The sequence below is a fragment of the Geotrypetes seraphini genome, chromosome 2 (assembly GCF_902459505.1).
Source record: "Geotrypetes seraphini chromosome 2, aGeoSer1.1, whole genome shotgun sequence".
NCBI classification, from domain to species: domain Eukaryota; kingdom Metazoa; phylum Chordata; class Amphibia; order Gymnophiona; family Dermophiidae; genus Geotrypetes; species Geotrypetes seraphini.
The window spans coordinates 148950090-149526805 of NC_047085.1; the positions used below are offsets into that span (position 1 = coordinate 148950090).

At 42.1% G+C, this 576716-nt stretch overlaps 2 protein-coding genes across 16 annotated transcripts; both read right to left on the reverse strand.

Annotated features, from left to right (window-relative positions):
* Positions 1-251: 251 nt before the first annotated feature.
* On the reverse strand, positions 252-28144 carry ZBTB14 (zinc finger and BTB domain containing 14). Of its 3 annotated transcripts, XM_033930027.1 has the most exons (4): positions 28006-28144; positions 16998-17083; positions 9717-9779; positions 252-1901 (listed from the first exon to the last, which is right to left on the reverse strand). In XM_033930027.1, the coding sequence occupies exons 2-4, from the start codon at positions 16998-17000 to the stop codon at positions 543-545; spliced, it is 1425 nt and encodes a 474-aa protein (XP_033785918.1). In that variant the 5' UTR covers positions 17001-17083; positions 28006-28144; the 3' UTR covers positions 252-542. The 3 variants fall into 3 exon arrangements, with proteins under 3 accessions (XP_033785918.1, XP_033785919.1, XP_033785920.1); XM_033930028.1 differs by lacking the exon at positions 9717-9779; XM_033930029.1 differs by lacking the exons at positions 9717-9779; positions 16998-17083; positions 28006-28144 and adding an exon at positions 8841-8899.
* A 73353-nt stretch (positions 28145-101497) lies between these two features.
* EPB41L3 (erythrocyte membrane protein band 4.1 like 3) lies at positions 101498-458448 on the reverse strand. Of its 13 annotated transcripts, none has more exons than XM_033933985.1 (25): positions 458069-458448; positions 369453-369631; positions 368466-368654; positions 267527-267631; positions 256128-256170; positions 250720-250795; positions 209506-209724; positions 202989-203076; positions 200249-200401; positions 193715-193812; positions 191212-191387; positions 180679-180848; positions 160603-160656; positions 156776-156811; positions 156527-156592; positions 155864-156055; positions 141818-141919; positions 140796-141521; positions 139258-139380; positions 135635-135721; positions 110630-110758; positions 110411-110509; positions 104487-104567; positions 104106-104222; positions 101498-102585 (listed from the first exon to the last, which is right to left on the reverse strand). In XM_033933985.1, exons 2-24 carry the CDS (start codon positions 369618-369620, stop codon positions 104112-104114), a joined length of 3291 nt encoding a protein of 1096 aa, XP_033789876.1. In that variant the 5' UTR covers positions 369621-369631; positions 458069-458448; the 3' UTR covers positions 101498-102585; positions 104106-104111. The 13 variants fall into 13 exon arrangements, with proteins under 13 accessions (XP_033789876.1, XP_033789873.1, XP_033789871.1 ...); XM_033933982.1 differs by having other exon boundaries at positions 101498-102557; positions 180679-180902; XM_033933980.1 differs by having other exon boundaries at positions 180679-180902.
* Positions 458449-576716: the final 118268 nt, after the last annotated feature.

Genomic DNA, 576716 nt, shown 5'->3' on the forward strand with positions numbered 1-576716 from the left:
TGCAATACTTCCAAGAGATTTTCAAAAGCGAATTAACTTGATAATTAAATAACATTCTTTCTTTTTTTTTTTTTATCATCTCAATTTAGATTACAAATGTTTGCAATATTTTATAAGAACCTCCTGCTTAACTACCCAGCCCTGCTAAGAATTTATAGCAAACTGGAGCATTACTATTACTATCCTAGGACTGTGCGTCCCAAATATGAATACTGAGTATGTGGCTTTATTGTTAAAAACAGGGCCATGGCTATAACAAAACACATACACCATTTATTCCAAATATCATATAATGTAAAAAAAAAAAGAAAATACGAGGGACACAGTAAAAAAAACTCCAACAGGTTCATATTTTGATGAGTGAAGGTAGTAGTACCATTACTTTTGGTATGGCTGTAGGACTATTTGCAGTCTGTATCAAATGAATTGATGAATACATATGTACTCTGCTACCTGGACACATGATTTTACAAATCATTGTTGAATGCAAATTAAGAAATGGCACATCAAAGTCTTAACAACAATGTTTGATATTTAGACTCCTAACTACATGCTATGGTTTCCAGCTGTTGTTCTGCTTCAGCTGCCATGGCTGCTGCCTGTAACTGTTCTGTTTCACTCTGGATAGCATTGCTGGGGACTTGCTTACGTTCACTATGCATATTATTCTCATGCCGTTTTAGATCTGAAGCTTTTGCAAATGCCTTAGCACAGGAAGTGCAGGCAAATGGTTTTTCCCCTCGGTGCCTTCTTTCGTGATCTTTGAGATGAGACTTATGTTTGAAGGCCTTATCACACATGTGGCAGGCAAATGGTCTTTCGTTGCTGTGCACTCTCTCGTGCTTTTTCAAATCTGGCGCACGAATAAAGGATTTTCCACATACCTCGCAGCTATAAGGTTTGTAGCCTGTGTGGATTTTCAGATGCTCTTTCAGGTGTGCCTGTGTGGTGAAGGCTTTGGTACACACTTCACACACAAATGGCCGATCTGCTGTATGAAGCTTTTCATGCTTCCTCAATCGTCCTTCATCAGTAAATGTCTTACCGCATGCCTGACAGGCAAACTGTTCCCTGCTGTGACCATAAAGCAAATATTCAAACTTCATATCACTGGGGGCAGTGGTCCATGCAGGGGTTTGCTCATCTTTGACTTCACTTATACTATCGTTGTAAGTTAGAGCTTGAGGAGTTTGGGATCCTAGGTCCTTTGGCTCACTTGTTTCTATTGCTTCCACTTCCTGTCCATAACAGTTTACTTTGCGGACTTCTTCACTTCCAAGTTCTTTCAGAATGGCTTCTTGAACCCTTAGTGTAGAAGTTGGTGATTTTTCCTCTTCCTGACTTGGAGGAGTTCCATCTACGGTATCATCTGAAGGACTATCATCTTGATCACCAATTTCTTCCACTTCATCATCTTGGTTGTCGTTGGACTCACCATCTGGACGGCTGATCTTCAGACTCGTTCCATAAGAATACTTACTCTTTGGCTGAGTACTGTTTTCTTCTGGGCTAGATACATCACGTTTCTGGGAGCAGAGTTTATCCAGAAAACGGATACCAAGAATCTGACCTGATGACATCATCAAATTAACATCGTCTTTCTTTACTGCAATTTTTGCAGTATACATGTAATTCAGAACTTCTTCAAATATATCAGAGCGAAGGAAATCAATTTCTATTACTGAAGAACTGTCCACCTCCAATTTCTTGAAAAGCTTTTTGAAGTAAGTACTGCAAGCGGCAAGCACACACCGATGGGCTCTGAATTTTACATCTTCAACTACAATAGCAATATCACAAAATTCTCCTGCCAGTCGCTGTTCGTTTAGAGTTTTCAAAAACACAGTTTTGTGGTCATCATCATTGTATTTTATTGTTTCAGACATACTGATGAAAAAATCCTAAGGGACGAAAAAGGGAATACAAATGAAAAGTTCATTAGTGATAATCTATAACGATATTCAATCAATTTTTATTTGTGGTGTTATGATAAATTATATGTAATCTTTCATGTAATTCATATGTAATCTTATATTTCATAAACTCTAGAAAAATGGGGACTAAAAAAAGGTAATAGCACTTCTAGAACAATATACCATATATACTCGAATATAACTTGATCCAATTATAAATCGAGACCCCCCAAAGGGCACGCCTGCTTGTTGCCACTCAGCGGCAGAAGAAACCGGATCTCACGACAGCCATCACCGACCGGGTTAGCAGCGGGGCAGGAGTGCGGAAAGCTTGCTCCTGCCCGCTGCACCTCTGGAACACCAGGGACTGGCAGAGGAGTTAGGAGGCAGGGCAGAGAGGGGGGTGGGGGGACAGGGTGCAGAGCCTGGCGGCAGCCTGCAATAATTCTGCGAGGGGGGCGCTGGCCCAAATATAAACTGGAAGGCCAATTTTTTTGGCCCCAAAATCCCGGTTTATATTCGAGTATATACAGTAAGCCCTTAGCCTTTCATAGTTTGCAATAATCCAGCTTGCTACACCAACTGCAAGACACATTAAAAAACATGGGTGTTCCCCTACTTGGGGATAGCCTGCATAGCTAATGAGGAGATAGTCATAGAGGTTCATGTAGGAGAAACAGAGAGAATTGTCAGCATTAACTCATATCTCTTTTAAGTAACAGCATATTTCAGGAACTTGTAAAAATGTTAGAGATTTTGCAGAATTATGTATATGGCTTTAAGTCACCTAGAAACATTTTATAACTATTAAGGTGATGACTTTCATATTGCCTGCATAACTGCAAAGTATGAGCTACACACCAGTTTTCAAAGGAAAGCATGCATGGCCTTTCACTTTGGAAAATAGTAAAGGAAAAAGTACCCACAGACACTTGTAGATACTTTTGTTCAAATAAAATAGAATGCATACTTTTGAAAATACAAAAATATATTAATTGTTTCAATCTCTTCTCTAACCATGCCTCCATTCAACGTGGATAAAAGCATCCGCACAAGGGGTGGACAATTTTCAAAGGGGGCCACATGTCTGTGGGTGGAACATGCTTTTATCCTCTGACACAGGCTTTGAAAATTGCCTAACCTAGAATAAATTTTCAAAACCTTATTCAAGGCACGCATAGATCAGGGGCATGGCTGCCAGCTGCAAGCCTGGCATAAAGCCCGGGATTCCTCCTGATGGCATAACAGAGGTTTTGTTTTGGTAAAAACCAAAAATAAATAGGAAACAAGTGGTGGGAGCTGGGATGCGAGTACGGTTCACGCTGCACTTATTTAGCAGTGCTGCTGCTGTGTTGCCTTTCAATCCCTGTCTTCACCACCACTCAACCATGTGGCCAGACAGCTGATAAAGTGCTTGAGCATTAGATCTTGTAATGCCACAGGGTCGAAGTCTCACGAGAGCCTTAATAACACAGCTCCTACTGTGAGACATTAGCCCTGTAGCAATCAAGATGAAATGCTCAAGCATTTTATGGGCTGCCCAGCTGCATGGGGGAAGGAAGGCTTGAAGATGAGGAAGCACAAAACAGCATTGCTACAGACAAATACAGCGTGTGCCAGATTACAAAAAAATGTTTTTCAGGTCCCAACAGAAGTGGGAAGAGGTGGAAGAATGCTTCCTAAACTCTCTGCAGTCACCTTGGACACCTCCCCTCCCCTGCACTTCATACACCTTCCTTGCAAACCCACCTCAGATATCTCCTCCCTGTCCAACCACCTTGGAAGCTTTTCTTAGAGTAGGTCCATCCTATGTCTTCACTGTGTACCTAACACCCCTCTCTTTGGTTCCTTACACACACACACCTGCCTCACATTACCCCACTTCCTTGGTCACTCTATATTGATACATAACTGTACACAATGGCACACATCACACCACCACTGTGTCCCTGACATACCCAAGCCTCTACTCTCATACCTTTCACCCACGCATTCCATATATGCCCCCAGCCCAAAACCCCAGTCCCGCGCACACTCCTACCACCGATATCCACCCATATCTACTAAACTACACTTCTCCCTCCGTATTCGTGGTTTCAACATTCGCGGTTTCGATTATTCACGGTTTTTAGCTTGCTGGCTCCTCCCCCAAATTACATCAGCTTGCATAGAGAAATCGCTGATTCCAAGCGTTTACCGAGAAAATCGCCGATTCCCAGCACTTTGTTCACCGTAATTTGCCTCTCTGTCAGAAACAGGCCAGGTTTCTCACCGTGTTAGTTGCAGTTTTACTACATTCGCAATGTTTTTTTTAAATAGAAAACTGCAAATAACATATAAAAAAGTTATTCGCGGTTTTTCAGTATTTGCGGTTCTGTTAATCCCCTATCACAGCGAATACAGAGGGAGAAGTGTACTACTGTACCCCAGATATACTTCAATTTCCACACATACCATTATCCCACCCCCTGTCTCCTCTACCTTGGGAGAGATGATGTTATAGGGACCCATCCTAGTTTTTTCACCCAGGGCTCATTAAATCCTAGCTATAGCACTCCACAGAATGGGCAAAATGGCTTAATTTAACTAGATTTTCAGCTACCTAGAAGTGTATGCATGCTTTCACTTTTAGCTACATACAAAAAAAGGGGTATTCCAAGGCACAACATTTGCTCAGAGAAGTAAATTACCCACATATGCAGTATTTATGGGTTGATATTCAACCATGATCAGCAGTTTTCTCGAACACCTGTGACGGTGAGCTATTCCATATATATTCAGCACCACTATCTGTAGAAGCAGTAGTGTGGAATAAACATAGAGGGCCAGATCCAGTAAATGGTGCCCAAAATTAGACACCATTATAATCATAATATTCTTTAAAAGACATTCCGCACAGAACATCCATTATAGAAGTTTGGCACGCTTTTTGCATCTAACTTTAGGTGCGAGCACTTACGCCTGCCAAAAACTAGTATAAATGCTTGTGCCCAACTGATATCCAATCAAAGCCCTGGCACAATTCATACTCTTTTAAACTTTGTGTTTATGTTTCATTTCAGTGGCTCTCTAACCCTGATGCAGGAAGTAGTGTCAGCAGCGGCCCAACGCCGGAAAATGACATGCGGACATTATTTATGGGAGGTTTCACTCACAAGTTTGAAAGTTTTTAAAAGTGTATGGATTGTGCCAGGGCTTTGATTGGATACTAGTTGTTCGACTCTGTATCATAAATAACTGCACTCTTGGAAAAGTGTTTGCGCCCAAATGATGGCAGTTAGCTGCATAAATGCAAGTATTCTATACCAGTGGTTCCAAACCCTGTCCTGGAGGACCCCCAGGCCAGTCGGGTTTTCAGGCTAGCCCTAATGAATATGCATGAGAGAGATTTGCATATAATAGAAGTGACAGGCATGCAAATCTGCTCCATGCATATTCATTAGGGCTAGCCTGAAAACCCAACTGGCCTGGGGGTCCCTCCAGGACAGGTTTGGTAACCACTGCTCTATAACACTGCACCTAATTTCTGTGCACGCCCACATCTCTTTTGAGATGCATGCAATGCAATTTAGGTATACGTGTTATAGAATAGGGCATACTGCAGATCTGCGCGCAACTTCTAACTACTATCAATTAAGTGGCTCGTTAAAGCAAATAATTGTTAGTGCTGAAGTGTCTAATTAGTTTATGTGCAGATCTGGGTTTGGGCAACCTATACAGAAACCTGGGCGATACTGGAGCAAGCATCACCACAATACAGATAGCTGACGATATCCAATCTTATCTGTATAGCTATAGAAGTAAATTCAGGGCATCCTAAATTTGTTTATGTGGCTACAATGATAGTGGTTGAAATTGCTGGCTGTCTACAGACTTAGACAGAATGTTCACATTCCATCCAGGAGAATTTTCAGTAGCACCTGTGTGTTTACTACTGCTGCAAATTCATGAGTAGGGCATTATTCATATAGAGCTTGCAGGGACATGGATAAGTGTTTGTAAATATCAGGCCCTTAATTGTCAAAAGAGAATGCATCAATTAGGGCCCTCCCGAGACCCCCCTTCATCCCTAACTCCCACTCCGCTCTCCCGCTCAGTAGTGAAACTAAGAGTCCTCCCCTCCGGTATCCATCCTGGGGGGGGGGGCTATTTGCACTTTTGGTATTAGTGTTGTTCCAGTTATCTTGTTGAACCCTTTCTAATAAAAATGATTTAAAAAAAAAAAAAAGAATGCATATAGCCAACATATAAGGGGAGGATTTATATAATGGGTTGCTTAAGTAGGAAGTTTAAGCAGGTGCTTGTTTTGAGCCTATTATATAAATACAACAAAGAAGTCTATGCTATCTTTGTAAGATAGTTTTACAAAATCTACAACAACCATGGGTAAACGTCCTCACGTTAATTTAAACTTGCTTGGGAGTTGTTATAAATTTTACATACCTATATCAAAACTCAGCCCAAACCTCTACCCCAAACATACGTAACAGTATTTATTTTAGACTTACAATATCGCCTTTAACTATGGGACTAGAGCAAGGGAGTTTACAATCTCTAACAAATAAAATAACAGAAAAGAAAAGAACTCCAAATTGTTATAGGAGAGCACCAGTCACACCAAATACATACATATATTAACATAAAATCCAAAACAAAAACAAAAAAGCTAAAATGTTATAAAATCAAGAAAGCAAGAAAAACACTGCAGTCTGACCCCGAGAGGCATCCCTCATCAGTCAACCAAATTCCTGTTTGAATAACCACATTTTTACCTCAGATTTAAACTTTTTTGAAGGAAAGCTCACCACGGATACTCAAAAAAGAAAGCACTTTATCTAGTTGATTCTAATCAAGCATGGTAGAACTAACCTATAATCATTGCATAATGTTGTATAAGGTATAGTTTATTTATTTATTCAATTTTCTATACCGTTCTCCCAAGGGAGCTCAGAACGGTTTACATTAATTTATTCAGGTACTCAAACATTTTTTCCTGTCTGTCCTGGTGGGCTCACAATCTACCTAATGTACCTGGGGCAATGGGGGGATTAAGTGACTTGACCAGGGTCACAAGGAGCAGCGTGGGTTTGAACCCACAACCACAGGGTGCTGAGGTTGTTGCTGGACAATCCCCCCGAACCCCTGCCAGCCCACCCCCCAGACCTCCTCCTATGGGCGGGGCATTAGGAATGTGGGCCAATCAGGCCCTAGATTCCTCCCCATTCAGCCAAAGGTGGGCCTGTCAGACAGACAAAGATAGGACCCGTCCTGGCCATAAAAAAAGGTTAGAGGGTGGTCTGGGGGGGGGATTTAGGAGGGAATCCATGTGGGGATGGAAGGAGGGTCTGGGGGGTGGACTGGGCAGTCTGGCAGGGGTTTGGGGTGGGGGAGAGGTTGTCCAGCAGGAGGGATTGGGCATCCCTCTTGCCGGTGAAGAGTGGATCGCATAGGAAGTTCAGGAGGGGGGTTGTCCGGCAGGAGGGATTGGGCATCCCTCCTACCGGTGAAGAGTGCGATTGCATGGGGGGTTTCAGGGGTGGAGATGTGGCAGGAGAGATTGGGCATCTTTCCTGCTGAGATGTGTCGGGGGGGGGGGGGGGGTCACTGTGGGTGGCAGCAGGAGAGATTGGGCATCTCTCCTGCCATGATCATTTGGGGGGGGGGGGGGAGAAGAACGGACGGTTTCATGATTCTCTAACCGGCATTGTATATGACAGATGCCGGTTAGAGAATTGTGCTTTTAAGTGTAGGACTGGCCCCTCCTTCGCCTATAAGGTCTTGTTTTGGGCATTTGGAACTTGGGCGATTTTTTGGTCGGGAATGTAAGCATACACACAGTGGCGATCTGGGCGATTAAACTGTTGAACATACAGGCCATTCTCGAAAAAACAGTCCAAAATGTGTTTTTTTTCGAGAATGGCTTACCTGTACATTCAGCAGTTTTAATCTCCCAGACCGCCACATTTTGAACTGTTTTTTTGAGAATGGACATTTCCCTGCTACCTACTTTATACACCTAGAGCCTTAGGGCAAAAGGGGACTTAGACATTGTTTTTGATTATGCCCCTCCATGTGTTTAGATTCCATTTTAGAATACTAGTGTAACCTAGTATAACATGCTATATGTCCAATGTACAATTACATAGTAAAACGTGATGAGGGTAATTTTCAGCATCCCAAAGCGATTTTTTGTGCCTTTTGTGCTTGTCTCCAGTCAGTTCTTACTACATGCTTAAAGACAAGCACACTTCCCCCTCCGAATCCGTGGTTTCAGCATCCGCAGATTCGGTTACTCGCGATTTTTAAACAAAAAAATGTTTTCATTTTTTGGGCTATTTTAAGCCCTGTAAGCCCCCCTTAAGCCTTACCTGGTGGTCTAGCGGGTTTTAGGGGCAGGAGCGATCTTCCCACGCTCCTGCCCCGTGCACATCGCTCATAGGAAACGGCTGCCTCGAGAGACTACGGGAGCTCAAGGCACCTATTTCCTATGAGTGATCTGCACAGGGCAGGAGCGTGGGAAGATCACTCCTGCCCCGAAAACCGCTAGACCACCAGGTAAGGCTTAAGGGGGACTTATAGGTCTTAAAATAGCTGGGGGAAAGCGGGGGTTGGGGCAGAACCAGCCCGAATATTATTCATGTGCCAGCTCTGCCCCTAACCCCCATGGATACGGAGGGAGAAGTGTACACTGTTTTTAGTCCATTTCTCTATTTGTGCATTTGACATCTATTGGACCCCTAAGGAAGGCGTGTTCGCTGAAACACGGCCCGTGTATTTCATATGTATTTTTATGCTTTTATGGTTTTATTGTGAAAGGATCATTTTCAGAACATCAGCATCCACAGTATTTTGTTTTTCATTTTCAGCAGCCAACATCATGGAACATGGATTTCAAAGAGTCCATTTCTTCAAAGTGGAGAGAAGCACCTGGATTGCCTTTGAACATTCTGGTTTCCAGGCTCAGCAATTTGTTCTGGAATGCAGCTTGAACGCCGGTGGGTACTTTGTACCATAGTACCTAAAAGCTGATTTTGAAAAGGAAATTCTAAAGCAGTTGATGCTTGTGCAAAGCCTGCAGGATAAAGCCATGCAAAGCCAGCATGGGAATTTCAAAATTAAATGTGCTTGCTGTTTTGGTCATGCCTGGCCATGTTCTTTGTGTTGTCTCTTTTTCCTGAAAAGGACCTTAAGCAATCTTTAAAGGAGCTTTCTTCACATATTAGATGAACATCCATTTACTCAATGGAATTCCTTTCAATATTACTCCAATATGTGGCAGATCTTGTGGTGTTCTTTTTTTTTTTTTGGTATGGGGTTTGTTTATATTTTGTTGATATATTGATGAAAAACTTTCAATAAAGATTATAATTTAAAAAAAAAAATTATTTGAACATGAAATAAGAGAACAATCCTCTAGAAAAATTAAAAATGGAGCAGTACACATCTACAGTCTCATTTTTGTTACTAATAAAAATATATGAAGCTACTTTCATGCTAGAGAGGAATTTTAAACATAAAAGGTAAGCATTAGGATTACATTCTCCATAGAACATAAAAAATAGAACTTTTGTTCTCCCAACACTCTAGCATAGCACAGGTACATATAGTGCTGGAAATTTTTCAGATGCCATGAGGTCAAAATTTGGACCTTGGTACTCAGTGGAAGAGACACTGGCAGGGCATGGCCTGGAGAGTGAGAGGTGCTGCAACTGTCATCAAAGAAAGTACCCGAAGGGAGGGCAAGCAGAATGCCTAGAGGGAGGGGAAGAAATAGGGAAGGTGTAGTGTCTTAATGGAGAGTACCTGGAAGCAAGGGAAGAAGGGAGGAAGGACCCATGGACAAAGAAGAAGAATGGAGAAGAATATCTAGAAGAGAAGGAAAGAAAGTGAAAAAAAACACAAAATCATAAATGAATACTGAAAATCTAAAACTATGGAATCCTTTAACCAAGCTGAGGTAAAAAGTGGCCTCAGTGCTTCCCGAGTGGGTCTTTCCTGCACTCATAGGCCATTTATACTGATGCTGAAAAATGACTACTTCTCCATTTTTAAAAAAATCAATGGCCATGACCTAATGTTGCTATTAGTGTATGAGACCTTACTGCTACCCATTTTGTAGGCAGTAAGGGCTCACATGTTAATCTCGTGAAATCAGTTAGCACACAGCAATGTAACTGCAGGATCTGATTTGCTCATTCTCTTCCCCCCCAAAAAAAAACATGCACCCTCCCAGAAAAATTATTTAACGAGTGATTTGCGTGTGCATATTGTAATGTAATTTATTTCTTATATACCGCTAAACTCCGTTCAGAACTTACCACAGGATGTCTCGGTGCATCTCATGGTAAGCTCTTTTAAGTTATAGTAAGCACGTTAGTGCTTTCTGTGGCCTAGTAAAAAGAGCCCTATGTGCCTTCCTTGTGACCTAGTCACATCCTTGGGAATGCCTCCAAGCAATGTGGGTAAAATTACCTGTGATGTAGAACACCACTTGCCTTTCTGCATTAGGACTGAATGATATTCAAAGATCCCACTCTAGCAGGGAAAAGGTTGTTTTTCTATCCATGGAAATAGCTTTGAAAGTTGTCTGTTTTGTTAGTTCACTTTAAGTTTCATGGAAACTGATTTATTTTTAAAGCACACACATAGAGGGATACGGGTGACTAAGTTTTCGCCAGGTTACACCTGGCTGGGCCACCGCGGGAGCAGATCACCGGACTCGATGGACCCAGGGTCTGATCCGGAGATGGCAGTTCTTATGTTATGTTATGTTCTTATATATTGGTAACACTCAGGAAAGCGGCTGAATTAGCACAATATTGAAACATGCACACAGCGGCAATTCTGTGCCAGTAAATAATTAATGTTAATGAACAACCTGTGAATGGCACAGTAACTAAGGCCTTGACAACTTATGCTAATTCAACCATTTTTATATATACATACTGTATAAAAATCAAGGGGTTGATGAAAATCATGATCTTATAAAGCACTTGAAATCAGAAATCCTGCAACTATTTTTATTTATTTTAAAAATTTATACACCGCCTAAACCTAGGCATTTACAGAAAAACATACCTAATAATAAAACAAAACTTAACATTAAAAAACCACAGTAATTGCCCTTTACAAAGCTCACACAATCTGCTAACTTTTCCAGATCTTAACTAATTAGCCCCCCCCACCCCACTTTTTACAAAAGCGCGGAAGAGGTTTTTAGCCCCAGTCGGCACACTGAATGCTCTGTGCTGCTCCGATGCTCATAGATACTCATAGGGATGCGTCTGAGCAGCACAGAACATTCAGTGTGCCGACTGGGGATAAAAACCTCTTCCGCGTTTTTCTAAAAGGGGGGAGGGGGTAGGTATTAAAAACGCGGTTGCAAAAAGTTGAGTTATACACATTTTTTCAAAGCCATTTGTACAAAGCCGTAAAAGGCCAGATAAGCCATTCTATAGCTTCACTCCTGCCACAGCAATTGTTGAGGCCCTCATATAAGCATATCACAATTTCACCATCCTATGAAAATCAAACACTGATTAGGCATGTGTGAGGGAACTCTTTTACAATATGTATATGAATCCATACAGTGGCCATCCATAGAGACCCTGCTAAGTGAAGAAGAATGAGTCACTTCTATCCAGTCAACTAAAAGCAGATGTCAAGTATGCTAAATCTTGTGTCCACTATACTAAACTTCAATTTAGCACACTAAGAGGTCCTTTTATTAAGGTGTGCTAACAGATTTAGTGCTTTAGCGCTGGCAGCGGTGGTAACTGCTTCGACGCTCATAGAATTCCTATGAGCGTCTGAGCAGTTACCGCCGCTGCCGGCGCTAAAACCCGCATTACGCCTTAGTGAAGGAGGGGATAAGTTAAAAAATGATTTGAAGAATTCTTGGCCCTGCCTTTAAAGCACAGTTACTTACCGTAACAGGTGTTATCCAGGGACAGCAGGCAGATATTCTCTACATGTGGGTGACGTCATCCACGGAGCCCCGACGCGGACAGCTTTTCAAGCAAACTTGATTGAAGATTTCAAGTTTGCTGGTGCTGCACCATGCATGTGTGTGCCTTCCCGCTCCACTAGAGGGCGCATCCCCTCCTCGTGGTCTTCAGTTCAGATAGCAAAGAAGCCAACCTCGGGGAGGTGGGAAGGTTGCGAAAATATCTGCCTGCTGTCCCTGGATAACACCTGTTACGGTAAGAAACTGTGCTTTATCCCAGGACAAGCAGGCAGCATATTCTCTACATGTGGGTGACCTCCAAGCTAACCAAAAAAGGGACGGAGGGAAGTTGGCAATTTAGGAAAACAGAAGACGCAAAACCGACTGGCCAAACCGGCCGTCGCTCCTGGACAAAGTATCCAGACAGTAGTGAGAGGTGAAGGTATGAACCGAAGACCAAGTGGCAGCCTTGCAGATCTCCTCAATTGGCGTGGACCTAAGGAAAGCGACAGAAGCCGCCATCGCTCTGACTTTTTATTTCCCATGACCCGACCATGCAGCGAGAGACCAGCCTGAGCGTAGCAGAAAGAAATACAAGCAGCCAACCATTTGGACAAGGTGCGCTTGGAAACAGGACGACCTAAACAATTAGGATTAAAGGACAAGAAAAGTTGAGGAATCTTCCGATAAGACTGGGTGCGTTGGAGATAGAAAGCCAACGCTCTTTTACAGTCAAGAGTGTGAAGCGCCACCTCACCAGGATGAGAATGGGGCTTAGGAAAAAACACTGGAAGAACAATAGACTGATTAAGGTGGAAATCCGACACCACCTTAGGCAAGAACTTGGGATGAGTACGCAGGACCACCTTGTCATGATGAAAGATAGTAAAAGGCGGGTCTGCTACCAAAGCCTGCAGCTAACTAACTCTGCGAGCATATGTGAGAGCAAGCAGAAAGATCACCTTCCAAGTAAGGAACTTCAGATGAGCTTTGTCCATGGGCTCAAACGGTGGTTTCATCAATTGAGCAAGAACCACATTCAGATCCCAAACCACAGGGGGAGGCTTGAGAGGAGGATGGACATTCAAAAGACCCCTCATGAAACGAAAAACCAAGGGGTGGACAGAGAGCGACTTCCCATCAAGCTGCTGATGGAAGGCAGCAATCGCGCTAAGATGGACACGGACAGAATTTGTCTTGAGACCAGACTGAGACAAATGAAGCAAATAATCCAGAACCGAGGACAAACAAGCAGACAGAGGTTCCACATGATTCGAAGCACACCACGTAACGAATCTCGTCCACTTCTGAGAATAACATTGCCTGGTAGAAGCCTTCTGAGAAGCTTCCAAGACATCCCTCACCGACCGAGACAACTCAAAGGAAGGAGTCAGGTGGAAAGGAACCAAGCCGTCAGATGTAGAGACTGTAGATTGGGATGCAACAGCAAACCCCAACCCTGAGACAGCAGAGAAGGAAAAACAGGTAGAAGAAGAGGATCCCTGACACTGAATTGAAGAAGCAGGGAGAACCACGGCTGCTGAGGCCACCGAGGAGCAATCAGGATACGGTGGCGTGTGCCGACTTGAGATGCACAAGCGTCCTCAGAATCAGAGGAAAAGGCGGGAACGCATAAAGGAACCGGCCTTCCCAATCCAGGAGGAAAGCATCCGCCTTGCGACGATCCGGAGAGTACATCCTCGAACAGAAGAGAGGCAACTTGTGATTGAGGGGGGAAGCGAACAGATCTATCTGCGGAGTCCCCCACCAAAGAAACACCTGACGCAGAGTCTGGGAATGAAGAGACCACTCGTGCGGCTGCAAAAGGCGACTTAACTTGTCCGCCAGGCAGTTGTGTTCGCCCAGGATGTAAACCGCCCGCAGAAAGATGTTTTGGTGGAACGCCCACGTCCAAAGGCGAAGAGCTTCCTTGCAGAGGGATAGGGACCCCGTACCCCCCTGCTTGTTGATGTACTACATCGCCACCTGGTTGTCCTTGCGGACCAGGACCACCCAATCCTGAAGCAAGTGGCAGAAGGCCACCACGGCATGGTAAATGGCCCGAAGCTCCAACAAGTTGATGTAGCAACGATGGTCCGCGCTCGACCAAAGGCCCTGTGTACGCAGAGCGTTGAGATGAGCCCCCAAGCATACGCCAAGGAGTCCGTCGTCAGGACCTTGTGATGCGGAGGAGCGAGAAAGAGCAACCTTCTGGAAAGATTGGAAGAGCTGGTCCACCAACGGAGCAAGCGTCTCAAGGAGGAAGTCACCGCAATTGGAAGAGAAGCGGGATCCCGATCCTGCCGCCACTGAGAGGCCAGAGTCCACTGAGGCACCCTGAGATGCAGCCGTGCGAACGGTATGACATGCACAGTGGAGGCCATGTGCCCCAAGAGGACCATCATCTGCTTGGCCGAGACCGAAGTCCACAGGGAAACCTGCTGGCACAGCCACACGAGCGTGGCCTGCCGAGAGGGAGGCAGGAAAGACCGGAGGTGAACCATGTCCAGCACGGCCCCAATAAACTGAAGGGACTGAGAGGGGCACAGCTGAGACTTCGGAAAGTTCACCTCGAACCTCAGACTCTGAAGGAAGGTAACAGTCTGACGGGTCGCTGAAATAACCCCCTCTTTTGTCGAGGCTTTGATCAACCAATCGTCGAGGTACGGAAAGACCTGAAGGCCCCTCGACTGTAGCCGCCGCCACCACCACAAGGCACTTTGTGAAGACCCGGGGGGAGGAGGCAAGCCCGAACGGGAGGACCCTGTACTGAAGGTGCAGGTCCCGAACCTGAAAACGAAGGAACCGGCGACAGGCCGGGTGGATGAGCACATGCGTATAGGCCTCCTTCAGATCGAGGGAACACAACCAGTCCCCCTCGTTCATCAAGGGATACAAGACAGGAAACGAGATCATCCGGAACTTTTCCCGAACCAGGAATTTGTTCAGCTTCCGGAGGTCCAGGATAGGGCGGAGGTCCCCGGTCTTTTTGGGGACCAGGAAGTACCTGGAGTAAAAACCCCGTCCCCTCTGAGAAGGGGGAACCTCCTCCACCGCCCGAAGGCGAAGAAGAGCTCGAGCCTCCTGAAGGAGCAAGGGCAGCTGCGCTCGATTCGAAAGAGACATGCCGGGAGGACTGTATGGAGGCAACTCCCAGAAGTTCAGCGAATACCCCTCCCGGACCACAGTCAGGACCCAAGCGTCCGAGGTGATGCGGGTCCAATTCTGGTAGAAAGCCCGGAGACGGCCCCCGATAGGAAGAGGGGCGGGGTCGAGGGCGGAGGGGGCCAACCACCTTCCGCCCCACCAGTCAAAAAGACGGCGCAACCTTAGATACAGCAGGGGTCTGAGGTTTAGGAGGAGCCCGCTGCTGCTGCTGCTGCCGAGGAGGCGGGCGAAAGAAGGCAGGCATCGACATCTGCGGGTACCGCCTGGGCGGCAGCCGATAAGCCTTAGGAGGGGTGGGCTTCAGCTTGGCCCGCACCAACGATGCAAAGGAACGCTCGTGCTCCGAGAGGCGCTTCGTGGCCGCCTCAATCGAGTCATCAAAAAGTTCATTCCCCAAACAGGGAAGATTGGCCAAACGATCCTGGAGGTTAGGGTCCATATCAACTATGCGGAGCCACGCCAGACGGCGCATGGCCACCGCAAAGGCGGAGACCTGGGAGGACAGTTCAAAAGCATCGTAAGCTGCATGAAACAAGTTGAGACGAAGCTGCGAGAGAGAGTCCACCAAGCGCCCAAACTCTGCTCGACAAGAGGCGGGCAAGTCACCCTGGAAGGCGGGCAAGGACTTGACCAGTACCTTAAGGTACGTAGTAAAGGTGAAATTATAATTCAAGACCCTGTTGGCCATCATAGAATTTTGGTAGAGGCGCCTGCCAAATTTGTCCATCGTCCTCCCCTCCCGTCCAGGCGGGACAGCTGCGGAGACCCTGGAGGGGTGAGACTTCTTCAGGGAAGACTGGTGAGGACTGGTGGGAAAGTTGCGCCTTCTCAAACCCCGGGCAAGGGACGGTCCTGTACTTAGACCCCATTTTGGATGGGATGGCCGGGACCGCATAGTGGGGTCTCCAAATTCCGGAAGAAAGCTTGGCGCAGCACCGGATTCAAAGGGAACCGCAAGGACTACCGAGGAGGACAAGGCTGGTCCAACTCCTCCAAAAACTCCTTTGTGTACTTGGAGTCAGATTGGAGGTCGAGGTGGAGAGCCTTCCCCATGTCTTGCATGAACCTTGTGAAAGAGGACGGACGATCAGCAGACTAACCCTCGAGGGGGGAGGCCGAGCGAGACTGAGGTGCCTCCCGAGAATAATGAGGCGGCCGATCAGTGTCCCCCTGCCCCGAGCCCCAGGATGCCCCACTAAGGGAATGTGGCGGGCTCGAGGAGCGCCGACGCCTCGAGGGCACCCGAGGCGAGGACCCCGGAGTCCGGGGCACCGAGGCCCCCTGGCGCCGAAGAGACAAAGAAGGGAAAAAGAAGGGGACCTCCCCGAAACCGGGGCTTCCCGGATCGGCAACTTGAACAACCGAGGGTTGGACAAGACAACTCCGAGACCCGGAGAACCCCGGCAGCGCGACCGCCCGGGGACTGGCACCGCCTCGGAGGGAGTACCGGGGTCGCTTCGCCAAGCGTCGAGACAGGGTCGAGGCACGCTCCAACTGGCGCTTCGGCTTCGGGCGTCCCGAAGGCGAGGAACGCTTCGAGGGCCGAGGCGAAGAATCCGAAGAGGAAAGACACCGAGACCGGCGCACCTTGCCCCGAGGGGCCTCGATGCGACGCTCAGGCTGGTCCATCGACTGCGAGGCCGAGGCCGGAGTCAAGCGGGCCAATGCCGAGGAGAGCTCCGAGGATATAATGGCCCGAAGCATATCCTGGAACACAGGCACCGTAACCATAGCTGAAGACCATGAGGAGGGGATGCACCCTCTAGTGGAGCGGGAAGGCACACACATGCGTGGTGCAGCACCAGCAAACTTGAAATCTTCAATCAAGTTTGCTTGAAAAGCTGTCCGCTTCAGGGCTCCGTGGATGACGTCACCCACATGTAGAGAATATGCCTGCCTGCTTGGGATAAAACCTACTACAACTACACAACTAATAAATGAAAAAGAAAATATCAAACTGCATACTGTACCATGAAAAATGGAAGCAATTTTCTGAATGACGGATCACCAAACTGTGGATGATGGCAGACTAACCTCTATGTTGGGAACTCTGTACCTAAAAGATAAAACAAAGTGTGTAGAATTGTGCATTCACAAAGTTAAAGACTATCAAATAATTCCACATTAAAAAAAAAAAGAAATGAAGGAGGCTCTGCAGTAGACAGACTAAAATGAACCATTGCCTAAGCTTTTTTTGAAATTTAATGGGACCTGAGCCAGCTTATTCCAGATGTGGGGAATGAAGCAAACACGGGTTAACATTTTATAGCCATAATGAAACATATAATATAACCCAAATTATGCTCAACTCAGGCTGAACTGAAATGAATTATTCAGCAGTAGTTCAAGGCAAGTTACATGAGAGGGCTTACAATCTAAGGGGCCCTAACACAGTATATATGGCCTAACACAGAATGCACTAAAGCATTTTATGGAAGGGAGATATCAGGAATCAAGTTTAATAAAAATTTGATATACCGCCTATCGTACTTCTAGGCGGTTTTACATTGTAAAACAATTAAATAATTAAACAAGAAAATCAGTAATAAAAAAGGGGTTGACAAACAAGAGACTAACAGGACTAACTGGAACATAAAGAGTGTGGAGGTAGGAAATCCATCTTAAAATAGTAAAGTAATCCAGGCAAGGGAAAATACAAAAGGAAGGGGGTTCTCATTTGAAAGCTGGAGCAAGAAGGGGTCAAGATGATGACAGAAGAGATTTAAAGATTAAAGACATCTTTAAAGAGAATGTATGTGGATGCACAAATTAGTTTGTGTGCAGACATAGCAAAGATACTTACCTGTAGCAGGACAGCTGCCTCCGAGGACAGCAGGCATATATTCTCACGTGTGAATGACATCATCCAAGGAACCCGGTAAGGATACTACCAAGTGCACTGTCACTAAATTTTTCAGGCAGTGCCCATACCTTGCGCGTGCCGATGTCTTCCAGCCTGATGTCAGCTCATGGGACCATCAGTTCAGTAACAAATCTAAGAAACCAATTAGGGGAGGCGGGTGGGTTGTGAGAATATATGCTCACTTTTCTTGAAGAACACCTGCAAGTATCTTTGCCTTCTCAAAGGACAATCAGACATAATATTCTCACATGTGGGACTCCCAAGCTGCCAGGATCATGATTCTGGATGAGAATAATGGATCTATCAATATGATCCTGGCAAAACCCAAAAGGGTTGGTGGGAAAGTTGGCACTCAGGAAGTAAAAAGAATTTGCAGAACTGCTTGTTCAAACCGACTGTCCTGAAGTTTTGTACTAAACAGTAGTGAGAGGTGAAGGTTTGGATTGAAGACCAAGTAGCCACTTTGCAGATGTCCTCAATAGAGGTAGAGCAGAAATGAGCTACCAAGACAGCCATAGCTTGGACACTGTGGGCTGTTACACGAACCTGCAGTGTCAGTCTAGCATGAGTATATGTGAAGAAGATACAGTCTGCCAGCCAAGTAGAGATGGTTCTCTTGGTAATAGGAACTCCGAGTCCATTAGTGTCAAAAGCCACAAAAAGATGGGAGGATCCATTTTGAGGTTTAGTCCAGATAGTATGCCAGAGCATGTTTGCAGTCCAAGATGTGAAAAGCTACCTCTTCAGAGAAGAATGTGGTTTTGGAAAGAAAACAAGCAAACGATGGATTGGTTGAGGTGGAATTCTGAGATGAATTTGGGTAAAAATTTTGGTTGGGTTTAGAGAACTACTCTGTCATGATAGACTCTTGTGTAGGAAGGATCAGAGACAGGTGCTTGAAATTCACTCATACAGTATGCAGATGTGAGGGCTTTGAGGAAAACAACTTTCTAGTAAGAAGTGGCTCAAAGGGAAACTTCATAAGAGTAGACAGTACCACGTTAAGATCCCAGGCAACAGGCCTGATAGGTTTGGTATGATAAAGTTTTTTCATGAACCTGGCTACCAAGCAATGAGCAGATAGAGGTTTCTTGTCAAGGAAGAATGAAATGCATTGATGGCACTGAGATGTACTTGAACTGAGCTGGTTTTTAGACCAGAAGAGAGGTACAGAAGGTAGTCCAGGATGGATGGAAATGGACATGTAACTGGTTCAATAGAATGTATTGCATACATACCAGGAAGAAAATCTCATCCATTTGAAGCAGCAATATTGCTAAGTAGGTTTCCTAGACACTTCAGTGGCAGCAGAGACTGCATTTGAGAAGCAAAAAGCATTTACTTGCTCAGTGAAGAAACCACGCTTTTAGTGGTAATGATTGAGGGTTGGGATGAAGGAGGGATCCATCATTCTGCGTCAGGAGTATCGGGAACGGTTGCTACTTGTAAAGTTCTTTGGACGAGAGGTTTAGGAGGAGTAGGAACTAAGGCTGACGTTGCCAGCAAGGTACTATGAGTAGGGTGACCATTCCAGGAAGGAGACTTTTTGGCCAGTCCTGGATTTATGCCAATCTCATCCTGGTACATTATGTGACCTGCAGCAATGATTTCAATGGATAGGATCAAGGACTACAAATACCGCATTGCTTTGGAATGTAATTTTAAAATCAGGACTGGCCAGAAAGTTTCTTTTCTGGAATTGGTAACCTGGTCACCCTAGCTATAAGGATCATGGTACCCCAATTCTGGAAAAGTTTGAGAGGTATCAGAGGAAATGTTAGAGGAATCTGTCTCCCCAGTGGATAAGGAAGGCATCCGATGCCAGGCAACTGGGGGTATAGAGTTTGGAGCAGAATAGTGGAAGTCTGTTGTTCTCGGAAAAAGCAAAGCAATCTATGTCCAGTGTCCCCCAGTTGGAGAAAATCCAATGCAAGATGCAGTAATGCTTGCTAAATTGAAGAACTTAGGCATACAAGGAACAGTGTTGGAATAGTTTACATCGTATTTGACTGGTAGGTCGTTCTGTGTGAAGGGGGGACAGAGGGTCTCGGAGAAGAAAAAAATTACTAGAGGTGTGCCCCAGGGGTCGGACCTATCGGCATTATTGTTTAATATATACATGGCATCTCTTGGGCAGGTTTTCCGGGATTTGGGAGTCTATTATACCATTTATGCGAATGACATTCTTTTTTTCTTTCCTATTGATGGTGATGTTGAAATAAGATTGAATGAATGTATGATTAAGGTTTGTGAATGGATGTCCCAATATGGCTTGAAGTTGAATGCGAACAAAATAGAACTTATGATAGTAGAGAGGAAGGATGAAGCTAATGGGAGAGAGAATGTTCATATTATGGGAGAAGAGATTAGGTAAAAAAAGCATGTTACAGTGCTGGGTGTCTGCTTAGACTCGGCTTTAACTATGGGGAAGCAAATTGGGAGTATTATTCAGAAAAGTTATGCCCAACTTTGTATGTTATATAGGCTAAAACCATTTTTTAATAAGTATGATTTTCAAACTGTGGCCCAATATTTGCTTTTGACAAGATTGGACTACTGTAATTCATTATTTTTGGGCCTGCCTAGAATGAAATTGAAGGTTCTGCAGGTGCTTATGAATTCTGTAGCTAGGGTGATTAGTGGGGTGACGAGGGCAGCCCATATAACCCCCACATTGAAAAGTTTGCACTGGTTACCAACTGAGCAAAGAATTCAATTCAAAGTGTTGTCACTAGTACATCAAATAGTATATCAAACTGTACCATTTTGGTTTCAATTTCTCTGAGAGATTTGTAAACCTTCAAGGGCATTGCGTTTTGAGGGGGAAATGAAACGTAGCACTGACAACTGATAATGTAAGATATGTGACAACTCAACTTAAAATGTTTTCCATTGCTGGAATGTCATATTGGAACAAGCTTACTGGGCAACTAAGATTATGTATAGACCACTACAGCTTTAAGATGTTGAAAAACCAAGCTGTTTGTAGACACATAATTTTGATCTGTCTTTCTTAATGTTGTTTGGGCATTTTTGTAACATGTTATCAAATACGTTACTGAAGAATTTGTAGGTCTTATTTTCATATGTGCTGATATTATTTTGAAGAATGATTTGTATTGTTTTTGCTTTATGTAAGTGTATTTAGAAACCACTGTGACTCCAGGTGGTATATTAAGTTTTTAAATAAATAAATAAAGATGGTTGTGCTGAGAGACCATTCGTAGGGTTGAAGAAGTCTGTCCAATTTGTCTGCTAATACATTTTGCTGCCCTGATAAGGAGGATGAATTTGATTTATATCACTAATCAAAGACTTTATTTAAATGATGGTTTTCTACACATACCTACCTTACCCATAGGTAAAGGGACTTCATTAAAATATTCCCAAACTGGGTCTCTTTTACAGTCTGCTATCATTATAGATTTTCTCCTCCAAGGAGTGAATATGATAAACCTCAAACTATATACAGTACTCCCCTGAAATTCGCGGGAGTTCTGTTCCAGGAACCCCCCGCAAATTCCAAAAAATTACGAATGCAGTTTTTCACCTGTCAAAAGGCAGGATAGGCAGGAGAGGGCAGCTGGAGCACCGGCAGGTAAAGAAAATCACTCGCGGTCCGCTCCGACCGCCTCTTCCTATAGTAAAGTCGGGCTACACCAATCAGAAGCTGCTTTGACACGCAGCTCCTGATTGGTGTAGCCCGACTATATTACAGGAAGAGGCGGTTGTAGCAGATCTCGAACGAGCGAGCCCGAGGTTTAGCGACGATTGCTGACTTTAGTGAATTGGTTAGCTCCTTGTGCAGATAAATAAACTTAGCACTTAAGAAATAACGGGCTGATTCTGTGTACATTGATTTGCAAAGGAACAATGGAGCTAAGGTCTTTTTCTCAGCTCTGTTAACATTTTTGCTGTGAAGAAGCATGTTATCTCTGCAGACACAAATTCACAGTTTTGAGAAATGCAAAACCAAGCATCTGTGATAATATCTTCTAGACAGAAAATTGCCCATGACATTATGAATGGAATAATGGAATTGCTTTACCAAAAACTTTAAACATTGCATGAATATAGAGCCTCATGCTATATAATTAAAAACTAATTCCTATTTCATGTTGAATAACTTTTGGACTATAATGTATCTTAAATAGAAAACTATAGATAGATTTTTTTTCCTAAAAAAAGTATTTTATTTTAAAAAAAACCTGATTTAAATTTTTAAAAATCATTGATTTTTATCAACCCTGCTGAGATAAATGCCTGAGCAGTCACCCAAGTCCAAATCTAGATTGCTTCCAAGCAAAGGGGGTGAGAGCCTGTGCCTCCTTGTTTATTCAGACACAACATGGTGACTTGATTATCTGTATGAACAAGGACTCGTTTCAAGTTTATTTACAATTTGATATACCGACCATCAAACAAATGGTGGAGGAGTTAAGTCTAGGAATGTTTTGAGAGTGTTGCCTATCATTCGTAGTTTTAGGAGACTGATACGGAAGGTTTGTTCTTGGTGAGACCATACTCCTTGAATGTGGAGGCCACAAGATGAGCACCCCGTCCTAACATTGAATCATCTATGGTTAGAAGATTTTGGTGGCTGAAAGGGAACACATCAAGTAAAGTTTTAAGGCCCATCGACACCTAAATAAAAGGCGGCTGGTGTCGCCGCTGGGTAGCTGCTTTAGGCCATGGAATGCCAAAGTAGGCATGGCCAATGCCAGAAGTGGCATTAGGCAAGCTAAAGCAGCTATCTAGCTGCGATTCATGGCAAGATAAGCAGCTGAAATGTAGACCCGGAAAATCCTGGCCTACATTTCAGCCGCCTATCTATGCCGCTGTGGGATCCTAAAGTCAGGCTGCAACAGCCATAAACTGATTGCGGTAAGGGAAGTTATCCCCAATCAGCTAAGCTGGCAGCACGGCTTTGAGGAGTCCTGCCAGCTCAGCTGATCAGGGGGGGGAAATACCCCTGCCGCGATCAGCTGCCTCAGAGGACCCCCCCCCCGACATCAGGAGGGATGCCCACTCTTTCTTACCAGAATCCCCAAAGCACCCCCCCAACCGTGATAGGCAAAAGGGATGCTCACTCCCTCCTGCCTACAGACCCCCCTGAACTCATGACCTGCCCCAACCACCGATACCCCTTGAACTCCCTCCCCAACCCCACAAACCCATGACTCCCCAACAGCCAATACTCCCAAACCCCCATCCTGACACCTCCGCAAGCTCCAACCCCCCCTCTGTAGCTTTTGTAGCAAGGCAGGACAGAGGGATGCCTACACTCTCAGGCCTGTCCCTTCACAATGGCGGGCCTTCCCCTTCCCAGTGCATCCTGGCATACACTAGGAGGAGCCAATGGGAGTCCGTCTCCCAGTGTATCCCAGGATGCACCGAGAATGGGGATCTAAGGCCCTGAATGACCTGGATGCCTAAGGCTCCCAGGCCAATCAGAGCCTTAGGCCCCTCCCCGATGCATCCCAGGATGCACCGGGAAGGGGAAGGCTCGCCATTGTGCAGAGGCGCACCTGCCAGCCGGAGGGTTTAGGCATCCCTACAGCCAGCCTTGCTGCATAAGGTAAGGGGGAGTGGGGTTTGGGAGTATTGGCTCCTGGAGGATCATGGGTTTAGTGGGGGTTTGGGGTGTTGACAGTTGGGATGGGTCATGGGTTCGGGGGGAGGGGGACCTGCAGGCAGGAGGGAGAATCCCTTCTGCCTATTGTGGTTGGGGGATGCTTTTGGAGTTCTGGTAGGAGGGAATGGGCATCCCTCCTGCCAATGTCGGGGGGGGGGGGTTGTCCTGCCGCAGCCGCTCAGCTGATCATGGCAGGGGTATTTGCCCCCTAATCACCTGAGCCGGCAGAACTCCCCAAAGCCGCAACTTTCCCTGCCACGATCAGTTTATGGTTGCAGCAGCCTGGCCTTAGGATTCCGTGGTGGCATAGATAGATGGCTGAAACGTAGGCCAAGGCTTTCCGGGCCTATATTTCAGTTGGCTATCTTGGCTGAATTTAGGCGTGGTTCTTTAACTGGCGCTGTTATGTGACTGACACACGATTGGCAGCCACTTTTAAGGCTACCACTGACATAGGCACCAGTTACAGAATTTGGCCCTAAGTGTATAACCCTCGATGGAGACTACGTTGTTTAACTTACTTTTTTACCAAACTTTTCAAACCACCCTTGTACTTTCTAGTAGTTATCAAATTCTTAGATAATTGTTGAAATGATTTTAAATTACCTGGAGGAAGAAATTCCTAAAATTCTGACAATTATTTTATTAAAGACTTGAAGTAAATGGTCATATAATGTTGGTAGTCCATAATTCTGTTAAAGAGTATGGATGACTGGAAAATGTGTTTGCCGAAAAGTCCAATTTTCTGGCTTCACTGCCTGGAGGAGCAGAAGCATTAGATCGTGCCTGAATACAAGAGGGCAGATTCCTCAAATAATAAACGTTAAAGCTGAGTTCTGTTAAATCCTAGGCTTGTTTGAATTCTGTACATTGTGCCTATCTCTCTAGGAGCTACCTGGACTGATAAGGGAGTCTCCCAGCTTTTAAATAAAGTGTCTTTCATGACATTGTGTAAAGGTACTTTAATGCGTTCATTTGGTGGTGCTTCAAATTCAAGGAGTTCAAACTATTCAGAACGAGATTCCTCCTCGGTTTCCATCTGGATGGGCAGAACCTGTCCCATCTGTTTATAAAGCCAGTAAAAGATATACCTTCTGATGGAAATGTACATCATTGAGGAAGAGGGGAAAGATCAGACGGTATACTGTAGAATTATTTTACTGAGTACTCTGACAAGTCTTCATCTGAATAGTTGGAGATATCTGAGTCAGACTCCTTAAAGTACTCTCTTGATGAGTCATGGAGTGTGCATCAATAGCAGGGTTGACTATGCATTGAGGTGCATAGAGATGGAGGTAGATGACAAAGAATTCTGACTATTATGAGTATGATAATGGGGATTAATATGGCCTGAGAGCAGGCCTTGAGATGCCAGATATCCAGTGAGACACATATAGACCTAAGTCAAGGCAGAAGTTTGTAAATTAAGTGTACAGGGATGGCAGAGAAGCAGGAGAATCAATGGAACCATGGAGTTTGAGTGTAACACAAACCTGTAGCAGAGTTTGACATTTGGAGTTGGATGACTTTGGGGTGGCAGAGAGAACAAGGAGAAAATTCTAAAGTGGTGGCTGGGAGAGTGTGGGTTTAAGAGACAAGGCCAAAGAGTATAAAAATGTAGTCAACAGGAAAAGGTACATAGCAGAAACAGGAAAATATTTATCTGATGACCTTTTGTAGGTGAGAGAGAGAGAAGATGGAAAGAAAGACAAATAACTGATAACACATGGTTCAAACTCAAATGAGATGGAACAAAAGTCCCCCTTATGGTTAAAACTGACAAAAAAATAAAGTTAAATGTTTCCTCTGGTTTTGACACCTAGGACCATGTGATAGAGAAACTCCGGCAACTCTGGTCCTCGAGGGCCAGAATCCAGTCGGGTTTCAGGATTTTCCCAATGAATATGCATGAGATCTATTTGCATGCACTGCTTTCAATGCATATTCATTGGAGAAATCCTGAAAACCCGACTGGATTCTGGCCCTCGCAGACCGGAGTTGCCCACCCCTGACCTAGAGTCACCATGTAGATTATACACATGCCACCTAGTAGCCATTGTTCATGCCTGACGCCCGATGCTAGATATATTGTATATGCCTAATACAAGATATTGAGATAGTCAGTGCTGATTAAAATACCAAGGGGGAAATAGGAAAGACTGTCATTTTACAGGCCCGTGCAATATATACCATAAGCCCCTATATGTACATACTGAAACAACCCATTCTAAATTCCCAAAATAATTCATAATCTTGCTATCATTTCACTCACTACCAGATCTATTTCACCTAGCCTGATACCTCAATTTTTACATGGTTTCTATTTTATTTTATATTTTTGCATCTCAAAGGCATCCATTCTACTAAACCCTGGGCCACATGGATGGCTAAATAAGTGGAAATATTGAGCCTGCTAAATGCTTTCTACTGTAGGAAAACAAATACTAAAGATACAATGGATGGAGTCATGGGTATATTCAGCTACTTTTTGTAGATTTCTGCTTTGGTATTATTACCTGATTTCTTTTACCATAATTTTGTCATTAACATTTCAACCAATTTTGGAATTAGTTTTTCACTTTGGCAATATTTATTTATTAATTTAACCATGTTTCATTATTCTTTTATACTCGCTGCTTTAAGCCCCCTTTTATCAAACTGCGGTACAGCTTTTTACCACAGGGCTGGCAAGGTAAATGCTCCAATGCACATAGGAATTGAATGAGTGCCGGCGTCGGAGCACTTACCTCGCCAGTCTGTGGTAAAAAGCTCTACTGCAGTTTGATAAAAGAAGCCCTTAGTGTTTTACAAGATGTTCCCTATGCCTAACATTATCAATATGTTCTCTTTTTGAATTAAAACAAATGCTGATTACCATTAATTCCTAATTTCTGTAAACTGGAACCTCCTTTTTTAGCACAAGTCCCACTTTATACAATGAAAACTTAGTTACTATTTACTGAGATTAACAGTAAAATAACATGTCTTAATGGTAGTCCATGTTAACTTTAACAGCTTGATTCTTTCATTTTATTACTGATCTTACCATTTTTTTGAATATAAAACTTGGCACCACTTACAAAGCATATTTGGAGCAATTCTGTAAACTGGAACCTCCTTTTTGGTGCCCCAATGCAGCATGAGAACACTAATTTTATAATGGCATCATGGCACCCTGGTGCCATTAAAGCATATTAATGCAAATCTTGCATTAGCATGCCACAAAGAAGGCAAACCTGCTTATGCTAGGCCAATGACAGGTGTTAGTGGGCACATCTAAATGTGCCACTCAGTGCGCACATCAGATCATATTCTATTAGATATGCACTTTGATGTTTGATATGTCCATGCTCCTCCCCTGTGTATACCCTGCCTAATCGCATGCTATGCCACTTATATGGAAACATACAATATAGCACTTAAAAGGCAAATGCAGGTGTAAGTAAGCATGCTTCCGCATTTATGTGTGAAAAAAAATACATAAATGGTAGGTGAACCTTTCACAAAATTGCCCTGATTGTAATTTCAGAAAATCCAAAAGGGAAACCCTGGCAACCATAAATTTGTGTTTAATAGACAGAGTCAAGGTATAATCAGCTAATTTCTGTTGATTGTTGAGGGAGATCAGGCTTTTTTGGCACTGAAAGTCAGATGGTGAAAAGCAGCAGCTATTCATAGTCCAAAACGCCCCTTTAAGATTAGATGACAGAGTACTGCATTACAGTCTATGACCAAAGGGGGCGATGGTACAACATACTGTTCCACTTGCCGGGAACGCGCACGTTGTTGCGCCTGAGACGGTGTGCGGGTGCACACGCACCTCACTGGATAAATGTGTGCATGTAAAACGGTCGGAGGCTACGGCATTCTCAAGAAGCGGCGGCTATGTCAAGAATGACGTGGATTTTGTCGTGAAAAATATACAAGGGAGGGGGAATCCAAACTGGACAATAATGCAATAAATAAGTCAAGAAAAAGACATCCACTTTCGCTAAACGACGCACCGCGCACTGTATGCGAGAGAGAAGGGAGGTGAATGCCTCCGTCTTCTGGGTTCTCGCGCGCCATCATTGTCCCCGAGAGAATCACGAGAGCTCCTTTCGCGCTCCTATTGTCCCCAGCAGTCTAAAGCAGCTGGGAATGGAGAAAATAGCTTGGTTGCTTCACTCACGGTCTTCAGCCGCACATACACATCTCCCCTCCTCAAAAAAATGTTATTTTATATTTTAATTAAGTTCTTATTTAATAAAGCAGTATTTCTGGCTTACCACAGAAATACCTTGGACGTATTTAAAACATATATATTCTCTACTAATCTACCCAATCCTTAGCCCCACAGAACCCACGATACTTATAGCCCGAACGGCCGCTAAATCGCCTGCTTGCAACGCCACGAGAACGCGCGGAGCGACCGCCATCCCCCTCATCCCAGTGCACACCCCCAGCAAGTCTCGTCACAGCGACCGTCGGGATTTCTTACCTCCAATAACAATATAATAAAGCAATTTCGGCCAGGGGTTTCTGCAGGCTGACACAGTCAATAAAAGAAAGTACATAAATAAATATGTATTTTATGTTGGCGGGGTGCGCGCCGCTGTGCACTTCTTTCTAGCAGCCTCTAGCACGAGCGTTAGCTAATGTGCATGCGCCGTGGAAATGGCGCGCTGCGCAAGCACGGAACTATTTTAAGGGGGGTCGGGTAAAAAAACTTTCATGTTGTTGAAGTCGAGATATGAAATCACATAGGCTGAGTCAAATTTAGATTATTTTCTTTACACAAATACAGTAGGATCAGAAAATAAAGTCGGTAGTCCTTTTTTTATTTCAAAAGTACTACTTGTTCACGCTCCCCATTTGAATCAATAGTGTCTATGCTGATGCACATTGCAGTAAAAGAACAGGGAGCCCGCCCACTGTGCACACGCCCTTGGTTTCTCGTCAGGAGCATGCGCGCTCTTGCGCCCTGTGACGTCCTGAGAAAAGGTCCCGCCAACAGCGAGCGGGAGAGGCTGGAGCGCAAGTCCGTTTGTGTGTGCGTGTACACAGTGTGACGGCGGGGGTTGTCAAGCCCCGTCGGTGATTATTGTTAAAATTAACCTGTTACATATACTACAGCTTTTACCATTACATAGATCTGTGCTTAAAAAAGAGAGGTTGTCTCCCTTCTTTCCCTTAGATTTCTGCAACGCGATTTATTTCGCAGTGCTGGCCCTTTCCCTATAGGGATATTTGAAACCAAGCGCCGGTAGCTGTGCTGGCGCCGGGTGCACGGAGCGCTGCGTGCTCGGTATCTGGCACGGGCGCGAACCTGCTCCTGAGGCGGCGAGACACGGGCTCGCGCTCTCTGACGAGCGAGCGCTTCTCTTAACCTCCGCGTTCTCCCCTTTCGGTGTAGCGCGGCGGGATCCAGAGCAGTTCGTTCTGTTCGAAAATTAAAAGCTGAAACGTATTCTAGTGTTAGATAGACGTATAGCTAGCTCATATAATTGGCACTACTTTGCTGTTATATGTATTTGACAACCCATTTACATGTACAGTTTCGAAGTAATTGTTTGCGTTATAATCCTAATTGTCAATCTGACTTGCATTGTTATAACTTTTATGTATTGTTACACAATTTTGATTAAATATCAAGGACACATAAGTATTGTAAATAAAACAGCAGTGCTGGATGATTTATGCCAGCACTGGGCACTTCCAGTATTGAACAAACTTCTTCATTGTAGCTAAGGAGGGGTAATTTTGTATTACCCCAAGCCAAGCAGGCAGTATATTCTCACAGATGGGTAATGTCACCAGGGCAGGATTAATTCATTGAGAGGCACCTAGGCACATCTCCATTTATGTACCCATTTTCTTATTTACTTCTTTGTTTCTACAATTCAAAACAAACACCAAAGATTACCATACCAGTGCAGTTTTTCTTATATGCAACCTCCAAACATCTCTGAACAAATCTCCCCCTTTCTTCCTAGAGGAAGATATCTGCAGTTGGCAGGGCTTTGGGAAGTCCACCAATTTATATTTTGCATTTGGGTAGGAGGCATGGCTGGAAGAAAATTTAGGCCCTCTTTTTACTAAGGTGTGCTAATCGAATTAGCACGCGCTACGCGCATGTTAGTCGATGGACGTGTTAGCGTGTAGTGCACGCTAATTCTAGTGGGCGCTAATCGGTTAGCACACCTTAGTAAAAGAGGGGGTTAGTGCCCGCCATTTTATTGGACTAACACATTTCTCAATTAGCTTCCAGAGGTTAAAACCTCTTTCTTCAAGTCAGTAAACTATACTGCTGTTACAGTATCCCAGTCCTGACCTGAGGAAAGGAGTCATGGTGTCTGAACTAGTAAAAAAAAAAAAAAGTATTAAAATTAGTCCAATAAAAAGGATCATTTTATTTCCATTTTCTATTAATAAACGATTATTAACACAGCTGCAATAATACTTTATCCTAAGAGCAAAAATAAATAAATAAAACAAATAGAATTATTATTATTATTTTTTTTTTTTAACCTTTGTTGTCTGGTTTCTGCTTTCCTCATCTTCTCATCATTCTCTCCGTCCACTGTCTGCTCTCTCTCTCTCTGCCTCTTCTATATGGCATCTGCTTTCTTTCTATGCATCTTCCAGAAACTGTCTCTTTCATCTCTCCCACATTGGTCTGGCATCCATCTACTTCTCTCCGCTCCCCTCATGGTGTAGCATCTGTCTTCTTCCCTTCCATCTCTCCCTCCCAGCAGATTTTAGCATCTCTCTCCTTTCTTCCCCTAGATCTGGTATCTGTCTCCGTCCTCCTTTGCTCCTCCCAGGTCTGGTATCTGTCTCCTCCCGTTCCCCCTTGCTCTGGCATCTCTCTTGTCTCCCTTCCTTCTATTCTTCCCTGGTCTTCCTTCTCAATTTATTTTCTGCCTCTGTCTAAATTCTCTCTTATTCAGTCCTCAATTTCCCTCTTTTATTGTGTCTACCTACAGCTTGCCTCCTCTTTCCTTAATTCCTTCCAGTATCTAACTCTATCCTCTTCCCCCAATCGAGCAAGTGTGCTTTTTTCTTTCTCCCCACTTCCTTCCAGCATCTGCTCCCCTCTCTCACTCCCTTCCATTCAGCATCTGTCCCCCACACTTCCATTCAGCGTCTGTCTCCCACCTCTCCCACCCTTCCATTCAGCGGCTGTCTCCCTCGCTCTACCCCTTCCATCTACTGTCCGCCCTCTCTCTCTCTGCCCCTTCCATCCACTATCTGCCCTCTCTGCCTTTTCCATCCAGTGTCTGCCCTCTCTCTCTCTCTCTCTTCCATATGACATCTTCCCTCTTTCTATGTCCCTTCAATATACTGTCTGTCCTGTGCCCCTTCTCTCCTTTGTACATGATTCATTTCAGCTTCACCCCCTCTTCATTTTTCTATCTCCATTTTTCTCTCTTATCCTTTCCTTACCACTCGACCCCATGGCCTGGTATCTCCTCTCGTCTTCTATATTCCCCTCCCTCTCCATGCTATGGCATCTCCTCTCCTTCCTTTCCCTCTGGTCTGGAATCTGTCTCCTTAGTTTCCCTTCCCTTATGCCCTGGCATCTTTCTGCTCTCCTTCTCTTCTATCTTTCCCTCCCCCTCTATTATCTGTCATCTCCTCTCCCTCTCTCCTTCCTTCCCCCTCCATGGGCTGGTAGCTCCTTTCCTTTCCCCCTTTTCCTCCTGTGGTCTTGGCATCTCTCTTCCTTCTCCCTCCTTCCCTCTATCTCCCCAATTGGGTGCAGCAGCATTTATACCCTCCCCCCCCAAAGCAGCACAGCCTTCATAACTCACTGCTCTTGCTGGCTTCGGGCCTTCCTCACTGCTGGAAACAGGAAGTAGGTGGAACTCAGCAGAGAGGAAGACCCAGTTCCAGCAAGAGCAGCCAGTTGTGACTGTTGCCACTGCCGGAAGCTGTCACTACAGGAGTGAATGGGCTGCTCCTAACATGTCCGCCTGCCAGCCCCAGAACTCGAGGTGCTGCCCATGGTAAGAATTTGTGAGGCCTTTGGGCTCCTCTCTCTTCCCCTCACAAATTATTTTCTTCCTCCTGGGCTCCCGACTGCCTACTGAGGTGAGGTCAGCTTCCCTCCCTTCCACTCTCTCGCTGCTCTCTTGTCCGCTGCCCATAAGCAGTTACTGAACCCAGGCCGCGGGGCTCTAACACTGAAAGCCGGCTTCCCTTCTCCGATGAAGCAGGAAGTTATGTTATGAGGGGGAGGGAGGAGAAGGGAAGTCAGTGCGCAGTGTTAGAGCCCCACGCCTGGGTTCAGTTTGCTTACGGGTGGTGGACGAGAGGGCAGCAAGGGAGTGGAAGGGAGGGAAGCTGGCATCACCTCACCAGGCAATTGGGGACACCCTGTAACTGTGAGGCCCAGGGCAGCTGCCTTGTTTGCTCACCCCTAACACCAGCCCTGGGGCTCCCCTGATGTTTTCAGGCCCGAGTCACGTGCCTATTGGGTCGACCCTTTAATCTGGCCCTCAATGTCACCCACAGAGCCCAGTAAGGATAGTGCAAAAGTGTACTGTCACTTTAACTTCTTCAAAAGTCTCGAGACTGTCCATACAGCTTATGCACAAGTGCCTTCCTGCCTGACCTCAACTTGCGGGACCACAGAGTTAAGAAGTTGCGTTTCTGGAGTGTTTCCAAACGCACAGTTTTTCTACATGGTTTTTGCCTTCTTGTTCTTTTTTCTAATTTTAAAAATTTTTTATTTTGTTTCTCTAGTGTTTTAATTTATTTCTCTAAAATTTTTTTGTTTTTTGATTTTCGGACCTTCGGCCTCCTCTCCTCAGGCTGGCTGCATCGATCAAATTTCAGGCTCTAATTCACTCAACTACCACTATGATTGAGTCCTTCAGCCTCGCTGCTGATATTTTTTCTATCAATATCTAAGCCTTCTAGTGGGTTTAAAAAGAAAAAAAAAGTGTTTTCGGTGCAACAGGACCATCTTTATCACCAATCCGCACAGTTGGTGCCTTTAGTAACTTGGTCCTGAACACTAGAGTGACACTTGTCTCTGATGTGCCACTCTTCAAAAGTGTTCTTTAAAGGTTCAACTTACTCAGCATGAGAAACTTTAAAGGGTCTGTTCCCTCAATGATGTCTTCTCCTTCGCCATCTAAGTCTAAAGACCATTCTCCAGAGGCATAAGTATAGAAGTTGGCACAGATGGTACCATCAACTTTTCCACCTAAGAATGCTAAAGTGAGCACATGCTTCTCCCTTGACCCATACATCAGTGTCTTTTCAAGCATTAAGTATGTCAATGCACGCCAAAATGCAACACAAGAAGTAGAGATCTCCTTCACTGCAGTTAGTGTCTCCTTAGAGGCGTGCCTCCTCATCGAGGTCACAAATGCCGCAACGCGCTGCAGCACTGATGGTCTGACATCTGGCAACTAAAATTCAATTCAAAGAAGTGCAGAGTGATGCATTTGGGAAGTAGAAATCTGAGGGAACCGTATTTGCTGGAAGGTGAGAGGCTGATAAGCACTGATGGAGAGAGGTTTCTTGAGGTGATTGTGTCCGAGGATCTAAAGACATCTAAACAGTATGATAAGGCGGTGGCTGTAGCCCAAAGGATGCTGGAGGAATAACCAGCAGAAGAGGGGTGGTGTTGATGCCCCTGTATAGGCCATTCGTGAGGCTGCACTTGAGTATTGTGTTCAGTTTTGGAGGCCATATCTGGTGAAGGACATAAAAAGACTTGAAGCAGTCCAGAGGAAGGCGACAAAAATTGTAAGGGGTTTGAACCACAAGCTTGTTGCCTCGTATATGGAATTACTAAGAAGATCCAATAACATTTCATCAACTAACAAGTCCATACTTTTGAGGATTGATTAATTATTTTTCAAGACTCGCAAGACTCCTGAAGCAGGCCTTTTTGGCCGAAACATGTACATGTCGAGCCATTGAGTTTTTTTTAATGAATAATGGACTTTTATGAACAAGTTGAACTCACCAGTCTTTATAGGACATTTTCACTCCGTAACTTGGGTCTTTGAGTTTTGTGGATTTGGTTCTCCTGTTTCTTGTTGAAAGATATATAAAAGACTTGAAGCAGTCCAGAGGAATGCGACAAAAATTGTAAGGGGTTTGAACCAAAAGAAGTATGAGAAGAGACTGGAAGACCTAAATATGTATACTCTGGAGGAGAGGAGGGATAGGGGATATGATACAGACATTTAAATTCTTGAAAGGTATTAATATAGAACAGTGGTTCCCAAACCTGTCCTGGAGGACCCCCAGGCCAGTCGGGTTTTCAAGATAGCCCTAATGAATATGCATGGAGCAGATCTGCATTCCTGGCATCTCCATTTTATGCAAATCTCTGTCATGCATATTCATTAGGGCTATCTTGAAAACCCGACTGGCCTGGGGGTCCGCCAGGACAGGTTTGGGAACCACTGATATAGAACCAAATATTTTCCATAGAAAAGAAAATGATAAAACTTGAGGGCATAATTTGAGGTTGTGGGGAGGAAGACTCAGGAGCAATGTTAGGAAATTATTTTTCATGAAAAGGGTAGTAGATACCTGTAATGCCCTCCCGAGGGAAGTGGTGGAGAGGAATTTCCTGCAACCAACTTTTGAAAGCAGTCCAATTGGATGAGAAAACCTGGCAACAGTGATATAAAACCAAATTTTAAGATTTTGAATTTTCAGAAATTACTTCATCGACTTTCGACCGTGGGTGGGGGAATGGGAAGGAGTTTATTTATTTATGCATTCAGCATTTGATATATCAGCAATCATAAAAGCTTAAAGTTGTTATAAAGGCTCCACAGTAACAATACCAATGGAACTATGACTCAAAAGGCTAGGGACAAAATGGCATAACATCAAAAAATGCCCTATATTAGGGGTAGAGAACTATACACGTGGAGGGGCATTTTCGATAGGACGTCTAACTCTGAGTCTGGATGTCTTGGGAAAGATGTCCAGAAATCCAAGAGAGAAAACGACTATTCTTAAAACAGCAAGGCGTATATTTTTTTTCTTTCAAAAATGATCTATCTGGATGTTTTGGTCCTTAGTATATCTATTATTTTTGCTCATTCCCTAATATAAAAATGTCCACATGGAAAACACACAAAGACCAGCTTTTCGAACATCCAAGCAGAGGTCTGAAAGGCTTGTCATCAGCTGATTGCGGCAGGGGAATCCCGATCAGCTGATCTGGTTTCTGGAGTCTTGCCAGCTCAGCTGATTGGGGATTCCCCTGCCAGGATCAGCTGAACCAGCAGGGAGAACGGATTCCTCTCTCCATCCCTCACACCCACTGACCCCCTGACACCCCTGTACCTTAATTGGCACCCCCTGACATCACCCAACACCCCCTCCAAGATCCCCACCTTAATGGGCATCCCCCTGATATCCCCCCGGTACATTCTGATGAAAGATAGGCAGGAGGGAAGCTCAGTCCCTCCTGCCGATAGGGCCACCTCTTCAGAATGACGGGCCTTCCCCACCCAATACATCTTGGGATGCTGTGGGAAGGGTGCCAATGTCAGAGGAAAGTCCCTGTCGGGGCTGGCTGCGAGCAGCCTATTTTGAGGCTGCCTCCTGTTAACTGGCTGTGCTTCGAGTAAGGGAAAGAGGGAGCGAGAGGGTTTGCGGCTCATGACTGCGGCTCATCCTTAGTACTTGAATTGGAGTGTGGTCATTGCAGCACCAATTTTTAAAAAGTGTTCTAGGTCTGATCCGGGAAATTTCAGACCAGTAAGCCTAACTTCAGTTCTGGAAAAATAGAAGAAACTGTAATCCGCTTTAAATAATTCCCTTAGCGCACATGTGCACTTCAAACCTGGTGGCTCTGTGCGTCCGTAGCTCTGTGGCCAGCAGAATTTTAAAGAGTGTGGCGCGTGGACATTAGGAGCACATGCGCGTGGACGTTTGGAGCACATGCACATTCGGAGCTGACATCAGGGAGAGAAGGAGGCGGCGGCAACCGAGCTACGGAGCTACGGAGGAAAGGCCACAACCACTGCCACTCCCTGGTCACACAGCCTTCTCCTGTGCCTCCACTCTCCCCTCTGGGTCAGAGCACCATTGCAGCTTGCAGGAGCTGTGCTTTCCACCCGCCCAGCGGCGAACCAACATGCCTTACCTCAGAATTTGAGTTCATTGGGCGGGTCGAGGATGATGATTTGTTTATTCGCTGCTATTGCGCTGGAGGCTGGTGGCACTGCCGCAGAGAGGAGGGTGGGGGTGGCCAAAGGAAGGGGAGTGGGGCTCAGGCAGGGAACGGGAGGGAGGAAAAGAGACAGACAGACACACAGACAGCGGCCAAGGAGAGAGAGAGAGAGACTGCGGACAAGGAGAAAGAGACAGAAAGACACAGACAACAGCTGAGAGAGAGAGGCAGAAAGACAGATTGACAGACAGCGGCCAACGAGAGACAGAAATACACACAAACAGTGGCCAAAGAGAGAGCGAGAGAGAGACAGAAAGAAAGACAATGGCAAACGAAAAAGAAAGAGACAGAAAGAGAGAGAGAAAGAGACAGAAAGATACGCAGACAGCGGCCAAGGAGAGAGAAAGAGAGAGACAGAAAGACAGAGGCAAACGAAAGAGAGAGAAAGAGACAGAAAGACAGAGACACACAGACAGCAGCCAAGGAGAGAGAGAGAAAGAGACAGAAAGATACGCAGACAGCGGCCAAGGAGAGAGAAAGAGAGAGACAGAAAGGCAGAGGCAAACGAGAGAGAGAAAAAGAGACAGAAAAACACACAGACAGGGGCCAAGGATGGAGAGAGACAGAAAGACAGACAGCGGCCAACAAGAGAGAGAGAAAGAGACAGAAAGACACACAGACAGCAGCCAAGGAGAGAGACAGAGAGAGAGACATAAAGACAGACACACAGACAGTGGTCAAGGAGAGACACAGAAAGAAAGAAAGACAGCAGTGAAAGAGAGAGACAGAAAGAAAGACAGATAGTGGCCAAGGAGAGAGAGACAGAAAGACAGCAGTGAAAGAGAGAGACAGAAAGAAAGACAGATAGTGGCCAAGGAGAGAGAGACAGAAAGACAGACACACACACACAGACAGTGGTCAAGGAAAGACACAGAAAGAAAGAAAGACAGACAAACAGTGGCCAAAGAGAGAGAGAGATGGAATGACACATCTATTCTAGCACCTGTTAATGTTTATCCCAGGACAAGCAGGCAGCCTATTCTCACATATGCGGCGCCTCACAAGCAGACTTGCTTGAAGAAACTCAAAGTTTCGAGTCGCCTACACCGCGCATGCGTGAGTGCTTTCCCGCCCAGCGCAGGGTGCGTCTCCTCAGTTCTCAGTTTTCCGCGGAGCCGATAAGTCTGTCTTTGACTGTGTTTAACTTAGTTACTCTGTGCCTTCTCTGAACCGCAGTTTGTATTTTTTTCCTCACGAATCGCTGTTCTTATTTTATTTCTTTTATTTTCAGTTAAAAAAAAAAAATTTTCCTCTTCCGTCCGTTTCCCGGGACAGGCTGCTTGGCCGCAGCCTGAGGGCTTCGATCTTGCAGCGGCTATTTTTACCTCTATGTCCCGGCTTGTCACGGGCTTCAAGAAGTGTAGCAAGTGCCAGCGTGCGATTTCTCTTACGGACCCACACCGTCATCCAAAGTCATGCCTGCGCTGTGCTACGCTTCATCCTCGAGCCTTCAATCGTCGTATTTTGGTGGACAAGCTCTTCGAGATGGATTCTTCTTCTGATCCACTTTGGCCTCAACTCCTACCTGGTTCCTCCTGCTTCTACTGCTTCCACCTCGAGCCTCATCAGACCTTCGTCATTTGCAGCGGCTCTTTCTTCGACGACATCTGCTGTATCTTCCCCTGTTTCCTCAGGTCAGATAGCTCAGCAGACAGTTCCAGCGGTAGTGATTAAAGTGGCTAAGAGTTCCAAGTCGAAGCACAATCACACTACCTCGAGAAAACCTCCAGCCAAAGCAGGTGGTTCGGTTTCAGACGCGGATCCATCCTTGCTGGCTTCTTTCCAGACCATGTTGGAGAAGCAATTTATTCAGTTCCTTACTAATATGGGACCGAAGCTTCTTCCTCTTATCCAGCCTGGGCATTCAGTAGACTCCCGCGAGGTCGAGCCACTTACCCTGCCTCAGTCTGAGCTCACACACTCTTTGCAGGGAGCAGAGTCTCTGCGAGTGTCTGGTCTGGCATCCAAGCACATATAGCAAGGAGCAGAATCTTTGCAAGTGCCTCGGAAGGTATCCTCACACTCTATTCAAGGAGCAGAGTCTTTGGGAGTGCATCGAGGTTCCTCCACCAAGCCTCTAGACTTCGATCTACAGCCTCCAGTCCTATACATTCTTTGATACCATCGGCTGCTTCCATTTCCGAGGCGAAGTCTCCTCGATCTTCGAGATCTGCTTCCAGGCACAGTTCTCATCGATGATCGAGGCCTTCATCGAGGCATCCTTCCAGGCATAGTTCTTCTTCTAAAGAAAGACCTTCTTCAACTAAGCTTTGATCTACCCCAACTTCTACTAGACCACCGACTCCTCGTTCGAGGTCTCCCATGCCGGACCTCGAGGATATCCCGGTTTCGATTGCCTCGTCCAAGTCAATATATTCCTTTGATGCCTTTTTTCTTGCGAAAGCTTCATCTTCGACCCAGGCTGCCTCGACGTCCTCGAGTCCTTCTCGAGGCAAAGCATTGGCGGATCAGCTATCTTTCTCATCTTTTCTTTGTCAGATGGCTGTGGACTTGGATCTTCAATTAGATACTGGCTCCAAATACTCTAAGGAGTATCTAGAAGTCATGCATCTTCCTTAACCTCCGGCAGAGTCACTTAAGCTTCCTCTTCATAAGCTTTTGAATCAGACTTTTGGTCGATGCATGGAAACACCTTTTTCCATACCAGCTGTTCCAGGAAAATTGGACTCTAGGTATAAAACTGTGCATCGCAAAGGGTTTGACAACTCTCAGTTATCTCATCAATCCCTGCTTGTCAAGTCCTCCTTGAAGAGGTCCCATCCTTCCAAGGTTTATGCCACAATTATAATTTTCAGTTTATTACTTATTTTGAATTCCTCATTTCTCTATTACCAAAGTTCTTGACTTATTTGGATACTCAAAAGCACTTTGAATTTCAAGAAGTCCTTGCTTCTTTATCTCAACTCAGATTACATCTCCTACAGTCATCTTATGATGCCTTCGAGTTGTCTGCCCGAGCAGCTGCTTGCTCTGTAGCTATGCGTCGTCTTGCCTGCGTCCATTGACACTCATATCCCCATTCATCCGGCCTCCCGTCAATACCTCAGATTTTGGGTGGGGAATCTGCATTATCCTTTGGCCTGGCCTCGTCTTCCAGAGTGTTCACCAAGTGCCTGGTAGTGGTAGCAGCAGCTCTAAGGAATCATGGTCTTCAGGTATTTCCCTACCTCGACGACTGGCTCATCAAAGATTCCACATCTCAAGGGGTTATTGTAGCGGACTACCTGGTTCCTACAAATTTTGGGATTCGAAATCAATTCCCAAATCTCAACTTCAGCCCTCACAGACTCTACAATTCATTAGAGCTGTTCTAGACACTGTCCAACTCAGAGCATTCCTTCCACAACAACGAATGGAAGCTCTTCTTCACCTCTGTCATACAGTGTCTTCCCACTCTTCCATCTCAGCGAGACACATGATGGTACTTCTGGGTCACATGGCCTCCACAGTACACGTGACTCCTTTTGCCAGACTTCACCTCAGAATTCCTCAGTGGACCCTGGCATCTCAATGGACGTAAGTTTGCGACCCTCTTTCTCGACACATATCAGTCACTCCTTCCTTGAAGCAGTCTCTCCGTTGGTGGATGCTCTCTTCCAATCTTTCCAGAGGCTTGCTTTTTCAAACGCCCCCCCATCAGAAGGTCCTCACGACAGACTCTTTGACCTACACTTGGGGTGCTCATCTCGATGGTCTCCGTACTCAAGGCCTCTGGACCAATACGGATCGTCAGTATCATATCAATCTGTTGGATCTCAGAGCGATCCTCAAAACTCTCAATGCTTTTCAACATATGCTTCACGATCAAGCAGTCCTCATTCGGACGGACAACCAAGTCGCCATGTATTATGTCGACAAACAGGGAGGGATGGGGTCTGCTTCCCTTTGTCAAGAAGCTCTGAAGGTTTGGGACTGGGCAATCCGCCACAACACCTTCCTCAAAGCTGTCTACATTCAAGGGGCGAAGAATTGCTTGGCGGACAACTTGAGTCGTCTACTGCAACCTCACGAATGGACACTCCATTCCTTGCCTCTTCATCACATTTTTTCACAATGGGGAACGCCTCAGATAGACCTATTTGTAGCTCCCCACAACTTCAAACTGCTCCAGATATACTCCTCATCGCCTCGAGGCAGATGCTTTTCTTCTGGAATGGACGAATCTCTTCCTTTAAGCATTCCCTCTCATTCTCAAGACTCTGGTCAAGTTGAAGAACGATCATGCCACCATGATTCTAATTGCTTCTCGGTGGCCGAGACAACCTTGGTACTCCCTTCTACTTCAACTCAGCAGCAGGGAGCCATACCCTCTACTAGTTTTTCCTTCTCGGCTTACACAGAGTCAAGGATCTCTGCTTCATCCCAACCTGCAGTCTCTACACCTGACAGCTTGGTACCTCTCAACATAACCCTTCTTCAGTTTTCTCCATCTGTAAGAGATGTTTTAGAAGCTTCTAGGAAGCCTACCACTAGACAATGCTATCACCAAAAATGGACTAGATTTTCTACGTGGTGTTTTTCTCATCATAAGGAGCCTCAACATTCCTCCTTATCTTCTGTTTTGGACTACCTTTTGCACTTATCCAATTCTGGCCTCAAGTCTACATCTATCTGAGTCTATCTCAGTGCAATTGCGGCTTTCCATCAGCCTATTGAAGGAAAACCCCTCTCTGCTCACCCGGTGGTTTCCAGATTCATGAAAGGACTTTTCAATGTCAAACCTCCTCTCAAACCACCTCCTATGGTTTGGGACCTCAATGTTGTCCTTGCTCAACTGATGAAGCCTCCATTTGAACCAATTGATACGGCTCATCTAAAGTATCTAGCTTGGAAAATGGTGTTTCTCATAGCCCTCACTTCTGCTCGATGAGTCAGTGAGCTGCAAGCTTTAGTTGCTGATCCACCATTCACAGTGTTCCATCATGACATCATCCTAAATTCCTCCCGAAAGTGGTCTCAGAATTTCATCTCAACCAATCCATTGTTCTTCCAGTGTTTTTTCCAAAGCTTCATTCTCATCCTGGAGAAGTTGCTCTTCATACTCTGGACTGTAAACGTGCTTTGGCCTTCTATTTGGAACGCACCAAACCACACAGAACTGCTCAACTTTTTGTCTCCTTCGATCCCAATAATTTGGGACATCCTATTTCTAAGTGTACCATCTCCAACTGGATGGCGGCTTGTATCTCATTCTGCTATGCCCAGGCTGGATTACCCCTTCACAGTAAAGTCACAGCCCATAAAGTCAGAGCTATGGCAGCTTCAGTTGCTTTCCTCAGATCTACATCTATTGAGGAAATTTGTAAGGCTGCTACTTGGTCCTCGGTTCATACCTTCACTTCTCACTATTGTCTGGATACTTTCTCCAGACGGGATGGACAGTTTGGCCAAACAGTATTACAAAATTTATTCTCCTAAATTGCCAACACTCCCACCATCCCATTCTAGTTAGCTTGGAGGTCACCCATATGTGAGAATAGGCTGCCTGCTTGTCCTGGGATAAAGCACAGTTACTTACCGTAACAGGTGTTATCCAGGGACAGCAGGCAGCTATTCTCACAACCCATCCACCTCCCCGGTTGGCTTCTCTGCTAGCTATCTGAACTGAGGAGACACGCCCTGCGCTGGGTGGGAAGGCATTAGCGCATGCGCGGTGCGGGCGACTCAAAACTTCGAGTTTCTTCAAGCAAGTCTGCTTGTGAGGCATCCGCATCCGGGCTCCGTCAATGACGTCACCCATATGTGAGAATAGCTGCCTGCTGTCCCTGGATAACACCTGTTATGGTAAGTAACTGTGCTATCGGGCTTAAAGTCTAGTAAAGAATAAAATTACATAGTACATAGACAAACATGGCTTAATGGGACAGAGTCAGCATGAGTTCAGCCAAGGGAAGTCTTGCCTCACCAATTTACTTATTTGCTTTGAAGGCACAAATAAGCATGTTAATAGCAAGTTGATGTAATGCATCTAGATTTTCAGAAAGCTTATGACAAAGTTCCTTATGAGAAACTCCTGAGAAAACTAAAAAGTCATGGGATAGGAGGCATGTTCTGTTGTGGATTAGAAATTGGTTATTGGATAGAAACAGAGGGTAGGATTAAATGGCCATTTTTCTCAATGGCAAAGAGTAAATAGTGGAGTGCCACAGGGCTCTGTACTGGGACTGGTGCTACTTCATATATGTATAAATTATCTGGAAATTGGAACAAGTGAGGTAATTAAGGCCTCCTTTTATCAAGCCGTTAATAATTTTTTTATTGCTGGCTGCTGCGGTAAAAGCTCCAATGTTCATAGAATTCTTATGAGCATTGAAGCTTTTACCGCAGCGGCCGGTGATAAAAGACGTAATTCGGTTTGATAAAGGGGGCCTAAATTTACAGATGATACAAAACTATTCAAAGTTGTCAAAACACATGCAGATTGTGAAAAATTGCAGGAAGACAGTAAGAAATTGGAAGACTGGGCATCCAAATGGCAGTTGAAATTTAGTGATACACATCAGGAAAATAACCCAAATTTGTAGTTCTTAAACCTGGCATGGAGAACCCCCGGCCAGTCAGGTTTTCAAGATATCCCTAATGAATATGTAAATAGACTAACTCCCTCTTCTATTAAATTGTGCTAGCAGTTTTTAGCGCAGAGAGCCGCGCTGAATGGCCTACACTGCTCCCGACGTTCATAAGAACTCTATGAGCGTCGGGAGCAGAGCAAGCCATTCAGCGCAGCTCCCCGTGCTAAAACTGCTAGCACAGTTTAATAGAAGAGGCCCTAAATATTAAATCTCATTATACATTCAAATCAAATAGGATTCTTGAAGAACAGGAGATAATCTTAGATTATTTTATAGCTTTAATTATTTGGCCCCTAAAGAACAAAAAGGTTGTGTTGCTCTCTCTCTTGATGCTGAAAAGAGCTTTGATTGTATTGAATGGCCCTAGCTTTGTAAGGTGATAGAATAGTTTAATCTTGGTACAAATTTCTCCAATTATCTTAAAATCCTTTACCAATTATGGCGTTAACCATATTCAACTCTATAGGGATACAAGGCAAGGATACCTGCTTTCTCCACTACTGTTTAATTTGGCTCTGGAACCATTTTTATTAGCTATAAGACAAAATTTAAATATAGAGCCCCTTTTACAAAGCTGCGGTAGTGATGCTGCCACAGTAAATACACTGACGCCCATTCAATTCCTATGGACATCACTACCACAGGTTTGTAAAAGAGGCTCTTTATTGGAATAGGAATGCCCAATAATAAAATTAAAGTTATAGCATACGTGGATGATCTACTATTTTCTGCTCATCCTACCACTTCCATTACCTATCTTATGACCACAGTCAAAAGTTTCTTTTCCTTCTCAGGGTATAAAATTAACTGGGAAATATCAGAAATGATGCCCTTAAATTTGTTTACTACTCCAAATAATACAGGATCACACAACTTCAGATAGTCCCCATTACAGTTAAAATATATAGGAATATGGCTCAATAAGTATTTAACAAAAAACAAACTGCAGACTGGTATGTACAAAGATGCAGGCAATGTTTATTATACCAAATATTTAATGCAGTTAATAATATCACCTTATTACAAACCAAGGAACCTGACACGATCCGTGTTTCGGGGCACACGCTTTCTTCAGGGGTCCATGGTAGATAAGATATGAAATAAACCGCAATAAAAAGGTATAAAACAAACGCCTGTGTGAATTAGTATAATAATTGGTATAATAAACATTGCCTGCATCTTTGTACATACCAGTCGGCAGTTTGTTGTTTGCTTGTTGCTTGCTGTACTGCAGACCCTGTTGGAACTTCTTTTGGTGTTGCTTCTCTCAATAAGTATTTAGATCAGAAATTATGGTTATGATTATCTTTGCTTGATATACCATCTTTCCTATGCAGATATCAAAGCAATTTTCAATATTGAACAGTAACCAGGTTAAGTAGTTTACCTATCTGTTCCGACAAAGAAAATCATATCCATTATTGATGAAGCTATTACTAAGTGGTCCCCACTATATTTGTCATGGTGGGGTAGACTTTGATGTACGTAATTAAGATCAGGGTGATGTCAACTTCTCTGATTTATATTCATATCAAGCCTCTTCAATAAAATGCATCTTCAGCCCAAGATCTGTTTGGTTGAATCTTGAAAGAGAATTACTAGATTTCCTTATTCTTCAATGATTATCATGCGCTAAATACCAAAGATGCCCATAGGAATATAATGGGAGTATTTAGCATTTAGCACATGTTGTTAGCGCACATTGATGAGTTTCCCCCTTAATTCCCTCCTATGGAATTCCTTCTAATTGTAGAACATTTATATTAATTTTAGATAAACATTCAGCTTTGCTATTACTGGATAAATGTTTGGAATTGGGCAGATGGCATTTGATTCACATAAGAATAGCCTTACTGGGACAGACCTGTGGTTCATCTAGCCCAGCATCCCGTATTTACAAGTCACAAGTACCTGACAAAAACCCAAATAGTAGAAGCATTCCATGTCACTGATCCAGGGCAAACAGTGGCTTCTCACATATCTGTCTCAACAGCAGACTATGGACTTTTCCTCCAGGAACTTGTCCAAACCTTTTTTAAAACTAGCAATTAACCTCTCTTAACACATCCTCTGGCAATGCATTCCAGAGCGTAACTTTTCTCTGAGTGAAAAATAATATTTCCTCCTATTGGTTTTAAAATTATTATTCTGTAACTTCAAATGTCCCCTAGTTTTTGTAAATATTGATGCAGGAAAAAATTGATTCACTTGTACCCATTCTACACCACTCAGAATTTTGTAAACGTCAATCATATCCCCCTTCAGCTATCTCTTTTCTACCATATTCTATGTGATAGGACAGGCCATTAGATTTGAAGCTATTAGAGCAGCAAGCAGGTCTTTGGTCTGGTGGTCAGTGCAGTGGACTATAGAAAAGGGGACCTAGACCCATATCCCACTCTAGCTATTACACTTGTGGTGGAGCCTACAAAAACATTGAATGGAACAAACTGCTTTCTGAAAAAAAACTTTTTGCAGTGTTGCAGTCACCAACTCCATCTAATCATAGGTCAAAAACCTCCATATATGATTTTCTTAAATATTTCCTCAATGGCATGAAATGAAAACTTAATTAACAGCACTTATCTTGAAAAATCCCAACAGAGTGCCCGTTTCACCAATGGCTTCTTCAGGGGAACCAGGACTGTGAATAAACATGCCAATATTGATGATTCTGTGAAAATCAAAATGAAAATCATCAGTAAAAACATTCATAAGGTCTTACAATCTAATTTCTGGCTGCTTATGGCTACTGGTATAATCAGCAAACCCTATAACTCACTATTACAGGATAAAGAGATTAAATTATGACTTATAACAAATAGTATAGAATCTCTTATGTAAGCCAAAGATAGATAATTAAATCAGAAGAAAAAAAGAGTCCACAAGGGATAATTTTCGTTCGCATATATGAGGGGTTCCAGTGTCTATCATTGACCCAAAATAAACTCCTAATAATTCGCTATTTTTAACTCAAAATTTTTCTTTTTTTTTCTTTATACATAAGTTTTTATTTTTTTTAATAAATAATTTTTCATTTTATATTTTTATGCAAAAACCTTAATTATTTATTTATTTATTTAGCTTTTTATCCCGTCCTCCCAGTAGCTCAGAACGGTTTACAAGTAAACATTCACAATGGAGTGAATTGGACATACAAGATTATACAGTAGATTTAAATACTTGGACATACAAGACTGTGCAGCAGTTTAAATATAGGGACTATACAGCAAATTAAGAACAGTAGTTTAAATATAAGTAGTTTAGTTTAGATACAAGTTATTTGAGTATAGGCTGAGAGTGGACTATACAGAAATTTAGGCAGAAGATTAGAATGGAGAAAGAAGGGTAGAGGTGGGGTTTAAGGGAGTTGGGTGTAGACTGAGGGTGACCTTTAGTTGAAGAGGAGGGTCTTTACCATTTTCCGGAATGTCATTAGTGACATTTTCGGAATGTCATTAGTTCTGTAGTCTGAGTTGAGGGGGGAGTTGGTTCCAGAGTTGGGGAATGAAGTGGCTGTAGGAGCGTTTGCGGGCGGTTTCTGAGAGGAGGGACCTTCCGGGGGGAATGCAAGAACAGCAGAGTGGGACTTATCTTAATCTGCACCTGCCAGTGTCAAAATTTCACAGAGCAAAATGCTCTATGAGATTTTGATGCCAGCAGGTCCTACTCTGCTGTTCTTGCAATTATCTAATTAAGGTCATCTGTTAAAAAAGCTAAGAAGCATAAACATGCTTCTCTATCCAGACAAGCATCAGTGTTGTCTCAGGTGCCAACACCTTCAACACACTCTAATCATGGGCGCACCAAGACATGCTCTCCTTCTGTATAGGTTCTGTCTTCTCATAGTCATCCCTCATCATTGGGGTCACCAGCAACTACTGTACCGACTACCATGATACCAGTGACCTCTCTGCAGGAGCAGATAAAGGAGATTTTAAAAGGGGAGTTGGCTAACATGGTGTTGACACAAGCAACTCAAGCCCTTATGGTGACACAATCAATACCAGCCCAGCCTGGACAGCATATGGGTCTCAAGTGCCATATCATGCATTTCCTATCAGCATTGGCCAAGGTCGAGGGGAATAACGTGCAGATGTTGAAGTACTTCAACATCAGATCATCATCAAAGAAGATCTAGAAGTACCTCTTGACCCTCTCCTTGATGTCATGGTCAGTACACATCCTCGACTCAACATCATTCTTGACATCATCTCCACACGGCATCGAGAATATGATTCAGACTTGTCTAACTGCTCTTTCTCTGGATGCCAGGAGCTCTCGGCTGAGGAGTCATATGGGATCTCTTCACACCCATCTCCTCCACCATCTAGAAGATGATTGCCATCAGTGAGTCTCTCATTCACCAAGTTTATGTAACAGATGGTTCAAGCTCTGCCAATCAAACTAGAGTAAGAATCTGGACCCAGAGCTGAACTCTTGATTCTTTGAACTATGATCAAATTCCAAGAGAGTGTCTCAAGCTCCCATTTCACAACTTTTAGGATGGGAGGACATAAGAGAAGCTCCCATTTCACAGCTGTTAGGATGGGAGGACATAAGAGAAGTGGAAAGACAGTGGTCTAAGCTGAAAGGAGCGATAAAAATGGCTACGGACCTTTATGTGAAGAAAATCAATAAAAACAAGAGAAAAAGGAAGCCGATATGGTTCTCCAACCTAGTGGCTGAGAAAATAAAGGCGAAAGAGTTGGTGTTCGTGAAATATAAAAAAAACCAAGAAGGGGAGAGCAGAAAGGACTACAGGATGAAACTGAAAGAAGCCAAGAGAGAGATACGTTTGGCGAAGGCACAGGCGAAAGAACAAATGGCTAAAAATGTAAAAAAGGGAGATAAAAATTTTTTCAGATATATTAGTGAAAGGAGGAAGATAAAAAATGGAATTGCTAGGCTAAAAGATGCTGGGAACAAATATGTGGAGAATGATGAAGAGAAAGCAAATGTGCTAAACAAATACTTCTGTTCTATGTTCACAGAAGAAAATCCTGGAGAAGGACCGAGATTGTCTGGCAAAGTTACATGAGAAAATGGAGTAGATTCTGCGCCGTTCACGGAGGAGGGTGTTTATGAGCAACTTGAAAAACTGAAGGTGGCCAAAGCGATGGGACCAGACAGGATCCATCCCAGGATACTAAGGGAGCTCAGAGAGGTTCTGGCGAGTCCTATTAAAGACTTGTTCAACAAATCTCTGGAGACGGGAGTGATTCCTGGGGATTGGAGGAGAGCGGATGTGGTCCCTATTCATAAAAGTGGTCATAGGGATGAAGCAGGAAACTACAGGCCGGTGAGCCTCACTTCAGTTGTTGGAAAAATCATGGAAGTGTTGCTGAAAGAAAGGATAGTGTACTTCCTTGAATCTAATGGGTTATAGGATCCGAGGCAACATGACTTTACAAAAGGTAAATCGTGCCAAACGAACCTGATTGAGTTTTTGATTGGGTGACCAGAGAGCTGGATCGAGGACATATGCTAGATGTAATTTACTTGGATTTCAGCAAAGCCTTTGATACAGTTCCTCATAGGAGACTGTTGAACAAACTTGAAGGGCTGAAGTTAGGACCCAAAGTGGTGAACTGGGTCAGAAACTGGCTGTCGGACAGATGCCAGAGGGTGGTGGTTAATGGAAGTCGCTCGAAGGAAGGAAAGGTGACTAGTGGAGTCCCTCAGGGTTCGGTGCTGGGGCCAATCCTGTTCAATATGTTTGTGAGTGACATTGCTGAAGGGTTAGAAGGAAAAGTGTGCCTTTTTGCAGATGATACCAAGACACCGAAGAGGGAGTGGAAAATATGAAAAAGGATCTGCAAAAGTTAGAGGAATGGTCTAATGCCTGGCAACTAAAATTCAATGCAAAGAAATGCAGAGTAATGCATTTGGGGATTAATAATAGGAAGGAACCGTATATGCTGGGAGGAGAGAAGCTGATATGCACGGACGGGGAGAGGGACCTTGGGGCTATAGTGTCCGAAGATCTAAAGGCGAAAAAACAATGTGACAAGGCAGTGGCTGCTGCCAGAAGGATGCTGGGCTGTATAACGAGAGGCATGGTCAGTAGAAGGTAGAAGGTGTTGATGCCCCTGTACAGGTCATTGGTGAGGCCCCACTTGGAGTATTGTGTTCAGTTTTGGAGACCGTATCTGGCGAAAGACGTAAGAAGACTTGAGGCGGTCCAGAGGAGGACGACGAAAATGATAGGAGGCTTGCACCAGAAGACGTATGAGGAGAGACTGGAAGCCCTGAATATGTATACCCTAGAGGAAAGGAGAGACAGGGGAGATATGATTCAGACGTTCAAATACTTGAAGGGTATTAACTTAGAACAAAATCTTTTCCAGAGAAAGGAAAATGGTAAAACCAGAGGACATAATTTGAGGTTGAGGGGTGGTAGATTCAGGGGCAATGTTAGGAAATTCTACTTTACGGAGAGGGTAGTGGATGCCTGGAATGCGCTCCCGAGAGAGGTGGTGGAGAGTAAAACTGTGACTGAGTTCAAAGAAGCGTGGGATGAACACAGAAGATTTAGAATCAGAAAATAATATTAAATATTGAACTAGGCCAGTTACTGGGCAGACTTGCACGGTCTGTGTCTGTGTATGGCCGTTTGGTGGAGGATGGGCAGGGGAAGGCTTCAGTGGCTGGGAGGGTGTAGATGGGCTGGAGTAAGTCTTAACAGAGATTTCGGCAGTTGGAACCCAAGCACAGTACCGGGTAAAGCTTTGGATTCTTGCCCAGAAATAGCTAAGAAGAAAAAAAAAAAAAAATTTTATTGAATCAGGTTGGGCAGACTGGATGGACCATTCGGGTCTTTATCTGCCGTCATCTACTATGTTACTATGTTTAACTTAATGAAAGACACCATGTTGTGAAATTGGGAGGTACCATTATTAGTTCCTGTGGCTCAGAGGAAACTAGATTCTCTTTACAGGGTGCAGTCATGCCCAGGTTTTGAAAGCTGCAACTCCAGCACCATTCTCTCCTCATGGAGTTTGCATTAAAGAAATCCAGTAGTTCAAGCACCTATGCCAGCAACCGTCCAGGAAGGGAGGGGTGGGCATTAGACGACAAGTTTGGTTGCAGGCTCTTTCAGAATTCCATGCTCTCCAGTAGAATCTTGAGTTATAATTTCTGTATGACATTTTATATGAAATCATTAGTGCAACAACTATCCCATTTTGAGCAGTACATACCAGATGACCAACTTAACACTTTACATCATCTCACTAATAATCTGCACTGTCCATTGCTATGAAGAGACAGGCATGGCTCAGAGTATCAGACCTGGATGCTAATGTGCAAGATTGTTTAGCAAGCAATACCATGTTTAGGAGATGAACTTTTGGGGGCGAAAATAGAGGAGGCCACCCAAAAGATCACAAGATGTAAGCAGTCGATGTCCACGCTATCTGCATCAAAATCTTCAAAACCGCCACTTGTCAAGCACTTCTACAATCCCAAGCACTCTTATTTTTCCAGAAGGAAGTATATTCCATTTGCCTCTTCCTCCAGGGCACCAACACAGAGACAGTCTAGGCAACAGAGTCCCCAAAAGACACAACCTCAGGCTCAGCAAAATGCTCAGCAGTCATTTTGACTTTCTAGTAGAGAATGTGACCAGCATCCAAAACTCTCTCCTCACGCTCTGCCAACTGGAGGTTGTCTTCATCATTTCTATCACTATTGGGCCCAAATTACATCAGACACCTGGGTCCTACAGGTTGTGAGACAAGGTTATGCTCTCCACCACCAGAAACTACCTTGAAATCATCCTCCAAAAGAGGGTTTTTTTTTCCCCAACTGCCAACAGATTATCCTTCTTCATCAAGAACTCTCAACCCTCCTCCAACTCAATGCCATCAAAAAAGTACCTCTGCAAGAGAGGGGGGGGGGTCAAGGGTTCTATTCCATGTATTTTCTGATACCCCAAAAAACTGGAGATCTTCATCCAATTCTAGACCTCTGCACTCTCAACAGATACTTAGTGAAGGAGAAATTCAGAATGGTCTCTTTGGAAACTCTTCTGCCCCTCCTGGAGAAGAACTGGCTTTGCTGTCTAGATTGGTGGTATTCCTCAGTATAAACATGCCACTTCTTTATTGGTTAAGTTACATTGGCTCCCGATTTTATGGAGAGTCCTGTTCTAGATCTTGGTGTTGGTATTTAAGAGCCTTCAGCATGTATTCCCGAAAGCAATGCTAGATTTTATTACATTGTATGATCCAAATAGACTTGGAACTCCTATTAACAAAAGAACAATCTCTTTTTGTTATGCTCCATCTGGGTTGACACTGGAAGGTTGTGTCACTGCATATAAAGTTCAAGCTTTGGCCAATTCAGTAGCTCATCTACGTTTCACTCTCATTGAAGATATATGTAAAGCAGCTATATGGTTCTCCATGCATACATTTACATTCCACTACTGTTTGAAGAATCGTTCCAGACAGAAATAGTCGGTTCAGCCAAGCAGTTCTACAAAATGTATTCTCTATTTAATTGCCAACTTCCCTCCAACCCTGACTCTAGAAGCTAGGAAGTCCCACATGTGAGAATATGCTGCCTGCTTGTCCTAGGACAGTGCCTCTCAAATTTTTTTGAGCCGGGGCACATTAAAGGTAGTGGCCACGGCTCGAAGCACCCAGAAGTGTGCGGTCATCGCCGTGATGATATCACGCGCATGCGCAGAGGCCCCCCAGACAGGCCCTGAAATGCCAGTAGGACATGTCAGCAGGGAAATCTAAGAAATATCAACTGAGTACTCCCAACCACAGACCTCCCATACTCCATCCTAGACCCACCTAAGCTCTTCCCCAGATCCCACCCCCTTTACTAATTGTAATGTAATTTTTTTTCCATTCATTTTTCATATACACACAATATACACAACAGATATAAATCCTCAAAACTGACACATTTCAATCACTATATATAAAATCATTTTCCCTACCTTTGTCTGGTGACTTGTGCTCAGAGATGTGCAAAACTCTGTTAGGGGGTTTTCTTGCCCCCTTGTTTAAGAGCTTTTTCTTCAATCATTGCATGGATTTAGCTTTCTCTCTCTGTCCTTGCCTCTTCCCTTGAGTAGAATCCCTCCTTTTCACCCCCCAACCCAACATGCTCTCTCCCCATGCACCATCTCACTCTCTTTTCCAGTGTGTAGCAACTTTCCTGTCCCTCCCTTTTTGCCAGGTCCAGCAGCACCCTCTTCTCCCTTCACCTCCCCCCTGTCCAGCAGTACTCCTTCCCTGCTCCCCATGTTCAGCAGTACTCCTTCTCCCTTCCCTGTCCAGCAATACCTCTCCTGTCACTGCTAGCAGCAGCTCACTGTGTGCTTTTAACTTTGGCACACAGCTGCCAATAGCAGTAGTTTAGCCCAGTTTCATCAGGCAGCCTTGGGATATTTGCTAGGCCAGCCCGCTCCAATGATGCGATGTGGGCAAGCCTAGCAAAGGCCCTGAGGCTGCCTGATGAAACCAGGCTAAACGACTGCTAGTGGCAGCTGTGTGCTGCCGCTGCTGGTCTGGGGGCATGGAGATGAGGAAGACAGGAGTCCCAGCAGATACACGCAATGCGACAGTAGAAGTCAGCTGACACAAGCGCCGGAGCCTCTCTTCCTTTCCTGAGAGCCATGGCACACTTAAAATCTCAAAAGGCACACTAGTGTGCCGCAGCACACAATTTGTGATGTACTGTCCTTGAATAAAGCATGGTTACTTTGAATACATTCATGGACAACAGGCAGATATTCTCACAACCCGCCTCCCTTAGTTGGCTTCTTAGATTTTTTTGCTGAACTGATGGTTTTGTGAGCCAATGTTGGGCGGGAAGGCATGTGTGGTACGGGCAGTCTCAAGACCTTGAAAAGATTTAAAATGATAGTACTTTTTACACTGTTCGTACTGGGCTCCGTGGATGATGTCACCCACATGTGAGAATATCTGCCTGCTGTCCTCGGATAATATCCGTTACAAGTAAGTAACCGTGCTATATCTGGGTATGACCAGTTGCTGAATATCAGGTTATAAAAGTCCATATCATTCCAGTGGTTCTTGAATTGTGTGTGCTTGCTTTATACTAGAGGAAGGGTAGGCAATTCCAGTCCTCTAGAGCAGTGATTCCCAACCCTGTCCTGGAGGAACACCAGGCCAATCGGGTTTTCAGGCTAGCCCTAATGAATATGCATGAGAGAGATTTGCATATGATGGAAGTGATAGGCATGCAAATTTGCTTCATGAATATTCATTAGGGCTAGCCTGAAAACCCAATTGGCCTGGTGTTCCTCCAGGACAGGGTTGGGAACCACTGCTCTAGAGCAGGGGTAGGGAACTCCGGTCCTCGAGAGCCGTATTCCAGTTGGGTTTTCAGGATTTCCCCAATGAACATGCATGAACTCTATTTGCATGCACTGCTTTCAATGCATATTCATTGGGGAAATCCTGAAAACCCGATTGGAATATGGCTCTCGAGGACCGGAGTTCCCTACCCCTGCTCTAGAGCCACAGGCAGGTCAGGTTCTCAGGCTAACCACAATAAATATGCATGAGATAGATTTTCATCTCAAGGAGACAGTAGTACATGCAAATCCATCTCATACATATTCATTGTGGATATCCTGAAAACCTGATCTGCTTGTGGCTCTCTAGGACCAGAATTGCCTACCCCTGTACTAGAGAATGACATTTTCATGTCCAAGTGAGTTCTTTTTCTGTCCCTGTCCCAGCCCCATTCCTGCAAGCTCATTCCTCAGCTGCACAAGCCTCAAACACTTTGAAATCATAAGTGTCCGAGGCTTGTGCGGTTAAGGCAGAGCTTACAGGAATGGGGCAGGGGCAGATACAGCAAGAAAACTCGACGGGACGGGGAAATTGAGTTCCTGTGGGGATGGGAAAAATGTGTCCCTGTGCCATTCTCTACTTTATGCTAAATTTCATATTCCTATGTGTACGACATGAAGTCCACTGGGGGGAATTTTGGATTCTGCACTGTTTTAAAATACCTACTTTTCAAAAATTATTGGGGTTGCCAAATCTAATGGAAATTACCTCTTCCTGGATATAGTCAAGGTGTTTGTTCAATATTGGGGTGCTCACATACCCACAGAGCTGGCTCCTATACTTATTGATGAGTGGGTTCTTTTGTCTTTTTTTTTATCACCGTCTATGAATTGATTCAGGAAAAGACTTCATGCACTAAGACCTCTCACCTGACATTTATTAGAAGTGATTTTGCTGTGCTGAACAATAAACATAAGCTACAGTAAAGACTTTAGTAATTAATATTGCAAAGGGGGATGATGGAAAGGAGAATATTCAGATGATGAACATTTTTCCAGTCCAAAATCGGACTACTTCGGCCTTCAGTGAAAAGTAATGCAGCTGTACTACCATTCAGTGTGCATTGGTTTGTATTTGAACCTCTTTAAAATATCATAAAACTGAGCTAGCAATTCAGCTTCCTCATGTCCTTACCACTACCCTCTGTGTTTGTCCCAACCATATTTAATTCATTGTTTGGTTTTAGTTACTACTATGTTTCCTTCTAAGCTGTTAATTTTGGTAGCTACTAAAACTTCAGTTTTCTCTTTTTTTTTGGTGTATATGTGTGTATGGACAGGGGGCAATTCTGCCTTATTGGTAGAAAATTGGGTGAATACTAAATGATTGTCCACGTTGAAGATAAGTAGAAAGCAAACTTCACACCTTACCAGATTCCTATGCTGACTACAAGCTGAGCCATGCTGGAAAGTTCTCTTATGGGGGGTGGTGGAGGGGGATTGTTCCCACAAGGTAGATGAAATATATAATGGTTGCTGTTATAGAATTTGAAATCTGGATTGGCAGGGTTAAACATCTTTGCTGAGATATGCATCATATTTTTTTGTCTCCACCTAAGTGTGAGTTCTATCAGTGGCAGTTCATATTTCCAGTTCTTTGTGTAACACCTCCTTCAGGGCAGCTCTGGGTCTGGGACCCAATGTGGCTGGAGTCCTCTGAAGGCAGTCTCTGTTGGTCCCTTATTCAGTTAAGTGCTTGGTGCCTTCACCTGGGAAAAAGAAGTGTTAGCAGGTGGCTTCACCGTCTTCTTCCCCTAGAAAATATCCAATAAAGCTGTGAACAAGGTTAGCTGATAAACAATTTTATTTGAACTATGTACATAGGCCTGATCATAAAGTCATTTCACCATTACTTATGCAGTTAACTAGTAGCATTAGTCTGTGTTTCAGATATCCAAAACAAGTTTCAAGTTTAATAAAAATTTGTATACCGCCTATCAGTCTTCTAAGCGGTTTGTACATAATAAAATAGAGTAACATAAATTAAAACATACAGGACCTACTGAAATGATAGGATTAAATAAAGAATTACATTATAAAATAGGAAAGAGCCATATAGAAATACAAAAGGAAAGGAGAACCCATCAGATAACCAAAGCAGAAATGAAGATGATTCATAAGGTGAGTGATATTAGAGGTTGCATGCATCTATAAAAAGAAACGTTTTTAGTTTTCCTTTGAAACGATCTAGCATGGGTTCATTCCATAGTTCTGGGGGTAATGAGTTCCAAAGAGATGGGGCTGTGAAGGAGAAGTTTGTTGTTCGTGTAGTGCTAATAATATGGAGAGATGGAACCGTTAAAAGATTTCTCAGTTTAGTCAACAAGTGTGCATGACTGTATGCCTAAATCCCTCCTCTCAAATCCACCCTTACCCAGTCCCTAAAATCTCACCCATCAGTGGAAGCTGTCGGGGGTAGGTGTCTGCTGTTCTTCCAGGCTCTGCTCCTGCTGTAGTTTCCTGGTTGTTCTCTTAGAGTTCTAAGGACTGCTGTCCTTCCAAGTAGGGTTACCATATTTGAAGACTGAGAAACCTGGATGCATGGCCCTACCCCATTCTATCTCCAGCCCCGCCCCTCAAAGGCCACATCTGGAGGGCCTCCAGAATGCACAAATGCATGCGATATCATCTGTGCATGCTTGTTGAAGTTTTTCAACATGCGGCCAGAACTCCAGGTTTTGGAAAAGTCCGTCTGGGAATCCGGACAGTCCTCTAAAAAGAAGACATGTCTGGGTTTTCCTGGACATCTGGTAACCCTACTCCCAAGAGCTCTCCCCCTCTGCTGACTGTTTCTATGCAGTCTTCTCCCTTGGGTTACTGGTGCCGATCGCCCTCCCAGTAACCTGGTTCCTCCATTAGGCTACTAGTGCCGGCTGCACCCCAGTAGCCTTGTCCCTTTTCAAGAGGAGCCTCTGGGGTAGTTCCCTGCTGGGGTTCAGACTACCAGCCCTCAACATGGTTCTGCAATCACCAGTAACAGGAGTCCCTCTAGAGGGCTGCCTCTGCTCTTCCCAGCCCTTAGACACCTATGGTACCTCTGCAGGATATTTTCTTCTACGCTGAGCTGATCCCAAAGACTGCTTGCCTTGAAATTAGCTCCCAAGGGCTGATGGTCTTATTTTCTTCTGAAGCACCTCTAGTGGTACACCTCTGCTGGCACTCAGAATACCAGCTCTCATAAGAGCTCTGTAATAACCAGTAACAGGGTTTCTGTTTTTCCTATAGAAAGCTATCTCCCAAATGAGTATCATGCACAGATATAACTCTCTGCAGTACAAAACTCATTTCCATCAAACTAACTTTTTCCCCCTCTTTTACAAAGGAGCACTAAGCTTTTTAGCGCATGCTAAATATTAGCACGCTAAACGCTAATGCGTGCATGTTATCCTGTGGACGCGTTAGCGCATGTGTTGATTTAGCGTGCGCTAAACACACGCTAAAATGCTTAGCGCACTTTTGTAAAACAGGGCCTTTAACTCCCTAAACCTGAGGTTAAGTATGCCTCCCCACCATTTTTTTCCCTCCTTTGAGCTCATGGGGAGTAGATTTCCTCTTCCCCTATTCTGAATCAGCTCTTCTCAGCTTATATCTCCACAAGCTTTATTCACATTCATGAAATAGTCTCTTAAAAGGTATAGTATTCCTTCCAAATGTCTGTGTTCATCCCTCAGTGCATGATTTGCATAATGTGTTATCCAACCCCCTCTGCTTTGTAACCTGTGTGAACTGGATATAATTCTCCTGCATCACAAATAGATGGCAATCACAACTGTTCCCATTCAGTTTCAATGCAAACAGATAAATGCTGATTTTAAACCAACTATACTCAAAGAGCTTCTTCTTTTTGTCAGAAACCCACTCCATTGGGGTTTCATTTGTCTTCTCCACCTTTGGACAGAGGGCGATAAACCTAAGGGAAGAGTTGCTGTCCTTTCATTTCATACTACCTTGCCTACATTTCCTTCCATACATATTTAGAGGAGGATTATTATTCAAAATATATCATCCAGGTTATTGTCTTAATTCCCTTTCAAATAAATGCACTATAGTAATGGATCACAGAAAATAAATTATCTCATTGGTAAATGATCTGATGGACACAATAAAATGTTTGTTTTTTAAAATCGTTAATTAACCATGAGTTCTACTGCTTGCCCATACATGATTCATTCTCAGTTATCCTAGGAGGTATTAATACTCATGACGAAGAAAGCACTCTGAAGTGAAAGTACTATATTTATTATTATGCCTAATAAATGTCATCAGGCAGAGAAAGTGCCAATGAGTAATCATACTAGAGTGCTTCAGGAGGATGGAACAAAAACTGGAAAGATGCTAAAACAGTACCTAAGAGTCATAAATGTGATTATTATTGCAAAAATATGTCCTAATGATTTCAGTTGGAAGAAACAAAATAAAAGTAGTATATTCTTTCTGGAATTTCTAGCCCAGCTGCTTTTATCTTATAGTTCTGCAGCTCTCTACTGCAAATTGCTATCATTATACTATAGTTGCACACTTATGCAAAGCTCTAAGTTACTTCCACTCAATATATAATGTAATGAAGAACTTTTCCACAACTTATAGGTAGAAAGAGTTCTCTGTTCAAGAAGTATTTTCAACATGGTGAACACAACAGTTTTAACATTCCTTTTTTATTAGATACACTAAATAAGAACTATTCTTCATTATTTTTCAAGGAGAAAGATGAACTGCTTCTAAGACTGAACATGGGTTCCAGAACCTTCAACCATTTATCAGAAGCCTAAATTTGAGAGCCCAAATCCTGAAACTTAGACAATTCCCTCTTTGTCCTGGAGACTATCTTTCAAATATCTAAAAGACGTTTCATGAGAAAGGGGAACATCTTGCTGACAACTTTCAGTAGGAGTTAGTAAGGACACCTCTTGTGCTAACTGCTATAAATAAGAGAATGGAGAGTTTGGGGACTACAGTAGTTTGATCTCACTGCCTGAAACAAGTTTGGAGTCAATCAAATTATTTTGTAAGCATGTAGACCAGTGGTTCCCAACCCTGTCCTGGAGGACCATTAGGCCAGTTGGGTTTTCAGGCTAGCCCTAATGAATATGCATGGAACAGATTTGCATGCCTGTCACTTCTATTATATGCAAATCTCTCTCATGCATATTCATTAGGGCTAGCCTGAAAACCCGATTGGCCTGGTGGTCCTCCAGGACAGGGTTGGGAACCACTGATGTAGACAATAGCAAGGCATTAAAAACTCTCAAGGTGGATTTATGAGGAACAAACTAGAGAATGACATGGAGACAAATTTTTCCCCGTCCCCGCAGGAACTCAATTTCCCTGTCCACGCAAGTTTTGTCATTGTCCCTGTCCCATTCCTGTAAGCTCTACCTTAACCGTACAAGCCTCGAACATTTATGATTTTAAAATGTTTGAGGCTTGTACAGATGAAGACAGAGTTTGCAGGAATGGGGCAGGGACAGGAAAAGAACTCGACAGGATGGGAAAATGACTTCTTAATTATTGCAAAACTTGACTACTGTAACTCTTTATTAATAAGTATCATAAAAAAATAAAAAAGCGCCTTCAGATAATTCAGAATACTGCTGTTAACGGCTCCCAATCAGCCATCGTATTACCTTCAAAACCCTTTCCACTAATGAACCTCAATTTATCAATAAATTACTTATCCCTTATAGCACTTCACGTTCTCTCCGGTCTACTAATCAAAAGCTTATAGTAGTCCCCTCTTTGAAAGTTTTTGGAACTCGACGACATGATATGTTTTCAGTGATGGCTCCGCAGCTTTGGAACGCCATGCCTCAGCATTTAAGGAAAATGATTTGAGCTGTTTTAAAAGTAACTTAAAGAGCTTTCTTTTTAAAGATGCTTTTAATCTTTAAATTATGTTTAAACTTTGTATTAGTTTTCTTCTTTGATTTCACTTTTCCCTCCCTATTGTTTTCCCCATATATGGTTCTCCTCTGTACTTTAAAACACTGAATTGTAATTCTGTTCCCCCTTACCTTGTGTATTAGTCAGTCTATAAGTCTATTTGTCTAACCCATTATTTTAAATTTTAATTGTATGTCTAATTATATGTTTATATTTTTATCAATTTTGTACCTCGCTTAGTAAAATTAAATAAGCGATTCATCAAATTAAAATAAAACTTGAAACTTCCATGCCGATGTCTTTTATAGTACTGGCACTATCTCTCAGGAGGAAATCCAAGCTATGCTCAAATGATTTTGGAGCTATTGCAGATACATTCTTCACAGGCATTAAAGGCTTCCATGCCTGCATCATCCCAACCTGAGGATACATCACAGTGTTGATTGAGGATGAGGTCACATACCACTGCTTGATGTTGAGCATCGGGGCTGGCACGGACCCACTAGACACATATCATCATAGGCAGAAGAGTTATCTCCTGGGTCAGATTGTTGACCTACACTTCAAAGTACCTCAACGCACAACCAATGCACTTTTCAACACAGACTCCCTGATTCACCTACCACGGAGTACTTTCAGGAGTCTGACTCAGATATTTCCAAACAGAAGATTTGCCAGAACTCAGCAGAAGAATCCTATGGTATACCTTCTGCTCCTTCTCCACCGCTTTGGTGCAAGTTTCTGCCAGAAAATCTATCTTTTACTGGCTTTGTCAGGCAGATGAGCCAAGATTTGCTCATCAAAATGGAAACAGTAAATCTTGCTCTGAGCTTTTTGACCTCCTTGACTATGAAGCACCACAAAATGAATGCATTAACGTGCCTTTGCATAGGTCATGAAGGATACTTTAGTTAAGAACTGGGAGGAACCCCATGTCAGTCGAAGTGGGAGATACGCTAGCCTCCAGCGACCATAACATGGTATGGTTCAACATTGGGAAAGGATCCCCTAAATCAATTACAAAAACAAAGGTGCTCAAATTCCGGGGCACCGACTTCGCACTCATGGGAGATTTCGTTCATCAGACGCTGCAGGACCAAGCAGAGACCGGCAATGTGGAAACTATGTGGTCATACCTGAAATCATCCATACACGAAGCAACTAATCGCTACATAAAATCAGTAGATAAACGGCAAACCCCAATGGTTCACTGAAGAGATCTCGCACCTCATTAAGGAGAAGAAAAAAGCATTTCTTTCCTACAAACGTACACAGAGAAGAGAAACTAAAGTAGAATATAAGACCAGATCTGCAGCGGTTAAAACAGCAGTTAGGGAGGCCAAACTTCGAGTGGAAGAAACTCTGGCAAAAAACATTAAAAAAGGGGATAAATCCTTCTTTAGGTATATCAGTGATAGGAAAAGGAACACAGACGGTATAGTACGCCTTAGACAACCGGACGGAAACTACGCGGTGGCGGATTCAGAAAAAGAAGAACTACTAAATGAATATTTCTGCTCAGTCTTCACCTGCGAAGCATCGGGACACGGACCACAGTTGAAGATAAAACAAGACGTGGATGACCCGTTTCAGAATTTTGAGTTCACACCTGGGGACGTCTACAACGAACTGGCAAGGCTAAAGGTAAACAAGGCCATGGGACCGGACAATTTACACCCAAGAGTGCTCAGGGAATTGAGAGATGTTCTGGCGGAACCGTTGGCAGCACTCTTCAATCTCTCACTAAGTACGGGGATAGTTCCGTTGGACTGGAAAACAGCCAACGTCGTTCCTCTACACAAAAAGGGTTGTAAGACTGAGGCTGCGAACTACAGACCGGTAAGCCTCACCTCAATAGTGTGTAAACTCATGGAAACACTAATTAAGTATAAATTAGATACGATCCTGAACGAGGGAAATCTCCGGGATCCCAGTCAACATGGATTCACCAAGGGTAGATCATGCCAGTCCAATCTTATCAGCTTCTTTGACTGGGTAACAAGAAGACTGGACTCAGGAGAGTCCTTGGATGTCGTGTACCTGGACTTCAGCAAAGCGTTTGACAGCGTCCCACACCGCAGGCTGCTGAACAAGATGAAATTGATGGGATTAGGAGAGACTCTAACTGCATGGGTTAAAGATTGGCTTAGTGGCAGACTTCAGAGGGTGGTGGTTAACGGTACCCTCTCTAAAATGTCGGAGGTGACTAGCGGAGTGCCACAGGGTTCAGTCCTGGGCCCACTCCTCTTCAACATATTCATTGGGGATCTGACTCAAGGGCTTCAAGGCAAGGTAACCTTATTCGCTGATGACGCCAAACTATGCAATATAGTAAACGACTATAATCTACAGGATGCTATGGAGCAAGACCTGCGTACTTTAGAAAGTTGGTCCTTGATCTGGCAACTGTGCTTCAATGCCAATAAATGTAAGGTCATGCATCTCGGTAACGGAAATCCTTGCAGAACTTACACCCTGAATGGAGAAACTTTAACCAGGACTATGGCGGAACGAGACTTAGGAGTAATCATCAGTGCTGACTTGAAAGCAGCCACTCAAGTGGAGAAGGCTTCATCTAAAGCACGACAGATGATAGGTTGTATCAAGAGAAGCTTCGTCAACAGGAAGCCTGAAGTCATGATGCCATTGTACAGAGCCATGGTGAGACCTCATCTGGAATACTGTGTGCAATTTTGGAGGCCACATTACCGTAAAGATGTGCTCAGAATTGAATCGGTTCAGCGGATGGCCACCAGGATGGTCTCAGGGCTAATGGGTCTTCCGTACGAAGAAAGACTGAGCAAATTGCAACTCTACACTCTCGAAGAGCGTAGGGAGAGGGGAGACATGATTGAGACATTTAAGTACATCACGGGACGGATCGAGGTGGAAGATGATATCTTTCTTCTGAAGGGACCCTCGACCACAAGAGGTCATCCGCTCAAACTCAGGGGAGGGAAGTTTCGTGGAGACGCCAGGAAATACTTCTTCATGGAAAGAGTGATTGAGCATTGGAACAAGCTTCCAGTGCAGGTGATCGAGGCACGCAGCATCTCAGACTTCAAGAAAAAATGGGATACCTATGTGGGATCCCTACGAGGGTCATGCCAAGGGATAGGGTCACTAAGGTATAGACTTGAAAGAGCGGATCAGTAGAGTGGAAGTATAATTACAATCATACTTAAGGGGGTCATTAGACTTAATAGGGAGGGTCAATAGGGTGGGCAGACTTGATGGGCTGTAGCCTTTATCTGCCGTCATCTTTCTATGTTTCTATGAAGTAGCTCCTAAAAAGATAGACACAATATATAGAATTCAAAAATGTACAGAATTTGAAAGACCTCAACTTCAACATTGTGTATTTTTGTATTGATTTGTACGACAAATGTTAATGTCTTATTTTGTATGTTCATTTATAGCTCGCACTGGATAAGAGCGGGGGAGAAACAAACATCATTCATTAGTTGTGGAATCTGCTAAACTTTCACATAGCTCACAATCTTATGTTTCTGCTCCTCCAGGCAGGGAAGCTAGGATTTTAGACTCTTGGCAAATACATTTTCAATCATCTACTGTATGATCATCAATAGAATTACGGACTACCAATTCTACATATCCATTTATTTTAAATTCTTGCTTAAACAACTCCGAGTTTGAGGAATTCCTCCCTCCAGACAAACTAAAACAGTTTCAACAATTATCTAAGAACTTGTTCACTACGAGAAAGTATATGGCTAGAGGAATTTTCGAAGCATTTGAAGTTTCTTTTTGTACATCTGCAATTGCAATGTGCTGTTTAGCCTGGGCTAGAATCTCTGATCTTGAAACTTCAGTTCAAGAATGCTTTTCATATGTTCCTTGTAAGGGAGACAACCTGTTTGAGGATAAAATTAAAGAGGTTGCAGATCAGATTAAAAAAACACGTGGAGGGGCATAATAAAAAGATACGTCTAAGTCTGATTTTGAAGTAGGGCACTAGTTGCCCAAAGTTGGCACCGGTAAAATATCCATTCTCGAAAAGCACATCTAAACTATTCTGGTTTTCGTATATCGACTATCTGTATGTCCAGGCGTTTGTTCGTACAGACTGCCATTATGTCTATATTTATACCACATTCTCAACCAAAAATTCATCCAAATCCCAAACACCCAAAACAAGACTTTTTGGACATGGGAGGGGCCAGTATTGTGATGGACTGGCTACCCAGACATGGCAATAGAGTAGTGGGGCACCTTACAGGGCACTGCTGTGAACTTCACAAAAAGGGTACTAGATAAATCACCTCCAAACAAACAAAATTGTGGAAACTCAATGTTCACGGACCTAAAGTTGTAGTTTATTCAAAGTGTCTTAACAACAACAACAATAAAATCTCTATCCACATTAAGTTTCCAGTTTCGTTTGTTTGGATATGCTCTTCTTCTCCTGTGAAAATTTGGGTCTTCTTGCTTTTGCCGTTCTTTAGATAAAACACCTCACCAGAACTCCATTATAGGTTATGGTGAGCCCCCAAAACACTCCCAAAGCCCACTATACCCACCTGTCTACAACTCCAATAGCCCTTATGGCTGTAGGTGCCACCTATATGGCAGTAGGGTTTGGGGGTGGGCTCACATTTTTCACCATGAATGTAGTGGTTAGAGTAGCTTATTGGTCTAGATCCTCTTCTCTATGGTTCAGTAGCCTACCCCCCAGACTACTTAAGCCACCTCTGTGCATCTCTACTAGGCTTTCCTATAGCATGTGCTGATGTTCCTGAGGCAGGTATATACATTTTTATTCTGAAATTTGTGGGGGTGCAACAAGGTCAGTGAATATGGGGGAGGGGGATAGTGTGTGGGAGTCTTTACTTTGTCCCTGTAATAGTTATCTGGTCACTTTGGATACCTTTTTGGCACTTACACCTGTCTTTACATAGTCTAACTCACAATGTATAAGTTTTGCCTAGCAAGTTTTGTCAAATCTTTTATAATTATCCCTGTAGGACAACTAAGTCTAGGTCGGCCAACATCCCACCCTAACCACTCCTTCAAAAATGTCCCTTTCAGCTCTGGATGCACAGCGGGATTCAGAGGCCTATAAAGTCCCTGGATACGTCCAAAAAGAAATTCTGGAAAGTTCATCTTCCTTACTCCAAAGGCCTGTCGTTTTAAGACCTTTTTAGACAGGACTTTGGAGTATGAAGCTGGGAAGATGAACTCTTGGCTAAGTCAATCTAATTCTTACTTCACATTTAGGTAATCATTAAAGACCTATTTATTTGACAAATAAGAACAGTGTTCTCCCCAGGGCCTTACAGCCGGGTGCTGCGCCTGGCTGATTTAGATGACCGCCCAGCTAATCCTGCTGCTGCCGCCGATGCTCCTTCCCGGGCTGACTCGCCGCCGAAAATTTTGTTTGACGCCTGCCTTTTTTTTTTTTGCCAGCATGCTTTTACTTGCTTCGGGCCTTCCTCGTTGCCGGGACCTGCCTACTTTCTGCGAAGGCAGGACCCGGCAGCGAGGAAGGCCCGAAGCAAGTAAAAGCAGCAAGTTGTTAGCTTCCCTCCGGGGCTCTATTGTGTGCGTGCTGGCTTCCCTTCTATTCCCCCCCCCCCCCCCCGGGACGCTACTTCCGGTTTCGTAGGAAAGAGAAGGGAAGCCAGCACGCACATGATAGAGCCCCAGAGGGAAGCTTACAACTTGCTGCTTTTACTTGCTTCGGGCCTTCCTCGCTGCCGGGTCCTGCCTTCGCGGAAACAGAAAGTAGGCAGGATTCGGCAACGAGGAAGGCCCGAAACAAGTAAAAGCAGCAAGTGTAGTGGTATACCATTTGAGAAAAACAAATACACGGACATCGGACCCGATTCTGCTTGCTCCTTTAAAGCTCCGATCCAAGCAACCTTGGTGTCTATTGTGGAAGATAAAGTGGTCAGCCAAGAAGAATAAGATCAAGAAAGTTCAAGTTTAGTCAAGCTGTGATTTGAACTTTATAGGCATTTGTTTTTCATCCTTTAACTGGCAGGCAGAAGGATGCTCCATTTATTAATCTTGCAAAGTCTGATACAGGAAAAGCTAGAAGTGCATCAGGATTTAAGGAGCTTGGGGTGTGCAAATCCACTTAATGCAGAAATTACAGTAAAACGAAATCACTTTTCTATTTCACTGCAGCTCTATAAGGTTCTTTTGCACTTAGCTATAGTCAAATGATGGATAGGTATATGTTTATTTCATTTAAGTTAAGGGAAAACAATATTTTTTCTGAGTATCCTTTAAATAATGGTTCACAAATTAATTCAGCCTGTTTTAAGGCTGGGTTTTGTTTTTCACATTATTGCTTCTGTTTTTATAATCCTTAAAAAAAATAAGGGGCAATTCTCCAAGTGGGTTCTTCCTCGTAGGCACCCTGAGACTGTACAGGGAACGCCTATTCTATAGCAGTGAATGGGCTCCCAGGTTCCATTACAGAATGGTAGCATATAGCCTTAGATTCAGGCGCCTTACAGTTAAAGCAGCCATAGAGCTGACGTAACTAAGCATGTCCACTTGTGGGAGAAATGATTTTATTTTTAGTTTAGTGATCAAAATGTGTCTGTTTTGAGAATTTATATCTGCTGTCTCTATTTTGCACTATGGCCCCCTTTTACTAAATCACAATAGCGTTTTTTAGCACAGGGAGCCTATGAGCATCAAGAGCAGTGCAGGGCATTCAGTGCAACTCCCTGCGCTAAAAACCGCTATTGCGATTTAGTAAAAAAGGAGGGGGTATATTTGTCTATTTTTGTATAGTTGTTCCTGAGGTGACATTGCATAAAATCATCTGCCTTGACCTCTTTGAAAACCTGCGGAATATATATAATAATTAACATTTTCTCTGCGTACAGTGTGCTTTGTGGTTTTATTGTTGGTAGATCATTTTGACTTGGTCATTTTAAAAGTAGCTCGCAAGCCCAAAAAGTGTGGGCACCCTTGCTGTAGAGCCATTTCTTGTATGACTGGATCAGCTATATTTATTTTTTCTTTTTTTTTTAAGTTGTTTAAATTCATGCAGAAATAAATGGCTAGATTGAACCTAATGACTTCAACGCCTTTCCCTTTTTTTAACCTCTATACCATTTGAAAGAGGGCAAAAACTTCTTAAATTTAGTAAAAATATTCTGGCACAAGTGTCAAACCTTAAAAAAGGAAGTCATATTGAGCATTGGAAAATAATAATAATAATTAACTAATAAAATAGTACACATTTAGGGCTCCTTTTACTAAGTTACAATAGTGATTTTAGCGTACGCTTAGTGCGTGGAGAATTGCCACATGTGCTAGATGCTAACAAGAGCACTGAGTTGGCGTTAGTTTTCCCACATAGCACAGGGGTTTGCGCGCACCTTAGTAAAAGAGGGGGTTAATTTTCCCCACCACCAAATTTCCCCATCCCGCCCCACCCGGCTACTTTTTCATGCCACCCAGCTGGAAAAAATTTCTGGGGAGAACACCGAAGAATATTAATTTTGATATATTTTAATGAGGTCTTCTGTTTCTATTCTTATTGTCATAGTATGTTTTAATTTTTTTTATAATTTTAATATTGTACTTGAATATTTTTAACTGTATTACTTTTATTATATAATTTTAGATTGTACGTAGATAGTGTGTTCTATGAAATTGTACCATGTGCTGAAATGTCTCAGCAAGTTGGATGCATACCTTCTTGCAAATCACATCGAGGGATACTGGAAATCAGGGTCTCAAACAGGGAGCACCTAGCTTGGCCTCCGTGTGTGCGGGTCGCTGGACTAGATGGACCTAGTGTCTGATCCGGTATCTTATGTTCTTATTATTCTTATAAAAGCTGTTTCAATTATCAGCACTGTCCTAGGATTTAAAAGCAAACTAGATGCACATCTCCTTACGAGAGGCATAGAGGGATATGGGTGACTAAAAATTACACCAGGTGTACACCTGGCTGGGCTTCTGCGTGTACGGATCGCCGGACTTGATAGACCGAAGGTCTGATCCGGAGATGGCGCTTCTTATGTTCTGTCTTTTAGGATGACCAAGTGCCAACTTGGGCACGTTTTTAGATGTGTTTAAGTTTCATTAATGAGCCCCATAGATACTATGATGACTTTTATCTAAGCTTCATCGTCTCTAGAAGGTATTCTGCCTCATTCAGACATTCATATTACTATAAAACCAAACAGCTTTACAGTCAGCCATCTTCATCATATTCTAGGCCTGCTCCTGAACGACCCTGTGCAAGGCAACAAAGGACACAGAAATCACAACCTCAATCTCAGCCCAAACAGCAATCATCCTTTTGACTCCTATCTAGAGAGCATTGCCAATAGTCCCCTTCATCTTCCTTCCAGTCTTCCTATTTGAGGCAAATTAACTTACTTTCATCAACATTAGACTCTATCACAACAACAGATCAGTGAGTATTTCGAGTTGTCACCTAGGGCTAAGCCCTATACTTGCTCAGAAAACTTCCAAACCACCCACTAAGAGAGTCTCTTTTCAGTTCTTTCCAGAAGACCCTCCTTCACCAAGAGCTTTCAGCCCTTCTCCAGCAAAACACAATGTAACCTGTCCCTCTTCAGGAGAGGGGCCAAGCCTTCAACGTATTAGAGACCTCTGAGGCCTAAACAAATACTTGCTGAATGAAAATTTTTGAATGATCTCTCCAGGAACCCTTCTACCTCTACTGGAATAAAGGTGATTGGTTTTGCTCTCTAGATATTAAAGAGGCTTACACTCACATATCCATCCTATCTGCTCACAGACAGTATCTTCATTTTCTCATTGGACCTCAACACTTCCAATACAAAGTCTTGCCCTTCAAACTGTCTTTGGCCCTTCAATGTTGTCATATTCCGTTCTCACTGCAGCTTCTTGATTTTTATAGAAGCTCTTTATCAGCTGAGTTGTGTGTTTGGGTATTCTCATTTGTGCTACAGTTCTCCATAGTTTATCGTGATCCACACAGTCAAAAGCTTTGCTATAGTTGAAGCAAAGTATAGGGTCTTCTCTTAATCTTTGCTCTTCTCCAATATTAATCTAACATTGGCAATAATGTCTCTTATTCCTCAACCATTCTGAAACCAGTCTGAACTTCAGGTAGTCCTTGCTCAACATATGATTGTAGCCTTTGTTGTATTTTCAGCAATATTTTGCCGGCATGTGGAATTAATGCAATTATTCTGTAGTTTTTACTGTCAGATCTTCTCCAATTGGTTGACCGTGTTTTTTTCTTCCAAATCTGTTGACACAGTCAAGTGGGGGCCATGAGAGCACCTTCTGAGCCTTTGATTAATTCAATTGGAGTACCATCAATACCAAGTGACTTGTTTTTTGATAAAGCTTCAATTGCCGCTATGACTACTACTTTTAAAATATCCAGTTCATCTTTGGTGTCAGTTTTCTGTTTAATTTTTCCAATGTTATCCTCATTGCCTTTTATGTATAGATTTTCCACATATTCTTTCTGTAACCCTGGTTCTCCTTCTGAGAGATAATTCCTACTATTTCTACTTTTTGTAGTCAGGCTTACCGAGTGTCAGAGTAGGAACTTCTTTCAAGAAGGGAGAAGAGAATAACAAAATAAAATACTTCACCTGAAAGAAAATTTACCGGGTGAAAAATAACACTTTTAAGACATGTGGAGGGGCATAATCGAAAGGAACATCTAAGTCTGATTTTGTCCAAGTTGCAAGTCGTCCAAAGTAAAAAAGAGCTTAGAACACATTTTCGAAAAATACGTCCAAATTTTTTTCTGTTTTGAAAATCGTCTAACTATACGTCCTGCTGATCTGATCATCCAAGCCGCTAAATTGTCCATCTTTATACCACATTTTTGTCCAACTTTTTGTCCAAGTCAAAAATGCCTAGAACAAGCCCTATTGGACATGGGAGGGGTCTGCAAAGTGATGGACTGAACACCCAGACAGGGCACCTAAATAGTGAGGTTAACCTACAGGGCACTGCTGTGAACTTCACAAAAAGGGTGCCATGTCTTCATCTCATTACAGCTCCCTTATAGGGCATGGTAAGCCTCCCAAACTACCTCCATAATCCCCTAGACCCACTTATCTACCACCCCAATAGCCCTTATGGCTGCAGGAGTCACTTATATGCCAGTAAAAAAGGGTTTTGGGGTGTATAGGGGAGTGCACATTTCAGTATCAATGCAGTGATTACAGGGGCTTATGGGCACCTCTCTATGGGTCCCTAACCCACCCCAAGACGGTTTAAGACGCCTCTGTGCAGCACGACTAGACTTTCCTATGCCAGGCTGCCAGGTGATGATGTTCTGGAGGCACAATTTTCAAGTTGTGATTAATATTTTTATGGGCCGGGGGGGGGGGGGAAGAGGGTCGGTGATCACTGGGGTAGTGTGTGGGGGTCTGTATTATGTGTTTACAGTGCTTATTTGGTCACTTTATGTGGTTTTTTGTGACTTAGACCACTGTTCTTCAACCGCCGGTTTGCAGGAAATTTCTGCCGGTCCGCGCAGGGCTGCCAAGATTAAAGTGACCATATGTCCATTTTCAGACCTCCTGTTCCGTTGTCCCCACACACAGCTTCGGGACAGCGTCCCGAAGCTGTGCTCAGGGACAACGGGACAGACAATCATTTCCTGTCCCTCCCTTCTTCCTTTCCCCAGGTCCCCTTCTCTTACCGTCCTGCCGCTGCTGCTAAAGCTGACAGGAAGTCTTCTTTCTGATGTCAATTCTGACGTCAGAGGGGATGTTCTGGGCCAGCTAATCGCTGCCTGGCTGGCCCAGAACGTCCTCTCCGATGTCAGAATTGACGTCGGAAAGAAGACTTCCTGTCGGCTTTAGCAGCAGGGGAAAGGAAGGAGGGAAGCTTTTTATTTTTTTGCGGGGCAGGGAGGGAAGGAGGTAGGCAGGCAAACAGGCTGGCTTTTGCCAGGGAGGGAGGGAGAGAGGTAGACAGGCAGGCAGGCTGGCTTCGGGAGTGGGACAAAGTGTGGAAGGCAGTGAGAGGGACATATGAAGGAGGCACTGGGGGCACTAAAGACAGGAAGGGGCACTAAGGACATGGGAAGGAGGCACTGGGGGCACTAAAGACAGGAAGGGGCACTAAAGATAGGAAGGAACACTAAGGACATGGGAAGAAGGCACTGGGGGCACTAAAGACATGGGAAGGAGGCACTGGGGGCACTAAAGACATGGGAAGGAAGCACTGGGGGCACTAAAGACAGGAAGGGGCACTAAAGACAGGAAGGGACACTAAGGACATGGGAAGGAGGCACCGGGGGCACTAAGGACATGGGAAGGAGGCACTGAAGGCACTACAGACATGGGAAGGAAGCACCGGGGGCACTAAGGACATGGGAAGGAGGCACTGGGAGCACTAAAGACATGGGAAGGAGGCACCGGGGGCACTAAAGATATGGGAAGGAGGCACCGGGGGCACTAAGGACATATGAAGGAAAGAGGGAGGGAATAGAAAGGGACAATTCTTGGGCCTGAGTGCAGAAAGAAAGAAATGAAAGAAAGGATACACAGACAGAAGGAAACGCAACCAGAGACTCATGAAATCACCAGACAGCAAAGGTAGGAAAAATGATTTTATTTTCAATTTAGTGATCAAAACATTTCAGTTTTGAGGATTTATATCTGCTGTCTATATTTTGCACTATATTTGTCTATTTTTCTATAGTTACTGAGGTGACCGAGCTGGCGGAGATGGGGCGGAAACGGGGTTTTTAAATTTTAGTCCTAGTAGTTTGCCGGTCCACATAATAATTCTTTTATTTCTGCCGATCCACGGGTGTAAAAAGGTTGAAAAACACTGACTTAGACCATGTTTTAAATGGTCTAAGTCACAACGTCCAAGTTCCATCGATTCTGTGCTGTATAACTTTCGGTTATACATGCAGTATGACTAAGTCTAAGCCGGCCCACGTCCCACCCTCGAAACTCCTCCTGAAATGCCCCGTTTAGCGATGGTCGTTCAGCAGCACTATGAAGGCCTAGGTCGTTTAGAAATACGTCCAAAACCCGTTTTTATTATCGGCATTTTGACAATGTTCATCCAAGTGCCAACTTAGGCTGGTTTTTGGATGTTTTTCTGTTTCGATTATGAGCCCCCTACTGTTTAAATAGCATTTGGAATTTATTTGTACAAACTTGAATTTAGCATCAATATTTATTAAATGTTCAGAATTGACAAACAGTTTTTAACTCTTTATTCTCCTTTTAGATATCTAAAACAATTTTTTAAGGTGTTTCCTCACTAAGGGGCCATTTTACTAAGGCGTGCTAACCAATTTAGTGCACACTAAATGTTAATGCCCACATAATATAATGGGCACCTTAGCATTTAGAGCACGCTGTTTAGCACACGCTAAATCGGTTAACACGCCTTAGTAAAAGGACCCCTAAATGGTACCTTCAACAACATCAGATAAGTATAACAACATATAGGGCCTCTTTTATCAAACTGTGCTAGCAGTCTGTAGCATGGGAGCAACGCGGGCCATTCAGCGTGGCTCTCTGCACTAAAAACAGCTAGCGCAGTTTGATAGAAGAGGCCCATAATTTTCTGTTTTAATCTATTTTAATGACTTTAACTAAAGAATTCTAAAAGAATTTGATCCTTTGTGTGTTTTTTCTTCTTACAGGGATCCTGATGCAGTTTAGAAACTGGACTTCTTTGTACATGAACAAGTATGCAGTTCTTCTTTTGTCTCTTCTTCTCCTGTTGTAGGTTCCGTTGGGTACCAGCGCGCTTCTTAGTGGTAGAACAGCTCCTCCAGAGAACAATAAACCTACTCCCGAACTATAAAAACACAAAAAAGCAGAAACCTATATCCCTACGAGTTGGTTTAATTTTCTAAAAATATATATATACTGTGGATCATAGCAACCCCAGGTGAAAAAACAGATAATTGAAGTTTCCCTACACTTTAACCCTCCCACAAGATACATTAATTTTCAGGCTAGATTCCAAAGTTAAAAATAAAATAAAAAGAAAAATATTGAAAAAGAAAGAAAATATACATAACATAAAAAAAATAAAATAAAATAAAATATTTCTTTTGAAACACTTTTACTGACAAAGTAGTTAAATAGAAGTAGAAAAACCAAAACAAAACATACACCAATTTCCAACTGACCTCCAATATTTTTCCAGAAACACTGAATAGAATGTCACAAAAAATGATTCAGGCAGGCAAACCAAAACTTTGTAGGAATCAGCTGTTACCACAGTAACTTTAATTGTTTACTACTGCTTAACTTTTTAAAATGCCTAATTGACACTTTTTATTTTTAACCTCACATCAGCCAGGATTTAAACACCACAGCTCAAAAGTGATACACAAAATCATTACTGTATCATTACATTAATACAGGCTTCGTCAGGATCAAGTGAAATTTAAACCAAATTTTAAAATTAGCTGAAAATTCTCTTTAAACCTTAACTCTCACATAAAAACTCTTTACAAGCCACAAACACGAAAACCAATCTCTCCTATCAACAGCAAACCACCCAACTCAACTGACTAACTTGGCAGTTAGGAACTCTCCTGGAGAGCTGTGCTGTCCAGAATTCTGAAGATGTCACATGCAGCTCTGAATTCTTAAAGCTATAGACAGGCTAATCTCCCCTCAAATAGCTCTAAACATCTTTCTTTTTTTTTCTGGGCTACATTTCCATCTCTTTTCTTATGCTTTTTGGATCATTCAATCATTCCATTGGAGTCTTTAAGCATCCCCAATCAAAGCTGGAATTTTTGCTGCAATCTCTTAACCTCCTGATATACTAATCTGGCTTTTCCGTTTACATGTTCCAATTCAATTTTCTGAAAAATACCCTTTAGATATCATTCTTTGTCTTGCCAAACTTGAAACTGAAACACTTGGTTTATTTGTGATACTTTTTCTCTATCATCAGAAAGTTCTGCTTGTCTTCTTTTTTCTGCTACTTTTCAGGATTCTTCCGAGATCCAATGTGATTTCTTGGCTTTCTTTCTCTTCTGGAGTGGGTTTTTTTTTTTTTTTTAAAAAAAGCTTCATCACTAACTATGGCTCTCTGTCCGCTGTATCAAGACAGGTAAATCTGTTGTCTAGTTTTATCCAATAGTCTGATGGAATATTTTCAATGTCATATTTTGATCTTGCATATCAAAAACTTATGATCGCTTCCATAATCAGCTCCTGGTTTAGTCCTTGCAGTCAAAACTGCAGATTTCCATCTCTGTCCTATGCAAATGTAGCCAATTTAATTTTGATACACACCATTTGGAAAGGTCCACGTGTACTAGCAATGTTTGTGGTGTTGAAAATGCATATTCATGATTGACAGTTGATTCATTTTGCAAAACTGTACTGTTATCACCAGCTTCATTTCTTTCTCTTATGCCATACTTTCCAACCACTGCATATTCAGGTGTACTTCCTACTTTTGCATTGAAATCCCCCCTTAATGATCAATAGATCTTGTTTCAGCGTTTGATCTGTTTCATTTTGAAGTTGTTCTTAGAAAAAAATTACATCCTCCATCTTCCACATCTGTCTTTGGAGCATATACTTGGATCAAGGTAACATTGATCAGCTTTCTCTGTAGATGGATTGATAAAACTATCACTAATAACACTTTAGTTTAGTACTGTTTTTGAAAGCTTATTGCTGAGGATGAATGCCACACCATTTTTCCTATGCGTTTCATGACCAGAGTAGCAGATCCAACTCTCATTTGATTAAAAATGGCCCTGTCCTGACTATTTGAGTTCACAGTTTCCTATCAAATCAACAATTTCCAATTTTTCTTGGTTCATGCTTTGTACGTTCTATGTTCCTATGTTAAGAATATCTTTACAGCTTCTGATCTCCCTTTTCTGTCTAGCAACATCAGAATCAGGACAACCTGGGGGCTTTGATCCATCAGCTTCACAAACACTGGGCATACTCAGCTTTTCTCTAGTAGCACGTTGTTGCCTTCCGACCTAGGGGACCATCTTCCAGGACTATACGTCGGTTCTTTTGTCTCATCACCAAGTTTTTTTTGGCAGAATACAGAATTAGATTGCTGGGCCTTTCTTCTGCGCAGTATAAATTTGATGTCACCATTGTCATATCAAACACAATCCTCTACCTCCAACACTGTCCATCTGCTATTGCCCAGATGGGTGGTGCATCATTAGATTGGCATCTCCACTGAAATCTGTCCGCCTTGGGAAACTCTGCTAGTAGTGAAACTTCTGACGGCATAGCTTTCAGCTTCTCAGATGCGCACAAGCCCCAGTGGCACAAGCCCATGTATCATGACTGGAGATAGTATACATGTAGTAACATAGTAAATGACAGCAGAAAAATCCTGAATGGTCCATCCAGTGTGCTCATTAGTTACATGCATTATAAATTCATGATTAAATTAAATTGTCTTTTTTTTCTTTGATATTTTTGGGCCATAGATCATAGAGTCCACCTGGCACTGTCATTAAGTTCCAACTACTAGAGTTGCCATTGAAGCTAACTCTAGCCCATCCAAACATCTCATTGTTTTGCGGATATATACCATAAAGTCTGTCTAGCATTGTCCTCTTCCAAATTACTGGAGTTCCCATAAAAGTCCTCCCTAGCCCATCCTAGGGACACAGACTGTACAAGTCTGCCCTGTATCTGCCTTAGTTCTTCAATATACAGAATATAGTAACTTCAGGATCACCACTGACTCATTCCCATTATCTCTGCAGTAAGAACTTTCCCGAAGCTCCAGTTGCCTGGCCCATGGCTGCTCCCATTCCAGAACTTGGCTCAACTCACCACATTGGCATGTAGCTGCTTTTTCATCCCCTCTAAACACTTGTCACTTCACTTCCCGGGTATTTGCTCAGTCAGTGCCACCCAACTCCAGCTTCTGCACTCCCTCCTTCATTCCAAGACCCTTCTGCCAACTCTAGTCCTTTCTTTGCTATTATTTAGTGTAGCCTCAACCCTGCTCCATGAAGCTCATGAATGGACCCCACTGGCCACCAAAGTAACAATTTTATTCTATTAAAAGAGCACTTATATTGGACTACTGCTCTGAAATATACTTAATTTTAAATGTTATTTTGTCTCAAAACACTTAAAGTGAAATATGGATTTATTCCCAACACTATAGCAACTCCCTTGCATAATGTAACAGTATTTATTTGAAAAATTAATATAGTAGTTAATTAGTAGTCCTGAAAGCTTGCATCTTAAAACATTCATTATCCTAATAAAGGTTTCATCTCTACCCATCTGCTTTGTTGTTTTTTTTTCCCCCATAACAATTTGTGCATTATAACAGGAAGATATCTTTCCAGATTATGTGGTTGTAATAACCTCCAGCTAGTATTAAATTAATTGTGTGCATCCAGTGTAATAGCAAGGCAGTGGCTAGAAATGTAGCTAAAATGCAAAGGTGAACCATCCAGAAATGTACTTCATGGTAAAGAGAGACTCTGGATCATGCTTTTATTTAAAAATTTATTTGCCCTGTATGCAGTTCTTTCAGAACAGGTTGGACTTTGCCATGTCCAAAACAGAAATACAAAATTTTGTTGTATTCAAATTTTGCTTCTGGGTCACAGGGAGGATATCAATCAACTCCATGCTCATTGCCTCTTTCTTCTTGAATATAAAAAAAGGTACGTGCAGGGTCTTTGCTAGCTACCTCCTCTTAGTCATCAGGAAAGGTATACCTGGTTGCCTATGACCCAGGGACTAGATCACTGGGTCATCTTGCTTTGGGGCTTACTTTCAAAGCAATTAGAAATACAAAGTACAATAGACTACTTGCTAGTTTGTGTGTCTCAATGTACTTTGAAATGAGCCCCATTGTCTTCTCCCAAGACTTAAAGAGAGGGGATTTCAGGGGACTGGTTAACACCTATACAGTGGCAGTCTGAAAATGTAATGTCCACCAAAAAGATGTTTTTTTGTTCATTTTTATACATTGATTACTTTTTCTTAAAAACTTTACCCAATATTCGGCAACCACTGAGCAGAAACATATATGTATAATGCCAGTGATCACAAAAATGCTAGAATTTTCACCCTTTTTTTTTTTTTAAATGTTGCTGCTAAATTACTTTTTGGTGGCTGAAGGCTTCTGAATTAAGTATCAGGTATCTGGGGCAAGCTCTCACTGCACCAATGGTGTATAGGCACTGCATGGGCATAACAGTGATCCTTGGAGGCATAAGAACCTAAGCAATGCCTCTGCTGGGTCAGACCTGAGGTCCATCGTGCCCAGCAGTCCGCTCACGCGGCGGCCCATCAGGTCCAGGACCTGTGCAGTAATCCTCTATCTATACCCCTCTATCCCCTTTTCCAGCAGGAAATTGTCCAATCCTTTCTTGAACTCCAGTACCGTACTCTGCCCTATTACGCTCTCTGGAAGCGCATTCCAGGTGTCCACCACACGTTGGGTAAAGAAGAACTTCCTAGCATTCGTTTTGAATCTGTCCCCTTTCAACTTTTCTGAATGCCCTCTTGTTCTTTTATTATTCGAAAGTTTGAAGAATCTGTCCCTCTTTACTCTCTCTATGCCCTTCATGATTTTGTAAGTCTCTATCATATCCCCTCTAAGTCTCCTCTTCTCCAGGGAAAAGAGACCCAGTTTCTCCAATCTCTCAGCATATGAAAGGCTTTCCATCCCCTTTATCAGACGCGTCACTCTCCTCTGAACCCTCTCGAGTAACGCTATGTCCTTCTTAAGGTACGGCGACCAATAATGGACGCACCATCGCCCGATACAAGGGCAGGATAACTTCTTTCGTTCTGGTTGTAATACCCTTCTTGATTATGCCTAGCATTCTGTTTGCCTTCTTAGTGGCCGCTGTGCACTGTGCCGTCGGATTCATTGTCATGTCCACCATTACCCCCAAGTGCCTTTCTTGGGTACTCTCATTTAATAACATCCCTCCCATCGTATAGTTGTACCTCGGGTTTCTGTTTCCCATATGTAATACTTTACATTTCTCAACGTTGAACTTCATCTGCCATCTCGTCGCTCATTCCCCTAATTTGTTCAAGTCCCTTTGCAATTCTTCGCAGTCCTCTTTAGTCCGAGCTCCACTAAATAGTTTGGTGTCATCCGCAAATTTTATTATCTCACACTTCATCCCTGTTTCTAGATCATTTATGAATATATTAAATAGCAGTGGCCCGAGCACCGAGCCCTGCGGGACCCCACTCGTGACTCTCCTCCAGTCCGAATAGTGGCCCTAAACTCCTACCCTCTGTTTCCTACCCGCCAACCAGTTTCTGATCCATCTATGTACGTCTCCTTCCGCCCCATGGTTCTTCAGTTTCCGGAGTAGGCGTTCATGGGGCACCTTGTCAAAGGCTTTTTGGAAATCTAGATATATGATGTCTATAGGGTCTCCTTTGTCCATCCGTTTGTTAATTCCTTCGAAGAAGTGCAATAAGTTCGTTAGACACGATCTCCCCTTGCAGAAACCATGTTGGCTGGTTAGTTTCTTTCAAAATGTTCATCGATGTTTTCTTTTATCAGTGCTTCTGCCATTTTCCCCGGAACCGAGGTCAGACTCACCGGTCTGTAGTTTCACGGGTCACCTCTTGATTCCTTTTTAAAGATGGGCGTAACGTTGGCTATCTTCCAGTCCTCCGGGATCATGCCTGTTTTCAGGGATAGATTGCAAATTTGCTGCAGTAGTTCCGTTATCTCCTCCTTTAATTCTTTCAGAACCCTTGGATGGATTCCATCCGGACCCGGAGATTTGTCAGTTTTTAGTTTTTCTATCTGCCTGTGTACATCTTCAAGGCTCACTTCCATGGATGTTAATTTTTCTGCTTGATTTCCATTGAAGAATTGCTCAGGTTCCGGTATGTTGGATGCGTCTTCGTTTGTAAATACAGACGAAAAGAACACGTTAAGTCTTTCTGCCACTTCTTTCTCCTCCTTCACCAATCCCTTCCATGCGAACACTACCACTATGGAAAGGAGTATGCAGGTAAAAAAAAAGGACCAGTGGGGAAACAGGCTTTCCAGTGGATTCTGGATAGAATCTGCAAGTACAAACTAACTGAACAGGAATTAGGCTGAGAATAGGAAGGGCTTATATGCTAGACAGTTCTGCTGAAAGAATCAGTTGGCAGTTCTGCTGAAAGAATCAGTTGGCACCTGAGCACCAAAAGGGTGCGGCACCTGCATTAAGGGATAGCTGTGTCTGAGTGTTTTGTAGTGGCTTTTTAAGAAGTAATTCTGACCTGCAGAATTGTCTTTTAACTTAATGCAGTCAGATAATCATTTAAACTGAAGCTAGTATAACAATCATCATTACAATCTTTGCATCAGTTAAGATAAAACTTGATTTTCAAAGTTAAAACCTGATTGATTGATTAGGCTTTATTAACCACCTTTACATTCACCAAGGCAATCTACAGCAGGTATAGCCTGACATAAAACTTACATAGAAAACATAGAAACATGAGGGTAGATAAAGGCTGAATGGCCCATCCAGTCTGCCCATCCACAACATCCGCTATCTTCTCTTCTCCCTAAGAGATCCCCACATGCCTGTCCAACGCTATCTTGAATTCAGATAGTCCTCATTTCCATTACCTCCATCAGGAGACTGTTCCACGCATCGACCATCCTTTATGTAAAGAAGTATTTTCTTACATTACTCCTGAGCCCACCACCTCTTAACTTACAGTTTTGTTAACAGCATAACAATAGGGAAATGACCAAAAATATGTCTAAATGTAATTACTCCCCCCCCCCCCTTTTACAAGACCATAGTGCGGTTTTTAGCCCCAGCCGCACCGGTAACAGCTCCAGGGGTCATAGAATTCCTATGAGCATCAGAGCTGTTACCGCTGCGGCTGGCGCTAAAAAACATACTACGGTTTTGTAAAAAAAGGGGGGGGGGTGTTAATGAGGTAAACTTGGAGATGGTAAATTAAATCCTAATAAAGGACTAACATGATACAATATCATAAATATAAACATTTAACAGCACCATCAGCAGAATATGAAAGATTCCATAATAGGCAGCATGGAAAAACATTCATATAACAGATATGATACTCAATGTCAGTACAATACCAACCTCCCCCACCTTATTAAATATACATTAAAACAGGTTCTCACCTGGATAATCTTCTTTCAGTCATTCTTCTCAGGAGTTCATACGTTAGGTGATCAGTCCATTCTCGCGAACTGGGTTTTGCAGAAGTGTGCTACTCACAACTTTCAGCACCTCCCACTTTGCCAGTGGAGTGTAGTTCAGTTACATCTCAAAGCAATCAATCTCCACTGGCATAGAATACAAAAAAAGGAGGGGGTACAGGGAACTTCCCTGCAGACATCACACAATTCTGTTCTGCTCTGTAACTTAGAAAAAACAATTATCAACAGGAATTTATAGCATAGCTGCAATAATGAACCAATCTGCTGTGTGCAACAAGAATTAACATCAAAGGAGCCAAAGGCTGAGCCAACTGGACTGACTCCATCCGAGACCTCCACTCCTATGGAACCTCAAATTGTGATAACAAGGGGGGGGGGGACACAAAATACATAGACAGCTCCTGAATAAAAGATTCTTACTCAGGGCACCCAAAGCCTGCGCTCAAGCAACTGAAAAATTCAGAAGGTGAGCTGGCTGCCAGGGGAATGGACCCCGAGCCCTAAAGAAGTGCACAGCAGGCTGGAACCACAGGTCCAACCTAAGGTTTGCCCTGTAAGTTGAAGTCTGGTTATGTCCTTTCCCAGGCAGAGAATCCCCAGGGCACCCAAGTCTTAGAAAAAACAAAACTTAATCAAAATTAAGAAAAATGAAGCAGAGAAGGTCAAAGCACTTCTGCATAGTTCGCTTGCAGAAGGAAAAACTGCAGGGAGACGCTGAAAGTTATGAGTAACATTTCTGTAAAACTCAGTTCATGGGAATGGATTGATCACCTAATGTACAGACTCCTGCATAGATGTAACAGAATACAACTTATGGAATGGTGCACTTTCAATTTCAGCAAACTTTGCTTTCCTGTTCAACTAATATTCACCAATAGAAGAGCTACCAGTAATTCAATTATTCCATTTGTAGCAAGCATAAACATGAAGGCTTCCCTTAATTTCGGAAATTACATATTTTGGGGAGCACACTATTAATTTGCCTGATGGAATGAGATTTCAGTTGATCATTACTACCTCACTCCCCTTATTTTTACAGAAGGAAATAAACCCAAATACTACAGATGCTGTAGCCCATAGACACGTGTATATTTATTTACTTGCTGCTGCAGTGCATTATGCTGGTACAATGTGAACAGGAAGCTTTGCAAAATTTTTGGAGCTGCAGCAGAGCTCTCTGGCTCAGGTGTCCCAAGCATACCTACTAGACCCTGCTCTAAGTTCGATCACATCTCACCGCTTCTAAGTCAGAACTCATGCTTCCGGTGTCATATCGTATCCCATTTAAATATATCATCCTTTCCCACCAGATTCTCTCAAGTGATCTTCCCTCATTTTTAGTCTTCTGGCCCCATATTCGCCTCAAAAAACCTTACGCTCCTCACAACAGCAGTGATTAGTCATCCCCTCATTTAGACAACTTTTTCTGGATTTCCATAGGAATTCTTCATTCTGTATTATGGCTCCTACTCTCTGGAATTGTTTGCCTTTTTACCTTCGTTCAGAGAAATCATTTGTAACCTTCAAGGCACAATTAAAAGCATACTACTTCTCTTTGGCCTTTAGCTCTTAACTTACTTCCTCTTGATAGCTACTTTTTTTTTTCTGTGTGGGCAGATTTAAATTCTTTGTTCCCTCCCTTACCACATTGTTCATCCCTTTCCCCAACCTTTTTATTTTTATTCTAATCCTCATGATTCCCTCTTTCCCCATGTTCTCAATTGTTTTCCATTACGTTTTGTCTTCTTTCTGTTCTTACCCTATTTAATTGTTTTGGGTTTTTTTTTTTTTGGGGGGGTGGTTGTTTTTAAATTCTGTCACTGGCTACAACTAATTTAATTGTGGCCAGAGACTTCAATGCTGTCATGGATCCATTAATGGGTAAACAACCCAGTAAACAATTAAAATCATTAGGTCTTGATAATCTTATACATTCATGTGGATTGAAAGATATATGGTGGATTTTTCATTGTGAATTTTGTGAATTTTCATTTTGCTCCCAAGTTCATAAATCATTTTCAATAATTTTTTTTGTTTCGAATCATTTAGTTCAACAGGTTACTAAGGGCTCCTTTTACAAAGCTGTGCTAGCAGTTTTATCACGCACTATAGCACGCACTAGCCGGAAATTGACCGCCTGCTCAAAAGGAGGCGGTAGCGGCTAGCATGTGCGGCAATTTAGCATGCGGTATTCCGCACATTAAGGCCCTAACGTGGCTTTGTAGAAGGAGCCCTAAATCCAGCATAGATCCGATTCTTTTGTCAGATCATGCTGGAATTTGGATAGAATATCACTTTACTGAGGAAGATTCTAATAGACCTGTTTGGAGGTTTAATAATACACTGATTGCAGATTCAAACTTTCTTGAAGAAATTCAAATAAAAATGAATGAATATTTTCAATTGAACACCTCAGAGGAAATCTCTTTGGAAACTATTTGAAAAGCTTTCAAAGCTACAGTGAGAGGGCAAATAATTTTGTATTCGGCGCATATTAGGAAACTGCTAAAATTAGAATTTTCCAATTTGGAACAAACTATTTTCACATTAGAGTCACAATTGGCCTCGAAATGGGAACAAGAAACTTTGAAAGCCCTGCTGAAAGCTAAATATAAATATAATAAGATTTCCTCACAATTGGCTAGGAAAGATTTGTTTTCTCAGCAGGCTCGAATAAAGCATGAAGATTATTGGCTAACTATCTTAAAGCCAAAAAAAAGAAAAGTACAGATTATGGCCATTAAAGATGAGAAAGGTAAAATTCAAGCCCAAATTGGAAATGTTTTAAAACAATTTTTGGATTATTATAAAGCTTTATATTATTCTGAGCTTTATTCAAATAAAGAAATTGAAGGTAGAGAATTTTTAAACTTAATTCATGGGCCAGAAATTCCTGAGCATATAAAAAGAAATCTTGAAGCGCCTATATCATCTAAAGAACTCCAGGCAGCACTGAGGTCTCTCAGAGCTGGATCCACTTTGGGTAGTGATGGATTCACTGTGGAGTTTTTCAAATCATTTCAAAATATATTACCTCATCTTTTAATTTAAATATCAATCACAACTGACTAAGGGTTGTATATCAGGTACTATGGTAGAATCATTAACCATTGTTTTTCCAAAGCCAGAGATCCCATGTTGGTTACAAACTACAGGCCTATTTCTTTAATTAATGTGGATGGTAAAATCCTGGCTAAATTACTGGCTTTAAGATTAGCCAAGGCTCTCCCTTATATGATTGGTATGCACCAAATGGGTTTCGTTGCTCAAAGACATTCTTTAAATAATACCGGATTGGGCATTTCATATACTAAATTTAGCAAAAACAATGGATGATCTGGCCTTCTCTGTTTCTTTGGATGCAGAGAAGGCCTTTGATCATGTAGAATGGACTTTCATGTATTCAGCAATGGATTGGTTTGGTATAGGATCCAGATTTATTCAAATGATTCAAACCTTGTATAGTTCCCCTTCTGCCAGATTATATATTAATAATATATTCTCAGAGCGTTTTTGTCTGAGGAGGGGAATTAGACAAGGATGTCCCTTATCTCCTTTGCTTTTTGATATTCTTTTAGAACCCTTGTTGTTGGCCATTCAGCAGGCAAAGGAAAAACAGGGAATTCCAAATGCAGGTTAAGATTATAAGGTTTCAGCTTATGCAGCTTCATTTGAAGAATCCTGAATCTACCATCTCACATTTACTGGAATTGATTGATCGATTTGGCAAATTTTCTGGTTACAAAATAAATTTGAGCAAATCAGAGGTTCTTCCATTAAATATGCATTGTGTAAAAGGTTTGTTTGACCCATTCCCATTTCTTTGGAAGATGATATAAAATATTTGGGTATCATGATTCAAAGAACATTGGAGGACAATGACAGTAAATGAAAAGTCTGTATTGCTGAAAGTCAAAGAAATGTGTGAGCATTGGAACCCACTACATCTTTCTTGGTGGGGGAGAGTCCAAACCATCAAAATGATGATTTTGCCTGTGGTTTGTTACCAAATGAGTATGTTACCGGTTTATTTTCAAAGTTCATTTTATAAGAAATTAAAATTTATTTGGCTGGGTAAAACTGCTAGAATAGCCTTAGTATCTTTGCAAAAACCACCATTGGAGGGTTGGGGGGGGGGGGGGGGGTTTAATTTTCCAAATTTTTTCAAGCCTTCATTTTGCGTCAGGGTATGTATTGCATCCTTCCTGAACTCATGGAAAATCTACCAGTCTGGCTGATCTTAGAGAGTCATCTCATGTCCCTATTACATTTGAGCCACATTTTGAGTATCAAGCTGCCCAGAATATACAAGGACAGCAGTATTATTTTCTCCACCTGGAACACATTAAAATTCATTAATAAGTTAACATCTACTCCAATACAACAATCCACGTGTCAATCTCTATGGTTAAACTCTAAGATACAAATCGGCAAGTCTAAAATCCTTTGGAAACATTGGCTGCAGGCAGGCATACGTACTTTAGATGATGTGATCTCAAATTAGAAAATGCTAAATTTATTACAACTGCAACAATCATTTGGCATATCAAAGTCTCTAGCTTATAAATGGTTGCAGTTAAAACAGGCCATTCAGAAAGAGTTCCCTGATTGGCGCAACTTATCAGTATAGCCTGCCGGGCCTATATTTCCAGACAGATTTCCTAGGGCATCAGGCCACCAAGTGGTATAAATTAATATCTGAATATTTGAATAAAAAACTTAAAAGAAGCCTAAAAGACATTTGGAGCATTGAGATAAAGCAGCATATTTTTGCTACGCAATAGCCATGGATTTAGACTTGGAGGATGAGATGTACAGCGTCAGCATCTATGAGCCAAACCTGTTTTTTTTTTTTGTTACATAGAATTTTTTGGACCCCAGTTCATTTGCAAAAGTTGGATGGTTCAAAGTCTAATAGATGCTGGCATTATTATCTTGTAGTAGGGACACTAGATCATTTGTTTTTCTATTGTCCCTTGATACTCAATTTTTGGAAATCAATATGGGGACAAATTAATATGATACTGGAAACATTGATTCCGCTGTCCTACGATGTAGTCATTTGTGGGACATTGTTGAAAGCCAAAAATCCATTAGATAGGTTTAAAAGCAGACTGTTTATAATTATGACAGGGATAGCCATGCAAATGATCACCAGGAATTGGAAGGCCTGGGACAGGCTAAATTTTTCCTTTTGGTGGGAATCTTTGTGTCAATGTTTTAGATATGAGAAAATGAACTTGGAAATATTGGGACATAATAAAATACTTAAAACAACATGGGGTCCATTAGCGGAATTTATCAAATCAGATTAATTGTATAAGGTTTTAATTCTTATTTGTTTTTGGATACATCCAGGGAGGGTGGGAAGGATGGGGGAGGGGGAAATAAGCTTTGTATTGTATCATTTGATTGGATGTAAGTGCTGTTCGTTGTATTACTTGTTTGTATAATTTTTTGCACTTTTATTCAAATTGAAAATCAATAAAGAATTAAAAAAAGAAATAGTACTACACTCAGGTAAGTACTATTTCTCTACTTAACATATGATGATTACTTTTTTCAGGAAGTACTTGTGATGTTGCAGAGGACAATTATCTGTAGGGCCCTTGGTTGGATAGAGGACTTTGGTCTTTCTTGAGGGAGGGGCCTGAGATGATCCAACAAAGCTCTGATGTTTCTGCTGAACTTTCTGGTTTAACTACTCTCCGACTATACCAAATTAAAGTGAAAAAACAAAAAAAAAATTCTTAATCTGTCAGATTCAACACTAACCTCCCCCTCCCCCTTCCTCTGTTTCTTTTAAAGATTCAATATCCAAATCTTCACAGTCTACATATGGTGTCCCTCAAGGGTCTATTCTTTCCCTTTTATTATTTAATATTTTCCTTGCCCCTCTGCTTACTTTATGCCAATCTGTGGGTTTCCAAGTCTTTGCCTATGCTGACGATATCCAGCTTCTACATCCATTAGACGCTAACAAAACTTCTGATATCATAGCGATCAATGAGAAACTCGATCAAATCTACCATTGGCTAGACTTAAACAGATTAGCACTCAATATAAAAAAAACTAACGTGATGCTTTTCCCCTGGAAAGACAGTTTTTTCCTTATTGCTCCCATTTCTATAAAAAATGTTCCCCTACAAATAGTTAGTAATACCAAAATTTTAGAGGTAATCTTCGATCACAAACTGAATTTTCATGATCACATTAGTAACATTATTAAAACAACCTTTTACAGATTAAGACAAATTCGATCAATCTCAAAATTTTTATGTTCTAAATCACTTAATATTCTAATTCACTCTTTGGTGATCTCCAGGATTGACTATTGCAATGCTCTTTTTAAAGGAATCTCTTTAAGTGAAATAAAACGCTTCCAGATCATTCAAAACGCTTCCAGATCATTCAAAACGCTTCCATTAAACTTATAACTAAAACTAGGAAATTTGATCACATAACACCCCTCTTAAAAGACGTGCACTGGCTTCCAGTCTCCCATCGGATAACATACAAACTATGCATACTCACCTTCAAAACCCTTCTTAATAAAACCCCAGCATTTATTTACAAACTATTGATTCCATATTCTCCAAACAGAACCCTGAGATCCAACAAACAGAATTTACGAACTATCCCATCCCTTAAGGTCATCAATACAAGACGACAATTCATTTTCTCCGTTACTGCACCTCAGCTATGGAACGCCCTTCCAATTTATTTAAGGGAAGAGCAGAATCTTGAGAAATTCAAAAGTAACTTAAAAACATTTCTCTTTAAAGACGCTTTTGATAATTAATGAAACTCACCGCAGCTCAGATTATTTTATTGTACTATATTATACTGTTTTTTTTTGTTACTCATTTTGTATTTTTCCTTTTTTGTTCTACTTTTCTATATTGATTTTGTATTTCATCTCCCCCCCTTCCTTGTGTATATAAGTTTGTAATGGTAATTTTTAATTTTGAATGTTATTATATATTGTTCTGTCATGTATTGTTTCCCAGAAATTGTAATTTTAATTTGTTCATCGCTTTGAAATATGATTAAGCGATTAATCAAATCAATTATTAAACTTGAAACTTGAAGATGCATTAGCATTTTTTATCACCAGCCGCAGCAGTAAAAATTCCAAAGCTCTTAGGAATTCTATGAGCATCAGAGCTTTTAGCGCCATGGCCAGTGATAAACGTCAGTGCAGCTTCATAAAAGGGAGGGGGGGTTAAGTTGTCCAGCTAGGTTTTTTTTCATCTTTTAAAACTCGGGGCTCCTTTTACTAAGCTGTGCTAGCAGTTTTAGTGTGCACTAAATTGCCGCATGCACTAGATGCTAACGCCACCATTGAGCTGGCATTAGTTTTTGGCGCGTAGTGCGCTCTAAAAATGCTAGCACACCTTAGTAAAAGGAGCCCTCAGTGGGTTTTCTGGCTAATAAAATCAAAAGATAATTTACTGCTCCCTGCTAGAGTGACACACTCCTATCCTAAAACTGTTTTTCCTAGCACTGGTCATAAACTGGTCTCATTCAAGTACACTGGCATATTCTCAGTTTCTCTCAGGGATATGAGTATAGGGTACACAGCTTTTTTTGCAACCAAATCCTTTCACAGCCAGGGTTTATTTTTTTCCCTATAGTTTTCTTAACAGGCTTATTTACTTTGCCTCAGCTGACAATCTCCATTTTGAAAATGCAATTTCCCTTAGACTTGTTCTTAAAGTACATAGGTAACTGATTCGCAGAATATCTCTCTCAATACCAGACCTCCAGATCTGCTAAACAATAGACACTAACTATGTCAATTCTATTCAATTTGTAACATTCTCTATAATCATTGTAAACCGCATAGAACTTCACGGTCCTGCGGTATATAAACCGTTATTATTATTATTAATGGGAAAACTACAGTTTCAACTATTTTTTCACAAAATTTCAGTAGATTTAAATAAAATTCATTTTAAATTTTATACTAACCATGTATCAATCCAATATATGTTTCAGTTTTAAAAATACTCACAATTATAAGTATTGTACAATTTTTGTCCAAAAATAAGCAACATTCGCACAAAAATATACAGTATATACTCCAATAGAAACTAAGATTTATGGACCCAAAAATGGGGGGTCTCAGTTTATATTGGAGCCATCCATCTGTACACTCCCCCGCCTTCCCTTCCACTCCCCCCGCCTCCCTTCCACTGGTAGTCCAGTAGTGAGCCGGGACTGAAGCAACCCCTCCCATGTCCTGTCCTGGCTGGCTTCACACCACCTCACCTTCCTCCCGGTTCCTACACCTGAAAAGGCCTACCTTGCATGCTCGGATGGTCCAGCGGTAAACTGGGGCAAGAACAATCCTCTTACGCTGATGCCCTATGCAGAGCTGCTAAAGGAAATGGCTGACGCGAACTCTCATGGCAATCTTGTGAGACTGGGAACTCACGGCAGCCATTTCCTTTACAGTTCTGGATGGCGCAGGAGAGAAGCAGGATTGTTTCTGCTTTGGTTCAGTGCTGGACCACTGGGGCGTTCAAGGTAGGTCTTTTCAGTTACAGAAGGGAGGTGGGGTGGTGCAGAGCCAGCTGGGACAGGAACGGGAGGAATCACTCCTGTCTCAGCTCACCGCTGGACCACCAAGGCTCACCTGAGGGAAGCCGGCAACAGGGAGGGATGCAGAGCCAGCCGGGACAGGACAAAGAGGGATTGCTACTGTCCTGGCTTACCACTAGACCACCAATGCCTATACTTGAATATAAACCCATGGTTTATACTCAAGTCAACCCATTTCACCCTTTTTTTGGAGAAACAAAGGTTACCTTGGTTTATATGCAGATCGGTGTATATTTGAGCATATACTTCTCCTTCTGGATTCGCGAGGGATAGGGGCAGAACTAGACCGCAAATGGTGAAATACCACGAATATCTTCTGGTCCGGCTCTGACCCACCCCCGCCTCCCTCCCGCCTTCCCCCCGGCATCCTGGCCTTACCTGGTGGTCTAGCGGGCTTTCGAGGCAGGAGTGATCTTCCTACGCTCCTGCCCTGTGCAGATCGCCAATAAGAAATGGCTGTGGGGAGTTTCCATCATAGTCTCAAGAGACTACAGGAACTTCCCACAGCCATTTCCTATTGGCAATCTACAGGAGGCAGGAGCGTAGGAAGATCGCTCCTGCCCCGAAAGCCCGATAGACCACCAGGTAAGGCCGGGACGCCGGGGGGAAGGCTAAATTATGTTTGTTTTTTTCTCTTTTTCCCCCTCCCACCCAAAATCATGAATATGTGAAATTGCGATTGCCAAAACCGCGAATGTGGAGGGGGAAGTGTATACGGTAACACATCATTCTAGAAAAATTAAATACAGACCCAGAGATTTCCACAAATGACAGCACTGTCAAATGAGCCACTGAACTCTATATTGTCAGTGGACAGCCAAACCATCAAATTTACTCATTAAAATGAATTTTTATACCATCAGACCCCTATGGCCCATCTAAAGAAAATCACCCGAGACCCTCACAAACAAAATAATTTTTTAAAATTAACCCTGTGAACCCCAACTTCATGATACCTAAAAGTGCTCATAAAAAGTAAAATAAATAAAATTAAAACTTAGGGGGTATGGGGTCTCTTGATGATTCTCAAGCTACCCCATGGTCAAATTTGGTCTGGTACGACACCCAATGTTGCTCAGGTGTGGTTACCCATGGTAGCCTACCAGGAATTCTGAAAATTCGAGTGCCTAGCTCCATTTGTGGCCTACTATGTGCTCCAGAGCCGTTCTGAACATGCACAAAAGCTCGTACATACCAAGAACGCTCACAACCCCAACTAGGCCCCAGGCAGGCCATTTTACTGCTGCCTTGCTCCCAGCTGCACTCTCACATTTGTGGCAGAGACACCATCATGGGCATGGCAGGTCATTTGTGGCAGACACACCATCATGGCAGCTTCACAGCCCCAGAATTACTTAAAACCCAGAACAGGACTCAACAAGGGTGCCACATGCCCAGTCCAGCCCCAAGTACCAGATAAAACTTAAAAAAAAAAAAATAATTCTTTACAATATGATACAAACTGTGAAGGCTGTAGGAGTGGAGCACTGGAAGACTGCTCTAGCCACACGTCAAAAAGGGAACTGAAGTAAGTTATCTGCACAAGAAACTGCTGCATGTGGTGAGGGGAAGGGTCTTAGGGGGAGAGAATGAACAGAAATGAATCCCTCTGAAAATCCAAAAATGTATTTCAATAGGAAAAGCAATTCCAACAGCTTAAACTCTGAATGTAGCATAACACCTTTCAAACAGCTCTTCCCTCTCATTTGTGCCCCCAATCACAGATACACAAAGAACCAATATAGATATAAGCAAACATTTACACAGCAATCCCCCCATTCATCCACAGATATTCTAGCTTCTACCCAAAATAATGATACACAAATTAAAGATGTAAACATACAAAACATATATAGATACACACATATAAACACAGACACAATGCAGACAGAAAAATAGATGGGAGTACATGTGTACGTGCGGAAACACACACACACACACAGGGCTTGGGAAGAATTCCGTGAGATATTTTCTGCATACTTTTTTACTTGTTAGAATTTTCTGATATAACATTCTTTCCCCAACACCCTTTCCTCCTAATTTCAATGTTGTACATGAATGAAGAAGAAAAGAGGTAATTCGATAACTGTGCACCTATAAATAGGTACCTAGAGAGCACTTACGCACCTACTATTCTATATAGAATACTAGTGTAGCAGCAAAACATACATGCCTATAAGTTAGGCACAAGCACTGGTGTAAATTCTGATGCCTAAATGCTGGAGTTACACACTTAACTTACAGTATTATATACAGTAAGTAGGAATGTAAATGTGAGTCTTACACCTGTTCCACCCAGACTCCACCAATGCCTATCTGTAAAATATATGCTATGTAAGATCCCACAAATTCTATATATTGCACCTAAAGTTGTGTGTATAGCCAATGTATATGTACAACTTAATTAATTGGCTTAATCAGTGCCAATTAGCACTTAACACCTCATAACTGACACTAATCGGGACTAATTAAAAGTTACGCATACAACTTGGAAAGCATGATTCTATAAAAAGGGTGTGTCAGTTGCAGTGCACAAATCTGAAAAGGGGGCAGATCGGGAGCATTCCTAAAAGTTATGCACATTACAGAATACACCGGATCCATGCACAAGCATTTAGGCCTGGTTTTAGCTAGCCTAAATGCCTGTGCCCAAGTTGTGTGTTTCACACAGGCGCTAAGGGCTCCTTTTACGAAGCCGCGTTAGCGGTTTAACGTGCATAATAGCGTGCGCTAAACCGCCGGACGCACTAGCTGCTACCGCCTCCTCTTGAGCAGGCGGTAGTTTTTTCGGCTAGAACGGGGGTAGCATGTGATTAAAAGTCGCGTGGCTTCGTAAAAGGAGCCCTAAGTACGATTCTATAAAAGGTACATGCACCTTGTAGAATTGCACTAAGCACCGTTCTACTTGGTACCAAATTTTTAGGTGTCATATACAGAATATGGCTTGTGCATATTTATAGAATTGTACTTAGGAGGAATTTTGGAATTTATTAAAATATGTGCACATATTTACAGGTATATGCCATTATTCTAATGATTTACATGTCAAATTGGTATATAACTGTTAGTACATATTTTATAGAATTACCCCATTTCCCTAGTCTAAATATATCATATCATGCAACCTTAAACCTACTTATAAAAGAAATTAAATTTCCTAACCTGAACAAATTGTAAAATTAGCATTTTGGATACTGTTCTACTATAGTCATTTCATAGTAGTATGTATGATAGATGTAAACAGATGTTCAAAATAAATATTGTGCTTGTTTTTCAAATAAATAGGTCAGATTTGCACTAGTGACTCCACGAAATGCTTATCACTGTCAGTAAATGGGCACAAATGGCCTCTTTTACAAAGCCACGCTAGCGACTGCGCTGCGCTAATGGCCCTGAAGTCCTTAGAGATTTAAAGGGCTTTGGGGCTGTTGCTGCGCGGCTTTGTAAAAGACGCCGAAAAGTAGTTTGATAAATAACACCAAAAATTTGACAAAGCACCAAGAAAAAATTAAGTGCTTTTTCTTTATGTTATATTGATTTGAGTAATACAATTTCAATTTTGTAAAGTATTTTGATGCAGTGTTTGCACCCTTTAAGAATGGAAAAGGTTTTTTTTTGGGGTTTTTTTTTAAAGCTGATGATGACATTCTCAAGTTTATTTGGAACAGTAAGTTAAGCTCTTTGCAGCTCTTTGAAGCTTTTTCCTTACATTTTTATAAAATATATGTTGGAATGAACCAGATTGAAGAGATGACATAATGTTGTGTGAAGATTGCACTTTTGCTGCGATTTAGAGTGTGTGTGATTATACATTCACCTATGGGGAAAAATGGTGAAAAATATCTATTTGACTTACACAGTCTGGAATTTGTGTGAGCCCAGCTGAAAAGAGTATTCCATCAAAAGTTGTACAAGCACAGTACTGGGTAAAGCTAAGAAGAAAAAATTAAAAAATTTAAATTGAATCAGGTTGGGCAGACTGGATGGACCATTCGGATCTTTATCTGCCATCATCTACTATGTTACTATGACTGTATCAATTAACAAAAGATTATTTGTATAGTACACAATCAGCTGTATTTGCCCTGTCTATATAGATAGCAGTAGACATTCCTACACCCATGATGTGCAAGTGGAAGTTTAGCAAATAACCAAGCCACATTAAACAAATCTGCGCTGTTAAAATCTTCTAAGCAATATAAAAGCATACCACTGGATGTGAATTTTAAATATCTGGTCACAGAATCATTATGACAATCCTAAGCATGAAAACCAGCATCTGACTACAGGTCAGAAAAGTACATGAATGTCAAAGCAGGTCAACCTCTTGTGCAACAAAGCAGGGCTGGAATCCAGAGTTGACATAATCCAATAGCATAATCATTAGCTTTTAGAAGCTGAACTCCATGATCCACGTGTGCACCTTTGAATAGCAATGAGAAGGAAAAGAAAACTGACAATGAGTAACATAGGCAACAGGCTCTAAGTTTCTTTAGCATAATTAAAGGCCTCTTTTACAAAGCCGCGCTAGCGGCTGCTCTACGCTAACGGCCCAGAAGCCCATAGAGAATTAAAGGGCTTCGGGGCTGTTTCGGCGCGGATTTGTACAAGAGGACGTAATTTCTCCTCTGCAATAGAAAGCTGAATATGGAACATTGTAAAACTATACCCAGCACTGTTCAGGATGGTATGAAAAGGGTAGGGGCCATCAAAATATTTGCTTGAATACATACAGAACCCAATATTGTGCAGGACATTGAAGAAAAAATTTAAATGTCTAGAAGTTCCCATAATTCCATCTACTGTTATCTCTATAACCAGCTGCTAAGAAATCATTGTGTTTATTAGTTAAGAGATCAGAATTACTTTTCCTCAGTTCTCTGAAATTCAGACAATTAAGTTACCCCCATAACTCAAGTCAAACAGAAGAAAGAAAAGAACTTGTCTCAAAGTATAGTGAACAAGCAAAAAAGGCAAGTGAGATGTCGAAATCAACCAACAGTGACATTTATTAGTGTAAAAATCTCAATATGGTTAAAAAGCTGAGGTCCCAACTAGGATCCCAGTTTTGGCAATCTGGAATGCCTTCATCAGGGGATAAATGAATAACTAAAGTCAAAATACATATAAAAATAATTATACAAGTAAAAAATACATATACATCCTAATCAAGACATATTAAAACATAGCAAATCAATATGTAAACTTGTAAAAGTACATTTAAAAATGCAATAAGGGCTCCTTTTACGAAGGTGTGCTAGCGATTTTAGCGCATGCACTGGATTAGTGCACGCTAGCCAAAAAACTACCGTCTGCTCAAGAGGAGGCAGTAGCGTCTAGCATGCACAGCATTTTAGCGCACGCTATTCTGCACGTTAAGGCCCTAACGCACCTTCGTAAAAGGATCCTTAAGTGTATAAATCAGTAAATAGTGTAGGAACTGCATAGAGAGAGTCCAGTGAAATATATGTCGTCTAACATAATTTTTAAAACTGGAGATAAACATAAAATAAGGCAGATAAAGCAGGATGACAGCCAGACTAGTGTAGGAAAGTAAAACGAGACACAAAGACCCAAGCAAAAAGGGAGTGACCTAATGTATACAAATATCCAAAATTACCCCTTGAGCATAACTTAATTATAAAATATGTAAAGACTGCTGGGGCAGGATAAGAGACTACAGGCAATCAGGCAGTGATCCTCCCGGTGTTGGGTAGTTGGGAGGGATCTTCTGAGCAGAAACAGTTGTGCAAGCTAGATGTCTGTTGGGTTCTTCGCTCTTATGTGCAGAGAACCCAGGAGTTCAGGAAATCAGATCATCTCTTTGTCCTTCTTGTAAGGGGGATGGCGCTTCTAAGGCTACCATTGCACGTTGGATCAAAGAGACTATTGTGTCCATGTATCTTCTTCAGAAAAAGCCTGTTCTGGAATTTCTCAAGGCTTATTCCACTCAGGGTCAGGCGGCGTCTTGGGCTGAGTCTTCGCTAGTACCTCCAGTGGACATTTGTAAAGCTGCTGTTTGGTCTTCCTTGCATTCCTTTGTCAGACACATTCCACATTCCACATTCCTTTGTCCATGTGGATGTTCAGGCATGATGGGGACTGCTTTGGTACGTCTCGTTTGTAAGATACCTATATCAGTCTGGAGAGTTGCTAAAGGAGAAATTAGGTTCTTATCTGCAAATTTAGTGTTTTTGTGGCTGTTGCAAGTGCATATTTTGGTTTTTCTGTGGGTTCTAGTATTTTTCTAGGGCTGAGAAGAATTGAAGAACAGTGGCTGTGGCTCAGCTGGCGAGCTGTGGGGACATTTTCTTGCTGGAATCTCTCCTTTGCATGTTCCAACAGCATTTGGGTATATTAGTTGTTACTCCTGTTTGGAGTCTTGTTTATTTCTGTTTCCAGTTCTTAGTTCTGCTTGGCTATTTGGCAGACTGATAGGAATAGGGGAAGGTACCTTTTATGTACTATTCCACAGTTTTGTTTCAGACTCCACCTGCTGGTCATGATGAGATATATACCTACTTGTAAGATACCTATACCGGTCTGGAGAGGCTAAAAGAAAGTAAATTAGCAGGTAAGAACCTAATTTACTTTTAAACATTGTAAATGAACAGTAAATTGATATGGACAATTATTAAACAACACTTGAAAGATATTCACTGCCGTGCTTGATTTTACAACCTAATATGTCAGCAGTGACGTTTAACGCTTTAAATATCGGCTGGCCGAACTGCTGCACAGTGAGCATGAGGTAGATGTGCCGAGAGTAAGCTTTTGTTTTCAGTATGAGAAACGTTTTCTTTACTGTCTGTTAAGTTCTCCTGCTATTCTTATGCTGAGTATCTGTGTTCTTCCTTTTTGGAGGAGCGAGTCCTTGCCCTGAAACAACCCTTCGGTGAAACACCAGCTAACTCTCGTCATCAATGGATTGGGGCACAGCAGAGGCAGCACACAGTGCACAGAAAGCTTGATTAAGAAGTGAATAAATCGACTTCACTTGAGCAAGATAAGTTTTGCTTTTCTGTCACTTTACTAGACCATGACAAACAGTAGCAGCACTAACAATTATGTATGTGCAGTTTTTCTAACATTCTCTGTGCTGTTGCAAGATTAATTAATTGAAATGAGACATTGAAACAATTGTTACAGACATCTTTGGAAGCAAAGTTATCATGGCATCCTTTTGCTGGTGGCACTGTAAAAACAGTTGCTCAAGTTTGGAGGTTTTTTTAGGCGATGAAGTGGTTTCCCTTGCTAGTATGCTTCTTCAGTCTTGTACTTGAAGCATACGGGGATCTGAGGCTTTTTCCTCCTTTAACAAGGTTTAATAGTATTTAGTTATTTTTTTTCAGACAGTGAAGATCAAGATTCTCCATACTTTGAATTGGTTTAAAGATTATAAATACTTTAGAAGAAAGATAGTATTGGTGAAAATATATTGCCCTCCCAAAAATGGCCAACCATGGTCGCATTCTACAATGGAGGTTGAGGAATTGGTGGAATTAAATGAATGGATGTTCATTGGGAAGATAAGGGGCCAGGTTAGAAAAAGCTAAAAATGCCATTGTGACTCTCCAAGATGATGACAAAATACCTTTTCAGACTAATCCTCCTAAACCCAAACCTATGGTAGAGATCCATTAACCAAAATGGTACACACCAATCAAGGGTTGACTCAATGCTTTGTTGGCATTACTGCAAAGATAGTATAACCGTGTTTCGTTGATGCAACCTCAACAAGGGGATGATGGTTGGTGTATTAACTTCTTTCGAGTGCAGTCATCTCAGTAAAGAAGAAAAGAAAGGTGGAAAGCTTCCAAAGTCACCTTTTAACCAAAGAAAGACACCAAAGCACTTCTGTGAATTCACAGGACAGCCTTTTGCCTCTCAGTCCAGCTCAAAATATTTCCTGCCGGTTCTTAGGTTTTTAGTCCACCAGTTCACCCAACCACAGTGGCAACTCCCCTTATCAGTTGTTCTTCCATCTACCATTCAGTTTATGAGAATTACTGGGATTGATCTCAGATTTCCAAAAGGGATGCAAAGTTCTATACCTTCAATGATTTCTAACCAAATGCGAAGTTGAGAAAAGAAACAGATCTTCCTACCCTCTTCCCTACAAGATATGCCCAGACTGAAAATGAGAAAGGATGACTTCTTCCCACCCAATCTTGGTGATGTCAGCGATGAGCATGGGGAAAGATTTCATGAAGATATCAAGGTGATGGAAAGCAGATATCAGGGAAAGTTCAATCCCAGTATGATGGGAGACTATTTTTGGTTCTTGCAAAGAGAGACAAATGTACAGTACAAGCGTAAAAGCAAGTGTCTCAAACATTTCTGAACATGCTGACATTACTTTTGTGTGAGTTAAGAGAGGCATAAATATATGCTGTAATATGTCTCCTCCTTGTCTTTGTGTTTGTTTTCAGAGTAAACTCCTTAACACGAGTCTGGTGGGACACAGTTCATACTCGCAATATTGTGCCGATATGGCAAACTGTCAAAAATATCAGTAATGTGTAAAAATCAGAAACCCAATTTGCTAGCTGAATTTCAATTACAGATCTGAAATCAGTGTCATTAAATTAACTAATTACAATTCTTAAGTTCTTCAGTAGAAAAGAATAATTTTTTTTTTGTTGACCAGTGAAATTGATAAAGATCTGATTGCAGATATCCAAAAGTTTGGAAAGAAAGAGGAGATGCTGCTGTTGGGCGACGTCAATCTGCCAGATGCTGACTAGAAAGTTCCATCTGCGGAGTCAGAAAGAAGTAGGGAGATTGTGGATGTCTTCCAAGAGGCTCTGCTGAGAGAAATGGTGATGAAACCCACAAAGATCTGGTCCTCACAAAAGGGGAGAGTATCTCTAATGTTCAAATTGGTGCCCACCTGGGAAATAGCAATCATCAAATGGTTTGGTTTGATATAACAGCCAAAGTGAAGGGCGGCCACACAAAATTCAAAGTCCTAGATTTCAAACATACGGACTTTAGTAAAATGGAGTGTACCTGAAGAAAGAGCTGTTAAGATGGGAAGTGGAAAAACAGTGGTCTAAGCTGAAAGAAGCAATAAAAATGGCTACTGACCTTTACGTGAGGAAAATAAATAAAAACAAGAGAAGAAGGAAACTAGTATGGTTCTCTAAACTTGTGGTGAAGAAAATAAAGGCAAAAGAGTTGGTGTCTGTGAAATATATTAAAAAAAAAAACCAAGAAGAGGAGTATAGAAAGGACTACCAGGTAAAACTGAAAAGTCAAGAGAGAAATACATCTGGTGAAAGCACAAGCAGAAGAGCAAATGGCTAGAAATGTACAAAAGGGAGACAAAATTTTTTTCAGATATATTAGTGAAAGGAAGAAGATGAAAAATGGAATTGAGAGACTAAGGGCTCCTTTTACTAAGATGTGCTGGCGGTTTTAGCATATGCGCCTCCATAGAGCTTGCGTTAGTATTTTTTATTTAGCTCGGGGTTTGCGCGCGCTAATCTTCAGCGCACGCTAAAAACGCTAGCGCACCTTAGTAGAAGGATCCCTAAAAGATGCTTTGAACCGATATGTGGAGAGTGATGAGGTAAAAGCAAACATGCTAAACAAATACTGGAGAAGGACCGAGATTGTCTGGCAAAGTTACACACAAGAATGGAGCAGATACCATGCTATTCATGGAAGAAAGTGTTTATGAACAACTTGAAAAACTGAAGGTACACAAAGCAATGGGACCGGACGGGATCCATCCCAGGATACTGAGGGAGCTCAGAGATGTTCTGGTGGGTCCTATTAAAGATTTGTTCAACAAATCTTTGGAGACCGGAGTGGTTCCTGGGGAACGGAGAAGAGCGGATGTGGTCCCTATTCACAAAAGTGGTTGCAGAGATGAAGCGGGAAATTGCAGGCCGGTAAGCCTCACTTCGGTTATTGGAAAAATAATGGAAGCATTGCTCAAAGGATAGTGAAATTCCTAGAATCTAATGGGTCACAAGATCTGAGGCAACATGGTTTTACTAAAGGGATCCTTGATTGGTGTGGTGTGTGTACAAACATTGAGGATTTTAAACTCCATGCACAGGATATGGGGTCAAGGATTGTGCAGCAAGGTACCCAGCTAGGGTGGTCAGAACGGCCTATAATAGGGCCATGCATTGTCATCGGGAATGGTTGTTTACACCTAAACCAGCAAGTAGAGAGACACCTCTAGTATGTGTATTACCACACTCAGGAATCTCGATTTATCAGGGATATACCGTATTTTTCACTCCATAAAGATGCACTTTTTCCCCAAAAGGGGGTGGAAATAGAAGTGTATCTTATGAAGCAAAGATATAAATTTTTTAAACCCGCCACATCTTTTAAACCCATCCGCCCGCCCGCTTCCATCGTCGTTGTACCTGGTCGTCCAGTGTATTTCCTGGCTAGCGGCGCACAGGTCAGAAGCACGGAGATCAGGAGGAAGCTTGGGCCAATGCTGCTTTCTGAATGGCTCCAGTCAGTTCTCATGGGACTCGTGAGAACTGACTTAGCTATTCAGAAAACAGTGCGAGGCCAGGCGGGAGCATAGAAAGCTCGCACCTGACCTTCGTGCTCCTGACCTGTATACCCTAGAGCAGGTATAGGCAATTCTGGTCCTCGAGAGCCGGAGCCAGGTCAGGTTTTCAGGATATCCACAATGAATATGTATGAGATGGATTTGCATGCACTGCCTCCTTGAGATGCAAATCTATCTCATGCATATTTATTGTGGATATCCTGAAAACCTGACCTGGCTCCGGCTCTCAAGGACTGGAATTGCCTACCTCTGCCCTAGAGGAAAGGAGGGACATGAGAGATATGATTCAGACGTTCAAATACTTGAAAGATATCAACATAGAACAAAATCTTTTCCAGAGAAAAGAAAATGGTAAAACCAGAGGGCATAATTTGAGGTTGAGGAGTAGTCGAGTAATCTTAAGAAATTCTTCTTTATGGAGAGGGTGGTTTAATGCCTGGAATGTACTCCCGAGGGAGGAGGTGGAGAAGAAAACAGTAACAGAGTTCAAACAAGCTTAGGATAAACAGAGTATCTCTAATCAGAAAATAGTGGGTATATATTGAAGGAACTAAGGCCAGTACTGAGCAGACTTGCACAGTCTGTGTCTCGTATATGGACATTCAGTTGAGGATGGGCTAGGGAGAGCTTCAATGGAGACTCCAGTAGATAGATCCTAAGCACACTACCATGCAGCTTTGGGTTTCTGGTCAAGAATTATCTAAGAAAAAAGACCGTTAAATTATATGATTAATTTATAGAATGTTTATGTTTGGGCAGACTGGATGGAGCATTCAGGTCTTTATCTGCTATCATTTACTACATTACTATATTAGTATTAGACCCTTAAGGATGTATCTAGTTAGGATAAAAACTTGTATCGTAAACTTGTATTGAAATTATGGCAAATCCAGTGTAAATCATAACCTGTTACCTGTATACTATGTATGTTTAACCTGTAACGCGTTCTGAGCTCTTTGAGGACAAGAAGATAGAAAATGAATTAAATAAGGTGAAGCAGTAAGGTGTGCAGGTGGTTTTCTCATCGATCCTCCCTTTTGAGGGTAAAGGCTAGAGCAGTAGACAAACTTACAATTTTGAGAATAGCCATGTTTTTAGATTTTTGCGGAAGAGTTGGGCGGGTCTAGGGTGGAGCATGGGAGGTCTGTTCATGAACAAAGGAACAGAAGACTGTGAACATATTCACTTCCCACTGAAAACATCTATTCTCTACAAAGATAAGATGGTGACAGAATGTAATTTCCATGTTTAAGATTTAGGGCAGTATTCTTTATCACAAGGTCCACAGCCAACGAGAGCTCCCATAAAACAAATATGACTCAGTGGTTAAAGCTACAGCATCAGCACCCTGGGGTTTTGGGTTCAAACCCATGCTGCTTCTTGTGACCCTGGGCAAGTCACTTAACCCCCCCATTGGCCCAGGTACATTAGATAGATTGTGAGCTCACCGGGACAGACAGGAAAAAATGCTTGAGTACCTGAATAAATTCATGTAAACCATTCTGAGCTCCCATGGGAGAACAGAACAGAAAATTTAATAAATAATAAATACATAATTTCCCCCACCATTTCTTCAGATTTCTAATCAGTATTCTATTGCATCTGACATCCCAAGGCTCTCACAGAGTTTGCGCTATGTGGTGCCTGACCTCCCTCATTATTCTCTCTGCATTGCTCCATATGAAACAAAATAACTAATTTGATGACATTTCCAGCATTGAGCCTCCAGAAAAATTAAGAGAAGGATTAAATAACTGGGGAGGAAGGGGGGGGGGGGGGGGAGAGCTGGCTAGGTGAGGTTAGGAGTGGAACAGAATGGTAGAGATTAACTAATGGGACAAGATAGTGGAAGCTGATTGGTGGGAGAGGTGGATGTGCTTAAGACTGACTTGGATGAGATTGTGGGCAAGTTTAAACTGAGGGAAATGTGGGTGAGGGACAGCAGCTTATAAGAAAATGAATGCTTGGGAGCCAACAAGTTAATAGAGAGGGGAACCCTAAACTTCAGGGAGATAGAGCAAACTATTATAGTTACATCTAGGGTTGTTGATTCAGTAAATACAACCTTTAACTCCAACTCCTTTATTTATGGTATCTCCACTTCGACTCAGACTCCTTTATTTATATATATATCTATACAGTATACTGTAGGTGTTATTTATAATTTCTGGTCAGCTGCTACGGATTTGTGTTCTGTGTGTGTGACAGGTATTCTGTTAGCATGATTTTTCTATGCAGCATTTTATAGTAATTTGGCTTGTTCAGTTGTCTCGATAGTGGAGGGGATATTTGGGAGGGGGAGGGGAAACAGGGGTTTTGTTGATCCTTGTTCTGTATTATGTGATTTATAAAATGACACTTGCACAGAATATTGTTTCTTTTTATACTTTAATAAAATCTAATCTAATCTGGTATTTCTGAGTCGTGCTATGCCTAAATAGGTTCAAAGTGACTTACAATATTTTGATTATAGTAGTTTGAGGACAGAATTATGAATAGTGTAATAGAGATGAGAGAATGGAGGTTCTTGTATTGAGTGATTGTATTGAGTAAAGGGTGGGATTTAGTGATTTTAGATATATGCTTTCAAAGAAGACAGTTTTAAATTTTTTTTTAGGAATCTGTTATAGAATGTTTCTATCCTGAAGTCACTCGGGAGTTTGCTCTAGGTTTTGAAGCCAAGATATGTGAAGAGTTGAGTCGAATACGTGTTTGTATTTAACCCCTTTGGGAGGCGGGAGTAGCATTTGAAGCTATTTCAATTTTCTGGTTGACGTAGCAGTTGACAAATAAGTTTATGAGTGGTTCAGCAGTTTTTGCATTTAAGATTTGAAACATTATGCATGATAGTTTGAAGGTGATACGAGTTTTGATAGGCAGCCAGTGTAAGTTCTTATAGTAGGGTGAGACGGAGTCAAATTTTTTTAGTTTGAATATTAGTCTGACCGCCGTGTTTTGAATCATCTATTGTTTGTTCAGGAGAATAGAGTTTAGACTCTCAGAGGGAGTTGCAATAATCCAGCTGGGATCTAGTATAAGCATTTGTGTTAGCACAGCAAAGTGGCACTCTTGAAAAAAGGGCCTGAGGAGTCCTAGTCTTTTCATATTGTAGGTGGTTTCAATATAAAATCATAACTATTCGAGGCTTGTGCAAATGGGATGATAGAGTTTATGGGGATAGGGGCCGAGTTTGCAGGGATGGATTAAGACAGGGACAAACACTGTCCCTGTGTCATTCTCTAGGTGCCACTTTCACTAATATAAATATACAAATATATTACATTTTGTAATCATCAAATAACTTGATATCAAAATATATTCTAAAAGTAAAACATATCCTGAAAAAATGGGTTAATCAAATTATTATCTATGAAATTTGCATGACATACAATTTAACTCTATTACGAATCGGAGTTGCTTCCAACTCAGACTCCACAGCCCTGGTTACACCAGCTGCTGTGAATGCACCTGAATGAACCAACGGGCCATATATCAGAGCAGGATTCTCCTTTCTCTCTTGCCCAGGGTGCTATCTACTTCAACAATGGTCCAGTCTCTCACTCTGAAATTCTGTATTTGTCAAAGAAGCCACTGCTTAAAAAATAGTGAAGATCACTGATTTAGGGTAACCCCCCCCCTTTCTTACAGAAAGACACATACCACTTTGAATGCATTTACCACTTTTATTTCACTATGCAGAAACATACATTCACCATGTGTTGGGATGCAGCTGAGAATGTAATGAAGATGATAACCTTTGGACAGCTACTTGTATTACTCAGGAATACTACAGAGTATACAGTGGAATTTCTGTACAATTTAAGGCTTGGCTTTCTGAACTAGGCAATAGATATGAATCGGTTCTGAAATGAAAACATTGTTTTGTGAGAACATAAAGGTAAATCAATAATAATCATAATTAAAAAAAAAAAAAATCAACAGGATTATTCCAGAGTAATTATTTTTGTGATATTGAACACAAAGGAGAAATAGACTATTCCTCCAAATCACTACACAATTTACAAGTTTAGATTTGTGAAGAATGACTGTAAGCACTCTGGTCTGAACTTAGGACGATGTCAAGAGCAACATTTTAATTTCAAGTTAAATTACTAAAATTGTTTCTACCTTATCAGGTATTAACTCAGGTATACAAAGCACATTTTATAAGCATTTAAATATTTTTCACAAGGTTAAAGATTTTTTGTGGTTTATCAGGCCATAGTAATAAAACAAATACAATATTCAAGTTGTGTGTACTGAATAAATTGGGTTATTGGCACATCTAAAGTGTGATAAAACATTATACATAGTACCTAAACAGCTTTTGCCAATTTAGGGGTAATATTCATTTGTCCGTAAACAAAAGGCTTGCCATCTAACAAAGCTGACTTTGTTTAGACTTTGATCAACGCAAAAGGCATGTTTATTGGTTGCATGAGTTTGCGGCTTTGATAATCACTGCTGTTCATGAACGTGCAGGAGCAGCTGAAAAGAGGGACCTTATGGAAAAGTAAAAGGCTGCATTTTTGTAATTTTCTAATTGCTTTCATGCAGTACTCTTCTACTAATGCTGAATCTGATTGGGAAGATATTTCTGCCAGTGTCTTCAGAAATGCCACAACTGATCCCTCCAAATTGAAATATTCCATGGAGAGATTACGTCAGCCAGGTTTGAATGGTTTTCTCCAACATCTGTAGAGTCTCATGTTCCCAAGGGTGTGCAAGGCTGGAATTGTATATAAGTTAAGTTATTCCTGTTCAAAAGAGAGTCAACATATCAATTAGTTGAGCTTTATCCATATTTTACTGAAAATTTATCTAACAAGTTTTTCCCTATACATTTCCACATACACAAACATCCATAAATTGTAGACTAGAACAGAATTACAAATCTAAGACACCTCAGGCTACTCCAAAAAAGAAACTCCACCTTCAAAAATAACAAATGTTGCTCCCAATATATACAGTAGTTTTTTTAAATCAGTATCTTTGGTACCCCAGAGCAGAAACAGAAAAAAATATTGAAATAAATTCCTTGAATGGCCTGTCTTACCTGTCTTGAAGGCAAGAATGATGTAGGGGGAAAAAAAAAAAAGATTCCAAAGAATAAGATGTTGCTATTGAGTAATATGGTTCACAATGGCAGCAAGACTATTCCATACAGCATTCCAAAGCATTCTACAGTGTGGGTGGAGTCAGCAGGTAGTACTGTTGCATAGCAGGTTAGTGGCGTGGTGTGAGCTTCTAAAGATCGGGTCAACACCCAAGACCAAATGTTTCATCTCCAGTTCCCCCCCCCCCCCCAATTTGTCTTACTTTTTGTAGAATATTTGTTTTGTTTTTAACAGCATAGTTTCCCAGGATGAGATAAATCTAGAGCCTTTCTGAGACAATAATGTTTGCCCTCCTGAACAAAACTAGCCATAATGAGGTAGAAATATTACTTCATCTTGTAGAACAAATGTTATGTTAAAAACAAGAGTCCAGATAATATAGAGAGGTAAAAGCAAGCCACAGCAAAAGTTCAAATGTCAGAAGAGAAGCTACCAAAAGAACAAACTAATGGCTATCAGAATAATGAGATTGCATCTTGCAGTAAATTATCTTTATTTTGATAGGCACTAGTTTAAAAATACAAAAATTAAGAGGAAATTAAACCATTCAGCCTTGGGTAAAAAAATATTAGCTTCAATCACAGTTAAATTTGACCTTAAAGCCCTGAAATTACCTAAATGTACCCCAAACAGGGTAGCCAGCAATGCTTGTTTTTACCAATATGTTGGCACAGCTAAGACCGTCTTTAACAGCCAATCATTTTAGCAATCAGTCAAATATTAGCAAATAGCTGAACAATGCACTCTGAATGAAAAAAGAAGAGCAATTAAAGCATGAATAATGAGCAAAGTTCAAACAAGCCAACAAAGGAAATGCCTTTCCTTGCATTTTCTAACTGGCATGAAACCAAGCAAACAGCCATATGACACTGCAGATCAAAGATGTTTGTTTTGTCTTCTGCAGAGGGGCATCTTATGAGCCACTGACATGATTATCAGGAAATTCAATGGACTAAATGTATCCAAACCTTCAGTCACTGACATCCCTTACAATGCTCAGATATACTATACAGAAGAGGTATTCAGGTTAATGCAAGTTAGGTATGTTTACTTAGGTTACACAATGCCAGGGAGAGAATGAAAGAGGATTTTAAAAGAAAAATGCCCTTTGCCACATGCCAGTTTAGAGCGTGCCTAGAAAAATCAGCTCTTCCTCTTACCTGTGGTCAATCCTCTCCTCCTTCTGGCGTGATCTCTGTTTCTTTATGTACCACTACTTTGGTCACTGACATGTCAGGGTGCTGCTCTTTGGCTTCTTTAATTGCCTGAGCCAGCGCCTAGCCCAAAGAAACCACAAAAGGGCAAAGAAAAAGAAGAAAAAAAAAAAAAGGAGGTGGAACATGCATGATCAATAGCAAGGTGGAGATTCATGAGATATTACACAATTTACAAATGAGAAACATGATTAAAATAGAAGATATTCCAGAACAATAAATTATTCCAAGAATTATATTAGGCATGCCAGAATTAATAGTATCTTGAAAGCTAAGGTTGCCTCCTATAGAGGACTCGGCTATGTTTTACATATTCTTATACTCTACCTGGTCATGATCAATATCTGCATCTCCTGTGATAACTATTCGTTTTTCAATTCTTGTCTCAGAAATGCCTCCTTTTACGGTCTACAACAGAGAGAAATTACTACTAAGTTTTATTCTATGCTGTCTGGCCTGGAAAAAAGTATGACAAAATAACAGAAGATAACCAGCACATTGTATAAATGCTTTTGCCATAAAAACTTCATTCATTTGCTGTTTTGTCACATGTCCTTTTAAACCTCAAATAATTTAATTGCATTTCATATACCACCTTTACCAACGGGCAGGTCAAAGCGGTTTGCAATTTAAATAAAAAGAACGAAAAAGGAACTCTGGCATAAAAACCAAAAAGTATATCTCTCATGTAAGAATAAAAAAGATCAAAAGACACACAGTTTACAGACATGTCATATCCCCTAAATTTGTCATCTGTTGGTATTCCCAAACACTTGCTTGAACAACCAAGTTTTGATTGTCTTGTTGAAATTCTTTATAGAAAATTCTCCTCTAAAGTGCAGTTATTCTTTAGCGTCCCTCCAGACTGGCACAGATGGATAGATTTATGCCCCTCTGCCAGCAGGTGGAGACTGAAGACAAAACTGAATTCTAGCAGCAGTACAAGTGGGATGTGAAGTCCCCCTAACATCAGTCTGTTCTCAGTCTCCAGCAGGTGGAGGTAGTAAGCCTGTGCAGTCCTGTTAGGCTTTTAGTTGGTTTGGTTTCTGTTGGAGGTGTCCAAGCTAGACTGGAAGACTTGAACATCGAGGCCAAAAGAATTGCCAGAATGGATTCTCTCTCCCACATGACTGGACTAGAGACTCCGTTCTGTGAATTCAAATAACAGACATGAGGAAAAGCCATGTAATAAACAATTAGGTTTAATTAACAGTGCTTCTATTGTCTGGGAAGAGCAAGTCATCACAATTTCAGTGCCCCATTATTGATCAAATCACATTGGCTTCCCGTTTCTCACCGAATTACTTTTAAAATTATATTTTTGGCTTATAAAACAATAATCTTCAATGAACCTCAATTTATATCTAAAATGATAATTCCATATAATTCTACACGTTCTCTACGATCATCCTCCTCGAATTTATTATCAATCCCTTCTTTGAAAATTATTGGCACAAGAAGAAATGACATATTCTCCGTTATGGCCCCTACGTTATGGAATTTCCTACCAAATTTTATTAGAAGCGAAAAAGACCTTATCTCATTTAAGAAAATGTTAAAAACTTTTCTATTTCAAGATGCATTTGATACATGAAATGACATACTAAAATTTTCTACATCATATAATAATTTGACAAAATTTTATTAAATCCCTTCCCTCCTTATTGTTTTTTCCCTTTTATGTAATATTTCAACAAATAACGACATTGTAACTTTTCCTCCTCCTCCCTACTAATTCATGTCTGTCTAGATTTTAACAATTTTTTACTTTATTTAAGTTACTTTGACTTTTTTAGTCAATTTTAATAATATTATTAGTAAACTGTTTGTTTTATGTCTAACCTGTCTAAATTGTATGTTAAACCACCGTCTGGTGGCTTTTACTATGTACATCGCTTAGATATTGCGATAAGCGATTCATCAAATGCCAATAAACTTGAAACTTGAACTTGAAACTCTTCAAAGGGAGAATGCAAGGACAAACAGATTTATACCCTATGTGACATAATTCATAATAATTATCATGCTTTAGAATACACAGTTGATCACATGACTTCCTTTCCAAAAATGCTTTACGTCAATGTTACATTTAAATCCTTAATTTAATGTTAAGTCCATTCTAATATTAAGTCCAGCAGATGCTAGTGTTTCACTTTTTCTTCTTAAATCACTTTTGATCTCTGACCTTCTCAGACATCAATCATGTCAGTAAAAAGCCCTACTTCCTGCAGACACATCTTAACTTCTGTATGACCTTCCAATTAGCATTGTATGTTCTAATCTATAAGGAACAGATTCTCTCTGTAAAACACTTAAGTTTCCTGTTCCTCTGAGAACCTTATCTATAAACTCCATGGATGTATATGAAGAATGGTACATAAATTTATGTTTTGAAAGTCACAAAATCAACCTGAGTTTCCGTAGCATACAGAAATTTAGACAAGGAATACCAATCTGTGAGCTTAATCTTTTAATTACAAGGTCTCAAGGCTGTTTCCAAATTTTAAAGTATAGGTACTGTATTTTAATTTATTCACTTAATTTTGATTCAGCCACAATCTCAGTTTTCATATCATTGGTGACAACTGCCACACCTGTAAATTCCAGGAAATCTTCAACAGGGGAAATAGACAAGGGCCCTTGCTGACTTTTTCTTGTCCGGACGGAAGTAGTGACCCGTGGGGTATCTTCTTCACATCGGGGTTGGTACACTCAGGTGGCTGAGTCTCTCTAGCCCCCATTCCCCCATGCCTCTTTTTTGTTAGTGGTGCCTCAGCTGTACGCCTCAGCTGTACACCTCTGCCTTTGGGCATTGACTACAGCTTTGAGAGCCAGAGGGGTCTGCGCCTTTAGAAAAAAAAAAAAAATGCCGGTCTGAAGGGAAGTTTTATTTTTCTTTCTCTAGCTGGCTGGTTGTTTTCATTGAGGCCTACTACGTGGTGGTTTGCAATGAGAACTTCTTGGCCAAAGAAGTGCTCTGTGTGCTCCTGCCAGGACATCAACAAAGCCAGCATGTTCGCAGCTGCGCAGGTTGGCTCTATCAGGGGAATCATCTGCGGGCTCAGCTTTGTGCATAGCCATGACCGCTGGCAAGGAGGATTCCTAGTCAGCAGCAAAAGGAGAGTCGGCTGGAGGTGGGGATTCCCAGGGTTTCCTTGCAGCTGCTGGGGGCGGTGAGTCCCAGGGCTCCCTTATGTGCCGCAAGCACAGGGGATTACCCAACCATCGCGTCAGGGCTTGCTGGAGATTCCCTTATCATGGCTTTGTGTCCTCAGGCCTTAGTAACCTCAGAGGATCCTATATTTTAATGACACGACTTTATTAATGGCTTTCCTAAGGACAGAATTCCAAAGTTGAGTATGATTTTCTAAGGACTAAAAAGCAAAGTTTGAACGAAATGAACAACAACAACAACAACAAAAAGGCGGTGACAGTGTTTCAGGACCTAGGCAATGAAAAGCTAGTGCCCAGTATCCATCACTACGCTGGGCATGGTTAACTGAAGCCAGGATTGACAGAGAAAAGATAATCAAAAGGTGATCTGACCAAGATAATGTCCTGCCAAAGGAATTAGACAGTGAAAAAGAATTAGCAAAAGTGAAAAGAGCAAGGTCCAATGTACAACCTGCGTGATGCATTGGAAAATTAATCTCCTGTTTAAGATAAAAACTTTTAATTTCACCTTTTCCAATTTAGTGTGCACTATTTTTTTTAAACATTTGCTAAGGTCTGGCACTGGTTAAAATTTTTTATTGAATGCTAAATGAAGCAGCATGCACCAAAAACTATTTATTTAAAAAACATATATTCCGTTTATGCCTAAACAGATTGCAAACCCCCCCCCCCAACATAATCATATGATAAAAACAATAAAAACAGTATAAAACACAACAATGTACAGATAACATATCCATCAATTCCTTCAGTCACTGCTTCTTAACCACTTTAAAAAGCTGCTATAAAAAGTGATGGTTTTAATAATGTTTTATACAACAAAAGTGAGCAGAGAAGACCTGATCTTCAAGCCAAATTAAACTAATAGCAACCATATGGATGAAAGTTAACATCTGGACTTGACACGGACCGTGTTTTGGCTGAAAAACCTGTCTCAGGAGTCTTTTAAATCATCCGGTGGTCAATGTGTGCTATACACATACAAAATAAACCAAGTAACAATGTTTAACTTTCAGAGTTTAAAAAAATTATTTTTCATTCTCAATTGTCCAACCAGATTCCAAAGCTTTAACCCCTGCCACCAAAATAGCCATAGCTCTGGTACTAGCATACCTCACATGCTGTAACTCGTCAACAGATAAATGCATTGTGTTCTCCAATCTTAAGGATCGACAGGGCTGATGTAATGTCACAGCATGTGAAAGATACCTTGATATCCCTTGGTGAACTGCTTAAAAAATCAACACCAATATCTTAAACACCACTTGAGATTTGAAAGGTAGCCAATGCAATTTTCTTAGTAAAGGTGTCACATTCTCAAATTTACTGCCATCAAAGACTAAACACGCTGCAGCGTTCTGAACCGTTTATAAAGATCTACATTTGGGTGATGACATACCCAAATACAGTGCATTACAATAATCCCACCATTGCAATACAATACTCTGAACTACAAGATGAAAATCACATGGGGACAGCATTGGTTTTAATCTACTCAAAAGCCACATTTGAAACTAACTTTGAAAAACAAAGCTAAAAAAAAAAAATCCCACACTGAAATGAAACAGAACTACATATTCCATGCTTAAAGGTCCTTTTACTAAGGCATGCTAATGGATTTAACACACTCAAACAAATTAGTGCACACTGAGGGGGAAATTCTATAACCAGCGCCTAAACTTAGGCGTCGGCAGGCGCCATGCCGATGCCTAAGTAACTAAAAAATGCATTCAGAAGCGCCGGCCCATGCCTAAATAAAAGGTGGACACTGGAATCGTGGCTAGGTAGCCACTTTAGGCCGCAGAACGCCAAAGTAGGCATAGCCAATGACGGAAGTAGCATTAGGCGGGCTAAAGCAGCTACCTAGCCACGATTCACGCCAAGATAGGTAGCTATAATGTAGGGCTGGAAAAGCCCTAGCCTACATTTCAGGCACCCATCTTTGCTGCTAGACAGCAGCAGCCGATCACAGAAGGGAATTCCCCCACCCCATCAGCAGCTGAGCAGCAGGGACTTCCCAAAGCTGCTATTGTGTAACCATCTGAGGGCGCCTGTTACAGAACTGTGGCTTTGGGGAGTCCCTGCCGCCCAGTCCCTCCTGATGCCACCCCAAAACAAACCCTGGCAGGAGGGATGCCCACTCCCTTCTGCTGGCACCCCCCGCAACATCCCTGGCAGGAGGCACTCCCCCCCCCGGCAACACCCAAAACATACCCGGACACCCCCTCCCGGTACCTTTATCTGTAAGAAGTCTGTCTGGTAGGCCCATCTCTTCAGAATGGCGGGCCTTCCGCTTCCCGGTGCATCCTGGGATGCACCGGGGAGGGGCCTAAGGGCCTGATTGGCTCAGGAATGAGTGGGCATCCTTCCTGCCGGGGATATGTTGGGGGGGGGGGTTTGCTGGCAGGATGGAGCAGGCATCCTTTTTGCCGGTTGAGGGGGGCCTCTATCTGCAGCAGCTGGTTCAGCTGATTATAGCAGGTGAATTCCCTCTCCCCCATCAGCTGAGTGGTAGGGACTCTCCAAAGCCACAATTTTGTAACTGGTGCTCTCGAATGATCGACAGGCAATCCAACTTAGGTGCCAGCTACAGAATCACGGCTTTGGGGAGTCCCTGTTGCTCAGCTGATGAGGGAAGGGGGGAATTCCCCTGCCGCAATCGGCTACTGCAGTCTAGCGGCAAAGATAAGCACGGAAGTAGCAAAGCTGGTGGAAGAGAGAAGCTGTTCATATAGGGATTAAACTGTGCTGAATCGGAGAAAAAAAGCCGAGAGAACAGTGAGCTAGTTCATACAGTATTAACCCACAGACAGAAGCAACAAGATCTATGGTACAAGGGGTGACAGAATAAACCTAAAATGTGTACAGAGGGAGGAATAGGGACATTAAAACATCAAATGTTTGTCCAGCTGTGATACCCATAGGTCTGTCAGAGTTCAAACACCTTTATTACATCCTAGTTCTTGAAACAAAAAAAATCCTATTCACTGAAACTAACATTTAGATGTATATATTTATAATATAATTTTTTAACAATAAAGATAAGGGTTTTAAGTGTAAATGCTAGGAAATCTTACTTTAGTGATGTGTGTGGTAGTGGTAGTGCCAGTAGTTTCTGAAGTGATGGTCTGTGCACTCATTAGTACACCTGGATCCATATCAGCATTGGAATCCACCTTAATGAAACCAAGAATATGCATCACTAACCATCATTATAGACAGACATGCAAGAAGCTTGAGAAGGAGAGAGTATTTCAAGATAAATTCCTTTCTCTCTATCATTTCTTGTAGTTTACCTCAGACAATTCATAGGTGATGGTTTTGGTTTCTGTATGGACTACCGGCACATCCTTGGTAGATATTTCAAGCCTCTCCCCTTGAGAAACAGTACTAAAACTGACAGCTTCTGTCTTCAGCACTGGAGACTGCATAAAGGGAACCCATTTAAGAATGCATTATGATTTTTCACATTTTTTGAGACAACTGGGCATGCAAACTAGAGAATGACATGGGGTCAAATTTTTCCCCGTTCCCGCCAAGTTTTGTCGCTGTTCCTGTAACTGTCCCATTCCTGTAAGCTCAGCCTTAACCACAGAAACCTCGAACACATGATTTTAAAGTGTTTGAGGCCTGTGCAGATGAGGACAGAGCTTGCAGGAATGGGACAGGAAAAGAACTCAGGGGACAGGAAAATGAGTTTGAGGCTTGTGTAGATGAGGACAGAGCTTGCAGGAATGGGAGAGGAACAGGAAAAGAACTCAGGGGACGGGAAAATGAGTTCCTGTGAGGACAGGGGAAAAATCTGTCCCGTGTCATTCTCTAATGCAAACCAAATTAAAGTGCAACAGATGATTCATATTTCCTTTTTTGGTGCAGTATGCATCAGCAGCTGGATTTCCAGCACAAGCATATTCAATATTCTACCTGCTAAAAGGGATTTGTGGGTTTGACTAATATATTTCACAATGCAGTTTGGTCTGAAATTAGATCCCAGGATGATGCACAATAAGTGTGGATTCTATTTCAGCAATTATGCATACAATTGCCATTATAGAATATCAGGATACACCTCCAGTTACGCATCTTTTAGGTGCAAGCACTTATGCTAACTCAATGGCTGGTATAGATGCCTACACCTAATTGCTGTCAGTTAGGTATGTAATGGATAGTATTCTATACATCATGTGCATAAGTGCTAGGCATGCCCCTCCCCCTCCCCATTGCAGTTGTGCACTATGGACTCTGCACGCTCAGCTGCAGAATATGACTAATGACAGTCCCATGCATAACTGCAAATTAATGTCAATTAACACCAATTATAGTCAATTAGCAGCTAATTTAGCAAGCTATGCATGTAATTGGCACTGTTCTAGAACTCATGTGCCTAAATCTGCACTAGCATCAAATTGTGTGCAGTTTATAGCATGTAAACCTTCTGCACAGAATTTCTGTATATACAATATCCCTTTCAAGAGACAAATAAGCTTAGTCTTAGTTTCCCCTCTTCCTACCAAAACCTATAAAGTATATTGGTGTTGTCCGTGCCAGTGAAAACAAAAAGAAATAGTCTGTGCTACTAAATAATGAACTAAATAAATGCAACTTCTAGTGTTGCCTTTGGCGTTCTTTCCTGATGAAGCCCCTGTTTGAAGTATAGGGGCGAAACGGAGATCATCCGTCGTCAAGTCAATATGAAAGTTAAGTGAAGTTGCTAAAGTTTGCTCAATAGTTACTCATGTATAAAGTGGAAGAGTAATAGATCAGCAACACAGCCGTGCTAAATGTAGTAAAAAGCATATACAATACAGAAAAAGTTTAAAAGCAAAAAAAGTTAAAAAGCAAAAAATAAGTTAAAAATTTTACAGAGAAAATAAACGGGAACGATGATAGCTCACCACATTAGCCATTAGCCCTGTAACATATATCGGGCTTCTGGCTGGGAGCACTTGAGACCCCTGGTTTCTCTCTGTAATACTTACCTTTATGTTCATATTTGTGTGACAGCCTACCATTATAAGATTCTACTAAATAATGAACCAAAATATTGCAATACCAAAAATATCATGTAACTCAAATATTTGCTTTATGCAAGAGACACTGCAAATGCAACGCTATAAATATCTTTTTGTAACGTAGGAAGATAAGAGAGGATTTAAAAAAGCTAAGTAGTAACAGTCATCTAGTATTAACAATGTTAACTAATATAGTTGCATTATCCAGTGAAAATAGAAGCAAGTGCAAAGCATCAGCACTACACATTCATCATAATTGGCCCAGATCAAGTAGCAATGATTTCTATGGGCTCATGAGGTTTGAACCAGAATGCCTAAGATTAAATCTAAATCCTTCCATTAACTGCACAAAACAGGTAGGAATTATCAAACCTGTTTTTGTCAATACTTTAATAGTAACTGGTTGACTGATTTTCAAATAAAACAGCCAAGTCACAGTAAACTGTGGCCTCAGAGGACCAATATAAAAACAAAAACAAAAATGCTGTTCATGAGCTTTCAAGAGACTCTTCTCTTTTATGTTTATTATAAGTTTTTATATAACAATTTGCCAAGCAGATCAAAGCGGTTAACAAAACAATACAGAAATTATTGAAAAGAACTCCATTAAAATAGTAAAGAAAAAAAACCTCAACTCCATTGGTAAATTATTCTATAAAATTGGAACCAAATAGAAAAATGCAGTTTCTAGTTGAAGCAAGATGGGCTCTAGAATCAGTGATTTCAATAGTCATCTAGGGGCATAAAATAACACTAAGGGCTCCTTTTACGAAGCCGCGTTAGCGGTTTAACGCACGCTAATTTGCCGGCCACGCTAGCTGCTACCGCCTTCTCTTGAGCAGGTAGTTTTTCAGCTATCACGGGGGTTAGCGCGCGCTAAAAATGTACGTGCGATAAAGCCGCTAACGCGGCTTCGTAAAAGGAGCCCTAAAAATTTGAGAGATATGATGGTTGTAATTCAAATAGTGCTTTATGAGCTAACATCAAAATCTTGAACTTGATCCTATACTCTAGGACTAATATGGCTACTACTAAATCCGCAGATAGGAAGAATAAATTTATCCTAACTAGATGCTTTTGTATAGACCAGATAGTGACAATAGATTATTTGCAAAATTCCTACACTGGAACTTTTAAAATTGTCCCATATTCATGCTTCCAAGAGATGACTGAAAAAAAAAGAAAAAAAAAAAAAAAGCACTCCGACCGTCAGACATACTAGCAACTCAAGGGCACTCTGCGGAGCTACCAAAAGCCAGTTAAAAAATGAGCTTTTAGGAAAGCCTTAAATTTAGAGAAAGACAATACAGACCTGAGATATGATAAGTTATTCCAAAGAAAAAAGTAGAACTATAAGTAGACTCATAGTGAGCCAATTTTGAGGAAGGATGTACAAAACAAAACCCAAGACAGCATAGTAAAAAAAAGATGGTATATAAGGGATTGTTAAAGAGGAAACATAAGTTGAGGATCTAAGTGGAGGGTTTTGTAAGACATAAAACCTTGATCTATTGTCTATACTGAACAGGCAACCAGTGCAGGCAAATAAAGAGAGGAATAATATGATCCTGTTGCTCTGCTTTACAGAAAAATCTAGAAACAGAAAAACAAAGAAAAATGATTATCTGCCTATCCATTACATCTTCGTCCGTAGAGATCCAATGTACTAATCCCAAGTTTTCTTGAATTCATATACAGTTTTCAACTCCATCATCTCTACTTGGAGGCCATTCCACGCATTCACTACCCTTCCCATGAAAAAGTATTTTCTGAGGTTACTTCTTAGTCTATCTCCTTTCAACTTTATCCTATGCCCCCTCATTCCAGAGCTTCCATTCAATTGAAAGAGACTCACCTCTTGGACATTTATGCCATGTAGGTATTTAAACAGCTCTCATATTTTGCCCCCATCCCGCCTTTCCTCCAAAGTATATATATTGAGATCTTTAAGTTTGTCCTCATACGTTTTTTTTTATGAAGACCACCGACCATTTTAATAGCCTTCTTTTAGATAGACTCCATCCTTCCATCCTGTTTATATATTTTTAAAGATGCGGTTTCCAAAATTGTATATAATGTTCTAAATGAGATCTAATCATTGCTTCCTTTTTCCTACTGGCCACTTCCTGTACACCCAAACATCCTTCTAGCTTTCACTGTTGCGTTTTCTACCTGTTTGGTCACCTGAAGATCAAATACTACCACACCCAAATTCTGCTTCTCTTTCATGCACAAAAGTTCTTCACCTCCAAACTGTACCATTTCCTCAGGTTTTTGCAGCCCAAATACATTACCCCCTGTTTCTTAGCATTAAATTTTAGCTGCCAAATTCCAGACCATTCTTCAAGCTTCACTAGGACCTTCCTCAGGGGTGTCCACTGTATATTGCAGATTTTGGTTTCCTTTTTTATTTTCAACAGAATTTACAAGAAAAAGAACTTCTTGTTATAGAAGTACAGTAGAATAATGTTAATATAAATCATCAAAAATTTACAAGCGGAATAATTATAAATCCTTCCTTAGCCCACAATGTTAATAATAAGGGGAGTACAGCCTATATAATAGGAGAGAATAAATCAGAATGCATAAAAATTAAAAAGTAAGGCTTAACACTCTAACTCAAAAGTTTGCTAACATTAACTCATTGCACCTGTGCATACTTCATCAAGCTATCTTTTTCAGCTCCAAGAAGGATTTTAACTGATCTGGGAGAAAAAACACATACTTAATTTGTGTGTACTTCACGATACATTTACAAGAGTAGGCCAGAAGGAAAGATGCACCCAGGGATATTACATTTTATCTTAAAAACAAAAATAGTTTCCTTCTTTCTTGAGTAATTTTTGTCACATCTGAGTACGCCCATATTCTTTTACCATAAAACAAATTTTTTGAGAATTTAAAGTATAATTTCATAAATGGTATCCTCTGCAAAGAGACAAACCTTGCCGACAGCCCTTCAATAATATCACTTATAAATACGAGGGTCATTTCATAAATAATGCACACTATTTTTTAAAATTTATACTTTTTTTTTTTCCAAGTATTTCTTTACAATCCTTCAATATAGTCTCCTTGCTTTGCAATGACCAAGTCCCAACATCCGGGAAGCTTCATTATTCCATCCAAAACACTGTTTTTGTTCAGTTGCCGAATGGCTTGGGTACCGGCGGAAAAAAGATGCAAAATGATGTCCACGCAAAGGTTGTTTCAACTTTGGAAACAGGTCGAAGTCTGGTGGACTCATATCTGGACTGTAGGGAGCATGAGGTAACACCTCCCAGCCATATTTGTGTAGTTTTCTTACCTTCTCAGCTACTGCTTTTGAGAACCAAAGTGGCCTTCTTTTCCTATTATTTCTGCTTACTTTCCTTATGAAATGATTGTTGCTCTTACAATAGCTCCTTTCAATTTTGCCCACAGCTTTCCTACTTCTTAACATAAGAACATAAGAATTACCGCTGCTAGGTCAGACCAGTGGTCCATCATGCCCAGCAGTCCGCTCCCGCGGCGGCCCCTGGTCAAAGACCAGAGCCCTGAGATCAACCCTACCTGCGTACGTTCCGATTCAGCAGGAACCTGTCCAACCTTGTCTTGAATCCGTTTGTACGGAATCTATCCCCTTTTAACTTTAGAGAGTGCCCTCTCATTGTTCCTACCTTGGAGAGGGTGAACAACCTGTCTTTATCTACTAAGTCTATTCCTTCAGTATCTTGAATGTTTCTATCATGTCCCCTCTCAGTCTCCTCTTTTCGAGGGAGAAGAGGCCCAGTTTCTCTAATCTCTCGCTGTACGGCAACTCCTCTAGCCCCTTAACCATTTTAGTCGCTCTTCTCTGAACCCTTTCAAGTAGTACTGTGTTCTTCTTCATGTGCTGGACGCAGTATTCCAGGTGAGGGCGTACCATGGCCCGGTACAGAGGCATAATAACCTTCTCCGATCTGTTCATGATCCCTTCTTAATCATTCCTACCATTCTGTTTGCCCTCTTCGCCGCCACCACACATTGTGCGGATGGCTTCATTGACTTGTCGACCAGTACTCCCAAGTCTCTTTCCTGGGGGGGGGGGGTCTCTCCAAGTACCGCCCCGGACATCCTGTACTCGTGTATAAGATTTTTGTTACCAACATGCATCACCTTACACTTATCCATGTTAAACCTCATTTAATTCATGCACAACTTTCCTCTCTTTTCATGTCTACAATAATGCTCCATAAAAGTGAAATATTTGATGTTAATAGCAGAGGAGAACTTTGAGCTAATATCTCAGGACTTCCTCGAGTCACAGCACAGTGCTCCCATCACCAACCACTCCTTATTCTGAGCTGAGTATTCTTCTTTCATGTTCAACAGTTACCAGTTCTTGTGCTTCTAAATGATAAAATGGCAATAGATTTTAGCATCTGTAATGCATAATTTTATACTTTTTCCTATTGAAGCTCATTTTAAACCACTTATCCATTTTTTCAGTGTCTTGAGTCTCCTTTCATTTCTTCCATCACCCTCAGCATGTCATTTTCTTACTAACTTGAAAAATTGTGCTTTTCAGCAGATGAGCTAGCCCCAAATATTAAAATACCTCAAATATTAAAGAGAGCTAGCCCCAATACTACCCTTCCCATGAAAAAGCCCTGGGATACCCCATTGATACCTCTGTCTTTAGAAGAGTGGACTGCATTTACTACCATTTAATATTCTGTTGCTCAGTTACCTCAGCCAAATTAAAACTTTCTGAACTATTTTCATACTGTTCAGCTTGCTTACTACCCTTTTTATGCATTTCTGTTTAAAAAGATTTTAAAAATCTAGATAGGCAACTTTGTGGAGTCCTGCCGGCTCAACTGATTAGGGATTCCCCTGCTTCTCAGCTGTTTGGGGGCTTCCCCTGCCACACAGCCAATCACAGCTCAGAAGCTGTGATCAAGATGAGCTGGTAAGGAGAGCAGGGGCTTACCTGCTTAACTGTGGGTTTTCTTTGGGGGGGGGGGGGGAAGAGGACACAGTTGTTGTGCGTGTGTTATATAAATGCATAACAGCTACTGGCAGCTCCAGAGCTGCCTGAAAAATTTCATCGGAAAGAGAGGAGCCTTCCCTTTCGGGCATAACAAGGAAAGCTCATCAGAATAGTAATGAGCTCCTTGTAATTCATTTGCATAGGGTTCTCAGTAGCTGCTATGAGGATAGGTAGCAGTCACGGAGAACCCTTTTCAGCATCAGGAGGAGAGCTTCCGTGCCAGTAATAATAATAACTTTATTTTTGTAAACCACAATACCATAAGTTTTAAACGGGTCACAATAAGAGACAACTGACAACCAGGGAAGTACAAATAACAAGAATACAAAAGTAGTTATGAAATAACAGAAGAAAGGATACTCAGAAAAATTATGAAGTAACAAATTTATCAAAAAGATAGGTCTTTAACAATTTCCTAAAAGATTGGTAGGAAGAGGCCTTTAAGATTATTTCACTTAACCATTTTGCCAGCTTGGAATGAAAAAAGATGTGAGCTACGAGTGCATTTAATGGTAAGAGCCAACTCGAAATGAGAAAAAAAGATAGGTTGAAGCCAAGCCAGTTAGCGTTTTGAGGAGTAGTGGCTCGTGGCCAGTAGGGGATGATGTTTATGGGACGGTAATGGAATGGATATCAGAACATGATAGTGCAGTATTTTTTGGAGTTTTTCTACAAAAGTGTCTGTTTTTCGTATTATTCTGGGTAACTCTAGTTAGATACAAGCATATGTGTTAGTTAAGGCCACGCCCAAATAGAAGCGTACGAAAAACGGGTGAATAAAAATCTGAATATAAATGTGGCCAAGGCCAGAAAAACACACTACAGATTAATATAAGGGAAAGCATAATAATATTTTTTTATGTACTTTGCTATTAGGCTAGATCATGAAGGAAATCAAGAGATACATGGACTCCATTTTGGTCTCTGTTTTGCTATATTTTCTGTGCTTTGGAATCCATTTTGTGTCAGTGACCTTCTGTCTGCTTTGTTTTATCTGCATTTTCTTTGTGCAAAGTTTTCTCGCTCCTAGCATCGTGGTGTTAATTGATACCAGATGTGCCTTAGGCTAGCTAGGAAGAAATATCCCAAACTAAGATATAACAGGTATTAAATATGAATGAATCAAGTTATGAATGAATGAAAGGGGCCCCTGGAGTGATTGTGTGACTGTATTGAACAAAAGAATGGGTTTTGAAAAAAACATATTATATATATTTGCAACCTAAAGAAATCCTAAAACAACATCTGGAAATAATTAGCAGTCTCTAGCATAGAAAGGGGGAAAAACAGCCCCTCATTCTCCTCCAAGATAAGGCTTCTGTGTGAAGATCCATGAAATTTGAAACTGTCAGCTTAGGGAGAGCCCTCTTCCTCTAAGGCTGACAAATTTTCAGCACTGTTTGTAGGGTTTAGAACATGTCAGCAGCTTGCCTGACACACAGACAAATTGTCTGAAATAAGTTTTAAGAATGATATAGGAATATTGGAAATGTTATAAAATGTTAATGTATATTCAGAAATGAATGTAAACAAACAAAAGTAATTTCTGAAACTTTTTTCTTTGTCTAACTTTTAAACACCTCCTTTGTTGATTTTTATTGGCTGTCAAACTGATGATGTCATACTGAGCCAAAAGTATATAATAGAGTGTTTTGAGATATTGAGCTGAGCCCGTTATCAGAAGGCCAGCATTTTGGCAACTATAACGACCTCCCACTAATGCAACTGGCTTTGGGATGTCCATGATAGCACAATAGCAACAATAAAATTGAATAGAGCCTTGCATTGGTATCCCATTTCATATTTTTTTGTTATTTACACACCTTGAGCTTACTGAGTGCACGGGCGTCCAAATTCCCATGCTCAGTTTTGAAACAAACGCAAGCAAATTTAAAAATAATTCTTGCCTCCACTGGCAAAAGTTTATAGTAAGGACTTACATGATCTGTTTTTTTCAGTCCAAAAATAAGACGAACATCAGAGTTCTGAATAATGCTCAATCTTTTGATAGTTCTCTTATAGGATCCCAGGTATATTATGTTACAACTAATGTTTAAGCCCGTTACATTAACGGGTGCTAGAATAGATGTGTAGACTTTTAGCACAATGGGTCGCTGAGGCGTTTCTTTCTTACTTTATGTTTTTTATCTCTCTCCCTGCCCCCCTTTCTTTCTGTCTCTGTCCCTTCCCTGGCCCCCTGTCTTACTGTCTCTCTCCCTGGCTGGCTGTCAGTCTTTCTTTGTTTCTGTATCTTCTCCCTTCCTTTTACCTCCCATGTCCCCTGTCCAGCAGTAGCCTTTCTCCCAATCACACCCCTCCCCCCAAAGAAAACCAAGATAGTTTATTGTTCTCAACCAATTAAAACCCTCCCCCCAAATCAAAGCAAGATCGTTTCCTGTCCCCAACAAATCACACCCCTCTCCCCAAATGGAAGCAAGATTGTTCCCTTCCCAACAACCCCCCCTTTACCTAAAGTAATGTAAGATCGTTCACCGATTCCCCAGCACACACACCACCGAAATTAAAGCAAAATATTTCCCTTCCCCAAACAGGCTTATTTGATAAGGGGCTCGGCGCAGGCCACCATGTTGAGACTTGGAAACCGCCTCGCACAGAACGCAACCACGCAGACAATGAGTGTAGGCGTCAGTGACAGCAGGTTACCTCTACCATCGAGGTCGTGCCCCCCAGTGAGGCAGCAGGTATGGCGGCGCTGGGGCAGTGCAGAAGAGGAGGAAGATGGGTCTGTCTCTCTCTTCTCTTCCTTTCCTCCTCCTCCCTCTCCTGCTCCTGCAGTCTCCGGAACCCTCATGTGAAGTTTTCACGAGAGGGATTGCGACAGCGGGGCTGGGGCGGGTGGCAAGGAGGTGCGGCGGGGCTTCTTTTCGGCGTCGGTGAGGAGAGGGATTTTTGTCTGCGCAGGTTCGAGCCTCCGCCGGCCGCCGCCCGGAACACCTTCATCTCGCCAGTCCCACGCAGGAGCAGCGGCCGACCCTCTGCCAAGGCCTTTGGAAGAGTCCTCGGCAGCTCGGAACAGCAAACAGGGCGGTGAGTTTGGTGCAGTTGTAGGCACGCATGCGCACTCATTCCGGCTACGGACATACGGAACACGCAGGTAGGAGTGCGCATACGCCGCTTAGGGTTTTATTATCTAGTCATTAAGCCCATTACATTAACGGGTGCTAGAATATATGTCTGTGTGTCTCCCTCCCACTGACTCTCTCTCTGGCCCCCTTTCTCTGTCTGTCTTTGAGTCTCTCTTTCTTTCTGTCTTCCTCCCTCCCGCTGTCTGTCTGTCATTTTTTCCCATTTCCCTGTGCAGCAGCATTTCCATCCCACTTCCCTGTGCAGCAGCAACAGCATTTCCCTCCTATCCCCTCTTTCCTGTGCAGAAGCAGCAGCGGTATTTTCCTTCCCCTCCAGGTCCCTATGCAGCAGTAGCAGCATTTTCCCCACCCCCCTTTCCCTTCTCTTACCGCGATCTAGCCTGCTCCATTCGGCCTCTTCCCCTTCTTTTACTGCATTGTCCTGCTCAATCTGGCCTGCTCCTGATCCTCCCACCGCTGACAAACCTCCCGGCTCCAGCAGTGTAGGCTGCTTTGCGGCCTTCTACTGCCGATTTACTCTGCCGCGTCTGTCTCTGATGATGTCATCAGAGGCGTGGCAGAGGAAATCGGCAGTAGAAGGGTGCGAAGCAGCGTGTTTAAAGTGCTGCCTACGCTGCTTGAGCCGGGAGGTTTGTGGAGGGTCAACGGGCGGAGCGGGGCTGCTCTCCACTACTCAGTTGCTGCCACTGGAATGCAAACAGAGCCGCTAGTGTGGGGCAGTTGTAGACGTGCATGCACACTCCTTCCGGCCATGGACATACAGAACACGCAGGTAGGAGTGTGCATGCGCTGCTTAGGGTTTTATTATAGAGATAGTCGAGAATACTCAATATCAAAGGTTGAACCAATAATCTAAATGCAAAGAAACATTTTTTAACCAGTGAGTCAATATGTTCATCAAAAGTTAGATGACGGTCTAAGGTAACTCCCAGTATTAATAGTTTCTTTAATTTTAGAATTTGGACTGGCTAGGAATACCTTTGTTTTTTCAGAATTTAGTTTTAATCTGAACGCAGTTGTCCATAGTTCAATCTGGGTAAGTACAAATGAGATATGTTTCTTTATCTCAGTAGAAAGAGAAGTGATGGGAATGATAATAGTAATATCATCTGCATAGATGTAAAATTTCAGGTTTAAGGTGGATAATAGATTTCCCAAGGGAGCAAGATAGATGTTAAATAGTGAGGGTGACAATGGCGAGCCTTGCAGCACTCCACATGGGTTACTCCAAGAAGAATAGTTACTCTCACTATACACTTAATACGATCTTTTCTTTAGGAAACCTTGAAATCAAGTCAGAACATTACCAGAAAGTCCAATTGAATCCAGGCATCTAAGTAATGAGTCTTACTGGAATGGAAACCTTTTGAGTATTGGGCCCTGAATCTTTCAAAAAAGCAGGAATTTCAGCAAGCAGGCCTCAGATGACATAGTAACAAGAAAGCTGTCTATATACTATATAGACTCCTCCCACTGACAAGAGCAGAGAATAAGACTGTTTTAGTAACTTGGCCAGCATCTGAAAAAAGAAAGGCAAAAGCTTTTATTGAAGTACATAATGTATTCTGTTTTAACTTTTAGCCTTTTACTAGGTAGTGCTCAGAGACTACCAGCACAGGGACAAACACACAGAAAGGAAGTAGCATTATCTTCAAAGTGTTAAAATATCTGTTATTTTGAATACCACCTGCACAGTTAAAGAGCTCCCAAGGTTATCTGGGCCACAACAAAGAAAAGGAGAAACTTTTTGTGGACACAAACAGATGTCTCTTGGGTAAATATTTATGTCAGGACTTTTAGGTTTAGCTAGCCAACTAAAGAACTTTAATTTTCAAGCAAAGCAATTCTAGACCTATTTCTTAGAGGAAGCACATGAATTGGTACAGGAGATAATGGTGCTGGGGCTGCTTGATAACAGTGATCATATAACTACTACTACTACTAATTATTTCTATAGTGCTACCAGCCGTATGCAGCGCTGTACAGAGTCACAGAGATGATAGTCCCTGCTCGAAAGAGGTTGCAATCTAAATAGACAAGAAAGAAACATGATGTCATGGATACAGTTAAGGGGAACAATTAATCTGTTGACTGGGTTGGTGGGCAGTGGGTAGGGTTATGGATTGAAAGCTATATCAAAAAGGTGGGATTTTAGTCTGCTTTTAAACAAGGTAAGGGAATGGAGTTTGGCAGAGAAACTCGGGTAATTTATTCTAGGAACGAAGTCTGGAATTGGCAGTGGAGGAGAAGGGTACAGCTAAGAGCAGCTTATCTGAAGAATGGAGTCCTTTGGGAGGTGTATAAAGAGAGAGAAGAGAGTTGAGATATTTAGGGGCAGCAGAATGAACACACTTGTAGGTCAGCAATAAGAGCTTGAACTGTATGCGTATAGGGAGCCAGTGAAGTGATTTATGGAGAGGGGTGGTGACATAAGTGTAGCGAGGTTGGTAGAAGATGATCAGATTTGATATAATCCCTGGAATAAGTTCACACAGGAAATCCAATACAACAACATTTAACTTTAAAAAGGAGACTATGATAACATGAGGAGAACGGTAACAAAAAATAAAACAAAGGTAAAAAATTTACATCAGGTGTGGATGCTATTCAAAAATACCATCCTGGAAGTCCTGACTAGATATATTCTATATATTTAAAAAAGGAGGAAGGAAGACCAAATGGCAACTAGCGTGGTTAACGAGTGAGGAGAATGAAGCTATTAGATACAAAAGAGAATCCTTCAGAAAATGGCTGAAGGATTTGACTGATGATAATTGTAAACAAGGAATGGCAATCAAATGCAAGGCACTAATAAGTAAGAAAAAGGCATTAATAAGGAAGAGAGGATTGCCCTGGAAGCAAAAACACAATGTAAAAACTTTTTTAGGTATATTAAAAAGCAAGAAACCGGGAAGAGAATTGATTGGACCACTAGACGGCTGAGGAATAAAAGGGGCTCTCAGGGAAGACAAGGCCATAGTGGAGAGATTAAATGAATTCTTTGCTTCACCAAGGAAGATGTGGGGGAGTTACTAATGCCAGATGAATAAGAGAAATTCAAAACAAATCTTTGTAACACTGGAAGATGTAATAGGTTAATTTAACAAACTAAACAGTAGCAAATCGCCTGGACCAGACGGTATATATCCCTGACTGCTGATAAAATTGAAAATGAACTTGCATAACTCGTTAGTAATTTTTCCCTAAAATCCAACATAGTACCGGAAGACTGGAGGGTGGCCATTGTGATACCATTTTAAAAAAAAGTGTTCCAGAGGTGATCTGAACAATTATAGACCTGTGAGTTTGACGTTGATGCTGGGCAAAATGGTAGAGATTATTATATAGAACAAAATGACAGAACATATACATAAATTTATCCAAACGGAACTCAATTTTTATATATAAATGTTCTTGTGAGGATCACCAAACTCTGACCAAGATATATACCAAGCTCAGTATATATCTCAAACTCCTCACCTCCAATATATAATCCCCAGCTCCTCAGAAGTACCACCTGGGCTAAAAAGTTTTCACTACCCTAGGCTTTATGTACTGCCTCCTCACTGGGGCCGCTATCAATTTTTACTAACAAACTTTACTTTTAAATTAAAATTTGTTATTTAACAACCCTTCCAGCATATTTCAAGGATACTTAGCTTTTAATTGTGGTCTTCTTTTCAGGGAAATAGGAGCAAAGTGATGAATGTGGGAAAGAGAAACCCCAACTATAGCTATGTGATGCAGGGTTCCACGTTAGGAGTCACTGCCCATTCAAAAGATCTAGATGTCATTGTTGAGAATACATTGAAGCCCTCAACTCACTGTGCAGAGATGGCTAAGAAAGCAAATAGAATGTTAGGAATTATCAGGAAAGGAATGGACAACAAAGCTGAAAATGTTATAATGCCCTTGTATCACTCTATGCTACTGCTGCACCTTGAATACTATGTGCAATTATGGTCGCTGTATCTTAAAAAATATATAGCAGAATTAGAAAAGGTACAGAGAAGGGCAACAAAAATGATAAAAGGGATGAGATGACTTTCCTATTAGGAAAGGCTAAAGTAGCTAGGGCTTTTCAGCTTGGAGCTCAGGGGTGATATGATATAGGTCTATAAAATAATAAATGGAGTGGAAAGGGTAGATATGAATCACTTGTTTAGTCTTTCCAAAAATACTAGGACTAGGGGGCATGCTATGAAGCTACTAAGTAGTAGATTTAAAACAAACTGGAGAAAATATTTCTTCACACAATATGAAATTAAACTCTAATTTGTTGCCAGAGAATGTGAAATCAGTTAGCTTAGCGGGGTTTAAGAAAGGTTTGGATAATTTTCTAAGAGAAGTCCATAGGCCATTATTGAGATGACTTGGGTAAATCCACTGCTTATTCCTAGGATAAGCAGCATAAAATCGGTTTTATTACTTGGGATCTAGCTAGGTACAGGACCTGGGTTGGCCACTATTAAAAACAGGGTACAGGGCTTGATGGACCTTTGGTCTGTCCCAGTATTGTAATTCTTATGTATGAGATATAGAAGTTCATTGTCAAAGCACTTAGACTCACAAAGTACCATAGTACCCTATGATACATTGTGCATATAAGTGCTTGAAAATGTGTACCTTATACCTTGTTCTCTTTTGTGTAAGTGCTTGTTTACTCCTGTTATTTAAGTTAACTCCACTTGAATTATAGTAATGTTATTAGAGTGAGTGAATTACCAGGTTGTCTTTCTGATAATTTTTTTTTTTCCTTGTGTATTTACAAACTGGTACAAATTCCTTATTTGTTACATAACATATCTTTCAACCCCTCCCCTGTCACACCACAGTCAACATCTCCCTTACCTAGTTATTATGTAATTAGTGAACGGCCCCAAAGTTGATTCTGTGGCACCTCATGGAGAACAGAATTACAGTAGCATTAAAAAGGGACCAGTAAGCATAGAGAAGTTTCATGAAAATAAAGGAACAAGCTTCCCGGATCCATCTCAGTGTAAAAAGAATGCTTAACGGGGCGTCACGTGCCTGCGCTCAGGGGCGTCACGTGCCTGCGCTCAAGATGGCCGCTTAGCACGCTTCCTCCGTTACAGCCCGGCTTCAAAATTACAATTTCGGCCCCGGAGAGAAAACCCACAGGTCAGAAACTAATTTTACCCGCAATCGGAATGTCCTCTAAACCCTCTAGAGCTGACGCTGCGCCGTCCATGAGCTCGGCGGCCGCACATCCAGCACCTAAGCGGACGAAACACGAGCCGCCCTCCCCAGCGAAGGCCTCTCAAACAATCGCAGCCGAAAACAGCACCTCTATCTCTCAGGATCTTCAGATTCTGAGAGATCTAATGCAAGAAAACCTCGCCGCCACAGCCGACATTAAAAACGAGATGAGTAACATTATGACTCAGTTAAAGCAGCAAAATGCACGCATCGATCTTACGGAGGAGCGTCTCGATGCACATGACTCTCAGTACACAGAAATCCGGCGTGATCTGCTGAAAGTTACTGCCTTGCAAAAAGACCTGGAAGATATTTCTAATAGAATGAGAAGGAGCAATGTGCGTCTCATTGGACTCCCTGAATCCACTGAGGGGTCAGACTTGCTGAAATTTCTACATTCATTCATACCATCCACACTGAAGCTCAAATTTCAACCTGATCTGGAAATTGAACGGGCACACAGGGTCCCCTCAGGCCCTCCAATTCCATCCAAACCACCGAGACCTATAGTTATGAAACTCCTGCACTACACACAGGCTATACAAATCTTACAAGCAGCCAAATCATCTCCTGCTCTGTCTACAGAAGGCAAAAGATTATTATTTGTTCCTGATGTCTCCAAAACCACAGCACAAAAAAGGAAAGCATTCCTCGCTATGCGTCCTCAGTTAAAAAATATTGGAGCGCAGTATGGATTATTTTATCCGGCCAGAATGCGGGTGACGTACCACAACATCACTAAAAACTTTGATGAACCCATTGCCCTGCAACAATTTTTGGATGACACTGTAGGAGCTATGACCTGAACCAATCTGACTAAATATACCATCTTTCATATTCTCTCTGGAGCTGTGTTCACCTTCATATTAAAAACACCGGGCTCTTGGGAGGAAGAAGCTGAGATCCTCTTGACAGCATGGGATCCCAACTCTGGTTCCTTGTTTGTTCATTGTCTGCTTACAGGTCAAGTATGAATCATTACTTTTATTTATTTTCTTCTTTAATTTTTCAACATTATCATCCTTTCATGGAAGCCAATCAACGTCTCTTCTATTCCCGATATTGGTACACTATTTCAACTATTCTGAGGATTCAATCTCTTTTTCCAAATGACTGACATTCATTTGATAACTCTTAATGTCAAGGGCATCAACAGCCCCATCAAAAGAAAAAAAATTTTACACTATCTAAAGCACCTTAATGCAGACATATGCCTTCTTCAAGAGACTCACCTTAGTGGGGAGGAAGCTCAAAAACTTTCCGGCGGCTGGGTCCAACATTGCTTTGCAGCACCTGCCCTAAATAAGAAAAATGGGGTTGTTACCCTGATGAAAAAATCGTTAAACTTCCAACTCTCTTCCCATCTTTTTGACCCCGGTGGACGATGGTCTCTGATCGAAGGTTCTATCTCAGGGAAACCCCTGAAGATACTTAACATCTATGCCCCGAATGCAGATGACCCTACCTTCTTTCATCACTTCCGAACCGTGTGTTCTTCTTCTCTCACATCAGACACCATTGTTGCTGGAGACTTCAATTTCCCACTAGATCCATTCATAGACATATCGTCCACTTGCCGTCCGGCCAAACTCAGAGTTCGATCTGAAGTTATCAAATTGATGGATTCCTATGGCTGGACAGACATATGGAGAATTTTTCATCCCACTGACAAAGACTTCACTTTCTACTCAGCACCGCATCAATCATTCTCTAGGATTGATTATATCCTGGGATCCAAGGATCTGGTTAACCTCGTAACTTCATCACAGATCCATGATATTACTATCTCAGATCATGCAGCGGTCTCCTGTACTTTTAACTGGTCCTCCATGTCCAAATCTAGACACTGGAAATTGAACAACTTTCTGCTCCAAGATGAGTCCTTCCTCTCCCATATTAATAAGGAATCAAATGCCTTTTTCGACACAAACATTTCTGCAGATATGGAATTTTCCATCATCTGGGAAACGTATAAAGCATGGCTCCGAGGTGAAACTATCAGTTACTCTGCCCATCAACTAAAGAAGAGAAAATCCACTTTGCATCAATTGGAACTTGACATACATTCATATGAGACTCATCTCTATGACCATCATGATCCTTCTCTATACAAACAACTACAACAACTTAAATTTCAATACAATGAAATCTTTAGTTCCCTTGCTTCAGCTACGATTTTCCGTCGTTCAGCCACCTATTATGCTTCCTCCAATAAAGCGGGTCATTTACTGGCCACCTACCTCAAGGGACGCCGATCCAAGCACCGCATCACACACATCAAATCGAGCAACGGACTACTACACACAACTACCAAAGACATATTAGAAGATTTCCGTTCCTTCTATGCTGACCTATACACCTCTGAATCTACCTCGTCGGCAGAAACTATTCAAAAATTCCTTCATTCACTTGATCTACCCTCCCTTACTGATTCTCAACAGGAGTCTCTCTCCCAACCAATTTCTCTTGAAGAAATCAACCGAGCCATCACTTCACTTTCAAATGCTAAATCTCCTGGCCCAGATGGTCTCACAGCGGAATTCTACAAATCATTCGCTCCTCTCTTGACACCTCATCTTCTCTCTTATTTCCAAAGTCTCCTGGCAAACCCTTCTCAACTGCACCGTTTCCTGGAAGCAAATATTGTTGTTCTACCAAAACCGAATAGAGAACATCAACTTGTTAAGAACTACCGTCCTATATCATTATTGAACCTGGATTACAAACTGTATGCTAAAATATTAGTATTTAGAATGGAAAATGTTATATCAAATCTTATACATAGAGATCAAGTTGGTTTCCTGAAGGGTAGATATGGAGCTGATAATACCAGGCTTTTATGCCATGTACTTCACTCCACTCTGTCGAACACCAGTTCCTCAGCATTAGTCTCCCTTGATGCGGAGAAGGCGTTCGACAGGGTGGAATGGCCTTACTTATTTGCTGTACTTTCAAAATTTGGTTTTCCAAAACCCTTCCTACATATGATATCTCTTTTATACAACTCTCCTACTGCTAGAATCATAGTAAATGATGACACTACACCGCCATTTACACTCTGTAGAGGCACCCGGCAGGGATGCCCCATATCCCCACTTTTGTTCAACCTCGCTCTTGAACCTCTGCTTACGGCTATTAGAAATTCACCAGATATTAAGGGTATCACCATTGCTAACATAGAATTTAAGATATCGGCCTATGCCGACGACGTCTTGCTGTATCTTTCAGACCCGGAGACCTCATTATCTGCACTAATTCAACTGATTAATTTCTTCTCCACTCTCTCAGGTTACAAAATTAACTGGGACAAAACTGAACTTATGCCTCTAAATGACTCCTGTGTTCCTTTTCATATTCCTTCACAACCGCTCACGTGGATTACCTCGGGGATTAAGTATCTGGGTCTAACATTTGATAGGGATCTAAAATCCACTGCACAAACAATCTCCTCTAAACTCATTACTCAGATTAAAACCACTCTCTCAGCATGGTCTCCGCTTCACTTATCTTGGTGGGGTAGATTGGATACTATTAAAATGATGGTGGTCCCCAAGATTACATACATATGTAATATGTTTCCCCTTATGTTTCCTCCTTCCTTCTACAAACAGATGGAATCCACACTATCTCACTTCCTCTGGAATGATAAACCTCATAGAATTTCTATTCAAAAATTGAAAGCTCCATCTCACTTAGGCGGTGTCAATTTTCCTGACCTCAAATACTACCACCAAGCATTTCTCCTTCGTCAAGGAGCTGAATGGATTCCCTCCTCTTCTTCACTAGACATACCCAATTGGTTACGACTGGAATCTTCTCTGGCACTTCCTTTCCCCCTTTTTAGATTGATGGGCACAACTAACCCTCCTCAGTTGATCAAAAATCCCATCATGTGGGCCACTTATAAAGTCCTTACTGACCTAGATCAGCAATTAGAAACACCATGGAACAAATCTGCCTATTGTCCCATTTGGTTTAATAAACTCATCAAAATTGATGGTCAATCTATTTCTTGGCCTTTTTGGTATAACCAAGGTATATGGGATATAGGATCCATTTGCCATATGAACGGGTCTTTCCTTACTTTCTATGAACTCCTGACCGATTTTGCAATCAAAGAAACAAATTTTTACCGCTGGCTGCAATTAAAATCTTCGGTAAGAAAAGCCGGACTTGACTCAGTAGTTCTCTCGCCTATCCCTACTTTAGTTACCCTCTCCAAACAATTTTTAGCGCTGGGCCATACAGCCTCTCATTTCTATAAACATCTAAAATCTCTCACGCCATTCCCATTGTCCTCCCTACAATCTGCTTGGGAATCTGACCTAGATATTTCAATTTCTGACGAGGCATGGGCATACATATTTAAATCTACCTTTCACACGTCTCGCTCCGCCTCCATTCTTCAACAATCATTCTTCTTACTTCATAGAGCCACTTGGACCCCCATAAGATCTCACCGTATTAATCCCTCCTTCTCCAAGAATTGTTGGACATGCAATTTATCTGATGGCACTCTGAAGCATCTTCTCTTCTCCTGCTCCTCCATCAACTCTTTCTGGTCCTCCGTATGGGGTACGATACGTTCTATATTTCATATAGACATTCCCTTGACATATCAAATGCTTCTACTGAAGTCTTTCTCATTAAACGACATAATACCTGAATCAGATTATTTCCTGTTGGACCTCTTACTCTCCCTAGCCCTTAAGGTTCTCTTGTCTTCCTGGAAAGACTTATCTAAAGCCTCATATTCTCAATGGTGGAACTTGGTTTGCCTTACTTACCGGTCTGAAACATACTTAGCTAAGGCCTCTAACAAGTTTCTCCATTCCCAATCCAAATGGAACTCATTAAAGCTATATTTGCGCCCCAATCAATCTTGATATCCTTGCTTCCATATAGTAATGCTTTTTATTTAATTTTTCTCATTTCTATCGCAACTATTTGTGTTATATTTATATATATTGTTTTAAAGAAGATGATTTATTTATTCAGATTACATTGATGTAAGACATTTTTGTTATTTTACTTTGATTCATGCTTGCCTCCAATTCTTCTGGATGTTAATATTAGATATAAGGTGCACTACTACTTTGTTTATACGATGATTACTGATGTTATGTCTTATAACCATCTAATTATGCATCTGCTCACTTTACTGTTTGACTGTACCTCTCATTCACTATGTTTTGTTATATGCATCCATATTTTGTATCTTGAAAAAAATTTCAATAAACAAACCTTGACAAAAAAAAAAAAAAAAAAAAAGAATGCTTAACCACTAAGGAAATATGGTTTACAAATATCAGATAGTTGTCAATCAACTCTAAGAATACCCATTATATCCTCAAGCAGACTGTACACTATGGATCGTAAAGAGGAGAGTTAAATCATGGGAACCAATCTGAGGGAAAAAATAGAGCAAGTGTATTAGCGGGATTCAATTTCAGTCCATTTAGAGCAATCCAATCAGCGAAAGCAGTTAAGCTTATTTAAAGTTTCAGTAATTATGTGTGAGGTGCAAGCTTCAAGGGGAAACCAAAATTGGATATCATCTGCATAAATTAAAAATGTAATCCTAAGAGTCTACAAGAGAAAGACAAGTGGTGATAGAATTATGTTAAAAAGAATGGGTCCGCTTTCCCCAATTTTGTTCAATCTTTATATGACAACTTTGAATATTTATAAGCTGTCTGCGTGGGAAACGCTTTTTACTTATGCGGATGACATTTTTATACTGATTGAGTTTGATCCAAATATTACCAATTTAACTTTTAAAATAAATCACTGTATCTCTAAACTTCAAACTTGGTCTATGTCCGTCCAGATGAAGCTAAATGCAGCTAAAACTAAGCTTCTGTGGTTAGGCCCAAAATTGGATCATCTTCCTTCCACTGTACTTTTGGATTCTGGAGCCTCTCTACAAATTGAGTTCTCTTCTAAGATTTTGGGAATACTTTTTGATTCTTCTCTTACTTTTAAGGACCAAATAAACTCTCTGGTTAAGAAATGTTTTTTCAGCTTACGAATGTTGAGGAAGGTCAGATCTCTTTTCATCAACGTCATTTTTCTGTTTTGGTCCAATCTATTATGTTATGTAACGCCATTTATTTTGGCATCACTAAGAACTGCCTTCAAAGACTACAATTTATTCAAACTACCGCCGTGAAGTTGATCTATGGAAAGAGCAAATTCGACCACGTGACTCCTTTGCTTTTCTCTCTCCATTGGCTCCCAGTTTATTTTAGAATTCAGTTTAAGTGTTTATGTATTGTTTTAAAGATTTTACATGGTATCTTTGCTCCTCTTGTTCCTCTGCTATGGAATGTCTATAGATTTTCATATGCAAGAGGTATTCATCGATTTAAACTTTCTCTTCCTTCATTCTTCATTTTATTCACATCATCCGGCGTGTCTATTCTATTGCAGATTTTGGTATCATCAGCAAAGAGGCAAATCTTACCCGACAACCCTTCAGCAATATCATTTATAAAAATGATAGAGATGTTTAAATATCTCTTTGACGTTAATGTACAGGAGATGAGTCTTTTTCAAATGAAGGAAAACTCTGGAAAGAGTTGAAGTTAAGAGGTGATAGGCTCGGGAATAATCTAAGGCAGGGGTGCCCAACGCGTCGATCGCGATCGACAGGTCGTTCGCTCAGGCGACCCCAGTCGATCACACAGCAGGTTCCCTTCTTCCCTTCTCTTTTTTTCCCCTCCTGACTGGCCCGCCTCTTAAAGAACGCTGGCCAATCAGAGTGCTGGAAGGGCGGGGTGAAGGTCGGTGGGGGACAGAGCTCAGCGCATCACAAGAAATAGAAGCGCCTGTAATGATTGAGGTAAGAGCGAGGCCTAATGCTGCCCGATATACAATTTTAAAACCCCCAAAATCGGCCTCCCAATCAGTGGCGTACCGAGGTGGGGCGGTCCGCCCCCGCCCCGGGTGCACGGCTTGGAGGGATGCACAGCCGTCCGGGTCCTCCTGCCCTTCCTTTCCACCGATCTGCACACGGGGCTCGCACCCGCCGCCCAAATGGTGCTGTTGGTTATCGTGAGATTCGCGGGAGTTGACGGCACCATTCGAGCGTCGGCGCGGGACCAGGCAGGCGCAAGCCCCGAGCGCGGACCGGGGGAAAAGAAAGGCAGGATGACCCTGACCTGGCCGGCTGTGCACCCCTCCAAGCCGTGCACCCGGGCGGATTGTCCCCCTTCTAAATCCATTGTACTTGTCTTTTATTCAGTTCCACTAATGAGCATTGTGACAGGCAGTTCTTATGGGGCAGTTCTTGGAAGTATTTCTTTGTTTTTCTGTGCCTAAGTATTCTATTAATTTAACTTCCTTATTCCTGTGGGGATCTCCAAAGGGGACGAATGGGAGACGGCCGGTGGCAGGTGGTACTTTAGCAATTCTTACAGGTTGCCATAGGCCTCAGGAGCTGTCTTCCCTCTGCCGTGGTCCTGCCCCTCCTCTAAGTCAGAGACAGGCTTGGGGCAGAGGGAAGACAGCTCCTGAGGCCTATGGCAACCTGCAAGGATCGCTAAAGTACCAGCGATCCTCTCTGCAGACTGCTCCCTGCTGGAATTAGGTAAATGGATGTGGGTAGGGTAGGCCTTCGGGGGGGGGGGGGGGGGGGGAGTGCAGTCCTTCAAGGAGTAGTGCAGGCCTTCAGGAGGGGAGTCAACCTTTGAGGGGGAATGTGCAGACCTTCAGGGGGGGTCAGGCCTTCGGGGGAGGGGGGCTGTATAATAAAAAAATATTTGAACATAAATACAAAGTACACTCGGTGTGTGTATATATATATATATATATATATATATATATATATATATATATATATATAAATAAATATATATATGTTTAGCATTTTTATTGTTGGTAGATCATTTTGACTTGGTTATTTTAAAAGTAGCTCGCAAGCCCAAAAAGTGTGGGCACCCCTGATCTAAGGAAATACTTCTTTACAGAAAGGGTGGTAGATGCAAGGAATAGTCTCCCAGTAGAGACAAAGTCTGTCTGAATTCAAGAAGATTGTCAGAAGCTAACCATATAAAAAGAAAGCATGATGCAGGTGCCCCCATGTCAGGGCCTGCTTCATCCAGGGCAAAAGGAGACTAGAAAAAACACTAACAACAAAAAGAAGGTAGGTCAAGTCCCATATATAACACAACTCTATAGGGTCATTGGGTTCTGCTCATCCTGTTGCATAATACCTCAAAAAGAGAAACCACAGAGAAGGGCACAGCTTTGATGACCTGGATGTCAAACCTGGGGAGGGCAGACTAAATGATCAACTTCCTTTTCTTTTGACACTAGGCAGGGACAGATTTACTTCTGTTCGTCAGCTACACCACAAATGTCTATGTAATAATCTGCATGAGATTCATCTACTATTTTCAATGTTCACATATTGCTGGGATTGCAATAAAGCTCTGGTATTCCAGATATTTTGTTTCCTTGTATTCCACCATACAATATTCACTCAACCTGACAACTACTTGAATTATGCATGACCTCCTCCAAAATAACTGTGAATTATAATACGCATAGCATAAAAGCATATTACCACTAGCTGCACAAGCTTTCCACCATAATGCTAGAGAGAACCAAGAGAAGAACGATTTGCTTCTTCATAACACTAATAAATTAAGGAGTCAATATTTCAAGTGCCAGTGAGAAGGATATTCAGTTGCACTTACCAGTGCTGATGAATATTCCTTTTGCCTTGACACTATCTGGACAGTGCTGGTGCAGTCAATGGACAGAGCTAGAGGTTATCCGGTTTGCCGCCATTTTCAGACAAGTAACCAGATAACTATCCCGATAAAGTTAAGGTAGCAAAAAAGGTTACAGTGCTGAATATTCAGTTTCACTTTAACTTTGGCAGCTGGATTTTGACTAAATGCTTATTGCTGTGGTTTAGTACCAACCCCTATGCATTCGCATATTACTCACACTCAACTGCATATAATTAAAAAAAAAAAAAATAACACAATAGGATCCCAAAACAGTTCACAATTTAAAACTTTAAAAGCATGCATGCAGCCACGCTGGACTGGGAATTTTAGTGCCTGACATGTGACAGCATCCAGGGGATCAATGCTGTGAATACTGTTACCCAATTATCACACAGTCCAATGAGCAACTTACAAACTTTTGGATAGTTTAACACTTTATGAACCAATCTATGGCTTATACACTCCTCCCTCAATATTCGCGGGGGTTAGGAGCAGAGTTGGCCCACGAATATTGAAAATTCATGAATAACTTTTGGGCCAACTCTGACCCAACCCCGCCTCCCTCCCACCTTCCCCCCGGCATCCCAGACCTTACCTGGTGGTCTAGCGGTCTTTCGGGACAGAAGCGATCTTTATACGCTCCTGCCCCGTGCAGATGACTCATCCAAAATGGCTGCCGTGAGTTCCTATAGTCTCATGAGACTACAACAGGAACTCACGGCAGCCATCTTGGATGAGTGATCTGCATTGGGCAGGAGATTAGGAAAATCGCTCCTGCCCCAAAAGACCGTTAGACCACCAGGTAAGGTCCAGGAGGGAGGTAGGGGTGATTCCGGTTTTAGGAAATCACAAATAATCAAAATTGTGAGTCCTAAAACCATGAATCTGGAGGAGGAAGTGTATCTCAAAATGAGGCTTTCCTTCCACTAACTCTGAAACATGGGTCCATGCACTCTGCTGCTTCTCTTGCTTATAAGCAGTAAGGGCAGCTGCAATAGCAATCACTTCTTCCTGTTTGGTTACAGCTTTTTTGGGCTTCTCAGTTTTTTCCTTAATTACTGCCTCATTTGCTTTTATGCAAGAAGCAGAAGCAGGTAGAACCTGGGCTGTAGCCTCTAGCTGCACATCAGCCAGCTTAGCAGCCTTACTGCATTGCATGAACATTCACCACACGCCGCTCTTCGACTAACATAATCCCTTCAACAACCTTCTCCGTAATCTCCTGTTGCCGGAGCTCCTGCTGGACTTCACTGCTGGTCGTCTCCCACGTGCTTTTCGCTTCCATTTTTAATTTCTGTGAAGAAATAAAAACAAAAGCACACATTTTAGGTGGCACAGCACAATAAAGTATCAGAGATGATCAAAAGCTCGAGTTGCAATGAAACTGTGAAACCTTCACAATTATTCCCCCAAATTACTTGTAAGGCGCCTCAAATATTGTTCAATCATCAGCGGGGAAACCAAATAATTGGCAAAATATTAGTGAGGGTGAACAGAAATGATGATGTTCCAAAGTAGAAAAAGTCACTCCTGTATAAGGAATTCAAATGGTTTCACAATAATCTTGTTGTGGTTTGCGGTGAGGGCATGGGGTTTGTATGTGTCTGTTTGGAGGGGATTGTTATCTCAAAATGTCAATTGCGATGGGCATCCATCCATGGAGGTTTTTTGTGATGAGCACCATTTGCTGTACTAGTCTCCTGTGTTGTTTTCTGGCTGCTCTGTTTTATGATTCTTCTGATCATGGTTGTTTGTTCTTTTGCAGTTGTTAATAAAGATAATTTACAAAAAAAAAAAAAAAAAAAGAATTTTAATTTCAAAAAAATATGCTCAGAGGCTTGAAGGCAAAAAACAAGGTCGAACCCCAAGAATATCGCCTCTCCACCCTGTCATTGCATATGTTTAAATAGTTTTGAGAAACATTTTGTTCGCTGCATCACACAAGTCAACTTATCTTGACAAGGTAAGTTCTTTGTTACTTGTGTTTATAGTAGGAAAAAGTTGACTGTGTGATGCAGCAAAGAAAATGTTTTTTCAAAACTATTTAAACATATGCAATGACTGGGTGGTGAGGCGATATTCTTGGGGTTCGCCCCTTGTTTTTGCCTTCAAGCCTCTGAGCATATTTTTTGATATTAAAATTCTTTTTTCAAATATAAATGATTATTATGATGAAAACATTTGAATTCCTTATACAGGAGTGACTTTTTCTACTGTGGTGCCTCAAATATGGTTGGCATCTCGCTGGTTGTGAGACCAACCAGAAAATTCAGGTGCATTTATAGCACTTTAGTTTTCATGTTTTCACTGGGGTACTGCACTTCCACTCTTTTGAAATGTACCACCACATACCGTGAGCAATGAAATTAAAAGTGCACTGAAGCCTCCTATCTTTTATTGGTCCAGACTATCTATCTATCCACACACACATACACAATGTTAAAGCTGTAGCTGAAAAAAAATGTGCATGAGCTCAGTATCACTGAAAAAAAGGCAATATATCAAATCAAAGGGCATCATTATTTATCTTTTACAAATAAATGTGCCTTTAATCATACTCCCAATTTATTTTGGTTGCCACCCTATCTTCTTGCCCCAGTCAGGACCGAGTTTCAGTTACTATAGCCTGACAAACATCTTTGATGGCCAGTTGAAATCGGGATACAATTGCTCCCAGATGCCAGGCTGCAAGGAAGAGACTGCTTTTAGGAGCCACCATGGTGTAATTGCTTGCGAACCATCAAAGATGCAGGCTCTACTAGAATATATCTGATCAGGACAAAAAGATATAGCAAAACAACAGGGCAAGCTGTTTTGGGAGAAAGTGGTTTAGGAAGGTCGATGGGGGGATAGCACAGCAAGACCACCATCACAACAAAAAGAGCAGTTTGCCTTGTACAGGGGAAGATATTGCACTGACCAACTTTACATGTGTCTTTCTCCCTGTAATGCAGTTTCCCTTCACTTTCAGACTTTAAAAGTCATATTCTAAAATTTAAAATAATGGTAATTTTGTATTTGAAAACATAACACATTAAATATTTGAATATTACTCTCTCAGCTAAACTACTGAAATATTAGTTATATAGGCTGCATTAAATTTTTGTTTAAAAAGTGGCAAACACTGCAAAATGGTACTACTATTTATCATTTCTATAGTGGTGAAAAGCGTACACAGTGCTGTACATTCAATAGATGATCCCTGCTCAGAAAAGCTTACATGGGGGAGGGGTTGGGGGAGTATCTTGCAGAGAATGATACGATAGATAAGTAATTTTATTTTGAGTGGGAGTTGTGATTGAAAGCAGCATCAAAAAAGTGGACTTTTAGCTTGGATTGAATACTTCTAGAATCAACACTTGACGTAAAGACTCAGGCAGTTTGTTCCATGCATATGGCACAGCAAGATAGAAAGGACAAAGTCTGGAGCAGGCAGTGGAGGAGAAGGGGAACATTGCATATCTTTGAACACTATTTTAATTAATTCATCTAGGTGTTTATCTTGTAAGGCGTATGGGGACAGACAAAGATCTCAATATGTATACTTTGGAGGAAAGGGGAGATATGATAGGAAGCTCTGGAATGAGAGGGCATAGGATGAAGTTGAGAGGTGATAGGCTCAGGAGTAATCAAAGGAAATACTTTTTTACAGAAAGGGTGGTAGATGTGTGGAACAGTCAGTGGAGACAGAGACTGTGTCTGAATTCAAGAAGGCATGGGATAGGCACGTGGGATCTTTTAGAGCAGTGGTTCTCAACCCTGTCCTAGGGGACCCCCAGCCTGTTGGGTTTTCAAGATATCCCTAATAAATATGCATGAGAGAGATTTGCATGTCTGTCTCTTCCATTATATGCAAATCTCTCTCATGCATATTCATTAGGGATATCTTGAAAACCCAACTGGCTGGGGGTTCCCTAGGACAGGGTTGAGAACCACTGTCTTAAGAGGAAGAGATAATGGTTACTGCAGAGGGGCAAACTGGATGGGCCATTTGGCCTTTATCTGCCGTCATGTTTCTATCCTAAAGAAATGATGCCTGTCTGTCTGTCTGGGAATATGCTGTTGACTGTACAAATGGCAGACAAGACAGTACAGGCAATCCTGCATGTACAGCACATGTACAGGGTCAGCCCAGGTGTCCAGGCTTGACTGAATCTAGCCTACAAAATGGATATTGGGGAAGATGTACTTATCAAGCACAATGATCTAGAAAGCTTTTTTTTTTCTGGCTTAAACTAGTCCATTTCTGGATGGAACACTAAAGGGGTGTTTAGATGTCCCTGTAGCTGGTGCTCCATGGCAAACTGCTGTTTTGATGTGGTGTCAAGTCATTTGTGGTCTCGGTACAGAATTAAGTGCATTACCCAGTCATAACAACATGTGAGTGGAATGGCACAATGCATGTCAAAGAGAGGTGAAGATGACATCTCTAGAGTCAGAGGTCAGCCAGAATGAAAAGGTCATGACATTGGTGCATTATAGTGCTGTTAGGCAGCATTATGATAAAAATGAAAATAACTTATACTTAAAAGATATTTTTTCCTATATTTCAGGAACGTTTATAGTTGCAGACATCCTGGCTGACCCCCTAGCCTTGCTTGACTACCACTAAAGTAGTTTGCTGAGCATCACTATTAGGGTCACTAGCATGGGTATTAGCAACACTGAAAACAAGGAACAAATCCCCATGTTTACAATTCAGTCGCAACTTGATTTCTAAATTATGCAAACTTTTGTCAAACCGTGCATATTTCCAAGCGTGATACAGAACAAAATAAAATAGCAAACAAGTGCAATTTTTGGAATTCATAGACAGAATCAAGTGGCCACCTGAGCCCAGTCATGTGACGCAGAAGTAAGACCTCCTAAGTACTCAGTTGGTTTTCTTGCAGAGTCTATTAAACTGAAGATATCTGAATCATCCGTGGTTTTGTCACCGGAAGACTGCTTACTCTAAGTAGATAAAGAAATGCAGAGTCACACATAGCAACAGACATGTACAGAGAGTTAAGTAAACAGATGGAAACAGGTTAGGACAATGGGAAAAGGTAGGAGGTGCACATGAAGTAGAGGTGGGGGGAGAGGTGAGGTAACAAGCTAGCTAGCACAAATTCGTAGGGACTACAAAAGTGGGAAAGCACAGGGCCCTATTCAACAATCTGATGCCCAAACACAAGCAACCTATAAGAAAGGGTTTTTCCCCCCTTCCTGCTAATCAAGTCTGCAGTAAGATAAGGAATGTGGGCTACAAAATCCAAATAGTGAGAGGGCTTCTTCAACTGGGCTTACGACTGCCCCACACTGCAAAGGTAGTAGAAATTCAAGGAATTCACCTAACAGAATTAATTCAATGGAGGAAATGTTATTGGTGGCTTCTCATGGGCATTGCTGTTTCAAATCTGCTTTTGCCTCTCTCTCATATTACATCTAAAAGTCTAGACTTCAGGGTAACAAAACCAGATGATACTATAAATTAATATCCAACTTTTTTATATTTAAAGACCAGATATTATGCTTTCTATGCCCATCTGTAGGTATATTATTTTTTTTAAATAATTACACAAGCAGGTTATCCTTCAAAATTAAAATGCAACCGAAATTGTCCCACCTCAGGGAGAAAGACATGGATATACAAATTCAAAAAAGAAGAAATCCTCTTCACTGTGTTTTCTCTCTTAAGAAAAGTAAATCACATTTGGAGCAGAGTGTTGATTTAAAAAACAAAGAACAGCTACTAACCATTTACACATTGCTAAAAAAATATTATCCCTAGAATCCCTTTTCTTTTTAATCCATTCTCTCTATACAAATATAATCCACCTCACTATACATTTTATACTTTACACTTTTTACTTGGCCCACCCTAGTACATCTAGGAAAAGGCAAGGGTTTTCTGAACAGACTTTCTGGGATCCCAGTGCCACCTGTTGCTGAGGGAAGCTATAGGCATTTTTGACCCTCTGCAAATTTTTTGTTGTTACTGGTTTTTTCTCATCCCAAATGAAATGCAGGGATCATAGGGACCAAGTGGTGGATGACATATATCATTTTATCTCTTTGCAAACCTGCATTACTTGTTGAATAAGGCCCAAAGGTAGGACTGGGTTGTTGCTAGCTGAAGCATTTTCATTAGTGCAAGCCACTATAGCAATGTTAATATTTTCTTACATATATTTATGAACAAGTTTAACTGATAATGCTTCTTTGAACTGCATTGATAAGATAACCTTAGAAAGAAAGAAAAAATTCTGAATTGGCTGTTAATAAAAAGCCAAGCAGGACGTAAACTGAAAGGTATAGTGAAGCAGGGTTCTGCCTAGAGTTCATGCTTTAATGTTAAAACAGTGACATGTAAAGTCACTCTTTACCACTAGTTTTGACGATGATGATTCAGTAATATAGTGAGCAGTAGCAATGGTATATGGCTGGTCTTTGGAGTATCTCCATTCGGACAGTTTTGAGTCTTTCCAAACAGGTGCTCCCATCTGTAGAGCTTCATGAGGCAACTGTTCCTTTGTCATGGCAAACTTCACTGTGCCGTGTAACTTCTCCGACTGGTCCATCTCTTCCACCTTTTTCGGTCTTTCTTCTTCTGGGCTTAGCTGTTGAATATCAGATTCTTTTATAGTTGCCAAAGATTCCGATAGCTTCCTCTTTGTGCTCTGTGCTTCTGAGGCTCTCCACGACTTGCCCTTCTCATCAGTAAGAGGCTCTAGAATTTCATACTTCTCAGTCACAGGAATGCTCTTAACTATTTCTATGACTTCCTTCTCCACTGTTTGAACAACTTTTGGTGTTGGAAACATCATTCCCTTTCCTTCTTCTTTTTCTTTACTTGTCATGGTTGCAATTCTTCCAGATGTAGTGTCATAGGACTTCCCTAAAGCATACGTTTTCTGTTTGCTGTCAACATCTTTGGCCCTCATTTCACTTTTAAAGGCATGGGCATCATCATCGCTGGTTTTGGTAGTTTTAGCTAGGGGGTCTTGCGTTTCACTGCTCAGAGTCATCACTTTGTATGTCACTATGTTTTTCGATTCATCATCAACTACCTTAGTGGGTATTCTGTCTATAATTACCCAGTCCTCAGTGCCCTATATTTGAAATATAAAAGCTAAATTAGAATAGCTTGATGTTCATCCTATTTTAGGAAAATACAGATTCCTTAATCTAAATGAAAGGTTTGCTTTTGAATCTTGTATTTCACATACTATACCCACCAATACTTTAGGATTAATACCCATAATATTAGTATGTTCTGTCTTCCTTTTTATTACTTAAATGCACTTTCCAGATTTGACCTGTAGAATATATATTGAAAATGTACAGAGACATTTCACATTTTAACCAAGGAATGGTCTTCATTAAGTCAAATGAATGAAAAATTAACCTCTGTGGATTGTTGGGCAGTTTTCTGGATAAAGAACTGATGAGAAGTAACCACTGTGCCAGTAGACTTTCCCTCCTGGGGCTTCTTCTCTATGTCCCCTGGCTAATGAAAAAACCAGTAAAAAATCCAAACAACAAGAGTCAGGATTTGACATGATGTGGATTCTAAATTCAAAAAGGCACCAGTCATTTTAATGGTTTAATTTAAAGCTTAAAGAACATGCATGTGATGTGTCTTGAACATTATGCTCACCTAAGGATTTCCATACGGTAGAGATTCTACTTTGAATTTATTTATTTTTTTTTTTTAAGGTAAGATGGATAAATCCTTCCAACACAGATATTTTGTTTTTTTTTCCACTCTTCACTTGAAAGGGGAATGAAGCATTACAACCACAAATATATACAAAATAATATTTTTAAATATCTCCCCCACAAATGTTTTCCTCTTCATCTTAGATTCAAACCAAAAGAAATGTTGCCATTCCTGCTATTGAATGCTATTCATGCTGAAGTGCTTATGTATATTAAGTTAAACTAGACCAACTCTAGTCGTTTCATGTATTCTTTTTCACACAAGACAAAATAAATGTAGAGGTTGGATGGTTAAAAATGGCTATAATGCATTTGAAATTATTTTCATTAAATGTCAATGGCTAAATCATCTTATTAAAAGGAAAAAAAACCCACTCAATTTTCTAAAACAACAGGGTGCGGATATCTATTATTTCTAGGAAACACACTCATCTGCTATTGAATCGATGAAGTTGGAAGGGGGTGGGTTAAGCACTGTTTTTTCACTCCTGCTGTGGGTAAGAAGGCTGGGGTGGCTATGTTCAGCGGCATTTTATCTGATTTCTGTTGATCCCTCAAGCAGATGGGTCCATGTGGATATGAGCTTGGGGAAAGATATTCTGGCACTGTTCAACATTTATGCCCCTAATTCAAATCAAGCGGAATTTTTCAAAACACTTTAGCAGTTGATTCTACCACTGGCTGTTTCTAATTTAGTAGAGGTGGGGGACTTTAATGCTGTAATGAATCCACTGTTGGACAAAAAACCCCCAGTATAATGCTAAAGTCATTAGGGTTAGATAATTTGGTACATCCTGTGGATTGAAAGATATATGGTGGATTCTTTATTTTAATGCTCGGGAATATTCTTTCTGCTTTCAGGTTCATAAATCATTCTCATGAATAGATTATGTTTTTGTATCAGATAAATTAGTACAGCAGGTCATAAAAGCTACCAAAGATCCAATTATTTTGTCAGGTCATGGTAGAGTTTGGATTGAATTTGAAACTGCTGAACAAGATTGTAGTAGACCTGTTTGGAGATTCAATAATACATTGCTTGCAGATTCAAAACTTTATTGAGGAAGTTCAATTAAAAATGAATATTTTCAAATCAATGCCTCAGCGGAAATTTTATTAGAAACATTGTGGGATGCTTTCAAAGATACCATGAGAGGACAAATAATCTCATATTTGGTGCATATTAGGAAACAACTTAATAAGGAATTTTCTAATCTGGAACAGAATATTAAGGATTTAGAGTCACAATTGGCCTTGAAATTAGAACAAATTACTTTACAGGCCCTCTTAAAGGCTAAATATAAATACAATGAGGTTTCCTCACAATTGGCCAGGAAAGATTTGTTTTCTCAACAGGCTCTGTATTATGGAAACTCGAATAAAGCGGGAAGATTATTAGCTAATTACATTAAAGCTAAAAAAAGAAAAGTAAAAATTGTGGCTATCATAGATGAGAAGGGGGAATCTCATTCTCAAGTTGGTAATATCTTAAAACAATTTTTGAAATATTATAAAGCTTTATTATTTCTGAGCTTTATTTAAATAAAGAACTTGAGGATTTGGAGTTTTTGAAATTAATCAAGGGGCCTAAAATTCCAGAGCATATAAAAGGAACTCTGGACGCGCCTATGTCACTAAACTGCAAGCAACGTTGAAGTCCCTTATAGTTGGATCCACTCCAGGTGTAGAGTTTTATAAATCATTCCAAATTACCCTATTACCTCTTTTATTAAATTTATATCAGACTCAACTGACTAAAAGTTGCATTTCAGGTACTATGACAGAGTCTTTAACTATTGTTTTACCGAAGCCAAATAAAGATCCCATGTTGGTTTCAAATTACAGGCCTATTTCTTTGATTAATGTAGATAGAAAAACTTCTGGCTTAGTCTTTGGCTTTACACTTGGTCAAGGCTCTCCCTTATATTATCGGTATGCTCCAAACGGGGTTTGTTGCTCAAAAGACATTCGTCCAATAACACTAGATTGGCTTTTCATATGCTAAATTTAACAAAGGCCATGGAAGATCCAGCCTTCTCTGTATCCTTAGATGCAGAGAAGGCCTTTGATCGGGTGGAATGGACCTTCATGTATCAAGCAATGGATTAGTTTGTATCGGTTCTGGATTTATACAAATGATTCAAACTTTGTATAGTTTCCCTTCTGCCAGATTATATATTAATAATACTTTTTTAGAACATTTCTGTCTGGAGAGCGGAGTTAGACAAGGGTGTCCTTTATCTTCTTTGTGTTTGATATTGTTCTGTAACCCTTGTTATTGGCTATTCAACAGGCAGAGGAGATTCGGGGTATTCCTTATGCAGGTCGGGAATATAAGGTCTCTGCTTATGCAGATGATATATTGCTTTGTTTGAGGAATCCTGAAACTACCATTCCACATTTATTAGATTTAATTGATAGATTTTGGAAATTTGGGGGATATAAAATAAATTTGAGTAAATTAGAAGTTCTTCCGCTAAATGTACATTGTCCAAAAGGATTATTTGATACATTCCCTTTTCTCTGGAAGGAAGAGGGAATAAAATATTTAGGCATTTGAATTCAAAAAACATTGGAAGATAAGATGAAAGTAAATGAAAAATCCTTATTGCTAAAGGTCTCAGGAATGTGTAAGCAATGAAACCCCTTACATCTTTCTTGGTGGGGGAGAGTCCAAACTGTAAAAATGATGATTTTGCCTGTGGTTTGCTACCAAATGGGTATGTTGCCAATTTATTTTCAGGGGTCTTTATATAAGAAATTAAATAGTATTCTTACTAAATTTATTTGGCTGGGTAAAACTGCTCGTATTGCTTTAGTATCTTTACAAAAACCAATTGTGGCGGGTGGGGTAAATTTCCCAAACTTTTATAGGTACCATCAGGCCTATATACTGCGTCAGAGTATGTATTGGATCCTTCCTGAGCTCATGGAACATCTCCCTGATTGGTTGTATTTAGAGTAGCAACTTATGTCCCCATTACGGTTGTTTCATGTGTTGAGTATTAAGTTATGTTAAGGACAATAGTATTTTATTTGACACCTGGAAAACTTTGAAATTTATTAATAACTTAACAGATATTCCAGTAGAGAAATCCACTTATCAATCCTTATGGCTAAACTCCAAGATTCAAATTGGCAAGTCTGGGATCTTCTGGAAGCACTGGATGCAGGCAGGTGTACGCACACTAGATGATGTTTTATCAAATGGGAAAATGCTTGATTTTTCACGACTGCAACAATCATTTGGTATTTCAAAGTTTCAAAATTATAAGTGGTTGCAGTTGAAGCAAAAACAAAAAACTATGGATACAGATGTTCAGGAGATAAAACATATAAAAACATGAAAATTCAATGAAAAAAGTACAATGATAAAAAATACATTTTTCTTTGTTGTGCTGCAGTTGAAGCAAGCCATTCAGAAGGGCTTCCCTGATTAGCGAAATCTAAAAAATCATTATAGCTTGCAGGTCCTGTGCTTCCAGACGGATTTCCTAGGACATCAGGCCGCCCAGTGGTATAAATTAATATCTGAATTCTTGAATAAAAAACAAAAAACTAGTTTATAGACATTTGGAGCATTGAGATAAAGCAGCAGATTTCTGCATCTCAATGGCCACAAATTTTGACTTGGAGGATGAGATGTACAGCATCAGCATCTATGAGACAAACATGGGTTTTTTGTTACATAGAAGTTTTTGGACCCCAGTTTGTTTACAGAAATTGGATAGTTCTAAATCTAATAGATGTTGGCCCTGTCATCTAGACATAGGGACATTGGATCATCTGTTGTTCTATTATCCTTTGATACTCAACTTTTGGAAGTCAATATGGGGACAGATTAATACCATACTGAAGTCATCGATTCCATTGGCATATGAAGTTGTCATATGCAGGATGATATTGCATCTCAAACCCTCATTGGATAAATATAAATGCCGGCTTTTTCTTATTATGACTGGAATAGCCATGCAAATGGTCACCTGTAACTGGAAAAATTGGGATCGTCTTAGTTTTATTTTTTGGTGGGCAAATTTATGCTTAAGCTATAAGTATGAGAAGAAGAATGCGGATATGTTGGGGCATTCTAATATATTCAAATTATTTTGGGGCTCATTGACATCTTTTGTGGATTCATTATAATTGTCTTTTATCCTTATTTCTGTTGGTATAATACACACATATACGGAGGGGGGGAAGGGGGGTATACATTTCATGTGACTTTATTCCTTGATAAAAATGTTGGTTGGTTGTGGGGGTTTTATTGTTGTATTGATACTGATTGATTATAAGTGCTTATTTGTTTATTATTATTGGTATGTATATTGTATTGCACTTTTTGACAGCTCTGAAAATTCAATAAAGATTTAAAAAAAAAAAAAATGGCAACTTCTTTTTCCAATTTTTTTCTCCTTGATCTGCTAAGGGGAAGAACAAAAATTCCACTCACCCCCCAATCAAGAATTCAGCTAGGTGAATATATATATATGTTCCACTTTTTGTGAGCATAGGAGCCAACTTTTCAGTATGAGTGGGAGTGCTAATCACATTTCCTTTCCCATGATAGTGAAGGAGCTTACTCAATATTGGGGATACTCGGCACCCGCAGAGCTGTCTCATATGTTGAGGGATTTATTTTCTGTTATATTTGTTTTCAGAACATTTTATAGAAATCTCCCCCCCCCTACACACACACATACAAAACTAGTAACGTCTGTTGTGAAATAATTCTATTGAACTCAGCTTTCAGTAGCTTATGGAATTTCCTATATTGTCAACAAATCCAAATGGGCAAAGTATAAGGAACATAAACATAGCTCATAAACATACCTTTTAGTAACAGGTCAACAGATCTAAGCAAACATACAGTTCTAATGTTATATTAATGGAATTATGTAATACCTGGTGAAAAATTGTGTAAAAGGTAGTTCAAATGAAAATGGTTTAAAAAGGCACTTGGAAGCTAAAAAAATCCAGCATTTGCAGATCAAGGAAAAATGCTAATCAACCTATTCTGAACTGTTTATCATATCCAGGGTTCAAAAAGAATGATTTTCATTGCTGAAGAACTAACTAGAAATACATTTCTTTTTGTTAGGCATTCAGAAGATAGTAAGATTTAATGGACTTCTGGCCTTATGTTAACCTAATTCATTGTGAACTAGATATGTAATCAAGATCTATTACTAGCCCTTCCCTCCCAACAAGATATCATTCCTGATGAAATATTAACATTTAAAACATCACTCCCCCCCCCATATGCTCATACAGTTTTCAGCATGCATTGGCAGGATATAATTAACAAGCACTTCTATACATATACCGGATATACACAGAAATACATATATACTCAAATACATAAATGTTGATTTCAGAGTGACAACAAAAATCCAAAATAAATTTATAGCAAATGGTCTCACATTTGGTCTCAAAACAAAGTTTGTCTCATCGGGTACAAACTGGCATTTTTACTTCAGTACTGGCAGAAGGGTCTGCAAAAGGGCATGAAAAGGGTCTGGAAAGCAATATGAGCTTTTACTGAATACCCCTTGCAATACTTCTTCAAATGCAGTATTCATACACTAGACCAGAGCAGGAATTCTGAAATTTTTGTACTCAGAATACCAAATGTTTCCACAATATACTATAAGAATATATCTACCGTATTTGCCGGCGTATAAGACGACTGGGCGTATAAGACGACCCCCCAACTTTTACAGTTAAAATATAGAGTTTGTTATATACTCGCCATATAAGACTACCCCTTCTTCCGCACACCTTCTGCACAACAAATAAAACTTAAAAGAACATCAGAATTTATTTCAACAATTTTAATTAATTCACTAAAGCTGAATAGAACAATAAACCCATGGGAGCTGCCATGCTATTTGTTTTCTAAACTGTTAACCAAACTGAAACTGTCAATGATAGAAGGAAGATAACACATAGAGGGAGAGAGCAAGTGCCGGGCAAGTCCCTAGCAAGTTTGCTGGCATGACAGTTTCCCTTTAAAAGCCTTCAAAAGCCTCCTGTTTGCCCCCGCAACTTCCTTAAGGGCTAGACTCCACACACGGCCGCATGTGCGAGAGACGTAGTAAAGAGAAAAGGGGTGGGGCCAGAGCGCCGCTGCTTCCCGCTGCGCAGGATGAAGGAGATGGCACCCTTGTCACACTGATGTCCCGCCATGGCCCCGCTGATGTCCCGGCAGGTTTACTAGTACCGTAAGCACCGTAAGGAGGTAAGGAAGGAGATGTTAGGGCATGTAAAGTAAGGGCATGTAAACAGTACCCGGCGTATAAGACGACCCCCGACTTTGGGGAGGATTTTAAGGTACTGAAAAGTTGTCTTATACGCCGGCAAATACGGTATATACATTTATTTATTTTAACAGGGCCCCTACAAATGTGAAATAGGTACCTATTTTATATAAGCAACATAGGCACTTAGGGGCCTTTATAAAATGAGCTCCTGAAAAAGCCACAATAATGTTGGGATGAACAAGCACAAATTCACACCTATTCTGGTTGCAAGTGTTTTGAATAATTTGCATGTACAGTATGTCTCTACTCTGCTCCTATTCTTAACAGCATTCACACAGAGCCCTTTCCTGCAGGTAAAATGTTTTATACAAAAAAACCCTAAATAATATTACTCTGTTTCATAAAATGATTCTTTCACCTCTTATAATGTAATAGTGTTCTTCAGAGCTACAAACACCAGCTTCTCAGTTTAAAAGAATGTCTTCAATCTAGTCCCCATTATTTTATGGCTGTCCCCAAGGCTCTGGTTCATGTTTAAGATCTTGATATTGGTTATTGAAATCCTCGGGTCCAACAATAGATGTCTTGCATAAAAGTCTTACTGCCAGAAACTGAATCTTAGTACACGGTCCACCCAGGCATTAATTACATCTAAAAATAAAAAGCACCCCTTCTGTGGAATGTACTTCCTAGACTGTTAAAGTGAAAGGAAAAAGCAAAGATACTTACCTGAAGCATGTGTTCTCCAAGGACAGTAGACATATATATTCACATGTGGGTGATGTCATCCATGGAACCAAGTAAGGACACTGCCAAGTGCCCTGTCACTTTAAATCTTTACCAGAGAAGGTATTGTGGAATCGATGTTCTTGATGTAAAAGTTTATTGATACTTAAACAACATCCAACAAGTTGAAAATGTTCCAAAAGATGATGTAATTTATCATAAAAATAAGCATACAGTCAAAATATGGTGCAGACCCAAATGGTGCAGACTTTAAATATTTAGGCACTGCCCATACTGTATGCATACAGGTGCCTTCCTGCCTGACATCAGCTCACAGGACCATAGTTCAGTAACAAAACTAAAAAGACAACTAGGAGAGGTGGGTAGGCTGTCCTCGGAGTACACTTGCTACAGTTAAGTATTAGAGAACGATATGGGGACAAAGTTTGTTCCCATCCCCCTCTGCAGACTCTACCCTCATTTATGCCGCAGGGCTCGGTGCTTGGACCCGTGCTCTTCAACATCTTTATAAATGATCTGACATTGGTACGACGAGTAAGGTGATTAAATTTGCGGACGATACAAAGTTATTCAGAGTAGTGAAGACACAGGGGGATTGCGAAGATCTGCAACGTGACATAATCAAGCTTGAGAAATGGGCATCGACATGGCAAACGAGGTTCAACATGGATAAGTATAAAGTGATGAATGTTGGTAAGAAAAATCTCATGCACGAATACAGGATGTCTGGGGCGGTACTTGGAGAGACCTCCCAGGAAAGAGACTTGGGAGTTCTGATTGACAAGTCGATGAAGTCGTCCGCGCAATGTGCGTCAGCGGCAAAAAGGGCGAACAGAATGCTAGGAATGATTAAGAAGGGGATCAGGAACAGATTGGAGAAGGTTATCATGCTGCTGTACTTGGCCATGGTGCGCCCTCACCTGGAGTACTGCATCCAGCACTGGTCACCATACATGAAGGAGGACACGGTACTACTCGAAAGGGTCCAGAGAAGAGCGACTAAAATGGTTAAGGGGCTGGAGGAGTTACCGTACAGTGAGAGATTGGAGAAACTGGGCCTCTTCTCCCTTGAAAAGAGGAGACTGAGAAGGGACATGATCGAAACATTCAAAAAACTGAAGGGAATAGACTTAGCAGATAAAGACAGATTGTTCACCCTCTCCAAGGTAGGGAGAACGAGAGGGCACTCTCTAAAGTTGAAAGGGGATAGATTCTGTACAAACGTAAGGAAGTTATTCTTCACCCAAAGAATGGTAAAAAACTGGAACGCTCTTCCGGAGTCTGTTATAGGGGAAAACACCCTCCAGAGATTCAAGACAAAGTTGGACAAGTTCCTGTTAAACTGGAACGTACGTAGGTGAGGCTGGACTCATTTAGAGCACTGGTCTTTGACCTGGGGGCCGCCGCGTGAGCGGACTGCTGGGCACAATGGACTACTGGTTTGACCCAGCAGCGGCAATTCTTATGTAAACCTTGAACACTTATGATTTTATCTTTTAACTATTTATTAAAGTATAAAATGGAACAAAATTCTGTACAACTGTTTATAAATCACAAATAGAGCCTTCCATTTTAATCTGGTTTTGGTATACCCTTTCCAAAGATTCAGTTGCCTATGTTTTTACATCATCTGGGAAGGTAATTCTTCATTTATACAACTTCACCATTGTTTGAAGGTCTTTTGCATTTTTATACCTCAGTTCTTTGATTCCTTGGTCAACATTCAGCAGCATGGTTGTTGCTTAAAGATAAGCAGATGACTTATAGTTTCTCTTAAATATAGCTGGAAATTTGCTGAATTTAAACAGCTACTGAAGTCATTTTAGAAGGCCTGATGGCAAACAGAATGTGATGCATTGCATCCAAGTGAATAGCCACTACTTATACATGTTCTCAGGACATACCATTTTTCAAGAGGCATGTTCTGGGTGCGGTTTGGGCATGTCTAACATATCAAAATTTAATGTTGGCATTTACACCTCTCTAAGGACTACAAAAGTGTCAGTTAACAGCTTGTTTAAAAGTAGAATTTCAGAAGTAATAGAGCTGGGGTGGGCTTACATCCATGGCATTAAAATATGCCTCAAAATTGCAAAACAAAGTTTGTAGCTTTGCTCCTAACTGGCTCTTTTTAGATCTCCAGTTTTATCAAGTCCACCACTTAGAAATTTGTAATCTAGAAAACCACTGGTTATGCATGTTTGCTACCAGCAGTTACATATTCAAAATCCCAAGTAATGCCATTGTTTTGAATGCATACTTTAGTAAAATGGCTTTTATTACTACCTGCAACCTACTGAAGATGTGTACATTCAGAATTTGTACCTGAAGAAATGGACTTTCCCAAGATCAAAAGAAGCAGTAGCAGGAGTTGAACCAGACTCCCCTGGTTTCTTTTCTTTTTGAAATATATGTACTAATTTTTGATCATCTGCCTCATCCTATGGGTTATAATGATCATCCTATGGATCCTCCTGCTTCTCCTCTTGCCCTTGTACTTAGCTGTTTTCCTTAACAAAAACAGTTATCACAATTCAGCTGACTGTATTCACTTCAATACCTTCTACAGCAGGGGTGTCCAACCTTTTGGCTTCACTGGGCCGCATTGGCCGAAAAAAATGTTTCTGGGGCCGCAAAAACGTGCAAACGCTGCAGTAAGACACAGGAGGGAGCCAGCAAGACAGTAAACACCCAGAGGCAGCAAAGGAAAACACTGCATCGCCCTCCACCGGGGCCACACAAAATACTTCACTGGGCCACATGTGGCCCTCAGGCTGCAGGTTGGACACCCCTGTTCTACAGCTTCCTATAACAGCCAAGTATGTTTATTCCTCTGGAAACATTAACAATGTTCACAACTGAAATTATATCTGAAGATTTGCAAGATTGCCTCAAAATGTTTAAATATTTAACCCTTATAAACTACCTCTGTATGGCTTTAAAATACTTTAGAAGAAGAAGAAGGAGTTGACTTCCATGCTCACTGGATAAAAACTAGCACGTCCATCTTAGATAAAATTGCCCCAATACGAAAGAGCAAAAGCTGCTCAAACAAATACAACAAATGGTTTGACGTCGAACTCCTAATAATGAAACAATCAGTAAGACGATTAGAGAGAATCTGGAAAAAAACGGGAAAAATATCAGACCGAAACATCTGGAGATCCAACATAAAACTCTACAAACAACAGATAAAAGAAAAACGTAAAAAATTTTACTCGTCCAAAATCAACTCATCTAATACTGGCTCAAAAGGAGCCAATACAAAAGAACTGTTCAACATAGTTACAAATTTATTCGACACCACACACCACACTCAACCCATGCATAATGCCAAACTACCCTCAGCAAACGAACTATCACAACATTTCGACTCAAAAATCAAAAACCTAAGAAACAACTACTCGACAATTCCTGCATACGAACATCAATCAATTGATATACGAAAAAATGAAATATCAGCAGATATGATCTGGAGTTCCTTCCACAACTCAGATTGGAATAACTACATCAAATTATATAACAAATACTCTAATTCATACTGTGTCTTGGACTCATGTCCCCCAGATATTATGAAAGCAGCTCCATTAGGCTTTAAATTATCCCTATTGAATTATCTAACTAATAACCTATACAATGGAAATTTCCTCACCAACAGTGGTCATATTATAATAACCCCAATCCAAAAAAATTGTAAAGAATCAGCAACATCAATAATCAACTATAGACCTGTAGCATCTATTCCATTTATGGTAAAAATCATGGAAGGATTGGTACACACCCAACTAATGGAATACCTTGACCAATTCTCCCTCCCGCACGAAACTCAATCTGGTTTTAGGCCTCTATTTAGCCCTGAAACAGTAATTGCGGCCATTCTGGACAATTTGCGCTACTTGTTCAGTAAGGGCCTCAACGCCCTAATCATGCAATTTGACATGAGTTCTGCCTTTGACTTGGTGAACCATGGAAAACTGTTACAATGCCTAGATGCAATCGGAATCAGAGGAGAAGTACTGAACTGGTTTCGAGGTTTCCTTAAATCACGCACATACCAAGTCTGTTTTAATCACGATCTCTCAGATACATGGAGCAATCCATCTGGCATGCCACAAGGATCACCGCTTTCCCCTTTGCTCTTCAATGTTTACATGTCCTCATTGGGTGCACAACTATCCCAGCTGGGGATAAAACTATTTAGCTACGCTGACGACTTCACGATAATTATCCCATTCACCAACTCTATCTCAGAAGTCACCCCCAAAGCAACAGAAGCATTAAATCGGATGGAGCAATGGATAACCAAATTCAGACTAAAACTAAACTCAGAGAAAACAAAATTTTTCATAGCAGCGCCATACCCATTCGACACTAAAGCACCAATGTGCATCAACAACCTTAGTTATCCCATTCAACCCACTATGAAGATATTGGGTGTAACATTGGACCAGAACCTGACCATGAAAGACCAGGTAGATTCCTTGATCAGAAAAATCTCACACCCTCTGGAAACTTCGGTCCATCAGAGCTTACTTTGATGCCTCATCATTTCGAATTCTAGTACAATCCCTTATTCTGAGTCAAATCGATTATTATAACATCGCCTACTTGGCACTCCCCCAGAAGTACATGCAGCGATTGCAATTAATTCAAAATACGGCGGTTAGACTACTTTGTGGACTGAAGAAGTTTGATCATGTGACACCTTCCTATCGACTTTTACACTGGCTACCGATGGAGGCACGCGTGAAATTCAAGTTTGGTTGTTTTTGCTTCAAGGTACTCTATGGCTTAGCCCCTAAATACATAACAGACCTTTTCTCTTTCTCAACCAACAGACACAAGCGAAGCTCGCACCTGAACTTCGTTTCTCCACCGGTTAGAGGTTGTAAATTTAAAAGTCATCATCAACATCTTCTCGCACATCAAGCAGCATTATGGGGTAAAGACCTTGAACAATTGCTTGTGCCTACTACCTATGGAGAATTCAGGAACGCCTAAAAACACATCTATTCCTGAAATACTTAGGAAACCAACCTATTCAAACTTTGTCCTTAACAATCGAGCGCAAGAACCACCTGTCGCTAAATCTGTACTTTGTTTATTCATTCAATCTGTAACTTTGTTTATTCACTCAATCTGTAACATTTCTAATCATTGTAAACCGCATAGAACTTCACGGTCCTGCGGTATATAAACTGTTATTATTATTATTTACAACCAAAGAGAGAGGAACGGCCAATAGCCAGCCTTGGGACCATATTTAAAGTACTGTGTACAATTCTGAAGAACGCACTTTCAAAAAGATATAAACAGGATGAAGTTGGTCCAGAGTAAGGCTACTAAAATGGTTGGCGGTCTTTGTCATAAAGCAAATGAGGACAGACTTAAAGTTCTCAATATGCATACTTTGAAGGAAATGCAGTAGAAGGTATACAGATGTTTAAATACCTACAGTATGTGGCATAAATACATAGAGGCAAGTCTCGTTCAACTAAATGTAAACTCTGGAATGTGGAAAACATAGGATGGAAGTAAAAGGGGATAGACTAAGAATTAACCTCAGAAAATACTGGTGGTTAGGAATATAATGTGCTACATATTTAGAAAAATACTTCAGCATCTTCTCAGAAGTTTTTTTAGAAATCAGGCCGTGTGATCTTAAAATCAATGGATTTCTCTACTGGGAGCCAATGGGCAACCTTAAATACAGATATTTAAGATGTTAATTTATTTTAACTTCAAGTGTTCAACTGCTATAGAGCGAACAAAGCCTCTACATTCTCTTTTGTGCAGCTAACACTCACATCAGGTCCTCAATGGAAAAATCTTCTCCAGGTGATTATATCAACTCAACCACACTAGATTATGAGGTCTTCCAATACAATTTGTAGGGTCATTTGTGAGGGTCCCTGTCTTCTGTTCAATCTGTTGAGAGTCTTTCCCAGTTTTTCATGGCAACACCCATTCCAATTAAACAGCCTGGGAACAATTAAAAAGGTGATAGCGCTTGACAACAATTTTGTCTTTATTTGAAAAGACTTTTCCCATTAGGGATGGTGGAAAATATCTGAAGCATTAGAGCTTTCACCAGACTCAAAAGTACCTTAAAACCTCTAATTTTACATCTAAGAATGTTATTCTTGCTCTCTTCTGGTCCAATTGTAAAACAATGTCTCTGCTCACTTTTATTTCCCACAGAATATGGCAAAATTGTGCATTTCAGGCTTTCCTCTACTGAAATTTATGGAACTGTTAAGAATGACCCCCTATGCAAAACAAGAATTAACCTTTGGGAACCCCTAGCACATATAGGACTAACTCTAGATCAAATTTTGTTACAGTGAGCCCCATATTTCATATACTGAATCCCAGTTTTAAAATAAAATTCAGTAAAGCCAGACTCTGTTGAGGTTCCCTATAATGAAGGATCACTATAGATGCAGGCACTCTGTTCATCAATCACTACTGAGAGCTTATGCATCAAATCAAACTAAAAAATGTTGCATGCCTTGACCCTGATTCTTCTGGATTTGTCCATTTTTTAGTTATACTGGATGCATGAAGAGATCTACCATATTAATGCAGCTATCATCTACTGTGCCAGTAGGCAAGGGTTCAACTAAGCATCCTTATACAACAGTTTAACTCCTAAGCCTTGGGATACTAGGCCTAAAGGGTGTTTGTATCTTTAGATGGAAGGTGAGAGAACCTACAGAACTGACCTCCTCAGGCACAAGTGGTTCAATCATAGGGGCATCTTCCTGTCTTATAGCCAGTCGAACTGGTGATGTAGAAAGCCTCTTCTCCCATTCATTAGTTAATGTGGAATCTGAGGCAGTTTCTAAGAACGTTCGTTTCAGCTCACTGATATTGGTCTGGTGCTTCATCAGCTCTTCTTGATTTTTTTCTAACTCCTGGTGTTAAAACAAAGGCAGAATTTTTAGAAATGCCCACCTAGCGGCTGCAACTAAAATTTTAAAGGTGGTGTGCAATTAGATTAGTAGGAAATAAGTTAATAAGTTCTTTAGGAAAGGGGATTACTGCATCACAGCATTATCACAACACTAGTGAAAATCTGGCACTTTCAAGGGTAGCAGCACAAAAAAAAATTCTGTTGTGTGAGGTCATCCACATTGACTAGGATTATATGGTTAGAAACAATTATGCATATACGTTTAATAAAAATAGATCTGAAATATATAATTTAAGCTAGAAAAAGCATATATACCAAATCTACAGATACAAAAGGCATTTAAAAAATGAAAACATACTCAAATGTAACGGCAGGCAGGAATACACATACCATGCATCGGGATACAGGCTCACAGGTTTACCATCAAAAAACCAATACACATGTACATGCAGTGGTATCTACCAATACCAACCTCTAACATAAGATTACTATGTTTGACATATACATTTTCACCCTTTATTCGCTTAATCAGACTATTCTGAAAAAAGTGAAAAGAAAAGGAAATGTAAAGGAGATGGTATCCCAAGGGGACAAAAATGTGGCTTTGTTTTGCTGTGCAAGGTTACTGGCTAAACCATGCAAAGAGCAATGAGCACCGACACCAGCACTAAAAATAGAAACCAACTTATATGTACGTGTATGTCTATAAATATATCTGTACCTGTGCTTTTATATCCGTTTCATCCTCTTGATCCGACTGGCAGCCATAAGAAAAGTTTGAATATAAAATCATAACCAGCACAAATTTTACTAAACTGGGCAAGATGAGCAATGTACTTTGCTTTTTTTTTTTTAACTCAACTCCATTTACATCCATTAGATAAATGTTAAATATGTCTAATTTCATTATCAGAGGGGGTAGTTAAGAGGGGGTTAAAAAAGGTTTTACTGCACTTTAATTATGGGAGGGACTAATCTGTGTTAACTCAGTACCACAGCTTAGTTACTCTCAAGAATATGAAAAACAATGCTTCCAATCATCCTCACAGGCAGTTTTAATCATAGTACCTGGATACATCAAGCTACTAGGATGAAGCCCAATGCACCCAGGTGCCTATTAAAGAGGACAGTACTTAAATCAGGAGCTGTCTTCTCTCCCCATTACCCCCATGAATGACATTCTCTCTGCCCTAGAGAACCCACAATACTATCCCTTTGACCTGACAATTCCCTTAATCACCAAAAGTATCCATAACTTACTTTAGGCCCTCCTAGGCCTACCCTTTACAATCCTTGGCGTATCATGAGGTTGGGGCAGAAGTGATCCTCAGCCACTCCTTCTTCTTGCTGGTAGCAGAATCCCTAGCGGTTGTCTCACAGTGGTAGTACCTTAATGACTACCACTAGGGGGAGCAAGCTAGCAGTAATACAATGATACTACCGCTAAGGGGCACTAGCACCATTTAGAATCCAATGCCAGTCAGAGGCAGGAATAAAGATGGGAATCGCTTCTGCCCCAACCCCATGATAAACCAAAGATTATAAAAGGTAGGTACTTCCTTTTTATGGAACACCTTGAAATCAGGCTGCAGCTTTGTGATCTGATGCTTCCCGGCTGGAAAGCTGGTGATATTTTCCAATGATAATGCAGCTTTTGCTGTCAGCCACGAGGTTCAATTTACATAGTACTGAGCTGTTTTGCTTGTATTTACATGATTTACATCTCATTTTAACATGCAAGTTACAATCCTATAAAAAGCATTAAGGGGCAAACAACACATGTTAATGTTGTAAATGCCCCCTAACTTATCACCTTGATGTTCCTTAACCCCCTCTTTTATGAAGTCCGATAGCGCGAGCAGACATGGTAAATGCTCCGACACCTATAGGGATTGAATGAGCCCTAAATTTTTTAAATCTACAACAGGAAAATTATTTGGTATCAGCTGAACTCAAACACAAGGTTTAAAAAGCCATAGTAGCACAAAATGTAACTGTATTCTCAGCTGGATTCACTAATATGTGCTAACACTTAACAAGCATTACTAATTAGGTACCACTGTGTAAAATAAGACCTGCAGTACGAACATGCAAAAATGGTGTTAGCATATCCTAATGCAGTAGTGCACTTTAGTAATTCTAGTCATCTATTTGCAGTACCCAGATTATAAAGGTTCAGCTAAAGGCATCTCAGCATTGTGTGAAATGCATGTGTAGTTGTAGTCATACTGTAGCTTTGATAAGGTTTCCATGCCTTCTGATTACAAACCTGCCTTGAGAAATTATGGAATGAAATGTGTTTTTTTTAAACATCTGTTCTCTATTTCCAAGGCCTTCTCCAGGCTAAATATCAAAACCAGGCCCAAATCCCAAATATCAAAGAGAGGCCCAAGAAGTGACATAACACTTTGCATCACAACAAACCTGCAAGTCATATCATACCTACAGAGATTTGTGTGTGTTTGTTTTCTTGGCCTTAAGTGGGTTCACACTGACTGTCCTTTTCAGTTTCTATGTATTTGTTTTTACATTGGATCTGAAAGCTAAACCTTTAGATCTAAAACATGGAGTAAATGTTTCAACACCACAAAAGGCATAGTTGGTGCAGCTAGGTTACATATAGATAGCTATTTGTATAAGAAATGTTGCTGATAAATACTACTATTTATCATTTCTATAGTGTTGAAAGGCGTATGCAGCACTGTACATATATCACTGATTTTTCTGAAGGCATGTGTGTAGACATTGTGTAGACATTAAGGATCATTCCCCTACACCAGTGATCTCAAACTCGTGGCCCGCCAGGTACTATTTTGAGGCCCTCGGTATGTTTATCATAATCACAAAAGTAAAACAGTTTCTTGACCATATGTCTCTTTAGCTATAAATTAGAATATTATTAAGACTTAGCCAAAAGGAAAGATTTATAAATTATAAAGAGTTTTACCTCATGCAAAATTGTCATTCCTTTAATAAGACATTAACTATTTTTTCTGAGGCCCTCCAAGTACCTACAAATCCAAGTTTGAGACCACTGCCCTACACCATGTTGTGATATACTGTATACTGTGAAAAGGTAGAAGTGCAATAGCTATCATCTTCTTCAATATACTAAAACTGTTTATTCGTTTTCAAGTACCTACACTGTCCATCATGTACTGATGCCCTTTAAATACTTGATTTATGAATCAAGGCATCCATGATTATTATTATATAAAATGTTACATGGGACAAGTACTGTCATGAAACAGGAATGACTATCATCTCTCTCTGGGTGCAAAACGTGTTTGAAAGATATTTAAATACAATTTACTGGTTGGAAATTTTGGCCCTGGAACTGGGAGTGCTAGAAGACTGGAGATGCACTCATCCAAAACAAAAACATTGGGGCAGACCCCGGCCTTCCCAATCTAAAGTACTGCCAGAGAATATGGCAAAATTATTTTATGATATATAATAAAAAAAGCTAAAGAAGAAAGGAGAAAGTTCTGCCCCGCAGACCAATATGCATACAAACAAAAGGAACAAATGAGACATCAGATCAGTCCAAACAGGAAGTCTTTTCAGTGTGTTTGAACTGATCTGACATATGCATATGAACAAAAAGGGCTAACAAAATATTAAAAAAAAAAAAACCCACAGTACAAAACTGCAGAGACTTATGATGATAGTCTAACTATATAGCAGTACTTTCTTTGGATTGGGAAGGCCCATCCCCCCCTTTTTTAAAGATGTATTCAAACATTTGTATAATAAGGTTGGGCGAGTAGTTCAATGAAACTAGGAAGTGTCAAGGATTGATTTTTTCAAATCTACTCACATTTTCCAAAAAACCAAAACATTAAAATAGATTTCAGCACATTGTGCAGCTGTCTGATTTTTCACTAAATCAGAAGCCAATTTATTCAAATGTTTTCCATATCTGCAGGTTAAAGTCTGAAGGACTTCCCTAGCACATTAGGGGAAAATCTGGAAACTGAAGTCAAATTTCATCCGGGTGGCTTCCAGCCCCGTTCAAATTCAGATGACAAATGGTTTCCGCAGCTCTACTTCTTGGCTAGGTGTGTATTTTATGTTTTCTCGTTTTCCACTTGTCTGTTCATTCAAAGGCAGCAAGGCAAAATGACAAAAGGCAAGAAACCACCATTTGCCTTCTGATCACACAGGAGAAATACAATCTACTAAAAACTGGGGCTTCAAAAAAAGACAATGATCATAAATGCCATCCAAAAACATATAGGATGTACACGTCTTAAGAGCGTTTTGCTTATCTGCTGGTTACCAAACACAAAGGAGATGTTTTGTTTTATAGCACACACTGAAACAAATGCCAAAATAAAACACACTGCAAAATCAAAGCTTTGAATTAAAAACAATTAGGAAACAACGGCATGGAAATTGTACCTTACCTACATTTTGCATGCACACACACATACACAAACATCATCTTCCTCTTGAGTAATGGAGAAGCTTCGCTACCATATGAAGACAATGTGGAGTTTACACACTACTTTCCTTGGCCAACTACACGGTGGCAACTGTACAAACCTCTGTGGCAGTTGTTTCCCCGTCAGCAGCTGTGTCCGTCTGCTCACTGTCAGTCTAGTTTTGTTACAAAATACCCAGGGTTCCAATAGGTAAGCAGGGACAAAAAAATATATCAATGGTCAACCACACAGAGAACAGAATGAGTGGCTAAAGCTATATCCCTGCAATGATGTTTATTTCACAGGGTCAGTAAGAAGCGAAAAGCAAGAGCAAAAGGTAACATTTAACAAACAGGACAGACTCAGAGGAACACTTACGGCATACACAGTGGTTTATAACTGCAAAGGTGTATTAGCCAAAGTAAACATGGTCTAAAACTTATTGATAATTTTATTTCATCTTCAGGAGTATATTTTTTGGGGTTTGCAAAATTCACCCAAATGTACTTAATCTCTGCAAGAAAATATAATTCAATATATTTTATCTTTTTGAGTTATGAAGCACTTTTTGATAAAAAATTTTAGAGGAAAAATACTTTTAGAAAAAAATAGTTAAAATAAAGAAACTACTATATAGTAGTCACCTGACTTTCAGCCTCTCATTTGGACATTCAAATTCAATTTCCTTGTCCCAGTTTACAAATAATCAGGCTTGTCTGCATTACCAAAAACTTCAGATAAACACAGTATGTATCTATAAATGGATTACTAGTTGTTATATCTACAGTAGAGTCTCAATTATCCAGCATAAATGAGAAACACAAGTTGCTGCATAATCAAAAAGTCAAATAATATAGAAAAAGTAGATAAGGCATAAAACAGGTATATTGAATGGATGTTTCAAGAGAGGATGCAGTTAAGAGGTTAAAACGTAATGTGCCCAGGAATCTTATAAACTGGTGCTTTTTAACTGAACATGATGATGGGAAAGAGAAAGACTTGCACTTCTCGGTGACAATGCTGTGCTGTCACTGAGGTATGCTGGATAATCCAGCACGTTGGATAAGCAAAGGTCAGATAAGTGATACTCTACTGTATTTCATAAGTGCATAAGAGTGATACTTAAGCTTGTCCTTGCTCTGTTACTGGTTTTAGAAGGTGGAACTAGTCTCACCATGGAGCTGAGTAGAAAAGGACCATTTTCATTTAAGGAGCTTATATCCTATTTCAAAAGGCTTTTTGATTTATAATTATTATATTGTGTGTTCATTGTTTGTACTGTGCATGTTTGAATTTATATACCACCTAGAATAGGCAGGCTGTAAAATAATTGAAAATAAATAAAATAAACTTCAACAAAATATGGCACTATATAACACACAGGCTGTGACTAATTTTCTTATATATTACTTAATTTGATATAATGTCAACTTCCAATATGTATTATGTCCTCAGGAATACAAATAGTATAATTACCACTATAAATTAGGTCATATAACCCACATACCATCAAGTTTAAGTTACTATAGCTTAACTCATACTCTGCTGTATTGCGCTACAGTCAAACTGTAGAATACGTGTTCATATAAATGCATTTCACTTCTTAGTCTAATATATTTAGAAATAAAGTAAAACAAACTTGAGGTTAAGCCTACATTAGTTTTCAATTTTGCTTCAATAATATTTTCATACTCAACCTATGGATGACTCCACCGCTCTTCCCAATGAAACAATGTTATGTAACATCAACCAGACAGAAGTCGTAAAACAGCAATGGGGACCACATCTTTCCTAAAGAAGGATATCTCTCTTAGCCAGCATCATCCAACACAAAATCCTTCAGCCTCTTAGGACCTACAGCATGAGTGCAAAAACAAGCTCTACAGGAAGGAGCGCCTTCACCCACATGATAGACCCATGGCTTGGATGCATGTTTTTTGTAACAAATATATACTGTAATTGCATTCAAATTGCTTCCCATTGCAAATAGAAAGTTCAGGAAAACATTTAGTAAATTCATGGAACTTAAATAAATATTGTCGAGCTGATGATAGTAGAAGACAGTGTTTCCAAAGAAAGAATCCTAGAACCACTCAACTGTGCTGCAACTGGTAGTTACATGTTAGAGTCCAGAGGGAATACATTTATAAGAAACTTTTAAAATTAAATGCCTTCATTTCTTCATATTTTACCCATTATTCTGTGCTTACACGGTGCAGAGTCCACATATAAATGCAAAAATATGTGTTTTAAATCTAGAGGGAAAGGTAATGTTTCTGAAGTTTAGTTTTTGCCAAGGAGAAAATATAATGGATTGGTTGCATGGTCTGAAAAGATTATGTAAGCCAAGACATCCCCAAGAGACAAGAGCTGGAAGCATGACTAGTTAAAAGTCATGAACTAACCCCTACTATGCTCCAAAAGATTACATGTGCAGCTGCTGGCACTAATTGGTAGGCTACGGGATTTCGAACAAACAGACTGCTATTTATGGTGAATTTATGACAATGTGTCTGTTATGGTTTCCAACAAGAACAGCCATGGGTTATATAACCAACATAATGCAGACAAGCCCAATTGTAAAACATATTAATGCACATGCATTACGTAAAGGAGAACAGGAAGTACACCCTGGATTAGGCACAAGATCTGTGTAAAGTCCCAGATACTGCAATCAGAATGGTATAAAACAGCATGGCTTGTTTCCCAAATAGCTATTTTTCACTTGGTTTTGGCTGCTGATTTAATGCTAACAGAGGGAAAAGTTAGAAGATCTAAAACCCCATATAAGCATTTGCAGCTTTGAGCACCACCTGTTGTTGGGGGAAAAGTTTTCAGATCAAAGCAGGTTTACAAATGGCTCCAGCAACTGGCATTACCAATTTGTTGCTACTGATCAGCTTTTATTTGGCGCATCTTGCGTGTTCAGATTTCACCAAGACTGTTAAAATCCTGATTTTCACCGGAAACCAAGGTTCATTCTAAAATATAAATCTAGTGGTCCTGAAACACTGGGTACTGGTTCTAAGAATAAACCAAACCATTGAGTATTTTACTTATTTCTTTGTTCAAGTGCAGGTGGGTTAAGTAGTAGAGAAATGTGACAGGGCTATTTTATTATTAAATATAGGAGATCTGTTGGGAAGACATTTCATGCCCCCCAAATGAATCGTTGTTGAAACAATTTCCCAATGTTAAAAACAGAAATGATAGCATATGACGATACAAACTGATAGCTCCCTACAGACCAAGAAGTTTAGAGGCTTTGGTTTTGAGGTCAATGATCCTCTTCTGATGACGTAGACTTATTTCCTCAAATGTTTAGACCTCTATAAGTCTATACAGGTCTCTGTGGTGCAACCAGCCTCTGTAACATACTAATGACAACCTCCTGTGTACGATATACTGGAAAAATTCCCTTCCCCAAGGTGTTGCCTGATTTATTGGAATATACAGTATTCATCTTTATTTCATCCTTCTACCACCTTTTTCTATTCTCTCAATAATCATTCTTCCTCTATATTCTTTCACAAGGCTACTTTCTCCTCTACTTCATCCATTTCATAGGTCATAGAACGAAAACTATTAAGGATGTGCCTTTTTTAGGTCACCATAGATTGGGTTTTACTAAACGTCGCTAGACATATTTAGCATGGACCGGCAAGGTAAATGTAATTCTACGAGCATTGGAGCATTCACCCAGCTGGCCCCCACTAAAAACCTCTAGCGCTATTTAGTAAAAGGAGCCCTTTATGTGTACTAAATAGATTCAAAGAAAATTTATTTATTTAAAAATGTATAACCCACTTAGACCTAAGCGGTTTACAAAAGTACAAACAATCATCACAACAGATAATATACAACATATAATATTTCTTCAATATAAATATATAAATCTTTCAAGGAAAAGCTTCTACAAATAAAGTTGTCTTCAACACCTTCTTAAATTTCTGAATATCTGAAAGTAGCCTAAGTAAGCCTGTCAAATTATTCCATAAAAACATTCCTGCCACCGAGATTATTGAGGCCCTTATTGTCGCATAATGTACATTTACCAGCTCTTCACTGACTATGCGTAACATCCCCTCCACCTTGAAGATCGTAGCAGTTGGTACACTTTCAGCACCTGAGTTAAAAATCGCAACATAACCTTATAAACAATATGGTACTTCACTGGTAACCAGTGAAGCTTTGGTCAATGCCAAATGATGATGTGCGTTAATTAAACTGAAAAACAATGAGAAAACAGGGGGGAAAGTCAGAAAATTCCTGCATATTCTTCAAATCTACTGTAAAGCTATTTATAGCCCCCTAAAAAGCTGTTACTATACCATAATTAGTCACTTAAGGGGCAGTGAAATCTTTTTATTCTCAAAGACACAATATAGTAAAGTAATAACTCCCAAATCTCTTGGCCCAACCAGTCTACTCAGATGCTTTGCTTCCTTCTCAAGTTACCTTTCTTCCTTGTCAACCTCTATACGCATACATTTTAGCAAAACAGACTGTTCCACTAGGCTTACTTTTCATGATTAAATCTGTATATTCCAACAGTATCACTTTGCACTCACATTACTGAACTGCATAGTATGTTGCTGGTGGAAATAATTCTGTGTGGCAGTAGACTATCAAGGAAACTGAGAAAACACACAAATTCTCACAATAATATCAAAGGGCAGAATTTAATTACCAGTCATTTTAACAAATATCAGCTATGCATATGTATTTTAAGCCATAATTTAACTTGGCTAAATGAGTTTTCTGTAATGTTCAAACTTGACTAAATTATATCTCATAAGTAATCGATGGGTCTTGTAGTGTAAGAAGAATCAGACCTGGTTACGCTTTATCTATTCAGTTTTCTATACCGTTCTGCCGAGGGAGCTCAGAACTAATACACAGGGTTGTGCCTAACCCTCAAGTTGAAGCTGCACTTCCCAGTGACAAGAACTCTGAATTGCTAGCAAACAAGATGAATGAGACTCTGAAAGTAGGACCACTACTGAAGCATTCGGACACCATTTAGGACTGAAGCGCTGAACACACACAAAAAAAGCAGTGTGTTCTATGCCGAGGTACACACCTCTTCATCTGAACTGTCACTCAGGTCATGGTCAAGTGAGGCACTCAAGGAGGCCGCCTTGGGCTCCAGGTAGCAGAGGCACATAGCCAGAGGGAAGGAGAGTGTGAGGGCGTATGGCACTGAGAAAGAGGCAGAGAGCAGAAAGAAAAAAATGAAAAGAAAACAAGGAACAAGCGATGGGGAGCGGATGGGGAGGCAATGTTGCAAGCTGCCAGGCAGTATGTTAGCTTCTGAAAGGTTAGGAAATGAAAGGTAGCCATCTTCATCCAACACAGAAGGGAATGAATCTGGAAGATGCAAGGAGAAGGAAAACAATGTCCCACCTTTTCCAGGTGTTTGTTTATAAATAGAAGCCATCTCTTGTTCATCAGAACAACCCAGCTCTCTTCTATTAGAGTCCAAATTGGACTCACTATGCTTCTGGTACATGTTTCTAGTTGGCACATGACCTACTGGTTTTTGACCTCTCTCCTTGCACCTTCTTCGTAGCTCAGTGGAAGAAGCAACGGGACTTGAAACAGAGGATGGAAAGATTTGAAATGGATCTGGACCAAATAAAGATGGCTGATAAAAGAGAGAGCAGTAAAATACAAGATCAAGAGGAACAAAAAGAAAACTGTTAGTTATTTCTTTTCTAACTGTATTGCAAACAAGAATACCAAAACTTTTACGTGCTGAAAAAAAAAAATAAAAAAAAATCCAGGTTCCCACAATTGCATCCAATATTATCAACTGTGATTAAATGAAAAATTTCAATTTATCGCTCTAGTGAAATACAGTCTCACAAACTACTTAATAGTTGTTTGAAAAATCTACAAGTGAAAACTCACAAAATAATCTTTCCTTACAAAAGCCAAATGTTTTTATTTCCATGTACCACATTTCTTGCTTGTACTGAGACTTGGTTAATTTTCACTAAACGGTGTTAACACCAAAATATGTATAATCTTAAGTGACTTTTCAAAAAGAAATCATTAGGACAGTTTTCCATCTTACACGTACATCGCACTTGCTATTTTTGAGCATGGCTTAGGTACAGGAAACATTTCACGCCATCAACTTAAAAACATCTCTTATTAGCAAGTGCATTTCATACCATGTTTGCTGTCGCACTTTACCCCCTTTATATGTGAAAGAAAAGTTTCAAAACAATTAAAATTAAAAAGGCCAAAAGTAACTCTCCCCAGATCAGTCCATGGAACTTTCTAAGTTAATTGGCTATGTTCTTTGGAAAATTCTCTTAACATTCAATGGGGGAAGTCATCACTAAAGACTGCTACCACTTAGCAAGCACATTATTTAATGTTTAATTTCTGATTTAGCATGTCTTAAAAACCAGGAACACCATTGTGCATACTAACAAATAGTGTGCAACTCATACAATCAAGGCAATGATGAAGAAACCATTCAGAAAGATACCAGAAGGAGCAGGAAGGAGAGCCCTGCATGCTGAACAATGAGATGGAAAGAAAGAAAAAGAAAAAGGAGATGCTGCATCTCTTTCTCCCTTCCACCCCCAGAGCCAACTTTTATTCCTTTATCTTCCCAACAGCCCCCCACCAGCACATCCCATCTCTCCCTCTGCCTGTCTGCCTCCCTCCCCCCCCTGATCCACCATTTCTCCCTTTCTCTTCCCAACAGTTCTCCCTTCAAGTATATTTTTCCCTCTTCCTCTACACCACCCCAGGTCCAACTTCTCTCCCTTCAAACCATTACCCACTATCTCTCTCTTTCTCTGTCCCCTGTTTCTGGCCCCATAAGCTCTCCCCTCTTGCCCAATCTAGCACTGCTTTTAATACTCTCCCCCCTTTGTTCTTAAACAAAAAAACAGTCCAGGAGGTTTCATCGACCCAGCATGTCCTCCCCCTTCTCTCCAATGATACAACTTCCTGTTTCTGCCCAGGTGGAACCACGGCAGACAGAAAGCAGGAAGAGGAGCTGTGGGCAAAATTGCTGAATCACTGCTGAGGCTGGCAGATTTTTCAGCATGACAGAAGGTGAGGGTGACATTGGACTGGCGCGGACAGAAGAGGAAAGACATGCTGGGCCATGGGGACCACCCAGGGCTTTGAGGCCGGGCTATGAGAAGAGGAAGTTCCTGAACTATGATTCCAAGGCAGGGAGCACTGCCGCGGGCCATATAAAATGGCCAGGCAGGGTGGATTTAGCCTGTGGGCCTTGTGTTTGACACATGTGGTGTAGAAGGAACTTGATAGAACTTGAGAGGCCAGAGCCTTAATAGTAGGGGAATCACAATATGTGAACAAGGAATCTGTAGGTCTGATGTTTATGGGGGAAGGAAGAGTATTTAGGAAGATTTTTTTTAAAATTATTAATTATGGATCTGGGTGAGGGAAGGTTGGGGCTATAATTCTTTTTTTTAAGAAGCTGGGTCAGGGGAGCGGCCAAGATGGCGGTGTGACTGGTGTGCTGGAAGCAAGAATGCTCTTCTTCGTCTTTTCCTTGGCGATGCCACATATAAAATGTAAAGGTGTAGTCCGAACTGAACCCTCACCGTCGGACTCGTCAATGCCATTGTGCCAGACTTTTCTTGATTTCGCCACCAAATCTCCTCTATCCAACGGGATGTGAGGCTCGATGGTGTTGGCGGCTCCGGGTTTGGCTGCTACTCTGGGGCCGGAACTCTCTTTGTCGCCCCTGGATCCAGTTATTCCTCTGTGACCGAGTATCAGAGAGGTCCCAGTACCGGAGAGGTTGCGGGGGCTATCTGTGTAGAGGAGCGCCGGTCGGAAGAGGGAGCCACGGTGAAGGTGAAATCATTGGAGGTAGAAGCAGTTCCTTCAACCCTGCCGGAGGTAACCCTGATAGATGTCTGGAGAATGCTCCAAAGGCTGGATGGATCGGTACAGAAATTCGCTGAAGAAACCTCGACCCTGGTAGGAAAAGTAGACTGGCTAAAATTGTTGACATCATCAAGTCTGATAATGGTATCAAATTTGCTACAGTTAATGAAGATATTACTGCTTTAGAATCAGTAACTGAAAAATTAATTAAGGATAAGTTATCTATCCATAAGAAAATAGAGCAGTTGGAAAATTTTTAATAGAAGACTCAGTTTACGGATTTTGAATTTCCCAAGATCAGATACTTCTCCTGTGGACATGTTTCAAAAATATTTGCCTCAAATCCTGAAATTCTCTCCTGAAGTTATTCCTCCAGTTAATATAATTTACTATATACCTATGTCTTAAAAAAACAAAACAAAACAGGGGATGAAACAGGAGCAGCAACTCAAGAACCTCAGAAACAAGCTCCTATGGACTTGGAGAATATATCAGCAATACTAGAGGAATCAGTGTCAATAATTGAGGAGAGAGCTACTTTGCTTATTTCATTTGTGTTTCAACAAGATCTCAATGCCATGATGAAATTCTACTTTCGTAATGCTCAGGCTCCTTTCATGGGGCAATGTGTTTGGATATACCCTGATGTTAATAAAGAAAAGCAGGAAAGGAAAAAGTTTTTCCTTGCTATGAAGCAAGAGACTAAGGAATTAGGAGCCACTTTCCTACTTGCATATCCATGCAAATGTTTTATAGATATGCTGGGGTGAAATATATTTTCTATGTTCCAGACCAGCTACGGGTATTTCTGGACTTAAAAAAGATCAGCAGGGGATAATGGATGTTAGAATGTTTTAAGAGGAGTTGATCTGTTAAGCCACTTATAAAAATTTGTTTTCCTAAATTGTTATTTAAAGTCCTATGTTTCTTGTGGCGGCTCCCCACCTTTTAATTATTGGAGTCTAAGAAAGAAAATAATTGTTGCCTATTGATGTATTTGCTTTTCCTTTAAACAGGTGTACAAGGGCTGTTCAAAAAGTATCAGACCTTAATTTTTCTTGCATAAACAAATAAAGCTAGGGAGGTGTGGTTTGGTGCACGTATGTAGGCGACCCTAATGCGCATGCTTGAATTTTTTACCCGCCTACAGAAACTGTCAGTCGCCGGCAGAATGCCAATGAGTGAGGAAGTGTAAGTGAGCGCCGTACGATTTTCATTTTTGACAAAATGGCAGAAAAAGTTGAATACTACTGCATTAAATTTTATGTAAAGCTTAGCGATTCCCAAGATTCAAAGCTAGATATGAAAAAATAATTCGCCACACTAACATACGATCCACACGAGGCAAATTAGTGAAGATGCCTATCACTAAGGGCTCCTCTTGAGCAGGCGGTAGTTTTTCGTGTAGCGTGCACTATAGCGCGCGCTAATCCGGTGCGTGCGCTAAAAACGCTAGCTCACCTTTGTAAAAGGAGCCCTAAATGAAGGAAAATGTCTCAGAACACCACAAAAAGGGATCATATAGGTTTTCACCCCTAATTTCAGTGGTGATGGTTATCTTTCATTGCCAAAACCTTCATTTTCCTAACTACTCTTATGTAGCTTCTTAATAATTTATTTAATTTATCTTACTTAATTTCAAGCTTTTCAAAATCAAACTAATTTTAAATATTGTACTTTATAAAACTTTTTTTTTCTTTCTTTTTTGTTTAGAACCATCATCTATTTTATGTCAGGAGACCAACACTTATTGAGTATCGGATGGTGCCACAGTCATATTACTGAAATTTTTCTAAGCACAGTGTTGTAATCAAAATAATGATTTTATAAGCATGATGTTACTTATCTCGCCATTCACTTGATAACTTGTGCTGGCCCAAACTGCATTATATCCATAACCGACGGGTCCCGTTTCGCCGCGGACCATGGCTTCCTCAGGGTTTTTTATTGTCGGAGTTTTGTCAGCATATGGGCTTGAATGTGTTTTCTGAAGTTTATTTCATTGAGCGAATGACGTAGACCTATGTTAACCTCACCAAATTTCCTAAGTTTCAGGTGCTCCAAAATTTTAGTCAGTAAACAGTATGCAATTGACTTGTCTAAGTTTAGGTGCCTAGCACTGAGATAGGCATCTTTTATCTTACTCTAGCCCTGCCCCCATAGCCATCAACATTTTGGAAGTCAAGCCAGTTTTCAAAGAAGTGTATAGGAACTTAACTTCCTGACCCTCAGCAAGGTGATTTTATAACACGGTGGCAATCATGCACATGTGTTACAGCTATCTATGAAAGAAACATACATTTATAAAGGCCTATGGGCCTTTATAAAATTACACTGCAAAAAATAGGCCCAGACATTTATACCTGCGCCATTTATAAACAGCATATGCATATGAACCAGCAATAACAGGCACATTAAGTGTCAAGCTTGCTTCTGGGAATATCTATGCACATATCATGTAAAAATGAGTACTGTATTGCTGTGCACCTACTTTTTGCATGCATATATCCCAGGCAGTTTTATATGAACCTACTTAAGCATGTAAACTGCTGTTGTTCAGACTTAAGTCCCTTCAAATATTACTCTCTTGATGACCAGAGTGTTATTTTTTTACATTGCTTTTAGTGACTCAGTCTCATTGGCTTCAACCTGGAGCGCAGTAGGTGATTAGGAGATGGCTTTGACATAGTCATGAAACAAAAACATTTTTTTTTATTCCTGCAACCTCAAGCCATGGTGAGGACTCGCAGCTCTGGCAAGTTGCTATTTTGGCTACTGTGGAATTATCAGCCTTGACAATAATTATGATAGGCAACCAAGGGTGAGTAGGAAGGCAAGGCGTCTCCTACTACAACAAATTCACAGAGGTCTACCCCTTCCAACATGGTATCTATTTTTAAAGATCCACATTACTAGATATATCTTATGACCAAAAAGGTACCATTTAACCATCTTTCCCTGTTTCCCCCCAATACAAACACAGCAAATACTTAATACTAACTGGCAGCTATAATTGCCAAGGGTTTTTTTCTCCCCTATAATGATCTTTTATCCGACCCTTGGACAAACCCCTGCGGAGTACCACAAGGATCCCCTCTATCGCCCATACTATTCAACCTCTTCATAGCTTCCTTAGGTACTGCCCTAGACGCCCTAAATATAACTTCTTTCAGCTACGCAGATGACATAACCATCATCATCCCCTTTGACATCCAAGACCCCATCTCCAATGGATGCCTGAAAACAACACTGGAAACTGTGGAAAAATGGATGATGAGCCATAAGCTGAAACTGAATACGGAGAAAACCAAATTCCTACTACTAGAGAAGGAACAAAAACCATCACTAACAGAACTGGAAGTAAACACAATCAAATATCCTATACAGAGCACTCTCAAAATTCTGGGAATACAATTAGACAGATGCTGTACAATGCAGACACAAATATACAAAAAGCATTCTTCACCATGCGAAACCTAAGAAAAATAAGAAAATTCTTTACAAAAGAACACTACAAGATCATTGTACAATCCCTCATACTTAGTACCTTAGATTACTGCAACAGCCTCTACCTACCATGCCCAAACAACATGATAAAACAACTACAGACCGTTCAGAACACAGCCTTCAGACTCATCTACTGTCTCAGCAAATTTGACCACATCACCCCCGCCTATGTAGACTCTCACAGGCTTCCGATAAAAGCAAGAACTCAATTCAAGTTCTATTGTATACTATTTAAAGTAACTCATGGTACTGCACCCTGTTACCTAAACAACCGCCTATACCGTTACCACTCAAACAGATCAAGGAGAACTCAAAACCTATTCACCTTCCCCCCTCACAATGGTTCCCGACGTAAGAAACTATACGACAGCCTTCTAGCGACTCAGGCAGCGAAAATTGACCCCACCATCACCAAACTGATGATCGAAACAGACATCAAAGTGTTTCAAAAAGAAATCAAAACATTTCTATTTAAAAAACACGTCCCCACTAACTAATCTCCTCCCCATTCGCACAAGCTCTCCCTCGCATGAATAACACATTAGTCAACTCCAAGAACCTTACCTTCCAAAAACTATTCTGATTCCTAAATAAGCACCTACCTTCAGTATCCAACAAACTTCCTCCTTCATTATTAGGTAATTTTTCTTCGGTAACCAGTATATACTGATATTCTCCACTGTACCCTGATATCACTTTATTCCCTACTATGAAATTCTTACGAAAAATCTAGATCTCTCATAATTTATAATCCTCTACCATACCATGTAAAGTACATGAATCACTGTTATGTAATTCTCTCGGTAATCAATGTTACGTAATTCTCTCGGTAATGTCCAGATCTCTTCTAATTTGTAATCCGCCTAGAACCGCAAGGCACAGGCGGAATAGAAATCACTAATGTAATGTAATGTAATGTAATGATCAATTGCAAGAAATTTAGTCTTTCCCTTTTATTGAAGATTGCCATGGAAATCCTAATGAGGGATTGAATGCCTATGCGACCATGCATCGCAGTCTTGACTCTTTGCTCCAACTAATTAGCAGCAGTCTAAGGGCTTGTTGAAGCAGAACTAACTTGTTAAGTAAAACAAAGACCATTTTGGAAAGAAATTCCCTCGTCAAGTAGTTAGTACTGCCAAGACTAAAGGTCTGTGGCAGGAACAAAGCAGTGTCCAAGCACTGCTTGCAGATTTCTTTTCTTTTTTCTTTTTAGCAGTAATAAAAGGTCATTCTGAAGGCAGGAGGGAGAAAAGGCACTTGTTTGTTTTCATAGTTCAACACTGACAACTAACAGTAAACTTTTTTCTCTAGGTTGAATTTGCAAGTAAGGTCTGTAATAGTTCTTTTAATTTTATGTTTTTCTCACCAAAAGATGGCAACTGTTTCTCCAAGCCCTCATTTGTTCCTTTTATCTTAAAACAGAGCAGGCTCTGAGCCCAATACATCAAATACATGCACCTTTAAACTTATGTCCCTTTTGTCTCCTCTGCATAATCCTTTCTCCTCAGATAGAATGGCCAAGTGATACAGGATCTCTGGCCAAGAGTGTCCAAGATTGTCTTAGCATCCGTTCTTTGAACAGTAGGGACAGCAACAGCTATTTTCTCTCCATTTCGAGAACAAATCACCTAATACATTCAAACTCTATAAGTCCTGGAAAGTGGATCTAAAATGTCAAGGAGGAGAAATTAGATTTTACTTGCTAATTTTCTTTCCTTTAGTTTTACCAGATCAGCCTAGAACCTTTGGATTGTCTGTCAACCAGCGGATAAAGTCAGAGAAACATAACAGCTCTGTATGATTTGCTCCTTCAGGCCACCATGCAGCTTTAGACACTTAGGCATGGATTTTATAAATGGCACCATGATTGGCAGTCACCCACAAAAGCGGCGCCAACTGCATGTCAATCATGTGATGGTGCCGTTTATAGAATCGCAGCCATATCACAGATAGGCACCGGAAATGTAAGCCAGGGTTGTCAAAGCCTACATTTCAATGCCTATCTGTGATGAGAATTGCAACTACGGAGGTACCTAAGGGTACTTCTGGCATTAACCACGTCTATTTTACCCTTAGGCACCGGTAGGCATCTTCGTAGTCATGGTTCCAGTGCCGTCTTTTTTTTTAAATGACTAATTGCTTTTAAATGACTCAATCAATTATAGGCATCGATTAAAGGTAATTAAATCAAATAAGTTAGGCGGTGGTGGTACTGCGGCTACTGCTGCCTAATTTTCAGCAGCTGTTGTAGAATCCGACCCTCGGTATTTTTTATTTTTTTTTTAAAGCAATTTTGAAACAATACACATTTCCAGAAAAAGGAATGGAGAAACTGATGCAACTGCAGTAGAAGAAAAAAGTAGATTTCATTTAACACCATGAACCGAAAAAATCAAATCTAGAATTTAAAAGAAATTTCTGAATATCATCATCAAAAATGATAAGGCCTTTGAAAACCAGTGATGTAAGGAAGAGCTAGAGTGACAAAATAAAGCAAGACTCCAAGATAAAGCATAAGCTTCTTCAAGAATGTGGAAAATACAGAATGGATGCCTATCCTGTGGAAGGGAAACATAGAAACATAGAATATGATGGCAGGAAAAGGGCCTTCGGCCCAACAAGTCTGCCCACTCAAAGAACCCTCCCCTCTAGGTTCTTCTTTGAAGTGAATCCACATGTTGATCCCATTTGTTCTTAAAGTCAGTCACATTCAGGCCTCAACTACCTGAAGTGGAAGATCATTCCATAGGTCAACCACCCTTTCGGTGAAGAAGTACTTCCTAGTGTCACCATGAAATCTCCCGTCCCTGATTTTTAGCGGGTGCCTTCTTGTCGTCGTGGGTCCTGTAAGGAAAAAGATGTCTTCTTCCACCTCAATATGGCCAGTAATGTATTTGAACATCTCTACTTCCAGGAGGTTAAACTAGAAGGGACATATTGGTCTGAGCCTAAGGTACAAGATATTATGTATTATATCAACAAGCATGAAGGGACAGGCTCTCTGACTCTCTGTCAGGAGGCTGAAAAGATCTGGATCCGGGCAGTCACTCAAAACATATTCCTAAAAACTGTCTATGTGCAGGGAGCACAAAATACTCTTGCCGACAAACTCAGCAGATTTTTTCGGGCACACGAGTGGACACTTCACTCCAGAGTCATGCATCAGATATTTTCTCAGTGGTGGACTCCTCAGATAGACCTATTTGCATCCCCCAACAATCACAAACTGCCTCAATTCTGTTCCAGGCAATACTCTCCTCATCGCCTAGAGGAAGATGCTTTTCTCCTGGAGTGATCGGACAAGTTCCTCTATGCGTTTCCACCAGATCCTTATAGCTCATTGATGGGCCAAGCAACCGTGGTTCTCTCTTCTACTTCAGCTCACAGTTAGGGATCCCTCTGCAGATCTTTCCGTCTCTTCTCACACAGAGTCAAGGGTTTCTTTTACATCCGAACCTACAGTTGTTACACCTGATAGCTTGGTATCTCACGGCTTGACTTCAACAGTCACTGATCTTTCTGATCCTGTTAGAGTCATTTTAAATGTATCCAGGAAATCTTCACAGCATTGTTATCAACAGAAGTGGACATGGTTTTTAACATGGTGTGATCCTCAACATCCTCTCCTATATCTTCTGTGTTAGACTATGTATTTCACTTAATCAACTCAGGTCTTTAAAACACTTCAGAGGCCATCTGAGTGCTCTCAGTGCTTTCCATATACCAGTCGACAATAAACCTCTAGCTGAACACCCTCTTGTCTCTAGGTTTATGAAAGGACTTTTCAATATCAAACCACCTCTCAAGCCACTGCCTGTGGTTTGGGATCTTAATGTTGCTCTCACTAGTTTGATGAAGCCTCCATTTGAAACAATGTCTTTTCTCATCTGAAATATCTCACTTGGAAAGTGATATTTTTAATCTCAGTCACTTCTGCACATCAAGCCTTGGTGTTGGTCCCATCCTTTACAGTTTCCCACCATGATAAGATAGTCTTCCGCACCCATCCAAAATTCTTGCCAAAAGTAGTCACGGAATTTCATCTAAACCAGTCGATTGTGCTTCCCGTTTTCTTTCCAAAGCCTCATTCTTACTCTGGAGAAACAACTCTTCATACATTAGACTATAAACGAGCCTTGGCATATTACTTACAAAGGACTAAGCCACACAGAACTTCTCAACTGTTCATCTGCTTTGATTCTAACAAGCTGGGCCAGCCTGTAACCAAGAGAACTATTTCCACATGATTTGCAGCTTGTATTTCCTTCTATGCTCAGACTGGGCTGCAGCTCGGAGGTCATGTAACAGCACATAAGGTCCAAGCTATGGCAACTTCAGTTGCATTCTTACGTTCCACTTCCATAGATGAAATCTGCAAAGCAGCTACTTGGTCCTTAGTTCACATATTCACTTCTCACTACTGCCTGGAATCCTATTCCAGACAGGATGGTCACTTTGGCCAAACAGCGCTAAAAAACTTTATTCTCTTAAATGGCCAACTCTCCCCCATCCCATTGCAGTAAGCTAGGGAGTCCCATATGTGAGAATATGCTGCCTGCTTGTCCTAGGATAAAGCACAATTACTTATCGTAACAGGTATTATCCAGAGATAGCAGGCAAATATTCTCACATCCCTCCCACCTCCCCTGGTTGGCTTCTTAGCTTGCTTACGGAACAGAAGTACCACAAGCCTGTTTGGGTGGGAAGGCAGTCACACATGCACTTTGTGGATAGTCGCGAGCACTTTAAAAGTTTTTAAACTGATAGTTCACTATTCAGACTCTCCATACCAGGCTCCATGGATGACATCACCCATACGTGAAAATATCTGCCTGCTGTCTCCGGATAACACCTGTTACGGAAAGTAACTGTGCTGAATAGTCTCCCCAGTAAAGAAGGTGGAGACTGTGTGTGAATTCACAAAAGCATGGGACAGGCACATGGGTTCTCTTAGGGAGAGGAGGGATAGTGGATGCCATGGATGGGCTATTTGATCTTTATCTGTCATTATGTTTCTATGACTTAAAAAAAAAGTGTCAGCGATCTGCACAAGCCCTAGCATCCTCTCCTCTTGCCTGTCTTGACCTAGTTTCCCCCCTAATATTAAATAATGGTGTCTAGTGGACCTCCCACCCCCAGACAGGGTAGGGACAGCTCCAGTCCACCCCTCTCCATCCCCTCCCTCACTACTAGGACCAAATCAGCCCCCTCTTCCCTATTTAAAACTATCTCCCTAGTATCTAGTGGCACCCCTCCTTCCTTCCCCCACCCAACCAGAATTTTTTTTAAAAAGATAAAAGTTGTCCTTGGTGTCTAGTGGCACCCACTCTATCCCATGATCTCCCTTTCCAAGCCTTGAATCCAAGTTCTTTAAAAGGAGGCTGGAGTGATGCCTACTCGCTCCTGCCTTTGGGTCATCTCCTCCAGAATAGTGGTCCCTACACCATATTCTGGAATACACTGGGTAGGGACACTCTGCCATTTACGAGTTGTGATAAAAAAAATAAATAAATGTTTAGATAAAAAATATATTTCAGTAAAAGACACATTGCCATTAATCCTCCTCAAAATACTCCCCCTCGCTTTAAACACACTTATCTCATCATTCTTGCCACTTTCTGAAGCAGTTGTGGAAGTTCTCTTTCATGAGTGTCTTTAATTGCACTGTTGTGGCTGCCTCGAGTCCTGAATCAATTCAAAATGTTTACCGTTCATGGTTATTTTGACTTTGGGGAAGAGTCAGAAGTCACACAGTGCCAGATCCAGTGGATAAGGACACACCGTAATGTTTTATTTGACAGAAATTGCTATACCAGAAGAAATGTGCGACACAAAGCTTTATCATGATGAAAGATGAAACCGTTTGCCCATTTCTCAGGTCACACTCACTCACCTCATGTTCAAGTTGAAACTTGCCACATACTGTTACTAAGGTTTGATGCACCACTTCCCATATTAAAGATCTGTGCCTTTCCGTTGGATGGTGCTTGGCAGCAGCATTCACCGTATTTTTTTAAAATCAAACCTCATAAGAACAACTGAGGGTGCTGAAGGAATTTAGGGAAGTTCTGGTGGCTCCGCTGACTGCAAATAGGGATAGTGGAGTGATAGTCCCTGATCGATTTTCAGAGGGCTGTGTTCGTGAGGAGCTAGCTCAATTAAAGGTAGACCAAACGATGGGGCCGGATGGTATACATCCAAGAGTGCTGAAGGAACTTAGGGAAGTTCTGGTGGCTCCGCTGACCGACCTTTTCAATGCTTCTCTAGAGTCGGGAGTGGTACCGGAGGACTGGAGAAGGGCCGATGTGGGCCCTCTACACAAAAGTAAAAGTAAGGAAGAAGTAGGAAATTACAGGCTAGCAAATCTGACTTCTGTGGTAAGCAAATTAATAGGCATGCTTTTAAAATTGAGAATGGTAAAGTTTCTGGAACCCAGTGGATTACAGGACTAGCAGCAACATGGGTTCACTAAAGGACGGTCTTGTCAGACAAATCTGATCAATTTCTTTGACTGGATGGCTAGAGAACTGGATAAAGGGAGTGCGCTAGATGTGGTAAATTTTGATTTTAGCAAGGCCTGTGACAGTGTTCCACACAGACGTCTAATGAATAAACTGAGTGCTCTTGGGATGGGCCCAAAGTGACCGGCTGGTTCAGGAACTGGTTGAGGGCTTCTACTGTTAAATTCCTGAGGCAGCAGGTTAATGGTGAATCAAGGCTCTTGTTGGAGGCACAACGGGCATGGACTGTGATTAACAGCATCGCTGGGAGACAGCGTACCCCATGTTCCTGAAGTTAAGTGATCAGCCTTCTTTTATACCCTGTACACAGTGGTGGGTTTAGGCTCAGTATCTGCAGGTGGAGATTTTTGTGCCTGTGATAATTAAGGGAGCAGCTTGTAATCCATGCGGATTGCTGCCGATAAATTCACGTTTTCTCCACTTTTTGTTATTGAATATTAATCTCTATAGGCTATCCCACTGCTGGCTAGTAACATTTAGACCAGTGGTCTCAAACTTGCAGCCTGGGGCCACATGTGGCCTGCCAGGTACTATTTTGAGGCCCTCGGTATGTTTATCATAATCACAAAAGTAAAATAAAACAGTTTCTTGATCATATGTCTCTTTAGCTATAAATGACAATATTATTATTAAGACTTAGCCAAAAGGAAAGATTTATATAACTATAAAGAGTTTTACCTCATGCAAAATTGTCATTTCTTTAATAAGACATTAACTATTTTTTCTGAGGCCCTCCAGTACCTACAAATCTAAAATGTGGTCCTGGCAAAGGGTTTGAGACCACCGATTTAGACAGAGTTGTTGATTTGTTACGATTTTGATTTGTATATTGAAAGATGTTTAAATACCTACGTGGCGTAAATGCGCATGAGTCGAGTGTTTTTCATTTGAAAGGAAGCTCTGGAATAAGAGGGCATAGGATGAAGTTAAGAGGTGATAGGCTCAGGAGTAATCTAATGAAATACATTTTTACAGAAAGGGTGGTACATGCGTGGAACAGTCTCCCGGAAGAAGTGTTAGTGACAGAGACTATGTCTGAATTCAAGAAAGCATGGGACAGGAAGAGGAAGAGATAATGGTAACTGTGGATGGGCAGACTAGAAGGGCCATTTGGCCTTTATCTGCCATCATGCTTCTATGCAACATTTCTTCCCCATATGGCCAACTGTATCCCCAGAATGCAATACACAGGGCAGGGAGCCAACATTTTGATGATGGCCCAGAGGCAGGAGTGGGTGAGCATTGCTCCTGCTTCCTTCAAGGTACTTGGATCCATGAGGCTTGGAAAGGGATTTGATGGATGGGGTGGTGGATATATACATGGTGATGGTGGGGAGGGAACTGGGTCAGGTGATTTCAGAGGGATAAGTCAGTGCCAAATGGGTCAGAGGTAAGGAGATGGGGGCCAATGCAGACAGCAGGGACTCTACTTCACCCTCAGAGCTGACAGTAGGTTTCTAGCCTTGAACTCCCTCGGTAGACATATCACAGGCCTGCATGCTACAGCATAGCAGGTCAGTTCTTTAACTTGCATTTTAATATGCTGTGCACCAATATCTACTGCGAAACCTTTCCAGCATACAATGGTCTTTAATGAGTAGGTAAACTACTCATTAAGGGTATGCTGTAGCTTTCTCTATCAGCCCCTTTGGATGCTACTAACAAACTTATTTCTACACAGCTCCTCTTTCAGGCATATGCGCACCAAAAGAAAAGAAAAAAAAGCTTCAGTTATTTAAAAAGTAAATGATTAGTCAATAAAAATTTGCATTGTAAAGCTATAAGACCCCCAGTGGCAATGGTGCACAATAAGTAAATCAATTACACTAAAGATGGAACTGGCTATTAGCATACAATTAAAAAAAAAATCAATTTAATCAAGCTTATAAAGAAGAGTTCTGCAGTGATCACAGTGTAACACATTTTAAGGTAATTTTTTTTTCCATCTAATCAAGTACCCCACTCTAACACACACTCACTCTTACCTTAAAACACAAAGCCAAAGCACAAACAGCAAATGAAGCTCTCTCTTCCCTCCCCCCAAACAGTGCAAAGACTACAGAAGATCATTTGTTTCAGTGGTTATATTATTGTAAATGTGCTTGCATTTTCTACAAGCTCTACATTTATTTGTTTTTGGGGAGTTTTTTGTTGGGGTTTTTTTTTTTAAAAAATCAGCCCCCTAATGTAGTTTGCTATTCAGGAGATTCTGCCACTCCAACCCTGTTTCTTCCATGGTCTAAGTTAAATACATCTAGTAAGAGCTCATTAAATTGTACCTTTGTGTCATGCCGAAGTGCTGCAACTGGAGTGACTTCTACCTCTTTCTTCTTCTCATCCACCTCCTCCTCATCTTTCTCTTCCTCTGTCTTTTTCTCTGGAGTCACTGTCATTATCAAGTTGGTTTGAGAGATGCCCTTTGTCGTGTCGTACTGGCCGGTACCAACCTCTGCAGCAGACACAGAATCCTTCATGTACATTTCATGGTTTTCACTCACTGACGCTAAAAGCAAATGTGATAATTAAAATTTACATATAACCTAACTAGAATTTACCTAAATGAATTCACAGAATGCTGCAAACTGGAAGACAGCAAATTTCTGAAAAAAAATTCATAAGAATTTAACTGTTGCTAATCAACTGTTTTGCTATATTTTATCTACATGAACTTTGTTAAAAGGCATGCACCTATCTACCTATATTATCACCTATGCCCCTGCTGTTCAAATTTCCATCCTTTTTTTCCTACAAGAATCGCTCAATAAGAAACACAAATTACACAATTATTGCCCTCCAAAATTAAAGTTTTGAAACTCTTGTTACACCTTTTTCTAGATCTAGATCAGGGGTCTCAAAGTCCCTCCTTGAGGGCTGCAATCCAGTCGGGTTTTCAGTCTAATTTAATTCACAGATGTTAATCAAGATGTAAGCCTTACTAATTATAGGCAAATAGCCAACCCATTAAATTTTTTGTTTGAGCATCAGTTGCAGCTGAAACTAAGTTAAGGCCAATAAAGGTTTAGTAACCATTTTTTCAAATATGAATCAATAGTTGCAACTGATGCTCAAACAAAAAATTTAATGGGTTGGCTATTTGCCTATAATTAGTAAGGCTTACATCTTGATTAACATCTGTGAATTAAATTAGACTGTTGACATCATCTTTCCGATTTTGAAAGCAATTTTTTTCAATGAAGCCCAAGGCACATTTGAGCCGACACATCTCAAAATGTTTCACCTCTGAGAAGAAAACCAATTTACATGGATCATTTGTTTTGCAGTCTTAAAAAAAAAAAAAAGTGCATCGGCAGTTCATTCCTCTCTGTGCATTTACATCAGTACTGATGTGGTTGCCTAGTAACCATAGTGGGGCTTTTGGAAAGAACAAGGCCCAAACAAATGTGTGACAAGTTGCACTAGCATTACTCACTTAACAATTATTTGGGGGTCTGGATCTCAGCCAGCTCCTACCCCCCTACACCCCTTCTAGATTCTGCAACAATTTATATAAAGGTCAAAACATGACATTCTATCATAAAACTTGTTATCACTGACAAAGCAGCTATTTAGAAAATCATGACACACTTTTTTAAAGGCACTTCATAGAAAGTATAAGCCAAAACTGTTCAAAGTAACTTCTTTCTGAAACATATGTTGGTTTTAAGAAGTTATCACCTCTTGATTTCTGTTAATGAGAAAAATGAAACTGATTAATTTTAAAACTGGCATTTCATAATTTAGCTTCCTAACAAGATGTGTGAACATTTCATGATGCTTCATTGCCTGTTTTGGTATATTATGACAACTTGTTGTTTCATGTGTTCTGGCTCTCTGCAGATATTAGATTCCAAACAGCTAAGCAAATTCTGACTTATTTTCTGTATTTATCTAATGTTGGTTTTTGCTTTGAGATATTAGGCTACCTGCATTTCTTCCTTGAGATTTTGAACCACACATTCTTAATAATAATAAATAAAACGCACAATATAAAACAATTTCTACTTCTAACTTGTCAACAGAGAGCAGAGATGGGAAGCCTCTAACCTGGTCTATTGCCCTCCTGTACACCAATCTATTAATAATCTACTACATTTTAGGTGCTGAACTCTTGTCTTCTTTAGTCTCTACTGGGTTTTTATAAATATGAGACCAGGGATTGCTTTCAGCCCAAATACAGTCTACAGGCCCTAGGTGCTGTAACCCATCCATCCTGCCTCTCAACTCACCCAACTCTAGGGTGTTTTCTCTTATCTGCCTAATTCACAGCTTATTCTTTGCAATTACCATATATACTCAAATATAAACCAAGGTTCTATTTTTGCTTCCCTTTTAAAGGGAAAAAATGGTAACTCAAAATATAAACCAAGGGTTTATATTCTATCATTCCTCCATTGTGATGTCCTACCATCCTCCTTCCTTGTATTCTCTTACCCCTCCTACGCTGCTGCAAGCCTCCCTCGAACCGGCAGACGTTTGCTGCTATGATCAGGGCATGCCTGCAACCCACCCATGCTCCAACCCCACTGAACATCAGCTTCCTTCATGCTCCCTCCCTTCCTCCCAACCTGCAACCCCACTTGTGCCCCACTGGAACGTCAGCTAGTGTTGCTTCCGTGCTTCCCAAGCAAGAGTAATGCCCGCACTACCACCCATGCCCCAACCCCCACTGGATTGTCAGCTAATACTTCCTCCTTCATTCTCAAGAGTAACGCCCACAACCCTGCCTGCGCCCCATCAGAACATCAACTGCTGGTCCCTCCCAAGCCAGAGGAACAGCCATACTGTGCACCAGCCCATCTGCGCACCAGTGGAACATCAGCTAGTACTCCTTCCCTCCCTAGCAAGCGAGGCTGGCATTCCCCCAGGTCTACTGCAATCTCCTGATGGTCTAGTAGCCCTCAGTTGCTTGCTTGCGTAGGATACCGGAGATTATTTTCTGCCAACTGCCACTTAATTAAAAAATGGATCATCAGGATGCACCATCAGGATCAGGAACTATTCCACCTACTGTCCAAACTTAACAAAATTTAAGGGAGGCAAGAACCTAACTTCCTCTGCGTGGATCTCAATCAGTGTCTTCTTGAGTCAAAAGGCCTTGTATGACTAGGTAGAAGAAAAATAAAATAACTTAATGTTCTTGAGCTAAACCCCCTGTCAAGGTCAAAATGCTTCAGTGATGTGATCACATTCATGCAATCCATGCAAGCCACCATAACCAATATTAATAGATATTTAAATGGTAAAATCCAACCAAAATGCCTTTAATGGAACACTGCTTCTCAATAACACTGCAGCTTAAGGCTTCAGCAGTGCTGTGCTGCCCAACATTCTGTGACAGTTAAGGCTAAAACTTTCCTTCTCTCAGACAAATTACATCTAAAATAATCAGCTTTTCCAGGTGATAACTTTAATGGTAAATAAAATGTCTGCAGTTGTACTAATAAAGATGAAATAAAGTAAGGGCTCCTTTTACAAAGCCGCGCTAGTGGTTTAAGCTCACGTACCGGATTAGTGCGCGCTAGCCAAAAATCTACCGCCTGCTCAAAAGGAGGCGGTAGTGGCTAGCGCGTGCTATTCCGCGCATTAAGGCCCTAGCACAGCTTTGTAAAAGGAGCCCTAAATTTGAACCATCCAAAAGAACTCAGCTTAAGGATAAGGTTTTCAGCTTAAAAATACAGTTTCCTGGAAAATCTTCTATTAGGAAATCCTTGAATAATAATAGCTTTCCAGAGAAGAGCCTTTAAAACAACTTTTCCTCTAACTAATTTCAGCCTCTAACTAAAACCATGGATTCTTCTCAGACTCTCTCAGTTCTCTTCACAGGAATAAGAAAACACACCAAATCCTTCTTAATTCCTCTTAAAGTACTTGTAAGATAGCTATTATTTAAAATCAATTTGCTCAAACGTGAAGCCCACAGAGCACCTCTGGAGCCAGCCTTCACCTTAACAACAGCCAGCAAAGAAACACAAATTATTTTAAAATTCCCTGAATCTCATACAAATTACCAATCAAACTCTCTTGTTTAAATTCCAATTTCCTTTCAAAGTGCCCAAAAAAACTATAACTCACAGCACCAGCACTAGCAACAACATCCATCCAACTTTCCAGTAAGTCCCCAGCTGACCAAACTTTTCACTACAATCTTACACACACTCTAAAATAAGCAAGTCAAGTGAAATTTATTATTTCACATAGCAACTGGTACCACATCCACTATGGTGTCATAAAAACAGGAAAGAGAACATAAGGAGGATAAGGACATGTCCTGACCAAGATATAAAAATACATCATTTGCAAGATACATCCTGGAATGGGCAGATCCTTACTGGACCCTTTGCTCAAAATTGATGATTTGATATTAAAATGGCATTTGCGGGAATAGGTAGTAAATTTAGAAAACAGGGCGTACGCACAGCATGACACAAGAGGCTCAGGGCATACGTACAGTATGACACAGCATGACACAAGAGGCTCAGTGCACTCTAAATTTCATGGCTTACAGCGCTCTCAACAGTATTCCAGTTCCACGTTTCAAAATTTCTACCCTGGCTACAGGCAGAGATTTTCTGGATTCAGACATAACCAGTTCTCTGCTTCCCGGGCTGCTCTCTCTACCAAGAAGTTGCAATGATGCCAGGCCAGGAGATGCCTCTTTGCATATAGGAGCTATTGCCCCATCCCCCCAAAAAAAACAAAAAACAGGAAGAGTACTGCACTAATACAATCACAAGTACAGAAAACTAGACAATACTCCAAAACATAATAAATAATTTGTGGATAAAGTGTACCCTCAGTGTGTGGTGATAAACTTGTGAGACTGGCAGCAAGTGCCAATGCTCTAATGCTTAGCTGAGTCGGCTCCTCTAACATGAGCATAAGCTCACCATTTGGCCGCACACCATCATAGGGTATACTGGTGTTCTTGTGTTTCTTAAATGCGGTAATGCACCCAAAAATAATTAAATGTGATGTCAAATAGTGTAGCACTCTCCCCCTTTCCAAGCTTCTCCAATAGATTTTACTGCAAAATCGCCAAACAAATGACTTAGCTTGAAATCGAAAGCTTAGCCGTTTTTGAAAAATTTAGCAGCTTCTATCTAAAAAACTAGCATTGGGTCCCTGAAACCAAGCCTGGTTGAACCACAAAGACAGGTCAAAGTCAAGCAATGTGGCTCCCGTTTGGATCACGCTAAGCTTTTGATTTCAAGTGTGGATAAAAGCTAAGTAATTTGTTTGGCAGGTCAAGTGGTCAGAATATTCTCCAACAATGCAACAGATGTGGCCTGTAACAATTGTTTGAGAGGAACTAAGAGTGCATTCTCTAGATCTGGAAGCCCGCCTGCTCTTTCACTGGGTGAAGCGTCATCCCCAGGCCCTATCAGCAGCATATGTAGTGGGAGTGGACAATGGTCAGGCAGACTTCCTTAGCAGACAAACCTTGGATCCGGGCGAGTGGTCACTGTCTCAGACAGCATTTCAGGCTTTTATTCAGCACTGGGGTTATCCACTCTTTACCTCATGGCAATGACGAGGAACAAGAAGGCTTACTGATTCCTCTGTTGAAAAGTCGAGCCCGGAAGTGACGGGCTAGACATTCAAGTCCAGCTGTGGCCTCAGAGAGTCTAGTTGTATGTTTTCCTCCCCAGCCCATGATAGGCCGGATCATTCAATGCATTGCGGATCTTCAGGGCAGAGTTGTTCTGTGGCTCCAGTTGGGTCTTGCAGCCCATGATATGCAGATCTGATGTTGCTTTGAATGGGTCACGGCCTCAGGTAGCAGGTGTATTCAGACTTGCTTTCCCAGGGTCCAATATGCATGGAGGTCCTGGATTGCTTTGCTCTTACGGCATGGCTATGGAACGGCATTAGTCCGTACAGGTTACTCAGATGTAGTCCTTGCCACCTTTCTCAAGTCTAAGAAGACACCCACAGTTTCTGCCTATGCTAAGGTGTGGAGAGCCTTCCAGCACTGGTGCATTCAAGAGCGTGTGGAACCATTTACAGCTCTAGTTTCAATGGTGTTAGCCTTTCTTCAGACGGGCCTTGCCTTGGCTTGGCTTCAGATCCAGGTTGCCCAGCTCTCTTGTTTCAATGCTTGGGACTGTAGACTTATGCTAGCATTCCATCCAAACATTGCCAGATTTCTGAAGGATGCTCTTCACATTAAGAACAAAAAAGAGAACTGCAGAAATGATGTACAAAGCACAGGAACTATATTGGAATAAATAAATTGTAGTAAGCCAAAAAAATGGTTGTCCTTTCTGTTGTTCACATTAAATCAACAATTAAGCCATCATTCCCTTCATGGGATCTTAAAGTGGTTCTCAGAGGCCTCTCCAAAGCACCATTTGAGCTTCTGGTTGAAGTGTCCCTCTTGGACGTGATACCTCAGGCAGTGTTCCTGGTTGCAGTGTGCCAAGTTTCAGAATTCCAGGCTTTGATTGATATATGTGTTACCTATATAGTTAATAGTGCAATGTATATAGTAATTATTGGTTTGTTTGTTTTTGTTTGTTTGTTTGTAATGCACTGTTTTAGTTTGAAAATCAATAAATATTTACAAAAAAAAAAAAAAAAGAATTCCAGGCTTTTTCTGGTAGACAGCCTTTCCTCAGAATTTCAGAGAGGAGTTTCCTTTCATGGTTCCTTCTTTTCTGCCAAAGGTAGTTTCAGCATTTCATGTAAATCAGGCCGATTTGCCTGTGTTTACAGCTACAGGTTCCAGGTAGTTGGACTGAATTTTGATGAAGCTGGACATAGGAAGCGTGCTTCTTCACTATCCACTGCCCTGGACTTCTGTGGTAAGCAAATAGAATGGTCAAGTTTCTGGAATCCTGTGGATTACAGGACCAGAGTTAATATGGATTCACTAGAGGTAGGTCTTGTCATACAAATCTAATCAATTTCATTGACTGGGTGACCAGAGAATTGGATAGAGGATGTGCGCTAGATGTGGTGTATTTAGATTTTAGCAAAGCCTTTGACAGTGTTCCACACAGACATCTAATAAATACATCGAGTGCCCTTGGGATGGGTCACAAAGTGATGGGCTGGGTCAGGAACTGGTTGAGTGGAAGGCGACACAGGGTAGTGATCTATGGAGAGCACTCTGAGGAAAGGGATGTTACCAGTGGTGTGCCTCAAGGTTCTGTTCTTGGGCCTGTTCTTTTTAACATTTTTATAAATGATATTGCTGAAGGATTGTCGGGTAAGATGCTTCTTTGCGGATGATACAAAAATCTCAATAGAGTAGACACACTGGATGGTGTGAATAACATGAAGAAAGACCTGGTGAAGCTTGAAGAATGGTCTGAAATTTGGCAGCAAAAATTTAATGCTAAGAAATGCAAAGTCATGTATTTGGGCAGCAAAAACCCGAGGGAATGGTTTAATCGTAGACGATACGATGAAACCTTCTGCCCAATGTGTGGCGGTGGCCAAAAAAACAAACAGGATGCTAGGAATTATTAAAAAAGGGATGGTTAACAAGACCAAGAATGTTATAATGCCCCTGTATCGCTCCATGGTGCGACCTAATCTGGAGTACTGCGTTGTGTTCTGGTCTCCTTATCTCAAGAAAGGTTCAAAGAAGAGCGAGCAAGATAATAAAGGGGATGGAACTCCTCTCGTATGAGGAGAGACTAAAATGGTAAAGGCTCTTCAGCTTGGAAAAGAGATGGCTGAGGGAAGATATGAATGAAGTCTACAAAATCCTGAGTGGAGTAGAACAGGTACACGTGGATTGATTTTTCACTCCATCAAAAATTACAAAGACTAGGGGACACTCGATAAAGTTACAGGGAAATACTTTTAAAACCAACAGGAGGAAATTTTTTTCACTCAGATAATAGTTATGCTCTGGAATGCATTGCCAGAGGTTGTGGTAAGAGCGGATAGCGAAGCTGGTTTTAAGAAAGGTTTGGACAAGTTCCTGGAGGAAAAGTCCATAGTCTGTTATCGAGAAAGACATAGGGGAAGCCATTGCTTGCCCTGTATTGGTAGCATGGAATATTGCTACTCCTTGGGTTATGGCCAGGTATTAGTGACCAGGATTGGCCACCGGGAGAACGGGCTACTGGGCTATTCTTATGTTTTTAACGGTAGTTTAGGGGGTGAAGAACTTATGTGCACGACGGAAGAGCTTAACTTGGGTGTGATTGTATGTGATCATCTTAAGGTGGCCAAACAGGTTGAAAAGTTGACGGCGAAAGCTAGAAGGATGCTAGGTTGCATAGGGAGAGGTATGACCAGAAGGTAAAAGGAGGTATTGATGCCTCTGTATAAGACTCTGGTGAGACCTCATTTAGAATATTGTGTACAATTCTGGAAGCCACACCGTCAAAAAGATATAAAAAGGATGGAGTCGGTCCAGAGAAAGGCTACTAAAATGGTGTGAGGTCTTCGTGTTAAGGCGTATGGGGACAGATTTAAAGATCTCAATCTGCATATTCTGGAGGAAAGGCGGGAGAGGGAAGATATGATAGAGACATTTAAATGCCTACGTAATATAAATGTGCATGAGTCGAGTCTCTTTCATTCGAAAGGAAACTCTGCAATGAGAGGGCATAGGATGAAGTTAAGAGGTGATAGACTCCGGAGTAATCTGAGGAAATACTTTTTTACAAAAAGGGTGGTAGATGTGTGAAACAGTCTTCAGAAGAGATGGTGGAAACAGAGACTGTGTCTGAATTCAAGAGGGCTTAGGATAGGCACGTGGGATCTCTCGTAGAGAGAAAGAGATAATGGTTACTGCAGATGTGCAGAATAGAGGAGCTATTTGGTCTTTATCTGCCATCATGTTTCTATGTAGAGGTCACCAATGAGTTTAGACTTGCTGACCATCTTGCTTACTTATTCTTCCAAGTATGGCATGCCTGCCTCCAGGGCCATGATCCCCCAGATGGATCCATCAGGCCATTTCCTCGGCCTCCATTGTCTGTAGAGAATCAGTCCCCAGTTTCAGTCAACACACATTTAACAAAAAGTACAGCTTCGTCATGGGCCGAGGATTGTGCTGTCTTCCCAGTGGAGATCTGTAGTGCAGAAGCTGGTCCATGTTATGCACATTTGCCAAGTTTCACAGGGTGGACATTGGTGCAGGTGAGGGAGGACTCTGCCTTTGGTTCTTCCATGTTGCAGGCCGGCACAATCAGCCTGCCCTGGATTTCTGGGAGTTCTTTTGTACGTCTTGCTTGTCTAGTAGATAGGCACATCATTCTAGACTCCTGCCCTATCCTTCCTGCATCTGCCTACTGTTTCATTCTGTTAATACTTCTCCAAGATGTGTCTTGAATGCCAATCAGCCCGTTGGGCCTTTAAGAACTTTGTATAATATGTTTCATATCTCCAGGGCTATTACCTGAGCTCCTTTGATGCTTCTAATGGCTATTGCTTGTTCATTCCATGTTACAGTGTTTTATTTTAAAGCAGAACAGTTGTATTGTATTGTATTGTTGGGGTGTCCCTACTTCAGATAGCATGTTTGGGTACAAACTTCAAGTGGAAGTAGAGCTCACAGTGAAGTAGGAGGGACGCAGAAAAAATCCAAAGTGGATTCCTTTTGCAGATGGCTCGCAGCCATAGGGAGATAACCCACTTGTCTAGAATGACACACCTTGAAAGATATTATCAAGGTAAGGACATAATCTCTTTATATCCTACAGAAAAGAATGGAGAAATACAATTCTAAAATAATCATACAAATATTTCAAGATATTTTTTTGTGAAAGGGACTGCGCCTCAGCATGTGATGCTCCTGCTAAGGGAATGAGATCAAGCCAGAGTAGATAAAACTTAATTATTTTTTTTTGTAATCATATTTTTAATTTAATTTTTAATAAAATGTTTTGGTTTTTTTTGAGGAAAAATCTATCTAAAGATAGTTTTCTATTCAAGATACATTATAGTCCAAAAATTATTCATCATGAAATAAGGATTTGTTTTTTTTATTATGTAGCATGTTTCAATTTTTTGGGCAAATTAATTCTATTCATAATGTTACAGACATGATTTAAATCAAGTCTTTCTGGTCAAAGCTAAAGTGAATTAGAGTTTATTGTTTATATTTCTCTCTCTAGACAACTATTCTCTAATTTCTCCAATATTCTCTTAAATGTTCTTCTATTGTTACATGTTTTCCCAGTTTGTTTTCCTAGTGGGTCATATGGAATTAGGATAAATATGATTTTTTTTTTTTTTTAAATTATCTGAGATGGTGATTCAAGTATAATATATCATTTCTAAGTAACCACTGTGGTAATAGGCTTCTGTTAAATTCAAAATGTTTGTGACAAAGAAGAGTACCACATTTCTAATAAGAAATAAAGGTTATGCAAATTATGACAATCAGGGATTATGATTTTGAATGGAGACTGGCCTAAGATTTCATTTAAAAACATGCCTATTTACTTTTCCCAAGATACACAGGTACTTTTGAGTGGTATTTTTTAACCTAAGGTTTGATTATGTGATTATGTGTTCTAGTCTATAAACAAAAACTGACATCTTGAGCTTTGCTTTAAAGTATTTCATGGTAAATGACATTTTTCAAGCCTAACCTCAACCTGGTAATATTGCAAAAGGTATTTAACTCACAGTGCTTTTATTTCAGTTTGAGTAATGACGTTAGAGACATGACATATTTCAAAGATATTTGTAATAAAAATGGATTCTCAGGAATACATTCTGTAGTACTTTCAAGCTTTACTCGGTTAACAAATCAAAAGATTATAGGTGGTTTTCTCATCTGTCAGATACCTTGCTTGATTATGGCTTTTGATCAAATTCCATGATTATTAATAGGCTCTTACCACCATCTAAGCTGCGGGACATAGTGTAACGCTTGCTTGAAGAACGTTCAAAGTAAGGTGCAGGACGATCTATCAGTGCACTGGCTCTTCTCGTCTGGGCTTGTGTTCTACCACTGTAGCGGAATTTGGACCCAAGAGTGAGGAATTTTTTAGGGGGTGCTTCTGGTAACAAGAGCCTACAACATTCAAAGACAGACAAAAATGAAAAATTAGGGAATGAATAGCAAAGTGAGGGGAAGAGGATGGCCTGATGGTGGAAAATGAATTGATTTTTAGGGAGATAAGTTTTAGGAAAATGGTCTTCACGGGGATAGATAACAATTACATAAAACAGAATCTGGGCTAATACTGGCAGGACCTTGTCTATCTACATGTCTTGCTTCCTCCCCCATGGTTTACCTCTAGTACAAGATGTTGTGAAAACACACCTAAGCCCGTAGTTAGCATAAGGCTGCTCATTTGCATGGAAATCTAATGAACTTAACAGCAGGGTCTACCCAGTTTCCAGACAAACTGTATTCTGGACCAGGGATTCTCAACCCAGTCAGTTAGATTTTCAGAATATCTACAATGAATATGCATGAGAAACTTGCATGCTCTCCCTCCATTCTAAACAAATCTCTCTCATGCATATTCATTGTGGGTTACCTGACTGGCTAGCTGTGTCCGGAGGTCTAAGTTGAGAATCCCTGCTCTAGGTAATGAAATTATACAATGGTTAGAGATACCACTGTCATATAAACTACAGCCAATTAAACTAAAGGGCATAACTATGTGCCAAGACCCAGATTCTGTAACCGGTGCCGTGGCCGGCGGCAACCTTAAAAGCGGCCGCCAATCGCGTGTTAATTATGCGACGGTGCTGGCTAAAGAACTGCATCTCCGGCAAAGATAGGCGCTGGAAATGTAGGCTAGGGTTTTCCTGATCCACATTTCTGGTGCCTACCTATGATGTGAATCGTGCCACTTCCAGCATTAGCCTTGCCCACAGTTGTGTTCAGTGGCCTAAAGCGCCTCCGTAGGTGCAATTCCAGCGCCAAATTTTTAGGTGGCAGTAGGCGCCTTAAAACTCAGTTAAAAATGCTGTTTGAACGGCATTTTTAACTGAGTTTGGGCGCCTACTGGTGCTGAAAAAAAACCATTGGCGTCAGTTTGAGAATCCAAGCCTAAAAGTCTAATGAGCTGTGGCAAATTAAGCTGGAAAGAACAAAAAGAAACTGGATAATATAGGTCAACGTTTCTCCTGGATGATCCCACAACCAGTTAGGATATCCACAACTAATTTGCATGAGATAGATTTGGCAGAAGATGGAGGCAGTACGTTCAATTTTCTTTCATGTATATTCATTCTGATTATCCTGAAAACCAAACTGGCTAGGAGAAATTCCAGAACCAGCTTGAGAAACACTAGGGCCTACCTGCCTGAAATGGTCCTTACTTTGTAAATTTCTTTTGAAGGCATTTTTGGCACAGTAAATTGCAATAGCTGCTGAACTCACTTGTGACAGAATGTCTCTGTAAGACAATGTAAACTTTCCAGTAGATGAAGCATAGCAGTTACGCTGGCTAGAGAATGACACGGGGACAAATTTTTCCCCATCCTTATGAGAACTCATTTTCTCGTCCCATCAAGTTCTTTTCCTGTCTCTGCCCCTTTCCTGCAAGCTCTGTCCTCATCTGCATAAGCCTCAAACACTTTAAAATCATGTGTTCGAGGCTTTTGCGGTTAAGGCAGAGCTTAAGGAAACTGGGCAGGAACAGGGATCCAACGTTTAAATAACTTTATTCATTCATCCAATAACTCAATGACTCGACATGTACATGTTTTGGCCAAACAGGCCTGCTTCAGGAGTTTTGATAATTTACTAAGTTATAATGGATAATGTCTTGAATAAATGTATAGGCTCTCAAGCCAATGCTACGGTGCTGTGATGAAATCTTCTGGAACAGTGCTCAGAGCCAAAAACTCTGAGCACTGTTCACAGCACCATAGCATTGGCTTGAGAGCCTATACATTTATTCAAGACATTATCCATTATAACTTAGTAGATTATCAAGATTCCTGAAGCAGACCTGTTTGACCGAAACATGTACATGTCGAGTTATTGAGCTATTTGAACATTGGATGAGTAAAAGGACATTTTTTACAATAGTTTGTGGTCATCAGTCTGATTAGGACAATTCCACTCTTTTTTTATTTAAATCAATTCTACTCACACAAAACCTCCAAATTAATGTATATGAAATTGATTTATACACATTAAAATACACTTGCTAAATTTTGCGTGCATTAATTTTTGAAATAAATCAGAAATGTGAAAAAAAAGCTTCAAAAATTCAAAACTGAAAAAATATTTTCTTGCTCATCTCTGTTTTTCAATATATAGTTGCCCTATATTTATCCTAGAGTGAAACTTTCCTTCATATCACTTGTTTCTAATCATGATTTTTAACCCCCCCAAAACCCCCCCCCCAAAAAAAAAAACAAAACTCAAAGCCATACCTGAAAAACGTGTGATGTTCAACGCACACTTTCCATAAACGTTTTGCAGCTCGATGGTTTGGTAGCTTAAATCCAATAGTGCTTTCAAACTGTTCAAACTAAAAAAAAAAGAGAAACGATAAAACATTTATGGTGTTTGCAAGAACCAAAAAATATATACTCTGGTTATTCAAGGATAACTTCCAATGGTAGCATGCAAGTTAAGACAGCTGTAGACATGTTCAAAGTACAGCATTTGGATAAAACTCTTACCTACACACCTATAGAGCCATCTGAGGTGCTCAGATGTCCGTCTCAGCAGCATTTTACATTTCAAATCTAACTGTATACACATTTGACATCTTGTCACAGACTAATAACCCCAAAAAGATTTAATGGCAGTGTGTGGAAACGTCTTCCTATGATTCAACATTAAACTTTTAGCTTGGAGCAAATCAATATATCCCTAGAATACTATCATCCAACTTGGACATAAAGCTAAGTACAAGTTTTACTAAGTTATATTCATATTTATTGCGAGTGGCAATTCAAAAATAGATACACTTAAATCAAGGGTTTTTTTTTTTGACTTATGATAGCTTGCAAGTGGCTGACTTGCTAAGACAAGTTCTAAAGTCAGGCAGCCGTGAGCCCTGTAAGAGACAAGGTCCAAGCTAAAAATTTAATGTTGAATCATAGGAAGATGTTTCCACACATTGCCATTAAATCTTTTTGGGGTTATTAAACATTTGACATCCACATAGAAATGATTGATGTGGCTATTCCTGCACTTGACTATAGAACATCTATATAAGTAGGTCTTTTTGTGTGTGTGTGTGTGGGGGGGGGGTAGAAGAAAGACTTCTGAGGCTGTTTTGTTTTCACTTCTAACAATTTACAACAAAGTTTACATAAATACATTGTTTGCTTGAACACATTTTTAAAGATATATCATGTCTAAACTTCTCAGCTATTCCCACCAGAAATGGAATTAGAACCCTAATTTCCCCAGTCTTGTTCTGGTCAGAATGGGAGGGTTACAATTGAAGCTTCATGCAACTTCAAGATCAAACTACTCAGATTGATGTGTTCTACAACACAGGAAAGTATTCTAATCTTACCTCTCTGCTGCCCACGCTTCCCTCCCCCCTTGATGCATACGCCATTCCTCTTCCCTATTCAATAACTCTCCCCCTTCTGATCAGGAAACTCTCTTCCACTGCACCCTCTCCAATCAATGAAAAATGTTAGTCAGGCAGGAGCAATGCAGAAAACCAAAAGAATGGTTCAGATTTTCCTCAGAGCGGTCCCTCTCCTAACATTCAAATATCAGAAAGTAGAAGAGTACAAAAGCAGGGGATGGAGGTAGGGCCAACATTTGGGAAGCGTATCCAGAGCAATTCCTATGGGCCTATATACCACAGGGGGTTGTACACCTATCTGAAGTTGAAGGGGGTAACAGCTCAGGGACCTCTCCTTAATTTCTGTCTTAGGCCTCAGCATGTCTTAACATTGACCCTGAATGGAGGATGCGAGATGGAAAAGTTTGTAAAGATTTAGAGAATAAGACAAGGTCAGAGGTAAGAAACTTATGAAAGTGAGAATAAACCGAAGGCAAAGTGGGATAGAGAAGGAGAAGCCTACAAGACTGGAGAAGAAAAAAGGCAATACATTTGAGAAGATTAAAACGAAACAACAAATTTGGAAAGAGATGCACCACTACATGCAACTCCCAATCTTGATGCATTGCATATGCAAACCTGAGGGAGAACTGGGGAGATAAAGACTAGCTAGATAAAAACCAGTAAGGAATGACAAACAGCAGAGAGGCAGGAAAAAAAAATAGTCAGGGTGCAGGACAGAATGTAATGGAGCATAGAATAGAGTTAAAATAGGGGACAGTGAAAAGCTTAACACAAATGAAATCAGTCCCATAAAACAGGACAATAAAGAGACAAATTTGATCTTCATTAGAACATAAGAATAGCCGTACTGGATGAGAATAGTGGTCCATCTAGCCCAGTATCCTGCTTTCACAATGGCCAATGCAGATCAGAAGTACCTGACAAAACCCCAAATAAATACTAGCAATATTCCATGCTATTGATCCAGAGCAAGCAGTGGCTTCCCCCATGTTTGTCTCAATAGTAGACTACAGACACTTCCTCCAGGAATGCTTGAGTACCTGAATAATTTGTAATCCGCACAGAATTGTAGGATATGCGGAATATAAATTATTTAAAAAAAGAAAAAAAGGAACTTGTACAAACCATTTTTAAAACCAGCTACGTTAACTGCTATTACCACATCTTCTAGCAACACATTCCAGGGCTTAACTGTTCTCTGAGTGAAAAAAATATTTCCTCTTTTTGGTTTTAAAAAGTATTTCCATGCAACTTCAGTGCAGTGACAATTAAACAATAAATATTCCTTTTGGTGGTGGAAAGCATTGAAAACAGGGCATCTCCTCTTGAGCAGACGGTAGTTTTTCGGGTAGTGCACACTATAGCGAGCGCTAATCCGGTGCATGCGCTAAAAACGCTAGCGCACCTTTGTAAAAGGAGCCCATAGTGAGCAGAAATGCTAAAGAGTAAAAAGGAGGATAACGTTGCTATATGATACAAATTGATGATCCAGACGAACTGAAAAGCCAATTTCAAGGGAAGAGAGAACACTGGAAAAATGGACAGGTCTCTCAAGAGAGCCCGCCATGTGGAGGAGTGTGTTAGGCCAGAATAAAGAGTCATCGATTTATCAACAATTAACTACTGCTGTTCACTAGTTTCTTTTGGTAAATTGCTAGCCACAGCAGTTCTACTTAATCAAAATTCTAAGCGATTAACATAATTAAAATTTTTTTTTTTACAACATTCACACATATGTTGTATTCCTTTCCTAGTATGTTTTATTTTCATTCCCATGTATTTATTTAGTTTATCTGCTCCCCCGTTTTGAATTCATATATTTTTCTTGAGTCACTACTATGGCTGACTGTGTGATGTCAGCACGTATACGTCCATCTTGTATTTAAACCCCGTGATTATCTTCGTCTCCCTATTCCAGCTGCAGCAAGGCAAGTGATTTTTAGTGCTTTACGACTTCCAAGTAAGTTTTTTAAGTTTGTACTCCATCTTGTTGAGCATTTTTGGTATTTTGTTGATGCTTGGCATTTGTTTGCCCGTTTTTCTTCTTTTTTTGATGGTCAGTCTACATTTTCTTTTAGTTTGCCGTGTCCTTTCTGTCACTTTTGTTTGACAGTTATACATTTTTTTAGCGTTTAAGTTATGTACCCTCTTCATTTTCACATATGCATCAGTGTCTTTTATACACATATGCAATGTTTGGATTTTTATCTTTTTTATCTTTTTATCTGTTTTCGTATTTTCTCTAAAGTGATAATCAGAGTTTGTCCCCCATTTTTATTAGCAGATGACCGGTCCCTGGGGTTATTCATTTGAGATATATATATATATTTTTTCATTGTTCACCTTTAGATATATGTTTCTTAATTGTTTTGGTTTATTTTGATTTATTCCCAGTATAGAGGACGCGTTTAGAGGGTGCGTGTATCTTTATGCTTCATACGATTTTCTAATACACCCATCGGAAGCTCACAAGGTATGCATCCATTATGTTTTAAGGGTCTTTTTGACTATTCAGCTTTTGAAATAGTGCCCTCTTTCCCTATCGTACATTGTGAAGGATTAGTTTTCTCCATTGTTTAGTAAATAATGTACTGCTTGAGGACTAGGTTATTCCTTTCATGTATTGTTTTATATTGATACATGTTTTGAAAGCCCTACATCTTACTCCCGCATAATTTTATATGAGTGTATGAGTTTGAAGTCTGTAGAAGATAGATTATTTATTAAAGACATTGAGATAGGTTTGTTTTTCCCATTTCCTAGTGAATAATGCATTGTTTTATGACTAGGATATTTTAATCATATTTCTTTTATGCGTTGTTTTATATTGTTATATTTTACATTTAATAAATTTTTATATTTGTGTATGAGCTTGTAGTTTTTAGAAGGCACATGATTGTTGTATATCTTCTTTTAGATGGTTAATGAGTTTTTATTAAACATGAATGATATTTTCAAGTATATATATGATATATAAGGCATCAATGAATTTGCTATTTTCAGTATGTACATGATCTAATGGGATGTATGAGGTGTTTTTATATTTATAATGTAGTTGCTTTTATATGTATTTATTATTTTTCTTTGTTGTTATTAGTTATATTTTTTATATAAATATTTTGCATGTTATTAACTTGTTTATATCCATGTATGTATTTGTAGACTCCTGTGGCAGGCCGGTTAGGCCGAAACATGTGCCTGTCGGGTCATTGAGTCATTGGATGAATTTATGAGACTTTGGATGAATTAAAGCATTTGCATTTATCAGATGAATTGAAGAATTTTCTTTAGTGTATACCATTCTGATTGGGACAATTCCACTCTGGTTTTGTCGCTCTATGTCTAAATAGGTTCAAAGGGACGTATAATTCAAGTGATAGGCATAAAAAATAGAAGAATTAAGGCGTAAGGAGACAGTAAGCAGGAAAAGAGGGAGAGGGCGTGTCTTCTTTAAGGAAGAATATAGTAGACATCAGAAGTACAGTTTACCTTGGATGAGGATATGATGTTCTTTGAGTTAGTTCTATCTCAATAGCAGACTTTGAAAGTTTTCCTCCAGGTACTTGTCCAAACATTTTTTAAACCCAGATATGCTAACCACTACAACCACAGCCTCTGGCAACGAGTTCCAAAACTTAACTACTCATTCAGTGAAAAAAATATTTCCACCTATTCATTTTAAAAGTATTACCATTTAACTTCATTGAGACCCAGATTCCCTATAGGGTGTCAATATTGGCAGCTACTTAAAAAGTGGTCACTGATTGTGTGACAATTACGTGACAGCGCCGTATCAAGAATCGTGCCTCTGCAAAAGACAGGTGCCGGAATGTAGGCCAGGGTTTTCTGGGCCTATATTTCCGGCGCCTATCTTTGTCATAAATCGTGCCTATCTAGGCACTTTAGGCCGTCTAATGCCACTTCCAGCATTAGTCATGCCCATAGTGGCATTAGGCGGCCTAAAGCGCTTATGTATGTGCGATTCTGGCACCGGTGGGCACTTTGAAATGCAGTTAAAAACATCATTTAAATGGCATTTTTAACTGAGTTTGGGCATCTAAAAAAAAAAAAATCGGCGCAGGTTAGAGAATCCTGGCCCGAGTATCCCCTAGTCTTGGGACTTTTTGAAAGAGTAAAAAAAGCAATTCACTTTTACCTGTTCTACACTACTCAGGATTTTGTAGACTTCTATCACATCCCCCTCCCTCAGTCATCTCTTTTCCAAGCTGAAGAGCCCTAACCTCTTTAGCCTTTCCTCAGATGGGAGGACTTATATCCCCTTTATCATTTTGGTTGCCTTTCTTTGAACCTTTACTAATTCTAATTCTATTTTTTTTTTTTTTTTAATATGGCAACCACAATTGAGTACAATTGTCATGCTGAGGTTACAAAATTTAAATTCAGATCCTACTGATAAATTAAAACTTATAATTAAACTCAGCGACAGTGAGAGCGCTCAAATCTGGCTTGTTGACTAGAAATTTCTGCAACTTATCCGTCACTATTTCTGTACGTTACACCTTGCCAAAAATGCATAAAATGTTTTGATGAGAAATTAAGCCAGACATTGTATTGTAGTTACAAATAGCTATGTGCTGTAAGTATTATCTGATTTTGTGGCTGTTGTCTAAAACCATTTGTTATTCAGGTACACCCTTATTTGGGATTCAATACAGTTTCTGTCCTTCCTAGCTAAGATATCTAACAAACGTTGGCTTTTACAAAGCTGCAGTAGAGGTTTCTACCGCGAGCCAACAAGGTAAATGCTCAAACGCACATAGAATTCCTTGGAAAGTCGGAGCATTTACCTCGCTGACCCATGGTAGAAACCTCTACTGTGACCTTAAAAAAAAAAAAATGGGGGGGGCAAAGAGAATAATATGCAAATCACTAGTATTTATATACTACGGTAGCATTCCTCAGGATGAAGATATCAGTGATTTTTCCCCATCCCTGCAGGAACTCGTTTTCCCGTCCCATCCATGCAAGTTCTTTTCCTGTCCTTGCCCCATTCCTGCAAACTCCTTCCTCATCTGCACAAGAGGAGGCGGTAGCGGCTAGCGTGTTCGGCGGTTTAGCGCGTGCTATTATGCATGTTAAACCACTACCGCGGATTCGTAAAAGGAGCCCTAAGTGTTCAAGGCTTGTGCGGTTAAGGCAAAGCTTACTGGAATGGGGCAGCGATAGCGACAAAACTAGCGGGGACAGGAAAATTGAGTTTCTGCGGGGACAAATTTGTCCCTGTGTCATTCTCTAAAAATGTGCATGATAAGCTTCAAATAAACCCTCCAAAAATATTGCATTTTATGAAAATTTTAAATTTAAGACATCTGATATATGCCAGATTCCTCCTCCCCTCCCCCTCCCCCACATAAAAACCTTCATGCTGTAAGCAGATGACTTGACTTACCTCTCCTGGTCGTATTTTTATATAAAAGTTGTTCCGTTTGTAAGAAATCTTTAGAACCTTGGGCCAGGCAAATCTGTTTATTCTTAGTCTGTCTCTGTAGATTAACAGACCACTGGCACAAACACCCAGCATGATTTCAACACCTTCTGAGTCCTAAAAGAAGACAAATATTCAATTCAAAACTTCTCTGGTATTTTTTCCTATTTGTAAATATTTTTATAAAAAAAGAATATACAACACAGGAGACAGGAATCACAAAGAGCACAAAAGAGTAGGGTCCCAAAAAATAGTGTTAAGACAAATAGTCCCTCCAAGTCTTCAAAGAAACACAGTGAGGCAGTGCTTTCCACAATGAAGTTGTTAAAATGCATGTGGACTGTGAAAAATTGCAGGCAAACCTTAGGAAATTGGAAGACTGGGTGTCCAAATGGCAGATGAAATTTAATGTAGACAAATGCAAAGTGATGCACATTGGGAAGAATAACCCAAATCCTAGTTATCAGATGCTAGGGTCCACCTTGGGTGTCAGTGACCAAGAAAAAGGTCTGGGTGCCATTGTAGACAATACACCCAATATGCAGTGGTGGCCAAAAATCAAACAAGATGCTAGGAATTATTAGAAAAGGGATGGTAAACAAGACAAGAATGCGATAAAGCCTCTGTATCGCTCCATGATGGGACACCACCTTGAGCATTGCGTTCAATTCTGATCGCTGTATCTCAAAAATGATAAAGCAGAATTAGAAAAGGTTCAAAGAAGAGCAACCAGTTTACAGAGATGAGCCATCTGACAACATTAATACAATTACTTGTACATGTTTTATAGCAAAAAGATAGAGGGATTCATCCACTGACACTTATTTAGTTACAGCTGTCAGGGGCTCTGAAGTGTGCATTACAATTAAGATTTTGTACTGGTCACAGTCTGAAAGAATTAGATTGCTGAGCAGCGATAATGTATGTAGAAGTCTAGAACAAAATGTTAGTAAAGTTGCCTTATAACAGTTTGATTTACCTAAGGCCCTATTTAGATTTTCACCCAAATACAAAACAGTGAAACCCCTTGGTGCATGTATTGTATGTTGACTTGCAGAAATTAGACTCCTTTTGAGCACTGCTTAAATCTCTGAAGTCTCAACAAAACAAAGCAATATATACCAGATGTCACAGTTAAGTCATTTACCCCTGGACTCTGTATAGATTGTCCAAAGTTGGGCATGGATCCCAGATTCACATGTAAACTAATTAGCTTAAGAGCTATCAATAATTAGTGTTAACAAGCACTTAATTGGCAGTAAGTAGGACTTACATATGGATCTGCCCTGCACATTATGCTATATCATGCGTACCTAAAGTTCATTAATTACCAAGGTTAAAGTGGAATCAATCTATATCGCCCCCCTTGAACTCTCACTTATAACAAGATTTTTAATAGGAAAAGACCCTCAGAGGTACCACCACGATACTCAAAAACTTCATAGTAGTAGATTGATTCACCTTTCACCTTGATAATTAATGAACTGTTCTCTCACAGAAGCTTTTCACGTTACATATAGTGCTGTTCATAAATACCTAAAGTTCATAGCACACATCTCAAAAGGGGGTGTGACCATGGGAGGGTCAGGGGCATTTCCAGAAATTAGGCACTATATTATAGAATACCTGCATTTGCATGCCTAACTGTTATCAGTTGGGCGTGAGCAATTACACCAGCTTTTAGCAGGCATAAGTGCCCAAAGTTAGGCGTAAATGGGGAATTCTACATTTGGCACAGAATGTTTGGCACTACTTCCGTGCCGAATTTTCAGCGCAGAAAATGCATTCTAATTGACGTAAGCTGCTAAAATGGCAGAAATTGCAGAACCGTGCAAACACACAATTACATGCCCATTTATAGAATAGTGCCTAAGCGCATCCACATTGTAGGTGCCACTTGGTGTAGTTATCAATCAACTGCTAGGCGCCACTTACAGAATCCCACCTAGCGGCGCATAGGCATCCTAGAGGTAGGCGCTGGTATATTAGCCCAGGCTTTACTTTGCCTAACTCAGACGCCTATGTCAACCACACCTACTTTTCAGGTAGGAAAGAAAAGGCACCTCTGCTTAAGCATCGCTAGGTGTCCTAAGAGTTAAGCGTCAAACTCTTAATTGCTTTTCTTTTTCGATTGGCTGAAAACTGGCGCAATCAATTAACAACACCAATTAAGCCAATTTAAAAAATAAATTGAGCGTGGGTTCCAAACTTAGGTGTCACTAGGCACCCTTGATTAAGGCACCCAGTGGCGCCTAATGTAGGTGCCCTATGCAGAATCTGTCCATGGGTGTTTCTTTGCAGATCTGCGGAAGGGATGTGATCATGGGAGGGGTGTGGGTGCGTCAGGGGCATTCCCGTAAAATGTGTAGAGAATAGTGCGGACCCACGCTCATCTTGCACACTAAGATGTCCATCTGGTGAAAGCTGGTGTTAACTCCGTGCGCTTAAAATTGAGCACAGATCCCATCACCAAATTTTGAGCATCATTTACTGAATCCAGTCCAAAATGTGTACTAAGTTATTATTCTATTAAAGGTCACTCCGCGCGGAGTGCCCTTTGCAGAATACTAACTTAGCACGGGTCATGAGTGTCTAACTTTGGGCAGTGTCTAACTGAATCTGAACCTTAATACCAAATTATAATCACAGCATATTAAATAAGTCACCGATACGCTTCATAAGGTGGAATCTGAAGAGTACGTACCCTGGCATGATGCAGGTCGACTCCATACATAGACAATTTTTTGGCATTCTCCAAGAAGTGCATCTCTGCTTCTGCTGGCGTCATCCCCCTTAAGAATACAGAGTAAGGTCACCTGCAACTCTGGAACCATAAGCTTTACTTCACAAACCTTCACTCGAGTCCACCCAAGCTTTTTTTTCTAATACGCAGCATTAAAATAGTATAATGACGATTGGAGATGCTGCAGAGACAGCATTCACTGCTTCCAGGAATGGGGAGCCTCATACACCTGGTGGCTAATTCTATAATTGAGCATCTATAATCATGGGAAAAGCATGTACTTTACAAAAAGCTGTCCATACCATTGACAGTTACTACATATATCATGTCCATAATTACCTTCCACCCATCTATTTATTTTTTCCCCAAACTTTAAATGTCCCAACCGTTCTCCAATTGTGGCTGCTCTAGAGTATGCTATCATAGGAAAATGAGAGAAGCAGGGGTATTATCGCATTATGTGCCAGTGCCGTCTCATAATGTTCCTAAGGGCACAGTGGAACTAGGCGCAGAAACTATGGGACTCTATGCATTGAGTAACTGCACAAATGGAGGTCCTACCTTAGGAGCAAGTGTGTGCTTATGTATGACTGATACTTGTTCTGGGAGCCTGTTTTATAAGGGCACCTAAGAACCTATGCAAATGTCTGATGCAAATTCTGACTCATTGTGACATCATCAATATGCACCTAGGTGGCAGATTGTCACTAAAAATAAAAAAGGAATATGTGCTAGGGTGCCTGACTATACTAGGGATTTGAACCAATATCCTGTAGAAGATGGAAGTAGTGCCTTTAAACACTGAGCCACTTGCATTTCCTTTTAGGCAGGGATTCCTGCCATATGAGATGATACTATAGGAGATATCTGCATCTGGACACTTGAAAGGGCAGAGTGCAAATGTAAATGGCAAAGTCTACAACCCATACTCTCTTATGAGACCAAAAAGATGCTGTCACATCTACCTAACTCATGCCCAACTAACGCCCAAAAGTAGACCTGGCTTTGCAATGCCTAAATTTTAGGCAAGAATGTAGATGCGTTAGGACACTGAGCGGCATGTGATTCTGTAAATGGACATCTATAGGAAAGCCACGCCCATGCCTATCCCATTAGGTGCAGCTTTTTTTGATGGGCGTCTATGAAATTCTGGAAGCCTATTTTGTGAATCATGCACAGCCTTTGGATATCTAACTTTCAATTATTGCTTGTTAAAATTGTTAATTGGGCTTATTATCCAATTTATAGGGATGCCTAAGTTGCTGCCCATCCACATTGTGGACGCCTAACTTTAGGCGTCCTTTACATAATTTACCCCTACGTGTCTTTGCTGAAGCTTGTGAATTCTATATTTACATTAACAATTTATGAAAGTGTGATTTAGTACTTTTTTGAAGTGAGTGCTTACGAATGTCTATGCACAAATGAATAAAAGTGCATAATTGCCATACTGGGACAGACCAAAGGTCTTTCAAGCCCAGTATTCTGTTTCCAACAGTGACCAATTCAGGTCACAAGTACCTGGCAAGATTCCAAAGAGTAAGTAGATTTCCCCAAGCCATCTTAACAATAGCATATGGACTTATTTAGGTAATTATCCAAATCCTTTTTAAACCCTGTTAAGCTAACTGCTTTCACCACATTCTCCAGCAACAAATTCTAGAATTTAATTACATGTTGGGCAAAAAAATATTTACTCCTGTTTGTTTTAAATCTACTACTAAGTAGCTTTGTCGCATCCCCCTAGTCATAGTATTTTTGGAAAGAATAAACAAGCGATTCACATCTACCCTTTCCACTCCATTCAGTATTTTATAGACCTCTATCATACCTCCCCTGTGTGCTAAGGTTTAAGACCTATATATCCTCACATAATTTTACAAGAGTTCTTTACATGCCCCAAATTCTCTATAAAATTTACTTCCCTATTTCATAGTCTATGGCTGCAGGCCAGAATTAAAGAGAAGTATCATTATCTGTTTGCCTCATGTATTTGTTTTATATGTTTGCTTAGTAACATAGTAAAATGACAGCAGATAAAGACCTGAATGGTCCATCCAGTCTGCCCTGAAATCACATGCATTACAATTTCATGATTAAATTAAAATGTCTTTTTTTTTCTTTGTTATTTCTGGGCCATTGACTTTAGAAGTCTATCCAGTATTGTCCTTAGGTTCAAACTACTGGAGTTGTCATTGAAGCTCACTCCTTTGATGGATTCAGACCGTGAAAGTCTGCCCATTTGTATTCTAATTAGTGATCCTCTATGTTTATTCCATGCTTTTTTTTTTTTTTTTTTTAAATTCCATCACAGTTTTCTTCTCCACCACCTCACTCGGGAGGGCATTCCAAGCACCCACCACCTTCTCTGTGAAAAAGGATTTCCTATCATTACTCTTAAATCTACCACCCTTCAACATCAATTTATCTCCTCTAGTTTTACCAATTTCCCTTTTTTAGAAAAGATTTGGTCCTATATTAATACCTTTCAAATATTTAAATGTCTGTATCATATCATATCACCCCCGTCCCTCCTCTCCTCCAGAGTATATATGTTGGCTCGGATTCTATAAACGGTGTCCCGATTCTAGGCAGTGGGCATGGTTTGCCCCGGAAATAGCCTTAGGCGGACCTAGGTGACCATAAGCGTCTCCCTAAGCCAGCTGGCTTACATTGTAGTAGATGCGGCTGCTGAGCTTATCATGGCAAGGGATCGCCTGTCCCGCCCGATCGCCAGCAGGAGGGATGCCCAATCCCTTCTGCTGGACCCTCCCCTCTACTAATCGCTAGAAGGAGGGATGCCCAATCCTTCCTGCAGGAACCCTCCCTCCCCTGGTAGATTGCACCAGTATTCCATTTTGTGCTTCTCTTTTTGAGTATTTTTATTTCATGAGCACCAACTCTTTTGCCTTTATTTTCTCTGTCACTAGTTTGGAGAACCATAACTGTTTCTTTTTTCTCTTGTTTTTATTTATTTTCTTCACATAAAGGTTGGCAGCCATTTTTATTGCTCCTTTCAGCTGTTTGCTCGGGGCCAACGCAGCTATGAAGATTTGAATAAGCGTGGACAAGTTACTTCCCTGATGCAGCGGGTGATATAAATCTATCCCGCGAAACAAAGGCCTTGTCGGACAATTGGTTATAAGCAATGACGCCGACAGCTGTATCGAGCAATTTGAGCTAAGTACCTGGAAAAGTGACAAAATATCTATTGAAGTGAATTGAATTGGATGTAATAAGTTGAGATGAACTGTATGTTTTGAAATGAATTGAGTATGAACTAAAGAAATGAATTACACACAGTATAAGAATATATGAGCACTTTGCACTATGCACTTTAGTATTTTAATCACCTTGAGTACTTTCAACCAGTAAAGAAATATGTCGAAAACATATAGAGGAAATGAATTGGATTGAAATGAATTGAATTGCAAAATTTGGATGAGTTAATCCCCGAGAAAATTTACTAGATGAACTAAGAAGATGAAATCCGGGTTGGTCTTGAGTTTCAAAGACGGCATACTGATTCGTTAGAATTTATATGTACCTCATACCAAAATAATTAATTAAGTTCTGTTTAAATCTAATAAATTTTAAGGATTAAATTATTCAATTAGTGGGAATAAAATTAGTAAGTATTTATATGAAAAATTAGTGTAGGGTATACAATTTATGCAGGTTATATAAATCTTAAACTAAGTTAATCAATAAATTAATAAGTTGATAGGGAGGTGGGGAATACGCCAGTGATGTTATAAGGAGGCAAGAGAATAATTCATTTTTCTCTTGAAGAAGACCCAGTTTGGGAAAGATGTACACCTAAGTCTGAGGCTTGTCCCTGTAGATTTTAAATTAATATCTAAGTTAAATACAGAATCAGTGTTCATTTTTGATTTTTTGCAAATGGTCTTTAACATTTGTTTATTTTGCTAATAGATTACCATTTGACTTTTATGTTGTTTCCTTTCAGCTTGGACCATTGTTTTTCTGCTTCCCGTATGCACTTGATTCGGAAGTCTGTAGACAACACCCACATAGATAGAAGTTTTATCTTCTCTTTCAAAGCTGTCCATAGCACTTCTTCTTTTCCCCAGGTCCCTTGGATATTGGTCTTTACACAGAGAGCTCCTCCTCCACCCTTTCGACCATCTCTGTCCTTCCTAAAAAGATTATAGCCTTGTATGCTTGCATCCCTTCCATGAGAATCACTGAACCATGTCTCTGTGATCACTACAATAACCAAGTCTGCTTCTAACATTAGGACTTGCAGATCATAATTTTTGTTGCCTAGACTGCGAGTGTTTGTGGTCATTGCTTTCCAGCTACTTTTCTGTGGCAATTTCATTTTTTTGGCTAGTTTTTTTTTTGTTTAGTCTCACTTCCTGTTGCCTCGCTAAGAAGTGTATTGCTAATATTGTTGTGGACATTGCTATCTTTACTACTGTCACATCTTGTCTTTTGCTGGGGGGTGGCCACCGTAATTGTCCTGCAAGCATATGCCACTCCACTTTCTAATTTAGATGCCTAGAGACACAGACTTCTGATCAAGACAGGGGTAGCCATACAGATGATAACCAGAAACTGGGATAGGCTAAAGTATTCCTTTGGGTGGGAAACACTCTGTTTGTATTACAGATACAAAAGAATGTATGCAGAGCAAATGGGAAATAATATAAATTTTTAAAAAATATGGGGGGGTCCATTAGAGACATTTGTTAACTTAAAGACTGACTAATTGATGAACCTTTAATTCCTTGATGATCTTTATACACATCCAGGGAGGGCGGGTGGGGGGGGGGGGGAGTAAAATATTTTATTTATTATCTGTTTGAAGATAAAGTGCTGTTTATATGCTATTCTTCTGACTGTATACTTTGTTTGCGCTTTGTATAACTTTTAAAAATTAATAAACATTTACAAAAAAATAAACGCCTAGAAACATATTGTCTGAATTTCTCAGCACTGATCTTTTTACCTGTTTGCTGTTTGTAAACCACTCTAATTGGATGCTATATAAAAAAATTTTTTTAAGTAAAATGTAGAGCAGGAGGAACATTTTCCCCCAAAAGAAAAATGGTTATAAATGAAGGTACTATAATACCAGTAGGAGCCGAAACCCATATATAAATTTCACTGTTTTTCTAGTGGTCATCTGTCTTCCTTCTACCTTAATTACCTGACTGGGCCCACAACTGTTTAGGTCAAATGTCAGAAAATTCAATACCTATCACTCTGCAACCTCTTATTTCCCTTTTGATATTTCAGTTCTATTGTGTAGTCTGTGCACCATCACACAAACACTCTGAACTTTTTTGTATTAAAAATCTAGCCCCCATACCATAAGCAGGTGGTCAGTAAACACAGTACTATAAAGAGACCAGATTACACATTATTAATAAAAAGATATATTAACAAATGCAAACATAATAATAATAGCTAATACTGAAATCCAAATAACTGGTACTATGGTAAGTAGCAAATTCAACCTCTCATTTGTGGCCATTGTTCTAAATTGCTAAAAATTTTGACTGTTCACAGTGAGCTACTAAAATTGGTTCTATGGAAAGAACTCTGTATACAGAAGGGTATCACGACCAGGACAAAGGAAGTCATCCTGCCACTGTATCGTGCTATGGTGCGCCCGCACCTGGAGTACTGTGTTCAGTTCTGGTTGCCGTACCTCAAGAAGGACATGGAGGCTCCAGAGAAGAGCAACTAAGCTAATAAAGGGCATAGAGGACCTCTCATATACTGACAGACTGAAAAAGCTAGGGCTTTTCTCCCTGGAAAAGCGGAGGCTTAGAGGAGACATGATAGAAACCTTCAAGATCATGAAGGGCATAGAAAAAATAGACAGGGACAGATTTTTCAAATTAAGGGGATCAATAAGTACAAGGGGGCACTCAGAGAAATTGAAAGGGGAGAGGTTTAGAACAAATGCCAGGAAGTTCTTTTTCACACAGAGGGTGGTGGATGCATGGAACGCGCTACCAGAGGATGTGATAAACAGGAGCACGCTACAGGGGTTCAAAGAAGCTTTGGATAGGTACTTGGAAGACAAAGGGATTGAGGGGTACAGATAAGAGTAAAGGTAGATTATAGGGATGGGATTAGAGGTAAGTTATAAAATTAATCAGGGACCACTGTTCAGGCACTAGGCCTGATGGGCCGCCGTGGGAGCGGACTGCTGAGCAAGATGGACCTCTGGTCTGACTCAGCGCGGGCAACTTCTTATGTTCTTAAAGGAAGAGCTAAAAGAACATTCAGTATAAACAGATGTGTTACCCCCAAACATTTTCATTGGTCACAGCAACATGATTTAATGATGAAATGTCAGCGTTTTACATCTCTTGGGTCTTCAAATCCTAACTGCTCTTCGATATACAATTTGTCAACAGACTCCGATGCATCAAATAAAGATCAGGGATCTCTAAAACTGACAGGCAAAGTTCCTATAATCATTTTGTTTGGTATTCACCTGTAGCTTTTATGCAGCTCAATGACTTTGTCTTCCAGTTCTTTCGTCTGCTTTGGTGCAAAGCGGAACTCGCTCACATAGTCGCTGCCATATTCATCGGTATCATAATCGCCAAGTTCAGATTGAACAGTGTATGAACCCAGCAGAGCCAGAGTCACAAAAGAACATGGCAGCCGACCGCAGACTATATCGTCTCTTAGCTGCAAGCAAAGGTAGTATCTACAGAAAGAAAAAGAAAAGAAAAATCATACATATGCGAGATGTTTGCTTTGACTTTCCACAGAGTTGTGTTATGCTTAAGCATAGATTTATTTTTTATTTTGTGGTAAGTGGATTGGTTTTTGCCTTGGAACGCACTTAAGAACCATAACAAAATTACAGCCCTCAAAATTGCAATTTTCAACCAATTTTTTTCTATATTAGGATTTTCAGGCAACACTGTGACCAGAATCAATAGTATGCTCTGTATTTAGAAAACAAACATGTTGGAACCCAGCTGGTCATAATTAAATCAACAGTAAAATTCCCAATGTATATAAAAACAAAACCCACAACAATATTTTAAGTAGGTGTTTACTGGATTAAAAACTGGAAAACCACCCCTACTGCTAGTACTTTTTCATCTCTCCCCTGTTTTGTATCCTCCACTTAGGGCTCCTTTTACAAAGGTGCGCTAGCGTTTTTAGCGTACGCACCGGATAAGCGTGCGCTACCCGAAAAACTACTGCCTGTTCAAGAGGAGGCGGTAGCAGCTAGCGCGCACTATTCCACGCGTTAAAGCCTTAAGGCACCTTTGTAAAAGGAGTCCTTAGTCTTTGTACCTTTTCTGTGCTGACAACAAAGCGACCCAAACATGTTTTATCCCACCAGAAAGGTACCCAGCAACAGAACCTAAAAAAAACCCATCACCAATATTTTGTACCCTGCATGAATCCCTAATTTTCTGGAAACTAAATTCCTAAATTTACAGTTTATAAAACACCTACAGGTGCCCTATTCTTAATCTATTCATTGAAGTTTCCTCTTAAGTTGCTTACAAGCACCTTCTTGTTAATTTTTAAATCATAACCCATATAAGAACTGTTATTCAAGAATGTATTTTCAGAACAATGTAGACACTCATGAAGCCAATGGACACTTGAGAACTGTTGAAAAGTCTATCCATGTGCAGCATTCTCCTCCCTCTCTCTCTCTGTCCTTCCCCTTTCCTCCCCATCTTTCTTCCCACAGAAATCTAGCATCTTTTAACCCTTTCCTCCCCATCTTTCTTCCCACAGAGGTCTAGCATCTTTTTCACTTTTCCTCCCCATCTTTCTTCCCACAGAGGTCTAGCATCTTTTCCCCCTTTCCTCCCCATCTTTCTTCCCACATAAGTCTAGTATCTTCTTCCCCTTTCCTCCCCATCTTTCTTCCCACAGAGGTCTAGCATCTTTTTTCCCCTTTCCTCCCCATCTTTCTTCCCACAGAGGTCTAATATCTTTTTTCCCCTTTCCTCCCCATCTTTCTTCCCACATAAGTCTAGTATCTTCTTCCCCTTTCCTCCCCATCTTTCTTCCCACAGAGGTCTAGCATCTTTTTCCCTTTTCCTCCCCATCTTTCTTCCCACAGAGGTCTAATATCTTTTTCCCCCTTTCCTCCCCATCTTTCTTCCCACATAAGTCTAGTATCTTCTTCCCCTTTCCTCCCCATCTTTCTTCCCACAGAGGTCTAGCATCTTTTTTCCCCTTTCCTCCCCATCTTTCTTCCCACAGAGGTCTAATATCTTTTTTCCCCTTTCCTTCCCATCTTTCTTCCCACAGAAGTCTAGCATCTTTTTCCCCTTTCCTCCCCATCTTTCTTCCCACAGAGGTCTAGCATCTTTTTCCCTTTTCCTCCCCATCTTTCTTCCCACAGAGGTCTAATATCTTTTTCCCCCTTTCCTCCCCATCTTTCTTCCCACATAAGTCTAGTATCTTCTTCCCCTTTCCTCCCCATCTTTCTTCCCACAGAGGTCTAGCATCTTTTTCCCCTTTCCTCCCCATCTTTCTTCCCACAGAAGTCTAGTATCTTTTTCCCCTTTCCTCCCCATCTTTCTTCCCACAGAAGTCTAGCATCTTTTTTCCCCTTTCCTCCCCATCTTTCTTCCCACAGAGGTCTAATATCTTTTTTCCCCTTTCCTCCCCATCTTTCTTCCCACAGAAGTCTAGCATCTTTTTCCCCTTTCCTCCCCATCTTTCTTCCCACAGAGGTCTGGTATCTTCTTCCTCTTCTGGGCCGTGAGCAGTGTGAATGAAGCAAATACACTGCCTTTAGCAGCCCTAGGAGCTATCCTGCTACAGCTTTCTATCACCACAGTAGGAAGCTGTAGCAGAGGGAAAGATTCAAGAGTCACAGAAAGCAGCATGTTTACTTCATTCACGCGGCAGAAAAATTTCTTTTTTGTGATCTTTAAAAAAAAAAAAAAACTCATTTTTTTGCTAGTGCAATTTGCAGTGTTTAAACTTAACTAAATAAAGCGCTAAGATGCCAACAAACAATTTTTCAACAATACATATTTTCATATTTTCATGCAATTTGGTTCAGTAACACTTAATTAGTTAAGTTTAAACACTGTGAATTGCACTAGCAAAAAAATGAGAGAGTTTTTTTTAAAAAAGATCAATGATAGAAATCTGGAACCGATAAGTCTCAGACTATTTCATTTCCTTAAAACTGCTGAGCAGGTTTCTGAGATCTTTTATTTCCTCTCTGAAAAATAAACATTTGCTTTATATTAAGGAGGATGATATTCTGCACAGGATCCATGGGTTTCCAGAGAGGTCTCTGAGGGCTGCCATTGGCTCGCGAGCCTTGCAATATAGACCACTGGCCTAGTGGTAGAGCTGCTGTCTCAGCACCCTGAGGTTATGGGATCAAATCCCAGTACTGCTCCGTTGTGACCCTGGACAAGTCACTTAATCCTCCATTGCCCCAGATACAATATAAGTACCTGTATATATGTAAAATGCAATGTATGTGTAACTACAAAAAGGCAATATATAAGTCCTATTTCCTTTCCTTTCCCTCTCAGGAATTCTAGTATTAGGGGAACCTGAGAGAGTACTTACTAACAGAAGAGATGAGGGGATAGAAAATATGCAGGAAAATCATTCTGGAAAGAGGGACGGGAGAGGTATATGAAAAAATAAAAAAGCTCCCGCAGTGCTAAATCACATCATCCTTGCTCCTCTCCTCCATTATCAATTCCAGATTCTGTTTTTTCCACCTTGTTGCCCCATACACTTGAAATTAACTTCCAGAATCATGCTCTCTCTCCGACTATATAAATCCAAAGGACAAAAGAATAAAACAAAATACTAAAGAAAATATAATGAATAAAGCCAGTTTAATCAATTGTCACATAATAGAAAATTAAAACTGACATGGCCATGTTTGAGCTAGTGCCTGCCTCTGGGCTAAAAATTACATGATGTGTAAACAAAGCAATAACAAACATTGAAATTACACTCATATCTTTCAATAAAACAAAAGATCAAAAACATCAAAAGATTATATTTATATATGTATATATATGCCCAACCCCTCCTGCCCACAGAACCCACAATCGCCGGTAGGAAGGTGCTCAACCCTTCCTACTGGTAGACCCCGCCCCCTGAAGATCGCCGGGTGGAGGGTACCCAGCTCCTCCTGCCGGACCCCTCCAACGACCCCCCCATCAAAACACTCACCCCCCTCCCCGGACCTCCCCTAATGAAACACCCTACCCGGAAACCCCTCCCCCTCAGGCTTACCCGTAAGTTGGCCGGACGGGTCCTTGCACCGTCTGTCCAGCAGGCCCACCTCCATCCAAATGAGGCAGGCCCGCCCTTCCCCTGCCCAACCCACAGGATCCTAGGGCCGGATTGGCCCAGGCGCCTAAGGCCCCTCCCGCTATATATATATATATTCAAGATATATATATAGCGGGAGGGTCCTTAGGCGCCTGGGCCAATCCGGCCCTAGGATCCTGTGGGTTGGGCAGGGGAAGGGCGGGCCTGCCTCATTTGGATGGAGGTGGGCCTGCTGGACAGACGGTGCAAGGACCCGTCCGGCCAACTTGCAGGTAAGCCTGAGGGGGAGTGGTTTCCGGGGTAGGGTCCGGGGAGGGGGGGATGAGTGTTTTGATGGGGGGGTTGGGCACCCTCCTGCCAAGATCGTCGGGGGGGGAGGGAGAGGGGAGACTGGCGGCCGTAGCCGCTATACTAATCGTGGCAGGGAGATCCCTTGCGTCAATTAAGTATAGCGGCTGCGTCTACTTACATTGTAAGCGTCTCCCGCTCTACTAGGGAGATGTGTAGGGCCGCCTAGGTTCGCCTAAAGCTACCGCCTAGCCTTAGGTGAGTGTAGGTGGGCCTCCCTAGGCTCCCAGAGGTGCTTTCAATATAGGTGGTCTGCCTGGGGAGCATTTTTTTTTTAGAAAAGTGCCTCCAGATTAGCTAATTAGACAGCTGTAGGACGCCTACAGCTGCCTACAATCGAGACACACTTTGCAGAATTGGGGCCTAAAAAGCACAGTTACTTACCGTAACAGGTGTTATCCAGGGACAGCAGGCAGATATTCTTAACACATGGGTGACGTCACCGACGGAGCCCTCGGTACGGATCTTTTTAACTAGAAGTTTCTAGTTGGCCGCACCGCGCGTGCGCGAGTGCCTTCCCGCCCGACGGAGGAGTGCGTGGTCCCCAGTTAGGATAAGCCAGCTAAGAAGCCAACCCGGGGAGGTGGGTGGGACGTAAGAATATCTGCCTGCTGTCCCTGGATAACACCTGTTACGGTAAGTAACTGTGCTTTATCCCAGGACAAGCAGGCAGCATATTCTTAACACATGGGTGACCTCCAAGCTAACAAAGAGGGAGGTGGGATGGTTGGCCATTAGGAAAATAAATTTTGTAACACAGATTGGCCGAAGTGTCCATCCCGTCTGGAGAACGCATCCAGACAGTAGTGAGTAGTGAACGTGTGAACTGAGGACCAAGTGGCCGCCATGCAGATTTCCTCGATGGGCGTGGAGCGGAGGAAAGCCACAGAAGCAGCCATAGCTCGGACTCTGTGGGCCGTGACAGTTCCTTCCAGTGAGAGACCGGCCCGAGCGTAGCAGAAAGCAATACAGGCAGCAAGCCAATTTGAAAGTGTCCGTTTGGAGACAGGACGACCCAAACGGTTGGGGTCGAAAGACAAAAAGAGCTGAGGGGCTGTTCGGTGAGCTCTGGTACGATCAAGATAGTAAGCAAGGGCACGCTTACAATCCAGCGTGTGCAACGCCTGTTCCCCAGGATGCGAGTGAGGCTTAGGGAAGAAGACGGGCAGCACAATGGACTGGTTGAGGTGAAAAGCTGAGACCACCTTGGGAAGGAATTTAGGGTGGGTACGCAGAACAACCTTGTCATGGTGAAAAACAGTGAAAGGTGGGTCGGCAACCAGTGCATGCAGTTCGCTAACCCTCCTGGCAGAGGTGATGGCAATTAGGAAAAGCACCTTCCAGGTAAGAAGCCTGAGAGAAGTTGTGGCAAGAGGCTCAAACGGAGGTTTCATGAGAGCTGAGAGAACCACATTCAGGTCCCAGACGACAGGAGGAGGCTTGAGAGGCGGTTTGATGTTGAAGAGTCCTCTCATGAATCTGGAAACCAGAGGATGAGCCGTGAGGGGTTTTCCGAGAATAGGCTCATGAAACGCAGTGATGGCACTGAGGTGGACTCTGATGGAGGTAGTTTTGAGGCCAGCGTTGGACAGAGAAAGCAAATATTCCAAGACAGTTTCCACCGCTAAGGAGGTGGGTTCTTGATGATGCCGGAGACACCAGGAGGAAAATCTGGTCCACTTCTGATGGTAACATTGGAGAGTGGCCGGTTTCCTGGAAGCGTCCAAAATGAGGCGGACCGGTTGAGATAGATTCTCCGGAGAGGTCAGCCCGAGAAAAACCAAGCTGTCAGGTGGAGCGAAGACAGATTGGGATGTAGCAGAGACTGATGCTGTTGCGTAAGTAGAGTAGGAAACACAGGAAGTAGAATAGGTTCCCTGGAGCTGAGCTGGAGCAGGAGTGAGAACCAGTGTTGGCGAGGCCACCGAGGCGCGATAAGAATCATGGTGGCGTGGTCTTTGCGGAGTTTGGACAAGGTCCGCAACATCAGAGGAAGTGGAGGGAAGGCATACAGGAACCGATCCCTCCAATCGAGCAGGAATGCATCCGGGGCCAGACGGTGAGGAGAGAAGAGTCTGGAGCAGAATTGGGGCAGCTGATGATTGTGAGGTGCTGCAAAGAGGTCCACCTGCGGAGTGCCCCATCGAGCAAAGACGGAGAGCAGAGTCGGAGGGTCCAACGTCCACTCGTGGGGTTGAAGGATGCGACTGAGATTGTCGGCCAGAGAGTTCTGTTCGCCCTGGATATAGACCGCCCTGAGAAAAAGATTGCGGTCCGTGGCCCAGGTCCAGATGCGCAGAGCCTCCAAACAAAGGGGGCGAGATCCGGTGCCGCCTTGCTTGTTTATGTAGTACATGGCGACTTGATTGTCCGTGCAAAGGAGGAGGACTTGAGGGCAGAGGAGATGTTGGAAAGCCTTGAGGGCATAGAACATGGCTCTGAGTTCCAGGAAATTGATGTGATGACGACGCTCCTGTGGGGTCCAAAGTCCCTGGGTGCGCAGATCTCCTAGGTGAGCTCCCCACGCGTAGGGGGACGCATCTGTGGTGATGATCATAGAGTGGGGGGGCAGATGAAAAAGCAGACCCCTGGAAAGATTTGAGGAGTTCAACCACCATTGGAGAGATTGCTGAAGAGATGATGTCACAGAGATGGGATGAGAAAGAAGGTCCGTAGTCTGTGACCATTGGTTGGCGAGAGTCCACTGAGGCGTACGAAGGTGGAGGCGTGCCAGAGGAAGGACATGCACCGTCGAGGCCATGTGACCCAGTAGGACCATCATCTGTCGGGCAGGGATGGAGGGGTGCATGAGTACCTGACGGCAGAGATGGAGCAGGGTCCGCTGGCGATCGGAGGGGAGAAAGGCCCTCATTAGCGTGGTGTCCAGAACTGCTCCAATGAATTGAAGTCGCTGGGTGGGAAGCAAGTGCGACTTGGGGTAGTTGATCTCGAACCCCAGGAGGTGGAGGAGAGAGATGGTGTGATGAGTGGCTTGTAGCACGAGTTGAGATGAAGGTGCTTTCACCAACCAATCGTCCAAGTAGGGGAACACCTGGAGGTTGTGAGACCTGAGGAAGGCCGCTACCACTATAAGGCACTTGGTGAAGACCCTGGGTGAGGAAGCTAGGCCGAACGGTAGCACCTTGTACTGATAGTGGTGGTGCAGTACCTGGAACCGTAGGTGGCGGCGAGAATTCTGGTTGATGGAGATGTGAGTGTAGGCCTCTTTGAGGTCCAGGGAACATAGCCAGTCGTGTTGAGAAAGAAGAGGGTAAAGCGTGGCAAGGGAGAGCATTCTGAACTTCTCCTTGACTAGACACTTGTTGAGGTCCCTTAGATCGAGAATGGGACGGAGGTCTCCCGTCTTTTTGGGGACCAGGAAGTAGCGGGAGTAGAATCCCTGACCCTTTTGATCTGGAGGTACTTCTTCGATGGCATTGAGAAGGAGGAGGGATTGAACCTCCCTCAGGAGGAGGGGGGTTTGAGATGAGTTTGAAGCAGACTCTACGGGGAGGTTGTCCGGAGGTAGAGTCTGGAAGTTGAGAGAGTAGCCGTGGCGGATGATGTTGAGGACCCACTGGTCCGACGTGATGACTTCCCAACGGCTGGAGAAAATGGTGAGACGACCTCCGATGGGTTGTGGAAGAGGTAGCAAGGGTGGATGACTGGCTATGCCCTGGAGAGAAGAGTCAAAAGGGCTGAGTTTGTTTAGCAGGCTGAGAAGGCTTAGAGGGTTGAATGGCCTGAGATCGAGCCTGAGCATGATGTTGCTGTTGACGGGGCCGCCGAGATTGCTGGGGAGGCGGGTTGAGTGGTCTGGCTGAGAATCTCCGTTGATAAGATGTTTGTGGCCGATAAGGTCGGGTAGGCGGTGCCTTCTTTTTCGGCTTGATCAGGGTGTCCCACCTGGTCTCATGGGCAGAGAGTTTCTGGGTGGTGGAATCCAGTGACTCTCCAAAAAGCTCATCCCCGAGACAGGGGGCGTTGGCCAGACGATCCTGGTGGTTGATGTCCAGGTCGGAGACTCTGAGCCAGGCCAAGCGACGCATGGCTACGGCCATGGCAGAGGCCCGAGAGGTGAGCTCGAAGGAGTCGTATATCGAGCGGACCATATACTTGCGCATTTGGAGAAGGCCAGAGATGTGCTGTTGGAATAGCGGGACCTTGCGCTCAGGAAGGTACTTTTGGAGGGCAGACAGTTGTTGGACCAAATGTTTGAGATAGAAGGAAAAATGGAAGGAATAGTTGTTTGCCCTGTTTGCAAGCATGGCATTCTGGTAAAGCCTCTTGCCAAACTTGTCCATGGTTTTACCTTCTCTGCCAGGAGGGGTAGAGGCATAGACACTGGAGCCCTGAGTCTTTTTTAAGGTGGATTCAACCAGAAGGGACTCATGGGGCAATTGAGATTTGTCGAATCCAGGAATGGGAATGACACGGTAAAGGTTGTCCAGTTTACGGGGGGCTCCCGGTACCGTGAGGGGATTTTCCAAGTTTTTGTAGAACGTTTCCCGTAGAATGTCATGCACGGGAAGCTTGAGGAACTCCTTAGGAGGTTGTTCAAAGTCTAGAGCCTCTAGAAAGGCTTGAGACTTTTTTGAGTCCGATTCCAGAGGAAGGGATAGGGCAGCAGACATTTCTTTCAAAAATTTAGAAAATGAGGACTGCTCTGGTTTAGAGGTGGCATCGGGTGCCGATGGTTCCTCATCAGATGAGGAGGGATCCTCCTCGGTACCGAGAGGAGTTTCCTCCCATAAGTCAGGGTCCCTGACTTCTGGTCGAGACACCGGGGTGGAGGGCGCGGTATGTCGAGTTTTGGACAAGGACTTTCCAGAGCGCACCGAAACGGTACCAGGGGAGGACGACCGGCGTCTATCTCGGTCCCGAGAAGAATGCCGTACCGCCTGGTGCCGAGGAGGATCCAATGTGGCCTGAGAATGAACCACCGGATCGCCTTGAAGTTGTTGGGCCGAAAGGATCGGCATGGATGTGTTCACCGGTACCGAAGGGGTGGACACCGGGGGCTCGGTACGGGGCTCGGGCCGGTCTGGTACCGGAAGGAGCGGTGCCAGGATAGTGGGCAACAGTTGTTCAAGTTGTTTCTTCAACTGTTCTTGGAGTTGAGCCTTTAAGATGGCCGAGATACGGTCATCTAGGGGTGGCATCGGAACCGCTTTCTTTTTCTTCGGTTCCTTAGATGCCGCTCCACGCCCCGGCGATGAGGAGGCCGATGACGAGGCACTCACCGAGATCGGGGCGGAGCGTTTGCGGGACCGGTGCGATGCCGGTAGGGACGGTGTCGCCACCGTAGCCGGAGGGCGCTCGAGGGAAGAGGAAGGCTTCTTAGCCGGCTTACCTGGCGCCAGTGACGCCGATGCGGGGTCGGTCGGTGTCGAGGACGACGGTGCCGATTTTTGAGGTACCGCTGTTGAAGGTGAGGAGTCCATCGCCGACTCGGTGCCGAAGAGGAGAGTTTGCTGAATTCTTCGGTTTTTAAGGGTTCTTTTTTGAAGAGTAGCACAGCGGGTGCAGGAGTCCGCCCGATGCTCCGGACCCAGACACTGCAAACACCAATTGTGTGGGTCAGTGATGGAGATCGGGCGTGCACACCGCTGGCACTTCTTAAAACCGACCTGCGGGGGCATGAAGGGGAAGATAGCCTCCGCAAAATCGAAGCCCGAGGCCTGTATACTGGCAACAGGCCCCGCCGGGGCAAAAACGAAAGAAAAAGGGAAAAAAGCAAAGTTTTTTTTTTTTTTTTGCAAATCAAAGAAAAATAAACCCGAAGGTAAAGGAAGAAAAAATAAGGAAAAAAAGCGCGAGCGGGAAGGCAAAAAAGTGGTTTCAACGGCCGTTGAAAAAACACACGCGTCTTCTTCGCTCCGCGGAAACGAAGAAACTGGGGACCACGCACTCCTCCGTCGGGCGGGAAGGCACTCGCGCACGCGCGGTGCGGCCAACTAGAAACTTCTAGTTAAAAAGATCCGTACCGAGGGCTCCGTCGGTGACGTCACTCATGTGTTAAGAATATGCTGCCTGCTTGTCCTGGGATAACCCTTATTCTGTTCATATTCATAATAAATAGAACTCCCTAATGGTCCTATATTTATCTTGAATAGATTACAAGCTCCAGGAAGCAAGGACATCTCATATATGTATTTACAGAGCACTGTGTATGTCTAGCAGCACTATAAAAAGTTATAAATAGTAGAAGTGGTGGGTGGTAGTAATATTTAAACACTTTTATCCTTTCTTTCTTGCTTTCTTAACACTAAACCAAGTATAGGAAGAAAGGGAAATGAGTTATTCAGAATTTTAGTAAAACTATTAGTTATAGAAGAAGCAAAATCTCATACACATTCTATAATAATGTGTAAAATCCCTGCATGATGATCATAACTGCTTGGCAAACTCTTACAATAGAGTTTTTAAAAATAGTTCTATCAATGAAGCAACTACTGCCTTGATGGAATCGCGTGAAAGAAGTTACAGGAATTATATTAGCATGAAAATATATTATATATACATATATCTTCACTGATAAAAAGGAGAAGAAGTCAAGATGGCAGTTGCATCATAGTGTGGAGCTCTACACGCTGTTCTAATCTAGTAAAAATGAAGGGCAAAGTGAAGGTTTTCCTCAGAACCCCAACCTCAACCCTCTGCTTCATTTCAGGGATCGATGGATGCTTACTTGCAATGTGGAGCATCAGTGCCTCTGGAGCTCGGGGAGTTGCCAGCTGCCTCTATCTCTAAAGTTAAAAGGGGATAGATTCCGTACGAACGTAAGGAAGTTCTTCTTCACCCAGAGAGTGGTGGAAAACTGGAACGCTCTTCCAGAGGCTGTTAAAGGGGAAAACACCCTCCAGGGATTCAAGACAAAGTTAGACAAGTTCCTGCTGAACCAGAATGTACGCAGGTAAGGCTAGTCTCAGTTAGGGCACTGGTCTTTGACCTAAGGGCCGCCGTGTAAGTGGACTGCTGGGCACGATGGACCACTGGTCTGACCCAGCAGCGGCAATTCTTATGTTCATTGCCAGGAGGAATGGCGTCAAGCTATGGCTCAGAACTATCACTGGCCCCTGATTTGCGGTCCCCATCGCTTCAGCCTCTTTTAGCAAGCCTTGAGAGCCCAGCAGGCATCCTGTGAACTAGATAAGCCTGTTTCACGAAGTACATGCATAGATTATGTTCGGGTGTAAATGTATGTAACCACATTTTAGCTGCTATTTCTGTGGGTTTTATGAGGAACTTTAAGACACATAGATGGCTCCGTGCAAAGGTGTCAGAATAGGAGGAGCCACAGGTACCATGGCAACAAAGATAGCACAACGCAACCACAGTCATTGCTCCTTTCCTGGCTTTAAAAGTCAGCAAGTGGATGAAAGTTATATGACATGTAGGAAGTAATTCAGTAAATGGCATCCAAAGTCAGAAGCCAGGATGATCCATGTTAAGCTAGTATTCTGCAAAAGGTGCTCAGCATGAAGCAACCTTTACCAAAATGCTAGCTCAGTGTATATCTCTTGTTTAACTTTGGACATGAGCACTTGCGTCTGCCAAAATGTGTGTGTAAATGTTGGGGGGGTCTAACTAATCATTTAAACTTGGTCACCAGCTTTCAAACTGGCTCGTGATCACATCACTCATTTCTAAACACATGGCCAAACATAAGTTTTACAGTAGATGAGGAAATAAGAGCCTTCAGGAGCGGCACTCAAAATGGGCACCTAAAGACAGAACCAGGAGGACTTCTATGGTCTAAGGCCCAGAAATATTAAAGAAAATACATGACTCCCATGACAAGAGACGAAGTGATTCTTTCACCTCTGAGGCAGTCTGCTGCAATGTCGGCATTGGGTAAATCAGCTGTGGATACTGAGAGGAGAGAAACACCCGCTGCCACTGAGAAGGGAGCAGAAGCAAAGGCATGGCCGTTTGCGCTGAGAGTGTCTTACCAAGATCAGAGACTGCTGAACATATAGATTCAAGTGTGAATGAAGAAGGCTTCTGAAGCTGTATCTTGATTTGCTGTAATGAACGTCTCTAGTCAGACAAACTCAAGTAACTCAGACTTTGAAAGCCCAGGCTGAAATAGTATCCAATTTACAAGTGATGAATTCAGTTATGAAAAAGAATACTACAATATATTGAGACGGAAGCTTGATAATTTGGAGAAGGCAGTTAGGTACTAAAATCTTTGATCAATTTTTTCCAAGGGCCTCTAGGCACACAAGTACACTAGGCCCCCCCCCCCCACGCACACCCTGCCCCCTACCCCACTCCCTATCCTGCCGGAACCAGAATTTAAAAAATGCCATAGCTGAGAACAACTGGCACCAACGGCTGAGTGAAGGACATAATGAAACCCACTAGAGAGAGAGGGCCAGGCGAGCCTAGGACACTGAACATGAGTTCCAAAAATCTGATGTAAAGAACTGTATGAAAAGCAATCTAAGAAGTGAAAACAATCTAAGAAATAAAAATATTAAAAGGTTTCCCCTAATGTAGACAGACTTAAGAACCGGAGAACATGAAATGGAACAAAAATAGAACTAGAAGGGCTTTGAAACAGCGATCCAGATGAGTAACCTTGGGTGAGTGTGTGATATGTTAACCGGAAGGAAGGTGTGTGTGCCATAAAGCTGAATTTCAAGGGAGAATGCGGTGAAAGCACGAGAAAAAATGTGTAATATGTTACTCAGAGGAAGTTAGTTCCGCCAGTGGGAAAGGCCATCCAGCACTAACTAATAAAGAGGACAAAGTTACTAAAGGGCTAAGGAACAAAACAACTATGGGCTCCTTTTACAAAGGTGCATTAGGGCCTTAACACGCGGAATAGCGCGCGCTAAATTGCTGCGTGCGCTAGCCGCAACCGCCTCCTTTTAAGCAGGTGGTAATTTTTCAGCTAGCGTGTGTATAACACGCGCTAATCTTGTGCGTGCGCTAAAAACTAGGGCTGTGGAGTCGGTAGATAAATGTTACGACTCCGACTCCTCATTTTTTTGTACTTCAGACTCCGACTCCGACTCCAGTACCCGAAATTTCCTCCGACTCCGAGACTCCGACTCCACAGCACTGGTTAATTTTCAGATCGTTAAAATGGAATGTCAAGTTGAGAGAAATAAGCATTTTCGACACCACCTTCTTTTTGCTTTTAATCAAGGTTCTAAGGCCGCAGAAGTTGCTCGCAAGATTTGTGCTGTGTATATAGTGGGTGCTATAGCTGAAAGAATCGCTCGTGATTGGTATGCCAAGTTCAAAAATGGAGTCGGTAGATAAATGTTCCGACTCCTCAGTTTTTTGTACTTCTGACTCTGACTCCGACTCCAGGTACCCGAAATTTCCTCAGACTCCGACTCCTCGACTCCGACTCCACAGCCCTGCTAAAAACGCTAGCACACCTTAGTAAAACGAGCCCTATGTTTCCAAATAGAACCCATAAATAAGGAACATCTAGCAACCAGCGTTAAAAAAAACCCATAACGATAGGAAACCATAAATGAAGGAAGAGTTACCTTGTCCTACGTTCAGGTTTCCCGCCTCTGTTCTACGTGGTTCTCTGCTTTATGATGTCATTCTTCCTTTAAATTTTACTTTCGCTTTTGGGTCCCCGCTATTGCTCCTGCTTCTCAAAAGTGTTTTTTTGTTTTGTTTTTTTTCTGCTACTCACGGACAAGGTAACTCTTCCTTCATTTATGGTTTCCTATCGTTGTTTTTTAATGCTGGTTGCTAGGTGCTCCTTATTTATGGGTTGCCAATCGATGCTCCTTATTTATGGGCTGCCAATTGATGTTGAGTTGTCTGTTTACCCTCCTTTAGCGGGTCCCCCTGACCATTTTGGGACCTAGGCACGTGCCTACTGGGCCTACCCTTTAATCCGGCCCTGCAGGGACTCTAACTTGTATGCCACCGCAAGCATAACTCAAACTACTACCAAACTTAGAAATCACTCCAAACAAAATCAAATTGTACTATGTTATAAAAACCAACCTCATTTCTAGCAAAACTTATCTGCAACGCCCACTAGATCAATAACCGCCATACTTCAATGATGTACACATCTGCAAGCACAGCTATTTTACCTCTATATTAGGCTATGTCTATATGGAAAATATTGCAATTTAATCCACCCTATGTCCACTAAGTTTGTATTTTCATGTCTGTTTGTTACAACTATACTGTAAAGCTGAAATTTAAACCCTCCATGTCCACCAAGTCTGTATCTTCCCTCCAACGTCTATCTTGCTTATACTGTGAATATACTCTTATAACCCATTCTGGGCTCCTTTGGGAGGAAAAGCTAAATAAATAAATGAATAAATAAATAAGTAACGGAATCTGTAAGGACCTATGATATTAACCTGCTATTATAATGTTTATTGTATTATTCTTCCTTTCAATTTTCCACTTGATCTCCCCACAATGTTGTGGACTAAGAGGAAAGGAATATTTACCTTTTAATATAAGTAATTATGCATTACTATTTGTTTTCATTTACATTTCTTGTTTTCTGTGTTTCTGAACAAGTAAATAATCCTTGGATGTGAAAATTAAATAATACAATAAATATAAAATTAAAAAGTCTATTGAGAAAAAGACATGAGATATACCGTATTTTCGCGGATATAACGCGCACCATTGTAAAACGCGCACAGGGGTATAGCGCGCAGAAATCACGATGATATGTACAAAAACTTTTCTATACCGCGCTCAGGCATATAACGCGCATGCTGCCCGACTCTCCTCTGGCCACCCCGACTCTCCTTTCGCTCTCCCCGACTCTCCTCTGGCCACCCCGACTCTCCTTTCGCTCTCCCCGACTCTCCTCTGGCCACCCCGACTCTCCTTTCGCCCTCCCCGACTCTCCTCTGGTTGCCCCGACTCACCCTGACTTTCGGTGCACTGCCCCGACTCTCCTCTGGTTGCCCCTTCACCCGCCCTGACTTTCGGTGCACTGCCCCGCCTCTCCGTGCCTGTCCCCCTTGAAGATCTGCCTGTCCCCCCTTGAAGTCCTGTCCCCATCCTGAAAGCCTGATGCCCCCCCTCGACGTCCGATTCTTCTCCCCCCTCGGCAGGACCACTCGCACCCCCACCCCGAAGGACCGCCGACTCCCCGACAATATTGGGCCAGGAGGGAGCCCAAATCCTCCTGGCCACGGCGACCCCCTAACCCCACCCCGCACTACATTACGGGCAGGAGGGATCCCAGGCCCTCCTGCCCTCGACGCAAACCCCCTCCCCCCAACGACCGCCCCCCCCCAAGAACCTCCGCCCGTCCCCCAGCCGACCCGCGACCCCCCTGGCCGACCCCCACGACACCCCCACCCGCCTTCCCCGTACTTTGTGTAGTTGGGCCAGAAGGGAGCCCAAACCCTCCTGGCCACGGCGACCCCCTAACCCCACCCCGCACTACATTACGGGCAGGAGGGATCCCAGGCCCTCCTGCCCTCGACGCAAACCCCCCTCCCCCCCAGCCGACCCGCGACCCCCCTGGCCGACCCCCCCACCCCCCTTCCCCGTACCTTTGGAAGTTGGCCGGACAGACGGGAGCCAAACCCGCCTGTCCGGCAGGCAGCCAACGAAGGAATGAGGCCGGATTGGCCCATCCGTCCTAAAGCTCCGCCTACTGGTGGGGCCTAAGGCGCGTGGGCCAATCAGAATAGGCCCTGGAGCCTTAGGTCCCACCTGGGGGCGCGGCCTGAGACACATGGTGGCCCATGTGCCTCAGGCCGCGCCCCCAGGTGGGACCTAAGGCTCCAGGGCCTATTCTGATTGGCCCACGCGCCTTAGGCCCCACCAGTAGGCGGAGCTTTAGGACGGATGGGCCAATCCGGCCTCATTCCTTCGTTGGCTGCCTGCCGGACAGGCGGGTTTGGCTCCCGTCTGTCCGGCCAACTTCCAAAGGTACGGGGAAGGGGGGTGGGGGGGTCGTGGGGGTCGGCCAGGGGGGTCGCGGGTCGGCTGGGGGGGAGGGGGGTTTGCGTCGAGGGCAGGAGGGCCTGGGATCCCTCCTGCCCGTAATGTAGTGCGGGGTGGGGTTAGGGGGTCGCCGTGGCCAGGAGGGTTTGGGCTCCCTTCTGGCCCAACTACACAAAGTACGGGGAAGGCGGGTGGGGGTGTCGTGGGGGTCGGCCAGGGGGGTCGCGGGTCGGCTGGGGGACGGGCGGAGGTTCTTGGGGGGGGGGCGGTCGTTGGGGGGAGGGGGTTTGCGTCGAGGGCAGGAGGGCCTGGGATCCCTCCTGCCCGTAATGTAGTGCGGGGTGGGGTTAGGGGGTCGCCGTGGCCAGGAGGGTTTGGGCTCCCTCCTGGCCCGATATTGTTGGGGAGTCGGCGGTCCTTCGGGGTGAGGGTGCGAGTGGTCCTGCCGGGGGGGGGGATGTATCGGACGTCGGGGAGTCGGCCGGGCAAGAGGGCTTGGGCTCCCTCTTGCTCCGATCGTGGATGCGGGTGCGAGCGCGTGCGAGCGGTCGTTCGGGGTGGGGGTGCGAGCGGTCCTGCTGGGGGGGTGAATCGGGTGTCGGGCGGGGTGGGAACTATGTTTAAAAACTTTTGTATACCGCGCTCAGGCATATAACGCGCGAGGGGTATGCGCGGTACGTAAAATCACGTATAACGCGCGCGTTATATCCGCGAAAATACGGTAATTGACTTCCTCTTACCTTTTAAAGATTTTCCTAAACCCATATATTATGTATGGTTTATTATTTTCATATGTATATATGGAATAGAAATGTTTAAATTAAAAAGTTATGGGCTCCTTTTACAAATCCGTGGCAGTATTAGCTCCAATGCTCGTAGAATTCCTATTAGTGTCGGAGCTAATACTGCCATGGCCAGTGATTAAAAACAAGTCTAACACAGCTTTATAAAAGGAACCCATAATTTTTACATTTCTATTCTACATATACCCTATGCAAATAACAATAAAAACCATACTATGTTATATATACATAATATATATACAGTGGAACCTTGGTTTACGAGCATAATTCGTTCCAGAAGCATGCTCGTATGTCAAAGCAAGTTTCCCCCATAGGAAGTAAGGGAAACTAGCTTGATTCGTTCCACCTCCTCCTCCTCCTTCCCTCCTGAGGCTACCGGCGCTGCTCTATCACCCCCAACCCCCCCGAGGCCACTGGCGCTGCTCCATCACCTCCCCCCCACCGCTCAAACTGGCATCGCACTCCCCGCCCGTGAACGCCCTCCCGAGAACCGCATCGCACCCCCATGCTGGAAGTAGCATCTGCCCGTCCACCCACCCAAACAAGCTCCTTACCCCATCTGCTGCATGCCGATGCCAGTTAAGGAAAGATTTCGCCTCTTGCCTGATCTGGGCCTTGAGCATCTGCGCATGCTCAAGACCTTCTGGCTCTCGTTCTCTCCGAGATTTAGGAGAGAACGAGAGCCAGAAGGCCTTGAGCAGGCGGGATCTTTCCTTAACTGGCACCGGCACGCAGCAGATGGGGTAAGGAGCTTGTTTGGGTGGGCAGATGCCGTTTCCAGCATGGGGGTGCGATGCCGGTTCTGGGGGGAGGGGGGTGCGATGCCGGTTCGAGCGGGGGTGGGAGGGGGTGCTCGTTTATCAGGACAGTGCTCATTTTGTGAGTTAAGGTTTGCGGGAATGTTTTGCTCGTCTTGCAAAACACTCGTAAACCGCGTTACTTGCAAACCAAGGTTTGACTGTATTTCATAATAAAAATAATAATCTTTATTCATATATACCACCCAACCATAAGTTCCAAGCGGTTCACATCAAAGTACTCGGACCACTGCTTTTCAATGTATTTATTAATGACCTGGAAACGGGGACGAAATGTGAAGTTATAAAATTTGCGGATGACACCAAACTCTGTAGCAGGGTTACAACTGCCGAAGAGTGTGAGGAACTACAAAGGGACCTAAACAAACTGGAGGAGTGGGCAAATAAATGGCAGATGAACTTCAATGTAGGGAAATGCAAGGTCATGCATATAGGGAAAAAGAACCTGATGTTCAGCTACCAAATGGGGGGATTAGTATTAGAGGGAAGTAGCCTTGAAAGGGACTTGGGCGTACTGGTGAACACAACAATGAAGTCAACGGCATAATGCGCAGCAGCCTCAAAGAAGGCAAACAGAATGTTGGGTATTATCAAGAAGGGTATTACAACCAGAACGAAAGAAGTCATCCTGCCGTTGTATCGGGCAATGGTGCGCCCGCACCTGGAGTACTGTGTCCAGTATTGGTCACCGTATCTTAAGAAGGATATGGCAATACTTGAGAGGGTTCAGAGGAGAGCGACACGAATGATTAAAGGTATGGAAAACCTTTCATACACTGAAAGATTGGAGAGACTGGGGCTCTTCTCCCTGGAAAAGCGGAGACTTAGAGGGGACATGATAGAAACCTACAAGATCATGAAGGGCATAGAGAGAGTAGAGAGGGACAGATTCTTCAAACTTTCAGAACATAAAAGAACAAGAGGGCATTCAGAAAAGCTGAAAGGGGACAGATTCAAAACGAATGCTAGGAAGTTTTTCTTTACCCAGCGTATTGTGGACATCTGGAATGCGCTTCCAGAGGGCGTAATAGGGCAGAGTACGGTGCAGGGGTTCAAGAAAGGATTGGACAATTTCCTACTGGAAAAAGGGATAGAGGGGTATAGATAGAAGGCTACTGCACAGGTCCTAGACCTGTTGGGCCACCGCGTGGGTGGACTGCTGGGCACGATGGACCTCTGGTCTGACCCAGTGGAGGCATTTCTTATGTTCTTATGTAAGAATGACTGTACAATCAGTGAAACATACATATAAGCAGAGATACAACAATAATCAAGTTACAAACTTATCAAACAGATAAGTTTTTAATAATTTCTAGAAACATAATATGATTGTGCTTGTGGAATCAGATTACATAACCAGGAATTCATTTTTCCTAACTGAAATGCAAATGTCTTGTCCAGAAATCTCTTATAACGACAAGTTTTTAAAGATGGAAACATACAATTATTTTGAATGTTTTTGTTAGATTCAAAAAAAATTGTATGTTTATGTATCCATCTTTAAAAGCCTGTTGTTATAAGAGATTTCTGGACAAGACATTTGCATTTCAGCATCAAAATAACTACCAAAGTAGCTTTAACAAAATTATCAGTTTTAGAGGCTTCAATAAATCATGTAGTATTTTAGTGCACACATGAAAGGCAATTCTATAATTGAGTGTCCACATTTATTTACCCCTTCCACAAGTAACTTTATAGAATATTGTCATACATGTAAATGTATACTTACCCATTAAAGTGCACGCAACGGATTAGCTCAAAAGGAGGCAGTAGTGGCTAGCGCCCGCTATTCCGCACATTGCCCTAACATGTTCTACATGTCTCTAATTTCAAGACCTAGGGAAGGGAAGCTCTAAACATTTTTCAATCATGGAATCCCCTTTCAAGAGCCTGAAAACATTTTCTCTTTTCTCATTTAACAGGCAATATTGCTTTATTTTGATTTTTTCCTTTTACACTGCAACAGAGAAGAACAAGCCACTTGTTTGTAGACGTGTGCTTTTTCGCTTTAGAAGGTTGCTGAATTAATTGTGCCAAAAGTACACATCAGTGCCTACTTGACCAATAACCTGGATGGTTATTCAGAGGCTGATCAGGCAAGAAATTGGTGGGTTAGCTTGAAGCAAGGTTGTGGTCCAAGAAACCACAACAGTTGCTATCTGTATAGCAGTATAGCTGGGAAATATCAAAATGCAGTTCTTAGATTTTGTTCATTAGGAGATAGTGGGCAAACATAACAGCACATTGGTTGAATTGATTCTGAGAAATGTATTATTGGAGTTGCACTTGTGGAATTTTAAGTATGCCCTGCATAATGTCTAATTAAATCATTCTCCTTAGATGGCAGCTATGAGTTGTACATCATTCCAGAGGCAGTGAGATATGTTCTTTTGTGGGATTGCCAATGTGGTATATATATATTTAGTGAAACATTCTTCCCCATCAACCTTGTTTGACAGAGGCCCTATTCTCTTAGCTCTTGCTCACCATCTAGTGGCAAGCAGCAAATCTCTTCTGAACACACAAAAAATAATGCATTTGCAGAGAAAAAAAACCAACAAGACTTGAAAGATGTTAAAATTCCCACAACACATCCAGCATCATCATGGAGCACACAGTAAGATTCCTGATATACTGAATTACATTAAATCAATTCCTTTAGTCTGCTAAACAGACTAAAAATCATTGAAAATTAAATCAACCTAATTTTCATTTTATGATTCCAAGTAGTCAAATGAAAACATTAATTAATGGACATATCAAGAAATCACTCCCTCTCTTTCACAGAATTTAGAAGGATCTGCCTCCCCAAGTTTGAGAAGTTCTAAACCAAACAAACCCCCCCTAACTTCACTGCTATTAAAAATAGATCCTTGAGAAGGAACCAGAGCACTTTTGACCAAATTGATAAATCAACCATATTTTTGCAATTGAGGACATACTTTGCCAGTCCTGTGATATCCCAAGGCTGCAACTCTCATCCATTTCTAAAGTCAAAAGGCTGAAACAGCCTACTAGGAGGAGGGTGAGTCGCTATCACCAGTTCCTTAATCTGCTTGCATTTTGAAAGACATAAAATATCACACCAACATGTTGTTTTCTTTCATTCAGTTTCTAGAACAACAAGGCTTCTGGATTGACTACCTCCAGACACATGATCAACAGCAGTAGAAGTTCAAAAGTCACATGACTTCACCTCCTACTTCTTTGTAGTTCTCCTGTCAAAGCAAGCATTTCTTCAATATTTTGATTGTTGTAACAGTCTTTTGTGCAATTTCTACAAGGAACCTCCTTTAAAGGTGAAGCTGCATTAATAAGCATCCACTGTCATATAAAATACAGACCAAAGGGTCCTAAGTAAAGAAGTAGCTAAGAATCAGAACTGGGCAGGTCAATTTTGACCGTTATAGGAAATTGACAAAGAGAATTCCTTCTTTTTTATTTATATTTTATTAATTTTTGTTACTAAAATAATAACAAAATACAGGAAAATAAACAATGTCATACATAAAGTAAATCAATTCAGGAAAGAAAATAAACCTCTTTTCCAGTCCACATTAATGGAGCCTTATACTACTACATTTTCATTATAAAGAAAGTATAACAAAAAGCAATGTTACTTACCGTAACAGTTGTTATCCAGGGACAGCAGGCAGCTATTCTCACTAGTGGGTGATGTCATCCGACAGAGCCCCGATACGGACATCTTGCAAGCATGTCTTGCTTGAAGAAACTCAGAAGTTTCGAGATGCCTGCACCGCGCATGCGCCAGTGCCTTCCCGCCCGATGCTCCGGGCGTGTCTCCTCAGTTCAGGTAGCTAGCAGAGAAGCCAACCCAGGGGAGGTGGTTGGGACGCGAGAATAGCTGCCTGCTGTCCCTGGATAACAACTGTTACGGTAAGTAACATTGCTTTATCCCAGGACAAGCAGGCAGGTATTCTCACTAGTGGGTGACCTCCAAGCTAACCTCAATGGGATGGAGGGAGAGTTGGCAACTTAGGAGAACAAATTTTGTAACACAGTTTGGCCAAACTGTCCATCCCGTCTGGAGAAAGTATCCAGACAATAATGAGAGGTGAATGTATGAACCGAGGACCAAGTGGCAGCCTTACAAATCTCCTCAATCGGTGTCGATCTGAGGAAGGCTACAGAGGCTGCCATTGCTCTGACCCTATGGGCTGTGACCTTACAGGGAAGGGGTAATCCAGCCTGGGCATAGCAGAAAGAGATACAAGCCGCCATCCAATTGGAGATGGTGCGCTTCGATACAGGTCGTCCCAACTTGTTTGGATCAAAGGAGACGAAAAGTTGAGGAGCAGTTCTGTGTGGTTTGGTGCGATCCAAGTAGAAAGCCAAAGCACATTTACAGTCCAGAGTGTGTAGAGCTGATTCTCCAGGATGAGAATGAGGCTTTGGAAAAAACACTGGAAGCACGATGGATTGGTTGAGATGAAATTCAGAGACCACCTTAGGTAGGAATTTCGGATGAGTGCGGAGGACCACCTTGTCATGATGGAAAACTGTGAAAGGTGGGTCCGCCAGCGAGCCCTGCGAGCAGATGTGAGGGCCACCAGAAAAACCACTTTCCAAGTGAGAAACTTTCGGGAAGCCTTGCTCAGAGGCTCAAAAGGAGGTTTCATAAGCTGAGAAAGGACAACATTTAGTTCCCAAACCACTGGAGGCGGTTTGAGAGGAGGATTAACATGAAAAAGTCCTTTCATAAATCTGGAAACCACAGGATGAGAAGAGAGAGGTTTCCCTTGTAGAGGCTGATGGAAAGCCGCAATAGCACTCAGGTGGACTCGTATAGATGTTGACTTGAGACCAGACTGAGATAGGTGTAGAAGATAGTCCAATACAGAGGAAAGAGAGGCTCGTTGAGGCTCCTTAGAATTGGAAACACACCAATAAGAAAATCTAGACCACTTCTGGAAGTAGCATTGACGAGTAGCAGGCTTCCTAGAAGCTTCCAAGACCTCCCTCACCGCCTGGGAAAACTGGTGAGGGGTTACGTTGAGAGGAACCAAGCTGTCAGGTGGAGAGACTGCAGGTTGGGATGAAGCAGTGAACCCTGATGTTGAGTAAGCAGTGAAGGAAACACTGGAAGAAGGACCGGCTCCCTGCTGCTGAGTTGAAGTAGAAGGGAGAACCAAGGTTGTCTAGGCCACCGAGGAGCAATCAGAATCATGGTGGCATGGTCCGATCTCAACTTGACCAGAGTCTTTTGAATGAGAGGAGATGGGGGGAACGCATACAGGAAGCGATTCCCCCAATCCAGTAGAAAGGCATCTGCCTCGAGACGATGAGGAGTGTAGATCCTGGAGCAAAAAAGAGGCAGTTTGAAGTTGTGGGGAGCCGCAAAGAGGTCTATCTGAGGCGTTCCCCACTGAGCAAAGATCTGATGAAGGGGCCTGGAATGGAGGGTCCATTCGTAAGGCTGGAGAAGCCGACTCAGCTTGTCTGCCAAGACATTGTCCTTCCCCTGAATGTAGACAGCTTTGAGGAAGGTGTTGTGGCGAACCGCTCAATCCCAGACTCTGAGAGCTTCCTGGCAGAGGGAGGCCGAGCCCGTGCCCCCTTGCTTGTTTACATAATACATGGCGACCTGATTGTCGGTGCGAATGAGGACCACCATGTCGTGCAGTAGATGTTGAAAAGTTTGAAGAGCATTGAAGATGGCTCTGAGCTCCAGAAGATTGATTTGATGGAGTCGGTCCGCACAGGTCCAGAATCCCTGAGTGCGGAGCCCATCCAGATGCCCTCCCCAGGCATAGGTCGAGGAATCGGTTGTGAGAACCTTCTGGTGGGGAGGAGACTGAAACAGCAAACCTCTGGATAGATTCGAAGAGGTCATCCACCAGAGCAGAGACTGCCGAAGAGCAGGAGTGACTGTGATGTGTCGAGACAACGGATCCGACACCCGAGTCCACTGAGATGCCAGGGTCCACTGAGGAATCCTGAGGTGAAGTCTGGCAAACGGCGTCACATGAACTGTAGAGGCCATGTGGCCCAGGAGGACCATCATGTGTCTCGCCGAGATGGTCTGTCGAGAAGACACAGACTAGCAGAGATGAAGAAGAGCAGCCATGCGCTGAGAAGGAAGGAATGCTCTGAGACGAATGGTATCCAGGACAGCCCCGATGAAGAGCAGAGACTGGGTCGGCTGTAGATGAGACTTGGGAAAGTTGATCTCTAATCCCAAACTCTGCAGAAGCAGAACCGTGGACAGGGTCGCCGAGAGGACCCTCGAGGCCGAGGGAGCCTTGATCAGCCAGTCGTCGAGGTAGGGGAATACCTGAAGACCCTGGTTCCTGAGTGCTGCGGCCACCACCACCAGACACTTCGTGAAGACAGGCCGAATGGAAGCACTCGGTACTGCAGATGGAGATGTCCCACCCGAAATCTGAGGAACTTGCGAGAGGCCGGATGAATTGGGATATGAGTGTAGGCCTCCTTGAGATCCAGAGAGCATAACCAGTCGTTCTGCTCGAGGAGGGGGTAGAGAGAAGCAAGTGTCAGCATGCGAAACCTCTCTTTGACAAGGAATTTGTTGAGGACCCTGAGGTCCAGAATGGGTCGCAGGTCGCCCATCTTCTTCGGGACAAGGAAGTACCGGGAGTAAAATCCCTGGTTCAGTTGGTCCGTTGGAACCGGCTCCATGGCACGAAGCCGGAGCAAAGCCTGAGCCTCCTGAAGAAGAAGGGCGGTCTGAGTCAAGTTGGAAGGATACTCTCTTGGAGGGTGGTCCGGAGGGACCCGATGGAAATGAAGAGAGTATTCCTCCTTGATGATAGTAAGGACCCAGAGGTCGGTTGTTATGGCCTCCCAGCGATGATAAAAATGATGGAGGCGCCCTCCGATGGGAAAAACAGGGGGAGGCAGAACAAGGTTGGTTATGCCCTCGACGAGACAGTCAAAAAGGCTGTGTGGTCTTAGGGACAGCCGGCGACTGAGACTTAGGCTGACCCTTCTGGGGAGGCTGACGCTTCGCCGGTTGTCTCGCAGGAGGAGTTTGCCTCGGCTGATAACGCCTCTGATAAATCAATGGTGGACAAGAAGGTCGAGACTGCTGAGGCTTGGGCTTCGGCCGAAGGATAGATTGGAAGGACTTTTCGTGGTCAGACAACTTCTTCGTGACAGTCTCGATGGATTCGTCAAAAAGATCCGCCCCAGCACACGGGACGTTCGCCAGGCGGTCCTGAAGATTCGGGTCCATATCAATGGTCCGCAACCAGGCCAACCGGCGCATCGCCACCGAGCAAGCCGCCACTCGGGCAGAGAGCTCGAACGCATCATAGGCAGATTGCATCAACTGAAGTCTGAGTTGGGACAACGAAGCAACCACTTCCTCAAACTCAAACCTAGCCTGGGACTCGATGTATGGAGTGAACTTTCGAAGCACAGGTAGAAAAAATTCCAAGTAGGTTGCAAAGTGGAAGTTGTAATTCAGGACTCTAGACGCCATCATCGAATTCTGATAGATGCGTCGCCCAAACTTATCCATGGTTCTGCCCTCGCGGCCCGGAGGTACGGAAGCGTAGACCTGGCCAGGATGAGACCGCTTGAAAAGGACAATTGGTCCGCCGTCGCCGGTCCGCGAGACGGACTAGAAGAAGACGAAGCCTCAGGCTCCAAAGAGGCCTGTGAGCAACAGGACGAGTAGAAAACTTCGGGGTCCTCGAACTCCGGGCCCGGAGGAGGAGACCCAGTCGAAGCAGCATACCCCAACCGAGGCAATTTCTTCTGAGGCGAGACGGTCGAGTATCGAGAGGAATGCTTCGAAGAATGCCTGGACCGATGCCCCTCCCGATGCCTGGAAGGGAATCGAGTCCTTCTGTGCGAGACTGGGTCAGACGCTTCCAAGGAGCAGATCGGACTCGATGCCGTCGATCGCAAAGGTGGAAGAGTCGGTGCTTCTCTGGACGTCGCCCAGGCTTGATAGGGAGTTCGGAAGAACTCGTCCTGCTTCCTGCTATGCCCCAGACTGGATGGCCCCGAAGGTGGACGCCACACTGAATCATGGGGCGGAGTAATCGGTTCCAAGAGAGGCAGGTCACTAAATGAGGGTTTCCTCGAGGGAATGGGCTCCAAAGGAGGCATATCACTAAGAGAAGCCCTCCTCGAGAGAATCGTTTCCAAAGGAGGCATAGCACTCTCGGAGGACCTCCTCGAGGACCCGGACACCACTCGCCGCTCCTCCTCGCCGAGCAACGAGGTCGTGCGGCGAGGAGGAGGAGGAGGGGGCGGTCCGCCCCTCGAAGCCGAAGCTGGGAGGTCACCCTGGATGGTGGCAATCAGACGAGGCCCCATGGTTTGCATGAGCTCAACGAACTGAGCCTCCAGAATGGACCGCAGCGAAGCCGATATGGAGGGATCCGTACCAAAAGGGGGCCCTTCCGCACGGTCTCCGCGCTCTTTAGGTGCAGTGTGCTTCTGCTTGCCAGCTTTCGGCACCTTGAGCACCACTGGTGGAACTGTAGGGGTCGATACCTGCTCCGAGGAAACGGAGGAAGGCACCGGCGCCGAAGCCTGGGCCGAAACCGGGGTGAATGATGCCGGTTTCAGGAGGCCCGAAGCAGCGGGCTTCGCTGAAGGAGTCGAAGCCCCCGTCGATGTCGATGTTGAAGCTGCAGGATCTGACGAAGCTTCCATCTTGAACATGGACTCCCAGAGCAGACAGCGGCGCTTAAACGCTCTCGCCATCAGAGTGGAGCAAGGCTGGCACGATTTCGGAAAGTGATCCGGTCCCAGACACTGTAAGCAGCGTCGATGAGGGTCCGTGAGCGAAATCGCGCGCTGGCACTTGCTACACTTTTTGAAACCGGTAATCGGCCGGGACATAGGCCGGAAAAGCTCCGCCGCAAGGTCGAAGGCGCGGGGCCTCAGCCACGCGGCCGACCCGGAGTCGGAAGGAAAAATTATTATTTTTTTTTTTAAAGAAATCAAAGAAAGAAATAAACGTACAGGAGAGTCCAAAAGAACTCAACCCGCGGCAAAAAGAAGGCAAAAAGATATTCAATGGGCGCAAATTGAAGATAGACTTCTCAGCTCCGCGGAAGAAAAAGAACTGAGGAGACACGCCCGGAGCATTGGGCGGGAAGGCACTGGCGCATGCGCGGTGCGGGCATCTCGAAACTTCTGAGTTTCTTCAAGCAAGACATGCTTGCAAGATGTCCGTATCGGGGCTCTGTCGGATGACATCACCCACTAGTGAGAATACCTGCCTGCTTGTCCTGGGATAATAGAGTATTCCTGGCAAGCAAAATAGGCCTAAATCAAATATATCACTTTTTGTCTTCAACCAAATTAGTGTCTGAAATTTTCTGCACAGGTTTATCTTTCAATAAATTTTCCAACTGTAGTGGATCTACAAAAATAAATTTGCCATTCCCATATGTTACTTGGCACTTACAAGGAAATTTTAGGAAAAATGCAGCTCCCACAGCCATAACTTGAGGCTTAAGCTGTAGAAATTGCTTTCTCCTAAACTGTGTCTGTCTGGATTCATCCGGGAAAGTATTCAATTGTTGTCCACAAAACAGTGCTTTTTTATTCATAAAATACAATTTTAAGTACGGTATTTGCTGTTTTTCTATCTCGATTAGAGAATTACTTCTTAACTGTACTCACCTCTCAAAACCTATAAGACTAAACATATCATTTCTTAGTTACTTCGGAAATACTTTCCCAAAAAACTACATCTGGTAATGTTTCAGTTTCTATTTTGCAATTTAGCATACAATCCAATTTAGCACACATTTCTTCCAAGGAATACAAATGCTCAGTAGACCCTTGCACATTCTCTTACAAGGATCAGAGCAAAAAAAACCCAAAAACGATCCACACAGAGGTAGAAGCCCTACAGGATGCAAACCTGTTACTAAAATTAATCAAGACAATTGGTTTTATTTTTTGAAGGACGTAGTTTTGTCCAATTATGAAGCCATAAGTTTTAATTTATTGTTTAATATAAAAAGACATAGGCCAAATTCTGGGTCTACCATTCATCCTCAATTGGAATATTTGCAGAAATTAAGACAGAGGAAAATGTTTTCAAACTGCTCAATCTTCTAGCTGAGCAAATTGCAACAAACATGTACTGCAGTGATGAAAAAATACAGTATATACAGGCAGTCACCGGATTACGAACGAGTTCCATTTTTATAACTGTTCTTAAGTTGAATTTGTATGTAACTTGGATCCTCTCATCTCTCTTCCCCTTGCATCATCTGTACCTCACTCCTCTCCCACCACCATGTCCAACATTTCTTTCTCCCTATGCCTAACAATTCTCCTCTTTCTTCATTTCCCCATGTGTACCATCTTCCTTTCCCTCTCACTCAGACACCCATGCCCACAATTATTCCTTTCTATTTTCTCCCCCACCTAAGCATCTCTTTCCCTCCATTCTTCCATCCTATGTCCCAAGTTCATGCTCCCCTCCCTCCCTCCAGTTTCCCCAAAGTTCATGCCTCCTTCCTCCTTCCTTCCTTTGTCTGAAGTTTGTTTTCCCTCCCTTCCTTCTGTGTCCTAATGTGCCTCCTCTCTCTCATGTCTCAAAGTGCCCCTCCCCCTCCCTCCCTCCATTCTGTGTCCCAAGTTTGTGCCTCCCTCCCTTGGGTATTTAAATGCTCTGGCTGGCTCCCTCCTTCCAGCTACACTTCTCGTCACAAAGCTGCGGTTCCTACACATAGCCCACGTCTGACCCAGACACCTTCCTTCTGATGTCAGAAGGAAGGCTTCCAAGTCAGCTGCAGGCAGCATGTAGGAGCAGCTGTTCACGGCTTTGTTAAGAGAACTGCAGCTGGAAGTTTCAAGTGCAATGAGCCTTATAAACACTGCTGCTCTAGAGAATGACACAGGAACAGAATTTGTCCTTGTCCCCGCAGTTAATCATGGGAAACCATACCCGTGTCATTCTTTATAATAACAATAATAATAATACTGCTTCTTATACTGTGCAATTTTCGACCGGGAATCATTGCGGCTCACAGCAAGAAAGAATACATTTGTGATTCCAGATTAAAGTGAGAAGATTTAGCATAGATAGTTCAGAATATGGGGGGGAGTAATAAATGGAGAGAGGGAAGTATGAATGGGCAGTCACTGACCCTCAAACCTTGCATTGAAGAATGCTGGTGTAGAAGGACTGAGGTTCAGATAGACACTAAAGAATGACACGGAATGGTTTCCTGCAGTTATCTGCAGGGACGGGGACAAATTCTGTCCCCGTGTCATTGTCTATGCTATTCTGACATCTCAGGTCAAATCTATATGACAACTCTACAGTATCCCATCAATTGTACCTCTAATATTAGAAAAAGGTTACATGTATCCACAATATGTACTTATACTTGCCTAAAATCTAGGCCCTGAACCAAAAAGTATAAATTGTGACTTGCAAAAACCACTCCACTATAATGCCTTATCAAGTTTTTTTATAACTCCAATTTTAAAATTATTCTTACATTATTTACCACCGTCTGTATTTATTTACAGCCATCTGTATGGTAGCTTTTGTACCAATTAGAAAAGTATCTACATATGTACTAGGTTTTAGTTTATGCCTCTCTAGCCTCAAATGATTCTACCATCATGCTGGTAAAATAGCTCTTAGATTTCATTGCTTGACATTTTGGAAGCCACATGTCTCAAATACTGAGAACTGGAATTACTCATTGGCCCTTGACTTACGTCTAATTACACAAAACAATCTCAGAGGTTCCTCCAAAATTATTTTTATCAGAATTTGGATCATAAAAATTCAACAGTTCTAGAGAACACAATGATTCAACTGGTTTCACCCCCATCCTTGCAAAGTTTTTATTTATTGAAGATATGAGATAGCATAACCCAAGTAAAATTACAGAGAAGAGACCTTTTCCATCTGGTGAATACTGCCCCATTGCTCCTGTTATGTGGGCTGTAGCCATGAAGCATACGAGGGACGTTCAATCATTTATCTACCTGAGCATGAAACAAAAGTAGCAAGTGTGTTGAAACAAGTCTGTGCCTGCTGTGACATGTCTCAAGGTTACATGTGCACAGTTGTGGCTCAGTACATGTCTAACAGTGTAAGACACAGTTCTTCAACCGCCGGTCCGCGGACCGGTGGCGGTCTGCAGAAAATTTCTGCCGGTCCACGCAGGGCCGGCGAGATCAAGTCGGCAGTTAAATTTCCTGCCGACTGCGGTTCCTCCCGACTGCGGTTCCTGCTGATTAATGTTCCTCCCAGCCTCAGGCGATCAAGATAGGCTGCCAACGTCGGGGCCTTCCCTCTGTGAGTCTCGCCTGTTCGGAAACAGGAAGTTGAAACAAAATAGGCGGGACTCAGAGAGTGAAGGTCCCGACGTCGGCAGTGTGTCTTGATCGCCGCCCCTGCCGAGTTGCTGAAGAGGGCTGTGGGGAAGTTGCGATTAGACCGGAGAGAGCTGCAGATTCAGTGCAGGTGGAGGGAGATGGTCAGCGTGTGCAAACAAAATCCTGGGGAGCCTTCACTGTGGCTGTCTCCCCTCCCACCAGCTCTCCAATTTACCGGCAACTTCCTGCAGACAGGTACCGAGAGCTGTTGGAAGGGGAGGAAGCCACTTTAGGAGGCTGGGAAGGTCTGGAAAAGGGAGAGCTGTTACTGGACTTGAAGGGAGTTAGAAGGAGAGAAGCTGCTGGGAGGGGATGAGGGAAAGGGATGGGAAGAGAGTTAATGTTGGATAGAGGGAGGAGGGAAGGGAGAAGAAGGAGAGATTCTGCTGGGAGGGGAGGAGGGAAAGGGATGGGAAGAGAGTTAATATTGGATAGAGGGAGGAGGGAAGGGAGAAGAAGGAGAGATGCTGCTGGGAGGGGAGGAGGGAAAGGGATGGGAAGAGAGTTAATGTTGGATAGAGGGAGGAGGGAAGGGAGAAGAAGGAGAGATGCTGCTGGGAGGGGAGGAGGGAAAGGGATGGGAAGAGAGTTAATGTTGGATAGAGGGAGGAGGGAAGGGAGAAGAAGGAGAGATGCTGCTGGGAGGGGAGGAGGGAAAGGGATGGGAAGAGAGTTAATGTTGGATAGAGGGAGGAGGGAAGGGATAAGGAAAAAAAGGAAGGAGGGTAGGGAGAAAGAAAAAAGGAAGGAAACAGCTGGCAGGGAGATTACAGGAGGGGAAGGGGGTCAGGGTGGAATGGAGAGATCAGATGAGAGAAAGAGGAGAGAGAGAAATGAGAAAGTAGAGAGACATTGATGCTGGAAAGGGGGTCAGCAGAGAAATAAGAGAGGGATAAAGATGCTAGATCTGGTGTAAGAGAGATAAAAACAAAGAAGGCAGTGAAGCTGGAATGAATGATGTAAAAAGGAGAGAAGAGGATGGACAAGGAAGAGGGGCATAGAAAGAAGTCAGATACATATGGAAGGGGGAGAGGGCAGGACATTGGATGGAACGGGCAGATGCTGGAAGGAAAAGAGTGAAAAGAAGATGAAAGCAGAAACCAGAGACAACAAAAGGTAGAAAAAAATAATTTTATTTCTATTTTGTCATTAGAATATATCAGATTTGAATTATATATCCTGCTAGAGACATAACTGGGGACTGCAGTATTCTGTTAGCATGATATTTCTATGTAGCATTCTATAATAACTTGGCTTGTTCAGTTTTCTTGATAGTAGAGGGGATATATGTGAAGGGGAGGGGAGACATGGGTTTTGTTGGTCCATGCTCTGTATATTTGTATTTATAAAATCACAATTGTTCAGAATATTGTTTCTTTTTATACTTTAATAAAGTACGTTCAGTATAAAATCATAATTGCGGCTTGTGCAGATGGGATCAGATGGTTTGCGGGGACCGAGCTCGCAGAGATGGGGCGTAAACGGGGTTTTAAAATTTTAGTCCTAGTAGTTTGCCGGTCCACAAAATAATTATTTTATTTCTGCCGGTCCACGAGTGTAAAAAGGTTGAAGAACACTGGTCTAAGAGACAGGATGTCAGACGAGTTCTCATGCAAATCAAGTAAGAAACTGTTAGATTTGGAGAACAGTTCAGTGATATAATTTCTCAAAAAAGAAGGGAAAAAGTCAAAGGAAATCCATAACACATGACCTTAGTAAGTAGAGCAAGCAGTTTAAATGGGTTAGAGCAGTGGTCTCAAACTCAAATACTTTGCAGGGCCACATTTTGGATTTGTAGGTACTTGGAGGGCCTCAGAAAAAAATAGTTAATGTCTTATTAAAGAAATGACGATTATGCATGAGGTAAAACTCTTTATAATTTATAAATCTTTCCTTTTGGCTAAGTCTTAATAATAATATTGTAATTTATAGGTAAAGAGACATATGATCAAGAAACTGTTTTATTTTACTTTTGTGATTATGATAAACATACCAAGGGCCTCAAAATAGTAACTGGCGGGCCCGCATGTGGCCCCCGGGCCGCGGGTTAGAGTGTCCATTGAAGATGACCCTCACACTGGACTGCCTGTGGAAATAACTTCCACAGAAATGTGCAAGAAAGTCAATGATTTAATTTTATCAGACAAACAAATTAAGGTTTCACAAATAGATGAAGAAATAGGCAGTCTGGAAAACAGTTCATGAAAAGTTGAGCATGTCCAAGATTAGTAAAATATGGGTTCCAAGAATGCTGATGCCATGTCAGAAGGCCACAAGGCTCTAGTGCTGTCAGGAGAACTTGGAGATGCTCTGTGAAGACCAAGTTAATTTTCTTGTCATCGTTTGGTGACTGGAGATGAAACTTGGGTCTATCACAGAGATCAGAGTCCAAAATGGAGTCAATGCAGTGGAAGCACAAGCCATCTCCCACCCCCCAAAAAAGTTCAAGACAGAAAAATCTGCAGGCTGTCATGGCAACTGCTTCTGGGATGATAAAGGCCTTTTGCTTTTGAAACTGGCTTCCTTTATCACATACAATTTGTTTATACTTCTTTTGGTATATATAAAGTTCTTCTTATTATTATTATTATCTTTGGTGAGCCAATTTACTTAGCATGTCATTTAATTCCATACATTCCAACACGATTTCTTAGATCAATGAATTAAAATCAGTTACATGTACTGTCGTATCAAATAACTATTCATGAACATGTTTGACATTCAATATTTTCGGTACAGGGCTCATCTTTATGGAATTTGCTTCCTTTATTCATTAGGTTACATACATCATTAGATAAATTTAAAACAGAGAATTCGTGGTCATATTCTAAATTGGTTGAGGGATCCCATGGTTTCAGTATCCTAACCTTTTGGGGTTTTAATTTATCTGAGGACGTCTCTGTATGTATATTTCTATGCTTATATGGAGGTATGTTCTGATCTTAACAGTAAGTTCAGATTATATCTTAATTTTTGAAGTTTGAAGTGGTTAAATTTGTTGAATTTTCTTGCTGTAATGATTCCATGGATTTAATTTTTGATTCCAATTTATTAATTTCAGACTTGTTTTGCTTAGAAAGTTATGCTGAAAAAGAGATTATTATGTTTCTTATGTCGGCTTTGAATGAATTCCAAAGATATGGTCAACTAGTGCAGTGATTCCCAACCCTGTCCTGGAGGAACACCAGGTCAATCGGGTTTTCAGGCTAGCCCTAATGAATATGCATGAGAGAGATTTGCATATGATGGAAGTGACAGGCATGCAAATTTGCTTCATGCATATTCATTAGGGCTAGCCTGAAAACCCAATTGGCCTGGTGTTCCTCCAGGACAGGGTTGGGAACCACTGAACTAGTGTGTTCAGGCATATTTATGTCAAACAATTCTTTTATGGCTGTATATTTTCTTTGAATCCATCCTCAATTAAGGATTTGTTGAATCTCCATTGGTTGCTTTTAGGAGTAGATGTGTAACCTTTTAATTTTATTAATATGGCTGTGTGGTCAGGTATGGAAATGTCTTTAATTTCAGAATGAGTAACACGAGGACAGATTATTCTAATAGTGAGGAAGAAATCAAGCCTTGCTTAGGAAAGATGACGAAGGGAGAAGCATGTGAATTCTTTATTATTGGGATGCTAAATTCTCCAGATGCCTATTAATTTAAATTAGTCAATTATATCATGTAAAATATACCATGATTCTTATATGTAATCTTGGACTATCTATAGTAGGGTCCCAAGATAAGATTGTAGTCATCACCAATGATGTGGTTTGTGCTTTTGTCAGAAATTAATATGTTAGCCAAGTCCATGTAGAATTTGGGACAATCCAGATTGGGACCATAAATATTAAGAATTGTTATTGACTGAAGATTGTATCATTAGAGCTAGATAAGACTAATAAATCTTGTATTTTTTTCTTATAAGGGTAGCCATACCATTTTTCCTTCCAGCTGTAGATGAATAATAGGCAGGATGAGACCATGAGGTTTGTAGTTTAGAAGATTCAGAGCTATTTAAGTGAATTTATCACCTTGGATAAGTGAGTTCCCTTGTAGTTTCAAGATATAGTCTTTTATTTGGGATCATGACTTCCCTGGGATGGGCCTCCAAATCGGGGCTCACAGACGATCGTATTTCCGCTTTATTGGCCAGCTCTAGACTATTTGATGAAGCCAATTTAGATCCCATCTGTTCCTGGGAAGAGGTTAAATCCTTGAACAAAGCCCTAATTAGGGCTGAATTGCATTCGGCGACTTTGGTCGATTACTGTCATGCCCAGAGGGTCCCTCGAGGGTTAAGGATCTGGAAGGAACCAAGATTTATGGATAACATCTTTTATGTTCAGAATTGGAATTTAACTCTAACACGCTGCTCTATAGACCTGATGTTGCTTACTGTTGACGCTTTAGCCTCCATCATTCAGGAGCAGAAGAACGAATTGGCTGAAAAATTAGAATTGTTAAAAAATCAAAATTCAGAGGAAGTTTTTGAACAAAGCGCACAGGAATTGGAAGCACAGATGAAGAGTTACACTAGCGAACAAAGAGCTATAAAGATCAAAAAATATCATCGGGATCACATGGATTATACACGTGGATACGTGTATCCATGGATGAATAAGAAAGTTAACATTCGGAAAAGCCGACAAACGGGAAAGAAGGTGCTGTTTAAGCTATCTACCAGTGGGTCCTCTTCAGATACAGAGGATAATTCAACTTCTAAAGGAAAAAGTGCAGTTAAGTCAGTGGAATCTCAGCCCCTGTTACAGGACTCTTTTTTACGGTTACCAACCCAATTACCAGCAGAGGCGACGGAAATAGTGGATCCGGTGGTGAGACCCAAGGGCAATCGATCCAAGAAATTACCCCGCAAGTGAACGCGGGAGTGTTCAATTTATCTTCGAGAGTGCTCACCAGGGCGGAGGAGGATTTACTGACTAAAGGACTTTCTTTTGTACCCGTTAATAATTATGACGCCTTTCAAACTCGTGTGTCTTTATACAGATTTTTCCGGGTACTACGATTTAAAACATTTTTTGATGATAAGTCAACTGCACCTGACCCTGTAGAACCATTGAGAGGAATGAAATCAAAATCTAAGTGGATTCCCCCCGGAGCACCAGACGTCTCTGTGGCAGCTTTTGAAAAAGCAGTATTACGGGACGTTGAACTTTCTGAGACTCTAAATGTCAAATGTGGCTCCAATTTATCCTTACAGCAGTTTAGCATACTTAGGTCATTGCAGCAGGATCCTACTATCATTATCCAATGCGCCGATAAAGGCGGTGGGATAGTGATACAGGATCATGATCAATACTGTGCAGAAGCCTTCAGGCAGTTGCTGGATGTGAGTTTTTATAGGGAGATTAATATTGACCCTACCAAAGATATCAAGAAAGCAATTGATATTGTATTACATACAGCTCGTCAGGCGGCGGTTATTACAGCTAGGGAGTTCAAATGTTTGAATGTGGAATTCCCAAAAATCCCCTATATTTACTTCATCCCCCAAATCCATAAGTCCCTCACGTGCCCCCCGGGCCGTCCGATTGTGGCGGGCATTGGTTTGGTGTTGGAGCCGCTGTCCAGGTTTATCGACAGTTTCATTTGTGAACAAGTGTGTACTGCTCAGTCTTATGTACGTGACTCCTCTCACTTCCTTCAAAGTTTGCAGGGGAGTGGGGGTAAAAACTGTAGACTGTTAGTCACTGCAGATGTTTCTGCATTGTACACCAATGTGCCACAATCGGCGGCCCTGGCAATCATTAGGAAAGTAATGAATAACTTGAATGTTTCAGTACAAAGGAAGGAACTGGTGTGTACATTGGCTGAATTTGTGGTTTGTCAAAATTATTTTCATTTCGCAAATAGGTTCTTCTTTCAGACTAAGGGGGTGGCGATGGGGGCCACAGTGGCCCCTTCTGTCGCCTGCCTCTATATGTGTGAATATGAAGAAAAATATGTTTATACATCTAGGTGGTTTAGTAAAGTTGGCCTGTGGAAAAGATATATCGACGATATCTTTTTCATGTGGAATGGGGAGCGTGACGAGTTGGAGGATTTCCTTAAAGAACTGAATCAGGTAGATCCTAATATTTCTCTCACCCATAAAGTGAGTGCCAATATGGTATCCTTTTTGGATATCCAAGTAGTAAAATCTCAAATTAATTCTCAGGTGCGTTTTGACACCACTCTTTATAGGAAACCCTCCGACCGTAACACGCTCCTCCATTACCACAGTAATCATCCAAAACCTCTCCGGGACAGTATATCGGTGGGGCAATTTTTAAGATTGCGGAGGGTCTGCTCTGACGAGCAGGATTTCCTCCAGCAGGCCACGCTTTTATACACAAAGTTTATTGAACGGGGCTATCCTTCCAGGGTAGTCAGAGCAGCATGGAAAAGAGCCCGTAACTGTCAGCGGGAGTGGTTATTCTACCCACAAGAAAAGGAGAAAAGTGGGGCCCTGGTATGCGTATTGCCTTACTCCAGTCGGAGTCAACAACTTAGACGAATTATTTTGAAGCACTGGTCAGTGTTACAGGTACATGAGAGCATGAAGGACATTCCTTTGTTTGCCTACACTCGGGGCCGCAATTTGGGCCAAATTCTTAAACATCGGGACCCTGGTCAACACATTAGCAGGGGTCCTCATGTGTGCTGTTCTCAATGTGTATACTGCTCTCATGTCCTTAACACTGACCAAGTGTTAATTCCTCAATCAGGAGGCAAGAAATTTTATTTAAGATCTGGTACTAATTGCACTTCTGCAGCAGTAGTATATTGCATCATATGCCCTTGTGGGCTATATTATATAGGGCACACTCGGCGGGTAATTAAAATCCGCATCGCTGAGCACTTGAGTAATATCAGATGCAAACGTGTTTTGGCTCCTTTAGTGAGCCATTGGCTTGAACAGCAGCATTCGATAGAGGATTTGAAGTATACTGTATTAGCATGTGCCCATAAAGAAACTGGAGATGTTTCTCAATATCTGCTGTATCTGAAACAGAAGTTTATTTTTCAATGGCATACCTTGGCCCCTATAGGGTTAAACAATGAAATCGAATGGTTCCATCTGTAGAGGGGATTTTATATAGTGACGTTGGCAGTGATGATTTTGACGTCGGTTATGACGATACAGAATGAGAGGTGTGTGTATTTAAAGCATGGCCTGCTGGGACGAAACCCGTCGTCAGTAGCCTGTCTGTGTGCAGTATGGAGTGTTTTGTGCCGGTAAGTCGTAGAGTGAATGTTTGCTATGTGTAATTGCAGAGTTTAAGAATACATTGAGGAGGTAGTGGTAACTGATGTGTTTAGTGTTGATTTTGGTTATTTTGTATTTCTAGCGCCCCTCCTGAAGAAGCCAGTGGATGGGGGGTCTGCAGTGTATGTGCATGTGCATGCAGTAATAAGAATAAAGGAGGAGCCCGGAGCAGTTATATTGATTACCCACATCATTCAAAGCTAAGTTGGTTTTTGTTTTATTTTATTTCATTTTATGTTATTTAGTCCTTGTATGGTGGGTGAGACTGTGAACAACTATGATGGTCTCTCAAAACAGCTGCTCCGTGATTTGTTCACTGGGACCTCAGCTGTGGGTCTGAGTGTTCACTATACAACATCAGTTACTTGTTGATTTAAAGTGATATTGTTCTTTATAAAGAAGCAAGGTGATTAGTGAAAGTGTTTATTAATTTTATCACCTTGGATAAGTGAGTTCCCTTGTAGTTTCAAGATATAAAATAAACCCACCAGGATGTTTGAAAAAAACAAAACAAAAAACAACACCCAATTGGGCAGGAAAATCAAATCGAATTGAAAAACCAATTCAATAGGCTGAATCGAATCAAAATTATTTTTCCTGAATCGGGTAGCACTAGTGATTATGTCTAGCGATCATAAGGTGGCAAAACAGGTAGAAAAGGCGACAATCAAAGCCAGGAAGATGCTCAGGTGAATAAGGAGAGGAATGTCCAGTAGGAAAAAGGAGGGGATAATGCCATTGTATAAGTCTCTGGTGAGGCTCCATTTGGAATACTATGTGCAATTCTGGAGACTGCACCTTTAAGAAGATATAAATAGGATGGAGTCAGTCCAGAGGGCTGCTGCAAAATTAAATTAATGGTATTTGTCAAAGTGTATGGGGAAAGATTTAGAGACCTCAATATGTGTACTCTGGAAGAAAGGTGGGAGAGAAGGGATATGATAGTGATGCTTAAATATCTCTGTAGCGTTAATGTACAGGAGGTGAGTCTTTTTCAAATGAGGGAGAAACTCTGAAATGAGATGAAGTTACGACATGATAAGCTCAAGAGAAATGTAAGGAAATTTTTTTTTAAGAAAGGGTGGCAGATGCGTGAAACAGTCTCCCAGTAGAGATGGTGGAGACAGACTATCTAAATTCAAGAAAGTGTGGGACAGGTACTTAGGATGTCCTAGAGAGAGGAGACAGGAGATGCTGAATGGGCAAACTGGATAGGCCATTTGGCATTTATCTACCATTATGCTTCTATGTTTCTAGTAGTCCTTTACGCTCTAGATCAGCGGTCTCAAACTCCCCTGGGTGCTATTTTGCGGCCTGCAGTCTTATGCCCGATCTCACACTCTGGGCAGGAAGAGAGGCGCCGGCGTCAGCTGACCTGTAATTTCCTGCTCCTGTGTCGTATGCCGGGACTCTTGTCTTCGCGTATCTGCCGGATACATGAAGGCAGGAGTCCCGGCATATGCGACGGCAGCAGGAAATTGCAAGTCAGCTGATGTCTCTCTTCCTGCTCAGTGTGCTACATCGCGCCGGCATCAGCTGACTTGCAACTTCCTGCTGCTGTTGCGTATGCTGGGACTCCTGCCTTTGCGTAAAAGTATACTCTACATACGAGGAAATGGCAATATTTCGTATGGTTTCATTCCTTGTCAAAGGAAAGGTAATACAGGTAGTACAAAATAAACTCTTTCTCCCATATACATGTATTATTTTACAGAATTATAAATGGTGTAACTAAGTGTATAACATAACCTCCATTTCTAGTAAATCATTACAAATAACTCATAACCCAGAGAAAAGAAAAGAAAAGCGCTTTCTACAAATTAAAATCATTTGAAGAAGAGATCAAAGCATTGCTATGTTTTCTGATCTGAAGTAGAAAGCTGTGACTGGAAAGGTAGACTTCTCATTGCTTTTCCTGAGAATTACAGTGCATAACATTTAAAACTAATGCCTATTAAAATAATAGCCACCATAAAAGCTTACTTATACAAAATATATTAGCCATTAACAGTAGGCGCTGAAGGACATAACTGCTCAATGAATGAACAATTCTGAGATTATCGTTTGCAATATGAAAATGAAAATGCAGTGCATTAAAAATGTAAGTTGAAAAGCGCACACTTGGACTAATAAACTTACACATGCCTTGGGGGGGAGGGAACTAGGCTAAAAGGACACGTGGTAAGGTGTGCCTTGTTATGGAAACAGATTGTGGAGCTTCTTTTGAGTGGATTTCTAGATATATTTGTCTTTATTTTCAACATATTGGAGTTACATGGGAGTGTGTATGGTAGTAGTACCTTGGGGGTGGGGGGGAGGAGGAAAAAATTGTTAGTCGGCTGGGACGGATCCCTCCTGTCCCAGCCTACCACTAGACCATCAGAGGTGAGGGGGTAGTAGGTTACAGGTCAGGGAAGGGGGGATAGGGTGCAGAGCCTGGCATGGAATGGGGGACAGGGTGCAGAGCCTGGCAGGGAGTGAGGGAGGCTGGGTGCACAATTTGGTTCAGAATGTTTTTTTTCTTGATTTCCTCCTCTAAATCTGGGGTGCGTCTTATGGTGTGAAAAATACAGTACTTTCTACAGGCTGCAAAGCCTAAGGTCTGACGTCTGAGCAAATCAGGACCTTAAGCCCCTCCATATGCATCACATGGAATAGAGGGAGGAGTCTTAGGCATGTGTGCATCACATGAGATACAGAGGGAGGAGCCTAAGGCCTAATTAGCTTAGATGCCTAAGACTCCTCCCTCTGTATTCCATGTGATGCACAAGGTGGGGCCTAAGGTCTGACATCTGAGCCAGTCTGGGTCTTAGGCTCCTCCCTCTGTATCCCATGTGAAGCACACAGAGGGGCCTAGGGTATGATTGTCAGAAAATCAGGAATTTAGGACCCTCCCCGTATATCCCTCCTGTCCCAGCCTACCACTAGACCACCAGAGGTGAGGGGGTTGGTAGGTTACATGTCAAGGAAGGGGGGACAGGGTGCAGAGCCTGGCAGGGAGTGAGGGAGGCTGGGTGCACAATTTGGTTTAGATTGTCTTTTTTCTTGTTTTCCTCCTCTAAATCTGGGGTGTGTCTTATGGTGAGGTGCATCTTATGGAGCGAAAAATATGGTACTTTCCACAGGCTGCAAAGCCCAAGGTCTGACGTCTCAGCAAATCAGGACCTTAAGCCCCTGCTCATGCATCTGGGCCTTAGGCTCCTCCCTCTGTATCCCATGTGATGCACAGGGAAGGACCTACAGTCTGATTGTCTGAGCAAATCAGGATTTTAGGTCCTTCCCCGTGCATCACATGGGATGGAGGGAGGAGCCTAAGGCCCAGATTGGCTCAGATGTCAGACCTTAGGCTCCTGCCCCTGCCAACACATGGAATACAAAGGGCGGAGTCTTAGGCATCTAAGCTAATCAGGCCTTAGGCTCCTCCCTCTGTATCTCATGTGATGCATGGGAAGGGGCTTAAGGTCCTGATTTGCTCAGATGTCAGACCTTAGGCCCCTCCCTGTGTATCACATGGGATGCTGAGGGAGGAGCCTAAGACTCTGATTGGATTAGACACCTATGGCCTCTCCCAAGGGGGATCATTAAGGAGGACCATCATTGGCGATGGGGGAATTTTTTTCTTATTTTTTTATTGTTTTTTGTTTTCTTTTGCATAGCCAAACCATATTACTGAATCAATCGCTTGGATACTTTGCAAGGGGTTTTAGCTAATTTGAACGGCTGGATTGGAAAATGGGTGCAAATGGTAGTTAAATTTAGCTTGTTGCAGAATGGAGAATCCATAGCATGGAGGAATCAAGAATGTGTGAGGATCAAGGAAATATGAGAAACACAAGAGAGTTTAGGAAAAAAAAAAAAATATTGCATGAAGGCGATCTTTTGCCTACCTGGTAATATCTTCTGAGAGCTGTGCAGGGTCTGGCGGATAGAATTTGACATTGAATGAAAACTGCCAAGCACCACCTGTAAAAATGCCAAGCAAAAGTACATTTTGAATGAGCAAATGGAAACACAACTTCGGTAAGAAGAGAAAAGCAAATTAAGCAATGCTGAAGTCAACCATTTAGGACTTGATTTGTCACAGTCTTTTTCTCATAAGCACAGAATAGGAGAGAAACTGTAGTGAATCTGGCCCCTTAAAATTATGTTTAGCTAATCTTATGTATTTTACATTAGTCATGCTTTCATTTTTAGAAACCTTGCATACACAAATCATAATTGGTACTTGGCAATGAATATCGGAAGATATAATAGTTGCCCATACAGTCTGAGAAGTTCCAAAACAGATTTTCATAAGTGTTCATACACTGTAGCATACTAATGCAAACCTGTAGTGGAACGGTAGCTTAATGGTTACGGCAGCAGACTGAAGTCCTGGCCAACTGGGTTCCATTCCCACTGAAGGTCCTTCTGTACTTGGACAAGTCACTTAACCATCCTTTGCCCCAGGTACAAAACTTAGATTGTAAGCCACTAGCAACAGAGAAAGATCCTGCATATAATGTGTACACCACTGCGCAGGTCTAGTAGCAATATAGACCGCCTATTACAGTCTCTCACAAGCTTTGTCGAGCTGCGGCACACTAAATATAGTGGCTGCGGCTCGAGGCATCCGGAAGTGTGTGGACATCGACACAATGATGTCACATGCATGCATTACATCATCATGTCAATGTCTGCGCATGCACGGAGGCCCTCTAGACGGGTCTTGAGCTGCCAGTGGTGGTGGTGGTGGTGTTCCGGAAAGGAAGACGCGCGGAGAGGAGAGACGCTGGCACTGGCTGATTGCCTACAGGATAGTTACATCATCAGAATAGCTGAATATCTTAATTCCTAACTTACCCCCCTCATTTACTAACGTGTAGCGTGGGTTTTAGTGCTTGCAGCGTTGGTAACTAATCCAACGAGTGTCGGAGCAGTTATCGCAATTGCCGCGCTAAAACCCGCGCTACGCGTTATTATAGGAGGGGGGGCTAGATCATTTTAAACCTAACAAAGATAAATAACATTAAAAAGTAGAGGAGAGAGCAGGGAGCCCTGAGGCACATCACACAGATTACTCCAACTAGCAGAGTAGTCGTTACCGACATGAACCTTATAAAGAAAGCCTTGGAACTATGGGCTCCTTTTACTAAGGTGCGCTAGGGTTTTAACATGCGGAATAGCGCGTGCTACATTGCCCCACGCGCTAGACCTTAACGCCAGCATTGAGCTGGCGTTAGTTCTAGAAGCGCAGCGTAGCGTGCGGTAATTTCCTGCGTGCGCTAAAAAGAAGGCAGACTCCCCAGTTTTGACCTACATGTCACTGCAGAAGCAAACAAGGGGGGGGAGAACATAGCAGGTCTGAAATCAGAAGACATTCAGACTACAGAGAGCACATATTGGCATGTCCTAAGCCCAGTCCCGAGGAGTGCCTACAGAACAGGCTCTCAAATGTTTGCAGTATCCTGAAGCAGAAGGAAGGAAATAAATGCTGTCCCCAGAAACCGTCTGTAGTTTTGCACTTGCATCAGATTCTTCTTAGGGTTTTCAAGTACTATTCTATTTATCTAGAAACTCTGAGGAGATCCTGCAGGAATAAGCAATCTGATGTATACAAAGGAGAGTTACTGGGTTGATTTTATACCCTTTATTCTATTTGCTTTTTATCTTTTAATTTTAAGCTAGCATGTGACCACACTTTTTATGCTCCTCTTAACTTGCTTTATGTCAGTAATAGTAGACCCATTTGCTAACTTAGGGTGGAAATCTACTTCAATTTTAACTACTAGGGATTCAGGAATAAGTTATCATTCTGTCCTAAACCCACACAAAATAATCTGGACTGCTATAAGCATCATTCTCAGCATTACTGTCAAATGATCAATACTGTAAAGAAACAATTCTACATAAAAAAAATCTCCAAAACAAAAAATTCTTCAACTCTTTTTAAAATCCTTAAACACCTAACGATTTTCAAACATAAACCGGCTATTCCAACGGAAGAACCTCCCTCTGCCAAATGTTTAGCAAACTTATTTCAGGCAAAAATCATATCAATAGGATCTATTATCACTAGCAAAATTTCTACTTTTTCAGATAAAGTTAATCTAGATATATCTTCAGATAGTGTCATCTCCAATACAAAAGATAAAGATTCAATCAGGCATATGTCACTGAGTGCTACATGTTCTAAGTTTATACTCCCTTCCTTAAAAGAGATTGAACATATACTTCACTCTATAAATCTTAAAGTCTCAAAACCGAATCCTTTCCACCTTTTCTGTTAAAACGTTATTTTTCTATATTTGGGCCTTTTAGCCTTCAAATTATTCATAAAAGTTTGTCTACTGCATCTCTTCCAGCCGAATGGAAACACTCTGCTCTCCTTCCGATTATCAAGGATCCAAAAAACAATCTCAATGATAGTTCAAATTATCGTCCAATAGCTAACCTTCCTTTCCTAGCAAAAATACAGAAAAAGTAGTATTCCAGCAATTGTCAGACTTCATTGATAAAACTCAGGTTCTACATCCCAATCAATCTGGATTTCGTAAAAATAATTCCACAGAGCATTCCCTTTTAGGACTCACTACAACTATTCACTACCTACCTGGATCAACACAAATCTGTCTTACTTATCTCCTTAGATCTCACAGCAGCATCTGACACAATTGACCATCATCTACTACTTCAACAACTCTTATCTATTGGTATAACTGACCAAGTTCACGAATGGTTTCGAACATACTTTTCTGATAGAGTTTCAACAGTGCATTTCAAAAATTCAGTTTCTGAACCCTATCATACTAATTTCGGTATTCCACAAGGTTCCATTTTATCTCCTCTACTGTTTTTTTCCAAACATCCTGGTGGGTTTATTTTATAGCCTCTTCACCCCCTTTTCCCTCTCCTACCCACACTAGCGCTGTGGTGTAAACAAAATAAACAAACAAAAAAGATTTTTCCTCTCTCTGTTAAATCCTAGCTCACATTTGTGGTCTAATACCTGCTCTGGCAGGATACAAATTTAAAATCTGACACATTGTAATCATAAAACAGAAAATTTTCTTGATAGCATTAAGAGAATGTGGTTCAAAGCCACAGATGCTAGATTTAGCCAACAGTAGTCTTGAACAAAAAATTAAATGCTGGTGCTATGATTTATGCTGAACAGTGTCTAATTTTTTTGAAATTAACAGAGTAGATGCTTTGTACATCATATTTTACATGTTACTGAGCATTTATTTCCAGGTTGTTCGGTTCTCTACAGCAGTGGTTCCCAACCCTGTCCTGGAGGACCACCAGGCCAGTCGGGTTTTCAAGATAGCCCTAATGAATATGCATGAGAGAGATTTGCATATAATGGAGGTGTCAGGCATGCAAATCTGCTCCATGCATATTCATTAGAGCTATCCTGAAAACCCGACTGGCCTAGTGGTCCTCCAAGACAGGGTTGGGAACCACTGCTCTATAGGGTTTTCAAGTCTTCTTGTCTCACATCATTTGATACTCCTAAGACAATAGGTTACACTTAAAATTCCAAGAGTGCCGCTAGAAGATCTTCCTGCCTCTGCGAATCTCGGCGAGAGGGAGAATTAGAAGGCCTTGATCCAGTCGAGTTTTCAGGATTTCCCCAATGAATATGCATGAGATCTATTTGCATGTACTGCGTTCATTGTATGCTAATAGATCTCATGCATATTCATTGGGGAAATCCTGAAACCCCGACTGGATTGTGGCCCTCGAGGAGGGACTTTGACACCCCTGCTGTACATTCTATAAATACCATATTATATAACGCTGACAAAAAAATCTCCTTTGTTTAGTATACTTCATATTGTGAGATAGCCACAGTATTGGCATCAAATCTTGTAAAATTCTGCCTTGATTAACCTCTTAATGCTCAGAAATCTTAGAAGGCAAAGGGGTCATGGGTAAAGGAACATACAACCAGAGCAGTTTACATAGTCTATGCAGGTACTTTTCTCTGTCTCTAATGGGCTCACAATCGTACAGCATTTTATTTACAGATACCCAATATCTTGGTCCCTAGGAAACAATAGATAAAGGGGATGGAGGATTCCCAAATTGTGGAGTTCGGCCTAGGCCTAGCTTAAGCTTTACTGAAGAATTCATTTTGATCATGAACACAGCTAAGAGACTCTTGTTTTGTTTATTTTGCAAACAACTGTATTCAACCAGTTTCATGCAGAAGTAGAACAGAGTTAGATAGATAAAGGTAAGTCTAGTAGCAAGGGGGATAAGTTAAAAGACATGTAGTTTCTACTGGTGGAACGCTTCTTGGTGAAAACTTATGAGTTTCCCAGTATGGCAACTCTTATGTTCTTATGTGAGCCAAGTCTAGGACTGCCAAGCCATTGTGACATCACTGCTGAGATTGGCTCTTAGGCATTGGTGGAATGAGGCATTATGACATCACAATCTCAGCTCTGGAATGTTGCTACTTTTTAGGATTCAGCCAGGTACTTGGGACCTGGGTTGGCTATTGTTGGAAAAAGGATACTTGGCTTGATGGACCTTAGGTCTTTCCCAGTATGGTAACTCTTATGTTCTAACAAAATCTAAAGAATTATCATGGATGGTTGCAAAATATCTGACTGCTAGTCCCTTGTGTGCAGATAGGGGCTATCATGCCCTTCTACCAGAAGATTCTCCTATTATTGAATCATCTAGGGCAGAGCCCGAGATCCAACTAGGTCAGTGCCATGGAAATCAGTGATGAAGTAATAACAGAATACCAGTACAAAGCAGCAACAGAACAACAAAGAAGAAAAATGCTGACCACTAGGAACCAAAAGGTGACAAGATCCCAGGAAAGGTCACCAGGTACATTTCATATTCTAGGAAGGCAAGGCACATACACACAAGTATGTATTTTAGACAGTTGGAAAAATGGGTCCTTGGAGATGTTAAGATAGCAATTTTACAAAAAAAAATCCACAATATTGAGCTCTGCTCTCTCTCTAATCACCCTAGCAACTAATAATTCATAATGTATGTGATATGTAAATTACTTTGGTTGCATCTCAAAAGCAATGTACAAAGTATCTCAGTCTGAAGTTACTGACATAACCTGGCAGAATAAATTCCTGACATCCAGAGAAAAACCATGATTCTTTTCCTGTGCTAGTGTTTAGAACGGCAACACCCAAAGCTCTGTTCCCATTTACCAGAGTCTTCAACACAAATGTGTCCTTAACCATACATTTAAATCCGAGATACATCTGCTTGCACATCTGCAATTAAATCTGTCCCCCATCTCTTAGGGACAAACCAATAATCTGAAACTTACTTCTTATTTGCTTTTTGATCTCCTTGGAAGGATCCAACCAATTCTGAGAAGGAAAAAAAAAGACACATATTAATATTTTTTAAATAGCTTTCCATGGCATTTAAATCCAAACAAATCAGAGCTGGGTGAATTAACATTCAAAGAACAAGATAAGGAATGACCTGTTACAGACCTGTTAACTAAAAGCATGAAGAGTAACCTCTTTCAATTCTACAGTATATTTCATGCACTATAACTGCTTGTCCTTATACTAGAACAGAGTTTTTCAGCTTCTTTAAGCTAAGTACCCCCTAAATTTAACAAATATCAACCGAGAATCCCCACCCATGTTCCGCCCCTGACCCCCATCCCCATAACAATAGTACTAATTGTAATGCAATTTCTTCCATCCACTTTTCATAATCTTATTAATACATAATGGTAACCACAAAATAAAAGAATTAAAAAACCCACAAAGCACATTTATATTCAGGTTTTTTTCAAAGAGGTCAAGGCAGATGACTTTAAAATATGCACTGTCACCTCAGTAACAACTATAGCCAAATATAGTACAAAATATAGACCGCTGATATAAATTCACAAAACTGACATATTTCAATCACAAAATTGAAAATAAAATAATTTTTCCAACCTTTATTGTTTGGTGATTTCATAAGTCAGTGGTTGCATTTCCTTCTGATTGTGCATCCAATAAGAACATACGAACATAAGAATTGCCGCTGCTGGGTCAGACCAGTGGTCCATCATGCCCAGCTGTCCGCTCACATGGGGGCCCTCTGGTCAAAGACCAGTGCCCTGCCTGAGACTATCCCTATCAAGTACGTCCTTGTTCAGCAGGAACTTGTCTAGCTTTGTCTTGAATCCCTGGAGGGTGTTTTCCCCTATGACAGACTCCGGAAGAGCGTTCCAGTTTTCCACCACTCTCTGGGTGAAGATCTTCCTTATGTTCGTACAGAATATATCCCCTTTCAACTTTAGAGAGTGCCCTCTCGTTCTCCCCATCTTGGAGAGGGTGAACAACCTGTCTTTATCTACTAAGTACCTTGAATGTTTCGATCATGTCCCCTCTCAATCTCCTCTGTTCGAGGGAGAAGAGGCCCAGTTTCTCTAATCTTTCGCTGTACGGCAGCTCCTCCAAACCCTTAACCATCTTAGTCGCTCTTCTCTGGACCCTTTCGAGTAGTACCGTGTCCTTCTTCATGTACGGCGACCAATGCTGTACGCAGTACTCCAGCTGAGGGTGCACCATGGCCCGGTACAGTGGCATGATAACTTTCCCCGATCTGTTTGTGATCCCCTTCTTTATCATTCCTAGCATTCTGTTCGCCCTTTTCGCTGCCGCCGCACATTGTATGGACAGCTTCATCAACTTGTCGATCAGAACTCCCAAGTCCCTTTCCTGGGAGGTCTCTCCCAGTACCACCCCAGACATCCTGTATTTCTGCCTCCTGCACGCTTCCTCTCCTTTGGACCTCATTCCCTTCCTGAGCTAACATATCTCTCTGTCCCTCCATGAGTCCAACTTTTCTTCCTCTCTCCCCCACCCCCATTGGCAACATGTCTCCCTCTCTCTCTCACTGTCCTTCTCTCATGCCCTCCCTTGCTGCAAAAGGAGTGGGGAAAGAGAGAAAGATATCCAGGGTGCATCTCTCCCATTCCCTCTACTATACATCCAACATTTCTCCCTCTCTCATCCCTTGGATCATGGGCAGCATTTTTCACCACTGCCCCATGCCCATTTCTCCTTCTATCACCCCTCTGCAGCACAATGCTACATCTCTCTCCCTCCATCGCTATGTCAAACATTTCTCTCCCTTGGATCCCTTTCAATCTGTCCCTCTGTTCCCTCTCCACCATCATATCCAACATTTCTCCTTGTCCATCCTTCTGTTCCCCATGCATCTCTATCTCACTCCTCTTTATCTATGCCCAATTTTCCTATTTCTTCCTTTCCTCATATGCAACATCTCTTTCCCTCTCACTTACACACTCATGCCCAACAATTCTCCCTTTCTATTCCCTTCCTCCTATGTCCCAAGTTAGTGCACCCTTCCTTCTGTGCCCCGAGTTTATGCTCCCCTGTCTTTGTCCCAAAATTGTGCCTCTCCCATGCCCCAACACGCTTCTTCCCCCCACCCCTTCCTTTGTCCCAGATCATATCCCCTCTCTCCCTTAGTTGCTCGAGCCAAACTCGCTTCCTTCTGGGTCTTCCAGTTGGGCTGCTCCTTCTGCCTTCAGCGGCACTTGTTGCAGGGATGCGCTGACCCACAAGCCTTCCCTCCGATGTCAGCTCTGACATCAGAGAGAAGGTTTCTTGGTCAGCCACGTGCAGAATTAAAAAAGTTGCTGACATGTCCTTGCAACAAGTGTCGCTGAAGATAGGAAAGAATAACCCAACCGAAAGGAGGTTACTGGGATCCCCTGCTGACTCAAAAGGTTTTCATTTGACGTCAGCTCTGACATCAGAGGGAAGCCTTCTAAGTCAGCTTCAGTGGAGGGGGACGGGCAGGAAGGAAGGCATGGGATCCCCGGCAATATCAGCAGCTTCAGCGGAGGGGTGCAGGTGCACAGGCAATAAGGAGAATAAGGAGGGAATGGATCCTCAACTGCGGCGGCAAGTGCACGTACCCCCAAGGGGTTCGCATACCCCTAAGGGTGCCTCTATCGCATGTCGAGAAACACTGTAGTAGAAAATTAAACATCACTGACAAATGCTGGGCTAAGAAACTGAAAATTCATCATAATTCAAAAATGCAGGTCATCAAAGTAGGGTTTATCAAAATAGGTACATGCTTACGAGACAACTGGGAAGCAGGGAGTACTCAATGTGATTCTTATTTAATAACACTACACCAGTGTCCAGCAAACTTTCTCATGCCACGGCACACTAAAGGTAGTGGCCGTGGCTAGAGGCATCTGGAAGTGTGCAGATATTGCTGTGATGACATCACGCGCATGCATTACATGATCATGTCGATGTCCACGTGTGTGTGTGAAGGCCCTCCAGGCGGGTCCTGAGACGCCAGTGCCAGAAGGGAAGAGGGCAAGAGAGAAGGATAGGTGCTGGCGCCCACTCATTGCCTACAGGACATGCCTCTTGCCACGAGAGGCATATCCTGTAGGTAGTCAGCAGGCGCCAGCATCTCTGCTCCTCCCAATTTTACCGCGGCACACCTGATATCTCAGGAGGAACACTAGTGTGCCTTGGCACAAGTTTGAGATACACTGCACTACACCAGTGTTTTTCAAAGTTAGAGAGACCATGACCAGTATGAGGCCTCATTAACTGTCTGGCTTCTGCATGCTGCTTCTGCGTCCAACTGCTGTCATCTCTGTAGTGTCTCACAGCGCTTGAAGGCTAAGTCACATGAGTGCTTACACTCTTGCACTATCATGAGAAAACCAGATGCAGGCACAGAAGCATGGCATTACTCTATTTCACATAGCTCTGTAAAGCCGCAGAAGTGACAGCAGATTGGTAGAGACTCAGCATGTAAAGAGCCGGAGTATGTAATAATAAGGCCCCAGAGGCTGATAAAGCAGTAAACAATGAGGTCCTCATTTACTCCCTTGCCCCCACCCTAGCTGCCAGGATGGGAAGTAAGCTCCACTCTCTTCCTCCGACTAGCAGTTTGAGGTACACTAAAAGAGGAAGGGAAAGTTCTAGAAGGGGGAAATACATGGCAAGGGAAGGTCCATGGAAGGTCCATGAAACTGATGAATGTGATCCTGGTGGAGTGAAAGAGGCTCCCTTAGTCCAACATTGGCTAGACCACCAACATGCACCCACAGATCTTACTTTTTCTATACTGAATGTTATTGCCCCTACTAGAGGAGGAGACATTGCTCACATGCTTTGGAAGCAAGAGCAGAAATGGATTTTCATTCTCAATACCTTACATCCACATGGACTGAATAGCGAAATGGAGAATAGCCAGGTTTTCAGATGTTTTCGGAAAAGTTGGAGGACGCCTAGATTCTGAAGTGGGGCAGAAAGGTTATTCCAGTGCTCAGTGCATCTGAAGGAGAGGGATGCACCTAGTTTTCCTGGAAGGGATATGTCTTTTAATGAGGGGAAGGATAGTTTGAATTGTTGTGTGGCTCTGGTGATGTTGGGATTCGAAGAATTCCAAGATAGTGGGAAAAGGGGAGGAAGGATGCCATGTAGGATCTTGAAGGTTAGGCAGGCGCATTTAAAGTGGACCTTAGAGACTACTGGAAGCCAGTGAAGTTTGGACAGGAGTGGAGAGACATGGTCAAATTTACTCTTTGCGAAGATTAGTTTAGCCGCAGTGCTCTGGATCCGCTGAAGTCTTTGAAGGCTTTTCTTTGTCAGGCTTAAGTAGATGGAGTTACAATAGTCCAATCTGGAGAGGATGATGGATTGTATGAGGACAGCAAAGTGTTGATGATGGAAACAGGATTTTGCCTTCCTCAGCATGTGAAGGCTGAAAAAGCATTTTTTTACCAAGGAGTTGAGGTGGTCATTGAAGGATAGTGTAGAGTCAATGATGATGCCCAGAACTTTGCTAGAGAACTCAAGCTGCAGTGTGGTGCCCGAGGGCAGAGGGATGAGGGTGGATAGCTGATCTAATTTTGGGCCGAGCCAAAGTAGTTTTGTTTTGGACTCGTTTAGTTTCATTTGTACGGTGAGGGCCCAGGATTGGAGCCTTGTTATACATGAGGAAATGTTCTCAGAAAGGTTGTTGAGGTTCGAGTCGGTCTCGAGGAGGACAAGGATGTCATCAGCATAGTAAAGTGTTTCCAGGGGGAAAAGGTGGAGGAGTTTCAGGGAGGACATATAGATTTTGAAGAGAATAGGGGATAAAGGTGAGCCCTGCGAGACTCCACAAATCGGTTTCCAAGGAGAGGGTGAGGTGCCATTCATATTAACAGTGTAAGAGTGGGAGCGTAAGAATTTTGAGAAACAGTCTAGGACTGTAGAGTTAATGCCAATCTCAGAAAGTTGGAAAATAAGAATATTGTGATTTACAACGTCAAATGCTGCAGAAAGGTCGAATTGTAGAAGAACAGCAAACTTATTATGAGAATGAAGTTGTTGAACCTTTGAGATTAGTGAGGCCAATAGGGTTTCGGTGCTGAAGCTGGGTCTAAAGCCATATTGGTAAGGAAGGAGAATGGAGAATCTCTCTAAATAGGATAAGGGTTGGGTAGATATAATGGACTCTAACATCTTGGTCAGGAGGGGAATATTTGCTATTGGGCGGTAGTTGGAAGGTGAGGAGGGGTCTAGGTCAGCTTTTTTCAGTAGTGGGGACAGGGCAATATGACCCATTTCTGCAGAAAATAGGCCTGACAATAGGGCAGAGTTTATAAGTTTGGTAAGAGATGAGATGGCCTGTGCGGGAATATTCTCATATAGGTAGGAGGGGAATGGGTCCAAGGCGCAGTTGCAGGCTTTCAGTTTGAAGCAGAGTTTAGAGACCTGGGATTCGGATATATGCTCAAAGGCAGTCCAGGATCTGTCAGCTGGGATAGGGTTGGAGACAGTTAGGGTAGGGTTGGAGTCAGAGGGTATCAGGGAGTTGAAGAAACTGCTGGTGGGAAGGAGCATCTTAAGGTAGTGACCTTTTCATTGAAGAACTTTGCTAGATCATCAGCTGATGGAGAGGAGGGGGCGTGATGGAGTTGTTTTTAGAGGTTAAGGAGCGCCAAATGTTAAACAATGCACTACTTTGGTTGTTGGATCTGGAGATTTTATCACCGGTTTTTTAGTACTATATTGTAGAACTTGATATTGACCCTCCAGGACTGTTTGTCTGTAGGCGATTTAGATTTTTTTCCATTTGCGCTCCAGTGCTCGACATTTCTGCTTCAATTCTCTGTGATATGGAAGGTACCAAGGGGCCTTACGGGAGTAGGAGACAATTTTAGTGGAAAGAGGGGCGAGGGAGTGGTAGGTGGTCTCGGAGAGGGTGACCCAGTTGTGCCAGATGGTTTCTGGGATTGCAGGCATAGGAGTGGAGAAGAATTGATTGAGAAATTTGGTCCAGAACAGTTCACTCGCAATTTTTTTGTGGAAAGTAATGGAATTTGAGGTGCGGGGTGGGGACTCAAGGTGCGACATGAAAATGGGGAGACAGAAAGAGACACTAAGAAGTGATCGGACCAAGGGACGTGTTCCCAGCGGGTGTCATCAACTGAAATTTTGTAATCCGTAAGATCAAGGAAGCTGATGATATCTAGTGTGTGCCCCTTTTCATGGGTTGGAAAGGAGGCGAGGGTGGGGGGGGGGAACCTAGAGAGGTGAGAAAGTTATTAAATTCAGTTGAATCCTTGTTGGTGATGTCATCTAGGTTGAGATTGATATCCCCAATGATCAGTAATCTTTGAAATTTGAGGAAGGCGTTTGATATGGTCTCGAAAACTAGCTTGGAGGATTTGTTCCACGGGGTTGGTGGACGATATAGTAGCAGAACACCCAGTGGGTGAGGATGGAGTTAATCGTTGACTGAAACTAGCATATATTCTAGTGAGGTATGACTACTTTTTTCGAGGAGCTGGACATCCCTCTCTCTTCCTCTCCTATGGTCAGATATCTCTGTCTTCCCCCTTTCCCCTCTGGTTTGGCATCTTTCTCCTCTCCTTCCCATAGCCTGGAATCTCTCTTCTCCCCCCATGGTCTGGATTCTCTCTCTTCTTGCCTCCCTTTTCATGTGGTCTAACATCTCTCTCCTTCTCTCCTCTCCGTGATCTAGCATCTCTCCTCTCCTTCCTGCAGTTTGGCATCTCTCCTCTCTCCTTCCCGTTCCAGTGGTCTTTCTCTTCCCTCCTTCCTTCAGAATCTGACATCTCTTCCTTCTTTGAGTCAAATCTCCTCCCTCCCAGTATAACATTTTTCCCACCCTCCTCCCACCACTATCATGTCCAACAATTTTCCCTCTCTCTTCCTTCCCCATGTATATCATCTTTCCCTCCCACTCCACATACCTATGTCCAACAATTCTTCTCTCACCCACCAGCAGCATCTCTCATGCCCTCCCTTCCTAACCCCTAGGCGGTGTGCCCCAGGGCTTGGTACTTGGGCCCATCTTATTTAATATTTTCATCAATGACCTAGAAGAGGGAACATCCAGTGAGATCATCAAGTTTGTAGACGACACAAAGCTATGCTGGGCAATCAGATCGCAGAAGGATGGCGAGGAACTCCAGAGTGACTTGTGTCAGTTAGAGAAATGGCAGATGAAGTTTAATGTGGAAAAGTGCAAAGTAATGCATTTAGGCAGAAAGAACAAGGAACACGAGTATAGAATGTCAGGTGCAACTCTGGGTAAGAGCGAACAAGAAAAAGACCTAGGTATACTGATAGATAGGACCCTGAAACCGTCGGCACAATGCGCGGCAGTGGCAAAGAAGGCAAATAGAATGTTAGGCATTTTAAAGAAAGGAATCACGAGTAGATCAGAGAAAGTTATAATGCCGCTTTATAGAGCAATGGTCAAACCACACTTGGAATACTGTGTCCAACATCGGTCTCCCAACCTAAAGAAAGCTATAAAACTGCTGGAGAGGGTGCAGAGACGAGCAACGAAGCTAATAAAAGGTATGGAGAACTTGGAATACGAGGAACGACTTAAGAGACTGGGATTGTTCTCCCTTGAGAAAAGGAGACTGCGAGGGGATATGATCGAGACTTTCAAATACTGAAAGGAATCAACAAAATAGAGCAGGAAAAAAAATTATTTACAATGTCCAATGTGACACAGACAAGAGGACATGGACTGAAGCTAAGGGGGGACAAGTCCAGGACAAATATCAGGAAGTTCTGCTTCACGCAACGAGTGGTGAACACCTGGCATGCTCTCCCAGAGGAGGTTATTGCGGAATCCACCGTTCTAGGATTTAAAAGCAAACTAGATGCACATCTCCTTACGAGAAGCATAGAGGGATATGGGTGACTAAAATTATGCCAGGTGTACACCTGGCTGGGCCTCCACGTGTGCGGATCGCCAGACTTGATGGACCGAAGGTCTGATCCGGAGATGGCAGTTCTTATGTTTTCCCAACCCCCTCCCAGCCCATGCACCATCTGTCCTTCCCTGCCTTCCCAAACCCCTTTCAGTCTGTGCAATATCTGTCCTTTTTTGCTTTTCCAACCCCCACCCCGCAGCCCGTACAGCATCTGTCCTTCCCACATTCCCAACCCCAGTCTACCCCTTCAGCTGGAATCTGTGGTACGACCTCTTTCCAGTTCCTGACTCCCCCACCTACCACCTCCTCGCCACTGTAATTTAAAATCTTCGGGTAGCCGGCAGCACAATGAAGCGAGCTTTCTGCTGTCAGCCTGCCCAGGAAGTGTTCTTTCTGCAGCACTTCTTCTTCCCGCATAGGGCAGGCTGACAGTGGGAGGCTCGCTTCGTTGTGCCACTGGCTGCTTGAAGATTTTAAATTACAGTAGCAGGAAGGTGGTAGGTAGGGGAGTCGGGAGAGCCATACTTCCGGTTAATAATTTTTGGGGAGGCCATGGCTCCTGTGGCCTCCCCGTTCCGAGGCCTATGCTTCAGGACATATCTTTGCCATTCCTATTGCCAAAATATTAGCATGCAATACTTGGCATCAATTGCATTCAGTATGTGTCCTCCATGTGACTCCCCATTTCTTTCTTGAGCTTCTAGAATTTACCCCCCAAATTTGCCAGAATTAAAGTACCAGACTAATTACTCCCCAGCTGAAACAAGGTGCATTGGCTAACAATGGCTTTCCAAAGGTAGCTTAAGACACCCTCCTGTAGTTTTTAAGGCATTATATGGGACCTAACTTATTTACATAATTTGACTATGTTCTTTCAAGAATATTTCACTTATTGAATGATGGGCTCTTGGTGTTGCATTTTTTATTTTTTTTGGCATATATGCTTTTCACCCCCAACAAGAGATCTTTCCATACATAGCTCTCCCTATCTCTAGAACTCTATTCTAGGAGAGACTAGGAGGTCCTTTTATCAAGCCGCGGTAGGGGTTTAACACGCGTAATACCGCGCATTAAACTACTTGACACGCTAGCCACTAACGCCTGCATTGAGCAGGCGTTAATTTTTTAGCTGGCTGCAGGGATTAGCGCGTGATGAAATGTCCAACGCGCTATCCCCGCTAGAGGGGCTTGATAAAAGGACCCCTAGGTTATTAAGGGATCTGTCATTTGGATGGAAGTTATAACCTAACTGGAAAATATTTTTGATTGGATGTTTTAAAAAAATTCATATTGCAGCAAGAATCATCTTTTTCATTCTATTAGAATACAGGTTGATATTATCTGTGTTTTCGTAATACTTTTTTGACATTGGCTTTTTGCATATTAATTCTGGCCTTTAGTATTTAGATTCTCTCTTTTTTACCTTTTATCTCATTTCATTTTAATTTTCTGATTATTTATATTTATCATAATCAGATTTATGTTATTTGTACTTCATGCTTGGTTTCCTTAGGAAATATGAGAAAGAAATATAAATATTTAAAGACACCCACCTTGCATGAAAATTCGTCATTATTTTCTACAGCATTAGCATTGTCACAGACCCACTAACTAATCATTTGCAACTCCTGTCACAAAAACATTTACTGAAGGGACCAGGAATGCAAAACATTAAATACTTAAGCAAATGAACAATAAGTAAAATCTTACAATTTAGTCATTTAACCATTTAAAATTCTGATGCTGCTGGACTAAGCCAGACAGGCTCAAGTGAGCCCATAGCACACTTCCGTTTTGACTTCCTGGCTTGGCTGGGTGGCTGGACACACTGGAATAGGCTGGGCTGCTAATTCTCTGCCTAGGAAGTGTGAAGAAATGATTGGGACAGAGATATGAAAGGAGGAGCATGCATAGGCACGGTGCAAGTCCCCAACCACAACAGCTGCAGACAGTTCTTTTCTATTTAGCATTTAAATTGGAAACTGCTGCGATTCCAGGCAATATATTGACTTTTTAAATAAATAAATAACCTTTTGACTAGAGAATGACTCTGGGCAAAAATTTGCCCCATCTCCGCCCTGTCCCCACGAACTCTGTTCCTGACCCGCAAATTCTGTCTGATCCCATCCGCACAAGCCTTGAATAGTTATGATTTTATATTGAAATCATTTTATTAAAGCATAAAAAGAAACAATATTCTGTAAACTGTCATTTTATAAATCACAAATGCAGAAAAAAATCAAAATCAGTCTCCCCTCACAATATCTGCTTAACTATCAGGAAAACTGATTGCTACATAGAAAATTATTCATCCTAACATAATACCTCGGTCATATACCGAGAACACAGATTCCAAATATATAGCTGACCAAAAATGATAAACAAACCAAAATCCAAAGAAGCCACACCTTCCATGTAGCACAACACCAAAGAAACAAACATCCATTTCTTCCTATACTGTGCAAAATATAGAGATCACACATGTCAGGGGTAGTGGTAGGTCAAGGAGTGCCCCCTGGCTAGAGAAAGCCCTAAGCCTGCTGGAAGCTGAAGATGGCACGGGCTAGTAATGAGCTTTGGGGTCCCCTCCCAAATTTCTGTCCTGTGCCCTACCCATATCTAACACCAGCACTGGCAGGATAAACATTTCAGTTCTCATATTTTTTTAATTACAAAATAGAAAATACAATTATTTTTTCTACCTTTTGTTGTCTGATCATTTTATTTTTCAAGTCATGTTGGTCTCAGACTCTGGTTTCTGTTTCCCCTCCATCTTCTCGCCAGGGTCTCCTGCTCATTTGACATTTCTTCTTCTCTGTGCTCACCAACCATCTCTGTGTACTCTTTTCCTTCTCTGTGTCTCTTATACTTTCGTGTCTAGCATCTCTCCTGTGTCCATTTCCCTGTATTTATCATCACTATTCTATGTCCTGTATTACTCATCTCCCTTCTGTGTTCCCATTCTCTCCCACATCTAGCATTTTTCCTCTGTGTCCATATACCCTATTGTCTTCTCTATGCTCATTATTTTCCTCTCTGTTTCTGATACCTCCATGTGTCTCTCCCTCTCTCTGCTGTGTTCAGTATTTCATTTTCTCTTCCTTTATCTGCTTAGGATGGCATCTGTTTTTCCCTTCAGCCCCTGCCCGTTTCTGCGGTTGCCACGAGTTAACTGTGGGAAACGGGCACTATGTCATTCTCTATTTTTGACTTCAGCTATATTTTTGCCCATTCCTGCGGTTGCCACAGGTTAACTGTGGGAAACGGGCACCATGTCATTCTCTACTTTTAACTTCAGCTATTTAACTTGTAAGGGTTTTGCTTGCAGTAACTCATGACAGCCCAAAGGCACTGTCACAACTGAACTCTTAACTAGAACAGCTTAAAATTTTCACAATTAAAGTTCCAACTAGATAGCCTAAGGGCCAATGTATTAAGAAAATGACAAGTCAAGTCAGTGTTTTTACCTTTTGATTTTCAGCATCCCGGTATGTTAGTCCAAAATAATCTTTTTCTAAAAGGTTTAGATGCTCGCACACTTTGTCAAATAGAACCTGTCCTTTGGAACGTTTCTGAAAGTGAAAAAATAAAATATATTTGTTACAACAAACTAAAAACTCACATAAAATGTATTCTGTTTATCCATCTCTAAAGTTTACTAAATTCTACTCATCTCAAACCTGAATTAGGCGATATGCTTGCCATCAAGTTTCAATGTAGGTTTTATAAAAATCAATAAGGGGCATATTTACCAACTGCTGACCCCTCCATCCTTCCCTCCCTGCCGACTGTGAGCGAACCCTACCTTCAACCGAAGCTGCGTCAGGCCAGCAGCACTCTAAACTGGCTTCTTGGCCTTGTCCGTCGGGGATTTCACTCTGCCGCGTTACTGAAGGATGGAGGGTCAGCAGGGGTTCAGCTGCGTGGTGGGGGCATTCAAGGGTTATGCTGCACAAGAGATGGGAGGGAAGGAAGGCTAGAAGCTGGGCAAGGGTTTTGCTACACGAGGGAGGGAAGGCTAGATGCTGGGCAAGGGTTATACTGCACAAGGGATGGGAAGGAGGGAAGGCTAGAAGCTGGGCAAACTTCTGCTATACAGGAGGATGGGAGGGAGGGGAGGAAAGATGCTTCACATGTGGGGGAGAGAAAGAGGAAGAATTGGGGTAAAGGACAGGAAGAGAGAGACGGTTATGTGCATACCCCAAAAATAAGACCTAGTGCCTTTTTTGGGCCCCAAATGAATATGAGACACTGTCTTATTTTCGGGGAAACACGGTAGAATGAATGTTGTTTCTGTCCTATTTCACTAATGACCGTTCTGCTCTTGTTTTTATAAATAGTTATTTTATTGCACACTGCCTTGAATAGTGTTGAAACTAAGGCGGCATATCAAGTTTAATAAACATTAAACAATTTAGGGCTCCTTTTACTAAACAACGGTAGAGCTTTTTGCCGCAAGCCAGTGAGGTAAATGCTCCACATGCTCATTCAATTCCTGTGAGCGCCGGAGCATTTACCTTGCCAGCCTGCAGTAAGGAGCTTCACCATGTGTTCTCAATTAGACTAAGATCCACAGGGGAGGGGGGGGGTGTCAGTTTATCTGTGAAATATTGTGTATGTCTAGCAGCATTATATACATAGGCAGTAATAGTAGTCAATAAATTCTAGAAATCAGTCTGCTCTGAAGAGATTATTGCTGTTTTTTTCTGTCTTAATATTAGTTTTGCTATGACAGACAACAGAACTTTAAAAAAATAAAAACATGGTGATCAAATTCAAAAGGCTTTCATTTTAACAGCCTTGGTAATACTGCTCATATATTGCAGTGTCAAAGGTTTTTGAGGACACTTAGCTGTGTGTGTATATGATCCTTGATCCAAGAACCTTAATTATGGTTCTGAAGAAACCCATGTAGAAAAGTTTTCCTAACATTAACTTTTTTTTTTTTTTAATTCTTTATTCATTTTTAAACTTTCAACAAGTGATTTTTTAATACAATCATATACACTGTAATATTACTTATTAATCATACATTCATTGAATTCATAATATAATTTCTCCCTCCCACCCTCCCTCCAATATAACCTTATAGTTTCATATAATTAAAATTAATCCCACCCTCCCCCCACCCTATTCTTCAGTAGACAAAAGGGGAGAAATAATTATTAATTATAATCAATCCTTACAATAATTTGTTAATGGCTCCCAAACCTCAATGAACTTTTTATAACGTCCCTGTTGGATAGCTAATGAATTCCACCAAAAACTATAATTTAATCTATCATAATTTTTCCAGTTTTTTTGCAATTTGTTGAACATTAACTTAATATTTCAGAGGCTGGCAAATATTTGCAAAGATTCCTGAGAAAGAGGTCAAAGGATGGGTGGGGGCGCAGGGCCAAGGGTCTGTGAAATGCAGCTACAATGAGAGGGAACAGATCTGGTGGCTGAGTTTATTTCCATTTCTTTATCTTCCTTGTTACATGTTAGATGAATTCCAAATTAACATACATAATTGTTAAATCAGCATTAACAAAAAAATTACTGTGGAATGGATGTTCTTGATGGAAAGGTTTATTACCGTATTTTCACTCATATACCGCGCACCCGTGTATAACGCGCACACGGGTATAGCGCACGGGAAACTGTAATTTATGTAAATAAATTTTTATATAGCGCGCACACCCGTATACCGCGCATGCCGCCCCGACTCTCCCGTCGCCGCCCGACTCTCCTCTGACCGCCCCAACTCTCCTCTCACCCTTGAAGTCCTGTCCCCCCTTGAAGTCTTGTCCCCACCCTGAAAGCCTGATGCCCCCCCGACGTCCGATTCACCCCCCCGCAGGACCGCTCGCACCCCCACCCCGAAGGACCGCTCGCACCCCCACCCCGAATGACCGCTCGCACTCGCACCCCGAAGGACCGCTCGCACCCCCACAGCCTCCCATCCCCCCCCATCATGGAGAAGCTGCCTACCGTTGTCCTGCTGCTTCCTCTGCCGGCGGTCCCACCCCTTCTCTGAGCCCTGCGTCTGCGCTGCTTCCTCTTACGGCGGTCCCACCCTTTCTCCGACGTCCTGCGGGGTAAATCGGACGTCGGGGGGGGGGGGGAACTATGTAAAAAAAAATTTGGACAACGCGCTCACGAATATAACGCGCATGGTTATACTCGGTTTGTAAAATCGTGTATAATACGCGCGTTATATGCGTGAAAATACAGTAGATACAACACTTGAAAAATACAAGCACATCCACAAGTGTTGTATCTAATAAACCTTTCCATCAAAAACATCCATTCCACAGTATATTTTTTTTTTGGGGGGGGGGTTTACTTTTCCTACTGTGGAATAGTTGAGTTTCTTTGTTTTAGGTAAATCAGCATTAAAACATACATATCAGCAAATAAATCAGGCTTCTGTATGTTGGGGACTGCCTGCCTGTTTGTTTTTTTAAGTGTAGGGTTACCAGATGTCTGGATTTTCCCTAACATGTCCTTTTCGATGACATGTCCGAGCGGCTTTCCAAAACCGGCACTTTGTCCAGGTTTTGAAAAGCTTCTAGTAACAAGTGATGTCACCACGTGCGTGAATGCCAATGTGGCAACGTTATGTGTATGCGCATGACATCATCGTGTCACACCAGTGCATGCGCAGATGCCATCCCAACGAGTAAACAGGTTGAGGGTACAGGGCTTGGGGGTGGAACTGAGCGTGACTCGGGCGGAATGGGGAGGGCTTGGGGGCGGGGCCGTGGGTCTGGATTTTCATTCCCAAAAATCTGGTAACCCTACTTAAGTACAACTCGTACTTAAGAACGCAGTTGCTGCTTCATTTGATTTCACTGAGCAGTATTTCCAGTGGCATAGACTCCTACACTTCTCCTGCAGCAGATTCAGGAATGGTGCATGGCTTTATTAAGAACAGCATGTGGTTGTTCATGCTGTACCTTAAGAGGAACACTGGTAGGGGCAAGTTGGCCCTTTTGTCAGCTAGAAGCAGAGGTTAGCAGAAAGAATCTGAAAATCTACAAGGTTTGAATTACGTACAAATCCGACTTAAGAACAGTTTTAACAACGTAACTCGTTCTTAACCCGGGAACTGCCAGTACATAAAATCAGTTCTGAACAATTATTTCTTATTCGCCAAAGGTTTATACAAAGCTGTCTAAAAACCAAGTGATTTGACTGGGCTACAGTGTAGTAGCCTGTATCTGAGCTCAAGAGTAGCACCCCCTCGCGTCGGTTCTTTGACTAGTTGCTCCATGAAGCAGTCCCTCACAGCTTCTACAAATCCTGTTTCCCTAGTGCAGTTGGAGTGACCCGTACTCCAGTCTATTCCCGGGTAGTTGAAGTCCCCCATCACTGTTACACTTCCAGTCCTGCATTCCTGTCTCAATTCCGCTTCCAAGTCGTGTCCGACTCCTTCTGGCGTACCAGGTGGGCGATAGTACAGCCCCAGTTTTATGCCTGCACCCTTGTTTCCCGGCAATTTGACCCATAGCGATTCCAGCCCCTCTGCCTTCGTTGCCATTCTAGCAGCCTGTATCTGAGCTCATTCTTAGTTAAGAGAACTCCACTGTCAAGCCAGAACCCGGAATCACTCACACATGGTAGCTGGTCAACTTACCAATTACCTGGAGAAATTCTCACTACTTCAACCTTTTCAACATGGATTTCGTTCTAATTTTAGTACTGAAATCTTATTGATTTCTCTTCTTTCTAAAATCCAACATTTACGACTACAAAATAAATGTTCGATTTGTCTGTGGCGTTTGATGTGGTGCATCACAATATTCTGCTCCAATTACTTTCAGATATCGGACTTAATCAGGTTGTCCTTGACTGGTTTTCTAAATTTTTACTTTCTCGTTCTTATTCAGTGAATATTGAAGGTAATATTTCGAATTCCTGGCAGCCTCCTTGTGGGGTTCCTCAGGGCTCTTCTCCCCAATCTTGTTCAATTTTTATATGACTACTTTGAACACTTATAAGTTGTCAGCTTGGGAAACGTCTGGATTCTGGGGCCTACCTGCAAATTAAGTTCTCCTCCAAGATTTTGGGAATACTTTTTGACTCTTCCCTTACCTTTAAGGATCAAATAAGCTCTCTGGTTAAGAAATGTTTTTCCAGTTTACGAATGCTGAGGAAGATTAGATTTCTTTTCCATCAACGTCATTTTTCTGTCTTGATCCAATCAATTATACTATCTTGGCTAGATTACTGTAATGCTATTTATCTTAGCATCACAAATATCTGCCTCCAAAGGCTACAATTAATTCAGAATACTGGTGCGAAATTGATTTATGGAAAGAGCAAATTCGACCTTTGCTTTTGAGCCTCCATTGGCTCCTGGTTCATCTCAGAATCCAGTTTAAATGTATATGCATAATTTTCAAAATTTTATATGGTATTTTTATTCCTCTTGTTCCTCATCTATGAAACGTTTACAGATTTTCTTATGCAAGAGGCACTCAACAATTTAAACTTTCCCTCCCTTCTAGGAAAGGAATTAAAGGAGTCAAGAATTTCAGCCTCTCTTTGGCTTTAAAATTTTTCCCAATTATGGAATGAACTTCCTTTAATTTTGAGATGTCCCAATCCTTTCCAATCCTTCTGTAAATCTTTAAAAACTTTTCTATTTGCTAAACATTTTGGAAATTAATCTCCTTGCAATTTTAGCACATCTTTATTAATTATTGTTAACCGTGTCGAGCTTCCTCTGGTTGATGACCCAATATATAAAGCTAAGTTTTAGTTTAGTTTAGTAAATGCTTGGGACCATGTTAAGACTGAAGGGGGAGAAAAAAAAAAATCAACCTACATATAAAAATGAACCTGACTGACCAAAAAAGTGGCTCTGTTGGATTCACTTGAGTCATCTGCAAGGACCAAATTGGAGAAGCCACAGAAGAAAGTTTATAAACTATCTTGAAACTTGTCAGTGTAGCTATCGGTGTTTTCTATGAACATTACAAAAGGGTTCATCAGTGGTGTAGTAAAAAAAGGGGAGTCCACCCCAGGTGCCATCATGGTGGGGGGGGGGGGGCGCATGCACCTGCCCTTCTTTCCATTCCCCTGCTCCTTCCCTGCACCCCCTTCCCCCCACTACTGCGCGCAATCCTTCCCTTCCCACTTATCTCTGCTGCTCGCACCAGCATCGGCTCTTCCTCTGACTTCACTTCCTGGACCCGCACCTAGGAAGTGACAGAGGAAGAGTTAAATCTGGCAGGGAGCAGCAGGTTGAGGTTGCTGCTCGCACTGGGAACGTTAAAGAGGTACGGAGGAAGAGGGACATGGCAGGAAGGGGCGGGGAAAGAGCATATGGTAGTGGGGGTGGGGCAGTGAAGAGGTCAGGGGAGGGCACCACCACCCCAAATGCCTCTCACCCTCACTATGCTACCAGGGTTCACACGTTATCTCCCTGATGTATGGTGATGCATTGAAAGTGTTATACAGACTGGCCCTGATTTTATAAAGTCTGCCTAAAATTAGCATTCTTCTATAAAACTTAGACACCCATTACAGAATCATGCAGCATGCTTAGGCGGTGCTCAGCATCCTAACATTTAGACAGCCTCAATTTATGCCACGATTGTCTATACCTAACATTAAGTACCAATATCAAAGCCTATCGGCATCTGATTCACAAAGAGGCACCTAACTCGAAAACATGCCCATGATCTGCCCCCCTAACCATACCTAGTGTAGGCGCTTACTTTTTATAGAATTGAGTTTTTCCAGTTAGGCGCCTTTCAATTAAGTCCAATTAAAGCTAATTGTGAGGTGTTGAGTGCTAATATAGGCACTGATTAAGCCTACAAAAATCTTATACACGAATACAGGATGTCTGGTACGGTACTCAGAGAGACACCCCCCTCCAAGAAAGAGACTTGGGAGTACTGGTCAACAAGTCAATGAAGCCATCCGCGCAATGCGCAGCGGCTACAAAAAGGGCAAACAAAATGCTAGGAATGATTAAGAAAGGGATCGCGAACAGATCGTAGAGGTTATCATGCCACTGTACCAGGCCATGGTACGCCCCCACCTGGAATACTGCGTCCAGCACTGGTCACCATACTTGAAGAAGGACACAGTACTACTCGAAAGGGTTCAGAGAAAAGCGACTAAAATGGTTAAGGGGCTGGAGGAGTTGCCGTACAGTGAAAGATTAGAGAAACTGGGCCTCTTCACCCTTGAAAAGAGGAGACTGAGAGGAGACATGAATGAAACATTCAAGATAATGAAGGGAACAGACTTAGTAGATAAAGACAGATTGTTCACCCTCTCCAAGGTAGGGAGAACGAGAGGGAACTCTCTAAAGTTAAAAGGGAATAGATTCCGTACAAACGTAAGGAAGTTCTTCTTCACCCAGAGAGTGGTTGAAAACTGGAACGCTCTTCCAGAGGCTGTTATAGGGGAAAACACCCTCCAGGGATTCAAGACAAAGTTAGATAAGTTACTCCTAAACCAGAACATACACAGGTAGGGCAGGAATCAGTTAGGGCACTGGTCTTTGACTTGGGGGCCGCTGCGTGAGCGGACTGCTGGGCACGATGGACCACTGGTCTGATCCAGCAGTGACAATTCTTATGTTCTTATATACAGCTCTATTAAATTAGGTGCAAATATCAGCACCTAACTTTAGATGGACTTTATAGAATCACGGCCACTGTGGGTAATGGTGCTCTCTCAGTAAGCAGGAACCACATTATAAGATGCAGCGACTAGGGATTTTTTTTTTTTTGCCTCTGAGTTATGTACACTTGTGTTTAACTGAGACAACCACAACCAAGCAGAGTTGCATGGCACATAGGAGGGAGCAGACCTTTCTCTACTATTTTGGATGAATTGAGATCAACAAATAAATCTGAACTAAGAAGGACCAGTCAGGGATGAACGTTTCATCTCAAAGTAAAGAATCACATAAATTCAGAAGTAAAGAGTTGGAATTGTGGCATATGAGTTAGGGGAAGGCCAAAAGTCTATGGCAGTGGTCTTCAACAAAAAGCCTGGGAGCCAATGGTGGCCCTCAGAGACCTCTGGGATGGCCCCCATTGTCTTTTTTGGTTTTATTTCCAACTATTCTGCCTCTCTACTCAGGACAGAAAGGGGAAAGTGGATGGGGCGAAGAGGGGAAGAGCCACATGATTGAAGAATAAGGCATTTTTCAACAGAGAATGCATTTGGAAATGCTCACAACATTGAGGCTAGCCCATCGATGAAGTTTGAAGGTGGGTTGCTGGGGATGAATGTCATTGACACACATTGGTCAACAGTGTTGTGACCTCACATGGGAAGATATTTAGCAGCTCTCCTTTAGTTCATTAGAATCCAAAGTGGCCCCAGCTTAAAAATTAACGAAGACTACTAGTCTATGGAGCTATTATCCCATTATATCAGGTTCAGGAAGACAAAGGCACTATTTTTGTTGTACTGAAAATAGCACTGAGACAATGACAAATTGTGCCCAGAAATACTACAGAATGCAAGTATACCTGGAAGCCTAGGAAATGTTTGGAAACTACATGAAGCAGAAAGGAAAAAAATTTGTCTGATCGCTCAAATACTGTACAATATTCTAATACCTTTTCAAGTTCATCTCCAATCAGGTGTTCCCAAGAGTTCTGTCCTAGGTCCTAAACTCTAATATTTTTCTCACTCCCCTGACTCTTCTTCAATCTCTCGGTTTCATTTTCTTTATGCAGATGATGGTTCTTAACCCATTAGATTTTCATACACCATCTTGTCACTCATCTGTATCTGCTAAGCTAGACAAAATTGCTGATTGGCTTAGACTTTAACCATGGTTTTATATTGGCGATATATAAAATAAATTGAACATGAATAGTGGCTGTGACAGCTATAACGAGTTTTGATGGGATAACATTTATTCTAAAATCTTTATGAACATCTTACAGGCCTGTGTTACATGCGTTGGAGCCCAGTGCAGACATTAAGGAGGGCCCCCAATTCCTCTCCTCCCTGCCCCTCTCCTCTCCTGATTTTCTCACTAACTAAATACCTTCCCATCCAGCATCCCCACCCCTGGGCCCACCAAATGTCCTCCCCATCCAGCATCCCTCCCTTCTTTTAAAAAAATCAGCTGCTCCAGAGGGTCCCTGTGGGTCGGGATGTCCCTCCTTTCTTCCCACTCTGCTCCAAAGTTCTGTCGCCTTTTAAATGCAAAGGGGGTCACTGTTGCAACAGTGATTTTTGTGGCATAGCTTACAGAGTTCTTGACATTGTTCCCCTGCCATGGTCTGCATCCCTTTGATACAACTTCCTGTTTCCACTTGGGCAAACCACAGAAGGGAAACAGCACCGAGAAATCCATAAGCAATGCCATGCCGGTGACCCTTTTCCATTTTAAAAGGTGATGGGGACTTCAGAACGGGGTGGAGAGAAGGGAAGGACATCATGGTTCACGGGGTCCCCTGGAGCTGTGGGGCTCAGTGCTGTTGCCCCATTTGCGCCTCTCTCCCCAACTCTAGCCCTGCTTACAGGTCGGGTAGGTCTTGAGAAAAATGCTCTCTCTCCTTCAGGTCCTTTTTAAAATCTTTTCAAGTTTTATTTTTTATTTTATTTACTTAAAAACTTAATATACCGTTTGGAGTCACAGTGGTTTCCAAATAAACATATATAAAGCAAAAACAAAAAACAATAGATATCTTTCTTCAAAATAATATCAACACATATGACAATAAGACCTACACATTATTTATTAATATATTTGAAAAAAATGTTACAAAAATCCCGAAGATCAAATATTCTTCTTCATATGGAATATTCGAAAAGTGGGCTTTAAAGGAAAATAATCTTGAGATTAGGCATTTCTTTGTAAAACTATAGAGCTCTCCTGGCTGCTAAATAAGAAACAGTTTTTGCCAAGTACAAAATGTCATGTGCAATCTCAGCTGTATATCTTGCTGCCAAATTAAGCACCGACACAACTGGAAATAAAGTCTGGTCAGCTGAGGTTAATGTCCCAATTTCCTGCTCAAGCTTTTGCACCAAGTGAATTGAAGCTCCTGACGCATATGCAGATAAGGCAAACTGCTACTAAACCACTCATTTATTTCATAGACAAAATAAGTGTCCATGTCACAGTTCGTATAGTTTTAACCTGCATGATGCTTCGGTGGGAATGTCAATGCCTTTGGACAAGCATGCGACAGAAACATCCACAGAAGGAAAATTTGACAATTTTTGAACATCTTTTTGTGCCAAAATGGTCTTCAAGTTGTTTTATGATGTTTGTTGTTTTTCGGCAGGCTACATACACTGTGTTAAGTTGTTGAACTGTTTTGAGCGTGGGACGAACACAGAGGATCTTGAATCAGAAAATAATAGTAAATATTGAAGAAATAAGGCCAGTACTGGGCAGACTTGCACGGTATGTGTCTGTATATGGCCTTTTGATTGAGGATGGGCTAGGGAGAGCTTCAATGTCTGGGAGGGTGTAGTTGGGGAAAGAGGGGTAAGAGATGCCAGACTTTAGGAAAGAGAGAAGAAAGATCCCAGACAAATGTCTGACCATGGGAGGGGGAAAGAGAGGGAAAAGGTGGCACACAGGGATGGGAGGAGTGGGGAAGGGAAGAGAGATAGAAGAAATACTGTTTATGGATGGAGGGGAATAGGGGAGAAGAGAGAGGAGATGGCACACATGGATGGAGGGAAAGGGCAGAGAGAGGGAGCAGATAGTACACATGGGAAGGGAAGGAAAGATATGGAAAAGTAGATTTAAGAAAGAAGAAGAAAAATGGAAGAAAGTTTGATGTTAAAAGTAAATGCCAAAGATGGATGTAGGGCAGAAAGTGATGGAGAGAAAACCAACAAATGGATATGAAGGCCCTTGAAACAGAGTTAAGAGCACAGATAGAAGGAAGTGCAACCAGAGACTGGGAAAAGTTGATTAGAAAAATAAAAAATCATCAAGACAACAAAGATAGGAAAAATTATTTTAGTTTCAATTTAGTGCCTGAAATATGTCAGTTTTGAGAATTTATATCTGCTACCTATATTTTGCATTGTTCAGAAAGAAATGCATTTTTTTCTATTTCTCTGGTGTTGCACTACATGCAGAGTCTGGTATCTTAGGGTTTCATTTGTGTTTAATGGGACTTTTAATTTGTGGTCCTGTATTTGCATAGGGTTTATCTGTATTCTGCAATTTGTGACAAAGGCCAGATGTTCTGGTAGCGATGAATGTTGTGAAGCATTGTTGGTGCCAGGCCCCAAGTAGGAAGACATTTATCAGCTCTCCTTCAACCCTTTGGACCCAAAATTGCCCTCGCTTAAAAATTAGTGAAGACCACTGACCTACAGGGTCCACAGCCTTTCACAGAGGTTCAACAGATCCCTTGTTTGGCAAACGTAAAGATATGAAGCAGTTAACTGCAGTTATTTAATATTTATCACTAAGAGATTAAACTGGCATTATTGATATTCACTAAATTCACTTTTTTTTTTTTTTTTTACAGTACTTATTTTCCAAACCCCCAAAGATGTAAATTCAAATAAACTCACTGAAGTCTGCTGCTTCTTAAGGCTTGCATTTTTGTGTCATACAAACTAGTTTAAGATTCATTGTAAACAAATGAAAAAAAACAAGATACAAATCTGCAGAGCAGTTCACTATTTTCAGGTATTATATAAAAGCTAACACCAAAAATCTATATTTAAGTGGGTATTGACTCTACTAAAAACATGCCAAATCAAAGTTAAGCAGGCTTCGGGGACTGTATTTTAATTTTCTTCAGTCTATTATTGCTGATATTAAAGCAAAAAACAAACAAACAACTAAATTGGAAGAGATAGAAGAAAAACAAACAGGCCAGGCAGAAATATGCTAACTTATTCAAATCAGTAGGCAGCTGATGACACCTTTGCTTCCTGACATTCATGTGCAAGATCTCTGTGGAAGCGCTAATAAATGTTAAAAAGAGGGGGAAACAAGGTGCATGTAAATTTACATAATGATGGCAGGTTCAAACTCAGATAACCTTGTTGACATGACAATTTTGCCAAAGTAATACATTTTAGTGATTAAAGTAAAAACTGGGAGAGAAAAAAAAATTATGAAAGAGTTCCTTCCTTAAGGGCAGCTGTCGCCACAGCATCTTGGAATTCCTTACCTGGCTGAGGGCGATCTATCGAGATTTAGGAGGAGCTTTCTTATTTCTTGAGACACCTTTAGCAAAATGCTGGAACTAACTACCACTTACACTATGATCTTGTGACTACTATCACAGGTTCAGAAAACTTTTAAAAGCATTTCTGTATCAAGACAAGGGAGCCAACCCTGAAGTAACTGAAATTGTTAAAACCCATTTCTAAAATGTCTAATGCAACACCTGGTAAAACACAAAGAAGAAGATGGCACTTTTCACTCATTTGGTGGTTCTTTCCTAATGTTTTACGTTATGTTTGGTTATTCTTCCCTGGGTCTTTTTCTATTTTATTATATCTTTCTATCACTCATATCTTTGAGATTTGTCTTACTCTGGGTAGTTTTTGGTTTTTGCATTCATTGCATATTATTTCTTCATTATTTCTATTATTATATATTTTTTATATATATTTATTATTATTATTACCTCTCTTCACTTTTTTATCATAGTTTGCATTATGCTTATTCCAAATTTGGGTGTTTCGGTCTAAAACTTTTTCTATTTATGTACATTTTCTCTCTTTATGTACGTTTCTTATATTAATTATATATACATGTACATACCTTTTGTCATTATGTATTAACATAAGTTTTGATGGTCATTATTTTTTGATTTGTTAGGACCTCTGATGAAGGCGTGTTTTCCGAAACACGGACTGTGTCGGGTCCCTTGGTGCATTTACCATTTTTTGATACAATAAACTTAGCCTACATCGTTGTACATATTTCTGCAGTTTTCCTTTGCTAATGCAACACCTGGGACATAACAATGACCCAACGATGACACTACTTGAATTTGAAAATATGTATTTGTAACTATGACCAAACTGTATTAACTGTACTAATCAGCTTGTTCTAGCAACTCTATTGAATGTCCATGTCAAACTGTCCATTGTAACTGACCCAAACTCTTGTAATGTAATCCGACCTTGAACTAAAAAGGTAAAGGCGGAACAGAAAACCTGATTAACATAACACTTAATTGGTCAGCACTTTACACAGAAGTTGTGCATTCATTTTATTCACTTTATGTTTTTGTAAGTATGAACGTCGTTCCCGGCTGCAAATGGTTATGATCAATTTTGTGGCAAATATGTGGTTGAGTTTACTTGAGCTCTATCAGCAATTGATTTTAACAAGGACACAATCTCCCACAACACACCTCGCTGACCACAAAAAAGAAAAAACCCAGAATGAACAGAGTCAAAACTCACATGCATAATATAAATTGAGTGCCAATTAGTGCTAGTCATGTCTGACTAACACCAGTTAAATCCCAATGAAGGCCCAATTGCACAAGTATCTGCAAGCACCATTTATAGAATCAGAAAGTATGCCATTCAAGCGCTATTTCATAGCTGCTTTACTGCCATTCATATGTATGTCTAAAGTGTATACTTACCCAGTATTCTAAGTTTTTACTGTTTTGGTTTATTTATTATGTATTTCTCACGATTTGTACATGTTCAGTTTCTCTTGTTGTAAACCGCCTCAAACTATTATGGTGCGACGGTATATATGAATAAAGTTATTATTATTCTGTACACTTAGGTGCTCAAGCGGTGTGAAAGTGTAAAGCAGTACGAAAATGTAGGGCTGTGGGGAGAGTACAGTAGACCTTCAACTCAGATGCCACAGTTTTCTACTGTACGACTGCAGCTCTGATTAATATTAGTTTTTTTTTTTTGTCCTGGATTTAAAGTACTAGTAAATATAACTTTAGATCAAGCGCCAGAGTACTATTAGAATTATTTACTTTATTTATACCGAATTGTCCACTACGTAATACTGCTTTATTTGTCACTCCCCCAGTTCGAGGTTGTATCTATAAAAAGTTCCAGCAATGCTTGCTTGCTTGCTTTTCAGGCAGCTAGTTGGGACAAAGTTACGCATTTTATTCAGAAGGTCTCGCTCTTACACACAAATCTTTTCCAGAGAAAGGAAAATGGTAAAACCAGAGGACATAATTTGAGGTTGAGGGGTGGTAGATTCAGGGGCAATGTTAGGAAATTCTACTTTACGGAGAGGGTAGTGGATGCCTGGAATGTGCTCCCGAGAGAGGTGGTGGAGAGTAAAACTGTGACTGAGTTCAAAGAAGCGCGGGATGAACACAGAGGATTTAGAATCAGAAAATAATATTAAATATTGAACTAGGCCAATACTGGGCAGACTTGTACGGTCTGCGTCTGTGTATGGCCGTTTGGAGGAGGATGGGCAGGGGAGGGCTTCAATGGCTGGGAGGGTGTAGATGGGCTGAAGTAAGTCTTAACAGAGATTTCGGCAGTTGGAACCCAAGCACAGTACCGGGTAAAGCTTTGGATTCTCGCCCAGAAATAGCTAAGAAGAAAAAAAAAAAAAAATTTAAATTGAATCAGGTTGGGCAGACTGGATGGACCATTCGGGTCTTTATCTGCCATCATCTACTATGTTACTATGTTACATTTCAGAAAGTTATTAAAATCATTCTTATTCACAAAATCTTTAGAGAACTAAAATGATTCACGATTATTCTGTAGTTCACTGGAAGTGTCCAATTTTTTGTCTTTTGTGAACCGCATTGATCTGTGAGGTTTTGCGGTCTATAAATGTGATGTAATGTAATAATAATAATAATTTATTTCTTATATACCGCTATACCGTGAAGTTCGAAGCGATTTACAATAAAGATACATTTGACAGTACATGGGATAGAAACGGTTTACAATAAAGATACATAATGATAAAGATATGCATCTAGAAGCATAAAACAATAGAATTAATTTATCATATGCTATGCTTTTTTTATTCTGAAGCCGGAGTCGGTACATTTTCCAGCTCCACATCCCTGTGATAATGTGGACACCTTGTCACAGAACTGCCCTCAAGGTATGCTAATGTTTATGCAGCATCCAAAGTCCATGCAGCACTAATGTTGTTAACACCACTTTATTACACCGACCCCTTACTGAAGTACCCACATAAAACATGACTCTTGGTATTCTGTCAGCCACGGTTTAGACAAGCATGAGGCAGACTGGATAATTGCACACAAACCTTTCATTTCAAGGTCACCAATCAAATCAAACACCTACAATTTGAATGGTTCCATGCCAGTAGTGTAACTCCATAGGGCTTGGTCACTAGCTGTTCCGGCTGACAAGAAGGAAACCTGTAAGCCAGAAATCTTTCACCTGTTTATGAATTACATTGACACCCTCTATAATTTGCTGTTTCGCTGAAGTATTTTATGGCTCCAATTATAAACACACTGGCTAATACTTAAATCTCACAGTTAAGTGTTCTTACAAAATGCTGGTCACAATTTTAAATCATTCACCTATATTCACGGTAATACAGTAAATGATGACAGAAAAAGACCCTCATGGTCTAGTCAGCCTGCCCAACAAGGCAACCGCCACCTTGCCCACCACTCTGTGTAGGCCCAGGTCACCCATGTTTAAATGCTGGTTGTGAAATCACTATGTCAACCATACAGGCTGCCAAATGCGTCAGTCAAGATGTCTTTCCTACCTTCCTAGGCTGCTCAGTCCCCCCACTCACAATATGTGACAATAAAATTATACTGTGTGATCATTTTATAAATAAATAGATTTACAGATTTGGCATGGGTGACTAATTAAAGCAGTGTTATTATTATCACCCTTTTTGTGATTATAATTCCCTCTCATAATAAGTTTAATAAAATTATCAACACATTGAAGCTGTCTATCTGTCTCTTGCCACGTGCGGGATACAGACTGCACAAGTCTGTCTGGTATCAGCCTCTATTCCCCCATGCTGGATTTTACCACTCTTCTTTGTCCCTTAACATGAATATGACTGCTGTACTATACAATCAGCAATGATATTCAGCTGCTTTCTGTATAATGAAGCCATTTAATTTAATATAGCCTTTTGGCGGGCCTAAAATTAGACCGCTGGGCTACATGGAGAGTGGCTAAATATTGTCAGTTATATGGATATTTGGGCAGAATTCCTCGCTGCTCCCCAGCACCATCAAAACGATGCTGGAATGGTCTGTAAGAATTCGGCGCAAGGGCATTAATATTTTCAGCAGTTGCCATTCAGCAGTTTTAAGAGGTCTGACAGGTTTCAAAAAAATATATATAGTTCTATAGGTTAAAGACAATGTACCACACACAGCCAATTACTGTATTTTCAGTGTGAACTACCATTTACTAGCAAAGAATTAAAGAACATCTATAGCACCTTAAAACTGTGGGCATTCTTTATCCTTTAACAAACTTAGCCAGGAACAGCTCTAACTAAGATTGGCCTGGTGATTAATTTTGAGAAAAGAGAGGCCTGGTTTATTATCAAGAATAAAAATTTTGTTCCTCCTGTACAAATTTTTCTGAAGAATGTTTATAAAGCAGGTGAATAATTCAGGTGTAGTGGTTGGTAAGAATCCCTCTATGCACCCAATTGTCAAGGCTGTGCGCTTGACTACCTAGAACCGAGGATTGAGAAGCAATAAATATTTTTAAATAAATACATTTTAAGTTAAGATTACTCAGAAGGCTGAAGCTTTGGCTTCCTCCATCAACATTTCTTTCTGTGGTTGAAATCATGCTCTAACCCAGTATCTCTCAAATTTTTTTTTAGCTCAGGCACACTAAACGGAGCAAATGTTTTTTGCGGCACACTATAATTGAAATTATAAAATTGCAAAGCCAACAAAATATTAAATTTGAGAGTTACTTATTTAAAATTAAGCTATGTATGAATAATTGTAACCAATGAAACTAAAATAGATAGAATAGAATTGCTAATCAATGCGATGGATGTGCTTGTTTTTTAGTTCAAATTAACTCAAAATGTAGCTCGATAGGTCGACAAGCAAACATGCATTTCATCATCCATCCTCTGCAGTCGCTCTCATTTTTTCCCGATTTAATTTGTCAGAGCTGAAAATCCAAGTTCGCAAAGATAAGAAGATCCAAATGGTAACAAAACCTCAATTGCTTTGTTGCTCAAGTTATGATAACTACTGCATAAAAAATAAAAATTACAATAAAATTACTTGCCGTTAGTTTTTAAGGACCAATCACGTCAAAAAATGCTGCCTGTTTGGGTGATTGAATCCTTATGCACACAGACACTCATAACATTGACAGATTCTTGTGTATGCGATGTACATGTCATCTATTTTAGTGTATACTTACGAGTATAATTCTGGAATCTCTCGTGGCACACCCAGAATCTCTTAGTTTGGGAGACCCTGTACTCTTTATACATAAAGTTACCTGATGTTGCTTTGAGATCTCCAAAACAAAGAAATCACCAAATTGTTCCACACAGGAAAGGAAAAACCAAAACCAAATGAAACTTAGACTGTGATTTGGAATGTGAAGCATACAACGCTGTCAGCGCTCTGCATTTTCACTCACATATTTTTGGATGCTTTTATGCATATCTAAATTTTGTGGTACAATCTGACTGGATCCCAAAAGAAGGTTATTTACAATAGAAACACGGACCATTTCAGGTCCAGACCAAATTTTCTTGCTGTGTTATATTGATTAACATTATTTTGACTGCATCGCCTTCAGTATGCCTTTCAACACTCTGTAAGTGATAAGTAGTAGTAGTAGTCATTAAAATCTTTACAGTTTTGTTTGTGTTTGCTTTGAACTCTCCACAATTGTTCAAAATGTTTCTGCTGGGATTGGGTTGAGAACTAGAGAATGACACGGTGACAAAATTCATCACCGTTCCCGTCCCCTGCGGATAACCGCGGGAAATAATCCCATGTCATTTTCTAGTGTCTATTTCAGCCTCTGTCCTTCTACACCAGCATTCTTCAAAGCAAAGCTTGTGGGTCAGTGGTTGTGGCCATTCATACTCTGATTCTTCCTTCTCTCCTTAAAGAATGACATGAAGATGGTTTCCCGCAGTTATCCGTGGGGACGGGAACGGTGATGAATTTTGTCACCGTGTCATTCTCTATTGAGAACCACTGCTGTCAGGATACACCTAGCCAGTAAGGTTTTCAGGATAGCCATCATGAATATGAATGAGATAGATTGGCATACAATGGAGACATATCTCTTGCATCAATGGAGACATGCATTGGGGATATCCTGAAAAATCTGACTGGCTAGGTATGCCCTAAAAACTGAATTGAGAACCCCTGTGCTATGTTAAACCAGTTCTAAGATCAATGAAATTATTTACCCTCTTCCTTATCATATGCACTGTTTACTTATTAAATGTCTTATTAATACAGATCTCTGGAGGCTGTTTCCTGTGGATCTGCAGCTAATTTTTAAGTGTCAGATTCTGGGCCATTCACTCAGATCTACAGAATGTATATATGAACCAGTCCCACATATTAGGTTTACTTTTATAAGACAAATATGTTTGCAGTAATGGGGCAGAAGGCTGGAATCATGTACCTTCGATTCTCCATAAGAAGGTTACCTAGGTTTTGTAAGATGCTGAAAACCCATCCATTTTCATGGGCATAGCCTAAACATAGTTTTTAGAACTTTGGAAACGTTTTTCTATGTTTATTTGGTTTAATATTCTAATTGAGTGGGGGAGGGGATTGTCCTTATGAGTTATATGAACTTAGAACTATTTTGGATCAGCGGGTTATGAATATTTTAAAACAACAATAAAATAATAAGCACATACAAAAAGGGAAACGTTGACCATTAAGATAATTAAAGAACCAGAATTTCTAAAGTATGCACACAAACGCAATGAGTTACTGAATCAAGTGTATTTATTTGAACATAGTATCTCTCTGTTCAAACATATTCACAAGCTGTGTATTCTTTACTGGATAAAATTTAAAATACTCTGTATTGCTCACAAGGCATATTATGAACAATGATCGGGTTACCTGAGCTCTTTGACCACTTTGTATAAGCCGACTAGATTACTTAGGTCTAAACTAAACTAAACCTTAAGTTTATATACCGCGTCATCTCCAAGGAAGTGGAGCTCGACACGGTTTACAGGAATTAAAACAGAGAAAGGAACTCCAATGGAAGGAAGAAGGGCTGCTAAACAGGAAGGAAAGAGGGGGCTTTGAATAATGGAGGTGGGGGGGTGGTTACATTTTGGAGAAAAGCCAGGTTTTCAGATGTTTTCTGAAGTGTTGGAGGGAGGTCGAACTCCGAAGATGGGCAGAGAAGCTGTTCCACAGCTCGGTGATCCTGAAGAGGAGGGATGTTCCAAGTTTTCCTGTATGGGAAATGCCATTTAGAGATGGGAAGGATAGTTTAAATTTCTGAGTGGATCTGGTGGAGTGAGTACTCGAGAGCCAGGATAGTGGAAAGAGGGGAGGAAGGAGCCGTGAAGAGATTTGAAGGTGAGACAGGCGCACTTGTAGCGAACCCTGAGGGTGACTGGGAGCCAGTGAAGCTTAGACAGAAGCTCCAAGACCACTGAAAAGCTATGCCTCATCACTCTAGAACTCATTGGGATTCTATTAGGGAGAAAGCATTTTTTGGGCGAGTACTCATGACATGTAATGGGCTTCCAAAGGAGATTCATGCATAACCAAACCTTAAAACAGGGGTGTCCAACCTGCGGCCCTGGTCGAGGGCGATGGAGTGTTTTCCTCTGCTGCCTCCAGGTATTTACCGTCTTGCCGGTTCCCTCCTCTGTCTTGCTGCAGGGTTTGTGCGGCCCCAGAAACATTTCTTGCAGCCAATGTGGCCCAGGGAAGCCAAAAAGTTGCGATACCCCTGCCCTAAAATGTTTATTTTATTGAAAACCTATTTCATTGTGCTCCACTTAAATGCACGATGGAGTAGAGGAGTGGCCTAGTGGTTAGAGATGCTACAATACCCTAAGGTTTCAGGTTTGAACCCAGTGCTGCTCCTTGTTACCCTGGGGAAGTCTCTTAACCCTCCATTACCCCAGGTACCATAATGAGATTGTGTGCCTGCCAGGACATTTAGGGAAAATACTTAAGAGTACCTGATATTGTACACCAATTCTCCAAAATAGGTGGTACATCAAATACCTACAAACATAAGCGCATACGCCGCTTTTCTGTAACTGAAATTTACAGTCTCAAATATTTCCCATTTAATGTAATGTCTACTTACAGTACTCCAGTTAGGCATACCAGACATAAGTACATACTCCGTTTTTAAGTGCAATGCTTCAATCAGTCTTTGACACCGGTCCATTTAGGTGCACTCTCCAAGGAAGCGGCAAGGAACCAGCACCCTCCCTCATTCACTCCCAGTTCCATGATGCACAAATGCTGTGAGTCAATGAGAGGGAATAGGACCACCCCTCCAACGTTATTGGTACCCAGCTTTATGATGTGGCAGTCATACATCACAAAGCTGAGAGTTAATGAGGCTGGAAGAGAAGTCCTGCCCCTCTCCCTCAATTGCTCACAGCACCGACGGTTAAAGAAGATCTGCAGACATCTGCCAATATAAATGATGCTAAAATTTGTGATTGAGGATACTGGAGACTCTAGCGATGAGCCAATGCAGATGGACATTAGCAGCTGGACAGGAGCTGTGCTGCTTGTTTGTAGCTCTTAACTACTTGACTTTTTGCGACTTTTATGTTTTTTATATTTAAGACAGCCAAAGATCCTATAACACCCCTGAGGAAGACATTTTAATTCTGCAGAAACACGGCCCGTGCTGGGTCATTTTTATTGTATACATTATTCGGTTTCTATCCTGTGGGTCATTTGTTGTTTTGCTGCAAAATCCACTGCAAAATTTTGCTGCTGCATTACACAGCTTGAACACTGAGTGCTTCCCAACCCTGTCCTGGAGGACCACCAGCAAGTCGGGTTTTTGAGATAACCCTAATATGCATGAGAGAGATTTGCATATAATGGAGTAGACAGGCATGCAAATCTGCTCCATGCATATTCATTAGGGTTATCCCTGAAAACCTGACTGGCTGGTGGTCCACTGATCTAGAGGGCAATGGGTGCCAGAGCTCTGAACATTAGAACCTGCCTGACTCTGTTTACCATGCAAATAGGCACTATATAGAAGACTACAGATTTTTTTCTCCGATTTAACAAATACTATATGTATATAACAAGTTTTATTTCTGTTTTATATTTTTTGGAAAATTGTCTATGCCTTACAACATTTAGCATGAAAGGAAAATTGTTGACAGACAAATAACAGTATTAAATGAGTTGTGCTATACTGGTTCAGTGTGATTATTGAAATAATGCTTTGAATAGTGTTATTTCTGTTACGTACATGTGAAACTTCAGTCCGGAGACCTTGCACTTAACTGAAGTGCACTGTACTTTGCAAGATTTTGATATCCAATGCAATGGGGAGAGGGTATTTTCTAGTGATCATGAAGAATATGGATTGTATTTGACTGTACTTTTCTCTCATTGGGTGCATGATTTAGCTCTCTCCTGCCATGTTTAATGGAATTCTTTTCCTTCAATTTATTTTGTCTGTTATATACCAGGATGCTAGGAATTATTTAAAAAGGGATGGTTAATAAGACTAAGAATGTTATAATGCCCCTGTATCGGTGCATGGTGCGACCTCATCTGGAGTATTGCGTTCAATTCTGGCCTCCTTATCTCAAGAAATATATAGTGGTGCTAGAAAAGGCTCAAAGAAGAGTGACCAAGATGATAAAGGGGATGGGACTCCTCTCATATGAGGAAAGACTAAAATGGTTAGGGCTCTTCAGCTTGCAAAAGAGACGGCTTAGAGGAGATATGACTGAAGTCTACAAAATCCTGAGTGGAGTAGAACAAATGTGTCAATTTTTCACTCCGTCAAAAATTACAAAGATTAGGGGACACTTGATGAAGTTACAGGGAAATACTTTTAAAACCAATTGGAGGACATTTTTTTTTTTCACTCAGAGAATAGTTAAGCTCTAGAACGCGTTGCCAGAGGATGTGGTTAGAACGGATAGCTACCGTATTTTCACGCAAATAACACGCACCCGTATAAAACGCGCACACGTGTATAGCGCGCAGAAATCACGATGATAAGCACAAAAACTTTGGTATAACGCGCTCACGATTATACCGCGCATGCTGCCCGACTCTCCGTTCACCCCCCTGACTTCCGTGCACTGCCCCGCCTCTCCGTGCGCTGTCCCGACTCTCCGTTCACCCCCCCCTGACTTCCGTGCACTGCCCCGACTTTCCGTGCGCTGTCCCGACTCTCCGTTCACCCCCCCCTGACTTCCGTGCACTGCCCTGACTTTCCGTGCGCTGTCCCGACTCTCCGTTCACCCCCCCTGACTTCCGTGCACTGTCCCCCCTTGAAGGTCTGTCCCCATCCTGAAAGCCTGATGCCCCCCCCCCGACGTCCGATACATCCCTCCCCCCGAAGGACCGCCGATTCCCCAACAATATCGGGCCAGGAGGGAGCCCAAATCCTCCTGGCCACGGCGACCCCCTAACCCCACCCCGCACTACATTACGGGCAGGAGGGATCCCAGGCCCTCCTGCCCTCGACGCAAACCCCCCTCCCCCCAACGACCGCCCCCCCAGCCGACCCGCGACCACCCTGGCGACCCCCACGACCCCCCCACCCCCCTTCCCCGTACCTTTGGTAGTTGGGCCAGAAGGGAGCCCAAACCCTCCTGGCCACGGCGACCCCCTAACCCCACCCCGCACTACATTACGGGCAGGAGGGATCCCAGGCCCTCCTGCCCTCGACGCAAACCCCCCTCCCCCCCAACGACCGCCCCCCCCAAGAACCTCCGACCGCCCCCCCAGCCGACCCGCGACCCCCCTGGCGACCCCCACGACCCCCCCACCCCCCTTCCCCGTACCTTTGGTAGTTGGCCGGACAGACGGGAGCCAAACCCGCCTGTCCGGCAGGCAGCCAACGAAGGAATGAGGCCGGATTGGCCCATCCATCCTAAAGCTCCGCCTACTGGTGGGGCCTAAGGCGCGTGGGCCAATCAGAATAGGCCCTGGAGCCTTAGGTCCCACCTGGGGGCGCGGCCTGAGGCACATGGTCGGGTTGGGCCCATGTGCCACAGGCCGCGCCCCCAGGTGGGACCTAAGGCTCCAGGGCCTATTCTGATTGGCCCACGCGCCTTAAGCCCCACCAGTAGGCGGAGCTTTAGGATGGATGGGCCAATCCGGCCTCATTCCTTCGTTGGCTGCCTGCCGGACAGGCGGGTTTGGCTCCCGTCTGTCCGGCCAACTACCAAAGGTACGGGGAAGGGGGGTGGGGGGGTCGTGGGGGTCGCCAGGGGGATCGCGGGTCGGCTGGGGGGCGGTCGGAGGTTCTTGGGGGGGGACGGTCGTTGGGGGGGAGGGGGGTTTGCGTCGAGGGCAGGAGGGCCTGGGATCCCTCCTGCCCGTAATGTAGTGCGGGGTGGGGTTAGGGGGTCGCCGTGGCCAGGAGGGTTTGGGCTCCCTTCTGGCCCGATATTGTCGGGAAGTCGGCGGTCCTTCGGGGTGGGGGTGCGAGTGGTCCTGCCGGGGGGGGGGGGGATGTATCGGACGTCGGGGAGTCGGCCGGGCAAGAGGGCTTGGGCTCCCTCTTGCTCCGATCGTGGATGCGGGTGCGGGTGGGAGCGCGTGCGAGCGGTCGTTCGGGGTGGGGGTGCGAGTGGTCCTGCCGGGGGGGGGGATGTATCGGACGTCGGGGAGTCGGCCGGGCAAGAGGGCTTGGGCTCCCTCTTGCTCCGATCGTGGATGCGGGTGCGGGTGGGAGCGCGTGCGAGTGGTCGTTCGGGGTGGGGGTGCGAGTGGTCCTGCTGGGAGGGTGAATCGGGCGTCGGGCGGGGTGGGAACTATGTTTTAAAACTTTTGTATACCGCGCTCACGCATATAACGCGCGAGGGGTATGCGCGGTAGGTAAAAACGCGTATAACGCGCGCGTTATATGCGTGAAAATACGGTAGTTTTAAGAAAGGTTTTGACAAGTTCCTAGAGGAAAAATCCATAGTCTGTTATTGAGAAAGACATGGGGGAAGCCACTGCTTGCCCTGGATCGGTAGCAAGGAATATTACTACTCCTTGGGTTTTGGCCAGGTACTAGTGACCTGGATTGGCCACTGTGAGAATGGCTACTAGGCTTGATGGACCAATAGTCTGACCCAGTAAGGTTATTCTTATGTTAATTTGTTCTTGCAAAAGTTAAGCAGTATACCAAAACTAATAAACAGAATTTGTTGAGAATTTAAAAATTCTGTTCTGTCTGTTTTCTGTTTTATCGTGCACTCTGGTGGATCCTTTCCCACCTTTATCCCGCTAGCAACTGATCTGCCTCAGGGCAAGAACACCTATAATTTACCCTACAATAAAAATAATTTTAGTATGTACCACATTACAGAAGACTGCATTAAAAAACTAAGGCACTTCATACATATTTAATTAAAACAGACCCTAAACTATTTACATTTGCCAGCAATATACTTAGAGACTATATGACCCTGTTATCTAAAACACTGCCTTAATTTATTATTAAAAATGGTATTTTTTTTCCCTAAGATATCATGGTTTGTATAGTGCATACTAGACATACACAAAATTATACAAACAAAATATAAAATGCACAGTAGAGTCATGACAGATGCACTGAATATACAATGAAAACTGAGTAAGAGGCTTAGAGGCATGTTTAATAAAAGTGCCTTATAGTGCAGTATAGGCATGAGGCATCTGTTCCGCATTTACCACCCAAAGTAGACATGTATCACAGAGGAAGTGTTAGATGCCTTGACAATAGCACAGTTTACACATATGCTATCTGCCAAGGCATATAATCCAGGATCTGGCACAAACTGATAGCTTCAACAATCACCACAGCACAGCCTCAACTCCCAAGCGTACCCTCCATCCAAAACAAAGCTCCACCCAGAAAGGAACCCCCAACTCCAGAATCAAGAGCAGCCTCCCACCCCCGAAAAGCCATACTATAGACTCTCCCCCATATCTTAACCCTCCCTGGGACAAAACCGGTGAATTCCCTGAGAGTCTTAATGGAGCGGAGTGGGAACAGTGTTCCTTTGCTCCAGCTCTATCTAGTTCTGAGGTTAGAAATCGCAGCAGTGGCTCCTAGTGGTAGTCTTGTGGTACTAGCACTTGGGGGCTATCCTTCCACATACTACTGGGATTGCTCAACTACTGATAGGAACCATTGCTGTCATTTTGAAACCCAGAGCTAGACAAAATGGGAGCAGATGGAGGACGCTCCTGCCTCAGCATCATTTGATACAGTGGATTATAATTTTATATGAGTAAATTGTGTTTTGAGGGGATAACAGGCAATGTACTATCTTGGATAAAAGAGTTCCTTACTTGTAGACATTATAAAGTAAAAATGTGTGGTAAGATTTCACCTAGTTGGAATCCCTCACGTGGGGTACTGCAGAGATTGTCGTAAAATTAGGACAATTAGGAAATATTCAGTTCTTTCTTAAGAAATGTTCACATATCAATGTCAAATATTTTTTTTATTTATCTCTGGAAAAGACCCAGAGCCAGGAAGGAGTGGGCATCCTTCCTTCCTTCCTGCCGATCTTTGGAATAAGGTGGAGGGTAATTTGGGGGGGGGGGGGGGGGGTCCTGACCCTGTAGCAGGAGGGAGTGGGCATCCCCCTCCTGCAAATTAAAAAAAAAAAAAAAAAAAAGTACAGGGTTGTAGGGGAGTGAGGGTGAGGCCAGCATCAGGGGGTGGGGGTTACGGGCTCAACAGGAGGGGGAACGTGTGCTGTGTGCTCACACAACACACAGCAGCTACCGGCTGCTCTAGAACTGCCAGAAAATTTCTGAACTGATTATTTACTGCTGGGGGGCATTTGTAATGGATTCGTGTAGAGTTCTTGATGGCTAAAGAAGAAAAAACAGGGGAAAACACCACAAACACAAATATGCAGAAAACAGAGTGGAAATCTCCAGATAAGAATGATGTGCACCAAAAAAGTATCCTCCAATTCGTCTGGTAATATGATGATCTTTATTATCCAAACATCAAAATGACACATTCACCAACTCAATGACTTGACATGTTTAGGCCATCAGGTCTGCCTCAGGAGTCTTAAAAATCGAGATTTTTAAGACTCCTGAGGCAGACCTGATGGCCGAAGCATGTACATGTTGTGTCATTGAGTTGGTGAATGTGTGAGTGCTCAGAAATAGTGCCCTTACAAAAACGCTGCCCTACTGCAGGAAATCTAATGCCAGCTTATAGCCAGCATTAGGCATTTGTCTGGAAAATGTTGGAAGGACCACCTGGGACTGTGGGTGTTGCTGTTGATTGTGCTGTTCCCTCTCCCTCTGCCCAGCTTGGCTCCCAGGGATAACAAAAGAATTGCCACTGCTGGGTCAGACCAGTGGTCCATCGTGCCCAGCAGTCCGCTCATGTGGCGACCCCCAAGTCAAAGACCAGTGCTCTAAATGAGTCCAGCCTCACTTGCGTACGTTCCAGTTTAGCAGGAACTTGTCCAACTTTGTCTTGAATCCCTGGAGGGTGTTTTCCCCTATAACAGACTCCAGAAGAGCGTTCCAGTTTTCTATCACTCTCTGGATGAAGAAAAACTTCCTTACATTTGTACGGAATCTATCCCCTTTCAACTTTAGAGAGTGCCCTCTCGTTCTCCCTACCTTGGAGAGGGTGAAGAATTTGTCTTTATCTGCTAAGTCTATTCCCTTCAGTATTTTGAATGTTTCGATCATGTCCCCTCTCAGTCTCCTCTTTTCAAGGGAGAAGAGGCCCAGTTTCTCCAATCTCTCACTGAACGGCAACTCCTCCAGTCCCTTAACCATTTTAGTCGCTCTTCTCTGGACCCTTTTGAGTAGTACCGTGTCCTGCTTCATGAATGGTGGCCAGTGCTAGATGCAGTACTCCAGGTGAGGGTGCACCATGGCCCTGTATAGCGGCATGATAACCTTCTCCGATCTGTTTGTGATTCCCTTCTTAATCATTCCTAGCATTCTGTTTGCCCTTTTCGTTGCCGCCGAGGTCGAAGTGGATCATGTTGTGATTGCTGTTTCTGAGCGTCCCTTCTACTTCTAGGGGGACTATCACGTCCAGGCTGTGCAGAACGAAGCAAGCTCTATTTCAGGGCTTTCTTTTCCCCAGCTTTAAAAACCATATCTTTTTCTCTCCTCCCCAATTTGCCTCCAGGGCATGCAGGAGCAATCAGAGCTCCTCCGTTAACGACAATGTGCCGGGATCTTGAGGAAAGCCCAAATAAACACTCCCCTGGGCATGTACAGAAGAGCTTTGCTTACCGCGTAGTTCTTGTGTGCATGAGCCAGGCAAGTTATGATTCATCAATAACTTCATGAATAACTTCTCAATGTTCAACACTAATAGTTTGCATATGATTTGCAAACTATTAATGTTATTCCGCATATCCTACAATTCTATGTGGATTACAAGATAACATACATAATAAAATCACCAAAAACAGGACAAATGCAATTAGTACAACAATACAAGAACAGATGAAACATTTCAGCAAACTCAATCTGTCCCCAAACTAATTTACACATACGACAGTATAATCTCGTTATAACGGACTCGCTTAGAACAGAATCTCGCCTATAGCGTACGAGGTCCACTGGTCCCGGCCGAGCGCCATTATAAACATACAGAAAATCATCGGATATAGCGGACTCGCATATAACGGACTTTTGGATATAACTGACAACTATTTTGGTCCCATAACCACTTTTAGCTGTAGTTTTATTCGGCTATAACGGACATGCAGGTTCCGCCTATAAGGCATGTGGCATGCCGGTGATATAGTATCAAAATGCAGCCCATAAAACAAATGACAGAGTATTTTTCTTTCCAGTGCAGTGTTCTGGTTTGCAATCATTTCGTGCCATACCAATGTTTTGCTGAGTTTTGCTCTTGATGTTGCTGATATGTTGTGTCAGCTAGAGAAATGGGCGGAGAAATGGCAGATGAAGTTTAATGTGGAAAAGTGCAAAGTAATGCATTTAGGCAGAAAGAACAAGGAACACGAGTATAGAATGTTAGGTGCAACTCTGGGTAAGAGCGAACAAGAAAAGGACCTGGGTGTACTGATAGACAGGACCCTGAAACCGTCGGCACAATGCACGGCAGCGGCAAAGAAAGCAAATAGAATGTTAGGCATGATAAAGAAAGGAATCACGAGTAGATTGGAGAAAGTTATAATGCCGCTTTATAGGGCAAGGGTCAGACCACACTTGGAATACAGTTTCCAACATGGTCTCCCAACCTAAAGAAGGATATAAAACTGCTGGAGAGGGTGCAGAGATGAGCAACGAAGCTAACAAAAGGTATGGAGAACTTGGAATACGAGGAACGACTTAAGAGACTGGGATTGTTCTCCCTTGAGAAAGGAGACTGCGAGGGGATACGATCGAGACCTTCAAAATAATAAAAGGAATCGACAAAATAGAGCAGGAAAAACAATTATTTACAATGTTCAATGCGACACGGACAAGAGGACATAGACTGAAGCTAAGGGGGGACAAGTCCAGGACAAATATCAGGACATATGCTCTCCCAGAGGAGGTTATTACAGAATCCACCGTTCTAGGATTTAACAGCAAACTAGAAGCACATCACCTTACGAGAGGCATAGAGGAATATGGGTGACTAAAATTATGCCAGGTGTATACCTGACTGGGCCTCCGCGTGTGCGGATCGCCGGACTTAATGGACCAAAGGTCTGATCCGGAGATGGTAGTTCTTATGTTCTTATATGCTTCTGCAGTGGCTGTTCTTCATCGATTTACGTTGTTTCAAGTTGCCCTAAATAAAGTTTTTTTAAAATGCAACTCTAACGGACCATTTTTCCAGGTCCCTTGAAGTCCGTTATAATGAGATTATTCTGTACTGGGAGAAAAGAGAAAACCAAAAACAGTTAAAAAAGCCTATTCAGACCACAAAAGCGCACACAAACACCGTCTTCAAGTCCCTCTTGAACTGCAACACACTGCTGGCCTGCCTAGCGGTTTGAAGACTTAGAAGTTACCACGTTTCAGCAGCGAATCTTCAGCTGCATGTCACAACAGGAACTTTTTCCAGCATGAACTTGTTATAGGAACCTATTTAGAGTATCCATAATTGGGTCCCCTGAAGCAGGGATCGAAACGGGCCACGTTGGGACCCCCTTAATCCTGCCTACAAGCTAAGTAAATCTTTTAGAATTTGCCACAGGTGCAATTTTAAAAGCAGTACCTTGTTTGGACAAATTTTTTTGAAGTTTTTAGAGATGATTTTTTCATATATACCTTTGAAGGAAGTGATCAAAGATTTTTCATAAAAGGACTATGACTGGAAGGTAAACTCCTTCTCCAAGGGAGGTCTTATAACCTTCCCTTCAGAGTTTCGTATCTCTGAGCTTTTTTATAAATTTGTTTGATCACCCTTCATAGGTTAGTTATCTATACAGGCCAGTTCTCTCCGGTGTTTTTCAAATACAATAGCAACATATTCCAACACACAGGTCCCTGCACCGAGTACATGGTTTTCTGAAACCCTGCCAACCGTACTGCACTCAAAGATGGCACATCCAGACACAACTTGTCCATGGAACGAAGATACCGCTTTGGCTGATATAAATGCAACAATGATCGCAGCGACCTCGGATGATCATCATTAGAAAGAATCTGGAAAAAAACCGGGAAAACAGTCAGACCGAAAAAACTGGAGATCCAACATAAAACTCTACAAACAGATAAAAGAGAAACGTAAAATATTTTACTCATCCAAAATTAGCTCATCTAATACTAGCTCAAAAGGAGCTAATACAAAAGAACTGTTCAACATAGTTACAAATTTATTCGACACCACAAGCTACACTTAACCCATGCATAATATCAAGCTACCCTCAGCAAATGATCTAGCACAAGATTTTGATTCAAAAATTAAAAAACTAAGAAATAACCACTCAACAACTGTCGCATGCAAACATCAATCAACTGATATACATGGAAATGAAATACCAGCGGACATGATTTGGAGTTCCTTCCACAATTTCGAATGGAATAACTATATCAAGTTATATAACAAATACTCTAAATCATACTGTGTCCTGGACTCATGTCCCCCATAAATTATGAAAACAGCTCCATTAGACTTTAAACTATCACTGTTGAATTATTTAACCAATAACCTAACCAATGGAAAATTCCTCAATAATAATGGTCATATCATAATAACCCCAATTCCAAAAAATCGTATAGCATCATCATCAGTAACCAACTATAGACCAGTAGCATCCATTCCATTCATTGTGAAAATCATGGAAGGATTGGTACACACCCAACTGATGGAATATCTCGACCAATTCTCTCTTTTGCTTGAAACTCAATCTGGTTTTAGGCCTTTGTTTAGCACTGAGAGAGTAATTGCGGCTATCCTGGATAATTTGCACTACTTGTTTAGTAAGGGCCTCAATGCCCTGATCATGCAATTTGACATGAGCTCTGCCTTTGACTTGGTGGACCATGGGAAACTGTTACAATGCCTAGATGCAATTGGAATCAGAGGAGAGGTATTAAACTGGTTTTGAGGTTTCCCTATATCCCACACCTAAGAACATAAGCAATGCCTCTGCTGGGTCAGATCTGAGGTCCATCGTGCCCAGCAGTCCGCTCACACGGCGGCCCAATAGGTCCAGGACCTGTGCAGTAATCCTCTATGTATACCCCTCTATCCCCTTTTCCAGCAGGAAATTGTCCAATCCTTTCTTGAACCCCAGTACCATACTCTGCCCTATTACAGAGTACGGTACCTACCAAGTCCGTTTCAATTACGATCTCTCAGATACATGGAGCAATTCATCTGGCATGCCACAGGGGTCACCATTATCCCCTCTGCTCTTCAATGTTTATATGTCCTCATTGGGTGCACAACTATCCCAGCTGGGGATAAAACTATTTAGCTATGCTGATGACTTCACGATAATTATCCCATTCAATACTTCTATCTCAGAAGTCACCCCCAAAGCAACAGAGGTACTAAATCGGATGGAGCAATGGAGCGGTTAGGCTACTTTGTGGACTGAAGAAATTTGATCATGTAACATCTTCCTATCGACTTCTACACTGGCTGCAGATGGAGGCACGTGTGAAGTTCAAATTTGGTTGTTTTTGCTTCAAGGTACTTTACGGCTTAGCCCCTATATATATAACGGACCTTTTCTCTTTCACAACCAACAGACATAGGAGAAGTTCACATCCAAACTTTGTTTCTCCACCGGTTAGAGGTTGCAAATTTAAAAGTCTTCAGCAACATCTTTTCTCACATCAAGCAGCACTATGGGGTAACGACCTGGAACAACTGCTCGTGCCTACTACTTATAGGGAATTCAGGAAACGCCTAAAAACACATCTGTTCCTAAAGTACTTAGGTAACTGACCTATATAATCTTAGTCCTCAACAAATGATCTTTAGAACTGTTATTCACTAACTCTGAACTTTGTTTATTCCACTCAATCTGTAATACCTTTTAATCATTGTAAACCACATAGAACATCACGGTCCTGCGGTATATAAACTGTTATTATTTTAATTTTTTAATATTTTCTAATCATTCAGAAGTCTGAAGAATAAACAAAAGATTTTAAACTCAATACGAGCATGGATAGGAAACCAATGTAAATCCCTCAGGCTGGGGTGATATGCTCATAGTGCGACACATGAGCAATCACAAGCGCAGCAGTGTTCTGAGAAAGCTGAAGAGCCTTAACAACATACTTAGGTAAGCCTAAATACAGTCCATTACAGTAGTCAAACACTGGAGATATCATTATCACTATCATAGTTTTAAAATTATCAGCTGACAAAAAAAAATCTCTCAATCTGCACAACAGTCTCAGTTTAAAGAATGCACGCAACACCACAGACTTTATTTGTGGCTTCGGTAATAATGTTGAATCCAGTATGACACCCAAATATCTACCCTGATGAAGCACCGGTATCTCTACATTATCAAAAACTACCACAGAGGGAAATGCCACCAATTGTTTCTCCCAGCCAATACACAAAGGGCTTCTTCTATCAAACTGCACTAGCAGTGTTTAGCACAGAGAGCTGCGCTGAATGGCCCGCGCTGCTCACGACGCTCATAGAAACTTTATGAGCGTTGGGAGCAGCACGGGCCATTCAGCACTGCCCACCATGCTAAAAATTGCTAGCGCAGTTTGATAGAAGAGGCCCAAAATCTCTATTTTTGCCACATTTAACTTCAATAGATTTTCACACATCCAGTCCTGGATAACCTGAAAACAATACTACAGACAAAGCTGATCCCTGTGGAACAACACAACTCAAAAACGAGCAACTCTGAACGTTAGGAAGTTATTTTTCAGCACTGTTTCTGCGGTATTCACCTGCGCTGTACAGAATAGTGCAGGAGAAAGTAGCACTGGCCTGTGAGAAAGCAGGTGGTCATATAAATTTGTTGAGACTGCAAATATTCAAGAACTCGAGATATATGTAGCCCAGTCTGCCAATGAAATGAACAAATACTCTCTTAAGGCTTCCCCTAACACAACCTAAAACAAGCCTAAAAGACATTTGGAGTACTGAGAGAAAGCAGCAGATTTCAATGGCCACGGATTTGGACTTGGAGGATGAGATGTACAGCGTCAGCATCTATAAGACAAACCAGGTTCTTTTTGTTACATAGAATTTTTTGGACCCCAGTTCGTTTACAAAAGTTGGACAGTTCAAAGTCTAATAGATGCTGCCATTGTCATCTTCAAGTAGAGACACTGGATCATTTGTTGTTTTATTGTCCCTTGATACTCAATTTTTGGAAATCGATCTGGGACATATTAATATGATATTGGGAAGACTGATTCCATTGTCCTATGATGTGGTCATATGTGGGACATTGTTGAAAGCCAAAAATCTATTAGACAGGTATAAAAGCAGACTTTTTATAATTATGACAGGGGTTGCCATGCAAATGATCACCAGGAATTGGAAGAACTGGGACAGGCTAAATTTTTCCTTTTAGTGGGGTACTTTGTGTCAATGTTCTAAATACGAAAAAATAAATTAGGAAATAATGGGACATCATAAAATATTTAGAGCAATATGGGGTCCGTTAATGGAATTTGATTAATGGTATAAGCCTTTAATTCTTATTTGTTTTTCATACACATCCAGGGAGGGTGGAAGGGGGGGGGGGAATATGTTTTGTATTATTTGATGGATATAAGTGCTGTTCTTGTATTACTTGTTTGAAAATTTTTCTGCACTTTGTACTGAATTGAAAATCAATAAAGAATTACAAAAAAAAAAAAAAAGGTTTCCCCTAACAAGACCAGATCTGAGCTAGAACAGTGCTTTTTAATGTCTTTAAACTACAAAACATTAGCAAGGAACTACTCCAGGTGGTCTTGTGGCAGTTGATTTAACACAAATATACAGACCAAAGGAAAGTTGGAAAAGAGAAAATGGCTGAACAGTAACATGATAGAGGTGTACAAAATCCTGAGTGGAGTGAACTGATTTTTTTTACTCAAAGTACAAATATGGGGACTCAATGACATTACATGGCAATACTTTTAAAATAGACAGAAGAAAATATTTTTTTTTCCATTCTACAGATTGTTAACCTTCGAAATTTGTTCCCAGATAATATAGTACCAGCAGTTATCTGTGTTTGAAAAACAGTTTGAAATCTTGCAAGGCACTGTATGTGGGTGATTTTATATTTGTAGACAAGAGAGAAAGGTAATTGATCTACAATGTCTTTCTGCATGATCCAAATATCTCATCATGCAATGACAATTAGCTTTTATGATAAAGCTCTCAGCTAATATCTCTTATAATGTGGCTGATAATATGATTACAAAAGTAAAAAGAGTGGTGGGCACATTTAAGCTGCTAATATTGGGCATTTGCACCCCTTTTTTTCCTCAAGAGCGACAGGACAAGTTATTTATTTGTTTATTTATTTGCTCAATTATTTAGTCCGTCCTTCCAAAGGAGCCCAGAATGGGTTACAAAGTACATCCACAATATAATTGAGACAGGACAAAGATTAAATAATTTACAATATAGACATGACAAAAAAACATATCCACTAAGCAGCTCTGGTGAGAGTAGGTGGCGTAGGTGTGTTGACTCTGAATGGCATTTCTGGGTGCATGTCCTTAAGGCGCTGGGTTTGTGAAGAGGAAGGTTTTCACAGCCTTAAATCCTAACCCTAACTCACTTCTAAAACACCCATACCTGAGAAACTCCCTGACCCCCTACTTGTCCTGTTTGTCTGATTATATTGTAAGCTCTACTGAGCAGGGACTGTGTCTTGAATATTTAAATGTACAGCGCTGTGTATGACTAGCATGAAAAGTAGTAACAGTAGTAATTTGGACAACTTCCTGGAGGAAGTCCATGATCTATTATTGTGATAGATGCATGAAAAGACCTGACTAGTCACTATTGGAAACAAGATACTGGGCAAGGTGGACCACTGTACTGACCCAGTATAGCTATTCTTATGTTTTCTTATTATATAAATCCAGTGGTTATAGTCAGTGAAGAAAGTTGGAAGTCTGCAAAGTGCTGACAACTGCAACAGAAAAAAACAACTGCCTACAACTCAAGAGAGAGAGAGTTGAAAACGTAAAAAGAAAAGATAAAGGAGAACAGGAACTCTGGGGGTCTATAAGTTACCAACATCAAGAAGCAAGTGTTGCCACAGACATCTAAACTCATCATCCATTCTAATCTACAGCAAGAAATTGGATAACTGCCAGTAATTACTACTTGGAAAGATAATTAGCAGAATTTTTCTTTGTTTGAAATTCTTCCTCAAATCCACTGATTACAAGTCTATAAATTTATGTTGAAATATATGCTACAATCTGACTTGTTTATAAATTATAGGCATATGAGGGGGTGCTGAAAAGTTCTCAGTCCAACCGACTTCCTAAATTCTGAGCGTTATTTTGCCACTGTAGCTGAAAAGAGTGTTATTTTATTTGCAGAATCATAATGCTGGAATTTTCAAGTGTGGAACTCTGAGCCATCATGAAGTTCCTATCCCTGCAGAAGAAAACTCCAAATGTATGATTCAAACACTGAGTGACAAATGCCCATCATACTCCACAGTGAAGAAGTAATGTGCAAGCTTTCAGCAAGGAGATTTTGAGGCTGAAGATGCAGCAAGGTCTGGGAGGCCTCAAACAATGTCAACTCCTGAAATTGTTGACCAGTTCCATGACCTAATTTTGGCAGATCAGATAATATCGGCTAAAACAATTGCTGAGACACTACAGATATCCAGGGCCCATGTTGGGTGTAGAATCCAAGAGCAGCTGGGTATGCATAGGGTTACCAGATTTTACCTTCGTAAAATCCAGCCCCCTGGTCACGCCCCCCCAGGCCCACCCAAGTCCACGCCCCAGCCCCGCCCCCTATGGCCTCTTTCTCAGGAACTGTGTCAGGATGGCATCTGCGCATAAGCAGGTGTGATGCGATACCATCACATGTATACACGCAGATGCTCTCCCGACGCAGCTCCCAAGCTGGAAGCTTTTTAATACCCGGACAAAGTGCCGAGTTTTGAAAAGCTGTCCGGACGCCTGGACTTGCCCTCTAAAAAGAGGGCATGTCCAGGTAAATCTGGATGTTTGGTAACCCTAGGTATGCAGAAGCAGATGTCGGCCAAGTGGGTGCCCAAATGTTTGAATGCTGATGAGAAACAACATCAAGTGGACACTTCCAAATTAAGGAGTGTGTGGCGTAGTGGTTAGAGCTACAGCCTCAGCACCCTGAGGTTGTGTGTTCAAATCATGCACTGCTCCTTGTGACCCTGGGCAAGTCATTTAATCCTCCACTGCCCAAGTACATTACATAGATTGTGAGCCCGCTGGGATAGATAGGAGAAATGCTTGAGTACCTGATATGTAACCCATTCTGAGCTTCTTTGGGAGAACGGGCTAAAAAATTTGAGTAAATAAAATTCATTTTGCAGCATTTTCAGCAAGTTGGTGCCAACTTTTTGGAATGACTAATTACTGTTAATGAAACATGGTTATACCACTTTGATCCTGAGACAAAACAATGGTCCATGCAATGGCGGCACTCAGGTTCTCCAAGGAAATTCAAGACCCAAAAGTCAGCAAGAAAGGTCACGGCCTACATTGGAATCTTGTGAGCTATGCTGCTTGTTTGTAGCCTCTTAACCACTTGGCTATTTTGTGGACTTTTGTTTTTATATTTAAGATAGTCAAGAATCCTGTAAGACCCCTGAGGAAGTCATTTTTATTTTGGCAAAATACTGCCCGTGGTTCTGTCATTTTTATTCTACACATAATTTGATTTCTATCCTGTAGGTCACATACGACTGCATACATCTTTTGTGGATTGTTTTTAAGATTGTAGTTTAATAAGCGTCCAAATAAAAACAAACTGGGATTAGAAAGGTGTTGTCATGACTATCTTCCAAGGTGCCAAACATTTAATGCAAAATACAACTGTAACTTGCTGTGGCGATTAAAGAAGGCATTGAATGAAAAAAGTAGAAGGAAGTTGCAGACAATCCACCTGCTCACAAGGTTGGCAAAACGATGGATGTTTGAAGCAGTTGAGGTTTCAGTGGATAGATCGTCCACCCTACTCAGCAGATCTTGGTCCATCTGACTATTTTCTTTTTCCAAACCTTAAAGAGAGTTTAAAAGGGTGACAATTTTCGAGTGACTCAGAAACGATTGCAGCAGCAGTATTTCAGTGACCAGACATCAGAGTACTTGTTGGAAGGGTTACAGAAACTTCAGACATTATGTGCCAAATGTGTTGAACTTAGAGGTGAATATGTTGAATAACTTGTAAGTTTCATAGCTCCATGTCATTCCCTTCTTGGTTGAACTGAAAACTTTTCAGCACCCCCTCATATTTCTATTTATAGTATATTTATGAACATCGGCAGATCCTTCAGTCTCATTTGTCTAACATATCCGCATTTAGAAGCACCACCACACTTTCAGGGATCAGTGATATTCCATTAAATTTAGAGTACTATGTATCATTCAGGTCACGGCCAAAAGATCTTTTGAAGCTGTGAAATCTACTCAGGCAGTACTATTCTGGAAGAAGCTAAAAGCTTTGTTTATAAAAATGAAGCTCTTTCAACCTTGCTAAATGGTCTTTGTTAATTCCCCAGTTGCATCTCATAAGCACTTAACAAGTATGATAACTCTAACCAAGGCAACTAAGATCAATATTCTGAAACCAATTAAATGAATGAGAAATAACGGGGCCACCATTCTGGTATGTACAAAATCCTTGCTTCTCTTATTGTTAATTATCTTGGTAGCTAAAAAGAAGCCACCTTTATTAGCAGGAATATATGCTACATGCAGAGAAGGGAGCATACATGTTTGGTGAGTGTGTTTCCCAGTCAAGGCCAAATTGAGATAGCATCTTAAAAGCCAGTGATCTCAGACAAAGCTATTCTTTGGTCTCCTTTACTAACTAACCCCTCCTTTTACTAAACAGCGATAACGGGTTTTTTTAGAGAAGGGAGCCATACTGAATACTCCACACGGCTCCCAACGTTCATAGCTGCCGCTAATATATTTGAGTCATTGCTATCTATTGTTTTAATTTTGTTTAGGATATTGATTTTCAGTATGTTGTTCCTTAGGGCAGTGGTCTCAAACTCGCAGCCCCTCCAGGTACTATTTTGAGGCCCTCGGTATGTTTATCATAATCACAAGTAAAATAAAACAGTTTCTTGATCATATGTCTCTTTAGCTATAAGTGACAGTATTATTATTAAGACTTAGTCAAAAGGAAAGATTTATAAAGAGTTTTACCTCATGCAAAATTGTAATTTCTTTAATAAGACATTACCGGAAACTATTTTTTTTTTGAGGCCCTCCAAATACCTACAAATCCAAAATGTGGCCCTGCAAAGGGTTTGAATTTGAGACCACTGGTGTAGAGGATGAGGAACAATTATATATTCACTCTTGAGATTTTTTAAGCACATTCACGGACTACACTATTTTTTTGATTTTTCACCTAGGGATTGTTAAGCCAGGCTTAGCTACGCCATTCATCAGCGTTTTTTTGATCAAGAAAGAATTATAAACTGGAAGAAGTGAAACATCTAGACCAGACATGGGCAACTCCGGTCCTCGAAGGCTGCAATCCAATCGGGTTTTCAGGATTTCCCCAATGAATAAGCATTGAAAGCAGTGCATGCAAATAGATCTCATGTATTCATTGGGGAAATCCTGAAAACCCGATTGGATTCTGGCCCTCGCAGACTGGAGTTGCACATGTCTGATCTAGACTGAAATAAGTTGTTTCTCAGTACTTTATAAATTTTCCTGATTTGATATGCTGTTTTACAATCTTTTCCCCTGTCTTTTTGGTAGGTCATGGAGGGCTGGTACTATGATTTTCTAACTATACTGCTGGTTGCCTGGCTGGTATAGCATACTGAGCACTTCACTATTATAATTTTCTCATTATTACATTTAATTAATGCAATTTTTCTTTAGTTTTGCATATTCATTGGACTGAAAAATCTAGAATTTAGTTCAGTGGTTCCCAACCCTGTCCTGGAGGACCACCAGGCCAATCAGGCTTTCAGGATAGCCCTAATAAATATGCATGAGAGAGATCTGCATATAATGGAGGTGCCAGGCATGCAAATCTGCTCCATGCATATTCATTAGGGCTACCCTGAAAACCCGACTGGCCTGGTGGTCCTCCAGGACAGGGTTGGAAACCACTGATTTAGATGATATTGTGTGTTCTCCTACCTTTTTGATTTATTCTATATTAGAACTAATTTACTACAAAAATCCAGATAGGAGTCGTTTTAGGACAGGATACAATATAAATTCTCCAATCAGTTATAGCCTGTTAACAAAATGCTATGGAAGTGTATTTTTTTTTAATCTTAAACACTGGTATATAAAATATGAATAATAATGATGATGATAAAGTAGAAATTTCATACAAGCTAAAAAAAACCAATACCACCATGAAAAACTCACAATAAATTAAAAAATGGGGAAGAAACATTACACATCAACCAGAGATAAAATAATCAAGGTTTTATTCCAACGCAATGAAACAATGCGTTTTCTGTATGGAAAATTATAACATCAAATACAAGGGGGCTCATAATAAAAATTTTTTTTAAAAATGGCCTAAATCGGTACTTGGACGATTAAAAAGACAGATCATCCAATTACCGATAATCAAAGCTGGTTTTAGATGTATCTAAAACCAGTTTAGGTCTTTCCCCTGTCTCTGAACACCTAGAGCGAAAAGAGCGTTTTTGAAGGAGAGGAAAAAGCGGGAGGTGGGCCATCCTAGACATAGTTGTACTGCAAGTACAGTGGTGCCTCACACAACGAACTTAATTCGTTCCAGGAGCAAGTTTGTTATGCGAAAAGTTCGTTATGTGAAACGCGTTTTCCCATAACAATACATGTTAAAAAAAATAATTCGTTCTGTAGCATAAAATATGCTAAGATGACATAAAAAAAGATAAATTTTTGGTTATTATTTTTATTTAGATACATCTAAAAACATAATTGTTTTTTAAAACAACACACATTTTTTAAATTTAAAGACAGACTAAGTAGAGTCTAATTTTACAGTGAGAGGGCAGAGTCTCAGCGGCAAAAACTGGGACTTAACTGTTCATTTTTTTTTTTTTTCTACCGTGTTTCCCCGATGATAAGGCAGGGCCATCAAATAAGACAGCCCCCCCCTTTTTAGAAAAAAATGTAAAATAAGGCACCCCCCCGCAAATAAGCCACCCACCGATACCTGCGCTTACCCGAATCGGGTGGTACGGTGGGTGACTCCGTGTGGTCCCTGGCACCCCCGACACGATCGGGGCAAGAGGGAGCTCAAGCCCTCTTGCCCCCCCGACTCCCCGACACGATCGGGGCAAAAGGGAGCTCAAGCCCTCTTGCCCCCCCGACTCCCCGACACGATCGGGGCAAAAGGGAGCCCAAGCCCTCTTGCCCCGCCGATTCCCCAACTCCCCGACAATATCGGGCCAGGAGGGAGCCCAAGTCCTCCTGGCCACGGCGACCCCCTAACCCCACCCTGCACTACATTACGGGCAGGAGGGATCCCAGGCCCTCCTGCCCTCGACGCAAACCCCCCCTCCCCCCAACGACCGCCCCCCCCCAAGAACCTCCGACCGCCCCCCCAGCCGACCCGCGACCCCCCTGGCCGACCCCCACGACACCCCCAACCCCCTTCCCCGTACCTTTCTGTAGTTGGCCGGACAGACGGGAGCCAAACCCGCCTGTCCGGCAGGCAGCCATCGACGGAATGAGGCCGGATTGGCCCATCCGTCCCAAAGCTCCGCCTACTGGTGGGGCCTAAGGCGCCTGGGCCAATCAGAATAGGCCCGGGAGCCTTAGGTCCCTCCTGGGGGCAGGGCCTGAGGCACATGGTCGGGTTGGGCCCATGTGCCTCAGGCCCCGCCCCCAGGAGGGACCTAAGGCTCCCGGGCCTATTCTGATTGGCCCAGGCGCCTTAGGCCCCACCAGTAGGCGGAGCTTTGGGACGGATGGGCCAATCCGGCCTCATTCCGTCGTTGGCTGCCTGCCGGACAGGCGGGTTTGGCTCCCGTCTGTCCGGCCAACTACAGAAAGGTACGGGGAAGGGGGTTGGGGGTGTCGTGGGGGTCGGCCAGGGGGGTCGCGGGTCGGCTGGGGGGGCGGTCGGAGGTTCTTGGGGGGGGCGGTCGTTGGGGGGAGGGGGGGTTTGCGTCGAGGGCAGGAGGGCCTGGGATCCCTCCTGCCCGTAATGTAGTGCAGGGTGGGGTTAGGGGGTCGCCGTGGCCAGGAGGACTTGGGCTCCCTCCTGGCCCGATATTGTGTGGGGAGTTGGGGAATCGGCGGGGCAAGAGGGCTTGGGCTCCTTTTTGCCCCGATCGTGTCGGGGAGTCGGGGGGGCAAGAGGGAACCAGGCGGAGAGAGGGCAGTTAAGCGCAGTGCCTGCGCGGAAGGATGCAGCTCGGGCGACTTCGTTGTGTGAAACGAAGTTCGTTGTACGGATCAAGACATAAAGTTCGTTGTGCGCAGCGTTCGCTGTGCGAGGCGTCCGTTATGCGAGGCACCACTGTATAACCAAAAGTTTAATGAGGTTGCCCAGTCAGAACTTATACATTTTGACTTAGACCAAGTCAAACCAGGCATAAGTTCCGAATAGGGGCCGCTGAGTGAATGCAGCTGCCGCGATTAGCTCAGGAGCCCTGGCAACCTGCCATGATCACAAACTACCCCCACCCCCGGAACTGCCGATCTCTCCAGCCGAGGTGCACCCCCGAAACCCCTACCCCCTATGAACATCGGCAGGAGACATGCCCAATCTCTCCTGCTGAGGCGCATCCCCGGAACCCCCCTCGAATACCAACAGGAGGGATCCCAGACCCTCCTGCCAAGGCGCACCCGTGGAACCCCCCGCCCCCCGACAACACCGGCAGGAGGGAGCCCAGGCCCTCATGCCGAAGACGGTTCCCCCCCAAACAACCCCAACAGCATCCCAGACCCCCAACACTAACCTTAATGTTAGCCGGCCGGGTCCCTGGTTCACCCTGCCAGCAGGCCCGCCATTGTGGGATGCACTGGGGAGGGGCCTAAGACTGGAACTGGCCCAGTTGCCTTAGGTCCCTCCTATGGGTGGGGCCTTAGGTACATGATGCTCCCTGGTGCATCCCATAATGCACCAGGAAGGGACAAGCCCGCCATTTTGAGGATGGCGGACTGTCCGCCCAACATTAAGTTTAGTGTTGGGGGGTCCAGGGTGGTGGGGAGGTGGTCCGGGTGGGGGGGCAACTTCGGCAGGAGGGCCTGGGCTCCCTCCTGCTGGTGTTGTCGGGGGAGGGGGGGTTCTGGGGGTGTGCCTTGGCATGAGGGCCTGGGTTCCAGGGTACGCATTGGCAGGAGGGCCTGGGATCCCTCCTGCTGGTATTCGAGAGGGGGGTTCTAGGGGTGCGCCTTGGCAGGAGAGAATGGGCATCTCTCCTGCCAGTATTCGTGTCGGGATACATCTCAGGGGGTGGGGATACATCTCAGGAGGACAGATTGGGCAATTCTCCTGCCGCGATCCTATGGGGAGGGGGGAATCTGTAACTGGTGTTGTTTCTGACAGACGCTGGTTACAGAATCCAGCTTTTAGGTGAAGGGCAGGCCCCTCCTTCGCCTAAAAGGTCTTGTTTTGGGTGTTTGGGACTTGGGTGATTTTTTGGGTTGGTAATGTGTTTTAATGGTTAGACATTGTGGTGGTCTGGGCAATTAAACTGCTGAATGTAGAGGTAGGCCATTCTCAAAAAAACAACCCTCATTTTGGACTTTTTTTTTTTGAGAATGGACATTTCCCTGCTGCTACTTTCAGTGTTTAGGGTCTTAGGCCAAAAGGGGACTTAGACATTTTTTAAAAATTATGCCCCTTAATCTGTATAGTAGACCCTAACATCAAATACAATCTGTATACCAGACCTGACATGGTCCGTGTTTCGACGTCAAAAAGACTGTCTCAGGGGTTGCAATTGCCATCCAGTAGATGGCACTCTTGTAGTATCAAAGATGTGTGAAACGTCCGATATTCAATTAAACTTTTCTCTTACAAGCTTTACATACTCATGGTTCCCATACAAAAACATTAGACTGAACAGTTCACTTTGAAACCCTCACCACCGCATCACTCACTTTTTGAATTCACCACTTAACCCTCCCTTTAGACTTCCACCCTCTTGTCAGCTCTACAGTTCAACATTTTCTTCCTCTCATTCAAGCCATTCCCACTCTTCCAGCATGCATCTAGACAGAGGCACAGTCCTCCAGTGCCTCTCCCACACTCATCCGTATTCTCTTATTCTTTTGCTTTCTTCTGGGGATATCAATTCCTATCCTGGTCCTCCAATCAACTCTCAACCTACTCATGCTTCTCACACTACAACATTATCAATCTTATTTCTGTTTCTCTCCTCTCCCCTCTTCTCTTCCTTTCTCAGGTGCCCTGTGGAATGCCCGTTCTGTCTCCAACAAGCTCACTTACATCCATGACCTTCTTATCTCTCAAACTCTCCACGTGCTTACACTGAGACCTGGATCTGATGAATTCCCCAACCCCTTACTTCAGCTGCTGCCCCAACCCCTTACTTCAGCTGCTGCCCTGTATCATGGAGGCTATCTTCTCACATACACCTCACTTAGTTGGTGGTGGAGGTGGTGTTCAACTGTTACTCTCACCACCTTGTAGATTTCAACCCCTACTCCCACTTCAATCTCATTGTTTTTCTTCCTTTGAAGTCTATTCCATCCATCTATTAATTCCACTACCCCTCCATGTAATGGTCATTTACTGACCCCCTGATAAGTCCCTTTCCTCCTTTCTCTCTGATTTACTCCTTGCTTTCCTTCTTTCTTGAAACTTCATACCCTTCCCTTATTCTTGGTGAATGTAACATTCACACCAATGACTCCTCCAACTCCAATTAGCCTTAACATCCTTATTCAATCTTCAGCTGTGCTCTACTATTCCTATGCTCCAAAATGGCCACTGCTTTGACCTTGTCCTCTTCTCCACCTGATCCATCACAAATTTCTCCACCACAGTTCTTCCCCTCTCTGATCCTCATCTGATAACTTTCACAACTCATCACCCTCCCCCCCAGACCCAGCCAATCTTCATTAATACATTTAGGAATCTCCAGGCTATTGACTCTTGCACTCTCTCCACCACCGTTTCACCCCTTCTCACAACCACTATGCTACACAAATTTGTTAATAAGACTATTTCCTCCTATAATATTCTCTCCTCTGCTCTAGACAGACACCCTCGCTCCCCCACTTCATGTCCTCTCAGGTGTGTCAAACCCCAGCTCTGGCTGAGCCCCAAAATCTGCTTCTTACATTTGTATCACTCATGCCAGCTTTATCCACTTCAAATTCCTCCTGACCTCCTTCCAGTCTGCTATTTCACTTGCCAAATAATAATAATTTAATAATAATAATAATAATAATTTTATTCTTATATACCGCCATACCCAGCGAGTTCTAGGCGGTTTACATTAAATTAGATTAGGATCCGCATAGACTTGTAGATTTACAACAAATTTATCGGATTTACAACAACTGTAGCCAAAACTTGGCAGATGAAAAGGGAAATTTACAACAAGTTTAGCCAACTTCGTAGATGAAGAGGGCAGAATTACAACAAATTTATCGGATTTACAACGGATTTGGTCAGACTTGGTGGATGAGGAAGGAAGTGGGTAGGAGAAGCAGGGGGAGATAGGAGCTATCGTGAAGGAGAAGAGTCGGGTAGGGGGCCCTGAGATTATCTGAAGGGTCAGTTAAGGGTCTTGTTTGCTGAAAAGGTAGGTTTTGAGTGATTTTCTGAAGTCGAGGTAGGTGGGGGCCTCGAGTATCATTTGGGCTAGCCATGGGTTCATCTTGGCTGCTTGGAAGGCGAGGGTTTTATCTAGGAATCTTTTGAGTTGACAAAGCTTTGGCGAAGGGAATGCGAACAGCTGAATTCTGCGGGATTTCTTGTTGGTGCAGTGAAGATTTAAGTGGGGAGTGATGTATCTTGGCGAAAGACCATTTATCGATTTGTAGCATATGCCACCCATCTGACTCTCTCAGCTCCAACCCTCACCATCTCTTTGCCATCCTAAACTCTCTACTCAAAGTGCCTTAACCCCAACCCCTTCATCTCTTTCCCCCAATCTATGGCTAACCACTTCTATGACAAGGTTCACAAGATCAACCCTGAGTTCTCGACTAAGTCAACTCCACCTCTCCAGCCCACTCCTTCAACCCCTCTTCAACCCATGCCACTTTTTCTTCTTTTCCCGAAATCGCTGTCTGAACACTTTCCTTCTCTAAACTTACCACCTGCTCCTTTGATCCAATTCTCACCCATCTACTCAGCACTATCTTTCTTACTATCATCCCTTCCATCTGCCACATCCTCAAGCTATCAATTTCCACGGGAACTGTCCCAGATGTATTCAAATATGCCATAATTAAACCTTTCCACAAAAAACACTATCTTTCTTACTATCACCCCTTCCATCTGTCACATCCTCAAGCTATCAATTTCCACTGGAAACTGTCCCAGATGTCTTCAAACATGCCATAATTAAACGTCTCCACAAAAAAACAGTCACTGCACCTTACCTGCCCTTCCAACTATCACCCCATCTCCCTCCTTCCCTTCTTATCCAAGCTACTTGAATGTGCTTTTCACCACGTTGCCTTGACTTCTTGTCAACCCAAACTGTTCTTGACCCACTCCAATCATCTTTCACCCTCTATACTCCATGAAAACTCCCCTTGCTAAAGTCTCCAATGATTTGTCCCTGGTTACATCCAAAGGCCTCTATTCTAATCCTCAACCTCCTCAATCTATCTGCTGCTTCAATACTGTAAGACCACTGCCTTCTCCTTGATACTGTCTTCACTTGGATTTCAAGGCTCTGTTCTTTCTTGGTTCTATTCTTATTAGAGAATGACACGGTGAAAAAATTGGTCCCCGTCACCGCCCCGTCCCCGTCTCACCATCCCCGTCACCGCCCCGTCCCCGTCTCACCATCCCCGTCACCGCCCCGTCACCGCCACTGCCACCCCATTCACCGCCCCGTCACCGCCACTGCAATCCCATTCACTTTTCTTTATTTACGTATAAAGGAAACATTCTTTAAAACTTTAAAACTTTAAAACTTAGTTAAATATTAGTTAATAACTATACAAAAACAAAACACGCAGAGAAAAAATTAATTAATATAAATTCTCAAAACTGACACATTTTGATCACTAAATTTAAAATAGTTATTTTTCATACAGTTTTTCAATCACTAATCTTCCACCACCCCTGGGGCTAGCAATGCAAAAACAAACACGACATGTACTTTAAATGCTGCCGTGATTAGCATAGTGATCGCGGCTACGGCTGCAAGTCTCCCCTCCCCCCAGCGATCACGGCAGGAGGGCACCCAACCCCTCCTGTAGACCCCCCCAACGGCCCTCCCGACAATCGCAGCAGAAGGGTACCCAACCCCTCCTGCCGGTCCTCCCAATGGCCTCCCCTAAGATCGCCGGCAGGAGGGTACCCAACCCCTCCTGCTGGACCCCCCCCAACGAACCCTCCCACCCCGGAACCCCCTTAGTCTTACTTTCCAAGTTGGACCGGACGGCTCCTCACACGTATGGCCAGCAGGCTTGCCTCCGTCCAAATGAGGCGGGCCCGCCCCTACCCTGCCCAACCCACAGGATCCTAGGGCCTGATTGGTCTAGGCACCTAAAGCCACTCCCGCTATAGGAGGGGCCTTAGGTGCTTGGGCCAATCAGGCCCTAGGATCCTGTGGGTTAGGCAGGGGAGGGGAGGGGCGGGCCCGCCTCATTTGGACGGAGGCAGGCCTGCTGGCCAGACGAGCGAGGAGCTGTCCGGTCCAACTTGGAAAGTAAGACTAAGGGGGTTCCGGGGTGGGAGGGTTCGTTGGGGGGGGTCCAGCAGGAGGGGTTGGGTACCCTCCTGCCGGCGATCTTAGGGGAGGCCATTGGGAGGCAGGGGAGGGGAGGGGCGGGCCCGCCTCATTTGGACGGAGGCAGGCCTGCTGGCCAGACGAGCGAGAGCTGTCCGGTCCAACTTGGAAAGTAAGACTAAGGGGGTTCCGGGGTGGGAGGGTTCGTTGGGGGGGGGTCCAGCAGGAGGGGTTGGGTACCCTCCTGCCGGCGATCTTAGGGGAGGCCATTGGGAGGACCGGCAGGAAGGGTTGATCTGACAAATGAGGAGCACGGTGAAACACAGGTAAATAGCGGTTCCTAGAAGGGGGTACATTGGCCCGCGGGGACAAACCTGTTCACCGTTTCCGCGGTCGGTGAATGGCCTTGTCCCCGTCACCGCAGCGACTGCTAGTTTTCTTCCCCGTTTTCGGCGGTGACCCGCGGCTTAAATGCGGTGGCCGCGGGTAAACCGTCACCGTGTCATTCTCTAATTCTTATCTCTCATACACTGCACCTTTAGTGGTAGATCCTCCTCCACTCCTATCCAGCTATCAGTCAGGGTACCCCAGGACTCTGTCCTAGGACACCTTCTCTTCTCCATCTATACTCTTCCCTTGGTTTTCAATACCACCTCTACACTGATGACTCCAAAATCTACCTCTCCACACCAGAAATATCTACAGGTATCCGGGCCTGTGTCTCATCCTGCCTGTACAACATCACTTCCTGGATATCCCTCTACCACCTAAAGCTGAATATGGCCAAGACCGAGTTACTTGTCCTTCTACCTAAACCTACTTCTTTCCTCCCACTCTCTATTTCATTGGATGGCACTCTTATACTCCCTGTCTCGTCAGCTCGCAACCTCAGGGTCATCATTGACTCCTCTCTCTCTCCTTCTCTACACAAATCCAGCAGACCACCAAAACCTGTTGCTCCTTTCTCTACATCATCATCAAAATCTGACCCTTCCTCTTAGAGCACATCACCAAAACCCTTTACACCTCTATCAATTCTCATCTCAACTACTGCAACTTGTTTCTCACAGGTTTTCCTTGTAACCACCTCTCCCCCCTTTAATCCATCCAAAATTCCACTGCTATACCCATATCACCCCTCTCCTCAAATCAGTCCATTGACTCCCCATCCATTGCCACATTCAATTCAAATGCCTCTTACTGACCTACAAATGCATTCACTCTGCAGTTCCTCAATTTCTCTCCATACATTCTTCCCCGGAAACTCTGTTCCTCAGGTAAGTCTCACTTATCAGTACCCTTCTCCACTAATGCCAGCTCCCAACTCCATTCCTTCTCTCGTGCTGTGCCTTACACTTGGAACAGACTCCCTGAATCACTGAATCAAGCTCCTATCTTGGTTGTATTCAAATCCAGGTTCAAAACACACTTCAAGGCTGCTTTCAACTCCTAATCCCCACTTGCTGTTAGGCATTCATGCCAGATTAATTCCCCAACCCCTACTCGCTCTAAGGCATTAATACCTGATAACTCCGCAACCTCCTACTTGACATGTTTGTCTGTTAAATAGATTGTAAGCTCTTCAGAGCAGGGACTGTGTCTTGAATGTTCTAACATACAGTACTGTGTATCTAGCAGCACTTTAGAAATAAGTAGTAGTATTCCTTGTTTTCTTTGCCTTGTATCCTGTTTTCATGCCTCAGGTCTTATTGTTGGGTGAGTTTTCAACTGCAATCAATTATGCAAATTTATACCACTCCACTGTTAGACCTGAGTTATCATTATTCCTGAAATGTTTACTTCCAACCCATGGTCTGTGTGAGAAGAATGTGGAAGCTGTTACATGAATCTCACTTAAAATCCACCCAATGTAAAAGGCATTAACTGTGTTATATTTTCTCTCATCACTGATTGATAAACATTACTGCCGCACAGCAGCTATGCATATGTCCATCTAATCCTTTGTCTGAATGTCATTTCTATAGAAAGCCATGCAGTTCAGCAAAACAAATTCCTCCATCTTCTGCATGAAAACAAGAAGAGTCCAAGACAGGGCCTCTACAAGAAAATGGCCTCTCTTATGGAGCTCACTATCCAAAGTAATTTTCCCTATTAGTATTACATTATAGGAAAAATACAAAATAATGGCTCTTTGGTTTGGCATTTCCTTCAAATATTTATTTTGTATTCAGCATTAATATTTTATTAGGTGTGTTTTCAGAGAATACTGAAATTTTATTACATCCATTTTATAGAACATTAACTTTATTTTGATATTTATAATTTCATTGTTGGCTGGTTCTCTGACTCTCTTATTCATGAAGCTATAACCAGAATTTAGTTAGAATCTCATTTTTGTTTTTATTGGTTTTCCATCTTGCTTTGAGCATTTTAAAATGGAAATATGTAACCAACTGGACTAGAAGCACCTCTAAATCACTGCTTTTATTAACAATAGTTTAAAAAAATGGGAGGGTAGGAAGAGCAAGACAACCACCTCAGTTAAAAATGGAATTACAATCAATCCAATGCTCATGTTCATAATAAAGGAAAAACAAAAATGATTACAGTTTTTTGACTTAAGTCTCCTATGCTGGCCAGAGTGCTGGAAATTCATGACTAGAAGTACTCTAGCTTAGGGCTCGATTTACTTATGTGCATTAATGCGTTAATGTGAGTCACGTGTTTAGTTAGCAAATAGGTCCCACTGACATAATAGGTTGCGTTAACATATATAAATGCAAGTTAATGTAATTTAGTAAATCTAGCAACTAGTTTGGAGATGGCATGTTTGGAATGGAAGTTTCTAACAGAAAGAAATATTTGTTCAGAATGGTTTATATAAATCCATCTTAGAAGTGGATGGGCAAGATCAGTGGTTTCCAACCCTGTTCCTGAAGGACCACCAGGCCAATCGGGTTTTCAGGCTAGCCCTAATGAATATGCAAGGAGCAGATTTGCATGCCTGTCACTTCCATTATATGCAAATCTCTCTCATGCATATTCATTAGGGCTAGCCTGAAAACCCAATTGGCCTGGTGGTCCTCCAGGACAGGGTTGGGAACCACTGGGCTAGATCAGGTCGTGAGGTTTCTTCCAGATTCTGTATTTCCCCTAAAAGGCGTAGAGACCTAAAATGTATTATTAAATCTAAACTCTCAATGCAATGTGGAACTGCTGTATACTATCAAAAAGATTTCTCAAAGATATAGGTACAACAGCAACAAAAGAGTCTGTGGAGGGTGATGTTCTGGATATAGACTTTAAGAGTTCAATGTCATAATCCACATAAAAGCATCTAGGATACCTTACTAGATATAGGTACCTTACTAGATTATGGGCTCCTTTTATGAAGGCGTGTTAGGGCCTTAACACGTGGAATAGCGTGCTTTAAAATGCCCTGCACGCTAGCCACTACTGCCTCCTCTTGAGCAGGCGGTAGTTTTTCAGCTAGCATGCGCTACAGTGCACGCTAATCCGGTGTGTGCACTAAAAATGCTAGCGCACCTTTGTAAAAGGAGCCCTATGTAAATTTGTAACCCAATATAGTATCATGTTTCGGTTAAGACATGCCTTCTTCAGGGATTAATAAATCAAAATTTATTAAAAAAAAAAGATGAAAAATGTAAACAACCAAACAATAATAAATAAGAGCATAGATTGTATGCATATAAGAGGCTTAACAAATAAGATTATGCAGCAATATAAATTAAATAAATGGAATATATAATAATTTAAAAAAATTAATAGAAGTAGGAGAATACATTATTAATGTACTTATGATGATTATACTGTCACACAGAAATATGGATTTAAATGACCAGAATGTGTTTATATAATTATAACACCCAGATATATAAGCTTAAAAAAATGGTATCTGTCATCACAAATTCACAATTAGAATAAGATCCTTTCTCCAGCAGGATTCTTATGTTTCTTATTTATTAGTTTTATGAATACTTTGTTTTTTGTTTTTTTTAAATGGATCATATTGTAACTGTGAATTTGTGATGATAAATGCCATTTTTTGAAATTTATACATATGGGTATTAACAATATTTAAAATATCTTGTATTATTTATATATATATATATATATATATATATATATATATATATATATACACACACACACACACACACACACATATATATATATATATTTATTATTATTATTTTTTTTTTTATTATCAGGGCAGACTGGATGGATCATTCAGGTCTTTACTTGCCATTTACTATGTTACTATGTTTATATATAATTTATTTGCATGAACTTTAGTTATTCAATCCATATCTCTGTGTGACATTTATATATTTATGATAAATACTATGTACTCCACCTTGCTGGCTTTTAATCAAACAAATCAAATATGATATACAACCCTTGAATTTCATTGTAGACATGGAAACTCCTTCCTCCCTCAAGTCTGATGCCATTTTCATTTCAGCTAAATCAGCATTCTCCTATATAGATAACCTTATGGATGCAAAATGGTCTTCCTCTCTCCACACCCCCATTTGGAATAACCCATTAATTAAGATTCAGAAATCCACAGTCTCTTGGATTATTTGGCAAATATGTGGGATTTGGTCGCTTCGCCACATATGTAATCATCAATCCTGGTTGAGCTTTACAGAGTTGGTCTCATTATACAATCTTCCTGTTAGTCAACAATTCAGGTGGTTACAACTTACTCACTGCTTGAGGCTTTCCCTAATTTAGAGTCTCTTCAGGAATCACCAGATTTACTTCCAATGAACTGAGATGATCTAGCTGCAAGACAACAGTTGCTTGTACTTCCAGCACTCTGTAATTAAGAGGGAAACAGAGTGCTGTCTTGAGTCTGTTGTTCAGTAGCCTAGCTACTTCCATGCCTGGCCAGATGCCACAGGAAACAAACTGAACTAGGAGGGCATTTTCTTTCCTTTTCTTCGTAAAAGAAAACTTCAGAATGTTGAAGAGGAAGGAGTGTCACAGAAGGTTTGAACTTCACTGCTTTGCAAAATGTCCGCACAGAGTGCTCCCAAGTCTAGTCAGTAGGAAAATTGAAATGGAGCATTAGGACAACCTTCTAAAGACTAGAATACTAGCCCTACTGGTCCAAGAGAGTAGAACCTACCGAAAGCAGAGTTGGAACCTTACTAGAAAATAAACATCAAATAGGCAATCAAAACTATGAAACCAAATTTGGAAAAAGGAAAAATACCTCCTAGCATTGCCCAAAATAAGGCCAATAGAAAGCAATAAAAAAAGCTTCCAAAAAGGAGAAAAAAATTGAAAGCAAAGAGAATCTCTAGAGAAGTCTTTCCTATGAAGGGAACATTGAAGATGACTTAAGCCATGCACATCTTTTCCTAACACTTATCAGCTTACATGCTGGAAGATAGAAAACATGAAATGTGGATGTAGGTGTTTTAGGATGTTTTAGGGCTGGAACACCCTAGAAGCTGCCCGATACCATCAACCATTATGCTAAAGAGAAAAGTAAAATTTGCAACAGCCCCCTCTCCCTTTTTCTGTAGAGTCCAAAGCACTTCTAAACATTTCTCTTTCTTTGTAATATTAGCAAAATCTTTATTTTTGGGTCTTTTTTAGTTCCGAATTTTTTTATTGAGTTTAGTATATAAAGTACAATAAATGTTAACAAGGCAAGAAACACTCTCATTCGCTCTTTCAGCAACTCTTGGATAGACTATGAAATATGCTTTTCCCAGGTCCATGATAGGCCAATGTAATAAAATGCACAAAGTGTTGTGCAAAGCATATCATAAGACTGTATTAACATTCTTCCCTCATACAAAAGGAAGCCCAAAGCATGAACAACATTTGCACACACACATACGCACATGCACATACAAGCTTGTTGCGATTTAAAAATTCTATGTTAAATCAAGGCATTAGTTATTGCTCCTCAATGCAAAGAAGTATGCATATTTTTCTTTAATACTGGGAATTTAACTCCTAGTCTCAAGTGGAATATAAACTAGCATTAATGCCAACCAAAATTATGTGCCTGAAATGACTTTTTTTTTTTACTCCTGGGTAAAGGCTATAGCTATAACAACACAACAGTATAGAAGAAGGGAGAGAAGAGTGGAGATCAGGTACCCTTAGCTCCAGCTATTTACAGCACATTATACAGCCAAAAGCACAGCAATTTCTCTGAACTAGAAAAGTGCAGACAACTTCAGATTATGACTTTAGCACTTTAGGAAACAGCACTATGAGGTCAGTAAGGCTCATCTAGGAATATATCACTAGCATTAGCAGATAGCAACAAGCTTCATCTTGAAGCGTAAACATGGCAGAAAGAGCATTATGCCCTAATGCACACTTAGGGGCTGATTGTGTTTAAGAAGCTGGTCTCAGTGGCCACCTAAGAAGCGGCTGAGAATCGCACACTGGCGTCCTATACAGAATCGTTGTCTGTCTTAAAAAAAAAAACAAAACACAGACCTTACAACTATACAATGGGAGGGATGTTATTGAATAAGAGTACCCAGGAAAGGGACTTGGGGGTAATGGTGGACATGACAATGAAGCCGTCGGCGCAGTGTGCAGCGGCCGCTAAGAGAGCGAATAGAATGCTTGGTATAATCAAAAAGGGTATTACAGCCAGAACGAAAGAAGTTATCCTGCCGTTGTATCGGGCGATGGTGCGCCCGCATTTGGAGTACTGCGTCCAATATTGGTCGCCGTATCTTAAGAAGGATATGGCGTTAGTCGAGAGGGTTCAAAGGAGAGCAACACGTCTGATAATAGGTATGGAAAACCTGTCATATTCTGAGAGATTGGAGAAGCTGGGTCTCTTTTCCCTGGAGAAGAGGAGACTTAGAGGGGATATGATAGAGACTTACAAGATCATGAAGGGCATAGAGAGAGTAGAGAGGGACAGATTCTTCGAACTTTCGAAAAATAAGAGAACAAGAGGGCATTCGGAAAAGTTGAAAGGGGACAGATTCAAAACAAATGCTAGGAAGTTCTTCTTTACCCAACGTGTGGTGGACACCTGGAATGCGCTTCCAGAGGACGTTATAAGGCAGAGTACGGTACTGGGGTTCAAGAAAGGATTGGACAAATTCCTACTGGAAATGGGGATAGAGGGGTATAGATAGAAGATTACTGCACAGGTCCTGGACCTGTTGGGCCGCCGCGTGAGCGGACTGCTGGGCACGATGGACCTCGGGTCTGACCCAGCAGAGGCATTTCTTATGTTCTTATGTACCCACACCACCACCACCACCACCACCACCACCATCCTCCGATTCTCAACCGGCACCCATGTCACTGGCACCAGTTACAGAATTGCACCTGCCTGGCGGTCCTTGCCATCAGCTGATCACGGCAAAAGAATCCCTGATCAGCTAAGCTGGCAGGCCACCACTTCGGGGAGGCTTGCCGGCTCAGATAAGCGGGGATTCCCTTGCCACAATCAGCTCAGCCGGCCGTATCTACTTTTAACATCTGTCATGGCCTTAGAGAGACGCCCAAGTCCGCTTAACCTTGATCAAGGCCACTTCTGGGTGAAATCACGCCCACGCCCAGCCTTGGGTGAGCTCAAGTGTCCCTACTCGTCTCCCTAGACCCGCGACAAATGCCTACAGTGTAGGTGTCCTGCCTTGGTTTGTTGGTTTTTTTTTTCCTGATTGGCTGCCAGATTCGCCTACCGCCGCCTACAATCGGGATGCCTGTTTATAGAATCAGCCCCTTAGTGTGCATGAAAACACTTACTACAAAGCACGTTAAAACATTATTTGATAAGAAACCTCTTTATATGCCCTAAGCATATTTATTTTTGGGGAGGGACTTGTCAGGGGGCAGAGAATAGGTAGATATTGACAACTGCATGTGTTAAGTACTTAACACATCCATAATATGGGAGTCCTTATTCCTTGCTAAACAGAAGGCATTAAGTGCTCTCATGTCTTTTTTTTTCCAGGTTATATGAGGTGCTAATATGAATAGTAGCATATGGTCTGAAAAAGAAATACCTGAAAATGCCATGACAGAAATGGGCTTAGAACATAGGAAAGTCCTGCAATATCACAAGTTGAGCCCATTTCCTAGCACCTTTCAGTAGATATACTCCAGAGTCACTTTAACGCTCCTCTGGGGAGGGGGGGGGGGGAACAAACCATTCTGGTTTGTAACTTCCATTAAGGTGAGGAGATTGTAACTTCTCTGAAACATTTCCGGATAGACCTAGCTACTCCCGGCTTACCAATGTAATTAGAAATTTTTTCTCTGTAACATCGCTGTCTGTGTATAGTCTCTTCCTCTGTAAACCGCTCTGAACTGCTCGTGGTATTGCGGTATACAAAAATAAAGTTATTATCTTTGCTAATAGTAGATCCTTTCCAAAAGATTTTGTCTCAAGTAATGAGGAAGCTAAGGTGTTAAGTGTGCAGGTAGTCTTAAACTTTTGAGCACTGTCACAAGTTTTAGTTTAATCTCAGTCAGAGGCTGATCTCTCCTCAGGATTTAATTGCTCTGGCAGCAGGAAACTCTTGTTGCTATATTTTTTATCTTAATTAAGAAAATGTTAAGCCTTTAAAAAGCTACTCCATAATAATACTATAAAACAAAGTTAGCATTTAAAAAGCCTGGCATGCACTTAAGTAATTGATCAGAAAAGATTATTATGACTGTATAATGTACTGTCCTATTCTAAATCTAGCAGTCAAACAACACCCCCCCCAAAAAAAAAAAACAACCAAATTAATATTATATTAAATCAATTGAAAGATGGTCCATTCTGAATGCAAATCTTGGAGCCCTTATTAGCTGCATAGCCTTACGTGACTTTTTTGCCAAGAAACACAGGCCCATGTAAGGGGGACTGTATTGATTTAAGCATCTGGACCCATCAAAGCCTTCGGCACCGAGGAGGAGAAGACCCACCATTTTGAAGAGGTGGGCCTGCCATTGTGAACAAGGTTAAGGGAGAGGGGCAGGGGATCATGGGAGGCAGGGGGGGGGTCACTTGGCAGGAGAAAGTGGGCATCTCTCCCACTGCCGGGTAGGTAGGGAGGGGAGTGTAGTGGTGACCATTGCTTGGTGGTGGGAAGGAATGGGCATCTTTCAGGCTGCCGGGGGGCGGGGGGGTGTCAGAGGGGCGTTGCATGGCAGTTGGAGGGAGTGAGGGGGGTGTCAGCAGGGCATTGCTTGGTAGTGAGAGGGAGTTACTATCTCTCCCATTGCTAGGGGTATGGGGGGCATTGCTTGGCGGCAGGAGGGAGTGGGCTTCTCTCCTGTTGTTGGGAGGGAGGGGAGGTTGGGAGGTTGCTTGATGGCAGCAAAATTTTCTGACAGGTGTGAGCTGTCAGGCCTTACTTTCCTGTCAGTGCCTAAGCCAATCAGTGCTCAGGCACTGATCAGAAAGGCTATGACAGCTCAGACCTGTGGCACAACGAGGTTAGGGAATCACTCGGTGATTATAGAGAATTGCTAGGAGTGCTCATTTTAATAGTAATGATCTCGTACTACATTTGCAAGGCAACATCGGAGACTGCTAGAAAACTCAGAAAATACCACGGTAAGACGTTTTAATAATCCGCTGCTAAAATACATGCACACTGAACAGGCTGGAACCGGTTTAGCAAGCACATTAAAGGCAGATTTTCTTTTTGAGAATCTGCCTCCAAGACACTCTCCTCTCTGGTGGTTAGTTACAATGTGCTAATTTCAAATTAATTTGCTATAGTAATTTTGGAGTCAATCTCCAAACTTTTGTGATTCTTTCAAATGTAGATCCCAGTTTTAGGGCTTTTCACCCCTCCCACAGATCTAAAATGAGAGAAAAGTCCTAGTAAAATCAGACCTTTAACATCCTGCTTTGAGCAGCTAGTAATGTGATATTTCTTCCTTCTGCCTGTTTTGCACAGAACCTAAATTTCCACTAAGCAGCCCTTCTTTGGCAAGTGAAAGAGGTCATTAAGAACTCCTACAGACCATTCAGAGCATCACAGGTTGCCTGCAGGGCATTATTAACAACAAATTAATCCATATGTCCAACAAATTACACAGCTACATGAATGTTTGGTCCAGAGAGATTACTTGCTGAATAGAAACCAAAGACTATCAGATAACATCTCTATCAATGTGTATCTCTCTGGTCCAGACGTTCTCTTAAAAATTCATGAGAACAACTGGGGCTAACAGTTCAACTGCTAATTAATTCTGCCATTCCAAAAACAAGCTGAAAAAGAAAAAAACAATAACTAGAAGAGGCAATTTCATTCCACAAGGAGCTACACAAACAATAATGGAAAGCCAAGGGAGTAAGACTCGTACAGCAAATACCCTTAAATATTAGGATCACAAAATGTCTACTCATTCCTCCAATGGGAAGAGATATAGAAACATGTTGACAGATAAAAAGCCAAATGGCCCATTCAGTCTGCCCATCTGCAGTACCGTATTTTCACTCATATACCGCGCACACGGGTATAGCGCGCAGGGAACACAAATTTATGTAAATAAATTTTTATATACCGCGCACACCCGTATACTGCGCATGCCGCCCCGACTCTCCTTTCGCCCGCCCCGACTCTCCTTTCACCCGCCCCGACTCTCCTCTCCCCCTTGAAGTCCTGTCCCCACCCTGAAAGCATGATGCCCCCACCGACGTCCGATTCACCCCCCCCCCCCCGCAGGACCGCTCGCACCCCCACCCCGAAGGACCGCTCGCACTCGCACCCCGAAGGACCGCTCACACCCCCACAGCCTCCCCCCCATCATGGAGAAGCTCCTACCGTTGTCCTGCTGCTTTCTCTTCCGGCGGTCCCGGCCCTTCTGTGAGCCCTGCGCTGCTTCCTCTTCCGGCGGTCCCGCCCTTTCTCCGACGTCATATATATATATATATATATATATATATATATATATAAATAATATATAAATATAAATATATAAATATATATATATATTTAAAAATATATATAAATATATATATATAAATTTTAGCTGCCAAATATGACGTCATATATATATATTTATTTAAATTTTAGCTGCCAAATTTCAGACCATTCTTCAAGCTTTGCCAGGTCTTTCTTCATGTTGTTCATCTGGCGTGTCTACTCTATTGCAGATTTTGGTATCATCCGCAAAGAGGCAAATCTTACCTGACAACCCTTCAGCAATATCATTTATAAAAATGTTATCATCTAGGACTGTTTACTGACAAATCATCAATGACTATCAGTTACTATTAGCTTATGCCACCTTGTCAATCTGGGGAAAAGAATCATACAGTTGAATATAGCCTAGGTGGCCTAAGGCAGTGATGGTGAAAACTGGACTAAAGTGGACATTGGTCCAAATTTACACTTTTAATAATAATTTAGGGACTTACACCACACTAGAGGGAGGCAGGTAGTGGTAGCAGAGAGGAAAATGGATTTTTACTCTGACATTGGTCCACCACTTTGGTCTGAAATTTACTATAAAGTGTTTGCTTTTTATCAAACTCTAGAAACAATTTGCTATAGGATCATCAGGATTTCCAGATAGAAGTACATACTAGAGGTGCCCGATTCAAATCAATTCACCGATTCACTTCGGGTAAACTGATTTGAATCGATTTGTTTCCAGAAAAAAAAACGGACTCACCGATTCACCAGCCCCCTTGCCACCAATCTATTTTGCAGAGGACCATTTGGGCTTTCCCTTTGCCGGAGTCCTTCCATCTAATGCAACTTCCTGTTTCGCAAAACAGGAAATTACATCAGAATAAAGGACTTCGGCAAAGGGAATGCCTGAGTGGGCCTGTGTGAGCAGATCGGCAGAAAGGTGAGCTTAAATCTCCCTGGCTTCTTCTCTTTTGCTTTTTTTTTTTTTTTTTTTAAATTGGTTAGCACTTTCAGCGCACTCCTTCCCGGAATTGATCCTGCCACCCTTCTCTCCCAAACAGTGTTTATCTACTCCCCCCCCCCAACATCTACCTTCAATTCAATGCAAAAGTTGTTGCCGAGCAGTGATAGCGAATGCAATTCACAGAGCTACCCTGCCACTAGTCCGGGCATCTTCTCTCTATTGTGGCCACCCAAGCAGAAACAGGAAGTTGTCACTGAGGGTGGGCCCCAGTGGAGAGAAGATGCCAGGAGTGGCAGCAGGAGAGCTCTGTGGATTACTACATTCGCAACCGCCACCGGCAACAAAATTTACAACAAAATATAGGTAGATGCAGGGGGGGGGGATAGGGAGGAGAAGGAAATGGACTTGGGGGAGAGACATGGACTTGGGGGAGATGATGGAGGGGTTAGATGCCCTTGGGGGAAAGGGAGAGATTAACAATACAGAGATAGCAGAGGTACCCTACGGCTGAAGGCAGTCTGCTTGCACCTGAATTCATATCAAGCCACAACATTTAGCAATTCAAGGGATTAGGGCAGTGTATCATAAACAGTGTGCCTCCTGAGATGTCAATTGTGCCACAGCAGAGTGGGGAGGAGGACATGTGCCAGCGCCAGCTTACTGCCTACAGGACATGCCTCGCACGGCAATCAGCCAGCACCAGCGCCTCTCCTTCTCTCTGGCCCTCTTCCTTGCTGGCACCACCCCATGTTTCTAACTAATTTTAAAGCTATGTTATAGATTGGATGTTCTTATTTTAGACATGGTATTGCCTTGGTTAAATAAAATGTTTAAACTTAAAAAGCTGCGACATTGAAATCAAATTGAATCAAAATACCAATTCAACAGGGTGAATTGAACTGAAATATTTTTCCCTGAATCGTGCAGCATTAGTACATACCACTGGGCATAGGCTGATGATATGATCAAATACAGTGTTACAGGCAGTTATCCACCTTGGTCAGCTGGAAGGCTCATGAGTTAACTTGATGGTAACATGGATTTTTAATAGTTTTAAGAAGGTCTTGAGGTTTTGTGCTCTTTTACAGAAAGGCAAACTGCTTCTCTCTTGTTCTTTACAGCGCCGATAAACACCGAACTGAGAATCAGTAATTTTGTCTTTTTGCAACCAATACGCAACACAAAGCCAGTCTCACAATTTTAACTGAGCTTGAGTGTAGGCTGGGGCCAGATAACTCAGGTAGGCCAAAAGAGACATAATCCCAAGGCTTAGTCACCACACTTGTCTAGATTCTGCTCTCACACTGAAGGAACAGCCAATTCCAAGGTATAACTGAACAAACGGGAACTCTTATTTAACTTATTGTATTAATTGCGGAACTTTTTTACAATTTCTTTAGATGTGCTGGCAATTTGCAGGTACAAAGGCATTTCATAACAGTCTAACCCAGGAGTAGGGAACTCCAGTCCTCGAGAGCCGTATTCCAGTCGGGTTTTCAGGATTTCCCCAATGAATATGCATGAGATCTATTTGCATGCACTGCTTTCAATGCATATTCATTGGAGAAAAGCTGAAAATCCGACTGGAATACAGCTCTCAAGGACTGGAGTTCCCTAACCCTGGTCTAACCCAAAATGGTTTTATCCTCTTTCTTCTCTCGATATTCTGCTAGGAGTAACTTTAATCTCTCTGTCCTTCCCCTTCCAGGCACAAAAGAGATGGGTCTCCTTTTGTGATCAGAAACTTGGCAGGAGAAATTAGGATAACCAAGTCCTTGCATTTCTCTTATATCAATCTGAGAAATCAAGTTCACTCTGTCTACTCCTCCAATACACATAAAGGAGCCTCCCTCAGTGCTAAGGTTTGGGGGGGAACCTGGGATAACCAAAAGCTAGAAATAGTTCCTTTTAATGTCTTCATTCTCTGTCCAACACACCAGGAACCCTTAGGGAGCCTCGTCAGGACCCTTAGGGAGTCTGTCCGTCCCCCAAGCTCAGGCTTTGGCAGGGGAATAGAATAACCAAAACCCTTGAATTTCTCACTCACTCTCCTTTTATAACGTTCCCCCCTCTCACTAGGGAAAAAGGATCTCCTATTCCTACCACCAGCTTTGTCTAGCCACATTCTCTATATTTAACCCCCCCCCCCCGCCTTTTTTAAAATAAAAACATAGCACAGTTTTCAACGCCAGCTGTGGCGGTAACAGCTCCAATGCTCATAGAATTCCTATGAGCATCGGAACTGTTACCGCTACATCCAGCATTAAAATACATACACATATATATATGTATGTGTATGTATGTATATGAAAAAGATGTTTCAATAAGTGAAAGTCAAGAGTACTAAACAGAAACATGGTGAGAGGTGGTATAATCATTGTCCAGACTTATTTTATGACAGCAGGGAAGCCAATTACCTTACAATGAAGTGGTGGATCCAGTAAGTGTATCATGACGACAGAAACACAGAAATAGAGTTTCAAAAATATCCTACTCATTCCCAGACATTTATGACACATTTTCAAAGATGAACGTTCCCTGAGGATCTAAAGAAGGACTGAAGATATGCTAACCGAAGACCTATCAGAGAGTAATTTTTAACAGGATGGTTGTCGCTGCTTTTGGTATATGCCACAAGACAAAGAGCAGAGTCCAATTTTCTGTAGAATGACAATGTGAAGATCGTCGATAACAATCAGAGAAATAACATTTCTGTGTCTAAAAGCAGCCAGGGCCACCACAGGAAATCTGTCCCTGCCTTACTGCTGAAGCAGCAGGAGCTGGGAAACTAATAAAGCTCATCCCAGGGAAGCATCACTTCTGTGATGTGATATATATATATGTATAAATACACAATTTGTATGAAAAGGTTTAGGCAGCCCCAATCAAACTACGTGTTTTCAATGAATCCTTAAGTGAACAGAAGCTAACCACAATGTGGGCATAGTTTATTTTATATGTGCAAATCTGACTTTTGAATGCATTAAAAAAAAAAAAAAAAAAAAAAAACACTTTATACTTGTAACAAAAATTTCACAAAAAATCCTTATCCCAAAGTAATGGAAGGCTTACCACTTTTTAATGTGAGCTCTCTCTCATTCACATTACCTCTATTCTCTCATCTACCTCCCTCTGGTTCCCTATTGTGCTGTAAATGCTGTACAAAAATAATTTGGTACCTTAACTGTGCCATAGCCCAGGAAGGAGTACTTTTCATAGCTACAAGGACTTCCCTGATCCCCAGTGTCCCAATGCAAGAAAAAGGAGATGCAATTGTTAAATTGTTGGTCAAGATGCAGCACTGTAGATTAATGACCCTACAAACCTGGAGCTGAGAATTTCATGGTCGACAATTATTCCAAGTTTTATGCCCCCATGTTATGTGGGCATTTGCTCAGTTAATGTTTGTTTAAATGTGTATCATATTTCCCCCATATATAGGCCATGGCCTATATATGGGTTTTGCAATCCAAATAGTGGATGCAGCTTCCTTATATGAGGCGGCCTATCTAATGACATCATAGATAAGCCGCCCCATAGTAGATTCCCCCCGTACCTTTTAAAATAATGTAACTCCCTCGCTGGCCTCCTGCCATGTCGCGGACGCGGTGCAGGGCAGCAGCGATCCTTTCAGCATCCAGCCGGCCCCGCACTGCTTCCTCAATGCCTGCATCAGTTCTCGCGGGACTCACGAGTCCCACGAGAACTGACACAAGCATTGAGGAAGCAGCGCGGAGCTGGATGGATGCTGAAAAGATTGCTCCTGCCCTGCGGCCGCGACATTGCAGGAGGCAGCCAGTGAAGGTATGATATTTCCCGGGGGGGGGGGGGGGCAGGGAGGGATGTATAGGCCGTCCATATGGTTTTAAAACTCTTAGATAAGCCACGGCTTGTAACATGGGGCGGCTTATCTAAGAGTTTTTAAACATGTATAGGCATTTTTTGCGGCCTATACACTAGGGCAGCCTATATGTGGGGAAATACGGTCGTAGTTATGGGTGCTCTGTGGACTCAACTTCCCAGAGGGCTTTGCTTTTCAGTGCTCTGGGCTGCTTCCACAGAGCATGAGCCCATTTCCTTCTTCAGTCAGAGAGCAGTGGCCATATTTTGCTGAGCACATGCCAGAGTGAAAGCATGAGAGTAGGTTTCCCTTTAATTCTGACAATCAAATACAGCTTAGATTACCGTATTTTCTTGCATATAATGCGCGCGTTATACGTGGTTTTTACAAACCGCGCATATCCTTGCACGTTATACGCGTGAGCGCGTTGTACAAAATTTGTTTTACATAGTTTCCCCCCCCCCCCGACTCATCACCCGGAAGGAGCGCTCGCACTCCCACCCCGAAGGACCGCTCGCACCCCCACCCGAAGGACCGCTCACACCCCCACAGCCTCCCCCCCTCCCCCATGGAGAAGCTGTCTACCTTGTTTCTAGATGCCAGCCCAGCTGCTTCCTCTGCCGGCGGTCCTGTCCCTTCTCAGAGCCCTGTGCTGCGCTGCTTCCTCTTCAGGCGGTCCCGTCCTTTCTATGATGTCAGAGAAAGGGCGGGACCGCCGGAAGAAAAAGCAGCACAGCAGGGCTCAGAGAAGGGGCGGGACCGCCGGCAGAGGAAACAGCTGGGCTCGCTGGCATCCGGAAACAAGGCAGACAGCTTCTCCATGGGGGAGGGGGTGGAGGCTGTGGGGGTGCGAGCGGTCCTTCGGGGTGGGAGTGCGAGCGCTCCTTCGGGGTGGGGGTGCAAGCGGTCCTTCAGGGTGGGGGTGCGGGTGCGTGCGAGCGGCCCTTTGGGGTGGGGGTGCGAGCGGTCCTGCGGGGGGGTGAATCGGACGTCGGGGGAGGGCATCAGGCTTTCAGGGTAGGGACAGGACTTCAAGGGGGAAAGGAGAGTTGGGGCGGGCGAAAGGAGAGTCGGGCAGCATGCGCGGTATACGGGTGTGCGCGGTCTATAAAAATTTCTGTACATAAATTTGTGTTTTTCGCACGCTATATCCGTGTGTGCGTTTTACATGGGTGCGCGTTATCTACATGAAAATACGGTACTTCTAAGTCTGGAGAACGGTGTCATCTCCACAGTGTGGACACTCCTAGCATAGACATGATATGTTAGTGAAGTGAGAAGGAATGTACAGGCTTGAACTACATTGAACTATCATCTGACTGTAAGTTGTTTGCTTCGTTATTAAAGAACTGTTCAATTGATTGACTGGTGACATCAAGATTAAGGAATTAGGGATTGGCTGAGCAGGAAACTCTTACAGTGACCAGTAACTTACATAAGTCCTTCTTGCTTCAGTACAAAAACCTGAGGACTATGCAGAGAGCTGTATCTGTATAGCAGAAGTTAGACAGAAACACCAAGATCTTTTCCTTGGTGGTGATTTCTACTGTGGTGCCTAGCATTAGGTACCTACAGCTTTTTCTCCCCGTGGTTTCGATTCTATAAACGCCACCTAATTTCAAGGCACTTTTGAGCATAATTGTCAATCATCAGCTAGGCACCATTTATAGAATCGTGCCTAGTGGCGTCTAAGTGGTCTTAGGCGCAGTAAGCATTGAAACCTTAGTAACACTCCCACTGAGGCCAGACATTTCTTGACCTAAATGAGTGCAATTAAGTTAGGCACCTACTGGCACCCAAGTCAAACCACGCCTCAAATTCTCCCTTAACCTGCCTACTTTCTGGTAGGAACTTCAGAGAAGCTACTACTACTACTACTAATTTCTATAACGCTGAAAGGCGTATCCAGCACTGTACATTTAACATTCAATAAACGTCTCTGTTCAGAAGAGCTTACAATCTACTTTAGACAGACAGGACACCTCAGAGTAAGGGATTGATGCAATACGAATGATGCAATACAAAGCTAATTAATTATATTAATCACTTTTAATTGTTTTTAATAGTGCTTTCAACTAACAGTGCCGATTGAGCAAATAAAGAAAATTAAGTTAGACGCCAAGATTGGCTAGGCACACTGATCTAGGAACTTAACTTCAGCCACTGTTTATAGAATCTGGGCCATGTAATTTGCCATGTAAACTCTTGCCAGGCCATCCAGCAACTCCTCACAATATATTTATGGTTTAGAAGCTTTGGAGAGAGGGGGAGGGGAGAGGGAAAGCAGCATGTCATCTTTAAATTTAATCACCTTGCTTATTCTCTTTTTCAGATTTATATATTAAAAAAAAGTACTGGTCATGGTACCTATGCCTGGGGCATTCCGCTATTTTACCTTTTGCCACTGAGAAATTTGACATTCAGGGCTAGATTCGCTAACCTTACCGATTGTGTCCTGACCAGTTTGCGACCCCGACCCGATTCACTAACCTTCCTCCCGATCCGAACCATACCTGATCCGTGCATGCAAATGTAGGAAGGCAGCGTTTCACTAAACAATTTCAGGAACATCAACTGGGCTGGCCGATCAAAAAAAGAAGCAACTGCTGAGGACCAGTCGCTCATATCCTTTCCGACTGTCCTGCTCTCTGCCTCCCCAACTCTCCTGCTCTCTGCCGCCTTTTCCTGCAGTGCGAGCCCGTGGTTTAAATCCACGGGTTTAAAGCAGGGCTGCACTATGGTGTGTTCTGTTCCACACTGGAACAGAACAGAACACACCATAGTGCAACCCCGCTTTAAACCGGCAGGTTAAAAACCACAGGCTCGCAAGTAACCCTTCCCTGTAGCATATCCGATCGTAGACAACGAGAGATATGTCTCTTGCCCTCAAATGTGCACAAATTTTTTTGGAGACTCCCTCACGAGAGTTGAAGAATCGGAAAGGGAGAGCAGCGGGTGCTGCCGCCACAACTCAGGCACCAGAGCTGGGAGGGACAAAGTGGTCATAAGTGGGACTTCCTCACTGGAGCTGAAGGAGAGAGGGAAGGCGGGGGACCGGAAAACTGCAGATAGGGCTCAGTCCCTGGAGCCGGCGAGAGGGAAGTCAGGAGAGCAAGTGCATGCATAGACCATCTACAGCAGGGGTGTCCAACCTTTTGGCTTCCCTGGGCCACTTTGGCCGAAAAAAATGTTTCTGGGGCTGCACAAATGCTGCAGCAAGACAAAGGAAGGAGCCGGCAAGACGGTAAACACCCAGGGGCAGCAGAGGAAAAAACACTGCATCGCCCTCGACTGGGGCCTCACAAAATTCTTCACGGGGCCGCATGCGGCCCTCAGGCTGCAGGTTGGACACCCCTGATCTACAGGCAAAGAAGATGGTCTGCATATGCGTCTGGATTGCTCTGCAGCGATTGGTGCAGTCTCTGTGGGGCGTGCCTCCAACTGCATTAATTTGCATGAGGAGGCTTGGTGAATCGGTTGCCCAGGAAGACTCGGCCACAAATCGGATCGCTAAGGTAAGTTTAGTTTATCTAACCCTTAGTCCCACATTTGTTTTCTCTCTTTAAGCCAATTCCCAGTCCAAAATAGGGCACTGAATCCTATCACATGGATTTTTAATTTCTTCTGGAGTTTTTCATTTAAAAATCATATACTGTATATCCCATGGATCACTGCCAGACATCAGCAGATTCCATGTACCGTATTTTCGCGGATATAACGCGCACCTGTGTAAAACGCGCACAGGGGTATAGCGCGCAGAAATCACGATGATATGTACCAAAACTTTTCTATACCGCGCTCAGGCATATAACGCGCATGATGCCCGACGCTCCTTTCGCCCGCCCTGACTTTCCGTGCGCTGTCCCGACTCTCCGTTCACCCCCCCTGACTTCCGTGCACTGTCCCCCCTTGAAGTCCTGTCCCCCCTTGAAGGTCTGTCCCCATCCTGAAAGCCTGATGCCCCCCCCCCGACGGCCGATACATCCCCCCCCCCCCGGCAGGACCACTCGCACCCTCACCCCGAAGGACCGCCGACTCCCCAACAATATCGGGCCAGGAGGGAGCCCAAACCCTCCTGGCCACGGCGACCCCCTAACCCCACCCCGCACTACATTACGGGCAGGAGGGATCCCAGGCCCTCCTGCCCTCGACGCAAACCCCCCCCCCCCCCCAACGACCGCCCCCCCCAAGAACCTCCGCCCGTCCCCCAGCCGACCCGCGACCCCCCTGGCCGACCCCCACGACCCCCCCCACCCCCCTTCCCCGTACCTTTGGAAGTTGGCCGGACAGACGGGAGCCAAACCCGCCTGTCCGGCAGGCAGCCAACGAAGGAATGAGGCCGGATTGGCCCATCCGTCCTAAAGCTCCGCCTACTGGTGGGGCCTAAGGCGCGTGGGCCAATCAGAATAGGCCCTGGAGCCTTAGGTCCCACCTGGGGGCGCGGCCTGAGGCACATGGGCCAAACCCGACCATGTGTCTCAGGCCGCGCCCCCAGGTGGGACCTAAGGCTCCAGGGCCTATTCTGATTGGCCCACGCGCCTTAGGCCCCACCAGTAGGCGGAGCTTTAGGACGGATGGGCCAATCCGGCCTCATTCCTTCGTTGGCTGCCTGCCGGACAGGCGGGTTTGGCTCCCATCTGTCCGGCCAACTTCCAAAGGTACGGGGAAGGGGGGTGGGGGGGTCGCGGGTCGGCTGGGGGGGGCGGTCGGAGGTTCTTGGGGGGGGCGGTCGTTGGAGGGAGGGGGGTTTGCGTCGAGGGCAGGAGGGCCTGGGATCCCTCCTGCCCGTAATGTAGTGCGGGGTGGGGGCAGGGGGTCGCCGCGGCCAGGAGGGTTTGGGCTCCCTCCTGGCCCGATATTGTCGGGAAGTCGGCGGTCCTTTGGGGGGGGGGGGGGATGTATCGGACGTCGGGGAGTCGGCCGGGCAAGAGGGCTTGGGCTCCCTCTTGCTCCGATCGTGGATGCGGGTGCGGGTGGGAGCGCGTGCGAGCGGTCGTTCGGGGTGGGGGTGCGAGCGGTCCTGCTGGGGGGGTGAATCGGGCATCGGGCGGGGTGGGAACTATGTTTAAAAACTTTTCTATACCGCGCTCAGGCATATAACGCGCGAGGGGTATGCGCGGTAGGTAAAATCGCGTATAACGTGCGCGTTATATCCGCGAAAATACGGTAAATACCATATAATAAAATCATCACACAAAACAGAAAAGCCACTGCATTTACATAATGTACAGTATATACTAACACTTGGGCCGATTCTATAAAGGGCACCTAACTTTCCCCGCCTTTTACAAAAGTGTTGCGTGGTTTTTATCGCCAACCGCGGTAATAACAGCTCCATGCTCATAGAAATCCTATGTGCATAGGAGCTGTTACCACTGTGGCCAGCGTTAAAAACTGTGCTACGGTTTTGTAAAATGGGGATAAATTATTTTTTATTTAAATTTGATTTTTTTTTTAATAAAATGCTAAATTTGATTTTTTTTTTTTTTAATAAAATGCTTTTTTCAGGAAAAAAAAAAATCTATCTAAAGACTGTTTTCTATTTAAGATACATTACAGTCCAAAAGTTATTCTTCACAAAATAAGGACTAGTTTTTAATTATGTAGCATGAGCCTGTAATATTCATGCAATGTTTAAATTTTTTAGTATAAGAATTCCATTAATCCATTCATAATGCTATGTTATCTGTGGTCTTATATCCCACCAAATCTCCCACATTGGAGTTCAAGGCAGGTTGCATTTATTATTGTTATACAGGAACAATCCTATGGTACACAGTCATCTATATCAGTAGGTTACAAAGAGTGTCGCAGACAATTTTTCTGTCTAAAAGATATCATCACAGATGCTTGGTTTTGCATTTCTCAAAATGTGAATTTATGTCTGCAGAGATAACATGCTGCTTCCTCACAGCAAAAATGTTATAAAATATATATAGCTGAGAAAGAGACCTTAGCCCTATTGTTCCTTTGCAAATCTATGTACACAGAATCACCACTGGTCTAACCCAGTATGGCTATTCCTATGGTCTTAAGTGAAACCTTTTGAGCAGAATACTCCACAAGTCTTAGGTTTTTCATCATATCTCTCTCCTTGGAGAAGAAAACCTATAATGGCAGCAGGCTGTAAAAGAGAGACAGGTTGGAAATAGTGTAATGAAGTTTCTCTACCAAAATGTAAGGCATTATTTAAATCAAGCCTTTCTGATTTAAAATGATTAGATTTAAATAAAATCCACCCTGGAGCTCCTCTCCACTTTGAGATCAAAATGGCAGCTCTGACTCTCTCCCCCCCCCCCCCCCCCAATAAGAAGTCTCACATTATTACCACTAGTGGTGAGTCAACATTTTGAACCCAGAGCAGCTACAGGCCTGAAGCGAAGAGGGTATCCTACTGTCACCTGGTTGGTCTAGTGCAGGGGTGCCCACACTTTTTTTACTCGCGAGCTACTTTTAAAATGACCAAGTCAAAATGATCTACCAACAATAAAATTTAAAAAAAACACAATGCATACTGTACGCATAGAATTGTTAATTATCATTCCTATTCTGGGGGTTTTTCAAAGAGGTCAAAGCACTGTCACCTCAGTAACAACCATACAAAAATAGACAAATACCCCCCTCCCTTTTTACTAAACCACAATAGCAGTTTTTAGCGCAGGGAGTGCGCTGAATGCCCAGTGCTGCTCTCGACGCTCATAGGCTCCCTGCAATAAAAACCACTATTGCGGTTTAGTAAAAGGGGACCATATTGTAAAATATAGACAGCAGATATAAATTCAGACACATTTTGATCACTAAATTTAAAATAAAATCATTTTTCCTACCTTGTCTGGTGATTTCATGAGTCTCTGGTTGCACTTTCTTCTGACTGTGCATCCAATCTTTCTTTCAGCCTGTATGCTTCCTCTCCTCCAAACCTCATTCCCTCCCCCAACTTTTTCTTCCTCTCTCCCTGCCCTTTCTTTCTTTCTTTCTCTCTTCATGCCCCCTTTCTTTTTTTCTGTTTCTCTTCTTTCCTTCTGTCTCCCTGCCTGCCCTCTTTCTCCCTCCCTGCCCTCCTCCAAGCCACTGCCACTGATGCTGCCATCGGATAACAGGCCCCCAAAGCCGCCCGCCGCCGGCCAAGCTCTCCTTGCTTTGGGCCCACCAGCATTCCTCTCCCCGACGTCAATTTTGCCATCGGAGAGGAAGTTCCGCTGGCCAGAACTTCCTCTCCAACGGCAGAATTGACTTCGGGGAGAGGAAGGCTGATCGGCCCAAGATCGACCTATTGAGAGAAATGCTGCCGGGTCCTGCCTTTGAGGAAACAGAAATTAGGCAGGACCGAGCAGCAAGAAGAGCTAATCACAAGCTTCACTGACCTGTCTCCCGCTTTAGCCCGTGAACGGAGCTCTAACATGTGCGTGCCGGCTTCCCTTCTCTCCCCCCCCCCCCAACATAACTTCCGGTTTCAGAGGGAAGAGAAGGGAAGCACGCGTTAGCCCCCAGAGCATAAGTTCTCCAAGCCGTTTTTTTTTTAAAATGTTGAGCAGCGGTGGCAGCAGCAGAATTCAGGAGCAGATGAGGACCGCCCAGCTAAAAGGCCCTAGGGAGAACACTGGTACGCCACCGACCTTCACCCCGCCCTGCCAGCACTCTGATTGGCTGGCGTTCTTCAAGAGGCGGGCCAGTTAGGAGGGGAAAAAAGAGAAGGGAAGAAGGGAACCCGCTCTGCGATCGACTGGGGTCGCCTGAGCGAGCGACCTGTCGATCACGATCGACATATTGGGCACCCCTGGTCTAGTGGATGAGATCCACAGATAAGCTCCGAGGAGAATTGGGGGAGGGGTGGGGGAAATCAGGGATTGCTATCAGCAGTCTTGATAGCTATCATGCAATAACTGTCCTATGTTACCTGAGTGCGCTGATCTCCACCTGTGACCAACTCAGACCCTATTCCTACCTGCATTTAGTATTACTTAGCAAATATCCTTCTATGCAGTGGGTAGTAAAAAGGGGGAGAGGGCTAGTCGCCCCAGGCACCGTCTTGGTGGCGGTGAAGGCACCTCTTGTCCCCACCCCTGAACCTCTTTAAATCTTTGCCAGCACAAGAAACTTCTCTAGTCTGCTGCTTGCGCCGGCCTGGCTCTCTCTGAAATCACTTCCAGGTCGAGGGACCAGAAGTGACACCAGAGGGAAAGCCAACAACAGTGCAAGAAGCTGCCCATACTGGCAAAGATTTAAAGAGATATGGAAGTGGGAAGGGAGGGCATGAGTGTGGCATGGGGGGCATGGAAGGAGATTGGGTGGGGTGGCATGGAAAAGTGGGGATGTGAGAGGAGGGCACCACTGCCCCAGGCGCCTCCTACCCTTACCACACACTGCTTCTGTATATCAAATTGGGTCACCCTTATTTATAGTATATATTCATTATAACTTTTTAGTCAAGCTCTTCCCATGCTAGTGTATCTTTCCCACTAAATCATAGCCAGTAATTTTGTTTTTCTTAATTTTGCCATGTATCCATTATACTATGTAACAATTTTTTTTATTCATAGGTTGTGTTTTCTTAATTGCCTATGCCACAAAACTATAGAATTGGTTATCAATCCCCTCAAACTTTGCTTTTGTGACCAGAACATTCATATTTTGGAATTTACCTTTTTTGCAGCACATTCCAAATTGATTCCAGCTCAGTAATCTTAGGGGCCCTTTTACTAATGTACAAACATCCAGCAGATACATTTTGAAATGTATGCACCCAATTTATCAAGACAAGAGGGAAAAAGTACTCCATAGAAGCAACTGCTAAGATGTGCAATGACTACAAGACATATTCCGGCCTGCCATCTGGGGATCAAGACAAACCTTGGACATCTTACTTCACATGTAAGCACTGCCAAAAAAAATCTCTGGAAGGTAAGAAAATTTGTTTCTCACTAAGATGGCACAATTTTCTGCTATAAAAATGTCTTGGAATGTTCAATTTTTAAAATATTTAAATTTTAAAATGTTATTTGAAAATATATCATATATGAAATATTGTGAGAATCTCATACACATTAGTCATAGGTGAAATAAAATTTATTGATTTTATTATCACAATTTCATTTTTTTTCTTCTAAAGGATAGTACTGAGGGGAAAAGAGAGCCATGAAGTTTGCTATCCCAAGAATTTTTTGGGCACTCACTGACCACTCAAGCAACCGTTATTTCTGCATGGACCCTTCCAAACATCAATCACATATCCAGCCATTCCTTCATCAATCTCCCCAGAATCACATTGCCCTGAGTTCCCCATACCCACTTCCTCAGCGAGAGAGCAGCTATCTTCAGAAGAGAACAGCAAATCATAGAGTGAGGGAGATGTAGATCAGTTTGCAATATCAGTGGTGCAGCTGATGAGAGAAACCCATACTTTCCAAACCAAAAAAATCTCAATGATGTGATCAGATATCTTGATCTCACCAAGTCCAATGCTGAGCTTTTGATGTCTAGGCTCAAGGTGAAACTTGTTGAATGAAAGTGTGCAAGTCACAGATCAGAAGAAGAACCACCAAGCTTTTTCCGCCCTCTTCACCCATCAAGATGGGCTCTGCTTCTACCATAATGTGACTAGTCTGCTTGAGGCAACTGGAATCGCCTGTAACCCAAAAGAGTGGTGATCTCTTCATTGACATCTCATCCAGGAGCATCAAAGCCACGCTGTTACATAACAGGAACAAGTAAGTGTCTCTTCTACTAGCTCACTCAATGCACATCAAAGAGGATTACAACATCATCAAGACCTTATTAGGTGCCTTGACATATGAGTACGGCTAAGAGGTCATTGGAAACTTCAAAATTGTGGCATTCCTAATGGGTCTCCCAGGCGGTCTTACCAAGTTTCCCTGCTATCTCTGCCTTTGGGACAACAGGAACTCAAAGGCACACTACCAAAGGAGGGAATGGTCACAGTGGACTGAGTTCTCTGTGGAGAGGAACAACTTCAAATGGGAACCACTAGTGGACCCTTGGAAGGTGCTAATGCTACCACTGCACATCAAATCAGGCCTAATGAAACAATTTGTCAGAGCTCTAGACAAGGAGGCAGTAGCCTTCAAGCACCTTCAAGAAACACAGAAACATGATCTCCTCCTCTCCCCAAGAGATTCCACAGATCCACATGCCATGCTTTCTTGAACTTGGGCATAGTCTTTTTCTCTACCAGGAGACTATCTACTACCCCTTTCTGTAAAAAAGAATTTCCTTACATTACTCCTGAGACTTTCACCTCAACTTCATCCTATGCCCTCTCATTCCGGAGCTTCCTTTCAAATGAAAGATTTGCCTCATGATCATTTATGCTATATAGGTATTTAAATATCTCTATCATATCTCTTTTCTCCCGCCTTTACTCCAAAGTATAAATATTGAGATCTTTAAGTCTGTCCCCTTAGGACTTATGATGACGACCATTAATCATTTTAGTAGGCTTCCTAATCTGTCTGAGGCAAAGGTCAAAGTTGGTGCACTTATTGGACCATAGATAAAGATGATCCTGCAGTACAAGGAATTTCTCAATAAGCTAACTAGGAAGGAGAAAGTGGCTTGGAACAGCATTGTCACAAGGGTTCAGGGCTTCCTGGGCAATCACAAGGCTGAAAACCACATGGAGTTGTTTGAGAATCTATTGAAGAATTACAGCAAAATGAGCTGTAGGATGTCTGTCTAAGTCCATGGCCTTGATGCTCATCTTGAGACATTCAAGGAGAACATGGGAACACATACAGAGGAGTGCTTCCACCAGACTTCGAACGCCACTACCAAAGACAATATAACAAGAACATGATGAGAAACTACATCTGGGGACTGATTCATGAAGGGGACTTACAATATAATTGTAAATCTAAAAAAAAAATACTCACTTCTAAATCTTCTTTGGTTATCATTGTATAGCTTCAATATAAATACATGTTAATTGTGATTCATATGTTGCTTTTAACAACTTAAGAATGACAAGATCACAAATTAGAAAGATAAATCTGCAAAAACTGAATTGGAAACAAAGTGTCAAACAAAGCTGGTACCACAACATATAACAAGAAGTACCCAAAACTAACATATTTGACAAATTTAAAATAAAACATGTTTTTGCCGTTGCTCTTTGGTCATTTTATTTTTACAAGCATGTTAGACCCAGTTTTCTTCTTTCCCATTGTCTGCTTTCTTTCCAATGGGTGTCATCTTCTTCCATCCCCTCAGTAGATCTGTCTCTGACATAGCTCCTTATTTTTACTTTTCTGTCTACTCACTCAAATTGTTCCCTCTCATTCTTCAGTCCATGTACATTTTATCTACCTATCAACTTTCCAGTTCTGTACCACACTCCTGTCTCACTTCTTTCCCTGGCCTCCTATTCTCTTCTGTCTTTCGCCCATTCCCCATCACAAATATTTTACCCTGTGTGCTCACTATCTTCCTTTATCTCATCTCCTTAATAAACCCCATGGTCACTATCCCACTCCTTCCCTACACCCTTCTAGTGCAGCACCTCTTCTCTCTGAGCCCACACTTGTAGCCAAATATTTTCCTATCCCTCCCTCCATCCCTATGGTCCAGCATGTTCCTGTCCTCTCTCCCCGCTCCCCCCCCCCATTCCTATGGTCCAGCAACTTCCTGTCCTCTCTCCCTTCCCCTCCACATTTATGGCCCAACAACTCCTCGTACCAATCCCTCCATCCTCACCACAACAGTCCAGCTTCTCAATATCTCCACTTCCCCCATATGGTCCAGCAGTTTTGCAATTCCTTCCCCTACCCTCTTCCCCATATGGTCCAACAGCTTTGCGTTTTCCTCCCTACCCTCCCCCCCACCCATCTCATAAAAAGAAATGCAGCAGCAATCCCAGCTGAAAGGAAACAGCAACAGAAAGAAACAGCCTGGTTCAGAAGACATGGCTACAAGAACCTCAGCGCTATACTCCGTCCCAGGCTGTGCAGGCAGCAAGTTACGTTTACCAGTCCTTCACGACATATCTGCAAGCCCAATCCTGTTTTGCCAATGAAATCAAAATGCGTACAAGGTATTAAAGATAACCTCGTTTCCCCCACCCCAAACTGTACAGATATCCAATCTCAAACAAAAATGGGGAATGCCCTCAGCTCGTAGCTTACCTGCCCTACTTGGATCACAGTAAATATCAACAACAATATTTGGCCTGAATACCACTGTGTGGTGTTAAGGGGGGGGGGAGTACAGTGAATGCTGAAGGAGTTTCATGCTGGGGACAGTTAAAACAAATGGTTGATTAAAAACAAGCAAGTTGATAAGACAAATTTCCACAGCTCGTCTGCTCACAGTGTTAGTGTGTGTGAGCACATCCCTTGAGGTTTACAACACGCCTCAACTTTAGATGTCATGTTTGCTTTTCTCAAGCTTATGTTCCAGATTTTTCCCTCATGTTCAATTTTGTTTTGTACCCTTCACTCTTCCTATAAAATAATGTAATTAGATACAGGTGCAAACTTAGCAGGTATGCAAATTGAAAGGGAAAGTTTGTTTGTTTGTTTTTAAACATTATACACACAAGTCAGTAGTCAGATGCACTTATAGGTTTAGTGGCAGCCACTACATATACAAGTGCTTTCCATCTGTGAATTTTCAGCAGCACTATAAGGATAGTTAGCTATACAAAGAGCAGCTAAGTATTGCCGAGTGGTTTAATGGAGTCCATCAAAAACAATGTTCTAAGTGAAACCTCTTAGCTATGAGGATAGCAGCTGAATTATGTACAACTCAGCAGGTCTAAGTATATTTGACACTTTCAAGTATGTACAGCAGGGTTGAATCTTAGTGCCATGCCAAGCAGAATTTAAATGCTGACATGAAAAAAAAAAAAAAAATATATATATATATATATCTTTTCCAGAGAAAGGAAAATGGTAAAACCAGAGGACATAATTTGAGGTTGAGGGGTGGTAGATTCAGGGGCAATGTTAGGAAATTCTACTTTACGGAGAGGGTAGTGGACACCTGGAATGCGCTCCCGAGAGAGGTGGTGGTGAGTAAAACTGTGACTGAGTTCAAAGAAGCATGGGATGAACCCAGAAGATTTAGAATCAGAAAATAATATTAAATATTGAACTAGGCCAATACTGGGCAGACTTGCACGGTCTGTGTCTGTGTATGGCCGTTTGGTGGAGGATGGGCAGGGGAGGGCTTCAATGGCTGGGAGGGTGTAGATGGGCTGGAGTAAGTCTTAACAGAGATTTCGGCAGTTGTAACCCAAGCACAGTACCGGGTAAAGCTTTGGATTCTTGCCCAGAAATAGCTAAGAAGAAGAAAAAAAAAAAAAAAATTAAATTGAATCAGGTTGGGCAGACTGGATGGACCATTCGGGTCTTTATCTGCCGTCATCTACTATGTTACTATATCTATCTATCTATCTATATATATATAATTTTTTTTTTTTAATCAGTTGATTCCTCATTCTTCTAGCCTGCATGAATGACAGTCTTTCCCCATCATGTGTTACTATTCTGCACCGCTGCACAATGGAAGAATTTGCACAGAATTCTGCACAAGCAGCAGCAACGGCTAGATGGGTTGGCCTTCTTCCCTGAAGTATCAAGAGGCGACGGTGGCAACACACCACTACACGTCAGGTCACAGACTCTTCAGCCATCTTACCACTTCTACTACTTATCACTTATATAGCACTGAAAGGCGTACAAAGCACTGTACATTTTGACATTTATAGACAGTCCCTGCTCGAAAGAGCTTACAATTTAACTTGGACAAACGCACACGACATATAGGGTTGGAGATGCAGAACCCAAGGTGAGAGGAGTTAGGAGTCGAAAGTACTCTCAAAGAGGTGGGCTTTTAACTGGTCCTTGAACACTGCCAGAGAAGGAGCCCACCATATGGATTCAGGCAGTTTGTTCCAAGCATTTGGCACAGCAAGGCAGAAGGGATGGAGTCTGGATTTGATAGATGAAGAGAAGGGCACAGATAGAAATGACTTACCAGCTGAATGGAGCTCATGGGTGGGGGGTGGGAATCATATGGGGAGATAAGTGAAGATAGTGAGGGGCAACCGAATGAGTGCTTTTGTAGGTCTTGGTCTTGACTGTTTCTTTAAACCTCATGGCTATATGGAAGCTTTCATGTTTCAAAAGGAACAGCCAGGCCTAGGAGGAGAGGTGCAGACAGAAACATTCCAGTATGCTAACACCAAAGCCATTCACAAAAACCAAAACAATTAAGGGGGAGACTAAGCATGAAACTTGGGGCAGAATGGAAGCCCCGAAGAGCCTGTTTCCCACTAGTGGCCAACCCAGGTCACAAGTAACTGGTAAAATCCCAAGAAGAAAAAGCACAGTTACTTACCGTAACAGGTGTTATCCAGGGACAAGCAGGCATATATTCTCTACATGTGGGTGACGTCATCCACGGAGCCCCGACGCGGACAGCTTTTCTAGCAAACTTGATTGAAGATTTCAAGTTTGCTAGTGCTGCACCACGCATGTGTGTGCCTTCCTGATCCATTAGAGGGCGCATCCCCTCCTCATGGTCCTCAGTTCTTAGTTTTCCGCGGAGCCAGAAAGCCCTGTCTCTCTTCTCTGCATTCTTCTAAGTGCCTTTCTAGCACCGCAGCTTCTTTATTTTGTTAGGGAGTCGCTGTGAGCCATCTTAATAATGGTATATGGACTTCTCTTTTAGGAAATTATCCAAACCTTTTTTAAACACTGCTAAGTTAATCGCTTTCACTACATTCTTGGTCTTGACAGTTTCTTTAAACCTCATGGCTATATGGAGGCTTTCACGTTTCAAAAGAAACAGTCAGGTCTAGGAGGATAGGATACTGGAATGTTTCTGTCTGTACCTAACACCAAAGCCATTCACAGAAACCAAAAAAATTAAAAGGGGGGGAGGAACTAAGAATGAAACTTTGGGGCAGAACGGACACCTCAAAGATAATGGAGGCTCTACTGCTGATGAAAAAAACAAAGCCTGTTTCCCACTAGTGGCCAACCCAAGTCACAAGTAACTAGTAAGATCCCCAGGAAAAAAACAGATTTTTTGCAACTTATCCTGAGAATAAGCAGTGGATTTTGCCAAGCCAACTTAATAATGGTATATGAACTTAGGAAATTATCCAAATCTTTTTTAAACACTGCTAAACTAATCACTTTCACTACATTCTCTGGCAACAAATTCCAGAATTTAAGTACATGTGGAGTGAATAAATATTTTCTTCAGTTTGTTTTAAATCTACTACTTAGCTTCATCGCATTCCCCTGCTAGTATTTTTGGAAAGAGTAAACAAGTAATTCACATTTACCTGTTCAGCTCCACTCTGTATTTTATAGAGTACTGCTACTATTATTTCTAGAGCACTACCATACATACACATCGCTGTACAGTCACAAAGGAGACAGTCCTTTCTGAAAAGAGCTTACAATCTAAACAGACAAGATAGACAAAACAGGATGCCAGGATGGGGGACACAGGAAGGATGGTTAATCTGATGGCTAGGGTGGTGAGCAGAGTATGGTAACAGATTTTAGGTTGAATCAAAAAGGTCTGCATTTAAACAAGGTAAAGGAAGGAGCAAGACAGATGAACTCAGGTAGTTTATTCCAGGCATATGGAAAGCTAGATGAAAGGAACAAAGTCTGGAATTGGCAGGGAGGAGAAGGGTAAAGACAAAAGCAGCTTATCTGGAGGAGGCGGCGAGAGAAGAGATACTGAGGGGCTGTGGCATGAACACACCTGTAGACCTGTAACATATCTCACCTGAGCTCTCTCTTCTCCAGACTAACGAGCCCTAGCCCCTTTAGCCTTTCCTCAAAGGGAAGACACCCCATCATTGTTGTCACCCTTCTCTGTACCTTTTCTAATTCTGCTATATCTATTTTGAGATGCGGTGACCAGAACTGCTCACAGAATTTCGAGGTGCGGTTGCATCATAGAGTGATGAAAAGGCATTAAAACATTTTCATCTTTGTTTTCCATTCCTTTCCTGATAGTTCCTAACATTCTAAGGGTAAGATGAAACAAAATATAAGAAGTTAAAACCAGAGTCTTCTCCACTGGGATATTAATCCAGACAGAAGCTACTTGAAAAGGATTGTTCAAGAATACGCTTAAAGCGAACAGATTTAAACAAAGGGAAGAAAGGAACATTAAAGTCAACCGTTGACACAGTCTTAAAAATAAATCACTAGAAAAAAAATTCAGACAGACACAGAACTAGATTGTCTGCAGCCAACCCAATAAAAATTTTAAAAGCCAAGCATGCAACTTTAAAAAGTATCCTATATTGAATTTGAAGCCAGTGAAGTTATCGGAATAAAATAAACCTTTAAAAAAATGTTTAGCAAACCATCACACCACAGTTATATTTAAAGAGCCAGATTAAAGCTTTTTGAGAAGTGAAATATTTGGAATATTACGTATTTCCATCAGCAAGAGGTTCCTAGTATTAGAATTTAACATTTAAGGGAGAAGTTATCAACATGGGCTATTTGTTAAGATGTGTTACGGGATGGGCTGTTGTTAAAATGATGTAGTGTTAATCCCAGGTATTAAAAACTTGACCTCATTGCTTTAAATGAGGCCTGTGCTAAAAACTGCATGAGGTAGTGATAACATAATTCCAGCTCAACAGTAGCCCATGTTGATAACTTCAATGATTGTGGTAGAAAGGAAAACGGTTTTGGAATTCAAACAAGCCTGGGATAAACACAGAGGATCTCTAATCAGAAAACAAATGGTATAAATTAAAGAACTAAGGCATTGGACAGACTTATACGGTTTGTGTCTCATATATGGTGATTTGGTGCAGGATGGGCTGGGGAGGGCATCAGTGGGAACTCCACTAACTTGGGACATGAGGACGTTACTAGCCAGACTTTACAATAGATATCCTGCGAACAATGGGATGGTTGGGTAGGCCGGAGTGAGCTTAGATGGCAATTTCAGCAGCTGGACAATACCTAGGACCAGGGCTGTGGAGTCGGAGTCGAGGTCGGAGGAAATTTCAGGTACCTGGAGTCTGAGTCAGAGTCAGAAGTACAAAAAACTGAGGAGTCGGAGTCGGAGTCAGAACATTTATCTACCGACTCCATTTTTGAACTTGGCATACCAATCACGAGCGATTCTTTCAGCTATAGCACCCACTATATACACAGCACAAATGTTGCGAGCAGCTTCTGCGGCCTTAGAACCTTGATTAAAAGCAAAAAGAAGGTGGTGTCGAAAATGCTCATTTCTCTCGACATTCCATTTTAACGATCTGAAAATTAACCAGTGCTGTGAAGTCGGAGTCGAGGAGTCGGAGTCAGAGGAAATTTCGGGTACCTGGAGTCGGAGTCGGAGTCAGAAGTACAAAAAACTGAGGAGTCGGAACATTTATCTACTGACTCCACAGCCCTGCCTAGGACAATACCAGGTAGAGTTTAGTCTTTTTTTCCTGTTAAGAGCAAGAGGGTCAGGAAGGACATTTTTCTAGCACTTGTATATACCAATATATACAGTTCAATCACATTCTAAATACTAATAAAAATGCAAACGAAAAGAGAAGCCTATCATCCACAATAAAACTTATCTTTGCATTCAAGGCGCAGACACCGTGAATGCTGAGGAACAGCTGTAAACGGTGGCATATATTTTATGCATGCAGATTGTGACTCCACACAAGTATACGATAAAAGTATATGCCAGCTTGCAGCACGTGGAATTTTAGGTATTTTAAAGAGTACGAAAGAACCCTCCTTACAAGCTTAAAAAACAGAGCTCCAGGAACAAAACTGATTTATAAAGTACATTCGCACAGCTGCACATTTTGAGGATCTTTGGATCTTTCTAACTTTTTCCATCCATCTAATCTAACCAGTTTCTGTTTTTATCCCACAGTTTTTCTTGTTATGTTTCATTTTTTAACAAACTGTAAACCGAGTGGATTCTTTAAAAATGCTAAGCCATTTTCTAAAAGCGGCATCGGCTTTTGGCAACAAAAATAAGCGACAGGTCCAGGGGTGTCGGTCAGTGTCAGAGACTGCTAGAAAGCCTGTGTTGTGATGCAGCGGGAGAAATGCCCATTCTATCTCCCACTTCATCACAACACCCCTCCCCTGAAGCGGCAACGAACACCCCTTCCCTCCACAAAACAGCAGCGACCCCCCCCCCCCCGCAGCAGGAGAGATGTAATGTAATGTAATGTAATTTATTTCTTATATACCGCTACATCCGTTAGGTTCTAAGCGGTTTACAGAAAATATACATTAAAATTATAAGTAAGAAAGGTACTTAGAAATTCCCTTACTGTCCCGAAGGCTCACAATCTAACTAAAGTACCTAGAGAGTAATAAAGAAGTGAAAAGTAGAGATAGAGGAAAAATAAGAAAATAAACATTCTAACAAGACTGTATTGAATTAAATTCTACCTTTGGAAGGTAGAAGAGAGGAGAGAAAGGAATAGATGCAGAAGGAGGAACCGTTGAACAAAAGAATTCTGGAGAAATTTAAATGATAGAAATAGAACAAAACAAAAAACAAGTGGCAAAACAATGAATAAGATTAAAAATAATTCATAAACTGGAAAAATAGAAAAATAAAACATTGTCTTCAATCCACGGTTTCAGCTTCAGTGATGAAGTGGAGCAAGTAAGTTTTGGAGGAACGATGATGTTCCCAGAAAAAGGACTTCTTCAGGTAAGATATTTGGTTGATAGTCCCAGGATGCCCATGTCTCCTCCTCTGCGATGGTCTCCTCCATGCAATCCTCCCCACGACACACTGCCCGTGCTCCATGACCTCTCCCCGCTGCTCAGAAATGCCTACCGCTGGTCAGCCATGCACCCTCCCTCCCACAGCGTGAGAGATGCCCACTCTCACCGCTGGCAAGACACGCTGTTGTGTTTTTGGTTTTTTTAATGTGTTTTTTTCTGCACGTGCTCATTGCTATCACCAGCGATGGCCACATGCAAATTTAGCGAATCTTTGCTTGCTGATTTTTTGAAAATGTCTCGCTTTTTCAATTCACTATCAAAACGTCTGCAATTTTTTTTTAGAATCCTGGCCTTAATCCCCTAATGCCCCAGGTACATTAGATAAGAGTGTGAGCTCACCGGCACAGATAGGGAAAAGTGCTTGTGTACTTGAATGTAAACCACGTGGAAGGGCATAATTAAAAAATACTTCTAAGTCCGTTTCGGGGCCTAAGTTGCTAATTGCTCAAAGTCCGACATGTCCAAAGTCCATTCTTGAAAATATGTTCAAAATATTTTTGTTTTAAAGAATTATCTACTTCTACGTCCAGCCGTTCTATCGTCCAGACCACAAAGTTGTCTATCTTTATACTCCATTCTCGTCCAAAAATTTGGCAAAGTCAATAACGCCTATAACAAGACCTTTTGGACATAGGAGGGGTCAGCAAAGTGATGGAATGGACACCCAGACATGGCAAAAGAGGAGTGGGGCACCTTACAGGGCACTGCTGGGAATTTCACAAAAAGGGTGTCACATAAACATATCACCACAACTCCCTGATAGGTCATGGTGAGCCCCCTAAAACATCCCTGAAAACTACTACACCCACCTATCTACCACCCCAATAGCCCTTATGGCTGCAGTTGCCACCTATATAGCAGTACAATAGGGTGGGGGGGGGGTTGGGAGGTGCACATGTCTCACCATGAATGCAGTGGTTAGAATGGCTTATGGACCTGGGTCCTTCTCTCTATGGTTCACTAGCCCACCCTCCAGCCTACTTAAGCCACCTCTGTGCTCTACTAAGGTTTCCTATGCCAGGTGCTGATGTTCTGGAAGCAAGTATGTACCACCATATTTTCCATGGTAATAGTGGCCAGGAACAGGTCCCTCTTAGAGCTCCAATCAGGGAATGAGGAGAAGGAATGTGTGTAGGTAAGAGACCAAGGAGGTTTAGAAATTACAGAAAGGGTGGTAGATGTATGGAACAGTCTCCCAGAGGAAGTAGTGGAGACAGAGATTGTGTCTGAATTCAAGAAAGCCTGGGATAGGCACGTGGGATCTCAGAGAGAGGAAGAGATCATGGTTACTGTGGATGGGCAGACTGGATGGGCCATTTGGCCTTTATCTGCCATCATGTTTCTATGTTACAAGAGGACCTTGTGAGACCAGGAGACTTGGCATCAAAACGGCAGATGATGTGAGCAAGTGCAAAGTGACACATGTGGGAAAGAGGGACCTGAACTATAGCTACATGCTACAGAGTTCCATCCAGGAAAAGGATCTAGGTGTCGTCATGATACATTGAAACCTTCTGTTCAGTGTGCAGTGACGACTAAGAAAGCACATAGAATGTTAGGAATTACCAGGAAAAGGAACGGAATTGAATCCTGGACACCTAAAATTTGGCTTTAGGTGCTTCCCACCGTGATCCGGGGAAAGCCTTCTTTTAACTTGGCTGCACAAAGAGAGGAGGAAAAAGTAGGATATGAATGTGCACAGGGCTGCCTGCATCAGAAGAATCAAAAATTCCAGAGAGATACACCGGGAGAACAAAGGAGTGGAGACAGCCAAAAGGGGAGAAATCACCACAAGAATCATATGTGGTTATAAATCTTTATTAGATAAACCCAAAATGGCCATATTTCGGCTCAATGCCTGTGTTAGGGGTCATAAAACCAAAAATCAACAATGAAAGCAGGTTATATTGTAAACCGCTGCGGTGTCGCCTCTCCCCCTTGCAATCTGTGCAAAACTCTGCTGCACGATTCATTTTCTACCAACCTCGCTACGTTCATGTCACCCCTCTCCTTAAGTCACTTCATTGGCTCCCTATCTGCCAGCGCATACAGTTCAAAATCTTATTGCTGACTTACAAGTGTCTTCATTCTGCTGCCCCTCAATATCTCTCCTCGCTTCTCTCTCTTTATACACCTCCCAGAGAACTCCGTTCCTCAGATAAGTCACTCTTAGCTTTACCCTTCTCCTTCACTTCCAATTCCAGACTTCTTCTAGCTGCTCCCTATGCCTTGAATAAATTACTTGAGTTTGTCCGTCAAGCTCCTTCCCTTCCCTTGTTTAAAAGCAGACTAAAAACCTACCTTTTTTATATAGCTTTCAATCCTTAACCCTATTCCTCTGCCCTCCAACGCAGCCTGTTGATTAATCGTTCCCCTTAACTGTTTCCATGACATCCGGTTTGTCTGTCTTGCCTGTTTAGATTGTAAGCTCTTTCGAGCAGGGACTGTTTTTTTTTTTTTTTGTTTTTTTTTAAAATCTTTGTGACTCTGTGCAGCGCTGCATGTGTCTAGTAGCGTTATAGAAATAATTAATAGTGGTAGTAGTTTTATATTTGTGGTATAACAAATAAATTGAACTTGAACTTCCCAAAATCTGGATTGCTGCACCAATTTCAGCTGCCACAAGGTGCAGCAATCCAGATTTTAGGGCCCGATACAGGCATTGAGCCAAAACACAGCCATATGAGGTCTAACTAATAAAGATTTTTAACCACCTGTGATTTCTGTAGTACTTTCTCCATCTGTGCCAAAGTGCAGACCAGAGACAATCTTTGCATCCCTCCCCCACTGGCCCTTAATTCAAACTCCCCCTCATCCACTATGGTGAGAACATTGCCACTTGTTCAGTGCCACAAATCCATTCCTAAGTGCTTGTTAGCCCCCCAAAAAGAGCATCTGGAAGCGCATTTATTTCGATAGCGGAACATGCTACTAGATAATTGAAATCTAAGAATAAATGCAACAGTGAGAATTTCTTTGCTAGCTGCAAAACACGTCACCGTTGACTTCCTTTGATGTTAATCATATTTTTTTTTTTCCCTGAAAATAGCATCAAAGCCTGCAGCAGCCACCTTGTAACCACATAGTCTCCAGGGTACTGAAAGCAGATAGATGCAAGAACAAAAAAAAGATGTATACAATCTTTAACTTGTTTGATCTTCGCAGGTGAGGATCTTCTGCTCTTTTCCAAAACAAAGTATAAAGCAAGGAATTAAAGTATACAATTTCATTAAAGTAAGCAGACATGATGGTCTATAATTTTATAGGACATCTGCAAAGAAGCAAACCGAGTCTCTGATGTGCCACTTATCTTCCACAGAAGATGCACTACACTGTGTCAGGAGCATCACTGTGCAAGTGGAACACACCAGCTCTCCTTGGTTTTCTGACTGCCCTCATGTGCATATATCCTTCCCCAAAATCTATCTTCACTGCAGGGCACAGTTCACACTCTGAATTATGGATGTCTATGCAGCTATTTGGCACAGTGTCTCAGATGGGAAATGAGAAAAGGGCTAAGTTGACCTTATTCCACTGAATCTAAGTTTTCCATACCGACAGTTATAGTAGATGCAAGCATGCTTAAAGTTAAGGGAATTTAAACAAAACACAAGAGGCTTTGGCCAGAGGCCTTGTTTCGCAAATGCTGCGTCAGGAGCGGTCTGAAGTTTAGTGACCTTTACTCCCGACATAGCATTTGTGAAACAAGGCCTCTGGCCAAAGCCTCTTGTTGAGTTTGTAATGACAAAGAGATTTTCTGGTGTAAACTGAAAGCCATCCGTTCGGATTACAATCATCGTTTGAGATAGATGCACGGAAGAATTTGGAAGCCACATAGAAACACTGTGACTAAAGCTAAGTGGTGCTTTAAAGTCTGATTTAAAAACTGTTTTCTTCTTTATTCAGGAGATCCTCGATTCTTCGTTTTCTATTTGTGAGCAGTGGACTGTATCAGAATTTGTAATTATAAGCTGGTTTTTTTAACCTGAGAATTTTTTTCTCGTATTTGGGAGTTTTTTCTTTTCCGTTTTTTTCCCCCCGCAGTGGGATCAATGAGAATAACAAACTTGTTGAGACTTTTTAGAATGATGCATTTTATTCACTAATTGTATAATTTTAGTACTGTATGTGAACCGCCTAGAACTATTATTATTATTATTACTGTTGGTGTTTAGTTTCCTGGGGAATTTGAGGCCTGTTTCTTTAATGTGAGTTATCTATTTATTACGGCCACTGCTCACAAATTTAAAGTGGACATGGTTTTTTGCTTAGTTGGAGATCTAGGCATAGAGGGAGACATACTGAGATGGATAGGCAAATGGCTGAAGAACAGAATGCAGAGGGTGGGCATAAATGGGAAGTTCTCAGACTGGGAGAAAGTGACTAGTGGTGTGCCCCAGGCCTCGGTACTTAGGCCCATCTTATTTAATATTTTCATCAATGACCTGGAAGAAGAATCGTCCAGTGAGATCATCAAGTTTGCAGACGACACAAAGCTATGCCGGGCAATCAGATCACAGAAGGATAGCGAGGAACTCCAAAGCGACTTGTGTCAGTTAGAGAAATGGGCAGAGAAACAGATGAAGTTTAATGTGGAAAAGTGCAAAGTAATGCATCTGGGCAGAAAGAACAAGGAGCCCGAGTATAGAATGTCAGGTGCAACTCTGGGTAACAGCGAACAAGAAAAGGACCTGGGTGTACTGACAGATAGGACCCTGAAACCGTCGGTGGAATGCACGGCGGCGGCGGCGGCAAAGAAAGCAAAAAGAATGTTAGGCATGATAAAGAAAGGAATCACGAGTAGATCGGAGAAAGTTATGCCGCTTTATAGAGCAATGGTCAGACCACACTTGGAATACTGTGTCCAACATTGGTCTCCCTACCTAAAGAAGGATATAAAACTGCTAAAGAGGGTGCAGAGGCGAACATTGAAGCTAGTAAAAGGTATGGAGAACTTGGATTACGAAGAACAACTTAGGAAACTGGGACTGTTCTCCCTTGAGAAAAGGAGACTGCGAGGGGATATGATTGAGACCTTCAAAATAGAGCAGGAAAAAAGTTATTTACGATGTCCAATGTGACTCGGACAAGAGGTCATTGACTGAAGCTGAGGGGGGACAAGTCCAGGACAAATATCAGGAAGTTCTGCTTCACGCAGCGAATGGTGGACACCTGGAATGCTCTCCCAGAGGAGGTTATTGCGTAATCCACCATTCTAGGATTTAAAGGCAAGCTAGATGCACATCTCCTTGCAAGGCGCATAGAGAGCTACGGGTGACTAAGGTTACGTCAGGGTACAACTGGCTGGGCCTCCGCGTGTGAGGATCGCCGGACTTGATGGACCTAAGGTCTAATCTGGAGATGGCAGTTCTTATGTTAGGCCCACCCAAAATGCTCTAATGTTGAGAAAGATAAACTCGTAACACTGGAGTGCAGGGCCTTTCTCAAATCTTTTGTGGAAAGAAGTGGGTTATAAATGCTATTTTAAATTAAATGCCTCTGTACGAGACCACACTGAGTATTGTATGTAATTCTGGTTATCGCATCTCAAAAAAGTCTTAGCAGAACTAGAAAAGTTATACAAAAGGGCAACCATAATGATTAAGAGAATGGAAGAACTCTCATATGAGAATAAATTGCAGTGATTAAGGCTCTTCAGCGTGGACAAGAGATAGCTGAGAGGTCTATAAAATCCTGACTGGGGAAGAACAGATAAATAGGAATTGATAACTAATACTAATAATAATAATAACTTTATTTTTGTATACCGCAATACCACAAGCAGTTCAGAGCAGTTTACAGAGGAACAGACTGTACACAGACAGTGATGTTACAGAAAAAAACTTTCAAATTACATTAGTAAGCTGAGAGTAGTTAGGTATATCTGGAAGTATTTCAGAGATACAACAAGGCAGGAAGGAGTCAGAGAAATGTATCAAAGGAATAAGTTTTAATTGATTTCCTGAAGGATTGGTAGGAGGGAGAATTGGAAACGAGGGTGGTTAGACATTTATTCCATTTGCCTGAATCTCTTGTAGGGGAAGGCAAACAGATAGGCATTACATGTGCAAGTGGTGTGACAGGTAGACTGGGGATGAACCTGTTATGGTTTTGAAGCAGAGGCAGGCAAACTTGAAGATAACCAGTGTACTTTTCTGTAATACGGGCTTACAGGCTTACAATGTTGGACCATAGATGAGATGGACGGCAGTATTCTGAATGATTCTCAGTTGTTTGATGGTTTTCTTAAAGGATCCCAAGTATATGATATTGCAATAATCTAAGGTGCTTAAGATTAGAGATTGAACCAGAAATCAAAAAGAGAGGAAGTCAAAATAGTGTTTGATGGTACGAAGTTTCCAGAGGGTGCCAAAGCATTTTTTAACCTGAGCACTAGTATATTCTTCAAAAGTCAGGCATCAGTCCAGGATGACTCCAAGGATTTTGATGGTAGAATTGATTGGGTAAGTTAACCCGTTTAATTTCAAAAACGTGTTTGTTAGTTTGTGGTTAGGACTTGCCAGGAAAAGCTTGGTTTTTTTTCTGGGTTCAGTTTTAGTTTGAATTGTGTAGTCCATTGTTCTACCTTAGTGAGAACAGATGAGGTGAATTGTTCTGTCTCTTGTGTCACTGAGGTTATGGGAATGATATATAAAAAAAAAATCTAGGGAACATACCATGAAGTTACACAGTAGCACACTTGAAAGAAATAGGAGAGAAATGGAGCCACTGTGAGCTGTTTGCTCCTGTGGCACACGAGAAGGGAGCCCAAGTCAAGTTATAGTGCTGGGTATTGGGAGGCATGAAAGTTCAGTGCTGCTGTGCTGTGAGTTCTGTCCCCTTGTTGAGGTCATCTTGTGCCTGCATAAAATCAAGACTCCATAGGAGGGGGGGAGGGTGTCACATGATGTAAAACTGCTGCTCTGTTGTTATTGGCTTAAGGGAATAAGGAAGAGAAAAACTAAGAGCTCCTTTTACTAAGGTGCATTAGGGCCTTAACGCGCGGAATAGCGTGCACTAAATTGCCGCACGTGCTAGACCTTAATGCCAGCATTCAGCTGGCGTTATTCTAGAAGCGTACCGCGTGGTAATTTTGTGTGCGCACTAAAACCGTTAGTGCACCTTAGTAAAAGGAGCCCTAAGTTGAAGGTGAGCATTAGATAGATTGTGACCCCCCACCGGGACAGACAGGGAAAATGCTTGAGTACCTGATTGTAAAACCGCTTAGATAACCTTGATAGGCGGTATAGAAAAGCCTAATAAACATGAAACTTGAAACATGATGGCTGTCGCTTCAGGGTTAAGTAGTCCTATTGATAAACTGATAAAATATGTATTTCCCCCTGTGAAAATAGTTCAAAAGTTCTTAGGTTCCTCCCAACAATCTGAGGCATCTTTGAGCTCCACATAACAAGGAGTCTTCCCTTATGCCCGACACAGAAGGATGAAGCAGAGACTTATTCTAATAAGTGGTCTCTGTAAACTTCTTCCCTCTCATTAGCGGAACTTTGTCTTTAACAACTTAGAAGCCCCTTTTCCCTTTGACTTTTTATTTTCATTCAATTCTATTTGTATAACAATAAGTTATTCTTGATCAAGAACACTTATTGTTACACAATGAGAACTGGCTATGAATAAGGCTAGAGCTAAAAATTAAATATTTCTTAATGGGTTTTATGAAAATTCTCTTTCAACAGTGTTATTTCAATACATAAGAACATAAGCGTTTCCATACTAGGACGGACTGAAGGTCCATCAAGCCCAGTATCCTGTTTCCAACAGTGGCCAACCCAGGTCACAAAGTGCCTGGCAAGATCCCAAAAGAGTAAAACAGATTTTATGCTGCTTATCCTAGAAATAAACTGGATTTTTCCAAGTCCATAAAAATAGCTTATGGACTTTTCATTTAGGTAATTAGCCTAACATTTTTTAAACCCTGCTTAGCTAGATACCTTTACCACATGCCAATGAATTCCAGAGTTTAATTACATGCTGAGTGAAGAAATATTTTCTCCGATTTGTTTTTAACATTTACTACTTAGTATTTCATTGCATGCCCCTAGTCTTTGTATTTTTGGAAGTAGTAAATAAGTGATCTCTCCATTCCATTCTGTATTTTATGGACCTTTATCATCGCCTTTCAGTCATCTCTTCTCCAAGCTGAAGAGCCCTAGCTGCTTTAGCCTTTCCTCATAGAGAAATCGACCCATCCCCTTTTATCACTGTGCTACCCTTCACTGTATTATGTTTCTCATAAAACTGTAATAAGCAATGGAGAAAGGGAGGGAGACAATATTATAGAACCTCCTAGTGAGGTAGATAACTGCCTTTCTAGAATCCTCTACCGATGAGATCCCTCGAGAGTTACATTATTAGTTTCATTTGTATCAGAATTAAATAGAACGAAAGTACTGGAAAGTTACTTCTAGATAAGAGAGATGTTTTCTTCTGGCCAAAAGATTAATTTTGTTTTCTGATGCTAGTAAGATCACTCAAGCTAGGCGTACACAATTTCTATTGTTGAGATACAAGGTTATATCCTTCAGCGTTTTTTTCCAATTATATTTTCCTTGCAAATGCTTGGAGACACATCATAGCAATGGGTATGTTTTCTTTGAACCTTTACAGCTAGAGAATATTATGAAGGAGTTGAGATGAGAGATTTAAGTGTATGTGTAAACTCAGGGGTCTGATGTTGAGGGGAGAAGTAATTTTGTTAGTCTAAGCAAGCATGTCAAATTTCCTTCTTTTCCTTGAGGTGGGCTATATTCAAGATTTATTATATTAGGTTTTGTAATTTCGTCTAAGAAATCTGTCTCTGAGAAAAAATAACAAAGTAGCAGATGCAAAAAATGATTTTTCAAGTCAAGGTCCATAAGCAGTATGAAAAAGTTACGTTTCAACTTCTACAACTTTTTTTTTCCACATAAACGGATGGGTTTTGATTTGTTTTACAAATTGTTTGCTCTCACAAGAATTCAATAAAAACTCATATTTTTTTCTATCAGGTGACCGTAGTAACCTCTTCCCAGAAATGGACACAAATGTTCTCAAGTTGCTTTGATTTACTGTCATTTGTAAATCCTTGAAAAATTAAAATAAAAAAAAAGCAAAAGTAGAATAAAAATATTTTTCACTCAACATACTTTAGCTCTGTAAGACAGTGCTAGAACAAGTGGTAAAATCAGCTACTGTAGCTGGGTATAAAAATAATTTAGTTCTGAGAAAAATCTTTAAAGGAACAGCCTGTAAAACTGTTTAGGTAGACCTGGGGAAAGCCACTGTTTATCCTTGGAAGTAAATAGAATGCAATCTTGCTTTTTGTGACTCTGCCAGGTACTTGTGACCTTTGGCTAGATGAGCCCTTGGTCTGACCCAGTAGGGAACTTCTCTTTTTATGCTTTGAAATTTACCATATTTTTTGCTCCATAAGAAGCACTTTTTCCACCCCCAAAAAGGGGGAGGAAATGTAAGTGTGTCTTACGAAGCGAAGATACAAATTTGTTAAGTCCGCTGCCACATCTTTTAACCCTCCCCCTCGCCGAACGCATATTTTTAAAAAACCCGGTCCCACATATTTTTACCCCCCCCCCCCCCCGCCTGCTGTCATCATATCTGGGACTCACGAGAACTGACTGCTATCATTAGGAGATCGGCGTGGGCCCAAGCGGGAGCACTTGTTCCTGATCTCTGTGTTTCTGGCCTTTGCGCCGCTGGCTGGGAAATAGATGAAACAGCCGTCTAAGGAGAGAGGAATTTAAAAAGGTACCAGGGGGATGGTTAAAAAAGGTACTGGGAGCACGTGGGGGGATGATTTAAGGTACTGGGGGTATGGGGATGATTTAAGGTACTGGGGGGCACATAGGATATGTGGGGATGATTTAAGATACTGGGGGTTACATGGGGGGTATGGGGTCTGTCACTAGGCCTGCCTGCTCTGTGCCCTGTCCCAACTTACCACTAGACCGCCAGAGGGGGGACAGGGTACAGAGCATGGCAGGGAAGGGGGACAGGGTACAAAGCAAGAAGGGTGAGGTTGGGTGCAGAGCGAATCTGGTCCAGAATGGTTTTTTCTTGTGTTCCTCCTCTAAATCTAGGGTGCATCTTATGGTCATGTACATCTTATGGAGCAAAAAATACGGTAAAAACAGGAAACATGCTCCCCTTTCTGAAAATACACTACAGCAGGTAAGATGCTGATGCCTCCAATGACTTCCTGTTTGCTTTTACCTAAATTGACAATTTAACGAGTTCTAAAGCTGGCAGGTAGACCAGAGCTAGCACTTTGGGGGAAAAAGTTTCACAGGGAACTTTTAGTGTCTCTTACATAGCTCAACCTGAAACAGCCTATCTAACCAAAACAGCACAATTTCTACCACTGGCTCCTACATCTTTCCTTATCTCTACTCCCTCCAATCCCCCCCCCCTCACACACACACACCCCACCCCGTTTATCAAAAAGGCAGCAGCAAGTTCAAAGAGCATCTGCTCTTCTTGAAACCATCTTGATTCTTTCCAAGTAGATTTGGACAGGCTTGTTTCTAAATTTATGCTCTAAAGTGATTCACTGCTGGACAAAGCTATATTATGTTCAGAGCATATTCCAATTCAGTACTTTATTTTTCATTCACAATGTATTCTCTGTCCAACTGGACATCATCTTGAATTAGACGCAGTGCTAGTACTACAGGAAGACAAATGCAAACTGTTCTCCTGAAAACTTGTCACTTTGAATACAGATTCAAACAGTAACAATGAGAGACCAATACCCTATGGGGTTCATAATCGGGGGAGGGGGGGGGAAGTCTAAGAAGTATCCTAACAATCAAAAAGCCTGATCGTCCAAGTATCCATAATCAAAGCTGGTTTTAGACGTATCTAAAATCAGCTTAGGCCTTTCCCCTGCCTCTAAACGCATAGAGCGAAAAGAGGCATTTTAGAGGAGGAGAAAGGGAGGGAGATGGGTCGACCTAGAGATAGGCGTACAGCATGTATAACCAAAAGTTTAGGCAGGTTGCCTAGTCAGCACTTAAACGTTTTGACTTAGACCAAGTCAAAACAGGTATAAGTGCCAAAAAACAGGCCGCTGAGCTGATGGCAGCTAGCGCTATCAGCTCAGTGGCCTGGCAACCTACCCACCCCCCACCCCCACCCCCACCGCAACCATCGGGGCAGGAGAGATGCCGCAATAGCGATACCACCAAGTGTCGCCAAACGCGGATCGCTAAAGCCGCAGGAGAGATGACCCATCTTTCCTGCTGTGATCCACCCCTCCCCCTGATCCGATCGGGCCAGGAGAGAGCTCAATCCCTCCTGGCCCCGCTGACAACGATCGGGCCAGGAGAGAGCCCAAGCCCTCCTGGCCCTGCCGATCCACAACCCCCTCTCCCCAAGCCCTCTTGCCCCGGCGATCTGTGCCTTCCCCCCCCCCCCCTGCCAATTACAATCGGGGCAAGAGGGAGCCCAACCCCCTCCTGCCCAGGCGACCACCCTATCCCCCACTCCCACTAAGATCCGGGCAGGAGGGATCCCAGGCTCTTCTGCCCCGATGCAACCCCCCCACGACTGCCCCCCCTGAACCCCTGATCGGCCTGCCGAAAACCTCCTCCCACCCGCTGACCCGTGAGAACCCCCCACCAACCCCACGACCCCACCCCCACCCCCATACCTGAAAAACGTTGGACGTACGGACGGATCCCAAGCCCGGTCAGCAGGCCAGCCATCCCTCGAATAGCTGGCCTTAGGGCCTGATTGGCCCAGGCGGCTTGGGGGGGGAGGGTAAAGCAAAAAGGATAGAAGTGGAAAAATTACAATTCTTAAAAAAACAACAACAAACAGAGGAAAGAAAGGAAAGGATTTGGAAATAATTAAAATTTGTATAAAGTGAAAATAGATTAAGAAGGCATGGGATACGTCAATCGTATGCATCTTTAAAAAGAAAGCATTTTAAGCTATTTTTTAATTTATCTAAACTTTGTTCTGCTCTTAAATATAATGAATTCCAAATGGAAGGTGCCGTTACCAAAAAAATGTATGCACGGCGAGTGCCAATTATTTTTAGTGAAGGAACATTAAGTGTGTGTTGAGATGAGGACTGGGGGGATCATATGGAATACGAATTCTGTCTATAAATGCTGGTGAATTGGTCTGTTGGTTCTTAAAAGTGAGAAGGGCGATTTTATAAGTGATGCAATGATGAATGAGCAACTAGTGAGCATTCTTCAGCAAAGGAGTGACATGATCAAATTTTTTTGAATGTGTGATAATTTTTGCAGCCTTTTCCCCCTTTGCCAGTACCACTGGAACTAAACTATGCATCAGAACCAGTCAGGGAACTGGTCCCACCAAAAATGTGTGTGTGGGTGGGGAGGGAGGAAGACTGAATGCCTTTGAAGTTTTACTGCAGGACATTTTACTGTCATTTTGAGATTTGATCATTCCTTTTCCCTACCGCAGAGAGCCACAGGGCTACAAAGGGGAGTGATGTTGATGGATGATGGTGTCTTGAGGATCATGGGAGTAAACGGGCAAATGTGGTTGTTTGATGTTGATGATTCGGTCAGCTGTACCCCTCCAGTTGCTGATGCCATTTTCAGGGGTGGTGTCCACAACATGATACGAGACGTACATGAAGACCACTCGGCCCAATGACGAACAACTAAAACATACTACAGAAGAGGGGAGGACCCCAGTAATTACTTTGTCATCATTCCCTCCTAGGTTAATTTTTAACCTCCCCCCTCCCCAACGCACACACCATTTTGTTCTTTGCTTCACCAATGGCCAAGCAACTTGGTTTTGCAGACCCCCCTACAAGAGCACTCAGCTTCTTTTTGCTTTCTTCTCAGCAGTAATTAACATGCTTTCTGTAGGTGGTTTTGCTGTTATCAACAGCTCTTTTATATTTAATGTTCAGTTGTCAGATTAACTGTCTATATGTGTTATATGTTCTGTCATTAATAGACTTCCTCTGACTCCTTTTATTTGCCCATTATTTTAAAGACTCTTTTTTTTGTCAGAATTATGCCTTCAAACTTCTAAGCATCACAGACTAACCCTTACTTTATTTGTTTCCCACAGTGATATACTTTTCTTGTCAAGTCTTTTCAGGCTACCCTCCTATTCCTCTTCAGAGCTTTTCCCAGTAAAATATGTCTGAGTTTTAATTTAACACAATATACATACAATTAAGAGTTTCCTGAATCATACAGACTCTGGTGCTATCCGCATGGCTCAAAAGTATTTCGATGTCTCTAGGAGTATGACAAAGGCAAGTGCATTAAAATGTGCCAGTCTTAAACCAACATGTCCACGCCCCAATTCAGAAGCATTCCTCAAGAGACCAAGTGTTTGTATGAACAGGGTCAGATAGAAGAGACCTGCCAAAGGACAAAACAAAGTCAATCGGCATCACTGCAATGCAGAGCCACTGAACCAAGTCAGACAGCTTCCACATTGTACAACATCAGCTATGCAAACTCAATCTGTGCTAAAACTGATAAAGGTAGCCTTCTGGAACCGTCTGTGGGATCCCATGCTTATGCCTCTGAAAATGAACAAGCAGCGCAACAGGACTGACATTATGTCCTGACAGCTGAGAATGAAAAGTCAAAAAGGGCACTTTGACTTTAAAATTACAGCCCATAATTCCATATAACAAGATTAGTGCCATGAAAAGAGGAAAATTAATGTCCCTGTTGTATAGCCATAATACGTTCCATTTTAAAAACTTGACACAGAGACTCCCACCAAAAGGTATAGTTCAATCTATCCCAGTTTTTCCAATTCCTTAAAATAAGCTGTATGGCAACCCCTGTCATAATAAAGAGAAGTTTATTATTATGAGATGATATTTGGCTTTTAGCTTTCATCAAAGTGCCAAATAGCACAGTGTCATATGTTAGTGCCACTGGATTTTCCATTTCTTTGTTTATCTGATCCCAAATGGATCTCCAAAATTGAAGTATCAAGGGATAATAATATAATAAATGATCCAATGTCTCAGGTTCAAGATGGCAGTGCCAGCATCTATTAGACTTGGAACTATCTAATTTCTGTAATCTAACCGGAGTCCAACATGCTCTATGTAACAAGAAAAACCATGTTTGTCTCATAGATGCAAATACCGTACATCTCATCCTCCAAGCCCAGATTCATGGCCATTGAGACGCAGTAATTTGATGCTTTATCTCAATGCACGAAGACCTGTTTTTGGTTTCTTATTCAAAAATCCAGATATTAATTTATACCACTGAGCGGCCTGGTGACCCAGGAAATCCGCCTGGAAGCACAGGAACATCAAACTATACTGATTTTTAAGATTTTTCCAGTCAGGGAACCCCTCCTGAATGGCCTGCTTCAACTGCAACCACCTATAACTTTGAGATTTAGCAATACCAAATTTTTGTTGCAGTCATGAAAACTCAAGCAGCTTTCCATCTGATACTACACCGTCTAAAGTACGTATGCCCGCCTTCATCCAGTACTTCCAGATGGCCTTAAACCTGCCAATTTGAATCAATTTGAACAAAAAGTTTCTGAAGATTTGGGAGCCATTGACAAAATTTTGCAAAGAGTGATTGTTGATTTTGCCCTTTGGTCATGCACGTCCAGGGTGGGTGGGTGGGTGGGAGGGAGGGTTGGAAAATATTTTCTAATTCTTTGAGTGCAATATTTGAATATGAGTATGGGGGGTGATATATCTTTTTGTCGTAGATTACAATTTGATTGATTTTAAGTGCTTTTATAGTGTAATATGATTGTATGATATGTTGCACTTATGTATGGATTAAAAATGAATAAAGATATTTAAAAAAAAAAAGAAAAGAAAAGAGGAAAACTAGTTTAACTAAGGGGACAATTTTTTTCTCTCAGAAATTTCTTCCTCTACTCCTAGATATTTATATGCACCTTCCTCTTGAAGTTCTTTTATGTCACAGACATCAGTGAGAGACTTTTTTTTAGAAAAAGTTTTGCTCAACTTTCCTCTAAAGAAAATCACCATTGCACATTTGACCTGCCCAAAAGTCATCTTGATGTCATTTGAAAAGCTTTTCCTCACTATAAAGTTGTTCTGTTAATTGCTGGTCACTAGAATTGTACAGGTTCAGCTCCATCTACAAAAACTAAATATGATGGATTATTGGCATCTTTTGGAGTAAGACTAAACCCATAGAGGGGCATAATTGAAAGTGTGCCTAAGTCTGAGGTTGGACGTTTTGTGCAAGACATCCATATATCCAGTAGGAAAAATGTCCACTTTCAAAGCTGCCAAATGTCTATCTTTTATTTTTGAAAATGAGTAAGGTATAAGTTTTGGTCCTTAAGATTTCTACCTTTTTTGCTCATTTTCAAAAATAAAATGTCCATGTGAAAAATGTACAAAAATAAGTTTTGTAAACATCCCCACCAACAACCTTATCTGATCACAGCAGAAGGAATCCCTGATGGCTCAGCTGATGGGGATTCCCCCTGCCAAGATCAGCTGAGCTGCCGAGTCTTACATCCCTCCCCCTGACATCCCCCTCACATCCTGGACCTCCCCCAATAACTCCTGACATCTTTGCTCCCCCCCCCAAATTCCCCTCAACATTCATGACCTCCCCCCCACCTTACCTTTGGATGAGAAAAAGGCAGGAGGGCAGTTCACTCCCTCCTGTCTATAGGGTCGCATGTTGCATATGATGGGGCTTCCCCCTCCTAATGCATCTTGGGATACGATGGGAGGGGCCAAAGTCCCTGATTGGCTCAAAATCACAGAGAGTGTTGGGCAGAATTTGTCCCAAAGTACTGATTTTTTTAAAAAGTTGTTACTTATATGCATGTGCTTGTAATGCACACAGATTTTAACGTGGTGAATTCAGGACCAAGTTTGGGCAGACTTTGAAAGGAATTTAAGATTTAACAGTTGGACGACATGTATACTTGGGGGCAAACTTTCTCTTGCTTCAAGCTATGCATAATCTCTTATTTGAACCTGGGCTTTGGAGGAGAGCTTGAGGGAGGAGTAGACTCACCTCTGAGGTTTAAATCCACCTTGACCTTGATGGTAATATGTGGGACATCATTACAGGCTAAACCTTCATAAGAGTAGGCTTTTTATGATTACAACTGGGGTAGACATACAAATAACCACTAAAAACTGGAAAAATTGGGACAAAGTCCATTTTATATTTTGGTGGGAATTTTTATGCTTATATTATAAATATGAGAGAATTAATTCGGAAATATTGTGCCATAATAATGGTCCGTTGACTAATTTTACCTTTATTTTACCTTTATTTTCCCTTTTAGATTGCATATCCAGGATGGGTGGGAGGGAGGGAGGGGGAGTTATATACTTAACAAATGTTGTCTAGGATTTTAATTTCATGTATAATTTACTGCTTTTCTTTTTGTTCTCAAACTAGGGTAGGAGGGAGGGTGGGGATAATTATCTTGTATTACTATCTGATTGATTGTAAGTGTTATTTCTGATGATAATTGTATACATATATTTTGTAAGCATTGTTCTAGATTTGAAAATCAATATAATTTATATTTTTTTTAAAAACCCACCTTGCAATGCAAAAGTTTTGCAAGATTCTAAGAGCAAGGTGAACCAAAGAACTAATTTTGCAAAAATCCCCTGTTTACATATGTACCTGGTACAATACCCCATTCTTTTGATGTGCTTCATCCCCCATATTTTACAGAAGGCTCTGCAGTAAGTCATGTTGTAATAGATTGTGGCATAAAACTAACGCCTCCTTAAGAAAATACAAGCAAATGTATTTAAGTGTTGTAAAAATTTTTTTAAAAAAAGAGGAGAGGAGATGAGGCCAAATATAGTTAGAGTACATATGTAGATATGTACTATCATAGGGTTTTTGGTACAAATCATGCACCATTTTGGCAGCGTGTCTCAAGTTTACCTGTATTGGGTCTATATCCTTTTTATAATAAAAATACATTTACATTGATTCCCATTCCCCTTTAAATGTTTATAGTACTGTCCACTTATTTTCCAACCTTTATAAAAGATGGGATTACAATGACAATAGGGTCCTTTTACTAAACTGCAGTAAGAACTTGTGTATGCTTGCTGCAGCTTAAGGGGGCTTACAGCGGAACACGCCAAGACCTTCCATGATTATTTTACAAACTGCGCACAAACCATACACTAAAAAAAATATATTTTTTTTTTGCGGGGGGAAGGGGCCATGTCTGGGGGCAGAAAGTGGGTGTTTTTGCATTAATCAGTTAGCTTTTCTGCACTACCACACGCTGATTAGCGCAGGATTAGCATATGAGGTCTTACTGCCTACAGAATAAGAACAAAATAACATAAGATTTACCACTGCTGAGTCAGACCCAGCAGTCCGCTCACATGGCAGTCCTTAGGTCACAGACCAGTGCCCTATTTGAGTCTAGCTTTACCTGTGTTCTGGTTCAGCAGGAACTTATCTAACCTTTTCTTGAATCCATGAAGGGTGCTTTCCCCTATAACAGCCTCTGGAAGAACGCTCCAGATTTCTACCACTCTCTGGGTGAAGAAGAACTTCCTACATTTGTACGGAATCTATCCTCTTTTAACTTTAGCGAGTTCCCTCTCGTTCTCTTCACCTTGGAGAGGGTGAACAATCTCTCTTACTCTACTAAATCAATTCCCTTCAATAGCTTGAATGTTTCAATCATGTTCCTTCTCAGTCTCCTCTTTTCAAGGGAGAAGAGGCCTAGTTTCTCTAGCCTCTCATTGTACGGCAACTTCTCCAGTCCCTTAACCATTAAATCAGGTTTATCAAGCTTTTGCCCCTTGACACAGAACGTATTTAATTAAGGCCTATGTTTAGGTGTTACAAAAGGTATCAATAACCTTATCAAAACAAACTGTCTCACCATTTCACCTCAATGTAAATGTGTTACCATATATCATGTCATTAGGAATTATTGTGCAGTGAGGCAAGCATTGCTCGAGTATGCTTTGCACAAACCAGGTAACTGGATGTTTCTAATTCCAAGAAAGTGCAACTAAAACCTGAAATTTTCCATTAACAAAATTATAATAATTGCCAGTGAATGACAACTCTCATTCACTATCAGAACAAAAAAATGATCTGGGATCTCAGACACCAAGAAACTACCCTTTACTGCTGGAGAGCACATCATGGCTAACAGGAGTGGTGGGGTGAGGGGGGGGAAGAGGGGAACTATATTCCAACCAACCATAGAGGAGACTTAACATGCAAAAAATTGTGTTCATTAATAGATTTAAAAAAAAAAAAAAAAAACATCCCCATAGACTCTGTCCAAATCCCCGCTCCATTTTATCCATCTGTCACTGTCCCTTTGAACTCTGTCCTCATTTGCACAAGCCTCGAACACTTATGTTTTTATATTTAAATTTTTATTAAAGTATAAAAAGGGACAATATTCTGCACAACTGTTTATAAATCACAAATACAGCCTTCCATTTTGATCTGGTTTTGGTACAGCTTTCCCAAAGATTCAGTTGCCTATGTTTTTACATTATCTGAGAAGGTAATTGGATTGTCTTTCAGACATGGGTGTAGAAGAGAAACTAAACTGTGTAGTGGACGAACAGGAAAATAAATGCCTATTACATGTTGGAACTACTCCTTAATGCCAGCAATGATGGATGAATATGTTGCAGTAACAGTAAGATGCTTTAGCAGCTCAGCAAATGATGGAAGGATGTTGCAAATGGTAGGAATTTCCTACCATTTGCAACATCCTTCTATCATTTACTGAGCTGCTAAAGCATCTTACTGTAACTGCAACATACTCATCCATCATTGCTGGCATTAAGGAGTAGTTCCAACATGTAATAGACATTTATTTTCCTGTTCATCCACTATACAGTTTAGTTTCTCTTCTACACCCATGTCTGAAAGACAATCCAATTACCTTCTCAGATAATGTAAAAACATAGGCAACTGAATCTGTTTAACAGACAAGACTCTTGTTGCCACATCAAAGGCAGACAAGACACAAATTATGTCATTTAACAGTAGTTCATTTAAAAAGCAAAAGCAGTTCATTTAAATCCAAAAGCAGTTTTTGGAAATCATTGAATTCAGTTGCCAATATCTGTGTTAAGTTTTTACATATTGATACTAGTCTCAAGTTTTCAGAGAATGGCACAGGGGACAAAGTTTATACCTGTCCCTATCCCCATCCCTGCAGGCTATGTCCCTGTCCAGGTCCCGCAGTTAACCGTCCCCATTGTCATTCTCTACTCAGGAGTCTCAAAATCTAGCCAAGAAATGTGTCAGGCTCGTATATAGGCAAAAATTTCCAATAAATCGGCATGTTGAGCAAAAATAGCAAGAACAATCTGTAAGCACATCAAGAGTTATCAAATAATAGAAGTACATAGCTTGACCTACTTACTTCCACTAGTTTCAAGATGAAGAAAAAAATCTTTCCATTACCCAGACACTAAAGTTCAATATATCCAACAGCCATATATGCCATGCTACACCTACTTATAACATCTTTTGGAAAATACATTTTATGAGGCCTACAAAAAGATGACGGAGCATCTCTTCAAGACATCTGCCAACTGGAATAAGGAAAATTTTGCAGTCCAGTTCATGAATACAGTAGTGCGGCTGCTTTATTAGTCCATTTGGATAGGTAGAAATTAAGGTCAGCAATACTGTAGGTGGATACTTTTTACTGGACTTAATATATTTAATTGGCTTTTGAGAGCTCATTCGTTATTAACCAATGATGGCTGCACAGTTCTCTGAATCTAATCAGAAGTGCATTACTTTGGCTCAGTGATGGCTCAAGATGTTAAGTACTATGAATCACCATGCGGAAAATAGTCTATGGTTTGGTTCCTGGGTGGGGGAGTTGGAACTTTCATGCCTTCTTTTAGAATTGAGAATGTTGGGAAAACAGTATTGTTCACAGCCCTTGCTGGGACAAGCAAGTTGTGGTCAGTGTATGAGAATGACACCAAGATGGCTGGCGTCAAAGCCCATCCTTCTAAGGTTTAAAGGGAGCCAAGTTACTAGGCCCTGTCCCATCAATGACTTAGGTACATTTGGAGTGGGCAATGGACGGAGATTGGGGTAAACAAAGAACAAAATCCTTAGCTAGTATGAATAAAGTCTTAGGGATGTGGTTCTGATTGAGCAGGAGAGAAAGGAGAAGAAAAATGCCAGATGGTAGTAGTAGTAGTAGTAATAATAGAAGTGTATTAAATTGCCTTTTAATTGAAATATCACCTATAACTGATTTGTGGAATTTTATTTCTTATCAGCTCAATTAGAAACCAAAATGCCCCAAATCATGGACAGTCTTTAACTGTATATGCACGTCACCACATAAAGTCAGTCAGTCAATCCACTCCAGGTTTCCCCATAGCAGTAGGTAACTGAGGTACACTGCGAATGCGTTAACAGGTACAGCCCAGCCTCACTTACCTCTACCTCACATGTATATTCGGAGCCATCGAGAAGGGTCACTTTGGCTTGCATGTTTTTAGGTTTCTTCACCACTTTCAGGGGAGATTTGGAAAGTTTGCTGGAAGAGGATTTTTGAGAGACTTTGTCGTCTTCAAACTGCTGGTATTCCTGCTCTTTTCCTGCAGTCTCCCGTTCCTTATCGCCAGGCTGTGATGAAAAAAAATGCATGTTTTTTTAAAGCCATATACTTCCCAGAGGAACAGAAATTCGTTAGCACAGAAAAGTGAGCGCTGACTGTAACATTTATTCTATTGCGTAACCAAATAACATCCTTTCTTGCTCTCCTCCCACCCTCTTTTGTGACAGTATCTCACTAGGAAACCTAACATATCATTAGCTGTTAGCAATGTTCCTAATTTGGATTCAGCACACAGATACCGTATCTACCCCAGCAACTGAAAGCGTGAAATGTTAACTTCTCCATTCTTATGCAGACCAGCAAAATTCAGCTTTCAAAATAAGAAATGCCTAGTTCCCCAAAAAATCAGGTCTCACAGTGGTTTGTATTACTAAAATACAATCTGTTACATTAAACACACATAGAAGAAACTGGTTACAACCCCTAAATGTTGAACTGGAGAGAAGCAAGAAATAAAATCTTAGCAGAAAAAGACATGTGAATCTAGGCACATTTCCTTGAGATCGAGATCTACAATTTTCTGTCATTATATGCTAATGCAAAGAGAAAGGGGGGGGAAAAAAGAAGAAAATCCACAAAACAATAAAAGCCCTCTCCCATATCTTACCTCTTTATCAGATGCAACAAAGTGTTAACGATCACTGTACAGTTCTAATTACCATCCAGTGTTATCCCTCGAAAAACCACTACCCTGCAGTAGCTGTAAGCATCCAACCTTCTGCGTCCCTGTCAACGCTCCATAATGTCGAGCCTGTGCAGTCTGCAATTACCTGGTCGGGATTAAACAATGCCATGCGTGTACTTGCCTTTTCGCTTTTCACAGGTGTGCTGTGTGCAGCGGCAGCAGGAAACTGTTCTAAAGTGGTTTGATTTTCTTCATGCAGTTGCTGTTGCTGCTGTGCCCCAGCCTGCTTTTGCTGATCAGGGTCTTGGTCCTGCTTCGATTCTGCGTCGGAGCCAGATTCTGAGGTCATGGTTGGTCAATCTGTTAAAAGGTCAAGAAAGTCATTGACACACTGGCCAGAATAACTATTGCACATGAGATAAGATATTCTGTCATGTGTTATATCATGTTCATTTTTTTTTTTACAAGGAGGGTTATTATATGGTACAATACAGTTTATCTGTACACTTCTCCCTCCGTATTCACGGGTTTATTACTCGGAACTTCGATTATTCGCAGTTTTTTTGCCTCCAAAACAAAATTAAATTTTAAAGGCTGCCTCTGATCCATCCCTGCCTCCCGGACCTTACCTGGTGGTCTAGTGGTGACAAGGGGCATGAGCGATCTTCCTATGCTCCTGCCCCGTGCAGAGCCATCAACAAAAATGAATGCCATGAGTTCCCATGGTCTCACGAGACTACAACGGGAACTCACGGCAGCCACTTTGGTTGGCGGCTCTGCACCGGGCAGGAGCGTAGAAAGATCGTTTCTGCCCCACTTCACCGCTAGACCACCAGGTAAGGTCTGGGGAGGTCCGGAACGCAGGAGGGAGGCAGGAGTTGGTCAGAGTTAGCCCTAAAAGTTATTGGGGATTTTTCATATTTGTGGGCCGGTTCTGCTCCTAGCCTCCGTGAATACGGAGTTAGAAGTGTACATCATTATAGTATCAGAAATCAATAATTCATCAAACCTTTTACAATTTCTGCAGTTGAACCCTTTCAGAATCAAAATATATATTGTTAAATGTCCCTAGAACAGTGTTTCCCAAATCAGTCCTGAAGCACCCTTTTGCCAGTCAGGTTTTCCCACAATAAGAACATAAGAATAGCCTTACCGGGTCAGACCAATGGTCCATCAAGCCCAGTAGCCTGTTCTCACGGTGGCCAAATCCAGGTCACTAGTACCTGGCCAAAACCCAAGGAGTAGCAATATTCCATGCTACCGATACAGGGCAAGCAGTGGCTTCCCCCCATGTCTTTCTCAATAACAGAGTATGGACTTTTTCTCCAGGAACTTGTCCAAACCTTTCTTAAAACCAGCTACGCTATCCGTTCTTACCACATCCTCTGGCAACGCATTCCACAACTTAACTATTCTCTGAGTGAAAAAAAATTTCCTCCTATTGGTTTTAAAAGTATTTCCATGTAACTTCATCGAGTGTCCCCTAGTCTTTGTAATTTTTATTCTACTCCACTCAGGATTTTGTAGATTTCAATCGTATCTCTTCTCGGCCATCTCTTTTCCAAGCTGAAGAGCCCTAACCGTTTTAGTCTTTCCTCATATGAGAGGAGTTCCATCCCCTTTACTATATTGGTTGCTCTTCTTTGAACCTTTCCTAGCGCCACTATGGGCTCCTTTTACTAAGCTGTGATAGTGGTTTTAGCATACGCTTAGTATGCGCTGAATTGCCATGTGCGCTAGATCATTGAGCTGGCGTTAGTTCTAGCCGTGTAGCGTGGGTTTAGCGCGCACTAAAATCCTGTGTGCACTAAAAACGGTATAGCAGCTTAATAAAAGGAGTGTGTGTCGGGATGAGAATAGGATTGTCTTCACCTCCATGTTCTGGTGCCACTGCTTCCAAAACCTCGGTAGGACCTTTCATCACCCAGCACAAAAGTACGAGGCCTGCCTCTAGGTCAAGTGTGTGCAAAGGCAGCTCCGTCATGGACCGCCCCTCAACCATTGCACTTGAGACCAGTTCTTTACCATCTTACATTGCCTCCAAAGACTGAAGAGAAAGAAACATGCAGAGGACTTTCGTGTGCTCTTTCCTTCAGTCCCAATTAAGCAGTCATCCCAAAAATAACCACTTCTACTGTACTTTATGCAGCACTGTTAACACATGCATATATTATCCTGAATAAATTGTGAGCTCTACAATACAGAGGCAAATGGGACAAAAATGAATCGGGGGTTGATTAATTTCTTATTAGGCGTATGAATAGGATAAGGAAGTGTATTGCAAACTGTGTGCTGCGGCGAGATTCCAGGTAGAGCAGAATTTATCACCGCTCCCGTCCCCACAGATAACCGTGGGAAACCATCCACATGCCATTCTTTAAGGAGAGAGGGAAGAATCAGAGTATGAATGGGCACAACCACTGACCATCGAGACTTGCATTAAAGAATGACACGGGATGGTTTTCCGCAGTTATCCTCCGGGATGGGAAAAGGGATGAATTCTGTCACTGTGTCACTCTCTAATTCTAGGTGTGCCGCAAAAGAGATGAGTCGGTCACTGTTGGCACCAGCACCTCTCCTCCTCTCTGCTGGAGCAGCCCAAACAAGAGATCAATGTGTGCATCAGGGCTAGGGCAGTGTGTTCAAAAAGGGACTGATGAATATTAGTAAATGATAGGTTTTACTAATGTGTTGGATACATGTAAAGCGCAAGAAATCCAAGATAGCTCAAGATTACAGGCTGAGGCTCCCAGGACAACAATAGTGTTAACCACAGACAGAAAAGGGAAGTTGAAATGGGATAAAGGGGGAAACAAGCAGTTCTTTCTTAGCTGTATTTAGCATAAGGTGGAAGTAGGCCATCCAGGTGGCAATGTCACACAAGCAGGGTAAAATTTGTGACTACAGCGGGAACTCATGGCGGCCATTTTTGTTTGCGGCTCTGCACCGGGCTCCTGCCCTGCTTCACCTCTAGACCACCAGGCTTCAGAAAGTAAGTTGTGGAGGGATCCAGGAGGTGGGAGGGAGCTGGGGGCGGGTCAGAGTCGGCCCTATAGTTATTTGTGAATTTTTGTTATTCGCGGGCCAGCTTTGCATCCCAAATATTGAGGGGGAAGCGTATAGTGGAGCCATTGGAAACAACTGGATAAGAGAATGGTATGGTACGGAATGTGATTGGCTCATGTGATTTATTATGTTTTCTCACACCTCAGGTAGCTATATTTGGCCCCCAGGCAAGGAATCCAGTTTCTCTAATTTAAAAAAACTGAATTAAAAAATGTTTAAAAATGCAAACCAGTTGTATTGGGTCTTGGGAGAAGTAAGTTGCCAGCTAGCAACTGTAATTCAAAGGGCACCAATTAAAAAGCAAAATACTATCCAAGGCACTAACAAAACTATCAATTAGCAGTAGATACAGTTCTAGCTGCGTTCAGCAAATACTTAAGTAACAGAAGAGCCTACTTCCAAACAAGGCAGAAAATGTTTATTAGACCACGTCAGTAAGTCTTCTCATAAACCTTTGATTCCTAGACATGCAGTCATGCCAGTCTGGTGGGCTCCATGCTTTGTTGAATCATATCTGCTGTAGCATCACCAGACCACTTATGTTGCACAAACACCATTCACAGCCCTTAGAACAGAGGCAATGACAGTAAATGAAAAGTCTTTATTGTTGAAAAGTCAAAGAAATGTGTGAGCATTGGAACCCATTACATCTCTCTTGGTGGAGGAGAGTGCAATCCATCAAAATGATGATTTTGCCTGTAGTTTGCTACCAAATGACTATGTTGCCAGTTGGGTCCTTTTATAAAAAACTGAATGGGATTCTTACAAAATTCCTTTGGCTTGGTAAAACTTCTAAAATTGCCTTAGTATCTTTGCAAAAATCACAATTGTCGGATGGGATAAATTTTCCAAATTTTTACAGGTATCAAGCCTTTATTTTAGGTCAAGGTATGTAATTTGTATTGTATCCTTCCTGAACTCATGGAGAATCTACCAGATTGGTTGATGATGGAGAGTCATCTTTTGACCCCATTACGACTTAATCATATTTTGAGTATTAAGCTTCCTCGAATATACAGGTACAAGGACAATATTATTCTTTTTTTCCACTTGGAAGACGTTAAAACTACTGTATATAAATACCTTAACTCCTACTCCAATACAGCACTCCACGTGTCAATCCCTAACGTTAAAGTCCAAGATATAAATCGGCGAGTCTAAAATCCTCTGGAAACATTGGTTGAAGGTAGGCATACGTATTCTGGATGATGTGATTTCAAATGGGAAAATGGTAAATTTATTACAACTGCAACAATCATTCGGTATATCAAAGTCTCAAGCTTATAAATGGTGGCAGCTGAAGCAGGCCATTCAGAACGGGTTCCCTGAATGACGTAATTTAAAAAAATCAGTATAGCTATCAGTATAGCTTTCCGGGTCTGTGTTTCCAGACAGATTTGCAAGGGCATCAGGCCGCTAAGTGGTACAAATTAATATCTTATTATTTGAATAAAAATCCAAAATCAAACTTAAGACATTTGGAGCATTGAAATGAAGCAACATATTTCTGCTACGCAATGGTCACAAATTTGGACTTAGAGAATGAGATGTACAGCGTCAGCATCTATGAAGCAAACTTGGTTTTTTTTTGTTATATAGAATTTTTTGGACCCCAAGTTCGCTTACAAAAGTTGGATAGTTCAAAGTCTAATAGATGCTGGCACTGTCATCTTGATCTGGGGACACTAGATCATTTGTTGTTTTATTGTCCCCTGATATACTCAATTTCTGGAAATCGATGTGGGGAAAGATTATTATGATACTTGGTGTTCCTATGCCATTGATATATGAGGTGGTTTTATTTGGAACATTATTGAGACTGAAGAATCCAGTTGATAAACATAAAAGCAGACTTCTTTTAATTATGATGCGGGTTTCTATGCAGATGATAACCAGGAATTGGAAAAATTATGACAGGTTAAGCATTTCCTTTTGGTGGGAAACATTGTGCTTATATTATAGATATGAGAGAATGATTAAGGAGCAGGTAGGAAATAATAAAAAGTTCAAAGAAGTCCGTTGGAAACATTTGTTAAATTGTAGATTGGTTAATTGATACGATCCTTAATTTTTGGATTTTCTTATTTTTCCACACATATCCAGGGAGGGGGGGGGGGGGTGAAAGGTATTTTGTTTTATTTTATATTTAAGCAATAATAAGTGCTGTTGTTTGTTTCAATCTGTATGCTTATTTGTATGCACTTTTTGGTCAGTTTGGAAAATTAATAAAGTTTATTTTTTTAAAAACCAAACAGAGACATCCAATTTTTTTCAAGTGCAGGACACAAATATTTTACCATGTTATAGCATGGAAGATCAGGATAAAAAATCAGTGAATCTCTTCTGAAATTACCAATTCATTTCCACCAAATGGTTTTTCAATGCTTCAAAATAATGAACACTAACTAATTACATCAAATATTTTTCTTAGCTAAAAATCTTAACTGGAACACATTTTAAGTTAAAGCAAACCACATTTGTCCAATGGGCAACATACTGGACACCCCTGACCTAGGGAGAGGAAAGAGTCAGTCGTGGTCATAGTTAAAGGAAATACCTGGTGGCCAGATTATTAAACAAGATAGAAGGTTCTGAAAATGGCCCTCATGCACTACTTCCACCATCAGAACATTGCTGTAATGACTGAACTAGGATCAGTGGGAGGGTAGGCCTACTAAGAGAGGCAAAATTCCAAATTGGTTAAAAACAAAGGATCATGACAACAGGAAGAGCAATGGCTCACTGGTTGAGCTGCTGCCTCTGTACCCAGAAGTTGTGAGATCAAATCCCGGTGCTGCTCCTTGTGATCCCGGGTAAGTCACTTAATCCTCCAATGCCCATTGCATTGCATGTCAGCTCTGAAATGCCAAAGCGACACAAAGGTGGTAGACAAGTCCCCATTCTCTTTCCCTGCTTCCAACTGAGTCAAAGGAATAGAGAAAGTAAGAACTACTGGACCAACCTTGTACATTTCGGCCCCAATTCTGCAACATGCGTCTAAAGTTAGGCGCCATTTAGGTGCCTAGGTTAAACGTACTTTGTAGAATTGCGCTCAGCAGAGTTCAGCAATGTTTAGGCGTCCTTTAGAGAATCAGGTTTTAGGTGAGATTCAGACATCCAAACAATGTCCTTAATGTTATAATATTTTATTATGTTATTAGAATGGCAATTTTATTTTATTATTCACTTTGTTAAAACAGACTCCGATGGAAGGTGGTGTCTGGTACATGCTGCGTTGCACTCTGTGGATTTTATGTTCCTTAACATTTACGCTCCTGTTTTAGATCATCCGGATTTTTTCAAGGATCTTCAGCTGACATTAGTTGAATATGACGCTTGTTCTCTAATATTGAGCGGAGATTTTAATCAAATTCAAGATATCTATATAGATCGATCATCCTCTTGCAGACCCTCAAAATCTAAATCTTTTGCAACTCTACATGCTTTAAAAGAAGCCTTTTCTCTTGTAGATCCATGGCGTTTACTGTATCCCAAAGGTAGAGAATATTCACACTTTTCACCACCACATAATACCTACTCGAGAATTGATTTCTTCCTTCTCTCCTCCTCTCTTATTCAAGACGTGACAAATACTTTCATACACCCAATAACTCTTACAGACCATGCAGCTATTTCATTACATTTATCCATTTCTGCCCCACGTAAAGAATCTCCCTCTTGGCGACTTAACAATACTTTGCTTTTAGATGAGGCAATAGTGGAAAAAATCAAATCTTTTACTACGGAATTTTTTGAAATTAACACCAAAGATCCAGAAATTTGTCCTTCTATTGTTTGGGAAGCTTACAAAGCTTCTCTCAGAGGTGAATTGATCAAACTTGCTTCCTGGAAAAAAAAAACAATCCATCCAAAAAGAAAAAGAACTGGAAACCTCTATTAAAAATTTAGAACTTCAACATATGTCCACCCATTTACAAGATCCATCCATGTTCCAACGCATTCAAAACTTAAAATATGAATACAATACTCTAATCTCATATACGGCCCGACGTGACATTTTCATTTCCAACTCTGGTCATTACATGGGAGATAATCTTATGGGTCGCCCTTTGGCTAGATATCTCAAAACTAAATCAAAACGCTTGCACATCTCAGCTGTTCAAGATTCATCAGGACAATTAGTTAGAACCAGATCTCTGATTTCTTCCCAATTTGAAAAATTTTACACTACCCTATATATCTGAGTTTTCAGCCTCTGAAACAGATTTAGATTTGTTTCTATCCTCGTTAGCTCATCCGACTATATCGGAATCTATCAAAGCAAAACTGGATGCTCCTATAACTACATCTGAGATTGAAAATGCTATAACCTCTCTACCCAATGGAAAAACTCCGGGCCCTGATGGCTTTACTAATGAGTTTTTCAAATGCTTTCGAACCCTATTGACTCCTCAACTCCTTACATATTATGATTTCCTTCACTCCACTCCGGACAAGCAATTTAATTTCGCTGAGGCCACGATTGTAGTTATTCCCAAGCCAGACAAAGATGCTACTCTGGTTAAAAATTTTCATCCTATCTCTCTTCTTAATTTGGACTACAAAATTATGGCTAAATTACTTGCACTAAGACTCACCACAGTGATCCCATCTCTTATACATGGAGATCAAACGGGATTCATCAAATATAGATATATAGGGGATAATCTTCGTTTATTTCACCATATCAATGCTCACGCTAAATCAATGTCGGATCCTGTGATTGGTCTAGCCATTGATGCCGAGAAGGCCTTTGACCGAGTGGAATGGCCTTTCTTATTCCGAGTACTGAAATGGTATAACTTTGGTTCTTTCTTTACAGACTGGATAGAAACATTATACAGACAACCCACGGCTCGTATCCGGATTAACAACTCTCTCTCTAATAGATTTTCCCTCCATAGAGGTACCCGTCAAGGCTGTCCCCTTTCACCACTATTATTTGATTTAGCATTGGAACCTCTATTGGTAGCTATCCGACAATGTTCCCTAATTAAAGGTATTCCCTCGTCCAGTCGAGAGATTAAACTAGCAGCTTACGCTGACGATGTTCTTCTCTTTCTCAAGGATCCTCTTGTCTCTTTACCTCATTTTATTCACATCGTCTCTCAATACTCTCAAATATCTGGATATTCTGTTAATTGGTAGAAATCAGAGATCTTTCCACTAAATGATCATATTTCCTTCTCAGATCTAGTTCATTTTCCTTTTCCATGGTCACAGGGAGCTGTAAAATATTTGGGGATTTTAATACATAAAGACCCATTTCTTGCTCAGGATCTCAATATATCTAAAATCAAAAACTTGGTTTCAAGTACTACATCTCGTTGGTCCCCGCTTTATCTGTCCTGGTGGGGTAGAATAGCCTCCATTAAAATGACCTTAGCCCCACAAATTAATTATATTCTATCCATGCTTCCCCTTCTCTGCCATAAACCGCTCTTCCATTGGCTTAATATGAAAATTTCTGAATTTATTTGGAACAAGAAAAAACCTCGTATCGCTCTTGCAAAGCTGAAGGCCTCTAAAATTAAAGGTGGCTTAAATTTACCTGATTTTTATTATTATTACATCGCATCCTTAGCCAAATACGGAGCTCACTGGATTGTTGACTCTTATCCACAAGATAAACCAGCATGGTTTGAAATGGAATGCTTTTTATGTGCACCACTACACATTTCTTGCTTCCTTACAGTGTCGATACCTAGACACTTGAGAAAGTATTCTTTGCTGAGTGCAACGCAACATGCTTTTCAACTATTAGACTCAGCGGCTGAGATCTCTGTTGCTGAAGGCCCACTCATGTCCCTTTGGAATAATTCTAAAATTCAAAATAAGGGTAGATCCCTTTCATGGAAGAAGTGGCAGCGGGCGGGTGTGTGGTTTGTTCATCAATTGATTTCCTCTACTTCATTTATCCCATTTGGTACTTTTTGTTCTGTAAACTCACTCTCATCCTCTGTATATCCTCAATGGCTTATGCTTACTGGAATATTATCTAATGTGCAAATGCGCCCTGACTTTATGACCTCTCAACAAACTATTTGTCACTGGTCTACTTTGGCTTTACTGAAAGGTAAGGCGATATCTCTTTTTTATAGTATCTTAAGAGATCATACCTTCACCTTCACACCTCAATCCATGAACCATTGGGGCTCTATTCTAAAGACCACGCTTTCTGAAATAGATTGGGAACTCTTCTGGTCATCTACAAATTGTCCTCTATTATCCTCAAGAGTTTCGCAATCGATGTTCTTTGTTATGTGGAATGCAGTATGGACTCCATTTCGAATGTGGAAAGCGAAACTGAAACAAGATCCTACCTGTTGGAACTGTTTGAAAGAGCCTGGAACTCTTGATCACATGCTTCTTCACTGCACTATGGTTCATTCCTTTTGGATTCGTATCTGGGACACCATAAAATCTATTACCAAATGTTCAGAAGCTATTTCCATAGATATTATAATCCTTCGTTCTCAACACCCTTGTTTTGCATTATCTAACTGTCCTCCTAAACTTATTGACACCATGTTTGTGACAGCTCTTATGCACATTTTGAAAAATTGGAAGTCACCCGCACTATTAGACTACACCTTCTGGTGGAACTCCTTGAGCATGTACCACAAATTCGAATCATATGCATATGAAAAGAACATGATATCCCGTTATTCTACAAATTTGATGCGAAATAAATCACCTTGGTCATTCTTAGATTCATATGTTCATTCTACCTTGTAGACACTTTTGCCTCTCTCTCTTTCTCTCTCTCTTTTTTCATCTCTCTTTTTTCTTTTTACTTCATCCTCTTTGCTTCTCTATCCTCTCTATTTCTTTTCTTAACAGTTTCAAATACTCTGAATTCTTCTTTCTAATCTATTATATGCAAATGACTGCAATTATGATTTATTTTGTTCTACATCACTATTTCTTATTCAATTTTTATGTATTTGAACTGCTTTCTATATATTACTTATAATATTCAATAAAATTATTGAACTAAAAAAAAAAAAAAAAAGAATGGCAATTTTATGCTGTTTTTCATTATAATTGTAATATTAGGAGTTGGATTTGTTTAATGCTTTTATTTATTTCTCTTCCATCAGACAGAGTGACTGGGATTTGAACCAGCAACATTAGGATGGAAGGGTATAGGTTTAACAAGTGTGCTACAGAGTGAGTAGCAAGCTGCATAGCAATTGTAAAACTGGGTCTTATAGGCACTGTAAGGAAGTCTACTTTTGAGCACAGTTTAGGCTTCAGATAGACCTGATTTCTATGGACGGAACTTAGGCACTTTTTGGACGTTCTTCCGGAACTTAGGCACAGTTTGGATGTCCTTAATGCGGTCTGCTAAATAGCTCTCTGGGTTTTTATTTTTGCTTTATTAATACATTTAATAAGGCACCACATACACGGGACACATCAAGACAGATATATTGCATGCAAAGCCTTCTATTTTTGTGGACAAACAGCAATGTTATTTGCTAATTAGAGGAAAAGATCTATTAACTGAAGCACAGCACATGAAAAACATAGCTTTAAGTTTTCTTGCAAAAGCTACCCTTTTTTTCTGACTAAACAGTGCTCCAATCAGCTCATTCTTGAAAGCAAAGAAAGCACATGACAAAAATATATAGATTGCATAGATAACTTCATTTGCAAAAGCTTAAAAAAACCCAAATATATAATAATAATAATAATAACAACAACAGTTTATATACCGCAGAACCAGGAAGGTTTAGATAGGTTCCTAAAGGTTAAGGGGATTGAGGGGTACAGATAGGAGTAGAGGTAGATTATTAAAATGGACAGGAACTACTTCACAGGTCATGGACCTGATGGGCCGCCGTGGGAGCAGACCGCTGGGCGCGATGGACCTCTGGTCTGACCCAGTGGAGGCAACTTCTTATGTTCTTATGTAAGTTCTATGCGGTTTACAATGATTAGAAATGTTACAAAAATACAGCCCTTAGAATGGCTTCTACTTCATTGCAAATGGAGGTTTGCAGCTGCACAATGGTAACCTCATTGTGAGATCATCAAGGTGCACCTGCAGATAAAATACCACAATTAAAATATGTGCTGGGGAGCTGGTTGGGATTTGAACTTATGACCTCTGAAGAGGAGCACAGGGCTTTTACTTATTGAGCTATAGCACTTTCCAGGCATATGATATGATAGCTTAGCAGATTCCTAAGCTATCTTATCACAGGACAGTCAGAGATACCTGCCTGGAAGCATCAGGGCCTCCATGTCCTACTGTCTAATAAAAAAATGCAATTAGAACTGCAAGAAAGTAGGAGCTTTATTTCACTGATCTACAAAACACAGAGGCTACACTATCAATGTGAAAGAACAATTATAGAAATATTCAAAAAACTTGCAGGACCTTTTAGTAATGGGCATTAAGCTCCAATGCACGCTTAGCATGCAAGAAAACTCATTAAAGTGTTTTCTGGCAATTTCTACTTTTCTTTGCATTAACTGTTCATTATTAATATGTTTTTAGAGGGGGCATGTCATGGGCAGGGAAACATTAGTCAGTCAGTGCATGCTAACTGGACAATGCAGAATTGTCACAGGAGCACCTAGCACTTCCTAAATGGGTGGTGGAAAGTGTTCTCAAGTTAACGCTGTGCAAGTACCGCATGCAAAGAGCAACATTAGTACAGAGCCTGCAAAAGAAAAAAGTTTTTAAAATGTGCCATCAGGCTTAACACACAGGAAAGTCCTACATTAGAATCTGAGCTTAGTGCATCTAACACCCTTTAGTAAAAGGGCCCTTATATTAGGAATAAGAAACCAAAATGTCCTCGAGTGAGTCAATGGAGTGAATAATTATATTTTTTAAAATGATTACTACATTTGATTACTCAGCTCACTACGAGGTCCCTTTTGCAACAACCGCAGTCATGAATCATTTTAGATATCTATGACTTTGCACAAGAAGACTGCAGCTTTTTGTCCGTTCTTAGTAGAAAAAGCTGAAACCCTCTCAAGTTGGAAAGAGATGGTCTATGAGCTGCAGATTTTCTATTGGATTCGTCTTGCTTTCATTGGGCAACTCTATTAATAGCTTTTGCTTTATATTTAGTATCAATGCTCTACTGAGATCTGAACCTTCACCTTAATCCAAAGTCTATGGCAGACTGGAAGTGGGATTTTCCTTCATGATCTGCCTGTAGTATGCTACTTGATCTTCATAAGCCTCATCCCTACAACATCGCTACAACAGAATTTTGTCACCAACACACTTTACTGTAGGAACTGGCTTTTCTTCACAGCACTTTTCCACACAGGCCCTATTTATGCAGCACTCTTGAGCAGAGACTTTTGAAATTGTAGAAACAACATTCCCCCCCCCCCCCCCCACAAACACTTTCCACCACAAACCTCTAGTTTTTGCTTATTCAAACATTTTCTATACCACATTTTGTGACTTAATATTACAACGAGAATGGGTCAAAGACACTTTCAAGTCACTATATGGACAAACACCGGTAAGAAATTTAGAATGAAAAACTGAGTAGAATATAGTACTCCCCCGATATTCACGGGGGTTCCGTTTCAGGAACCCCCACGAATATAGAAAAACCGCAAATACGGTTTTTCGCCTGGGGAGGCAGGAGAGGGCAGCTAGAACGCCAGCAAGTGAAGAAAATCACTCGTGATATTCTCCGACCGCCTCTTCCTGTACTAAAAAGTCAGGCTTCACCAATCAGGAGCTGCTTTGACATACAGCTCCTAATTGGTGAAGCCCGACTTTAGAACAAGAAGAGGCGGTCAGAGAATATCGCGAATGACTGGGTCCGTGAACCGCGAATTCGTGGGGGAACTTGCTTCTCTCAGGTCTTCCACTCAACCATCTCTTCCCCCTTCAATCAGTTCAAAATTCTACCGCACAACTTATATTCTACTCACATAACCCCTCTCCAGGAAAGCGCTTGCATGAGGTTAAAGCAGTGAGGCAGGCAACGTTCCAGAACAATGGTAACATACCAAGGGCCTCACAATAGTGCCTGGTGGGCCGCGAGTTTAAGACCACGTGTTAAATGTACAGCGCTGTGCATGCCTTTCAGCACTACAGAAATGATAAATAGTAGTAGAGGTAGTAAAATCCAAGCCTTCAAGTAAATCATCACATCCAGTTTCAAGGGAGGCCTTGTTCCTCTAGCAAGAATTTTACCATATTTGATCACAACACACGTGGATTTGCAATGACTAGTAAATGACAAAACAAATTCACACAAACAGTAATCTAAAAATATATTGCTCCAAAAGCCTTTCCCAGTTGTGTTTACACAAAATATATGTTTAATTAATGGTAGTGTTGCAAGTCTCAAATGCTCCAGAGTTTGGCTGAAGAGTATTTAAGCTAAAGACCATGTCAGACTGCTCTGTGCTGAATTTGAGATTTCATTACCAAACTACACCATTTTTCACTCTCACAATTAAATTCCTAAATTGTAATTAAAGTTTTCTTTTCTTATTTTAAGCTCTGGAGACCTTTCATACTGCTTGACATTTAGGTAATTTGATACTGCTGGGGGTTTATCCGCAGTAATAATTGCTTTTCCTGCACAAGCTTCTTGGGTCACACCACTGTCAATTATACACAGTGCCATCAACCCATATGTTATGTCTCAATAGGTAAAAGGAAGTGAAAGAATACAGATCAGGCAACCAGCAGCTACCAGTTAGCATAGCCCTCTGTACCCCACAAACCTTTTCCCAGTTCTCTCCATTTGATCCTTTCTGTTAACTATTTATTCATTCATTCAGCTTTCTAAGAAGTTCTCCCAGGGAAGCTCAGAGCTGTTTACATGAATTTATTCAGGTACTCAAGCATTTTTGCCCGTCTGTCCTGGCGGGCTCACAATCTATCTAATATACCTGGGGCAATAGGGGGATTAAGTGACTTGCCCAGGGTCACAAGGAGCAGCGTGGATTTGAACCCTCAACCTCAGGGTGCTGAGGCTGTAGCTTTAATCACAAACCACACTCTCCCAACTTGAATAATAAGTTCTATTTGCTATCCTTGGGGAACACAGGAGGTGATAAGGAGAGCTTTTTTGAGGATGAAAACAAAAAGTAACATCTAAGAGGGAGAGCCGCATGGAAGGTGAGCCAGGAATGCTCGACTGTTTACAGCCAAGGAAAGGAGGGTACTTGCTAATCATCCATAATAGTCCCTGTGGAGTTGAGCACACTCCCAAGTCCCTAAAACTTAAGTGCTCCAAAAGGACAAGGCATGCCCCTTCAGGCACATGCCTATGTCTGCGCGCTGCACATGAAAACTTGCTTTTATTGCTGGTGCAACTTTGATACAATACAATGCAAATTTTATTTGTATACCATTAATAGCTGGAGAAGTTCATAACAGTTTATATAAAAGACATAAGAACCATATCAAAAAAAGTAAAAACAACAGAACAAATTACAACTTGTTCAAGACATATTCCCTAAACCAGTGGTTCCCAACCCTGTCCTGGAGGACCACCAGGCCAATCAGGTTTTCAGTATAGCCCTAATGGATTTGCATGCCTGCCACTTCCATTATATGCAAATCTCTCTCATGCAAATTCATTAGGGCTAGCCTGAAAACCCGATTGGCCTGGTGGTCCTCCAGGATAGGGTTGGGAACCACTGCCCTAAACAAATATGTTTTCAAAAGTTGGGACTTTTCTCCCTGGAGAAGCGAAGACTTAGAGGAGACATGATAGAAACCTTCAAGATCCTGAAGGGCTTAGAAAAAGTAGACAGGGACAGATTTTTCAAATTAAGGGGCACCACGAGCACAAGGGGGCACTCGGAGAAATTGAAAGGGGACAGGTTTAGAACAAACGCTAGGAAGTTCTTTTTCACTCAGAGGGTGGTGGATACATGGAACGCGCTTCCAGAGGCTGTTGTAGACAAGAAAACCTTAAATGGTTTCAAAGAAGGTTTGGATAGATTCCTAGAAGAAAAAGGGATTGAGGGGTATAGATAGGTATAGACCATTGCTCAGGCAATGGGCCTGATGGGCCGCCGCGGGAGCGGACCGCTGGGCAGGATGGACCTATGGTTTACCTCAGCGGAGGCAACTTCTTATGTTCAAAGATTTCTTTAAACTCTTATAATTTCCTATTAAATCAATTTAATCTGGTATGTCACAGCCATGTGCAGCCAACCAGATGAGGGACTTGAAAGGCTCTCTCCTTTATCTATTGCAGCTACTACCCTTCCTATCGCACCAGAATAAATCTTAATTTATTTGGCCTTCTCTTGGGCCTGTTTGTGTGGAGTGTCCAAGGCATCTATCCTTGTTCAACTTCTACATAAACCATAATGAATCCAATTAGGGTGCAAAAAGCACATTTAATTGTGTATGCAATCTATAGTTATATCTAGAACGAAGGATGCACAGTTGTAGTTAAATATCTGTTTACTGAATATCACTTTCTGTTTCAGGATAGACCAGAGGTAGGCAATTCCGATCCTCGAGAGCCGGAGCCAGGTCAGGTTTTCAGGATATCCACAATAAATATGCATGAGATAGATTTACATCTCAAGGAGGCAATGCATGCAAATCCATCTCATACATATTCATTGTGAATATCCTGAAAACCTGACCTGGCTCTGGCTCTCAAGGACCGGAATTGCCTACCCCTGGGATAGACTGATTACGAATCCATCAGAAATTGAAACTGTGCATTAGAATAATCATCTGTAACTAATTACTAGTCTGATTATTAAATTGGACAGTGAAGATAACCATCAGTGATCATGCTCAAATTTTAGGAATGACAAGAGAAACTAGGCCGATCACAGGTTAAACTTTCAGGTGACTCATAGTAAAGTGAGTGGGAGAGCATGTGAGTGAATATTACATAAGTTTGTATTGGTTGAAGTTAAGGGACAGGATACGCTTTAAGTTATTGGTAACCATTTTCATGTGCCTACGCAATTTGGCTCCTAAACACCTGCTCCAGAGTATCTTGCCACCTCGATTGCTTCGGTCCGCAGACCATTTTGATCTGCAAATTCCATCTGTACGGGATCTGAGGTTAACATCATCCAGGGATAGTATTTTACATTGTATTGGGCCCAGGGAATGGAATAACTTCCCTGCGTACATTTGTCATACAGAATTTCAAGAAATTACTCAAAAGGCACTTGTTTTGTCAGATGAAATATAGGGTTTGAGACTGTTTAAATGAGGAAGAGTGGAGACTGTTTGCAGGGTGCTGGTCACTGATGTATTCTATGGTCTGGATTGTTTTATTGCTTGTGGAGATGTCTGTCGTTGAAGCGACTTGTTTGTTATATGTAATTTGGGGCTCCTTTTACGAAGCCGCAGTAGCGGCTTTAACGCGCGCGACGTTTAATCATGCGCTACCCCCGGCTAGCCGAAAAACTACCGCCTGCTCAAAAGGAGGAGGTAGCGGCTAGCGTGGCCGGTGGTTTAGCGCGCACTATTATGCGCATTAAACCGCTACTGCGCCTTCGTAAAAGGAGCCCTTTATAGTTTGTATGTAAGTGTGTAACTCGCCCTGGATAAGGGCGGGGATAAATAAATAAATAAAAGCACACATAATAAGTCTTAATATAAACCAGAAAACAAAACCAAAACTGCAGTGTAATGTACAAGGTGCAGGAGTATAATAAAAGTTCAAAAGCTGTTCTAGTATTCATGTAGACTGGACCCGACAAGGTCCGTGTTTCGAAGAAACACTCCTTCCTCAGGGGTCCCAGATGATGGTACGTGGAATATCAAAAAACCAGATTGGAAAAAAACAAAATCAAACGGAATAGGCGTTAAATTCTCCTGTGTGAGTGCTGCACTGTGAAACACAAGGAGAATTTAACGCCTTCTCCGTTTGATTTTGGTTTTTTCCAATCTGGTTTTTTGATATTCCGCGTACCATCATCTGGGACCCCTGAGGAAGGAGTGTTTCTTCGAAACACGGATCGTGTCAGGTCCGGTCCACATGAATACTAGAACCAGCTTTTGGATTTTTTACATTTTTTATATATGTTATACATGTTTTTATGATTTTTCATTAAACTCCTGCACCTTGTACATTACACTGCAGTTTTGGTTTTGTTTTCTGCTTTGCATTTTTTCCTGCAGTTCTTGTTGGGGTTTTTTTTTGCTTTGCCTTTTAATATAAACCAGACCAGTATAGACAGACTCCTATCATCCTGCACGGTAAAATACTTGTGTAGTAACTATATGGGGACAGGCTGGCCTTTCCCCTTATCTTTTTTTAAAATTATACTTTGATTTTAAAATACATACCCCTAATGCAGACTTCTGCTGAAACATGGTCACATTCGTTTTAAAAAATCTTAATATCCTTTAATAAGCCAAAATCCAAAATTAACAAGTGGTATTTTTTCTTGTTTTAGGCTCTCACTTTGTTTCCTTTTACACAAAGCAGGTCAGAGTTTTTAAAAGATGAACGGGTGTAATAGAAAGATCACTTTTTATTATCTTTTAATTTGACCCTACAGATGACAAACTGCTTACACTTCTCCCTCTGTATTCGCTGTGATAGGGTATTAACAGAACCGCAAATACAGAAAAACAGCAAATAACTTTTTCATTTGTTATTCGCTGTTTTCTATTAAAAACCATCGTGAATATGGTGAAACTGCAAATAACATGGTGGGAGACCTGGCCTGTTCTTGAAGGAGAGGCAAAACACGGTGAATAAAGTGCTTGGAATTGGCGATTTTCTCTGTAAACGCTTGGAATCTGCGATTTCTCTATGCAAGCTGATGCAATTAGTGGGGAAGGAGCCAGCAAGCTAAAAACCGTGAATAATCGAAACCGTGAATGCTGAAACCGCAAATACGGAGGGAGAAGTGTACTCTAATAAAAACAAACCAATCTAAAATAATGTCCACAAATCAGAGAAGAGACTTTGGGCTGCTAGCCCAATCATGTCACGGTAGAAAGAGTTAAATGGGATAGAGTTTGCAAGTGTGTGGCATGAGGGCTATAAGGTGTAGATAAGCAAGCTTGATTATGCTGTTATTTGTGGGACCTTGCCTGGTATGTCTTGTTTAGTTTTTGAAATCCGTGTATAACCTGGAGGGAGGAGGGACCAGGATGACATGGTGAAAGAAAAGTTAAAGAACAAAAGATTGCACTATAAGGCTCCAACTGGAACTCAGGAAAGACATAAAACAATTTTAATGTTAAAAAAAATAAAAATAAATAAAAGACTGGTGAATACATAGATTAGCCTCTAGGAGTAGGTTGAGATATTAACAGTATAGAGGACTTTTTAACTTAAAATTGAGACATTTTTACAATGTTCAGAAGGACCAAACAATTTCCCTAAGTTTTTTCCGTCTCTGACAGATCCCAGAACAAGTTTAAAAGACAATACAGTGAAATTAAAGTTGTTGTATTTTATTATTAGATTTCTTTATGCTCCCCAGGGCTGCCTTAGCTCCCATCTCAAAGCAGTAGCCCTCTCTCATAGTAGACCGTAAACTAATTAACTGACAGAAACAAGGAACGTACTATGGATGATGAGAAAACCCGCAATTATTTTTTTTCCCGACAATGGTTCTATCTATTGGTTTTTTTTTTCTTTTAGCTTGCTCTCAGCAGGCTTGGCTTTGTGCCTGAAATGATTGTTGTGCATTCTATTTTGAAATCTGTATTTCCTGCATCTGTATCGATTTCAGTACACTTGTATGTGAGATGAAGCAGGAAGGGGTCTGAACAAGTATGAGGTGATAATACTACCTCTGAACAAGTCACTGGCGAGACTTCACCTGGAATACCATGTCTAATGCTATAGGAAGTACCTAAAAGGATAGACAGTAGAAGCAGCCACCTGACCAGGAATCAAAGCTAATGCAGAATTATGCAATGAGACTTAAGAATCTGAAAGGTGGGAACTAGACTCAACAAGACACATCCAAATGCCCAAAAGCTATGAATAGAGCACATAAAAATCAAACATTTTCCAAAATAATTAAAATATGAGGCTCAAAAGGGGGTAAAACTTAGGAGTTGACAAAATTGGTGGTGAATGCAGTTCACCAAATTCAATCAATATCTATAGCTTCAAAGTGATGGAAAAAAAAAAAAAAAGACCAAACAGGGTATAGTTTTCCAATAGGATGTAAATTGGCAAAACTGCATGACTTTTTTCCTGCTCTTATCAGCCATCAAATCCTAGGTATAGAAACAAAGAAAGGCAATAAAAGACCATATTCCTATCTAGTTTGCCTATCTATGCCATCTACTATACCCTCCTCTCCCTTAGAGATCCAATGTATTTGTCCCAAACTTTCTTGAAGTCAGATACATTTTTTTTTTTAAACTTTATTGATTTTCCAAACCCTTCCTGAAATTTGCTTAAGATTACTAACTAAAACTATAAATAAGAATGTTCTATTTTTGATAGGGATGATTAGAAAAAACCAACGGGTGAAACATGTTGGCTTCACTAATCCCTGAAAGGAAGATCACATAAGCTAAGTACTTTTAGTATACAAGTATGCTAAGTTATGCTTAAAATATTTTTTAAATTATTACTATATCCACAAAAATATGATCCAGTGAGGAATCCACCTACCACTCCCTCGCCCCCCTTTCCACCAAATCCATCTCTTACCCTCACAAAGCCTCCTGGTACCTCCCTTATCATAGAGAACTAAAGCAGAAATGTCGAGCCCTGGAGCGCAAATGGAAAAAATCCAACTCCCCTACAGACAAACAATCCTGGAGAGCCAGCATCAAGCACTATAATTCTACATTAAAAAAAGCAAGAAAGAACTTCTATGGCGAGCAAATCTCCAGATCCAATAATCAGAGTAGCACACTTTTCAATATCTGGCGCTCTCAAACCTCCAAAAAAGACTCCACCTCTTTCCCCTCCTCTCCCTCAGCCGATGTCCTGACAAATTTCTTCAATGATAAGGTCACTACCCTACGCTGCTCCTTCCCTCCTACAGTCTCCTACAACTCCCTGGTGCTCACTGACCCCAACCCTACTCTATCGGCCTCCAGCGCTATCTCAACCGACAGACTCTGGGCTGCCTTCGACCATCCTCAAACTCTGTCTCAAAATGAAATCCTGCAACTGTTCTTTAGACCCTTTCCCCTCCTACCTCTACGAGGAAATACCCACACAAGCCATTTCTTCCATTACTAAACTCCTAAACTCCGCTCTACATTCGGGCCTTTTCTCCCCAGAAATGGGCCACATCGCCCTAACCCCTCTATTGAAAAAACCCAACCTTGACCTTTCCTCTCCATCTAGCTATCGCCCAATAGCGAATATCCCTCTCTTAACCAAGATGCTCGAATCCATCATATCGACTCAACTCTCATCCTACCTAGAGAAATTCTCCATCCTCTTACCCTACCAACACGGCTTTCATCCCAATTATAGCACCGAATCCCTACTGACCTCCCTAATCTCCAAGGTCCAACAACTTCACTCCCGCAACAAGTTCGCTGTCCTCTTGCAATTTGACCTCTCTGCCGCTTTCGACGTCGTTCATCACGACATTTTACTTTACCAACTCTCCGAAATTGGCATCACCTCCACTGTCCTTGAATGGTTCTCAAAATTCCTTCGTTCCCGCTCCTACATTGTCAACATGAATGGTACCTCTTCCTCCCCTTGGACACCAATCTGTGGAGTCCCGCAAGGTTCACCTCTTTCTCCTACTATCCTCTTCAACATTTTTATGTCCTCCCTAAAACTCCTCCACCTATCCCCCCTTGAAACAATTTACACCTATGCTGATGACATCCTTGTCCTTCTCGAGACCAACTCGAACCTCACCGATCTCCCATCGAACATATCCTCCTGTATCTCAAGCCTCCAATCTTGGGCCCACTCCGTCCAAATGAAATTGAACGAATCCAAGACAAAACTACTTTGGCTCGGCCCAAAATTAGCTCAATTACCCCCCTCAATCCCACTGCCTTCCGGCTCCTCTCTGCAGCTTGAATTCTCCAGTAAGGTCCTGGGCGTCATCATTGATTCTACACTGTCCTTCAACGACCACCTCAACTCCCTGGTAAAAAAATGCTATTTCAGCCTTCACATGCTGAGGTCAGTAAGATCCTGTTTCCATCAAAATCATTTTGCAGTGCTCGTCCAATCCATCATCCTCTCCAGGCTGGACTATTGCAATTCCATCTTCTTATGCCTAACGAAGAAAAACCTCCACAGACTCCAGCGGATCCAAAATGCCGCGGCCAAGCTTATCTTTTCTAAAAGTAAATTCGATCACGTCACACCACTCCTTTCCAAGCTTCACTGGCTTCCAATAACTTCCAGAGTCCATTTCAAATGCATCAACCTAACCTTCAAAATCCTCCATGGCATCCTTCCTCCATTAATTCCTCTTTCCTGGAACTCCTCGAATCTTAGTACCCCCAGACCGTCCCAAAAATCGAAACTATCCTTCCCCTCACTAAAAGGCATTTCCCACCCAGGAAAACTGGGGACTTCCCTCCTCTTCAGATTCACCGAGCTCTGGAATAACCTCACCTCTCCCCTTCGGAACCTGAGTGCTCTCCAACCCTTCCGCAAACACCTGAAAACCTGGCTTTTCTCTAAAATCTAACTTCTCCCCTCTCTGACATCCTTGCTCGCCAACATTCTTCTCCCCTCCGATCTACATCTAACCCTTTCCCTGGAGTTCCTTTCTTATTACAACCCCTGTAAACCGTGCCGAGCTCCAAGACCATGGAGATGGTGCGGTATAGAAACCTAAGGTTTAGTTTAGTTAGTTTAGTTTAGTAGTACATAAATCCTGGGACAGTAAAAGCATTTGAGTCCTAGGTGGTACTTCTGAGGATCGGGGAATAATATACTAGAAGTGAGGACTATAGAGGGGTGTATATGAGATCATACACTCTTGGTGAATTAAATTTAGTGCATGCACACTGATGAATATACTTATCTAATGTTTGTGTTACAAAACATCAATGCCCTAAAATACAGCAAAATCCTGAACTCCATACCATACTCAGGGGTGTCCAACCTTTTGTCTTCCCTGGGCCGCATTGTCCGGAAAAAAATGTTTCTGGGGCCGCGCAAACGCTGCAACAAGACAGAAGAGGGAGCCGGCAAGACAGTGAACACCCGGGGGCAGCAGAGGAAAACACTGCATCGCAATTGAAAGGGGCCACACAAAATACTTCACTGGGCCGCATGCGGCCCTCGGGCAGCAGGTTGGACACCCCTGCCTGTCTATTCCATACTTGGAATCATAAATTGCCAATAAATGTTTTTATTCAAACAGAATTTCTGAACTTAGGGCTCCTTTTACTAAGCTGCGCTAGACGCTAACACCAGCATTGAGCTTAGTAAAAGGAGCCCATAATCTATAGGCAGTGTGACACACAGAGTAATCAATTTCATGGTACATGCATCATAAAGATTTTGGGTTTAAAATTTGCATTAAAATACAAAAGGCTTTTAAAGAAAAGATGGACTAACTGCAACAGATTGCAAATTTTAATAAAATAAAGAAAAACAAATGAAAAACCATCTGCAAGGTTCTATGACCTTAAAGATCTGCCCAACCTCCCTAGTGCCGATGCTGATTGTAAGCTATTCAAGAAAGAAATCAACTTGCTAATTTCTATTCATTATCAAGTCACAATTTCTTTAAATATGGTAACCATAGCTACCAAATAATTAAAGCTCTCCTTTCTACCAAACTACATCATCTCTTCAGAATATTTTTTTAGCTCTACAATATAACAGCAGAAACACACAAAATATAACTTTCCTATGTAGAAAGAAAAATCACCACCCAACTGGCAACTTCAATTTAAATTTCTGTAATATCAATGACCGTTTGATGTGGATAATTTTTTTATTCTTACACCTTGTCCACCTCCCCCCCCCAAGTTCTATCACAGCTCCTTTAGGCCTAAGCTGCCATTTGCTCACATTCTCTAGGGGGGGGGGCACTTAATAAAATCAGATTCTCAATACAACACTGCACAATGCAAAGACAAGAGGGCCTCTCCCCCACCCCATTGACATGCTGATGAACTCCGATAGTGCCATCTGAGGTGATGCCTCTTCTCTTCAAATATGGCCAAGGTCCCACCAGGCTCTCTTTTTTCCCTCCACCCTACTTATGTCTCAGCTTTTTAACTACAAAAAGCTATCCTCCCCACCCCTTCACCACCTGCCAAGCTTTCCTTCAGCCAGACATCTGCGGAAATGATTATGGGTATATGGGTATAGCTTGGAATGATCATATTACACCTATATTGAAACGTCTGCATTGGTTGCCGATTCATTTAAGGATTGAGTATAAAATCTTGATAATCGTACACCAGGTGATTTATGAGGTGACACCTTGGTATTTAAAAGAGACATTGGAACAGTATATACTTCCCAGAAACTCGAGGTCCAGGTGATTTATGAGGCGACACCTTGGTATTTAAAACAGACATTGGAACAGTATATACCTCCCAGAAACTCGAGGTCACAATCCACTACGAGGTTATCGATTGAGGCGCTGGGTGAGACGTATTATAGGAAGATGCAAATAGCAATTTATGTTGTAGGTCCACATTTGTGGAATGCACTGCCAGGGTTTTTGGGATTGTTTCGAGATAAGATGTCATTTAAAAAGTAGTTAAAGACTTATTTATTTGTTAAAGCTTTTTATTAGCTTCTGGTGATGAGCCTATTTTATTGTATTGTGCAAGCTTTTTATTAGCGTTATGCTAGGTTTTTTGTTTGTTTGTTTTTTTTAGCAGATGTGTTGAGATTTGAGGAAAATAGGATGAGATGATGTCTGGTCTTATATTACGTTAGTGTGTATTTGGATTATGTATGTTCTTATTGTAATCCGCTTAGGCATTAAGTGGGGAAGAAAATTTTTAAATAAAACGTACTATGGTTATTTTTTTTACCAAAGAAAGGCTGCATCTAAATTGCATCTATTATGGCTCTCATTAGGTTTAAGCCTTGTATTTTGCTGACTGACTGCTAGCATTAAACCCATGAATTCAATGGCACCCCTCCCTCCGCCTCCTGCCCACTGGAATACCTCATTTATATTTGGTGTTTTTACTACTGTTATGCTGTTAACAAAAATTATTTTTGTGTTGAATTGCACTCGCCATACATCGCCATGGGTGGCTTCATAAAGGCAGTTAATAAATCCAAAACAATGTTCAAATCAACTCACAGAATGCACATACCTAATCTTCATGCAATACAAGCATAAATGATCTGTTAAGAAGCTCATATTTAAACATGATAACTATTGCAAAGGAACATACCTAAACCCAATTTCTAAAAAAACAAAAGTAAAAAAAAAACATAGCCCATGGCTACAAGCCATTTCAATTAGGATAACCAGACAGACTATATGGGTTAACTACATTATTTTGTGGGCTAGAATCACTATGCCCACCGATCATGTCCCGACCCGATTCATTAACCTTCCTCCCGATCCAATCCGCACATGCAAATGAGGGGAAAGGCATCCAGAAGTAGGAAGGCAGTGATTCACGAAACAAATTCAGGAATACCGACTGGGCTGGCCGATCAAAAAAGAAGCGACTGCTGAGGACCAGTCGCTCACGTCCTTGCCTACTGTCCTCATACTGAAATCCCAGCCCTGCAGCCCTGAAACCATAAAAAAGTGCCCTGCTCTCTTCCGCCCTGCCTCTCTGCGAGCCCGTGTTTTTAACGTGCAGTTATAACCCGTGGGTTAAAAGCGTGGCTACACTAACATTGCTGTCTCAAAATCCTTGCGACCAGGCATAGGAGTGATTGCTCACTTTACCTCTGGCCAAGCCCCCCCTTGCAGGGTGTTCTGTTTCATTAAAGCACCCCCACCTTGTGCGGAGAGCAAGCACATGCGTGGACCGCTTCTACAGGCAAGAAGATGGTCTGCGCATGCGTCAGGATCGCTCTGCAGCAATCTGTGGGGCGTGTCAATGAGCGAGTTAATTTGCATGAAGACTGGCCACGGATCGCCCACAGATCGGATGGGAAAGGTAAGTTTGGTGAATCTAGAGACCTATGACAAACTACAGCAACTCTCAGAAGAAAAGAAGTACTCAGGGGTGTGAAACAAAAGGAAAATCGACACCTTCTACAAAAAGGCTGATGCCAATTTAAATTATGCAATCTATTTCCTAAAAGGGTTGACTTGTTTGACGCGAGAAGATAGACCAGTCCAAATTAAATCATATCAAGAGTGAAATAATTCAAACTCGGGGAGGCAGATAACGGAAATAAAGGTATGTGTAATGTTATTTACTTGCATGGCAGATGAGAATATCTGAAGTAAGTGGCATCCAAACTGCAGTCTTCACTATATAATTAATGCAAATTAAAGAGCTGGAACCTAATGGGCGGGTTCAGACCTCTTGCATAGCTGTGTATGTTCTAATGTACTTGGCATCACTGCACAGCAAAATTCCATCAGAAAAAATTAACTCTTCTGCACTTGAAAGATAAAAAATGGGGGTGGGTGGAAGACTTCACAGATCATGGCCCTCTGCAGTCTCATGCATGTTTCTAATTTTCCTCATTCAAATGATTTGCTCTGCATTTGCTCAGCAAGCTCCAGTGCTTAAAGAAATTATTCTGACCTCATTGCTTTCCATCGACCTTTGTCTCCATGATTGATGAAAGCTACAACTAGTTCTCATTCCAAGACCTCAATGGCCTAACCGAGGTTCTTGGTAAAACTTGAAGCCTGTGCCTAATCATTTTCTTGCTGGGAAAATAAAATATCAAGTCGTGTTCTGCGGCATCCCACTTGACACAAATGTCTTCTTTTTGCTGGTTAACACACCAGATGAAAGTGCTCCATTAATGCTTTATGAGGCAGGAGTCTCAGGCATAAGATTCAAAACTACTTTGATTTTACTTATCTAAAAAGTTATATAACATTATGAGTTCTGCTTGAAATAAAATACATATACCACATGGATTTGTATTGTCCCCCACCCCACACTTCTGTTTTGTTTTTTTAAATAAGATATACAGCAAATTGAGTTAAAAACAAATTTTTGTTTTTCATTACCTCCTTCCCCTGTGTGGCTGAGTTTCCAGCGTGTTCCTTTCCCTAATGGGAAATAGGCAATGAAGTTAAAAACAAAACAGAATCACTGCAAATTAAAAGGTGCTCTACTCAGGAAAATGCACTAGGCCACCATTATGAAAACTTATCAAACATTAGGAGTTTTTTTTACACTTTATTTTTATTAATTAAACCAAATGCTTACAAGTATCCACTTGATTCAAAAATACAAACCACCATTAAGACAAGAAAAAAGGTCCTTAAAATATTTAAAAACAAAAAAGGAAAACAATTGTAAAAGTTCTTATAGCCGATTCTTTTAGAGCACAAAAAAGGAGGGGGGGAGGGGAAGAAATTAGAAATTAGGTGGATCTATACCAGTGGTTCCCAAACCTGTCCTGGGGGACCCCCAGCCAGTCAGGTTTTCAAGATATCCCTAATGAATATGCATGAGAGAGATTTGCATATAATGGAAGTGACAGGTATGCAAATCTCTCTCATGCATATTCATTAGGGATATCTTGAAAACCTGACTGGCTGGGGGTCCCCCAGGACAGGGTTTGGGAACCACTGATCTATACAATTGAAGAAGTCTAAGAAAAAATAAAGAAACATAAGAAGAGCCGTACTGAGTCAGACCAATGGCCCATCTAGTCCAGTGTTCTGTTTCCACAGTGGCCAATTCACATCGCAAATACCTGGCAAAAACCCAAATAGTAGCAACATTCCATGTTACCAATCCCAGGGCTAACAGTGGCTTTTTTAACAGTGTCGGTGAGCACAGAGTACAAATGCCGGATTAAGCCTGGTTCGCCCCGACGCAGCTGCTGCTTTGGTTGAGTTGTACAATGAGCACAATATGACATTTGGCTGAGTTTTACTAGCATGGCTGAATTTTACAGACATTTATTGAGAGCACTAAAACACAAGGAAAAATGAACTCTTAAGTTTTTGAGTACTAGGAATAGAGACAAATGAACCTAAAACTTTGAGATAAAGGAACTTTACGGTTCATCAAAACCACTTTTCCAAACACTCTTTATTAGGACTAACTACATCAACACAATCCTATCTTGATCATCACAAGTCTGTCATCCTTGTATCTTTGGACCTTTCAGCAGCCTTTGACACAAATCGACCATCAATTACTTCTGAAAAGATTAGCTTTGGTAGGAATTACCGATCAGGTGCTTGAATGGTTCTATTCCTACTTTGCGGGCCGATCTTCCACTGTGATCTTCACTAGCTCCATTTCTAAAACATACTTAAATAAATATGGCATTCCTTAAGGATCAACACTTTCCCCGCTATTATTCAATATTTACATCGCTCACTTATTGACGTTGTGTCAATCAGTAGGTTTCACTGCTTATGCGTATGCAGACGATATTCATCCTATTGATCCTTCTAACAACAATGAGATAGACGCCATAAACCTGAAGTTAGATACAATTAACAATTGGCTAAGAGAAAACATGCTACTCTTAAGTATCTCTAAAACAAACTGCCTTCTCTTCCCGTGGAAGGAAAGTATTCAGCTTGCATCGCCAATCTACACTGACAACACACCGATCAATTTAGTTAATGCGGTTATAATCTTGGGTGTGATTATTGACAATAAACTAAATTACCATGTGCAAATCAGGGCTGTGGTTAAAAGCTGTTTCCATAAACTTAGAATGATCAGGCCTTTAGCATGTATTCTGGAACCATTGATTCGCTCACTTGGAATATCAAAAATTGATTACTGTAACTCCCTATACAAAGGGATGCTACACAAAGAAATTGGACATCTTCAACTAATTCAAAATACAGCTATCAAAGTAATTACTAGTTCTAAGAAATATGATCACGTCACTCTGCTGTTAAAGAAAGCCTATTGGTTACCAATCCCACACAGAACAGCATGTAAAATTGCCATGTTAATTTTCAAAACACATAAAACTAAGGAACCAGCCTTTATCGACAAACTACACATTCCACATGATCTGCCCAGAGCTCCAAGATCTACAACTCAACATCTATTTTTCATACCTTCATCAAAGCCCGAAAACATTCTCAGTAACTGACCCATGATCTGAAATTCTTTGTCATTACACATTAGAGAGGAGAAAAGTCTAGATAAATTTAAAGGGGCATTGAAATGTTTTCTCTTTAAAGACGCCTTCGAACACTGATTTTTCCCCTTTCCTTTTCTTTTCCTGCCCAAAGGTACACAGCGGAAATGAAACTGTTCCTCTTCGCTCCTATTGTTTTCCCCATTAATGTTCTCTTTTCTTGACTTTATTGTAGTTCTTCCCTCTCATTTAATTGTAGGTTGTGTCTATGTATTTTGTTTGTATGTGTCTTTGTTTTAACTTTTGTATTCCCCCTTTTTATTATTGTACTGTATATTGCCTAGAATCCAGAATAGGCGATCAATCAAATTTTAAATAAAACTTGAAACTTGAGATGCCTTCATCTTGACTCCTCCTCATCTCCAGACTCAAGCACCAACATTTTCTTTCTGTTCCTTAGTGATCAAGGTGTATGTTTCGGAGTGGGAGCAGAAGATTAAAAAAACTGGTATTTTCTATTTAAAAGTAGAAAAAAATTTGTTTAAAATAAACTTAGGGCCTCTTTTATAAGGCCATGGTGGTGATGTTGCCGCAGTCCGTGCACCAAAGCACATTCAATTCCTATGGGCTTCGGTGCATTTACTGCGGCAGCATCACTACCGTGGCTTTGGAAAAGGGGCCCTTATATTGTAAACAAATCATAAAATTAAGAATAGCTTCCCTCTGTTGTAGTACACTAAAACTTTTGCATGTCCATTTTAACAAATAAAAGAGAAGCGAACTGGAGAGAAGACAGTGGTCATTCATCCAATGGTTCCAAGTTTCCATTATGCACTGCAGGTGAAGCAAACACCACTTAAAAGCTAGAAAACCCATATAATACCAACTCAACTAAAGAAGCTATTCAGTAACCTGTAGTAGCACTAATGCAGGTTGATGCACATTTAGTGGGCAATTTCCTGGTCCCGCTGACTAGGAACTGACATCAGAGGGAGAGCTGATGCTGGTTCAGGCAGCAAGCCGGAGATGCTGCTCACACCAGGGAAGCTAAACAGGTGCGGGGGAAGAGGCACACATGTGACGGGGGGACGGAGAAGAGGGCGAGGGGGTGCCACTGCCCTGGGCACCTCCCACCCTTGGCTATGCCAGTACTGGCACACCAAGGAGACAATGCATGCAAATCTCTCATGAGTGTTTACTGTGGATGTCCTGAAAACTCAACTGGCTGGGTGTTCCCGTAGGTCTGGGCTGCGCACTGCTTTAAGAACATAAGGCTTGCCGCTGCTGTGTCGGACCAGTGGTCCATCATGCCCAGCAGACTGCTTACGCGGCGGCCCTTAAGTCAAAAATCAGTGCCATATTTGAATTTAGCATTACCTGTGTATGTTCTGTTCCAGCAGGAACTTATCCAACCTTTTCTTGAATCCCTGAAGGGTGCTTTCCCCTATAAGATTTCTACCACTCTCTGGGTGAAGAACTTCCTTACGTCTGTACAGAATCTATCCCCTTTTAACTTTAGCGAGTGCCCTCTGGTTCTCTTCATCTCGGAGAGGGTGAACAATCTCTCTTCCTCTACTAAGTCAATTCCCTTCTCAAATTTTTGCAACTAACCCCAATACCCTTCAGGAAATTCCTGCTTAAGTCCCTTCCATTTAAATGCAAAACACAGCAATATAATCATCATACAAGCTTCATAGGGTAACAGGATAGGATGTTTTGCAATAAATGCACACCTGATTTTTTCTAGCGTATGCAAGGTATTTATCACATCACTGTTTGGTAGAAGCTCTGTGTAAAAAGTAAAGTAAATTTAAAAATCAAGCCTATTTTAATACTAATTTAAAATTGTATAATCCCTACATTCCACTGTAAAATGCAAAGTTTATATGGTATATAATCAGTTTAGGATTGTAGTTTCAGAAAATGAATTGAGAAAATGATTGCGTCAACACAGATTTATAGAGCTGCTTAAGGGTATGCTTAGCTTCAATATAAGCTGCAATAAACGTGACAGTAAAGGATTAACCACATATGTACACTCGTTTCCTGGTGAAGCCTGTTTAAAAGGACGAAACGGGACCCTTGAGTATAACTTTCAGCACGTTATCTCCGTGCGAGTAATATGGCACTCGCATTTTATCTTTGTGCAATATAACAATGAAGCACTTTAACTACATATAGTGCCTCTTCTGTTGCAGATAAGTTATATTTTTTCTCTGCATTTTGTCTATGACATTTTCAGGAAGCCATTTTTGAATATTATATTTTACATTAGCAGTGGCTCCTGTAATTAGATTCATTCAAATACTGTTATTATGCTATCATTAATTTATAAAATGAAAAAGAGTTAGAAAATGTTTTATTAATGATTAGCAATTAGGATAGGATGGAGGTTTTTTGATTGATGAAAGAAACTCAACACCACAATATCTTAGGGAGAATCATATATGTTCCTTAAGTGGTGAATCTGAGATCTTTTCCTCCATTTAGGCCTTAATCCTATAGTATCAACTTGTGGTGGTACTTGGTTTTTGATTGTTGATACACATCTTTCACTGTTCATTTCAAATTTTATAAGAGTCACAACCATAAAGCCTGCTTCCTCCTACCATGTGCACCTTTATAAATGACTCCTATCTTCTCAAATGAAACAGTACACAATGGAAGAATACCAAGGCTGATTCTGCTCTGATAAAGCTTGAGCTCACATATGGCATTTTTTGCTCAAGTATATAAGACTAAGGGCTACTTTTACTAAGCTGCGTTAGGGCTTTAACGCACGGAATAGCGTGTGCTACAATGCTGTGCGCGCTAGATGCTAACGCCAGCATTGAGCTGGTGTTCTAGCTACGTAGCGCGGGGTTAGCGTGCGATAATCTACTGCGTGTGCTAAAAACGCTAACGCACCTTAGTGAAAGGAGCCCTAAGAATGTTATAATGCCTCCGAATCGTTCCATAGTGCAGCCTCACCTTGAGAATTCTGTTTAATTCTGGTCGGCATATCTCATAGTAAGATATAGCGGAATTAGAAAAGGTTCAAAGAAGAGAAACTAAAATGAAGAGGATGGACCTCCTCTCATATGAGGAAAAGCTAAAGAGGGTGGGGTTCTTCAGCTTGGAAAAGGAGACAGATGACGGGAGATATGATTGAAGTCTATAAAATTCTGAGTGGTGTAGAACGGGTACTAATTAATTGATTTTTTTATGCCATCAATAATTACAAATATTAAAGGACACAAAGTTAGAGAGACGTTCTTTTTAAACTGAAATATTTTTTCACTCGAGGCCAGATTCTCTAACCAGCGCCATCGTCAGTTGCCCCCTTAAAAGTGGCTTCCAATCGTGTGTCAATCACATGCCGGTCCCAATTACAGACTTGTGCCTCCAGCAAAAGTAGGTGTCAGAAATGTAGGCTAGAGTTTTCCAGGCCTATATTTCAGGCGCCTACCTTTGATGTGAATCACGCCTTCGTAGGAGTTTTAGGTCACCTAATGCTACTTCTAGCGTTAGCCACGCCCACAGTGGCGTTAGGCAGCATAAAGCACCTATGGGAAGTGTGATTCCGGTGCTGATTTTTAAGCACCTTGAAACTCAGTTAAAAATGTCATTTAAACGGTGGTTTTTTTTTACAGAGCATGGACACCTATAAAAAGGCACCATTTAGAGCAGTGGTTCCCAGCCCTGTCCTGGAGGACCACCAGGCCAGTCGGGTTTTTGGGATAGCCCTAATGAATATGCATGGAGCAGATTTGCATGCCTGTAACCTCCATTATATGCAAATATCTCTTATGCATATTCATTAGGGCTATCCCAAAAACCCGACTGGCCTGGTGGTCCTCCAGGACAGGGTTGGGAACCACTGATTTAGAAAATCCAGGCCTCAGAGAATTGTTCAACTCTGTAATGCTTTCCAGGAGGAAAAGTCCATAGTCCGCTATTGAGACAGACATAGGGGAAGCCACTGTATGCCCTGGAACTGTCATAAAATCGACCAGAAAAAGTGTCACAGACTGGTAAGAAACGCCAAAAAAGTCTATGAAGAAAAGATAGCACAAGAAACCAAAAACTTCAAGCCCTTTTTTAGATATATAAAAGGAAAGAAACCAGCAAGAGAGACAGTGGGGCCTCTAGACGACCAAGAAATAAAAGGGTCAATTAAAGAGGATAAACAGGTTGCTGATAGGTTAAATTCATTCTTTGCCTCGGTCTTCACAAATGAGGACATTTCATCAGTGCCAGACACAGGGAGGATATTAACCGGAGGCATAGAGGACAACCTCGAATCAGTAAATGTGACGTTGGACATGATATACGTTCAGATTGACAAACTAAAAAACGACAAATCCCCCGGACCAGACGGAATTCACCCTAGAGTATTAAAGGAACTTAAGGTGGAAATTGGTGAACTATTACAAACCGTAGCTAACATGTCAATTAGAACAGGGCAAATACCAGAAGACTGGAGGACAGCAAATGTCATCCCGATTTTCAAAAAAGGATCAAGAGGTGATCCAGGAAACTACCGACCTGTGAGCCTCACATCGGTTCCTGGGAAGATAATTGAAACACTTATTAAAGACAGCATTGTGCAACACTTGGAGGATCACAACCTAATAAGGTCTAGTCAACACGGCTTCAGGAAAGGGAAGTCTTGTTTGAAAAATTTACTACAGTTCTTTGAGAAAGTGAATAAAAATATGGATACTGGAGATCCAGTAGACATAGTTTACTTGGACTTCCAGAAAGCTTTTGATAAGGTTCCACATGCAAGGCTTATGAAGAAATTACTAAGCCATGGAATAGGGGGAGAAGTGCATAGATGGATCAGTAAATGGCTAGAGAACAGAATGCAGAGGGTTAACATAAAAGGGAAATTCTCGGACTGGGTGAAAGCGACTAGTGGAGTGCCCTAGGGCTCGGTTCTTGGGCCTATTTTGTTCAATATTTTTATAAACGATCTTGAGGAGGAAACAACAAGTAATATAATAAAGTTCGCCGATGATAAAAAATTATGTCGGGCGGTTGGCTCTCAAAGGGACTGCGAGGAGCTTCAGAAGGATCTGAGACAGCTGGAAACATGGGCGACAAAGTGGCAGATGAATTTTAACATAAATAAATGCAAGGTGATGCATCTAGGAAAAAAGAATAAAGAACATGAGTATAGAATGTTTGGGGTAATATTAGCAAAATGCGAACAGGAAAGGGATTTGGGGGTACTGATTGATAGAACCCTGAAGCCATTGGTGCAATGTGCGGCGGCAGCGAAGAGAGCAAACAGGATGTTGGGCATAATTAGAAACGGGATCACGAGTAGATTGGAAGAAGTCATAATGCCACTTTATAGAGCAATGGTCAGACCACACTTGGAGTACTGTGTCCAACACTGGTCTCCTTACCTTAAGAAGGACATAACTCTGTTGGAGAAGGTGCAAAGGCAAGCCACGAAACTAGTCAAAGGAATGAAAAATTTGAGCTATGAAGAACGCCTCAGGAAACTGGGACTGTTCACACTCGAGAGGAGAAGACTGAGAGGTGATTTGATAGAGACTTTTAAAATATTAAAAGGATTTGATGAAATAGACCAAGAAGCAGCATTACTAAGTTTTTCAGATGTGACACGGACTAGAGGTCATAGCCTGAAACTGGGTGGCAGCAGGTTTAGGACGAATGCCAGGAAGTTCTGTTTCTCACAACGAGTGGTGGGCGCTTGGAATTCTCTTCCTGAGGATGTTGTGGCGGAGACTACTCTTCGGGGTTTCAAGCACAAGTTGGATATACACCTTCTTGCAAATCATATTGAGGGATACGGTAATTTCAGGTTTTCATAATAGAGAACCTAAATGGGCCGCCGCGTGAGCGGATCGCCGGACTTGATGGACCTCGGTCTGATCCGGCGAAGGCATTTCTTATGTTCTGGGATTGGCAGCATGGAATGTTGCTGCTATTTAATGGGTTTTTGTCATGTACAATACTTGTGACTTGGATTGGCCACTGTGGAAACAGGATATCAGGCTAGTTATAATACAACAGTCCAAACCCCATCATTTTACATGAAAATATTAAAAAGGTGTTTCAGAAGTTTAAACTTGTTAGTTTTGTAGTCCCATGACATTGGAAGGGGGTGGGGAGATACAGACCAATGCCCCAGCCATAGACATCAGAATAGGACTGGCTATTGGAACCATGAATAGACCAATACTTCACCCTCAGAGCATAGCGAATTGGAGATGGGGCAATAAATAGGTATGTTCTGCCTTTCTAACTGAATGGTATCCCTGTGCCCCTACCCATGGCCATCCCACTGTGACCCAATGATACATATATAGCATATACATAAATCCTTTTTCATAGTGAACCTCAACACGGTCTGTGCTTGGGCTAAGTTAGCCTTCTTCGTATATGCTATATATGTATAATGTTCTAATAAATTGATTGTCCCTGCAGTTGTTCGATTGTGTCCTTTCCCCACTTCTTTTTTGGTTCTCACACGTGTCTTGGGGTTGTAATTTTTTCCTTAGTATTGTGAGATACATCCCACTATGGCATCATACAGTGCTCAAGCTTCCGCAGAGGTTCACAGCTCAGGCTAGTGTCTCAGCAAATATTTGGTGGGACAGGACATCAATCTGGTCCAAACATTTGATACAAGTATGAAATATTTTGTTTATATAATACACTGGTTTTACTGCTTCATTGATAAAAAATGTTGACAGACTGAGCAATTTCTTTTCTAATTCAGTATTCTGGGCACTGCAACAGATTGTCTAGGTCAGAAGTGTCCAACCTCGGTCCTCGAGGTTTTCAGGATTTCCACAAGAAATGTGCATTAGATTATCTGAATGAACCACCTCCGTTGTGTGCAAATAAGATTTCATGCATACTCAAAGGGAAAACCCTGTCAACTCAACTGGGCGAGTGCAAGGTTAGAAACCTTAGTACTACAACAAGATTGGGACATTTGCTGCCATATTATGTCTCTGTATTACTAAAGAAAAAAACAAAAATCCATCGTACTGCACTCCATATTGATGGCAAAGAAACTGGATCTATTTTTGTGTGTGTAAGAATTGGCAATATTCTAACATGTCTTAAAAGGTTACTCTGCAAACCATAGTGAATGGCAAGGGATTACATTATGGTCCAGCAACAGCAATCTTCAACAGAACCATCCTTGGAACAATTTCAGTCGCAGTCAATGTTATCTGAAAGGAGAAGACTGATTCTAGCAAAGGGAAGCAGCTCTGATTATGCTGTTACTTTTGGAAACATCCTTAATAAGTCAGATAAATGGAAAGGCACCATTTTCATCAGTTTTATAGAATTTTTTTAAAAAAGGTTTTTCATGACCCTCACTGTGAATCTCCATTTCATTGGAATCCCCAGGCAATTATCAATATTAAAAAGCTGTTCTACAAAGCCTCTAAATGCGATGTTATTTGTAACCATCCCTCTCCATTTTAGCGCTATTAGAGGAGTCGGGGAAAGTTGTATTTGTCAGTTTCTTGTCATTATTGCCATGGATTAGTTCATTAAAAAAAACAAAAAAGGAAAACTATATCTGGAAACAGACAAGAAATCTAATTGATTCCCACTAAGGGCTCCTTTTACGAAGCTGCGTTAGCGGTTTAACGAGTGTAATAGTGCGTGCTAATTTGCCGGCCGCGCTTGTCACTACAACCTCCTCTTGAGCAGGTGGTACTTTTTCGGCTAGCGTGGGGGTTAGCGCGCACTAAAAAGGTGTGTGCGATAAAGCCACTTCGTAACACGGCTTCATAAAAGGAGTCCTAAGTGTCTGGATAATCTGTTGCAAGCTCTCCTAAGAGAGGCATGCCAAATGGAGTATGTTCAAAATCTTGTACTTCAAGTGACTTTGCCCTTTTGGCATTCAATTAAAAGCAAATTTTAAGTAACATAGTAACATAGTAGATGACGGCAGATAAAGACCCGAATGGTCCAGAAGCAATCATATGCCAAAGAAAAAAAACAAACAAAACTTCACATACCTAGGGCAAAAGATTGCAACAGACATAAGTCAACTCAAAATGTGTACCAACCCTGTCCTTTCTCATCTAGATATTAAATGAGAATAAATTTTAAAATGTTTTAGAGAAATATCTTGCATGCTAGAAGCTCACAAAGAAACTAAAAAAGACACTCAAAAGATCTTTCCCAAAAAGAACCTCAAACCAAGACCTGGATCTGGCTTTTGGAGTGAAACCAGTGAGATTTTTGGCAGGTATGTTAAATATTACCCAACATTATAGCCAGAAAAGACCTATCCTGGATGGGAAGCAAAAAACCCAGGGACAAAAAGATAATAGCTTGTGGAATACCTTTCAACATACAAGTCCTGTGGTTTCATGGAAACCTTTTGTGCCATGTAAGGCATGAAGAGGACAAAAAGAACCAAAATGAATAAGAATGGGATGATTAAGGACAGTGTTTTGTTTTTTTTATTATTATTATTTTGATATTTTTTAAACATAAAAATTTAATGGCATGGTTAACAAATAGGCACAATGCCTTGTGAAAATACAAACTTTTTTTTTTTTTAACTTGTTATAAAAATAGCAAAAGGAATCTGAACCATAGAATTACCATATATACTCAAACTACGTGTATAAACCAAGATTTTTGAGCCACAAAAATGGGGGTCTTGGTTTATATACAGTTCAGCACTGACTAGCCCTCCTCTCAAGCCTGTCATGAGACCTGGTGGTCCAGCAGTGGGCCGGAACAGGAGGGCTCCTTTCCATCTCCTGTCCCTGCCAACTCTTATCTCCTTCCCCTCCCCAGTGTACCTTTTAAATCCCTGGTGGGCTGGGCAGCAAGGATCCCTCCCACCCCTGTTCTAGCCAATTCTAAGAATTTTTATCTCCCTTCCATATCCCCCACGAACCTTTAGAATTCCTGGTGGTCCAAAAGTGAACCACGGCAGGAGCAACCACCCCTCTCCGTTTTAGTGCTATTAGATGAGTTGGGGAAAGCTGTATTTGTTAGTTTCTTGTCATTACTGCCATGGATTTGTTCATTAAAAACAACAACAACTATACCTGGAAATAGACAAGAAATCTAATGGATTCCTATCAAGTGTCTGGATGATCTGTACTATGCTGATGACATTCTGTTGCAAGCTCTCCTAAGAGGGACATGCCAAATGGAGTCTGTTCAAAATCTTGTACTTCAAGTGACTTTGCCCTTTTGGCATTCAATGAAAAGCAAAATTTCAAGTCAAGTAATCATATGCCAAAGAAAAAAGTTCACTTACCTAGTTAAAAGGCTGCAACAGACATACATCAACTCAAAATCTGTAACAACCTGTCCTTTTTCATGAAAATTTATGCTATTTTGTGATCTACTAAAAATTATCTAGAAATTAAGAAATGTACTATTCATTTCAAATTTACTTAGCATCAAACAGCAACCTATAAACTAAAGAGATACATATTCAGCTCATGGAAGTCTTTTTAGATACTGTACATAGTATAAACGGTCAACATTTGTTTAGAGTCATCAACCCAAGTTAGCAGTAGAGTGCATAGGGAGCAGAATAGTTAGCAAGAAGGAGGAAGCAGCAGTTTGTCTCTAAGTCTCTGGTGAGATATCGTTTGGAGTACTGTGTACTATTCTGGAGCCCACATCTTCAAAACGATAAACAAATGGAGTAATTCCAGAAGACAGTTACTGAAATGGTCACTGGTCTTCACCATAAAGCATAGGTGGTCAGATTTGAAGTTCTCAGTATATACACATTGGAAGAAAGGTATCAGAAAGTGATTTAGTTAAGTGTCAAGTTTGGGAAAATTCAATGCAGGAGTCTTTTGAGGGTTTAAAAAGACGTTTGGAACAGCACCAGAATTAACCCTAAAATGAAGCTTGGAATGCACAAGACTGCTGGAGTACCAAGTGAGGCTTAGAACACACTGAGAAAGATTCTAACGCTCAACCTGAGGAAAAAGACAGGAAGGACGTTTGGCTGATAAAGCCATGAGGTTGGACACATCACAAAACACACAGTTCGACATAATTAACAATACTTCCCTGAGCGAAGCTCGGTCCTCAAGGTACTTATACAAAATGTGATTATTCTGGGAAAAGGGGACTAAAGTAGCAGATCCAAAATATTGAAAGTGGTCATCTTGAGATCAGTCTTGGAAGAGCTAAGAGTTATCTGGCTAGTTGAAATATTCGCTCCACTAACCAGCAAACTATACAACTACTACCACTACATATAGCATTACTAGACATATGTAACACTGTACACTAAATAAGTATGATACAGCCCCTGCTCAACAGAGTTCACATTTGTTCAAGGCAGAAACAGGACAATTAAGAGATTAGGACATTATTATGCTAGGCTGCCCTAACTTTAAGCAAATACCAGTCTGAATATTGCTGGTACCCATATTTATATATTTTTATACCACATAGTCTAAGTGGTTTACATTCAGGTACTCACACTCTATATAATATACCTGGGGCAATAGGGGATTAAGTGACATGCCCAGAGTCATGGAGCAGCGAGGGATTTGAACCCACAACCTGAAGCTACAGTCCTAACCACTGCACCAAACACGCTCTATCTTCCAGCAGCCGCATTGTACCCAGATATTCAGTGTCAGTATCCACATATACCACAGAGCCGAATATCCAGGTATGAACCCCCCCCACCCCCGTGGCCAGCAGTACTGTGGAATTTGCTACCAATTGAAATTAAGCAGTCTTCAGATGTGATGCAATTTAGGGCTGCTTTTACAAAGGTGCGCTAGCGTTTTTAGCGCACATTCACAATTAGCGCATGCTAGCCGAAAAACTACCGCCTGCTTTAAAAGGAGGTGGTAGTGGCTAGTGCACGCTAAAACCACTAGCACACCTTTGTAAAAGGAGCCCTTAGAAAATGCATAAACGCTATCCCCCTCTTTTGCTAAGGCGTGCTAGCCACTTTAACGTGTGCTAAATGTGTCCATTCGATCACGTCTCACCTGCTCCTTTCCAAGCTTCAATGGCTTCCGATAATTTCCAGAGTCCATTTCAAATGCATCTGCCTAACTTTCAAGATCCTCCACGGCATCCTTCCTCCATTAATTCCACTTGTTTGGAACTCCTCGAATCCTAATACCACCAGACGTACCCAAAAATCGAAATTATCCTTCCCCTCATTAAAAGGCATCTCCCACCCAGGAAAACTGGGGACTTCCCTCCCCTTCAGATTCACCGAGCTCTGGAACAACCTCCCCTCTTCGGAACCTGAGTGCTCTCCAACCCTTCCGTAAACATCTGAAAACCTGGCTTTTCTCAAGAATCTATAGCAAGAAAAAACTCGGAATTGTGAAACTCAATAGTATTACAACAAACACTTTCACTGAAATGAAAAGATGTCACAAACAAAAAGAAAGCAGCACTGCTATAGTTCCAAAGGGGAGTTACAGCTGACTGGAGGAAAAAGCCTCAGATAGGAGCCCTTCCACCACCACAATGGTGGTCCAAGGTGGTTGGACGTAACACCTCACTGGCAAAAAACCTCCAGACCGACTCCCCGTGGTAAAGAACTTAAAGCAGGGCGGCGGTGCAAAAGATAGAGGATGACAATCCACTTATCTAGATTAGTCGATCGGTACACCGACGATGGCCAGCGTTTCACTCATCTGCTGCCTCAGGGTGTAAAGAAATCCGATCAAAAACTTAAGATAGGACGCAAACTGCATCTCAGGATCAAAAGAATCTAACACCCCCTACTCATCTGTCATCCTAGCCCTCTAACATTCTTCTTTCCTCTGATCTTCATCTAGCCCTTCCTTGTAGTTCCTTTCTCATTACAATTCCTGTAAACCGTGCCGAGCTCCACGACCATGGAGATGGTGCGGTATACAAACCTAAGGTTTAGTTTAGTTTAGTCCATAGAATATAATGGACGTGTTAGCCTTTAGCGTGCTAAAACGGCTAACGCGCCTTAGTAAAAGAACCGCTATGCTATTTGAGAGAGAATATAAATGAATTGATGTTTTCTTGACTTGTGGGCAGGCAGGCCTGGTTCCGTTTTGTTTTTTTAATAAGTTTCTGTATACAGTATATAATAAATACAAGAAAAAGTATACATTTTAGTATGTTTTAATTGTATGTTTAACCTTTTCCTATCGTAATAAATTTTACGTCACACTGGTTCCAATCGTAATTAGTTTAGCTAAGTTTTGTTATTATTCACCGTTATCATTTACAGCTATTATAAAACATAATGTAAATAAGTCATAAGTCTGTAAAGTCAAATATTTTGTGTTCCTGGCTCTTTATTAGTCCATACAGACTGTTTATCCACTGTCTATGTCATTTTTGGAATGTCCCGTCATTTGGGACACACGATAGGAAAAGGTTAATATTTGTTTGACATTAGTTATTATGAATGTTGTGTAACCCGCTCAGGACTGTGGATGTAGTGGGCTATAACATTTTTAATTAAATAAAATACAGCAGCAGGGTTACCATGCTAACCTTTAATTCCACCCTGCTAAAAGGATCATGTAGCAAGCTGAACATGTCACTGTTTCCTGGGCTAATGGAATATGTTTTCAACAAGATTGGCAATGCTGTGCATGGTCCTGACTAAAAAGGACCACAACTCTCAGAAACTAGTTATATAGGTTTAAGTTAGCCTGATAGGGATCTCATCCTCAAGCTGTTTACATTGTTATAGTCAAGTTACTACGATAAAAAGAACTTCTGCATTTCCATGTAACGAGCAAAGGAAGAAGTGTACTTTCAGAAGGAGAGAAGGAGAGCAATTCAGGCTGAAAAATGCTACTCTTTCTGTATCTAACCTGCATACCAACAAGTTGGGTCTGTGGAGACAAGCCTTCTATGGCAGAACGTGCCACGCTTTGTAAACACCAGCATAATATCCTTGAGTTCAGCCCCTTGTGCCATGCAAAACTGGTACTCTATGTCAGTGTTTCTCAAGTCGGTCCTGGAGTACCCCTTTGCCAGTCAGGTTTTCAGGATATCCACAATATGTATAAACTTGATTTGCATGCACTGCCTCCATTATATGCAAATTTCTTTCAGGCATATTCATTGTGGGTATCCTGAAAACCTGACTGGCAAAGGGGTACTCCAGGACTGAGTTAAGAAACACTGCTTTGTGACTCAAAATACTATATCCAAAAATATGAAGTCTACAAACACAAACTATATAATACTTTAAAACAGCAAACTAATCAAAACACCATCTTAAATCATTCCACTATAGACAGGGATAATCACTGGGCAGTAAATTCCAAATAATGGGAACTAGCAACAGAAAGAAGTGGACCATGTACTAACTTCACTGCTTTTAAAAATGGAGTACAGGCAGTCCCCGGGTTAAGAACGAGTTCCATTTTTTAAACTGTTCTTAAGTTGAACTTGTATGTAACTCAGATCCTGTACAGCAGAGTTTCTCAACTTCTTCAAGCCAAGTACTCCCTAAGTTTAACAAATATCAACCCAGTACCGCTGCCCAAGCTCCACCCCGGACCCTACCCCTATAATAATAGTACTAATTAAAATGCAATTTACTCCATTCATTTTTCATAGATACACAATATAATCTTATTAATATATAATGGTAACCACAAAGTTAAAAAACACAAACACGCAGAGAAAATGTTAATCATTTGTATTCAGGGTTTATTTTTTCCCCAAAGAGGTCAAGGCAGATGACTTTAAAATATGCAATATCACCTCATTAACAACTATAAAAAAATAGACACATATAGTGCAAAATATAGACAGCAGATATAAATTCTCAAAACTGACACATTTTAATCACTAAATTGAAAACATCATTTTTCCTACCTTTGTTATCTGGTGATTTCATGAATCTCTGCTTGCACTTCTTTCTGACTGTGCATCCAAAATTTATTTCTGCCTCCTGCACACTTCCTCTCCTTCGGACCTCATTCCCTTCCCAAGCAACATCTCTCTCTGTCCCTCCATGAGTCCAACTTTTCTTCTTCTCTCTTCCACCCCCATTGGCAATATGTCTCCCTCTCTCTCTCACCATCCTTCTCTCAGTCCCTCCCTTGCTACAAAGGGAGAGGGGAAAGAAAGAAAGAGATCCAGGGTGCATCTCTTCCACTCCCTCTATTGCCACATCCAACATTTCTCCTCCCTTTCCACCAGTGCAACATTTCTTTCTCTCTGCCTCCCGCATGCTTCCTCTCCTCCAGCCCTCAATCCCTCCCCCAACATCTCTCTCTCTCTCTCCCTCCCTCCATGAATCCAACTTTTTACTTTCTGCCCTCCCCCCTTCCTCTAAGTATGAGCCTCATGCTGGAAAGCACAGTTACTTACCGTAACAGGTGTTATCCAGGGACAGCAGGCAGATATTCTTGACTGATGGGTGACGGCACCGACGGAGCCCCGGTACGGACAATTTTAGAGTGATTGCACTCTAAGAACTTGGAAAGTTCTGGTAGGCCGCACCGCGCACGCGCGAGTGCCTTCCCGCCCGACAGAGGCGCGCGGTCCCCAGTTATGATAAGCCAGCTAAGAAGCCAACCCGGGGAGGTGGGAGGGATGCAAGAATATCTGCCTGCTGTCCCTGGATAACACCTGTTACGGTAAGTAACTGTGCTTTATCCCAGGACAAGCAGGCAGCATATTCTTGACTGATGGGTGACCTCCAAGCTAACAAAAAGAGGGATGGAGGGAAGGTTGGCCATTAGGAAAACAAATTTTGCAAAACAGATTGGCCGAAGTGTCCATCCCGTCTGGAAAAAACATCCAGACAATAATGAGATGTAAAAGTATGAACTGAGGACCAAGTAGCAGCCTTGCAGATTTCCTCAATAGGAGTAGAACGGAGGAAAGCTACAGATGCTGCCATGGCTCGGACTCTATGGGCAGTGACAGAACCTTCCAGTGTCAGTCCGGTGCGAGCATAACAGAAAGAAATACACGCTGCTAGCCAATTAGACAACGTACGCTTAGAAACAGGACGTCCCAATTTATTTGGATCAAATGACAGGAAGAGCTGGGGAGCTGATCTGTGGGGCTTAGTACGCTCTAAATAGTAAGCTAGAGCCCTTTTACAGTCCAAAGTATGTAGAGCCTGTTCTCCAGAATGCGAGTGAGGTTTCGGAAAGAAGACAGGCAGAACAATGGATTGGTTGAGATGAAAATCAGAGACAACCTTAGGGAGAAACTTTGGATGTGTACGCAGAACCACCTTGTCATGATGAAAGATTGTAAAAGGTGGATCCGCAACTAGTGCATGTAGCTCACTGACCCTCCTGGCAGAGGTAAGAGCAATAAGGAAAAGTACCTTCCAAGTGAGGAACTTGAAAGAAGCAGTAGCTAAGGGTTCAAATGGAGGCTTCATCAAAGCGGATAGAACTACATTGAGATCCCAGATAACAGGAGGGGCTTTAAGAGGTGGTTTCACATTAAAAAGACCCCGCATAAACCTGGACACCAAGGGATGAGCTGAGAGGAGTCTTCCATGGACTGGCTCATGAAAAGCCGCAATAGCACTGAGGTGGACTCTGATTGAAGTGGATTTGAGACCAGAGTCGGACAACGAAAGAAGATAGTCCAACAAGGTCTCCACTGCAAGGGAAGTGGGATCATGGTGATGAAGAAGACACCAGGAAGAAAAACGTGTCCACTTTTGATGGTAACATTGTAGAGTGGCCGGCTTTCTGGAGGCATTCAGAATTGAACGAACAGGCTGAGATAAAAGGGGATCACTCGAAGTCAGCCCGAGAGATACCAAGCTGTCAGGTGCAGAGACTGGAGGTTGGGATGCAGAAGGGTTTCCTGATGCTGTGTAAGCAGAGAAGGATACAGTGGCAGAAGAAAAGGTTCTCTGGAACTGAGTTGAAGTAGAAGGGAGAACCAATGTTGCCTGGGCCACCTCGGAGCTATCAGAATCATGGTGGCTCGTTCCCTCTTGAGCTTGAATAAGGTCCTCAATATGAGAGGGAGAGGAGGGAAAGCATACAGGAACAGATTTGACCAATCTAGGAGAAACGCATCCGCTGCCAGACGGTGAGGCGAGTAGAGTCTGGAGCAGAAAAGGGGCAGCTGGTGATTGTGAGGAGCTGCAAAGAGGTCTATCTGAGGAGTGCCCCATTGAGCGAAGATGGACTGAAGAGTTGTAGGATCGAGTGTCCACTCGTGAGGTTGGAGAATTCTGCTGAGTTTGTCTGCTAAATAATTCTCTTCTCCCTGAATGTAAATCGCTTTCAGGAATAGATGATGATTTATGGCCCAAGTCCAGATTTTCTGGGCTTCCTGGCACAAGAGGCGAGAACCCGTTCCGCCCTGTTTGTTGATGTAGTACATCGCCACCTGATTGTCTGTGCACAGGAGCAGAACTTGAGGGAAGAGAAGATGTTGGAAAGCCTTAAGGGCATAAAACATTGCTCTGAGTTCCAGGAAATTGATGTGGTGCTTCTTTTCCTGGGCTGTCCACAGACCTTGAGTTTGGAACTCGTTCAAATGAGCTCCCCAAGCATACGGGGAGGCATCGGTTGTGATGACTAGTTGATGAGGAGGTAGATGGAATAGAAGACCTCTGGATAGATTTGAGGATACCAACCACCATTGTAGAGACTGACGAAGAGATGATGTCACAGATATGTGACGTGAGCAAGGATCCGTCGCTTGGGACCACTGGGTAGCAAGGGTCCATTGAGGTGTGCGCAGGTGAAGACGTGCCAGAGGAGTGACATGCACTGTTGAAGCCATGTGTCCCAATAGTATCATCATTTGTTTGGCAGAGATGGAACTTTGAGGAAGAACCTGTTGACACAAAACCTGAAGAGTGTGGAGCCGGTTGGACGGCAGGAATGCTCTCATGAGGATCGTGTCCAGCACTGCTCCAATGAATTGAAGTCTCTGAGTGGGGATGAGATGAGATTTGGGAAAATTGACCTCGAACCCCAGAGTCTGTAAGAACAAGATGGTTTGATTGGTGGCCAGTAGCACTGTTTGAGGAGAGTTGGCCTTTATCAACCAATCGTCCAGGTAAGGAAAAACTTGTAGATGGTGTGAACGAAGGAAAGCAGCTACCACAATCAGACATTTGGTGAACACTCTTGGAGATGAAGCAAGTCCGAAGGGGAGAACTTTGTATTGGTAATGACAGTGATTGATCATGAAGCGGAGATACTGTCTGGAGGCTAGATGGATGGGAATATGAGTGTAAGCCTCCTTGAGGTCGAGGGAGCATAGCCATTCGCCCTGATTGAGAAGAGGATAAAGAGTTGCTAAAGAAAGCATCTTGAATTTTTCCTTGACCAAGCATTTGTTGAGATCTCGAAGATCTAAGATGGGCCTGAGATCTCCTGTTTTCTTTGGAACTAGAAAGTAACGGGAGTAAAATCCCTGACCTTTCTGGTCTAGAGGAACTTCTTCTATAGCGTTTAGAAGAAGAAGAGATTGAACCTCTTGTATCAGGAGAGAGGATTGATGAGTGTTCAAAGCAGACTCTTTTGGTAGACTTTGAGCGGGATAAGTTTGGAAGTTGAGAGAGTAGCCGTGGCGGATGATGTTTAGGACCCATTGGTCGGATGTAATGATCTCCCACCGACTGAGAAAATGGGTCAGGCGCCCTCCTATAGGTTGGGGAAGATGGGTAGATGGTATGATATTGGCTATGCTCAGGAGAAACACGTCAAAAGGGTTGAGTAGACTTTTGAGGTGGGGGAGGTTTCTGTTGCTGCTGCGTCTGCCTTTGAGGTTGACGTTGTTGTTGCTGTCGTTGCCTTCTAGGCTGTTGAGCAGCCTGAGGCAAAGGACGAGCAGCATAGCGGCGTTGGTAGGCCGATTGTTGTCGGAAAGGCCTAGCAGGTGGAGTCTTCTTTTTGTTCTTTAGGAGAGTATCCCAACGTGTCTCATGCGCTGATAGCTTCTGTGTGGTGGAATCCATGGAATCACCAAACAGCTCATCCCCTAAGCAAGGTGTATTTGCTAAACGGTCTTGGTGGTTTACTTCCAGCTCTGAGACCCTGAGCCATGCCAACCTGCGCATAGCCACTGACATAGCCGTGGCTCTAGAAGTCAATTCAAAGGTGTCATAAATTGATCTTACTAGAAACTTTCTCAACTGGAGAAGAGAGGAGGTACAAGTGTGAAAAGCGGATTTTTTGCGATCAGGCAGATATTTCTCAAAGGTAGAAACTGTTTGGATTAAATGTTTCAAATAAAATGAGAAGTGAAACGCATAATTTCCTGATCTGTTTGCAAGCATGGCATTTTGATATAGCCGCTTGCCAAATTTGTCCATTGATTTCCCTTCTCTGCCAGGAGGGACTGAGGCATACACATTAGCTCCCGCTGATTTCTTTAAAGTGGACTCCACCAAAAGAGACTCATGCGGGAGTTGGGGTTTATCAAACCCAGGTATAGGTATCACCCTGTATAAGGAGTCCAGTTTTCTAGGAGCTCCAGGGACAGTCAGGGGAGTTTCAAGGTTTTTATAAAACGTTTCTCTCAATATATCATGGAGAGGAAGTTTAAGAAATTCCCTTGGAGGCTGGTCAAAATCCAATGCATCAAGAAATGCCTTAGATTTCTTTGACTCAGCCTCCAAGGGAATAGACAAGGATTCACACATTTCCTTTAGAAAAGAAGGAAAAGATGCGGAATCTGGATGAGAAGAGGGATTGGTAACAAGGTGTTCCTCCTCATCAGAAGAGCATTCACCTTCGGAAAGAAAGGGCTCTTCCGAATCACCCCACAAATCAGGATCCCTAACCTGAGAGCCATGGTGTCGAGACTCTGGTGTGGACGGTTCCTGGTGTCGGGTTTTATGTGTGGACTTGCCCGACCTCATGGATACGGTACCAGGCGATGTAACCTGTTGTGCTGGTACCGAGGTTTGAACCGCCTGGTGGTGAGATTTTGGCTCTGGAGCTAAAACCGGCATTGAGGTCGATGAGGAGGTAAGACCCGGTACCGATAAAGTGGATGCCGATAAAAGAGGGCGTTCCACTATCGGCACCGGTGGCTCCGACCGTACCGGAACTGGAAGGTTCTGGGGCAAAAAGGCAGGTAGTAGCTGTTGGAGTTGTTCTCTCAGCTGTACCTGCAGAACGGCGGCAATGCGCTCGTCCAGTGAAGGCACCGGTACCGCCTTTTTCTTCTGCGGTACCTTGGGTGCCGCTCGACACTCCGATGAAGAACCCGATGTCGAGGGGCTAACTTCAATCGGAGCGGAGCGCTTCCGTGGGCGCCTCGAGGTCGGCAGGATTGGACTCACTGCAGTAGAGACCGGAGGACGCTCCAGCGGGGAAGGCTTCTTAGCCGGCTTACCTGCTGGTTGCGACGCCGGCGCGGTATCGCGCGGTGTCGATGAAGTCGGTGCCGATTGAGATGCAGTTGATGTCGGTGGCGGTACATTGGAATCGGACATCTCGGCACCGAATAGCAACCGCTGTTGGATTTGGCGGTTCTTAAGTGTTCGTTTTTTCAAAGTTGCACAGCGGGTGCAAGTGGACGCTTGATGGTCGGGACCAAGACACTGCAGACACCAGTTATGTGGGTCTGTCAGTGAGATTGGCCTAGCGCACCGCTGGCACTTTTTAAACCCGGGCTGAGGGGGCATGAAAGTAAAGACAGCCTCTGCCAAATCGAAAGCCGAGGCTTCGATTGTGGCAACAGGCCCCGCCGGGGCGAAACGAAAAAAGAAAGAAAAAAACAACTAAGTTTTTTTTTTTTTTTTTTAAAAAGGAAAATAATAAAGAAATAAAGAAACCTTTATTAAAACAAAGGTTTACGCGAGCGGGAAGATCAAAAAAATATTTCTTCAACAGCCGTTGAGGAAACGCGTCTTCTTAGCTCCGCGGAAACTAAGAAACTGGGGACCGCGCGCCTCTGTCGGGCGGGAAGGCACTCGCGCGTGCGCGGTGCGGCCTACCAGAACTTTCCAAGTTCTTAGAGTGCAATCACTCTAAAATTGTCCGTACCGGGGCTCCGTCGGTGCCGTCACCCATCAGTCAAGAATATGCTGCCTGCTTGTCCTGGGATAATCAGCTGCTGCGGCTTCACAAAGAGAAGTGCCACGGGGAGGAGAGAGCCAGTCAGATGAGGCACGAATTTGGGACGCAGAATGGAAGGAAAAGACATGGGGCATGTTGGGACATTGAAAGGAGGAGGAGGGTCAAGTTTGGACAGGAAGAAAGGAAGGAAGGGGCGCATTGGCACAGGAAAGGAGAGGCAGAACCCTGGTTTGTAAGTACTAGTTTGACGTAAGTCGGGCATTCTTAAACCAAGGACTGCCTGTACCTAGGAAATTAGTATCAGTGTAGAAGAATTTGAAAAAAAGAGAATCTTTGAGAGACACCAATAGAAATGATTGGAAGTGCCTTTGTCTACCCAGGTGGTCTTGGTTTGGTCTAGCTCAGTGTATCTCAAACTGTGTGCCTCCTGAGATTCCAAGTGTGCCACGGCACACTGAGTTGGAAGAGAGGTGCCTTACAGCTGACTTCCCTACGCGGTACAGCGCCAGCGCTGCCTGATTCGCCGAAGTCTGCATGTTTCCCCCTTCTCTCTAGCGTTCTTCGGCTTACCCCTGGCCTCCCAGTCTCACCTTTAAAGCTAATTACAGCAGCCTGCAGAGGATCGCCGGTAGGTAAAATGATTTTATTTTCAATATAATGATTGAAATGTGTCAGTTTTGAGAATTTATATTACATTACATTAGGGATTTATATTCCGCCACTACATTGCGGTTCAAGGCGGATTACAAAAGAATTATCAAGGATATATTACAAAAGATATTACAGAAGGTATCTGGTTATATTTGCTGTGTGTATATGAAAAATGAATGGAAAAAATTGCATTACTATTAGTAAAGGAGATAGGATCTGGGGCAGAGCTTGGGTGGGCCTAGGGAGGTCTGTGGTTGGGGTACTCAGCTGATATTTGTTAGACTTAGGGGGTACTTAGCTTGAAGTAGGCAACTAGCTGATACCAGTGCCTCTCCTTCTCTCCGGTGCTCTTCCCTGCTGGCACCCTCTACTGGCGTCTCAGGGCCCATCTGGAGGGCCTCTGCACATGCGCGGACATCGGTGTGATGATGTCATCACGGTGACGGCCGCATAATTCCGGGTGCCTCAAGCCATGGCCTCTACCTTTAGTGTGCTCCGGCTCGAGAAAGTTTGAGAGACACTGGTCTTGCTGATAAAGTAAGTTTCCAGATAAGAACTTTGGAGCCAGTTGTAAAAGAGGCTTGATACTGCAAAATGACTAGCTGAATATCTTGCTCTAAAGAGAGAAACTATTGATCTCTGTATGTACCTGGCACCTGAACACTATACCCCACCCCACTCTGAAGGACTACATGGCACTATAACATCCTTTCAGGCAAGGCTTTACGACACTCACAGACTCCTGTGAACAGGACAACTTTCAAAATGGGATAGAAAAGCCTGCTACCAGAAGGGGTGGGAAGGAAGAAAGGCTGCCCCCCCCTTTCATGATGGCCAAAAACACACTTAAAAAAGGACATTTTAAAATTTGCTTATAAACCACTTAGACTTAATGATAGGCAGTATATTAAATCAAAAATAAACTTGAAACTGTACAGAGTCACAAAGAAGACAGTTCCTGCTCAAATGAGCTTACAATCTAAACAGACAAAATAAACAAATAGGATGCCATGGATACAGTTTAGGGTCCTGCTACAAAGACTTTCCCAGAATTTCTAATAGCTCGGGCTCATATTCCAGTAGCAGGTTACCCCACCATAAAGGCACCTCAGCCTCTGCGATCCTCCCCCCACCCACCCCCAAGTTTTGCATTTGGCTTTTATGCCCAAGCTCTGTCCATACTGTCCTTGTGGATTCTTTTGCAAAAGTCCTTCTTTCACCCCACCCCTGCCAAAAATGTTTTACCTCCTTTCTTTACCGAGGAAGAGAAAGCTAAATTAAGTGATTTGTTGAACACTGTCCTTACTACTGGAAAGTCCCAGTACAAACTTAAGTGTGAGGAATTCATACTCTGAATTCACAAGCTAATTTTAAAAGAATTTTGGATTGGAGACATTTTTAAGGAATAGGAAACATATTCCATAGTACAGATATATATATTTTTTAACTTCATTTTGAATCTTTATTCTTTTATTTTATTCAAATACTTATTGCTCACTAATAAACTATACATTAACCCCCTCTTCTATGAAACTGCGATAGCAGTTTCTAGCGCAGAGAGCCGCGCTGCTCCTGACGCTCATTGAGTTCCAATGAACATTGGGAGCAGCGCGGGCCATTCAGCGCGGCTCCCCGCGCTAGAAACTGCTATCGCAGTTTCATAGAAGAGGGGGTAAAACTAAGGTAAAAAATACAGAACAATGGACACAAAACAATATTTAAAAAAAGAAGAATCTATATGCCAAGGCAGCAGATAACCCACATTGCCACTTATGAAATAAATCTTAATGACTAGATACAGAGAGCTTTTTACATTGTATATAACTATAACTTTAGTGTTATAAGTTTGTTTTAAATGTTAAATAAAACCCGCCAGTATTGAACAGACACTGGTGAACTACTCTTTTGCCTAGCAAGATGAGGCGTTTTGCGTGTCTTGCTCTGTTTATGTCTTCCACAACAGTCCACCATCTGTTACTGAGTCTGTTCATCCGATACATTTGCCAGACTGCAATCATGCAAGCCCAAAAGTCAACAACTACAAACAGTTATAAACAATACGTCACTGATAAAGATTCCCAGGAATGGATGTCCCTCATATGACAACCACAGCATGACTGAAGACTAACACCATAATATTCTCTCAGAAAAAGGAATGTCTTTAGTGCTGGAATATAAGAACTAAAACTTCAGAAAGAGAAAGCTTAGGAGCTCAGTTTCTGTCTCTCGTGGGAGTAGTTGGGGGGGGGGGGGAACACTGCCATCCCAAACATGCTGCGCTTATCCCTAAGTATTGCTAAGGAATGACAAATGCCACCTCTCTGCAAACTAGTTTCAGAATGTCTTGGTGCCTGTCCAGCATCTAAGATCCTTCCCCCTGGGATCTTGTATCTTTCTCTCCCTTCCCTGCAGTGCTGCACTCCTCTAGTCAGTGTAGGGGGGAGGAAGGAGAGAGATGCCAGATTATGGATGGGGTGGAGAGAGAGCTTGGATGAGAGGGGGGGACTGGAAGTGGAGAGGGGGAAAGATGCTGGGATGGGGGAGGGGTGAGTGAAGGTGGGATAAGAGATTGGATAGATGAAGAAGAGAGCAGGAGAGATTTTGGACCCAGGAAGGGAGTAAGAGTTGGTGAAGGGGTAAAAGATCATGGATTTGATATGTAACCTGTAATACTAAAGCAGGATTTGGAGAAATGCTTGCCTTGGGGTGGGGATACAGAGAAAGGGGAAAGAGGGAAAGATGCTGAACATGGGGAGCTGCTTATCCCTTGAGAGACAGAACATGGAAGGATGGTGGATGTAGAGAGAGAAAAAATATCAAACAGACAGATCTTCAAAAGGTCAGAATATGGATGGGTGTGGAGGGTGGGGGAGAAGAAAAACAATGGGATAGAGGGTAGGGGAAAAAGGGGAACAGAGTAGAAGATAGACTAGGACGGAGTAGAAGATAGACTAGGACGAAGGGGGATAGGGGAAAGAGAAGCAGATGACAGGGAATTATGGATGGGAGACAGAAAGTGGAAATTTAAAGAGAATAGCAAGAACTGTACTTGGAAATTGGTGGGTATGAGTGGGCATGTTGATTGATTGAGAGAAATCAGTGAGGGTGTGAAATGAGGGGTGACAGAACATAGATGAAATGTGGGGAAAGGCCAAGTCCGAGATAGTGTGAATGAACAAGAAGAATGGGAAAAGGATGAAAGGCATTGAAAAGGGACGGAGGGTACTGGGGAAGGATTTTGAGTCTCTCAAAGGATTGAGGACTAGATTCTTAAAACTTTGCTGTAAAATCCAATGGGCGCTGTCGCAGCCGTTGTTGTAGTGATTTCAAAAAGATCAGTCATTCTCCAAAATACTCATATGCAAATGAGGTTGGCGGAGAGTAGCAAAGATTTGCTAAATTTGAACATGCCCGTCGCTGGTGAGAGCAATGGGCTCATGCACAGAATAAACCCCCCCAAACACAAACAAATCGAAGCTCAGCAGGAGGGATGCCCACTCCCTTCAATCACCAAAGTCAAGCAACCCACTCCCTGTACACTCTCTCCCACAGCCAGTCAAGCATCCCACACACACACACACACACACACAGCAGTGGGAGTGATGCCCAAGCCCTCCCGCTACCAGTCAAGCACCTCCCCCATTGCAACAGGAGAGATGCCCACTCCCTCCCACCACTGGTCAAGCAAATCCCCACTCCATGGCAGCGGAAGAGGTGCCCACTCCCTCCCGCTGCCGAAGTCAAGCATCCCCCCATGGTAGTGGGAGAGAAGCCCATTCCCTCTTGCTGCCAAGCAACAGCCAGTGACTCCCTTCCCCCAGAAGTGGAAGAGATGCATATTCCTTCCCGTCACCAAGTAATGCCCTCCTTTGCCTCCATCTCCCCTCCCCCTTACCTTATTTACAATGGCTGGCCAGAAGAATGCCTACTCCCTCTGGCCAGCAGGCCCACATCTTCAAAATAGAGGGCCTTCCTCTCACCAGTGTATCCTGGGAGGGGCCTAAGGCTCTGACTGGCTAAGGATGTTTAAGGCCCCTTCCACAGGAGGGACCTTAAACAACCTACTCTCAGTTCTATAAAACGCTATCAATTCTGCCCCCCCACCACTGTAACTGTTTACAAATCAAGTCTTGCTCCACCAGGGCCAGTAATAGCAATACTCATAGGCTGGTCTTTCCCTTTGACCCGTCCTGCCCTTGCAAAAACAGAAATTTACAACAGAAGGGGTGGAGCAAAAGATTAATTTTTAACAAACACACAGGAGAAAGAGAGAGAAAAAAAATGGACCCCCACTTTGGGTTCAGCCAGTGCCAGCAACTGGAGGTACACTACTGACGTCCTCGCACCTGAGGTAGAAAGAGAAGAAAGAGGGTGACTTGGCACCAGATTTCTTCAACTGGTGATGTTTCCGCATTCCCACCAGCAAAGATATGATACTTAATGTGTGTGTGTGTGGAGGGGTGGGCAAGAGGAAACTTGGGGTCCCCTAGACCAACTCTGTGCCACTTCCCATGGACTGCTAGTTACAATCCTACCTTTAATTGTGTGATTAAGAATTTTAACCAAAATGCAGCCCTAATATGTGGAAGATGAGTTATTTCTCAACATGGTTTTCTGCTTCAATTTTTCTAAATTGCCTAAGAAAAAAATGTGACACGTTAGGTGCTGTGAATTGGAACCAGTGCAGTAACAAGTCTTGCCATGAAGGATTCTCACAGTTCATGCAAGCGTGGCAACCTCCCTTCTTGCTTGGGGGTTTACCTATAGCAAGTTGTAGTTGGAAAATGCCAAACTAACTGTTATAAAACCATAATTCCAACAGTTTTACATGTATTCATTCTGCAATGCATAGCTAGTATCAGGGTATGGGCTTTTCCCATGTGTCTGCGACTCCCCATTGTGAAAGAAAAGCATCGACTTTTAGTCATTTAAATAAACACACATATGCTAATATCAACATATGTTGGGAATTATGTTTGATTTTTTTTTCCCTCTCCTATAGGCACATTTCCTGTTTTGTGCCCAAGGCCAACAGCTGTTAATGCTCAGCCCTCATGCTAAGGCTTCCCTTAATCCCTAAAGATTTCCCAACCTATAATTAAGCCTTCCAGCTGCCACACATACATACAATACAGCAGCAATGCATATTACCTGCTCTGCAGCCTTCGACATTCCAGCAAACCTGTGTGCTAGTGTAACACAAGTACAGTCAAACCTTGGATAGCAAGTAATGTGGTGTGCGAGCGTTTTGCAAGACGAGCAACACATTTTATTAAATTTTAACTTGATAAAAAACGAGCGTTGTCTTCCAGTACGAGCACTTATACACGCATCACGTCAAGTACGCACAATATACACACCTCGCATCGCTGAGGGCGGCTGAACGTAACGCAAGCACCCGCAGTTCAAGCGTTCACAACTTACGCACATCTCGCGCTGAGCGTGGCTGGATGTAATAAAAAGCATCAAGCCCAATTCACCCTCAGTTCAAATCCGCTGTTTAAGTGCACATATCAGCCACGATTCTATTCAAAAGTAAAGTGCAGGTTGTTTTACTGTATATATTTTATACAATACAGTACAGTATTTTGTATTAAAGTTTTTGGGTCGTGGAATGAATCGTCTGAGTTTCCATTATTGCCTATGGGGAAATTCGCTTTGATATACAAGTGCTTTGAATTACAAGCTTGCTTCCGGAATGAATTATTCTCGCAAACCAAGGTTTTACAGTATAGTATACCCTTAACACCAAGTCAGTCTCTCAAAAGGACTTCAGGAATGCTAAACCTCAGTCGAGCACCAGGATTTAGACAGGGAAGTTTACAAGTGCCTCAAAACCTTTTCATTCTTGGAAAAAAAAAACCAAAACAAAAAAAAAAAAAACAACAAACTTACAGGTCTGTTTATAATCATATTTTCTAGTCATTTAGAAAAGAATCTGGGACAATAGATCATGTCAAGATCTATTGGAGAAGGAGATGAGCATGACTTCAAGAGCAAAAAAAGATTTACCCCTTCATTCCATAAACTGCAAACTGCTGCGTACAAAATTGTGCATGCAAGTTATAGAACACCATCACTTATGCACATAATTTAAAATTGGTTAATTGGTGCCAAGCACCCATGATTGGTACCATTAACTGGTATTTATTAGCAGTTACCTGTGTTTAGTGCACTAGGTACCTATTCTATAAACATAAGAACATAAGAGCTGCCATACTGGGACAGACCGCAGGCCTATCAAGCCCAGTGTCCTGTTTCTAACCATGGCCAACCCAGGTCCACAAGTACCTGGCAAGACCCCAAAAAGAGTAAAACAGATTTTATTCCTTGGATAAGCAGTGGATTTCCCCAAATCCATCTTAATAATGGCGTAAATACTCATGAGTCGAGTCTCTTTCATTTGAAAGGAAGCTCTGGAATGAGAGGGCCTAGGATGATGTTAAGAGGTGATAGATTACTCCTGAGCTTAAGGAAATATATTTTTACAGAAAGGGTGATAGATGCATGGAACAGTCTCCCGGTAGAGGTGGTGGAGACAGAGACTGTGTGTGATTCCAAGAAAGCCTGGGATAGGCACATGGGATCTCTTAGAAAGAGGAAGAGATAATGGTTACTGCGGATGGGCAGAATGGAAAGGCCATTTGGCCTTTATCTGCCATCATGTTTCTTAAGTTTCAAGTTTTATTTAAGCTTGACATACTGCATTCTGCAGTGCATCGATGCAGTGTACAATACAGCATCTATAACAGAAGAGTAAGGAGAGCAATGAAAAAATAGTTTAAAAGAGAAGCAGAATTACAATAATTTGATAGAACAAAATAAAAGCAGGAGAGGAGCAGATATGTTGAGCAAGCCTAAAGGGTAGCCCAGACATGGGCAACACCGGTCTTTGAGGGCCGGAATCCAATCGGATTTTCAGGATTTCCCCAATGAATATGCATTAAAAGCAGTGCATGCAAATAGATCTCATGCATATTCATTGGGGAAATCCTGAAAACCCGATTGGATTCCGGCCCTCGAGGACCGGTGTTGCCCACCCCTGATTAGCCTCCCTGATGTGGGCTGAGCATAGAAAGGGGTTTGCTCAAAGGTCCCACAGGAAAGGAAAGTTTTCAGCAATGATTTGAGGACATTCCAAAGGGTGGGACCTAGCACTGAAAAGATAGTTTCTAAATGAATCATAGGTAATCTGCCTAAGTGATGGGACGACTAGGTTTCGTTGGAGAAAACAAAGGGCATGAGAGGGTACATAGGGAATTAGAAGGTTGTCCAGGTACTAGGGAGAGTGGGATTGATAGGTTTTGTATACTAGGAGAATTTTATAGGTGAGATGTCATACAGGAAGCCAGTCAGCAGCTTTTAGAAGGGAAGTCATGTGGTCATATTTTTTCTTACCTGTGATAAGTTTGAGAGATTTATTTTGTATTAATTGAAGTCGCTGGAGATCTTAGTAGAGTGAATTGCAATAATCAATCAATGTAGCTGATTACTAGGGAGTAGATTAAAATGTTGAAGGCGGGAGGGAGGGGGAGAATGTAAGATGTAAAAGACCTATTGAGTGAATCATATCTCATTTATAAAAACAGTGTTGAATAATAGAGAAATCTGCAAATGAAGATCAGTTTGGGGTCAAAAATTACACCCAGGATTTTTCATGTTGGTGATAAATGTATGGGTGTATTGGAGAGAGATATCGGGAGTGTCAAGATCTTGGATGTCATTAGTAGTAAATAGTAGAACTTTAGATTTCTGTGAGTTGAGCAATAGGTGGTTTTCATGGAGCCATGTTGTAATCTTGTCTGGCTTTGAATTTATGTTTGTTATTTCCTGTCACAGGGATCCAATGGGTGAAGGAGTTGTATGTCATAAGTAAATGAAGTGAAACCGTTAAATTGAACAAGAGTGAGTTAAAGGAACCCACGATGATGTTGACTAAAGCTGGGGCAAGAATAGATCCCTGAGGCACTCCACAGTATAATGTGAAGGGAATAGAAGACTGATCATGGAGGAAGTTAGTCAAACCTTTTTTAAACCCTGCTAACATTGTCAGTTAATTTGCACTCAAAAACAAGCACATCCATCGCTTTGATTAGCAATTCTATTCTATCTACTTTTGTTTCACCATCGTCACAATTACTCGCATATAGCTTAAAGAACTTTAAATTTAATTTTATTAGTTTTCAATTTTATAAATTTCAATTACAATGTGCCATGAAAAACATTTGCTCAGTTTTAGTGTGCCGGAGTTAAAAAAAAGTTTGACACTGCATTAGACTGCTACTCCATGCCAAAAGTTATGTCCCCAGGGATAATTTGGAAAAGGTACACTTATAATTAATTTCAGAAAACAGGAAATGTTACATTCCTGTCAAAGCTGAAATACTCAACCATATCAATTAATAATCACAAAGCTGGAGAACTTTTGGCATGGATACAAGTATTACAGCACATGTTAGCAATACATCAGAGAAACTGAGATCCTGCTCCACATACCTTGGCTCAGGAGCAAGGGTCATTACGGTCATGGTATGCACAAGACTAAGATTATACAATCCAAGGAAGGCAAAAAGTACAGCCATCAAAGCCCACTGAGTTGGATAGATGAATGCTAATAAAGCATAGATAAAGCATAGATTATTGCACAAGGAAGGCATCCGTCACAAGAGAAAAAGGACAATTTTTCAAACATGGACTTAAAATGAAAGCTTTGTTTTTGTATTTCTTAAAAAAAAAAAAAACAACCTGAAAGTTAAAAATTTTTTGGTTTTCTGTATATCTAGATTCAGCAGTTTTAAGGACAAATGATTGAAGAGAGACTCCTAGCAGCGTTATATAAGCAATAAGAGAATTTGAGGTCTTTTCTCCTTTGTTCTTGTCAAATGTTTTTATGCATAGAAGTAACTGTCCCCTGGGGATGGGAGTGGGGGAACAAGAATCCAGATACTATTTTGCTAGAAAGCTTGATTAGGAGCCTCAACTGAATATTATTTCACAACCCTTCTATTGTTTTTCCCCCATACGTGTCTTATTTACTATCAACAACTTGTATTTCTTTTCCCATCCTTTGCTTTTGTTCAATGTTTTGTCAGGTTAGTTCTATTCGTTTGTTTTGTTTCCCCCAGAAATTTGTAATTTTATTGATTTGTACATCACTTAGAATTTTTAACATGCGATTAATCAAATTTATAATAAACTTGGTTATTGGAATCAAGTGGGGTTTTACCAGCCATTGCAAAAAAATAAAAAGGCAACAACAACAACAAAGCCCACTGAAAACGTGCAACAGTGAGTATGAGCTATTTGCGCCAGACAATAAAGCCTGGTTAACCCAAAGTATACAGTGTATTTATCAAAAAGAGAGAGTTTTCTCCAAAATTAGAAAACCTTTCAAAATATTTGCTATGGAATATTTGCTAGGTCAAATAAGCTTTGCTATACTGTTGAAGCTACTTAAAAAGAATAAAAAGTGGCTGCCTAACATGACTTTTGCAGCTGATAGGTGATGACATTCAGATTGAAAAGATTCAGCCTGTCACAGAGAATGAACCTCAAATCTGACTCAGAAGCTACAAGTGACATATAAAAAATGTGAGGCTCAGAGATTTGGCCTGGTACATAACGGAGAAAACCACCTCCAAAATGTTCCCGAGAGGAAACGATGTGAAATGCCTGCCCTGATGTCTTGGTTTCACCTTAGTAAGGATAAGGGAATAGAAGGGTACACATTCCTAACTCAAAGATTTTTAACCAAAAGAGACATCCGTTTTGAAGTATAACCTTATAATATCATCCTTCCATCCTCACCTGGGGTTATACAAAGCCAGAATACATATAAAGAAAGATTTCCTCTTGAGCCTGTTAAACTGTAAAAAACTTTTCTTTTGGGCCTATTCAAAATGGAGTTTGAGACCAATAGAAACAGAAAGATAGCAACATGACAGCAAGTAAACGCCAATTGGCCCATCAGGTCTACTGATCCGCAGCAGTGCTTGTCCCATGCTTTCTTGAATTCAGGCACAGTCCTCGTCTCCGACACATTCACTGGGAGACTATTTCACACATCCACCATCTTTTCTGTAAAAAAGTATTTGCTCAAATGACTCCTGAGCCTATAACCTCTTAACCTCATTCTAAGCCCTCTCGCTCTGGAATTTCCTTTCAATTGAAAAGGACTCACCTCATGTGTATTTATGTCACATAGGTATTTAAATGCCTCTTATCATATCTCCCTTATCCCACCTTTCCTCCAAAGCATACATATTGAGATTTTTAAGTCTGTCACTATACACCTTATGTTGTAGGCCAGTGGTCTCAAACTCAAACCCTTTGCAGGGCCACATTTTGGATTTGTAGGTACTTGGAGGGCCTCAGAAAAAATAGTTAATGTCTTATTAAAGAAATGACAATTTTGCATGAGGTAAATCTCTTTATAGTTTATAAATCTTTCCTTTTAGCTAAGTCTTAATAATAATATTGTAATTTATAGCTAAAGAGACATATGATTAAGAAACTGTTTTATTTTACTTTTGTGATTATGATAAACATACCAAGGGCCTCAAAATAGTACCTGGCGGGCCGCATGGGGCCCCCCAGGCCACAAGTTTGAGACCACTGTTGTAGACCAACCATTTTAGTTGCCTTCCTCTGGACCGACTCCATCCTATTTATATCTTTTTGAAAGTATAGTCTCCAAAATTGTACACAATATTCTAAATGAGGTCTCACCAGAGTCTTATACAGGGGCATCAATACCTCCTTTTCCTACAAACCATTCTTCTCCCTATGCATCCTTCTAGCTTCCACCATCGCCTTTTCAACCTGATTGGCCACCTTAAGATCAACACATACTATTGCATTCAAGTGCCACTCCTCTTTCGTGCATAAAAGTTCTTCATCTCCTAAACTGTACCATTCCTTTGAGTTTCTGCAGCCTAAATGCATGACCTTGCATTTCTTAGCACTGAATCATAGCTGCCAAATTTCAGACCATTCCTCAAACTTTGCTAGGTCCTTCCTCAGGCTTTCCATACCATCAGGGGTGTCTGTTGCAGATTTTGGTATTATCTGCAAAGAAGCAAATCTTACCTGACAGTTCTTCAGCAATATCTCTTTCAAAAATGTTAAAAAGAACAGGCCCAAGGTTATCCTTTGTTGGGAGGGAATTAAACACTAAACAGAGATTTTCCTCAACCGCAACCTAAAATACTAACCTATACTAAAACACTTTATATAAAACCTTAACAGAGCCTCTAAAGGCAACAGTATTATCGAAGCCAACTTTGCTAAAAAAGCAGAGTACTGAACTAAAAAAGTTAAAAAGAAAGACAATGATATAACCTACTGAAGCCCAAGTTTATCTTTTCCCATGTCTGAATGCCACAAGGTAGGATATTCCAATGGAATTTTACTACTTGGGATCTAGCTAGGTACTTGTTGAAAGGCAATTCAGGGAATCCTTTCTTCATGATAAATATGTGCGACAAAGAAAAGGGGGAAATAATGGTTAGCAAAAATCTCAAGTAATGCAATGAAGTCCCACATCCTTCACTGTCAAGCTCACATCCTATGCATGTTCAATGTGATCCAATTATGATCACACATAATTTTATTTTATTTTCCATTACTATCCTTGCACTGAAGGGCATGTTAACAATCACATTTTTATTAGCTGGTTTATTTGTGGAGGAGCACAAATGAGGCAGATGTGCTGTTTACTCACTAGATTGCCTTTATTTGGGTGGCTGAAGGAGATGTATGCTCTCTGACCACTTCTATAGACCATGTATAAGGCTTAATTGGGGCATGAGTTCTCAGATTGGTATGTCCATCTGTTCTCTCCCATCTTACTTCATACCACTTGGATAATGTCTCAAAATGAGTTATTTTTGTAGAAACCATGACAGAAATGACCTCAATTCTTTATCACGTTATGATGGAGATTAGAGTTAACATCACCTTTATAATGCCACCTATGATTTACTTGTAGGAATTCTATGAGCGGCAGAGCTAATACCACTGCAGCTGGTGATAAAAAAGCCTAGTGCAGTTTCATAAAAGGGGGTATATAATAATCATTTTCACGTCAATTATAGTATTTCCCACTAATGCAGAGTTATTAAGAAATATCACCCTTGACTCAAGACTTATTAAAATTTAGAATTTAGAATGTAGGAAAAGACAACATCCAGACAACTGATATGATACCGACCCAACGACTTTAAAGCGAGAATTACATAAACTGGAAAGAATATGGTACAAATTAGGGAAAGATGAGGACAGACATATCTGGCGATTAAAGATTAGCATTTTTTTGCTACTTCAGCTTGTCTGTGGTGTTCTTTGCTCACATGTTTAAAGACAATAGACTGTTTTCAGTCCAATTCTTTATATGTGAGTTTGCAAACCATTGGACCCCTGAGGAAGGCGTGTTCGCTGAAACACGGACTGTGTAGGGTCCGGTTGGATTTTTATCACAGTATTTTTTATCATTGTACCTTTTTAATTGAATTTTCATTGTTTTATATGTCAGTGTTTAATAAATTATCTCCAGAACATCTGTATCCACAGTTTTTGTTTTCACTGTGGATCATTGGGTCTCCCCATTTTTCTTTGTTGTGACTAAAGATTAAAGAATATAAAAGGAAAAATTATGTTCTTACCTGTTAATTTTCTTTCCTTTAGACGCAGCAGATGAATCCAGAGACCAATGGGATAGCCCACATCTACCAGCAGGCGGAGATAGAGAAACTGATTGACAGGAGGTCCTATTGGCTGGCACTTTTCCTGTTATCATCAGTATAGCTCCTTGCCCAAGCATCCGTAAACATCAATAGGCATAACATGTAAAAAACTTCTTTCCCATAACAAATCACAAAATGTAATAATACAAAATACAACCATCCACAATAACAAACTCAGAAAGCTGCAAAAGAAAAAACCGACAGACAATATCCAGAAAGGGTGGGGCTCTGGATTCATCTGCTGCGTCTAAAGGAAAGAAAATTAACAGGTAAGAACATAATTTTTCCTTCCTTAGCAACAGCAGCAGATGAATCCAGAGACCAATGGGATGTAGCAAAGCAATTCTCAATTTGGGTGGGAAGCAAACGCCGCCTCCGCAACAACCGAAGCACGAAACGCAACCACCGCACATGCCCCCGTATCCAACTGGGAAAACTAAGATAAAGCACTCTCGGAAGACCAAGTAGCCGCGAGACCAAGCCCCTCCCAGGAAAAAACCACCTCTGGACCGAGTCCAAGAAGTCATCAGCGCTCAGTCGGAATGGCCATGAAGATCTGTCGCCAACCGCATCAAGCAAGCAGAAATTATGTCCTCCTGAACACATCGAGCGATGGAGGCTTTGGATGCTGTGAAGAATACAAAAAAAGGCAATCTAAACAATGAAAAGTCATGAGAATTCTAGCCCGTGGAGAAAGCTAAGCACATGCAAAAATGCAGAACAGCACGGCCCCCCCATGAAGAAGGAAGGAAACGTGAGAATGCCATAAAAGAAAAGATGACACCTCCTGAGAAAGAACTGGAGGTACCGTCCGAACTGACGCTCCAGATTGTGTAAATCAGAAATATGGGTCCCCGCCGAAACAAGGCCCGCAACTCGGAAAACCGTCGAGCCGCAGCCATGGCCACAAGACACCACGTGTGCCACGGCACAGCCACTTGGCGTCACAAAAGACAAGGATGAAACGAAGCCTTCGGAAACTGCGAAGAATTACCTTAAGACTACACTCAGAACAGGGCTTACTACGAGGTGTACGAATATACCGTACACCGTTTAGGAACTGAACTACATGAAGCTGAGAAGTAAGCGAATAGCCAGATAACAAGCCCTGGAAACAAGACAAGAATGGCCCTTGAAGCTGAAGGGAAATGAATGCCAAGCCCTTGGCAATACACTAGGGCCAAAAAAGAACCCAGGAAGGGTGCAACTGCAGAGAATTACCCAAGAAGGAAATAACCTCCAAAAGGAAGCAGAAGCCACAGTGGAATACGCCTATATCACCAGAATAAGAGAAGAAACAACCTGCCAGCACATAACCCCTACACGCAAGACGAGACCGTTCAAAAGCGAGGTCGTAATACCAAAGTAGTACAAATAAGCATGTTGATCGGACTCTAGGTAAGCAACCAGAAGACACCAAGTTCGGCGGACGACCGACTCATCAGAACCGCCTAGCAAAAACGGCGCAACCAATCCAGAGAGTCTACAAATATTGCGCCCTGAAAGCGAGCGTGAGATGGCTAAGCCAAGTCATCATTAGCCATGGGAAACTCTGGAAAAAAATAGAAACCAGAGGCGAGAAAGAAGCCACGCTGCTACCCCCTCGGACTCCCACTCCCTATGTTTGCTGCAGAAACTAGGAAGCATAACATGTCAAGACGAGGCCATGAGGTCTAGATCCAGGAGATCTCACTTTCATACAAATAGCCGGAACGCCTGAGTTAAAACTCACAATATCCAGAATGGAGAAGATCTCACTATGACTAACCTGTACACTTGCTAGAGCGTACACAGTGAAGTACACCTTCACATACAAAACATGAGCCATGCTCAGATTACACGGAGAGAAGTCTAAAGAAACCCATTTCCTGACCCGGAAAATGAGCTGCCAACTGAAGAGTCAGATGAGGGTCCACCCAGGAAGTAGAACCATGACGGTACCCGCCTATGGAGTATCTCACCTACAGCCCAGGCTGTCAGGAAAAACCACCATCACAATACTGACTAAAAAGAGCTTCAGCGGAATACCGGAGGAATGGCTGAAGCTCCAGAAAGGTAGCCTGACCATGCTCCAGAGCAGAATACTAAACAAGTATTGAGTCGCCTCTCAAGACCAGACTGGTGGATCTGAGGATGGCAGGCACTGAGCCCCCCCAAACCCGCCAGGTCGGGATGTCTGGTGACCAGAAGCCAGTCCAGCAAAGACCGAGGCATGCACATGAAAAGAAAAAATCCAGCTGAGCCACCAAATCACACTGAGCAATGCTTGAGAACAATATCAAAGAACGGGAGCTCCGAGATACCGGGAACCACCGGAATAAAAGCGACTGCTGGAGCAGTATAATGGGAAAGCAATCCGAAGACGAATACAAACCTGAGACTGGGACCCATCACCCTAGTCCGTGGGAAGAAACACATGTCTCTCCTATATGAATACAAACAACTCCCTGATAAACCCAAAATTATCACCGGAGAAAAGAGCGCTGCGTAAATTCGACGATTCACGGCCCAAAGAACTGAGGCACAGAAACCACCCGTTTCGTGCCAGCAAAGGGCCCGACTGGAAGACGGCCGAATCAAGCATGCCGTCCAGAAGGAAGCAAGCGAATCGCCCGGCAGTGCCACAACGGTACCACTGCCCATCTTTGCTAAAAGGATAGAAAAGCCTGGGGGAGGCGAAATGTCATGTGCCAAAACCAAAAGCACAGCTCCAAGAGAGGCAAGCCAACCTAGTTCTGAGGGAAATTTCAACACATAGGGAAAATGTAACACATAGTGAAACACAAAGCATTGAGCCTCCAAGAACGAACCGGAAACCTGAGGAAGATGCAAAGTTGCAAGCATTCCGAAAAACAAACATCCACAGCCCCCTGAGCAAACATATAGTGTCATCCCCCTCCAGAAAAAGCCTGAAGAGACACAGGAAGAAGCCAAGAGCCCCTCAGAATGCAGTGCAGAAGGTCAGGGAACATCCGGATGAGAACTTGAAGAAGAAAGAAGCTCTTCAAGGAAAACTCAAGTTTGACGCAATGCAAAGAGGAGTATATTGGCATCATGAACACAGTACAAACTCCCCGTAACGTGAGCGAAATATGCATGGCCTCCAAAGTGAATACCCACGAGACTCAATCAAGATGCTGCATCCACCGTCCCGTGGAAAACAGCAGACTAACAGTAACAGGTATAGACAAAGCTCCCATCGCTAATGAGAGCTGCCGGGGTGATGCTAACAGCCATATGGCGCATGCTCCTCCGCAGGTTAATAGAACAGGTAACTGGCCCCTGGTGAGAAGGAGCTGAACAGCCCTGTCTGGTCGGGGTGCCGTCTAGCATGTGCCATGAGCAGAATCAGGGGCGAGGCAACAGGCATAGAGCGTAGGACACCCTAAGCATGTGGAAGAAGAGGAAACTGGCCCCTAGCCATCATCAGCCCCATAGACCTTGCGGTGAGATCGGAGGGCTGCTTAGCACGCGCCAGGAGTAGAAAGCGACCTCCATGTGATAAGCCTTAACAACCAGCAGACCTCGGAGACACCCAAACCCCCAGGAAGAAGGGAAGAGCCAACCAGCCCCAAGAGAGACCCCCTCACATGGTGAAGAAGGAGTTCTATAGCGCTACCAGACCCATTCAGCGCTGTACAGAGGAAGAAAGATCAATGAAACCTCTAACATAAATAGCTCCACCACCCTTCAGGGACCCTGAGAGAGACAAGAAACGCCCTGTAAGAAACATGGGAACTGTCCGGGCACTTCACTGTGCCTACCGATCACCCACGACATAGAAAAAACTGAGTGTCGGCGGCCACACACAGCAGAAACTTCTACTGTAAGTCCCTTGAGACATACCAGGACCGGCCCAAGAAAACTAGCAGCCTATCAGCAAATGAAGCCAGTGGAATACACACAAACACACAGCAAACTTGAGCACTGCCCCAAGGGTCAAAGCTGCCCTAACAGCCTCAATGTACCGGACCCCGAACCGGATAAGCCCAGGTACATGCTGAAAAAGTCAGCAGTATAAAAACGCTCCCCGAACACACAGTGGCATCGCCGCTCTCAGAGGAGACCCAAGCGCGGGAAGCTTTGCGCCAAAATATGTCGGCTCCCAGAACTGCTCTGCAACACAGACCCGGAGCCCCGATATGAAACAGACACCTAGCCATGGCCGAAATATCTGAAAATACACCGTGGGGAGGAAAATAAACAAAGGCAGGCACATGAACTCAACAGCGTTGGAGAACAAGCGTGCGCCGTTCGCACTCAGGAAAGACCCGGTTCCCGGACAGTGACCGAAGAACACACCCGGAGCCGATCTCACCTCCCCGCGGCCACACTGGGAGCCGTGCAAATATGCGCCTCCCCAAGTCAACACCGGGAGCCGCTCAAATATGGCCCCCCCCCCAATTGGCTGCTTGTAACGCTGAGGAGGAACAGCCCCAGAAACTCACAACCACTGCAGCTCTATTGCCAGGGAAAGAAAGAAGCGTGTGCTTCTGCCACGTGGGAAGGCACCGGCTCCCTTAACCAAGCATAGCCCTGCACCGAAGCCACTCCAGAGAAAACCAAACGTTTACCCCACAAGAAAACAGCGGCTAACAAAAGAAAAGTTCTAGCAAGAAGAACCACTTAACAGTGAAGCAACCGGGCTCACCCCAGCACAAAACAGCACCCGCAGGTCAAATACAAGAAGAGTTAAACATATACTCACAACCTTGTAAGGAGTGCCGGTAGACACCGGCAAATGCCGGTTGCTCAGCACTAGCAGGGCAGAACCACCAGCACGGGGAACCACCAGCGTTCATACCAGCACAAAACAGCCCCGCAGTTCAAATACAAAGTGAAGTAAACATATACTCACAACCTTGTTAGTAGTGCTGGCAAATGCTCAGCACTAGCAGGGCAAAACAGTAGCTGTGAAGTCCCTTTTTTTTTTTTTTTTGAAGGGAAAGAAGAAAAATTAGGGACAAAGGCAGACCCTCTATCATCGGAGGGAGGGTGAGGCAGGGACAAGGGGTGGCCCAAGTGTAACCTCTAAAGCCGGCACCGTTCAGCCGGACACCCCTGTCTCACTGAAGAGAAAATCTCAACAGGAGAAATAGCATTGCCAGCTCACTGAAGAGAAACCTCAACAGGAGAACAGTATGGCAGTCTCACTGAAGAGAAACCTCAATAGGAGAAAATAAAGTTCCAGCCACAGCCAGAATTCAGGAGCTAGTTGAATAGCGACATTTTCCTGCTGGGAGATAGAGAATACTGATGATAACAGGAGAAGTGCCAGCCAATAGGACCTCCTGTCAATCAACTTCTCTATCTCCGCCTGCTGGTAGATGTGGGCTATCCCATTGGTCTCTGGATTCATCTGCTGCTGTTGCTAAGGAAGAATGATTAAAGAAAAGCGTTGCAAACACTACTCTCAAAAAATTAATTCTCCTACTTTAAATAGTAAAGTACTTTTCAGAATAGTCAACTCTTTGTTTGACATTGATTTACATAAACGTTCTAACTCAGATTCTCCTCCCTCTGCTGCGACTTTAGCCGACTATTTTGCTACAAAATTGAGATCATCTCTTGTTGGTTCAAGCATAGATTTACCAATCACTAACTGCCTGCAAAAAAGAAAGTTCACTTAGACAAATTGGAACTAATTTCTCAAACTTTACGCAAAATAAGTAAAATCCAATTGCCTAATGGACAGTTGCCCACCGACTATTATCTATTATGAAATCAGCTCCTATCCCCTTCAAGGCTAAACTTTTCAATTGGGTTTCTTCATGTATGTGCATGGGCAAATTTCTGGTGGAAATTGGTCACATCCTTGTGACTCCTACTATTAAAAATTCTAAGGAGTTTGTTTCCCCGACTGCCAACTACAGACCCATCGCCCAACATACCATTTTTTCTTAAACTAATGGAAGGTCTGGTTAACATCAATCTCATGAAACATATAGAGAAATTCCTCATTCTACACAATTCCCAGTCTGGCTTTCAAACAAATTACAGTACCGAAACAGTTTTAGCTTCCATGACTGACCATGGGGCAAAAGCGCATTGGTACTGCAGTTTGACTTGAGCAGTGCCTTTGACCATGACACTTTGCTTAGATGCCTTGAATCCATCGGCATTTCTGGTCAGGTACTAAATTGGTTCACAGGTTTCCTAAAAAAACATTATTACCAAGTTTATAGTAAAATAACTTTCTCTCAGGCTGCAGAGTTCCTCAGGGCTCCCCACTCTCTTCAATATCTCTACATGGCAACATTAGAAAATATGCTATCCAATTTAATATTGAAATCATGTATATACGCGGATGACATCACAATAATTATTCCCATAATCTCACTGACCCAAGAGACAAAGCAATTCATCTCATCTGTCCTTACCAAGGTAGAACAATGGACTACACAAATTAAATTAAAACTGAATTCAGAAAAAAACTAAGTTTTTTGGGGCAAGTCCCAATAACAAGATCATGAACACCTCTCTGAGATTAAATGGGTCAGACTATCCAATTAACTCTACAATCAAAATCCTTGGTATCATCTTGGACCGAAGCCTGACTTGAGGATCACACCAATGCTCAGGTTAAAAAAATGTTTTTTCACCTTATGAAAACTTCATATCATTAAACATTACAGTGGTGCCTCACACAACGAACTTAATTCGTTCCAGGAGCAAGTTTGTTATGCGAAAAGTTCGTTATGTGAAACGCGTTTTCCCATAACAATACATGTAAAAAAAAATAATTCGTTCTGTAGCATAAAATATGCTAAGATGACATAAAAAATGATAAATTTATCTTGTTAGAGCTGTTAGCATGATATAGAGGGGATATATGTGAAGGGGAGGGGAGACAGGGGTTTTGTTGATCCTTGCTGTGTATTATAATCACCCCCCACATACTCCCCAGTACCTTTTTTAATTCCTCCCATCTTTCCCAGCCAGTGGCGTACAGGCCAGAAGCGCAGAGATCAGGAGCAATTCCTCTGCACGCCTGTGTGGGCCCATGCCGATCTCCGAATGGCTGCAGTTAGTTCTTGTGAGTCCCGCGAGAGCTGGCTGCAGTTAGTTCTTGTGAGTCCCGCGAGAGCTGGCTGCAGTTAGTTCTTGTGAGTCCCGCGAGAGCTGACTGCAGCCATTCAGAGATCAGCGCAGGCCCAGGCGGCGGGGGGAGGTTTAAAAATATGCGGTGGTGGCGGGGGGAGGTTTAAAAATATGCGGTGGCGGCGGGGGAAGGTTTAAAAATATGCAGTGGCGGCGGGGGGAGGTTTAAAATATGTAGCGCCACTGAACGATGCAGCTCGGGCGACTTCGTTGTGTGAAACGAAGTCCGTTGTACGAATCAAGACAAGAAGTTTGTTGTGCGCAGTGTTCGCTGTGCGAGGCGTCCGTTATGCGAGGCACCACTGTACTTTGATTTCCTCTCTTTTCGACTGCTGGTTCAATCTTTTATCTTAAGTACCCTAGACTATTTCAATATCATATACTTGGGATCTTTTAAGAAAACTATCGAACGACTGAGAATCGTCCAGAATGCTGCAGTCCGTCTCATCTTCGGCCTCAAGAAATCAGATCATGTAAGCTCATATTACCAAAAACTACACTGGCTGCCTGTGGAAACAAGGGTTATCTTTAAGTTTGCTTGCCTTTGCTTCAAAACCATAACAAGTTCATCAACAATCTACCTTTCTCACCAGTGCTTACTTGTTCGCCTTTCCATCCTTGAAGGGCTGAATCTACAAGAGATTCCTTGATTGAACACTATCATTCCAAGCAGGCAAATGGAACAAACATTTAACCAACTTTATATCAAACGTACTTTCTTATCAAACTTTCAGGAATTCAATCAAAACTTATCTCTTTAACAAATTTCTCTGACTCCATTTCTGCCTTGATGCATTTCTAAAACACTCCCAGATAAACTCAATCAATCTTAATATGCGAATGTAATTTTGAAAGTTTTTTTTCTATTATCGCTGTCTGTAAACAGTCTCTTCCTCTGTAAACCGCTATGAACTATTTGTGGTATTGCAGTATATTAAAAAAAATATATTATTTAGCAGAAGAAATGGCCACAGTCCACATCAAAAATATGCCTGCAATCCCAGAGTTCCTATGTAATTTGCTCCATATACACAACTCCCCAAATTTTACAAAGCTGTTCTGTTTCAGGATTTAATTGAATCACAATCCTTGATCAAATACAAATAATTTGCTAGAGGAAAAAAAAAAGAAAAGAAAGTATTGATCAATTTGAGAAATCTTGCTATAAAATTTTGCTCTGGAGAAAAATGTCAGCATGAAAAAATCATGGCCCAACAACATGAAGGCTCCGGCCCATAGTTACCAGAGAACTTTGTAATTTCTGTGACAGATTTATTTATTCTGGTGGTGAGGGATCAGCACCTTTGAAATACATGTGAAACAATCTTATTATAAACTTGAAAAAAAATAAATAAAAGAGTCAGATCACATGGTTTATATAGCAAGAGAAAGAATTAGAAACTGTTTATACTCGCTATCCAATACCAAAAAGCCTCACAGAATGAAGAGGGACTATTGCTTATTTCTATAGCGCTATCAGACATATGCATTGCTGTACACCAAAACATGGAACACTGAGTTCCTGCTTGAAAGAGCTTACAACCTAGTTAAGATAGACAAATGGGATAAAAAGGTGCAGCTATATAAAGTGCTCAGGTGCGGTAATTACAGAGGAAATGATAAAACAGATATGGGTGCTTAGCAGTTGCTGCCCATATACTTTTGTGATATGCACAAGAGCCCAGGTGCAATAATGGCCTTCCTCTATCCAAATAGGCTGGTTACGTGAGAACTGGACAGAAAGAGTAAACATCCTCTGCATGGCAAATCACATTTAGAATTTGAATACAAACTGTAAACCTACGACTCTACTGTTCTCCTCAAAAAGGTGTTCAGTTCATATGAGATCACAACTTTCTGTATCAAGTTTCTACGGATCATCTATTTTTTTCCTCCGAAATCACAGCCCAACACACCATATATGATTCAATTCAGACACAAAAATTGTGATATAAAATTTCTGTAGAGATTTGATCTTCAGACATGCCATTATACAACAGCCAAAAATGAAAACGATAAAATAAAGTTAAAAGCAGATATGCAGTCATTAAGACTTCACCAGTTCAATTCTGGGAACCAGCAGGACATTAAAACCCACATTCTATAAATGGCGCCACTGTGGTGGCCACCTAAGAAACAGCTGCCGGTCATGTGTCAAATCACGCAACGGTGCCGTTTATACAACGACACCTTCACAAAAGGTAAGCACCGGAAATGTAGGCAAGGGCTTTCAAGGCCTACTTTTCACGTGAATCACGGCTACAGAGGTGCTTTATATGAAGCCTAACGCCACTTACTGTATTAGCCATGGCTACGGTGGGGTTATGCCTCATAAAGTGCCTCTGAAACCACGATGCAGGCGCTGGGTTTACATTTATTTTTTTTAACCGCTTTAAATCTTTTTTTAAATGGCGTTTTCCACTTAAGTTAGGTACCGTTTATAGAACATGGGCCTAAGTGAATACGCCTTGGGTTCCTTTATTTTCCTGTGTAGGAAAACATTTCAGATTCTAAAGAGGGCAGGCGAAGCAGACTACAGAAGATGAACACACACTGAATCACCATAGCTGTTGCTACTGCTGAAAAGAAAGAGAAGCACATGAATCTGAGGAAGGACAGGCTGTCTTGTCACAACAGATTTACAGCAGCCATCTGATACAGCCAAATAAAAGAAGCCGCTATTAAACAAGCTATTGATATTAAGGAAACTTGTAGAGCTAGATGTATAGTACAGTGGTTGGGCACCCGTCAAACAGAGCTCAGCTTTATTCCTTTTTCCTCAAAACTCCTGCTCAATAGAGACAGGCCGACTGCATGCTCTGTGGAACAGGGATCATGAGATACCTTATCCAGAACTGTGCAGAAACAATAGAACAAACACCTTCTTAATGGGAGAGGCAAAAAAAAAAGAGAAAAATCAATCTCTGGCCCCATTCCCTAGATCTCTAGCTGCTTACACTGTGTTGAACAAAATAATGGTTCACCTTACTCACAAGCTTATGGAGCTGTGCATACTGATGGGAGTTTCAAAGACGATATTGCCACTGTTCTCATCTGTCTGTCCCTACTCCTGGTTCATCATCCTATCTACTCTGTTGTGTTTCGTCTTCTGTCTTTTTGTGTGAGAACTGTCAAGTATGTTCATTGAATGTTGACTTGCTACATTAAAAGAAGTCTCTTCTCTAGGCTAATGTGTTTTGCACTTGCTTTACTCAATCACTAATGAACATGACATCCCAGGATGTTGTTAATATTTTTGACCAATCTGGACCACAAGACAAAAACAAGGATTGCTCAAGGTATCCTAGTTCTTATCTTATTCTAGTCTGGTATTCAGGTCTCATGAGAACAAGACTGAGACAACAAACCCAGAGATGGGACAGAAATTCTCAAACTTGCCCTGAGCTAGTTCCTGCTAAGCCAATTAGGAAATGGGAACTAAGAGTACGAGAAGACACAGGTAGGAATGGGCTGGCTATAGCAAGATTTGAAGAGGCAGAGAAACTTATCCTGGAAGGCTGCTGTCCCCTAATCTCATGGTCCCAGGCTCAAGACTGGCTTTTGTTTAGTATTTATTAACAGAGGAAAAACAAACTAAAGTTTAATGGCACTAGAAAGAAACCTGCTATATACCATATATTTTTTTTTCCCTGTCCTTTTGGATTAGACTCGGATTTAGCCCAATTTTTTAATCAGCTTTTTAAAAATAATTTAGGTGATTGAGTCAGTTTTCCAGTACTTTCACTTTGGCTAAATCATTCTGTCACAGATTATTAGACTAGAACAAGACAGGAACAGGACTATTCAAGGTAATTTTTTTATGCTTTCTGAATACAAGCATTTACATGCATAAGAAATAAAGTTCACATGTACAGAAAAGCAAATAAAGTTCACATGTACTACTACAAGCAAATAAAGAGAAAGGAGGGGCAAACAACTAATATCCACCCCTTACCAAATGATGCAATTTAGAGGAGCTCTGGCTGATTGATATACAGGGATATGCTACTTGGATGCCATCGTTTTTTCTTGTCTTATCATGGCAACATGTACAAAGTCTAACAATTAAGTTTGCAAAATCATCCTAGAAAAAGTGCTACATACCTCATTGCTGAATATCACTAAGGTCACCTCTAAAGTACTCCCCTTGGGAAGTTATGCACCAACACCAGCGTCTAGTCCACCCTTCAAAGCAATTTTGGAACTCTTTTTCTGGAATGCCCATCAGAACTGTCGCATTTCACTTCATGTCCTGAATGTCATCAAAATGGCTTCCTTTCAATATTTCCTTTATCTTCAGGTAAATAAAAAAAGTCATGAGGGGCCAGATCAGGTGAGTAGGGAGTGTGTTTGAATACAGTTATTTGTTTTCTGGCTAAAAACTCCTTCACAGACAGTGCCGTGTGGGTTGGTGATTTGTCGTGATGCAAGAGCCAAAAAGATCAAGTCATTTTCATCAAACTTTTTCATGTAGTCCTTTCAGCACTTCCAAATAACTTGGTTAACTATTTATCCAGTTGGTACAAATTCATAATGAACAATCCCTCTGCTATCAAAATAGGTTAGCAACATTGTTTTCACTCTTGATTTGGACTGGTTGAACTTTTTTGGTTGTGGAGAACTGGCTGACTTCCATTGTGCACATTGACACTGTTTCAGGATCATATTGGTATACCCATATTTCATCACCAGTGATAATATGGCCTAGAACATTGTCTTGCCTCTTCAAAAGGTCTTCACAAACTTAGACTCTCCTTTGCTTTTGCTCATCGATGAACTCCTTTGAGACCATTTTTGCACACTCCTTTCTCATGCCAAGATTTTCCTGTTTCTCTATCAATGTTTACTTGGTCCGATATGCTTCTCACAGTCAGATGATGATTTTGATGCAATGTTTTTGTCAGTTCTGTCTGTTACTGGCCACCCTGACCTTTCATCAGTGATGCTCTCTCCCCCCTCAGAAAAACATTTAATCCATTTATACACTGCCGTTTTCTTCATGGCGTTATCCCCATAAACTTAGACTAACACATCCATTATTTCACTTCAACTCTTGCCAAGTTTGACAAGAAATTTAATGTTTGTTCCTTGCTCTAATTCAAGCTCTGACATTCTCGCGATGGTGCAAAAAAACATGCAACAACAATAATGAATGCCACTCATCAAGACACCACAACATATCAACATGAACACAGCTGTGAGACACTGATGTATCAAGGTTATAAAACCTTACCAAGCTGTTTGTACAATACTGCCAACATATGCTATAAACGGTGGCAAGTTCATGATCTTGTCAGACCTTGTATGTTTGCATGTATGCATGCATGCGTTTCATTCCATTTTAGCCAGTTCCAGAGAGTAAATTTTAGATTTTGGACCAGTTTCTAAATTTCTGACAAACCTATTTGCACTCTAAATCTCAAGCGCCAACATATAGCTTTCCAGTAAAGGTTTTCCTTCATCATAGTGATGAAAATTGTTCAAAGAACATCCAGTCCATGTGGCAGTCTAGCAGTTGAGAACTGACAGACTGACTTCCAGGGCTGTGGAGTCGGTATATAAATGTTCCGACTCAGACTCCTCAGTTTTTTGTACTTCAGACTCAGACTCCGACTCCAGGTACCCGAAATTTCCTCCGACTCCTCGACTCCGACTCCAACTCCACAGCACTGGTTAATTTTCAGATCGTTAAAATGGAATGTCAAGTTGAGAGAAATGAGCATTTTTGACACCACCTTCTTTTTGCTTTTAATCAAGGTTCTAAGGCCGCAGAAGCTGCTCGCAACATTTGTGCTGTGTATATAGTGGGTGCTATAGCTGAAAGAATCGCTCGTGATTGGTATGCCAAGTTCAAAAATGGAGTCGGTAGATAAATGTTCCAACTCCGACTCCAACTCCTCAGTTTTTTGTACTTCTGACTCCGACTCCAGGTACCCGAAATTTCCTCCGACTCCGACTCCACAGCCCTGCTGACTTCCCCAAGAACCAGATTTTGGGTGCAGATCGCAAACTAGATGACATCATACAAACTAATTATGCACAAATAGTGCATGCTAGGGTGACTTCTAAATATTGTCTAATATAGCTGAAATTTGACACATCAGTAAGTGGACAAAAATAAGCCTTGCGGAGACAAGATTTGACAAGGCTGATTTTTTGCATACTATCGTGGACTATCCTAATGGCCATTTATCCCCTGTTTTCTGTCCAATAGCTAATTCCTAATCCACAACAGAAAACTACCTGCTATCCCATGACTAATTTTCTCAGGAGTCTCTCATGAGAAACTTTATTGAAAGATTTCTGAAAATCTAGATACACTACATCAACAGACTCCCTTTATCCACATTTTTATTTACACCTTCAAAGAAATGAAGCAAGTTCCCTTGGCTGAAACCATGCTGACTGACCCATTAAGCCATGTTTTTATCTACATGTTCCATAACTTTATTCTTTATAATAGTTTTCACTATTTTGTCCAGAACTAAAGTCAGGTGTACCAGATCACCCCTGGAACCCTTTTTAAAAACTGGCATGACATTGGCCTCTTTGTTAATACAATGTCCCATTGATTGTCCTCTTTCCACCAAGCCTCCAAAATATCTATTATATCTACCTCTTCATTTAGTGCTAAATATTCAAATTCTTGCACCTTATTTTTTAGCCTTCTAGCATTTCTATACAGATACTGCAAACTGTGGTTTTTCCTTGTATCTACAAGTTGCTTATAGTCAATGGGGATAATTTGCATCTGTTATTTTGCTCTCCCTTTAAACACTCCTGGCTCTCTTTCACTATTACTGAAACCTCTCCACTGGGAATCCCTATATGTCCTGTTTAAATAGTATCCTTCAAGGATATGCCACCCTGAATCATGTGCTCCTGGGTGACTGTGGGCCCCATCAAAGCGATATGGGAGAGCCAACCAAGGTCACAAACAGCATATGCAAGACAGAGAAGGCAAGGGTAGACACAATCCACTGTCCACATATACACATACTCTACTCCCATGCCCCTCAACTCCATAACCACCATACAACCCACCTTCCTAGACACCATTTGAATGGAAAAAATATTCAAGAACCTTTCTTCATAAACTGTACAGTATCTCAGAAAAGGAGATGTACCAATTGTCTCACAAATTGTAACATTCCTTATTTCTTTCTTTGCAATTGGAGTGTGTAAATCTGTCTCTGTGGTAGAAAAGTACCAGCTTAGCTCAGCATAATATAAATGTGGCAGTTGTGAAATATGTGAAGACTAACTCAGCATATGAAAAAGGAACTTATGAACTGAATCTACTGTGAAGGATGGGGGGGAGGATGGAAGTTAAGCTTTACAAAATAATAGTCTGAAGGCTGGAGGATTTACAATGGACTCAAATCAGGTCAGATATAGCACTACCAGCAGCTTGAAAAGATGTTTCTGTGCAGCTAGCAATGGGCCCTCAGTGGTGACAGAAAATGTATTGGATTTTGGATGATATGTTTAGCTGTGAATGTTATAAGGCTATTGTACGAGTATACCTATCTGAAGGCTCTCCAATTAGCTGCAGGACTGAAGTGGATCTTGGCTCACTTGCTCAGTGTAGTATTAAATATTTGCATGCTGATTGTGACTGTTTATATTTACTTGGTCATTTATATTTCTCTACGTACTTTATGCATGGAAATAACATTTCTCACCACAAGGGTCCTCATTTTTTGAGACACCATGTCACACACCTACACCCCTATACACACCATGTCTCCCCTCTCCCAAAACATACAACTGCTGCCAGCCTGACACCTCTTTGGTACCACAGACATTCCCGAGTGTAAATGAGGAAAGGATGTGAAGCATAAATCTAAAACTAAGAATAGGAAGGGAGAACATAAGCAATGCTTCCGCTGGGTCAGACCTGAGGTCCCTCGTGCCCAGCAGTCTGCTCATGCGGCAGCCCAACAGGTCCAGGACCTGTGCAGTAATCCTCTATTTATACCCTTCTATCCCCTTTTCCAGCAGGAAATTGTCCAATCCTTTCTTAACTTAAACCCCAGTACCGTACTCTGCCCTATTACGTCCTCTGGAAGCGCATTCCAGGTGTCCACCACACATTGGGTAAAGAAGAACTTCCTAGCATTTGTTTTGAATCTGTCCCATTTCAACTTTTCCGAATGCCCTCTTGTTCTTTTATTTTTTTGAAAGTTTGAAGAATCTGTCCCTCTCTACTCTCTCTATGCCCTTCATGATCTTGTAAGTCTCTATCATATCCCCTGCACTGGTGAAGGACTTCATGACATATATTTTTTGTTTTTATTTGAAAAGCAAGGCAAGGGCTTGGGTGCAGCATTTCACACAGTCATTTGCTCAAGGAGGCAATTCAGAATTCAAGAGCATTCCGTTGAGGTACCTCAGGGCCATGCAGTAGGAGGTGGAGTCTATGCTATTGAAGAATCTAGGTGCTTAGAAAACTAGTGCAACCTGGTATCTGAATGCCTAACATCTAGGCACTTGTACTTATACCAGCCATAAAGCTGGCCTCAACTTAAATGGGACAGAGACGTGCGCAGTTTACAGTATTCTTTGAGTTACATGTGCAAGTGGGATCCCCACCTTTGAATCGCCTATGTGTACATCCCCTACAAACATGTTCTATGCAAGTCAGTCACATAATAACATAGCACAGGGCAGCAGATAAAAGACCTGTACGGTCCATCCAGTCTGCTCAATGAGATGGCTACAGTTGAATCTGACATCCTGCACAGGTTCTACTTCTTCATGATTAAACACAGGTAGACTTAATCTCCATCTCTCCCTGCCAATTTCTGGGCAGAGACCACAGAAGTCTTGTTGCAGGTTTCTGGGAGATCTTTAAACCCACCAGAGACTTTTCCATTCTATGGAAAGAGAGACCAACCGACTTTCACAACAAAATTCAAATTTCTGACCAACTGACTTTCCCGCCAAAATTCAAAACTGGAGGACTGCCTTGCTCCCAATCAGGTCAGTGAACCCACTATTTACAAAGAAAGTGCAGACCTCACAGTATACCCTGAAGAAAGCCACAGTATGGTGGCTGAAACGCTGGTTTCTCCTTACTAGACATAGCGAGACCCGGAAACCTGCAACAAGCACAATGCCAGCTGCGGAAACCCTGAGAAAACCATAGAAGCCTGCCTGGCACCAGTCCCATTTCCAAACTACATATTTACAGAATAGCAGTTACACAGCACACTGGCATACACCCATCTAAATGTGCACCTACATGTTTATATACTTGTATGCTAAATATTTGCATATGCAATGTATGCATTATTAGCTTCTGGTTTATTGAATTCTTACAGTACTTTTCACTTAAATATGGGGGAATGAAGTATTTACTGGCTATGTTTGACTGCTGTGTATGTTTGATTTTTTTTTTTTTTTTGGTGGGGGGGGTGGGTTCTTCTGCAATTCACCCTTTTTTGAAATCAGCCAGATGTAAACCCTTGAAGGCTCCCTTGTGACATTTATCACTGAACTTGCATGTTATATGCTAAAAAAGCAGGTGAATAAAGGATTGCCAGCCCCCTTCCTCATGGCTCACAAATATTTCTGACAGGACAATCCAAAAAGCACAAATATACATTTTTTAGGTAGATGTATATTCACTGTGGTATCTCAAGTGAAGGATAATGAGGGAGGGTGCAGAGAACTGGTCTAATGTACCACAAACCAGAGCCGGTGGTTTTGAGTACAACATCAAGGTAGTCAATACTGCCACACACCCAAACATCTTAAAGGATCCTCATCTAAGGACTTCCACCAAAGTACACATTTGGTAAAATAGGCGAGTAGACCCATTTATAAGCAACATCAAGGGCCCTTTATGTACCAGGATACTACTGCTGGCAGATTTCCAAAGACACAACAATGAGATATGAAAGGTATTTTATGAGTGGAGTTTTTTTTATGCCTATGATAGTATTAAATTAAAGAAAACTGACTAAAGTAAACAAAAATCTCAAGAGAGTAATCTTATATTTGAATGCGCTCAGAAAAGTGAAATTCTGAAGAGGGGGAGCAAGAGTTTACCATCCAGTCATAGCGTACTTGATATTAAATAGGTCACTCTCTGAGGTATAACAAGCACTTTATGTCTTCTTGAATATTATTAAAAATCCGATTATGTTCTTTGTTTTTCTATTTTATATATATATATATATATACATTTAAAAATCACTGGAACATTGGTAAAACCTCACTTATCTTTTGAGAAGTAATTCTATAGGGTCCCAACGCGGTCCCGTTTCGATATCTGCTTCAGGAGACCCAGCTGTAAGTTTATATAGCTCTCACTCAACAATTGAAGGCTGACACACAATTTAGATGTCCGTGAACGTTAATCGCTCAATAAAGGATCACACAAAGAACATAATCGGATTTTTAATAATATTCAAGAAGACATAAAAGTGCTTGTTTTACCTCAGAGAGTGACCTATTTAATATCAAGTACGCTATGACTGGATGGTAAACTCTTTGCTCCAAGAGGGGGGTTACCTCCCCCTCTTCAGAGTTTCACTTTTCTGAGCGCATTCAAATATAGGATCACTCTCTTGAGATTTTTGTTTACTTTAGTCAGTTTTCTTTAATTTCACAAAACGACTTTACTGACTTTCAATATAGAATATATTATCCCTGTTTTTGTTAGATATAATAGTATTAGGGCAGCTTGTCACAATGTTAGTGAAATGGGCTGCTTGTGTTTTTGAGGCTTTTTCTCCACTGCTGAAAACACCACATACTCCTCAGTGTTCTCCTACTTTTGGCATAGTAACTTTCAGAATAATTGTGCAATAGATTTCCAAAGACCCCAAGGTGGCATTTTATGCAAAAATAAGATACTTCAAAAAGAGCTCCCTCATATCTAGTCTAAGAATGCAAAAGTCATGTCACATAAAAAAGAAAGCAAAGAAAGGAGGATGGCAGAATGCATTTTCAAAACCACTTAAAAATATCCCCATCATTCATGTACCATGGGTATTTACACCAGCACAAATGTCAAAACCCCTTCATATGCAGAAATGAGAAACATCTCGTATTTCATCCTCGGCAGTGCTAGCTCCTTACACTGGAAACCAATACCTTGTCTACAAGGATTATTTTGCCAGTTCTGCAAGCATGACATGTTACTAAACACTTGAAGTTACAAGTCCTGTCCCACTACAATTTCTGCATCAGCATGACTGGAGAGAGAATCACAGAGTCGCAGTGCAAAATGCTGCATTCAGCCTAGAAGACACATACAGCACCAAATTTTTTTAAGCAACCAATAGTACTAATGGCATGCAAATTATATGTGCGCTGTTAGTATTGAACAATGGTCAATAAAGGGCTTGGAACTTCCTGGCGCATGCCCACAAGACCTGTGAAGTGGGCGCAGCTCTTGTACACGTGTCCAGTAAAGGAAAGAGAGCAAAAAAACTTTTCAGAGGAGAAGTTAGGAGGTAAGCGTGGCTGTAAATGACACTCTGCCAGAGCTGTTGGTAGGTTTTGTTCATTAAGTAAAGGAGTTTCCGTGTGCCATTGCTTTAAGCATTGGACAAAATTGTTAATGAACTCATTTTAATGCAAAAAAAATTTACAGGAGTGTTCCCCCCTCTCCCCCACCCTCTTCAACATATACATGTCTTCTCTAGGTCAAAGCCTATCAATGCTGAACATCAAATCCTACATATATGCAGATGACATCACAATCGTCATTCCCATCTCCATCCTATCGTCCGAAAGCAAAATCTTCATCTCCTCAGTCATCACTCAGGTCTCACTATGGACAAAAAACTTCAACTTAACCCAGACAAGACCAAATTCTTCAAGGCATCCCCATCAAACAAACCCATCAACTCTTCAATCATTCTGAACGGCAACAACTTCCCAATCAAGCCTACCATAAAAATCCTAGGACCAACATCTTAATCAACAAATGCTTCTGCCTACTATGGAAACTATACACTCTAAAACCCTACTTTGACTTCGCAGCGTTCAGACTGCTGGTTCAATCTCTAATTCTAGGTTCTCTGGACTACTTGCAATATTATCTACCTAGGGTCCCCCCAAAAAAACCATAACAAGACTAAGGGCGATCCGAAACATGGTGATAAGGCTGATTTTCCCATATCTAAAAAAACTGCACTGGCTACCAGTCGAAGCCAGAATTATCTTCAAATTTGGCTGCCTCTGCTACAAGACATTATTCGGCACCTCACCCACCTACCTCTTGAACCACTTTGTCCTACAAGACAACCCTCTTCTATTCTCATAATCCTCCTCCAAGGGATGTCGATTCAAAAAATTCCTCGACAGGACACTATCCTTCCAGGCAGGTATCTGGAACACCCTCAGTGCCCTTCTCCTGAATTCCCCATAATACCAATCCTTCAGAAAATCCCTAAAATCACACTTATTTGACAAGGTTATCTGATCCCTCGGAACCCTCCATCCTTCCCACCTCTCCCCCGCCTAACTCCACACACTCAGGTTACTTCAATGCTATAATCTCCATGTTCTGCTCATCTCTACCTATACCTGCGGTATTCACGCTGTATTTCTATTTTACTGTTATGTATATCGTCTTGAACTGAAAAGGTATGACGGAATATAAATAAAGCTATTATTATTATACATTTCTTAAACCATTCCTAGGTCTGCTTAAAGAGATGTATGGTATAAAAACATCATATGTTTATCCCCCCCCCAGCCTCAGCCCCTCCTCCTCAAAAAAGGAAAAATCCTTGTTTTACTTCCACTGTCTACATCTTCCTATCAATCTAGATTTTATAAGAGGCTATAATGTTTGACTTCAGTCAAACTAATGTACCAATGCAAAGAAAACAGTCCAAACCAAGAAAAAAAACGCAACTGCAAAAAAGTCCCCTAGGTACTCTCCACAAAGTGACCCACTTACTAGATAGAGACAGAATAGCAGATATGGCAGTTATGGGCTTCCTGTAACAAGTACACAAACAGAGCAGTAAATGAGCACCAGCAGCAGTTCAGTAAAAGAAAACCAAAAAAGTCCAGCTAAATAGAAAAGACAGGTAGTATAAAAGAGTTGCAGAGCGCATAGAATGGAGAGTGGTTAGCAATGCCTCCACCAGTTGCATGATAGCCAAACTGTTTTCCACATCTGTGAATGAAACTGTATGAAGCTGAATGAAGCTGTATGAGCAAAGCATCAACCAAGCCTACAAAAAAAAGTCAGTGGTCCAGGATCCTTTCATTTTCTCTGCGATGGAAAGAATGAGCCTTCCAGATGTATTCTAGGACCCTGTGGCCAGTCAGGTTGTCAGGATACCTCCCGTGAATATGCATGAGATCTGCTAACAGAGGAGATCCAGTATACTCATGTTTACCATGCGCATAATCTTTCAGAATAGCCAGAAAACAGCTGGCTGTGCAGAGTGATTTATCAAGCTGAGGACAGACCCACCCTTGGAAAATAAAGCTTAGAGGAATGCTGTTGGACAAATTTTGATTGACAGCAACATGTGAATTTCCAGCAATCCAAGACCAGGCTGCCTCTATTTTGACCAATATACCTTTGCAAAGGAAGTCAGGAGAGTAAAAACAGCATGGCACCACCTATCTTCACAGACTGCATCAATCCGTGTATATGGCTGCGCTCATATGTTTACATACCCCAGGCAGAATTTGTAAGATGTGTACCATTTTTGGAAAATATGAGTGATCCTGCAAAACACTATTCTTTAATTTAGAAATATTGGACAGGTTAAGCTATTTATCATCACAGAACTGTTTGTTCTTTAGTAATCATAATGATAACTGAACTCACACAGATTGCCCTGGTCAAAAGTTTACAGACTCTTGAATGTTTGGGCTGATAATATACACTCAAGTTGACAGACACAGGTTGAGATGGCAATGAAGGATAAGTATTCACACACCTGTGCTTTATTTGATTGACTATTTATACACAGACGTCAATTACAATGAGTTTCTTAGCTCTTGAGAAACCCTTGTGCATTTCAATGAGGGTTGCACCGACTTTGCTGGTTACTGAAGCAAGGGAAAAGCAAAAGTTGTTCAACTTTATCAACCAGCAGGATATTAAAAGTTATCTAAAGATTTGAAAATGCCAATCAGTACTATTCAAACTCTGATCAAGAAGTTGAAAATTATGGGTTCTGTTAATACCAAGCCACAGTAAGAAAGATTTCGGACACAACTGACATAAATGCTATGTTTGGAAAGGAGTCAACAAAGGAATGAATTAAATCCATTACACATCACTGAATAGCAGTCATAGAGGTGGATCTCTGCTGTTTGGGAGGGGGGGGGGGAACTACAACAGTACAGGTAATTTAGTCAAAATTGATAGCCGGATGAATACAGCATCTTATCAGAAAATATTGGAAGAAAATTTGCATTTATCAGCCAGGAAGCAGCATGCGGGGTGCACTTGGACTTTCCAACATAATGATCCAAACATAAGATCAAGTTGACTCTTCAGTGGCTGCAGCAGAAAAAGGTTCCAGAATGGCCATCAGTCTCCTGGATCTCAACATCACTGAACCACTTTGGGAAGAACTCAAACATGTAGCTTATGCTAGACAACCACAGAATTTATAAGATCTGGAGGCCTTTTTCCAAGAAGATTAGGCAGCTTTAACACATGAGAACATAAAGGGCCTCATTCACAACTATCAGAAAAGACTACAAGCCATTACTGATGCAAAAGGAGGCAATACACAATATTAAGAACTAAGAGTATGTAGACGTTTGAACAGGACCAGTGTATTTTCACGCATTACTTGTTTAATGATTGTGCTATTCTGTGATGCGTAGTGGTTTAATTTGAAACACATTAGAAATGTGTTTTGCCTGATCACTCATATTTTCCACAAATGGTGCACATCTTAGACAAATTCTGCCAGGGATGTGTAAATGTACGAGCACAACTATTAAAAAGGCTTTTTTAAGGGAGCAAATACCCCAAGTGCACACACCAAGTCTTCTTCCAGGTGGGCAGTGAACCAGAAATTTTGAAAGTACGCACATCATTATCCTCCAATAAAACAATGTTGGTGTGACTAATTAAAATAAAAGTTCAAGGTTGGTTTTACTTGGTTAAGACTATGACATGACTTACATATTGATCTTTTTGGACTTCCAGCTCACCAAGGAGCAACCTCTACTGGACTATGGTATCTGTAGTCATTCACAACTGAAATGGGGAAACCTGTTGATTTGGTTGGCATAGATCAGTGGTTTCAAACTCTAACCCTTTGCAGGGCCACATTTTGGATTTGTAGGTACTTGGAGGGCCTCAGAAAAAAATAGTTAAAGTCTTATTAAAGAAATGACAAGGTTGCACGAGATAAAACTCTTTATAGTTTATAAATCTTTCCTTTTGGATAAGGGCTCCTTTTACTAAGCTGCGATAGCAGTTTTAGCACAGACGCTAACGCCACTATTAAGCTGGCGTTAGTTCTAGCCGCGTAGCGTGGGGATATCGCGCGCTAATATGCTGCGTGCGCTAAAAACGCTATCACAGCTTAGTAAAAGAAGCCCTAAGTCTTAATAATATTGTAATTTATGGCTAAAGAGACATATGATCAAGAAAGTTTTATTTTACTTTTGTGATTATGATAAACATACTGAGGGCCTCAAAATAGTACCTGGCGGGACGCATGTGGCCCCTGGGCCACGTGTTTGAGACCACTGGCATAGACAAAAGCCGGCAAGTGCATAATGCACGCTTTCTTCAACCATGTAGGGGTAGTTTTCAAACTTCTAGTGAAATCAAGGGGTAACGAGTTGGGATGAATGCCAAAAAAGATACAGCTCCCAAAATGCTGATGTATAGGACACCAGTCACTGGTACCCACAAACAATGTTTTACAAATATTCAATCAATAGTATCTTGTTGGCAGAGAAAAAAAAACAACAACAATTGCTAGGATAAGTTAACCCTGAGCAGACAAGTTGTTTTGTTTTCTTGTCACATATCTTACGCCATTACTCCTATGATGCTGGCCTTTGCACACATTGTTTCTAAACACCCTATGGTACAAAGTCACAGGCCAGTTACAACAGCCAGCTTTCTTTGGGTGAAGATTGTAATGCATTCCCTCAGACAACATCATAGCCCCCATCTCACAATGTGTGATTTAATTCAAAGGCATTAGTTTAGATTTCTTTTTCCATGTAGGACACTGTCACCGATGCACTAAAGCCAGCGATAGTCGCTAAAAGCTGTTTTGACAGCTTTAGCGACAATTGCATCGGTTGACCCAACACAGAAAACGGCTCACCACGTGGTTTTCTGCATTCTTGGAGCCAACCATCAATATTGAAATGCCTTGTAAACTAATAGAACGACTGATGCTCAAACATGGCTTCCTGATGCACAAAAAAAAGTGATCACTAAAAAAGGGGCTGGTCAAGACCAGTCGCTTACGTGTCTAACCATAGTTTAGCCCTTATTTTTTTTATGGGCACAGATGCTGGGCATGTTACACATACACAATATCTGCCCCATAAAAAAAGCCCCCCCCCCACCTCCCCCTCCTCAGCAGCAGCTAAAATGGCAGGAGGAATGCCCATTCCCTCCTGCCATGGCAACCCCACCTGCCGTTTCTTCTCATGTGGGGGAAAGGATGCCCACTCCCTCCTGCCACAGAGGGCCCACTTTCATGTCTGTTGCTTCCCCCGAACCATCCTCGCTCCTTCCCCCCCCAAAAAAAAAAAAAATGGCAGGAGGGATGCCCACTCCCTCCTGTCACAGAGAGCCCACTCTCATGTCTGTTGTTTCCCCCGAACCATCCTCTCTCCTTCCCCTCCAAAAAAAAAAAAATGGCAGGAGGGATGCCCACTCCCTCCTGCCACAGAGGGCCCACTCTCGTGTCTGTTGCTTCCACCAAACCATCCTATCCCCTTCTCCCCCCCAAAAAAAAAGCAGGAGGGATGCCCACTCCCTCCTGCCACCGGACCCTCCCCCGAACCCCTCCCATACCTTTTTCCAAAGATTAAAGAAGGAGGGAATCACGGTCCCTCCATCTTCAAAGCCCGCCACTCCAAAATGGCGGGCCTTCCCTCCTCAGTGCATCATGGGGATGGGCCTAAGATATCTGAGCCAATCAGGGCCTTGGGCCCCTCCCCATGCATCACATGATGCACTGGGTTGGGAAGGCCTGCCATTTGGGATCGGTGGGCCTTGAAGGTGGAGGAACTGTGCTTCTCTCCTGCTTCCATCTTTGAAAAAAATGTACAGGGAGGGTCAGTGAAGCATCCATGGCAGGAGTGAGTGGGCATCCCTCCTGCCTTTTTTTTTTTTGGGGGGGGGGGGAGAGCATGGTTTGAGGGGGCACCTGGCACAGGAATCCTGCCATTTCGCTGCCATAGTGGGGTGGTCGGCATGACAAGAGGGTGTGGGCATCCCTCCTACCAATTTTCACTAGCACAGGTAGGGGCGATTCCCAATGTCATGTTCATCAGGGCTTCAGGAGGGCCATCATCGGCAGGGAGGGGGCTTTTTTAATGGGCAGATATACATAAAGCATCTGTGACCATTAAAAAAAAGAGGAAAAAAAAGGTTTCCTGCATCAAACAGCTGAGTGGCAGGAGACTTTCCCCTGTCTCTCTCTTGTTCAGGCTTCCCCTGTTGGCTCTGCGCATGTGTGAGTCGCTGTCACAGCAATGAATCGGATGGGAGAGTCGGGGATTACGATGAACCTCCGTGTGATTCATTTACATGCAAACTTTTTAGTGCATGAATCAGCCAAAAAAAAATCATGCCAAAAATCAGCCAAAAAAAAAAAAAATCAGATCGGAGCAGACCCGCATGGTCTTACCAATCCTCTTTAGTGCATCTGGGCCCGACACCCCAGAGTACTATAATCTTCAAAATTAGCTATTTATCCTGGAATATAAACAAAAGAATTCAAAACAAATTCTTACAGGGCCTTCCTGCATGGTCACCGATTACCAGTGGATCATCATAGGCCAATGTCTGTGCAAAATATCCAAATCTACCAAATAAAAAAATAAAAATCCACACTCTTATGGATGAAAAGAAAGCCACACCTTATTTCCGATGTAAAACTGTGGGGCAATCAATTACCCTACGATACAATATTGCCATATTGAGAGTCTAATAATGAGCAACCCATGAGGGTTAGATGAACGCTGTATACCAATAAATGAGTGTAAAAATTACTGGTGCACTACCTCTGTAGGAAACAGACACATATAGAGTCACATGGGCCTGGCTCTGTAAGACTGGCTGTGCTGCAGTGCCCAGGCCCTGATTAATTCAGATGACGTGAAGCCAAGTCTCTCAGCAGTCTTCAGCCACACATGTTTTACACTGCCCCACCCCTGGTACCATTACTCTATGGACTAAAAGCAATGACTTCACCTTGTCCAATACATCCCTCTCCTCTCTTTCAAGCTATTCCTGTATATCATATCAAATGGAAAGTATAAATATTAGGTTTACAGACCACCTTCTCCCCCGTTCATTATTGATGCATTTGTAGTGATCAACTGCTTTTATGAAAAACTCATTAGCAAAAAAATATGTCTTAAAAAAAAAAGCACAACACACTGTAGCCTATGAATTTGCAAATACATCCCTGAATACAAAATTAGCACAGCCCAATACTGCTGCTTATAGCTAATAATTCAGTGCTGCAATGTGCGACTGGCAAAACTTACAAGAAATCACTGCACATGATAAAACTTGCTACTGGGTTCTTCTTTTCCACAATAAAAGAAAAATTCATACAGTACTTTCTCCAACCAAAGCTAAAAACAGGCAACAACGATGCATTAGAAAGAATTAAGTGCTTCAAGATATACAGTTAACAGGCAACACTGGAAACAAAACTAGGCTAGGTCTCTGTGAAGGACAAAAATGTTACAATTATTGCAAGGGCTGCTTAGCAATCAGAGCTGACCACTTTCCTAAGCAAAATCTAGATACAATAAAGAACACCTCCCCCGCCCCCTCCCCTCCCCCCCCCCCAAAAAAAGAAAGAAGTGTGCAATATATTTAATGCAGAGAACTACTCATCAGCAACTAGCACACATTAAACTTCTCCATCCTCAACATCAAATAACTACTATACATGCCAAGTGGCAGATGCCACTCAGGAAAGACCACCAAGACAGGATGTGCTATAGAGTTAATAGCTTAGTGACTTTTTTTCCTATTTGTACAGCAAAAAAAAAGATTCGATTGTGCTGGTCCATTCAATTATCTCACTGATAAAAGGGAGCTTTTCTTTCCTGGATCTGAAGTGGTGGCTGCCATTAGTCCATTTACATAGGAATAAAAGCCAACACATAAGCTGTAAGAGATACCCATTTATTAGGGTAATTTAATACACTTATGCTTTTTCCTCGAGAACTCTGGCAAGCTTGTCACAACTTTGGAAAGCTTATCATTAGCCCAATGCAAATCTATCACCTACAACGTTTTCCGCATTTGAAATTCAGAAAAAGCGATCAGATGAGCAAAATGTTCTTTCAGTGAATGCACAATGAAGAAAATTCAAAGCCAAGAATCTTTAATGCCATTAAAAATGAAAGTTTGCAAAAATTTGTAAAATATATTATGCATAAATCATAAATGCAACTTCGGACCAGAAACACCATGACTTTGAAAAGACACAGAACCCGTTTACCCTACATTCAATGAAATGTAGAAAAATGTACGTCAAGATGCTTTATAAAGTAAGTTTGTTTATAACATGCAAATTGGTCTGCTCAGATTTAAAATAAAATAAAAAAGGTAAAGAAAGTAATTTCCAAAAGCTTACCAGGTGTTTAAGAATAAAGTACATACACATTTAAAATATAATTCTTACCGGTTTGAATATAGGTTTTACACATCAAAGAGACTATATGAAAGTCAACTTCATCCAGTCTCGTAACACTGTCCTAAAGCTACTTTACATATGAAGGCAATGTCTTTTAAAATGATAATTCAGCACAGCAAAAAAAAAAAATGCTATGTGAAACTGGATACCAGGCATCAGATGTCTGGTTCCAGAAAGTGGTGAAATTTAAAGAGTGGAAAAACAGTGTCTGGCCTAAAATGTCTTCCACAACTCCCCCCAACCCCCAAGTCTCCCAGCTCTCAGTCTGATGAATACCATCTGTTTCCTGCACCCTTACCGTTTGGTATAGAAGAGGCCCCTGCCCACGTTGCACTGCCGTCTGCAGGATCGCCAGAGCCCTCAGGGAGCCGGCAGCGTTTGCAGCGATCTCGCAGAGCCGGTAGCGAGCGCTGGCACTGCAAAGAGCCCGAGTTCCAGCTTCCTACAAAACCACACCCACCGCATTGCAGAAGCCGCGAACCGGCGCTGCCAGGCGTGCCATCAGGACCGCACTTCTACTCACGCAATCAGAGGAGCCATCGGACCGTGCAGGAGGGAGCAACACAACCAAAAACTAACAGGGGGGGGGGAAGGTACAACAATCGGCTCCCTCTACACCCAACTAATTCACTCTGCCACTGAGAAAGCAAAAGCAATAACAACCGCCGCAGCGTATACACATACACACACCGGAGAAGAGCAGCTCAAGCGTTGACCTGCCCGGTTGCCTTCCAAGCTCCGCCCCCTTCCCGTCTACAGCCAATCGACAGAGCCGGAGGCAGAGCTCCCTCCCTCCTCTTGCCGTCTTGGGGCGCGCCTCTTCCTCATCCCCGCCTTCTTCTATTATCCGCAGCCAATCAGCAGTGTGCTCCTTTCTGCCCGGAGAAAACAGCCTGTTTTTTTCCGCTACCGCCTGGGGTTAGTGTCTTTTCCCTTTCCTTCGCACACCGCGGCTGCACGGGGAGAGGAGCTTTGTCCCTTGAAGTTCACCCCAGTTAAGGCTCGCGGCCCTTTCTTTCACCACTAGAGGGATAGCAATGAATGGGTAGGATCGGGTCTGTTTTGCCCCTTTGCCGTTCTCGGATCAAATCCCAATTTCAGATTTCTTCACCTAGCACTTGATGGTTTCTAATGGATGGTTGCTATATTTCCTGAGAGAAAACACTCCTATTTGAGTTTGTTGCCGGTCTGTAACTTGGGCTCGCAGAGGACAAGTAGTGCAAGAAAACAAAATATTAATATGAAGGTTAGAGACGCCCTCTCCCCCGACTCCTTTAGAACCAGGCAGTACTCATAAGCAGCAGCTGGGAGAGCGGGGCTAATGTGCCTTGTGGATACTAATGGAGGGTATGCTCCACTCTGGGCCTAGTTAAAGGGAGCTTTGCTCAGAGCTGGTGTTAACTATGTTGGGGACAGAACAGAAGTTTAGAGAAAAAGCTGGTAGGAGATCAATAGAAAGAATAGAATCTGGGAAGAGAGAAGACTGAGGCCCATAAACATAAAACTCACAGTGCATTTAATGATCATCACTAAATCTGTTTTGCATCTATCCATCCACAAAATGGCAAATTGTGTTTTTTTCTGTGGTTTGTAGCAGCCGCTGATAATCGTATGTAAATGCATTACACACAAGCTCATCGGTATTAAAATGAACACGCTGATCGATGCCCACATGATGCACAAAATGAAGTGCCATTTTTAATGCTCCAAAATCTCTGACAGGTCTGGAGGTGCCATTAGTATTTTAAAAAACAACAATAAAAAAAAACATTGAACAGCAGCTTTTTTAATGACCATAGATGTGTGTGTCACACACAATATCTGTGCCCCATTAAAAATAAAAAAAAACTCATGCTGGGAGCCCCCACAACACCCCCATCCCCTGAACTTAAAAAAGGGCAGGAGGGAAGCCTACTTCCTCCTGCCTAGGCCACCTGGACCCCACACCCTGATCCTTCCCCTTTAAAGACCTTTGAGGGAAGCCTTGGAGAAGAGATGGCTCAGGGGTGATATGATAGAGGTCTATAAAATACTGAGTGGAGTGGAACAGGTAGATGTGAATCGCTTGTTCACTCTTTCCAAAAATACTTGGACTAGGGGCATGCAATGAAGCTGCTAAGTAGTAGATTTAAAACAAACCGGAGAAAATATTTCTTCACACAACGTGTAATTAAACTTTGGAATTTGTTTCCGGAGAATGTGGTGAAATCAGTTAGCTTAGAGGGGTTTAAAAAAGGTTTGGATAATTTCCTAAAAGAAACATAAAAACATGATGGCAGAAAGAGGCCAAATGTCTCATCCAGTCTGCCCATCCACAGTAACCATTATCTCTTCCTCTCTCTCTTAAGAGATCCCTTGTACGTATCCCATGCTTTCTTGAATTCAGACAGTCTCTGTCTCCACCACCTCTTCTGGGAGACTTTTCTACACATATACCACCCTTTCTGTAAAAAAGCATTTCCTCCTGAATCTATCACTTCTTAACTTCATCTTATGCCCTCTCATTTCAGAGCTTCCTTTCAAATGAAAGAGACTTGACTCATGCGCATTTATGCCACATAGATATTTAAACATTTCTATCATTTCTCCCCTCTCCCGCCTTTCCTCCAAAATTGTACATATTGAGATCTTTAAGTTTTTATGACTTATGAGAAGACCACGTACCATTTTAGTAACCTTCTTCTGTACTGACTCCATTCTTTTTATATCTTTTTGAAGGTGTGGTCTTCAGAATTGCACACAATCTAAATGAGGTCTCACCAGAGTCTTATACAGGGCCATCAATACCTCCTTTTTCCTACTAGCTATACCTCTCCCTATACACCCTGGCATCTTAGCTTTCACCATCACCTTTTCAGCCTGTTTGGCCTCCTTAAGATCATCAAATACAATCAGTGGCGTACCTGGCTTGTGTGACACCCGGGGCCCATCATTTTTTGGCACCCCCCTCCCCATCTGTATGAAAAACATGATTTTTAGTAACAAGCCACACGTCACACATGAGTACCTAGGAAAAGGCAGCATCTTACATACTGCAGTGAGAAGTACAACATCAATACACCCATTGTAAAACTAAACAAGCCAGACTAGTACAGATCAATCCTGTAATCAATCCTAACAAAAAACCATGTCTTTCGAACACACAGAACACAGAAAACACCTTTGCTTAGTATGGAATGTCATCACAAACTTACCCCTCCCCCTTTTACAAAACTGTAGTGTGGATTTTAGCCACGGTGGTAACAGCTCTGATGTTAATAGAATTCTGAGCATCAGAGCTGCTACCACCACGGCTGGTGCTAAAAAATGCTCCACAGTTTTGTAAAAGGGGGGAAAAATAGAAATACATAGACAAAGGTTAAATTGAACCAGCAAGAAGCTGGACTCTGCATACAATGCAATACCACAGAAACAGTGACATGTCTCCTAAAGCAATAAATAAATAGAAAATTTTTGTTCTACCTTTGTCTTCTCTGGTTTCTGCTTTCCTCATCTTCTTGTTACTCTCTTCCTTCCATCCACTGTCTGCCATCTCTCTGCCCCTATATGGCATCTTCTCTCCTATGCCCCTTGCAGAAACAGTATGCCTCCCCCCTTCCATTTCTCCTTTCACCCCCATTGGTCTGGTATCTGTCTCCTCTCCTACCCCCCTGCTCTGGCATCTCTCTCTCCGCTCCCTTCCTCCTGTTCTTCCCTGGTCTTCCTTCTTAATTTATTTTCTGCCTCTGTCTAAATTCTTTTTTACTATTCAGTCCTCAATTTCCCTCTTTCACTGTGTCTGCCTATAGCTTGCCACCTCTTTCCCTCACCCCTTCCAGTAACTAACTCTATCCTCTTCCCTCAATCCGGCATGTGCCCTTATTTTCTTTCTCCTCCCCACTTCCTTCCAGCATCTGCTCCCCCTTTCCCTCACACTTCCATTCAGCAGCTGTCCGTCCTCTCCCCCACACTTTCATTCAGTGTCTGTTTCCCTCTCTCTACCCCTTCCATCTACTGTTCACCCTCTATCTCGCCCCTTCCATTCACTGCCCTCTGTGCTCTTTCTATCCAGTGCACCCTCTCTCTCTCTTCCATATGGCATCTTCCCTCTTTCTATGCTCCTTCCACAAACTATCTATCCCGTGCCCCTTCTCTCCTTTGTACATGATTTATTTCAATTCTGTCATCTCTCCGTTTTTCTCTGTCACCACCCCCTCCCCTATGCTCTGGCAACTCTCTCTTCTTTCCTTCCCACCTCACGATCTGGCATCATCCCTTCCCTGATTCCCGGCATCTCTCTCCTTTCCTTTTCTTCCATCTCTCCCTCCCCCTCCATGCTCTGACATCTCCTCCTTCCTTTCCCCCTTCCTTTTCCCTTGATCTGGCATACCTTCCTCCTTCCCTCCATGCCCTTGCGTCTCTTCTTCCCTCAAAGCCCTGGCATCTCCTTTCATTCCCTCTAGTTGGGTACAGCCACACTCTCCCCAATTCTCTCCCCCTCTGCTCCCTTTCCTCCTTCTGTCACCCATGGCCTGATGTCCTGAACTTCATTGGGCAGCAGCAGCATTCACAATTCACTGCTGTTGCCCGCTTCAGGCCTTCCTCTCTGTCGGGTCCCGCATTCATGAAAACAGGAAGTAGGCAGGACCCGGCAGAGAGGAAGGCCTGAAGCCGGCAACAGCAGCGAATTGTAAAAGCTGCTGCTGCCCGAAGAAGATAATGGAGCACCGAGGCAGACCGAGGCAAACCGCTTCTCCCAACTGAACCCCCGCTGACCCTCCTATCTCTCCCCCCCCCCCAGTGAACCTTTCCGACCCTCCCAGCGAGAGCAGCAAACCTCCTTGCTCCTTTCAGAAGCGTCGGCTGCTTCGCGGCTTTCTCCTGCCGGCGAAGCGTCACTGATGATGTCATCAGTGACGCGGCAGAGGGAGGAGAAAGCCGCGAAGCAGACGCTACTAGAGGGAGGTTTGCTGCTCTCACTGGGAGGGTGGGAGAGCGATAGGGACCGGGTTGGCTGTGCACCCCCCCTAAGGCTGCACCTGGGGTGGATTTCCCCCCCCCCTTGGTACGCTATTGAATACAATCACACCCAAGTCCTGCTCTTCTGTCGTGCACATAAGTTTTTCATCCCCTAAACTGTATTGTTCCCTCAAGTTTTTGCAGACCAAATGCATAACTTTGCATTTCTTAGCATTAAATTTTAGCTGCTAAATTTCAGACCGTTCTTCAAGCTTTGCTAAGTCTTTCTTCATGTTATTCACACCATCTGGGGTGTCTTCTCTATTGCAGATTTTGGTATCATCCGCAAAGAGGCAAATCTTACCCAACATCCCTTCAACAATATCACTTAAAAAATGTTAAAAAGAACAGGCCCAAGAACAGAACCTTGAGGCACAACAGTGGTAACATCCCTTTCCTCAGAGTGATCTCCATTGATCACTACCCTCTGTCACCCTCCACTGAACCAGTTCTTGACCAGGCCTGTCACTTTGGGACTTATCCCAAAGGCACTCAGTTTATTTATTAGACGTCTGTGTGGAACACTGTCAAAGGCTTTGCTAAAATCTAAATACACCACATCTAGGTGTTCTTTATTGTATCTATCCTCTATCTGGTCACCCAGTCAAAGAAATTGATCAGATTTGTCTGACAAGACCTACCTCTAGTGAATCCATGTTACCTCTGGGTCCTATAATCCATAAGGTTCCAGACACTTGATCATTCTTTGTTTTTAAAGTGTTTCCATTAATTTGCTTACCACAGAAGTCAGACTTACCGGGCAGTAATTCCCTACTACTTCCTTACTTTCACTTTTGTGGAGAGGGACCACATCAGCCCTTCTCCAGTCCTCTGGTACCACTCCCAACTCTAGAGAAGCACTGAAAGGTCAGTCAGCAGAGCCACCAGAACTTCCCTAAGTTCCTTCAGCACTCTTGGATGTACCATCCAGCCCTATCGCTTTGCCTACCATTAATTTAGCTAGCTCCTCATGAGCACAACCCTCTGAAAATCGATCAGGGTCTACCGCTCCTCCATCCCTCTTCGCATTTGTCTTCTGCGGTCCAATTCCCAGCGCTTCAGCCATGAACATAGAACAAATATTTGTTAAGCAATTTGGCCTTTTTTATCAGCTTCTACATATTCCTCCCCTTCACCTTTGAGTCTCACAATGCCACTTTTGCACCGATATATCTAAAAAAAAAAGTCTTGTCTTTCCGTTTTACCATGTCAGCTATTTTTTCTTCCATTTGCATCTTTGCTTTCTTGACTACTCGACCAGTCCAAACGCCATTATTGAGATGGGTTGGAGAAATCCACTGCTTATTCCTAGGATAAGCAGCATTAAATCTATTTTACTACTTGGGATCTAGCTAGTGTGTCTAAAAACCGTGCTGGAAAGCCCGCTCTCCCTAAAATAAAGCCTTTACACCAAGCCAGAGAGAAGAGAAAAAACAGGCAATTCAGCAACTATGGATTCAGGCAGGGAGGGCACCTAAAACACAATCTAGCCTCTATTATTCCTTTCCCTTCTCTAAGGAGAAACACAGAGTCAACAAAGAAGGGGGTGGAGTTTGTCACCAGTCTCTGCAGTCACATAAGCCTCAAGCAGGAGGAAGGCAGGTGAATAAGTTAACCCCAGCTGACTAACAAGAGGAGCAGAGCACAGCACACTGAGAGGAGCCCAACAACTTTTTCAAGCCATCAAGAACGTGGGGTTTCCCCAGACCAGCAAGGAGGGAGAGGAATCCAGCAGCCAGCTAGGTACAATGAGGTCCCAGTTGAGCCTTGGGGAAAAAAGTTCACAAATGGAGGAGAAACCTGCCAGGAAACTATCCCAAACACCCAGAGAGGGGGATGGGAGGTGGAGAGTGAAGCAGGGGAATTTATGGAAATAGAAGACTGTGACTATAGCCCCAGTGATACAGGGTGGGGGAGGTGCAATGAGGCTGAACCAGATTTAAGTGTGCCAGAGGAATGCATGGAGATATGATTTAAAATTTATCAGCAATTTCTTTTTTGGGTTTGAGCAAACTTACTAGTAATTAACCATTGGGTCTTCAGAAAACCAGCTTGGTCTACAGACTCAAGCTGGCTGGACTCCTCATTAGTCCTGTTGGTTTTATGGTGTATGTTTATAAATAGTTAATAAATATTCCTTCAATTCATTTATTCATTTTAGTACTTATTCATTTTGTACTTATTGAATTTAATTTGACCAGCTAGATACACATAAAATTAGTAACTGTACTTAGCTTGCTTAACATACACAATAAAACCAACGGGACTAATGAGGAGTCCAGCCAGCTTGAGTTTGTAGACCCAGCTGGTTTTATGAAGACCCAATTGTTAATTACTAGCAAGTTTGCTCAAACTCGAAAAAGAAATTGCACTTGAATATATATATACTAGTCTTTAAGCCCGTTACATTAACGGGTGCTAGAATATGTGTGTGTGTGTGTGTGTGTCTGTATTTATTTATTTCTCTCTCTCCTTAGCCTGTTTCTGTATTTCTTTCTTTCTGTCTTTCTTTTTTCTCGGCTGTCCACCACCACCCCTTGCCTGCTCCCCCTGTCCATTCACCCTTCCTTTTACTTCCCCTGTGTCCACCACCACCCCTTCACTGGTCCCCTTAACCAGCAGCAGCCCTTCTCCCTTTGTTTTAACTCCACCCTGTCCAGCAGCACCTCTTTCCTGCTCCCCCTGTCCAGCAGGAGGCCTCTCTTCCTTTTTCTGCCCCCCCCCCCGTCCAGCAGTAGCCTTTGTCCCTTACTTTTAACTCCCCCCTGTCGAGTAGTACTTTTCCCTTCCCTGCTTCCCTTGTCCAAGATACTACCTGTCCCCAACCAATCACACCCCTACCCCTAAAGCAAAGCAAGTTAATTTCTTGTAGCCAAGAAATCACACTCCTCCCCCCAAAGGAAAGGAAGATCGTTTCTTGTCCCCAACAAATCACACCTCTTCCCCCACAATGGAAAGCAAGATTGCTCCCTGGGCCCCTTCCCCAGCACACCAACCCCTGGCCTTTATCTAATCAATGCACTATAGTTCACAGCTTCCCCAGCACACACCCTTCACCTAAAACAAACCGCAAGTATTTTTTCCTGCCCAGCAAACTGCTGTAAAAAAACAACCTTCTAAATCGGCAGTTAGTTTTGCTTACGTCGGTTGCTAGGGCTGCGAATACATTTTCTTCAATGTCGGTGCAAGGGAAAGAATATGCCAAGTGTCCCTTACTTTCGGAGGCAGCTGGGGCAGGGCTCGCTGTAGGCTCCTTTTGTAAGTGGGGAGCCGAGCTGAAGAGAAAGCCAGCAGCTACTGCAGCGCGAGTATTCTTTTTCACAGGGAGGCTGTTATTTGGCGACACGGTTACAGCCGGCTGGAGTTTTTTTTCGGCGCTTCCCTTCCCGCCCCTTGAGGTGTCACCTCGGCTCCTCTCGATCCCCACCAGCGTCGGAAGCCTTCTCTGACGCTGGTGCGGCTCCTGAGAGGAGCCGACAGGAGAGCAGGATGTCCAGCGCTGGGGTCCATGGTGGCTCCGTGCTTAGCCGCGGCGGCCTGCAGCTGCTGACAGCCGACACGGCCTGCAGCCGCCGACAGCCGCCGGGGCTATTAGGCTTCCACCTCTCACTTTTGCCGGTCTGGTCTGGCCTGCTCGCCTTGCCGTATTTTTTTTTTTAGTTGAAACACGCGGCGGTGGCTCCTCTCATGATCCCCACCTGCGTCGGAAGTCCAACGCAGGCGGGGATCGTGAGAGTAGCCACCGCTGCGTCTTTCAACAAAAAAATGCAATACAGCAGGGAGCAGGCCAGACCATAAGCCGCGCATGCGCACTTCCTATGGGTCGCTACAGCTCACGGAAAACCGGCGCATTCATAGGACGTGCGCATACGTGGCTTACCGTTTTATTATATTAGATATATATATATATATATCTTTTACAGAAGTAGAAAGGCAGCAGTGCCTGGTAGTTTGAACCATGCTTGTAGCTTTATTAGCAAGGTCCCTAGGTAACAAAAGCTAAAGGACTTTGGGGTATTTGGGACGGTCTGAACAGCTGAGAGCAAAGTGAGGCTTGCTTCCACACAGCCTGCAGAGCAGGATTGTGAAAGTCCTAGGAGGGACAAAAGTGCTAATAATAAAAGCAGAGAGAAGAAGGGGTTTTTTTCTCTCTTTTTATGCTATTGTTTGGAGCAGTGCGGGCACCTGAAGTGCCTGAGTTGTGCTGGCCAGGACTGTGGCTTGGAGTAGCCAGCAGCCCTAAGAGGGGCAATCTAGAATTTTGAGAGACTGAGAAGTATTGTGTATTGGTATTGTGTAAAGGGAACTGTGTGATAAGTGACGGTGAAAAGCCATTTTTGTTTTGGATTTTCTTTTTCTCTATAATAAACCCGGTGAAGTTTGTTTGAACTTAATCCAGTGTCGGGTTTTCCTTTCACCAACCATATAAAGGGCTCATAAAAATCTTGCCTGTGGTCCAAGCCCACCTTTAAATTACAGAGCGGCAGGAAGGATGCCCACTCCTTCCTGCTGCCGGAGCTCCCGTGAACTTCTGACACATCGCAAACCCCTGACACATCTGATGGGGTGTCAGGGATTTGCAGGGGGCACAGAAGCAGGAGGGAGTGGGCATCCCTCCTGCTGCTTTTTAATTTAAAGGTGGAGATGTCAGGGGTTTGAGGGGGCCCTAGCAGTTGGAGGGAGTGGGTATCCCTCCTGCCACCCTTTAAAGGTGGTGGGTCAGGTGTGTGGGGGTCCGGGTGGCTGAGGTAGGAAAGAGTGGGCTTCCCTCCTGCCAATATATATATATTTTTAAGTTTGGGGTTGTAGGCCGTCAGTGTGGGGGGAGCCCAGTCTGATTTTTTTTTTTTTTAATGGGATATGTGTGTTACACATGCACATCTGTGCCCATTAAAAACAAACTACTCTTCCTGCCCCAAAAAGCTGAGTGTCAGGAGGCTGCTTCAGGGCTTCCTATGCCGCACAGCTGTCCAGGGCTTCCCCTGCTGGCTCTACGCATGTGTCAGTCGCTTTCTCAGATGACTGATTGGATGGCATTACGGTGGAACTCCAGGAAACTCATTTGTATATAAAATTGTTTGAATATCGATCAATTAATCGGATAATTAATTGGATCCGCAGGATTTTAACAACGATTTTTGTGCATCAGGCCCTGAAAGAATGAAAGCAGAATATGAGAAAAGAAGCTGGAAAGTGAAGGACAAACGAAAAGCTTGCTGGAGTGTAGGCTAAAACGAGAAGGGCAGAAAATGATTTGAGACTGGTATAAGCCGAAGGGGAGGGAAGCACAATCATAGACTGGTTCTCGAAGTTCTTATGCTCCCGCTCCTACATAGTCAACATGAAGGGCACTTCTTCCTCCCCCTGGAACCCGATCTGTGGAGTCCCACAAGGCTCACCTCTCTCTCCTATCCTTTTCAACATTTATATGTCCTCCCTTAAACTCCTCCATCTCTCCCCCCTTGAAACACTCTACATTTACGCAGATGACATCTTTGTCCTCCTCGAGACCGACCGGAACCTCACCAACCTCTCAGCGAACATATTCTCATGTATATCGAACCTTCAATCCTGGGCCCACACTGTGCAGATGAAACTGAACGAATCTAAAACAAAACTTCTCTGGCTCGGCCCAAAATTGGACCAACTACCCACCTCCATCCCACTGTCCTCTGGCCCCACTTTGCATCTTGAATATTCAAGTAAAGTTCTGGGAGTCATCATTGACTCTACACTTTCCTTCAACGATCACCTCAACTCCCTAGTAAAAAAATGTTTTTTCAGCCTTCACATGCTGAGGAAAGTGAGAACCTGTTTCCATCAAAAACACTTTGCCATCCTTGTCCAATCTACCATCCTTTCCAGACTGGACTACTGCAACTCTATCTACCTAAGCCTAACAAAGAAAAACCTTAAAAGACTCCAGCGGATTCAGAATACCGCTGCTAAGCTTATCTTCGCAAAAAGCAAATTTGACCACGTCTCACCGCTTTTGTCCAAGCTCCACTGGCTTCCGATAATCTCCAGAGTCCACTTCAAATGTGCCTGCCTCACTTTCAAGATCCTACACGGCATCCTCCCTCCCTTCATTCCTCTTTCTTGGAATTCCTCTAACCCCAATTCCACCAGATCCACCCAAAAACTGAAACTTTCCTTTCCCTCTCTAAAAGGCGTTTGTAGGAAAACTAGGTTCTTCCCTCCCTTTCAGAATCACTGAGCTCTGGAACAACCTTACCTCCCCTCTTAGGAATCTGAGCTCCCTCCAACTCTTCCGTAAACATCTGAAAACCTGGTTATTCTCAAAAATGTAACTCTTCCTCCTTCTCTGGTTATTCTAGTCCTCTAAATTTTTCTCTTCATTTTGCCTCTTCCCTCCACTGGAATTCCTTTCTACCCTAACTCTTGTTAACCGTGTCGAGCTTTACGAATGTAGAGATGATGCGGTATACAAACCTAAGGTTTAGATTAGATAGAGAGAAACTTGGTGGATGTTCAAAGAGGAGAGAAACCAGAAAAATAAAATCTGGCTTTAATTTCCTTCAACCATACTAATACTTGCTGTCTTAAATGATCAGGATCCAGGTTTACTCAATTTAGTAACTTCAGAGAAATCCAGATCAACCACTTTAGCAGAGCAGCAACGCAGCTTACAAAGCCTCCAGAACAGTGGTTCTCAACCCTATCCTAGGGGACCCCCAGCCAGTTGGGTTTTCACAATATCCCTAATGAATATGCATAAGACATATTTGCATGCCTGTCTCCTCCATTATATGCAGCTCTCTCTCATGCATATTCATTAGGGATACCCTGAAAACCCAACTGGCTGGGGGTCCCCTAGGATAGGGTTGAGAACCACTGCTCCAGAAGATACAGGTTTTACCCACCTTTAAGCAACTCTTTTAACATGGAATCCATTAGATGTAGATGTGTCTCTGTAAAGACAGGTAAAAGCTGCAGCTCCCCGAAGTTGCTGGAACAGCAGCTATGTTCTGCTTCGGTAAAAACTGAATTCTCAGATCTTTTAAGGTGAAATGCATTAGATCCAGATTTTTTTTAAACCTATTTCTGGGGCTGAAAGGATTTACTTTTAAAATTTCTTTTCCATTTAAGGCTTAAGCAGATTACAATAAAACATAGTTAACATTTAACACATGGGGCTCCTTTTACAAAGGTGCATTAGGGCCTTAACACGCAGAATAGCACACGCTAAATTGCTGTGCGTGCTAGACCTTAACGCCAGCATTGAGCTGGCATTACTTCTAGAAGCGTAGCATGGGTTTAGCACACGCTACAATGCTGCATGCGCTAAAAACGCTAGTGCACCTTAGTAAAAGGAGCCCATGATCTTCATAACAAAAACTACAAAAACTACATCAACTACATCAACAAAAACTACATCAACAACCTACACGTATCACTCTCTCTTTCAATTATCTAATTACAGAGGTCTATCAGAACATTTCACTCTCAATATATAACAGTTTTTTTTATTGAAAGAATCAAATAATCAATACAATAGGATAATATAAAAATACATTCAATATAATAAGAATCATAATAATAATATTTCATACAAATTTATATCATTCTTTCAGATTAAATTTTTAAATAAACTAATTTAATCTTATCTACACCCCCTTAATTCCATCCCCTACCCCCCACCCTATTTCCCTCTAAATGAAACCCCTCACCCTGGATGAAAGTTGACAAAAACAAAGAGTTAAAATAAATAACTGGAGCAAGAAAAAGCAAGATGGCGTTCGAGCAGGACGCGAGTTGAGAGAGCTTCCGTCGTTTTGGAAACTTTTCCTCCTAACTGGGTTCGCCCGACTGCCTTATAAGTTTTAATTACCTGCGGAATGCCCAAAAGGCCGAGGGGCAATCCTTCAGCTGCTCTGGAAACCTCAACACTGTGACAGACTGTGATTACAGCGTTCACAGTCCATCAAACCTCTGTGGGTGTTTCTGCTGCTATGCCAGGGGAAGTCCTTAGCTTAGGCAGCGATCTTTCGCTGAGCCCACCTGGACCACATACTTCCTCTATGCCCAGAGATACTGAGACGGGACAGATGAGTTTGGAGGACTCACAAATTGGATCTAGCGAGGAGCGTTTTGAACGTCCAGCTAACCCGGATGTCAGCACGTTGCCATCGACTCATGTTCTGGACCCGATGCAAGCTGGGAGTTTTTTCCCCGCTGAGACCGAGTGGTGGTGAGAGTGAGAGAACCCGCAGGCTGTGTCCCATGGAAGGAGCAATATTCCAACAGGCTGATCTTTCCCTCCTCAAGCCACTCGTGAAGCCATCAGCGGTGACTCTGGACTCAGTTTGGACTGCAATAGAAAACCTACATGCAGTATGTACTAACTTTGTCATAAACACTTAAATTTATCTGCTAAGATAACCCATTTGGAGACATCTGCTCAACTTCAGAAGGAAGAGTTATCTAAATTGGAGAAAACAACAAAGGAAACGAAGATTATGCTTGTTAAACAAACTACTGATAAAATATTATTAATGAGGAAAATTGAAAATTTGGAAAATCAACAAAGAAATTTAAACTTAAGACTTTTAAATTTTTTTATTGCTAAATATTTGACTCCTCTAGAACTTTTTAAAAAATTTTGGTAACGGTGTTGAAAGTTCCAGACTCTAACTTACCCCCTGTACAAAAAATTTACTACTTAAAAAAGATTACAGAGGATACTCAAGGGGAAAAGACTGAGTTAGATGTCTCTGTACTTTTGGAATCATCTGAGATAGAGGTGCAAGATCATGCTACATTGGTAGTTATGCTTGTGTTTGTACAAAATAAAGAAATGTTACTGAAGTTATACTTTAAAATGAAACAGATCTCTTACTTAAGCGAAAAGGTGAACATATTTCCAGATGTATCTAAATGGACTCAATCTCGCAGGAAAGAATTTCTTACATACCGTATGAGAGTGATTTCTTTAGGGGCAAGCTTTCAATTAAGATTTCCTTGTTTTATTTCCTATCAAGGGAATAAGTATATTTTTTTTGAACAGGCCCAATTGAGTTTCTTTTTGGAAGGTAAAGGGCTTCCGACCGTGGTCCAGAGTGAAACAGTATAATGTGGTCATGAAATGTTAGTTATGATGTATGCTCGAGTAATTTTTCCTCTTTATTATATGTAGTTAAATCCTTGATTCCCACAAGGAGGTTTCTTAAAGCTTTTTCTCCCTCAACAGGTGGACTATATATTAAGAGATTTTCTTCCTTTTTTTTGTTTCATATTCATTTATCTTATGATGAATTGAAAAAGATGTATTCAGTATTTCTTGTACAATTGTGTATGTAATTATAAATAAATAAATAACTGGAATGTAACTGGAATGTAACATTTCACTCTAAAAGAATACTCGTACGAATAAATAAGTTTTCAATTCCTTTTTGAAAGACTTCAACTCCTTACATAGTCTTAGATAACCTGGCACACAATTCCATCATCGTGGACTTGCAACTGATACTGCTGTTGTCTGAGTTCTCTTCTAATGTACTGTATCTCCGCTACTGACTCAATTGACAATCTCATTACCATTTCTGATCTCAGTGAGTGTGCTGGTAGATACCTCCTCAGTACCCGTGTCAAATTCCAAGATGCTGTTCCATGAATTATTTGATGAACAATTGCCAGAACTTTATATTCAATCCTGAACACTGGCGCGACATTTACATACTTCGACACCCCTGAGATCAGTCTTACTGCGGTATTTTGCACAACCTGCAATGCCTTAACTCTGTGGGCTCCTTTTACAAAGGTGCACTAGCGGTTTTAGCGCGCACTAACCGCTACCGCCTCCTTTTAAGCAGGCGGTAGTTTTTTTGGCTAACAAAGGCTATAGCACGTGCTAATCGTGTGCGTGTGCTAAAAATACTAGCGCACCTTCGTAAAAGGAGCCCTATATTTTACAATCCCTAAGAACAATGTATTACAAAAACCTAATTTTGTAATTACCAGGATCTATACTACTGTCCGAAAATCAGACACAGCCATCATAGATTTTACTCTAGACCAGTGTTTTTCAACCTTTTTATACCTATGGACCGCAGAAATAAAATAATTATTCTGTGGACCGGCATCGGTCCATGGACCGGCGGTTGAGGAACACTGGGCTAAGTCATGGGCCAGACCCCCGCCCATCTCTACCCAATCTCCACTCCAGACCCTGCCCCATAATAGTACTAATTGTACCTTGCACATCCCATGCCTCATCTGGAAGCCTTCCCTCTGACGTTGCAACGTCAGAGCGAAGGCTTCCGGTTCAGGCGCAGGATGCCCGTGGCTTTGTGCATGAATCAGTTAGGAAGAGGGAGCTGGATTGAAGATAACGCCGCATCGATCGCACTGTGGACCGGCGGTTGAAGAACACTGTTTCGGGCCTGATGCACGTGCTGGCCCTGTGGACCGGCAGGAAATTTCTGTGGACCGGCACTGGTCCATGAACCGGTGGTTGAAGAACACTGCTCTAGACCAGTGGTTCCCAACCCTGTCCTGGAGGACCACCAGGCCAATCGGGTTTTCAGGCTAGCCCTAATGAATATGCATGAGAGAGATTTGCATAGAATGGAAGTGAAAGGCATGCAAATCTGCTCCATGCATATTCATTAGGGCTAGCCTGAAAACCCGATTGGCCTGGTGTTCCTCCAGGACAGGGTTGGGAACCACTGCTCTAGACAATAGTCGATAAAAAGCACCCTTAATCACCTGCAGTATATGAACTTGCATAGGAAGCCTTGCATCCAGTATCCTCATATGTGACAGAATTGGTAATTTCACATCATTTACTGTACTTTTAATTCTCTCACATTCAACAATGAGTCATCATTCTCAACAAACATCACTTCTGCCTTTTGCAAATTCAACCTCAACTGATAATCACTCATCCAATTTTGTATCCTTTCCATACATTTGGCCAATTTGTTTTTAACATAATCTACCTCCTTCCTCACTGGAAAGAAAAAGTGTATATCATCTGCGTAAATATGATAATGAACCTCCAACTCCTCAAGAACCTGTCCTATTGATGTAATAAAGATATTAAATAACAATGCTGATGAGGCAGATCCTTGTGGGATTTCCTTTTTCATCATTATCATTGATGACAGTTCCTTACCACATTTCACTATAAATTACCAGTTCATCAGGAAGGAACAAAACCAATTCAGAACTGTTCCACCCACCCCATCCATCTGTAATTTACTTAACAGTATTGGATCCACTGTGTCAAATGAGGCAGAGATGTCCAGAGACACCATGCAAAATGCTGTGCCTCTGTCTATCCTTCTACGCAACACATCTATAGTAGACACCATCAGTGTCTCAACACCTAGCCCTCTCCTAAATCCATATTGATGTTTATCTAACTAACTTGTTTCTTTCTACACATCATTCTAACTCTCTTAACCACACGCACTATAATTTTTACAACAACAGGAAGTACAGAAATTGGTTTGTATTTAAATTCTCCTTATACAGGTTCTGCTTTTTTAATAACTGTTTTATTGTTGCAATTTTTCAGCTCTCAGGAACAATTTCCAACTGAAGTGATACATTCACAATTTTAGTCAATACAGCACTTCCTTCACAATCACTAATGAACATGGTTCAAACACTGATCTAGTGGGGATTAATCCACACACCACAGATTTTATCTCTTCCACTCCCACTTCCTCAAAACTCGCTTCATCCTCCTTGACATTCAAGCAACCATTTGCATATCATTACTCGCACACAGGCGTCCTTAAGAGGATCGCATCTGTCCTCACGGACAGATGCCTAAGCCCACCTAATAACCCAATTCTCTAACCCACATCCCACATCCATGTCACAGGCGCCAGTTAGAGAATCAGGTTGCTGCTGAGCTTATCTCAGAAAGGGATCTCCCGGCCGTGATAAGTATAGCGGCAACCTGTTCCCCTCGCCCTGAAGACTACCAGCAGAAGGGATGCCCAGTCCATCCTGCCGGAACCCCACCACCTCCCCTGAACATCGCCGGCAACTGCCAGAAATGCCCCCAAAGATTGCCAACAGGAGGGATGTCCAGTCCCTCCTGCCAGAACGCCCCCTACCCCTCCGGTACATCGCCAGGAGGGATCCCCCCCCCATACATCGCCAGGATGTACAGGATGGATGTCCAGTACTTCTTGCTAGAACCCCTCCCATACATCATGGGCATCCCCCCCCCCCCGGACCACCCCTCCACCCCCTTGGACCCCCCCAGAACCTCCTTACCTTAAAACATTGGCTGGACGGAGGCATCATTCCTACCTCTAGCCAGTGGCCCGCCTTTCCACGAATGGTGGGAATTCACCGGAAAAAGGCCTTAGGCCCTGCTTGGCCCAGGCGCTTAAAACCCCTCCTGTAGGAGGGACCTTAGGCACCTGGGCTAACCAGAATCTTAGGCCCCATTTGCAGTGCATTCTGGGACCAGGGGTGTTCTAAGGGATCTGGCCAAATGGAATCTTAGGCCACTCCCAGTACATCCCAGAATGCATTGAAAATGGGCCCATTCATAGGAAGGCAGGCCAGTCGGCTGGAGGCAGAAAGGATGCCTTTGGCTGGCCCACATTTTAAGGTAGGGGGGTTCTGGTGGGGGACCTAGGGGGGGGTCTGGCGTGGCAGGGAGCGATGTAAGTGGGGGTGGGGGTTCTGGCAGGAGGGATGGTACTGGGTCTAGGGAGGTGCATACGGCCGTCTAGGCCTAAGGCTACTTCCGGGCCAAGGCATTTTCATGCCTAGCCTTAGGCGGGCTTACGCAACCCCCTAGGCTCCTGGAGGTGCCTACAATGTAGGGGGCCTGCCTCACTAGGTTTTAAAAAAAGTGCTTTCTGATTGGTTGGTTAGGCAGCAGTTGGCCGCCTACAATCGGGACGCCGTTCATACAATTTGGCCCTTAGTCCACAAAGCATGGATCCTATACTCAGAACAAGGAAAACTGGCCTGCCAGATCTTCTCCTTGCCATACAAATATGTGCGTACAACTTCATACAACATGGTTTTTGCCTGTTTCTTAGGAGGGTACTGAAGACCTTCCTTCCTATCCATGCATGCATTTATTTATTTAAGATAACTTATATTCCACACAATCATTCTTGGTGGATTGCAAAATTCACATACACAATCTCCAATACAACATTGACATCTTACAAAGTCTAAACAATCAACATCTAGAGCCCCTCCCCTCAAAAAGTACATTCACCTAACAAATTATCATAATCAGCATTAATTAGTCAGCAGTATCCACTAATCATTCATTTAATCATCATTGATATCAGTACAACACGATCCACCAAATGTTTTCAAAAATTAAAGTGCTTTCTATTGTTTCCTAACAGAAAGCAATGTTTCCATTTTATGCAATTCAATTGGGAGGCTATTACACAATTTAGGCCCAGCAATTTGAAAAAAAAAATAAAAAAAAATAGCCTTTTGGGTGTTCGTTCTACTAACAGATCGAAAACTTGGTACATTCAGATCAGATTTGAATGAATGAACAGGTTTATAAATTCTAAGAGCAGCCGGTATTGACGGAGCTGCATCACACACCAACCTGTGCTTTTCAGTATGATAAGTGCATGCAGCTACAGGGAACCTGAATTTGAATGCAAAAGGGGTAGGAGCAGGACAGGTGCTTAGTATGGATTCAGTATGCCACCATCCATCACAATAGCCCCTGTAAAAAAACTCCAAGCTTATTTCCTCACCTTCCCTTTACAAAATGCAATGAAATCAAGATTATTTTTCAATATTATAAAGAGGTCCGCTACTCCATCCAATGCAGAAAAAGAACAAAGTCAATGTCAGGAAATTTATCGTAACTACGCTAACAATCTTAAACTGTGTACTGGAAGGGCATGATTTAATGAAGGCTCTGGATCCTGGCACTTTGCAAGCTTTCTGGTATACACAGCTGTCTGTGCTTGGAAACTAATAGTGCTGTTGCATTCTGTTCTGGTCTCTGTGCCTCTGTCTACCCCTTCCCTCCAAATTCGGAGAAAACATTTCTGTGTATCTAATGATAAATGATCAAGCACAATTCAGGTTAACAGAACACATAAATAGTGGCCCAAAACAAATCTTGCAGATATAATTCGGGTCTACTTCTTGCAAGACTTTTTCTCCCAAAAGACATTTTGAATGGTAGGTGACAAATTAGAGAAGATGAATGCATTTGGGAAAGCCAACGTGCCTCTGTTTTGCTCTCTGTCCGCACAGCAGAACAGATCCAAAAGGTGAAGCAATAACCCCTCCAAGTCTCTATAATTTCAAGCAGAGGTAAAGCTAGTGCTGTGGGGCATACCAGAACTCACACTCCTTTCACTTTATACCAAAAAGACTATGACAAACACACCGACATAAATTAGCTCACTGAAAATAACATTAGAAGATGATTCTTTTTTTTTGCTTTTTCACATTTTCGGAACAGTGTGAGGCCAATACAAAAATGTGCAGTTAGTGCAAGGTATCTGCATACATTTCTGGACACACAGGCCCGGACTTTCTAAACCACACCATTTTTTTTTAAGTGCTGGTAGGCACCGAAGTTTATACAAACATAAGAATAGCCTTACTGGGCCAGACCAATGGTCCATCAAGCCCAGTAGCCTGTTCTTATGGTGGCCAATCCAGGTCACTAGTACCTGGCCAAAATCCAAGGTGTAGCACTATTCAGTACTACCAATACAGGGCAAGCAATGGCTTCCTCCATGTCTTTCTCAATAACAGACTATGGATTATTCCTCCAGGAACTTGTCCAAACCTTTCTTAAAACCAGCTACGCTATCCACTCTTACCACATCCTCTGGCAACATGTTCCAGAGCTTAACTATTCTCTGAGTGAAAAAAAATTTCCTTCTATTGGTTTTAAGAGTATTTCCATGTAACTTCATCGAGTGTCCCCTAGTCTTTGTAATTTTTTATAGAGTGAAAAATCGATCCACTTGTACCCATTCTGCTCCACTCAGGATTTTGTGGACTTTAAACAGCATTGTTCACTGAGCTTGGGAAAGAGACGGCTGAGGGGAGATATGATTAAACATTGTTTTTCACCAATTGTCAAAGCACCTACCAGCGCTTACAAAATTGGTGCCCGAATGGTGCCTAATGCCACTGTAGGCATGGCTAACGCCGGAAGTGATGTTAGATGCCTTAAAATGCCCACAGAGGTGCGATTCACATCAAAGGTAGGTGCCGAAATGTAGTCCTGGAAAAAACCCTGGCTTACATTTCCGGCACCTATCTTTACTGGAGGTGCGATTCTCTTACCAGTGCCGTCACATGATTGACACCCGATCAGCGGCCACCGACCGCAGCGCCAGTTAGAGAATCTGGGCCACAATGCAAAAAGGAGCTCATGGCCAGATTTAGTAAATGGTGCCCAAAGTTAAGCATCATTAAGATCTGCACTAAGCAATCTTTATAGAAATAGCACTTAGCATGGATTCCTGTTCCCAACTTTGGGCAGAGGATTACTCCTACTGATGGTTTATTTAAGCCTTAAGTAGTACAAAAGGAAGTGGGAACGGACAATGAACACTCCACTGAAGATCATTGATATAAAACCAACTTGTTTATTTCAGAAAAAGGACACAAGCAGAAGCTGTGGACCCGACACAGCACTGTGTTTCGCCGTCTGAGGAACGCCTGCATCAGGGGTCACTCGGTCCAACTAACATGACAGAGTAACCAAAATCACTGAAAAGCTTGTTAGTTGGACCGAGTGACCCCTGATGCAGGCATTCCTCAGACGGCGAAACACAGTGCCGTGTCGGATCCACAGCTTCTGCTTGTGTCCTTTTTCTGAAATAAACAAGTTGGTTTTACATCAGTGATCTTCAGTGGAGTGTTTATTGTCCGTTCCCACTTCCTTTTGTACTGTTTTATACCCGTGGATTCTCTGTCCTGTTGGACTTTTTGGTGTTTATTTAAGCCTTAACCACATGGTACCAAAGTATCTTAGGGACTGTTTGATACCTTATGTATCTACCAGAGACAGTAGAAGAAATTAAAAATATTCCATGGAAAAACTAAGAAACATCTTTCATTTGGGGGGAAAATGTGGAGAATTGCCACCGACTCATGACAACATACACAGTGAGGAATCCACCCTGTGATGTTTCATGGCAGAGTACAGGAGTGGTTTGCCATTGCCTTCTCCCATGCAGTGCGTGGCTCCACAGTGCTGCTGCCCAACATGGGACCCCCTCAGCCTAAAGCATCTGGTATTCCCAGGTGGTCTCCCATCCAGGTCTGTCCCTGCTTGGCTTCTGATGGTAAGAGTGGGCCTACTCAGAGTGTCTAGGCTCTAGGCCTTAAGTAGAATTGCCATAGCCCTTGCTCCATATTGTCATACCTATAAAAGGGAAAAAATACATTTCCAAGGGTATAAGATTCCCGAGAACCACACTACAAAGTAATGGAAATAAAAATTACTTTCAGCTGAATGGATTTCCTGGCATTTTGCATCAACACAGCTGCTGGTCTGTGGTAAGAAACACATTTTATTTGAGCTCTACAGAAAATCATTTTACCTGATCAGTTTCAATTTAAATCATACAATTCAGTATATGAAGGCTCCCTCTGCTGGTTAATTAGCACACAGAAAATCTTTAATTCTAACAATTGAAATACTAACTAAAAAGCTTACGTTACATGTAGCTTAAACAAACTTGATGCTTTTTATTATTACCGTATTCGCTCCATAAGACACACTTTTTCCCTCCAAAAAAATTGGTGGAAATAAGGGTGCATCTTATGGAGTGAATACCCAAACCACCACCCCCCACCCCCGGTTACCTTATTTTAATTCTGGTGCCCTCCCTCGCTGGACGCAGCTGCCTCTCTAGCGGAAGAGCGGCACACAAGGCTGCCTTCCTGATCAGCTGATGTGGCTGCCTCCTCTTCCCTTTTGTAGCGGCAGAGCGGCGCACAAGGCTGCATGCCTGGTACCGCACCGCTTCCATTCTTGTGAGAAGTGGCATGGGACCAGGCAGGCAGCCTTGTGAGCCACTCTGCCACTACAGAAGGGAAGAGGAGGTAGCCTTGTACCGCTCTGCCGCTGAAGACAGCGAGTCCTGCTTCTCACACAAGCAGCAGCTTCCCCGCAGGCCGGGCGTGAGCTGCTACGGCAACAGCAGCAGCGGCGGCTGGTTCCGTCCTCCTGCTCTCTTCCCTCCCTTCCCCCATGGCAGTGCTGGGCGGCACATCCGGGCCTCAGCTGCCTCCACTGCCACTCTTCTGACTCCCTTCGCGTTCGCCTCAGCCCCTGCGGCAAGCAGGACATGGAGGAACGTTTTCGTCAAGCTGCACTGGATGAGGTACGGGGGAGAGGTCGGAGGGGGTATGGAGGGGGGCCCTACCTGCCTGAGGGTAGGGGTGGGGATGAGGAGTACAGGACGAAGGAAATGAAATTTGACATGGGGAGGGAAAGAGACAGAGCAAAGAAATGCTGAAGGAGAAGGAAGCATAGGAACATGGAATAATGCTGGAAAGGGGAGGAATAAAGATACAGAGATGCGATACTTAATGGAAGGGGAGGAAATGGTACACATGGATAATGAAGAAGAGAAGAAAGATTATGCACGTTGGGGGGCCCTGCCTGTCTGCTTGCTTGCCTCTGGGTAGGTGGCCCTGCCTGTCTAGACCACTAGGCCTGCCTGCCCTGTGCCCTGTCCCTAGACCACCAGAAGGGGGACAGGGCACAGAGCCTGGCAGGGAGAATTTGGTTCAGAATGGGTTTTTTTTCTTGTTTTCCTCCTCTAAATCCAGGGTGCGTCTTATGGTCAGGTGTGTCTTATGGAGCGACAAATATGGTAAGTTACTCCAGCACACCAAATAATTATACTTCTGGTTTTCTTCCTTTTTTAAAATCTACTTACTAAAAAAAGCAGATTTTAAAATTTTAGGAAAGTTATTCCTGCTTAGGAAAGCAAGTAAACAAAGATGCTGCTGGGTTTCATGTGGCACTTCTTGAAATTACAATTCACAACTGATTTTATGATCCGTTGTGGAACATTGTTATATTTGTGGCTTACTGAACCCGATGTCCCCATTTGCTTGGAACAGCTTTCCTGATGTGGTGCGTCATTGCTTCTTCACTGGGTTTCATGAGTTCATCTTTCATTTTCTCAAGGCAGGAGCAGAAAATGCCCAGCCAGTACAATATCCTGTTGCTGCTGATTCTCCAATAGGTTCAAACTTCATCAGCTGGCACACTCTGCTACTTATCCCAGGATGTATATAATTAGCAGTAGCAAATAGTTTGTAAGCCAAACTGAAGTATTAATAGAATTAAAAGCACCTTGCTATGCTAATGCATGTGGTATATTCTTTCCTGCTGTTGCCAAATTCTGTTTTATATTTCCTATACACAGGAGTGGGCTATAAGGAATAAATAGGGGAGAACCATTCTTTACTGCTTGATTCTTCAGATAGCAGCCCAGTCTATAGGTCAAAACAGGGATTCCCAAACCTTTCCCAGAGGAACATCAGCCAGTCAGGTTTTCAAAATATCTGCAATGCATATTCATGAGATCAATTTGCATATACTGCCTCCTTAGTATCCTGAAAATCTGGCTGGCTGGTTTTCCGCAGGACAGGTTTAGGACCACTATGTAACAAAATGCTATTTGTTTTCCCTGGGTAATAAAGGTTCTTTCTTAATTCCTTATGCCACAAAAGTACAGAAAATGGTTATCACTCCCCTCAAACTTTGCTTTTGTAACCAGGACATTGATATTTTGAAATGTACTTTTTCTGCAGAACATTCTAGATTGATTCCAAGCTGAGTAAACTTAAGGGCCCTTTTACTAAGTTCAAAAACTCTCCCCCCCCCCCCCCCCCCCCCCGAGCGCTGCACGGCAAATGCTCCAATACCCAGTCAATTCCTATGCGAATCAGAGTATTTACCGTGTTGGCCCATGCTGTTGGCTTTAGTAAAAGGACCTTTCTGGAAGGTAAGACAATATTGTTTCTCACTAGGATGATGGAACTTTCTGCTATAACATTCCTTACGATGTTTAATTTTAAAGATATTTAAATTTTTCAATGTTAATAAATATGTTGCGAGAATCTCATACACATTAGTCATAAGTGAAATAAAATGTATTGCCTTCATTACTACAATTTTGTTTTGTTCTTCTACAGGATGGAACAGAGGGGGAAAAAGAGCCATGAAGTTTGCTATCCAAAGAATTTGGTGAGAACTGCTACTTCTGCATGGTGGATCCTTCCAACCATCAAACTGACAAGCATGCATCTGCAATCACATATCCAGAAGTTCCTTCATCCACTGCCCCAATGCCACATTGCCCTGAGCTCCCCATACCCAATCCCCAGAGAGAAAACAACTGTTTTCAGAAGAGAGCAGCAAGTCAGAGTAAGAAATACATTGTAGATCCAGTTTACAATATCAGTGGTGAAGCTGATGAGGAACACATACTATCCAAACTAAAATGACCTCAATGACTTGATCAGAGATCTTGGTCTCACCAAGTCCAGTGCCAAACTTTTGACACCGCACTGATGTTATAATCAAAGAGCGGTATATAAATACAAATAAACATAAAACACAGTAGCTAAGTCAAGGGCCAAATATTTTATTAAGATAATTAGGACCTCTTAAACTGTATGGTAACATCTATTAAACTGTGTTAGCAGTTTCTAGCACAGGGAGCTGCGCTGAATGACCCGCGCTGCTCCCGACGCTCATAGAGTTCCTATGAGCGGCTATCTGCGCTAAAAACTGCTAGCGCAGTTTAATAGAAGAGGGGGTTAGTCTTAGTAAAAGTATAGATCCCTCCTCACACTGAGACACCATTCCAGCAATCCAACTGGTTATTTTCACCTCATAGATGTTACCATACTTAATCCCAACTTTATTCAAATAGTCATTCTAGGCACAGACAGTGGAATGCTTTTTTGTTTGGGGGCCCCCAGACCCCGCCTCCATAATAGTACTAATTGTAATACAATTTTTTCCATTCATTTTTCATTTTTCATGTATGTGCAGTATGGAGTGTTTGTGCTGTACCCCTCCTGAAGAAGCCAGCGGGTGAAACCTAGGTTGGGGGGTCGGGGTTGAGGAGCCCGGAGCAGTTATGTCTATTATCTACACCATTCAAAGTTAAGTTGTTGTTAAATTTATTATTTTATTTTATTTAAGTTTGATTTGCTGTTATTTAGTCTTTGTTTGGTGGAGGAGACTGTGAACAACTATGATGGTCTCCTTAACAGCTGCTCCATGATTTTTTTCACCGGACCTCAGCTGCGGGTCTGAGTGTTCACTTAACCACATCAGCTTTGTGTTGAAATTAGTGCTTGAAGTAAAGAAAGGTGATTAGTAAAAGAGTTATTTATAAGTATCACCTTGGAAAAATATATTCCCTTGCTGTTTTTTGATTATATATATACACATACATAATATAATCGTATTACCAACACATAATGGTTACCCACAAAATTAAACTAAACAAAGCACACTGTATGCTTCTCAACATTCATTTTTACCAGAACACCTAGCCTTAGTCACACATGCAGAACAGAGATAACTCCTGCAATACAGGACCACAAACTAAAAGTACTAATTTATACAAACGAAACCCTACATGCAAGACTCTGCATGTAGTACAACCCTAGAGAAACACAAACAAATGCATTTCTTCATGAACAGTGCAAAATATAGATAGCAGATGTAAATTCTCAAAACTGACACAATTCAATCACTAAAGTGAAAATAAAATCATTTCCCCTAGCTTTGTTGTCTGGTGATGTTGTTTTTCAAATCATATTTTTAGTCTCTGGCTGCACTTCCTTCTATCTGTGCTCTTAACTGTGTATCCAGGGCCACCTTATCCATTTGCTGTTTTTCCTTCACTTTCTGCCTATCTTTAGCATTAACTTTTTTAACATTCAACTTTCTTCCATTTTTCTGCTTTCTGCTCAAAATCTATCTACTTTTCCATGTCTTCCCCTTCCATCTATCCATGGGTACCATCTCCTCCCTCATTCCCATCTATCCATAAGAAGCATTTCTTCTTATCTCTTCCCTGCTGCACTCATTGCTGTACACCATCTCCTCCCTATGTCTCCCCTTCCTCTCCATCCCTGTGCACCATCTCATCCCTCTCACAAGGTCAGACAACTCTGTCTTCCCCCTTTCCCTCTCATATGGTCTGGCATATTTTCCTCTCCTTCCCATAGCCTGGAATCTCCTCTCCCATGGTCTGTCATCTCTCTCTCCTTCCCTCTCTCTTCCCAAGGTCTAACATCTCTCTCCTTCTCTCCTCTCCTTTCTGCAGTCTGGCATCTCTCTCTCTCCCCTCCTTCCCTTCGGTGGTCTGGCATCTCTCTCTTCTCTCCTTCCATCACCCTTCTCCGGAATCTGACATCTCTCCCTTCTTTGAATTGTCTCTCCTCTCTCCCGTTGTAACATTTTTCCCAACAATTCTCTCTCTTCCCCATATACATCATCTCTCTTTCCCTCTCACTCCACACATCTATGTCTAAGAATTTTCTTTCTCTTCCCTCACCCACCAGCAGCATCTCTTTCCCTCCCTTCCTAACCCCCAGCCTGTGCAGCCTCTGTCCTTCTTACTTTCCCAACCCCCCTTCCCCTGCAGCCTGTGCAGCATGTCCTTCCCTCATTCCCAACCCCAGCTGTCCACTCTCAGTTGTATCCTATGGTACGACCTGTCCTCAGTTCCCAATTCTCCCACCTACCACCTCCCCGCCACTGAAATTTAAAATCTTCTGCCAGCCAATGGCACAACGAAGCCAGCCTCCCGCCATTGGCCTGCCCTGAAGTGTTCTTTCTGCAGGACTTCCTTTTCCCATGTAGGCAGGATGCTGCCCAAAGATTTTAAATTTCAGTGGCGGGGAGGTGGTAGTTGAGGGAGTCAGGACTCATGGAGGTTCCTGGAGAGGGTTTAACTATAGTGTAGTGTCAGGCGCACAGTCACTGTGGACCATATAACATGGCCAGGTGGGCCGGATTTGGCCCACGGGCCTTGTGTTTGACACAGGTAGGTTAGAGTATGAGATTCTTATTCAGGAATAGCTCTTTTATAACATTGAAGACTTCTTTCTGACACTGTCCCTGTTTAAAACCTTAAGCAAATTCAGTTTGCTTGGCCTTTTTCATCAGTTTTCAGAATTATTTTCTTTCACTTCACATCTTGGTTTATTAAAAAGTTTTAACAAACTCTAATCTACTTAATAAAAACTAATTGATAGATTAATGTGCATTAATGTAATATGCACATTTTTTTCAGGCACACTAACAACCCAAATGAACACTAAAGAATGCATACATGCCTAATAAATAATCAAATTACTTGCACTGCTATTGATTTTGCATTGGCAATTCAAATAAGCTTACACAGGTAGTTTTCTTTTAACAGTGCCCCCATAAAAAAGTTAGTTATAGATCAATGTTTATCGGTCTTTTGACCCCATGACAGAAGCAAAATAAAATTGTATGAACACCTGAAGGTGCATAATAATGATGTACCTATATAAGGCGAAAAACAAAAACCTGAAACTGCCGCAAACTTAAATAGAAACCAAGCAAACTCGGCTAATAATATGGGGAGAAGAGGACACCCTCTCACCATGAACTCGGGAGAGAAGGAGATGGAAAAAAAAATCTTATTGTGACTCTGTTTCATTCAATAGCCACAAATATGGAAGAGACCTCAGTATCAGGGAACTGTAATACATTTATGAAACCTCTGACTGTATCCCCCGGGCTAACAACTCTAATGAAGACTATTAAAAAGCCCGAGTGAGTTTGCCCATGATGTATTGGGGAACTTGGGCTTTTTAATAGTCTTCATTAGAGTTGTCAGCCCAGGGGATTCTGTCAGAGGTTTCATAAACTTATTACGGTTCCCTGATACTGGGGTCTCTTCCATATTTGTGGATATTGAAAGAAACAGAGTCACAATAATATTTTTCTTCCATATCCTTCTCTCCTGAGTTCATGGTGAGAGGTGGCCTCCTCTCCCTATATTACTAGCCGAATTTGCTTGGTTTGTACCTATAGAAGCCCATCTACAGTGTGACTCCATTTGGGGTCCTCCTGACACACAGTTTAGGAAACTGTCAGAGATTTGCTCTTGTCCTCTCTGTAGGTGATTTTTCTATTGGCAACATCATACCTAGGACCCCTGTTTCAAAGCCATGATAGTGATGCTGCCACAGTAAATACACCAAAGCCCATAAGAATTGAATGGCCTTCGGTGCATTTAACGCAGCAGCATCACTATCACGGCTTTATAAAATGGGCCCTTAGTTTATAATGAACTACATGCATTGTTCCCTTCCCTGATCAAACTCTGCTCTTGGCCAACATGAGTATAAGTTTGCATGTTGAAAAGCATGCGGTCTTCTCCCCACAATGTGGGTGAGCATTAACCAAACAGCCCATTACAGCAAGTAAACCACTGGTTTATAGATGGGTAAAGGCTTTGATTGCTCTCTCTCTCTCTCTGTACACCTGGGGCCCACCTGAAAATGAGACATTTTCTTTAAGCTCTTTTTCAGTCCACAAATGAAATTATTTAATTAATACTGCTACTTTTGACACTTTAGGCATCTCAGAAAGCAGTGGCAACTTCTAGACAATCCTTAGGGGGACAGAGAAATGAGAGTTAAACTGATCAGGCTTTAAACCACAGATGATCTAAATGCAGTCTGTCCATTGGTTTCCTAATTGCAAGATTAAACTGTCAAAAAGATGTAGAAAAACAAAATGTTTGCAACAGTTTATAGCTAGTGACTGGCACTCAATAATGGCTGGTATCTATCTGGCCTAGACCTGCGAAATACAACATTCCTAGGTGGTATTTCTAATTTAAGCAACCAAATGCCGACCAAAATAAAATACACACACTGCTACACTGCACTATTCCAGCACTAAAGACAAAAAATAAGTTTTAAAAACATCATGTATACACCTAAGGGATGATATATAAATATTTAGTGGGAGTTATCAAGCCCATGTTATTAGCCCCTTAACATGACTTACCCCCTCTTCTACGAAACTGTGCTAGCAGTTTCTAGCGCAGGGAGCTGCGTTGAATGGCCCGCGCTGCTCCCGACACTAGAAACTACTAGCGCAGTTTTGTAGAAAAGGGGGTTAATAACTTTGGCTTTTATTACTTCCTTTTCTATTTTTAAATGGAGCTCTTTTCTTAATGAATGTGAAATATATATTGTAAACCGCTTGGATCCTTTTTTGGCTGTTACGCGGTATATAAAGTTTTTAATAAACATAAACTTAATGGGCTCTAAAGCTGGGTTTCTTGCCCTAACACACTGCTAAAGAAATTAACCCCTGGTACATAGTAATGAGACGCAAAACATGCAAACACATGTAAAGTAGCTCATTATTATGTAAATTCCATAAAGCATCTAATATAATAAAACGCTAGGCCGCGCATGCGCACTTCCTCTGCGTGCGCCGGTTTTCCGTGAGCTGTAGCGACCCGCAGATAGGAGTGCGCATGCGCTGCTTAGGGTTCCGTTTTTCCGTCTGGCCTGCTCCCTGCTGCTCCTTGCCGTATTGTATTTTTTAGTTGAAAGACGCAGCGGTGGCTCCTCTCACGATCCCCGCCTGCATCGGACTTCCGACGCAGGTGGGGATCATGAGATGAGCCACGCCGCGTCTTTCAACAAAAAAAAAAAAATACGGCAAGGCGAACAGGAAGCAGACAAGACCAGACCGAAGCTCCCAATTGAACTGCCAGTTGGCCGGCAAGGTCTGCTTGACTTGAAGCATTTATTTCTCTATAACAATGTTCTCAGCTTTTTTGAAGTTCACAAACGTAACTATTGCAGAATGCTGGGTGGGGGTGGGGGGGGGGAAGGAAGGGAGGCCTACTGCTGGACAGGGGGAACAGGAAAATGTGCTGATGGATAGGGGGGAGGTAAAACAAAGGGAGAAGGGCTGCTGCTGGATAAGGGGAGCAGTGAAGGGGTGGTTGTGGACAGCCAAAAGAAAGACAAAAAGAAAGAAAGACAGAAATACAGAAAGCGGATAAGGAGACAGAGAGAGAAATAAATAAAGACAGACACACATATATATTCTAGAACCCGTTAATGTAACGGCCTATTCAGTGAGGGTCTGGGCAGGGAGAGCGACAGAAAGAAAAAAAGATAGAAAGAAAGAAATAAAGTGGGAGGGAGAAAGAAAGATAGGAGAGAGACAGAAAGAAAAAAGATAAACGGGGCAGGGAGAGAGACAGAAAGAAAGGAAGAAAGAAAGAGACAGGGGGCAGGAGAAAGACAGACAGACATCTATTCTAGCACCCGTTAATGTAACGGGCTTAAACACTAGTAAGAACATAAAACAAGAGTTGCCATATTGGAAGAGATTGAAGGTCCATCAATGCCAGTATCCTATTTCCAACAGTGGCCAACCAAGGTCACAAGTACCTGACAAGATCCCAAAGAGTAAAACAGATTTTTATACTGCTTATCATAAGAAGAAACAGTGGATCTCCCCAAGTCCATCTTAATAAAGGCTTATGGACCTTTGTTTAAGGAAATTTAACCTTTTTTAAACCCCACTAAGCTAACTTCTTTCACCACATTTTCCAGTAACAAATTCCACAGTTTAATTACACGTGGGGTTATTTTACCAGCTCAAGAGCATAAGGCTACAAAGTGCTCTTGGCCATCATTTTCAGGGGTCCTCTCATCCCCTCCAATCAACTCCCTTCACGATCAGAACCACCTCTCCCCTCAAGCAATCCCTTAGCCCACTGGTTCTACCTCATTCATTGGTAGTTTAGTGGGTCCCAGGGAATGAGCGATCTCCAGTTGCTCCTGCCCTTTTGGCGCTGTCACACAAAACAGCACCTCTTATATGGAAACATTACCCCTAGTGGTAGTATTGAGAGACTATATATAAGGTGCTATTATATGTGATTGTGCCATAAGTACAGAAGCAATTGGGGACCCATTAAACCACCAAGGAATGAGGTAGAACCATGGAAGAGGAGGCACTTGATTGGGAGGAGGGGTTATAATGATGTGGTCTTGGCAAATCAAGATATAGTAAAAAAAAACTTGCCTTTTACCACACCTTGATAACTTTCACCCTGATTCTTTAATTATCTATAGACAGATATAGAAGAACTTATTGGTAGAATTAAAGGCAGATTAAAAAAAAGTGTGTATTCCACATTTCAGATTGGAAATGTGCATCTAGACCAAGGGTGGGCAACTCCAGTCCTCGAGGGCCAGAATCCAGTCAGGTTTTCAGGATTTCCCCAATGAATATGCATTGAAAGCAGTGCATGCAAATAGATCTCATACATATTCATTGGGGAAATCCTGAAAACCTGACTGGATTCTGGCCCTCGAGGACTGGAGTTGCCCATCCCTGATCTAGACTATGTTCACACAGCTTGATGTCTGGCTTTGCACTTGCAACCTGGGATGTTTAGGTTTCAAAAAGGTTCTCATTTAGTACAGTGCTCCAGTGGACAGTGGTTGCTTTCCCCCTCCCCCGAATGTGAAACTCACAGGGGTAACAGACTCTGTGATAGCTTAGGTGCAATAAATGTTTATGTTTCGAAAATGGCTGACAAATATTTATGTTCCATCACAAACGTGTATGTTGGCATTCCAAAACATGAATATTTAGATGCCTGTTTTGGTCCCATTGATATTATAGAATAAATGCTTATGGTTCTAAAATAGATGCTCCTGTCATGTATAACCAGAAATTTCCATTTCTCTGTTTATCTTAGAACAGACTCTACATTGGCAAATCCGGTTCTAAAATACAAGTTTATTTTACTTAATTATACTGCTATTAAAACCAGGCTCATTTAGCGGTGTACAGTTTAAAATATAAATAAAACACACACTGAAAAGAACTCCGAGCTCTTTTTACAAAGCCGCAGTAGAGGTTTCTATCATTGGCGGGCGAGGTAAATGTTTTGATGCTCATAGGAATTCTATGAGCATCGAAGCATGTACATCACCGGCCCGTGGTAGAAACCTCTACTGCGGCTTTGTAAAAGCCAGTATACATTAATAAAAGAACAGATTCCCCAAAGCATCTGCCCCAAAATATACTACACCCCTAAAATAATTGCAGTTTGCAGAATATTATAATCATTATAAATATTCTTTGTCTTCCACAATATCCCACATCGCTGTCCTACTGAAAATGAAAATTCATGAAAATCAGAAAGGTATGTGGGTGATGCCAATGGTGCCCCCAATGCCAAGATGAGGGAAGATGGAAGTGCACAGAGGACACGGACCTACTGCAGGAGAGATGGTCATACACCAAGGACATGGACCTGCAGCTAGAGAGGCAAGAGAAGATAGAGAGGACAGCAATCGTCGTGGGGGACTCCATAATCAGACAAGTCAACAACCACATAGCGGGAGGAAGACAGGATCGGCTGGTGACCTGCCTACTGGGAGCCAAGGTAGAAGACATAGTGAGCTGCATCAACAGGATCATCGACAGCACGGAATAGGAAGATACAGCGGTGGTGATCCATGGGGGACAAACAAGGAAATGAAAGGGGCTACAGCTGAACTGCTTCAACTAATAGCCAATCTGTCAATCAAATCAGGAATTGATTCCAGAAGACTGGAACGTGGCGAATGTTACGCCAATCTTCAAGAAAGGGTCGAGGGGAGATCCGGGAAACTACAGACCCGTGAGTCTGACCTCGGTACCGGGAAAGATGGTAGAGGCACTGATAAAGAACTGCAACACTGATCACCTTGATGGACACAATCTGATAAGGACCAGCCAGCATGGCTTCAGCAAGGGAAGATCTTGATTGACGAACTTGCTGCACTTCTTCAAGGGAGTAAACAAGCAGATAGACAAGGGCAAGTCAGTTGACATTGTATATCTGGATTTTCAGAAGGCATTTGACAAGGTCCCGCATGAACGACTATTTCGAAAAATTGCGAGCTATGGAATCGAGGGTGGATTAAAAACTGGTTGGCAGATAGGAAACAGAGAGTGTGGGGTAAATGGACAATACTTGGACTGGAAAAGAGTCACGAGTGGAGTGCTGCAGAGTTCGGTGCTTGGGCCCGTGCTCTTCAACATATTTATAAAGGACCTGGAAATTGGTACGCCGAGCGAGGTGATTAAATTTGCAGACGATATGAAGCTATTCAGAGTAGTGAAAATGCAGAAGGATTGCGAAGACCTGCAACGTGACATAAACACGCCCGAGAAATGGGCCGCAACATGGCAAATGAGGTTTAACGTGGATAAGTGTAAGGTGATGCATGTCGGTAACAAAAATCTTATACATGAATACAGGATGTCTGGTGCGGTACTCAGAGACCCCCAGGAAAGAAACTTGGGAGTACTGGTCGACAAGTCAGTGAAGCCATCCGCTTCATTGCGGCGGCTGCAAAAAAGGTGAACAGAAGGAATGATTAAGAAAGGGATCATGAACACATCAGAGAAGGTTATCATGCCACTGTATCGGGCCATAGTATGCCCTCACTTGGAATACTGCGTCCAGCACTGGTCGCCGTACATGAAGAAGGACACTGTACTACTCGAAAGGGTCCAGAGAAGAGCGACTAAAATGTTTAAGGGACTGGAGGAATTGCTGTACAATGAGAGGTTAGAGAAACTAGGCCTCTTCTCCCTTGAAAAGAGGAGACTGAGAGGGGACATGATTGAAACATTAAAGATAATGAAGGGAATAGACTTAATAGATTGAGACAGGTTGTTCACCCTATCCAAGGTAGAGAGAACGAGAGGGCACTCTCTAAAGTTAAAAGGGGATAGATTCCGTACAAATGTAAGGAAATTCTTCTTCACCCAGAGAGTGGTGGAAAACTGGAACGCTCTTCTGGAGGCTTTTATAGGGGAAAACACCCTCCAGGGATTCAAGACAAAGTTAGACAAGTTCCTGCTGAACCGGAATGTACGCAGGTAAGGTTAGTCTGTTAAGGTAATAGTCTTTGACCTAAGGGCCTCCGCGGGAGCAGACTGCAGGGCATGATGAACCACTGGTCTGACCCAGCAGCAGCAATTCTTATGTTCTAATCCTACAACTGGAGAACAAATATACACTAGAGTAATACAACAAATGTTATTTATGTCATCCAGTGCCCCCGTGATAAAATTTATGTGGGCCGTACTTTTCGGCCTATCAAAGTGCGCATTACTGAGTGTAAATCAAGAGTTAATACTGAAGAAATCCAGTGCCCATATGAGTGGAACTTAACACATCTCAACATGGATGTTCCAATTCCAATTTGTAGATCTTTTCTAAAATGCAGCTCCAGTAGTGTCAATCGAACATGCCTCCTCAGTTGTCTATTAAGCTGTTTCATTATATCATACTAACATTACGAGCATCATATCTATGTTATTTGAATGCTCTACGGTATGCCTAGTCAGATGTGCCCTTTATACTGTGCTAATGACATTATCATATTTCAGTTACACAATTTGCTCTACTGTGCTGTGTTAGTGTGAATACTGTATTTCAAACACTGTATGTCTCCAAGTTTATCTCATTGATTGTAGTTATGCTTATCAATATGCTTATATTTAGTACTGTATTTTTTGCTCCAGATGCACCCACCTCTAGAGGAGGAAAAACCAAGAAAAAAATATTCTGAACCAAATGGTATGCCCTGTACCCCCTCTGGTGGTTTAGTAGTAGGCTGGGACAGGGTACAGGGCACATTTAGTGGTGGGCATGTCTAATGATAGGCACGTCAAGTGGTAACCAGCCAGTTCCCAAACCCTCAGCCAGTGCCAAGCCAGCCAGCCAGCCAGCTCCAAGACAGACAGCCAACCCACCCCCAAGCCAGCCAGCCCCCAGTCAACCCAGCCATCCAGCCAGCCAGTCCCAGGCCAGCTAGCCAGCCCAAAGGCAAAGGCAGGCAGGCCTCCCAGTACCTTTATTGGCATCCAGCGTGCTTTCCGCACTCCTGCCTGGGTTCCCCTGCTCTCTTCCAGCAGCGTCAGTGGCACAGCGGTGCAGGAGGCAGGCACACACTTTTTGCATGCCTGCTTGGTCCCTCCCTGTGCTCTGAATGGCTGCCTGTCTGATTAGTAGTGGAGGGTTGGTTGACATATGGAAAACTCTTAATCCACAGGAAAAGGAATATACTTTCTGTTCTCCAGTTCATAAATCCTTTTCAAGGATAGACTATTTTTTAATATCTAAGGATTTAGTTCCAAATGTAATAGATTCTCTTATTGGGGCAATTGATATTTCTGATCATGCTGGTATATCTATGGAAGTAATAGGTGTTTTAGAATGTAAAGAATTACCTATATGGAGATTCAATAACTCATTATTACAGGAATCAGAGTTTCAAGAAGATATAGTGAAAGCTATAAATGAATATTTTGAATTTAATGATACTTCTCAAGTGTTGCAGAGTGTTCTTTGGGATGCTTTTAAGGCAACTTTGAGAGGTAGTATTATGAGGTATGTTGCAATATCAAATAAAAACAAAAATAAATAATTGGGTCTATTGGAAAAGAAAATTAAAGATCTTGAACACTCTCTAGTGGAGAAATGGGACTCAGAGATTTTGCAGAAATTGATAAAGATTAAATATCAATATCAATCTATGCTTAGTGCAAGAGCAAGGAAAGAGCTCTTTATTAATCAAGCAAGCTACTATGAAAATTTGAATAAAGCTGGTAAACTTTTAGCTGCATTTTTAAAAGGTAAAAGGAAAAGAAATTGAATTGTTACAGTTAAAAGTAAAGAGGGAACATTAGTGAAGGAGAAGTTGGCCATTTCACAACAATTTATGGAATATTATATGGGGTCATATAAGTCAGACTGCATGAATGGAGGGGAAGTTTGTACCTCTTTTCTGAGGGAACCTAAACTCTCTGACGATGATTTAAAAAAAAAGTGTTAAATATACCGATTTCTGGAAAGGAGATTGCTAAAACAATAAGTTCAATGCAGTCTTTCCAATTCCAATCTTTTTTCATCATCAGTATATAAAGAATTAGATAAGGAGATCAGTAAATTTATTTGGCACAATAAGCAGCCGAGGATAGCGTTTAAGACCTTGCAGTTAACAAAAGACTATGAAGGAGTGAATTTCCGCATTTCTACAAGTATCATTGGGCTTTTATACTAAGTCAGGCTATGTATTGGTTAACACTGGAAAAGTTTAATTTACCGAGCTGGTGCTCCTTGGAACAAGATTTGTTTTTCCCACTTTGTTTAAATGATCTAATAGGAATTGAATTAACTAAGCAATTGAAGTCAAATCCAATTATTAGTTTTATGCAAAAAGCACTTGTTGATTTGAACAGACAATTGGTCGTCCCCTATGGAAACACATTTAGATGTCCATTGTGGAGTAACTAAAAGATTCGTATTGATGGTGAATCATTACTATGGAAAGAATGGATGAAGTTGAATCTATACACAGTGGAAGATGTCATGATATCAGACAAGCTCAAGTCTTTTGTGGAATTAAGAGATAGTCATCAAGTTAAATTCACTCATAATTTTAAGTGGCTTCAGCTTTGGCATGCAATTAGCCTTTTTAAAAGTTCATTCAAACCATCTAAACCAAGTATTTTATTACAATGTGAAAGAATTACAGGCTTAGGTCATGAAGCATCAAACTGGTACAAAGTTCATCCTATCCAAGACGGTTGTTGCTAAGACGTGCTGAGAAGTACGCACCTTTCTGCTCAGATCTTCTCTTTGTTTCTTCCTTCGTGGAGGCTTTTTGCGATTCAATTCCTACATCATGCCAAAGAGGAGGAGCAAGAGCACTTCTGGTGCCTCGCAGCGTTCTGCTGTGCCGACTCTCGGCAACATTGAAATCTTTTGCGGCGGATACAGGGAATTATAAGTCCATTGTCTGGACCTGGCCCACTGAGGGCACCGGGGTTAAGCGAGACCAACTCTGTACCTCCTGGGCCGGATATTACCTTGAGCCCAGACATATGAGCCCCACCCCCGCAGCTATGAATCACTAGCTCTCCAGGGAGCGAGGTAACCCCGAAGCTGGGGGCGGTCCTTACTCCTGAGGCAGTTTACAGCATGGTGGAGAATGTGGAGGCAGAACTCCCTGAACAGGGGAACTCTGCAGAAGATTTGGAGGCTTTGTCAGCAAGCGGTGGTGGAACAAACCAGATGGAGCAAAGCCAAGGAACTTTTCTTCAGGGTGAGCATTTTTACACTCAACAACAATTTCCTATATGGGAGAAGCCTACTCAGGTGACTCTGGAATCTCTATGGGACTTAGTTGCTAATTTTGCTAAAACTATTAGCCCCAATTTCCATTATATAGAGAACAAGTTGATTCAACACATGAAGGAACTTAAAGATATAAAAGAAGATCAGATAGCTTCAAAAACTTTAGTTCAAAAGCTTGACCAAGATGTTATAGCAGTGAAACAAATCCAAGAGGCCCTAGTTAAGGATAATGTTAATCTTAGAAAGAAGTTGGAAGTGCTTGAGAATAATAATTTGAGACTTATTAGCTTTCCAAGACTGAAAATGGTAACTCCTAAGGAAATGCTTAGGAGATACCTGGTAGAAATTTTACAAGTTTCTGAAGAGACATTACCTCAAGACATTACCTCAAGTTTACTACCTCCCAAATAAAAATGGACCTCATCTACAGAAAAAAAAACTGATCAAGCAATGTTAAATGTATTGGAAATCTTGGAGACGTCTGATAAAGATATGGTAATACTGTCTACATTGATATTAACTGTAGCTCTTTCAATTGATAAAGGATGGTTATTGAGGCTTTTCTTTAAAAATAAACAAAAAGAATTCCTAGGACTAAGTGTTCAAATATATCCTGATCTTTCAAGAGAGACTCTAAAACAACGTAGAGAATTTCTTCTTTTGAGACCAGGGGTCATTCTGTTAGGGGTGACTTTTTACCTGAGATATCCTTGTAAATGTATTATATGCCACCGTTCAGTTAAATATGTTTTTTTTAAATCTTATCAGTTAACTGCTTTCTTGGCTATGTCCCGAATAGATGGCGGAACAACAATAAGTGCTCTAGAAGTTTAATAAGTATCTCCTACCTCAGCACTTTGTTTAGCATATTTCTTAACTGATTATAATTTACCTTCTTTTCTTGTTTATAAGAAATCTTGGATCTTAAGTTGAGGATTTGAGCTGTGTTAGATGAAATTATTAATGTACTTTTAATTTTATTTCCTGATAAGGACCATCAAGGTATTAAGATTTATACCTTGAGAAAATTGTTCTGTCTAACCAACTTTCTGTACAAGTGTTTACTTGATCTGTAAATGTGAAAACTTATAAATAAATAAAAAAAACCAAACCTGGTACAAAGTTCTAGTCCACAAAGAACAACAAAAGAAAAGAACAAATGGATTAAAAGATATTTGGGCTAATGAATTGAAAATAGAATTATCAAATGAACAATGGGATCTTATGGTGCTTGAATGTATTAGCTGCTGTCAATCAGCTGCAATGAAGCAATCACTTTATTTTATGTTAAGAAGGGCAATTTGGACCCCTGTTAAAATCAGTAAAATCAACATTGAGAATTTTTCATTGTGCTGGTCATGTAAAGGTGAAAAAGAGAACTTTGGACCATATACTCTTTCATTGTCCAATAGGGCAGGCATTTTGGAAAAAAAATTGGAGTCATGTTCAAATACTGATATCTGTCAATATTCCTTTAACGTATGCTAGAGCTCTCTTTAATATTTTTGATGACTCAATTGTTATAAGGAAAAGTTATAAGACATTGTCAGCTATTTTTAACAGCAGTGGCTATTCAATCAATTTTAAGAGTTTGGAAGGACTCAACTTCATTATCATTTTTGTTTTGGTGGAATTCTGTCTGTCTAATTGGGAAATATGAATCAGTTGTTATGGAAAAAAGAGGCAAAAAAGCAAAATTTGACAAAATATGGCTACCTGTTAAAGAATTTGTGGGAAAAAATATGATTAGAAATGAATAGGATGCTTATGTTTGAATATGATGTCACACTCTCTGAATGGGGGGATGGGTGGGGGGAATTGTTTATTTTAAACTGATATGTATCCCTTGCCTATGTTATGTTAATTGTTGGAACATTTGAAATATGCATTCTACTGTTTAATTGTGTCATATGAGAAAAGAGTTAGGAGAAAACACCCTCCAGGGTTTCAAGACAAAGTTGGACAAGTTCCTGCTAAACTGGAATGTACACAGGTGAGGCTGGACTCATTTAGAGCACTGGCCTTTGACTTGAGAGCCGCCGCGTGAGCTGACTGCTGGGCAGAACGGACCACTGGTCTGACCTAGCAGCGGCAATTCTTATGTTCTTATGAATAGTATGCATGTGTATGAATGAGTATGATGTTACACTTTCTGTATGAGGGGGGAAGGGTGGGAGGGGAAGTGTTTATTTTAGACTTATATATATATATATCCCTTGCTTACTTTAGGAATTGTTACGTGGAATATTTTGAAAAATGTATTTTACTATCTAATTGCTTATATGGAAAAATTTTTCAATAAAAATATTTGAACTTAAAATTGATGTATGTGCTGGTATATGTGCTGTAATCTGCCTAGAACTACATTTGGCTAGGTAGAATATAAGTGCTAAAATTAAATTTAAATTGTTATTCTTTTAACAAAATTCTAAGTTTTATGTCAAGTTATATCTGATTAGCGTCACCTTGAGTGAATCTCTTCATAAAGACAGCTCTGTACAGCACTGCGTCCGTCTGGTAGCACTATAGAAATAATTTATAGTAGTAGTAGTAGTAGTAGTAGTAAAATAACCCCTTATTTACTGACCTTCATTAAGGTGTGCTAATTTATTTATATATAACATAGTAGATGACGGCAGATAAAGACCCGAATGGTCCATCCAGTCTGCCCAACCTGATTCAATTTAAATTTTTTATTCTTAGCTATTTCTGGGCAAGAATCCAAAGCTCTACCCGGTACTGTGCTTGGGTTCCAACTGCCAAAATCTCCGTTAAAACCTACTCCATCCCATCTAAACCCTCCCAGCCATTGAAGCCCTCCCCAGCCCATCCTCCACCAAATGGCCATATACAGACACAGACTGTGCAAGTCTGCCCAGTACTGGCCTTAGTTCAATATTTAATATTATTTTCTGATTCTAGATCCTCTGTGATTAGTGTGCGTTAAATGCTTAGATGCCCATAGGAATACAACAGCATGCACTAAAACAATTAGCGTATTTTAATAAAAGAACACCTAAATAAAATTAGCCGAATAATTCTCTTAGGGTTGTGATTCTAATACTTTTCCAGTACACCAATGCTGTAATATTTACAATTTTTCCAGTAGATGAGACCTGTCTTCTTATTGTGCTTTTCCTTATACAAACTAAAAGGGGTAGCTGGTGTTGAGATGCATATAGGAATCTCAACTGGGTAGACGGAATAGGTCATTCATACAGAAATACTGATTTCTTTCTTGGCCACAACAAGATCTACAATTCTTTCGGGACAAAAAATAAGTCATTTTTAGCTTGATAACCAACTACACATGTACATGGGAATCACAGGAAAATGTGGCTCCAAGGGCTAGAGTTATAGGCCACAAGGCCAGGAACTATTGACAACTTTTTTTGAATCAACCTAGATAGATCAGGAAAATATTCAAGTTTTTGTACCCATGAACAGTATGCTTCTTTTTTGCTCACTGGTGTTTTTGTTGTTTTTGCTGAGGGCTGGTATGGGAGGGGATCTGTGGGGGCCTTGGCCCTCCCCTTATTTAGATTGCCCGAGCTGTTCTTGTTACTTTGCCTCCCTGTACTGCCAGTGCATTGTTTGTTTGCTTGTTCTGTATGTTCATTGGTTTTCTACTCAATAAAAATATTTCAAACAAAAAAACCCCAAAGAATTAATAGTGTGGAAATGTAAAAGAAGTAATGCATTCCAGTCATGCTCAAGCACATATATCACTAGTAAAGTAATTCTTTGTGTTATAACATCCAAAGATGATTCCAAGAAATTTGTGATATTCATTATTGGAGAAGTGTTGTTTTGCTGACCCAGTGACCCAGAATCTTTCGCCAAGTGATAGATATTGGGACCTTGTTATATATAGGTGGCAATGTCTCTCGTGTCGTTTTAAGTATTCCTATCATATTTTTCTTATAATAGCTATTGGGAGAGTATTTTAGCTGATAAACACCAACAGAATATCCCCAGTGCACATACACACAAAAAATTGATATGTGTAACTGGATAATCACTAGAAAAACACTATTTCCCCTAATATCCTCTCATCCCTTCCCTGGCTTGTCTAACCATGCTAACAATGTCGAAAAAAACACAAATGTACATTTTTGGTTCCACTGGAAACGATACTAGGCAATAGTTCCTGTGACATAAATAAAAATGCATCAATTCTGTACCCTCAAAAACCCTTCATTTAGCTGGAAAATAAACAGCTAGATTTACAATGTATAAATATCTAAGAAGAGAAACCCTAACTATATCTAGAACTCTCTGCATAAATCTTTGAAAACTGAATGAATATATTTTTTAACTCTGTGGTTATTGGTCTAAAGCATCCTGCACCACACTTGATTGCAGACAGGGTCATATTTGCATGATCACTGACAGGAACTCAAGCTGTAACAATGCAAGCCGTGGAAGGCACTTGGCGTATTAAGTGCAATCAGACACTCAAAATCATGAAACAATTTTAAGTTTGATTGCATGGTTATGTTGCCATGGCTTTTGCAAACAATAGGATTATCACCAGAGCTGCAGGCAGACACTCAAGAGCCTGCATGAGTGGGGTTGCGGTTGGAGTGCTCCACAATGCTTAAAAAAAAAAAAAAAAAAAAAAAAAGCACCCCAATCACACTTTAATCAAATATGAACATACTGTATTTACTGCAGGGGAATCCCAGACAATGGGATGTGGAGACCCTTTCCCCTCCCCCCTCCTTAAAAGGAAGATATCTGCTTAAAGGAAATCTTTTCCAGAGTTTAGTGTTTTCTGAAGGTCAATAGGTTGCGTAGAGGAAGGCCATCATTGCCTCACATTTCCTCTCATAAAGAGAAAGCAGTCGGCAGTAGAACAGAAAGTTAAAATCAGAGAAAGCCGAAGTCACTCTGAGAAATGAGGCAACATATGGTTTAGAAGCATTAGAATATGTCTTTAAAAAATTACCATATACCCAGGGGTTTTTTTCTTGTTAGAGTTTCAGTTTAAGTTAATAAGGGACCACTTTAGCCTTACTGAATGACTGCATATACTTGAATATAAACCGATCTTAATTTAAACTGAGGTGACCTTTCCCCCCCCCCAAAAGGAGGAAAAAAGATTGGCTCAAATATAAGTTTCAAAGTTTATTTAAAATTTCCTATCCTGCCCTAGGGAAAACCTTCAAAGTGGCTTACAATCTAAGCTGAGATTAGAAATTTGGGTGAACCTGATGAGCCAATCTACAGAAACTAGGCATCTTGCCATAAGTTTTAACAAAATTATTTAAACTTTACATATTTTTATTAGCATAAAACCACACAGCATTTACAATAACAGCAGTTTAAACAATATCTGTTTAGATTAAACAATCCCCTCTACCATAATCTCCCTGTTCTCTACCCCCTACCTCTGTCTCTCCCTGTGGCAGCTCAAAATTGGAGGAAAGTAGACAAATGAGTGTAGTGGAGGTATCAGGTGCCTTCCTTCTATCAGGGGAATCTAAAGATGTAAGAGGTGTTAGAGCTGGGCTTCCCAATTAGGGACTTAGAGCACTTCTTCCCCAGAGCAGAGGCCAAGGGAGGAAAAAGGAAAGGGCAAGGAGTGAGCCCTTTTCCCTGAAGGAGAGTGAGGCATTAAAGCCGAAACCTTAGCTTACTACCACAGTGCACAAAGTGCCAGAAGAAATAGGTCCACAAGCACCCCTCATTCGCACCCCTTCCCCAGTCCATCAGCACTCCATTCTCACACCCCCTTCCCCAGGTTTACCAGCACTCCTTACTCTTTCTCCAGGTCCAGCAGCACCCCTTACTCTCACCCCCTCCAAATATCCAGCAACATCCCACAAGTCCAGCAGCACTCTTCACTCACCCCCTCCAGGTCCAGAAGCACTTCTCACTCTACTCAACCTCCTCCTCCCCCCACATCCATCAACAGGTCTTACTCTTCCCCAAGTCTAGCAGCACTCCTTCTCAACCCCTCAACTCCCCCACTCGAGCAGCACTGCACCTTGGGAACCTCTGCCCAAGATGACCCATGCCTTTGCTATCCATGCCTGTCCTCTGCCCCACTGACATCACACTTACCCATCTGGTGTAGAAGAAAAGCTGTTGCCACCAACTCTGTATGCTGACCTGGTGCAGGACCATGAGCATCGGTGCATGCTCAAGACCTGCCAGGTTGTATCAAGCGAGGCTTCGTCAGCAGGGAGCCTGAAGTCATAATGCCGTTGTACAGAGCCATGGTAAGACCTCATCTGGAATACTGTGTGCAATTCTGGATGCCACACTACCGTAAAGATGTGCTCAGAACTGAGTCGGTTCAGCGGATGGCCACCAGGATGGTCTCGGGGCTAAAGGGTCTCTCGTACGAGGAAAGACTGAACAAATTGCAGCTCTACACTCTCGAAGAACGTAGGGAGAGGGGAGACATGATTGAGACATTTAAGTACATTACGGGACGTGTCGAGGTGGAAGATATCTTTCTTCTCAAAGGACCCTCGACAACAAGAGGACATCCACTCAAACTCAGGGGAGGGAAGTTTCGTGGAGACACCAGGAAGTACTTCTTCACGAAAAGAGAGATTGAGCATTGGAACAAGCTCCCAGTGCAGGTGATCAAAGCCAGCAGCATCCCAGACTTCAAGAATAAATGGGATACATATGTGGGATCCCTACGAAGGTCAAGCAAAGGAATAGGGTCACTAGGGTATAGACCTGAAAGAGCGGGGCAATAGAATGGCAGTATAATTATAATCAAGGGGGTCAGTAGACTTAAAAGGGTGGGTCAATAGTGTGGGCAGACTTGATGGGCTATAGCCCTTATCTGCCGTCATCTTTCTATGTTTCTATGTTTCTCTGAAAATCTGGGAGAGGCTGGAGCCAGCAGGCTTTGAGCATGTGTAGATCAGCATACCGCATTGACAGCAGCAGCTTTTCTTCAAAACCAAATGGGTAAGTGTGATGTCTGCGGGGCAGGGGGATGCGCATGGGGGGCAGCGGCATGGATGGTTGGGAGGATAGCAGTATCGGTGTTCATCAGAGGAAGGGGAGAAGCGCAGGTGGGTGGCAGAGGGTGGGGGTCAGGGGGGTGTATTACAACAGCGATGGTGGCTATTGGGGGTTAAAGGGAGGACAGCAACCTGAGTGATTGGGTGGTGGCTTGAATATAAACCGAGGCCCCCATTGTTGGGCCTTTTTTTGGCCCCCAAAATCTCAGTTTATATTTGAGTATGTATGGTATGGCCACCATTCTCCTTTATAAAATTCTAGCATACCATGCCTTAGCAGTCTTTCTTAGGGCTCCTTTTACTAAGCTGCATTAGCGTTTTTAGCGCACGCATTTTAGCGTACACTAAACCCACGCTAAGCGGCTAGAACTAACGCCAGCTCAATGCTGCTGTTAGCATCTAGCGCATGCGGCAATTTAGCGCGTGCTATTCCGCGCGTTAATGCCCTAAAGCAGCTTAGTAAAAAGAGCCCTTAATCTAATATACAGTGGTGTGAAAGAACATAATGCAAGATAATGGACAGTAGAACTGAGTATCTGTATTTCAGTGATTGCATCAAGAGAGTCACTAGGCCAATATGTTAATGAAAGGATTCAGAAATCAAAAATAGATTACTGTCCTTGACCCACTGTTCTTTCTCCATAGCTGGAGCTCACCCCAGCCCAGCTCATCAGAACTTCACTGAACATGCAAAACTGCACCAGCAGACTAATCACACCACCAAGAGCAAGACATCCAGTCACACAACAGCTTGCACACTAGGTATCAGGAGGCGTCCGGAGGCACTTCCGAAAGGAGTGCGCAATATCTTAACATAGTGCAGAATCTGATGGTAATTAAGTTCTTAGATACCTCTCTCTCACCCACACATATTTGTGTTGGGTGTTTAGGAAAACCCACACTGGGATTATGTGATGTTGTATACGTGCCTACTATGAAGGCAGATGAAAGGTAAAGCTGGATTAGGAATCTGCCCTAGTGAGAAGTTCAGAAACAGCACTGAATGGCTTTTGTCAATTATGGAACTGATAAAGTTCTGAGAGGCAAGTTTCCAGGAAGTGGGTGGTCCAGCCACACACAAACAGTAAGTACAGGTCAGCTGTTTCTCATTCCTAGTTAAACGGCTACAAAGACTGTGCCAGCAGGTCACTAGGCAGTGCAGGAAGGCAACCTAATTCCTCCTCCAAGCCATGTTGTGTTGCAACACGTGAGGCTTCCTTTTACATACTGTTTCAGACTGGCGGTTTTCTGCCAGATTGCTGACCAAGAACTTTGTGTCACCAATCCAGAGCATCAGTGAACATGCTTTCTTTTCCCCACTGTAGGTGGGATGGAACACACCCTTCCCCATTCAGGAACTTTTTTTCTTAAATAGAAAATTATAATTAACTAGCTGGATAATATTTTTTCCATAAACTACTTTTGTGCTCTTTTCTGTTTATATGTATGTGCATGTGACTCAAGGTTTGCTTTAACTTGTGTAATCCTTCCACATTGGTTAAGATCAGAGCAGTTCAGAGTCTCCGATAGGGTCAGTTGTCAGGGCATTAATTGCACTTAAACTGACCACCTGTATAATCATCATGGGCTGGGGTGAAGGAGGGACACACATGGCCTATAGCAGGGCTGCCCAAGTCCGGTCCTCGAGATCTACTGGTAGGCCAGGTTTTCAGGATATCCACAATGAATATGCATAAGAGAGATTTGCCTGCACTGCCTTCTTGGTATGCAAATCTCTCTCATGCATGTTCATTGTGGATATCCTGAAAACCTGGCCTGCCAGTAGATCTTGAGGACCGGACTTGGGCAGCCCTGGCCTACAGTTTCTCAATCGCATCCAAAACTGCCAAGAAGCAGGTGTCCTCAGCTCCTGATACAGTGTGCTTATTCAAAACACTGAGACTTGACACAAGGTATGAAATTCACAGATAAGAGAGCTCTCCAAATAATCAGTATAAACAGGAGACTAACACTTCAACCACAAATAGAGAGAGAAAAAAAACCAGGATACCAAAATTCTACAAGAAGAATGCAGATAAGATTTTTTTTTTTTTTTTTAAAGGGCAACCCGTTTTCTTGTCAGGTATTTCTACACACGGAAAATGGCAGCAGACAAACGAGATAATTTCAGATGTGCATGTGTGCACAAGCCCAGCTGCTGATAGGATTTTGGTTAATACCCGGACAATCATATTTCAGGAAGGGTTCTATTAATTTCCCAGACACACAGTCACAAAGTCTAAAGTAAAAATTTAGCAAGCACTATAAACTGTAACTCATTGTGAGTTCTTTGGCGAGGACGGGAAATAAATCTAAATAAATAAATTCACATATACTGCAAGTAGATTTAAAGTTTGTTTGTTTGACAGATATTATTCTTCCTCTCCTCTATATAAAGCAGCATCTCTCAAACTGTGTGCTACAGCACAGTGGTGTGCCCTGAAGAGATTCTGGGTATGCCAAGAGAGATTCCAGAATTTTACTTTATTTTTACAAATTTCCTTCATAAGTAGACACTAAACTAGATGATATGTATATCATGTACACAAGAGTCTGTCAATATTATGAGCGTCTGGGTGTGTAAGGATACAACCTCCCAGACAGGCATCATTTTTGGACGGACTTGGTCCTTAAAACCTAATGGCAAGTGATTTTATTTTTTTATGCAGTAGTTATCCTAACTTGAGCAACAAAGCAATCAAGGCTTTGTTATCGTTTGGATCTTCTTATCTTTGTGAACTTGGATTTTCAGCTCTGACAGAAATTAAATTGAAAAAAACAGAACGACTGCAGATGGTGGATGATGAAATGCATGTTTGCTTGTCGACTACTGAGCCATGTTTTGAGTTAATTTGCACTTAAAAACAAGCGCATCCATCACATTGATTAGCAATTCTATTCCATCTACTTTAGTTTCACCGTTGTTATAATGACCTATACATAGCTTAAATAACTTTAAATAAATAATTCTCAAATTTAATTTTTTGTTGGTTTTGCAATTTTGTAATTTCAATTTTAATGTGCTGTGAAAAACATTGGCTCTGTTTAGTGTGCCAGAGCTAAAAAAAAGTTTGAGAGACACTGATATAGAGAGATATCCTAGTGGCTAGATCAGCAAACTGTGAGTCACTGAAGCCAGGATTCAAATTCTGCCTCTCTCACTAATACCTTTTGTGATTACCATGCTGTCCTTCATTGCCTAAGGCAGAGCTTTTCTATCCAATCCTAGAATACTCCCTAGCCAGTTTGATTTTCAGGATATCTTTTTTTATAAATTTTTTTTTTAGCCTGATATCCCAAAGGAGCTCAGAATAGGTTACAAAATCAAGTACTCGAGCATTTTCCCTATCTGTCCCGGTGGGCTCACAATCTATCTAATTTACCTGGGGCAGTGGAGGATTAAGTGACTTGCCCAGTGTCACAAGGAGCAGTGCAGGGCTTGAACCCACAACCTCAGGGTGCTGAGGTTGTAGCTCTAACCACAATGCCACACTCTCCTCCACAATGATTATACATGAGATGGATTTGTATATGATGCATCCACTGTATGCAAATCTCTTACATGCATATTCATTGTGGACATCCAGAAAACCAGAGAAGTAGTAATATCATCTTGAGAAACAATGGCCTAAGGTGCCCACTTATGTTGTAAGCCCTCTGGGGTAGGAATAAGCTGCCATTACTTCTTAAAGAATGTGCACTAAGGGCCAGATTCTATATATGACACTCAAAACTGTGTGTGCAAATTGGGTTGTGCACCCAATTTATGTCCACAAATTGAGTAATGAGCCAATTAGTACTAATTGGGTCTCCACAACCAATTCATGGCATTAATTGGCAAAGGTTTGGATTTATGCAAGCATCTTGTTAAGCCCTATTCGATAAAGATGCACTTATAAATCCTTTAGCATACAACTGAAAAGGGACCGTGGGATGGACATTCACTAGAGATGTACACTTCTGGGACCCGCACCTAGGAAGTGACATTAGAGAGAGCACCAAGAAGGTACTGGGAAGACAAGGGGGCATGCATGGTGGGGGAGGGGTGCTCCTCACCCTTACTATGCCACTGGACAGCGATACAACTTGCAGGGACGGGACAGGGACAAATTTGTCCCCGTGTTATTCTCTACTTGGCACTTTGATTTTAAGCATTTCACTTTTAGCATCCTTTATAGAATTGCCCACATGGTAGATAGAGGCAGCAGAAGAGCTCTGCCACAATAACAGGTGTGCTGCATGGGCCACAGGAAATAAAGAGCAGTAGTGCAGCTGGACTGCAGGAACTTGCACTGCTATAAGAGTAAGTGAGCCATGGGGGGGGGGGAGGGCAATGGATTCGAGAAGGGAAGAGAGAGACAACTGCAAGAATAAAGGAGAGAGAGAGTGCCCATGTGTTGGGAAGGGGTAAAGGAGTTAAAAGAAGGAGAGCGATTGGGGAGGGGGGTTAGAAGGGGGAGAAAGAGAGCATATTTAGGATGAGGGAAGGGGAAAAGAGTGTGCCTGGGGGAAGGGTAGAGGAAAAGAGAATTTGTGAAGAGCCAGAGAATGACTAGAGGGAAGGAAAGGAATGGATCAAGCGTGCCTGGCATATGAGAGAGAGAGAGAGAGAAAGAACCAACCATGCAGGATGGAAAGGGGAGAGAAAATTACATTACATTACAAAGAATTTTATATTCTGCCATAGCCCTTATGAGTTCCAGGAAGATTACAATAAAGCAGATGACTGGAAACAAGCCGGTTAAATAAGCAATATTGAAAAAAAATCATAAAAATAATCAGTTCAAAAATTTATTGAATAAAACTGTTTTTAAAAGTGTTCTAAAAACTATATAATTAGTTTCTGATCTAGCAGTGAGAGGAAACAGATGAAATCTTTAAAACTTTGGTCATATCTAAAAGACCTCTTCAAACAAAATAAGTAGAAATATCTCTTCAGCAGCAAGGAAAGGACCACTTTCATCTTTGTTTTCCATTCACTCCATAAAAATGAAATTTCCTCCAAGATTTCTACCTGAAGATTGGAACGGGGGGGATGGACTACTAGAGAATCATGAATATTTGAACTTTATCTACGAAAAAATAAGATACCGTAATTAGCCTTATCAAAATTGTTAAATCATAAGAGGATTGTAAAAAATTGCAAGATGACCTTGTGAGACTGGAAGACTGGGCATCAAAATGGCAGATGACATTTCATGTGAGCAAGTGAAAAGTGATGCATTTGGGAACGAGGAACCTGAACTATCACTACATGATAGTTCCACATTAGGAGTGACTGCCCAGGAAAAGGTGTCATCGTTGAGGATACATTGAAACCCTCAGCTCAATGTGCGGCAGTGGCTAAGAAAGCAAATAGAATGTTAGGAATTATCAGGAAAAGAATGGAAAACAAAGATGAAAATGGTATAATGCCCTTGTATCACTCTATGGTAAGGCTGCACTTCAAATACTGTGTGCAATTCTGGTTGTCATATTTCAAAAAAGATGTAGCGGAATTAGAAAAGGTACAGAGAAGGGCAACAAAAATGGATGGGATAATTTCCCTATGAGGAAAGGCTACAGTGGCTAGGGCTCTTCAGCTTGGAGAAGAGAAGGCTCAAGGGTGATATGATAGAAGTCTATAAAATACTGAGTGGCGTGTAAAGGGTATATGTGAATCGCTTGTTTACTCTCTCCAAAAATACTAGGACTAAGGGGCAAGCGATGAAGCTACTAAGTAGTAGATTTAAAACAGACCTGAATGTAAACCACTTAGGCTATAAGTGCAGTGTGCTCCCTAGCGTCTTTTAGCCGGGCGCTTCGCGACACTGTGATACTTATAAACTGTTATCTTTATCTTAGCGTAATTGTTCGTTGTTATTATCTAAAACACGTGGCCCATTCCTAACAGGGCCTCTCAGACATCACCCACCAAAATGTACATCTTAAACTCTTGCTCAGCAATTTGTATTTCTATTTTCTTGCTTTCTTAAAGTTTCTGCTCACTGTATCTCCTCTGAATATCTGCTTCTTGTATTTCATTGAATGTCCAGCTCTCATGATTATTGTATTGTATTTCCTCTGAATATCTGCTTATTGTATTTCGTTGAATGTCCAGCTATCTTGATTGTAAACCGCCTAGAAGTCGCAAGATTGTGGTGGTATAGAAGAATAAAGTTATTATTATTATTAATAGGTATTCTCCTGGGCTGTGCCTGGAAAACATTATAACAGAACATAGTGGTTCTCAGCCCAGTCCTCAGAGCACTCTTAGCCAGTCGGGTTTTCAGGGGCTAGTTAGGTCTATGTGTTTTGAAGGTACTGAGAGCAAAACTCTCACATGAGTTGTCATTTTCATAGGTGCCAGCTCATAGGTGCCAATGGGTGCTGATGATCCCCAATATTGAGCAAGCTCCTTGTATTGGATCTGGACACCAGGCCCCGGAGGGGGGGGGGGGGGGAGAAACAGATAAGGACCTTGATGAATGGCGGGAAAGCAGACTTGAACCAAAAGGGAGGGGGAAGACAGGGCAGATGCTGGACTAGAGGGGGTAGATAGGGGAAACACCCTGAACCGAGGGGATAGATATGCCAGGTCCTGGGGCAGTGGAAGACAAAGAGAGTGAGAGAGACAGAAAGACCTAGAACAAAGGTGGGAGGACTCAAAATGTTAACAAAAAGAAGATAGAGAGAGAAACCTGAAACAAAGGGGAGGAGGAAGAGAGGGGGGCAGATGTTGGACTTGAAGTGTATAGAGGGAAGAGTGAGAAAGAGACTGCAGAGAGGTGGAAAGATTCTGGACCAGGGAGGGAGGAGGAAGAGAGAGCAAGAGAGAGGTAGAGAAAGACCTGGAAGAAAAGAGAACAAATGCTAGACATGGGGGGGGAAGGGGTGTTGTAAAAAGAAGAAATCCAAAACCCAATGTAGAATAATATCTAAATATGAAGCTGATGAAGAATTCTTCATATGCAGCTGGTTATATTGGGAGACTGCACACTAAACCTAATAAGAAATTAAATTTATGAAAAATTATTAATCAATTGTGTACAAGGTCCTCAGTTAGTACAACTCAATTGTCGGGATGAACCCTGAATTGTTGAGTTGAGAGCTGTGTGAACCCAAAGGGGTTATTTAAGCATGTAACATCCCCGAACCTTTATGTGCAATCGTGTTTAACATAAAGTGCAAAAATACATGAAAATAAAAGTGTGCTATAATCTCTCCAAAATACTCTTAGTGCAATAAAAATTGCTACAATTCCATATTTAATTAGAGGTTCAACGTCCCCCGATGTTCTCCCCTTCACATCCAGACATTTTTTTCAAAAGCAGAAGAAAGACAGAGAGAGAGAGAGAGAGATCTGCACCAAAGGGGAAAGACAGGAGGCAGATGCTGGACTATGGGAGATGCAGACAGAAGAGACAGACGGGGAGAGACCCTGAGGAAGAACAGGGAGATGCAAGATCAAAACAGAGGAGGGAGAGAGAGGGAGATATGTTGCCAATAGGGGTGGAGGATAGAGGAAGAATAGTTGGACTCATGGAGGGACAGAGAGAGATGTTGGGTGGGGAAGGGAATGAGATCCAGAGGAGAGGAAGCATGCAGGAGACAGAAAGAAAAAAATGTTAGATGCACAGTCAGAAGGAAGTCCAACCAGAAACTAATTAAATCACCAAACAACTAAAGTAGGAAAAATGATTTTATTTTCAATTTAGTAATCTAAATGTGTCAGTTTTGAGAATTTATATCTGCTGTCTATATTTTGCACTATATTTGTCTATTTTTCTATAGTTGTTACTGAGGTGACATTGCATATTTTAAAGTCATCTGCCTTGACCTCTTTGAAAAATAAAACAAATATAAATGATAATTAACATTTTCTCTACATACAGTGTGCTTTGTGTTTTTTTGGTTATCATTATGAATTAATAAGATTATATTCTGTGTACATAAAAAATTCATGGAAGAAATTGCACTACAATTAGTACTATTATAATGGGGGTGGGGTCAGGGTTGGAGCTTGGGCTGGGGGTACTCGGTTGGTATTTGTAGACTTGAAGAAGTTGAGAAACACTGGACTAGGTGACTATGTAGTTCACTCAGTAAGGGCCCCTTTTACAAAGCCACAGTAGCGATTCTCCCATGGTAAATGCACCAAAGTCCATTCAATTCCTATGGGCTTAAATGCATTTGCTGTGGCAGAATTACTATCGCAACTTTGTATAAGGAGCCCTAAGGCAGGAACTACTGTCTCTGTGCTTAAATAAAAACCAGATTGCCGGGGATAAAGAGCATTAACTAATTCAACATGAGCTTGAAATTGGTTGAACATAACTCTCTCAATGGAAGGTTTGATACTGGCCAGTAGTAATTCGGAATAAGAGGATCTGCATTCTTTTTTTCAAGGGTGGCTCAAATGCTACTGGAACACTGCCTAAGTGTCAAACCTTAAAAAAGAAAGTCACATTGAGCATTGGAAAATAATTAATAACAATTAACTAATAAAAATAGTGTACATTTAATTTTCCTCACCACCAAATTTCTCCGTCCCGACCCACCCGGCTAGAAAAAATTTCTGGGGATAACACTGAACTGGTATATAAATACTTAAATAAATAAAGACTTCATCATTGATTGAAGACACCTCCCTTGCCTTTTTTTTGTTGTTGTTGTACTGCTTATATTTCAAGGTGAAGTGTTCTGTCTGCCTGGTTTATGCTATCAAAAACATGTTTTCAGGAATCACCCTTTACACAAAAATAGAACATTGATCCCTCAGCAAAATTCCTCTTCTTTTATGTTTAGTAGGGATTTCAAACCCACATTTATTCAATGGTGCTTTTAGAAAGAGCCATTCACAGACTAACCTCTCTCTATTTTTCTGACTTAGTTTGCCTAATCTCATGTCTTAAGTGGCTTCTTCACTCACATCTGTGATGTTCAAGTTCATACAATATTTTGAAAGCCTTTCACAAATGTCAGCAAGTATACAAACAATAAAAAAATCATCATATCTGGTAAGCAGCTGGGAATTCTGACTGCAGTTTTATTTGCTCATTCAAATACTTTGAGAAAACATAACTAGGGCTGTGTATCTGAAATGTTGAAAAACGGCTGATTGTCACATCATGGGTTCACATCAAAATGAAGTTAATGAGTTCCCTGCTTTGTTTGTTATCTAATCTATGATTTCCTAACCTCCAATATAATAAAAATGAACTCTTGTTTGTAAGTCCTTTTGGAGAGGCTGCTTTTTGTGATTTTAGTCATGTTTTCCCAGAGATATGGCCTATCCAATCTACTCCAACTACTACACTCTACAATCCCTTCTGTTCCTTCAGAGATCCACTGTGCTTATCCCTTGCTTTCTTGAATTCCGATACCATTGTCTCCACCAATTCTCCCTCATCTGATTAAGTGCTTCCTATCTCAGCCTTGAGCTATAGATAAGAAACCCAAGACATGACATCCTCGAGAAAACAAATTAAAAAAAAAAAGAAATTGCAATGAGTACATGAACCATAGGACCTGCTTGTTCCAAAGCCTAATCAAAGTCTTCCATGACTCATTAGCAAACCCATAAAATCACTGTCAAGGGCATCAGCCATTCACCTCAAAACCACAACATATTATTTACATAACATAAATTTTTTTTTATATACCGCAGTACCTTAGGAGTTCTATACGGTTTACAAAAGAAAATTAAAACAGTGACAATAAAAACAAATGACCTAGAAATTACAAAAATTTATTAAATAATTAGGTTTTCAATAATTTCCTGAATTGCTGGTAAGAGACAGAGATAACAGATTTACAAACTTTTTATCACAAGAAGCTGCCTGAAAAGTTAGGAGTCGTTGAAAATAGCTCTTGTATAAATGACCCTTTACCGATGGAAAAGCAAACAAATTACAATTACATCTTGGGCATTGTGAATTAATGAATAAAAAATAATCCACAAGATAATCAGGTGCTAAACCATGTAAGACTTTATAGCATATACAACCAAACTTAAGTCTGACTCTGGCCTCAACTGGTAACCAATGTAATCTTTGGTAATAAGGTGCGATATGATCTGATTTTTTCAGCTTGAAAATTAATCGCACTGCCGCGTGTTATATGATGCGGAGTCTATGAAGATTTTTCTGTTAACCCGCTAAATAAACTATAGGCTCCTTTTACTAAGGTGCGCTAGCGGTTTTAGCATGTGCTACAATACCGCACGTGCTAAACGCTAACACCTCCATAGAGCTTGCGTTAGTATTTTTCATTTAGCGCGCGCTAAAAACGCTAGCGCACCTTAGTAAAAGCAGCCCTATATTACAGTAATCTAAAATACTTAGAATTAATGACTATACCAACAGTCTAAAAGAAGAAACTATCAAAATATGGTCTAATAATCTGTAATTTCCACAACATATAGAAATTTTTCATTACTAAAGCATCTGTATTTGAATTCATTGTGAGATTTCAATCTAAAATAACCCCTGGAATTCTTACAGTAGGAGTAATTGAGTACAAAATTCCATTTAAATTTATACTCATCTCTATTTCTTTCTTCTTGCAAGGAATAGCATAAAATAATTTTGGTTTTTCTGTATTGAATTGAATTTTGGATGTCTGAATTTAAATTGAAAATTAATACAGAAAAAAAACAAAATTTTCTTTGCATCACTAAATTTAAATGTTACATTTATTGTTTTAAATGATAAAATCTATAGCATCCAATCAACCATAAAGATACTTGGTGTAATTCTAGATCGTACCCTTACTATGAAAAATCAGGTTGACTTATTGGTTCGAAAGGGTTTCTATACTTTATGGAAACTAAGAACTATTAGCGCATATTTTGATATTAACTCCTTTCGATTGCTGGTTCAATCACTTGTCCTTAGTCAGTTGGACTATTGTAACACTGTTCATCTTGCTGGTACATAGAAAAATTTTCATAGATTACGCATAATTCAGACCTGGTAAGTGCTGTGCACAACTGAAAAGAAATACAGATACAATAAGCCTTCTCAGCTCTGAAGACCTTAGGATGACTGTAGATGAAGCAATTGTGTTTCCATAAGAAGGCCCCAAGACATAAATGGGTCATTTTCCTATTGTCTCTCTCTTATTACCTAATCTGCCTTTGACATGATTGGTTTCTGGAAAAAAATTTAGATTTTGCTCAGTCCTCTGGGAAGCTCTGATCCAACCAATCAGAGAACTGCTTCCAGTATCCTGATAAGAGAAACTATTAAAAATGTCTGCAGATACAGGACTGTGATTTTCTGTCAAACAAGTTTGTTGTTGTTTTTTTCTATTATGTTCTTCTTCCGTATACTATTGGCTCACACCTACAGTTCTTTGTTTCAAGGACAAGACTGGCCAAAATCAGAGTAATAAATGAATCCTGCTTCTCTTGTGGAGCAACTGCCATTTCTTGGAATTCAATCTAGAGTCAAGCATTGTTCCCTACCTCCAAAAGGTTGTCAGACTGATGGGAGAAGAACATATATCTTAGATCAGGAAGTGCATAATTTCACTGAAAAACTACAGTTTTGAAGAGAAGAGGAGAACAATTCCAATACTGTATCCTTTACACCTAGTGTAGACATAATCCAATAAAGGTATTATATCTATCTTTACTCTTTGTTTGGTATCTCATCTTTGTGCTGCCACCCTAGGCAACACCCTAAGACGTTCCACTCGAATAGATACACTTTATGATTTTCCATCGCCCAAAGGCTGCCATTATAAAAGATATCACAACCAATTACTGTCATTTCAAGCAGCTATTTGGGATGCAGACTGTCATCAGTTATTTTTTTACATCTACTGTATATCATATTAAAACTTTAGGAAATTGTTAAAGACTTATTTATTTAGGAAATTTTTGAAAGACTGAATTTGTATTTCATTCTATGTTTAGATTATGTCTGCACTAGGTGTAAAGGATACGGTATAGGAATGGTTCTCCTCTTATCTCCAAAACTGTAGTTTTTCAGTGAAAGTATGAACTTCCCGCTCCTAAGATATATGCTCTTCCTCTTGGAGTCCTGCAAGGAACCATCATTCTCCCATTCTTTCTAATTTATTCTTAGTGCCACTGGCTACTCATATCCATAGTCTAGGTGTGTAAGAGTAAGGAATTATCTTCCACTAATGCTACCATTCCATCTCCATGCAGCTGGGGCTGTTAGCCCAAGACTGAGCAGACAACTCAGTGCTGAGCCACCTTAACAAGGTAACCTTACTGAGTCAGGGGTGGGACTCAGCAGGGAGGTGTTTACCTGCCACAGAAGAGAATCATTCAGGGAGGTCCCAGAGTGCAAGGATCCCGAAGGAGAGAAACCTTCCCTACCTGTGGCTGCATTCAAGCCCTGGGGAGGACTGGCGTGAGAAAGCTAACCGAGAACCCATCCAGAAAAACAATAGAGATGTGAGCTTCAAATCCAAGACCTCTGTACACTGAATCTGCTTGTTTAAAGGTGGCTGTCCTGTGTTTGGGGTGTAGCAGCTGAGCTGAAGCAAGTTGAGACCATTGTTAGAGAAAAGGGTTTTCTTTCTCCTAAATGTTCTTCTATTTGGACTATTTAACAAGTGACATAGGGACCAGACTTATGGCGCTTTAAACCTGAGAAAACTGGGGAAATTGACCAAAAGCTGAAATTGCTAGACTGAATGTGAGGCGGCTAACTGCCTAAAGTGTACAGACTGCACTAGATACGAGATATAAACATTAAAAGCATATATTTGCCTTTCCTGAGCTTATGAGGGAATAGGCTCAGGTAGATGTCTCAATAAAACATTTTGTTGCACGTTCTAAATTGGTTTATGTGTGCTGACTGGGTGGATGTGCAGGGTTCCTGGAAAACCCAGCCAGATATCTCTCACACTAGGACTTTAGTGGATAAAGATCAAAGACCAATTCCTATATATCTTAAAAATGATTAATTGAAAACTTATAGTTGTAGAAAGTGACCTTCTGAGGTATAGCCTTATTGATTATGTAGATCAGTAAGGCTATACCTCAGGCCATTTTTCTACAACTATAAGTTTTCAATTAATCATTTTTAAGGTATATAGGAATTGGTCTTTGATCTTTGTCGCTATATACACATATATACCGGAATTACTGCCTTTTTTGGAGCCTGTGATATATTTTCATGGCTGAGATCTGGACTATTTTCTGCACAAAGCAGTTCAATCCAGACCTCACTAATTTAAATGCATGTCTTTAAATCTGTGACCCTCTGGCTCTCCCATTCTGTAAAATTGTTCTGTGTTCTCTCACATCAGAGAACACTGGTCTCCCCTGAGCCAACGTCTTTAGACTAGGGCCTTAAAGATTCCATATTCAAAAACAAGCACAATCTTCCAAGTTAAATTTCAAAACCCTTAAGCACTACAGCAAAACATAAATCCTCAAGAAACTTCAATGAGTTCCAGGGACTTCCGGTTTGGCACCTGAAATGGAGCTCCTGCTACCTGTTTTATTAAATCTCTCCCCAAGTGCACTGTATGTGCTTCTATGAATTTCTTTTCAAATGTATCGAATTTAAGATGGCAGGAACCAAAGAAAAGAAGATCAATTCTGTCTTCTCTTCTGTCAGTAGCAATAAACAACCTAAACAGGATTTAGTGATCCCATTAAAATGGCTGCCCCATGGGGGATTTCTGAGCTTTCTGAGTTTTGACCGAACTGATCAAATTAAACTGATGATTCAATCGATCACTCAGAAAATCACTGACCTGAAGTCTGAAGTTGCAACCTTGAGTTCTAAATTGCATTCTTTTGGTGAACAACATGTAATTCTAGAGGGGAAAGTTACATCTCTGGAAAGTGAGATTCTAAGAGTGCAGCAAAATAGACAGGTGATTGTGTCTATCCAACATGAACTGGATGATTCCAACAATTAGTGCCAAAGAAATAATATTAATATTTTGGGGATCCAGAAAGGGATTGAAGAACTGGACTCTGTAGCTTTTATAGGCCAGATTCTCTCTTGGGGCCAAGCCCTTTTATTTTAAAGGTTCTCCGTATTCACAGGCACTTGCTATTTTGACTAAAATGAAGAGCACAGCTAATCTCTCTTGGCAAGGAACCAAATTGCTGGCATTACCAGATTTATCACCTGTCACAGCTCAACAAGTGAAACAACTTCTTTCCTTTAGACCACAACTGAAACAATTGCAAGTGCAATATGGTATGTTTTACTTAGCATGACTCCGGTTTACTCTTGTTAATCAAACTTATAATTTTGAAAATCCTGAACAACTCTAGATTTTCTTGAATGACTTCAGATGCTCTGCAACCTGAATATTGACTCTATCTTGCTTTGAACACTTTCCTTTTTTGTCTTAATTATAGCAGAATGTTAATTTGCTATATGTTGATTTATGGGTGGGATTAATACTGGTTACGTTCACTTTGGTGATTGTTCAGTTAATTATTTGATTTCTCTGGAGCGACTGTTAACAGATTAGGTGTCTGAATGATAATGGGCTAGTTTTGGAGGGACATGCTTCCTAGGTTGAATTGGGTGTGTGAATGAAGGTCATGAGCAGATGGTGGGATACTCAGGGGAGATGGAATGTTTGGGGAATGTGTATTACTGTGGGCCATATCTGACAGTGTAATATGCCATTTTATGATATGAATTAAATTCCCATGCTGATTTCTACTATGGGCCAACACACCATTCAGTTGTAGTGCTTTATCAGTAAGCTTCTTGCTTTGACCTCCCTTTGGCTTCCCTACTTTCTTTCTTTAGTTTTCTATGGATACATTGGAGCTTTTTTCTTTGAAAGTAAATGGTCTAAACCAGTGTTTCTCAACTTCTTCAAGCCCCCTAAGTCTAATAAATATCAACCGAGTACCCCCACCCAAGCTCTGACCCACACCCACTCAAACTCTGCCTCTGACCCCACCCCAATAATAATAGTAAATAATTGTAAAGCACTTTCTTCCATTCATTTTTCATATACACACAATATAATCTTAATATAGAATGGCAACCACAAAATTAAAAAAAAAAAACACAAACCACACTGTATGCAGAGCAAATGTTAATTATCATTTATATTCCGGGGGGGGGGGAGGAGAGGGAGGAGGGTTTCAAAGAGGTCAAGGCAGATGACTTTAAAATATGCAATGTCCCCTCAGTAACGACTATAGAAAAATAGACAAATATAGTGAAAAATAAAAACAGCAGGTATAAATTCTCAAAACTGACACATTTTGATCACTAAATTGAAAATAAAATAATTTTTCCTACCTTTGTTGACTGGTAATTTCATGAATCTCTGGTTGCACTTCCTTCTTACTGTGCATATAATATTTCTTTCTTTCTGACTCCTGCACGCTTCCTTTCCTCTGGACCTCATTCCCTTCTCCCAACCAACATCTGTCTCTGTCCCTCCATGAGTCCAACATTTATCCTTCTCTCATTCCCCAGATCATGTGCAGCATTTTTCACCACTACCCACCAGCCCCATGCCCATTATCCTTCTATCATCCCTCTCCAGCACAATGCCACATCTCTCCCTCCATCACTATGTCCAACATTCCTTCCCATTGCAGTCTCCTTCAATATGTCCCTCTGCTCCCTCTCCACCATATCCAACATTTCTCCCTCTCATCCTTCTCTCCCCATGCATCTCTATCTCCTCTCTATATGACCAAATTTCTTCTTCCTTTCCCCATGTGCCACCATCTTTCCCTCTCACTCACACACTTATACCCAACAAATCTCCCTTTCTATTCCCTCCCTCCTATGTCCCAATTAGTACCCCCTCTTCCCTCCCTTCTGTGTCCCATGTTCATGCCCCCTCCCTTCCATCTGTGTCGAGTTCATGCCCCTCCCCTCCCTGCACATAAGCTGCTGCACATAAGTAGCCGCCCGTCCATAGAAGCCGCCACTGCCTCCATGGATCCTGCCTTCCTATCTGCTCCCTGCCGCAGCCAGGGATCCCTCCCTCCTTGCCTGTCCCCCACCCCCGAAGCCGACCCAGTTCTTGTTCAAGCCGTACTCGCTCCTTCAGTCTTCAGTGGCACTCCTTGAAGGGACGACGCAGGCAGCGATTCATATGCTGCACATGACTGACCCACAAGCATTCCCTCTGATGGCATTTGGACTCCCATTCTGATTATCTTATGAAGGGACACAGGCTTCTCAAGAACCGAGAAGGAAATTCTATTTCCATTTTCACAATGCTACAGATGGATGCAACTTAGACATATACTTCAACCAAGGAAAGCTGAAATAACCTTTTTGGTGAACTCTTCTAGTCTGATTTTGTTGGGATCCCTGCATCTACTATATACAAACAGCTACAGCATAATTCATATATTCCTGTTACATTGTCTTTAACTGCAATACGAGAATTGAAAACCCATTCTGATTTGTCAGACTCCACTTGGCACTCTTTTTAGATACATCGAGTACACCATACTGCCTTGGCTTCTTTGGCACAATCTCTCTACTTTGTTGGTCACAGGTTACTATGGACTGGTTTTTCGACTGAAACTCAGAACACCCAATTTATGCTGGTCTTATGCCTCTTCTGCTGCTAATTTAGATCAATTGTTGTGTTACTGCCCTGTGGTTCATCTATTTTGGCAACGTGATTGATCTAAAATCTGTCACATATTTGACGTTCAAACACCACTACCATATTTGACTGTAATATTTGATGGAGACATGGATAACTTATCTATTCGGGAAAACAATTGGAGGATATACAGGATTGGTAGGTATTGAAGAATTGGGAAAGTATTGCACAATATGAATGTGCAGTTTTTATGGAACACCATCTGTTTGATTTATAAATATTAGGCTATTTTGGCAGCAAGTTCTGGCAGATTCTGGAAATTTTGTGAGCTATGGTCTACTCTGCAACAGTACTTAAATGCTAATATATAGATATGCTACTACACTTATTTGTATGTATCCTTTGAAAGTAAGTGTGTGGGGGGGAGGGGGCTTCCCACAATCTAGTACTGTTTTGCTGTACTTAAACACCCCTCCTCAAACACACACAACTTCAATAAGTTTTTTAGCTGGACACATGCCCCAGTAAATCTGCCAATGTACAGCAAATACAGAACCACACAGCTGCAAATACTTGAGAATAAAATAAAAGTAAACACAAAACAGAGAAGCTAACAAAAAAAAAAATAGGCAGCAGCATCAAAGAAGCTGAGAGATTGAAGTAGATTCCAACCACACCTGGAGCCTAAGTTTTTATTTAAACTGAATTCTTTCTTCCACTTCTGCACACTTAAAGTAATTTTTCAAGTGATGAACACCACAATGACATTTTGTCTATAGCTGGCAATACCAGAAAATAAGACCATTCTTGCAAAATAATATCAATTCCAGAAAGAGCTATCTGAGCTTTCATATCTATTTTAACGAGCAATAACTGGATGCAGGTGCCAGCGGCCTACTTGCAAACCTGACCTCTAAAATAGAAACAGAGAAAATGACAGCAGATAAAGACCAAATGGCCTATCCAGTGTGCCCATCCATACTAATAAGCTCTTCAATCCCCTTTCTCTTCCTTAAAGATCCTCTATGCTTGTCGGCTTTCTTGAATTCAAATGCAGTCCTCCTTCCCCACATCTCCATTGGGAGGCTATTTCACACATCGACCCTTTCCATAAAGAAGTATTGTATTTCCTTAGATTACTCTTAAGTTTGTCCCCTTTCACCTTCATCCTATGCCCTCTCATTCCAGAGCTTCCTTTCAACTGAAATACCTGCCTCTTGTATATTTATGCAGTGCAGGTACTTAAACATCTCTATCATATCTCCCCTCTTGTCACATTTTTTCTCCTTTAAGTCTGTTCATGTTTGCTTTAGAGACCAACATAATTCTAGTTTTGGCTTCAGTTACAGCTCAGAAACTGGTCCAAAATCCTATTTCTGTCCAGTTCTGGTTTCAGCCAAAAAAAATTTAAATCTGTTTTACTCCTTGGGATCTTGCCAGGTACCTGTGACCTGGGTTGGTCACTGTTGGAAACAGGATTCTGGACTTGATGGACCTTCGGTCTGTCCTAGTATAGCAATTCTTATGTTCTCATGTGCTTTGAAAAGTTACCCTCAGACAGGAGTGAGCAACCTCAGTGCTCAAGGGCTACAATCCAGTCAAGCATTAAGGATTTCTACAATGAATATGCATGAGATATGTCTGCATATAATAGAGGCAGTGCATGCATACAGATCTCATGCAAATTCATTGGGGAAATACTGGAAACCTGACTGGGTTGTGGCCTGATGTTGCTCACCCCTGCTCTAAGAGTATCATTTTAAAAGGCATTTCAATGATTAAAGCAGCAAGTTTATTCTCTAACAGCATCTGGGCACCTGGATTCCATTACAGACTATTAGCGTAATTCAGCATCTGCATTCCTAACAATTACACACCTGTGCTTATACCAGCTATAACAGTAGACCAGACCTGGGCATTGTGTGGGCCCCCCATGCCACATCATGTGACAAACCTAGAGCCAGATCAAGGTTTGCTCCAAGGAAAGACAGGGTTTTGCCTAAGCCTTGTTGTAAAAGGGCAGATCAGTTGAGTACTGGGTCTCCAAGTAATCCTGACCAGCCTTGGAATAGTATGGACCTGGCTGAGATGAGCCAGAGTCCGTCTATAAGGTTAGTACCTGGTAGGAGTTCTGTCCCTTTAAGGCTGAGTGCTGTTAGAAGGGAAAGAAACCTACCAGAGAAATGCCTGAATCTGTTTTCCCACCCTGGGGTAGGGGGGTCATGGCTTAGAGATCCTGGAAAGCCAGATCAGATTACAGAGAGAGGGGAGACAGGATCACGGAAGGCAGAGCTATGAGAGCCTCAGAGACCAGGAAGCTACAGACCAGGAGGAAGCTAGGGCAGGGCAAGGAGAATTGGTCTGAGCACAGACAGTCCAGAAGCCCAGTGTGAGTCCCCTTCCAGAGATTTCCCTTCTGACTGAGACATGCAAGAGGAAAGAGAATCTCCTCTCTGTCCAGGGTCCGAGTTGCTCCCACAGTGTGAAGCTATGGAGATTAGTACAGGCTTACCAAAGTTTCAGGAACCAGCTAAAGCCATGCAAATCAGCTAAAACTGTAAGTTAAAAGCAAATCTAAACTTTCCTGCTTGCTGCTATTTGGTTCTTGTTTACTATGTGTGTGAAAGAACAATCCTTTAGAAGAATGTTACTGAGAAGAGAAAGCGTTTTGAATTTTGCCTTACATTGGAGTCATTAGCTCTTTCCCACTTTGGTGCTGATTAGTGTGCTACGTGCAGCTGAGATTAGCTCAGTGAGATTTTTCATAGCTACTGCAAGCAGAGCTGGAGCTGTAAGCTGTATGTCTCAAGGCTATGTGATATGCTGTTAAACTTACCTGTGGCTCTACAATAGGATATTTTCTGTCTCCTAAGGAACTGCCTAAGTCTGTATGTCTCCAACATAAGTCTGCTAAAAGATTGTAAGAGCAAAGTTGATAGAAACTACCTTTTCAAACTTAACTTATCAGCACAGCCATTAAAACCTACTAGAAAGCATAGCCAAGGTTTCATCTGTGATGGTAGTCTTTTTTTTTTTGGGGGGGGGGTTGCTGTTTTGTTTTTCCATCTTTTTGTCCATGCCAGTGCAGTAAACTGAAGGCTGGGAATTATAAAAATATTTGCTTATACAAAGACTGTTTTCAGGGCATAAACCCTGGACTATTTAATTGAATGCATTTCATGAATCTTACTTGTGAAGTATACAATAACTATAACCAAAGAGTTGAAACTTATCTGGCCGGTGGCCTGAATAAACCTTTATTTTGTTTTGAAGCCATTCTGACTGGGTGTCTGTTTTGGAAAGACTGCCTCTCTTACCTGTACTTGTGCTGTTAGGCAGTTGCCTAGTCTGGATAAAAGTCCTGAAGGGGACCCTCAAGCTTTAGAGGGCACGCTGGGGAGAATATTGTCACGGCTCAAACGCACTAACCAAGCCGGTTAGGTGCCTAGGGGTGACAATCCGGTCCTTTGGCTGTCCTTGACTGGCCCGCATGAAATCAATGGCAAATTAGTACTGCTAGGATTTTTTTGTTAATTCAAGATAAAGAATACAACTAGACTTTGTTTTGTTTTCAACCATTATGGTTTTAAGCTGTGAATGATATGGGATTGTATCAAGTACAATGCCAAGTACTTCAATGTGTATGACAAACTGTGCTTAAAAAAACTGCTTAATGACACATTTTGGCAATTCTTTTTGAAGACTGGAATAGAGTGGTATACTTAAAGTGGAGTTTTTTTAACCAATGACTGGAGAAGCTCCCTTATAAAAAACTATATTCACTCTCATGAAGTTGGGGCTTGTTGGGGCAAGATATCTGAGGTCTTTTTTCTCCACTACAGGTAGTCCTGGAGTTACAAATGCTCAACTTAAGTATGAGCTGTACTTAAGAACGTGGTTGCAGCTTCATTTGATTTCATTGAGCAGTATTTACAGTGGCATAGACTCCTACACTTTTCCTGTAGCAGATTTAGGAAAGATGCATGGCCACATTAAAATCAGTGTGTGGTTGTGCATGCTGTACCTTAGAGGGCTATCAATAAAAGCCACTGTTGATAACAATCAAATCATGTATTGTTCTGTCCTTGTAAATATCATACAAAGGGACTAACCAAAGATATTGTCACTTATAGTTTGTATGGACCCTCAGATAGCAGCTGAGCAAAACACTTCGGTTGCTTTTACTCTTCGTCGGTCCAGCCTTTATTAGTTTATTCATATTAGACTTATTTTGTGATTTTTATATATATAGCGTTTTTGTTTTTACTTAAAGATTTTTTATATATATACTAACTATATAAGACTGTCACTTAACTTATAGGACAAGATCACTATAAGTTAAGTGACGGTCTTTTATAGTTAGTATATATATAAAAAAGCTTTAAGTAAAAACAAAAACGCTATATATATATATATATATAAAAATCACAAAATAAGTCTTATATGAATAAATTAATAAAGGCTGGACCGACGAAGAGTAAAAGCAACCGGAAGTGTTTTGCCCAGCTGCTGTCTGATGGTCCATACAAACTATAAGTGACAATATCTTTGGTTAGTACCTTGGAGGGAACACTGGTTGGGACAGTTGGCCCTTTTATCAGCTGGGAGCAGAAGTAAGCATCAAGAATCTTAAAATCTACAAGTTCTTAGTTCTTAGTTACATACAAATCCAACTTAAGAACAGCTTTAAAAACGTAACTGGTTCTTAACCCGGGGACTGCATGTTTTTGTAACAAGTGCAGCTTGTACTGATATAATTGCTAATGTGCTTAGCCTGTTTTCTGATTATACTCTATGGGCCTGATTCTCTAAAGCAGTGTTCTTCAACCTTTTTACACTTATGGACCGGCAGAAATAAAATAATTATTTTGTGGACCGGCATCGGTCTGCAGACCGGTGGTTGAAGAACAATGGGCTAAGTTGTGGGCCAGACCCTGCCCATCTCTACTCAATCTCCACCCCAGACCATGCCCCCATAGTCCTAATTGTAACACTATTTTTTCCATTCATATATACACACAATATAATCTTATTAACAACGCATCGATTGCACCGCGGACTGGCAGTTGAAGAACACAGTTTTGGGCCTGATGCATATGCTGACCCTGTGGACCAGCAGGAAATTTCTGTGGACTGGCACCGGTCCATGGACTGGTGGTTGAAGAACACTGCTCTAAAGGATGCTGATATCAGCAGCCACCGATCACATGTCAATCATGCATTGACATCCTTTAGTGAATCACATCTATTTACATACGATCATCTGAGGTTGCGATTAGCTATTTTGGGCATCAATAGCTGAAATACTTTGATGCTAAACCAGTTAAAATTGGTTTAGTGTTGACTATTAAATGCATGGTGAGTTTTGAGCATAAGGGCCCAAGGGTGTAGGGGGTATTACAGCACTCTTTGAGGGTGCGGGCTTCCAATGTTTTATGACAGGATCCCCCAGACCTCACTTGAATCAAGTATCAGCCTTAATGGAATTAAGGTTTTCAGGACTCTCTCAGATATAGAACCAGCTCAGCCATTCCACAGGCCACCTGTTGAGATTACTGGTCTACCATTTATTGTGAGTCCTTGCCTCTAAGAAAGAAATCTCAGAGAAATCCTTTGTGTTAACACTGTAATTCCTCCTAGAGGTCTATATCTTTATGTAATACTACACTCAAGGTGACTTTATTACAGCACACTGTATCCCGTTAAAAGTCCTTTTTCTCTTGAGGGGAGACTTCCTCCTGTGATCCACCAGCTCAGTCGCTCACTTGTTCCTCCTTCCCCATTGAAGAACAATACTTGGAAAAGAGAGTCTACTTTAGCACTATGTAGATATGCAAATGAGCCCTTTCAATGTCCTCTCAGGTTTCTGTACTATAGCCTCTAAGAGGACAAGGGAGTTTATGTTTGATTATATGCTTCCATACCCTGGATAACATTAACCCTACACCAATTTTACTTCTCATGTTATCCTCTATCCCTGGCTGATAACCAAAGGAAACACAACACAAAAATAAAAGAGTGCTAGCTTCTAACTTCTCCCAGCACTACTACATTTCTCATGCATTACTATAGTTTCTGTTCCCACAGCCTTTAGACTACTTCTCTCCATAATTCCAGTCCTGCCAAGACTTGCTTGCAAAGCTGGTTTCTTCCAGGATTCAGGATTCCTTTCCTCCATTTGGCAGGATGCAGGCTATTCCCCCTCATCACTCCCTTTCTCTTTTGCCCAACCTGCTTTTATGTGAGGTTTGAATAGTTTTGGAACAGCTCTAACCAGGACCCACCCCTGGATATGACACTATGGAGCTCTTCCACAGTGGCCTATGGGCATATACCACCCCCTATAATCGGCCATTTCTGGTCCTAGAGCTCCCACTTGTGGCCACTGCCTTACATGACAGGACCCTTGCCTGATCACAGTATACAATTCATAAACAGTTTTCTACAAACACCTATAAAAACTCTTATGAACTTCCTGGGAATAGTTTCCAATGCAACTCACAATAAGTAACTAGAATGGGAGTGGGGATGATGGTATGAGAAGAAAGCATAGCATGATACCAACTCTAAGCTATTTTCAAAACTAAACTCTTCAGTTTGTTTTCATTGTTTCCAGCTATAAGTCCTTTGTAACAGTTATCTTATCATTTTCTAAAGTTATGTATAATTTAAACATGTGGAGGTTAACTTCTAATTTACATTAATAAGCACCCTATAATTCAGCTCCAGCTAGAAGGTATTTAGCATTACTTGGTCACCATTGTATTAATTTCATGTATTCTCCTCCAACATCAAGCAAAAAAATTTCATGACTCACTTACATCTATCTAGAAAGAGAAAGACATTCATAGAACAGACCCTAGCAAATAAATACAAGCCAGGTCAATGGCATGCATACACCTTAGGAGAAAACTTGAATTGCTTCCAAAAATATATGACGGTCTACTAGCCACCAGAGCAGCAAAAATAGACCATCACCTCTCAAATCTGCTAACCATGACACCCAACTACAAAACATTCAGGAAAGAACTGAAAACCATACTATTCAATAAATTTGTCAAATGATCTAACCATACCGTATCGACCATTCCCAGATCCCGACGCATACTATAGCTATCAGCCTTGTAATCTCCCTTTGAATGCCCAGGCTAATTTCTTGTTGTAAACCACCTAGAGCTGAAAGATATTGGCGGGATAGAAGACATCAATGTAATGTTACTAAATTACTAGATCTCTGTGACTTATTCTTTAAGGGACTTGGGGATGACTTTTCAAGGTCACACTACTTAAACTACAAGGACTTCCAAAGGACTAGGGTAATAGTAATTATCAGCAGAATTTTTCATCAGAACCTCAAAAACTACAGACCAGAGAGCCTTAACTCCCTATATGGGAATGTTGCTGGCAGTAATTGTCAAAGAAGGGATGGTTATTAATTAGAGAAGCGTTAACACCAATCCATAAGGGAAGCAAAAGGTTTGTGGAAACTAAGCATCACACTAATGAGTAGATATGAGCAACAAAGTAGTAATAATTAGAATTCACTAAGGCTTCTGATGCAGAACTACAGGAAAAGCTGTTAAATTAGTTAAAAGAAAATGGGAATGAGGAGTTTATTTGCACTGGCTGAATATAAGGCAGTTTCAGGGAGCAGTCATAAACGGAAACTGTTTCAAATGAAGAGGAAAACAGCAGGTCAAAAGGATCATTGAACAGCCCCTGTTATTTAAGCTACCTATAAATATTCTAGAAAAGAGGGATAACATTTTAGCAATTGTTTTTCTGATGAACACAGAGATATATCAAATTGCAAACACCACTCAGGAACAAATCTCCTACCAAGAGATCTGATATTACAGAACCTCGTTCTCTCGGGTTAATGCACTCAAATGGGCCAGTTATGCAAAATCCATGATTCTAATAGCCTCACTCCTAAGCTAGCATGTGTTGGATCTGATCTCATTCTCTACTGCAAGGGCTCCATTGCCAGTGCTTGCATTTTACCGAGAGCTTCCTTCTGGTAAATACATCCCCCCTCCCCCCCCCCCCCCAATTCTATGTATAGTGCTCAAAATTGTATGCACAAATTTGGGCACATGCACAATTTAATTGCTTAACAAACCAATTAGTGTCAACACTTGGGTGCTATGAATTTATTGTTAGTAATTGACAATAATTTGAATTTACACGTGAATCTTTATAATCACTATTCTAAAAATGTCTTCATAAAAATATAATTTTCTTTCAGTGCATATATTTCTTATGTACATATAGTGCTGCACAATTATATAAAAGGTCTTTTCTACATATGTGTCAAAAAACCTTTACAAAATTGCTTCATAGATGTCCCTGTCAACTGATTGCAAAGGATATATTTTACATTCGTACCAGAAGTGACATAGTAAGGGGGGAGCGAGGGGAGGGGGTCTTCACTGGGCGCCATCTTGTTCGGGGCACTGGCACCCCTCCTTCCCCTGCCGCACGTGTACCCCTTCCCCCTTTTTAACTTCATCTTGAGCAGCCACCAACTTGCTGCCCACATCAGTTTCGGCACTCTGACGTCACGTCAAAGTTAAAAAGGTACGGGGAAGGGGCAGGACAACAGAAGGGCACTACCGCCCCAGGCGCCGATCACCCTTGCTATGCCACTAAGCACCAGGTATTGTCTTCCCTCTACACTCGCTGTATGTTTTTATATAAAGCATGGTGACCAGAAAAAGGAGTGCAGAATTATGGAATCTGTCTAGAAGTGCACCTAAGTTGGATACTGGCATTTACACTTGCTTTTAGCAGGCATTAAGTACAGCACCCAAAAGTTAGGTGCGGAATCTTCACTGAACACTGTTCTATAAAGGTCGTGCTTCCCTTATAGAATAGCGCTAAGAGGGGAATTCATCAAGGAGCGTTATGACTTTTAATGCGTTTTAGTGGCATTAACATGAGCTAAATGCTAGACACCCAAAGGTTTATGTTTTATTTAAGATTTGATATACCGCTTCTGCATTTTACTGGCCTAAGCGGTTTATAATGTATCAAACTAAAATGAAATTAGGTACTTAAGGAAAACTACCCTATCTGTCCCGAAGGCTCACAATCTAGGGCTCCTTTTACAAAGGTGCGCTAGCGGGGTTAAAGCGCACGACTTTCCATCACGCGCTAACCCCCGCACTGGCCAAAAACTACCGTGTGCTTAAAAGGAGGCGGTAGCGGCTAGCGCGTCTGGCGGCTTAGCGCGTGCTATTACACACGTTAAACCTTGTAAAAGGAGCCTCTAGTTAAAGTACCTGATAAACTAAAAATATGTAATAACAACATATAATACATTTCCAAGATCAAAAAATCAAAGAGATAGAAAATAGAAAGAATGAAAGAAGATAAAAAATTAAAAATAAAATAAAACAAATTTAAGAGATAGAAAAGTCTCTGAAATGGCCTGATAGCAGTCATATTTTAGTGCAAGTCTTAACACAACTCCTGACACAGCCCACGCCACAGATCCGTCACTGGCAGAGCTTGAAAGCATCAAAGAAATTAACATTTCTCAAACATATCCGCTAAAACTGTTATATGAAATAAAATAAACCCAAATCAACACGAATCAGTGCAAATTAATACAAATTAAGGCAGATTGCGGTCCCCATTCCATTATTCAATTCGGGAGAGCCATTTGAAAAAATGTGCTTTTAGATGTCTCTTAAAATTTTGAAATGATTCTTCCTTCCTTAACTCTACTGGTAAATTGTTCCACAATATTGGAACCAAGTAGAAAAATGCACCATTTCTGGTTGAGGCAAGGTGATTTTTTGAGATATAGGGGAATATCTACTCTATTGTCATTTAAAGATCTCAACGAGCGACTAGGTGTGTAAAATAACACTAGATTAGAGAGATATAATAATAATAATAATAACAACTTTATTCTTGTATACCACAATACCATGGAAGTTCAATGCGGTTAACAAAAGAAGAGACTGTACATTTACAGCAATGTTACATACATGGCAATGAGAGGCATATAATATAAAGGCGTAACAAGACAGGATATTTAGATAAAACAGAGATTGAATATGAGAGGCCATAAAGTGGCTTGGCAAGGTAGGCAAGTCGGAGAGTTTGGAGGCATATCGAGGTCAGGGAGGGGGGGCGGAGTAGGAGGGAAGGGAGAGTTAGTGGAATATAATGGTTGTAACTCAAATAATGCCCTATGTGCCAGCATCAGGATTTTAAATTTAATTCTAAATTCCATTGGTAATCAATGGAATATCAAATATATTGGAGTTACATGACCTAACAACTGAATTGCCGCATTTTGTACTGTTTGTAAACGTTTCAGTTGCCCAACTGTTATTCCCGCATATGACAAGTTGCCATAATCCAATTTAGATAGAGCAAAAGCATGAATTAAAGTATGTAACGATTTCTCATCCAGGAAATCTCGAATAGCTCTAAGCTGTCTTAAGGCCCCAAATCCATTTGCAACTGCAGATGAAACCTGCTTCTCAAAATTCAAATGACAGTCAATTATAATTCCCAAATACTTAAAACTATCTACTATCTCTATATGCTGATGGTGTAGTGAAAGATCTAGTTGTGGTGTTACCTTGTCACCGGAAATACAATGTGCTACTGTTTTTGACACATTCAATACTAGTCCATGTTCCCTCAACCATTCTTCTATGCTATCCAAACCATCCAAAAGAGGTTGAAGGGGATAAACCATATGCCAACAAAATATCATCTGCAAAGCATTTAGCACACACTAATGTGCATTAAAGCCATAATGCCCCTTGATGAATTTCCCTCTTAATCCTGTTTTTCAATGTCATTTATTGAATTCCCTCCTAAATGCTTTAGACTCCCATGATACTACATAATACCACTGAAAGAATAAAGGCAGTTTTAACATTGCTGCTTCTGTGACTCTCAGAAACATGACTGGTGATAAATATTGAGCTGCAGAGAAATACCGTATGATAAAACACTCCAGTGAAATAAGATTTAAAAGTAAAATTATGCTTTTTATAAAGCTTATTTTAGCATTATAGGTTTCTTCAAATCGTATCATGCTACAAATATTGAGGTTTGAAGATATTAAACCAATTCTGCCATGGTTATCGAGCTTAACATTATAGATTGTCAAAGAACTGTTAGTTAGCTATCTCAAGAAAATAAAAAATGCAGTCAAGCACAGCAAAAGACAATCTTGGAGTGATTACTGCTATTGTATGATTTCTTACAAATAAGTATGCAGATAATGGTCTTTAAAGCAGCTCTTGAGCAGAAACCATGCTTAAATCAAGTTTTGTTGAAATGCTCTCCTCATAACTGTAATGCTATGAGTGCATCACATTATATCTCCTTGGGTGGAAGATATGTTATCAAAGAAAGGCACTTTCTTTTGTAAAGAAAATTGGAGCTTTCTCTTTGATCCCTGGATACTACTTAGGCCTAGATTCACTAACCTGCCCAATTCACCACGTTCTGTATCCGATCTGATGCAGGCTGACTGATTCACAACGGGCCTGTATTCAAATGGGGGTGATCGGAGGAATGCCCCCCACCGACTACACGGATCACTCTGCAGTGATCCATATGCATGCGCAGACCATCTACTTTGCCTGTAGATGGTCTGTGCATGTGTTTGATATCTGTGTTTTGTTTTTTTAAACTTTTTACTTGTGAGCATTGTTTTTGGCCAATCAGGGACTTCCTTAGACTCCTCCCTAAGGAAGTCCCTGATTGGTTGAGGCATCCCAGGCCCCTCCCAAGGGAGGAGCCCGAGGCACCTCAGTCAATCAGGGCCATAGGCCCCACCCCGTGCATCATATGATGCACCAGGGCAGGGCCTAAGGCCGCACTCGTCGGCGGCGGAGGTCTGGAGCAGGAGGGACTGAGCACCCCTCCTGCTCTCAACTGTTTAAAGGTACCGGGAGGGGGGGGGTCCGGCCTGAAACCAGGAAGGGGACGTCCCTTGGGTAGCAGGATGGCATTGGCAACCCTCCTTCCATTTGTTTTTGTGGGTGGTGGAAGCAGTAGAGATGGCAGGAGGGAGGCCATAATTTTAAAAGCGGTGTTTAAAGGTACGGGGAGGGGTGAGCTGTGCTGGACTGATGGCGGGTTTGCGATGGCAGGAGGGATTTGGTATCCCTCCTGCCGTATTCATTTGTTTGTGCAGGAGGAGGGGGTGAGCAGTGGCGATGGTGGCAGATTTCAGTGTGGGGGCATTTTTTGGTTCGGGGAGAGAGCACATTGTCTGGTTAAAACCACAGGCTCGCAAAGTTTTGCAGAATATACAAAAAAGGAAAAATTCATTTTTTATATATTCTGCTAAAAAGCATTGCGAGCCCGTGGTTTTAAAGGGCAGGAGAGTCAGCAAGGATAGAAGTGGCTGGTCTTCAGCAGTCACTTCTTTTCTGATCAGCAAGCCCAATCGGTGTTGTACAAATTGTTTAGTGAATCGCTGCCTTCCAAAATTTGCATGCCATTTCCCTCATTTGCATGCACTGATCGAATCGGGTGCTGATCGGATAGGGAGGAAAGTTAGTAAATCGGGTCAGAAAGGAAGTTCGGGCTAGCCAATCGCTGCCTGGCTGGGCAGGAACTTCCTCTCTGATGGCAGAATTGATGTCGGGGAGAGGAATGCTGGTCGGCCCGACGCAAGGAAGCAGGGAGAGCTTGGGACGATGGCGGCTTGGGGGTCTGTTATCCGATTGCGGTGGTGGCTTGGGGGCCTGTTATCCAATGGTGGCAGCAGTGGCTTGGTGGAGGACAGGGAGAAAGAAAGAAAGAAAGAAAGAAAGAGGGCAGGCAGGGAGACAGAAGGAAAGAAGGGAAACAGAAAAAAAGAAAGGGGGCATGAAGAGAGAAAAAAAGAAAGGGAGGCAGGGAGAAAGAAAGGGCAGGGAGAGAGGAAGAAAAAGTTGGGGGAGGGAATGAGGTCTGGAGGAGAGGAAGCATATAGGCTGAAAGAAGGGAAGAAATATTGGATGCACAGTCAGAAGAAAGTGCAACCAAAGACTCATGAAATCACCAGACAACAAGGTAGGAAAAATGGTTTTATTTTCAATTTATTTTCAAATGTGTCTGAATTTATATTTGCTGTCTATATTTTGCACTATGGCCCCCCTTTTACTAAACCACAATAGCGGTTTTTAGTGCAGGGAGCCTATGAGCGTCGAGAGCAGCACTTGGCATTCAGCACAGCTCCCTTCGCTAAAAACTGCTATTGTGGTTTAGTAAAAAGGGAAGGGGGTATATTTATCTATTTTTGTATGGTTGTTACTGAGGTGACAGTGCATAGAGTCATCCGCCTTGACCTCTTGGAAAAAACCCCGGAATAGGAATGATAATTAACATTTTCTCAGCGTACAGTGTGCTTTGTGTTTTTTAAAAATTTTATTGTTGGTAGATCATTTTGACTTGGTCATTTTAAAAGTAGCTCGCAAGCCCAAAAAGTGTGGGCACCCCTGTTCTATATTATAAGAACATAAGAATTGCCGCTGCTGGGTCAGACCAGTGGTCCATCATGCCTAGCAGTCTGCTCACGCGGCGGCCCTTTGGTCAAAGACCAGCACCCTAACCAAGACTAACCCTCAGCGCACATTCTTGTTCAGCAGGAACTTGTCTAACTTTGCCTTGAATCCCTGGAGAATGTTTTTCCCTATAACAGCCTCTGCTGTTTGATCAGTTGTCTCTTTATTGTGAACCAATTAGAACTGTTATGGTACTGCAGTATACAAAAATAAAGTTATTATTATTTTTATTTAAGACAATTCCCTGATATGTAAATACAAGAATGTATATTTTTCCCAGGTATAGAAAGTGCAGTACTCCATCGACAGAGTCAATCAAGATAGCATAACAGAGCATGAAAAACTTACTCTGCTCGTTTATATTTTAACTATTCCTCTGCAACAGGCTTCTTGTTTCTTTTAAAGGAACGTGCTGTAAACAAGAATAGGCACCGCCGGCAAATTCTGGAGGATTTAAGCTTCCAAGCGCTTGGCTTTAACGGCACAATCTAGCTGTGAATTAAAGCAGCTTGCTTGGGTGAACAATGCATTCTGCCAGCAGGAAGCCATTTGCCTTTCCTATAGAATTATTTTCTTGATTCCTGAGTGAGCTCTGATGCTATTACAAAGTAATCAGCTTGTTTACTGGTTGTTCAGCAACTACACCAGGATTGCTAGATGTCGTACTGTGAGTATTAGGCTTTCAGCTTAGATAAATGCTCAAAATACTCTATGCTGGATACACTTTATACTTCCTTAGCAAAACAGTGTGTGAGCGAGGGGCTCTTTTTGGTTCTTTTGTCTTTTAATACAGGGAAAAAAAATATATAATTTAGGCCAGAAGTGTCAAACTGCAATCCTCAAAGACTACCAACCCATCTGGTTCTCAGAATATCCCTATTAACTAAATATAAGACTTACATGATGAGGCAGTGCATGTGAATCTATCTCATGTGTATTCATCAATGATATCCAGAAAACCATGTGTGATACCAGGGAAATGCATTTCATTCATTCATTCAATTTTCTATACCGCTCTCCCAAGGGAACTCCAAAATGGTTTATCAGGGCTGCCCAAGTCCAATCCTCAAGATCTACTGGCACGCCAGGTTTTTAGGATATCCACAATGAACATGCATACCAAGAAGGCAGTGCAGGCAAATCTCTCTCATGCATATTCATTGTGGATATCCTGAAAACCTGGCCTGCCAGTAGATCTCGAGGACCGGACTTGGGCAGCCCTGGTTTACATGAATTTATTCAGATACTCAAGCATTTTTCCGTCTGTCATGTAGATGGGGCAATAGGGTGGATTAAGTGACTTGCCCAGGTTCACAAGGAACAGCTTGGGTTTGAACCCACAACCTCAGGGTGCTGAGGCTGTAGCTTTGACCACTGTGCCACACACTCCCCCCATTTGATTCTCTTGATTTAGGTCATGACTTACAACAAAGCTGTCTATAGTTTGTTTTATTTGTAGGCGGTGTTTTTCATCAACATTCTGCATTTGCCTTCAACTCAGTTGCAACGTCTCCAGTGAAAAGGAGCGCACATTTCAGTCATAATTTGTCGAGTAAATGTTATCATCATTATACATGTCAATTAATTCATAACACATGGGAGCTCTATAGTTTTATGTCTTGCTACTAAAACTTTAGCAATAATGAGAATCAGAATTAAGGAATATTTCTTCCTAATAGGTGGATGAATAGCTTAGTGGTTAGAGCAACCAGCTGAGAACCAGGGAAGCCTAGGTTCAGACTCTGTTGTCAATTTTTGTGACCCAGGACAAGTTATTTACCTCATAAACTTATAGTCTCATTAACTAACTGAAATTGCACATCAATATACTAATGTGCATATTATTCATTGCAAGCCCTATTATGCTCAGGGCCGGATTAATGAATAGGCCCAGTTGGCACGTGCCTAGGGCCCAAAACAGTCAGGGGGGGTCCGCTGAAGGACGACTTACCAATATGCCAATTTTTTTTCAGACGGCAACGGGCCTCCCCCTCCACGGCAAAAGGTCCCCACCCGACAACGATGACAACACCGGCTGCCCCCGGCATCGACGGACGGCAACACAGCCTTTCGCCAGCATCAAAGGTAACGCAGCTCCAAGAAGATCCCACGATTAATGCGTCTGCCCGTTCATCCCCCTCCTACGCCACTTACTTCTTCTGGAAGACGCAGTCATCGCGGGATCTTCATGGAGCTGAGCCGGCCGTGTTGCCGTTGATGCCGGCGGAAGGCCGCGTTGCTGTCCGTCAATGCCAGGGGCGGCGGCGGCCAGTGTTGTCGTCGTTGTCGGGTGGGGGGCCTGTTGCCGTGGCTGGGGGGGGACGTTACCGTTGGCGTGTGGTGGAGGGAGAGAAAGGGGTCAGATGTGGATGGTATTGGTGTGCAGGGAAAGGGGGAAGGATACTGGATGGAATTGGGTTGGAAGGAAAGAAAGGGGGCAGATGCTGATGGTATTGGTGTGCAGGGAAAGGGGGAAAACATAAGGGGGAAGGATACTGGATGGAATTGGGTTGGAGGGAAAGAAAGGGGGCTGATGCTGATGGAAGTGGGGGGAAGGGAGAGGAGAGAATGAAATGCCAGACCATTGGAGGAGGGAATGGAAGAAGATGGATGCCAGACCAATGGGGGTGAAGGGAAAGATGGAAGGGGGAGGCATACAGTTTCTAAAAGTGACACAGATAGACAGAAGATGAAAGGAAGAGAGTGACAAGATGAGGAGAGCAGAAACCAGAGAAGACAAAGGTAGAAAAAAAATTTCTATTTATTGATTTTTTTTTGCTTTAGGGGACATGCATTGCTGTTTCTGTGGTGTTGCATTGTATGCAGAGCTTCTTGGTGGTTTTATTTAACCTTTGTCTACGTATTTCTATTTTATCCCCCCTTTAACAAAACTGTAGAGCATTTTTTTAGCGCTAGCCGTGCCTAAAAACCATACTCACCATACAGTTTTGTAAAAGGGGGAGAGGTTAGTTTGTGATTACATATTCCATACTAGGTGAAGGTGTTTTCTGTGTTCTGTTTGTATGAAAGACATGGTTTTTTGTTAGCGTTGACTAGCCTTGTTTGGCGAAATGCATCAGGCATGGTTCTTAGGAGCACCTTGAATTAACCTGATTTGAATCTCCTTATTTTCTGCCAATCTTCTTTTGTTTCATGTTGGATTCTTTGGTGGACTGCTTGCCTTGTTGTTTCATTGCAAGTTAACATAAATGGAGTGGAATGTACTAGTGGAGTTACAGATTTGATTGTTTATACATACATATGGGTTACAGTTGGTTGATGTAGAGTGAGGCAGTTGAGAGGCGTTGTAAACTTGGTTATTAATATAGACTTATATTTCCGATAGTATTACTGCTTTACAAATATTTGAACACTTTTATATATGCATGGAAAGGGTTCAGAGTTAAATTCCTGGGTAAGTAGGTGGGAAGGGAAGGAAGGGGGATTTGTTCGGAGATGTTTGGGGGTTGCATAGAAGAAAAACTGTACACTGGTATGCTAATCTTTGTTTGTTTTGAATAATAAAAAAAAAGAAATACAAGTGGAAATAAAGAAGTAAATAAGAAAACAGATAAATGGGGGCAGGACATGGACGGGGTAGGGCCAGGGGGGCCTAGTGTACTTGTGTGCTTAGGGGCCCTGGAAGAATTAATCATGCCCTGATTATGCTCAGTGGGTCCCATTTACTAACAGAGAGGCCATACTAAGCTATGCTAAACAGTTAATATAGGAAGAAATACAAATGGAACTCGGTTCTATAAAAGGTGTTGTCTAAAAAATGTGCTAAACGCCCTTCTATAAACAGCGCTCAAAGTTAGGTGTCGCTTATAGAAAAGCACGAGGTCCCAATTCTATAAATAGCATAAGAACATAAGAATAGCCTTACTGGGTCAGACCAATGGTCCATCAAGCCCAGTAGACCCATTCTCACGGTGGCCTGTCCAGGTCACTAGTACCTGGCCAAAACCCAAAGAGTAGCAACATTCTATGCTATTGATCCAAGGCAAGCAGTGGCTTCCCCCATGTCTGTCTTAATAACTGACTATGGACTTTTCCTCCAGAAACTTGTTCAAATCTTCCTTAAAAATAGCTATGCTATCTGCTGTTACCACAAACTCTTTCAATGTGTTCCAGGTAGAGAGGGTCAAGGACTCCAGAGATGATAGACAAATATGGTGCTTTATAAATTGGTAGGATTAGGACTTTAACGCAACTTTTAAAAAGTGGGCTCTTAGCCTGAGTTTGAATACCACCACAGAGCCCAATGTACCAAGTCAGGTAAGTTGTTCCAGGCATACTGCGCAAAAGGGTCGAAGTCAGGAGTTGGAAGCAGAGGAGAAGGGAACAGACAAGGAAGACTTGCCCAACAGAGTTCCCAAGGCAGAATATAGGGTGAGATAAGAGAGGAGAGATATTAAGGAGCCGTAGAGTGAATACACTTGTAGGTCAGTAAGTAGAGTTTATGCGGAAGTGGACAGGGAGCCAATGAAGCGACTTGAGGAGAGGGTAACATAAATATGACAACACTGGCAGAAAATGAGACCCACTGGGGATTGTCAAAGCTTGCAGTTGGTAGCCCTATACTAACCCTGCAGAATATTATTACCCTCCAGTCCAGGCTGAAATTGGGAGAGCCATGTTAACATAGACTTTTTTTGTTTGTTTGAAACAATTTTTATTGAGCAGAAAATAATGAGCATACAGAACAAGCAAACAATGCACAGGAGACAAATTACCAAGTACAAATCGTACAGGCTAAAGACTTTAATAAGATTGGTATGTTTAGCTTCTCAAGTTAATGCCAACGTAGTTAAATTTCCTCTGAGACAGGAACTTTTTGAGAATGTATTAAATTAAAAATAATGGATTACCAGCTTTTTGAGCCTGATTCTATAAATATGCCTAAAGTTATACGCCTAGATTGTTCTTCCTAACTGGTCTAGGCACCTGAGGGCCCTGTGCTAGAGGTTTTTAGCGCAAGCTGGCACGGTAAATGCTCTCATGCTCACATAATTCCTTTGAGTGTTGGACCACTTAACTCGCCAGCCCATGCTAAAAACCTCTAGTGCAGCTTGATAAAAGGGGGGAGGGGTTAATTATTTAACAAGCTTAACTGGCACTGATAACATGCAATTGGCACTTTATAATTAGCTTAAATTAAAATTAATTGGGTGGTAGATGCCTATTGCTTTCGGGGCGGTGCCTAGACCTAAGAGCCTACCAGAAAGTAGGTGTGGTTATGGGGCAGATAATGAGCGGATCTTTGGCGTGTTTTGCATGCAAGTGCCTAACCTAGGCACCAATATTTAGGTCAAGAAAACCCTGGCTTAAATAGGGGGTGCCTAAGTCCATTTTAGGTGCATTTGCATAAACAGCACCTAACTGAAGACTGATCGACGCTATATGCCACGTTCCTTGGCACTAAGTCTTAGGCGCTGTTTAAAGGATCAGGGCCTTTATGCTATCCCAAACTGTGCAAAAGTAACAAGAGAAAGCAGCACTGAGATTTTTCCTGTTTTGTATCTAGTTAGGGTTATTAGACGTCTGGGAAAACCCAGACTTGTCCTCTTTTTAGAGGACTGTCCAGGTGCCTGGAGGGATTTCCAAAACCCAGCAGTATGTCCGGGTTTTTGGAAATCCCCAAGCTTGGGGCCATGCCTGGAGGCCCTTTGCGCATTTATAGCCGTTGACACGATGATGTCATATGTATGCGCGCATGTGCATGATGTCATCACATCGATGTACACGCATGCACAGAGGCCCTCCAGATCTCAAAGAAAGAGGCAGGAGGTTCAGCTGGAGGAGGGGCTGGGGGTGGAATGAGACAGGGCTGGGGGATGGAACAGCGTGAGGCCAGACCAGGCAACCCGGGCCTATATTAAGTGGTTTAGTGGTCAGAGCTACAGTCTCAGCACAGGATACTGTAGGTTCAAATCCCATGCTGCTCCTTGTGTCACTCAATCCTCCTTTGCCCCGCTTAGACAATTAATAGGTGGTATGTAAGTAATTTTAAAAAAATAAAGATTTCAAAATGCTGCTGCACGATTCATCTTTCATGAGAGTTGCTAGTCTCACATTACCCCTCTCCTTAAGTCTCTTCATTGGCTCCCTATCCATTTCAGAATACAGTTCAAACTCCTCTTATTGACTTACAAGTGCATTCACTCTGAAGCCCCCCAATATCTCACTTCCCTTTTTTCCCCTATGCTCCCCCCCATGAACTCCATTCAGTGGGTAAGTCTCTCTTATCTGTACCGTTCTCCTCCACTGCCAACTCCAGACTCTGTCCGTTCTTTCTTGCCATGCGCCTGGAACAGGCTGTCTGAATCAATACGTCGTGCTCTGTCTCTAGCAGTATTCAAATCCAAGCTAAAAGCCCACGTTTTTGAAACTTTCATCTCTTAACTCCCACTCGCTGCTGTCAGATACCTATATCCATTGTATCATTTTGTCTACCAGAGCCTCCCTAACCCTGAGATGTCCTGTCTGTCTGTCCAAATTAGATTGTAGGCTCTTGAGCAGGGACTGTCTATTGTATGTTAAATGTACAGAGCCTTTCGGCGCTATAGAAATGATAAATAGTAGCAGAATAGGGTAAAGAATAAAGTAGTAGAATAGGGTAAGAACTCCGAATCCTTTTGCCTTCCCTCCACTCAAGGGCACTCAGCGCAAAAAGATGTTTGATAACCTTCTGGCGATGCAAGCAGCAAAACTTAACCACTCCATCTCCAACCTGTTGACGGCAACGGGCGACTTCAAAACTTTTTCGAAAAGAAATCAAAACCCTACTTTTCAAAAAATTTATCCAGATATCTTAACCCAACCCTTCCCCCTCCTCCTAGATAAAATTCTCCCCCAAAACCTCCACTTAAATAATCTCTTCCTCCCCAAAACACCAACCAAGTATTCAGATCCCTGAAATTAACGTAATCTTATTTGTACCCTAACTGTAATCTATTTGTTATATCACACAGTCAATTTAATATCCAATTTGCAAGTTCTTCCGGAATTAATCCAGCTACCTATCCTCCCTTGTAACCAAAAAAAAACCAAAAACAAAAACTGTTGTAACTTCACTGGAAATGTCCAGTTAGCTCTTTTATAATCCGCCTTGAACTGCAAGGTATAGGCGGAATAGAAATCCGTAATGTAAAGCAGTCCAGACATTAGTCTACACTGCAGCCACTATACCTGCCTGATGCACAATCCAGAATAAAAAAAAGTACATTGATGTCACTGAATGCAAGGACAATGCATTCAAATGACAATCAAGTGCAATACATATCTCAAATTATTTTCTAATTTATAAACTTCATTTCATTGTAATATCATTTCTCTACTAACACTATAAGCTGACCAGTATTTATACTTAAAAAATAATCACTACAAGTTCCTCTCCCCTAGAATCTAGCTTCTGTAAGCCTCGTGGTTTAATTAAAATGCTGCAGCTTCATTATACCCAATATAACCTGGAAATTCTTTAGAATTACCCAAATAGTATCCAAGCCAGAATATAATAATTTAAACAATGAAAGACCATATTTTACTTCCAAGCAATAAAGCTTATACACACATGGACAGCAGCTAATGGGAACTGATACTACAATGTTTGACTGAGCCACATTTGTGAGGTGACAGCTGATGTTGTCTCTCTCCACAGAGAGGCTAATTCCTAAGGAGTTATCATCCCAAATTTGTAAATTTATGCTACACTTTTATATCAATATACCAAGTCAAAGGGAGACATACATCTAAGTCAACCTTTTGTGTCCTGGAATCTTAGTAAGCTATTACCCCGATCCTCAGCGGCACCACTTGGAACTCAAACCACTCTCATTGTTCCAAGCTTTATGTGTCAGATCGTCACTGGATCGTTTTACTTTTTTTATATTTTATATATATATATATCTTTTTTCTTTTTTTGAAACTATTCACATTATTTCAAGGTAATTTTCATAAGGAATTTTTAAGCATGTTACTTAGCTTAGTTCTGTGGTCTCTGGCAGGGGGTTAACACCGACATGTTTCGCATTCAAGCTTTATCAAGGAACCCCTCCATATAAATACCGCCAAACTCTGACCACTGTATCAAGAGCAATCTCTTGATACAGCAAGCTCTTGATACAGTGGTCAGAGTTTGGCGGTATTTATATGGAGGGGTTCCTTGATAAAGCTTGAATGCGAAACATGTCGGTGTTAACCCCCTGCCAGAGACCACAGAACTAAGCTAAGTAACATGCTTAAAAATTCCTTATGAAAATTACCTTGAAATAATGTGAATAGTTTCAAAAAAAGAAAAAAGATATATATATATATAAAATATAAAAAAAGTAAAACGATCCAGTGACGATCTGACACATAAAGCTTGGAACAATGAGAGTGGTTTGAGTTCCAAGTGGTGCCGCTGAGGATCGGGGTAATAGCTTACTAAGATTCCAGGACACAAAAGGTTGACTTAGATGTATGTCTCCCTTTGACTTGGTATATTGATTAGTTTGTCTTGGGATAAAATAAAAGAAATTTGTGCTATTGCATAACACTTTTATATCAAAACACATTTCATGCTCAATTGTGAATGTTTCTGTAAAGCACGGATTGTTATTTCTTGCTTTGTGATTCTTTCTATTTTTAAAAGTTCAATAAAAAATGATTGAATTTTTTAAAAACACATTTCTTTGGAGCACTCTATTTGCCCCTATAAACTATAATGTAGACACACACTTGGCCTCTAACCTAGGGTTACCAGACGTCTGGATTTCCCCGGACATGCCCTTCTTTTCAGGACATGTCCAGGGATCCGGATGGCTTTTCAAAACCTGGCATTTTGAAAAGCTTCTGGCAACAAGCGACGTCAGGAAAGCATTTGCACATGCACGGAGGCAACGTGGCGATGTCACACCGAATGCCGTCCGACGTCGCTCATTGCTCATGCAGGTCGAGGGGGTCAGGGTGTGGGGGCGGACCTGGGGGAGGGGCCAAGGGTCTGTATTTTCCATTTGGACAATATGGTAACCCTACTCTAACCACAAGATAAGTTTCTTTCCTTTTGCAGGTGTAAGGCGTGACAAAGGAAGGCATTTGAGGGAAGATGATGTATAAAAAATAACAGAGAAGGCAACCTGTGGTGCTTAATATCTTTATAGTAGTCAAGACTCGACATGTATGTGTTTTGGCCGTAAGGCCTGCCTCAGGAGTCTATAAACATAATGGAAAGGTTGAAAATTTAATTTAAAAACAGAAAAGCAGATACCAAATTGAAAAAGGAATTTCAAATAAACAAAGCAACTAAAATTTAAAACTTTACATTTCCAGATATAATCATAAGACCCATACATAGACGTGACATATAAACGCAATAGAAATAAAAGCAATGGAGTATTACACTCAATTGATCAACAGCCATGCGTGTGCTTAAATGTATGACATAAAAAAAATTATTAAAACACAAGGAAAATTGTATTACGCTCATATAACCAACAGCCTTATAAAAACATTTCATGTAAAATCATTAAAACTCAAACAAACAAGACCTGGATTGTTGTGTTTTTATAAGAACCTTCAATGCAAATTAGGGAAGTCTCTACTTTTTAAAATTACTGAGATGTGGAATAATTTTCCTGCTCAACCACGTGATCTGGGCTCTTTCCAACTATTTCGACAACATCTGAAAACTTGGCTATTTCCAAAGTTGTAAATTCTGCTCCTCTCCATACTATTCCAAATCCACATTGTATTTGTTCTCTTTTCTAATTTTTGTAAACCGTGCCGAGCTCTACTGTTATAGAGAAGGTTTAGTTTAGTTTAAAGTTATCAAATGTGACACGCTGGTAACATATTAACTTTAAGACTAGATGAATACATGAAATGGATGAAACTCATATAGAGACCAGCAATATCTAAGAAGATGATGTATAGCATGGAGGAGGAGAATGAAAAGTCCCCCCTGAGGGTGTGGTGGAAGAATGTGCACTTACAAGGGTACAAATACACTCATGGTTATCCCACCAAACATTATGAGTGCATTTCATCCCTCATAAGTCCTGAAAGAGTTTTGGAGACCCTGCACACATCCGGAAGATTCCAATTTTTGATGTGTAGAAGCATCCAGAGTATAGGTTCACTTATGTATGCAGGAAAAAAGAAAACTATAGCAATCCTGTAGTATTTTGAGTACAATATAATCTCATTATAACGGACTCGCTTATAATGGAACCTCGCCTATAGTGGACAAGGTCCACTGGTCCCGGCCGTGCACCTTTATAAACATACAGAAAATCACCGCATATAGCGGACTCGCATATAACGGACTTTTGGATATAACAGACAACCAATTTGGTCTCCAGAGCCACTTTTAGCTGTAGTTTTGTTCAGCTATAACAGACATGCATGCTCCGCCTACAAGGCACGTGGCATGCCGGTGATATAGTATCAAAATGCAGCCCAGAAGAAAATGACAAGAGTATTTTTCTTTCCAGTACAGTACAACATAATGCTTTAGAACATCTTTTAGTGTTCTGGTTTTGCAATCATTTCGTGTCATACCAATGTTTTGCTGAGTTTTGCTATTGATGTTACTGATATGCTTGTGAAGTGACTGTTGTTCATCGATTGTACATTGTTTCAAGTTGACCTAAAGTTTTTTTAAAATGCAACTCTGAATATAACGGACTCTGGATATAACGGACTGTTTTTCCACGTCCCTTGAAGTCCGTTATAACGAGATTATACTGTAATAAAAATACAACTCCAGCTTAAAACTGGTCAAGTCATATGGATATTATTCTCTGAGGTAGGGCTAATCTGAGGGCTGTGTGAGCAGTGGCGCAGTGGAGGCAGAGGTGCTAAAATTGTTCCCTATCCATTGCGACCTCTTATTTGCCAGAGAGCAATGAGTGAGGCACAGGTGTGTTGCATAGGGTACAATTATGGCTTGATAGGCCCTGCTCACAAAAGAGCTGCATAACACATTGGCTGGAAAAATACAAGTGATTTCCTGATAACATATACTATTTAATTTAAGTATTTTGAGATATGGTTTGGATTTAGGCAGACAGCATAGGCAGTTGCGTAGGGCATCAAACTTTGAAGGAGACAAATAATTAGTCTAAAGAGAGGCCTACTTTCCCTATGCTTTGGGGCAATGATTCTCAAACATGTTACAACAGGGGAACCCCTAAAATATTTCCTGTACCTTGAGTCCCATCCATCTTCTGCTCTTCTTATCCTTTCCATGCTCCATCGCTCTTCCTTCCTGCCCTTCCCTGAAGTCCAGTATCTTGAGTCTCTCCCTCCCCCCTCCATCCCTTGATCAAAGGTCTATCTCTCCCTCTCACCAGCCCACCCTTTTCTCTCAGACCGCTCCCTCACCCCACTACACTCTCCATCCAGCAACTTGCCCAACTTGCCCCTCCCTGAACTAACTTGTGCTGTTATGGAAGGATCTAGCTTTGTTAAAGATGTCCATGCCAAGAGGTTAGGGTAAAATTGCTATTTTTGTCAGTGGAAGAGGGTAAATAGTAGAGCGCCACAGGGATCTGCACTGAGGCTGGTGCTATTTAACTTATTTATAAATGATCTAGAAATTGGAATGACAAGTGACATGATTAAATTTACAGACAACACTAAACTGTTCAAAGTTCTTAAAACGCATGCAGATTGTGAAAAATTGCATGCAGACCTTAGGAAATTGGAAGACTAAGTGGCAGATGAAATTTAATGTGGACAAATGCAAAGTGATGCACATTGTGAAGAATAACCCATATCATAGTTATCAGATGCAAAGGTCCACCTTGGGGGTTAGTGCCCACGAAAAAGATCTGGGTGTCATTGTAGACAATACGCTGAAATCTTTCACCCAATGTGTGGCGGGGACCAAAAAAGCAAACAAGATGCTAGGAATTATTTAAAAAGGATGGTTAACAAGACTAATAATGTTATAATGCCTCTGTATTGCTCCATGGTGCGACTTCACCTAGAGTATTATGTTTAATTCTGGTTGCCTGATCTCAAGAAATATATAGCGGAACTAGAAAAGGTTCAAAGAAGAGTGACCACGATGATAAAGGGCACTTCAGCATGGAAAAGAGAAGGCTGAAGGGAGAAATGATTGAAGTCTACAAAATTCTGAATGGGTACAAATGGACTGATTTTTTGCTCTGCCAAAAATTACAAAGATTAGGGAACACTCGAAGTTACAGGGAAATAATTTTAAAACCTATAGGAGGAAATATTTTTTCAGAGAATAATTAAGTTCTGGAACGTGTTACCAGAAGTTGAGGTATGACTGGTTAACATAGATGGTTTTAAGAAAGGTTTGGACAAATTCCTGGAGGAAAAGTCCATAGTCATGGGCAGGAATGCCAATGTCAGTGACTGAAGCACCCTTGATAAGGGCTCGTGGATCCCTAGGGTTCCGCAGAACCACATTTGAGATGATTTAGGGACATGCACTTCAAAGTGGCACTGCAATAACACTGTAACATCCTCCAATCCTGTCTATGGATGCCAGAATCTTAAATTTGGACCCTGTGGAAATACAATATACACTTCCCCCTCCGTATTCGCGGGGGTTAGGGGCAGAGCCAGCCCGCGAATATTAAAAAACTGCGAATAATATTCGTGCAGATTCTACCCCTAATCCCCGCTTTCCCCAGTTATTTTAAGCTCTGAAAGTCCTCCCTTAAGCCTTACCTGGTGGTCTAGCGGGTTTTTGGGGCAGAAGTGATCTTCCCACACTCCTGTCCCTTGCAGATCGCTCACAGGAAATGGCTGCCTTGAGCTCCCGTAGTCTCTCGAGCCATTTCCTGTGAGAGATCTGCACGGGGCAGGAGCATGGGAAGATTGCTCCTGCCCTGAAAACCCGCTAGACCACCAGGTAAGGCTTAAGAGGGGGGGGGGGGGCTTACAGGGTTTAAAATAGCCTGAAAAATGAAAATGGGATTTTAGGTTTAAAACCGTGAATAAGTGAATCCGTAGATACGGAATTCGCGAATACGGAGGGGGAAGTATAGTCTCAATTATCCAATGTAAATGGGACTGACCCATTGTTAGATAATGAAAAGTCAGAAAATACAGAAAACAATGGTAACCCTTCAAACAATCCATTAAAAATGGAAGTAAAAGCAGGATTCTAAGCCACAACGTGTTGTTATGTAGCAAAAGCAGGGTCCTGGATCGAAAACAAATTATCTCAGATGCAAAACTTCCCTCTATGCTACGCGAGAACACAGAAAGAGAAGTTGTGCTTTTTTAACACTAATGTGATGATATCACGGGGGGGGAGGGGGGGGCAGGGGAGAATCTGTCAGATATGCCAGAAGGTCAGATTATCAAGGCTATACTGTCCCAGCTTTAAGACACCTAAGAGATTACTACAGAATCTACAAGCTCTGTCTTCCGTTTTTTTTCCCCCTCATCAATCAACTTTTTACATAGTGCATTGGCACGGTAGGATTAAGGAGGGAGTATCTGAGTTATATTGCATGAAAAAGCTATTTTTTATGAAGCAGTGCCAGTTAATGTGTGAAGAATTGGGAGTAAATCTCTCTGTGGCCTCCAATCAATGCAGCTCTGGTCACAAAGCAGTCTACCATGAAGTGAAGATAAATTAATTTCATCTCAGTTTGAAAGAAATGCTCCCTTACCTACTCGCATCATATTGTGCCCGAGAGAATTGGACATTCTCTGCTCCTTTCAACAATTCAAGACTGGACAGATATTTGCCATTAGAAAAGAGATACTAAAGATGAAACATAATAACACAGCAAAACATCTGACAGCTCTTTTGAGCCCTGAAAGTCAATTTGAAAACGCGACTTATTTTCACTTCAATAAAATATTTAGACGTCCTTCAATGGGTTGTTGGGTTTTGTTTTTTTTTTAATCCAGTGTTATCGATTGCCTGCCTTGCCAATTTAAATAATGCTCGAGACAAGTCAGAAAATATAAAATAAACCATAATAAAGAAAACAGAATTTTTCAAACATTTTATAGAAGTTACAAACACACATTAACAGCTTGTTATTATCCACAATCACTCATATCAGTAAGTGGATCTAGCTTGTGACCCTGGGCAAGTCACTTAATCCCTCCATTACCCCAGGTACATTAGATAGATTGTGAGCCCACCGGGACAGAGAGGGAAAAATGTTTGAGTACCAGAATAAATTCATGTAAACTGTTCTGAGCTCCCTAGAGAGAACGGTAAAGAAAACTGAATAAATAACTAAATAACTACATAAAAAGAAACCTGACACTAAGGGCCTGTTTCACAAAGCTGTGCGGCAACAGCCCCAAAGCCCTTTAAATCTCTGTGGGCTTCGGGGCCGTTACTGAGCTGCAGCCCCTAGCGCAGCTTTGTAAAACAGGCCCTAAATAACACACATTAACAGCATTAGCTCCACCAGGATTATCAGATAGGCCCAATGAGGGGAAGAGGGAGTTGTATCTCCCACGAGCTGAGGGGGGCTTAAAAAGACCAAAACAAAGTTATGCGGGTCCCGGATTCTGTGCTGGGACCCATATACCTTAACTGGCCAAGTTAGGGCAGCTTTTGAGCTGTCCTAACTTAGCCCGGTTAGCTATGTGGGTCCATGCTAACTGAATTTAGCTGGCACCCACGTAACTGCTGGCTCCTCCCCTGCCCAGTGGCATCCCTCCCCCGCCCTCTTCCCTGCCCCCCCCCCCCCCCGCAGCGCGTGTTTGCCCTTCCATTTCCCTATACCCTTTTAAGTTCTCCAGCTTGAGTAGCGTGCCTGCATCGGTGTCGGCTCGCCCATTGATGTCACGTCCTAGGCGCGGATCCCAGAAGTGGCATCCAAGAGAGCGCCGATATGAGCAGCAATTTCACACCAGAGAAGTAAAAAAGGCAAGGGGGAAGGCAAGGGGTACGCAGCGAGGAGCAGGAAGGGTGGAGAGGCGGAGGGATGCCACTCCCGGGCACACCCCTCTTACTATGCCGCTGGTTGGGCGTCTCACCACAATTTCAGCAGGCTGAATATCGGGGCTCCTCTACATTTATCAGTGTTATTCAGTATTCATCTATTAGAAGCATACTGAAAATACAATAGGAAAAGAAGGGAACAACAACAACAACAACTGAATAGTACTCCAAATCTATTTCCTGCCTCAGTTTTATAAGGTGTATGCTGGTAATACTAAAGCTCCAGAATGCGCAGTGGAGGATAACGACACCCACTCGTACATTGCTTTCAAAACCCATATACCGAAACATGGAATACACTGATAAAGAAAGACCATAGTGCTCATCCAATCTGATTATTCTCATTTCTCAGCATTATTATCTCTTCCACTCTTTCAAAGAACCTACCGTATATACTTGAATATAAATCAATATTTTGGGGACAAATAAATAGCACAAAAATGGGGGGGGGGATGTCTCGGCTTATATTCGTTTCATCGCCTCTTTGCCCTCCTCCCGGACTTGTTGCAGGCCTCCACTGGGCCTGCTGGTGGGGTTGGTTGAGACAGGAGGGATCCCGGCCAACTCTGCCAATTTTTTTCCCTCCCTCCCTCCCTCCCTCCCGCCTCCCCTCCCCCCCCCATATACCTTTTTGAATCCCTGGTGGTACCACGCAGGAGATAACTTTCCATGCTCCTACCCCGCGCTGCGTACCTCCCTGAATGGCCGCCTCAAGTTCTCCATGTCCAGCGGTCTACCGGGCATGACCTTTCCTCACTCCTGCCCAATGCTGAGCTGCTCGCTGAATGGCCTGCCCCAAGTTCTCGCAGGACTTGTGAGAACTCAAGGCAGCAATTCTGTACTAGGATCGGTACTATTTACTTTATAAATGATCTGGAAATTGAAATGACGCCTGAGGTGGTTAAATTTACAGATGGCACTAAACTATTCAAAGTTGTTAAAACACATGTGGATTGTGAAACATTGCAGGTGGACCTTAGGAAATTGGAAGACTGGGCGTCCAAATAGCAGATGAAATTTAATGTGGACAAATGCAAAGTGATGCACATTGGAAAGAATAACCTGAATCGCAGTTACCGGATTAGTGCCCAAGAAAAGGATCTAGGTGTCATCGTGGACAATACGATAAAACCTTCCACCCAATGTGTGGCGGCGGCCAAGAAAGCAAACAGGATGCTTGGAATTATTAAAAATGGGATGCTTAACAAAACTAAGAATGTTATTAAGCCCCTGTATTGCTCCATGGTGCGACCTCATCTGGAGTATTGCGTTCATTTCTGGTCTCCTTATCTCAAGAAAGACATGGTGGTGCTGGAAAAGGTTCAAAGAAGAGCGACCAAGATGATAAAGGGGATGGAACTCCTTTCATATGAAGAAAGACTAAAACAGTTAGGGCTCTTCAGCTTGGAAAAGAGACAGCTGAGGGAAGATATGATTGAAGTCTACAAAATCCTGAGAGGAGTAGAACGGATACAAGTTGATCGATTTTTCAATCCATCAAAAATTACAAGACTAGGGGACACGCGATGAAGTTACAGAGAAATATTTTTAAAACCAATAGGAGGAATTTTTTTTCATTCAGAGAATAGTTAGGCTCTGGAATGCATTGCCAGAGGTTGTGGTAAGAGTGGATAACATAGCTGGTTTTAAAAAAGGTTTGGACAAGTCTATTATTGAGACAGATATGGGGGAAGCCACTACATCGGTAGCATGGAATATTGGTACTCCTTAGGTTTTGGCCAGGTACTACCGTGAGAATGGGCTACTGGGCTGGACCATTGGTCTGACCCAGTAAGGCTATTCTTATGTTCTTATGTTCATTCAGCGAGTGGCTCAGTGCTGGGCAGGAGCGAGGAAGGTCGCTCATGCCCGGTACACCGCTGGGCTGCCAGAACTCAAATTAGCCATTCAGGGAGGGCCTCAGCACAGGGCTGGAATGCGGAAAGTTTGCTCCTGCCCGGTATACCGCTGGACCACCAGGGATTCAAAAAGGTACGTGAGGTGGCTGGGTGCAGAGGGGGAGGGAGGCTGGGGATGGGTGCAGAGCCTGGCAGGGAGTGAGGGGGCAAGCCTGGCAGGGAGGGAGGGAGAGAGGGCAGAGAGCCTGGCAGGGAGGGAAGGAGGGGGACAGGGTAGAGAGCCTGGCAGGGGAGGGAGTGAGGCAGGGTACTGATCTTGGCAGGGCACATGAATCTTAACACTCGCCTACACACACACATCCCGTCGTCATATTTAAGTCAACCTTTTTCCTCCTTTTTGGGGGGAAATAGGGTACCTCATCTTATACTCGGATCAACTTATATTTGAGTATATACGGTATACGGTGTCCAGATTTTCTGATAGGAAAATCTGGCAACCCTATCTATGGCTCAATCTTCAAAGTTCAAGTACTTTCACTTTGAAAACTGCCAAATAAATAAATCAAAAAATGATCTTCAGAAATCTGTACCTAACTTTGGCAGATACTTTTTGAGACCAAAACATTGCCTGGCGTCTTTCTTTTAAAATTCAGAACTGTGATGTTTAACCCTCTGACCTAACTCCGCCACAGATATGCTTCCACTGTAGCGTTCCTCACCTATAAGTATATTTTTACATGTGGAAAGGGGCTCTTAAAAAAAATTCTGCAGCCAAATGCACACATATAAATGCACAAGATAGAATGTAGGCTATCTCAGGTATGTAGTTTGGGTGGTGCATTGAGCAGAGCTGTAAAATACAAACTTACACTCATGAGTACACACAGATATTTACACCTTCTTAGGAACAGATGTGAATTTTTGCGAAAGCATTTGCATACCACTGGGTTGCATTCTCAGGCCCCCATGCTCAGAGCTCCGGTGCTAAAATGAACAGTACCTGTCTCATACCACAGGAACAGTGCAGAAAAATAGCCTGCCAATGCTCAAAGCTAATGGCATTCAAAGCTAATGGCATTCTGTGAGACCGAAAGTAAGAGGGGGGGGGGGGGGGGGAAGAGTGCTATGTGCTCAGCACATGTGCACAAGAGTTTCACGGTAAGTGCAGCTCTTGTGTGCATGCATCAGGCAAACCCTGAAGTAAAGCACACATCAGCGCAGTTCTTCTGTACCTTTAAATATAACATTTTCAAAACGTATTTTCACTTGAAAAGCTTATATTTAGGAGCAGAAAAGAGGTGCCAATGTGTGCTTTCACCTTCAGGTTTGCTCGGACTCGCACACATTTCTTTCTCAGTTAATACAATACAACACTTCTTATATCCCACAATTTTCAACCGGGAATCACTGCAGCTTACAGCAAGATGGTAAAGTATTATTGAGAAATGAGATTAATATTGCCAAATTAGTTTAAGGGATGGCAGTCTGTGCGGTGAAGAGGGATGGGAAAAAGTTGAGTCTACTGGGGGAAGAGATATGTTTACCGGATTCCTTCTGCTTCCAAAGGAAATAAAAATCAACAGATTTTAAACTGAAAATCAAAAGAAATCCATTCTTAAAGTCCCCCCCCCCATGCCAGCTATGAGCTGATGGTAGGTTTCTAGCAGAAAGAGCAGGGTTTGTTTGTATGTTTGTATGCTGTTCTATAAGCACTGGGAGGGTAAGCAAATGGCCTCATTAACATCCGTTTGACTACATTTAAATACAATTTGCAGTCATCTTTGGCACGCATGTTGCTTCTGAGCAAAAGCACTAATCAGCTATAACACCAGCCTTAGGTTCTGAGCATTAACCCCTCATATAGGCACGGATCCGCCCCATGTTTCCTTTTTACTATATGTGACTTTTCTGACTGTTTACGTAGGCACTTTTTAAAAATAAAAACTTACGCCTTTAAGCGGGTAACCTTACAACAGGTTGAGTAGGTTGAAAGGCAAACTAGATTCCTACTTTGTGGCTGGTCCATAAAGACAACACAGACACCTGTGCAATTATAAAACAGTCTCACAAAACCTACATAAATTGTGGTTTATACACACCAGAATCCATTTATAAAAATAATACAGCTTCTTATATCCCGCAATTTTCGACAAAGAACCATTGCGGCTCACAGCAAGAAAGAATACATTTGCGATTTCCAGATTAAACGCTGATGTTCTCATCTCTGCACTGCTGTTAATCTAAAGGGGATGGCACCTGTTTCACTGCTTTTTCTGTGAGGTTGCAATCAAAGTGGTTTACAGTGTTCCCCCATGAATTCGCGGTTCGCAGACTCACTAATTCGCGGTATTCTCCGACCGCCTCTTCCTGTACTAAAGTCGGGCTACAGCAATCAGGAGCTGCGTGTCAAAGCAGCTCCTGATTGGTGTAGCCTTACTTTTTTAGACAGGACATTGTCGTTTCAAGCCCGCAAACTGCAATTTTGGTTAGGTGAATGTATCCATCAAGCTTTGTCTTATTGTTCTTTTCGAAAATGAGTTCGACAAATTCATTACCTAACAGAAGTTTTTAAGATTGTAACTAGTGTGTGGTTGTACTCTCGCTGATTGTCCAGTTTCTCTTGCGTGTAAACCGCCTAGAACTGCTGGTGATGGCGGTATAGAAGAATAAAGTTATTATTATTATTATTATTAAAGTGAGAAGATTTAGCGTACATAGTTCAGAGCATGGGGGGAGTGATAAATGGAAGCAATAGACCGTGGATTTATACCTGCTCAGGACCAAGGGTAGATGTATGCACATGAAATACATTTTATAAAACTATGGACAAGATTCAGTAAATCTGGGTGCTGGAAAAAAAAAAAAAAAAAATCAATGCGGAGTGCTAGTCTTTAAACGGTGCTCCAAGTTGAGCTCCATTTATAGGAGAACACATTGGGCTCCTTTTATCAAGGTGCGCTACGGGGGGATTAGCGCGTCGGACATTTCATCGCCCGCTAACCCCCGCGGCACACCCAAAAACGAACGCCTCGTCAATGGAGGCGTTAGCGACTAGCGCGGCAGGCGGTTGAACGCGCAGCTTGTGTTGCGATCAGCATCCAGCTTTGGGCACAATAATTTATACCAAGTGAAGCCTGGTTGTAAATCCTGCCATGTAAGTTAGACCGCAGATTTCCTGCATTTTATCATACCGCGTACGTCTTTAATGAATGCCCTGACCCAACCATGCCCCTTGGCAGCATCCCCTTTCCAGTTACACACGAAAAGATTTGCGCACAGATCTCTATAGAATAGCACTTACCAAGCTGCGTTTGCAGATTCTAACTGGAACCAATTAACTTCAACAATTAGTTGTTAGCACCCAATTATTGCTAGTCGTTGGCTCGTTAGGGGGGAAGGGGGGATTGGTATTTGTATACCGCCTTTTTGTAGTTATACAAACATACTTAGGGCTCCCTTTACTAAGGTGCGCTAGCATTTTTAGCGCACGCAGGAAATTACCACGCGCTATGCGGCTAGAACTAACGCCAGCTCAATGTTGGCATTAAGGTCTGGCGCGCGCTATTCCACGTGTTAAAGCCCTAACGCAGCTTAGTAAAAGGAGCCCTTAAAGCAGTTAACATACAGATACTTCAAGCATATTTCCCTTTTATCTGTCCCGGTGGGCTCATAGTCTATCTAATGCAGGGCTGCCCAAGTCCGGTCCTCGAGATCTCCTGGCAGGCCAGGTTTTCAGCATATCCACAATGAATATGCATGAGAGTGATTTGCCTGCACTGCCTTCTTGGTATGCAAATCTCTCTCATGCATGTTCAATGTGGAAACCCTGAAAACATGACCTGCCAGTAGATCTCGAGGACCAGACTTGGGTAGCCTTGATCTAATGTATCTGGGTCAGTGGAGGATCAAGCGACTTGCCCAGGGTCCCAGGGAGCAGCGTGGTCAGGTTGCCGAGGCTGTAGCTCTAACCACTGTGCCCAATTAAAATGCAAACACAACTTCGGCACATAATTGTTGGTGCCATATGCGAAGGGGCATTTTTGATATGAAGCCTAAATCCAAGTTTAGATGTTTTGTGGAACACGCACCAAAAAATCCAGTACCACATATCCATTTTCAAAACATCTATTTCCCCCCCCACCCCCCGAAAATGGATGCGTTTGTGCTCTGTGCATCTATCTTTTTGAAACATTTAATAAAAAAAAAAAAAAATCCAAAAGAAACACTCACAAAGTAAGTCACTGGGATGTAGGAGGGGCCAGCATTTGCACCAGACTGGCCACACAGACATCCCAGCAGAGTAATGGGGCATTCTAGGGGCAATACAGTGAATTTCACACAAAAGGTTTCAGGTACACATTTCATCCAAACCTCGTTATGGAGTATGGTGAACCACCCAAAATCTACTGGATCCAATGGTACACCACAACAGTTGCCCTTATTCCTGCAGGTGTCACCTCACATATAGGTACAGTGGGATTTGGCTGGATTTTGGAAGGCTAACCCTCTTATTGGTAATCCTGTAAGAAGCTGTGTAAATTTTGTCTCAAACACACATGTAAATGCCAATATTTTATTTATTTATTTATTGAGATTTCTTAAACTTATGAAGAGATTCACCCAAGGCAATGTATAGCAGGTATAGCTTAACTTACAATTTTGTTAACAGCACAATAAAATGACCAAATATAACCATAAACACAAAGATGTCAACTTGGAAATGGCACACTGAAACCTAGTATTAGGACTACAGCATCTGTGAAGAAATCTCATTAACAAGGATAAGAAGGGGAGGAAAAATTGTTTAAGGTAATAATTGTGATGATAATAATGTATTTTCATATACCGTATTTGCCGGCGTATAAGACGACTTTTCAGTACCTTAAAATCCTCCCCAAAGTCGGGGGTCGTCTTATACGCCGGGTACTGTTTAGAGAGCTGCACGGGGATGCCCCTAGGGTCGCGGGGATCCCGTGGAGACGCCCCCTAGGGTCGCGGGGATCCCATGGGGACGCCTCCGAGGGTCGCGGGGCTCCTGCGGGGCTGGATGCTCAGTCTTCTGGATGTACGCGGCTCTTCTTCTCCCTACTTTCTCTGCTTGCAGCCCAGAGCCGAACGGAAGTCTTCCCGACGTCAGCGCTGACGTCGGAGGGGAGGGAGGGCTTAAACAAAGCCCTCCCTCCCTCCGACGTCAGCGCTGACGTCGGGAAGACTTCCGTTCGGCTCTGTGCTGCAGGCAGGGCAGATAAGGAGAAGGAGAATAGCCTCGCGGTTCGAGTGGCTACCAAGGGAGAGGGGCGGCCGCCCCGCCCCGGTTGCAGCACAGCCGGCCAGGTTCCCTTACTTTTGTGGCACTTCCCCGACCGACCGATAACAGCCCGGGTCCGACAATCCTCCCTGCCCTGTAGCCGCGAATCTAAATTACCTTCTTACAGCAGCTGTAAGAAGGTAATTTAGATTCGCGGTTAAGGGCAGGGAGGTTTGTCGGACCCGGGCTGTTATCGGTCGGTCGGGGAAGTGCCACAAAAGTAAGGGGACCTGGCCGGCTGTGCTGCACCCGGGGCGGTAGAGAAGGTGTGCGGGAGAAGGGGTAGTCTTATACGGCGAGTATATAACAAAACTCTATATTTTAACTAAAAGTTGGGGGGTCGTCTTATACGCCCGGTCGTCTTATACGCCGGCAAATACGGTAGTTTTTATGATTCTTTCAATTGTATACATTATAAAAGTTTGAAATGTCAATAAAGATTTACAAGAAAAAAAAAAAGGACTACAGCATCAGAAATATACACATTTGACAGGATTGTAGAACAGTCACATTCTAGTCATGCATATATTGTTTTCAGGCTAGCGGATAAGCAGGCACCGAGATTTGATATTGCATATTTTGCCAAAGGGCATTCGCATGGGTAGAGTTTAAACGGCAAAAAGAAGTAGAACAAAAAGACAATATCTGGATAAGTTAGGAATTTTGAAATAGTTTTGAAACTGTACTCCACTCTAGGCCTTGTGAAATGATACAGCAGGACCCTGCATGATGCAAGCTCTTGGTAGGAGCATCAACACCCGTCCTCCTCTTCCACACCCCCCCCCCCCCCCGCTACTTTTCAATCCCCCTGCCACGCGCATGGGGGAAGCCACTGATTGCCCTGGACTGGAAGCATGGAATATTACTACTCCTTGGGTTTTAGCCAGGTACTAGTGACCTGGATTGGCCACCGTGAGAACGAGCTACTGGGCTTGATGGACCATTGGTCTGACCCAGTAAGTCTATTCTTATGTTCCTTTCCCTCGTACCTATAATTTTTCCAGTGCGAAACAGCATTACGAACTTGCCTCCCGTGTCGGTGTCGCCTCTCTCTGACGTCACTTCCGGGCCCTGGAAGTGATTTCAGAGGGATAGCCAACACGACACGGGCAGCAAGTTCGTGAGGTTTCTCATGACTAGAATATTAAAAAGGTATGGGGAAGGAAAGGGGATGTGCGCACGGTAGGGGGGGGAGGTCAGGAAGGAGAGGGGGATGGAGAAGAGGGTGGGGAGGGGCATCACTCACCCTCGCTATGCCACTGATCGGGAGTCCTCCCGTGTCAGGAACTAGTATATCATTTCACATCGTCTATAGTGAAGCACAGTTGCAAAGCTATTACTGGACTTTAATACAATTGTTTCCACAAAATTTTTTTACTTATCCAGATACTGTCTTTTTTCCCCACTGTTTTTTACTCTCCTTGTGTTATGGAATTCTTGTTCCCCTCTCCCATTTTTTTTTGTTTGGAGTTTGAATGGAGCATGAGTGGAACACAGATTTATCTACCTACATTATAAAATACTGGAATGTATGTGCTTTTTTTAACAATTTAGATCTGAGCATTTACATCAGCTCTATAGCTGTTATAAGCAATCATGCCTAAAATATATGCATGATTTTGACCTGTTACATTACTATCCTATAAAGAAAAGTAGATACCTACTTTTGAGCCTATTCTATAAGGAAACTGGGGAATTCTATAAACAGCACCTAAAGTTAGATGTCTAAATAGATAGGCACCTATCTTAATTAATAAACTGGCTTCAACAATGAGCTTTAACAAGCTTATAATTGAAAAAAAATTGAAGATAGGGAAATAGGCGCCTATCTTCTTAGGAGCAATTCTGCAAAAGATAGGCGCCTATCAGTGCCTAACACCAATGTAAACTTGTTTAAGGGTTGGGGAAAGACGTGAAGGGGCATAATCGAAAGGAATGTCTAAGTCCGTTTTCGTTCAAGTCATCCATAGTAAAAAATAGCTTAGGACACATTTTCAAAAAATACGTCCAAATTTTTTTTCATTTCGAAAATCGTCTAAGTATACGTCCTGCTGTTCTGATCGTCCAAGCCACTAAATCAACAATACCACATTTTCGTCCAAATTTTAATCCAAGTCAAAAATGCCTAGAACAAGCCCTGTTGGACATGGGAGCGGTCTGCAAAGTGATGGACTGAACACCCAGACATGACATCTAAATAGTGGGGTACCTTACAGGGCACTGCTGTGAACTTCACAACAAGGGTGTCATGTCATCATCTCACTACAGCTCCCTTATAGGTCATGGTGAGCCCCCCCAAACCACCTTCAGAATCCCCTAGACCCACTTATCTACCACCCCAATAGCTCTTATGACTGCAGGAGCCACTTATATGCCAGTACAAAAGGGTTTTGGGGGTGTATAGGGGAGTTCACATGTTTCAATATCAATACAGTGATTACAGGGGCTTATGGGCATGGGTCCTCCTCTCCATGGGTCCCTAACCCACCCCCAAAACGGCTTAAGACGCCTCTGTGCAGCACGACTAGACTTTCCTATGCCAGGCTGCCAGGTGATGAGGTTCTGGAGGCACAATTTTCAAGTTGTGATTAATATTTTTATGGGGGGGTGGGGAGTGTCGGTGATCACTGGGGTAGTGTGTGGGGGGGTCTGTATTATGTGTTTGCAGTGCTTATCTGATCACTTTAAGTGGGCTTTTGTGATTTAGACCATGTTTTAAATGGTCTAAGTCACAACGTCGAAGTTCTGTCGATCCTGTGCGGTATAACTTTCAGTTATACATGCAGTACGACTAAGTCTAAGCCTGCCCAAATCCCGCCCTCAACACTCCTCCTCAAATGCCCCATTTAGCAGCACTATGAAGGCCTAGGTCGTTTAGAAATATGTCTAAAACCCGTTTTTATTATCGGCACTTGGATGTATTTTGACAATGTTTGTCCAAGTGCCAACTTAGGCCGGTTTTTGGATGTTTTTCTCTTTTAATTATGAGCCCCTTAGGATTTAGGTGCCTATAATGTGGGCATTTAAAAGCCCTGGTCTATATTACAAGTGCCCAAGTTTTAAGTTAGGTGCCGCTAAGCATTATTCTGTAATGGGCACCTAAGTGTGATTGGCATGTAATAGGCACTTAACTTTAGACGCCTATCATTTTTAGGCATCCATTACAGAATATGGCCCAAAATGCCAATCATCCTCTCAGTCAACCGGACTCGGTAAATGAGTCCAGGTCTCTTGCATGGCAATGCTTACCTAGTGATGCCCAATTCGCTGATTTGAATCAATTCACCGATTCACCTTGGTGAATTGATTTATATGAGAATAAATAAAGAGCTTCAATCTTCTTCTCCAGCCGCCATTTTCATGGTTGGAGGAGAAGAAGATTGGAGCTTTTTATTTATTCTCAAATAAATCTATTTTGAGAATTATCTGATATGGACTCCTGATAAGGGCACGAAAGCCAAAACACAACTTGTGTTGAGTCCTATATATGAATTATATTAATAAAGAGCTTTCAAATATTGGTTTATTTTGTCATCTCCACTGTGCCTATTGTTTTGTCTCCCACTTTTTTTTTTTTTGGCACTCCTTGTTGGATTTTTTGTGGGTTTCCCATATCTTCTTTGCTTTTTGTGGACTAGAATTGCGCATGCAATTTTTAGTACTTTTTTATAGAATTAGGGAGAAAATGGGAATGATAACATACAAGTATGAACATTTTTGGCACTTAGTAGCATATATGTGTCACAATCTAAGAAAAGGGACCAAGTCTTAGGGCTCCTTTTACTAAACTGCGTTAGGGCTTTAACCCGCCAGAATAGCGCATGCTGAATTGCCGCACGCGCTAGACCTTAACGCCAGCATTGAGCTGGCGTTAGTTCTAGCTGTGTAGTGTGCGGTAATATCCTGCGTGCGCTAAAAACGCTAGCGTACCTTAGTAAAAGGAGCCCTTAGTGCACGGTTACTTGAGAAATGAGGCAACAATATCAGTTAGGTTCTATTTATACTGTTGAATTATATTTGTTAATTGAAATGGTATTTCTCTGGCAAATAAAATGATAGAAAGATGTGGCTTTTTGCATTTGAATCAGCATCTTCTTGATTACTTAGCCATATGAATAACTCAATTTCTAAGACTTGGAATATGACACATATGTTGTTTTGGTACTCAACAACCATAGCCACTTTGTTGATTCTCCTTTTTTTGTGCTTCTACTGTATTCTTATTTTTTACTTTATTTTTATCACTGCTTTTATGATGTATGCAAACCGCTTCAATGCTTTTTTAGGCCATGTTAGCGGTATATCAAGATAAGATATACCTGCATTTTATCTACAGGATAATCTATAGCGTCAGAATATAAATGCAGCAGAGAATATACTATGCAAGCATCGCTATAAATCAACTCGACAATATATTTTTGCTACACCAGGGCAGAAAATGCAAATGGCACACTATTTCCAAGTCTCTCTCTCTAAGCATGGTGGGAAAAATAGTCTGACTGTATGTCAAAGACATGGCCTCTACTGCCCCGAGCTCCCAAGAGCTTGCTGCACAAAGTTATTTCAGTCTGCAATAACAGTCAATCTGCGTACTACATGGAAAGCAGAAACACACACCATCTCCTCTTGTTACGCTGGGGATTTACACATCAAGTATTTGAAGCAAGAGCTATGATTATTGTTTCTCAAAAAAGGACAATCAGTGAAATTAGGGTCTCAGTTTAATAGACTAATTTAATTTTTAATCATGTCTTTATGAATTCTGGAATTATACTACACAGTTTGTGCTTTCAGTGATAGCAATTTCATTATTTTCCCCTTTAGCAGACAGCCTTTGTAACTAACCTTTTAAATTGGTTTTCCCATCATGAATAAGAGTAGTTAAATAATGCCTGTCAGGACCAGGGAGCTGGATGGGATCCCACAGTGAGTGCTAAGGATGCAGGCTGGGTTAAGTCAACAAAACCTTTTCACCTGACCTTTTCTTTCATATCTTAGAATAGTTCAAAATTGGAGGTGGCACGAGCTGAGAAGGTCATTCTGAGCAGGAATTGTAACAAGTATTAATGATATGTTCCAATGGGGAAAAAAAATAATTTTTTTTTTCCTCCAAACAAAGCTAAGCTTTAAGAAAACAAAACTTAAACAAACAAGAACACAAATAATAAAAGGGGTAATATTCGGAGAGGCTGAATTTACATAAACATAGCCAGATAAGTTATTCGGATATCCTAAATCAATGGACTTTGAAGCACTAAGTACGGAGTCCTAATATTAAACAGATAAATTATCCATATAAAATTTGGACCTCTAGTTGTGCGGTTCAGTTATATGAATAAGTTGTTCTGAATAACAGCTCAGATTCAGCCCAGCTCCCACAAAGTCCCTCCAAATTTTACACAGACCCTGAGTTGTTCATTCAAACTCTGTTTTGGTGGCAATTCTTAAGTAGGTACCTTCTTTTAAATACTCTGATGTCGCAAGCTGAGAGCCCGTTCTATATATAACAGTGTCTGAGCACCCAGGTTTTCTTACATTAGCATAATCTGGCGACCCCCCCCCTCCTCCTCCTAAAGGGAGGTGTTTTTGAGACACAGGAGAGGAAGACATCTAAGATAAGATGGTTTTAAGATACCACAATAGCAAAGAGATTAACTGGTTCCAAGAGTTCCAAAAAACATTGTTTAAAGGTTGTTTCAAAATTCTTCTGATTAGCACGTCTTGATGCTTTCATATAATATACCGTATGTTGTAAATAGTTCAATAAACTGTAAAGACATTTCAGCCAGCCTTGTTCACAGTGGTCTTTATTAATTTCCTGGGGGAAATGGAGGGAAATCCAACCTGCTAACACCTTTCTTCCCCAGGTAGAAGCACCAGGCACTAATCATTCCAGAGCCTGACATAGACTGCCCAAAAGAGACTCCAGCCAGCTCAATCTTGGCCTTGGACCCAGCAATGCTCTCAAGATGGTGTTAAACTGACATCAACATGCCCAAAAGTTAGGCACCCGACAACATATTTTTGCTACACCTTGGCAGGAATTGCAAACAGCACGCTGTATCCAGGTCTCTCTTTACGCATGTTTGGAAAAGTACTACTACTACTAGTCAATTCTAATGCACTGCTAGACGGACACAGCACAAAGCAGTCTGACTCTATTTCAAACATATGGTCTCTACTGGCCTTAGCTCCCGCAGACCTAACTGCAGAACTGCAGGCACCTAAATGGGATCATTAGTCCATGGATTAAAATTTATGTACACTAGGACAGTCTACTGGAACGATGAAGACCAAACACTCAACTGTATGACTACTTATACCACTGCCTCCCAGACTTTTTAAGCTCTGGCACACTAAACGGAGCAAATGTTTTTTTGTGGCACAATTGAAATTTTTTTTTTTTTTTTTAGTTCAATCATCTTTATTTATATTTTGAAAATATAACAGTCATGGACCGATTACGAAGTACATGAAACATCATATTTAAGCATATCCGGTCAATGACCTAGCAGTAAAAAAAACAAAAGTTAAAAAAAATACAATAACCAAACTAATGAACTAGTCAGCTGTGGATCTAACAGAGTAACATAGTAACATAGTAGATGTTACTAAGTTACTCTGATAGACCCGAATGGTCCATCCAGTCTGCCCAACCTGATTCAATTTAAATTTTTTTTTTTTTTTCTTCTTAGCTATTTCTGGGCAAGAATCCAAAGCTTTACCCGGTACTATGCTTGGGTTCCAACTGCCGAAATCTCTGCTCATCTACACCCTCCCAGCCATTGAAGCCCTCCCCAGCCATTGAAGCCCTCCCCTGCCCATCCTCCACCAAACGGCCATACACAGACACAGACCGTGCAAGTCTGCCCAGTAACTGGCCTTAGTTCAATATTTAATATTATTTTCTGATTCTAAATCTTCTGTGTTCATCCCACGCTTCTTTGAACTCAGTCACAGTTTTACTCTCCACCACCTCTCTCGGGAGCGCATTCCAGGCATCCACCACCCTCTCCGTAAAGTAGAATTTCCTAACATTGCCCCTGAATCTACCACCCCTCAACCTCAAATTATATCCTCTGGTTTTACCATTTTCCTTTCTCAGGAAAATATTTTGTTCTACGTTAATACCCTTTAAGTATTTGAACGTCTGAATCATATCTCCCCTGTCTCTCCTTTCCGCTAGGGTATACATATTCAGGGCTTCCAGTCTCTCCTCATACGTCTTCTGGCGCAAGCCTCCTATCATTTTCGTCGCCCTCCTCTGGACCGCCTCAAGTCTTCTTACATCTTTCGGCAGATACGGTCTCCAAAACTGAACACAATACTCCAAGTGGGGCCTCACCAATGACCTGTACAGGGGCATCAACACCTTCTTCCTTCTACTGACTACGCCTCTCTTTATACAGCCCAGAATCCTTCTGGCAGCAGCCACTGCCTTGTCACACTGTTTTTTCGCCTTTAGATCTTTGGACACTATCACCCCAAGGTCCCTCTCCCCGTCCGTGCATATCAGCTTCTCTCCTCCCAGCATATACGGTTCCTTCCTATTATTAATCCCCAAATGCATTGCTCTGCATTTCTTTGCATTGAATTTTAGTTGCCAGGCATTAGACCATTCCTCTAACTTTTGCAGATCCTTTTTCATATTCTCCACTCCCTCTTCGGTGTCTACTCTGTTACAAATCTTGGTATCATCTGCAAAAAAGGACACTTTTCCTTCTAACCCTTCAGCAATGTCACTTACATACATATTGAACAGGATTGGCCCCAGCACCGAACCCTGAGGGACTACACTAGTCACCTTTCCTTCCTTCGAGCGACTTCCATTAACCACCACCCTCTGGCGTCTGTCCGACAGCCAGTTTCTGACCCATTTTCACCACTTTGGGTCCTAACTTCAGCCCTTCAAGTTTGTTCAACAGCTCCTATTTCCAAGTAAATTACATCTAGCATATGTCCTCGATCCAGCTCTCTGGTTACCCAATCAAAAAATTCAATCAGGTTCGTTTGGCACGATTTACCTTTTGTAAAGCCATGTTGCCTCGGATCCTGTAACCCATTAGATTCAAGGAAATACACTATCCTTTCTTTCAGCAACACTTCCATTATTTTTCCAACAACTGAAGTGAGGCTCACCGGCCTGTAGTTTCCTGCTTCATCCCTGTGACCACTTTTATGAATAGGGACCACATCCGCTCTCCTCCAATCCCCAGGAATTACTCCCGTCTCCAGAGATTTGTTGAACAAGTCTTTAATAGGACTCGCCAGAACCTCTCTGAGCTCCCTTAGTATCCTGGGATGGATCCCGTCTGGTCCCATCGCTTTGTCCACTTTCAGTTTTTCAAGTTGCTCATAAACACCCTCCTCCGTGAACGGCGCAGAATCTACTCCATTTTCTCGTGTAACTTTGCCAGACAATCTCGGTTCTTCTCCAGGATTTTCTTCTGTGAACACAGAACAGAAGTATTTGTTTAGCACATTTGCTTTCTCCTCATCACTCTCCACATATTTGTTCCCAGCATCTTTTAGCCTAGCAATTCCATTTTTTATCTTCCTCCTTTCACTAATATATCTGAAAAAATTTTTATCTCCCTGTTTTACATTTTTAGCCATTTGTTCTTCCGCCTGTGCCTTCGCCAAACGTATCTCTCTCTTGGCTTCTTTCTTATGTCCTCCCATCCTAACAGCTCTTTCTTCAGGTACTTTCCCATTGCATTAAAGTCCGTACGTTTGAAATCTAGGAGGCAGGCGGGGGAAGCAAGAAACTTCAAACCATTCTTCAGGTATGTGAAGGGGAAACAACCAGCCAGGGAGCAAGTGGGACCGTTAGACGATGGAGACAGGAAGGGAGTAGTAAAGGAAGAAAAAGAGATAGCTGACAGGTTAAACAAGTTCTTCTCGTCAGTCTTCACCAGAGAGGACACATCCAACATCCCAGAACCTGAGGAGCACATAAACGGAAACCCTGATAAGCTAGTCCAACTAGAGGTAAACAAAGAGGATGTTCTCAGAAAGATAGACAGACTAAAGAGCGACAAATCACCAGGTCCGGATGGCATCCACCCAAGGGTATTAAAAGAACTGAGAAACGAAATAGCAGATACACTAAGCCAAATATGTAACCTATCCTTAAAAACTGGGGAGATCCCAGAAGACTGGAAAATAGCCAATGTCACGCCCATCTTTAAGAAGGGATCAAGGGGTGACACGGGAAACTACAGGCCGGTGAGCTTGACCTCGGTTCCGGGAAAGATGATGGAAGCACTAATCAAGGACGCAATCTGCGAATACATAGAAGGCAATGGACAACTGAAGGCGAGCCAGCACGGCTTCTGCAAGGGAAGATCGTGCCTCACGAACTTACTGTATTTCTTTGAGGGAATAAACAACCAGGTGGATAAAGGGGAATCCATAGACATCATTTACCTTGACTTCCAAAAAGCCTTCGATAAGGTACCTCACGAAAGACTACTTAAGAAGCTGTGGAGCCACGGGGTGCAGGGGGATATCCACCGATGGATCAAACACTGGCTGGCAGGCAGGAAGCAGAGGGTTGGAGTAAAGGGCCATTACTCAGACTGGCAATGGGTCACGAGTGGAGTTCCACAGGGGCGGTGCTGGGACCAATCCTGTTCAATATATTCATCAACGACCTGGAGACGGGGACGACATGTGAGGTTATCAAATTTGCTGATGACACCAAGCTTTGCAGCAGGGTTAGAAACGCGGAAGACTGTGAGGTCCTGCAAAGAGACCTAACAAGACTGGAAGAGTGGGCAAAAAAATGGCAAATGAGTTTTAATATAGAGAAATGTAAGGTCATGCATGTAGGGAAGAAGAACCCGATGTTCAGCTACAAAATGGGGGGATCACTGCTAGGGGTAAGCAACCTTGAAAGAGACCTGGGGGTGATGGTGGACACAACATTGAAAGCATCAACTCAGTGCGCAACGGCCTCAAAGAAAGCGAACAGAATGTTGGGCATCATTAAAAAGGGTATCTCGACCAGGACGAAGGAAGTCATCATGCCGCTGTATCATGCAATGGTGCGCCCACATCTGGAGTACTGTGTCCAATACTGGTCGCCGTACCTCAAGAAGGACATGGCAGTACTTGAGGGGGTCCAGAGGAGAGCAACTAAATTGATAAAAGGTATGGAAAACTATTCGTATGCTGACAGGTTGAAGATGCTGGGGCTCTTCTCCCTGGAAAAGCGGAGACTTAGAGGAGACATGATAGAAACCTTCAAAATCCTGAGGGGCATAGAGAAAGTGGACAGGGACAGATTTTTCAGACTGTGGGGAACCACTAACACAAGGGGTCACTCGGAAAAATTGAGAGGGGACAGGTTTAGAACAAATGCTAGAAGGTTCTTTTTTACCCAGAGGGTGGTGGACACATGGAATGCGCTTCCGGAGGTTGTGATAGCCCAGAGCACATTGCAGGGTTTCAAGGAAGGTTTAGACAAGTTCCTAAAAGAAAAGGGGATTGAGGGTTACAGATAAAAAAGAAGAGGTAGGTTACAGAAACGGACAGGAACCACATTACAGGTCATGGACCTGATGGGCCGCCGCGAGAGCGGATCGCTGGGCGCGATGGACCAATGGTCTGACCCAGTGGTGGCAACTTCTTATGTTCTTATGTTCCTATGCCGCCTCAATCAAAAGAATTCTAGGCGGTGTCCACAGAAGAGAAAAACTGGACAATCAGGAACAACTATGATGATTTTTATTTTTTAAAGCCTTTTTCCCCCCTTTTTGTGGCAGCCCTTTTACTAAACAGCAGTAAGCTAAGGTATGCTTGCTAATACTTAAAAATAGTGCTAACGGGCCATGCTTAGGAACACTAATTGCAGATTCAGCATGTGCCACCCATGCTCTAAAAAATACATTTGGGGTGGAGAGGAGGCATATGATTGAAGTCTACAAAATCCTGAGTGGAGTAGAACGGGTACAAGTGGATTGATTTTCCACTGTCAAAAATTACAAAGAATAGGGGACACTCGATGAAGTTACAGGGAAATTCTTTTAAAACCAATAGGAAGAATTTTTTTTCACTCAGTGAAGTTAAGCTCTGGAACGCATTGCCAGAGGTTGTGGTAAGAGCGGATAACATAGTTGGTTTTAAGAAAGGTTTGGACAAGTTCCTGGAGGAAAAGTCCATAGTCTGTTATTGAAAAAGACATGGGGGAAGCCATTGCTTGCCCTGTTTCGGTAGCATGGAATGTTGCTACTCCTTGGGTTTTGGCCTGGTACTAGTGACCTGGATTGGCCACTTTGGCCTAGATTCACTATGCTTACCGATCACGTCCCAACCAGTTTGCGACCCTGACCCGATTCACTAATCTTCCTCCCGATCCGATCCACGTATGTAAATGAGGGGAAATGGCATGCAAAAGTAGGAAGGCAGCGATTCACTACACAAATTCAGGAACACCAACTGGGCTGGCCGATCAAAAAAGAAGTGACTGCTGAGGACCTGTCGCTCACGCCTCTGCCAGCTCTCATGCTCTCTTGACTTGAGTTCATTTAAAGGCGGTCTGCGGCACAATGAACCCCCGAGGCCGCCCCACTTTAAACCCGCAAGTTCAAAACCAAGGGCTCGCGAGTAACTGGCAACTTTTGTTGGCGCATTTTGTGCTTATTCCCCTGCAGCGTGTTCTAGAAAAGCGTGTTCTGTTCCAACCCCCCCCTTCCTCCCCACACATTTTTTTTTTACTTTGCTTGTTGTGTGGAGAGCCAGTGCATGCATGGACCGCATCTACAGGTTAAGAAGATGGTTTGCGCATGCTTCTGGATCGCTCTGTAGCGATCCTTGGGGTCGCTGTGGGACATGTCTCTGATCACTGCAATTTGCATGAAGACATTTTGTGAATCGGTCCCCCAGCCACGGATCACCCAGCAAAGGTGAGCTTAGGGAATCTAGGCCTTTGAAAACAGGCTACTGGGCTTGATGGACTATTGGTCTGACCCAGTAAGGTTATTCTTATGTTTTTGATTTGTTACAGTGTGAGCATTGGCACATGCTGATCAATCAGCACAGGATTAGCACGGGAGCCCTTACTACCTACAAAATAGGCAAAAGTAAGAGCTCACTTGCTAATGACAATGCGCTAATTTTGAAATTAGTGCATGACCATTAATAGGGAATGCCAAAATGCAGCCATTTTAGAGCTGCGCTATAAAGTGGCTTCAGCGCATGGGTAACCCATGTGAAAAAAAAAATATGCAAGCCACTCTTTAGTGCAGCTTAGTGAAAAGGCCCCTATGTGATGGTCCTTTGTATCTTATGGCAGTTTATTCCAGGCATTTTGCCAAATATTTCCTCTATATCCCTGCTTTTCCAACTTCATATTTAATGATCCACAAATTTAAATTTGGTATCATCTAAAAAAAAAAAAAAAAATTCATGTTCCATTTTGCTTTACAAATTATAGTACTTAGCTGTGCAATTTAATGCAGTCAAATTGCAACAAGTCACACACCACACAGGTCCGTTGCTTATACTGTACAATGCTGCCATATAATTTTGTCATTTAGTCAGATATTTTTACAACCTGCAGGAACTAACCCTCTCTGAGAAGCGAGTGGCATGTTACGGTTAAAGAAGTCGCCTGTTAATTAGGAAGGCTGGGCCGCACAGCCTACGTGTCTGAGTAAGCAATCAAAATGCACAAGCAGAAGGGCAAACACAAGGCAGTCCCTCCACACAGTCAGCTAAGGCATCAGCTAACAACTTTACTGTAAGAGCCACTTTAATTCCTGCTCCATAATCAGCACCCTAAGACCAGCTCTCAGTCAGACACTTCCTTCTCAGTGAAAATCAACACCATTAAAAAAAAAAGAAAAAAGATTTATATTCTGCATATCCTACAATTCTATGCGGTTTAAAAATTATTCAGGTCCTCAAGCATTTTTCCCTAACTCTTCTGGTGGGCTCCCACTTGAACTAATGCACCTGGGGCAATGGAGATTAAGTGACTTACCCAGGGTCACAAGGGGCAGTGCAGGATTCGAACCCACAGCCTCAGGGTGCTGAGGCTGTAGCTCTAACCACTGCACCACACACTCCCACCATGACCTTGTTTTCTCATGCACAGTGTAAGGCAAACTTTGCCAGGTGGTTTTTGCCTCTGCAATATATATTGCCCTAGCACAGTGGTTCCAAATCTGGTCTTGGTGGCACCCTAGCCAGAAAGGATTTCAGGATATTCACAATGAATATTCGTGAGAGAAATTTGCATGCATTGGAGGCAGTACATCTCTCTCATGAATGTTCATATCCTGAAAACCTTTCTGGTGGGTGTCTTCCCTTAGGAAAAAAAAAACAAAGCATACTCATATGCTCTATTATGATTAGGGTTACCATGTGGCTCCAGAAAAAAAAAAAAAGAGGACAGATAGAAACATCCAGGTTTTAGTTCCGTTGAAAGCAATGGAAGTAAAACCCGGATGTCTCAATCCGCCCTCCTTTTTCTGGAGCCCTATGGTAACCCTAGACATGATGAGATCAGAAGAGTATTCAAGCACAACGGTTACCATGTGCTATGAACTGTAACCTTGCAATACAAGCAAGATAACACTGCCTTTAGTTTTAAGTATATTTGTGGAGGACGGAGAGAATGGCCCAGGAGAGAAAATGTTTTTTTTCCTCCCCTTCCAGTTTCTATTCAGGCTAAGAGACTACACAAGTTTCTGCAATGCTGCTATGAGTGTTGCAATAGACAGCAATTCCAATGAGATAATCCTAAAAGGGAGAGAAAGCCAAAATATGGGCAGAGGGCAGCTGCCACGGACCCCACATACTCGTATTTCAATTGTATTTTGTTAGGCATATTTCATATGTAACAAACTTTTCTCTACCATTAAAGGGGAAATTAAAGAGCCCTTCTTACTTTGGATTTAAAGGTTTGCCGATCAAGGCTTCCTATCTTCCACTTCAGACAGAAAAAAAATGGAGAAGCTTTCACTTGGTAAATAATATCTGGCTTAGGTTCGTTATCAATTATATCCAGGTATTCAGGCCAGGTGAATCCAGTTATGCTTTTTTTATCTGAAAAAAATCAATACATGTAGCTCAGGCAAGCATTGCACCAAATCCTGACCTGGCTTAACCTGATCTGAAGAAAAAAAAAAAGGGGGGGGGGGGGAAGAAAACCAGTTGATAATTTTCTATACTGTTCTCCCAGGGGAACTCAGAACAGTTTATATGAATTTATTAAGGTACTCAAGCATTTTTCCATGTTTCCTAGTGGGCTCACAATCTATCTAACATACCTGGGGGCAATGGGGGGATTAAGCAATTTGCTAGGGAAGAGAGAAAATTTTAGCACTTGCTTCAGTGCGGCAAACGGCAGTGTTGGAGAAAAGTTCTATAGTACTTGAATTGTATTGCTAAGGTGTATAATACAATGGAAGAACTGTAATACCTAGATTGTTTTTAAAAGCAATCGCAAATAACAACACTAAGTTTTATATAAAAAAAACTGGTGAATATGATATGAAAATGTTATTCACGGTTTTTTTTGGGAGGGAGACGTGTACAGTGATCCCAATGTACAAATTATACCAAACTGGTAAAGGGATGATACTCTACAGCAGAGGTGCCCAATATGTCGATCGCGATCGACCGGTAGCTCAGGAAGGCAACGTGAGTCGATCGTGGAGCCCATCCCGGGCTCCGTGATAGACTCGTGTTGCCGTCCTGATCTACCGGGCCAATCAGCCTTCCTCTCCAGTGTTCTCCCTAGGGCCTTTTAGCTGGGAGGTCCGCCCAGCTGTCATCTGCTGCTGCTGCCGCTGCTGAACATTAAAAAAAACCCCGGCTTGGAGATTTCAACCCATAGCGAACTTATGCTCCGGGCTCTAACGTGTGCGTGCCAGCTTCTCTTCTCTTCCCTCCTAAACCGGAAGTTATGTCCGGGGGGCGGGGGAGAGAAGGAAAGCCGGCACGCACATGTTGAGAGCCCTGAAGCAAGCGTTCGCTACGGGCTAAGGCGGGAGACAGGTTAGTGAAGCATTTGCTCTTCTTGCTGCTGGGTCCTGCCTACTTTCTGTTTCTGCGAAGGCAGGACCCGGCAGCATTTCCCCCAATAGGTCGATCGCGATCTTGGGCCGATCAGCCTTCCTCTCCCCGATGGCAGAATTGACGTCGGGGAGAGGAATGCTGGTCGGCCGAAGCAGGGAGAGCTTGGGGCGGGGTCGGCTTTCGGGCCTGTTATTGGTGGCAGTTTGGGGCCTGTTATTGGTGGCGGTGTGGGTCCTGGTCCCCGATGGCAGTAGCAGTGGCTTGGGGAAGGGCAGGGAGAAAGAAAGGAAAAGGGCAGGCAGGGAGACAGAAGGAAAGAAAAGAAACAGAAAAAAAAGAAAGGGAGGCAGAGAGAAAGAAAGGGCAGGGAGAGAGGAAGGAAAAGTTGGGGGAGGAAATGAGGTCTGGAGGAGAGAAAGCATACAGGCTAAAAGAAGGGAAGAAAGAGCAACCAGAGACTCATGAAATCACCAGACAAGGTAGGAAAAATTATTTTATTTTAAATTTAGTGATCAAAATTTGTCTGAATTTATATCTGCTGTCTATATTTTACACTAAGGTCCCCTTTTACTAAACCGCAATAGAGGTTTTTAGCGCAGGGAGCCTGAGAGCAGCGCTGGGCATTCAACGCAGCTCCCTGCGCTAAAAACTGCTATCGTGGTTTAGTAAAAAGGGAGGGGGGTATATTTGTCTATTTTTGTATGGTTGTTACTGAGGTGATAGTGCATAGAGTCATCTGCTTTGACCTCTTTGAAAAACCCTGGAATAGGAATGATAATTAACATTTTCTATGCGTACAGTGTGCTTTGTGTTTTTTTTTAATTTTATTGTTGGTAGATCATTTTGACTTGGTCATTTTAAAAGTAGCTCGCAAGCCCAAAAAGTGTGGGCATCCCTGCTCTACAGAATGACAGAATCAAACAGGATAAAAGTCCTGTAGGGTACAAAATGCAATTTGGAAGTCTTTACGTTTAGAAATTCCACGTATGTCAGGGAAGAGTAGTAGTATATCTATTCAAGGATCCATCCTGGAAAGAATAAAGAGACAGAAACTAGGAGGCCAACAAATTTGGTAATGCGGCAGCAATGGGATAACAGAAACAAATCCGAAAGCATGCAATGATCTTCTGTTATAAAATGCCACAAGAGAAGAAGTACTGAAAACAATATAATAAATTCAAAAAGTTATCCACAAAAATATTAAGAGAGACATAGATAGGCCTCATAGTCCAAGGCTCATACTTACTCACAGTGAGCTCTTATGGATCCAAACCAGTCAAAAATAATTCAAATCTATTCAAATGAGAACTTATTGAGATAAGAAGCAATTTTAACTTCATCGTCCAAAAGCCTGCCAAAACAAGATGTCATTTGCCTTAACTCTGAAGCAAGATTATTTCAGTGGCCAGTCTTCTAAATGTGCTCTACTTTCAATTGGCTAATATTCAACTGGGGAGATACGATGACCTAATTCACACATTCTGTAAGTGCTATTTTTCAAATTACTTGTACGTATTCATTTATGCACTGTATTCAGACTGGAAAATTAATAGAGATATATATATTTTTTAAAAACCACATTCATAACCCAGTAAAGATCTTATAATGTTTCAAAAGTTTATCACATTATTCCTACTTTCATTAGATAAATAAATAACAGTGCTTTTTTTCTGTAGAATACTCAGTTGGCTATTCATTCTTTTTATACAGAATTCATATAAGGAGAAAATAAGCCATTTTCTTCAACTTAGTGATGTACCAAGGGGGGGGCGGTCCACCCTGGGTGCATGCCCCAAGGGGGTGCACAGCTGGCCACCCTCCAGTGTTCTCCCTAGGCCCTACCTAGGTCGGCAAACTGCAGCTCGTCTACAGCAGGGGCGCCCAACCTACTTCCCTTCCCTTCTTACCACCATCGAGAACAGGCAGGCGCCGAGTTCTCCCTGCTTCTCTTCCCCATGGGGCCGACCAACTCTCGCCACCTGACATCAATTCTGACGTCGGAGAGGACGTTCTGGGCCAGCCAATCGCTGCCTGGCTGGCCCGGAACATCATTTCCAGCGTTAGAATTGACGTCGGGTGGCGAGAGTTGATCGGCCCCACGGGCCTGTTCCCGATGGCGGCCTATTCCCCTGCGGCGGTGGCAGTATGTTTCCCAATGGCAGTGGCATGGTGAGGGCAGGGAGAAAGAAAGAAAGAAAGGGGGCAGGGTGAAACAAAGAAAGAAAGAAAAATAATGGGGCACGGAGAGAGAGAAAGACAGACATAGAGAAAGAAAGGGGGCATGGAGAGAGAAAGAAAAAGGGGGCAAGGTGAAAGAAAGAAATGGGGCATGGAGAGAGAGAGAGAGACAGACAGAGAAAGAAAGGGGGCATGGAGAGAGAAAGAAAGAAGGGGTCAGGGTAAAAGAAAGAAATGGGGCATGGAGAGAAAAAGAAAGAAGGGGTCAGGGTGAAAGAAAGAAATGGGGCACAGAGAGAGAGAGAGAAGGACAGACAGAGATGGAGAGAGAAAGAAAGAAGGAGGCAGGGTGAAAGAAAGAAATGGGGCACGGAGAGAGAAAGACAGACATACAGAAAGAAAGGGGGCATGGAGAGAGAAAGAAAGAAGGGGGCAGGGTGAAACAAAAAAAAAAGTTTGGGGAGGGAATGAGGTCTGAAGGAGAGGAAGCATACAGGAAGCTGAAAGAAGGGAATAAATATTGGATGCACAGTCAGAAGAATAAAGTGCAACCAGAGACTGATGAAATTACCAAACAAAGATAGGAAAAATGATTTTATTTTCAATTTAGTGATCAAAATGTGTCCATTTTGAGAATTTATATATGCTGTCTATATTTGGCACTATGGCCCCCTTTTACTAAACCACAATAGCGATTTTTAGTGCAGGGAGCCTATGAGCATCGACAGCAGCGTGGGGCATTTAGCGCATCTCCCTGAATTAAAAAATCGCTATCGCAGTTTAGTAAAAAGGGAAGGTGTATAGTTGTCTATTTTTGTATAGTTGTTACTGAGGTGACACTGCATAAAGTCATCTGCCTTTGAAAACCCGCGGAATATAAATGATAATTAACATTTTCTTTGCTTACAGTGTGGTTTGTGCTTTTAAAATTTTATTGTTGGTAGATCATTTTGACTTGGCCATGAAAGTAAGGGGGAGGAAGGGAGGGGAGCTGCTGAAAGATATCTAGTAATCCTTGCAGGCTTGACTGTGCAGGGAATTATTTTTGTAAAATCATGTTTTGTTATATGTCTGGCATTATTTAGACTAATTTCTATGAATGAATAGAATGAAAATGATATAAAATTACTTGCTTGTTTTTATGTGCTTGCGCTGAAGGAAAGTGGAGAGAGTGTGGGCTGAGGACGCTGAAGGGAAATGGAGAAGAGAGAGTGGGGAGAAGATGCTGATTTATAAATTGACAATTGTACAGAATATTGTTTCTTTTTATACTTTAATATAATAAGTTCAATATAAAACAATTCAAGGCTTGTGTGGATGGAATCAGGTGGTTTGCGAGGATGGGGACCGAGCTTATGGGGAAGGGGAGGGGATGGAGACAAAATTTTCCCCCCTGTCGATCAATTTCGACTACGTGCAGACGAGTGGGGTGTCAGTCGGGTTGACGTAGCCATCGCAGCGTAAGCGGGAACGGGGTATGGCTCTCAAAAAAATTCTTAATCGTTGTACTGCTGATTTTCGCTCTTTTGACTAATGAGTTTGCCTAGCACTGCCCTAGGGCCTTTTAGCCGGGCGCTGCACCCGGCTAATTTAGATGATCGCCCGACTGCCATCTATAGCGAATCCTGCCGCTGCTCAACATTTTTTTTTTAAAAACCCAACCCCCACCTCTCACCAGCTTAGCGATTTCCCACCTTAGCCCATAGTGAACTCATGCTTCAGAGCTTTAAGGTGTGCATGCCAGCTTCCCTTCTCTTCCCTCCAAAACCGGAAGTTACGTTCCGGGGGGGAGAGAGAGAAAAGAAGGTACGCACACGGAGCATGAGTTCACTAGGGCTGAGTTCGCTAGGGCTAAGGTCAGCGACGGAGGGAAGCTAAGGGAGACAGATCAGCGACGGAGGGAAGTTAAAACTTGTCTTGCTGCTCTTCCTTGCTTGCTCTTCCTTCCTGGCTGCCAGTTCCTGCCTACTTTCTGTTTCCGCGAAGGCAGGACCCGGCAACGAGGAAGGTCCGAAGCAAGGAAGAGCAGCAAGAGGTCAGCGATGGAGGGAAGCTTGCGACTCCACCGATGGGAGAGATGGGAAGAGAAATGCTGCTGCTGCTGGACCCAAGGGGGGAGGGGGAAGAGAGATGCTGCAGCTGCACCCAATTGGGGAGGGGGAAGAGAAGTGCTGCTGCTGTACCCAAGGGAGGGAGAGGGAAGAGATATGCTGCTGCACCCAATGGGGGAGGGGATGGGGGAAGAGAAATGTTCTGCTGCTGCAACCAATTTTGGGGGGGAGGGAGAAGAGAAATGCTGCAGCACCCAATTGGGGAGGGGAAGAGAAGTGTTGCTGCTGCACCCAATTGGGGAGAGAGAGGGGATAAGGAACACCAGGGAAGGGAGAGGAAAGAGATGCCAAGACCATGGGAGGAAAGGAGCTACTAGACCATGGAGGGGGGGGAGAGATGTCAGGGGGAGGGGGAGAGGCAGGTGCCAGACCAGGTAGAAGGAAGGAGAGAAAGGAAGGAGAAGAGATGCTAGATAATGGAGTGGGAGGGGGAGACGGAAGGAGAGGAGAGAGATGCCAGGGCATGGAGGGAAGGAAGGGAAACTAAAGGAGACAAAATGCCAGACCAGAGGAAAGGAGAGGAGGTGCCAGAAGGAGAGATAGGAGGGAGATGCCAGGGCATGGGGGGAGAGAAGGCAAGGAGATAGAGATGTCAGACCATGGGGTGGAGTGGGAAGGAAGGAAGGAAAGGAGAAGAGAGAGATGCCAGAGCATAGGGGAGGGGGGTGAAGCCAAAATGAATCATGTACAAAGGAAAGAAAGGGCACAGGATATACAGGTTATTGAAGGGACATAGAAAGAGGGCAGATGCCATATGGAACAGATAGAGGGTGGACAGTAGATGCAAGGGGCAGAGTAAGGATGGACAGTGGATGCAAGGAGCAGAGAAAGGGTGGACAGTAGATGGAAGGGGTAGAGAGAGAGGGCACAAGCTGGGTGGAAGGGGCAAAGAGAGGGCAGATGTTGCATGGAAGGGAGAGAGAACAAACGCTGTATAGAAAGAAGAGAGCAAAGAGAAGATGATTAAAGCAGAAACGACAAAAGGTAGAAAGATTTTTTTTGTTGCTTTACTTAGAATCAAGTAGTATTGTAACTGTATTGATAAAAGTTTATAAATAGGAAATGAAAATAAGGCAATTTTTTGGACTAAACACTTTTCCTTAGGTCAGGACAGGATACCATAACAGTACTGTTCTGAAGAAAGATTTGGCATCTGAAAGCTAATTGAAAAATGGATTAGTCCAATAAAATGTTATTTTCTTATTTCTCATTATTTGTTTTATTTTTATTACATTACATTACATTACATTACATTCGGGATTTCTATTCCGCCATTACCTTGCGGTTCAAGGCGGATTACAAAAGGTTAGTTTAAGGACAGGATTACAATGAATTACAGAATTACAGAATTACAGAGTTAGAGAATTATAGAATTACAGAGTTACATAATTACAGAATTACATAATTACATGAATTATAATGAATAGCTAGATAGGTTAGATGTAGATCTTAAGGGCTTTTAGAGGTCGTGTTGTTATTGCTGTTTTAGGAATTTCTTGAAAAGTGTGGTTTTTATTTCTTTTCTGAACGTCTTATAGTCTGGGGTTGTCATCAGAAGGTTGGAAATCTGTTTGTCCAGTCTTGCAGCTTGTGTGGCTAGGAGGCCGTCATGTTGTTTTGTTCTTTTTACTTCTTTGGATGGGGGGGGTATGAATGGGGAGTGCGTTTTTCTGTGTCTGGTGTTGGTTGCTTGGATGAGGCGATTATTCAGGTATGATGGGCTGTCTCCGTGTAGGGTTTTAAATAATATGCAGTAGAATTTGAATTTGATTCTTTCTTGGATTGGGAGCCAGTGTGAGTTGATGAAGGCCTCAGTGATGTGGTCGTGTTTTTTCAATGAATAGACGAGTCTTAAGGCTGTATTTTGGATTGTTTGGAGTTGTCTTATCGTATTTGCTGGACATGGGAGGAATAGTATGTTACAGTAGTCCAATATGCCTAGTATCAGGGATTGTACTATAAGTAGGAATTGTGTATTTTCAAAGAATTTTCGGACTTGTCTCAGGTTTCTCATGATTGCGAATGATTTTTGAGTTGTTTTGTTTATTTGCGGTTGCATTGTGCAGCATCTGTCTATGGTCATGCCTAGTAGTTTTATGGTTGTTTGGATGGGATATTTGGTTGCGTTTATGTCTAGTATGGTTGTGGTTTGGATCTTGTCGTTTTCTAGGAGGATGAATTTGGTTTTGTCTTGGTTGAGTTTAAGTTTGTGATTTTCCATCCAGGTTGTGACTGCTTCCAGTGTTTGGTGAAGTTTGTCCGTCATGGTTGGTTTGGAATGATCGTATGGGATGAGGATGGTGATGTCATCCGCATAGCTATAGGATGTTATGCCTAGATTATCCAGATGAGTTCCTAGAGAGGCAGTGTATAGATTGAAGAGGGTGGGGGATAGTGGAGATCCTTGTGGTACGCCGCAGGGGTTTGACCAGGATTCTGATTTTTCTTTGTTTGATTTTACGCTGTAGGTTCTGAGTTTTAGGAATCCTTCGAACCAGGCGTATACTTTATCTGAGATGCCTATTGCATCTAAGATCTGTAGAAGGATGTTGTGGTCTACTAGGTCGAATGCCGCCGATAGGTCCAGTTGTATGAGTAGCATTTTTTTTCCTGTACTAAGTTGTTGTCTAACGGTATCCATGAGGGAGCCTAGTAATGTCTCTGTGCTGAAGTTTGTTCTGAATCCTGATTGCATGGGGTGGAGTAGGTTGTGGTCCTCTATGTAATTGGTGAGGAGTTTGGCTACTAGGCCTTCTATAATTTTGACATATAGCGGAATTGAGGCTATAGGTCTATAGTTAGCTGGGAGGTTTTGTGGTGCCTTTGGATCTTTTTGGATTGGGGTGATGACGATTTCGCTGAGGTTGTCAGGGAATGTGCCTTCTGTGAGCGTGAATTGGATCCATTGTAGAGTTATGGTGCGGAACTTTACACTAGAGGTGTTAATTTGTAACGTTGTGATTGTTAAATATCAGTTTTTTCAAATTTACATCTACTGTCTTTATATTTTGCACAATATTAGAGGACATGCGTTACTGTTTTTGTGATGTTGCATTGTATGCAGAATCTGGTTTCTTGGCGATTCAGTTTAACTTTTGTCTACATATTTCTATTTTTAGTTTGTGATTATTCCATATTGGGTGAGGGTGTATCTCTGTTCTGTGTGTATGAAAAGAATATAATTTTCAGTTGGCATTGACTGCAGGATCAACTGACTGTGCGGGATCTGGCTTGTTTAGTTTTGC

Excerpts from the sequence above, each read along its gene's own strand:
- ZBTB14 (XM_033930027.1), bottom strand. Across the intron at positions 1,902-9,716 it reads CCTTCTTCCCTTGCTTCCAG|GATTTTTTCATCAGTATGTC; the intron begins GTACTCTCCATT and ends TTCGTCCCTTAG.
- EPB41L3 (XM_033933982.1), bottom strand. The coding sequence starts at position 369,620 with ATGACCTCAGAATCTGGCTCCGACGCAGAATCGAAGCAGGACCAAGAC. Across the intron at positions 256,171-267,526 it reads GGGATGCTGAAAATCAAAAG|AATTGGTTGGATCCTTCCAA; the intron begins GTAAAAACACTG and ends TTTCCTTCTCAG. Across the intron at positions 156,593-156,775 it reads AAACGGATATAAAAGCACAG|AATAGTCTGATTAAGCGAAT; the intron begins GTACAGATATAT and ends CACTTTTTTCAG.